Source organism: Macaca fascicularis, chromosome 5 (genome assembly GCF_037993035.2).
Source record: "Macaca fascicularis isolate 582-1 chromosome 5, T2T-MFA8v1.1".
In the NCBI taxonomy this organism is placed as follows: Eukaryota; Metazoa; Chordata; class Mammalia; order Primates; family Cercopithecidae; genus Macaca; species Macaca fascicularis.
Window position 1 is genome coordinate 108,793,124 of NC_088379.1, and position 482,471 is coordinate 109,275,594.

General features: G+C 37.1%; 2 protein-coding genes, 2 long non-coding RNA genes, 1 other non-coding gene and 1 pseudogene across 20 annotated transcripts in view; 3 read left to right on the top strand and 3 right to left on the bottom strand.

Annotated features, from left to right (window-relative positions):
• Nucleotides 1-4,185, bottom strand: part of BDH2 (3-hydroxybutyrate dehydrogenase 2) — a 20,870-nt gene extending 16,685 nt beyond the window's left edge. For 2 of the 4 annotated variants that reach the window (XM_074040246.1, XM_065545284.2), the window contains exons 1-3: nt 4,139-4,185; nt 1,996-2,115; nt 559-650 (exon numbers count right to left, since the gene is read on the bottom strand). Coding sequence is in view for 2 of the 4 variants with exons in the window: in XM_065545284.2 (XP_065401356.1) it covers nt 559-630 (72 nt within the window). In the remaining 2 variants the exon portion in view is untranslated. The remainder of the gene's footprint in view (nt 1-558; nt 651-1,995; nt 2,116-4,138) is intronic. The other 2 variants (XM_074040245.1, XM_005555579.5) reach the window with 1 other exon arrangement.
• Nucleotides 4,186-10,154: 5,969 nt separating this feature from the next.
• CENPE (centromere protein E) lies at nt 10,155-97,953 on the bottom strand. 10 transcript variants are annotated; one of them, XM_005555582.5, is made up of 49 exons: nt 97,831-97,953; nt 96,320-96,411; nt 95,726-95,815; nt 95,483-95,601; nt 94,463-94,582; nt 93,952-94,033; nt 93,728-93,795; nt 93,580-93,645; nt 89,907-89,958; nt 87,285-87,372; nt 86,842-86,971; nt 85,456-85,575; nt 84,446-84,604; nt 81,050-81,197; nt 80,122-80,210; nt 78,890-79,057; nt 66,960-67,034; nt 66,618-66,737; nt 64,834-64,956; nt 64,585-64,750; nt 64,124-64,278; nt 62,521-62,835; nt 62,125-62,397; nt 61,819-61,977; nt 56,632-56,835; nt 54,884-55,042; nt 52,778-53,068; nt 52,504-52,659; nt 50,995-51,285; nt 49,465-49,743; nt 49,158-49,316; nt 48,705-48,989; nt 47,987-48,274; nt 47,233-47,391; nt 45,780-45,938; nt 44,844-45,134; nt 44,266-44,424; nt 43,959-44,090; nt 42,342-42,440; nt 40,145-40,363; nt 37,672-37,869; nt 36,675-36,878; nt 26,605-26,823; nt 23,548-23,733; nt 19,680-19,792; nt 18,245-18,342; nt 15,122-15,305; nt 13,105-13,391; nt 10,155-10,656 (listed from the first exon to the last, which is right to left on the bottom strand). In XM_005555582.5, the coding sequence occupies exons 1-49, from the start codon at nt 97,884-97,886 to the stop codon at nt 10,562-10,564; spliced, it is 7,947 nt and encodes a 2,648-aa protein (XP_005555639.3). In that variant the 5' UTR covers nt 97,887-97,953; the 3' UTR covers nt 10,155-10,561. The 10 variants fall into 10 exon arrangements, with proteins under 10 accessions (XP_005555639.3, XP_005555638.3, XP_005555637.3 ...); XM_005555581.5 differs by having other exon boundaries at nt 42,342-42,443; XM_005555580.4 differs by having other exon boundaries at nt 43,800-44,090.
• A 112-nt stretch (nt 97,954-98,065) lies between these two features.
• Nucleotides 98,066-351,823, top strand: LOC123573605 (uncharacterized). Of its 4 annotated transcripts, XR_010586926.2 has the most exons (9): nt 98,066-98,268; nt 142,592-142,741; nt 219,143-219,286; nt 220,782-220,883; nt 239,227-242,176; nt 249,722-249,758; nt 332,358-332,475; nt 332,951-333,072; nt 335,127-339,165. It is a non-coding gene; the product is annotated as an uncharacterized lncRNA (long non-coding RNA). The 4 variants fall into 4 exon arrangements; XR_010586927.2 differs by lacking the exons at nt 239,227-242,176; nt 249,722-249,758; XR_012435333.1 differs by lacking the exons at nt 239,227-242,176; nt 249,722-249,758; nt 332,358-332,475; nt 332,951-333,072; nt 335,127-339,165 and adding an exon at nt 349,093-351,823.
• Nucleotides 286,665-311,364, bottom strand: LOC135970970 (uncharacterized). Its single transcript, XR_010586925.1, has 3 exons — nt 310,723-311,364; nt 296,698-297,838; nt 286,665-288,204 (listed from the first exon to the last, which is right to left on the bottom strand). It is a non-coding gene; the product is annotated as an uncharacterized lncRNA (long non-coding RNA).
• A 31,060-nt stretch (nt 351,824-382,883) lies between the features above and the next one.
• On the top strand, nt 382,884-382,951 carry LOC123573804 (small nucleolar RNA SNORD77). Its single transcript, XR_006698536.1, has one exon. It is a non-coding gene; the product is annotated as a small nucleolar RNA SNORD77 (small nucleolar RNA).
• An 84,538-nt stretch (nt 382,952-467,489) lies between these two features.
• On the top strand, nt 467,490-469,041 carry LOC102135451 (ATP-dependent RNA helicase DDX3X pseudogene; annotated as a pseudogene).
• The last annotated feature ends 13,430 nt before the right edge of the window (nt 469,042-482,471 follow it).

Genomic DNA, 482,471 nt, shown 5'->3' on the forward strand with positions numbered 1-482,471 from the left:
CATTTCTGTGTCTGAGTTACTAAACTCCAGATAATAAGATAAGAATTGGTTGTTTCAACACTTTTCCTACCAAGAGTATGATAGTGCTTTCATAAATGTCAAACGATACCCTGCCGTTATACTTAAGGTACAATATTAGTTCAAGAGGGGTACATAATGTAACAGAAATTGATATAAATCAGGAGACAAAGGTAACCTGTCTTATAACTCTGGAGTCACATATCTAAACTGACACAATTTCAGAAAGCTGTGTAACCCTGTTGGCTGTCTGTAGCAAATTTATTATGATGCGGAGAAACTGAAGTAGAGAAATTTCTCAGAGTCAATGGTTATCAGTGATGTCATGTACTAAACATGAGGTATTCATTCCTTTATCTGCCTGGGGTCAGGAGTAGGGAACTATTTATTTATTTGTTTATTTTTATAACTTAAGACAACATAAGCACAAAAGTAAAACAAAAAAGCAGAGCAGAAGTAAACAACCATAGCATCAGTCCACATAATTCAGTATGTCAAGAGTTAGTAGGCAAACAACAAAGATAGTAACTTATAACTTACTAAGGCAGCTGCTTGGCCAATCCCCTGAGCAGCGGCTGTCAGGATGATGACTTTCCCATCAAGTCGACCCATAATGGAACCTGTGGTTTAATCTAAAGACATGTGTGTTTAATGGGTTATACTGTAGAACATGGTCTTGAGCCAGCAGTAACATCTAGAATGAATAGTTCAGTGTGCTCTTTTAAGAATAATTTAGTGAGCTCCTTCAGGAACTTGAAGACAGCACCTCTGTGCAAGTAGTCCCATCATCTGAATTCTCCCAGAATGTTTCCTCTACATACCTAGCTTTGTATATGAAACGCATTTAGCATAACCCACTGAAGTGATGACTGGTGACAGACATTGGCCTTTTTTTTTTTTTTTTTGAGATAGAGTTTCGCTCTTGTCACCCAGGCTGGAGTGTAATGGCGTGATCTCGGCTCACTGCAACCTCTGCCTCTCAGGTTCAAGCAAATCTCCTGCCTCAGCCTCCCAAGTAGCTGGGATTACAGATGCCTGCCACCATGCCCAGCCAATTTCTGTATTTTTGGTAGAGACGGTGTTCCACCATGTTGGTCAGACTGGTGTCAAACTCCTGACCTCAGGTGATCCACACACCTCGGCCTTCAAGAGTGCTGGGATTCCAGGTGTGAGCCACCGTGCCCAGCCCAGACATTGCACTTTAACCTACCTCACCCTTCCTTTAGTACCTGGAGAGGACAGCCTTTGGTGCTGACATTATTCACTACCACCGTCATTCTCTCCATGACCCCTGCACACATTACTATGGCATTATTTGTGTCCTGACTACTCAGGGCTGCTTTTTGATTTCTCTTCCATAAACTTTTGTTGAAGTTTGCACTATCAATTGCTTATGGTTTTTTCTTGTCTCTTGAAAAGATTTCATAGTTGGTCTCAGATATTCATTGAACAAAAAGGATGGAAAAATCAAATCACATCCAATTCTCCCATTTTACAGATAAGGAAACTGCTGAAACCTGCCCAATGTCGTAGAGCCAGTCAATGGGAAAGCCAGAACTAAGACTTCCTGACTCTTTTGCTATGGGAACAGTCCAGCCCACAATGCTGCTGATCCTCTTACAAAGTTTAAGCTTGCAGTAGTAACACATTAACAGGCATAATCAGTAATTTCTAAAAGATTGAGAAACACTGACACAGGGGCTTATATGCATGAGATATTTTGCCAGTGCTTGGATTGTAGATCACAAGGGGAGAGAAAGAGCTAGTGGTGAGGCTGGGGGTGGAGAAGAGTCAAATGACCATCAAAAGAGGCTGTCTTCAAGGACACAAGCTCAGACTCTTGCTGGGCTCTGTCATTAATGTGTGCCTCTGACCTCATATGAACTCACAAAGTGGCTGCTTTGTCCAAGGCATCATATCCACATTTCAGGCAAAAAGGGAGGAACAAAAGTCAAAAGGCTTTCAGAGAGGCCTCACCTTTCTACTTAAGAAGGAAACCTTCTTAGAAATTCCCACCTGCAGTTCATTCACCAGATCTATGCTACTTGGCCACTCCTAGCTGCAAAGAGGTTGAGAAGTTGGGACTTTTGTTTCCAGCTTTGATAAAGTGAAGAATAGGGGAAAGTGAGTTGGATGGTGTTGATGAACCAACTTACAGTACATGCACAACTAGCCTACACAATCACTCTGCTCCATTATCTGCCTGATTTTGTACAGGTTGATAGCCTTGCCTGGAGGGCTTCTATTATCTAGTCCATTCTCTTTGAACTTACCACAGTTCTCTCTTTAGCCAAACTTTTTTTTTTCTGTTTTTCTTTCTTAATACCCAATATGCTCTTCCACTTCAAACCTCCACACTTGGTCCAGTGTCCACATGGTGAAGGGCAAGTTACTCCTATAGGCAACAGCCACTGAAGGATTTATAGAAAGGGTGTGACATGATCAGATTTGTATTTTGGAAGGATTGCTGTGGAGAACATACCTGGGCAGGAGCATGGGGTGCCATTAGGAAGCTTCTAGGGTTATCTAGGGGGGCACTGGTGAAATAGCAGGCTGGAGAAAATAGCAGGGATGGAGAGATAGGTGGATTGCAGAAGTGTTTCAGAGATAAGAGATAGGGCCTGATCACCAATGGGGCTAATTTCAAAGAAATGTGACTTGCCCAGTGTTTTACAGCTATGAATTCAAACCTAGGCCTTCTTGTTGCAGGTCCAAGGGAAGGTCTCATGGAATTGTCTCACGGTACTCAAAGCCCTGAGGGCCTCTCTAAATCCTCACTGTGGCACCATGAGCCTGTGCCTTGCAGACTGCTGACCCCCGAAAGTAATGGACAATGAGGCGCAGCTGCTGCTGCATCTCTGCGCTTGTGCTTAGGCCACCTTCTTGGGGCCGTTACAAGGCAGTGCCTGAGCATGCATGCTTACTAAGGCAGACTCATTTCTGGGAGACATAGAGCTCCTCCCCAATGGATGACTGGCTGGAGAAGCTCCTTACTACCTTGCTGAAGTTCTCTTAGACTGCACAGCTGTCTGGGATGCTTCCACTCAACCTGGCTTCCTTCTCTTCCTCCCTCGCAGGTGGACTTGCATCGAGGTCTGATAGCTCTCACAGCCTTACCTAGTTCTCTCCTCATTCTCTCTCACACCAGCATTTCCCCTAATAAAATCCATGCATATTTAATTCTATCTTGGAGTCTGCTTTTGGAGGAGCAGACTAACACAGTTATGTAAGAACTGGCTCCAGGGATCAGCTTACAGCTCACTGACTTCCTCTGAGTTTGTCCACATTTTTTAGGCGATGGGGAAGCTGGGCTTTAACAGTGCCTGACCTACTTTGATGAAATGAATTTTTGCTTTTCTTCTTCTTACACAAAAGAGAAACTTTCGCTTTCAACATGGAATGATATACTTCAGAAAGATATACTTTATCTTTACCCTCCTTGAATTCTAAGCATGGTGTATAAAAAACTATTTTACAACACTGTCATTAGTGATATTGGGTATATGGCCCTGTAAAACCTCCAGTCAAAGGTTTTGTTAGGAATCTTTGACACCGGAAGAAGCATTTCCAGAACCATTGCCGAAGCACAGAGCAGCCTTTCTACGCACTCTGAAAACCTCCTCTTAGCTGGCCTTCCTGTCTTTCTGGGACCAGATTTTGGGGTCAAAGCCTTAACATTTAATAAACTGTAATCTCAAACTAAAACAGATTTATTTGAGAAAACGAGTGCAAACATGGCCTGAAATGGTAAATCAAGGCATCTCTCAATATATCCAAAGTGAAAACCATACACGTTGGCTTCCTTAGTCCAAAAGTTGGAATCAAAATGTTGATTTTTGATTAGCAGAGACACAAACAGCATATTCAGGAAGTCATTGTTTTCAAGAGCCAGGAAGAAAAATGTTCACTTAGGATACCGTAAGAATCCTTTTTTCTTGGGCTACTTTATAAAACATACATACGACAGAGTTTCAGGCTCGTTAAAAACCCATCTTTACACTGATCCAATTGCTCAGATTAATTTTGAAATAGGCAACGTGCAGAACAAAACAACATCTAAAAATTAAACCTCCCCTGTTTCCTTTCTAAAGTTTCATTTCAAAAGTATTAGAGATCTTACTTTAAGCAGCGAGGTGATGGCGTTCTCCAGAACCCGGTGGGAGCAACAAGCTTGAGACCTTTGTAAAGAAGAAAGTCAAGCGCTTAATAAAGCATGCTGGGATTTGTAGTTTCCCTGCTTTCAGAGCTTAGTGGCTCCAATCCGTGCACTTTATAAATGTGTGTGCTGCCATCTAGTGGAGTTCAGGTAGAACTGTAAATTCCAAGTAGAAGGTGAAAAGTGGAAAAGCACTTTACTTAGGATGTGGAAATCATTTCCTTCACTTCAGCCTCTCCACTTCTGTGTTTTGTTTATGCCTACTATGTGCGGTGCCAGGGTAGACAAGATTGGCTGAGCTGGAAACTGTGTGTGGAAGATAGCAGAGCAACAAAATAGAGGGACTCCAGGTCACTGAAAATCCTGGAGCCTTCTTGGCACTTGGCCTGGACTGCTTTAAGGAAGAGAAATAAAAAAAAAATTCCTTTGTGTTTAAGATACAGTTGTGATTTTTATTTTTTTCATGCTCAGACTATTCTAACACTAATGCACATTTAGTGGCAGAATGCCAGGAGCCTTACTACACTGGGAATGGGGTCGGGGAGAACGTGAAACTTGGATGACAGGGTGGAGGCTTAAAAGGGAACATGTTGAGTTAACAGCAAAAAACCCCAGTTTGGCTGAAGAGAACAGAGATATAAGGCCAAAAAGAAAGGACTAGATCTCATGAGCCCTCTAGGTTAGGATAGCAACATGTGCTTTATCTGTAGTGCCACTGAGCAGAGTGATCGTGTAGGCTACTTGTGTATGTACTGTATAAATTGGTTTCCTCAGCACCCATCCAACTCACTTCCCTCCTTTTCAACTTGTCAAAGTTGGAAAACAAAAGTCTCGACTTCATAGCCTTGTTTGCCGCTAAGGGTGGCCAGGCAGCATAGATCTAGCCAATGAAATGCAGGTGGGAATTTCTGAGGAGGGCTTCCTTCTTAAATAGAAAAGTAAGCCCTTCTGAAAGGCTTTTAGCTTTTGCTCCTCCCTTTCTTTTTGCCTGGAATGAAGATAGGATGCGTGGGACAGAGCAGCCTTTTAGTGAGTTCGTCTGAGGTCAGAGGCACACATTAATGACAGGGCCCAGCAAGAGAAGGAGCCTGTGTCCTCCTTGACAGCCTCAAGGCAACAACTCCTCTGGACTTCTTATGTGAGGACAATAAACTTTAGACTAGTGTTTTTCAGGTTTTTTGTTACATGGAGCTAAGTGATTTCTAACAGTCGCAGTGGATAAGAACAAAGACCATGGCGTCAGAAAGACTAGAGCAAGTTCCATATCTTTCTCTCACTAGCTGAGTGAGTAAATCACTTAAATCTCTGAACCTCTCATGTTTCTCATCTGTAAAATGAAGGTAAAATAGCACGTACCTCAGGGATGTGGTGAGGAGGAACGACTAAGCCTATGAATCCATCAGCACAATGTTTGCCACACAGGTACTTAATACATGTTAGTGATTATTATGATGAATACATTTTTGGAGAAATTTAATTATAATGGATGGTAAAAGTTGCCCTTTTTAGTTCTTTAACAAACTGGACTTTCTGCATGTGTCCATGCAAGGTCTTTGGTAAAATTGTCCCTCCTTGTTCCTTGTTTCAGCAGCTTCTAACGCTGGCTCTAACAGTCTGTAATCACATCGAGCTTTGTTCCTGCTTTACTAATAATGCCCTTTGACTCTTGAGGCTTTTGGAACAGACTATTCATGAGTTTGAGAGTTCTCTAATCAAAGCCAACTCCAATGCTTTTCTTTTTTTTGAGACGGAGTCTCGCTCTGTCGCCCAGGCTGGAAGGCAGTGGCGTGATCTCCACTCACTGCAAGCTCCGCCTCCCGCGTTCACGCCATTCTCCTGCCTCAGCCTCCCGTGCGGCTGGGACTACAGGCGCCCGCCACCGTGCCCGGCTAATTTTTGTATTTTTAGTAGAGACGGGGTTTCACCGTGTTAGCCAGGATGGTCTCGATCCCCTGACCTCGTGATCCGCCCGTCTCGGCCTCCCAAAGTGCTGGGATTACAGGCGTGAGCCACTGCCCCCGGCTAACGCTTGTTGATGTAGCTTTCTTCAGCCTCCCTCTGTAATCTTCAGCAATAATGCTTACTTGGTGATAACAGCCTAAGTCACATGGTATTGCACATACTTGCTTACCCATTTGTATTGTCAGCAGACTAAATTTCTTCAAGGGTGGGGACTGTATATTTTACTCCTTTACATTGTGATTAGGTCGTATTAAAAGAATATTAGTTTCTTGTTTTCTTATCTACAATATGAGTTCCACATTGGTAGTGCCTTTCAGTGCCTAAAACAGTAATTGGCAGAGAGTAGATGCTCATTAAATATTTGCTGAGTGAATGGCAGTTTCTTAATAAGTTTCCTGAGTATAATTCTGCCAGGCTCTCAAGTCAATGTTTGTGATAGTTAATTTTAGGTGTCAACTTGACTGGATTTACAGATCCCCAGAGAGCTGGTAAGCATTATTTCTGGGACATCCGTGAGTGTTTCTGGAAGAGATCGGCATTGGAATCAGTGAACTGGGTAAGGATCTTCACCCGATGTGGGCAGGCACTATCCAATTGGCTGCGGGCCCAGATAAAACACAAAGGCAGAGAAAAGGTGAATTCTCTGTCTTCCAGAACTGGGACATCCATCTTCTCCTGCCCTTGGATACCTGAACTCCAACCAGATTCTCAGGCCTTCTGACTTGGACTGAGCCACACTCCTAGTTTCCCTGGCTCTCCAGCTTGCAGACAGCCTATGGTGGGACTTCTTAGCCTCCCCAGTTGTGTAAGCCAATTCCTCTAATAAACATCCTCTCTCTCTCTCTCTCTCTCTAAATATATATATATATATATATTCCTCAACCTTCAATGGGGTTACATCCCAAAATCCCATTGTAAATTGAAAATACCGTCAGTTGAAAAATGTATTTAATATACCTAATTCACTGAACATAGAGCTTAGCCAAGCCTACTTAAATGTGCTCAGAACCCTTGTTAGCCTACAGTTAATACAAAGCCTATTTTATAACAAGGTGTTGACTGACTCTTGGTATTTATTGAACAGAGTACACTGAACAGTGACAGTTGTTTACTCGTGATCCCATGGCTGACTGAGAGCTGTGTCGTGACGCCACTGCCCATGATCACAGCAGAGTATTGCTATCTTGTGAAGAGATCAGAATTCAAAGTAAACTTTTCACTGAATGCGTATTGTTCTCACACCATCCTAAAGTTGAAACATCGCAAGTTGAACCATGATAAGTTGGGGACCATCTGTATATATTCTATTGGTTCTGTCTCTCTGGAAAATCCTGAGACAGATTTTGGTACCAGGAGAGGTTCTAGAGGAACAAAATTTTAAGGATGAGTTTCCTGAGTTGGTTTTGGGGTTCCTGGAATTGGCTCTCTAGTCTGATTAGAACTGAAAATGCTAAAGGCTCTACTTTTTATTTTTGAGATGGGGTCCCACTCTTGAACAGGTTGGAGTGCAGTGGCACCATCACAGCTGACTGCAGCCTTGAATACCTGGGCTCAGGCCATCCTCCTGCCTCAGCCCTCCAAATTATTATTTTTTTGGTAGAGATGAGGTCTCACTATGTTGCCCAGGCTGGTCTCAAACTCCTGGTCTCAAGTGCTCCTCCTGCCTCAGTTTCCCAAAGTGTTGGGATTACAGATATGAGTCACTGTGCTCAGTCTGGCTCTTTCAATAGTACAGAGAGCACTGACTGTCCAAGAAATGAACTGTTCATAGAGATATGCAAAATATCTGCATTGGATACTCCTTATCAACCACTTGTTAGAGGTGAGGCACTTAAGTGACTCTGTATATATAATACCTTTTTTTTTTTTCCGAAACAGAGTCTTGCTCTGTCGCCCAAGCTGGAGTGCAGTGGCATGATCTTGGCTCACTGCAACCTCTGCCTCCTGGGTTCAAGCGATTCGTCTGCCTCAGCCTCTCGAGTAGCTAGGATTACAGGCATGCACCACCATGCCTGGCTAATTTTTGTTATCTTAGTAGAGATGGGGTTTCACCATGTTGGCCAGGCTGGTCTCGAACTGTCGACCTCATGATCCGCCCGCCTTGGCCTCCCTATGTGCTGGAATTACAGGCATGAACCACTGTGCCCGGCCCTGTAATACTTTCAAATATTTATGGAAAACTAAGAAATATACCAATGTTGGTTGGCTGCTCCTAATGTTGTTGGGCAAAGTTATTTAAAAAAAAAAAAAAAAAAAAAAGAATGACTTCAGGGATTCAAATTCCTGGCTCAAGCTCCACATAAGTAACCTAAGAACTTCTAGGCGTGCCCTGAAAGAGGATCTTCTCTCCTGTAGACATGAGGCTAAAATTGCTGAAAATCAAACACCAGTCTTCATCATTTGATTGATGCAATTGCAAAAGGTGAACTCTGCCTCAGTGTGTCTACTGGTAAAATGAGCCACAGTGACTGGGAGAGTGAGATTCTGTAAGTTGGGATGGGGACGTGTGGGAAGACCCTGTAGCCAGGAACACTGAGCTCCATTTTTCTTCCTTTTCCTTTTCTTTTTTTCAGTTTCACGCTGCCGGCCAGGCTGGAGTACAAAGGCACTCCTGCATTGCCTGAGGAAATAATAATGGCCTCCCCTGAGGCAGCTGCCAAGCAAGACAATGCTGATTCTCCTCTGACCTACCCCCACCAGCCCTCTATGCTCCTAGACCTGACTAGACTCAAGTCCCAGCAGATCCCTAATGTGAGGTACAAAGTGTGGCCCATGAGGAGCTGCGTCACAATCAAAAGAACCACTTGAGTTTTCTAACTTATACAAGCCAAAAAATCTGAGAAAAATGTGTGGGAATAGATATTAAGGGTGTGGGATAATGGTGGCAGCAAAAGGGACACGGCTTATTTGAAGAAATAATGGTCACAAACTTCCCAAATTTGAGGAATAAAACGGACACCCAAATTCAAAAGTTAAAAATATTCTACTAGGCTGGCTACCTGACAACTAGTAGATTTTTAATGACTTTAATGTAGTTTTATCATCCAGGTGAACTTAACCACTACTTTGGGTTACTTTTGTTCGATGGAGAAGCAGACATAAAGAATCAAACCTACAGGTGTGTTAGTGTTTTGTTTGGATAAGGGTGGGAAGCAGAAGACAGACTCTTAAGGTACAGGTCTAGGGGAAAAGATTTTAGGAAGGGATAGTTTCCCCTTAGTCCTAGTTAATTCCTTTGGTGGTATGTTAAGATATGGGAAAAAATGCACTCCACAGACTTTAAAATACTAGATATGATGCAATCAATAATCTCTCCCTTTGACTGAATCTTACCAAAGAGCCGAGAATGCCTTGAAATCACTTTACCTCTGTTCTATAACCTAATGCAACTTGTTTTAAGTGGTTTTTCAAAGTCATATGGTATAAAAGTAATATCAAATATCCTCTAAAGCCATAGTTCTTAGATTTTTACAGGATGACGGGCCCCTCTAAGAATCTGATAAAACAAAGTATAAACCCTAGTATCCCCTCCCCCAAAATAAATCCACACAAAAAAGTTCACAAAAAATTTCAAAAGTTTTACAGATTACAAGAAGCCCATCCATATATGCTTCATCTGTCTGTGGGGACTCCAGGTTTAGAAAACTTTACTTTGATAAAAACTCTGGTACTGTTTCCTTATGTCTACAATGAAGAGGTAGAATAAATGATCTATAGGTTCCTCCAGGCTGGGAGTGAGGGGCAATGAAAAACAAAATCTAATAATAAACCAACCAATTTAGAGAGTTTGTATAGGGATTGGGATAGGTAGGTTACCAGGAATGTGAGAAGGAACTTCTGTGGTTATTACAGCAAAAGGAATGTTAGAACTGGAAAGTTAAGAGGACATAGCCTCCGCTATCCTTTAAGAATTTAAATCCAGAAAGCTTGTGTGTATTTTCATAGCAAAATATTGAGTCAACAAGAGAGACTACCTCACCAAGAAACCATTAACATTGCATAGAAAAGTGGTGATTCAGAACTACTAAACATTTATTGAATGTGTAAGGTATTAAAAATGTTTACAATTTTGTTAATAAAATGTTTTATATTAATGTATGTGTTATGCTTTGGAATATGCTAAGTCATGTAGGTAACTTTACATTCCTTTCAATAACTTTATTCTTTACAAAATATACAAATAAATAAAACAATTCAACTTTTAAAAGTATTACCATATGCAAGAAGAAGAAGGTATTGCTATCACCATTCTAAATTACCACAATGCATTCATGTCCTGTTCCCTTATATTTCAACTCTAGTGGCAAAGTAAAGCCTGAATTGAAATTAAGCTGCACTACGACATCATTACCAGGGAGAGACACATAAACAAAGTCATTTCCAAACAAGGAATGCTGGACCTCCAGAGAAGTGACGAAGAGGAGTCTACTGAGTTTTGCACTCAGGCACATCTTTTCCTGAGGAGGCGTGCCAAGGACCTGGCTGAGAATCCACGCTCTCTGCTCCTGCATTTTGTACCTCTGAGAAAGAAAATGGAAACATTCATCCTATTACAAAAATACACAAGAACCAAGCACAGCTGGAAGTGGAAAGGATGTTAAGACAGGAGAGATGTGAACAATGAAAAAGGGCAACATGGTTCATCATGTTTGGTCATGAAGACGGTGTATTTCACCTTAGAGTTGGAGAATTTGACTCCCCATTTTGTCCTAAAATGAACTATTAGACAAACCATAGTTAAACTGAGAGATAATAAAGTTTTATTTGGAATTCTTCAATTTGAAATTCAAAGTGAATCAAACATGGACTGATTGAGTTTTCTTTCATCCTGTTTCTCAAAATAAATGGTGTGCTAAACAAATAGTATTTTAGAGAATATTTAGTCATCTTTGGAAAGCTTTCTGTGAGCCTTTAAAAAGGACTTTAGCTGCATCTATTTGCTTATAAACAATATTTATTTTATAATTATTATATTTATAAAAGTAAATCTAGTATAACTGGTCTTAGCAATTACCTTAGTTTGTTAAGGTAATTTAGATTACCTTTTATAATTAAAAGTAAAAACTCACATTTACTTTTTAAAAGACTGGTATTAATTCAAGCTGGGACTATCTCATTTAATTCTGAATTGGTCAGTTTTTGATTTATGTATTCTTCTAGGCTACTCTTTTATTTATCTAAAAACAGTACCAGAGAGATCCATACATTTAAAAAGGACTCAAACATTTTTATTTGCAGTTTGATGAATTCACATTATGCGTACACCTCTGGCACCAGCAGACAAAACCAAAAGGTGATTACAGCTGGGTGCGGTAGCATGCACCTGTAGTCCTTGATGCTTAGGATTGCTTGAACCTAGGAGTTCAAGGACAGCCTGGGCAACATAGCGAGACAGTTCCATGCAAGTGTTAGCTAGCTAATAGAAGTCCTTAAATGTTTGTTAAATACTATTTCATGAAGAGAATATTTCAAACTTTTCTTATTCCAAATGTTTCTGTGCCTACCTATCTCCCTAAGAACACTTTTAGACTGTCAACTTGATCTAATTTTGATATAGTTGATGAGAATGGATAGATTTTTTCTTAATCACAAAGTAGAGGTTTATAAACTCTGGCAAATATTGCTAAAGGTTTTAAATGATTTGGCAACTGCCTTTCTTAGTGTACAATTTTGTTGCTTTAGATTTCTACAGTTGCATAACAGGGTACCTCTGGTAGGGTAGGCAGATACACTGTCGCAAAGGGCTGTGCACAATAGATGCTATGTGGTGAGAAAGACTACAAGAAATGCCATGTTACAGTTTCTCCTGCAAGTCCCCCCACTTCTGTGGACAACCTCCATGCAGAGCTGGGGGTGATCCTTGATACCTCCCCACTCCTTTGTTCAATCAGGTGCCTGGTGTTGCTGATTTTACTCCAAAATCTCTCCTGTCGGTCTACTTCTCTCCATCTCTACTCCAAGTCCACACTACCATCATGTCTTATTTAGACAACTGTCAAACTCCTGCTCCTACTATTTGCTGGTCACCTTAGAGACGAGGTGATGTTTTCAAAATGTGTGACTCACATTCTCCTGCCATTGCTTAAGATCTTTCAAAGTCTTCCTCTACACAATAAATGAAAAAATTCCTTTATATAATTTATAGAAGTCCAGCATTTCTGGCTCTTAATTCTCTCTTTGGCCTCACTGACTTCACCCACACAAGCTTGTACTCACCGTGCTCTGACCACACCACATTTCTTTCAACTCTTTCCCTGGTCATGTTCCCACCTACCCTAACGCTGTTGCTGTTCCATCTGCCTGAGATGCTTTTCCCTCTGTTCTTTGTTAAGATAACTCATGTTACCCTTTTAGATCTTATCTCAGTTTCCTTCCTCAATATTCCTCAAATACTTATTATATTCCTCATAGTCTTTTGTAGTTGCACTGCTTGAATTTCACTTTTTTTTTTTTTTTTAACCATTTGATTACTGTCTATATCTTCCATCAGAAGTAAGCTCTATGAAGGGAGGGACCACGTCTGGTTTTGCTTATCAATGTGCCATCAGGATCTAATCCTTAACACATAGAAAGGGCTCAAAACAATTTTGCTGATTGAAAATGAATAAGTAAATGATTCATCTATTATCTGGCTTGGGTAAAGTAAATGTAATGCTATTGGATATTCTGGTCCATTGAATTGATAAGACTTTTCAGTAAAAGTTGCTTTTTAGGGTAGTATCTTCATGTCCTTGAGAAAGTTGCTTGCCTCTCTTTGGACAAAACTAAGCGCTTAAAGGGTAGACTGAAGACTTCACTTGGGATAAAAGTGAATTGCACTTCATTGCTATGCCTTGGAGAAACCAACTTTCTTACACAGACTCAGCAAATGAAGCCTGACATTGTAGCTTACTTGACTAAATCACTAATCGACTAATAAGTTCCAACTGTTACCTTCTGATTTTAAAGTAACCAGTATATTTACTTACCTGGACAAAGACCTAAATTTGAGTTATCAAAATAGCGAACTGGATGAGGTGATGGTAAAGACTTTGATCGGCTATCAAAAAACCAAGATTTTGGTGATTCCTTTGGCGTAGGATCATGTAAATTCCGTTCCTTGCATTGAGAGGGTGTAATTTGTTTCTTTTTAGAAGCTGTTCCAGTCACTTTAGGAGACTTCGGAGAATTCTCACAAGTTACTTGTTTGTAAGCCTCTCTTTTAAGTGTTCTTTCCTTCCAAGTTTTGACCTCATTGGAAAGATGCTGATTATTGCTTAAATGTGGGGGAAAAAAAGAGACACTGTAAGACTTCTTGATTCTTAAGATGTATTCACATTTATATTTAAAAATTAAATTGTGATGAAATATATATAACATCAAATATACCATTTTATCACATTTACATTTTAATTTCAACCTCATGCTTCCTGTTTTGACTATTTCCAAAGTTCAGAAAACAAAATGGATCTATATCAATTGAATAATGTAGTAAGTTTCCATGATCATGGAGTCTTGAAAAGAAAGCTCTAAGTACAACATTAGGTTTTCAAATAAATCAATGATATAATCCAGAGTGGCTTATCTATTGATGCTTTGCCACAATAACTTGATAAATTAGTCTCCTGGATAGATGAATCTTTGATGTACCTTTCTTACTGTAAAAGAAAGATTACACTGTGCTTTTCTAGTTACAGTGCTGCTGCTTACAGAAGATGCCACCAGCATTTATCCAGTTCCTCCAGAGACAAACCTGGGAAACAATCCTAGAGACCTCACTCTCTTTCATTTTAACAGTCATCCAAGTCTCTTGATACAATCTCATCCTATCTATCAAATTCACTTCCTTGTTTTTATCCCTATTGGAGCCAAGCTAGTCCATGCTAAAATTATGTTTTGCCTGAATTACCATAAACACATTCTAAGATTGGGTCCCTCCATAATGCTCTAGCAGCCAAAGATGCTATAAGATCTCATCAGGCCACTAGCTTAAAACCCTCCAGTGCAGGTAATCCTGCCATTACATTTAGGATACCACTCCACATTCTTCAAAATGAACCATAAGGGCCCATGTAATCTGAATCCATTTACCTCTGGCACCTTGTCTTGCACTTTATTCTGTCTCATTCTCTACACCCTGGCCACACTGGATGTCTTTCAGTTCCACCAATTAGTTATTCTTCTTCACTCAAAGACCATGAACACGTTGTCCCCTGGCCTAGAAAACTTACCCTTCTTCTCTCATCTAGCCTAATTCCTATTCATTTTTCATATGTATTCTGATATAGGCATACCTTGGAGATATTGCAGGTTTGGTTAAAGATCACTGTAATAAAGCAAACTGCAGAAATCTTTTGGGTTCCCAGCGTATATAGTAGAAAGATTAGTGCAATAAAACGAGGTATGCCTGTTTGTTGGCTTCTTGATCAACCAACCCTCTACCCCTAACACCTAGATAATATTGGATTTCTCTTTCATAATATAACCCTTTTATAATCTCCTTTTTGTTTTTGTTTCTTTTTTAATAGCTTTCATGGCAAAGAGTCATTCGTAAAATTATTTAACCCTTTTTTTTCCTACTATATCATAGTAGAGTGCTTGAGGAAAAGATTCTAATCTTCCACTGTGCTAGAAGCCAAATAATTTGTTAGATCTGTTTATAAAGTAAAAAGCCTACAATAATGGATGTAAGGAGTTCCTAAGTAAAGCCTCACTGGCTTGGGTATATGGACTTGTGGTGTATTTCAGCTGCCCCCTCAAAGGTCTTTGTTTCTTCCCTGTTTCTTGGCTTGGTTAGGAATTGTCAGTTGATAGACAGCAAACACTGGAATAGTATACCCATATTCTCATTTTTTAAAAAAGACACTTATTACATGAGCTCTAAAAATTACTGTCCCCATAATGACTGAAGTGTTACCACCTGCAAAAAATATGTGCATATACCATGTCCCTACATATATGTAATAGCCATAAGCATAATATCTGTATCATGTAAGCAGATCTTACCTTAACAAGTCATTCTTTTGCTTTATTAGCTGTTCATTTTGCTGCTTTAACTTAGAAATTTCCTTTTCTAGCCTTATATGTTCACTTTTCAAAATAAGAGCTTTTGTGTTTTGTACAATGCCGCTGCCACCTCCACAAGTTAAGGGTTTATTTGAAGGCTGAGAATCAGTATGTTCTGATATCACTGTGGGAGGAAAATACACAAATAGGTGATAATTTTAATTGTCTCCAAAGTTCAAAATAAAGGAAATACTATTAAGCACAATAAGCCATTATAGAGACCAAAACACCTCAAGTCTTGTTTCCCTGGAAGTCACCCTTGACTTCAGCCTTCTACTGTACTCCCTCTGTTTATCTGACCAACCATCAATTCTATGCCTCTAGAATCCCCCTCCACCAATTTCACTAACATATCCCGATCACCAAGATCTTTCACCCGGACTGCAGCAATAGCAATCCTCTCCACTTACAGCTGTCCTTTGTTGATCTATATTTTCCCCTGGAGGGCTTGTTACAACACAGTGCATGTATGGCGGGGAGGTGAGGTAGGGTGAGAGGGCCACCCCGTCATTCAGTGCATTGTATATATTCAATACATACTATTAACTAAATATATGTTAGGATAATATTGAAGCACATATTAAATATTCTACACTATGTGTGTAAAGAGACTGTTTTGTAAATTGTAGGCAAAGTTGCATAAAAATGTGAGATAGTTATGAAGTGGATTAATCCATTAGGTCACTGGGAATTCACAAAAGAGGGATAGTGTGTGTGTGTGTAGGGCAATTCTTGATATCTATTTTATTTTGAATTCATCTACACTATGTACCTGAAAGTCATCTACAAATCAAGAATAATTATCCTCAACCTTCTGAAACAAAGAATCCTCACTTCTGTTTTTAGCTCTTTAAGTTTCTTGGTAGGTGCTGTGGTTATCCTGTAACAGACACTAGGGAAGTTTAAGCTACAATAGGTACTAGACAACACCTTAACACCTTTAGCACCATTTTTTGTTTTTTTTGAAATGATACAATAATACAAGCAAAACAAGCAGATATCTTGTTTTGCTTAGTATTTGAAATTTTCAATGTGCTTTTACCCACAACTTTTGGTTTGATCTTTATGTATGTGTGTGTGTGCGTGCATGCATATAAATAAGTGTATATGTATATATGCTTTTTAAAAAAAGACACTTATTACATGAGCTCTAAAAATTACTTTCCCCATAATGACTGAAGTGTTACCACCTGCCAAAAATATGTGCATATACCATGTCCATATATATGTGTGCGTTTAACTATATATGTGTGCGTGTGCGTATATATATGTATATACACTTATATATATCCTGTAACATGTAATATATGGAATTCTATATATTCTGTATGTATTATATACAAGTAATATATATTGCACATTGAAAATTCCAAATACTAAGCAAAACAAGATATCTGCTTGTATTATATACACTTATATATAAGTATATACACTTATATATACATGTGCATGCACAAATATGTATACTTATATATGTATATATGTATATACTTATACATATACTTACATATACATGTAGTTATACATATATACTATAAGTATACTTATGTATAAGTATATATACATATATACATATATACACTTATAAGTATACATACACATACATACATATATACACTTATATATACACATACATATATACACTTATAAGTACATATACACATATAAGTACACATACACATATGTATATAAGTGTATATAAAAGTGTATAAGTGTATATAAAAGTGCATATATAAGTGTATATGCACTTACAGGTATATAGAAGTGTGTATATATACTTAAGGATATGTAAGTATATATATGCTTGTAAGTATATATAGGTGTATATATAAGTATATATGTGTGTATATATACTTATGAGTATATATTAGTGTGCATATATATAAGTATATATTAGAAAATCCTTCACAGCAGTTCTGTTTATTCTCCTGTAAAAAAGTATATATAAGGAGGCATTAGGAGATATACCTAATGTAAATGACGAGTTAATGGGTGCAGCACACCAACATGGCACACGTATACATATGTAACCTGCACATTGTGCCCATGTACCCTAGAACATAAAGTATAATAACAAAAAAAGAAAGTGAAAAGACAACCACAGAAATGAGATAAAATATTGTCACATCATATATCTTGTATGTGACCTCCATCCAAAATACATAAAGAATTCTTACTAAATAAGACAACCAAATAAAAAAAGTATATGAGTATATAAGTATACTCACATATACATTTAAGTATATATATACTCACATATACATATAAGTAAATATACTCACACATACATATAAGTACATAGTATATATACTCACATATACTTGTAAATATATACTATAAGTATATATATAAGCATATATATATACGCCTATAAGTTAGATGATCAGGTGCTAACCCCACGATTTCACATAGCCATTGAGATCTGCACCTGACTTAGTTCAGTACTTGTTCTACTGCACAGCTATCTCAAGTACTGTTAAAGCATTCTTTCTTTTCAAACGGGACCGACAGAATATGAAAAAAGGTAGTTTGAGGAATGCATATATATTGAGAAATTTGACCAACAGATCTAAAAAGCGTATCTCAGATAAATTTCAAAGACCTTTGCAAGTAAATATTAACTTGGTATTTTTAGTTTCAAGAACAAACAGAATAGTATTTATTTTTACTGCACACCAATTATAACTTATGAAATGTATACACTTAAAATCTATGAAGACGTGTTTCATTTTATTGGGAAGCATAATTCTACACTGATACAGTATAAGTCATTCCTTTATTGCCTGAAGGTATCTTCACTAATAGGCAAAGATTTGACAATACAAAAGTAGAGTTAATATTTTTCAAGAATCTATAATGGATAAGCATCTAAGATTACAACAAACTAAGATGTCACAAGATATTTGGAAACACGGTTCCAATAAATTCATTTAAAAATACATTGGTGGTCAACTTCTGTTTATTCTCGACTGTCACATACTACATAATATTAGTCTTCAAAGTCTGTTGTGTGTTGAGAAGTAAAATTTAAAGGATCTGAAAATATCTGCATTTTCTACTTACTTGAGGTATCTTGGGCCTGTTGACTTCTTCTGAGATTTTCTCTCAATAGCCGTATAACTTCCTTTTGATATTCTACAGTGGCTTTTGTAGCACTGATTCTAACAAAAACAATAAAAAGATGTGAAAAGTTCAGCAACTAATTTTTTACAGAAGAATAAACAGAGCTGCTGTGAAGGATTTTCTAATACATCACATTGACGTAATGCCCGTAAGTGGCAGTAGATAAGCCCTCATAATACCTCTCTGGTGCCATGTGCCTTATGGCATTAATGCCATCAAATTAGAAGCATTTTGCTCGGGTGCAGTGACAGTCTGGTTTTCTTATATTGAGAAACCCCAGTTCTTTTGAAGCTTCTGGAGGCCTAATTCATTGGATATTGAACAAAATTATAACTACCTACTTATTTTTTACCATGGGGTCCTAGAAATATCTTGAAGGTATAAGGAGCATGAAAGAGAAAGTGCAGCTTTATTGCTGTATGGTCAGGAAAGCAAACCCTGACTGCAGCTCTGGTCTAAGATGCTACAAAGGTCAAATTCTGATCACTGTTCTCTGATAGAAAGAGGTATTTTATGAGAGTTGCTAGTTTAGGCATTAATCAGCAACGATAAATTATGACTTTCTGCCTTTCTTAATGACTATGAATGTATCTGTATCTGCTGACCCTATTCTTTTTTTTTTTTTTTTTTTTGAGATGAAGTCTCGCTCTTGTTCCCCAGGCTGGAGTGCAATGGCATAATCTCAGCTCATTGCAACCTCTGCCTCCCGAGTTCAAGCGATTCTCCTGCCTCAGCCTGCCGAGTAGCTGCGGTTACAGGCACCTGCCACCATGCCCGACTAATTTTTGTATTTTTAATAGAGACAGGGTTTCACCATGTTGGCCAGGCTGGTCTCAAACTCCTGACCTCAGGTGATCTGCCTGCCTTGGCCTCCCAAAGTACTGGGACTACAGGCATGAGCCACTGCACCCGGCCCTGCTGACCCTATTCTACAAGTAAAATTGTTTTTATAATTGAGAATCTAATAGATTTATGTTTCACTAAAACCAATAGGCTGCTTAGAGAGCATGAAAATTCCGAGTTACTTCCTGGGCAAAATAAGAGATCATTAAATATTTATTCAAGATCCTTAGGAAGAATGAAAAGTGTTACAAGACAGGAAGCATCTTAACAAATCCTCTAATATAAAACTTTCTTTACTGATTATGAATGCGAGGACCAGAGAGAATAAACAGTATAAGGTGATGCATTAGTAAGTGAGAACGTATTTCATTTTTTTTTTTGAGTCTTAAAATCTATGGATGTTTATACTTTTTAAAGAAGAGCAGTAACAATGTTTTCATAAATTTTATTTTAAAAATTTAACTAATGAAAAGTATATGTAGTTTAGGAAGAAAAGCTATTAAAATAACATTAAATTAAGACAAATACGTACTCCTTTTCAAATTCTTTGGCATTTTTCATTTTCTCTAGGTCTATTTTCACAAGCTTCGTTTTGAGATCTTCAATTTCTTCTTTATACGGCTTAGCTCCTAAAGCAACTTTGTCCTATTTTTTTTTTTTAGAGAAAATAAAAATAATTATTAGAGGAGCTTCAATTTCTCCAATTTTAAAGAATGGTTAGCTGTCTTTGCTCTAATTAAGGACATTTTAAAATAGCAAACAATTCCAAATATATGAAAAAGCATCAATTTTAACTGAATAACTAGATATTGATATGAAGTCTATTTGAAGCTAATAAGCAATTAGAAACACGATTTTCGCAATTAGAAACATGATTTTTGGCGGGGCGCGGTGGCTCAAGCCTGTAATCCCAGCACTTTGGGAGGCCGAGACGGGCGGATCATGAGGTCAGGAGATCGAGACCATCCTGGCTAACACGGTGAAACCCTGTCTCTACTAAAATATACAAAAAACTAGCCGGGCGAGGTGCCAGGCGCCTGTAGTCCCAGCTACTCCGGAGGCTGAGGCAGGAAAATGGCGTAAACCCGGGAGGCGGAGCTTGCAGTGAGCTGAGATCCGGCCACTGCACTCCAGCCTGGGCGACAGAGCAAGACTCCGTCTCAAAAAAAAAAAAAAAAAAAAAAAAAAAGAAACATGATTTTTATTTCTTAAAATAAATATATTTTTTTCAATTGAAAGTACCTACAAAATGAAAAAAGATGGAAATAATGAAAAGGCCACTGGAAAAAGGTAAATCAGAAAACGAAACAAAAAGATGTTGGAGCAGTGATGTAAACATCAAACTAGAACTAAATTCAGGCCACAAAACAGAGCATTACTAGTTATATTTTGTACTGAAACATAGTTCCATCCAGTGATACAAAACACTATATTTGACAGCAGCAGTTTTAGTTTCCAGAAAAATGGAATGGAAAACACTGGGAGTTCCTACATACCCAGTGTCCCCTATTCCTTTTTCCCCATATTAACATCATGTATTAGTATGGCACATGTTATAAGTGATGAATATTGATACATTATTAAGATCTATAATTTCCATGACAGTTTATTTGTATTGTTCATTCGGTGGGTTTTGACAAATGTAAAATGGCAAATGTCCATCATTACAGTATCATACAGAATAGTTTCACTGTCCTAAAAAACCCTGTGCTCTGCCTATTCATCCCTCTCTTCTGCATTATCCCTGGTAACTTTATTTTTTTTTTACTGTCTCTTAGTTTTGCCTTTCTAAAAATGTCATATACTTGAAATCATACAGTATGTAGCCTTTTCAGATTGGCTTCTTCCACTAAGCAATGTGTACTAAAGGTCTTATCATTCCTTTCTTTTTTTTTTTTTTTAAGACAAAGTTTTGCTCTTGTCGTCTGGGCTGGGGTGCAGTGGTGCGATCTTGGCTCACTGCAATCTTCGCCTCCTGGGTTCAAGCGATTCTCCTGCCTCAGCCCCCTGAGTAGGTGGGATTACAGGCACTCACCACCATGCCTGGCTACTTTTTTTGTATTTTTAGTAGAGACAGGGTTTGCCATGTCGGGGAGGCTGGTCTTGAAATCCTGATCTCAGGTGATCTGCCTGCCTTGGCCTCCCAAAGTGCTGGGATTACAGGCGTGAGTCACTGCACCCGGCCCTCTCATTTAATTGCTGAAAACTATTCCATTGTATGAATGTACCAGTTTATCCATTTACCCACTGAAAGACAGCTTGGGTGTGTCTAAGTCTTAGCAATTATGAACACAGCTGCTCTTAACATACACATGCGGCCTTTTGTGTGTACATACATTCTCAGCTCATCTGAGTAAATACCAAGGAATACAACTGCTCAATCATAGAAGTATGCTTAGTTTTGTAAGAAACTGCCAAACCATCTTCCACAGTGGCTGTAGCATTTTGCATGTCCACCAGCAATTAGTAAGAATTCCTTCTGCTCCATACACCAGCATTTGGTGTTCTTGGTGTTTTGGATTTTGGCTATTCTGGTAGGTTTGTAATTGTCTATTATTTTAATCTGTGATTCTCTAATGACATATGATATGAAGCATCTTTTCATATGGTTATTTGTCATCTGGGTCTTTTGCCAATTAAAAGATTGACTGGTTGTTTCTTATAGTTGGTTTTAAGAGTTCTTTGTCTATTTTGTATAACATTCCTTCACCAGATTCATCTTTTGTATATAGTTTCTGCCAGTCTGTGGCTTCTCTTTATTCTCTGGACAGCGTCTTTTGCAAAGCAGAAGTTTGTCTCAATAAAATCCAACTTACCAGTTTTTTTCTTTATGGATTGTACTTCTTGTATTATATCTAAAAAAATCGCCAAACCCAAGGTCACTTAGAACTGCTATGTCATCTTGAGTTTTCTAGTTTCGCATTTTACATTTATGTCTATGATCTATTTTGAGTTAATTTTTGTGAAAAGTATAAGTTCTTTGTCTTTTTTTTTTGCTTGCGGATGGATATTTAGTTATCTAGCATCATTAGTTGATCAGACTATCCTTTTCCCATTGAGAAGCCTTTGTTTCCATCTCTCCCAGAATAGAAATGAGAGTTCTGAAAACAGCTTACAGGGCCTTTATGATCTGGTCCTCGGCTACTTCTCACCTTACTTTCTACCTCTATCCTCTTGCTCATTCTGCTCTGGATGTACTACCTTGCTTGTTGTTTTCAGTTTGCTATTTCCTGTGCCTGGAACATTTCTCCCTGGCCACACAGTTTGCCCTATCACTTCCTTCAGATCATCTTACTGGTGTGACATTCCTCAACTCCCCTATATACAATCATCTCTCTTCCCACACATGTCCACCTTCACCCAGAACCATGTACCCCCTTGTCTGGCTTAATTTTTTTCCATTTCACTTTTCACCACTTGAGATATAATATACTTCTTAATATATATAACATATATAACAATATACCTTCTATATTTTACATTTTAAGTTAATATTCTGTCTCCTTCAACTAGAATGTAAGTTCTTTGCTGGCATGGGCTTTGTTTTTTCACTGGCCTCTAGAACAGTGAGTGACACATAGCTGGTGCTCAGCAAATATTTGTGGAATGAATAAAAATTGTGATCAATTATTTGTAATATTAAAAAATTACAACATTCTAAAACTTTATAGTTGAATTTTTTAGTTTCCAGCTATAACAATAATTGTCAAAAAAATTAATTTTTCCTTTTGCCTCTCTACTCATGTCTCACTGAATAGACCAGAATTTTTAGAACAATGTTAAATATGAATAAAGCAGGCGTTCTTGACGTGTTCCTAATTTTAACTGGAGTGAAAAGACACTGGAGCAGAACAGCAAATTTAAATATGCCAATTCGGATCAGACTTGAGTAGAAGAAATGTGAGAAGTGGCTGGAACTAAAACAAAAGGGAGTAGTGATTAATGAGTGTGTGATTTGTCTAATGACATTCAAGTTGAAAAACGTTTAAATTATGGTTTTTCCCCCCAAAACAGGTCAGATTCAGCCCATGGGACATCAGGTGGGACTCAGTAACAGGGGCAGTAAGTAGAAAGAAAAGAATTTAAAAATATACTTATCTAACAGTATTATATATTTTGATATACATTTTTTTTGAAAAATGAAAAAAATATACACTTTAAACTGTAAACATGTATGTCTTTTAAAAATTATTTTTCCAACATAATAAAAATAACATTTTACATGACAATACGCTCCTACATTTCACTTATAAGTTAAGTTGCTTCTGCATGAGTATTGAACTTCAGACACACATAGGTAGTAGGAAGTTGTCGTGAGATGGAAGAACAGAGCACCAAGAGATTTGCTGAATTCAATATGCTAAACAAACAAACAATTTTTATTTTTATGTTTAAGTTACCTGAAGTACTTGAATTGTCTCTTTTGTTGTTTCAAGGCATTTATTTGATTCATTAACTTTGGCTTGAAGTTTTGCTATCATGTCATTAGTCACCTCAAGTTCTTTCTGCATCTTTATAATCTCGCTTTCCTTATGCATAGCACTTTCTTTAGCTTCATGTAGTGAATTTTCCAGTTCTCGAATTTTCTATTAGAAAAAGCACACATTCATAAGCTCTATCATCAAGACAGAATCACAGTATACAAATTTGAGACAGAGATGATCATATTTAGGTATTGTTAACTTTTCACAGATTATATTAACAAAGAGAGGCCAAACATCATTCAATCTATAGACATGTTATTTCCCTCATTTAGATGATGATTTTTGGATTGAAAATGTCAAAGGTTTATATTATAATCTGTCTGCAAATTCTTAAAACATGCAGTTAAAAACAGCACAGTGGTTATGTGATTTATTAGTCAGCATAGTGCTAAGCATATTAAACAGGCACTCATATTTTAAATGAACACTACTTAAACAAACGACATTTGTTAATTGACTCTCTAAAGTAATATATATAACTTATCTTTCCCTTTACTTTTATTAATTTTTATTTATTTGTTTTTGTTTTTTTTTTTTTTTTTTTTTTTTTTTTTTTTGAGACAGAGTCTTGCTCTGTCCCCCAGGCTGGAGTGCAGTGGCACGATCCCGGCTCACTGCAAGCTCCGTCTCCTGGGTTCAGGCCATTCTCCTGCCTCAGCCTCCCGAGTAGCTGGGACTATAGGCGCCCGCCACCGCACCCGGCTAATTTTTTGTATTTTTTTAGTAGAGACGGGGTTTCACCGTGGTCTCGATCTCCTGACCTTGTGATCCGCCTGCCTCGGCCTCCCAAAGTGCTGGGATTACAGGCGTGAGCCACCGCGCCTGGCATTAATTTTTATTTATTTATTTTTTTTGGAGATGGAGTTTTGCTCCGTTGCCCAGGCTGGAATGCAGTGGCACAATCTCGGCTCTCTGCACTCCACCTCCTGGATTCCAGTGATTGTCCTGCCTCAGCCTTCCGAGTAGCTGGGACTACAGGTGTGTGCCACTACGCCTGGCTAATTTTTGTACTTTTAGTAGAGATGGGGTTTCACCACGTTGGCCAGGCCAGTATTGAATTCCTGACCTCAGGTGATCTGCCTGCCTTGGCCTCCCAAAGTGCTGGGATTACAGGCATGAACCACCATGCCCACCCTTATTAATCTTAAATAGAAAAACACAAATATGTAGAAAAAAATTCAAAGACATATAATGCAGAGTAAGCCTCCCCTTCTCAGACCCCAAGTTGACCCTGAAGCAATCACTACTAAACTTTTTCAAGTGTATTCTTCCAGAAATTTTCTATCTATAACCAAATATACATGAATATAGTTTCTAAAAATAGTATACACACAATATACTAAATATAGTTCTGCTTTATTTTAAAACTTGAGAACATATTTTTTCCAGATCTTTCCATTATCAACACATAGATCGCTCCTATTTTTTGTCTTCATGGACATATAGAATCTCTTTTCATAGAAGTATCACATTATTCACACGTACACACCACACTTTTTTTTTTTTTTTTTTTTTTTGGGCAAAATGTCTGGATTTTTGGGGGCCCATTTAGAATTCATTTTTGTTTAATGAGTGAGACAGGAATCCAGTCTTATTTTTTTCCAGTTGGCTATCCTGTTGTATCAAAATCATGCATTAAGCAAACCATCTTTTCTTTCTTTTCTGTTTTTTTTTTTTGAGAGTGTCTCACTCTGTTGCCTAGGCTGGTGTGCAGTGGCATGATCATGGCTCACTGCAGTTTCGATCTCCCAGGCTCAAGTAATCCTCCCAGCTAAGCCTCCCAAGTAGCTGAGACTACAGGTGGACGCCACTGCACCTGGATAACATATTTAAAAAACACTTTTTTTTTGTAGAGACGGGGCCTTACTATGTTGTCCAAGCTCATCTTAAACTCCTAGGCTCAAGTAATCCTCCAACCTTGGCCTCCCAAAGTACTGGGATTACAGACTCACACACCTGGCCAAGTAAACCATCCTTTTTTCCACTGAATTGAATGTTACTGTTATCATACACCTGTACTACATTCTGATACTTAATTGGGTATATTTCTGAACTCTCTATTCTGTTCCACTGCTCTACTTGTCCATTCTTGCATCAAACTTGCCTAATGATAGTAGCATATATTTTATTATCTGCTAGACTATTTTCTTGGGTCATTGAAGATTGACCAACTTTCCTTTTGTTTCTTTAAATTATTATTTTGGTAGATGGATTTCATCTTTCCTCTATTTTATCTGTACCAGCTGACTGAGGTCTGTAATGCCCTACAAATCAAAACACAGTATACTAGTGATCTAGTTTTCATTAAGCTGGTGGTTGATGTTTTATCGTAAGTTTTTGGTGAAAAATGATAAATTTTAATTTACCATTGGGATCCCTACAAAGTCGTTTTGTGTGCTAACACAATATAACATTTTGCAATGTTGTTAGACTCCTGAGTAAGGGTAGTTAATAAGGTAATTTGATTATTCAAATAATGTACTGGTTCTTAGATACAAGTTAATCTGCATAACAATCTTGTTATATTTTTAACCTCATATTTTTATTGTGATTACAACATGAAGCAATATTAAATATGCTGGTGATAATAAGAGAAAAGTTAAATTGCTATTTCTCTCCAAGCGAATATTTGTTCTGCATACGGACATAGATCACAGTTCAATAGAAAGTCACATGATTTGGAAAATTTTCATGGTAATTGTACCTTAAGCGGTAGTAACTTAAACTATATTTTATGAATTTAATAATCAAATGAAGTTACAATTTATGTTTTATAATAGTATCTTACATAATGTCTAGCTTTATAATTAGTTTAGTTAAATGATAGCCAGAGTAGAACTACTAGTAAAAATCAAGCCCATTACTTACAAAAATAAATGTATTCATGTTCGGTAATAAGTAAATACTATAATTTTGCTCTAAACTCTGTGGCGAAGCTGCAAAGTGAAGAAAATTTTATAAGAAATTATATACCTCTGTGGTTAACTGTGTAGCTCTTGATGTAACATGAGGATTCTTATTGTCTTGTGTGGTAGGATTAACCTGGGCACCAGATGCCAAGGAGGTCTTTAATGTTTGGTAGTTTTTAAATAGTTTTTCATTTTTCTCTTTCAGTGATTTCAGGTCCTGTTCCCACTCTTTGGATATGGTAGCACTTCTTTCCTCAAACTCTGTTGATTCATTCATTATGGCCTATTGGACAGTAAAATACCATTATAGCTCTAAAACGAGTTATAGTAGTCCCCACTTACCTGCGATTTTATTTTCCATGGTTTCAGTTACTCTCAGTCAAAAATGGTCTGAAAATATTAAATGGGAAATTCCAGAAATAAACAATTCACAGGTTTTGAAATGCACACCATTCTGAGTAGCACAGTGAAATTTTGAGTCATCCTGCTCAGTCCTGCCTGGGATGTAAATCATCCTCTTGTCCAGCATACACTACTTGTTCACTTGATAGTCGCCCTGATTATCTGATTGCTGCTGTATTGCAGTACTTGTGTCCAAGTAACCCTTATTTTAATTAATAATGGCCCCAAAGCACAAGAGTAGTAATGCTGGGAATTTAGACATGCCACAGTGAAGCTGTCAAGTGCTTCTTTTAAGTGAAAAGGTAAAAGTTCTCAACTTAATAAGAAAAAACCATCATATGTTGAGGTTGCTAAGATCTATGGTTAGAATGAATCTTTTATCTGTGAAATTGTGAAGAAGGAAAGAGATATTTATGCTATTTTTGCTGTAGCACTTCAACCTGCAACAGTGTGTGATAAGTGCTTAGTTAAGCTAGAAAAGGCATTAAATTTATGGTGGAAGACAAGAACAGAAATGTGTTCTAGTTGATGACAGTGTGATGACCAGCAAGCATTAAGCATCTATGAAGACTTCAGCAAGGGATCCCCTGAAAAAAGTGACATCAAGCCCTTTACTGCAAGTAAGAATTATTCATGGATTCAGGAATACAGAAGGTCAATAGCAGTCTAAGACTAAATCAAAATGTCTAGGTCATTCATATTTCTTCATCTTATCAGGTAGGCACTTATCATCTCACATCGTAAGAAACGAGAGTGCAGTAAAATAACATATTTTGAGAGTCCACATTCATATAACTTTTACTATAGTACATTGTTCAAAATTCTATTTTATTAGCTGTTGTTATTAATCTCTTACCGTGTCTAATTTATAAATTAAACTTTATCATAGGTATGTATGTATAGAAAAAAACAGAATACATAGGGTTTGGTACCACCCATGGCATCCACTCGGGGGTGGGGGGTCTTGATATACATATTTTTAAAAAACTTTAAAAAACCCTAGAATTCTAGGACAGTGTATAGGCTGAGGTTTATTATTTAGAACATTCTAAAACAGTACTTTAAAAGAATGTGAATATTCTTTGTAGTTTGCATCAGTTTCTGAAATTTCAGATGTTGGATGTGGATGATGACAATAAAATAATGACTAGAGAGGATTCATATTGATCTGCAAGATGATAATCTCACTTTATTAGATTGTACTAACATACGAAAAGAACATGAAGAATTATGCAGGTTAAAATCATTATATATGCTATGGCTGATAATGAAACATTAACCAATATCTAACAGCACAGCATAGCTAGAAACTTAACAATTATCTATTTTTCTGCTTCATTACAAATCTCAATGTTAGCCGGGCATGGTGGCTCATGCCTGTAATCCCAGCACTTTGGGAGGCCAACACAGGTGGATCACAAGATCAGGAGTTCGAGACCAACCTGGCCAATATGGTGAAACCCCGTCTCTACTAAAAACACAAAAATTAGCCAGGCCTGGTGGCGGGCGCCTGTAGTCCCAGCTACTTCGGAGGCTGAGGCAGGAGAATTCCTTGAACTTGGGGACAGAGGTTGCAGTGAACCAAGATTGCGCCACTGCACTCCAGCCTGGGTGACAGAGCGAGACTCTGTCTAAAAACAAAAACAAAAACAAAACAAACCTCAGTGTTAAAAGGGAAAACAACTCACTGCTGTTGGCAATTGATCTGAGTATCCTGTATTTCTGTACAGGGAATAACAAACAATACTCTTTTATATTGAAGGCTAACTAATTTTGAAATTACTGATATCTTTTTTACTTCCTAATTCCTACTGATTGTACTTTCTGTTCTCATCATGAATGCCCCATTGGTATCACCTCATTTGTGGCTTTGTGGTCATTCTACCAGGCTCAGATCTTAAATTCGTTGTGTTCCTGACACCCTGAACACTCCTTGGCTCTGGACTACAGACCTCATACCATACCAAGTTATTAATGCCGACTCTTATGTACTGGAAGAAGCCACATATACATGCTGATCCACACAGTAGAAATCCCTACTCTCTAATCACAACTGGGTCCTCAATATTACAAGAAAAACATCAAATTACAAATAGAGAGGATCTCATCCAAACATCGGTTTTGTGCCTTTCTCTACTGATTGTGGACTCTTTTGTTTTTTCTTGAAATAGCCAACTGCTATTTTGCTAGCTCTGGCTAATCAATAAATAGGATGAACTCTCCATGGGAAAACTTTTTAAAAAGGGCATTATTCCTTATTTCAACATGATTCCAATATAATTTGCAGATGAAATTAAATTGTCAGAAAAGAACTACCCAAACATATGCACTATAAAATATATTTTGGAAATGATAATATTAATCTAGCTACCACAGCTCCAATTTAATAAAAAGAAGCAATCTTTTGACTATTACATGTTTTACCAATGAAAAAGAGAAGGGATTACTTCTGAAAGCAGGATGAATACTGCAATTACTTTTGCACTCAACAAATACCAATCAGTGAAATGTAAAACAAGTTAACAAACTGGTCTTAAGCAATGTTAGTCCTTATGACTCAGTACATTTGGGCTGATCACCTTGGGAACAATGATAAAAAAAAAATCACAATTTTGAAGTTTCTAGTTTAGCATTTTAGGTGTTTAGAAGTTGCCAGTCCAGGACATGTGCAGTGGCTCATGCCTGTAATCCCAGCGCTTTGGGAGACTGAGGCGGGGGGATCACAAGGTCTAGAGATCGAGACTATTCTGGCCAACATGGTGAAACCCCGTCTCTACTAAAAAATATACAAAAATTAGCTGGGCCTGGTGGTGTGCACCTGTAGTCCCAGTTACTCGGGAGGCTGAGGCAAGAGAATCGCTTGAACCCAGGAGGTGGAGGTTGCAGTAAGCTGAGATTGAGCCACTGCACTCCAGCTTGGGTGAGAGTGAGACTCCGTCTCAAAAAAAAAAAAAAAAAAGAAGCTACCAGTCCATCCTAACAACAAGGAAAAAGCAAAACAGATGAAAAAAAAATCTACAAGTCTGCTTAGATCCACCAGAGAAGTGAGGTTGCAGGCAAAGGGATGCTCCCCAAACTGGAGAGGCAGAGAGGGAGACACAGAGAATCATAACAGAGCAGAAACCTTTGCAGGAACCAGTTATGGGGTAGGAAACCCTGAATTGCAATGATGAACTATTGGAGCTCAGTGTTAACTCTGAAAGTTAAAAACTTTGGGGGACCTAGTCATACAGTGGCCGCTACACTTTTGCGTTTTACCTTCAGGAGATCTATCAAGTCATCACAGTCAACATTGGAGAAATCCCTTTGTGAGTCTGGCAGGAGAGGAGAAAAGGAACCATTTTGAAATAAAAGAGAGCATTTTTATTTTTTCTTAAGGTCTGCCCTCAGCAGAAACTATTTTACCAGAGCCTAACATACTGGGGTTTTATCAGGGCCTAATATATCTGGAGGAGGGGAAAATACTAAGTTTCAGCTGGCTCTTGCCTTCCATGTGAAGTCAGGGAAATATACTCCACCTGCCACACACCACACATACCTTGCCACTACACTACTAAAGGCCTATTTGCTACAGTTACTTTTACCCAGTAAATCATGCCTGCTTTTCAGCAAAAAAAAATTACAAGACATACTAGAGGGCAAAAAACACAGTTTGAAGAGACTAAATAAGCATCAGAACCAGAGTCAGAAATGCCAGGAACATTAGAGTTATCAGACCAGAAATTTAAAAAAAATTGATTAATATGCTAGGGGCTTTAGTGGAAAAAGCAGACGACATGCAAGAACAAATAAACAATGTAAGAAGAGACATAGAAATTTTGAGAAAAAAAATAAAGAGATGTTAGAGATCAAAAATGCTGTTAACAGAAATGAAGAATGCCCTTGAAGAGTTCATCAGTAGACTGGCTGAAGCAAGAAACTCAACTTGGAAATATGACAATGGAAACTTCCAAAACTGAAAAGCAAAGAGTAAAAATACTGAAAAAAACCCTAAACAACATCCTAGAACTGTGGGGTAATTATAAAAGGTGTAATGTATACATAATGGGAATACCAGAAGGTGAACAGAAAAAGAAAGAGCTGGAATATGTGAAGTAATAATGATTAAGAATTTCCACAGATTAACAATGTACACCAAACCAGGAATCGAGGAAACTCATAATGCTAAACGGGACAAATACCAAACAAAACAAAACAAAACAAAAACTACATCTAAGCATATCATATTCAAACTTCAGAAAAATCAAAGTTTTAATATTTGAAGAAGCTGGAAGGGAAAAAACACCTTACCTATAGGGGAGTGAAGGTAAGAATTACATCTGATTTTTCTAAAGCTATTCAAGCTAGAAAACAGTAGAGTGAGAAAACATACCAAACTATAATTCTATACTATGTAAAATTATTCTTCAAAAGTGAAGTAGACATAAAGACTTTCTGAGACAAACAAAAATTGAGGGAATTTGTTGTCAGTAGACTGGCCTTGCAAGAAATGTTAAAAAGAAGTTCTTCAGAGGAAAGGAAAATGATATAGTCAGAAACTCAGATCTACATATAGAAAGGAAGAGCACAAGAGAAGGAATAAGTGAAGGTAAAACAAAAACTTATTTTCTTATGCCTAACTGAGCTAACTTATGTATGCTTATCAATAAGTGAGATGAATGATGGCAATGATACAATGGATGGGAGGGAGAAATGATAAATACGTTGTTATTATAAGGTACTTATATTTATATTATCTGTGAGGTGGAAAGTGTTATTTGAAATTGGACTCAGATTAGTTGTAAATGGATATATTGCAAACTCTAGAGCAACCACTAAAACAAGATAGAAGTGTACTTGTATGCTAAGCAGAGAAGATGGAATCATAAAATAATTAAGATCATAAAAGGCAGAAAAAATGTGGAAGACAAAAATAGGTACAAAGAATAAGGACAAAAAATAGAAAACAGAAACAATATGGCAGATACTAATCCAATTATATCAATAAACACCTTAAATGTCAATGGTCTAAATACACCAATTAAAAGACTGTCAAAGCAGATCAAAAAACAAGAGCTGACTGTATGTTGTCTACAAGAAACCCATCTTCAATATAAGGACACATAGAGTAGAAAGTAAAGGGATGGAGAAAGATACACCATGTTAAAACTAGTCAAAAGAGATGAAGTAGCGATACTAATTTCACACATAGCAGAGTTCAGAGCAAGGAAAACTATCAGGGATAAAGGGACATAGTGATAAAGACATCAATACCCCAAGAAGACATAACAATTTTTATTTTGCATGCACCTAGCAAAAACGCATTGAAATACTTGAGGCAAAAAATGATAAAACTACAAGGAGAAATAGATCAATCTATTATAGTTGTAGACTTTAATGCCTCTTCATCAGAAGTGAACAGATCCACCAGGCAGAAAAATCAGTAAGGACATAGTTGAATTTAACAGTACCATCTATCAACTGGATGCAATTGACATCTATTGACTACTTCATCCAACAACAGCATATTATATATTCTTCTCAAACTCACATTGAATATTTGTGAAGACAGACCACATTCTGGACTCATCATACCATGTCTGCTCTCAGACTACAATGGAATTAAACTAGAAATCCAAAACAGCTGAAAAATCCGCAGATAATTAGATATTTAAACAATACAGTTCTAAACAACACACTTCTAAACAACATATGGGTCACAGGAGAAATAAAGAGAAATTAAAATGTATTTTGAACTAAATAAAAATGAAAATATGACTTATCAGTATCTGTGGAATGCAGTAAAAGCACTGCTTAGAGGAAAATTTGTAGCATTGAATATATGTATTAGAAAAGAGGAAAGACCTAAAAATCAATAAATGAGGCTTTAACCTTAGGAAACTAAAAATGAGCAGCAAATTAAATACAAAGTAAGCAGAAGAAATAAAAGTTAAAGTAGAAATCAATAAAACTGAAACAGAAAAATTAATAGAGAAAATAAATATCCTAAAAACTGGTTCTTTGAAAAGATCAATAAAGTTAATAAACCTCTAGCTAGGCAAACTAAGAAAAAGAAAAATAATACAAATTACTAATATCAGAAATGGATGAGAGGACATCACTATAGAGCCCATGGACATTAAAAAATATTATGAACAACTCAATTATTACAACCCACAATTATGAACAACCCACAAATTTGATAATTTAAATGAAATGGACCAATTCTTTGAAAGATACAATCTACCAATACACAAGAAAGGCAGTTTGATTAGGCCTATATCTATCAAAGAAATGGCATCAGTAATTAAAAACTTTCTAAAACAGAAAGAACCAGGTCTAGATGAGTTCAATGGTGAATTCTACCAAATATTTAAGAAATTTAAGGAAAAACTACACCCATTCTCTACAATCTACAATCTCTTCCAGAAGATAGAAACAGAAACTCATTCTATGATGTCAGCATTATTCTAATACTAAAACCAGATGATGGATGACATTATACAAGAAAACTACAGACCAATATCTCTCATAAAAATAGATGTAAAAGCTGGGGGCAGTGGCTCATGCCTGTAATCCCAGCACTTTGGGAGGCCGAGGTGGGTGGATCACGAGCTCAGGAGTTCGAGACCAGCCTGACCAACATGGTGAAACCCTGTCTCTACTAAAAATATGAAAATTAGTCAGGCATGGTGATGTGTGCCTGTAATCTCAGCTATTCAGGAGGTTGAGGCAGGAGAATCGCTTGAACCTGGGAGGCGGAGGTTGCAGTGAGCCGAGATCGCGCCATTGCACTCCAGCCTGGGAGACAGAGTGAGACTCCATCTCAAAAAAAAAAAAAAAAAAAAAAAGAGATGTAAAAAACGATGTGAAAACTACAACAAAATATTAGGAAGTCAAATCCAATCATGTGTAAAAAAGATTATACATGACCAAATGGGATTTTTCCCAGGTATGAAAGGCTGGTTTAACATTCAAAAATCAATTAATGTATTCCATCACATGCTAAAGAAGAAAAATCACATGATCATATCAATAGATGCAGAAAAAATATTTGTCAAAATCCAATACCCATTCATAATTTAAAACTCTCAGCAATAGAGATGAACCTCTACAACTTGATAAAGAATGTCTACAAAAAACTACAGCTAACATCATAGTTAATCATGAGAAACTAGAAGTCTTCCTGCTGTGATCAGAAACAAGGCAAGGATGTCCCCTCTCACCTCTGGTTTTCAACACTGTACTAGAGGTCCAAACTAATGCCATAAAACAAGTAAAGGAAATACAAGGTACACAAATCTGTAAAGAAGAAATAAAATAAAACTCTCTGTTTACACATAACATGATTATCTACATAGAAAATCTGAAGGCATCAACAAAAATACTCCTGGAACTCATATGCAACTATAGCAAAGTTGCAGGATAATAAGTCAATATACAAAAGTTAATAGCTTTCCTGTATACCAGCAATTTACAAGTGTAATTTGAAATTAAAAATACATTATCATTTTACTAGCACCCCCCAAAATAAAATACATAGGCAAATCTAACAAATATATACGAGATCTATATGAAAAAAACTACCAGACTCTGATAAAAAAGTAGAAGAATCAAATAAATGGAGAAATATTCCATATTCATGGATAAAAAGACACGATATTGTTAAGATGTCAGTTCTTTCCATCTTTAAATTAGAAGCAATCCCAGCAAAACCATAGGAAGTCATTTTGTGAATAGGGACAAACTAATTCCAAAGTTTATATGGAGAGGCAAAGGACCCAGAATAACCAACACAATGTTGAAAAACGTGAGAGAACTGACATTACTTGACTCCCAGATTTACTATAAAAATCAGCAGTTTCCAGATTTGCTATCAATGAAAGAACAAATAGATCAATGGAATAGAATAGAGAGCTCAGAAATAGATCCCACGTGGTCAAATGATCATTGACAAAGGAGCAAAGACAATACAATGGTGCTGAATCTGGACATCTACAAGCAATAAAAAAAAAAAAAAAAAAAAAAAAAAGACGTTAAGCACTTCAGAAAAATTAACTCAAGATGGATCATAGGTTTAAATGTAAAACAAAAACTATGGAAGACAGCATAGGAGAAAATCTAGATGATCTTGGGTTTGGTGATATTTTAGATACAAACTCAAAGGCATAATCTATGAAAGAAATAATTGATAAGCTAGACTTTTTTTAACACTAAAAATCTGCACTATGAAATACAATGCCAAGAGAATGAGAAGACAAGCTACAGACTGGTAGAATATATTTTCAAGACACATCTGATAAATGACCAATATTCAAAGTATACAAACAATTCTTAAACCTTAACAATGAGAAAACAAATAACCTGACTAAAATAGTGGCAACAGACCTGAAGAGACATTTCACCAGAAAAGATACACAGATGACAAATAACTATAAAAAATGTTCAACATCATATGTTATTAGACAATTGGAGATTGAATGAGATACTACTATACACTTACTAGAATGGTCAAAATCCCAAACTGACAACACCAAATGCTGATGAGAATGTGGAGCAACAGGAATTTTATTCGTTGCTGGGAGTGCAAAATGGTACAGCCCCTTTGGAAGACTGTCTGGCAGTTTCTTACAAAACTAAACAAATTTTTACTATATGATCTAGAAATTGCATTCCTTGGTATTTAAGTTGAAAATGTATGTCCACACAAAAATATATACATGTATGTTTACAGCAGCTGAATTCATAATTGCCAAAACATACAAGCCACCAAAATATCCTTTGGTAGGTGAGTAGATAAACAGGTACATACAGACAATGGAATATTATCCAGCATTAAAAAAAAAAAGAGCTATGAAGCCACGAAAAGACATGGAGAAAACGTAAATAAATATTACTAAGTGAAAACTGTCAACCTGAAAAGGCTATATATACTGTATGATTCCAACATATGACATTCTGGAAAAGGTGATACTATGGAGACGGTAAAAAGATTAGCAGCTGTCAGGGTTTAGGAAGGTGAAGTGATGAATATAGGTGGAACACAGGGGATTTTTATGGCAGGATAGTAAAATTACTCTGTATGACACTGTAATGATGGATACATGTCATTTGACACTTGTAACTCATAGAATGTACTATGCCAAGTGTGAACCCTAATGTAAGCTACAGACTTTGGGTGATAATGATGTATCAGTGTAGGTTTATTGATTGTGCCAAATGTGCCACTCTGATGTGGGTTGTTGATAGCGGAGATTGTTTGTGGAGATGGGATATAAGGGAACTCTCTGTACTTTCTGCTCAATTTTGCTGTGATCCTAAAACTGCTCTTAAAAAAAAAGTTTATTAAAGCACATGAGGCCCAACTAAAGTAGCTGACCAGGCTTGTCTATGACTTTACCACAGTTGCTGCCCATAGCCTTGAAACAGACTCATGTCTTACGATCTCTAAGGCTACTTGTGTAAAAGGCTCAGTTCTTACAGAAGCAGTGAGAAGGAGAAGAAAAAGAGAAGAGTAAGAAGATTCAAGATTTCACAAGTGGAAACTAAATATTATACAAAAAGATTTCGTTACCTTGATCAGTATGAATTGATAAGGATACATTAGAGGAAGAACACGTTTTACCAAATCAATTTTTTAAAAGCATATACAAATAAAGAAAATATACATAAGTTGCCCTTTTAAGAATGAGTTAGGACAAGTAAAGCAAACAGCAACAAAAAAGAAGTAGTACAGCAAAAAGTAATACTTACAATTATTCTGTTATTAAAGAAGTTATTCATTTGACAAATCCTATCATTTTCTTTCTGGATGCCATTTTTAAGCTTTTCTATATCAAAACGAGTATTTAACCACTCTTCCAAAAACTGTGTCATTTCTTTCCTATTACTTAGTATTTGCTGAAATTCAGTCTTTATGGTAGGGAACTCACTTTCTGAGAAATCTTTGAGAATTTCCTGTGTGAAAAATAAGTGTCAAATTGTTTAAACACTAGGAAAGTTTTGATCCAAATATCATGTATATATATACACACACACCACAAAAAGAGGGCAATACCTACTGGACTCTTGCTTTTCTTCCTTTTTACATCACTTCTTAATATTTTAAAGTAAACTAAGAAATATAATTGTAAGTTAAAACTTTATTCTAGTTATTTGCATAATATAATTTGGGCGGTATATGTGATGTAACAGATTGTACCTATTAAAATAAAAACTTGTAAAAATGACAATTTTGTGACTAATTGCTACAATACCTGAAGTGCATCTTAATTTTTATTTTTTGAGATGGTCTCACTATGTTGCCCAGGCTGGTCTTGAATTCTTGGAGACAAGTGATCCTCCTGCCTGAGCCTCTTAAGTGGCTGGAATTATAGGCATGCCACTGGGGCTGGCTTCATGAAGTGTTTCTAAATGTAGCTTTTTACTACATTTAGCAGACCTTACATACATGTTGGGAACTGGATGCCAGCCTCACACAGATGAATAAAAGTAACACATTCCATGTGGAGTTGTTGCAATAAAGAAGTTTCTGACTCCTAGTACAGAGGTAAGAAATTTTCCTGTATCTGTGGAGGTCTGAAGGGAGGCTAGTCCGTTATTTGCCAGTCTTTATGTCTGGCCAGGTATCACTCTGCAACCTATTTTCAATTTCTGGTAAGTGAAAATAGCTCTAAACACATGAAAAAGTACCTTTCTACTTGATAAAAAGGCTTAAAATCTAATTAAATCCATTTAAAATAAATTATACCTCAATATGTAGATCCATATTCTGGTTCAATTTGAGATCCCTTAATTCTCTGGATGGTACATCACAATCTTGTTGAAGGTGCTGTATTTTAATTAGCAATTCCTTTTGCTTTTCCACTTCATCAATAAAATCCATTTCAAATTTATTGATGGACTCATGTTGTTCTTCTTTTATTTTTGTAACATAGCTTAACACATACTTGCAGAAAAAATTAAACAAATTGGAAAATGAAAATTCTGTCACATTTACAGGAAGTTTTAATCCTTGAGACTGAGGTAGGATGACATCTCTTATTTACCTATATCCTCTCACAAGTGAGGAAAAAGGAAAGAGCTTCTCTCTATCCTCATTTTTTTCCTCTTAGTATCTTAAGAGAATAACTAACTCCCAGACCTATACTTCCTTATTTCTGACTTCCTATTAGATATACTTCTTGGATGTCTTACAAGTACTTCAAATTCAACATATTTAAAATGTAACATGATCCCTTTTTCTACAAGTCCTCCTTTTTCTATTGCCCCGTTTTTGACTAATTACATTGCCAATCACCTGGGTTTCCCAGTTAAACTCATGAGACTCATTTTCAACATCCTATCCTGCCAACCCTGATTGGGTAACCCTGATTGGGTAACCAAGAAGATGATGTTACATGTCTCAAGACTTCCTTGTTGGTCAGACACAGTGGCTCATGCCTGTAATCCTAGCACTTTGGGAGGCCGAGGCAGGCGAATCACAAGGTCAGGAGATGGAGACCATCCTGGCTAACATGGTGAAACCCCGTCTCTACTAAAAATACAAAAAATTAGCTAGGTGTGGTGGTGGGCACCTGCAGTCCCAGCTACTTGGGAGGCTGAGGCAGGAGAATGGCGTGAACCCAGGAGGCGGAGCTTGCAGTGAGCTGAGATTGCACCACTGCACTTCAGCCTGGGCAACAGAGCAAGACTCCATTCCAAAAAAAAAAAAAAAAAAAAAAAAAGACTTCCTTGTCAAGCATATTTAGATATTTGGCTTCAAGGACACAACAATTTGAATGCCATATGTCTCATGGACTTCATGAATAATTCTAGATGTCTGATTACCAGGATTTGTGGAAGAATTACCAGGGCCTGAAGGGCAATCTACCCATGTAGGGTAGATAACAGCTTCCTTATTCCTCAACTTCCACCATTCCTTAATCTATTATAATCTGGTCTCTTCCTTAACTACTCAATTGAAACTGTTCTGACAATGATCACTAATGAGTTCCATTATCACCACATTGAGAGAATATCTTCAGTCCATATTCTGACTCTCTGAAGTATTTGCCACTCATAACTTCATCTCTGACATGCTTTTCTCCACTGATTTGGGTAGCAGCACTTTTGCTAGGTTCTCTCCTGTTATCTTTGACTTTTCCAACCTTTAACCCATGTGTTGCTCACTTTTCTGCTACTGACTCTTAGACATTTATCTTTTCCAGAGTTCTGTTTTTATCCTAAGGCTCTTACTCTTCATTATGTTTCCTGGATGATCTTACAAATGTATTATCTATCACCTATATGCTGATCAGTCTCAAATGTTAGTCCTTATTTTCCTCCTGCCAAACCTCAAACTCACATCTAAATGTCTACTTGGTTTCTCTTCTTGGATGTTCCATCATACGTATTTCAGCCCCCAGACATCTCAAATTAAACAATCTCCTGCCTCATCTACCTTGTTTCTCTTTCTATTTTTGAATCTTAGTTAATGGTACCACTATCCACAAACCTCACTAAGCCCAAATCCAAGAACTCCATCTAAACTTCTCTCCCTTATGTCCACTATCAATTATGTAGACCTGCTATTTTAAGCTGCTAAATATTTCTTTAACCTTGTTTGTCCTCTCTAGCCCTATGAAACCTTCCCTAGTAGTACAGTCACATATAAAATCTCATCTGGACCACTGTAACTGCCTCTTATTGCTTTCTGCCACTAGGCTTATCTCCCTCAAACTCATTTCTTCTTTGTTCTTTAGTTTAGTACCTAAGTGGTAATCAGATCCTGTTACCACCACCACTTAAAATAACTGTCTAATGATTCCCCATCTACAAAAAGGACTCCAAGCTTTGTTATTGAGTCTGGCTTCCACTACAGTTTCATCTTCTGTAACTTTATTTAGTACGTCATATAACTTGCACGCACTTCTATCATTGCACTTAATACCTGTTTATATGTCTGTCTCACCCCAGACTATGAGATCTTTGAGATGTTAACTATCATCTGCCTCCTGAGCACCCTGACATAACGTCTAGGCCCACAGGCAGAGTTCAGGTGTTGTTGAATGACCAGGTGATAGGCGTATTGACTATCCTACATATTACTGTGCTCAGACTCATATAATCTTTAATTTGGTAGTAAGAATACTAAATAGCAAATATGCCGGCACCCGAAGCAGGATGTTTGTAACTGAAATTTACAGCAATATTTACAAGGATATTACTAAAAAAGATGGTACCTTAAGTTTCTTCATGATTCTGTGGAATTCCATGGAACATCTCTGGTTTGCAGTAAAAAGTTTTTCAATGTGTTTGGTTTGTAAATAGGGAAGTGAGAGGTTTGCTTTAACTCTCATTGAAAGCTCTTTTTGGATTTCAATTTCCTTCTCCAAGTCAAGAGACAATCTATTCAAGCACTCATAATGATCATCCATCTCTGAGTATCTCTTCAAAAGCTCCTAAAGGAAATGAGAATTCACTCAATTTATAACAATTCATTCTAATATAACAATAAGTAGTTACAACTCTAGAATTGTAACAAAACTCACACTTTAACATTTTCTGTAGGGCAGAGATAAAGATCTTTGTATTTAAAAACAAAAGGAAACTCTTGTTGTCATTTTGGATTACAGAAATAATAGATAATCATTATGGCAATTTTAAAAATTTAAGCAAATATAACAAAGAAAGCCAGGACCAACCATTCTTAACATTTTGATGCATTTTCTTTTAGTTTTTTGAATATTCATGATTTGAATCAACATTGACAAAGTCTGATGAGAAATTTGAGTAAATTCAATTAAGTATGTATTGTAGTTCATGGTTGAGTGCTGGTTTATGTTTACAGTAGGCAGTCGGAGTTAGCAGATAAAACAAGTGATTAAGAATCAAACCACCTATTTGTCAGCTTGGTATAGATACTTCACACAATCCTACTATCTGCCTACAGTCTGTTTTCTATCCCTTTATCAGATGTAGAGTTCAGGTTCCAGCCATGCCACTTCTTGACTGGGGAAGTCACTGAGCCATTTTCACAACAGGAAGACCACAATAATTACCACAAAGTTTTCTGGGGTCAAGTAAAATATATGATCTATACCTATATATCTATGTAATTTATAAAACAGACACAGTCATTTAGCTTGAAGGAGACAAAATTATATTTATAAAAATGTTTCTACACCCAAGTTTTGAAATAAGTCAGATACAAGTCTGACTTAGTTTAAAATTGAGATTCTACCAATTTACTAGCTGTGTAACCTTGGGCAACTGCTAAACTTCCTTTCTGAGCCGCAGTTTCCTTGTTTATGAACGGAGCAATAAAGCCTATATCATGAGGTAAAACACCCAGTATGGTACGTGGCACACAGTAGACATGCATAAACCTGGGCCCATAGACTCAAGTGACTTGAGGCTATGCAGGTGACACACTGGTCAGAGCACAGGTAGAGAAATATGTAAAATTCAAGTTGCTGTAATCATGTAGTGGGTAACATGTTTAGTTCAGGGTGCGAAATAATAAAACAAGGGCGTTCTCACAAGAATGAGCCCTTTATTTTTAATAATTTAAGAAAAGCTAGATGTTAATCAATCTGGAGTGTTGGAGAGGGGATTCCTGTTTTTGGTTTTAGGATGAATCAGCTGAGGGTATACAGCAGCATATTGAACACTGACTTATGTCACGAATGTGCTAAACGATACAGTCATAAACAAAACAAAAATGTCCTTAGAGATCTTGCATTCCAACAGGTGTGACTGCAAATCCTGTTGGCTTTCCCTTCAATGTATATTCAGAATCTCAACACTTCTCACTACCTCTATTGCTCCCTCTCTGGGACAGGCCAGGATGATCTCTGCCTGGGTGATTGAAATTAGTTTTTATAATGGTCTTCCTGCTTCCACTCTATTTTCAATGTAACAATTAAGAGTCATCCCTTTAAAATGTAAGTCAGATTATGTTTCTCTTGCGGTAAAAATTCACCAGTGGATCTCCATCTCACTTAATAAAACTCAAAGTCTTTTTTCGCGTCCCACAGCTTGCCTCTTCCCTGATAACTCTCTGAACTCATTTGTTAGCAGCTTGCCCCTTTTCGATGTTCCTTGAACCACCACGGAGTCTTCTGCCTCAGGAACTTTGTACTCGCTGTTCCCTTTGCCTATAAGGGTCTTTTCAGACATCTGTATGGCCTGACCCTTTACCTCCTTCAGGTATTTGCTCAAGTATTACTTTTCTGGTGAGGACTTAAATTCACAAGGTCCCATTGTTGTTTGTGTATGTGTGCATTACACATACACACCTGTACTAGGTTACAATGTTTAGAAAAATACTGAGCACTATCTATTCATTTCAGAGGTTCCTTCAATTCCACTTTAGGTTTCGGTAAGTCTTTGGAAGGGAACCAATAATGATTTGTAGTTTTAACAGGAGGTACTTACTTTTATTCTAGAGCACTTTTCCCTCAGGCTTTCTGTAAGGTGCTGTTGTCCATCACTTAGTAACCTCTTTTCAGGATTTACTTGGTGGTTCTGTTGGTCCTGCTTTGGTAAAAAGAAAAGAAAAGAAACAGGGCTTTTGTCATGACTATATTCACATATAATGTCTAACAGGACACTTGAATTACATGACATTTTAATAATGGAATTAAGTATTACACTTGTAACTCAAAAGCAATGTTAAAATCATCAGAAAATAAATAACAGTACCAGTAAGTTTTATAGGGAGTGACCTCAACTCACTGGGAAAAAAGTAGAAAAACCATATAATTTTTGGAGATAGGATTTGTTTTCACAGCTACAAATTAGGTTTTCGGGCCAGGCATGGTAGCGCACGCCTGTAATCCCAGCACTCTGGGAGGCCGAGGCAGGAGGATCACTTGAGTTCAGGAGCCCAAAACCAGCCTGGGATACATAGTGAGACCCTGTCTCTATAAAAATAAATACATAAATAAATAAACGAACAAATAACCAGGAAAACAAACAAATTAGATTTTAATTTCTGATTCCTACTCTTCCAAATCTCTGCATTATTCACTTGTAGTTTTAACAGGGGCACTTACTTTTATCCTAAAGCACCTTATTGCCACCAACCAAATATACTTAAAATCACCTGTACTGTCTATTGTGTTTCAAACCCTAGTCATATATTCTTCCCAGCCCCTTGGAAAAGTTCATATTCTGTGTACATTTTGCATTTCTGATTAAAAAGTATAAAGTAAAACAAAAACATTTTCTCCCACTTATTTATCTTGTTCACTACAGTACCTAGAAGAATATTTGTTGAATCAATTAAATCTCTTTATAAACTTAGTTAAGGCCCATATAAAGAAATGAGAATAAACAATATTTTTACAGATTTTAATCAACTTATTTGTCTGAACTTTGTTACTTTTAAAAAGAGGATTTAATTAGATATTTTAAGATATATAATTCTGAATATCTAAAAATAGTCATACCAGAGGAACTTAATTTTTATATTTATCTTGCCTTTTTTTCCTTTTAACTTCACCAATAAGAGCCCAACTCTAGAACTCCAGCATGTATAGGTAGAGAAATGGGAATATTTGCTGTCTTACAAATCTAATCCTTCAAATATTTCTCCATTTAGAATAATGCTATCTCTTGATTTAAAAAAAAAAAACTTTAAAATGTTATATTAAGGGAAATAGTCTGCTTTAACACACTTTATAAAAATAAAGAATTAAATGTTATTTTCTGAAAATATTTTTGCTTCTTTTAAAACTGTTTTCTATTGTGTGAAAATTATAGTAACCATTTCCCACTATCCTTTACTGTTCATAGAAATTTCCAGAAAGAGAAATAAAAACATTGTAATTCTTTTCAAAAAAGCTTAATTCTTATTAATAGTTACTACACAGCAGAAGATTCTGAACTCACTCTAGCTATCATTTCCCTTAAGGTTGCTACGAATTGGTCCCTTTCCATTTTGAGAGATTCTTTTATCCTCCTTAGCTCATCTCTTTCTTTAGCTACAATTCTAATTTCTTCAAGGCTTTCATGAAGTTTCTTAGTCAACTGGAAGTTATCCATTCTCACATTTTGCACAGATAAGTTTTGGGCCTCAAATTGCTTCTTCAACTGTTCCATCTCATTAATTTTTTTATGACTCATATTGACATCTTCTTTCATTCTAAGCAGATGAAGTTCTTTTTTCCGAAGTTCTTGGATCTTGAGATAATTGTAAAACAAGTTAGAATGTAAGCAGTTTCTTCAAGGAAGGAATATAGCGTCTACTTGAGTTCTATATGCACATGTATATCTACATATCTGTATCTATATCTTTTTAATTCCACGAATAATTCGGACAAAGTTACTTCCAAAAGAAGAACAAAACAACACATACCTTTTTCTGTAATTCATCTTTTGATTTATCTAAATCCTTTTGAATGTTTGAAATTTGAGTTGTCTTTTCTAAAATTTTTTCTCTAAGCTTATCAATAGTTTCCTTGTGTTCTTTTGATAGCATATGAGCAGTTTTTAGTTCCTGTTGTATTTCCAGATCCTTTATTGTTAGAAGAAATCAAGAAATATAATGACATAAAAGCACATTACCTTTACTTAATAATTAATGAGTTTAAACAAAATCTTAAAAACTATACACTCACAGTTAAAAACAAGCATTATACAACCTCCCAAATTAGAACAGTAAAGTAAAATTTCCTGCTGGTAGCCTCCTCCATAGCCTTCTCCTTTCACACCACTTGGACATCTTTCTAAATCAATATCACATAAAGAGTACACCATTCTTATGCTTAGTTTTCCATTCTTGTGCTTAGTTATCCATTATACAGATAGTGCCTTATTGGTGGACAGTTAGATTACTTCTAGGTTTTGGTCACCACACACAATGCTGCAGTGAAGACTGTATTTTTGACCAAATATGTGAATATAATGGTAGGGTAAAGAAAGAACACAACTCACTCTAGCTTTGGTTTCTTGTAGGCTTTCCATGAGTTGGTCTCTCTCCAGTTTGAGTGTTTCCTCTACTCTTCTTAGATTATCTCTTTCTTTCATTACAGATTTCATTTCTTCAAGGTTTTCATGAAGTTTCTGAGCCAAATTTAAGTTCTCTGTTTCTATTTTACTCAGAGTTAAGCTTTGGTCTTTTAGTTGTTTCTTTAGTTGCTCCATTTCGGACACTTTTTTCTGTGTCTCATTGACATCTTTTTTTAACTTAAAAAGTTGATGTTCATTTGCCTTAAGTTCTTGAATCTTAAGATAATCATAAAATAATATGTTAGGTGGCTTTTTAGGGACAGATAAATAATAGTTTCTAAATTGATTAAGACAACTGTCTACCCCTGTTACTCTCACTGATATCCTGCACAATTCCACATAGAATTTTACTTTCTTTTGAGGTATAAAATATATAAAGCATACTAATCTTCAATGTATAACTTAATTTATTCTTGACACAGGAATAAATCTATGAAACTACAACCCAGATTAAAACAGAGAATATTTCCAGCACTTCATAAAGTTTCTGTATGCCCCTTCCTAGAGACAGCCACTATTCTGACCTTTATCATCCTGGTTCAGTTTTGCCTGCTTTTGAACTTATATATCAAAATGTATGTATCCATTTTCCTGCTGATGAACATTTGAGTTTTCAGTTTTTTGCTAGTTTGAATAAGGTTGCTATAAACATTCTTGTGTCTTTTTATAGAAGTATGTATGTACTCTTTTCTCTGAGGTACATACCCAATAAGTGGAAATGTGGGCCTCAGGCAGGTTACGTCCAGCATTAGTAAATACTGCCAACGTGTCTTCCAATGTGGTTGAACCATTTTATATCCCCAACAATTTTAGGCACAGACAAATCAGATATCCAATCAAACAATCCCCCCACAAAAATACCTTTTCTTGTAATTTAGCATTTGAATTTTCTAAATCTTTTTGCATATTTGATATTTTATCTGTCTTCTCAGAAACAATTCCTCTGAGTTTGTCAATAGTTTCCTGGTGCTCTTTCAGATGCATGTGAGCAATTCTTAGTTCCTCTTGTTTTTTCAGATCCTTTATCATTAGAGAAATTTTAAAAACAGTGACATATCTTAGTATTAGTTTTTAAAAAATAAAGTGATATATTTTCTTAGTAAAAATAATAATAGTGTTACTCTATATCTTTGCTGTTGTTTTTAAGTTACAGGTTTTCTCTTCCCCGTCCTCATCTCTTTACACTCTACTTCTGCTTTTCAGAGGCAAACACATTACACATATATTACTTTTTTTAAGTATTGCATAGTATTTTGACATACTGTTTATATTTACTGTTTCCTTCCGAGGAACATTTAGATTGTTTCACATTTTTAATTTTAAAATCACTATAATAAATAACCTGTGGTATATGTATATGTTGTGTTTGTATATACACACACACAGTCCTTTAACAGTACATATGTAGGCTAAAGTCCACAAAGAAAATGCTAATTGCAGACTTGAACATTTTCAAGAACAGTACCAAATTAAAAGGCTATATCATTTTATTCTTGCCAACAGTCATACTTGGTTCAAAGAAGGGTTCATTGCTGTAAGAAGACAATACATTGAATTGCTAGAGAGGAATGAGCTTATTTTAGCTTCTATTTCTCTAAGACCTTCCCTAACTTGGTCTCGCTCAATTTTAAAGGTTTCCTCTACTCTTCTTACACCATCATTTTCCTTAGTAACAGATCTTACATCCTTAAGGTTTTCATGAAGCTTCTGAGTCAATCTTAATTTCTCCATTTCTACACTTTCCAGAGTTACATTCTAGGCCTCTAGTCACTTCTTTAACTGACCTGTTTGATACATAATTTCCCTAAGATCATTTTTTACTTTAAGAAGTTGAGGCCGGGCCTGGTGGCTCATGCCTGCAATCTCAGCACTTTGGGAGGCCGAGGCGGGTGGATCATGAGGTCAGGAGATCGAGACCATCCTGGCCAACACGGTGAAATCCTGTCTCTACTAAAAATACAAAAATTAGCTGGGTTTGATGACATGCATCTGTAATCCTAGCTACTTGGGAGGCTGAGATAGGAGAATCGTTTGAACCCGAGATCATGCTCCTGCACTCCAGGCGACACAGAGAGACTTTTCTCAAAAAACAAACAAAAAACATGTTCTTTCTTCTGAAGTTCTTTTATCTTGAGATAATCACACAATAAGTCAGGATATCAGCAGACACAAAAAGATCAATGACAGTTTCTAAAATGAGTAGGCAAGTAAGTCTTCACTTGCCTTCAATTTTAGGGTACTTCATATCTTGTTTCATTACACAAAAAGATTTGATTCATATTCTCAGTAACTGAGATAACTTAAAAAAAAATACCTGTGCTTTTAAGGCAGCATTTGAGTTTTCTAAGTCCTTTTGCATATTTGATATTTCATTTGTTTTCTCTGAAACAATCCCTCTGAGTTCATCAATAGTTTCTTGGTGCTCCTTCAGATACATGTGAACAATTTGTAGCTCCTCTTGTTTTTCTAGGTCCTTTATTAATAGATAAATAAAAATAATACATTGAGAGTAATACCATTCACACGGTATAGAAAGGTATAAGGCAGGAGGTAAAAAACCTTCCACCCTCTTCTGAGGCCTCCTAGTCCTCACCCTCTAAGCTACTTTTAGATGTCAATACATTCTAGATACATTACTCCTGAACTTACCTTGTTCCCTAACAGGACATTTCACACTTCAAATCAGCACTACAGCTCTACCACATTTTTTATTTGTGGCATAGTATTCCATGATGTGAATATGCTGTACTTATTTAACCAGTCCCCTATCAATGGATGGTTAGAATTTTCCCTGTTTTTGTTTGTGTTATTTCATTAATACAACTTGTTGCAAAGAATATCCTACAAATATCTTTATACGGTTGTGCAAATGTGTGGAGGATAGTTACAATTTGACTTGTGGATCAATGAATAAACCTTTTGAAAAAATTGGAAGGTATTACCAAATATACCACCACCAACTTTCCTCAATATTGGACCAATTTTATACTCCCACCAACCCTATGGCAGATTTTTCTCTTAGGACACAATGCCATAGTTACTAGAGGTATAGAGAGATGGTAACTCACTCTAGTTATAGTTTCTCTAAGGTTTTCCTTGAGCTGGTCTCTCTCTACTTTGAGCGTCTCCTCCACATTCCTAAGGTCATCTCTTTCTTTTGTTACAGATCTCATTTCTTCAAGGTTTTCATGTAGTATCTGAGTCAACCTTATATTCTCCGTTTCTGTGTTTTCCAGGTTTAACTTCTGGGTCTCAAATTGCTCCTTCAAGTGTTCTATTTCACACATTTTTTCCTGAGTCTCATTGACAGCTGTCATCTTAAGAAACTGATATTCTTTTTCTTGAGATTCTTGCATCTGAGAAAATTATAAAGTAAGTTACAACATAGGCAGAATTTTTTTAGGAAAAGGAAGAATTGTCCCTAAAATAAGGCAATCATTTTTACATTGTAATCTAAAGTATATACTGCTTTCTTTCATGAGGGATATGAGTAACAATAATTAGATGTCATTTTCCAATTTAACGAAACAAGTCCCACTTCTTCCTATAATTCACCATCAGAATTTCCTAAATCCCCATGAATATTTGCTACTTGAGCTGTCTTCTCTGAAATATTCTGTCTACTAACAGTTTATTGGTACTAAGTTGAATATAAGCAGTTTTTGATTCCTCTTTTATTTCCAGTCCCTTTATGATTAGAGAAAAATCAATAAAACATCACAAGAACACCATCATTATCACCTTAACACTATTTCTGTGTCCAAAAAAAGTAAGATGGAAACTTACTTTAGCTATAATTTCTTTAGTGTTTTCTTGCAGTTGGTCTCTCTCTATCTGAAGGGCCTCCTGTACTCTTTTCATTTCCTCTTTTTCCTTAATCATAATTTGTATTTCTTCTTGACTTTCTTGAAGTCTGCTAGTCAACTCGAGCATCTTACTTTCTATACTTTGTAGTGTTGAATCCTTGGCTTTGAGATATTCCTTGAATTGTTTCAGTTCATTCACTTTTTCCTGAGTCTCACTAATTCGTTTTATATTAAGTTGTTCCTCTTTCTTATAAATCTCCTGGATCTTAAACATAATTATAAAATAATAGTAAAAAAAAATGTAAACACACACACAGGGGGAAAAGGTTGTCTTCCAAAACAATTAAGTATGCTAAACAGCAGTCTTCATAATCCAGTTAGCTACTCCATCCCCACCCATTTTCCTCCCACTGTTTCTTCATCCCCAATTTACCTTGTTCTGTAATTTATCATTGATTGCTTCTAATTCTTTTTGAATGGTTGATATTTCAGTTTCCTTCTCTGAAATATTCACTCTTAACTCATCAATAGTTTCCTTTTGTTCTTTCAGGCAACAATGAACAACTTTAAGTTCCTCTTCAGTTTCCAGGTGCTTTATTATTAGAGGAAATTCCAATAAATTTACAGAAACATTATAACTATGATGCTGTAATTAACTTCCTTTTCCAAATATTTAGGGTTTATAAAAATATTTGGTTACAAAATATTTTTTAAAAACATGGTGAAAAGATGAAACCTACTTTAGCTGCAATTTCTTTTATATTTTCTTTGAGCTGGTCACTTTCAGACTGAAGAACTTCTTGTAGCCTCTGTAGGTCATCTTTCTCCTTAGCTACAGATTTCATTTCATCATGACTTTCTTGAAGTCTTTTGGACAATCTGAGCATTTCTATTTCTATCCTTAGTAGTGCTGAATCTTTGGGTTTGAATTGCTCCATCTCACTCAGAATTTTTGTAGTCTCATTGTCTTTTTCTTTCATATTTAAGGACTGTTCTTGTTTGCTTTGAGACTCTTGGATCTTAAGAGAATCATAAAACAGTATAGTTGATATCCAGAGATATTGTGTTTTAGGGGAAAATAAATCAGGATGCTTTCTAAAACAATTAAGGCAGGATTCAATGCCTCATTTACAGAGCAATCTCTCCATTCTCCCACTCTTCCATTACTCAGGCATTTAACGCCTTTTAAAAATTGAGGTCTCACTGTGTTGTCAGCACCTTATTTGAGGCTGGAGATAAAATGATGAGACGTACAGGATCTCTCTCTTTTTGACACTTATACTTTAAGGACAAAGATAGATATGATGTCAAATCTTACCAAACAGAGATGTTGACTTCTCCTAGGGCCCAAGTGTCATATATAATCTATTGTGAATGATTAGAAACGGCTTCCTAGAGGAGAGAAAGCTTTAACTGAGATCTGAAGGATGAGAGCATTAGTTAGGCTAAAAGGAGTATGGAAGTACTGCAGGTAGAGAGACTTGAGAATCTGAAAGCCATGAGCTGAGGAAGAGCAATACATGAGTGTGGTTGGAGAACAAAGAATAGGAAGAAGAGTAAATTGAAATAAGACCGGTAAGATCTGCACCTTGGACCTCATAGGCCACATAGAGAATCCTGGTCTTTATTTAAAAAGTAGCAATAAGGTATTAAAATAATGTAAGAAAGGATCATTTAGGCCCTGTGTAGAAACTGGATTAGAGAAATGTAAGAATGAGTATGGAAAGACAAGTTAGGAGGCTACTGCAGATACTCAGGGAAAGAAATGATGTTGAGTTGGATTAGGGTGGTGGCAGTGTGGAGAGAAAAGCAGGATGATTTTTAAAACACACACTAAAATCAACAAGATTTGGAAACTGGATTATAAAATAAGCAGAGAGGAGGAGATATTAATAGGGATAGCTCCCAGATTTCTGACTAAAACAATGAGAAAAGACAGTAGTGCCTTATGAAACATTAAAGGAACAGGTTTAAAGAAGAAAATAAAACAATCTCATATTTGGTTTCACCCTTTCTTGTAATTTAGAATTATTTTTTCTAAATTTTTTTAATATTTAAGAAAACAGTTCTTTTCTCTGAAACATCTCTGTTTCAATAGGTTCTTGGTATTTATAAGCAATTTTTAATTGTTCTGTTCTAGTCATTTCATGATTAAGAGAAATTAAAAAACTGGTAACACAATTATAAAACAAACATTATAACTATAACACAAAACAAGCCTTGATTCTTATAAGACACTTATTAAAATGAGAGGAAAATACGAAACTTACTTTAGCCAAAGTTTCTCTAATGTGTTCTTTCAGCTGGTCATGTTTAACTTCAAGGGCTTCTTTTATCATTTTAAGGTTGTCTCTTTCCTTGGTTAGAGATTTTATCTCTTCCTGACTTTCTTGAAATTTTTCATTCAACTTGAGCCTTTCCATTTCTATGCTTGCCAGTGTTGTTGAGTCCTTGATTGTGGACTGTTCTTTTAATAACTCCAGTTCATTCACTATTTCCTGAGTCTCACTGACTTCTTTCACATTAGGAAGTAACTCCCGTTCCTCATTAAGCGCTGGGATCTTAGGACATTCATAAAATACCAAGGTTACTATCTGCAGATTATTATCATATATATATACATATATATATATATATTTTTTTTTTTTTGAGATGGCATCTCACTCTGTTGCCCAGGTGGGAGTGCAGTGGCGCGATCTCAGCTCACTGCAACCTCCGCCTCCTGGGTTCAAGAAATTCTCCTGTCTCCGTCTCCTGAGTAGCTGGGATTACAGGTGTGTGCTACTATGCCTGGCTAATTTTTGCATTTTTAGTAGAGATGGGGTTTCACCATGTTGGCCAGGCTGGTCTCAAACTCCTGACTTCAGGTGATCTGCCTGCCTTGGCCTTCCAAAGTGCTGGGATTACAGGTGTGAGCCACCGCATCCGGCTGGCTATTATAAATGTTTAAAGGGAAAAGATCAGGATACTTTTCATGGCAAGGAAAGTCATTTTGAACCCTAAGGCCTACCTTGGATCACAAACTCCTCATTACTCATTTTCCCTGAATTCCTGCTAAAGCTATTCATGACTTTTCTGGTAGTCATATTCTGTCATAATTTTCCTTCTTTCTAGCTCAGACCCAAAGTGAACCAATCCTTATACTTTACTAGCAGTCTGTTGCATACTTCTTATTTCTCCACTAGTTTCCAAATGCTATAAGAGAAAAACCATAGTTGAGCAAACTATATCCCAATAAGTGTATGATTTCCATTTTCAGATGGGCTCCAATGCTATGTCTTAATTTTTCTATGTGTATAGATTGATTTCTCTTTCCATGATAAATTAGTGGTACCATGTAATTTTGCATATTTCTGCATTTACCATATTGGAATTAAGGGATTTTTTTTCTAGCTTATAATGGGGTGAAAGAACAATGTCTTATTTATATCCACAATCTCAATGTCTGGCATGGAGTAGATTTAATATAGGCTGGCCCTGTTATCCCAATGTTTCACTTTCTCCATAGCATTTACCACTATTTGATGTTTTCTTGTTCATTTGAGTGCTTATTTATCAGCCTTCTTTCACTACAAATGGATCGGAGGGATTTTAGGGGTTTTGTCCACCTTGTTCTCATTGTATTTCTGTAACCCAGGAGTATGCCTGCCACATTAGACACTCAGCAAATACCCAGGCAATTAACAAGCCACATCCTAGCCACTTCTTACTGCTTATTTTTCCCTCAAAGCAGAAAGGAAGGAAGAAGTGACAAAGGATGAAAGGAATAAAAGACATACCTCTTCTTGTAATTTGGTATAGGATTTTTCTAAGTCCTGAATATTTATTATTTGAGCTGTCTTCTCAGATACACTTCTTCTTAGTTCATCAATAGTTTCTTGGTGTTCTTTTAGGTGAATGTGAGCAATTTTTAGTTCTTCTTTTGTTTGTAGGCCCTTGCCAAGTGAAATTTAAAGAATATTGTAACATTATTCCAACATTGCTCTCCTCCTTCCAAGTGGCTCAGATTTTAAAAGAAACACTTAATAGATGAAGGAAAAGGGTATAACTTACTGTAGCTTCAATTTCTCTTATATATCCTCTAAGTTGGTCTCTCTCTGTTTCAAATGACTCCTGTAATTCCTTTAGAACTTTTCTTTCTTTGGTTATAGATTTCATTTCCTCATAATTTTCATTAAGTTTCTGAGCCAACCCAAGTCTCTCTGTTTCCCTATGTTCCAATGTCAATTCTTTGTTCTTTAATTCATTCTTTAAATTCTCCATTTCATTAATCTTTTTCTGCATCTCACTCATCTCTTCTTGTACATTAAGAAGTTGTTGCTGTTTTTCTTGGAGTTGCTGGCTCTTAAAATGCACAATTTTTATAATTACCATTTTATCTATATTCTCAAAATTCTTACATAAAATCATTAACAGCCCTGCCTCCTATCACCATATAAATAGACAAGTAGCATTAAAAGTAAACAAAACTCACAGGCATAAATGTCTGTAGTGGATTGAATATTGTCCCACCCAAAATTCATGTCTCCTAGGAACCTCAGAATGTGAACTTATTTGGAAACAGAGTCTTTGCAAATGCAATTGGATTAGGATTGAGATATGATCCTACTGGTGTAGGTCTTGATTCCAAAGAGTGTATTTATAAGAGACATAAAAGCACATAGAGAGGCACAGAGAAGGAGGTCATGTGAAACAGTTACAAGCCAAGGAATGTGAAGGGTAGCTGGGAGACACTGGAAGCTAGGAAGAAGCAAGGAATGATTCTTCCTCAGAGCCTTCAGAGGGAATATAGTATTGCTGACACTTCAAATTTGGACTTCTAGGACTCAGAACTGTGATAGAATATGTCTCTATTGTAAGCTATCAAGTTTACAGCAATTTGCTATGGCAGCCCTAGGAAATTGATACAGGCTGATTAAGCAGATAAAATAAACTGATTAAAGAGATAAGGGGAAGATGAGATAAAGTAAAAAAGCAAAGACACTAATTAAATATACAAATACAGCTACCAAATAACTGTAATTCCTCCTCCTCTTAAAAACTTTTGGAGAATTTATTTTCACTTCCAATGAGCTGCTTATGGGTGGCTCCCCAAAATACTGAGACATTAACCTTCATAGGCTGATTTTACCTTTTTTATAGGAGTATGACATAGACATAAGGTCTTATTAAATTTAGTTAGGTGAGATAGTGAAAGGGATCAGAATTAAAAGAAAACACACATTAAGGAAAAAAACCAGGCTGGTCATGATGGTTCACACCTGTAATCCTAGCACTTTGGGAGGCTGAGGCAGGAGGACTGCTTGAGCCCAGGAGTTCGAGACCAGCCTGGGCAACATAGTGAGACCTCGTTTCTACCAAAAATACAAAAATTAGCTGGGTGTTGTGGTACAGCTAATTTAGTCCCAGCTACTTGGGAGGCTGAAGTGGGAGGACTGCCTGAACCCAGGGGGGTTGAGGCTACAGTGAGCTGTGATCATGCCACTGCACTCCAGCCTGGCTGACAGAGTGAGACCCTGTTTCAAAAAAAAAGGAAAGAAAAAGGAATTATTATTCTGGAATCACAGAATAATAATAGAACCACAGTATATTATCTATTATGCAAGTGGCACTGCCCTTAGCTTGTATAGAAAGATTTCTATGGGTGCATTTTAGAATCTCTTGGGAACTACAGCTGTTACAGGGGTCTTAGCTCTTACACAAATATCCCAATAACACCTAACTTCTATATAAGAAATGATTTGGGACACTGCAAACATCTAAGAGATGGTAACAGTGATAAATCTTACATTTCAGAGAATGGCTAATGATCTCTGCAAGGAAAGAATCTTTGTTTTGTTGACTAATAGATCTCAAATGCCTAGAACAGTGCCTGGCCCATGACAGTGCTCAGTAAATATTTGATGAATGAATACATCATATGATTTGTTTAAATGATACAAAGCCCTCTCTCACCTAAAGACTCTAGAATAATATTATCCTCACAAGGTATGTTAGTTTAGATCTCAGTGTAAGTTGAAACTGTCCAAAATGCTAGCATTGAAATATGTTCATTTGGGAGGTATGTGCTATTTCTGGATTTAGGTCTACAGAAATAAAAATTAGCAAAAAAAAGTTTAGTTAGGAAAAATGGCCAGGGAAATAATTTTAAAAATTCACCTTTTCCTTTAGTTTTTCTTCAACTTCTGCCAGTCTGTCACAGGTCCTAGAAAGCTCTTCTTCTTTCTTTATGGTATGGTTCTTTTCTTGTGCAACTATCTCTTGCTGCTTTTTAAGTTCATCTCCAAGAATTCTTAATTCTTCCTGGTTTTCAATGGTCTAGAAAGAAAAACAAGTTGAGATTAAAGTTAAATATTAGCTAACACTTATGAAATCAGGTAAAATATCAGCATTTCCCTTGGTCTGCAAATGAAGAAATCAGGGAAAACTATATAGGAAAAGACAAATTTCAAAAAAGAGAAGTCCTTAATTTAATAGTACAAGATGCCAAGAATCTGCTTTTTATACTGTTTCTTTACTGCTCAATTTACATTCCTACCATGAGAATTAGAATTGGATTTAACATTTTATCATGAGAGCTTAGCTCATTTCTGCCTTTAAGCCAAAAGAGACTTTTTCTGAGCTATCACTAAGTAATAATAAGACTATAGCTATGGTTTTTTCAAATACTGGGATGGCTTCAGTTTTAGCACTGATAACTGCCAGCTAGCTCAAAATGGTAGCCACCCTCTGCTAGCATGACTTGGGCTGATCCTAGTTATTAGGCTCACACAGTGATATTCTCAGGTATCAAGACCACAAAAACATAACAAGCCAGAGACTGAGAAGAAAATACCATTGTTTGTTAGCATGTTTATTTACATTCTGCTGTTTTGACAAAGCAGACATCCCCAAAACTTACAAAATTAAAACAATACAAATGGTCACATTCTACTATGATCCACAGTGAACTTCTCCAAGTATTTATTTCAACCGATACACATTATATCACCCCTAAACATAGAAAAACTAAAGTGTGAAAATATTGGCAGGCATCAACAACAAACAATTAAAAATAAAATTTAAAAATTATGACAGCAAAAAATAAAAGATATACAATGGTCTATAAACACAAGAAAAAATGTTCAACATCTTTAGTCATCAGGGAAAGGCAAATTAAAATAACAATCTACACACCCATTAGAACTGCTAAAATTAAAAGCACCAATAAATATGAAGTGTTGATGAAGAAGGATGTTTGAGCCACCAGAATTCTCTTAATTTGCTAATGGGAATGTAAAATGATATAATTACTTTGGAAATCAGTCTAGCAAATTCTCATCAGGTTAAACATATTCTTCCCTATGACACAGCAATTCCACTTAGATATTTACCTTATATAAATAAAGATACGTAAATAAAAAGAGTTGTACAAGAATGTTTATAGCAGTTTTATTCAAAATAGCCAAATACTGAACATAACCCAAATTTCCATCAATAGGAAAAAGAATAAAAAAATTACGGTGTATTAATGCAATGAACTATTCCTTGGCAGTAAAAGGGAGTGTAGAAAGTCAAACATAACAGATGACACACTGTATGATTCTATTTGTATAAAGCTTTAGAAGAGACAGATGATTTAAGGTGAACATATCATGACTGATAATCTGGCGGGGAGGAGGTGATGAGCGCCTGTGACAGGGGTGTGAGGAAACTTTCTGGGGGTGACGGAACGTCTTCTATCTTGACTGGGGTGAAGAGAAAATGGGTAGAGACATTTGTTAAAAGTCGTCAGACCATACACTTCCATCAGATGCATTTATTGCATATAATTTTATTGCATATAAATTATACCTCAATAAAGTTGATAAAAATCTGAAACAAAGAAGACAAAAAGGTATTGCCAAGTATACAGTGCTAAATCCTACCATTTCAATATTTTCCTTTAGGTCAGTCTTCAATTGTTCCTTTTCTGCTATAACACTCTCTAACACTTGTTGGAGTTCATTCTTCTCCTGTATTAAAGAAAATATCTTCCTCTGTTGCTCGATTATCTCATCATCCTTAACATCTGCAGTTAGTGTTTGGGTATTTTTAGCTTCCAAATCCTGTTTTTTATCTATGTCAACCATCTAAAACATAAACACATTACAGAAGAATCTCTTAAGTAGTTAACAACAACTTTAAAAATAATAAAAATAGCCAACACATCTCTTATGTGCCAGGTACTTTTCTCATATCTTAACACATTTAATCTTGACTGTAACTCTATGAGGCAGGTATTACTGTAATCCTCATTTGACAGATGAGGAAACTGAACTCGAGAGAGGTAAAGTCACTTGCCAAGGTCACTCAGAGGCTTAGCCAGGTTTTGAATCCAAGTGGTCTGGCTCCAAGTTTGCGCTCTTATGTCTGTTCACTAATCAGAACAATATGGACAACTATAAATATTAATAATTGTCTTCATGTATGATAGGTTAACATGATTCTGCATGTTTACTTACTTCAAAATAATGACATTAATACACAAAGGATATCTGACTTTAGTTTGTACATATCTTCCATAAATATTTTCCAAGTTTCATTCGAGTAGCAGTTTGTTTATTTACTACTAAAGGAGTAAACAATCTTGAACTCTATCGCTTTATCTATACTTCCTCGTAAAAGCTGGGAATCATTCCGTCTCCCACTCCCTGCAAATCTTTATTTTCAGAGGCAGTCCTACTTACAAAAGGCTGGAGTTTTATTATATGTAGAGGGCTAAATAATTTTGATAGAGACCTATTTCATCAGGGCAAAATTCATCTTTTCTTAATGTATGTATATTTTATATACTGCTTAAGAAAAATACATTATATAAATTCATTTATCTATAAATAAGTCATGACCAAAGGTAACCTAATGCATGAACTCATTGGTAAAGGGAGACAGAGACTGAAATTACTATTGCTGGTATAAATTTAGGGTATTATTATATAACATTACTCTAGTTCAGCAAACAGTCAGCTCCATATTGCCTACACAGGTATTTAAAAGTTTTTATAATAATTTATAATCACATTAGAAAACAAGAGAAAAATAAAGGATAAAAATTATCCATTGTCACCAACTTCACATAACAAACTATTAGAATTCTGGTAAATTTACTTCTGGAGTTTTTGCCATTAAGTTTTTTTTTTTTTTAAACATAGCTATTATAATTAATTTATATATGTGATTATTTTTAGTTTTTATCTTTTCCACTTAGATCATACGTATTTTCACATGCTGTTATGTAACCTACAAATAATTTTTAGTAGCTGCTGAATTCTCTAGAGTAGACATAAACCATACTTTATTTAGCAACCCCCTTATTGTTGGTAATGTGCATGAGCTTCTGATAATGGTGAACACAGAGCTAACTACAAGAGAAATTAAGGTGGGGAACACATAGTCTTTTGGAACTAGTCTGTTAGATATTATAATTCAGAATCTCATATCTTTCAAATACAAAGCAGATTGAGACAAAATGTTCTGTAATGATAGTCAAGGTTTATTTCAAATCTGAACTCAGCCTAGAAGGTACTTCGACTATCACAGTAATTAATAAAATCTAATAGATCTAATTATTAAATAAAAAATTGTTAGAACATGAGAAAAAGGAAAAAAAAAGTCCTTTATATAAGTTTACTAATCATAAAATATTTTTGTTGAGATACATTGAAGATACTGCATTTCCAGACACAGACACATCAAGTAGGATTGAAAATGAGCATTCCAAGGAGATTCATGATAGACCTGCTAGTGCAGCTCTCTGGTGCCCAGATGAACAGCGGAGCACCTGAAATTCCCCATTTCCACTCTTTTATTCCCAGGCCAGATTCCAGCATGAGCACGATACAAGACCAAACTGATCTCAGCCTTCTGTCCCAGACTTTAGGATCCCTGATGAACAGAATGGCCTCAGAAAAGCCCCAGTTATATCCTTTTATCAATATGGATAAATGATTCCAGCATAAACTTGGAAACATAGGATCTTAGCTGTTCCCAGTGAGTATAACTCTACTCTTCCCTTCATCTTCTATTTTCTCTATAATTGCATTTTAGATTTTTTTAAAAACAGTTATTAATTGCCATATATTGTCAAAAGTCTATTAAAAAAATCTTCCCATCATAAAAGTGGAAGTTATTATTTCTTTCTTTCTTTTTTTTTTAGACAGGGTCTCACTCTGTTGCCCAGGCTGGAGTGCTGTGGAGTGATCTGGGCTCACTGCAGCCTCAACCTTCCTGGGTTCAGGTAATTCTCCTACCTCAGCCTCCTGAGTGGCTGAGACTACAGGAGCGTTGCTACCATGCCTGGCTAATTTTTGTATTTTTTTTTGTAGAGACGAGGTTTCATTATATTGCCTAGGCTGGTCTTGAACTCCTGGAATCAAGCAATCTGCCCACTTTGGCCTCTGAAAGTGCTAGGGTTACAGGCATGAGCCATTGGTGCTGGGGGTAAATTTCAAATTGAGGTCAAATGCCTTTGGCCTATGGTTATTCCAAATTATAAATATGCTGAGAACATAAGATACAGAACAAGTGAGAGAGAAGAACTAAAGCATTAGGAGATGGAAATAAAAAAAAAGTTCCTTTTTCCAAGGCACTATTTTGCCCCGGAGTAAATGGGGGAAAATGCAGTTCATTTTATAGAAGTAATATATAAATGTACAGAGATTTTTTTATATCAATTGGATCTTACTGAATTACTTTGAAATATGTATTTGCTTTTATTTAATAATGTATTCTGTTAAAAATGCATGACTGTACAAACATCAGTTGCATTTCTGTACACTAACAATGAACAATCCAAAGAAGAAATTAAGACAATTTTATGTATAATAGCATCAAAAAAGAATAAAATACTAAGAATAAACTTAACCAAGGAGGTGAAAGACTTACCTGCTGAAAACTGTAAATGTTGCTGAGAAGAAATTAAAGAAGACACAAACGGAAAGACATCCCACATTCATGGGTTAGAAGACAATATTTTTAATACATCAATACTACCGAACAATCTACAGATTTAATGTAATCCCTATCAAAATCCCAATGGCGTCTTTTGCAGAATTAGAAAAAAATCTTTAAGATTCATATAGAATCTTAAAGGATCCCAAATAGAGAAAAGAATCTTGAAAAAGAAGAATGAAGTTGAAGGTTTTATACTTCCTGATTTCAAAACTTATAAAGCTACAATAATCAAAACAGTGTGGTGCTATCATAAAGACGGACATATAAACCACTGGAACAGAACAGAAAGCCCAGAAATTAACACTTGTGTATATGGTCCACTATCTTCAACAAGGATGCCAAGACTACTCAATGGGGACAGGATGATCTTTTCAAAAAATGGTGTTGGGAAAACAATAGCCACACACAAAAGAATGAAGTTGTGCCCTGACCTTACACTATATATACAAATAAATGCAAAATGGATTACAGGCCTAAACATAAGAGCGAAAATCACAAAACTCTTACAAAAAAAACATAGGGGAATAGATTCATGAGAAAGGTCTTGACAATGATTTCTTGGATATGACACCAAAACACAGGCAACAAGAGTAAAAATAAATAAACTTGATTACATTGAAATTAAAAACTTCTATATATCAAAGGATACAATCAACAGAGTAAAAAGACAACCTATGGAATGGGAGAAAATTTCTGCAATATTGCATATAACTGATAAAGGGGTAATATTCAGAAGTATAAAGAACTCCTACAACCCAACAACAAAAATCAAACAACCCAACACAAAAACAGGCAAAAGACTTAAACAGACATTTCTGCAAGGAAGATAAACAAATGGCCAAAAAGCACACGAAGACATTCGACATCACTAATCATCAGAAAAATGCAACTCAAAACCACGATGAGATACTGCCTCACGTCCATTAGGATGGCTACTATCAAAAAAACCAGAAAGTAGTGTGTTGGCAAAGGTGCATATAAATCAGAACATTTATGTCCTTTTGGTGGGAAGTAAGATGGTACAGCTGTTATGGAAAACACTATGGTGCTTTCTCAAAAAATTAAAAATAGAATTACCATATAACCTAGCAATTCCACTTCTGGATATATACATATCCAAAATAATTGAAAGCAGGGTTTTGAAGAGGTATTTGTTCACCCATGTTCATAGGAGCATTATTCACAATAGCCAATAATGGGTAGAAGCAACCCAAGTGTCCATGACGGATGCACAGATAAGCAAAATGTAGCATATACATATAATGGAAATTTACCCATAAAAAGGAAGAGAATTCTAACACATGGTACAACATGGATGAAGACATTATGCAAAATGAGATAGGTCAGTTACAAAAAGACAAATACTGCATGATTCCACTTACATGAGGTACTCAGAGTAGTCAAATTCATAAAGACAGAAAAGTAAAATGGTGGTAGCTAGGGTCTGTGGGGAAGGAAAATGGGGAGTTGTTGCCCAGTGGGTATAGTTTTGGTTTTTGCAAGATGAAAAGAATTCTGGAAATTGGTGGTATCACAATGTGAATGAACTTTACACTAGTGAAGTATATACTTAAAATGGTTAAGGTGGTAAATTTTATGTTATGTGTATTTCACTACCAATTTAAAAAATATATACTACTATATACTATTCCAAGCTATAGATTTACAGAAGATTATTTCACCAGTCTCCTAGTGAAGAATATTTTAAAATTCTAGCAGTAAATACTCTGGATAAAATAATATGAACTATAATAAAAATGATATATTATTTAAAAATTAGTTACCAATATACCTTAGAGGTGTTTTAGGAAAGTAGAAAAGAATACTATTAATGAATGAAACCCTGGTATAACATTATAAGGCAATCCTCCCTGCAATGGACTGAATTGTAAACTCTAAGCAAGTTTAGTATTGAAAATCTGACATAAAATAAGTATCAGCTATGCAAAATTTGGACTAACACTTTTTTGGGCCCCTTCCTTTTCTAATTGGATAAGTTTGTCAAATTGTTAGTTATTAACATTGTGAATAACAAAAAAAATTGAGAATATTATGTTTAAGTTTTTGAGGTTAAAGTGTATATATACAAGTATATGAAAACTTTGAAAATAAACACCCTTTACCTTTTGCTGAAATTCATCTTTAGTTTCTCCTGTATTTTCCTCCATATGCAAATTCCTGGAAACTTCCTCAGAAATTTTCAATTTTAGTGTATTAATTGTTTCTTGATGTTGTTTCAAAGATTCAAGAGCATTTCGTAATTGTTCTTGAGTATCTATGTTCTTTGTTAGAGAAATATAAAAACAATTTCCATTAGAATATGAAACAAAATTATTTTATAACTACATAATCATAAATAATAAATGATGGCCTCTGCAATGCTTTTAAGAGTCTCCAATTTTTCAAAGTTTAATCAATCAAAACCTTACCATGTTTACAGTATCGTGAATATCACTTTTGAGTTGGTCCCTCTCAATTTGCAAGCTCTTTTGGAGTTGTTTTAGGTCATCTTTTTCTTGAGTTAAAGTTTTTACTTCTTCTAAAGTTTGCTGCAGTTTCTCAGTAATCAGTGTTTTCTCCCTTTCTACAGTTTGCAGTGTAGAATCTCTATTTTCTAATTGTTCCTTCAGCTCTTCCATCTCATTTAGTCTTTCTTGAACCTCACATGTTTTCTTCTGAAGTTCTTGGGTCTTGTAAGAAAGCTTTAAAAAAGAAAAAGTTAATGTCACACGGTAAAAGCAGAGCAGTCTGAGGCATACATATACACAGAAACCAAAACCCCAGGAGACTAAGGAGCATTTCTCAAAATAGCATCTTTTACCAACCTCGGTCTTCAAAGCATCCAAACTTGAATCAAATTTTTGTGCTTCTTTAGAGAGATTAACTATTTCCTGATTCATTCTCGCATTCTCCTCAAGGACCATCTTATACTTTTGCTCAAAGTCAATATGAAGGCTTTTGAAATTTTGGAATTCCTGATCAGTGCTTTTATAATTTGACTGGGTAGTTGCTAGGTCATCTTTTGTTTTCCCAATTTCTTCAAGTAAACCTTGAACTCTACTCTCCTTATGAACTACTTCAGAAAATAATTTATGTTTTTCTGATGTTATTATATGGAGCTCTTCAGATTTGTCATGTATCTACGGAAAAGAAATAAAATTTAGGGATATTAGCAACATATGATTCACTGAAGCAATTTTTAGGAAAAAAAAGCTTTCTTTGCAAAAAGAGAAGTTATTTACATTGAGCAAAAATTTGACTGAGGAAAGGCAATACAGTAGTACTCTTATTGTCACTTTTCTCTAACTCAGCTTGTTTAACTCTACCTTCGATGTTTTATTTTCTAATCTCTTTGTATTCTAGAAAGTAAGGCCTGCATGGAGAACAGTCAGTAAAGGCACATAATCAGATTGTCTTTATTTCCTTACCCATCATTCTAAAGTGTTTTCTAACTTTATCATGTGGCAGGCATTTCTCAGAATTTGACATTTTTTTCCCTAAAGGCTTTGAATGTGTCTCAGGTTTCCAAAAACTTAATCAATGAACAATGTAAGTAATGTTTATTCATTTAAAATTGTTATTTAAGAAGTATCTTAAGTATCAGGTATGGTCCATGAAAAAAATAAAAATAATAAGTATTACTTAATATGTAAATAATTACATAATTTAAATAAACCATATCTTGTATATTAACAGTTTAATCACTGTGAAAGATAAGGGCAGAGGGAGATGAGAAAAAGAGATAAAGGAGGGACAAAATAAAGAGGGGCAATACAGCATAGTAGCTACAGTTTAAGAGGCATATTTGTGTGGCTCAACTATTAGCTTGATAATGGGTTATTGGAGATAAAAGACTACCTACTTTTGAAGAGTTTATAAGACGAGTAAATGAAATAATGTTTTTGAAGTTCTTTAGCATGATGTTTGCCGTATAGTAAGTACTCACATTTTTAACATTTTTCTTTTAGACAAGTAGAAAGAAAAACTGGCAGGCCATGGATTTACAGAAACATTCACCAGCCTGAAAGATCTGCATTAACCTCTAAAACTTTATCAGTGCCACCTCTTTTCCCTCATTACTGTCTTTTATTCAAAATAACGATACTACTACTATCAAAAAAATGGTAAAGACTAAGGGTGGGCCGTAATATTGAATAAATGCAACATTTGAGGAATGGCTGCTACATGGATTATATTACTAAGTATACAGTTAAATACACTTTGAAAAAATATACATTTTTTAAATCTAGTAGCATAAGAACAAATTAGAAGATGAACTATATTCATTTCTATTGCTAACTAGTCAAATGTTTACAGCATCTCTTTTGCCTGCTAGTTTAAAATAAACTATACCAAAATATTTAAGGCACTATTATCGCAAAGGTATTTATTTCAAAATAAGGGATAAGTGTTTATAAATGTGTTTACCTCTTTCCTCAGTCTTTCTACTTCAGAAGGTAAAGATTTCAATTCTGAAAGCAAATTGACTTCTTTCCGCAAAGCTTCATTTTCTTCAACTTCTTTATTTAGTTCTTTCTGAAGATCAGTAATCTTTCCTTCCAATTCCAAATTATAGAGCAAATCTAGAAAGTTTTGGTAAACTGTATAAAGATCCAATGTTGGCAAACAGGTAATTTAATTTTTAATAGTCCTTGAATCACCTTTTTCAGGATCAGCTAAAGTTTATTTGAAAAATAATCCTTTATGATTTGAAACCCATGGAAATCTTTATAAATATTAATACCAAAAGACACTAAAGCATAATATTGAGTTTTTAAAAAATCAGAGTATAATGAATTTTTAATCATTGAAATATGCTTGAAAAATTGTTTAGGTACATTTCTAGAAGAAGTCAGATTTGAAAAAAGATGTTTAAAATTACAAAATACCTTTTGGAACTTTGCCATCTATAAGGGAGGTGAGTTTTGTTATCTCATTAAAAGCAGATTGTAATTCTTTCTCCAGATCAACTTGCATTTTCTTTTTTGCCTCCAATTGGCTTTGATATAACTGAATATCATTTTCCATTTGCTTGTATGTACTTGCAAGTTCTTGCTATTGAGAAAAACATTGCAAATGCACAAAAATGCACTGATCATTACAACTACTTTACTATAAATATTACAAAAAATACTTACCATTTTCTCCTTCAGCTCCAGATTTTCACTTCTAAGAAAGGCTGATTCTCTCTTGGCATCAAGGGCTACAGTTTCAGCATCAAACAGAGTCTGTTTCATTTGTTTTTGGTCTTCAATGCTTTCCTAAACAGATGACAAAAGGGGTTCAGTGAAACCTAATTTTCAGAGTTGGAAAATTCTTAAGAGAATATGTATATAAATGTTAACTCTGGATAACCAAAAAGCGTACAAATATGCTAGTTACCAAATATATAAAAAGAAATCACGTTTTCCTAATAAAAATATTTTTTAAAAATTCTGGTCATATTTTTCAAATTATATAAGCAATATATCAAATTATATAAGCAACATATCATAATTTAGATCTGTTTTGTTTAAAAGTTAACAGAACTGTTGTTCAGCGAGGTTGTTTTCTATGGATTTTTATTTTGAGTTATTCTCTTCAACACATGATAGGTAAGTAGTTAACAGTTATATTAAAGATATTAACCCACAAATTGAAAAGGAAAAAGACAAATGATCTAATAGAAAAACAGAGAAAAGATATGAACAAGAAATTCACAGATGAAAAAATGCAAATGAAAAATAAATGAAAAAAATCTACAACCTCATTTCTAAAGAGAAGTGGTATTTTAATATGACTTTAGCTTATATGAAATCAATGATACGTCCTTGGAAAAAAATTAATAAATTAATACATGAATAAATAAGGAAAAAGAAACAGTAATTTTTAAAAAGTGGGCAGTTCTGCTTGCCACCCTATGAACAGACACTCCAGAATATATAAAAGTGACTTCCTATCCAGGGCCTCAGAATAGGATGATATAAATGGTATGAACCCCTTTAAAAAGAATCATTTGTCACAAATAAAAGGCAACAAAAGAATAGAAGGTAACAAAAACTGAAAAACTCAATTGAAAACAGAAGAACAGAATCTAGTCTTTTAAAAGTTCCAGCTAGAAACTGTTACTATTAAAAAAAAAAAAGGTACTAAAAACTGGAATCAAACATACTTTCTTGAAGCAATCAGGTATATTGAAAGCAAACTGAAGAGATTAAATGACATCAACATCAGATTCAATGTTATTTAATGCCAAGATCTTCTATCAACTAAAATCATCTAGAACTATAAAATTATGAAAAAATATACAAGTTTAGATATTTAAGACTTTGACTATATACTACTGCATGCATTTGTATAAAACTACTGAAAAAAATTCAGAATTTTAAAAATTTACTTTTTTTTTTGGAGACAGAGTCTTGCTCTGTTGCCCAGGCTGGAGTACAATGGCATGATCTTGGCTCATTGCAGCAAGCTCAAGCAATCCTGCCATCTCAGTTACCCAAGTAGCTGGCAGTATATGCCAGGCTTATTTTCACATATTTTGTAGAGACCAGGTCTCATTATGTTGCCCAGGCTGGTCTTGAACTCCTGGGCTCGAGTGATCATCCCACCTCAGCCTCCCAAAGTACTGGCATCACAGGGATTAGCCAGCGTGCCTGGCCTAAAACTTAGTGATTCTTAATGGGAGCCTGTCCTTAACTTCCTTATATTTACTCAAAGGATGATATGATCAACTTTCTACAAACGTAACTTTATCTCTAAAATGGCAAATATACTAACAGTCCCTATGTCATAGGGTTATTGACAGACTTAATAAAATACATATAAATTTATTACAACAATACCCAGCACAAAGTAGGTCCAATATAAGCATTTGCTAAGATGATGGTACGCTATATATATTTATGTGATTACATAACAAAATAAGCCTGATTTTTACCAATGAGTATGACAAGTCCATTTTTATATTTTCTAGCTTTTGAGAGTCGATGTATTCCTGTAGCTTCTTAATCTGGTCTTCCTTTTCTCTAAGCAGCTCTACTTTTGAACTTAGTTCATTCTAAAAGAATCAAAGGAGAGAGTAACAATTTAGAATCTGATCTGAAGTCTACGGGATAAAAACAGAACTTATATATATTAGTTTAAATCCATAGTAAAATTCAAAGTTACTAATATTTTAAAAACATAATTCCCTTATTTCTGACATTATGATCAGTTACATATGTTGCATGTTTTATAGTTCTAATTGCTTATCAATAGAAATACCCACATGAATGCTCACCTCAAGATCTTGATTATATACTTCTGCATGCTTAACTAAATTCTTTAAGTTCGAAATTTCATGAATTAGTTGCATCTGTAAGAGCATGTGAACAGGTAACAGAGCAAACCAATAGTTAATAAAGCAAAGCAAAGCAAAAAAAACAAAAAACAAAAAACAAAAAACAAAAAAACAAAAGGCATTGGTTCACTGCTTCAGAATCACCCAACAGTTAGAAAGGACTGAGATCAATTGTTCAAGCTATTGCAACAAAGCACCTCATTATTTAAAAATACTAGAAATATCACCCAAAACATATCAAACAAATGAGGAAAAAACCTCAGCATGACCCCACCAAGTAGCTGGATCATCTGTTAATAAAGCCACAATAATGTCAATAGCAAATTAGTCTGCACCACTTGGAGGAGAGATTTAAAAAGTGGTAATCAAACCTTGAAAAATACACATTTAGTAGATTTTTGTTTTCAGTCAGTTAAGTACAGAAATGTATTAATACTTATAAAGCTTTTTTTTTTTTTTTCTTCTCATAAAGTATCCATCTGGCTCTACATTGGTGTACTACATTGTAATAAGCTCTGATTTAGAATCTAGGTTTGGTTTAGGGTTGTTTCATGCAGTGCCTTTACAATATTATTACTTTCCACCAATGTTACACAGGTATGGAATGATCAACTATTACCTTGATTTATTCCAGAGGAAATATTGTACTCCATTATACTGTTCAACCATGTAAAAGTATAAAGGTAGAAGTATTTTTATTGAGGTTTCCTTTCTACCAAAATATCTGTAGCATTAAATATCCGAGTACTAAAAAGTTTGTTGAAAACAAGTAAACCACACATAACCAAGATAAACATTTTCCCTGTAATTATTTAATCTTCATAATCAGATGAGCACTTACAAAGTAAAAGTACATTCTAATACTACGTAAGGGGCTTGAAAATAGTATCTTAGGCCGGGCGTGGTGGCTCAAGCCTGTAATCCCAGCACTTTGGGAGGCCGAGACGTGCGGATCACGAGGTCAGGAGATCAAGACCATCCTGGCTAACATGGTGAAACCCCGTCTCTACTAAAAAATACAAAACACTAGCCAGGCGAGGTGGCGGGCGCCTGTAGTCCCAGCTACTCGGGAGGCTGAGGCAGGAAAATGGCGTAAACCCGGGAGGCAGAGCTTGCAGTGGGCTGAGATCCGGCCATTGCACTCTAGCCTGGGCGACAGAGCAAGACCTTGTCTCAAAAAAAAAAAAGAAAGAAAAAAAGAAAATAGTATCTTATTTAAATATTTTCTGGATGTTTAACTGAGTCCTGACTAGTTTTAAATTTCAGACTAGTGCAAGTGTTGACATTACTATTTCAGGTCAGCGCTATCCAAGAGAAACATAATGTCAGACACATATGTAATTTAAAATGTCCTAGTAGGCACATTAAACATAAAAAGAAAAAGGCAGAATTAACTTTGATAACATATTTTATTTAATCGAATATATGAAAAAAATTTCTTCCAAAATGTTTTTTCAGGTAATCCATCTGACATGTTTCTTTAGGTAATCAATATAAAAAAATGAACGATTTTACATTCTTTTTTATACACTTAGGCCAATTCAGACTGGTCCCATTTCAAGTGCTTAATTGCCACATATAGTTAGTGGCTACCCCACTGTAGAGCACAGTCTTAGACATTTGTACTGCTTTTAATTTAAATTGGCTCCATCTTTTACCTTTTCTTCCCTATTTTTAACTTCTGTGAAAGAAAATCACATTTACCAATAAGGAAGAATCAAAAATCAATCCTAACTTTTAAAAATACTTAAAAGAGATTGGGTACATTCAGGGTAGTACAGCCATAGAAAATGAAAGCATTTAAAGAATACTCATTCAGAAAAGAAAATTTTCCTACTTCTTATTTGAAATAGCACTTTATCTTAGGTACTGGTTCTTATACACAGAAAATAATTAGCTTTTGTAAAAATAAAAACATATGATCTGATCTATAGTTAATCCATTGCTACCATTTAAATTGCATAAATACTATTTACATTGCAGATTTAAATGGTAATTGTCAGTAGGTAAAATGAAATATTTAACTTAAATCTCCAAGCAGTAAAAAGTATAAAATTAAATACACCAAGTTAAAATACGTAGATGGTAAAGATTTTTCTTATTCCTTGAGTATTGTGATACTTGACATTTCCCATTCTCCCTCTAACACATACTATTTAAGCATCTCATGTTACTACTATATTCCCACTAGAAAATTATATACAACTTGGGTGAGGATTTTGATAAAAGCTTTAGGAAAACCAGGGAAATGACTCCATGTCCTAAGGCCATAATTTGACTTTTATTCCCTTTTAGCTACACCTTTCCCCAACATGTAGGTTTTGGAACATATTTTGCCACATACACATAGACTTATATTTTTAACATGGACTAGATACTGCAAAACTGTTTTTGAACAGGATAAGTTTTTATTACATAATCTTTTAAGTAACCTTAAAATTTGTGTCTAATTAAAAATAAAAGGCCTAGAGCAGTGGCTCACACATGTAGTCCTAGCACTTTGGGAGGCTGAGGTGAGCAGATCACTTGAGCCCGGGAGTGTGAGACTAGCCTGGCCAACATGGCAAGACCCCCGTCTCTATAAAGAAAAAGTTTTTTAATTATATATTTTTTAGATTAGAAAGCTGAGTGTTTTGTTAAAAAGAAAAACAAAGAAAAATAAATTTAAAAAGAAGGGAGTAGGATTTTTTCTCCCTCAACTGTGGTTAAAATGGAAGAAAAACTGCAGTGTGATACATGTCATATATTCTGTGGTATTTTTGTAATCCTTCTCTGTGTTGACTCAATTCAATAAGCTTCAATTTTTCTTATTAATATATTAGTGATGTGAGAAAAATATTAGAGAAATTATTGCCATTTATCCTAAAAGTTAGTTTTATGTCATGTTAATATTACATATAAAAAACATATAAAAATTAGATGAAATTTTAAAGTCAGAAGGGACCTTGGTGAGCACCTGGTCTCTACTTCAAGGGTGGAGAAATACAGGAAGCCCTGAGATTCAATGACTTGCCCAAGGCCTTGGCAATAATTCGTAATAGGATTGGATCTGTGGTGAGTTTATAAGTGGCAAAACTGGGGCTTAAATCCAGGCAATTTCACTCTGGAGACCATGTTCTTAATGATGACACTAAGCCAGTCCCTTTGATAAAACCTAGTTTTATTGATTAAAGTTCAATGGTTTTGTCATGCATGACATTTTGCACTTCATTAATATGCATTTTAAAACAAGTTAAATGAAACCCTGTGGAGAACTTACAGACTTTTACCTCTTTGAATATAATACCTATGAAATGAAGAAATAATTTTAATTTGTAGGTAGAATGGAAACAATAGCTTTGGCATATAATTCTTTTTTCCTTTAAAAAAGAAAAGAGATTGAGAAACTGAACAATGATATTAAGGAAAAAGGATCATGGCCTTTTGGGCTAGCCACATAGAAGTCTGAAAAGTAGCTGCAAATTAATTCATCTTTTAACTACATAAAACACTGGGTCTTATTTTTTTTTGAAGGGAGGCGTTCATGAATCATTTCGCAAGCCTGATAACAACTACAGATTCTTGTTCCAGAAAAATGAAAATGCATTGAAAAATTCTGCAAAATAATTTCACAGCATCTGTGGCCTCTAGGTTAAGGACACTTTGCACTAATAACTCCTTTTAATCTTTTGGACAATTTCTGAGTCCCTAAAGTCTAATGGTTTCTGGATTAAGTTCTCTTAACATGTAGTCTAATATTTTATACTTAGAAAATGAGTGATCTGTTTCTAAAAATTCCATTAAAACTAGTATTAGTTATACTAATTTTCATATAACTCTCTTAGATGGAGAAGGAAAAGCAAAATGTATAAAATTAGCTTCTCTATCTATTCTAATGTTTTAATTATTTAGAAACATACTTTCTAAAGAAAAAGAAATCCATTAATATGTAGCATCCATATATAAAACAGTCATCTAGATATTAAAATTCATACTGATCTCAGTAGGAAACGGCTATGCTCTAGGTAGCATTTATGTATGCTCAATAAAATGTAATATACAAACTATAAGGAAACAATTTCAAGACAAATCCATCAAGAGGCAGACACACCAAACCTTCCCACAAAAGCTTTTAATTCCTTCTTCTCTTGCATAAGCACCAGGGAAACAAATATGATTTAACTATTTTTAAAATATAAATGAAGAAAATATTTCTTAAATTTTCTAAATTGTATATACATATGAAAAATGGTTAGATCTTCAACACCTCAATCTTAGAAAAAAAATATCTTTAAGACAATACTTCTGAGTGATGTCAAGAAGATGACAGACTAGGATGTCACCTGTTCATATCCCCCCAAAACAACAAGAATTCTGTACCTATTACAGACAAGTCTTTTTGTGGGAGCCTTTGGATTCAGGTAGGAGGTTGCAAGACCCCAGTAGAACTCAAGACTTAGAAGTGTTGTTTTTGAGAGTGTATACCAACACCCAGGTGGGAGTCCTGCTAATTGTGCTCCCAGGTTTATATGCAGAAATGGTCCCATTCCTTGAAGGACTTAGCTACAGCCCTGTTTGGCCCAGAGCCTGCAACCAAAACTCTCTGTCAAGGGGTCCGGGAGGAATCACACACTCTAGGGTCTCGGCAGATGGGCTCTTTTGCCTGTTGACATTGGTCTTGGCAGTGGACCCAAATGTTAGCCTGTCACTTGGCTCCTGCCCTCTTCAAGCTGTAGTCCTAGCTTAGTACTGCTTGCACAAGGACCCAGAAGGGAACATGCCCATCTGAGCCACCAGGATAGGCTTGTCGGCCTCTGTCCCATAGCAGATTCTGAAAGAGACATGTATTGGTTCTAGCCCTTCCCTGCTGCAGCCTCTCTGCTCCCACCCACACAGAGAACTGCCAAGAGATGAACTGTCTAAGCCACTGGGATAGACTTGTAGTCCTCCATCCCACAATAGATCCTGAACGGGCCCTGTCTCAGCTTCAATGCCTCTTTGCTGCAGTCAGGAAGCTATCTCGACTGTTTTGGGAACTGCTGGGTGAAGCACCTGCCTCAGCCACCAGGATAGGCTTGATGCATCTTTTCCATAATAGATCCTAAAGGGGTCTTGTCTTGACTGCAGTCCCTCTCTACTGCAGCCTGGCAGTTATCCTGCCTGTGTAGGACAGGCCTGCTGGCTTCCATCACATAGCAGTTCTGGAAAGAACCTTGACTGCCCCAGCTACAGAATGCAAGCAATCCTCCCTGCATAAGGAACTGCTGGGAGTCTTGACTGCTGGTGCTACCAGTTTAAGCTTACCAACATTGGTTCCATAGCACATTCTGAATTAACTCTGAAGCTTGGTTTCAGTTTCTCCTAGCGATAGTCTGAGAATGGTTTCACTAAGCCAGAATCCTACCGGGAGACAGATGTATCAAAGTCCCTGTGGCAGGTTTTGCAACCCTTGTCCATCAGCAGATTCTCAAATGGCCCTGGATCTTGATACTGACCCCTGTCATCTGTAGAATAAGAACAGCTCTGCCCACCTGGGGACCTATAGAGAAAGGTGTCCAGTAGTGCCTCAGCAGGATATCACGCTGACCTCAGTCATACTATGGATCTTGAAAAGACCTTATAAAGATGGTGAAGACTAAAATAAACAGCTAAATTTGTCTTAAATGTGCAGACACTGCTGCGTGACCACAAGTATCATGATCAGGGAAAAATGATGTCACCAAATGCACAAGGTAAGGTACTGGTGACTGATCCTAAAAGATGGAGATGTATAATCTGCCAAATAATTCAAAAGAGTTATTTTAAGCGAGCTCAGCAAACTTCAAGAAAACGTAGAGAAGGCCGGGCGCGGTGGCTCAAGCCTGTAATCCCAGCACTTTGGGAGGCCGAGGCGGGCGGATCACGAGGTCAGGAGATCGAGACCATCCTGGCTAACACGGTGAAACCCCGTCTCTACTAAAAATACAAAAAGAAATTAGCCGGGCGTGGTGGCGGGCGCCTGTAGTCCCAACTACTCCGGAGGCTGAGGCAGGAGAATGGCGTGAACCCGGGAGGCGGAGCTTGCAGTGAGCCGAGATCGCGCCACTGCACTCCAGTCTGGGCGACAGAGCGAGACTCCGTCTCAAAAAAAAAAAAAAAAAAAAAAAAAAAAGAAAACGTAGAGAAACAATCCAGAAATTTACCAGGGAGACTGAAATAATAAAAAAAACCAAACAGAAATCCTAGAGCAAGAAAATACAATGAACAAAATGAAAAATGCAATAAAGAACATCGACAGAAGAATTGATCATGGAGAAGAATTTGTGAGTTTGAGACAGGCTATTTGAAAATATAGAATCAGAAAGCAAAAAAAAAAAAAAAAAAAAAAATGAAAAGAAATGAAGCTTATGGGACAAAATCAAAAAACAAATATTTGGGTCACTGCAGTTCAAGTAGAGAAAAACAACAGGACAGAAAGCTTATTTAAAGAAATAATAGCAGAAAATTCCCAAACCTGAAGAAAGCAATACATATTCACATATAGGAAGGTCAAAAGTTACCAATCAGATTCAATCTAAATGACCCTGCCCTAAGACATATTATATTCAAACTCAAAAGTCAAAGACAAAGAGAAAATCCTAAAAGCAGCAAAGTAGCAAGAGTAAAGAGGCAAATAACATAGAAGGGAGTTCCATTATGGTTAGGAGCAGACTTCTAAGCAGAAATCTCACAGGCTAGGATCACTAAAAAGTCAGGAAACAACAGATGCTGGAGAGGATGTGGAGAAATAGGAATACTTTTACACTGTTGGTGGGAGTGTAAATTAGTTCAACATTGTGGAAGACAGTGTGGCAATTCCTCAAGGATCTACAACTAGAAATAACATTTGACTTAGCAAGCCCATTACTGAGTATATACCCAAAGGATTATAAATCATTCTACTATAAAGACACATGCACACATACATTTATTGCAGCATTGTTCACAATAGCAAAGACTTGGAACCAACCCAAATGTCCATCAATGATAGACTAGATAAAGGAAATGTGTCACATATACACCATGGAATATTATGCAGCCATAAAAAAGGATGAGTTCATGTCCTTTGTAGGGACATGGATGAAGCTAGAAACCATCATTCTCAGCAAACTAACACAAGAACAGAAAACCAAACACCACACGTTCTCACTCATAAGTGGGAGTTGAACAATGAGAACACATGGACACAGGGAGGGGAACATCACACACTGGGGCCTATTGGGGACTGGGGGGCTAGGGGAGGGATAGCATGAGGAGAAATACCTAATGTAATTGACAGGTTGATGGGTGCAGCAAACCACCATGGCATGCGTATACCTATGTAACAAACCTGCATGTTCTGCACATGTACCCCAGAACTTAAAGTATAATTAAACAACAACAACAACAAAAAAAAGGAATCTCACAGGCCAGGAGGGAGTGCAATGATCCAGTCAAAGTACTGAGGGAAAACAGTTGTGACATCGAAACTTAGAACATCAAATATTCAGAAGGTGGAAGGAGATCAAGTGTGGAGTTTGTTTAGTAATCAATGATAATCTGTTATCAGTTTAAAATAACCTGCCATAACTGTAAGACTTTCTTGTAAGCCTGATGGTAACCACAAAGGAAAAAAGTCTATAATAAATACACTAAAAATAAAAAGGTGTCAAAACATACTATCAGAGACAATAATTTAACCAATAAGGAAGACAGTAAAATAAGATAAAAGGATCTAAAAAACAAATAGAAAACAATCAGCAACATGGAAGTAGTAATTTCCTACCTATCAATAGTTCCTACCTATCAATGTAAATGGATTGATTCTCCAATTATAAGACAGAGTAGTTAAATGGACTACAAAATCCAATTATATGCTGCCTGAAGAGATTAACTTCACCTATAAGGATACAAATAGATGGAAAGGAAGGGGTGGAAAAAGATATTTCATGCAAACTGAAATTGTAAGACAGCAGGAGAAGCTATACTTATATCAGCTAAAATAGACTTTACATCAAAAAGTGTAAAAGGAGACAAGGTCATTACATAATGATAAAGGGGTCAACTCAGCAAGATGTTACAACAATTGTAAATACATATGCACACTGAACATGGCAGAAAATATATAAAACAAATAACAATAATCTGAAGGAAGAGAGACTGCAACACAATAATAATAGAGGATTTCGAAACTACACTTTCAGCAATGGACAGATTATTCAGACAGAAAATCAACAAAGAAATAGCAGATTTAAACTGCAGTCTAGACCAAAGAGACCTAACAGATGTTTACAGAACATTCCATTTAACAGCTGAAGAAAACACATTCTCATCAACTGCACATGGAACATTCTCTAAGACAGATAATACGTTAGGCCACAAAAACAGTCTTAAAAAATTTAAAATCAAAATTATATCAAGTATCTTTTCTGACCACAATGACATAAAACTAGAAATCAATAATAGCAGAAACTATGGAAATATTAATTAAACATGCTCCTGAACAATCACTGGGTTAATGAATTAAAAGAGTAATTTAAAAAAGTTAAGACAAATGAAAATGGAAACACAATATACCAAAACGTATAGGATGCAGCAAAAGCAGTTCTAAAAGAGAAATTTATAGTAATAAACACCTACACCAAAAAAGAGGAAAGATCTCAAACTACCTAAACTATTACCTCGAAGAATTAGAAAAACAAGAACAAACTAAACCCTAAATTAGCAAATGGAAAGAATAAAGATGAGAGCTGAAATAAAATAGGGACATAAAAAAATCCACAAAATAAAGAGTTTTTTTTTTTTTTTTTTTTTTAAATAAACAAATTCAACAAACCTTTAGCTAGACTAGGTAAAAAAGCTGACTCAAATAAATAAAATCAGAGATAAAAAAGGTGACATTACAATTGATAACACAGAAATACAAAGAATCATGAGACTAGTACGAACAATTATATGCCAATAAATTGAAAAATCTAGAAGAAATGAATTCCTGTACCACATTACCTCGCAAGATTGAATTATGAATAAATAGAAAACCTGAACAGGCCAGTAATGAGAAAGGAGACTTGAATCAGTAATAAAAAGTCTCCTATCAAAGAAAGGCCCTGGACCTGATCGCATCACTGCTGAATTCTACCAATAGTTACAGAAGAACTAATACCAATTCTTCTCAAAGTATTTCAAAAAATTGAAGAGGAAGGAATTTTTCCTAACTTATTCTATGAGGCCAGCATTACACTGATACCAGAAATAGACAAAAAAGGAAAACTACAGGCCAATATCACTGAAGAACAAATGGAAAAACCGTGAACAAAATACTACAAAACTGAATTTAACAGCACATTTAAAAGATAATTCACCATGATAAAGTGGGATTTATCCCAGGAATACAAGAATGGTTCAACATAAACAAATCAACAAACATGACATACCACATTAACAAAACAATGAAAAAAAGTCATACAATCACTTCAACAGATGCAGAAAAATCATGACAGAGTTCAATACCTCTTCATGATAAAAACTCTTAATTAGGTATAGAAGGCCACATACAATGAACCCACTGCTAATGTAATACCAAATGGGGAAAAGCTGAAAGCCTTTTACTCTAAGATCAGGAACAGGATAAGGATGTTCCCTTTTGCCACTTTTATTCAACATAGTACTGGAAGTTCTAGCTAGAGCTATTCAGCAAAAGAGAAAAATAAAACATAATAGGAAAGGAGGAAGTTAAATTGTCTCTATTTGTAGATGATATGATCCTATATACAGAAAACCCTAAGGAATCCATCCAAAACTGTTACAACTAATAAAAAACTCAGTAAAGTTGCAGGATACAAAATCAGCATAAAAAAACAGTAGTATCACTATATGTTAATAGCAAACTATCTAAAAATGACACAAAGAAAAAAATCTCATTTATTACCAAAAAAAATACCTAGAAATAAATCTAACCAAGGAGGTGTCAGAAAATGAAATGAATTTGAGGTGTCTCTCAAATGAGAACTATAAATCATTAATGAAAGAAATTGAAGAAGACACAAATGGAAAGATATGCATGTTCATGGACTGGAAGAATATTGTTACGATGTCCATATTGTCCAAAGTGATCCACAGATGTAATGCGATATCTATCAAAATACCAAGGACATTCTTCGCAAAAGTAGATTAAAAACAATCCTCACATTCGTATGGAACCCCAAAAGACCCTGTATAGCCAAAGCAATCTTGAGCAAAAAGAGCAAATCTGGAGACATCATACCATCTGCCTCCAAAATATATTACAAAAGTATAGTAACCAAAATAACATGCTACTGGCATAGAAACAGACAACAGGCCAATAGAACAGAGAACCCAGAAATAAATCCACGCATATACAGCCAACTGATTTTTGACAAAAGTACCAAGAACATATGTTGGGGAAAGGATAGTCTTTCTTCAATAGTGGTGCTGGGAAAACTGAATGAATATCTATATGTTGAAGAAAGAAACTAGATCTCCTGTCTCTCATGATATATAAGAATCAATTCAGAATGAGTTAAGGATGTAAATATTAAGACTTGAAACTACGAAACTACTAGAAAACAAGATAGGGGAAATGCTTCAGAACATTGGTCAGGACAAGGAATTTTTGGATAAGACCTCAAAAGCACAACCAAAAAGACCAAAAATAAATAAATGGAATTACAACTAAAGTAAAAGGAAATCATCAATAAAGAGACAACCTACAGAATGGCAGAAATATTTGCAAACTATACATCTGACATATGGTTAATATCCAAAATATATAAGAAACTCAAACAACTCAATAGCAAAAAAACCCCCAAACAACCCAATTAAAATATAGGCAAAAGACCTGAACAGACATTTCTCTAAAGAAGACATACACATAGCCAACAGACAGATGAAAAAAAAGTTCAGTATTACTAATAATCAAGGATATGCAAATCAAAACCACAGTGAGGTACTGCCTCATCCCAATCAGAATGGCTTACCAAGAAGGCAGAAAAGAACTTCTTGGCAAGGATGTGGACAAAAGGGAATCCTTTTTACACTGTTGGTGGAAATATAAAGAAAAGAGTATGAGGGTTCCTCAACAAAGCAAAAATAGAACTACCATAAGATCCAGCAGTCCTACCACTGGGTATATACCCAAAGGAAATTAAATGAGTATGTCCAAGAAATATCTGCATTCCCATATTTACTGCAGCACCTTCCACAACAGCCAAGATATGGAACCAACCTAAAAGTCTACCAACAGAGGAACGGATAAAGAAAATTTGGTATAAAGTCACAATAGAATATTCTTCAGCTATTAAAAAAAAAAAAAAAGAAAGAAAGAAATCCTAGCATCCCACCATTTGGAACAACATGGATGAACCCAAAGGACATTATAAACCAGGCACAGAAAGACAAATACTGCATGATTTCATATGCAGAATCTTAAAAAGCTGATCTCTTAGAAGTAGAAAGCATAATGGTGGTTATCAGAGGCTGGGGTGTTTAGCAGAGAGAAGGAAATGGGGAAATCTTGGTCAGATGACATAACGACAGATAGCAGGAATAAACTTCAACAGCTCTATTGTACAGCAAGGTGACTATAGTTAAAGACAAGGTATTGTACTCTTAAAAAACATAAAATTTGTGGATATTATGTGCTATCACCACAAAAACAATTTAACTATGTGAGGTAGTACATTTGATAGCTAAATTTAACCATTCCACAATGTATATATACTTCAAAACATCATACATCATGTTGTATACAATAAACACATAAAATGTTATCTGTACATTTAAAAAAATATAAAAAAGCTTACATTATAGAAAAAAGAGAATACTACTTTTGAAAGTAGGCTTTTAGTTTAGTTTTACATTTCTGTCTCTCTTACCTCTTGATCTTTTTTAGTTTTTCTTTCTAGAGCCTCAAATTCATCCAAATCATTCTTTTCTTTTAATTTCAATTCCATTTCTTCTTTTTCTGTTCGTAGTTGTTCATAGTCTAATACCAGGTTATCATAGTCAGCACGAAGTGAGTTCAACTCACTTTCTATATTCTCCTATTATAAACAAGAACAGATTTTCCAATCAGAAAATTCATATATTTTTTGTTTCCTTAACAAAATTTGGATTATTTAAATAACTAATTTAACTTTGATTTGATATCTTTCTAAAGGTCTACATTTTGGCAAACTAGCTAAGTTAGAATAGATTATTTTGAAAGAAGGAGAATTTTAAAAATATATCAATAAATTGTATGTTTGCCTGTGCCTGACAGGAAATTTTGATCGTAAATCCTCAAGCTCCTCAGTAATAAAACTGATAATTTAATTCCCCAATCTAACTAAATCCTATTTTATGTCTCTGATGCTTCTGAATTCAAGAACGGAAACAGAGATATTATTTATTGACTTCTAAAGCTAATGATAACTGTTTTACTATACTTAAAGAGGCCTATTTCTATTTTCTATATTATTATAAGAAAAGAGATAAACCATGAGTTAAAAAGATACTTTTCTACACCAGAGATTGTAAAAAAAAACCCAAGAAACTTCTAATGTATGTCTTAGGAACACAAAAACACTTTGTCAATAATACTTCATAGGAATTAACTAACAATAATAAGGAGCACTGCAATTATATTCTAAAATTCAAATGAAAATTTCTTTACTACTTTATACAACTATACATCTTTAAACACAAGCAATATACAAAGTAAACAAGGAATCTAAACTTACTGATGTATTCACCAAAATTACCTCTCCCTGATGTATTATTCTAAACAGTATAAATGCCTGACAATTGACACTTTTAAAATCAGTCTTGTCACCCTCATGAAGTTTACCAAGGCAAAACAGAAACTTGACAAACATCATGAATACTAAGATCTGCTAGTAAAGAGGTAGAAGCAAAGGTTTAGCTGCTAGCACATGTCTGCCTTATGAAATTTTTAGTCTTCCTCTAGGTGCCTGATGGTTATGAAGTAGAAATGTAAAGAGAGAAGCCTTCATTAGAGCCAAAATCATTACTGAAATTAAATGAGAACAAGTAACAACAATATCTAATAACAAAAGAATTTTAAAAAGAGTAAAAGCATTATATGCTGTAAAATACATTAAGTTACCTGATTTAGTAGCTTTGTTGCTGGATTCCATTCTATCTCATTTAATGTATCAAGAGTGTTACTGAAAACATCAGACTCTGAACAGACAGCTATAATTAGAGAAAAAAAAATTGTCCATAAACATGTTTACCAAATTTCCTAAGTCAAATTAAAGATTACTAAAAAAATTCTTATCAGAGATACTAAGAACTTCAAATTAACTAATATGTTCTCAGAGTATGAATACCAAAAGTACATTAATAGATACGGTGATTTATATTATTGTATGAATTAAGATGACCACTGGTTGGAATTAGTGACACAATTCAGGATCCTTAATGAAATACAGGTTAAAAGGACAAATTCTGAATTTGAGATTTGATCATTGTAAGTAGATTTTAAATGCCCCCCCAACAGACTGTACTATTGAAGAAATAATTTTGAAACAGATTCCTATGTCAATGCCACTCTTTTAAGATTAGCAAAGGCAGATGCCATATAACTAGTAATTTAATTGAATAATTAGAACAAAAATAAAAACACCTGTCTCACGTGTGTTTCAACTAGTGCATCATTCTTAAGAGAATCAGAGTAAAGAACTTATGATTACTTTATATTTATTTATTTATTTTTGAGACAATTTCACTCTTGTCGCCCAGGCTGGAGTGCAATGGATCTTGGCTCACTGCAAGCTCCGCCTCCCAGTTTCAAGTGATTCTCCTGCCTCAGCCTCCCAAGTAGCTGGGATTACAGGTGCCTGCAACCACACACAGCTAATTTTTTTGTATTTTTATAATTACTTATTTTAAATAATAATCTCTATTGTAATCACATGTGAAATACACAGTATTTAAACATGTTTATCACATTAACTGAGCTATAAACATAGTTTCCCTTTATAAGGATGCTTTTATAATCAAACATAGTTCCACTTGAAAAAAGCACTCACATTCATCAATTTCTCCTAATACATTTATAGACAGCTTGTGGGTTTTTGTTGTTATATTTGTTGGCATATTAAATTGATCTACATAGTTTGAGTTCTTCATTTTGTTAATTTTGCCAAGACACCAAGTAACTCTTCGTTTTCTTTTAGCCTAGGAAGAAATTAAAATTATGTCATATAGATTTGTATTCAAACATAATAAAACAAGGGAACTAGTTTCTATTTTTGAAAACCATTGACTTGGTAGAATTCTTATTAAGCCTAGTTTAAATTTTTACTAGTCTAAGGATATTGCTTTAAAAAAAAAAATCAAACTCTTGACTCTTCACTTCACGCTAACTACAGTTTTCTTTATTTCCTACTTTGTCCTCATGATTTATCCACTCCTTCCTCAGCACTTCAGGGACCCATCTCCTGGTTCTTTCCTTACCCAGCTGCTATACTTACTACTCACTCTGGTTTCTCTTCCTGTGCCTGCCTCTTAAGTAGTTTTTCCAGGTTTCACAGTCACCATTCTTCTCGTCTCTTTACTCAGTGCAAGTATCATCTCATCTTATTTGACTCTCTCAGCAACCCTAGGGTTGTAATCACATCTGAAATACACAACCCTAAGGTTGTTGAGAGTCAAATAAGATGAGATGATACTTGTATCGAGTATCAACCTTACTACATCTTTTTAACAGATGAGCTGGGTGCCCAACAAGTTTGGAGAAGTTGTGTGATGTTGTATAGCCAATTGGTGGCTGAGCCCATGTCTATTACTTCAGAGCCTTTCCATGCAACCATTCCATCACATTGCCTCTTAAGATTACTTGTTGTCCCCAGAATATACTGCATACTGTCATGCCTGAGTGCTGTTCTGCTTGACATGGCCAGCCCTTTCCACGTCCTGCTCTGCAAAAGCCCCATCATATATAAATCCTCCAATAACCTTCAGTTTAATGCTAGTTGCTACCAAAGTCACACCTGGACCTTATCATTATCTGAACGTCATAAACCTAGACCTCTTGCTCTTATCACTGTTGTTATCCTTCCAAATCATTAATTTAGTTAATCCCACTATAGCTATTTAGCTTATCAGGGGCTATTTAGCTCTGTTCCCTTGTTGCGTGACTTTTTTTTTTTTTTTTTTTTTGCCATCTCTCTCTTGGTTCTCACCCTATCATCTTAGATTCCATAGATCACTGTAATCATGTTTGAAATTTGAGGTTAACGTTCTCAAATTATTTGACCCATTCTCTGTCCCTTACATGTACCCCACATGGCACACTCAAATGACACTGTGTTCAAAACCTTTATCAGCCTCCTGAGCACTGCCAGAGCCACACAGCCAGAAGACTGGCTGACAAGATAAACAGGATCTTTAATGCTGCTTGGCAATATTCCCTTCCCCCTTGTCAGCTTTCTTTTTCATTACCTACAAAGGCTAGCCTATTTCAAACCCTTAGTATCTCTGTAAACTTATGACTCTACCATCACCTGCCATCTCAGCAGAAAAATTAAACCTATTTCACAAAGAAAGTATAAACCTAAACTCCTAAGAGTACTACCTGCACAGAGGCCTGTCCTTTCCTCTGTGTTTGTTCCAATTCAAGAGGTGTTTCTCCTATGGTAGTCCAATTCTTTCTACTATATTCAAGATCTCATCCATCTAGGCCACCTCAATACACTACAAGATGGCTTTCACAACCCTGCTACTTAATAACTCAAATCACGTTTGCAAATAAGCTGTGTTTCCAAATGCAAATAATTTTTCGTCCATCTTTATCTTATTTAACTTCTTAGCAGAATATTACACCACTGAACACTACCTCCCTGAAATATTCTCTCCCCTTAGCTACTATATTCACTAGGTTTTATTCTTAACTCTAGAGCTAAACCTGGGCTTCTTTACAGATTCTTCTTTCTCTGCCTTACCCAATTGGACTTTTGCCTTCTGTTACTTTGCCTTCTGTTGCCTTCTCTCAATATGCAACCAGAACAAACTTTAATTTGGATCTGTAGTAGTTAATGCCCAAATTGATATTTATATCTCAAATCTTCTACCTAATATTCACACATTTGCATTTTCAACTGCCTGATATCTCAAACAAAAGAAATCCCAAATAAAACACCCACCATTTCCACTGCTCTTTATTCAGTGTTCCTTAACTTAACCAATATTGTTACCAGCTACCCAGGAGCCAGGAATTGCTTGCAAGTCATTCTGGACACCTCCTCCTCCCTTTCTCTGCCCTCAACATCCAAACAACCACAAAGTCCTGCTAAGTTTACTTTCCAAACACTTCTCCAATTTATCCAATTCACTCCAACTCCAGAGTCAGTCTTTGCAGGCCCAAGCAGTCTGACGTGCACAGCAGCTACATCTTTCCTAACTATAATTCTGATGTCACATGCAAGGCTGTTCTTTGTTGTTAGCAAAACGTCACATTCAAATCCCTCAAGGGGGTTTAAAACGCCCCTGCTACTAGAACATCTTAAGTGCAAGGAATGCATCATGTTTCTTCACAACTCCAAGCTTTTGCACATGTAGGTCTCTTTTGAAACATTCTTCTCTAGGTCCTTCATTGGGCTATTTCCTGCTCACCACTCAACCAATAGTTCTTGATTGTGTTCTGTACACCAATGTACATAATGCTTATTCATATTAATAACGTACATTAGTTGAGAATATGCGGTGTGGCAAGTGCTGTGTTGAGCTAATTCTACCTATTATCTCATTTAATCCTCACACAACACTTATGAGGTGAGTATCAAGCTCTTCCACACTGCTACTTCCACAGGAAAAAGCAGCAAAGTAATTCAAGAAATTGTCTAAGGCCAAGAGTTAGGAAATGACAGATTTAAATCCAGGCAGTCTAGCTCCAGAGATCATCCTCTTATCCATGACACCCTCACACCCCCAAAAGTCTATTCAATAAATTCCTACTCAATTAAAGACACACAAAAAAACCCCACATAAACAAAGTCAGAATTTTGTTCACTATGTTGTTTTTATTTTCTTTCAGCAGACTCTACATTGACACAATTATGTTGTTTTATATTCTACACCAATTTTCCTGAGATTAATATTTCTGTTTAAGTATAAAATAATATTTCCACATATTCTAGAAACCTGTGGCTTCCAATCACCCAGTTTCTTTAGAATTTATTAAGCAGCATATTGCAAATAAATTATTTAAATAAACTCCAAACTTGTTGAATTAGAATCTCTACAAGTGAGAATCAGAAATTGGTATTTTTAATGAATCTCTTAGGTACTGTGAAAACACAAAATCTTCTGGGTTTCTTGAAAATATTGTATCAAAGGATAGAAAGTGCATACTACATAATAAACATATAGAAATAACAATTCTATTCTCTGTACATCAAGTTTAAGCTGTCATCTTTTAATTTTACCTTTAATTCCTGTTGTGATGTGAGGGAAGAAGAGGTCACCAGCATTCGTGTTAAGTTTTCAATTTTCTCATTCTGTACTTTCTGAAGCAAATCTTTTTCTTCCAAAAGTTGGGCCAATTGGTCTTTTTCCATTGCCTGAGCTCGCGTCTCTAAAGAAACCTATAGAATGCAATATTGGATTATGTTAATAATACATGTGGTTAAGTTTTAAAACCTTAAAAGTAGCATAAAAGAATAAAATATAACATTTGTATATGAACTATAAGAATTTTAATTTCAGTGAAATAAAATTTACTCTAACTGCAGAACATCAAAATGCAGTTACCATAATCAATAATTTCTCAGACTTATAATAAAATGCACATTTCTTCTCATGTAACTATTCTATATACCATGTATAAGACAACAATGCTGTTAGAATAACTGTATTAATTGTCTAAGAAGATATGAATAGTCAGAAGTCATAAAACAAAGACTTGAAGTCCGATAGTAAAGACAGAGATGTTCTCATAAGATTACCATTTATATTTTAGCTCATTTTAAAAAAGATCACTAATGCATGATTTTTTACAAAATATGGGGACCATGATGGTTAAAACAAATGAGAAATTATGCTATATTATTAGATTGCAATCTAAGGGTTAGAAGAGGAATTCAGGATAACATGAAAATACAGAAAGTGGTTCTAAGTAACTCTGTAGTTTCTCTTTTTAACCGAATTCATATGTATTTGTGAAAAATTTTAAGAAATACTTCTACTTGGCCCATTTGATAATCTCAGATTTTGAAACAAAAAACAAAATCTAAAATAATTTCAAGAACCAAATCTTACAATTTATAGTAAATTAAACTAAAATTTTTATGAGTGGATTTCTTCTTGTTTAAAAATGATTTAAAACTTAAGTTGTAGCAACTCAGATATTCAGGAATGAATAGTCTCTGAGCATTTGGGCAGGTCTCCATTCTAAATTGATTCTTTCTATTTAATGAAATAAATGATTCATACATACCTCCTCTAATTGTTTTTTAAGATCCATTATTTCTTTTCTATACCTTTTCAGGAGAGCTTCATCAGTTGATACCTCATTAACATAAGGAGTATTCTTCATATATTTAGCAGTACTGGCAAACTGGAAAAAAAATACAAAAGTGCTAAGTGTTCAACACTTAAAAAAATTCAAATTTAATTAGTAATATTTAGCTTTCTTATATTCAAGTTTAAAAAACATTAATACTCTTTCCAGTTGGCTTAATACTTTTGAACAAAGGGAACATTCTATGTCCTTATAACAATGCTCTGTAAATTACCCTGGCTGATAGTCTTCAGGAGAATAAAAAAAGATATATTGAGAGAACTTAAAAACATCAGCTTATTGGAATCCCATTTACCCCTCAAGGTCCAGTGCTAACGCTTCCTCTACTCTGAAGTTTTGCTTCTAGCCAAAGATAACTCTCCTTCCTTTAAACTCTATACTAGTTATTAACTACTTAACTACTAAAATTATGTTGCAAGACAAGTGTTATGTGCCTTGTCACAGAATTCATTAATTCTGTTAAGCTAGGGACTCTAGTTTCTCTTTGCACCTGATAGTACCTTGATCTGGTGCTCAACATCTATTTAAAGCAATGTTTCTCAGAGTACAAGTACCATAAGTAACTTTAGGTGGGTACATGAAGGTGACCATTAGATTACATTGAATCGTTCATTGAGAAAGCTACCCTGCTGACATTTCTCATTTTTCTTGAGACATAGTTTCGCTCTTGTTGCCTAGGCTGGAGTGCAATGGCACGATCTCGGCTCACTGCAACCTCCGCCTCCTGGGTTCAAGCGATTCTCCTGCCTCAGCCTCCCCAGTAGCTGGAATTACAGGCATGTGCTACCACACCTGGCTAATTTTGTATTTTTAGTAGAGAAAGGGTTTCTCTATGTTGGTCAGGCTGGTTCCTTTCCTTTTTAAAATAGAAAATGTAGGCCTTAGGCTCAGAGCAAATGAAGGCAACAGTTAACTACCAGGAATTTCAGAATTATTTTGTTATACAGACAGACATACAATTTTTTTGTTACCTTCTATTTGTGGCAAGTAATAATAGTTTCCTATTGATAGGACTAATATTAAAGTTTCCTTTTACAATAAATTAAGTACAAAAAGTGAGTTATTTAAAAAAATATCAAGTCAATTTCAGTAAACTAGTGTTGGATGTGGCAAAAATTGTGAAGGTAAGATACAAATAATTGAAGTCTGGCAAAATTAAATTAAGAAATGCTATTTAGTAGACAACATATTGATTATAACAGGTGTGTTAATTTAAAAAACTTTGCTTAATTTTAGTAGGTAGTTTTTTCTGCTTCAAGTTGATCTTCCCCCATATTAAGTTGAGATAAAAATCAAACTCACCTGGAGAGTAGTAAGGGTTTCATCAAAAGATACTGGAGTAATTGTGCAGATAATACGTGTCTTTGCGTTTCCTCCCAAGGAATTCTGGAGAATTCGTGTTAACTTGCTATCTCGATAATTTATGAAACCACTTAGCAAGGAATAAGTTTATGGGAGAAAAAGATTGAGAATGTTTATATAACAAAGTAGTTGGTTTTTAACGCAGAACTCTTAAATCAGCCACAGTTTCAAAAATTAGTTTACAGGTTATATGAGGCAGATTAAAACTACTAACTAAAAAATATTTAAAACAGAAAGTAAATTCAATAGATTATAGTTGTATGTATAAGCTTTTGAATATATGGAAAAAATCAGTACATTTGAGTGTCATTGAAATATTGCAATGTTCAACCTAATGAAAAAGGTAAGAATTAGTAGGTAAGTACACAACGGGATAAACTTACCCAACCTGTCCATCACTAAGTTTCTTGATCACTTGTCCCAAAATAAATAAGCTTCGATTTATATTACAGCCTTCCTTGAGCCGCACACCTGAATTTATTAAACAAATACGAAAACCAAACTTGACTCCTTTTCTAGATGATAAACTTATTTATCACTAAGTTAATGAGAGAAATTGGAGGGCAGATGCTAAAGTCTATGCTCTGGTTTAGACATGAGCCCATCTTTAATATCAGTGGTAGAAGGAGCTCTTTCCCTATTGGTCCCACTTCAAGTGAATCAGAAAGGTTATTACCTGAGAAAAATAGTAAAAAGAAAAAAATGAAGAGGGAGGGAAGAATGTAGGGGAAAAAAAACCTGTTTCCTGAAAGAGCTTCTGTAGCTCTTCGGTTCAAATCAATTTTTTTTTCCAACATCTAAATATAGGCAACTATGAACTTACAACCAAATTAACCTCTAATTTCTCATTTTTAAATTGTTAATATGCTTACATGGTTCAAAAAGTTTTTTAAAAAGAAGTAAACTTTGAAAAAGCTCCCTTCCACTTTTATCCCATATTCGACCAGTTCCTATACCTCTACCAGGACACCACTGTTATTAGTTTATTCTTTAGAGATTTTTAAAAATACAAGTTCATATACATTTATTTCCTTCTTTCTTCACCGATATCAATAGTAACAGACCATACATACTATTTTGCACTTTGCTTTTTTTCACTTGGCAACATAGCTTAGAAAAATTTCCATATCGGTAAACACTGATCTTTTTCATTCTTTTTTGAAGTATAAAATTCCATTTTACGGCTGCATCAGACTTCATTCACCCACCCCATCCCCTGTTGAAGGACATGTAGGTTTTCAATCTACTGCCTATACAAAAAAAATTGCAAAAAATAACTTTGAACAGATGTTATTTCACAGGTGCATTAATTAGCTACTGCTGTAACATTACTACCTAATCAACCAGCTAACACAAGCATTTATTTTTTGTTCACAGGTCTGAGGATGGACTGGTTTGGAGGAAGTAGGCTAGGCTCAGTTGAGTGCCTCTACAATAGGCTGCAGAATGAGCTCAAGTCTGTTGAACAAACTTCTAATAATCCTTGGATCAGCAGCTCTTCTAATGGCAAGAGTGCAGGTGCAAGCTAAACCATTTAAGCCTTATGAACTATTCACTTTTATCTTTGCCCAGTTTTTTGTTGCTTTTAAATTTTTAAGGCATCCGGACTTTGTATCAGTTACAAAAGGGTTTGCCCACTGTAAGTTGACTTCCAATACTTTTTATAGTTTTTTTTAATATTGAAATTTTTGAGCCACTTATAACGCATTCCTTGGTATATGATATATGGATAATTTTTTTTCCCCAAATGGCCATCAGTTAATGAATAATCTATCTTTTCTTCACATATTTGAAGGACCATTTTTATTGTATTCTAACTTCTGTATGTATTCAGGACTCTTGATGGATTTTCTATTCTATTCCACTGGGCTGACAATTCACATAGTTTTATTACCATGGCATTATAATGTGTTTTACTATCTTATAGTAAGATAGTAAAATCTTAAATTCCACTTTCTGCTTTTTGGAATTTTTCCGGCTACTCTTGTCTGTTATGTTTCCATACAAATTTTAAAATCATCTTACCTAGTTTAAACATGAAAATGTACTCTTGATATTTTTATTAGGATTGTGTTAAATCTAGAAATTAACCCAGAGGCCTGATATCCTTGTGATTTTGAATCTTCTACATCTAAGTATGCTTTTCCATTTTTTCAAGTATTTGTTTGTGTCCTTCAAGTCTGATTTACAAGTTTTCTTAGGCCGGGTGTGGTGGCTCACCCCTGTAATCCCAGAACTTTGGGAGGCCGAGGTGGCGGATCACTCGAGGCCAAGAGTTCGAGATCAGCCCAGCCAACATGGCGAAACTCTGTCTCTACTAAAAATACAAAAATTAGCTGGGCGTGGTGATGCATGTCTGTAATCCCAGCTACTTGGGTGGCTGAGGCACGAGAACTGCTTGAGCCCAGGAGGTAGAGGTTGCATTGAGCTGAGATCGTGCCACCGCAGTCCAGCCTGGGAGACACAGTGAGAGTCTGCCTCAAAAAAATTAAAAAAACAAAAACAAAAACAAAACGTTTTCTTTATATCAGTCTTGTACAAATCTTTGTTGAGTGTCTTCCTAGGTATCACATCTTTTAGGTTATTATAAATAACCTACTAAAATATTTTACTAAATATTTTAACTGGTTTTTGTTTATTAATATTTTAACTTTCTAAAATTAGTATCTGTATATTAATTGTATACCCCACTATCTTTCTTAATTTCCTTATTTTGAAAGTTTAAATGGCTTTTATGGAATTCTCATGGGCTTTCCTGCTGTACAATACCATCAATTGTATAATTTTCATTTTTTAATTGATGCTATTGTAGACTAAAATAAAAATTAACCAGATACAGATGCTGATTTCTATGTTAAAGACTTTTATCAGAAAATCATCATGAATGAATATTATTAATAATGAATATAATTACTTTATCAATTTCTAAAAATGCCTGGTAGTACTTTTTAATCCTATAAAATAGGAAGACATTAAGACTAACATATTTCATGAGTTTTAATTACCTTCAGCTCCTGTTTGAGCAGCTCTTTCACTGCCTGCTAGATCAACCAAATTCTGTAAGATAGATAAAAACAAATCTTTAGGGCAGAAAATTTGAAATAATAAAATTCAAACTACTGAAAGAATATTTTTAATACATGGTATATCTGAATATTCTATCTGTATCCATGTCTCCCATGCTACTGTTTAGGCATTCCCTTTTTTCTCTGAGTCAAACTGTTCTCTATCTGTTCCTTTCTTTATATCTTCCATAATGCTGCCAGTATAGGTTCTGTTTCCTATACAAAGTCCAAAAACTTACTATGGCAAATATAATTCTTTATAAGCTGGCACTTGCATTGCTCCAACTTTGTATCTATCTATCCCTTATTCTTATCTCTAGTTGAACTACTCACTATTCCCCAAACACCCCATGTACTTCTACACCTTCAAGCACAAGCTTTTTGCTATTTCCTTTATTCAGTTAGTTCTAATGTTCTAGTCTGTCCTTATTCTTTATTTAAGAACCAGGCACAAAGATTATCTCCTCGAGGTAGCTTTGCCTACTTTATCCTTCCTCCCTGCCAGATCTCAGATGAACTGCTCCTTGAACTGCATAACCAGAACTCTTTATAAACATGACTTATAGATACAACTTACAGTTATAACACTTATTTTGTTGGGCTACTCATGTATGCTAGCTGTACTATGCTGTAGCAATACCATGACTTTACTGTGGCATCTTTAAGAGCTGGACCTCTCTTTCATTTCACAAATATTATTGAAAAGAAGTGGCTACTTATCATGCTCCCGGAAGTGCATCAGGTGCTAGGGCTACAAATAAATAAGATCTCTGCTCTCATGGAGCTTACATTCTACATAGAGGAGGAGGCTGGTGAGAAGAGATAAAAAGACAAATAAGAAACATGTTGTGATAAGTGTAACAGAGATTATTTAAATATAGAGCTGGAAAAGGGGCCAGTAGGTTTAGGTTCACGGGATTGGACAGCAGTGTAAGGCTTGTCGTTAAGCTGAGATCTGAATGACCAGAGAAGAGGAAGCTGGTCCCAAAAAGCTCAAGGGAAACAGTAGTCTAGACAAAAAGAGAGCCAAAACATTTAAGTCACAAAGCAGAATGTGCTCAGTGTGTTCAAAAAAATAGAAAAGGCAGTGTGGAACAGTTGGTGAAGTGAAGACAGGAAAAGATAGAATAAGAGAAGCAGACAGGGGCCAGATTACGCAGGACTTTTTAAGTAAGATAAAAAACTCCGAAATGTTTAAATTCAATGAGAAGCCATTGCAGGGCTTTATGCAAGGGAATAATAGAACCCTGCATAAAGCCCAGCAATGGCTTCCACAATGGATCCACTACGACTACTGGGTGGAGGATGGATTGGGAAGGGGCAAGAGCAGCCGCAGGCAGCCCCATCAGGCGGCTGGGGCAGGAATCTGGGTGAGAGATAATACCAGCTTGGGTTAGGGAGGTGGCAGAGGAAACTGCTTGTAAGAGAAGCAGTGGAGGGATGTCTTGTTTATTTATTTTTTTAGTCTCAGAGCCCAACACCATGCTCAGAACACACTAACGACTTAGTAAATATTGTGAGTGATATGAAAGAAAGTCAAACCTTTGTTATTTCTCTCTGTGGAGATTTTTGAGACTAGTTAGGTAAATATGCATTACCAGTTGAGTCTGATTTTTCTTGCATAGTGTCCACTACAGATGACACAGATACATAATAAAAGGGCAAAGTGGTAATGAAGGCAGCATGAGTGAAGGTTAAAGATGAGAACAAGCATTCATATTCAAAGATACTCAGAGGCCCAACCTATGAGGGAGGAGTTCATTGAAGCAGAAGGAAATAAAGTTAGATTGGTTAAGAGTGTCCAAATCTTGCCCCGGGAGGTGACATACAAAAGCAGTGGTTAGTATATTAGAAATCCTTATTATGACTTCAAGAAACAAAAACAAGAGTCATGGAGACAAGGTTCCAGGAGACTGACGTAATTCAAGAGAGATGAGAAAGTAAATGAGTGTAGCACCCACGGGAATGTTCAAAGGTAGGATCAATAAGAAATGGGACAAGGGGACAAAGAGAAAGGCAGAAAAAGATGAGTCAAAATTGACTTGGGTGTCCACCTTAGGCAGCTAGGATAATGCTGCTTTTACTGGAAATAAGGAATATTCACTATGGTAGGAAGAAAATAGTTTCGTTTTACACATATTAAAGTTTGAGATATTGATGGGACACAATTATAACTATCTTTAGGAAGACATGAATTAGAATTCAGAGACTATACATAAAATATTTGGCAGTTATCAACATGGAAATGATGACAATGTTTGAGAGCAAGAATTAAGGAAGAAAGGCCACAGGATACCTCCAAGTTTTTTTTTTTTTTCAATTTTTTTAGGAGGGTAGAGAAAAAGAAGCCAGGGTAGAAAACAGAGGAGTACAGCTAAGAGAAACTGGATATTATCATCCCACCAAGGCCAGGAGATAATCAGAAAAGAGCCACCTCTAAAGAGCCAGAGATGACTCCTTAGAGGAGACTTCTTTCCAAGAAGATTCTTAGTGTAAGTGGGTAGGCTGGAGGGTTGGAACAGATAGAACACCGATGACAAAGCATCAAGTAACATGAGGAAAATCATCAAGGAGATCACTGAATATGCCAAGAGTATTAAAGCTAAACTATTGAAAGTTAAAATTATATGAAATATCACAGTGTTGGATGAGAAAATAAAAGAGGTTAGGTTTTGGTTTTTTATTGTTAAATTAAAACAAGATTAAAGTCTACTAAAAATAAGTTATACAATTTTATAGCAAAATAGCTAAGGTGAAATTAGGATTGAATATTAAGTAATTAATAATCTAACTTTATAAAATCTGAAAATGAATAAACATATCATAGATTGCTTTTTTCCCTGAAGTTTTCTACTCAAATAATCTTAAATCATATCCCACATCAAGCTAAAGAATTTAGGCCCTAAAGGTGCAGAATAAAGCAATATGGTAAAGGGTAGAAAAGGAGCAAGAAACAGACAGCAATAATTTAGTGTGGCAAGAAGGAAGTGAAGGTTTACTTATGTGCTATATAAGAATGTTTGCATAATGCTTACATTTACTTATTCAACAAATCTATATTAGACATAAAATAGGTACAATGTGTTGGGGCTACAAGGATGAATGCAGTATCACTCCTCAATGGATTTAGTCTAAAATACTATGTTTATAATACAAAATGTATTTTCTTATTGTACTTAAGTAAAACCTAAAATAATGTGATTACTTTTTAACCATCCAACCTAGATTTTTGTTGATCACCTAAATTACATTGGCTGAGATTTTTAAAAAAGACCCTCAAATTCTAAGATGACTTAAATTGTTAAATGTGTATAGAAAAAAATTCTACTTCATTAATGGTTAGAAAAAACATCAATCCCTATAACCCTATAGCCCTGATATTTAAATTTTAGGAGATGGCAACCATGACATAACAGGAAGAAAGATCCTCTGAATTTTTCCTACAACATTTTAGCTAGGAATTTGATGATACTGACAAGACTAAGCAGACAAGTTGTAGACTTCCTCCCACATTTAGTTCAGTTAACAGTTCTTATTAAACCAAACATCCAGCAGCTAAATTAAATTTTGTTTTGGCTCATACAGTACATTATTATGGTTCATTAATACTCACCAAATGGGATACCTTAACAGATCCTTCACAATTAGAAGGTTCACCTTTCTCTCTACTTTCCAAAATCTAGATAGAAAAAGCAAGCTGTAGAAAAATTAGTGCATTCTTACTTGGAAGATCTAATAGATAGACAGAGAGAATTACCTACCATCCTAAAGATGGTATGAGAACGACTGCTTCTTTGATTCATTTTTGTTTCTCCATAATGCCTGTTCTCTGTAAAAATGAGTTATATTTCAGCTGCATATATATTAAAATCCACAGAAACACAATAATTTTTAACTTAAAGAAGTGTGATTTGAAGCCTAAACGTGCTTGATTGAAAAGATAGTTTTTACAAATGTTTTAAAGAAATACAGCATAAAGTCTTACTTTCTCCCTTTGTAATCCACTTCAAAGCCATTTCTGATGTATATACAACTTCTTCTGTGAGATCAGCAACATACACATTCCTCTGAAACAAGTTTAATTACAGAGAAGATTAGAGAAATAGAAGTCACAAGTTTGCTTTTCAAAACAAGGTGCAAACTATTATAGAATTCATTTGTGAAAGTTAAAAGTGGCAAATGGAACCATAATTCTGTAGAAATGTAACAAATAATTCTATGAATACCCACAATTTATTTCATATACCAAAGCACACAAATTCTAACCTGATACTTCCATCTTGCTATTTTTACACTTAAACCAAAATATTAGCGCTGTCAGTATTTGAAAACTATTCATGTTGTTTAACAGATGAATATAAATACTTCAAAAAAACCCTCACATATTATAGAAATAGGAGACACTTTAAAAACTATAGAAATTACAGGTAAATGTTCAAGAACAATAAACTCAATAAGTAAGTCAATTTTAAAGCTCCCTTAAGTCTGCTACTCACATTGACATCTTCTCGAATAATTAGAGGTTTCATTTTTTGAGTGCCACAGAGTAAATCTGTAATGGTTTCATTGTATATTTCCATGTAAGATACACGTAAGAGAAATTCCCTATCAGGAAACTAGAAGAAAAAAATTATATAAAAACACCAGGAAGCATCCAATTGTGAAAACCTAATACTAAATGCTCATGTGCTTAAAGAGGTAAAATGTCTGTAAAACAAACTAAGAAAACCCTTGGTTCTAATGTTGACAAAATAATAAACACAAAAATATAAAAGCATCGCTACAGAAATAATGAAAAGTGAAGTACCATAAAGCTGGGAGAACACCAACTCTAGGCTCAAACTCTAGGCTCAAAATAAAACCTTATCAAAAGATGTTCTTATTTTTTTTTTCATTTTTGATATAAACATTTAATAAAATAGGGATGGGTAGATTTTTCTCTAATAAGATGGAGTACATCTGTCTCAGCAAAAAAGTCAATATCATGTTTAATGAGATGACACCAGAAGTATCCCCACTAAAGTTTCCCCACTGAAATCAGGAGCAAGACAAGAATATCTGCTATCACACTACAAGATGTTCTTATTTTAATAAAAATGCTAATTTAAAACCATCTCTTAACTAACTAGGTTGCCTATTCTGGCTTTCTGCCTCCCTTCTTTTTTTTTTTTTTAACCTACATCTACTTTCTACTGTTCCTTTATAATCACTGATAGTTAAATGGTTAGGTGGAGCTAACCATGATAAAATTTTCTTGTTCCTTAATGCCTACTTTTTGTTCAGAGTATTATTGTTGCAGAATTCAAGGGAAAGAATAAAAGAAATTTAAGTTTTATAAAGTAAATTGTGGAGATAAAAGTGAATCTATGCTATGTCTTTCTTCTTTCACCATGGATAATCAAACAATAACTGTAAATCTACTTCCTTTCATCTTTACAAGAGAAATACACTAAGACTCGTACCCAGTTTTTACTAGTTTTACCTGTACGTACTAGAAATCCAGTTAAGTTACTTACCTTCTTAATTTTTTGGAAAATGTCATGAATTGCCCTGGGTGTAACTCCCAAATGATCTTCTGAACCCATCATGGTATATGTTTTTCCTGAAGCGGTCTGTCCATAGGCAAATATAGTACCTGCAAAAAACAAAACACACATATGCAAAGATTAAAAACAAACCTATAATGGGTAAAACTATGCATGCTTGTTGCACAGACGCCCAAGACTGAAATGTTTCTGCAACATTGAGTGAATACAAACCATTGTAGCCTTGTATGGCAGAATCGATGATTGGTGCTGCTATTTCTTCATACACATTTTTGGTAGTTTCATTACCATGAAAGACACGATCTAAACAACAACAGCAACAACAATAACACAGAAGTTAAACCAAATGAATCAACTGCGTTTTCATTGCAAATCAGTAATTATTCCTAAAAGTAAAACTGTCAGAATGTAGGATGGTCAAGTATTTAAGACAGTATTTTCTTCAACTTTTTGGTTCTCTGAAAATACCCTTCCCTAAGGTGAAATGAGTTCATTTATACACACAAAAAATACACTACAAATCAACTTTTCTATGTTCTTTCCAGAGTCAGTAAGGCATAGTGTTTGCACATGGGGGTCTGGAATCTACCTAGATGAAAATTAGATAACTGTCATTACAACTGTTTTAAATACCAGTTGGTTACCTTACTTAAACACATGATGTATAAACAATTTTGTTTCCAGTGAAGCAGTTTGTAGAAGGCTTAATCTAATCTTTAGTGACAACTCTAATATTATTGATTAACCTTTTGTAGTTTTAATAGCAAAAGGATAATACGGTAACTTTTTATGCTATTATAAGCTTACCAAAATTGAAGGATTTACTTCCATCAACTTGATAAATGGCATTATTGTCAGTTTTCCAGTAAACTTGGGCAGTTTCTCCAAGTGATTCTTCTCTAAAAGAATAAAAACACTGCATTTTAGCCAGTCATAAAAGTCATGTCATAGGAGGGATAATTTAAAAGATTTCACTTTCTAAAGGATATTTTGAAAGATAATAATAGAAGAGAATGACAGAAAGTCCATCTTTGAGGATTCAAGTCTTAAATGGAGCTTCAGTGACCTCCTGCCCCCTCAAAAGTGTATTCTTGTGAAGGCTTTCATTCTCACCCTCTCCCCCAGTACTGGTAAATGAAGGGATGGTTCAAAATGCAACTCTGATTGTGTCTGTCTTGCTTAAAATTCTTAAAACCTTTTAGAAACTTATGAAATCCTCAGCATGGTACGAGTCCTAGATCATGTCTTTTCTCTCTTCCATTTTCCTCTGAATTCCTAGATACATCCTAAGCTCTACCTGAAGGTCTTCCCCAAATGACAGATGTAACCTCTCTGTGCCTGGAGTACTCTGACTTTCCTTTCCATTAAGTAACATAGCCATTATTTCACTCTTGAAAAGTGTCAAGACTTTCCTGACACCAGTTCACCCCACGGAAGCTGTCTTCTCTCTGATGGGCTAATGACTCCTCTAGCAAACATTCTCCACCCGCCCATCATTAACACTTGTCACAAAGTATCTTAATGGTTTCTTTATGCAGCGGTTTAAGGCATTAGATAACAAGCTCCTCAAAAATAGGAAATCCCTGATCTTGGTATTTACATTTATTAAACCCCGTGTTCAATAAAAATTTCACACTCACACAAAGTGTTAGCATTTTGGGTCGAAGGCCAGAAGCCAGCGAAGCAAACTGACTTCATTTATTCTTCTTCCTGCTTTTTCTCCATAGCATTTATCAAGTACATATCACCACATAACATCTTACATTTTCAACTTTACTTTCTGTCTCTCCCCATTAGAATGGAAGAGCCACTGGGCAATGACTGGAGTGTCTGTGTAGTATAAAGGTACTAAAAAAATTGATAAATACTTGTGGAATGAATGAAGTCTTGAGTGACGACTAACTCAATGTCACAAGACAGACTAGCTCTTGTCTTCAGGGGGTCTGAAGACAGCAGTTACGTGCAAAATGACTAACTGTGATGAGAGCTAGGAAGGCACGGTCCCATACGACTTCTCTAGGGCGGGGAATGGGGCAGGGAGAAGCAGACGCGGCAAGGCAGAGCAGCACAGAAGGGAAGGTCTGTAATGTCAGCGAGACTGAGTTAAATTTAAGTGAATCTCTCAGCTGGAAAGTATCTTCTAGATCTCTGATCCTCCCCCGTCACTTTACAGACCCTGAAACGGTGGCCAGCGGCCGAGTTACTAGACAGCAGAGCCGGGAAGCAGCTGCTCCTGGAAACGCCGCAGGCCTGGCTCCTCCGGCTCAGGGCGGCACCGCAGGCCCAGCGGGCACCGGGCCGTGGTGTGGGCCCCCTACCTGCTGTTCAGCGGCCGCACTCGCACGCAGACGGCCACAGCTCCTTCCTCCGCCATCGTGTTAGGCTGAACAGGTCCCAGGAAAATGGCCAGGACCCTCCGCGGCCGACGCTTCAGGGCGCACGGGCCGCCCCGCCTTTAAATTTAAAATTTCCCAAACGCTGCATCTGATTGAGCCGTGGCCTCGTGACGTCATGGGCCATTCCACCTGCGGGGCAGCGCGGGGGACGCAAGGCGGGCGGCGGGACTACAGCTAAACACGAGAGGGGATTTAAAGGGCCTGGCGGAGAGTCGCAGAAGAGGGTCGGAGGGAGGGGCGCCCGGGAGTCGGCGGAGAGCGGTGGTCCTGGAATACCAGAATACTATAATCTGCCAAAAGCCAGCAAACATCATCCTCCACCCCATCCTTAAAGAGTTTGGAACCCGTAGACGAAACCAGGTAGAGATACATGTATTTTTCATTACCCAAACAGAATTGCTGTCCTTTAAAGAAACTGCACCAACAGTTTAAAATAAACTTCAAACAGCAGGAGTTGAAACTCACTGTGCAGTCCAGAAACGTGACAAGCCTGTTGTGCGCCTTAGAAAATCTGAGTTTAGGCTTTTTTCCTGTTTCTTTCTCTCTTTCTGTAACTCGTTTCCATTAGCTGTGGCTTCCTAAGAGGTTGAATTAGGGAAAATAATTACTGAGGACTGAAAAACTGAATGGATTGATACTTTTTTTTGGAGACTGAGTCTTGCTCTGTCACCGCAGGCTGGAGTGCAGTGGTGCCATCTCGGCTCACTGCAACCTCCACCTCCTGCTTTCAAGCGATTCTCCTGCCTCAGCCTCCGGAGTAGCTGGGATTACTGGCACTTGCCACCACGCCCAGCTAATTTTTGTATTTTTAGTAGAGAGGGGGCTTCGCCATGTTGGCCAAGCTGGTCTCAAACTCCTGACCTCAGGTGATCCACCCACCTCAGTCTCCCAAAGTGCTGGGATTATAGGCGTGAGCCACCCCTCCTGGCCTGAGTTGTTAACTTTTATTAACTGAGAGGGAAATCTATTCTAAATACAGTATTTTTTTCCTCAAAAATAGTGCTTGTCTTCCTTTTCTCTCTCTCTCTCTCTTTTTTTTAATAGACATGAGTTCTTGCTCTGTCACCTAGGCTAGAGTGCAGTGGCCTGAACACAGCTCACTGAAGGCTCAACTCCTGGCCTCAGCTCAAGAGGGGTTCCCGCCTCAACCTCCTGAGTAGCTTGGATTACAGGCACATCACTAGCCCAGATGATTTTTAATTTTTTTGTGGAGACGGGGTGGGGTGGGGATTAGGGTAGGGAGTGGGGTCTCACAGTGTTGCCCAGGCGTTTCTTGAACTTCTAGGCTCAAACGATCCTCCTGCCTCGGCCTCCCAAAGTGCTGGGATTACAAGCATGAGCCACTGTGCCTGGCCTAGCTCTTTATGTGTACTTTAGAAACTTATCCAAGATGTTTCATTTATTACGAGAAATTCAAGGTGCACAGTTATGTACACAGAATATGTCTGGATATACATACATAATTTCTGGAAAGATACACAGAATATGCCTAATTTCCTTGCAGAGTGAGGACTGAGTTAGATGGTAGACTGAGTTAGATGAAAGTAGTTTCTTTCAATTTAAAGAAACTAGTTAATAGATAAGAACAGTAAAGAAAACTGAGTCAATTCATTCAATATTTGTTTAAATATTGGTTATTTAAATGTTGGTTAACCAGCTGTGAGGTAGTATAAACAACTCTTTTTTATTGCTAGACTGTAAAGATACTTGGCTATATCTAGTAAGAAAATACAGAGTTAAGGAAGGTATATTTTAACTGTAGTTTTTATTTTTAATGGTGGGCAAATATGCCACATAGCTGAAGGCAAGGAACCTATGAAGAAGGAGAAGGGAGATGTGATTAATCAAAATTTCTAATGAGACAAGAGGAGATTGGTTTGCGAGTAAAGAGAAGGCATCAGCCTTTCATAGTTGTGCTTATGATAGTTGCTATGACTGTCTTTTTGTTGTTATCATCACAGCAGGTGACATTTATTGAATATTTACTATATGCCAGGCTTTCTATTATATACTCTATATCCAATTTTTCATCTGACTTTCCAAATTGTTCATCAAGAAATATTCATTGAACAACTATTATGTGCCAGATACGGTTCTAGGGTCAGGAAGCACAACAGTGAATAGAATAGACAAAGCACTTGTTGTTGTAGAGTTGTTATTCTCTTAGGGGAGATGGATACTGAAAAATCTCAATCTCTGTCTCTCTTTCTCTCCACACACACACACACCCACACACACACACACACACACACAATGTAATGATTAGTAGGGTCAGGAGACAGAGAAAGAGTGATAAGGTGGGATAAGAGTGCTAGTTTCTTACGAAACACATTCTTGTGGGAAGCAGCAGACAATACATAACAAATATATAGTAAAATAACATGTTGGAAGGAAGGTTTACTTTAGATGAGATGTTCAAGAAAGACCTGAGGAGGTGACCTTTGAAGTGAAACCTATGTGATAAGAATGAGCCAGACTTGGGAGGACAAGAGAAAGGGCGTACCAGACAGAGGAACAAGTAAGTCAAAGAAGCCAAGGCTTGATCGAGTTTGTCATCTGCCTGAGACACAAAGGGGAGGGCCCTGTGACTGAAGCATTTATGGCAACGGAGAGAGGTCGGCAAGTCCAGGTCCAGGCCCCATGGGGCCTTGTGGACTGTGATAAAATGTTTGGATCTTATTCTCAAGGGTGAGGGGAAGCCTATGGAGTGTTTTAAGCAAGGGAGTAAAAAGGGATTCATTAATTCCTTCAAACAAGACATTCTTCATTTCACTATGAAAATAGAAACTTCCAGAAAAGACTTTGCCTTAGCTCCTGTCAGCCTGGCTACTCACTATGTGCATTTGTGCTTGCATACTCGCCTTCCAGACTGTAACTTGATAAACACCTGTGTGTTTTCCACTCTGGAAACTCTCCATGTGTGCACTGGATCCAGTTCTCTCCTTCTCACTCTCTGTCCTGCATTGTCATTTTCTCCTGCTCTAGTAAACCAGTCTTAACAGTAAACGTTAACTTAACTTCTCCCATATTGAGTGTCTAATATATGTGGCAAACTTAAAATGTCTAGTACCAAATTCATGCTCTTCCCCTCAAAATCTGCTCAATCAGCAGTTTTCTGCTTCTCAGTTGATGGCAAGTCCATCCTTCCGGTTATCCAGGTGCAAACTCTGGAGCCATGCTGCTCAGCTTCTCACCTGAAAATTCTGTCAGGGCCACCTTGAGAATATTTCAGAATATGACAGTTTGTCACAACTTACGCTTCAGCTACCTGGTCCAAAATACCATCATCTAGCATTGAGCTCATCTCAGTGTTTCTACCCTTGCCCACCCTCACTGCCAGTCTGTTCTCAACACAGCAGTTTGAGTGATTCTTTGAAAATGTGTCAGATCATGATACTCCTCTCTCAAGACCCCCAGTGCCACACCTTCATCCCCACCCTCTGATTTCTCTCAGAACAAAACCCAATGTCTTTCAGTTGTCTCCAAACCTCACATGATCTTGCCCTTTGTTTGCCCTCTGGCCTTACCTCCTACCACTGTCCCTCCCCTTTGCTCTCCCTACTCCAGCCACACCGGTCATGGGCAGTTTCCTGAATCCCAGACAAACCCCCTCTTAAGACCTTTGCACTGGCTGTTGTGTCTGGATGGAAGGCTCTCTCTCCAGATATCCATGTTTCCCTCCTTCCCACTGATTCCAGCGTCTATTCAAATGTCACCCTCTCATAGCTCTCTCTGCATAAAATAGCAATTCCATTGTATGTTACTTCTATTTCTTAAATCTTCTTCTTAGTTATAAGATTACTTGTAACTTTTAGACGTAATATGTGTATGAGTGTTAATTTATGTATATATGTCTCCTCTCACTAGAGTGACATAATTTTTGTTTACTCCTTATCCCCTGTGCATACAAAGGTGCTTGACATAGAGTAAACATTCAATTAAAAAATACTTATTACTTAAGTATTACTCAAATACTTATTGGCGTAATTTCTGGGAAGATACACAGAATACACCTAGCTTTCTTTGGAGGGAAAGGACTGAGTTGGAAAATAGATTCATCTTTCATTTTATAATATTATTTCATAACTATTAACATTTTAACCACATGAATATTAGTTTCTCTCAAGTTAAATAAATTAGTTGAGATAAATCAGTGTATAAAATAGAGTCTACTCATTCAGATTTGTTTTGGTTATCTAGCTATGAGCTCATAGGGATTACCCTTTTTCATGACTAAATTGTGAAGAGGCAGGGCTGCTTCCAATAAGATAATCCAGAGTATCATGATGTATACATACCATGGAATACTACTCAGCCATAAAAAGGAATAAAATAATGGGATTCACAGCAACCTGGATGGAATTAGAGACCATTATTCTAAGTGAAGTAACTCAGGAATGGAAAACCAAATGTCATATGTTCTCATAAGTGGGAGCTAAGCTATAAGGACTCAAAGGCATAAGAATGATACAATGAACTTTGGGGACTTGGGGGAAAGGGTGGGAGGGGGTGAGAGATGAAAGTCTACACATTGGGTACAGTGTACACTTCTTGGGTGATGGGTGCACCAGAATCTCAGAAATCACCACTAAAGAACTTATTCATGAAATAAATAAGTTAAAAATAAATAAATAAAATAAAAGAATAATAACCAACATGCATGGAACTGGAGGGCATTGTCCCAAGTGAAATGACTCAGAAACAGGAAGTCAAAAACTGCATGTTGTCACTTATAAGTGAGAGCTAATCAATGGGTACACATGGACATTGTGTTAGTCTGTTCTTATGGTACTTATAAAGAAATACCTGAGACTAGGTAACTTCTGAAGAGGTTTTAATTGATTTACAGTTCTGCATGGCTAGGGAGGCTTCAGGAAACACAATCATGGTGGGAGGCAAAGCAGAAGCAGGCACCTTCTTTGCAAGGAGGCAGGAGAGTGAGTGGGAGCAGGGGAAATGCCAGACGCTTATAAAACCATCAGATCTCTTGAGAACTCACTCAGTAATAGAGAATAGAGAACAGCATGAGAGAAACCATCCCCATGATCCAATCACTTCCCACCAGGTCCTTCCCATGAGACATGGGGATTATGGGGATTAAAATTCAAGATGAGATGTGGTGGGGACACAGGCAAACCATATCAGACATATAGAGTGAATATAGACACTGGCAACTCCAAAAGGTGGGAGAGTGCTAGGGGACTGAGGGATGGAATACTACCAATTTGGTACAATGTTCACTGTTCGGGTTATGGGAACACTAAAAACCCAAATTTCATCACTACGCAATATATCCATGTAACACAACTGCATGACATGCACAGATGTACCCCCTAAATCTAGAAAAAATTTTCAAAAACAGGAAAAAGAGATAAACATGTTCTAATAAAAAAGAGATGGACCAAGTAAATCCAACTAAAAAAAGTTTAAAAATATAAAAATAAAAATAGATTGAGTGGTCAGGGAAAGCATAAAGATTAAATAAGCTATCTAAAGTGATAGAACTTCTGGACAGAGAGGCTTAACATTTGGATGCCTATCATTTCTCTCATAGGCAATCAAAATTTTTGTTAACTTTTTTTTTTACCTGAAAGATCAATACCTGCACATGATCAAAAGAGTCAAATGAACAGAAGATTCACAGCGAAAAACAAATCTTCCTACATTGACTCCTAAGGTGTCATTTCACCTCTCTGGAGGCACCTGTGCCATTTCCTAAAGTATTCTCCTCAAAATAATTTACAGATATGCACACTTATAGATCTTTTTCTATATTGCCTATCTTTTACATAAAAAGGTACCTGTCATACATGCTGTAGTGAACTGTGCTTAAATATGATCTTTATGTAAGTATTTTCATTCAGTTTAAGAAGAAAAGTGAATTTCTGAGGCATATTAATTGCATACACGTTTATCTTGATGTTTCAATTACTGTTTTTCTCCCAACTGTGTTATTTATGCTGAAGCTGCAGAGGGCACTGTAATATTTCCCAAAGCATGGCATCGCCTCGAATGGTGTTTTGAAGAGTGTAAATATGGTGCAAACTGTAGGATCTGGAGAAGCTACTGATATTAAAAATATACATCAATTCAAATTACTCACCTGTTCTCACTTATTTTAATGCATTTCATATAAAAGTAATTGTAATATACTTATTACATATGATTGCCTTTAATGGGGTAATTTTTTATTTCAAATTTTATTTTAGGTACAGGAAGTACATGTGCAGATTTGTCACATGGGAATATTGTGTGATGCTGAAGTTTGGGATATGGGTGTCATCCATAGTGAGCATGGTGCCTGATAGGTAGTTATTCAACCCCCTCCCCCCTCCCTCCCTCTCCTTTCTATTGTTCCCATATTTACATCCATATGTGGTCAATGTTTAGCTCCGCTTATAAGTAAGAACATGTAGTATTTTATTTTCTGTTCTTGCATTAAGTTGCTTAGGATTATGGCCTAAATAGTAGTAATTTTTGTTTAATAGAGAGAATGCCTAATTTTCAAAGCATAATTCTTATTTTTAATTCGGAGACATCTATTTGTAATGATCACAGACATAGTATCTCTTACCTTTTAATCACAGTAACGGGCTATTTGTATTTGTATGGCATCATGATAACTGCTCTGACCTGGGTCAGTCCAAAGACTATTTCTAAGCTATGCCGTACTGGAAAATCATTTATCAATGTGTGTCACCATTTTCTAATTCATACAATGAGAGAATTGGACGAGAAAATTTCTAAGGTTTTTCTTCAGCTTCAGTAATTCTATAATGTCTTCATTAAAAAAAGAAAATTGAATTGCTAGGAGAATAGATTTTAAGTTACACAAAAATATGTGAGGTAATGCATATATTAATTACCTTGATTTAGCCATTCCACAATATATACATACTACAAAACATCATATTGTACCCCATAAATAGAAGTACTTTTTGTCAGTTAAAAAATAATAAAAAAATTTTTAAAGGGAAACTTGTTCAAATTGAGTATGGATGAGTGTAAAATTGAATATAGATTTGTGAGGGAGTAGGAAAAGTGATCTATGTTACTGAGAAAATCTAAGATAGTCACAACTTGGCAGAGGATGATGGCAGCCCACCAAAATCTATTCTCTTCTTTCTGGCCAGAAGGCAAGGTTACATTCCCAGCCTGTCTTGCAGTTAAAGGCCACTTCTAGGCCTATATAAAACTCCAAGGGTGCACTTTTCCTGCCTTATCCTTGGTGAACATCCTTTCTTCTTTTCTTCATTGATTCTTCCAAATCCTGACTACTCTCTTCAAGCCTGGGTTTCATCCTCATCTTTATTGAGAAATCAGGACCATCAGGCAAGATGTCTCAACTCCCAGGTTTCCCACCCTACCTCCTGCACCCCTACTGATCTATATCTCCCCCAACTCTTCCCTCTTTTCATGCACGTACAGAGTGAAGGGTCTATGGTGTCTGAGATGAGCCTTTCCATGTATGTCCTTGGCTCTTTTCTCTCCAGTCTCCTCCACATCCTTGCTCCAGCAGTTATTTGCTCTCCTATTTCAGAAAAATGCTAGAAAATAACAAAAAGAATCATCTGTAATTTCTTTTTTTAATTATTATTATTATTAATAATAATTATTATTATACTTTAAGTTCTAGGGTACATGTGCATAACGTGCAGGTTTGTTACATATGTATACTTGTGCCATGTTGGTGTGCTGCACCTATCAACTCGTCAGCACCCATCAACTCATCCTTTACATCAAGTATAACTCCCAATGCAATCCCTTCCCCCTTCCCCCTCCCCATAATAGGCCCCGGTGTGTGATGTTCCCCTTCTGAGTCCAAGTGATCTCATTGTTCAGTTCCCACCTATGAGTGAGAACATGCGATATTTGGTTTTCTGTTCTTGAGATAGTTTGCTGAGAATGATGGTTTCCAGCTGCATCCATGTCCCTACAAAGGACACAAACTCATCCTTTTTTATGGCTGCATAGTATTCCATGGTGTATATGTGCCACATTTTCTTAATCCAGTCTGTCACTGATGGATGTTTGGGTTGATTCCAAGTCTTTGCTATTGTTAATAGTGCCCCAATGAACATACGTGTGCATGTGTCTTTATAGCAGCATGATTTATAATCCTTTGGGTATATACCCAGTAATGGGATGGCTGGATCATATGGTACTTATCGTTCTAGATCCTTGAGGAATCACCATACTGTTTTCCATAATGGCTGAACTAGTTTACAATCCCACCAACAGTGTAAATGTGTTCCTATTTCTCCACATCCTCTCCAGCACCTGTTGTTTCCTGATTTTTTAATGATTGCCATTCTAACTGGTGTGAGATGGTATCTCATTGTGGTTTTTTTTATTTTTTATTTTTTTATTTTTTATTATTATTATACTTTAAGTTCTAGGGTACATGTGCATAACGTGCAGGTTTGTTACATATGTATACTTGTGCCATGTTGGTGTGCTGCACCCATCAACTCGTCAGCACCCATCAACTCGTCATTTACATCAGGTATAACTCCCAGTGCAATCCCTCCCCCCTCCCCCCTCCCCATGATAGGCCCCGGTGTGTGATGTTCCCCTTCCCAAGTCCAAGTGATCTCATTGTTCTGTTCCCACCTATGAGTGAGAACATGCGGTGTTTGGTTTTCTGTTCTTGGAAACCATCAATCATCTGTAATTTCATCTTAAAAATTATCTAAATTGTATAGAGGAATGTTCCTTCTATTACCCAATCATCAAATTTCATCTTCCCTAAGGTAATCTATGTTAATTAAATTTATCTTTCTTGAATATATGCAATACATCTATATGGATAAATAATCAGATATTTTCATATTTTCAAGAATAAAATTATTCTGTAATTGATTGAAAATTTGCTTTTTATACTAACAAATCAGTATATAGATCTGCCTTTTATATTGGCTGCATGATATTCGATTATATGGTAGCATTAGAGTTTATTCAATCATTTCTTTCTTTTTTCTTTTCTTTTTTTTTTAGATAGAGTCTTGCTCTGTCACCCAGGCTAGAGTGTAGTGGTGCAGTATCAGCTCACTGCAACCTCTGCCTGCTGGGTTCAAGTGATTCTCCTGCCTCAGCCTCCTGAGTAGCGGGGATTACAGGCACCTGACACCATGCCCAGCTAATTTCTTTATTTTTAATAGAAACAGGGTTTCACCATGTTGGCCAGGCTGGTCTTGAACTCCTGACCTCAGGCAATCCACGTGCCTCGGCCTCCCAAAGTGCTGGGATTACTGTGCCCGGCCTCAATCATTTCTTTATGTATATTTAGATTATTTCTAATTTTCAATATTGCTTATAATACAAAAATCCATCTGCATATATCTTTCCATACTTATGCTTTTAGTTTCATAAATTAGATTGCTAGAAGCTAAAATGCTGACTCAAATGATATGCTTGTTTTGAATTATAACGAGTACCACCAAATTACTTCTCAAATAAATTGTACCAATTATATTACAACCAAGAGTCTGTGAGTGTCCACTTCGCCATTTATTCGTCATCACTGGGTACTAATCAATATTTCTAATTTTTGTCAATTTTATAGGAAAAAGATATTTTATTTTCATGTGCAATTTCCTGATTACTAGTAGGATTGAGCATCTCATCATTGCTTATTAGTAATATTTGTCTTATTTTTTGCATTGTACATTTGTACTGTATAGTCCTTTGCTCCTTTGCCCAGTTTTTTTTCCATATGAATTGTCTTTCTAATTGACATGTTATAAGTCTTTAAGTATTACAGATTACCTATCTAGCAAATATTTCCATTTGGTCAGTCATTCATCTTCTAAATTGTCTTTGTGTAAGGTTTCTTTATAGCATCCTTATTTTTGTCCATTTGGGAAGTACTTCCCTACTTTGAGGTTATAAACATGTTTTATTACTTTTTCTTTTAACTTATGTTATTTCATTTCTTTCATTTACAAGTTTAATTCTTGTAGTTTTTGTTTTTAACTCTCTTGATGGGTCTGTCCACTCAGTTAATAAAAATTTTAGTTTTTTTTTTTCCTATAATTTGAAAGCTTTTCTTTGTGTTAACCTGCATGTATCTGGAAGGAAGCCTTTCTCATTTCTTTTTTTTAGTCTATGAAGTAATTATATTCACTGTCTCACTTCTTTGTTTTCCAATCAGTCTTCATATATTTATAATTTGGCTTACAATCCTACTGTCATGTTAATAAAATTAATCTATGGGCACCACAGTGAGTAAATTTCTGAACAAAGTGGACATTTTTCAGTGCTTTGGGGCATTTTTAGTGCCTCTGGGCATTAGGTAGTCTCCAAAGATGGCTGCTCTAAATTTCTCCCCTTGCTGTTGTGCATCCATCACTCCACCCATCAAAAGATGGATTCGATTTACCCTCGTCTTTAATCTGGTCCTCTTTCTTCCTTGCACAGTAGTCTCAGGATAGCTAAACTTCTTACATGATGGCTGGCCTTGCAGAATAAGATGGAAGCTGCCAGGCCTCTTAAAGTTTAGGCCCAGAGCTGGCAGAGTCATTCCCACCATAATCTCTTGGGCTAACTTCACAAGCCCAAGCTAACCATAGGAAGAGGCCACATGGAGGAGCTCCAACATGCCAGACACGAGTGAAGCCTCTTTGACCTTCCAGGTTAGCCCAGTTTCTGATCAATGCTGCCTTGTAAATTTCCCTGGCTAATGCAGCATAGAGCCAAAGAAGCATCCGACTAACTCCAGTTGATCCCCTAAATTGTGAGAAATAATAAAATTCAGTCTTTGATGTATAGTTCTAATGAAGTTTGACAAATAAGTGGAATTGTGTGACTCTCACCGAAACAGTTCTGTCATCCTCCAAAATTCTTTTGTGCTACTCTTTTGTTGTCAACCCTCCCTCACACCCAAGATTTGGAAACCACTGATCTGTTTTGTGTGCTACTTTTGCCTTCTCCAGAATGACATAAATGGAATTTTACAGTTTATAGCTTTTTGAGCCTGATTTCTTTCACTTACATTAATGGATTTCAGATTCATTGTGTGATTGTATCAGTACTTTGTTCCTTTTCATTGGTGAGTAGCATTCTGTTTTTTGGATGTATCGCAGTTTGTTTTATTCAATCACCGGGACATTTGGGACATTTGTTTTCAGTGTTTGGCAATTTCGAATAAAGCTGCTAGAAATATTTATACAACGGATTTTGTGTGAACATCAGTTTTTATTTCTCTTGGATAAAATACCTAAAATTTAATTTTATAAGAAATTGCCAAACTGTTTTCTAAAGTGGCCATACCTTACATTCTCACCGGTAGTGAGTGAGTTCCAATTGCTTCACACGTCCTCATTTGAGCTTGGTATTGTCATTAAAGAAAACCCCTAGACAGTCTAATAGGTATATAGTAGTATATCATTGTGGTATTAACTTGCATTTCCCTAATAATTAACAATGTTGAACTTATTTACATGTGCTTATTTGCCATATATATATCTTCTTGGTGAAGTACCTGTTCAGATATTTTGCTCACTTTAAAAAATTTGATTGTTTTCTTACTTTTGAGTCTTGAGAGTTCTCAATAAATTCTGGATTCAAGTCCTTTACTAAATATAGAATTTGCAAACATATTCTCTCAGTTTGTGGTTTTTCTTAACAGTACTGTTCTCTTAACAGTGGCTTACACACAACAAATGTTCGTAATTTTTATGCAGCCCAGATTGTAGTTTTTTTCTTTTATGAATTGTACTTTTGGTGTAATATCTAAGAACTCTTGGCACGACCCAGAGTTACAAAAATTTTCTCCTACGTTTACTTTTAAAGGTTTATAGGTTTACATTTTAAAGTAGATCTATAGTCTATCTTGTGTTAATTTTTATGTAAGGTGTGAGATATAGGTTGATATTTACTTTGGGGCATATGGATAGTCATTTGTTCTAGCACCATTTGTTGAAAAAATTGTCTTTACTCCATTGAATTACCTGTGTGCCATTGTAAAAAAATTATTTGATATTACTTATCTGGATATATTTCTGGACTCTCTATTCCATTTCATTGATGTGTATGTCTATCTTTAGTTGTTACTGTTTTAAGCCATTAAATTTCGTATTTGTTTATTATATAGCAAAATGTAACAATATGTGACAGAGTCACTATTAAGAACTTTGAAAAGGCTGAAATTTTACTCCTCTTGAAAGCTAACAAGTTAGCCTGCCACAGTTTCATGAATCCTGGTGGAAGACCCAAGACTTCTGGGTCAAGGATGAAGAAAAATTTACTAATCAAACCAATAGCTGTAGCCAGAGTATTTGCATTTTTTTATGCTGGTTTTCTAAACCGCAAGTCCCACAAGATGATGCAAAGAGGGCCAGGTGACACCTGTACACACAGGTATAATTTAATCACTGATGCACAAGAGATATAATAATACCACTATTACTATAAGTGGTAAGTGACATAGTAGTACCACTGATGTATTTCAGCCTCCTCTTCTTTTTGTGGCTTTTTTTTTTCCAGAATCAGGTCAGACATTATCTTCCAAGCAACCTCTGGTTCTTTATCCTCTGAGTTCCTGTAGCATCATATTGTAGAATTATGACTTCCAGTATTATGTCTTCCTTATTAGGCAGTGAACTCTTTGAGAGTAGGCGCTAACTCATTTTCCTTATACTCCAGTTTGTCAAACTATTAAAATGATGTACTTCCTTTTGAAGTATCTATTGATACAGTTACCATGTCTTCAATATCTTGATGTTTTCACAAGAATTGGAACAAATGGAATACTTGTAATAAAAGGCCCTATTTTTCTTGATGATTGTTTCCCAAATAAGTTACTTCTGTACTGAAGGAAGTAGCTGAAAATACCTATGAAGTAACTGCTTTCCTGAAAATAGTACTTGTTATAGTATAAGTAGAAGGGGTCTTAACATATAATTTTTAAAAGGCTTAGCAGAATAAATTGACAAGCAGGGCACATAGTTTACATTTCCATGGTAGATAAGAATGACTATTTTGATTACAATTTCATATGTTTTGTTTACTTTTTTTTGGTGGGGGGACAGAGTTTCGCTCTTGTTGCCCAGGCTGGAGTGCAATGGTGTGATATTGGTTCACCACAATCTCTGCCTCCCAGGTTCAAGTGATTCTCCTGCCTCAGCTTCCCGAGTAGCTGGGACTACAGGCATGTGCCACCATGCCCGGCTAAGTTTGTATTTTTACTAGAGATGGTGTTTCTCCATGTTGGTCAGGCTGGTCTCAAACTCCCGACTTCAGGTAATCTGCCTGCCTCAGCCTCCCAAAGTGCTGGGATTACAGGCATGAGCCACTGCGCCCAGCCTCCTTTGACTTTTACAGCCTTCAATGTCTTCATCCTAGCACAAGAAGACACAGTGAATTTTTATAATAAAACATTTATTAAATTTGGTGAAGTATGAGGTCTGCTCACCAGTAAAACACCCTGGTTTAACTTTATTATCACTTATAGTTTTATAAGTTTTAAGCATAACTGGTTTAGTTTTTGAAAGTTATTTTCTGAATATTTTGGCAAATGAATGTGCACCAGCATCATGAGTTTTCTTGGTGCACAAAATAATAATGCTATGGGTTTATCTGGGAACCTATTAGTAAAGCTTGCCATAGCGTAACATGGAGCTCTTTGCTGGAGTGTACTTTCTGCTGTTAATTTTTCAGTTTCTTCTAAACAGGTTTGTAATTTGATTTTTCTATTTCTGAGAAAATCTGTCATCTTAAAAGAAACTTTTGGAGAGTTAACTGAAAGTGAAAGCAAGTTCCAAGGAACCCCCAAAGAAATATCATAACTCATTCCTTTATCCTACCACCAACTTTTGCTGCTTCACACAGAAAAAAAAACAGTAATAACTCAACCTTGTAGGAATTTATGCATCTACTATTTGGAAACATAGAGTTAAATGTGCATAAGCTATAGCTAAGAGATTTGAAAGAGGTTGCCTCTGAGCGGGGGCGGCGGGGGGGTGTGTGGGTAGTAGATGTGGAGTAGGGATTGTGAAGTATGGTTTTTTGTTTTCAGCCATAAAACAACTTATAAAAATAAAACATAAAAGGAAATGATCAATCCGCAAACTGGACTTAGTTCTTGCATTATTTCTTATAGGCTGGATATAGACCCACACAAAGGAGGCTGGATTGACCCTCCTTTAGTGGAGGTTTCCCCAAAGACCCTCCTGGAGTGAAGGGTCCCCAGAGGAGAGTGAAACACAGGAGTTAGGTGGTTGAGGCACGAGTTGGTCATAAGCAAACAGTGAGGGTAAGAGAGGATTACTCATACCAAGAGAATCACAGATGAGAGAATCTTCCAACACCCCCAAATAAAAAAAGTCAACACAGTTGCTTCCCAATGCAGTCTACTCCATCCTGCTTTCCAAAGTCTGATGTTCCCTGTTTAAAAGGCAATCTAACTAAAAAGCCCGCAGTTTTGGGACCCTTTGACATGTGGCTCCTTCACCAAATCCTGGTATCATCACTGTGAGAAACGTGAGAGCAGAATCCACTTGCATCATCAAATGTCCTGGGTCTTCTTTGCTTGTCAATTGAAAAAATAGATAAAATGAAAGTATCTCAAATCAGGCTACAATGTCATTCTTACCAATCTTTGTACCTTGACCCAACTTTGTCATTTGAATTAGAGTGTTCTATATTGGGAACAAAGTTGGCCAGAATGACTTAATGGCTTATGATGGGAGCTAGGAAAGATGGGACAAGGATTGCTGCTCACTACATAGGTATGACTTGCCATGGTCCATTCCCTTTGGAGGCATTGAGCTCTGGGTTCTCATCAGTGATATTTTTCTGGTTATTCAGAGAACCCAGAGGAGGTCTCCACGTAGAGTAAAAGGGAAAAGGAAAATAGAGCTTTGGTGGACTTTCCTGCATTGTAGGGAGGAGTCAGTCAGATAGAGGGCAACTCGTGGAGCTAAATATCCCGTTAGAGCAAGTGCCTCCAGGCAGATCGTATCAGCTTTTCCAGGCAGATGGCTATAAATGACATTTTTTTCTGTCTCTACCAGAATCAGGTTGTCTAAAGCTATTATTTTATTTTCATTTCCCTTCAGGATCACTTCAGTTCACTAATGATCAAACAATAAGAAAGACCATGAACTAACAATTAGCCCACCTAATTGTACCACTTAGCCAGTCTTATTTCTTTAATTGTTCCCCCCAAAAGAAGAGCCTTCTCAACTGAATTAATGAAGGCAAGATACATTATGTCAACTACATAACACTGATTGATTATTGAGTATCTCTTTACGTCAGGAACTAGGCACTTGGGATGCATCTTTGAACAAAACAGGTAATAATGTTTTGCTCTAATTATGCATTTTTCATTTTAATCAAATTTAGTAATAGCTTAGACCAAGAGATTAAAAATTCGAAGTGCATCTCCATTCCTTGTAGACCTTTGTGCTCTACACACACACACACACACACACACACACACACACACACACACACCCCACTTAACATTTGAGGTATTTAATGGTAAATGTTGGAGTACAAATGTGCTTTTAACTTTATTGTTTTCTACCACCCTTATTTTTTTCTGCTAATGGCCATAAAGTACATTATTTCTGAATCTTAGTTATATTTGCTTCTTTTTTTGCTAAGGTATTTTTTAACCACTGGATAGCAAAAGTCAAATAATCATGTACAAGTTTTTAATTTTATCTGTCTCAAACATGTTTTTGGTTTTGAAGCATTGTGTATACTGTTTTATTTCTTTAAGTAGCAGTTAAATTCATAAAGTTAGATTTTGTCTTATATAGTAATAAAGATGGTTTTCTTACTCCACTTCCTGTATTCAAACTTATTATCAATGATAGATAACATATAGGAGAGAAAATTAAAATAAAGTAAGAATTTTTATGAAATAGAAATGGCACAGCAGTATAAAGTGAAAAAGCTAAAGCCAAGGATCTGCTGGGAGTTTAGTCCCTTTGAATTAAAGGGTCGGGCAAGAAAACCAAGCCAGATTTGAGTTTGAATTCAGGGACTACAATAGAACTTTTCTATTCGGCAGAGGAGACTGATAAAATTTACTATCAGTATCTGCCTGGAGCTGTGGTTTAAGTCTGTGAAGGTTTCTGGATATAGTGTTTTGAACAGATGTTGAGCCAAGCTTCCTTCTGGTATGGCAGATTGATTTCTTTTATATTCAATATTACTGAGAGGCAGGAGCTCAGACCAACCAATATGAGATTTGGTTCTGCACTGTAAAACTACTGGGAAAAACAGAGGTGAGCAGAAACAAGAGAACATCAACAAGAACCTTCAATTAGAGAAAAAAAAAATCCAAATCTCAAAACACGTGGAAAATTAAATTTAGGAAACATATCCAACAAAATCAATAAGTGAAAGGTCAATGTATCCTAGAGGAATGAAGATAAAAGCATGATCCGAAGGGTCTTTTAAAATATGTTGAGGCCCTTCAAACATACAAATGAAGGGATAATTCACAACAAGAAAAAAACAAAAACAAAAATGAAGAATATATGCATATGAAAAAATGAAATCTTGGAAATGGAAAGCATAATAATTGAATTTAAAAAATCTTTAACGTTATCTGACTTCGAATTGTACTATGGAGCTATAGTAATCAAAATTGCATGTAACTGGCACAAAAACAGACACACAGACCAATGAAAGAGAATTGAGGACCCAGAAACAAGTCCACACACCTACAATGAACTCATTTTCAATAAAGGTACCAAGAACATACACTGGGGAAAAGAGAGTCCCTTCAATGAATGGTGCTGGAAAAACTGGATATCCACATGCAGAAGAATGAAACTAGACCCCCTATCTCTCTCCATATAAAAACATCCAATCAAAAAGGACTAAAGACTTAAGTCTAAGACCATAAATTGTGGAACAATTACAAGAAAACATTGGGGGAAAATCTCCAGGACATTGGTCTGGGTAAAAATTTTTTGAGCAACACCCCACAAGCACAGCCAACCAAAGCAAAATGGACAAATAGGATCATATAAAGTTAAAAAGCTTCTTCACAGCAAAGGAAACAAACAACAAAGTGAAGAGACAACCCACAGAATGAGAGAAAATATTTGTAAACTACCCATCTGACAAAAGGTTAATAACCACAGTGTATAAGGAGCTCAAACAGCTCTATAGGAAAAAAATCTAAAATACTCTGATCAAAAAAATGGGCAAAAGATATGAATAGTCATTTCTCAAAGGAAGACATACAAATGGCAAACAGGCATGTGAAAAGGTGCTTAAACATCATGAGTCATCAGAGAAATGCAAATGAAAAGTATACTGACATATTATCTCAGCCCCATTAAAATGGCTTATATCCTAAAGACAGGCAATAACAAATGCTAGTGAAAATGTGGAGAAAAGGGAATCCTTGTACACTGTAAATGTAAATTAGTACAACCACCATGGAGAACAGTTTGGAGGTTCCTCAAAAAACTAAAAGTGGAGCTACCATATAATCCAGCAATCCCACTGCTGGGCATATACCAAAAAGAAATCAAAGAGGTATCTGCACTCCTATGTTTGTTGCAGCACTGTTTATAATAGCTAAGATTTGGAAGCAACCTAACTGTCCATCAACAGATGACTGGCTAAAGAAAGTGTGGTACATATACACAATGGAGTACTGTCAGCCATAAAATAGAATGAAATCCAGTCATTTGCAAAACATGAATAGAACTAGAAATCATCATGTTACGTGAAATAAGCCAGGCACAGACAGACAAACCTCACAAGTTCTCACTTATTTGTGGGATCTAAAAATCAAAACAATTGAACTCATGGACATAGAGAGTAGAAGGATGGTTACCAGAGACTGGAAAAAGTAGTAGGGGGCTAGGGGAGAGGTAGGGATGGTTAATGGGTACAAAAAAATAATAGAATGAATAAGACCTCTATTTGGTAGTATAGCAGGGTGAATATAGTCAATAATAACTTAATTGTACATTTTAAAATAACTTAAATGGTATAATTCGATTGTAACTCAAAGAATAAATGCTTGAGGGAATGGATACCCCATTCTTCTTGATGCACTTATTTTACATTGCATACCTGTATCAGAACATCTCACTTATCCCATAAATATATACACCTACTATGTAACTACAATAATTAAAAATTTAAAGAATCTTTAGATTGGGGAAAAAACTATAATGTCTGCTGATGGATGTCCTACATACTGGAAATGTAGTGAAAATGGGGATGGTGATGTAGAATGAGGAACTGGTGGATTGTGAAGCAGGTTCACTGTGCACTGCTTGCCACTTCAGCATATAGCATCCTGGGCTGCACTTTTACTATGTACCTGAGTCTTGTGAGATAAAAAACTCTCACACGCATGAATTACATAAAGTAGTTTTGTTACTTATAGATGGGCAGAAAGGGACAACAGAAGCCTAGGAGTTATGATGAGATAGTCCCCCAGGGCTCAGGAAATCTGCTCAGAGCAGATGGAGTCTCTTCTGAGTGCCTTATTGCTCCCAGGGTAAAAAACCCAGGGTGGGCTGCTTTCCAGGGTCCGTTGCACCACAGCTAAGGCACCCTAGAAGGCAGCCCACCCTTGGTTTTTCACCCTGGGAGCAATAAGACACTCTGGGCTAAAGCAATGAAGGCTATACTGTTTCTAGGGGGAACAAGGACAGACTCTGGGCTCTTCTGGCCAATTCCTCCTTATCTCAGGATGTTGCATGTCCAACCCATTCTACAGTTAATTCTGCAGAACTACAAGTAAAAACTGGTGGAGTACTGGGTTGGTTCAATGCCACCCATGGAACTGTCCTGCAGTAATGTCATGTGTGGAAAAATATATGGGTATGTGAAAAATTAGTAGAAAGAAAGAAAAAAGAGCTTGTTAGCACATAGGATAAACTCTAGACAGGTCAAAATCAAATAGAAAATTAGTAAATTGGAAGATAATATTTAGAAATGTGCTCAGAATGCAGCCCGGACAAACAAAAAGTGATTTAAAAATATGAAAGATTCATTAAAAGAAATGAAGGATAGTTGCAAAGACTGCAACATACGTACTTATAGACACTCTATGAAACCCCACAAGTTCCAGGAGATGCAAATAAAGGAAATAAAGAAGCAATATTCAAAGAGATCATTTCCGAGGAATTTTCAAAATTTGAGAAAGATGTGATTTCTTAGATTGAAAGTGTACCCCAAAAAGCATGTAGGATCATTAAAAGTAACTCCATACGCAGTCACAAATTTGTGAAACTAGAGAATATCAAGAATGAAAAGTCTTAAAATCTTCCTGAAAGAAAAAGAGAAAAGATTACCTAAAAGGACTGACAATTAGAATGAGAGCAGACTTCTCACTAGTAATAGTATGTGCCAGAAGATATTTGTTAATTATCTGCAAATTGCTGCGGTAAGATTACTGTCAACTAGAATTTTATATCCAGCTAACCTATCACAACAGTGAGGGTAAAATATAGACATTCAGAGACATAGAAATAAGGTAACTTAACTAAAGCATACTCCCTAAAGAGAGGAAGAATGAAATTTTAAAAAATGATAAATGCAGGAAGTGGCAAAATATGTTGATGAATTTTACTAACTTAAAAAGAAGATTGAGGGAGGCTGGCTAAGATTGCCAACTAGAAGCAGCTAGTGTGCCCTGCTCTCACAAAGAGAAATAGAAGAGGCAAGTAAATACAGCACCTTCAATTGAAACATCCAGGTACACACAATGGGACTCATCAGGAAAACAGCTAAAACCATTGGGAACAGAGAAAGGCAAGGCAGGATTACTGCCCACCTGAGAGTGACAGGGAGCTAGGGCAGCCTCCCTCTTTCAGTGAAGTGGTGAGTGAGTGAGTGACCCCTGGGACCCATGCTTCTCCCATGGATCTTTGCAACCCTTGGGTCAAGAGAGCCCCTTGTGAACCTCTCTACCAGGGCCTTCAGTCTGACACACAGAGCTATGTGGAGTCTTGGCAGAGCAGCCACTCAGGTACGTGTGGAGCCTGGAGAGCCTTAGATACATGGGCTTCCCACCAAAAGTGGCTGCAAGTCCAGCAAAGCATAAGGTTAGACTGCTATACATATCCATAGGAAAGGGGATGAATCCAGGGGCTGAGAAGTGACAGTTTGCAGGCTCTGCTTCTACAGCACCTTGCAGGACAAGACCCACTGGCTTGGATCCTGTTTCTCTTCACTAGCCAGAATCTATTGACTGAGGTCTACAACCACCCTCACCAGTGTTTTCCAGGAGGCATCAGTTCCAAACTTCCCTGGGATGGAGCTTCCAGAGGGAGGGGCAGGCCACCATCTTTGCTGTTTTGCAGCCTTAGGCATTGTTGCCTTCATGCTTTGGAGAGTTCGAGGTGACTGGGGGCTGAAGCAGACCCCCAGTACAGCACAGCTGCTCTATGTAAAAGTGGCCAGACTGCTTTTATGCAGTAAGTCCTTGATCCTGTTCCTCCTCACTGGGTGGGACCTCCTGAACAGGGTCCCCTGCCACCTCTGCCAGTGTGTTTGGGTTGGAAATATCCATACCTCCCTGTGATGGAGCTTCCAGTGAAAGGGACAGGCTGACATCTTTGTTGTTTTGCAGACTTCACTGTTGATACCTTCAGGTAATAATAGAAAATCCAAGGTGACTAGGGACTGGAGCAGAACCCCAGCATTCTGCAGCGGCCCTATGGAAGAGTGGCCAGACTGTTTTCCATACATGTCCTGCTCCTTACTTCTCTTCACTGGGCAGGGCTGCCTGACCGGAGACACCACCACAGCCACCCTGCCATTGCCTGACCACTTCAATCAGAGGCAGCCCAGCATTTCTCTTAGGAGAAAATCCTAAAGTCAACCCACAGCCCTCTGCCACTACAGTTGCAGTGGTACTGCCCTAATAGCCCACAGGCTGGGGAAAGAATAAAGGCCTAGTCACTTCCTGGTACCTCCAGCATACCACATCCACTATATGGAGAGGAGTCCAGCCCCTCTGCCCTAGGAATCTACCCCCTACACTCTTCACCAGTCAGGGCCCCCACCTTATAACTGCAGAAATGTCCCCCCTATGATGGAGCATACCCACTAGTAGTGGCTTGGAGTTTTCTTGTGAGGAGGCTCCCAGAGGCATCCCACAGCCATTCTGCCACTGCCACAGCAGCAGTTCTATTCTCCCTGCCCTTGGTCTGGGAAGAAGCAAAGAGCCTGAGGCCTACACCTGAGCTGACAGTATACCACAGTCACCATATGGGGAACCAGTATCTCCTCCCAGTGAGCCCTTAATCCCCTACTCCCCAACAACAGAGTTCTAAACTCATACCACCAGTCCTGCTGTCCCACCCCACTGGCTGAACACTCCCAGTAACAGCAGTTCTGCATTGCTCGGAGGTGGGGCCCCCAGAGGCAACCCAAAGCCCCTCTGCCACTGCCTCTGCAGTGGTACTACCCCTTCTACCCTTGGACTAACAGGAGCAAAAGCCCTAAGTACCTTATCCACACCTTCAACAAGCTGCAGTTGCCTCAAGGAGAGGAGGCCAGTTCATCTTCCATGAGTCCCACCCACCCACCTCCCTAGTGATGATGCCTAGCTCATCACTAGGCAGGGAACCCCCAGCTTGGTCCCACAGCACAGATCCCTAACTTGGGCTGATTGCACTGAGAGATAGCTGACCCTCATCTCTCTGGAGCAAAGCCCCCAGGAGACAAGTAAAAGACCCTCATCACAACCACTATGAAGTTCCCGTCCTCTGCTGCCTCCAAGTTGGGAAGGAAGCATTAACCTTGAGATTACCCCAGAACTGTGATGGGCAGCCTGGGAGTGCCAAGCTGTGATCTACAGCCAGTGCTGAAGTGGGAGAGGAGCCCACATTTTCAGAGCATTGAGAGGCAGCATGGCTACAGCTGTGAGGAAATATAGGAGAGCCACAGGACCGAGCAAGAGCCTCCTACTGACCACTATGCCTAAGTGCCACCCACTGGATGACATCCCAAAACTTCAACACCAAAAGTACCTCACTAACATACCCCACTGTGAAACCAAAGACAAGAAACTACAAATAATGACCCACACAAAGCCTTGGTCCTGTGAAAACATCCAGAAAAGAAGTCAAGAAGTCTAGTGACTTTACTCAATCTTCACTGCGGTTAAAGGAACACCCACATGCAGAGATGAAAAGGAACCACCACAAGAACCCTGGTAACTCAAATAGCCACTGTCTTATGTCCTCCAAATGACTGCACTAGTTCTCAGACAAGGGTTCTTAACCAACTAATTGGCTGAAATGACAGAAATAGATGGTTAGGAATGAAGATCATTGAAATTCAGCAGAACAGCAAAACCCAATCCAAGGAAACTAAGAATCGCCATAAAATGATACCTGTGCTGACAGATAAACTAGCCAGTATAAAAGAGAATGTAACTGATCTGATAGAGCTGAAAAAGACACTGCAATAATTTTACACTGCAATCACAAGTATTAACAGCAGAATAGATGAAGCTGAGAACAGGATCCTGGAACTTGAAGACTAGCTCTCTGAAATAAGATAGTTAGACAAAAATAAACAAGAACGAAGAGGAATGAACAAAACCTTTGAGAAATGTGGGATTATATAAAGAGGCCAAATCTACAAATCATTGGCATCCTTAACAGGGATGGGGAGACAGCAGAAAACTCGGAAAACATATTTCAGGATATCGTCCATGAAAACTTTTCCAGCCTCACTAGAGGGGCCAAGAATCAAATTCAGGAAACACAGAGAACCCCTGCAGGATTCTATACAAGAGATCACCTCCAGGACACATAATCATCAGATTTTTCAAAGTTGAAGTGAAAGAAAGAATCTTAAAGGCAGCTACAGAGAAAGGGGCAGTTCACTTACAAAGGAAACCACATCAGGCTAACAGTTGACCTCTCAGCAGAAACCTTACAAGACAGAAGAGATTGGGGGCCTATATTCAACATTCTTAAAGAAAAAAAATCTTCAACCAAGAATGTCATATTCAGCCAAACTAAGCTTCCTAAGCAAAGGAGAAATAAGGTCCTTTTCATATGAACAAATGCTGAGGGAGTTCATTACCATGGAGTTTTGTATTGTTACTAGCCAATAAAAAACACACTCCAAAAAGACATAGTCTCGCACACAATAAAAGTGGGAGACTTCAGCACTCCACTGACAGTATCAGACCAATCATTGAGGCAGAAAGTTAACAAAGAAATTCAAGAACTAAACTCAGCACTGGATCAATGGACCTGATAGACATCTACAGAACTCTCTACCCCAAAACAACAGAATATACCTTCTTCTTATTGCTACATGGCACATACTCTAAAATCAGCTACATAAACAGACATAAAAGAATCCTCATCAAATGCAAAAGGACTGAATTATAACAACCATTCAATTGGACCACAGTACATTAAGATTAGAAATGAAGAGTAAGAAAATTACTCAAAACCACAAAATTACATGGAAATTGAATAACCTGCTCCTGAATGACTTTTGGGTAAATCATGAAATTAAAACAGAAATCAAAAAGTTATTTGAAACTAATGAGACCCACAATACAACATACCAGAATCTCTAGGACACAGCTATGGTAATGTTAAGAGGGAAATTTATTGCACTAAATGCCTACAACAGAAGGTAAGAAAGATATCAAATTAACAACCTAACATCATATTGAAAAGAAATAGTGAAGCAAGAGCAAACCAACCACAAAGCTAGCAGAAGGCAAGAAATAACCAAAATTGGAGCTGAACTGGAAACTGAGACAGAAAACCCATTCAAAGGGTCAATAAATCCAGGAGTTGGTTTTTGAAAAAAAAAAAAAAAAAGATAAATAGGCCACTATTTATCTTATTATTGTAATAAGACTAATAAAGAAGAAAAGAGAGATGAGCCAGATAAACACAATTGGAAATGACAAAGGGAATATTAACGCTGACTCCACATAAATACAAATAAGCATCAGAGACGGCTACAAACAGGTTTATGCACACAAACTAGAAAACCCAGAGGAGAAGGATAAATTCCTGGGCATGTACACTCTCTCAAGACTGAACTAGAAGAAATTAAAACCCTGCACGGACCAATGATGAGATCCAAATTGAATCAGTAATGAATAGGCTACCAACCATAAAAAACCCAGGACCAGATGAATTCACAGCCAAATTATACCAGATGTACAAAGAAGAGCTGGTACCATTCCTACTGAAATTATTCCAAAAAATTGAGGGGGAGGGACTCCTCAATTCATTCTATGAGCCCAGCATCATCCTGATACCAAAATCTGTCAAAGACACAACAAAAAATAAAACTTCAGACCAATATCCTTGACAAACATTGATGCAAAAATCCTCAACAAAACACTGGCAAATCAAATGCAGAAGCACATCAAAAAGCTAATTCACCATGACCAAGTAGGCTTTATCCCTGGGATGCAATGTTGATTCCACATATGCAAATCAAAAAATGTGATTCATCACATAAACAGAACTAAAGACAAAAATCACATGATTATCTCAATAGTTGCAGAAAAGGCTTTCTATAAAATTCAATGTCTCTTCATGTTAAAATCCCTCAACAAACTAGGCAGTGGAGGAACAGACATCAACATAATAAGAGCTATTTATGACAAACCCACAGCCAAAACCATAGTGAATGAGCAAAAACTGGAAGCATTCCCTTTGAACCAGTGCTAGACAAGGATGCTCTCTTACTTTTCCTATTTAACATAGTATTGGAAGTCCTGGCCAGAACAATCAGGCAAGAGAAAGAAATAAAGGGCATCCATATAGGAAGAGAGGAAGTCAAATTATCATTGTTTGCAGACTACATGATTATATACCTAGAAAACCCAATAGTCTTGGCCCAAAAGTTTATTAAGATAATAAACAACTTCAGCAAAGTTTCAGGATACAAAATCAATATACAAAAATCACTAACAGTCCTATACATCAGCAGCAGTGAAGTGAAGAGCCAAGTCAGGAACACAATCCCATTCACAATAGCCACAAAAGGAATAAATAACCTGGGAATACAGCTATCCAGAGAGGTGAAAGATCTCTACAATGAGAAGTAAAAAACAATTCTGAAAGAAATCAGAGATGACACAAACAAATGAAAAAACATTCCATGTTCATAAATCAGAAGAATCGGTATAATTAAAATGACCATACCACCCAAACAATTTACAGAATCAATGCTAATTGTACCCAACTTTTAAAGACATTCTTCATAGAACTAGAAAAAATTATTTTAAAATTCATATGGAACCAAAAAGGAGCCCAAATAGCCGAGACAATCCTAAGCAAAAAGAGCAAAACTGAAGACTTCATGCTACCAGATTTCAAACTATACTCCAGGGCTAGAGTAATCAAAACAGCATGGTACTGGTACAAAAACATACACATAGAGCTATAGAACAGAAAAGAGAATCCAAAAATAAGGCCAAACACCTGCAACCATTTGATCTTTGACAAAGTCGGCAAAAACAAGCAATGTGGAAAGGAATCCCTATTCAATAAATGGTGCTGGGATAACTGGCTAGCCATATGCAGAAGATTGAAATTGGACCCCTTCCTTACACCATATACAAAAATTAACACAAGGTGGATCAAAGACTTAAATGTAAAACCCAGAACTATAGAAACCCTGTAAGACAACCTGGACAATATAATTCTGAACATAAGAACTGGCAAATATTTCATGACAAAGATGCCAAAAGCAATCTCAACATAAGGGAGAGACCACCTCTAATATTGTCTTATGCCCAATTTCTGCCTCCAAAGAAAGAAGAAGTAAAAACGAAAAGGCAGAAATGAAATCCACAGGCAGAGAGCCTGGCGCTGCGCCCTGGGCCTGGTTAAAGATCAACCCCTGACCTAACCGGTTATGTTATCTATAGATTCCAGACATTGTATGGAAAAGCATTGTGAAAATCCCTGTCCCGTTCTGTTCCGTTCTGATTACTGGTGCATGCAGCCCCCAGTCATGTACCCCCTGCTTGCTCAATCAATCACAACCCTCTCACGTGGACCCCCTTAGAGTTGTAAGCCCTTAAAAGGGACAGGAATTGCTCACTCAGAGAGCTCAGTTTTTGGAGATGTGAGTCTTGCCAAAGCTCCTGACTGAATGAAGCCCTTCCTTCTTTAACTCAGTGTCTGAGGGGTTTTGTCTGCAGCTTGTCCTGCTACATTTCTTGGTTCTGTGACCAGGAAGTGAGGTGATTAACAGATGGATGGTCAAGGCAGCCCTTTAGGCGGCTTAGGCCTGCCCTGTGGAGCATCCCTGTGGGGGACTCCGGCCAGCTTGAGCAATGCAGATCCTGAGAGCGCTCCCGGGTAGGCATTTGCCTCACTGGAACACCTCATCAGAGAGGTGCATGGCAGGCCCCCACGGAGGATCAACGCAGTGACTGAACACTGGGAAAGAACTGGTACCTGGAGTCTGGACATCTGAAACTTGGTAAGGCTGGTCTTTGGAACCTGTCCACTCCATCTGAGTGAAAGCGTGGCCTGATCACCCACGACGTGCTTGTACCAGTACTTTGGTTTTTGTTTTTGACTTGAATTGGATTGCTTGATGCTTTGGTTTTGGTTTTGACCTGGCTTGAATTTCCTGATACTCTGATTTTGGTTTTGACTCTGGTTTGGTGTAAACTGTAAAAGTGTGTGTGTGCCCTTTTTACCCATTCTTTGTTTTGTGGTGTGCGTGTGGTGTGAGCGTGGTGTTGTCTCGAGAAAGCATGGTTCAGGCACAAAGTAAGCCCACCCCACCAGGAACTATGTTGAAAATTTTCAAGAATGGATTTAAGGGAGACTATGGAGTACTATGACACCAGGAAAACTTAAAACTTTGTGTAAGATAGACTGGCCAACATTAGAGGTGCATTGGCTGTCAGAAGGAAGCCTGGACAGGTCCCTTGTTTCAAAGGTATGGCACAAGGTAACCCATAAGCCAGGGTACCCAGACCAGTTCCCGTATATAGACACTTGGTTACAGCTGGTTTTAGATGCTCCCCCCGCCCATTCCCCTCCCCTCCCTACACACACAGTGGTTGAGAGAACAACAGCATAAGTGGCTGTCAGAGGCATGGAAAGACCAGCAGAGAGAGAGAGAGGAAAGAGAGAGAAAAATAGGCAAGGAGAGAGAGGAAAAGACAGAGGAAGAGACAGAGAGACAAAGAGGGAGTCAAGAAGAGAGAGAGAAAGAGAGAGACAGAGAAAGAGGAAGAGAAAGAGGCAAAAGTAAAGTCAGAGAGACAGAAAGTCAAAGAGAAAGAAAGAGAGAAAGAGAGAAATATACAAGTAGTTAAGAAAAAAACAGTGTACCCTATTCCTTTAAAAGCCAGGGTAAATTTAAAACCTATAATTGATAATTAAAGGTCTTCTCCATGACCCTACAACACTCCAATACCACCTTGTTGTAAGTGTAAACAAGGACGTAGCTGAAAGCACTGAGGCCACTGACAACCTGTAGCCTCCCTATCAAAAATCCTTAACACAGTAACCCGTGGATGGCCCAAATGCATTCAGTCTGTAGCGGCAACTGCTTTACTAACAGAAGAAAGTAGAAAAATAAATTTTAGAGGAAACTTCATTGTGAGCATACCTCACCAGTTAGAAGTATCCTAAGTTAAAAACAAAAAAGATGATTTAACATTAACCACTGAAAATTCCCTTAACCCAGCAAGTTTCCTAACAGGGGATCTAAATCTTAATCACCGTACAAAGGTCCGACCAGACCTAGAAGGAACTTCCTTCAGGACAGGAGGATAGATGGTTCCTCCCAGGTAATTGAAGGAAGAAAAAAAAAGCCATCTATACCAATTCTAAGTTAATTTGGACTAAGCAAGTTCTTATTAATAGCAAAGGACAATTGAAATCCAAAACTTACAAGGTTTTCAACAAAAGTAAAGTTTGCTAAAAGTTAACAGTGTAACATGTATTATAGTAACTTCTAATCTTGTGGCCTTAGACAGTCTAGTCCACAGACATAAAGGAAGTTCGCTTTGGAAAAGAATGGTTATCATCTTTGAAAAAAAAAGGGAAAAAAAATGGGAGCAGAATTTATGTAAAAAGAATGTTATATGGTAAATTCTTGTCCTGAAATAAATTAACTGATTGTTTAAAGAAAAAAATGTTTGTAATAAGTCAGAAAGTTGAGGCATGTCAAAGAATTGTCTGTGAAAGTTGTGAAAAAAAAGTTATAAAAAGGAATTTATACCAGAAATATTATATAATTTAAAAATCATAAGGCCTCCTGAGTACTACTGAAGAAACAGTTTATGTGCAAGCTGTATAAGGAAAGTAAAATATACGTTTGGTAAAAAGGTTATAAGGAGGCATAAGAATGTGAATTTTTACCTACATTAAAGGTTAAAAAAATTTTGTTTTGAAGGTTTAAGCAAGTTTTAAAACGTTAATTGTAAAGAAAATTCTGTGTGTAAACATATTAGCTAAAGTTAAAGGGGGATCATCCAGTTTTTCTGTGAACTAGACATTAAAGTAAAAACAATGGATTTTTCTTAAAGCACTAACCTGCTCTTTAACAAAGATTATAAAAGGTTAGAAAGGGTCTATAAAAATCTTACCTTATGGTCTGACATTAAAAATTAAATAAATATGTCTACAAGTTTTATTAAAACTTGGTTTAACATTAATAGCACACTAATATAAAGGTAAAATTTAGCTTATCTGGTATAAAAATCATACGGGAAGCATTGTCAGATATAAAATGGTGCTTATTAAAACTTGGTTTAACATTAATAGCACACTAATATAAAGGTAAAATTTAGCTTATCTGGTATAAAAATCATACAGGAAGCATTGTCAGATATAAAATGGTGTTTGGCTTCTTTGGTCTAAAAACTAACAAGGATAGGTACTAAAGGAAATTTCTCAGTAGAAAGGTACCAAGGACTATAAAGTCCACTGCTGATGTCCCCACATTTTAAACAAAAGGTCAATTTCTTAAAAATTATATGCTTGGTTTATCTTACACTTTCCTTTCCCTCAAAACTAAAAGTCTTTTAGCACATGTACCACCCCTAGAATTTCCAGTAAACCAGCACCAGTCGGAAGATCACATTCTCATCAAAAGGTGAAAAGAAGGGAAACTCGAGCCAGTCTAGGAAGGACCCTACCTTGTGCTGCTAACCACCGAGACTGCTATTTGTACAGCGAAAAAAGGATGGACTCATCACATCCGAGTCCAGAAAGTGCCACCCCCTCCAGAGTTGTGGGCCATAGTCCCAGGGGAAAACCCTACCAAACTAAAACTAAGAAAAATTTAACTCTTTTGTCTATTCTATTACTCTTTCTTCTTTCCTCGCTCTATTGTTGACCATCTAGTTATTAACATAACCAAGTCAATTTTGCTTCAAACTGTTGCATTTAATGCTTGCCTTGTTAGACCCTGTGGGGACTTGCCAAGTCAAAGACAGCTCTCTACTTCAGAAAAGTACCTCTGTCCCTCCTGACTCTCCTCAGACTGGGCATTAGTAAATTAGGACCATTTAATCTGCGGAAATTTCGATAAAGACTTGAGTGTCAACCAGAAGTCTTGCCCCTCAATGTAGAGCTTTTATGCTGTAGTTGGTCCAACATTCTGTGGACAACTAAAGAGCAAGGATGGATGGCCCCAACAGGTTTTTGTAATTTCCTAAAATCATACATTCATTTTACTAGAGGATCATAGAAGTGAAAGATTTAAAAGAAACTTTGGCAATTAAGACAGGATACCAAGATGCAAATGCCTGGTTGAAATGGATCAAATATTCCATCTGCATGTTAAACAAAAGCAATTGTTATGCTTGTGCACATGGCAAGCCAGAGGCCCAGATTGTCCCTTTTCTACTAAGGTGGTCCTCCAGTCAACCAGGCGTGGGCTGCATGGTAGCTCTTTTCCAGGATTCTTCAGCCTGGAGTAATAAGTTGTGCCAAGCTCTTTGTGCTATATCCCAAAGTCCGGCACCCTGCGGGTCAGCCCCCGAAGGCCATCCAGCTTCCATCTCCCAACACTAAGTTCACTTACTGTCTCTCACAACAGGGAGGAAACTTAGCGTTCCTTGGAGACCTGAAAGGATGCAGTGAGCTTAGGAATTTTCAAGAGCTTATCAATCATTCAGCCCTTGTTCTTCCCGGAGTGGATGTGTGGTGGTATTGTGGTGGACCTTTACTAGGCACTCTGCCGAATAACTGGGGTGGCACTTGTGCTTTAGTCCAATTGGCTGTCCCTTTCACCCTGGCATTTCATCAACCAGAGGGAGGAAAAATAAGAGATCGTAAAGCAAGAGAAGCCCCTTTTGGGTCTTTTGACTCTCACGTCTATTTAGACGCAATTGGAGTCCCACGGGGAATACCAGATCAATTTACAGCTTGAAATCAAATAGCTGCAGGATTTTAAGTCAATATTTTGGTGGGTGACAGTTAATAAAAATGTAGATTGGGTAAACTGCATCTGTTACAACCAAGAGCAATGAACTTTTCATGAGTTAAAAGAAAAACTCATGTCAGCCTCAGCCCTGGGGCTACCTGACCTGAAAGAACCCTTTACACTCTATGTGTTAGAAAGAGAAAAAATGGCAGTTGGAGTTTTAACCCAGACTGTGGGGCCCTGGTCAAGGCCAGTGGCCTATCTCTCAAAACAACTAGACAGGGTTTCCAAAGGCTGGCTTCCATGTCTAACGGCCCTGGCAGCAGTGGCCCTGTTAGCACAAGAAGCAGATAAACTAACCCTTGGGCAAAACATGAATATAAAGGCCCCCCATGCTGTGGTAACTTTGATGAATACCAAAGGACATCATTGGCCAACAAATGCTAGATTAACCAAGTACCAAAGCTAGCTATGTGAAAACCCCCACATAACCATTGAAGTTTGCAACACCCTAAACCCCACCACCTTGCTCCCGGTATCAGAGAGCTCAGTTGAACATAACTGTATAGAGGTATTGTATCGGGAGATCCTGCCCCTGATAGTTAATGTTGGTTCTTTTCTATTTCCTTAAGTGTCTCAGCTGGTCTGAGAAATAAAGGGAAAGAGTACAAAAGAGAGAAATTTTAAAGCTGGGTTTCTGAGGGAGACATCACATGTTGGCAGGTTCCATGATGCTCCCTGAGCCATAAAACCAGCAAGTTTTTATTAATGATTTTCAAAACGGGAGGGAGTGCACGAATAGGGTGTGGGTCACAGAGATCACATGCTTCACAAGGTAATAGAATATCACAAAGCAAGTGGAGGCAGGGCGAGATCACAGGACCACAGGATGGGGTGAAATTAAAATTGCTAATGAAGTTTAGGACATGCATTGTCATTGATAGCATCTTATCAGGAGACAGGGTTTGAGAGCAGACAACCTGTGTGACCAAAATTTATTAGGTGGGAGTTTCTTCATCCTAATAAGCCTGGGAGTACTACAGGAGACCGGGGCTTATGTCATCCTTTTGGCTTCGACCATAAAAGACAGCCGTCTCTAAGGGGGCCATTCATAGACCTACCCTCAGGGGCGCATTCTCTTTCTCAGGGATGTTCCTTGCTGAGAAAAAGAATTCAGCAATATTTCTCCTATTTGCTTTTCAAAGAAGAGAAATATGGCTCTGTTTTGTCCGACTCACCAGCAGTCGGTCTAAGGCCATCTCCCTTGTTCCTTGAACGTTGCTGTTATCCTCTTCCTTTTTCAAGGTGCCTAGATTTCATATTGTTCAAACACACATGATCTACAAACAATTTGTGCAGTTAACACAATCATCACAGGGTCCTGAGGTGACACACATCCTCCTCAGCTTACGAAGATGACGAGATTAAGAGATTAAAGACAGGCATAGGAAATCACAAAGGTATTGATTGGGGAAGTGATAAGTGTCCATGAAATCTTCACAATTTATGTTCAGAGATTGTAGTAAAGACAGGTGTAAGAAATTATAAAAGTATTAATTTGGGGAACTAAGTGTCCATGAAATCTTCACAGTTTATGTTCTTCTGCCATAGCTTCAGCTGGTCCCTCTGTTCATGGTCCCTGACTTCCCACAACAGTATTGGACTCAGTTTATTCTACTGGGCCCAACCTCCAAGACTATCCTTGAGCATCAGTAAACTGTGAGCTGTACATGGATGGGAGCAGCTTCACCAACCCCTGCTTCAGCCACACCCGGAAGTTAGGAATAGGATGTCGTTCTCTTAATTAGAAAAGAGGATATATGGCAGAAAATAAGTACATTTGTCATGAATTAGGACTGTGTGGAAATGAATGTGCATACTGGTCTTGTGTCATTTAGGCTACTTGGATAAAAAATGAAAAAAATCCTGTCTACCTTCAGAAAGGGAAAAGTGGCCCTTTCTTTACCAGCAGTCAGTGTAACCCCTTAGAACTAGTAATAACAAATCCCCTTAATCTTCACTGGAAAATAAGGGAATGTGTAACCCTAGGAATTGATGGGGCTGGACTGGATCCTTGAGTAAATATTGTAGTTTAAAGAGGAGTTTATAAATGCTCTCCTGAGACAGTATTTCAAAACTTCTATGATGAACTGAATGTGCCAGTACTAGAAATTCCAGGGAAAACAAGAAATTTGTTTTTGCAATTAGCCAAGCATGTAGCCCAGTCTCTCCGTGTCACTTCACGTTATGTATGTGGAGAAACTGTAATAGGAGATCAATGGTCATGGGGAGCCCGAGAATTAGTACCTACAGACCCAGTTCCTGATGAATTCCTGGCTCAAAAGAATCACTCTGATAACTTCTGGGTTCTAAAAGCTTCAATCATTAGACAATACTGTATAGCAAGAGTAGGGAAGGACTTCACCCTTCCTGTGGGAAAACTCAGCTGCCTTGGGGAAAAGCTGTATAATAGTACTACAAAAGCAGCCACCTAGTGGAGTTCAAACCACACTAAATTCCCGAAGTTATTTAGTAAATTCCCAAAGTTGCAAACTGTGTGGACCCACCCGGAGTCCCACTGGGACTAGACAGCCCCCACTGCATTATACTGGATATGTGGGCATAGAGCTTATGCCAAATTACCTGACCAGGGGGCAGGTAGTTGTGTTATTGGCACTGTTAAGCCATCTTTCTTTCTACTGCCCATAAAGACAGGCAAACTCCTGGGCTTCCCTGTCTATGCTTCCTGCAAAAAAAGAAGCATAGCTATAGGAAATTGGAAAGATGATAAATGGCCCCCTTAGAGAATCATACAATATTATGGGCCTCCTACTTAGGCACAAGATGGCTCATGGGGATACCGTACCCCCATTTATGTGCTCAACTGAATCATATAGTTACAAGCTGTCTTAATCACTAATTTTTAATCACTAATATTTAATCGCTAATAAAACCGGCAGAGCCTCGACTATTCTGGCCTGGCAAAAAACTCAGATGAGAGATGCTATATATCAAAATAGATTGGCTCTCCACTACTTGCTAGCAGCTGAAGGGGGATCATGGGAAATTTAACCTTACTAATTGCTGTCTACACATAGATGATCAAGGGCAAGTAGTTGAAGACATAGAGATATGACAAAACTGGCACATTTGCCTGTTCAAGTGTGGTCTGGATTTGATCCTGGGGCCATGTTTGGAAAATGGGTCCCTGTGCTAGGAGGATTTAAAACTCTTATAATAGGAGTTATAATAATAGAAACCTGCTTACTGCTCCCTTGTTTGCTATCTGTTCTTCTTCAAATGATAAAAAGCTTCATCACTACCTTAGTTCACCAAAATGCTTCAGCACAAGTGTACTATATGAATCACTATCGATCTGTCTTGCAAGAAGACATGGGTAGTGAGAATAAAAGTGAGAACTCCCACTAATGAGTGAAATTCTCAAAGCGGGGGAGTAAAGGAGGAGATCACCTCTCATATTGTCTTATGCCCAATTTCTGCCTCCAAAAAAAGAAGAAGTAAAAAATAAAAGGCAGAAATTAAATCCACAGGCAGATAGCCCAGTGCTGTACCGCTGCACCCTGGGCCTCGTTAAAGATTGACTCCTGACCTAACTGGTTATCTATAGATTCCAGACATTGTATGAAAAAGCATTGTGAAAACCCCTGTCCTGTTCTGTTCTGTTCTGATTACCAGTGCATGCAGCCCCCAGTCACATATCCCCTGCTTGCTCAATTGATCATGACCCTCTCATGTGGACCCCCTTAGAGTTGTAAGCCCTTAAAAGGGACAGGAATTGCTCACTTGGAGAGCTTGGTTTTTGGAGACGTGAGTCTTACCGAAGCTCCTGGCTGAATAAAACCTTTCCTTCTTTAACTTGTTGTCTGAGGGGTTTTGTCTGCAGCTTGTCTTGCTACAAACAAAAGCAAAAATTGACAAATGGGATCTAAGTAAGCTCATCACAGCAAAGGAAACTATCAACAGAGTAAACAACCTACAGAATGGAAAAAAATGTTTGCAAACTATCCATCTGACAAAGGTCTAATATCTAACACCTATAAGAAACTTAAACAAATTTACAAGAAAAAAATCCATAAAAAAATGGGCAAAAGACATGAACAGACACTTTTCAAAAGAAGACTTGCATGGAAACAGAGCATAAAAGTTCAGAACATTTGCAGCCTGACAATGTCATAGAAAAGAAAATCCCATTTTCTGAGGTGAAATTCAAGCTGGCTGCAGGAATTTGCATAAGCAATGAGGAGTTGAATGTTAATCCCCAAGACACCAGCAAAAATGTCTCCAGTGCATGTGGGAGGTCATCACAGCAGGACTTCCATCACATCCTGGAGGCCTAGGAGGAAAAAGTAGTTTCATGGGCCCAGGGTCCACATGCTGTGTGCATCCTAGGGACTTGGTGCCCTGTGTCCCAGCTGCTCCAGCCATGGCAGAAAGGGGCCAATGTAGAGCTTGGTCCATGGCTTCAGAGGATGTGAGCCCCAAGCTTTGGCACCTTCCATGTGGTACTGAGCCTGTGAGTGCGCAGAAGGCAAGAATTGGGGTTTGGGAACCTCCACCTAGATTTCAGAAGATGTATGGAAATGCCTGGATGCCCAGGCAGAAGTTTGTTGCCAGGACAAGGCCCTCATGGAAAACTTCTGCAAGGGCAGTTTGGAAGGGAAATGTCAGAGCCCCCACATAGTGTCCCTGTTGGGGCAGTGCCTAGTGGAGGTGTGAGAAGAGGGCCACCATCCTCCAGACCTTAGAATGGTAGATCTACTGACAGCTTGCACTGTGCACATGGAAAAACTGCAGACACTCAATGCCAGCCTGTGAAAGCAGCCAGGAGGGAGGCTGTATCCTGCAAAGCCACAGGGGTGGAGCTGCCCAAGACCATGGGAACCCACCTCTTGCATCAGCGTGACCCAGATGTGAGACATGAAGTCAAAAGAGATCATTTTGGAGCTTTAAGATTTGACGGCCCTGCTGGATTTTGGACTTGTATGAGGCCTGTAGCCCTGTAGTTTTGGCTAATTTTTCCCATTTGGAATAGCTGTATTTACACAATTCCTGCACCCCCACTGTATCTAGGAAGTAACTAACTTATATTTTATTTTACGGGCTCATAGGTGGAAGGGACTTGCCTCGTCTCAGATGAGACTTTGGACTGTAGCCTTTTGAATTAATTCTGAAATGAGTTTAGACTTTGGGTGACTGTTGGGAAGGCATGATTGCTTTTGAAATGTGAGGGCAGGAGATTTGGGAGGGGCCAGGGTTGAAATGATATGGTTTGGCTGTATCCCCACCCAAATCTAGTCTTGAATTTCCACATGTTGTGAGAGGGACCTGGTAGGATGTAATTGAATCATAGGGGCAGGCCTTTCCCATGCTGTTCTCATGATAGCAAATAAGTCTCACGAGATCTGATGGTTGTGAAAAAGGGAGTTGCCCCTCACAAGCTCCCCTTCTCTTGTCCACCACTATGTGAGACTTGCCTTCTGCCTTCCACCATGATTGTGAGCTGTCAACAGCCACATGGAACTGTAAGTCCATTACATCTCTTTCTTTTCTAAATTGCCCTGTCTCGGGTATGTCTTTATCAGCTGTGTGAAAACAGATGAATACACTGGGTATATACCGAGAGGAATATAAATCATTCTACCATAAAGACACATGCATGTGAATGTTCACTGCAGCACTATTCACAATAGCAAAGACATGAAATCAACCTAAATAACCATCAATGGTAGGCTAGATAAAGAAAATGTGGTACCTTTACACCATGGAATATGATACAGCCATTAAAAAAGAATGAGATCATATTCTTTGCAGGAACATGAATGGAGCTAGAGGCCATCATCCATAGCAAACTAACACAGGAACAGAAAATGAAATACCACATGTTCTTGCTTATAAGTGGGAGCTAAATGATAAGAACACATGGACACAGAGAGGAGAACAACCAACACCAGGTTATACTTAAGGGTGGAGGGTAGGAGATGGGAGAGGATCAGAAAAAATAATATATTGGGTCCAAGGCTTAGTATCTGGGTGATGGAATAATCTGTACAACAAACCCCTGTGACACAAGTTTACCTATGTAACAAACTTGAACATGTACCCCTGAACCTAAAATAAAAGTTAAAACAAAAGATTATAAAAATAACTTGGCTTTTAGAATGTGTGTGTTTGTAAGAGATAACAAAACCCTAGCAAAAACAATAAGGAATACAGGATGGTAGTAATGTTCAAAGGATAGTTGAAGCATGTTAAAAATTTTGCTTGCTTTGGAGGAAACAAAATGTCTCCAATAATGCCCTCAGATTTTGTTAGAAAAACTTAGAGTTAACTATGCACCAGTTAGGTTCTATAGATGAGCTATAATCTCCTTTGTCATGATACCTAAATGTCTGTGTATAAATTCCACTTCCTGAATTCAGAAATATGCTTGGATGAGGCTTTCATTGGTGAGGTTGAACGTGACAAGTCAGGGCTGTGGTTGTGTCTGAGTGTGCTGTGCTATTCTATACCCTGCCATATTACATAGTTCATGACTCCAGATTGTCATCCACCTGTACCTTGTCAACCCGCATTCACATATCCTGAATGGCATATGAGCATATGGACCAGGATAGTGGTTTCTTTGGGGAATGGGGCCTTAGGGGGACTTCTAGGGTACTGGTTATATTTTATTTCTTGAAATTCATGGAGGTTAGAAAAGTATGTTCACTTTGTGAATGTTCATTGCATTCGTATATTATGTATTAGAGTATACATCGTTGGTATATTAATTATAATAGCTAGTTTATAGTTTGTGTATTATTTATATCATACTTCAGTTACATATTTTCTTTTTAGAAAGGTGAGTTAAATATTCTCATTTCTATTTCTTAATTGTGCAAATTAGCTTAGAAGATTGATTTATTTGGCATTGAATCAGCTGTGGAACACAGGTCTAATGCTTGTGTACCACTGCTACAGCTTTCAAAAAGATTTTACTTAAATTAACATCCATTTAGATAATTAAACTTTTCCTAACATTCTTCACCTTTTACTTTCTCTTTAAAAGACCATATAGTAGATATTTTGGGCTTTAAGGGTCATATGGTCTTTGTCGTAACTACTCAACTTTGCCAGTGTAGTGCAGAATCAGCCATAGACAATACATAAAAGAATGAATGTGATGGTGTTTCAACATAAATTTATTTATAGGCAGTAAAACTTGAATTTTATATACTTTTTACCTATATGAAATAGTATTCTTCTTTTGTTTTCTTTTCAACCGTTCAAAAATATGAAAACCAAAACCATTCTTAGTTCTTGAGCCGTACATAAATGGATAGCAGACTGGATTTGTCCATGAGCCTCAGTTTGCCAACCCCTGTTTAAGGAGGTTTATTCACAGTGTTGACATTAGTTATAATTTATATCAATAACTTATGTATTTTCTTATATGCATGGGCAAAGGAGCAGCACCCCACCCTCCATACTGTCAAGATCTTTAAATTGTAACATTTTCAGCTTATTTAGTATATCACTAATTTCATGGCTCATAGGTTAAGCCAGAAAGTTCCCTGAAAAACATTTCTGTTTGCAAGTTCTCTCCTGTGTTTTCTTTCATTTCTTCCCTTTGCATTTAATGAGAATAAACAAAATGTTCTGGGATAAGAACAAGTAGATTCATCAAATGTCAACAGCTGTTGAACCAGCTGTTATTGAAAAAGTGTTTGAGTAGCACCCTAGGGCGATCAAGCCACTTTAGCTGCGGGTGTACTAAGTGAAAGAGGAAATAGAAGGCACAGCTAACTAACGATGGGTTTCACTATTGATGAGAGCCCACCTCATTTGGAAAAAGATGCACATAACAAAGGAGTAGTAACTAAAAGACTGCTAAAAAACTATCCTTCATAAGAACTCATGTTTATTTTGGTAAAAATATTAAAGAAAGTCAAGGAATGTGAAAAGAAAGAGCTGAAAAAGTTACCTGTTAATATGTAAAATCAAAATCTGATGGTCTATATGTCATTGATTCTCAGTTGATTTCCTGGGGCTTGAATGCTAGAGATTTCCCACAAATGTGGTACCAGATTTTGCTCATCGAGTTTTGGCTACAGCTGAGAATGAAAGCTATTTTAGAAATGTCTGGCAGACTGAACTCACAGCCCTGAGTGTCATAAGATGTGGTGTAGTTGATCCTACCTCCATAGAGCTGGAAAAAAGATGTGGCGAAGAGTGGAGCAAAAATTGCTGCAAGGAGCATAGAAGAGGTGGCATACTTCCACAAACTTAGCACCTAGGAAAGACTTGGGTTTACTGAAACAAATGAGAATTTGGCCTGGGGAGATTATGGAATGGAATTCAAGGCAGTAAACACACTTCTATTCAAACAGCAAGACAGTGCTAAAGGTCATCCAAGGAAATGCAGTAATATATGGCTACAATTGCATTTCTTTGAATGTGCATCCAAAAATTCTGGTATTTTGTGTAAAGTGTGCCATGAACACAATCATGGTTTAAATAAGTGTTTCTCAACATGAACACTACTGGGACAATGGGCAGGGTAAGTTTTTTTGTTGTAAGAATAGTCTCACATGCTTTGTAGGGTGTTTTTCATTCCTGGTGCCACCCACTAAATTACGACCATATCTCCCAGCTATTGTGACAACTAAAACATCTTTACGTCTTCACACTCTTCCAAATGCCTATTAGATATATAGTACCACCAATCCTGGTTCAGAAACGCTGGTTTAAATAATACACTTGTTCTATGTCGTGAATCTTATTCACACTGGAACTTTGTCAGGCTATTTGATGGACAGGTATCTTATACACTACTAGAGTTTGCAAAAATAGACACCTTGGCAATAATACATAGAGATATGAAGTGCTTCTTTCGCCCTTCAGATGAACAAAGTAAAAAGGACACGTTAAATAAAAGATGTTCATCCCTAAAATTAAAGTATATTGTTCTTTATTCTCTCTATTTTATATATGTATATAAGGGTGGCATATTAAACTTTGTATATGGCCATTTCTAAAAAGCAGGACTTAAAAAAAATTCAATAGATTTAGGGATACAAGTTGTTTTTGGTTACATGACTTAATTGTATAGTAGTGAAGTCTGGGCTTTTAGTGTATCCATCACCCAAATAGTGTACATTTTACCCAATAGGTAGCTTTTCATCCCCTCCCCACTCCAACCCTCCCTGCTCCAGTGTTCATTATACCACTCCATTTGCCTTTGCATACACATAGCTTAGCTCCCACTTATAAGGGAGAACATGTGGTATTTGGTTTTCCATTCTTGAGTTACTTCACTCAGGATAATGGCCTCCAGTTCTATCCAAGTTGCTGCATGTGACATTATTTTGTTCTTTTTTATGGCTGAGTAATATTCCATGATATATATACATATATGTGTATATGTTTGTGTGTCTGTATATTATAAAATATGTATATATAAAACAAAATCACTTTTAGTTACATGAACTAATGCCTCATATAAAATAAAATGTATATATTATATACATACATATATGTATATATATCATGGAATTCTGGTGTGTATATATATGTGGTATGTATGTATATGTAGTATACATGTGTGGTGTGTGTATATGTATGTGTGTGGGGTGTGTGTGTATATATATATGTGGTATATATACACGCACGCACACACACACACCCCCCCACACCTCATATTTTTGTTATCCACTTATCAGTTGTTGGGAACTTAGGATGATTCCTTATTTTTGCAATTGTGCTGCAATCAACATACATGTGCAGGTGTCTTTTTGATATAGTGAATTCTTTTCTTTTGGGTAGATACCCAGTAGTGGGATGTTGAATTGAATGGTAGATCTACTTTTAGTTCTTTGAGAAATCTCCATACTGTTTTCCAAAGAAAATAATTGTTGTTAATTTTTAAAAGAGTGATAATCTTTTAAATAAAAAGAATCCTTTTCTTTTAGACATATACTGAAATATTTATGAATTAAATGGGATGTTCAGTATTTGCTCTTCATTGGAGAGTATCCTGTCCCATTGACCCTCCAGGATTGTTTAGAATTTGTGGTGATATCTGAACAGCTCAGGCAAGCTTTAGGGTAACATAGTTATAAAGATTGTACTTCTTGGAGAAAATGAAAATGAAATTGCTTAATAGATCATTCAGCCATCTCTTTATCATCCATTAACATTTCATTATCTACCTCTAGCAGAGAAATAGGCATTGCTTGTTTATTGCTTCCCTGAAATTAGATAAAAATGTCCCACTTGTTTTCAGGTTTTCCACAATTTCAGCACGGTCTTGGCTTAAGTCTTTTGAGAGCTATCTTCAGACTTTATGTCACTTCTGTATCATTTCTGTTAAAAACTTTGAGATCATCATATTTTTCTCTCCTTTCTCAATACATTTTAAATTTGTTGTTTGGCTATGTTTGACTATGTCTAGTATTTTTTCTGCTATTATTTATTCCAAATTGAAGAGGTCATTTCCTATCTAAATTTCTGTCATGCTCATATTACAAACTAGTCCAAAATAACATGTTAAAATAGCAGTTAAATATGTTTATTCAAGCTTGTGCATGGGGATATTATCAGAAAGGGAAGCATGAAGATATTATCAGAAGGGGAGGAAGTAATGATCAAGGCCGGGCGCGGTGGCTCACGCCTGTAATCCCAGCACTTTGGGAGGCCGAGGCGGGCGGATCACAAGGTCAGGAGATCGAGACCACGGTGAAACCCCGTCTCTACTAAAAATACAAAAAAATTAGCCGGGCGCGGTTGTGGGCGCCTGTAGTCCCAGCTACTCGGGAGGCTGAGGCAGGAGAATGGCGTGAACCCGGGAGGCGGAGCTTGCAGTGAGCCGAGATCGCGCCACTGCACTCCAGCCTGGGCGACAGAGCGAGACTCCGTCTCAAAAAAAAAAAAAAAAAAAAAAAAAAAAAAAAAAAAAGAAGTAATGATCAAAAAATAAAAATAAAAGAGGGAGAGAAGACTAGAATATATCTGAGGCAGTTTTTTAAAGCAAGATTTGGCTTCTAGTAGATATTCAGATAATCCAAAGTCCTCATCACTACCATCTCTTGCCTGTGCTGAATTTGTCACCTGTGTTAGGGATGATTCATTCCTGTTTTCTATGTGGAAATCTGTAATAACATTATTATTTCCCTTTCTTTCTCATCTGAATGCTCTCCACTAGATTGGCACAGTAAGGCTTATGAATCAATAAGTTTGATTCTTGTATCATATCTATGTAGCCACTGTTGAGTTATTTCCAAAATCATGATCTTTAATAGAAGCAGAAGGAGAAACACTACGTGTGCCCCCGAACCACCTAAGTTTCCTAAGTAGTGCTTCGAGGTTGCTCAAGTTAAATTCTGCCTATATTGTTTCTCACAGTGAATCAGCAGAAATGAGTCCACATCCAATATGGTTACATGTTTTGCCTGACTCACTTCAACGCAATTACATCTCTATCAAAGTTTTGAAAATAATTATTGTTATCTCCATAATAAATCTTATTCAGTAATATCTCAATAACCTAACTAATGGGAGTCACTTGGTTTCTTGTGTCAAAATTTTGAGTTATTTTTAATAAGATTTTAATAATGCTTAATCCATATGCTGCTATGTAGTGGTACCATACCTTAGTAGAAAGAACATCAGAATGGGTGTAAAAAATAAATCCTAATATAATGACTGTAGAGTTTGTCAGCAGTATGACTTACTAGTATACCCTAAACTTTTCTAATGCTGTAAGGGAGAAATGACAATACCTGAGATTTTTTTAATACATGTAAAAGTACTTCACAAACATTTCATGTACACATGCAACTATAAGTTAGTGTGATTGATATATCAACCCTTGAGTCCATGTGTTTTTTTTTTTTTTTTTTTTTTGGTTGATGTTCTTTTCTCTTGTTTCCTTCTGTATCTGATTAGAGATCATCTCTGTTACTTTCTTTCTGTATCATACTTCTATCTTAGAGGCAGTGTACTGAGACAGAGTTTTAAAACCCCAGGTCTTCTTTTTTTTTTTCCTCTGTAATTTACTGATTTGTTGCTTATTTGTAAAGTTAGGATAATAATACAATCTCATTAAATTGTTGTCAGGGTTAAATAGAAACATGATAGAAAAATCAAGAGTTCTTGTGTTGAATTCTTTCCCGAACCCAAATATCCAACTATGTAGTAGATAGTCCCTCACTGATTTTCACTATTTCTTCTAACTCAATTTTTTAAAGACTGAAGCAATTTTCTCATACAAATATCCTCCTGTGTTCTCTATCTTAATCAATAACTCTATGATGTGCCAACTAGCCCAAGTATCTGGGACTAATCTCTTTTATTCCATCAACAATGCAGCCTTACTGAATTGACCTTGTATAATTTTAATTCTTGTGGCTCTCCATTCCAATTTTCACTATGTTAGTTCAGGCACTTGTGATTTTATACCTGGGTTATTGCAATGGCCTTCTAACTCTCCTTTTAGTCTATAGAATTCTCTGTCCTGTGTCCAACTCATTTTCCTCCTTGGTGTTGGTAGGTGCTTTTTAGAATGTGTATCTAATCACCTATCTAATTCCTTGAAATATTAAACAGCAATGGTAATAGTAAGCAGACAACCTTATGTAAAAATTCATCCAATGTTCTTCCCTTAAGGATAAGAACATATTAAAAAAGCATCCAGTGAGTCCTGTTTTATTAACTATTTTCTTCTTTTTTAAAATCGACAATTGCTGCTAAACTATGCTAAATCCTTTTTCTATACCTGTAGAGATAATTGTATGATTTTTCTCTCCTTTGAGCTATTAGGATTTCATGATATTGAACAATTTTTGCATTCCTGGAATAAACTTACTTGGTCATCCTGTGTTTTCTTTCTAGTGTGCTGCTGGATGACATTTGCCAATATATTATGTGTAATTTTTACATTGATAATCCTAAGTGATATTAGTTTATAGTTTTTATTCTTGTGTAAACCTTGTAACTTAAGGTATCAGTATTATCCCTGCATCTTTAAATTGAATTTGTTTTTTTCTCCCTTTTGTATATGCTCTGAAACAGTTTAAATAACACTAGAATTGTGTGAACTAAAAATATTGAGTAGAACTCTCCCCAGAAACATTTGAGTCTGGTGCCCTTTATGGAGTAGCTCTTTTATCTTTTTTTTTTCTATTTTTTTGATGGTAATTGGCTTGTTTACAGTTTTACATTTCTTTCTTCTGTTAGTTATGTTACATCGTAATCACTAGAAAATTTTCCATTTCACTCAAGTTTTAAAATGTATTTAATTATAGTTTTATAATATAGTTTTCAAAACAAAAAATTGATTTATATGGTTATTTGGCCTTTGTCGTTTCTTATTTTGTGTATTTATGCTCTTTTATTTTTATTAAATCATTTCCTATTTTAAAAATGTGTCTAAGTAGCAGATTTTAATTTATATATTAGTTTTACTGTTTTTCTGTTTCCTATTTCATCAATTTTGAATTGATACTTAAAGTGCATATGCTAAATGACTATAGATGCATAGATTTGACTATATTAATGATATAACATGTAAAATGTATGCATTCAATAAATACTTATTGAATGAAAATTTTCTCATATATTGGAGAATATTTGAATATATTACCTATTTAGAAAATACACTTGGGTTTTCTAGTTGTTTTTTTTTTTTGAGATGGAGTCTTGCTTTATTGCTCAGGCTAGAGTGCGCTGGCATGACCTCTGCTCACTGCAACTTCTACCTCCTAGGTTCAAGTGATTCTCCTGTCTCAGCCTCCTGTGTAGCTGGGATTACAGGTGCATGCCACCACGCCCAGCTAATTTTTTGTATTTATAGTAGAGACAGGGTTTCACTGTGTTAGCCAGGATGTTCTCGATCTCCTGACTTCATGATCTGCCTGCCTTGGCCTCCTAAAGTGCTGGGATTACAGGCATGAGCCACTGCACCCTGCTGGGTTTTCTAGTATTTTATCAGTGTTGTCTTTTATGGTGAGTGGTTAATCAGTCCTTAGAATTTTCATCCTAATATTTTAGAAAAAAGCTTTATGGGCTAAGATTTCTGAAAGGACTGAAGTGGTGCATCATTGAAAAGTGTGCTAAATTGTAGCTACAACTAATTTTGGACTATTAGGAAGAAATAAACTAAAATTAAAGGCCATTTGCAAAATAAAAGTCTTTATCAATGGATAATGCAAGACATTTAATAATTGCTATGATTAAAGTCTGGGGATATTGTTGGTTTCTCTGTAGATATTTTTAATCTTTAGGTGTAATATAGGAAGTGTCACTATAAAGTAATTAATATAGGAATGTTTTATTTGGCTTATAGCAAGTATACCAGTACTCTCAGAAACGATATTAAGAATGAAGAAACCAGGATAAGAGTACACCAAGATGTGTACAGAGAGACATTGTAGCTAGTGGAAAGAGAATTGGAATAAGAGCAAGAAGAACCCCAACTCTGCCAACAGCTGGTCATGTGAGTGAGCCCAAATTACTTGACGTTTTTTACCTGCAGAGTCATTGGCCAATTCATCCTTAATACCCATTTTCTGATATCATGATTTTAGGTTTAAAATAATTTAAATGACCAATGAAAGTGTTGAGATTATGTGTAGCTAATTAGCTCAGAATGATTGATGCCTAAAAAATTAAATGTAGATTAAAGTTGTGTGTATATGTGTTTATGTATATGCATGTGTATGTTAGAGAAAGAGTTTAAAAGAAGAAAGCTTAAAGAGGATGATTATTTGTGTAAGATGCAATATGGAAGTAAAACTTGCAATACTTTAGTTTGCATTTTATATTTGGGTTATTTTGCTTATTTTGCTGAAATTGAAAAATATTCAGATCAAAATCTAAACTGAGATAAGCATCTTCAAATGCTTTTCATTAGGTTACTTTATATTGGGTTAAATGTGGTTTCAGTTGAATGAAATGTAAAGAAGTGGGTGTGGAAAATCATGGGATGAAAACTGATGCTAGAGAATTTAGAAGCACCATATTAATTTGTTGGTTTATCTCTACACCTCTGTATCTGACACAATGCCTGGCCCGTAATAAATGCTCAATAAATCTCTGTTGGATTGAATTGTGGCAGTAAATAGCAAAAATAAAGTATATAGCAGGTCATTCACTGTTTTAATATAAAGTCTGTACTCATATATATATATCTGTAGTACATATGGTTACATTTTGCTTTGCAGTAATAACATTTAAGGTTTTATTTATTTATTTATTTTTTTTTTGAGACGGAGTCTGGCTCTGTTGCCCAGGCTGGAGTGCAGTGGCCGGATCTCAGCTCACTGCAAGCTCCGCCTCCCGGGTTTACGCCATTCTCCTGCCTCAGCCTCCCGAGTAGCTGGGACTACAGGCGCCTGCCACCTCGCCTGGCTAGTTTTTTGTATTTTTTAGTAGAAACGGGGTTTCACCGTGTTAGCCAGGATGGTCTCGATCTCCTGACCTAGTGATCCACCCGTCTCGGCCTCCCAAAGTGCTGGGATTACAGGCTTGAGCCACCGTGCCCGGCCAACATTTAAGGTTTTAATTGAATGAAGCAGATTGTCTTGAATGGGTGGTTGGTATTTTAGTCTTATTCATCAGTACTTTACATAAAACACAAATTTTTCTATTTATCTAAAATATTAATATAAAAAACCATGGTAAGTAGCAAAATTAAAGAGTAAGGGGAATATTTCTTACAGTGTTTTTAATAGGACAAACTTCCATAACATTTGGCACTCTCCTCACTCACTTTTATTACTATTTACTTATTTCCACCAAAATTTCCTGCATAGACTTAATTTGTATGTATTTAGCAGTACATTTAAAATACCTTACTTGAAGTTGGGAGCTCTTCTTGGATGTTTGCAGTTCTCTGGTGTTTCAAGCCAGTCAGCTTATGATAATTGCTTTTGTGCCCCTTTCTGATTACCCCCTGTGATTAATAATTGACCCTGTGATTTTATTTTGTATTCTTTTGAAATAATTATTTGTGGTTTTCTACTTCCCAAGTTTTCAGAATTCTGCTTTCATCTTTCGTACATCGTAACCCCAAATATAGTCTTCAGGCAATTCTCTGCTTTTCAAGAAGAGTGAACGCTAGAAACCTGTTTTGTTTGCTGACCTTTGCTTAGAGTCACTAGCACAATATTTACATTTAATATAATTGCACTCTCATATTAGTCACTTGCTTTTATGTGGTTTGTTTTTATTTCTCTAAATTTTAAATTGAGCACAGAGATTATGTGTCATATTAGGTTTTGTGTTTTCACGGCACTTGTCACTGAAACTCACTCAATTTATATCTGAAATTTGTAAGTGAAAATGGTTTCAGGTTTCTTTTACTCCTTTCTTCTTTTGTGAATCTGTACAGCCACCTGTAATGAATGTTATTATTCACTTTAAATAGTGCTGCTCTGAAAGATTTAGAGATAGTACATAATCTTTCATCTAATATCTTTATGGCTACAAAAAAGAATGGATAAGCAAAATTTTTATTGACCTTAGTGACTCATTAAAATATTTTAAAAACATAATTCTAGAAATAATAAAATCATGAAAGCATGAGTTCAGCAATTATTTTGAAAAGTTTAGCATTTTTTGAATACTTGGCTCTGTCATAATATTATTCCAGGTAGAAAACTTACATGTCTTTCTTTGTGGTCTAAAAAGATTAAATCTTCTTGTCTACAATAAAAATGTCATTTTTTTTTTCTTCTTAGAACCCTCTTACTGATAGAGAATGTCTGGTCCCAGTTACCGATAAGGAAAAAATAAATGTTTTAGAAAATGTGTATTTTATTCAACCTGAATTCTACTTAATTTTCCATATATCAAATAGTTTACTCAAATATAACTTCTGGTTTAATATTTTATGTGATTTGTAGTATATGTTAGTCATGAAACTTTTTAAAAACTTTTTTTTTATTTCAGTAAAACTTCCAGGGAACAAGTGGTGTTTGGTTACATGAATAAATTCTTTAGTGGTGATTTGTGAGATTTTTGTGCCTCCATCACCCGAGCAGTGTATGCTATACCCAATGTGTAGTCTTTTATCCCTCGCCACCCCCCAATCCTTTCCCCTGTGTCCCCAGAATCCAATGTATCATTCTTATGCCTTTGCATCCTCGTAGCTTAGCTCCCACACAGGAGTGAGAATGTATGATGTTTGGTTTTCCATTCCAGAGTTACTTCACTTAGAATCATAGTCTCCAATTCTATCCAGGTTGCTGTGAATGCCATTATTTTGTTCCTTCTTATGGCTGAGTAGTATTCCATAGTATACATATACCACATATTCTTTATCCACTAGTTGATTGATGGGCATTTGGGCTGGTTCCATATCTTAGCAATTGCAAATTGTGCTACTATAAACGTGCATGTGCAAGTATCTTTTTCGTATATTGACTTTTCCTCTGGATAGATACCTAGAAGTGGGATTGTTGGATCAAACAGTAGATCTACTTTTAGTTCTTTAAGGAATCTCCACACTGTTTTCCATAGTGGTTGTACTAGTGTACATTTCCAGTGTAAAAATGTTCCCTTTTTGCTGCATTCATGCCAACATCCATTATTTTTTTATTATAGTCATTCTTGCAGGAGTGAGGTGGTATTTGTATTTCCCTGATAATTAGTGATGTTGAGCATTTTTCCATATGCTTGTTGGCCATATGTATATCTTCCTTTGAGAACTGTCTGTTCAACCCCATTTTTTGATGGGATTGTGTTTTTCTTGCTGCTTTGTTTGAGTTCATTGTAGATTCTGGATATTAGTCCTTTGTCAAATGTATAGATTGTGAAGATTTTCTCCCAGGCTGTGGATTGTCTGTTAACTCTGCTGGTTATTTCTTTTGTTGTGCAGAAGCTTTTTAGTTTAAATAAGTCCCATCTATTTATTTTTGATTTTGTTGCTTTTGCTTTTGGGTTTATGGTGATGAAGTATTTGCCTAAGCCAATGTCTAGAAGGGGTTTTCTGATGTTAACTTCTAGATTCTTTTTGGTTTCAGGTCTTAGATTTAAGTCGTTGATCTATCTAGCAGTTAGTTGATTTTTGTATAAAGTGAGAGATGAGGATCCACTTTTATTCTTCTACATGTGGCTTGCCTATTATCCCAGCACCATTTTTTAAATAAAGTGTCCTTTCCTTTTATGTTTTTGTGTGCTTTGTAGAAGATCAATTGACTCTAAGTATTTGGCTTTATTTCTTGGTTCTCTATTCTGTTCTGTTGGTCTATGTGCCTATTTTTCATACCAGTACCTTGCTGTTTTGGTAACTATGGCTTTATAGTATAGTTTGAAGTTGGGTAATGTGATGCCTTCAGATTTATTCTCTTTGCTTAGTTTTGCTTTGGCTATGCAGGCTCTTTTTTGGTTCTATATGAATTTTAGAATTGTCTTTTCTAGTTCTGTGAAGAATGATGGTGGTATTTTGATGAAAATTGTATTGAATTTGTAGATTGCTTTTGGTAGTATGGTCATTTTCACAATATTGATTCTACTCATCCATGAGCATGGAATGGGTAGAATCAATATTGTGTTGCTTATGAATTATCTCAGCAGTGTTTTGTAGTTTTCTTTGTAGAGGTTTTTCATGTCCTTGGTTAGGTATATTCCTAAGTATTTTATTTTTTGAAGTTGTGATGAAAGTGGTAGAGTTCTTGATTTGATTTTCAGCTTGGTCACTGTTGGTGTATAGCAGTGCTACTGATTTGTGTACATTAATTTTGTATCCTGAAATTTTGCTGAATTCATTTATCATTTCTAGGAGCTTTTTGGATGAATCTTTAGAATTTTCTAGGTATACAATCATATCATCAGCAAATAGTGACAGTTTGACTTCCTCTTTACCAATTTGGATGCCCTTTATTTCTTTCTTCTGTGTGATTTCTCTGGCTAGAACTTCTAGTACTATGTTGAATAGAAGTGGTCAAAGTGGGAATTATTGTCTTGTTCCAGTTCTCAGGGGGAATGCTTTCAACTTTTCTCCATTTAGTATAATGTTGGCTGTGAGTTTGTCATAGATGCTTTTATTACCTTAAGGTATGTCCCCTCTATGCCTATCTTTCTGAGGGTTTTAATCATAAACAGTTACTGAATTTTGTCAAATGTTTTTTCTGCATCTACTGAGATGATCACGTGATTTTTGTTTTTAATTCTGTTTATGTAGTGTATCATATTTATCAACTTATGTATGTTAAACCATGCCTGCATTCCTGGTTTGAAACCCACTTGATCATGGTGGATTATTTTTTTGATATACTGTTGTATTCAGTTTGCTAGTATTTTGTTGAGGATTTTAGCATCCATGTTTATCCAGTATATTGGTCTGTAGTTTTCTTTTTTGTTGTGTCCTTCTCTGGTTTTGGTATTAGGGTGATACTGGCTTCATAGAATAATTTAGGGAGGACTCCCTCTTTCTCTATCTTGTGGAATAGTGTCAATAGAATTAGCACCAATTCTTCTTTGAATGTCTGATAGAATTCAGCTGTGAATCCATCTGGTCCTGGACTTTTATTACCATTTCAGTCTCTCTGCTTGTTATTGGTTTGTTCAGAGATTCTATATCTTACTGCTTTAATCTAGTAGGGTTGTATATTTCCAGGAATTTATCTATCTCCTGTAGGTTTTCTAGGTTATGTGCATAAAGATGTTCATGGTAGCCTTGAATGATCTTTTGTATTTCTGTGGTATTGGTTGTAATCTCCTGTTTTGTTTCTAATTGAGCTTATTAGGATCTTCACTCTTCTTTTCTTGGTTAATCTTACTAATGGTCTATCAATTTTATTTATCTTTTCAAAGAACCAGCTTTTTGTTTCATTTATCTTTTGTATTACTTTTGTTTCAATTTCATTTAGTTCTGCTCTGATCTTCGTTATTTCTTTTCTTCTACTGGGTTTAGGTTTGGATTGTTCTTGTTTCTCCAGTTATGTGAGGTATGACCTTAGATTGTCTATTCTTCCATGTGCTGATGAATAGAATGTATATTCTGCAGTTCTTGGGTGGACTGTTCTGTAAATATCTGTTATGTTTGTTTATTATAGGGTATAGTTTAAGTCCACTGCTTCTTTGTTGATTTTCTGTCTTGATGACCTGTCTAGTGCTCTCAGTGGAGTAAAAGTCCCCAACTATTGTTGTGTTGCCATGTATCTCACTTGTTAGGTCTAGTAGTAATTGTTTTATAAATCTGGGAACTCCAGAGTTAGGTGCATATATATTTAGAATTCTGATATGTTTCTGTTGAACTGGTGCTTTTATCATTATATGATGTCTCTGTCTTTTTAAACTGCTGTTGCTTAAAATTTTGTTTTATCTGATATAAGAGTAACTACTCCTGTTCACCATTCCAGTTGCATGGAATATCTTTTTCCACCTCTACTTTATGTACATCCTTGTGTGTTAGGTGAGTCTCCTGAAGACAGCAGAAATTTGATTGGTGAATTCTTATTTATTTTGCCATTGTGTATATTTTAAATAGATCAGGTAAGCACTTTGTATTCAATACTAGTATTGAGATGCGAGGTACTATTCTATTCATTGTGCTATTTGTTTCCTGAATACCTTGTTTTTTTTCATTATGCTGTTGTTATATAGGTTCTGTGAGATTTATGCTTTAAGGAGATTCTATTTTGGTGCATTTCAAGGATTTGTTTAAAGGTTTAGAGCTCCTTTTAGCAATTCTTTTAGTGCTGGCTTGGTAGTGGCAAATTCTCCCAGTATTTGTTTGTCTAGAAAAGACTGTATCTTTCCTTCATTTATGAAGTTCAGTTTCCTTGGATACAAAATTCTTGGCTGATAAAGGAGGCTAAAAATAGGACCCCAGGCCAGGCCCGGTGGCTCATGCCTATAATCCCAGCATTTTGGGAGGCCGAGGCGGGTGGATCACCTGAGGTCAGGAGTTCAAGACCAGCCTGGCCAACATGGTGAAACCTCGTCTCTACTAAAAATACAAAAATTAGCCAGGCGTGGTGGCAGGCACCTGTAATCCCAGTTACTCAGGAGGATGAGGCAGGAGAATTGCTTGAGGCCAGGAGGCAGAGGTTGCAGTGAGCTGAGATCATGCCACTGCACTCCAGCCTGGCCAACAGAGCAAGACTCTGTCTCAAAAACAAAACAAAACAACAAAAAACAAGAACAACAAAAAATAGGACCCCAATCCCTTCTAGCTTCTAGGGTTTCTGCTGAGATATCTGTTGTTAATCGCTAGTTTTTCCTTTGTAGGTTACCTGATACTTTTGCCTCAGAGCTCTTAAGATTCTTTCCTTCATCTTGCCTTTAGATAACCTGATGACTATGTGCCTGTGTGATGATCTCTTTGTGATGAATTTCCCAGATGTTCTTTGAGCTGCTTGTATTTGGATGTCTAGATCTCTAGCAAGGCTAGGGAAGTTTTCCTCAATTATTGCCTCAAATATATTTTCCAAACTTCTAGATATCTCTTCTTCCTTGGGAACACCAATTATTCTTAGGTTCAGATGTTTAACATAGCTCCAAACTTCTTGGAGGCTTTGTTCATTTTTAAAAATTCTTTTTTCTTTGTTTTTAGTGGATTGGGTTAATTAGAAAACCTTGTCTTCCAGCTCTGAAGTTCTTTCTTCTGCTTTTTCAATTCTGTTGCTGAGATTTCCCAGTGCATTTTACACTTCTATGTGTCCTTGATTTCCAGAAATTGTGATTGTTATTTATGCTATCTATTTCACTGAAGAATTTATTCCTTTCATATCCTGTATCATGTTTTTTTATTTATTTAGTTGGCCTTCACCTTCCTTTGGTGCCTCCTTGATAGCTTAATAATTGACCTTCTGAATTCTTTTTCTGGCAATTCAGAGATTTTGTCTTGGTTTGGATCCATTGCTGGTGACCTGGTGTGATCCTTTGGGGGCATTAAAGAACCTCGTTTTGTCATATTTCCAGAGTTGTTTTTCTGGTTCCTTCTTATTTGGGTAGACTATGTCAGAGGTAAGATCTGGGATTCAAAGGCTGCTGTTAAGATTCTTTTTTCCCACAGGGTGCTTTCTTGATATGGTATTCTCCCCATTCCCCTAGGAATGGGGCTTCTGAGAGCTGAACTGTAGTGATTGGTTTTGCTCTTCTTGGTCTAGCCACTCAGCAGAGCTACTAGCCTCTGGGCTGGTACTAGGGAGTGTCTGCAAAGAGCTCTGTGATGTGATCTGTCTTCAGGTTTTGCAGCTGTGGATATCAGCACGTGCTCTTGTGGAGGTAGCAGGGGAGTGAAGTGGACTCTGTGAGGGTCCTTGGTTGTGTTTTTGTTTAGTGTGCTGGTTTTGTGTTGGTTGGCCTCCAGCCAGGAGGTGGCACTTTCAAGAGCTCATCAGCTGTGGTTCTATAGTGAGGAGGCTAACTTGCTCTAGGGCTACCTGGTTAGGTATTCAGGTGTCTCAGGCAGTGGACAGAGCTATAGAACTCCCAAGAGATTATGATCTTTGTCTTTGGCTACCAGGTTAGGTAGAGAAAGACCATGAGGTTGGGGCAGGGATAGGTGTGTCTGAGCTCAGCCTCTCCTTGAGGGGGCTTGCTGCAGCTGCTGTAAGGGATGGGGATGTGGTTCCTAGTCCAATGGAGTTACATTCCTAGGGGGATTATGGCTGCCTCTGCTGATTCATACAGGTCACTAAGGAAGTGGGGGAAAGCTGGTAGTCACAAGCTTCACCCAGCTGCCATGCAACCTGCTGTCCAAAACGCCTATGTCATCCCCACTGTGCCCCCTGAATAGCACGGGGTCTATTTCCAGGTGCTGGTGATCAGGACTGAGAACTCGCCCCAGAGCACAAGCCTCCCTGTTGAGAAAGCAAGCAGACTCACAGGTTTTCACCATCTCGGGGAGCCTGCAGTGGTGATCCAGTTCCTTCAAAGGGTCCATGGATTCTCTTGGCTTTCCTGGTGTGTTCCTATGGTAGTTCTTAGAGCAAAAGTTCATGATGTGTCTCCACATGCTGCTGTGTTCATCTGAGCAGTAGCTGCAGGCTAGTCCTATGTCCTATTGGCCATCTCCTACAACAGTTCTGGTCATGAAATTTTAAGCACAATAGAGCATATCATGCCTATTAATTATGTATTTACTTGCTTCAATATTGCTATGAAAACTTTGAAAGTTAAGAATAGAGTACTAATATAACTATTTTAATATTTTTGTATGCCCGTTGCAAATACTGCCCAATGCACAGAACAGCCCCTCCCAACAATTACTAGATCCAAAATGCTCGTAGCACTGAGGTTGAGAAACTCTGATTTAGATTGCTAATATGTGAAAGAAAATCTATTCGAGAGCCTCTGGAAATTATTTTCTTTCTGCCATTAAAAGATGTAGAGGATGACATTGCTTCTTTAATTTAATTTAATTTAATTTAATTAATTTATATTTTGAGACGAAGTTTTGCTCTGTCACCCAGGCTGGAAAGGAGTGGCATGATCTTGCCTCACTGCAACCTCTGCCTCCTGGGTTCAAGCGATTCTCTTGCCTCAGCCCAGCTAATTTTTGTATTTTTAGTAGAGATGGGGTTTCACCATGTTGGCCAGGCTGGTTTCAAACTCCTGACCTCAAGTGATTCACCTGCCTTGGCCTCCCCAAGTGCTGGGATTACAGGCGTGAGCCATTGTGCCCAGTTCCGAGATTGCTTCCTTTAAGTTTTTTTTTAATTTTTAATTTTGGGATTGCTTCTTGTACTGCTGGATGTTGTCTTGTATGAATGTGACACCTGGAACTCTGGTAGCTATCTTGTGACTCTGAGGGGAAGCGAGGTATATTAGTTATGGTTCTCCAGAGAAACCATTAACAGGCTATACCTGTGTCTATCATCTATATCTACAAAGAGATTGATTTTATTTTAAGGTATTGGCTCATGTGATTATAAAGGCTAAGAAGTCTCAGAATCTTTCCTCTGAAACCCAGAAAGACTGATGGTGTAGTTTGAAGGCTTGAGACTTGGAGAGCTGATGGTGTAGATTTCCCTTCTCAGTCTGAAAGCCTGAGAACCAGAAGCATCGAAGGCAGAAGACTGATATTCCAGTTCAGCAGTCAGTCAAGGAAAGAAAGAGAAAGAGGTAAAAAATTCCATTACTTCATCTTTTTCTTCTTTTCAAACCCTCAATGGATTGGGTGATGCCCACCCACATTGGGGAAGATGAATTTCTTTGCTCATTCTCCTAATTCAAATGCTAATTTCCTTCTGATACATCCCTATAGACAGACTTAGAAGTAACGTAAGTAACATTTAACCAGATGACTAGGCATCCCCTGATCCAGAGAGGTTGACAAATACAACTAATTGTCACAAGTTCATTCTTTTTCAACTTGGCACCCATATGCATCTCCTTAAATTATATTTAATCTCCAGACAGAGACAATAGCAAGGCCATAGTTCTGCTGTGATATAGTTACACTGCATACAACCAAAAATACACTCCCTCTTCTGTCTCAGTCTGCTCAGAATGCTATAACAAAATAACTTAGACTGGGTAATTTGTAAGCAATAAAAATGTATTGCTCATAGTTCTGGAAAAGGGGTGTCCAAGATCAAGGCACCAGCATATTCAATGTCTGGTGAGGGTGTGCTTTCTGCTTCAAAGCACCTACTTGCCCTCACATGGTGGGAGAGGGTCAGGGAATTCATTTGAACTTCTTTTATAAGTGCACTAACCCCTTCATGAAAATGGATCCCTATAACTTAATCACTTCCCAAAGGCCCCACCTCTTAATACTATCACATTTAGCATTATGTTCCAACACACAAATTTTGGGGGGACACCAACATTCTGATCATACACCTTTCCTAAAAGAAGAGGTAAATCTTTGAGTGTTGTTTACCCTTTTTATGAATATTCTGTAATTTAATAACTTTGTTGTAAAATAAAATTTATGTTGTACTCACATAAAATCAGTACATCTTGTTATATGATAAGGGAATAAGAGAGAGAAGAAAACAAAGATATTTTAGATACACACACAAACACACATGTTCATAACAAAGTACTCATGACAATTACAGGCTTCATTTTTATAACTGGTTACAAGATTCTTATAACTTGTCGTACGATTGTAGTTGATATAACTGGTACATGTAACTATCTTCTTCCACTACCCATTTTGTATGGTGCTGGTTCTATGTCTGGTAGACTGACCCAAACCTTTTCTTCTGAAAGGTCTAAGTCATTAGTGGTCCTATCTGAATTGAGTTGTGATAGTTTTCCATTGATCTAAATCACAGGGCATGCTAATACTAAGAGGCATCTTAAAAGATCTACTGCATTCAAGACATTGTTTTTCTTACTTCCATTGTAGAGTAGTAGTTCAATTTCCCCCTGGTCATTAGCATCAATCACCAACATAGTAACTTTGTTCTTTTCTTATTGATTCAGAGGCATGAGGATTTCAAAGTGGGCAGGTGGCAGCCTTAACTTCCAGTTCAGTGGAATCATTGCTGTGTCTCCTGGTAGAAGTATCTTCTCTTTGAGACTAGGACATTCAGGCCAGCAGAATATCAGGTTGCATGAATAGGAAGCAAATATTTTGTTAGTGGGTCACAAGTAATAGTAGCATCACTCCTGTTTTTACTCCTTGATTTCTGAACCTGTAAATCCTGGCTATGGTAGAAACAGCATCATTTATCAGATGTTGATTCAGAGCATATCCTCAGAATCTTGCCCCAACCTTGCAAGTTCTTGCCACCCAGCTGGCACTAACTGAGTCTTTGGAAGAACATCCCACCATTTTATCAAACCAGCTGTTTTAGGATGGTGGTGAACATAGAAAGACCAGTGAAATTCCAGAAGCATGGGTCTGTTGTTGCACTTCTTTTGTTGTGAAAGGAACTCCTGGATCAGAAGCAATGCTGTGTGGAATACCATAATGCTGGATAAGACATTCTATAAGTCCACAAATGATAGTTTTGGCAGAAGTATTGCATGCATTGAAGGTAAATCCATATCTCGGGTAAATGTTGGTTTTAGTAAGAACAAAACACTGCTCTTCCATGATGGAAGTGGTCCAATGTAATCAACCTGCCACCCGGTAGCTGGCTGATCACCCTGGGGAATGACGCCATATCAGGGATTCATATGTGTTTTTTACTGCTGGCAGATTGATCACTCAATGGTGGCTGTAGCCAGGTTAACCTTGGTGAGTGGAAGTCCATGTTGCTGAGCCCATACCTAACCTTCATTTCTGCCACCATGGCCACTTTGTTCATGAGCCCACTGGACAATGACAGATGTGGCTGAGGAAAGAGACAGATTGCTAGCCACAAAAACAATCATCCTATTCACTTGATTATTAAAATACTCCTCTGCTGAGGTCACCCTTTAGTGAGCATTAACATGAGACACAAGTATCTTCATGTTTTTTGCCCATTCTGAGATCTATCCAGATACTTCTTCCCCAAATTTCCTTGTCAGCAATTTTCCAATCACGTTCCTTCCTAGTTCCTGACCACCCTTTGCCCCAGCTCAGGAATTGATATACAATCACAAATTAAGCCATTTCTTCTTTTAAGAAAAGTGAACAACCAGGTGCACTCCCCTAAGTTCTGCTCACCAAGAGACATTTTCTTCACCAGGAAATTGTCCTTCAGCGATGTTCTAGAAAGTGGTTGTAGTGCTGTTGCTGTCTTTTTGTGGTGCTTGTATATCACACCAGTCCTGAGTGTCCTCTGTAAACCAGTCCTGAGTGTCCTCTTCCTCTGCCAACTGATTATAGAAAACAACTCATGAGACCATCAGTACAGACTCAGAAAGAGACAGCAGTGAAGCAACGGTGGGGACCAAAGGCATTTGGACCAATTCTTCATGTTACTTGTTCCTTCTGGATGTCCTTAGCTCTGATCACATATGTACCACTTCCACTTGATGGCAGAGAGCTGCTGTACATGCCCAACTTTATGGCATGGTAAGTCAGATGACATTCAGTAAATGATGAGCGGCTCAGTTTCCATGGTTACTCAGTGGCCCATTGTCAAACATTCAGCCTCTACTAATGCCCAGTAGCAAGCCAAGGGCCATTTCTTAAAAGGAGAGTATTATCTGTGGTAGATGGCAAACCTTTGCGCTGAATTTCCAAAGGACTACCCTGCAATTTTCCAATAGGGTCTGCCAAAGACTCCAAATAGCATCCCATCTGCCATTTCTACCTTTCGACCACTATTGTATCTGCTCGATCATATGGCTCAAGTAGCAGAGCAGCTTGCACATCAGCCTGGACATACTGGGGAGCTTTCTTTTGCTCTGAGCCCCACTCAAAACTACCAGCTTTTTAAGTCACTAGGTAAGGGGGCTGGAGTAACACACCCAAATGAAGAATACGTTGCTTCCAAAATTGAAAGGGGCCCACTAGATATTGTGCCTTTTTCTTATTGTAGGAGGGGCCAGATCCATCAACTTGTTCTTCACATTAGAAGAAATATGTCAACATGTCCCATACCACTGATCCCTAGAAATTTCACTGGAGTAGAAGGGCCATGAATTTTAGTCAGATTTATTTTATATCCTTTGACATGAAAATATATTACCTTTAAGTCTAGAGTAGTTGGTACTTCTTAATTACTGTGTCAAATCAACATATCATCAATGTAATGGACCAGTGTGGTATCTTGTGGAAGGGAACAATGATCAAGATCCCTGTGAACTAAATTATGACATAGGGCTGGAGAGTTGATATGTATGTGAAATACAACTGTGATGTATTTCTGACTTTGCCAGCTGAAAGCAAACTGCTTCTGGTGGGCCTTATGGACAAATATGGAGAAAAAGTATACTTTTTCCATAGCTACATGGTAGGTACTAGGAATGTGTTAATTTTCGCAAGTAATGAAACCACATTTGGTACAGGAGCTGCAATTAAAGTTACCATCTGGTTGATCTTACAATAATCTATAGTCATTCTGGTCATTCTGTAAGATTCATTTGTCTTCTGAATAGGCCAAATGGAAGAGTTGAATGGGGATGTGTTGGGAACCACTACCCTGCCTTTTTATTTATTTTTTTTTTGTAATTATACTTTAAGTTCTAGGGTACGTGTACACAACATGCAGGTTTGTTACATATGTATACATGTGCCATGTTGGTGTGCTGCACCCATTAACTCATCATTTACATTAGGTATATCTCCTAATGCTATCCTAATGCCTCCCCCCTCCCCACAATAGAACCCGGTGTGTGATGTTCCCCTTCCTGTGTCCAAGTGATCTCATTGTTCAGTTCCCACCTATGAGTGAGAACATGCGGTGTTTGGTTTTCTGTTCTTGAGATAGTTTGCTGAGAATGATGGTTTCCAGCTGCAGCCATGTCCCTACAAAGGACATGAACTCATCCTTTTTTGTGGCTGCATAGTATTCCATGGTGTACATGTGCCACATTTTCTTAATCCAGTCTGTCACTGTGGACATTTGGGTTGATTCCAAGTCTTTGCTATTGTAAATAGTGCCACAATAAACATATGTGTGCCTGTGTCTTTATAGCAGCATGATTTATAATCCTTTGGGTATATCCCCAGTAATGGGATGGCTGGGTCAAATGGTATTTCTAGTTCTAGATCCTTGAGGAATTACCACACTGTTTTCCACAATGGTTGAACTAGTTTACAGTCCCACCAACAGTGTAAAAGTGTTCCTATTTCTCCACATCCTCTTTACACTGCCTCTTTCAAGTCCTTTATGGCTGCACTAATCTCTACAATCTCTGTAGGAATACAGGGTTGTTTTTGGCTCACTATTTTCCTAGGTGGAGGCAGTTCTAGTGGCTTCCATTTTTTCCCCCAACGTAGCCTTCATTCGATAGATTGGGAATCAATGTGGGGATTCTGTCAGTGGCTGAGTGTATTTATTCTATTATTTATTTATTTTTTGAGACAGAGCCTCACTCTGTTACCCAGGCTGGATTGCAATAGCATGATCTTGGCTCACTGCAACCTCCACCTTTCGGTTTCAAGTGATTCTCGTGCCTCAGCCTCCTGAGTAGCTGGAACTGCAGGCTGTAACTACAGGCTGTAACTACAGGAGAGTACCACCATGCTTGGCTAATTTTTGGCATTTTTAGTAGAGACAGGGTTTCACCATGTTGGTCAGGCTGGTCTCGAACTCAAGTGATCCATTAGCTTTGGCCTCCCAAAGCACTGGGATTACCGGTGTAGGCCACTTCACTTGGCTGATTCTAATTATGCTTTTTCAGAACTAGAAAAATAACCACAGGATGGATTTGCGGACCTTCTGTGAGATGGACTTGAGTTCAAACTCCATTGGTCATCTGACTCAATAAATTCCTACTGTGACTAGTAGGCCACAGTGATGTTTTGGGTCTCCAGGAATTAATGTTAGTTTAGAGCCAGTGCCCAAGAGCCCCTAAAAACTCTGATTATTTCCTTTTCCTCAATGAAATCCTGATAACTGTATGTCCCTTTGGGAAAGGGTGGGAGAAAGATTAGCTGTACAAATTTTTGGCAATGTACCAGGGCTGTTCCTCAAGGGGAATTGGCTACCCTTTCACCCAAGGTGGCTGAGTCTGTAAACCAGCTAAGGTAGAAAAACAGATTAAGGGGCATATGTCTCTGTTTTTCTGATTCAGATTAGACTTTTGTTTACTTGACTTAGAACTTTTCTGCTTATACAGATCAAATGTATATATCATGGTTTCTTATTCATTTCACTTCTAGGAACGTCGTGATCAACTAGCTAATGACACAGGCCTGCACAAGTCAGACCATTCTGCTTGCTGTTTTTGCTTTGTTATCCACCACAGTAACAATGCCCACCATGCTTTTGATAGCTGAGTGCTTTCACTTGGCTCCTGCCACTGTAGCATCTAATTAGTCTCATTGTATTTATGTTTCTCAGTGTAGCATGTGCAGTTTCCACTGTAAGTTCTGGCTTACTGAGAAGAGCAGTCTTGAGCCCTTTAGCCCAGTGTTGAAGCTCTCCTCACAGATTTATTTCTCACAGTAATGTAAGTAAGATAAGTCTTCTGGGTCCTCCCAGCATGGGTGGGCAGGTCTTCAATGACAAATCCACTCTAACATTCTAATCTCCTTAATCTCCTTAAGTGTTTGTATTTATTCCTCTACATTCAACAAAGGTAGGTTGGGCATTTCCAGTTTCCTTACTGTGGGCCACATTTTGGTCCATTTCAGCCCACCAACCAAATGTACTGCTAGAGTTCATTCTAGCTCCCTGAGCTCAAGATTAAATGCAAAATCTCTGCTTAGTGAGCCAATATCAATAGATTTAGCCTGATCCATATTTATGTTCCTTCTATGGTTATTCCACACCTTTAGAATCCATTCCCTCACATGTTTCCTAGATTGTAATATGTATAAATTAGAAAACTCAGGTAGTTCTTTTGGAGTGTAATGTACCTTCTAATGGGTCACATTTTGTACCTTACATTAGGGGCCTGCTGGAACTCAAGTTTATTTATAGGTCTAGAAACAAATAGGTGGGTCTTTGGTGGAGGTGGATCCCTAGGAGAATCAGCATTGTCTTGTAGGGCTACTGCTTCAGGGGAGGCCATTACAGTTTTCTCAGTCAATGCAAGGTTAATACTCAGCTAGGCATAGAAAGGCTGATAATAAAAGGTGTGGGAAGGTTGCTACTGCTTGGAGTGAGGAGATCTCTTTCACTGTCAAAGAAGACTCATCAGAATTTAGAAGCTTATTATCTCCAGCATCATTAGGGTCTTCCCACATGTCCCCATCCCAACTTACAATATCTCATTCTTTCCATTCAACCTTCATTTTAACAGTAGACATTCTGAGAGGCTGATAGTTCATCTTGAATGGTAATTTAGCCAGTCATAGGAGAGGACCCATGTTTGATTTCCAGCAAGCTCAGCCCTGTAGCTGCAGGAGATAAGCGTTTTGTTCAGAAGAAACATAGGAGATTTCTGGTCATCTTAAAAGCTCTTCACTGAGGAATTTGAATCCCTGAGGGCATCCTCTTTTTCGTTTTTTTTTTTTTTTTTGGTCCAGCAATATTAGGAGCAACCAGCTAGTCTTACTCTATTAGTTTTAAAAAATGTTCTAAAGTAGACACTCAGCTTCTTTCTTTCTTTTTCTTTCTTCCTTTCTTTTTTTAATAGGATCTTGCTTTGTTGCATGGGCTGGAGTGCAGTGGTATGCTCACCTCCTGGCTAATTTTAATTTTTTATAGATACAAGGTCTTCCTGTGTTGCTCAGGCTGATCCTGAACTCCTGGGCTCAAGCGATCATCCTGCGTCAGCCTTCCAAGTACTGCGATTATAGATATGAGCCACCACACCTGGCCAGCTCTTTGCTTCTTATAAGTGGTAGTACCAAATTCAGATATTTTGTATCTCTCTATTGCCATGTTATATCATTGCTCTCTTTATTACTGGACTTTAATTAGATTAGAAAGCCAATTCCAGAAATTCTAGAAAACCAATTCAGAATATTCATGCTTAAAATTCGGTTCCCCTCTGGAACCACTGCTGGCACCAAAACCTTTATTAGTCAGGGTTTTATACAGAAATATAAGGAATAGAATATCTATAGTCTATAGTCTAGTTAGAGTAGAAATAGCTAAATATAATTTGGCCTGATAACTCAATAGACTTAAAAGGCTGGTTGTGCTCACAACTTCTTTTAAAACCAGGTATTTTGCACTGCATGTATTGCAACATTTATTACCACTGAATAATTTTCAATGCTGGCCTTACAGAGGCTATTTTTTCCTAGGTATTATATTTGTAATTAAGAGATATTCAGCAGTAGGCAAACTCTAATTACACAATATTCAGTAAAAGTAAAATTTAATATGTAAAAGTAATAAGTATATGATGGGAATTTGATTTTGGCTGTAGAGGACTATTTTTTCACTTTTTAAATAAAAATTTTAAGGAGGTCCCACTTAGGGGAGAATAGTGTAGATTTGATTTTCCTTATTTCTCCCTCTCAGTGCAACTAAAAACTCTGGACATTAAATAAAGAGCAAATAAGGCTGAGGTGGGAAGATCACTTGAGCCTGGGAGACAGAGTTTGGGGTGAGCCAAGAATGCACCACTGCACTCCAGCCAGGCATCACAGTCAGATCCTGTTTAAAAAAACAAAAAACAAAAAACAAAAAAACAAAAAACCAAACAAACAAAAGCAACAACAAAAAACAAATAAGAAGACTCTGAAAGGTGTGAAAGGAAGATAGAAGAAGACAAACTGGCCAGGGAATCTGGAACACAGTGGTGATAACAGCCAATGAGAAAAAACACATTCCCTAAAGGGGAAAAAAAACATTCAAATGACAGCCGATTTCTCATCAGAAACCATAGATGCTAGAAGAAAGTTTAGGCATTACAACATTGTAAAGTGTTTAAAGAAAAGAATTAACCCAAAATTTCCTATTGGGTGAAAATATTATTCATGAAGAAAAAAAATATTCTGAGATGAATGAAAACTAAGAGAATTTGTCAACAGCTACCTACCCTAAAAAATGGCTAAAGGAAGTTGTCTAAACAGAAAGTAAATTCTGAAAAAAGAAATCTTGGAACATTAGAAATGAAGAGAATAGTTGTCTTCCCGGGACTATCCATCTTTTCCCACCGTTCACTGGCCTTTGGAGGAGGGTGGGAGTTCATGCTGCTCTCTAGAAATACCTGCTCAAAGCCAGGAGTTGCGGGGACTGGTGGTCGCGGATGTCCTTCAGGTCCTAAATCTTAAGGAGCAAAGGACATACTCTAGGACTGTTAACTAGGCTGAGGGCCTGGAGGGGAAGAGGATGTGTGGGTGGGGTCAGGGGTGAGAGGTCAGAGGGCTGCGAAGGGGGCGGAGGGAACCGGAGGCGGATGGCGGCTATGGCGGCTCATTATTTTCCACCGCAGGGGTGCTGAAGCGGGGACGTGGGTGGGACGCGTCCGGCTGTGGAAGGAGAGCAGCGGCCGCTCACAACATGGACAGCCTGTTGACGGCTGCGCCTGTGCCTACTGCACTGGCACAAGTGGATAGAGAAAAGATCTATCAGTGGATCAATGAGCTGTCCAGTCCTGAGACAAGGGAAAATGCTTTGCTGGAGCTAAGAAGCGAGAATCTGTTCCTGACCTTGCACCCATGCAGTGGCATTCATTTGGTACTATTGCAGCACTTTTACAGGAAATTGTAAATATTTATCCACCTGAAAGACACAACCTTCGTCCAGGTGCTAAAATATGACACCACCACAAAACGCTGGCTTGCACAACTAGAGAAGAACCTGCAAGAGGGCCAGGCCACCGATCCCAGGGGTATCCCCCTGCCCCCTCAGTGATCCTTCCCTGTTCCCTCCCACTACTCCCCCAAATTGGGGAAAGGAGGGGGAACCTACAAGAAAAACAGCTCAGGTTTTATCACCGACTAGGAATAGACAATCTCAATGCTGAACCGCACTGGAGAAAAGGGGCAAGGTACCCCTGCTGAGGTGCATGGGCTGCCATCTCAGGCTGTCTTGAGGACCTGGGCTCCCTCTGCTACTCCCAGGAAATGGGCTCCTGACACAGCAGTCTGCCACCACAGCCCCAGGAGGGTGTCAACACCAGCAAATGCTGTATTTGCAGCATGTCCAAAATGACCCTTCTCCCCTACCTCTACCTAGCCACTGGCAGGGAGGGGAGAGAGTGGTGATAGCAGCAGCACTCTAGGCATGGCGAACGCCTGGGACCAAGCCATGTGGCGTTTTTTATTTTACCTTCCTGGAAGACTCAAGATGTGTCTCTTTATTCTCTCTCAGTATTTGTTTACTTTGGTTTTTTTGTTTTTAATCTCAGAGAGAGGTGTGTTGAGTGGGCACAAGCTGTAATATTCAGCAAAACTTTGTCAATTGGCACCGTTTACAAGTCTGTTAGCTGCATAAGCTCAATAAAAAGTTGGTCTGGGCATTACATCCCCTCTGGCAGGCCAATAGCTGCATCAAGCTGTTGGGAGAAATGGGAGGGCAGGGGAAAGATGTAAAGCCAAAGGACAGCAGGAACCTACCACCTGTTTTCCTTCTCCCATTCTACTCCCAGTCTGGAATGCCACAAGGACCTTAACCTAGTTTCTGGCTTTAGCTGCTAATTTTCCCAAATCTCAGTGCTTTCCCTTTTTAAACTTCCCTTCCATTAAAATTAAAACAGATGTCTTAATTCATTGGGAGGTGCTTGGGATTAAGGTGACAGTCCACTTGATCCTATTCTTTGTTTTGGTGTGAATTTCAGCAGTTCCATCTGTCTTCATGATTGTACTTGAGCAGTATTAGCTGTATGAGTTAATTTTATTCAAATTGAAGATGGTTGAAGATGGAGGGCTGGATTCTGCTCACTCAGTCTTTTTTTTTTTTTCATACATTCTCTTTTGGTCTATGAGAATTACAGGGTTGCTGCTAAAATATTCACTTGTTCTTACTGTGTCAGAGATTTCCTCTTCTCTGGAGCTTAGGTGGCTCTTCACAGTCCACAGGCTTGAATCTGCTAGCAAGTGTAAACTGCCTTGCTTTCTCCAGTCCTTTCCCCTGCTAGCACCTGCTTTCTCATCCCCATCTCCAATCAAAGATGTGATTGCTTAATCCAGCTCTGGAGAGGGACCAAGTCTTTTCTGCCCACATCTCACACAATTGAGGTATCTGAACAAGTTTAGGGAGGGCCTATAAGGGGCAGGCTCAAAAAAAAAAAAAAAATATGCAGAAGCAGTTTTGCCAACACAAGGGCTCTTTCAAGCCGACTTTCACCAAGAAAGCTGGACTTGTTAGTTGGCTTCTGTCTTTTTAGAGCCAAGAAAATAGTAATTAAGTAGCCTAGATATAGGAAGGGCAGAATAAGCACTTACTCCCCCTGCCTTCCAAGATGAAGAGGAGAAGCAGGCAAACCCTTAATAATCAGAAGTCTGAAGAGAAGTGATCTTAAAGAAAGCAGAGAACAGAATGGACTGGATAGACATGTTGACTCTATTCAGCCTGTAGTCTGTGATCTGGAGAGTCCAGTTAAGGTAACCCTGATTTTTGACAACTGCCTTCCTGCTGAGCCAAAGTTTTCGCATTCCCCCTCCACTGGGGAAGCAGCTGAGGCCCAGGGCCTTGCTCCCTGGGAAATTCTCTTCTCTCCATCTTTGGGTGCATTGGCCATGTTACTGTGCCAAAGTGTCTTAATTCTTGTCCCATCTATTCTCAGCTGGCCTTGGAACCCACATAGGAGTTGGTGGGGGAGGGCTGGAATGGGTATTATTCATTGTAGTTGATTCTGATGTGTGTATTATATAAAGAGACCCCTCCCCTTATTTTGTGTTTTCCATCCCTCTCCCTCGACAGGATTGAAATAAAACATGCTTCTGTTTTGTTAAAAAAGAAAAAAAAAAGAAGAAATGAAGAAAAAACATACAACAAAAAATGGATAAATCCAATAGACTTAATTTCTCCTCTTCAGTTTTGTAATTTATACTTGACAGTTGAAAGAAATTATAACACTGTGTAATGCAGTTGTCAATTTGTGTAGAGGAAATATTTAAGGCAATTACAAGTTGGGGAGGATAAAGAAACATAGAGAGTGTAAAGTTTATACACTTCATTCAAACTGGTAAAATGTTAATACCAGTAGATTCTAATGTAATACTTAGGATAACCACTAAAAGTTTTATCAGAAGAAATAACACTCAAAAACACTAGACATGAATCAAAATGGAATTCTAAAATATGTTCAAGTAACATACAGGAAGACTAAAAAAAAAATAAGAGAGAGAAAAAGACCAGAAAAATCAACAGAAAACAGAATAAAATGGCAGACAAGCCTGGATATATCAATGATGACATTAAAGTTTATATAATATTCCTCTCTGACTTTCAGTTGGTGCATTTAGATCATTTACACTAATGCATCAATTAAAAGACAAAGATCGGCAGAATGGATAGAAAACAAGACCAACTGCATGAGTTTTCTACAGAAAACTCACTTCAAATATATTTATACACATAAGTCAAAAGTAAAAGGATGAAAAATATATGCAAGCATTCAGGAAAATAAAGGAGGAGTGGCTATATTAATATCAAGTAATTTAGAATTCAGAGCAAAGAAATTACAAGGAATGGAGAGTGACATTACACAATGACAAATGCATCGACCCACCAAACAATCCAAATGTATGTGCACCACACAACAAAAGTGTAAAATATGTAAAGAAAAAGGAATAAAACTGAAAGTAATAATAGGCAAATTCACAATTATTGTTAGATATTTCAACATCCATTTCTCAACAACTGATGCAATAATTAGACATAAAATCAGTAAGACTATAGAAGAACTCAACAGTATTATGAACCAACAGGATCTAGTTAACATCTACAGAACGTTCCACCCAACAGCAGAAGAAGACATTTTTTTCAAGTACCCATAGCAAGAGACACAATATTCAGAGTTACTCAACAAATATAAACAAATTTAAAAATATTGATATCGAGGGCGGAGCAAGATGGCCGAATAGGAGCAGCTCCAGTCTCCAACTCCCAGCGCCAGCGACACAGAAGACCGGTGATTTCTGCATTTTCAACTGAGGTACTGGGTTCATCTCACTGGGGAGTGCCGGACGATCGGAGCTGGTCAGCTGCTGCAGCCCGACCAGCGAGAGCTGAAGCAGGGCGAGGCATTGCCTCACCTGGGAAGCGCAAGGGGGAAGGGAGTCCCTTTTCCTAGCCAGGGGAACTGAGACACACAACACCTGGAAAATCGGGTAACTCCCACCCCAATACTGCGCTTTAGGAAACAGGCACACCAGGAGATCATATCCCACACCTGGCCGGGAGGGTCCCACACCCACGGAGCCTCCCTCGTTGCTAGCGCAGCAGTCTGTGATCTACCGGCAAGGCAGCAGCGAGGCTGGGGGAGGGGCGCCCGCCATTGCTGAGGCTTAAGTAGGTAAACAAAGCTGCTGGGAAGCTCGAACTGGGTGGAGCTCACAGCAGCTCAAGGAAACCTGCCTGTCTCTGTAGACTCCACCTCTGGGGACAGGGCACAGTAAACTAAGACACACAGACACCTCTGCACAGACGCAAACGACTCTGTCTGACAGCTTTGAAGAGAGCAGTGGATCTCCCAACACGGAGGCTGAGATCTGAGAAGGGACAGACTCCTTGCTCAAGTGGGTCCCTGACCCCTGAGCAGCCTAACTGGGAGACATCCCCCACTAGGGGCAGTCTGACACCCCACACCTCACAGGGAGGAGTACACCCCTGAGAGGAAGCTTCCAAAGCAAGAATCAGACAGGTACACTCGCTGTTCAGAAATATTCTATATTCTGCAGCCTCTGCTGCTGATACCCAGGCAAACAGGGTCTGGAGTGGACCTCAAGCAATCTCCAACAGACCTACAGCTGAGGGTCCTGACTGTTAGAAGGAAAACTATCAAACAGGAAGGACACCTACACCAAAACCCCATCAGTACATCACCATCATCAAAGACCAGAGGCAGATAAAACCACAAAGATGGGGAAAAAGCAGGGCAGAAAAGCTGGAAATTCAAAAAATAAGAGCGCATCTCCCCCGGCAAAGGAGCGCAGCTCATCGCCAGCAACGGATCAAAGCTGGACGGAGAATGACTTTGACGAGATGAGAGAAGAAGGCTTCAGTCCATCAAATTTCTCAGAGCTAAAGGAGGAATTACGTACCCAGCGCAAAGAAACTAAAAATCTTGAAAAAAAAGTGGAAGAATTGATGGCTAGAGTAATTAATGCAGAGAAGGTCCTAAACGAAATGAAAGAGATGAAAACCATGACACGAGAAATACGTGACAAATGCACAAGCTTCAGTAACCGACTCGATCAACTGGAAGAAAGAGTATCAGTGATTGAGGATCAAATGAATGAAATGAAGCGAGAAGAGAAACCAAAAGAAAAAAGAAGAAAAAGAAACGAACAAAGCCTGCAAGAAGTATGGGATTATGTAAAAAGACCAAATCTACGTCTGATTGGGGTGCCTGAAAGTGAGGGGGAAAATGGAACCAAGTTGGAAAACACTCTTCAGGATATCATCCAGGAGAACTTCCCCAACCTAGTAGGGCAGGCCAACATTCAAATCCAGGAAATACAGAGAACGCCACAAAGATACTCCTCGAGAAGAGCAACTCCAAGACACATAATTGCCAGATTCACCAAAGTTGAAATGAAGGAAAAAATCTTAAAGGCAGCCAGAGAGAAAGGTCGGGTTACCCACAAAGGGAAGCCCATCAGACTAACAGCAGATCTCTCAGCAGAAACTCTACAAGCCAGAAGAGAGTGGGGGCCAATATTCAACATTCTTAAAGAAAAGAATTTTAAACCCAGAATTTCATATCCAGCCAAACTAAGTTTCATAAGTGAAGGAGAAATAAAATCCTTTACAGATAAGCAAATGCTTAGAGATTTTGTCACCACTAGGCCTGCCTTACAAGAGATCCTGAAGGAAGCACTAAACATGGAAAGGAACAACCGGTACCAGCCATTGCAAAAACATGCCAAAATGTAAAGACCATTGAGGCTAGGAAGAAACTGCATCAACTAATGAGCAAAATAACCAGTTAATATCATAATGGCAGGATCAAGTTCACACATAACAATATTAACCTTAAATGTAAATGGACTAAATGCTCCAATTAAAAGGCACAGACTGGCAAACTGGATAAAGAGTCAAGACCCATCAGTCTGCTGTATTCAGGAGACCCATCTCACACGCAGAGACATACATAGGCTCAAAATAAAGGGATGGAGGAAGATTTACCAAGCAAATGGAGAACAAAAAAAAGCAGGGGTTGCAATACTAGTCTCTGATAAAACAGACTTTAAACCATCAAAGATCAAAAGAGACAAAGAAGGCCATTACATAATGGTAAAGGGATCAATTCAACAGGAAGAGCTAACTATCCTAAATATATATGCACCCAATACAGGAGCACCCAGATTCATAAAGCAAGTCCTTAGAGACTTACAAAGAGACTTAGACTCCCATACAATAATAATGGGAGACTTCAACACTCCACTGTCAACATTAGACAGATCAACGAGACAGAAAGTTAACAAGGATATCCAGGAATTGAACTCATCTCTGCAGCAAGCAGACCTAATAGACATCTATAGAACTCTCCACCCCAAATCAACAGAATATACATTCTTCTCAGCACCACATCATACTTACTCCAAAATTGACCACGTAATTGGAAGTAAAGCACTCCTCAGCAAATGTACAAGAACAGAAATTATAACAAACTGTCTCTCAGACCACAGTGCAATCAAACTAGAACTCAGGACTAAGAAACTCAATCAAAACCGCTCAACTACATGGAAACTGAACAACCTGCTCCTGAATGACTACTGGGTACATAACGAAATGAAGGCAGAAATAAAGATGTTCTTTGAAACCAATGAGAACAAAGATACAACATACCAGAATCTCTGGGACACATTTAAAGCAGTGTGTAGAGGGAAATTTATAGCACTAAATGCCCACAAGAGAAAGCAGGAAAGATGTAAAATTGACACTCTAACATCGCAATTAAAAGAACTAGAGAAGCAAGAGCAAACACATTCGAAAGCTAGCAGAAGGCAAGAAATAACTAAGATCAGAGCAGAACTGAAGGAGATAGAAACACAAAAAACCCTCCAAAAAATCAATGAATCCAGGAGTTGGTTTTTTGAAAAGATCAACAAAATTGACAGACCACTAGCCAGACTAATAAAGAAGAAAAGAGAGAAGAATCAAATCGACGCAATTAAAAATGATCAAGGGGATATCACCACCGACCCCACAGAAATACAAACTACCATCAGAGAATACTATAAACACCTCTACGCAAATAAACTGGAAAATCTAGAAGAAATGGATAATTTCCTGGTCACTTACACTCTTCCAAGACTAAACCAGGAAGAAGTTGAATCCCTGAATAGACCAATAGCAGGCTCTGAAATTGAGGCAACAATTAATAGCCTACCAACCAAAAAAAGTCCAGGACCAGATGGATTCACAGCTGAATTCTACCAGAGGTACAAAGAGGAGTTGGTACCATTCCTTCTGAAACTATTCCAATCAATAGAAAAAGAGGGAATCCTCCCTAACTCATTTTATGAGGCCAACATCATCCTGATACCAAAGCCTGGCAGAGACACAACAAAAAAAGAGAATTTTAGACCAATATCCCTGATGAACATCGATGCAAAAATCCTCAATAAAATACTGGCAAACCGGATTCAGCAACACATCAAAAAGCTTATCCACCATGATCAAGTGGGCTTCATCCCTGGGATGCAAGGCTGGTTCAACATTCGCAAATCAATAAACATAATCCAGCATATAAACAGAACCAAAGACAAGAACCACATGATTATCTCAATTGATGCAGAAAAGGCTTTTGACAAAATTCAACAGCCCTTCATGCTAAAAACGCTCAATAAATTCGGTATTGATGGAACGTACCTCAAAATAATAAGAGCTATTTATGACAAACCCACAGCCAATATCATACTGAATGGGCAAAAACTGGAAAAATTCCCTTTGAAAACTGGCACAAGACAGGGATGCCCTCTCTCACCACTCCTATTCAACATAGTGTTGGAAGTTCTGGCTAGGGCAATTAGGCAAGAGAAAGAAATCAAGGGTATTCAGTTAGGAAAAGAAGAAGTCAAATTGTCCCTGTTTGCAGATGACATGATTGTATATTTAGAAAACCCCATTGTCTCAGCCCAAAATCTCCTTAAGCTGATAAGCAACTTCAGCAAAGTCTCAGGATACAAAATTAATGTGCAAAAATCACAAGCATTCTTATACACCAGTAACAGACAAACAGAGAGCCAAATCAGGAATGAACTTCCATTCACAATTGCTTCAAAGAGAATCAAATACCTAGGAATCCAACTTACAAGGGATGTAAAGGACCTCTTCAAGGAGAACTACAAACCACTGCTCAGTGAAATAAAAGAGGACACAAACAAATGGAAGAACATACCATGCTCATGGATAGGAAGAATCAATATTGTGAAAATGGCCATACTGCCCAAGGTAATTTATAGATTCAATGCCATCCCCATCAAGCTACCAATGAGTTTCTTCACAGAATTGGAAAAAACTGCTTTAAAGTTCATATGGAACCAAAAAAGAGCCCGCATCTCCAAGACAATCCTAAGTCAAAAGAACAAAGCTGGAGGCATCACGCTACCTGACTTCAAACTATACTACAAGGCTACAGTAACCAAAACAGCATGGTACTGGTACCAAAACAGAGATATAGACCAATGGAACAGAACAGAGTCCTCAGAAATAATACCACACATCTACAGCCATTTGATCTTTGACAAACCTGAGAGAAACAAGAAATGGGGAAAGGATTCCCTATTTAATAAATGGTGCTGGGAAAATTGGCTAGCCATAAGTAGAAAGCTGAAACTGGATCCTTTCCTTACTCCTTATACGAAAATTAATTCAAGATGGATTAGAGACTTAAATGTTAGACCTAATACCATAAAAATCCTAGAGGAAAACCTAGGTAGTACCATTCAGGACATAGGCATGGGCAAAGATTTCATGTCTAAAACACCAAAAGCAATGGCAGCAAAAGCCAAAATTGACAAATGGGATCTGATTAAACTAAAGAGCTTCTGCACAGCAAAAGACACTACCATCAGAGTGAACAGGCAACCTACAGAATGGGAGAAAATTTTTGCAATCTACTCATCTGACAAAGGGCTAATATCCAGAACCTACAAAGAACTCAAACAAATTTACAAGAAAAAAACAAACAACCCCATCAAAAAGTGGGCAAAGGACATGAACAGACATTTCTCAAAAGAAGACATTCATACAGCCAACAGACACATGAAAAAATGCTCATCATCACTGGCCATCAGAGAAATGCAAATCAAAACCACAATGAGATACCATCTCACACCAGTTAGAATGGCAATCATTAAAAAGTCAGGAAACAACAGGTGCTGGAGAGGATGTGGAGAAATAGGAACACTTTTACACTGTTGGTGGGATTGTAAACTAGTTCAACCATTATGGAAAACAGTATGGCGATTCCTCAAGGATCTAGAACTAGATGTACCATATGACCCAGCCATCCCATTACTGGGTATATACCCAAAGGATTATAAATTATGCTGCTATAAAGACACATGCACACGTATGTTTATTGCAGCACTATTCACAATAGCAAAGACTTGGAATCAACCCAAATGTCCATCGGTGACAGATTGGATTAAGAAAATGTGGCACATATACACCATGGAATACTATGCAGCCATAAAAAAGGATGAGTTTGAGTCCTTTGTAGGGACTTGGATGCAGCTGGAATCCATCATTCTTAGCAAACTATCACAAGAACAGAAAACCAAACACCGCATGTTCTCACTCATAGGTGGGAACTGAACAATGAGATCACTCGGACTCAGGAAGGGGAACATCACACACCGGGGCCTATCATGGGGAGGGGGGAGGGGGGAGGGATTGCACTGGGAGTTATACCTGATGTAAATGACGAGTTGATGGGTGCAGCACAGCAACATGGCACAAGTATACATATGTAACAAACCTGCACGTTATGCACATGTACCCTACAACTTAAAGTATAATAATAATAAATAAATTAAAAAAAAAAAAAAAAAAAAAAGAAAAAAAAAAAAAGAACTAAAAAAAAAAAAAAAAAAAAAAAAAAAAAAAAAAAAATATTGATATCATACAGATTGTATTCTTTGACCACAATAGTATAAAACTTGAAATTGATGAAGGAAAATTAACAGGAAAACCCCCAAACACTTTGAAACTAAACAATACATGCCTAAAAATTTCATGGGACTAAGAAGAAGTCTTGAAGGAAATAAAAACCTGCACTGAACTGAACAAAAATGAAAATACAATATATAAAAATTTGTAGAATTTAGCTAAAGAAATTTCAAGAGGTAAATTTGTAGCACTAAATGATTACATTAGAAAAAGAGGAAAAAGTCTCAAAAATCTAAGCTTCCACTTCAGTATCCATAAAAGAGCAAAATAAATCCAAAGCAAGCAGAAAGAAGAAAGCAATAAAACAAGAGCATGTATCAGTGAAATTAAAAACAGAGAAGCAATATAAAAGATCAATGAAACAAAAAGCTGTTCCTTGAAAATATGAATAAAACTGACAAAACTATAGCAAAGTAAAAAGAGAGAAGACACAAATAACAAATATCAGAAATGAAATGGGAGATCTCTCTGCAGATCTTGAAGACATCAAATGCCTAGTAAGGCAATACCTCAGACAACTCCAAAAACACTAATTTGACAACTTAGATGAAATGGACCAATTTTGTCTCAAAAAACCTAAATCCAATTTGCACAATATGAAATAGATAATTTGATAGCCCTTTAACAAGGAAATCAAGTTTATAATTAAACATTTCCCCTCAAAAAGAAAGCTGCAGGCCCAGATACTTTCACTGGATAGTTCTACCAAATGTTTAAGAATTCACACTCATTCTATACAATCTGATCCAGAAAACAGGAGAGAGGAGAATACTTCCTCACTAATTCCATGGTGCAAGTGTTATTCTGATACTAAAACCAAAAAGAGACAATGTAAAAAAGAAAACTAAAGACCAGTATCTCTCATGAATATAGATAACAACTTCTTAACAAAAGACTAACAAATAGAATTCACAAATAGAAAAAGCTGACTCAATATTTGAAAATAAATTTAATAACAAAATTAACAGACTAAAGAAAAAGACCATATGACTATATTGGTTTATTCAGGAAAAGCATTTGACAAAATTAAACACCCATTCATGAGAAAAACTCTCAGAAGACTAGGAATAAGGGGAAACTTCCACAACTTTAAACATCTTTAAAAATCCCCAGTTAATGTCAAACGTAAAAAACTGAACACTTTCCCCTAAGACTGGGGCTAGACAAAAATGTTGACTTAACATTGCTATTCAACATAGTGTGTGAGAAATTTTAACTAGTGAAATAAGCAAGAAAGGGAACAAAAAGCATCAGAAAAAAAAGAAATAAAACTGTTTATAGATTATATGATGCTTTACAATGATTCCAAGGATTATGGGACAAAAGGCCAGTTTCAAACTGGGAGAAAATATTTGCAAACCTGACACATTTGCTAAAGACAAATTTTAGAATGTAAAGAACTCCAAAAGTTTACATTAAAAAGTAACTGAAGTAAGAAATGAGCAAAAGACACGAAGAGACATTTCACTGAAGATAATACAGTAGTTCTTCCTGGCCATGGTTTTGCTTTCCAAAACCAAAAATATTAAATGGAAAATTCCAGTAATAAACAATCCATCATTTTTAAATTGCATGCTGTCCTGAGTTGCATGGTGCAAACTTGTGCTGTCCTGCTCCACCCTACTAAGGACATGAATTATATCTTTGTCCAATGTATCCCATGCTGTATATACAACTTGCCTGTTAGTCGCTTAGTAGCTTGGTTATCATATAGGAAAAAAACATAGTATATATAGGATTTGATACTATCAGTGGTTTCAGACATTCACTGAGTATCTTAGAACATATGTACCCTAAGTAAATAAGGGGAGACTATTATATACAGATGATAAATAAGTGCATGACACGATGGTAAGACAAAAGACAACAAGTGTTGCCAAGGATGTGGAGAAATTGGAAGTTTTACACACGTTTGGTGGGGATGCAAAATGGTATATATGCTATAGAAAACAGTAGGAAGGTTTTTCAAAAAATTAAAAATATAACTACCATATGATCCAGCAATCCCACTTTGGGGTATTTATCTGAAAGAATTGAAATCCTCATCTCAAAGAGTTATTAGAATTTCCATCTTCACTGCAGCACTATTAACAATAGCCAAGATATAGAAGCAACATAAATGTGTGGAATATATAATAGAATGTTATTTAGTCTTAAAAAGAAGGAAATTTACAGAATATGACAACATGAATGAACTTTGAAGACACTTAACTAAGTGAAATAAGCCAGTCACAGAAAGACAAGTACTGCATGATTCCACTTATATAAAGTATCTATAATAGAAAAATTCATAGAATCAAATATACAATGGTGGTTACCTAGGCTGGAAGGAGGGGGAAATGGTCCATTACTAACCAATGTCCATGGACTAACCCATTACTAATCAGTAGATTAAAGTTTTAGTTAAGTAAGAAAAATAGTTTCTAAAGATCTAGTGTAGAACATTGTACCTATTTTTAATAATAATATATTATATATTTAAAGATTTAAGAGGCTGATATTGTTTGGCTGTGTCCCCACCCAAATCTCATCTTGAATTCCCACGTGTTGTGGGAGGGACTTGGTAGGAGGTAATCAAATCATGGGGGCAGGTCTTTCCCATGCTATCCTTGTGATAGTGAATAAGTCTCATAAGATCTGATGGTTTTAAAAAGAGGAGTTTCCCTGCACAAGGTCTCTCTCTTTACCTACTGCCATCTGTGTAAGATGTGACTTGCTCCTCCTTGACTTCCACCATGGTTGTGAGGCCTCACCAGCCATGTGGAACTGTAAGCCCATTAAACCTCTTTCTTTTGTAAATTGCCCAGTCACGGGTACTTCTTTATCAGCAGCATGAAAATGGTACAGTAAATTGGTACCAGTAAAGTAGGGTGCTGCTGAAAAGATACACAAAAATGTGGAAGCGACTTTGGAACTGGGTAACAGGAAGAGTTTGGAACAGTATGGAGGGCACAGAAGAAGATAGGAAAATGTGGGTAAGTTTGGAACTCCTTAGAGGCTTGTTGAATGGCTCTGACCAAAATGCTGATAATGATATGGACAATGAAATCCAGGCTGAGGTGGTGTCAGATTGAGATGAGGAACTTGTTGGGAACTGGAGCAAAGGTGACTCTTGTTACATTTTAGCAAAGAGACTGGTAGCATTTTGCCCCTGCCCTAGAGGTCTGTGGAACTTTGGACTTGAGAGAAATAATTTAGAGTATCTGGCAGAATAAATTTCTAAGCAGCAAAACATTCAAGAGGTGACTTTGGTACTGTTAAAGGCATTCAGTTTTATAAGGAAAGCAGAGCATAGAAGTTTGAAAAATTTGCAACCTGACAATGTGATACAAAAGAAAATCCCATTTTCTGAGGAGAAATTCAAGCTGGCTGTAGAAATTTGCATAAGTAACAAGGAACCAAATGTTAGTTTCCAAGAAAATGGGGAAAATTTCTCCAGAGCATGACAGAGTTCTTCACAGTAGCCCCTCCTATCATAGGCCTGGAGGCCTAGAAGGAAAAAGTGGTTTCATGGGCCGGGTTCAGGGTCGCCATGCTCTGTGCAGTCTAGGGAGTTGGTGCTCTGCATCCCAGCTGCTCTAGCCATGGCTGAAAGGGGCTAAGGTAGAGCTCGGGCCATCACTTCAGAGGGTGCAAGCCTTAGGTCTTGGAAGTGTCCATGTGTTGTTGAGCCTGCGAGTGCATAGAAATCAAGAATTGAAGTTTAGGAACCTCTGCCTAGGTTTCAGAGGATGTATGGAAACACCTGGATGTCCAGGAAGAAGTTTGCTGCAAGGGCGGAGCACTCATGGAGAACCTATGCTAGGGCAGTGGGGAAGGGAAATGTGGTGTGGGAGAGCCCACACAGAGTCCTCACTGGGACGCTGCCTAGTGGAGTTGTGAGAAGAAGGCCACCATCCTTCAGACCCCAGAAGGGTAGATCCTCTGACAGCTTCCACTATGCACCTGGAAAAGCCACAGGCACTCAACACCAGCCAGTGAAAATAGCCAGGAGGGAGGCTGAACCCTGCAAAGCCACAGAGCCAGACTGCCCAAGACCATGGGAACCCACCTCTTGCATCAGCATGACCCAGATGAGAGACATGGAGTCAAAGGAGATCATTTTGGAGTTTTAAGATTTGACAGCCCTGTAGGATTTTGGACTTGCATGGGGCCTGTAGCCCCTTTGTTTTGGCCAATTTCTCCCATTTGGAATGACTGTATTTACCCAGTGCTCTCATTGTATCTAGGAAGGAGCTAAATTGTTTTTGATTTTACAGGTTCATAGGCAAAAGGGACTTGCCTTGTCTCAAGTGAGATGTTGGACTGTTAAGACTTTTGAGTTAATGCTGAAATGAGTTAAGACTTTGGGGGACTCTTGGGAAGGGGTAATTGGTTTTGAAATTTGATGGCATGAGATTTGGGAGGGGCCGGGGCAGAATGATTTGGTTTGGCTGTGTCCCCACCCAAATCTCATCTTGAATTCCCATGTATTGTGGGAAGGACCTGGTAGGAGATAACTGAATCATGGGGGCAGGTCTTTCCTGGGCTGTTCTTGTGATAGTGCATGAGTTTCATGAGATCTGATGGCTTTTAAAAGAGGAGTTTCCTGCACAAGCTCTCTCTCTTTGCCTGCTCCCATCCATGTAAGACATGACTTGCTTCTCCTTGCCTTCCACCATGACTGTGAGGCCTCCCTAGCCATGTGGAACTGTAAGTCTATTAAACCTCTTTCCTTTGTAAATTGCCCAGTCTTGGGTATGTCTTTATCAGCAGTGTGAAAATGGACTAATACAGAGGCTAAATCGCATGCTTTTTCTCTAAAAATATCTTTTTAAATAAAAAAACTTAAAAAATATCTCTATTATAATAAAGTTACACACATATCACACATAGTAGAATTTGTAGAAATATAACTACCTATCTAATGATGTAAATCTCTGTCCCAATATTCTTACCTGTGACTTTAAATCTTGGTTTTCTATAGGAATCTTTAAAACAATTTTTCATAGCTTTTTAGCATTTCTCAGAATACTACCGTATCATTCTTGCTTATTTTTCATGTGACACCTGTGGTATAAGGGCAGCCATTTTGAGTTTAAGTCTCCTAAGGCGATGGCCTCTTTCTAGCAGGGTCTGTTTACTCAGAGAATGAGGCAAACAGTCAGTTCTAAATAAGATATAGGTGACGTATTACCATGGGAATAATTTCCTTTATTGAAACAATTTTTAGGTTCTTAAATTCTGCTTTAGGATATTTTCTCCAAGTTCACTTTTTTCTTAAAATATTCTTTCTGAACATATAAGAACATAACTGAACATGATTCAAAGGATGCATGTTACGAATAAGTGGATTTTAGTTCAACATAGCAGGAATTTTCTAATAGTCAAAGATATTCAAAGATGTGATGTATTGTAGAAAGGAGCAATTAAGCTAGAGAAACTTTGAAATCACTTCCAACTTTAAGGTTATATCAGTAAAGAAAAGCTGGGCTGGACGCTGTGGCTCATACCTGTTATCCCAGCACTTTGGGAGGCCAAGGCGGGGGATCACAAGGTCAGGCATTCAAGACCAGCCTGGCCAACACGGTGAAACCCCATCTCTACTATAAATACAAAAATTATCCAGGCGTGGTGGTGCATGCCTGTAATGCCAGCTACTTGGGAGAATGAGGCAGGAAAATTGCTTGAATCTGGGAGGCGGAGGTTGCAGTGAACAGAGATCATACCACTGCACTCCAGCCTGGGCGACAGAGGGCAACTCCGTCTCAAAAAAAATAAAAGTAAAGAAAAAAGTAAAGAAAAGTTAACATTTATACAGTGGTTTTCTTTACAGAAAAACTAAAAAAATGGAAAATGTTCCTTTTCAAAGGGAAATGATGCTTGCTGAAATCACAGAGAAGTTGTTATAAATTATTAAAATTATACCCCTTATTAATGAACTTATTTATTCATTAATTCAACAAATATTTATTAGATTCTACTCAGTTCTAGGCATGATTCTAAGTTTAGGGCTAGGTGATCTAGAATAAAGCAAGTCTCTGCTTTCATGGAACTTGTATTTTAGTGGAGAGAGGGCGAAAAATACAAAGATACATGATAAGCATGTGGTAAATATTGTGTAGAGAAACATAAATCAGGATAAAGGCAATGGGAGATAAGGGGTGAGGTGTGTGCTTGTAATTTTATATAAATTAGCAAAGAAGGCCTCTTTGATTAGGTGATATTTGAACCTAAACTTAAAGAAAGTGAGAGAGTTATGAAGGTATTTTGGGTGGAATGGGGAGAGTGGGATTGAATTCCAAATAAAGACAGCTGCTGTAATGAACTGGGTATGTTGGCAGAACACCAAGCAGGACAATGTGGCTGGAGTGAAGTAAGAAAAAGAGTAATAAAGGAAGAGCTTCATTGTTAATAACAATATATTGTATATTTCAAATTGCTAAAGGAATAGATTTTTACAATCCTCTCCAAAGAAAAATAAGTTGGTGAGATGATGTATGTGTTAAGTAGCTTGGTTGAATCTTTTACAATGTATAGATAGATGAAAACATCACATGATATCTCATAAATATACAGAATTATTATTTTTCAATTAAAACTAAATTTGTAAACACAGAAAAGTTTAGAGGAGTGGTGATGGAGCAGAGTGGTTAAATTATAGGACATGGTAGGCCGCGATGAGTCTTTTAGCTTTACTATGAATGAGGTGGGAAGCCCTTGAAAGTTATGAGCAGAGAGTAACTTCAACTTTCTCATGTTTTAAAAGGATTGTTCTTGCTGTTCTGTTAAGAACAAACTGAGCATGTAAGAGTGGAAGCGGAGAGACTACTTAAGGAGGTGACTATTGCAATATTCTAAGTGAGATGAAAGTGGATTGGAACAGGCTTGGGGGTGGGTAGTGGTACAGGTGAGAAGTGGATTCAGCATATAATTTGAAAGTAGAAACTACAGGATTTGCTGGTGAATTGGATGTAGGATGTAAGAAAAAGAAATAAATAAAAATATTACATCCAAAATGTTTGGCTTGGACAACTGGAAGACTATAATACTGAATCAGGTAAAATGCATGATTGAAAGTTTCCAAGTGTTGAGGAATATGTCTTTGAGCTTGATGAGCTTCAACACATGGCTGTTGCTGCTCCTTGGTTCATATTTGTAGACTTGGTGAAAACATTTACTCTTTTTCTTCTTCTTGCCACTTGCTACCACATATATGTCTGTGGTGCCTGATAATTCATGGAAGATGAGTATTAGCCAGTGCTTAAATACAATATACCAGTGACAGAACGTGAATTTAAATATTATGAGTACAACTCAAATCAATCAAGGCAGGGTGATTTAGAATGCCTGTCATTTTGTAATTAGGTTTTATATCATTATGTGAAAAATTTTATGTGACTGCTTAACTGGACCCATTATTTGGTTTCTCTTTTTGTCTTTAACTGCTGTATTCCTGCCTAGCTGTAACTCCAAGGCTAATCTAGGTTATCAAAGGTTTTCTTTCCTTAAAATACACCTTTCAAACCAATAGAAAAAGTTGACAGCTTTCTTTTAAAACACTACTGCATGTCACCTTTCAACATATCCAATAAAATGTTATTTGTACAATACTGCCTAGGATGAATGATAGTATCCATTTTACTTGGAAGGACGTTGACTGTTTTTTCTGAGTGATGTTTTTGGGTTTCTCTATGGCATACTCTAAGTGAGTATTCTGGAAATTTTTATTTCAATTTACACAACAGCTTACTAGTTTTTGTATGCTTTTTATATCAGTTAATTTGACAACAAAATCCATGTTGAAAAAAATGTGTTTGAAGAACTTTGAAAAAATGTGAATATAGGTTCAGGGGAATAAGAGACAAAACTCAGAAATAATTAGATGGAACAAAGTTAAACATACAGTTATATATCAAGCCATAAAAATCTATAAGTAACTGTAGTGTTAGAATAGATTTTTAGATCAGTCCTCAAGACCATTGGGAATAGCAGGATTAAAACACAAGCAAGTTTCAATGATGAATGAAATAAGATCAAAATAGTTACTTTAAAAGGATACTGTCAGGAATCATAATCTTGAGTATAATATTAGTTGTTGCGGTCCAGCAACAGTAGGAACAGCTAATTGTTGCTGAATGGTGTCATGTAGATTGATAGTGAGGAGTGGAGAAGGCACTGAGAACTTCTCTGGGTGCCATAAGAGTAGTTAGAGTTGCTTTTGTTTGACTTTGTGATGGCGTCACCATAACCCACCAATGAATAATGGGCAGGGCAGTGTCTGGAATGTACTGAATGCAGGTGATTGCCTGAGTGCCATCCTTCAAGGAGCCCATCGTAGCTCAGAGGACTTGAGGAAGGCTGAACAGATCGTACAGTTGACCCTAAAATATTGAGAATCTCGTACTCTAAAATCGTGTACTTTCTTCTGTATGGTACACATCTAGGCTGAATGTTGCTTATTTAGAACTACTTTTTCCCACTCAATGCTACTCTTTAGGGTTATTTAAAAACTCTAGAGTTCACCTGAATCTTAATTTTCTAAAAACAAAACAAACCCCAGGATCAGGGAGAATTAAGCAGAACACCATAGTAGGCATGGCATGTGCTTTGGAATTGGGGAGCATTCTGGGAAAGGATTCTGGGCCTACCACTTAATTTGGTGTGCAATCCTGGGCAAATTGCTTAATTCCTCTGTGCTCCAGTTCATATATCACTAAAATGGAATTTCTAATAGTGTCTACTTCATAGAGTTGTTGTGAAGAATAAATATGGTAATGGATGATAATGGATATAAAGTGCATAGCACATTATCTGGCTCAAAAAATAGTAGCTCATATTAATAGGTCATTTAGTTGGCCCACTAAGAAATATCTTTCCACTTCCAGAAAATAATAAAGAGGAAAAAAATCTCTGTGGAGTTTAATGTGCACTGATAGATAATATTTAATCTCAAAATTTGCTATTTTTAAATAAAAAAACCTGCTTTTTAAACGTGGGGATTTATCTAGTGATTAGGATTTGAAATTTTAGATCTAAAATATTCGAACTATTATAGATATATATATTTTTATAGGGAAAAATTTCATTTTCTTTAAGGAGGACACCTTCCATCTCTTAACAATTTGTAGTATATACGTTAAAATATTCTGGAATAAGCTGTCATTCAACGTGAAGCTTAAAACTAAAACTCAGCAATAAACATTTCATAGAAACAGGAAAAATTCAAGAACAACACGTCCTTTGGTGGTGCAGGTCTCCAGGCATGACCAGTTATGGATGTGGAAAGGAAAGCCAGTGTGGAAATGATTAGATGACTAGCCAAGGCACAGGTATAGTTTTCTTTTTCACTGTCTAGAATTAATGCAGGTTTTCAGTTGCTTTCCTGGCTGGCTTCAGCTACAAGGCAGCAAGTTTGTTTCTTGATAGCAATCCAGCTTTTTATGCTCTCTCAGATTTAACCTTACATTGATTATGTTGTCCCTTCACTTTTGTGGTCAGCTGATAACAAAAGAAAGGAGCTCAAAGAATTCAGTTAGAAATTCACATCCAAAACAGCAGACTTTTCTTTGAATTCTACTATCAGTTTGTCTTTCTCTTATGACATGTATACTCTGTAGTGGCATTTTGTTTTGCATATAAAATTTCCCCTACTACTGAAGATATTGGAGAGCTTTCTACCTACCACTAGTATTTCTTTTCTCACACCTGTAACAACTGATTATCAGCCCCTGCTCCAAAACTTTCAGTCATCAGAGGTTTTATTTCATAACATATTTTTGGATAGATAGGTTCTCCCAACCCCAATTTTATTGAGCTGAAATTATTAATACTTTATTGGCAGAAATCATGTAACATTTTCGTTCAAAAAGAATACCTTTTTTTTTTGTCTCATTACGTTTCTTCATGGATATTTCCCCTAGTTTTCCCTAGTCAGAATCTGCTTGCACAATTCTTATTAGCCTGCAACTCAAACACATTATTTTTTTCAAACTGGTTCCTTCTACATGAGCCGTCTGGAACACTAAAGCAAGAATCAATCAGTCAGCAATATTTATCAAGCACACACTAGGCACAGAAAACTGTACAAAGAGTTCTAAAGTCTGCAATATTGATTGTACCTGTCAGCCAGGGTCAGATCATCTTGTAAAAGAATGCTGACATTTGCCTTGTGCTGTAAAAGGAAGCAGAAATATAAAGATACGACTTGGATATTCTAAGCCCTGGCATGTAAAGGCCCTTATTACAAGAAGGAGGTCTCCTTAATACAAGTTTTGGGTTAGCAGGATGAGGGATCTGGACTGCAGTGAGAGACTGAGACATTGCAAAACTTCTCTGCTTAGGAAATAAACAGTAATTTCGGGGTGGTGGGGGAGGTTCAGGGGTGAATGAATAAGGAAGGAGATACGAGGTGAGGAAAGGGTATAGGCAGGTAGGGACCTATAATATGATAGGAGTCTAGAGCCTGGGAAGACACAACTGTTGAAGACACCTCTGAGGCAAAAATGGCAGAAAGGAGGGCTAATCCTTAACTGTAACTTGTTGGCAATGCTAAGCAGTGATGTGAGCATCAGGTCCTCTCTCCAAATTTCAGTGAAGTCTCCTGTAAGCACAGCTTTGAGTCTTTGGTTGCTGAATGACAAAAGGAGAGGCCAGATGGAGTGGGGAAAGGGAGATAAGTGTAATGAAATGAGCACATGAACCTACCTCACCTATGGGAGTAGTATTACTAATAATGTTGAGGCTGCCTTTGCAACATTGTACCCAAGCAAGGAGCAGATTCTCCCAAATTTAGGAGCCTATTTTATTTTAATCACCTTATTACTGAGCTTTTGCTTGGTCTTTGCAGGCTTCTTCTAGGACAGTGAGGATTAAGAAGCCATTGGAGCATGTGGTGATGGTGGCAGCGGCAGGAACAACAGGGTGTGGGGTCATACTTAGGCACAGGTGAGAAAGATTCCTAATTTCTATAGATCCTGGCTGTTTGAGAATCACTTATCTTTAGCCTGGTTCAGCAGTGCAAAGTTAGGGGCTGTTTATCTTACTGAGGTGGCGTATTTCCCATCTGTCCCTCTGATTCTGAATATGCATACGCAATTGCTAATCGTGATGTGGGAAAGGAGAAGGCTTTGCACAACTACCGATGTACCTGCTTATGTCCTTTGCCTAGACTCATCTCCTTCATGAGGTTTTAGATAGTCAGATTGGGGTCTTAAACCTCAGATATCTCATTCTTCAAAGGCAAAGACTTACCTTTTAGGGCTCGTTAAGAGTCTTCAGCTTACAAATATGAATATGATACCCAGAAAGTCACTGTATGTGCCAGGTTCTTGCCAGGAAAGAGATGGCACACTCAAACTGGGTAACTGAGTGAGTTTTAAAAAACAACGATCTATGAAGGCATAGGTAGGGTTTAGTGAAAACTATAAGAGACAATGCAGTGCCCTAGGGCTAGTATCAGGTAGGATCTAGTGGGCAAACAAAAGATATCAAGCTACTGCCACATTATTTTTTCTGTATTTTGAGGGATTCAAGTGTTATTCAAATATAGGCTATCTTATATCAGGTATCCGGAGGCTACTCATTTCAGCCCTGCTGAATACCATTTCCTCCAAGAAAGCTTTCTCATAAACCCAGACAGAGCTTTGTTATCCTTTGAACATCTACAGTAACTGTATTTCTCATACTTATTGAACACAACAAGATATTGCTTTGAATTCAATGTACAGAAAAACCTCTCTATTAATTTTTTGGCTCCTAAGGCCAAATTGTTGTCTGGCTTATTTTTGCATCCTCCCAAATGCCTGGCACAATGCCTTGTACCCTTTTGTTCCACTAAAAGTTAATTGTTGTTTTTTGTTTTTTTGAAGTTACCAGCCACAGGGTAGCAGGGAGAAGATCGATGCCTACTCAAATGTAACAGATCCTTGCCTCATGTTTTCACTCTTGCTAAGATAATCCAGTCTCTGCCTGGATGCCACTGACAGCACTTTTAGCATGATTCATGCCGTCCTCCTTCCATGCAATCTCTAAGACATGGAGCAGCAAGAATTATAAACTTGAAATATTACTGGGATGATTGTTCCCTTGTTGTGAAGTCTCTTGCTGTTTACCTACTTCCCGCTTTAGCAGTTTCTTTTATACTTTTCTCATCTGTTCCATTCTGAAGTCTGACTCGCTTTTCCTCATTACTCTTTATCCCAGGCTCCTTGCTCTAGGGTTAAGCAAAGTTACTTGTTGCTGTTTCCTCAGTATGAACAGCCTAATTTGCCTCAGGTTTTTCACATGCATGTTGTTAAGGGCCTACTAAATGACCTATTAATATGAGCTACTATTTTTTGAGCCAGATAATGTGCTTTCGACTTTATATCCATTATCATGCATTATCATATTTATTCTTCACACAATTCTATGAAGTAGACACTATTAGAAACTCCATTTTAGTGATATATGAACTGGAGCACAGAGGAATTGAGCAATTTGCCCAGGATTGCACACCAAATTAAGTGGTAGGCCCAGAATCCTTTCCCAGAACGCTCCCCAATTCCAAAGCACATGCCATGCCTACTATGGTGTTCTGCTTAATTCTCCCTGATCCTGGGGTTTGTTTTGTTTTTAGAAAATTAAGATTCAGGTGAATTCTAGAGTTTTTAAATAACCCTAAAGAGTAGCATTGAGTGGGAAAAAGTAGTTCTAAATAAGCAACATTCAGCCTAAAGATGTGTACCATACAGAAGAAAGTACACGATTTTAGAGTATGAGATTCTCAATATTTTAGGGTCAACTGTACGATCTGTTCAGCCTTCCTCAAGTCCTCTGAGCTACAATGTGCTGGGATTACAGGCCTTTTCTTTTTTAAAAATTGAACTAATTTTAGAAATTATTTTTTAAAACTTTTGTTTCAAGCAATGGGGAAAGAATTCCCTATTTAATAAATGGTGCTGGGAAAACTGGCTAGCCCATATATAGAAAGCTGAAACTGGATGCCTTCCTTCCTTACACCTTATACAAAAATTAATTCAAGATGGCTTAAAGACTTAAATGTTAGACCTAAAACCATAAAAACCCTAGAAGAAAACCTAGGCAATACCATTCAGGACATAGACATGGGCAAGGACTTCATGACTAAAACACCGAAAGCAATGGCGACAAAAGCCAAAATTGACAAATGGGATCTAATTAAACTAAAGAGCTTCTGCACAGCAAAAGAAACCACCATCAGAGTGAACAGGCAACCTACAGAATGGGAGAAAATTTTTGTAATCTACCCATCTAACAAAGGACTAATTTCCAGAACTTACAAAGAACTCAAACAAATTTACAAGAAAAAAACAAACAACCCCATCAAAAAGTGGGCAAAGGATATGAACAGACACTTCTCAAAAGAAGATACTTATGCAGCCAAGAGACACATGAAAAAATACTCATCATCACTGGTCATCAGAGAAATACAAATCAAAACCACAATGAGATACCATCTAAGACCAGTTAGAATGGTGATCATTAAAAAGTCAGGAAACAACAGATGCTGGAGAGGATGTGGAGAAATAGGAACGCTTTTACACAGTTAGTGGGAGTGTAAATTAGTTCAACCATTGTGGAAGACAGTGTGGTGATTCCTCAAGGATCCAGAACTAGAAATACCATTTGACCCAGCAATCCCATTACTGGGTATATACTCAAAGGATTATAAATCATGCCACTATAAAGACACAAGCACACATATGTTTATTGCAGCACTATTCACAATAGCAAAAACTTGGAACCAACCCAAATGTCCATCGATGATAGACTGAATTAAGAAAATGTGGCACATATAGATGACGGAATACTATAGAGCCATAAAAAAGGATGAGCCTATGTCCTTTGCAGGGACATGGATGCAGCTGGAAACCATCGTTCTCAGCAAACTGTCACAAGGACAGAAAACCAAACACCACATGTTTTCACTCATAGGTGGGAAATGAACAATGAGAACACTTGGACACAGGGCGGGGAACATCACACTCCGGGACCTGTCGTGGGGTGGAGGATGGGGGTGGGAAAACACTAGGAGAAATACCTAATGTAAATGATGAGTTAATGGGTGCAGCACACCAACATGGCACATGTATACCTATGTATCAAACCTGCACGTTGTGTACATCTACACTAGAACTTATAAGTATAATAAAAAATAAAATAAAATAGGAAAAAAAACCCCCGAAAACCAAAAAACAAACAAAAACCCTTTTAAGTTCAGGGGTACATATATAGGTTTGTTACATAGGTAAACATGTCCCATGGGGGTTCGTTGTATAGATTATTTTGTCACAGAGGTATTAAGCCTAGTACCCATTAGTTATTTTCCCTGATCTTCTCCCTTCTCCCACCCTCCACCCACTTATGGGTCCTAGTGTGTGTTGTTCCCCTCTATGTATCTATGTGTTCTCATCATTTAGCTCCCACTTATAAGTGAGAACATGCGCTATTTGATTTTATGTTCCTGCATTAGTTTGCTAAGGATAATGACCTCCAACTCCATCTATGTCCCTGTAAAGGACATAATCTCATTCTTTTTTATGGCTGCATAGTATTCCATGGTATATATGGACCTTGTTTTCTTTTCTTTTTGAGACGGAGTCTCGCTCTGTTGCCCAAGCTGGAGTGCAGTGGCACGATCTTGGCTCACTGCAAGCTCTGCCTCCTGGGTTCACATCATTCTCCTGCCTCAGCCTCCCGAGCAGCTGGGACTACAGGCACCCACCACCACACCTGGCTAATTTTTTGTATTTTTAGTAGAGACGGGGTTTCACCGTGTTAGCCAGCATGGTCTGGATCTCCTGACCTTGTGATCCGGCCGCTTCAGCCTCCCAAAGTGCTGTGATTACAGGCGTGAGCCACCACCCCCGGCCTCGCACCACACTTTCTTTATCCAGTCTATCATTGATGGGCATTTAGGTTGATTCCATGTCTTTGCTATTGTGAATAGTGCTGCAGTGTGTCTTTATAATAGAATGATTTATATTCCTGTGGGTATATGCTCAGTAATGGGATTGCTGTTCAAATGGTATTTCTGTCTTTAGGTCTTTGAGGAATCACCACCCTGTCTTCCACAATAGTTGAACTAATTTACACTTCCACCAATAGTGTATAAGTGTTCCCGTTTCTCCACAACCTCGCTGGCATCTGTTATTTTTCGGTTTTAATAATAGCTGTTCTGATTGGTGTGAGGTGGTATCTCATTGTGGTTTTGATTTGCATTTCTCTAATGATCAGTGATGTTGAACTTTTTCCCACAGCTTGCATGTATATCCTCTTTTGAGGATTGCATGTTCATGTCCTTTGCCCCCTTTATTATCGGGTTGATTATTTTTTTCTTGTAAATTTATTTAAGTTCCTTATAGGTGTTGGATATGAGACCTTTGTCAGATGCATAGTTTGCAAGTTTTTTCACCATTTTGTAGGTTGTCTGTTTACTCTGTTGATAGTGTCTTCTGCTGTGCAGAAGCTCTTTAGTTTAATTAGATCCCATTTGTCAATTTTTGCTTTCATCGCAATAGCTTTTGGTGTCTTCTTCATGAAATATTTGACTGTGCATTTGTTTGTGTATGGTATAAAGAAGGGGTCCAGTTTCAATCTTCTGCATATGGCTAGCCGGTGATCACAGCACCATTTATTAAATAGGGAATCCTTTCTCCATTGCTTGTTTTTGCCCAGTTTGTCAAAGATCAGATAGTTGTAGGTGTGTGGTCTTATTTCTGGGTTCTCTATTCTGTTCCATTGGTCTATGTGTCTGCTTTTGTACCAGTACCATGCTGTTTTGATTACTGTAGCCCTATAGTGGAGTTTGAAGTCGGGTAGTGTGATGCCTCCAGCTTTGTTATTTTTGCTTATGATTGCCATGGCCATTGAGGCTCTTTTTTTGGTTCCATATGAATTTTAAAATAGTTTTCTCTAGTTCTTTGAAGAATGTCATTGGTAGTTTGGTAGGAATTGCTTTGAATCTGTAAACTGATTTGGGCAATATGGCCATTTTCATGAGTCTTCCTATCCATGAGCATGGAATGTTTTTCCATTTGTTTGTGTCCTCTCTCATTTCTTTGAGCAGTGGTTTGTGGTTCTCCTTATAAAGATCTTTCACATCCCTTGTTAGGTGTGATGCTAGGTATTTTATTCTTTTGTGGCAATTGTGAATGGGAATTCATATATAATTTGGCTCTCGGCTTGACTATTGTTGGTGTATAGGAATACTAGCAACTTTTGCACACTGACTTTGTATCCTGAGACTTTGCTGAAGTCACTTACCAGCTTAAGAAGCTTTTGAGCTGAGACAATGGGGTTTTCTACATATAGGATCATGTCACCTGCAAATGGGGATAGTTTGACTTCCTTTCTTCCTATTTGAATGTTCTTTATTTCTTTCTCTTGCCTGATTGCCCTGGCAAGAACTTGCAATATTGTGTTGAACAGAAGTGGTGAGAGATGGCATCCTTATCTTGTGCTGGTTTTCAAGGGGAATACTTCCAGCTTTTGCCCATTCAGTATGTTGGTAGTTGTGAGTTTGTCATAGATGGCTCTTATTATTTTGATGCACGTTCCTTCAATACTTAGATTATCGAGCATTTTTAACATGTAGGAATGTTGAATTTTCTTGGAAGCGTTTTCTACATCTGTTGAGAACATCATATGGTTTTTGTCTTTAGTTGACTGTTTATGTGATGAAACACATTTATTGATTTGTGTATATTAAACCAATCTTGCATCCTGGGGATGAAGCCTACTTGATCATGGTGGACAAGCTTTTTGATGTACAGCTCTTTCTTTTTACCTCCCTGGGTTACTAGGCAGTTGGTGTTGCCCTGAGGTTCTAGGCGCAGATCTCAGCAGAACTGGAAAAAAACTGCATAAAGCACATTTCTCAATTTGGCATTGTTGTATCTGAAGTTTGGGGTCTACAGATAGTGTTTAAGGTTTTCCTTAAAAAATGTTTATCTTTCTAACTTGGGTTTATTAGTATAGGCTATTACATATTGCATCTTGGTTTTTCTCTCAAACATCTGAATGATTTCTCCAAGTTCTATTCATCTGCACTTTTTAAGGCATATAGTAAATTTTTTTCATGCAAAATGTTGGTGAAAACATCAACATAATAATTTCTTGTGGTTAAATTTGATACATTAAGCAACACTCTCATTTCATGTAGGCATTAATTCACTCAGTTGTAAATTATCCAATTAATAAGTACATCATTAAAAACTTCAAATGCCTTGCTACAACCCAAATATAATCTTTATGTCAACCTGGCTATCAGAAAATAATATTAGGGCTGGGCATGGTGTCTCATGCTTGTAATCCCAGCACTTTAGCACTTTGGGAGACCGAGACAAGTGGATCATCTGAGGTCAGGAGTTTGAGACTAGCCTGGCCAACATGGTGAAACCCCGTCTCTGCTAAAATACAAAATTTAGCTGGGCATGGTGGCTCATGCCTCTAATCCCAGCTACTGAGGCAGAAGAATGACTTGAACTCGGGAGGCGGAGGTTGCAGTGAGCCAAGATCACGCCACTGCACTCCAGCCTGGCGACACAGCGAGACTCTGTCTCAAGAAAGATAAAATGATAATTAGGTTTTTGCATAATTTATTCTTTATAATGCAAGGTTGGCTGCTAGTGGTTAGTACTTATAAATGTTCACACACTCTGTTAATAATTTGTTCAAAATTTTTGCCAGTGATTGAAATATGCCTTGAAAGTCTGTAGTTTCTAGAATATACATTTGAAAAATGAAACGTGTCTGCTAATCTTCAGTCTTCTGCCAACTCCTTTATTCACTACAATGTCTTAAATACTGATATTTGTCCTGCATTATGCTTGAAAATCCTTTTAATATTAGGGATAAAATTTGTCGTGGTCCCAAGGAGTGGGTTTGTGCTTCTTTGTTTTGTTCTGACTATATTGTTTATTACCCTTTCCCCAGAAACAAGCAAATTAACAAACAAACAAACAAACAAAAAACACAATAAACCAAGCCAAGATTAAAACCAAAAACCAAAACCTGACTGAAATAACCTCTTTTAATTGGAAGGTCTGGTCTTGGGTTGTGAAAGCCCAGAGAAGAGGATTGCTTCTAACCTGCCTTCTGAGGTTTCCATGGTGTTCAGCTATTCTTGTAGAGTTTACTTTGCTTTTTAAATATTTTTGCAGCTTTTAAATGTATTTAGATAACTTTTCAGTATACTACCACAATTTTTTTATGAGTTAGAAATGAAACAATAATTGCCAGAAGTGCCCAGAACTATAGAGATAATAGCAAGAATTCACAGACAGGTGTTCTCCTGAGTCTATTTGCCCAATATCAGTTTGATTTGATAATTTCACCACAGAATCTCTTACTCATCACAGTATTAGCTACTTCTTTTAAAACTTTACCCCTCAGCATTTGACTCTGTTTTTCTCCTCTCTGTTCAACACAACAAAATTCCAAGTCTTATTCATAAAGACTCTTCACTAGAACACTAAAACACTTGGTAGCTGTGGGTTTATATGCACACACGGGAAAAATGTATGCATATAAAGTTATTATTATGCTGTTTCATTTGTGTTGCTGTGGTGTATGTCTGTTCTAAGTATGGATCTTTGATCTGATAAATTGATTTTTGTGAGTAATTCCTTGTTATTATAAGCCAGTAGAGGTGTGCATTAATTCAAGATACTAAAACACAGTTGCTAAACAGAACTTGGTACTCCTTAAGGATTCTGCCTTGTGATATATACAATTATTATAAAGTACATTTTTCTTATCAAACTAAAGACAACTTAATAAAATTTTAACTATAAGAAAATCTTTTTGGTGAAGAATGATGTTTATTTATTGCTCATTTTTTGCTGAAGAAAGACAAAACGAACTGATATTGAACTGCACATAAGGGACTGAAATAAATTTTGAGAAAAATTTCCTAATAACAAGAATAAAATATTAGAAGAGAATTCTGTCTGCTTTTTGGGAAGTGAGGTGGGAAGAAAGAAGGTAGAAATGAGGCCACTGAGACATCATATTTGGGGCAGATGATTTTCAGATGGGCTTTCACAAGATGATAGATTAAAGAAAATTTAAATTAGAGTCTCTCTTGGCCAGGCACGGTGGCTCACGCCTATAATCCCAGAGCTTTGGGAGGCTGAGATGGGCAGATCATGAGGTCAGGAGATTGAGACCATCCTGCCTAATACATGAAACCCCTTCTCTACTAAAAATACAAATATTAGCCTGACGTGGTGGTGCGCACCTCTAGTCCCAGCTACTCAGGAGGCTGAAGCAGGAGAATCACTTGAACCCGGGAAGTGGAGGTTGCAGTGAGCCGAGATCATGCCACTGCACTCCAGCCTGGGATACAGAGGGAGACTCCATCTCAAAAAACAAAACAAAACAAAAAAACAAAACAATCAGAGTCTCTCTGGAAGTACAAGGAGGATAATAGAGGGTGATTGTATAGCAAACAGTATTTTAAGATCTTGGTTAATATTATAGTTTTATGATTAGCCGTTTTTAACAATTCAGTTGCAAGTTTATTTTACATACATCACACTGTCTATAATTAAACCAAACAACACACATGTATTGAACATGGTCATATAGAGGGCTCTTCTAAGTTGGCTGCAATTTGTATTTTGCTAAGTGCAGGCATTAGTACTTAGGGGTAGAGATGCTTACTGTGAATACTCAGGTTGAGTTTAGATGATTCATGAAACTTCTACCCACTCAAACTCTCAAGTTCCTATGGCTTCATTATTTTGTAGAAGTTTAAGGGTACTATGTGGGGGTGACTCTCCATGTATAGCGTATTTGGCAGTCTCACATGAGGCCAATGATGCATGTTGATCATGTATTATCTGAAATTCTCCAGGTCACACAGTAGCTACTAGGACCACCCTTAAATCCAGGTGAAGGAAGCCTCTTCCTCGGGTATTTTTATGAGCTGAATTGTGTCCTCCCCAAAGTTATATTGAAGTTCTAGCTCCCAGTACCTTAGAGACATGTTAAGACTTTTGACTGTAAGGCCAGGAATGGGGGCAGGAAGTAATCCAGAATTTACACCTGGGGAAGGAAGCATTGTTTACATATGCAGATCTCTGGGGTCAGATAATCTTTGGTGAATCATAACTTTAGCGTTTTTTGGACTGTGGCTGCATCAGTCCAGGTACTCTAGGAAGCAGATGCTAAGACAAAGTTAAAAGTGTAAGAAATTTATTGGGAGTATGCCCAGGGAAAGAAAAAAGGCAGGGCTAGCAGGAGCGAGCAGGGAAATCCTTCAGGAAATGCCGCTGTTCAGGGTTTCACTTTCTTCTTGTTTTAAACCTGAGAGGTTGTATGTTTTCAGGAACTTATCCATTTCTTCTAGGTTTTCTATTCTGTGTACCTGGAGGTGTTTGGATTATTCTCTGCGGGTTTTTTGTATTTCTTGTGGTCAGTGGTAATGTCCCCTTTGTCATTTCTGATTGTGTTTATTTGGATTTTCTCTCCTTTTCTTCTTTATTATTCTAGCTAATGGTGTCAATCTTATTCATCCTTAGAAAGAACCAAGTCCCACATTAGATCTTTCGTATGTTTTTTTGCATCTCAATTTCCTTCAGTTCAGTTCTGATTTTGGTTATTTCTTGTCTTCTGCTAGCTGTGAAGTCAGTTTGCCTTGTTTCTCTAGTTCCTTTAGGTGTGATGCTAGGTTGTTAATTTGATATCTTTCTAACTTTTTGATATGGACATATAGTGCTATAAATTCCTTCTTTTTTTTTTTTTTTTTTTGAGACGGAGTCTCGCTCTGTCGCCCAGCCCAGGCTGGAGTGCAGTGGCGCGATCTCGGCTCACTGCAAGCTCCGCCTCCCGGGTTCACGCCATTCTCCTGCCTCAGCCTCCCGAGTAGCTGGGACTACAGGCGCCCACAACCGCGCCCGGCTAATTTTTTGTATTTTTAGTAGAGACGGGGTTTCACCGTGGTCTCGATCTCCTGACCTTGTGATCCGCCCGCCTCGGCCTCCCAAAGTGCTGGGATTACAGGCGTGAGCCACCGCGCCCGGCCTAAATTCCTTCTTAATACTGCTTTAGATGTATCCCAGAGATTCTGGTATGTGGTATCTTTGTTATTAGTTTCAATAAATTTCTTAATTTCTGCCTTAATTTCACTGTTTACCTAAAAGTTGTTTAGGAGCAGGTTCTTTACTTTCCACATAATTGTATAGTTTTAAATGATTTTAAAGTATTTATATGTTTATTGCCTGTGGTCTAAGAGTGTGTTTGGTGTGATTTCAATGTTTTAAAAATTTGCTGAGGATTGTTTTATGGCCAATTGTGTGGTCAATTTTAGAGTATGTGCCATGTGCAAATGAGAAGGATGTGTATTCGGTTGCTTTTGGTTAGAGTGTTCTGTGGATGTCTTTAGGCCCATTTGGTTGTGTTGAGTTAGGTCCTGCATATCATATCTTTGTTAGTTTTCTGCCTCAATGATCTGTCTAATACTGTCAGTGGGGTGTTGAAATCTCTCACTACTATTGTGTGGTTGTCTAGGTGTCTTCATAGTTCTCTAAGAACTTGGTTTTTGGATCTGGGTGCCCCAGCCTTGAATGCATAAGCATTTAGGATAGTTAGTCTTCTTGTTGAATTGAATCCTTTACCATTATGTATTGGCCTTCTCTATCTTTTTTGATTGCTGTCAGTTTAAAGCAGGTCTGGTGGTAATGAATTCCTTTAGCATTTGCTTGTCTGAGAAGAGTAATTTTTTTTCTCCTTCACTTATGAAGCTTAGTTTGGCTGAATATGAAATTTTTGGTTGGATTTTCTTCTCTTTAAGAATGCTGAATAAAGGCCCTGAATCTCTTCTGCCTTGTAGGTTTCCTGCTGAAAAGTTCATGTTAGCCTGATGAGGTTCCTTTTGTAGGTGACCTGCCCCTTCTCTCTAGTCGCCTTTACTATGTTTTCTTTAACTTTGACCTTGGAGAATCTGAAGACTATGTCTCTTGGGGATAGTTATCTTGTATAGGATCTTGTAGAAGTTTTCTGCATCTCCTGAATTTGAATGTTGGCCACTCTAGCAAGGCTGGGGAAACTTTTGTGAACAATTATCCACAAATATGACTTCCAAGTTGCTTGTTTTCTCTCCCTGTATTTCAAGGATACCAATGAGTCATAGATTTGCTCTCTTTACATAATTTCATATTTCTTGGAGGTTTTGTTCATTCTGTTTTATACTTTTTTATTTCTTTCTTTCTCAGTGAATTAGTTTGAATAACCAGCCTTGAGCTTTGAGATTCTTTCCTCAGCTTGGTCTATTCTGCTGTTAACAGCCTTACAGAATTTCCATCTAGTTCTTTCTTATTGTTTCAGTTTCGTTCTTCATATTCTCATTTTGTTCACACATCATTTTTGTGATCCTTTGGCTGCTTCTCTGTGTTTCTTGTAATTCATTGAGCTTCTTTAAGATGACTATTTCAAATTCTTTTTCAGTACTGATACATCTCTCTTTCTTTTAGAGTCATGCATTAGGTCTGCTTGGGATGCCTTAACTAAATATTACAGACTGGGTGGCTAAAACAACAAAAGTTTATTCCCTCACATTCTGGAGGCTGAGATATTTAATATTAAGGTGCCAGCCAATTTGGTTTCTACTGAGGTCCTCTTCCTGGCTTGTGAATATCCACCTCTTGCTGTGTCCTTACATGGGGTAGGGGAAAGAGAGAGAGAGAGAGAGAGCAAGAGAGAGAAGAAAGAAAGAAAAGAAGGAAAGGGAAAGAAAGAAAGAAAGAAAGAAAGAAAGAAAGAAAGAAAGAAAGAAAGAAAGAAAGAAAGAAAGAAAGAGAAAGAAAGAAGGAAGGAAGGAAGGAAAAGAAAGCAAAGAAAGAAAGAAAGAAAAAGAAAGAAAGACTCTCTGGTGTTTCTTCTTATAAGAACTCTAGTCCTATAGGAATAGGGTCCTATCCTTATGGATTCATTTAACTTTAATTTCCTTCTTATAGGCCCTATATCTGAGTACCATCACACTGGGTATTAGGGCTTCAACATATGAAGTTTGGGAAGACACAATTCAGTCTGTATCAGGTCAGTTTTTGGAGATGTACTTTGTTCCTTTGATTGGGCCATGATTATTTGTTTTTTTTGTCTATCTTGTTATTTTAATGAATAATTGATTGATTGCTGGGAATTTTTTTTTTTTTTTTTTCATTTAAGAAGGAAGCCATCTCTGCAAATCTTTAAGGACTGGCTTTGTACAGGGAAAGGCCTTCACTGATCAGTCTGACTAGAGATTCTGGGGTCCTTTCTTTCAAACCTTTTCTGGGTATATGTCTTCTTTGAGCTTGCACATATCATTTCTTTTTTTTTTTTAAGGTGTTGAAAGGTCTCTCTATATATGAAACAGCCTTGGTTTGGTGCTATATCATTTATGAGACTGAAAATGAAATTATAGGACATAAAATATAAAAAACCTAATCCATATCATATAAGAAGGAAGCTTGGAAATTTAAAGGACTTCTGATGTGCTACACTTAACGCCACAAATATGGCATGTGGAGAGGAAATTAGAGTTCAAATTATGCTCAGGTCACCTTGTTCAAGGGTAACACTTCTTCCATCAGCTCAATTGTGAGGCCTGGCATCCAAGACAGGTATTGATTTCTGTGCCTTCCCCTGTTGCTCCTCCTTCTCCTTACTCTTTTTAATAGCAGGTAAGCTTACTGTAAAATGATCAGTTCTTTTATTATGTGAAACTTGTGAATGCTTTCTGATCTTAAACATGAGCAGTAAATTATTAAGAGACATTATGTCTGTGAAGACACGGAGGAGAGAATTTTGAGAGGTTTTCAGGAGTTTGTAATTTCTTGTTTCCTCTGGTGTCTGTCTTCAGTACTGCAGCTTCTCCAGTGCAGCAAATAACTGCCTGGCTCTCTTGCTCTCAGCGGTGTCAAGGCATTCAAGCTATGCTGGTTCCCTGCTAGTGCTTCAAGTTGAGCAAGACAAAAAATAGTCCCTCAGGTAGCCCCTGGGAAAGCTAAAACATTGCATGTATGTTTTACTTTTTTCTTTTCCTCTTTAGAAACAAGCCATAAGTTGGTCACTTTCTCCTGATTGAGCTGAGCTGTGCTAGCTTGGGGGAAGGGATATGGATGTTTTTGGCTTTGCACTCTTGCCTGTAGTACTGTAATTCCTTAACTTGTTTCTGAAGTTCTCTAAAGATTTTTAGACTCTATATTGTTAACTATGTCTGTTTTGGGGACTGAGATTTGTTGTTTCCTATTCTGCCATCTTACTGATATGACTCTTGATATGTACTTCTTTTAAGGATCCTTTTACAAAGCCCTACCCTACAACTTTTGCTTATATCCCATTTCCCAGGATACTGCCACATGATACCTACCTGCAATGGTGGCTACATAAAGTAATTTTTCAAAATCTGGGTTTGATAGTAATAGAAAAGTTAAGAACTTACATCTGGTAGTCTAGACTCCTTTGGCTACTCAATAAACATCCATATTCATTCTTCCTGCCTTACATGGAATACTCTCTCTCTTTAAGAGAGACAACTCCAAGGTCTCATTTGTTCACGTCATCAGCTAATTTAGTCTCATTTAGTCATTTCTTAAGCCATGGTATGCTGCCATGATTCTCAAGTCATGAGTATCAAATCCCTGAGGTATACATAGCAAACATTATCAGTCTACTAAGTTGTATTAATCAACTAATCAATTATGCTATAGTTAGTCCAAAAAGTCATACATATATGCACAAAAAATTAAATATAGGATGCTACAGTTGTGATAACTGAAATTTAAAAAAATTTTAAATGCAGTGGTGCAAGATTCTGATTAATGTAATGTCCTCTTCATTGGATCCTAATATGGCTTCTGTGGTTCAATATCCTATAAACCAAAAGGCAAGCTATCTGTCCCAAGCACCACATTCCGCACCATCCCCTAATTATATGAATGGAGAAAAAAGCCAAGATAATCACAGTAAAACCACTTATTATAGGGGAAAATTAGAAATGGCATAGTAGACATTGCCCATAATGATGCTTGAACGATGTTGGACAGGAACATCAAGGACTTACTGCCTTAGCTGAAGGTGAAAATTCTTGATTAGGTCACCTGGTAGACCATGATTCTGTTATCTGGGAGAAACTCTAGAGTATACTCTCCTCTCCTATCCTCTGGTAGCTTTAAATCTTGTTTTTATTGAATTACATCATTACCAACAACATGTAATGAACATCATGTATTCTAATTAAAAATTATCAGATATTTGTCCTCTAATTTAGTTTATACCCAGTGATAGAATATTTTTGGAGTAACCCTTTTTAATATAAAGAACTTCATGGTTCCATATATTATGTAATTGTAGTTACAGTCCTTCTTGCTTAATATAATACATAATGACATCACTGCATTTAAAAATTTATAAATTTTAGTTATAACAGCAGCATCCTATATTTAATTTTTTGTGCATGTATATATAAGATGACTTTGTTGACTAATTATGACTTAATTGATTAATTATTACTAATATGACTTAGTAGGCTGATAATGCTTGGTATATATATACCTCAGGGATTTGGTACTCATGACTTGGGAATCATGGAACTAGACCATGAGCTTATTTAGCTGCAGACTTATGCTTGGCCCTCTGCAGCATTTGGCACCAAGGTTTGCACATGGCTGGTCGTCTGGAAATGTTAGTTGGTTTGCATCCCTTTTTTGATCACTATCAATTGCCTAAAACTGGGGTTGCTTTCCTGTCAGATTCGCCATGGGAAAGAAATGTAGATTCTCACAATTCATCCTATCCTTTTGTTCCTAAAATGAGCCTTTTGGATGTTTTCTAAGGATCATTTTTGTTTTGATATCAACGACTATTGGGAAATAAGAAAATAAGAGAAAAATACCTTCACTTTTTGGCTGCCTCCAGTAATTGACATTAGGATTGGAAGTAGCATGGGTGAAAAAAAGCTAGGACAGGGATTGCTGATAGAGGAGTAATAGAAAGTGTTGAGAACTGAGTGGACTGTATGACAACTGCCATGTAAGAGTACAAGCCCATTTTTGCTACATCTTTCAGTTATTCAATAGCAGCCAGAAATGTAGACTTTATGGTACATCCTATTACAATGATTAAAAATAAAGCATAGCACCCCCCCCCCCAAAAAAAATCAAGTCTCTAGGTTGTATTTGGTCAGTAACTTATAGGTTCATAACTTCTGTGCAAGGAAATCTTTATGCTTTGGCTTGTGTCTCATGCCTTTAAAGTTCTTGTTATTGTAAATAGCACACCAAATGTCAGGAACACTTTATAACAATATGATATCATATGAAGGCTTTTGCCTAGGGTGCAAAAGGGACTTCATTAGAGAAGCAGCCGAATGGTAGGCAATGCATTGTGAAAAAGCTTGCTAAGGCTTAGAGTTTAGTGAAACAAAAAGACTGTATTTTGACAATTTTTAGTAAATGTGTAGAGTTGTGTAGCCATCATCATAATCCAATTTTAAAACTTTTCTCATACTCCCCAACTATTCCTTGATCTCACTGGCAATTAATCCCAGTTCCACTCGCTTTACTCCTAGGCAACCATTGATCTCTTTTCTGTCTCTTTAAATTTGCTTTTTCTGGATATTTCATATATGGAATAATATAACATGTCATCTTTGGCTCCTTTCACTTAGCATAATATTTTTGAGGTTCAGTAATTTTTATGAATAAACACTTCTTCGTTTGTTGGGTGCCTTTGTTGGATTTCCAGTGGGCTAAAATGATTGTGACAGTTTTGCTCAGCTTTATAGCTGTTTTTTGAGGACCGGGTTGCTGAGCTCTTCTATTGATGCTGGAAGTGAATCTCCTCTTTGGCAAGTCTTTTGATTTTATTGACTGAATTTTTTCCATCTCAAGAAATTTAACCTGAAAGTTTAAACAGAAAATTTCTGAAAGAAAATTCTGGCTGATTTCAGTCATTTGATGGTCTTTACCCCTTTATCCCTGTTTTTTTGAAATTTTCTATGCTCTTTATCATCCTCTAGTTCTTCTCATAGCCTGTAGCTGCATCCCTCAGGTCAGTTGGCTCTCCATGGCACGTTCGAACTGTTCTCAGTCATACAAGAACACATGTTCTTGCTTTCTAAGCCACAGCTTATGGGGATTCTTTGAGGTTTCCTCAATCTGCCTTTGTAGAAGCTTCATGTAGCCATCTCTAATACACTCTTGTATGGCCCTGTTTGTCTCACAGTGGAGATGCTCTATAAATCTCATCCTTTCCCGGGTTCTACATTGAAGTAATGCACATATTTTTTTTCTGCCTTCAGAACCTTAGTTCTATTTAAGGGTTTGCTGTTACTCTTTACAAGTCTAAAATCATCCTTATGTGGGGTTGGGGTACAAGGCCCCTTCTAAGATAAACACTGTCTTACAAGGGACAAAGAGTTAAAGATTATTTTTTAGGTGATTTCTGATTTCTATATTCCCTCTATCCAAAGACTTTACCTACTTTGGCATGGAGTGTTTTAACTATGTCTATTTTTTCCAAGTTTTTATATGTATTTCATGAATATTATGCCCTGAATCTGGTAGAATTTAGATTTTGATATTTGAAAGTTTCAATTTTGAACCTTGAAAGACTTTTTTTCTCAAAAGTGTTTTCTCTGCCATCAATTTTAGAAAGTTATGTTAAAACCCAAAAGCTATGAATTATTTTCCTTTTATTATTATCTGTGATTTAATCCCTTTCTTGAAGTAATAGGCATTCTGCTTGAGGCAGCGGAGAAACATGGGATAAAATGAATAAATGGGACTGAGAAATAAATTATTTGATATAGGTAAACATTATTTTACTACATACTACATATGTATTTTAAGAGTACAAAAAGTTTAGTGTTGAAAAATCTGGAGATTTTCTATTCTATGGCATAGAACATGAGATAACAAAAACAAATTATGAAGTAGTATATCTCATATTTTCAACTTCATTTTTATTCTTTCTTGTTTTCTATTTCCAAGGTATCAAAAATAAATAATTTATGGTAGTTAGACAATAAATATTGATAAGTAAAAGTGTGTGGAATGCCTACTATTACCAGATAATATTTACAGATTACAAAAATTTTTTGTATATAATGCTATACATAAGAAAGAGGATTTCATTGCATCTTTGGGAATAAGAGGATGTGGGGTGAGAGAAGGCAGAATAATAGCAGCCAGCAAAAAGTGTTTTGGTGCAGAGAGATTATCTTGTGATTTGCTCCACATTCTATCCCAACGTACTGCCTGACTCTTATTCTGCTGGCATAGGCCTACTTTATGCACACCTCTGAAGCCTCTTGTGTCTGTTATGACTAAATATACTTTTAAAATCCACATTTCAAAGATATCCCCTTTTATTTCTCTTTTCATTTATAAACTTCATTTAAAAGTTAATAAAATCCTCTCACCTTTTTCCTCACAATCAAACCTATCAATGGGAGAGATTGAAAACATTGTCAGCACAAAAACTATAATTCACATGTATAGAAACAGCTAATCTTTTGCAGGTGTATAATTCCTCTGTGGAAACACAAGCATACTCCAGAGATATTGTGGGTTCAGTTTCAGACTACTATAATAAAATGAATATCACAATAAAGCAAGTTGCCCAAAGTTTTCAGTTTCTGAGTGCAAGTAAAATTCATATTTACATTATATTGTGGCCTAGTAAGTGTGCAATGGCATTATGTTTAAGATACAATGTACTTAATTTAAAAATACCTTTTTGCTAAAAAATGCCAACAATCCCCTGAGCCTTCAACGAGTCATAATCTTTTTGCTGGTGGAAGGTGTTACCTCAATGTTGATGGCTGCTAACTGATCAGAGTGATGGTTGCTGAAGGTTGAGGTGGCTTTGTGTGGGAATTTCTTAAAATAAGACAACAACGAAGTTTATCACATTATTTGACTCTTCCTTTCAAGAATGATTTCTCTGTAGCATGTAATGTTGGTTGACAGCATTTTACCCAAGGTAGAACTTCTTTCCAAATTTGAGCAAATCCTCCCAAACCCTGCCATTGCTTTATCAACTAAGTTTATGTAATATTCTAACTCCTTTGTTGTCATTTTAACAATGTTTACAGAATCTTCACCAGGAGTAGATTCCATCTCAAGAAACCACTTTGTTCATTTGTTGAAGCAACTCCTCGTCTGTTCAAGTTTTGTCGTGAGCTTGTAGCAATTCAGTCACATCCTCAGTCTCCATTTTAAAATTCGAATTCTCTTGTTTTTGTTTTTTTTCCAACACATCCACAGTTACTTCCTCCACTGAAGTCTTGCACTCCTCAAAGTCACCCATCATGGTTGGAATCAACTTTCAAACTCTTTTTAATGTTGATATTTTGATCCCCTCCCCTGAATAATGACTGTTCTTAATGGTATCCAGAATGGTGAACACTTTCCGGAAGGCTTTCATTTTACTTTCCCTAGATCCATCAGAGGAGTCACTATCTGTGGCAGCTATAACCTTACAAAATGTATTTCTTGAATAATAAGACTCAAAAGTCAAAATTACTTTGGTCAATGAGATGCAGAATTGATGTTGTTAGCAGGTAGGAAAACACTGATCTCTTTGTATACCGTCATCAGAACTCTTGGGTGACCAAATACATTGCCAGTGAGCAATAATATTTTGAAAAGAATCTTTTTTCTAGACAGTGGCTTAAACAGTGGGCTTAAAATATTCAGTTAACTATGCTGTAAACAGATGTGTTATCATCCAGGCTTTGTTCCATTTCTAGAGCACAGGCAGAGTAGATTTTGCATAATTTTCTAAAGGCCTTAGGATTTTCAGACTGGTAAATGAGCATTGGCTTCAAGTTAAAGTTATCATCTGCATTAGCTACTAATAAGATAGTGTGTCCTTTGAAGCTTTGAAGCTAGGCATTGACTTCTCGTCTGTAGCTATGTAAGTCCTAGATGGCATCTTCTTCTAATAGAAGGCTGTTTTTTCTACATTGAAAATCTCTTGTTTAGTGTAGCCATCTTCATCAATGATCTTAGTTAGATCTTCTGGATACCTTGCTGAAGCTTATCCATCAACACTTGCTGTTTTATTTTGCACTTTTAGTTTCGGAAATGGTTTCTTTCATTAAACCCCATGTACCCACCTCTGCTAGATTCCAACTTTTGTTCTGCAGTTTCCTTCTCTCAGCCTTTGCGGAGTTAAAGAAAGTTAGGGCCTTGCTCTGGATTAGGCTTTGGCTGAAGGGAATGTTATGGTTGGTTGTGCCATCTATCCAGACCACTCAAACTTCCTTCATATCAGCAACAAGGTTGTTTTGCTTTCTTATCATTTGCATTTTCACTGGAGTAGTAGCACTTTTAATTTCCTTCATCTTCCTTTGTATTCAAAACTTGGCTGTTTGGTGCAAGAGGCCTGGAATTTGGCTTACCTTGACTTTCAACGTATCTTCCTTTCTAAGCTTAATAATTTCTAGCTTTTGATTAAAAGTGAGATACGTATGACTGTTTCACTTGAACACTTAGAGGCCATTGTGGCACTTTTAATTGGCCTAATTTCAATATTGTTGTGTCTCAGGGAATATGGGGACTCACAGAGAAGGGGAGATGTGAGAGAATGGCCAGTCAGTGGAGCAGTCCAAACGCATACATATTTATCAATTAAGTTCACCAACTTATGTGGGCATGGTTTGTGGTCCCCCAGAACAGTTATAATAGTAACATCAAAGATCACTAATCACAGATCATCATAACACATATAACAATAATGAAAAAGTTTGAAACATTTTAAGAATTACCAAAATGTGACACAGATACACAGAGTGAACATATGCAGTTGGAGAAATCGTGCCAATAGACTTGTTCAACTCAGAGTTCCCACAAACCTTTAATTTTTAAAAAACCCACAGTCTGTAAAGCATAATAAATCAAAGTACAATAAAATAAGCTTGCCTATAAATAGAATCTTCTATCAAGATTATCCATATTATAGCACAAGAATGCAAAAAATGAAACTCCTCAAAATCTGAAGGAATGACTGGATTTAGAAAATATTTACATTTAGTATTTCAAAGAGAATTAGACCTATAAGAGATAACCTGTACTTTCTATCTCATTTACTACATTGTTGTATCTTCTCAGTAAGAGGTGGTACTTTAGATTCATTGAATGCATTCATTGTTTTGAATTTCCTGAGTACTAATGTAAAAATACATCTGACATATATATTATAAAATACAATGAATACTGTTATTTTCTAATTCACATAAATGGTAGAGCCTAGTTATTTTGCTTATGGTTTTACAAAGACTTCAACTTATTTAGAAATTGTCTTTCATAAAAAACTTGCAACTAAGTTTATTATCTTTCAGTGCAAAATATTCTCAAATAATTAAATAATTTATAAATTTCAATGCTCTGTAAAAGATAATAGTGACTGCAAGGAAACAGTCTTGGCATAACAAAAATATGTAGAATTTTGGGGAGGGGTATGGTCTTATTACTCCTTTCAGAATCAATTATATAACAATTTGGATAATTTAGATATTTTCAAACTTGATTTCTGAAACACTAGTTAATTGAAATAAAGTCATCTTTCTCATCAGTTTACCTTAACAGCTTTCGTTCTGTACCCAGGCTATGTCAGAGATACTTGTAATACTTATGTATACACAGAGTAGGTATTCAATAAATATTTGTTGAAGTGATGAATCAATACCTGTGCTTGCCAAATATTTATAGGGTAAAAATGATAAGTGAACACTAATGTCGCATTCCATTGCGTGAAATCAGCCCACACATCCTGTGGCCCAATGTTTGCTTTAAAAGGGAAGTCAAGGAATAATCTTTATAATAAAAGTCTCCAGGTTAGAGTCCTATTAGTGCAACATTTGGAAGCTTAGCTTCACATGTGTTTTACTTTCTGGTGGGAGGCTCTGATCTACAGGGTGGTCCAGGGATGCAAGTACCCCTATTTTATTGCTTCATCAGCCCTGAAAGCAATACTTCTCAAACTTCAAAGTGTGTACAGATACCCTGGAAATCTTGTTAAAATGCAAATTCTGTTATTTCTTAACATACTCTAGGCCTAATGCTATCTCTTTGCTTTGTTGGATACTTTATGTTTTGCTTTAATGCAGGATGAAAGCCTGCTGAAGTTTGTTAATTCAATTTATTTACTGAAAACATGAATAACCAATAAAGTACAAATAGCTACATTTATTCCTCCCAATGCATAGTTCAATCCTTGGGTTAATTATAAAGCATAAAATTGCCTTATTTGGATGCTGTGGGAATAATTGAATGCCATTAATGATTAGTGAATCTCGCTTGTTTGCTGTCCTTCTTCAAGGCTTGCTAAATAGACTTGTATACTATTTCAAATCCCCTTGTGTGATTTATTTATTAAACTGAATTGTTTTCTTACATAGCTTAAGGCATGGTATTTTGTGGGTATCTTTGAGTCCATAATAAACCTTTCATAGTCTGAGCTGACTGCTAAATTCATTGTTATTCCATATCCTCTGACGTAAACTGTTAGTGTATGCTAAATTTTGTATCTTCTCAGAGTAGAAAGAGAAGTTAAACATGAACCATAGTGCACTCGAACAAAATACATGCTACTGTCATAAATTGAGTGAATCAATACATACTGAAACATCTCCCAGTGTAGTCTATTAAGAGTCTTTGGTTTATTTGACTCCACATACTTTTGTTATGCCAACTCAGATTTTTTTAAAAAGGTAGAACTTCCACCATCAAAGGCATTTTTAACCAGATAAATATGTTGTAGTGGAAGAGTGACCACTGCACAGAGGTTTTAATAGCTGGCCATCTAGATGACAAGGTGACAATTGCCTTTAAGCAAATGATTGATTGTAATGCTATAGACTCATTTGTAAAGGTAAAAACTTGCAATTGGCTTCTATTGTAGGAACTCAATTATTGAATTTACAGAGATATCTTTTAGGCCTCTTTTACATTTCCTTATCTACAAAATGGGCTCCATGTGAGTTTATTACCTGAATATCCAGCTAGAATTAAAATGGGCCCTGGGGTGGTGGCCCATGCCTGTAATCTCGACACTTTGGGAGGCTGAGGCAGGTGGATTGCTTGAGCTCAGAGTTCAAAACCAGCCTGGGCAACATGGTGAAACCCTATCTCTGCCAAAAATACAAAGATTAGCTGGACATGGTAGTGTGTGCCTATAGTCCCAGCTACGCGGGAGGCTGAGGTGGGAGGGATGCTGTAACCAGGGAAGTTAAGGCTTCACTGAGTCATGATGGTGCCACTGCACTCCAGCCTGGGTGACAGAGTGAGACCCTGTCTCAAAAAATAAATAAAGAAGAATAAAAATAAAAATAGATTAAATACATACATAAATCAAATTAGACCATTATGTGAATATGATGAAATTCATGGAACTTCTTCAAGAAAAATGCACACATATAAATATGCTCAAGTTTTTTTTTTTTTTTTTTTGGCTGTATTTTATTTTAGGTTCTGGGGGTACATGTGCAGGTTTGATACATGGATATATTGTATAATGGTGACATTTTGCCTTCTAGTGTAACCATCACCCAAATAGTGAACATTGTTCCCAATAGGTAAGGTTTCAGTCTTCATTCTGCACCAGCCTCTCCCCTTTTCAAGATCCTTGTGTCTACTGTTTTGATCTTTATGTCCATGTGTACCCATTGTTCAGCTCCCAATTATGAGTGAGAACATGTGGTATTTGATTTTAAATTGATATTCTGATTCACTAGATCTGAGATGGAACCCAAGAATTTTTATATCTAAGAAGCTCTTAGATTATATTGGTGCTGCTGCTGTTCTCAGTACAAGCGGAGCAGCAAGATTCTAGAGTGGTATCTACTGACAAGTGAAAAAAAATTACCAATATATTCCTATATAGAAAAGACTATTCTAAAAGTTACATAAATTATCAACCATTTCTTTAAGATATATATAAAAGAAATATGTCATATTATATATTTACATATACAGGTATATAACATTTATATGCACAGTAAGTTGACACAAGCATAGTTTGTGTGCATGGCTGTCTCCTCAAATCTATTCTTCCTCTCCAACTTGGTTTTCATTTTGTATTCCTGATGCAGTTGAGAAATCTAAGAGCCTTGGAAGAAGTTGTCAATGCTCTTTCCTCTACTTTTTCTGGTTTGGTAAATATACATTTGAATCTGTCTTTTCCCTCTGGTAGGCAAGATCAATCAGGTTTTGGTCTGGATTGAAATTCAACTTCAGCAGACATTACAAAAGTGAAGGATATGCCTTAAAATACTGGCAGTGGCTGTGGTAAGGTGGTGTGGTTGGGAGTGTTTCCATTGAACTTGTATACACTTTTCCATTTTGGGGACAATATATCACTTCTATAACATAAAATATCTTATTATCTCTGTATGAATATGGATTTTCTTATTGGAGGCAAATATTGCCTGATTTACTGAAAATTCTAAAAGTTGTGTAACCCTTGATTTGTTTCTGTATATGGTTACCTTTGTCTTTTCGTGTACTACCTTCCTCAATTAAAAACATGCCAAAAAATGATACTTTTCCCTCTAGTTAATAGCACCACATCAAATTTCCTCACTGTTAGGGGAGATGATGGGCAACGGGGCCAGCTGGGTTACAGCTATGTACAGAATGAATGAGGGAATGATCACATCTTAGCTGATGGGTGGAGTACAGCTTGGCAGTCTGGAAGTGGGTGACACTTGAATATACAGGCTGGGAGACATTTGGTATCAAGAAGTAATTTGATACCATTGATTCTAATTTCTGGGCCAGAGGTCAGGATCAGAACTCTCATATGTGAGTAAGGCCCGAGAAAGAGTAAGTTTCAGGGTTCCTGTTTTGAAGATGTTATATTCTGGGTATTTTTGGAATTGGGGATTCCCATTCACTTACTATGTAGACCTTCCAAACAAGGTGAATCTTTTCAGTATCTAATTCCAGTGAAAATACTGTTATGAAGCAGTTACAGGGGCCAAAAAAGAAACAAGGGAATACTCTAGTAATTCAAAACTTCGGTTGTAAGATTGGGGCTGGACCGGAGTGAGGGTGATGGATACTGAGTCTTGAGTATTGGGTTGGTGTTTCTTAAGTTCCATCTGCTGGAGGTTGGATTTGGTTTTAGAATTTCCTGCTTGGGGTGAGGATGGTGGTGTGAGGTTTGTGTTTGCAGAAAGGAGGAAGTGTGAAGATACATGCAGGGACTGAAAATGAATTAGGTTTGTCTTTTTCAGTATAGTCCTAAAACCACCTTCATTTGAATCATTTTGATTGCTTACTAAAAATGCAGATTTTCAGACCCTCTAAGTGATTAAGTGTATGTCAAGGAATCTGCATGGTTGTGAAGTACTTCAACTGTGATAAGAACTACACATTTCACAGAGCAAAACCATGCCCTCAAGATGAGCCTCTGTCTCAAAATATCTTTTGCTTTCAAGTCTGCTGATACTCCCATCCTTTGTTATTCAGCTCAAATGCTATCCCTTTTGCAAAGCTATTCTCAGTCTTCCTAGATGAAATATATCAAGTAGTCATTGATGCTTTCATGGTACTTTACTGTGTTTTGAATAAGTAAATATGCTTAAAATACAGTTATTTTTATGTATGGCTCTACTTGTATTGGGGCAGTGCACTGTATCACAGTAGTCAGCCTGGATTTAAGGCTCAGATCCACCTTTCATCTACTGTATAATTTTCATCAGTTGCTTACTTTTAAAAAATGCTTTACTTTTTTAATCTGTAAAACAGAGGTAGTTATGAAAATTCAATGCATTAATGTAAGTAAAGCACTTAGTGTGTGGCACATTGTGTATTCTCAAGAAACTTTTGTTATTATTATCTTCTAGGGGAATATGACACATTATATTATTTTTTGTCAAGCACCCTGTGCAAAAGTAGGCACTTAAGAAAATTGGTTAAATTGAATGAAATTCATCTCACAAGACGTGTATAAGCCCAGAGAGGACAACATCCAAGGGGGAAAGACACACTTGTTTCTCTGGAAGAAATACAGGAAAATGCAAAATGTAATATTTATGGTTTTGAATTTGAGAGTGTGATGGTGAGGAGCTTTAATTTAAAGATACAAAGAGAAACCAGGGTGAGAGAATTGCCAGAGTTTTCAAAACACACCCTATAGTATATTTGATATGCTGCCATGTATATCTTATAGAAAAGAATTGCTACTAGCTAAATGACCTATGCCCTTCCTGACTTTTTTAAAAGCAGAATGCTGGTTTAGAAGTGTACCATGAAAGTGAATTCAGAACTATCAGGCAATGTCTCACTTCCTATTTGGCTTTTAGGATTCTGGTACAGGGGAGCTCAATTTGCAAGTAACAGACATTTACTAATTAGTAATAAAAGTAGTAAAGAAAGTAAATATAGGCTATATGGGCTGTGTTTGATAATAAGATTTGTTAGTATATAAATTTGAGGAAAATTTTAATTATGTTTTCTACTTAATTACTTATATTTTTGCCTTTTTCCATAAAAGATTTATGGTCACTATTTAGTCATTTTGATAAAAAGCAGTTTTTTCCAATCTCTTAAAATTCAGAATCAAAAAAATTTCTATAAGTGGATTCGTTTATATTTTTCGTAATCCTACTACTCATAGCTTAGCAAAACTCCTTGCTTTAAAAAATTAGGTTTATTGCAACTTATCAAAGAGCTGAATATGAAATAAATCTCATATAATTTTATATTATATATCTAGACATATTTTTAGTAAAAAACAAAGGCTATTATTTTCTTTTTTTAAAACTTTTCAGTTCAAGGGTATATGTGCAGGTTTGTTATATAAGTAAACTTATGTAATGGGGGTTTGCTGCACAGATTATTTTATTACCCAGTTATTAAGCCTAGTACCCACTAGTTATTTTTACTGATCCTCTCCCTCCTCCCATCCTTCACCATCTGACAGGCCTAGTGTGTGTTGTTCCCCTCCATGTGTCCATGTGTTCTCATCATTTAGCTCCCACTTATAAGTGAGAATATGTGGTATTTGGTTTTCTGTGCCTGAGTTAGTTTGCTAAAGATAATGGCCTCCATCTCCATCCATGTCCCAGTGAGGAACATGATCTCATATTTTGATGGCTGCATAGTATTCCATGGTGTATATGTACCACATTTTCTTTATCCAGTCTATCTCGGATGGGCATTTATCATGGGTGGGCATTCCACATCTTTGCTATTGTGAATAGTGCTGCAATAAACATACTTGTGCATGTCTTTATAATAGAACAATTTATAGTCCTTTGTATATACTCATGGGATTGTTGGGTGGAATGGTATTTCTGTCTTTAGGTCTTGGAGGAATTGCCACACTATCTTCTACAATGGCTGAACTAATTTACACTTCCACCAACAGTGTATAAATGTTTCTCTTTCTCTACAACCTTGCCAGCATCTGTTATTTTTTAACATTTTAGTAATAGCCATTCTGACTGGTGTGAGATGGTATCTCATTGTGGTTTTGATTTGCATTTCTCTAATGATCAGTGATGTTGAGCTTTTTTTCATATGATTGTTGGCCGCATGTATGTCTTCTTTATTTTCAGTGATAAAAATACGTATGACTTTATTGATCAAGAGTCAGTGAACAGTTTCAAGGAACCATTGGATAATACTGCTTTGTTGGTGTGTAGTGTAAACTGGAGGAAATGATCATTTCAAAATTTGTACAAGATGTCTATGTTATTTAAAATATTCTTTTTGTGTCACTGCTGATACTCTCTGTTTAACAAACGTTGAGAGTAAAAGCACTTGCATTCCTACAATAAAATATTATTTTCAGATTAAATGTTAAGACTTCAGGACACAAGTATAGTAAAATGGGCTAGTAAAACCATATTGAAGTTTGAGCCTATGCAGCAGTATGCAGGCACAGGTGGCCCTGGCTGGTAGCAGAGGCCCCACGTTGTATTTTCTCGGCCTGTTGCGTTTTCAGACAAATATCCCCAAAGGCAAAGGGTTTTCTTCAGCAAAATCTCAAAGCCATGTTTCAGTGTAAAACACTAGTATCCCTACTTCCAGTTTACAGTCATGATGGAGTAATAGGGACCAGGTTTACTCTCTTGCCTAAAACAATTTTAAAATAGACAAAAACAGAAGAACCATTTTCACCTTGGGCAGTTGGTAATGAAAGACTTACCTCTAATGGAAGGGAAACAAATAAGATGAGCTTTTGATTCTCCAGTTTACTGCCTGGAGAGAGTTTACAGGCTGCACAGCAGGAAAGGCAAGCTCATACTGAGCCTGGAGAGGTTTCTGAGTTGAGAAAACAGAGTTAAGAAGTTTCAGGATATAAAGGCAGCTAAAAGCCATGTGATGGAGTACTGGGGATGAGAGAGTTGCACAGAGGTATAATTCTAGCAATCTGCCAAAGATTCCTCCTTGAGTGTTCGGATGAGTACTGAACAGTGCTTATGCATGATGAAATTACCCATTACTGGAAAAGAATCACGGTGAAGAAGCCAGTAGAAGAATCCCTGATGGTTATAGAGTTGGGAATAGGTTGTATCTTATCAGCCACAGAAGAAAAATACATGGATATTAGTCATAATACTCAGAAGGGTGATGCTTCAGTAATGGGGCAAAATTAGCTCTACACCAGCGGCCAGAATCTTGACTAATAAAGCCTGAAAGAAAACCTCAAAGGTATGAAACATTCCAACTAATTTAACAATGTTATAGAACAAAACTCAAGAATATCAAAATATCCAGCACCCAAAAGGTAAAACTCATAATGTCTGACTTGCAAATAATCAGAAAAATAGGACTCATCACAAAGAGAAAAATCAAACAATTCAAAGAGATCTGTAAATGGCACAGATGATGGGAGTAGTAGACAAGGACATTAAAACCCTATTACAACTCCACTCCATATGCTCAAGAAAGTAGAGGAAAGCATGAGTATGATGGTAAGGACATTAAAAGATGTGAAAAAAGACCCCAATAAATTTGTAGAGATGAAAAATACAAGGTTTGAAATGCATGCATTGAATTAACAGTTGATTAGATACTGCAGAAGAAAAGACTAATGAGTTTGAAGAAATTGCAATAGAAACAATGCAAAATGAAACATAGAAAAAGAGTGGGGAAAAAATGAAAAGAGTATCAGTAAGCCTTAGAAAAAAATTCAGGTGGCCTAATACATGGAAAATTAGAATCCTCAAAAGAGAGGTGAGAGGGACTAGGATGGAAAAAAATATTTGTAGAAATTATGGCTGAAAACTTCTTCAAAATTGATAAAAGCTAACCTACAGATCCAAGAAGCTTAATAAGTTCTACATGTAAGAAATATGAAGAATATTTACCCCAGGCACATCATAATCAAAATGCCTAATAGTAGTGATAAAGTAAAAATAGGAAAAATAGCTGGGTGGGACAGAATACATTACATATAGAGGAATAAAATAAAAAATAATAGTGACTTTTCTTCAGAAACAATGAAGGGAAGAAGATAATGAGTGTAGGGAACTCTGAATCGACACAAAGAAACGAAGAGCTACTGAAATGGTAAATATGTGGGTAAATATAAAGGATAGAAGCAAAACTCTCAAATACTGCTATTGGAAATATAAAATAGTACAATAACTTTGGTAAAGAGTTTGGCAGTCATTTTGTTAAATTATACATCACTTACCATATATATAAACCATTCATTCTATTTCTGAGTGTTTACTCAATAGAAAAGAAGTAAGACTTTTAAATTGTTATAGTATTTTTATTCAAGATAACTGAAAACTAAAAATAACCATACAACTATCAACAGGTAAAGGAGGAAACAAATTTTGTGATGTGTCCATATAATGAAATTAAATAATACTACAGTATAAGTATCAATATGTATCAAATAATACAACAATAATAAAAGTAATGAAGTATTGATAAATACAATAAAAAAATACAATAAAATGGATGAATCTAAAAATTTGTTTTTGCCTAATATGGGCTAAATGGGATACATACATACTTTATGATCCTATTTATATAAAATTATATAAAATTCTATAAAATGCAAACTAATCTATAATGACAAGAAGCATATTAGTGTTTGAGGATTTGGAATTAAGAGAAAGGGCTGAATTACAACGGGATGAGAAGAAACTTTTGGAGTTGATATATGTATTGTATATATTCATTATCTTGATTGTGCAGATGGTTTAATAGTTATGTAAACATCAAAATTTGTTAAAGTGTACACTTTATAAGAAGTTTTATTGTGTAATAATCATACCTCAGAAAAGTTATAAAAGTTATATTAAATATATATCTACTTTTACCTTTTTCTGTCACACACAGGTTTATCAGTCACATAACAAGTACATGCTAGGATGACTAAAAGAGAGGTAATACCACTAACTATGATATGTGCAGTTCTGCTTCATCAAAGATCTCGGTATGCTTTTACATTCATTACTAAATGTAGTACATGCCTTAGCCAGAATGTGATTCAGATGTGTGGTGGCCACATTTGGCCAGTTGGCATGGTGGACCAATTATCATTGCATTCACATGAAGATTGAGAAGGATGTTGCAAAATTCGTCCTGAAGGAAGAAGGAACCAGACTTGATAAACTTGATTTAGCAAGAAAATCGTAACGAGTCTCTGAGAGTCAGGCACAATGAAGAAAACATATGCCAGGGTGTCTCATTCATGCCTGTATTATTCAGCACAGGCTGCTATAATAAAATATCAAATAATGTGTGGCTTAAACAACAGATATTTGTTTATTATGGTTTTGGAGGCTGGGAAGTTTAAGATCAAGGGGATAGCAAGGTAGATTTCATTCTGAAGCCTCTTCTCTTGGCTCGTAGGATACTGCCATCTCACTGTATGCTCACATGACCTTTTCTTTCTTTCTTTCTTTTTCTTTTTCGAGGTGAAGTCTCACTCTGTTGCTCAGGCTCGAGTGCAGTGGTGCTATCTCAGCTCACTGCAACCTCCGCTTCCTGCATTCAAGTGATCCTCCTGCCTCAGCCTCCTGAGTAGCTGGGACTACAGGCGCTTGCCACCATATTCAGCTAATTGTTTTGTATTAGTAGAAGACACAGGGTTTCACCATGTTGACCAGGCTGGTCTCGAACTCCTGACTCAAGTGATCTGCCCACCTCAGCCTCCCAAAGTGCGGGGATTACAGGCATAAGCCATTGCACCCAGTCTCACATGACCTTTTCTTTGTGTGTGTGGAAAGAAAGAGTGAGAGAGAGAGAGAGATCTCTAGTGTCTCTTCCTCTTCTTCTGAGGATATCAGTTCTATTGCATTGGGGCCCTACCCTACGACCTCATTTAATCTTAATGACCTCTTTGAAGGCCCTGTCTCCAAATACAGTCACATTGGGAGTTAGAGCTTCAACATATGAATTTGTGAAGGTCATGGGGGACACAGTGCAGTCCATAACACCTTCTGTAATTGGACTGCTACAGATAGAAGCAATTTGAATAGTATTCACATTCCTCCCTCCCTCCCTCCCTCCCTCCCTCCCTCCCTCCCTCCCTCCCTCCCTTCCTCCCTCCCTTCCTTCCTTCCTTCCTTCCTTCCTTCCTTCCTTTTTTCCTTTCCTCCCTCCCTCCTTCCCTCCCTCCCTCCCTCCCTTCTCCTTCCCTTCCTTCCTGCCCTCCTTCCTTTTCTTCTGACTTAATCATCACCATTGAAGGAATACTATATGTGAGAAACTCTTCCAAATGCTAAAGATAAAGAAGTAAATAACTTAAAGTCCTTGATCTCACTAAGCTTACAATGAGGGAGGACAAGAAAGAATATAAAAAAACCAACTGGGTGTGTAAAAGAAAGTCTTATAAGGATAAATGCCGGTAAGAAATGAAGCAGAGTGAAAGAATAGAGGGTGATGGGGCAGAGCAGTATAGATATATAAGACTGGAATAATCAGTAAATGTCTCTTAGCTAATCTTTGAGGAGAACCCTCATAAAGGGAGGGAAGGAGTCAGGCCAAAGGGTGTGAGACTAATAGGTACTAAGGTCCTGAGGGTGTTTTATTGGTGTGTTTGAAGAACAACAAAGGGGCCAGTGAAGAGAGCAAATTGGAAAATAGTTGGAGAAACATGTGAAGACATGATAAGGTTCAGGTGATATAGAAATTATAAGAAATGTTAAGAATTTGGGATTTGTTTCCAATTATCATTAGAAATCATTAGCATTCTGCATAGAAAAAGGGCTCAAAGTGAGTCACATTTTAGAAAAATCATTCAGTCTTTTGTAGAGAACAAAGCAATGGCAGCAAAATTGGAAGTAATAAGACTAGTTAGAAGGCTATTAAAGTAATTTTAGACAAGACATAATGGCCAATTTTACTAGATGGGAGCCATGGGTATGGTGATAACTGAGATTTGGAATGTATTTTGATGGTAGACCCACCAGCCTTAATGATGGATACGATGTGTGTTATGAGGTAAAAATAATAGCAAAGGCAACTTTTAATTTTTGTTCTGAGCTACTGAGTGAATTGTGGTGTCATTTACTAAGGTGGGGGAACATTAAGAGAGAAACAAGCCTTACGAGAAAAACGAAGTCATGTTTGGAAGCTGTTAGGTTTTGGATATGTAATAGATATTAAAGCAGTCAGTTGGATATATGAGTCTGAAGCTCCGGAGTGATGAAGAAATTGGAGATATAAATTCGGGAGTTACAATGAAGAGATAGTATTTAATGTGATGAAACTTGATGGTATACAGTAAGGATCTAGTCAGGAAAACAGAAACAGGGTACTCAGCAGAGGATATTTAATTTAGGCAGCTGGTTGTACAAGTGTTAAAGGCTGAAAGAATAAAATGGGAACATCAAGGTACTCTATAGGTGATCACTGCAAGAAGCAGTTGCCAACTGATAGGAATGAGAGAAAAAAAGGGACAAATAGGGTTTTGGAGGAGAAACCCCTCAGAGATAATGTTCAAACCACCAAGAATGGAGTCCAGCCTGGCTGCTGTTACTACAACTAAAGGGCACAACAAGGCTAGTTGAGGGGATCCTGAAATAATCCGACACTCCAACATTTAAAGGTTGGGAAGAGGTAAATCTGCAAGATAATTAAGGATAAATAGCCTATGAGGTAGAAGGAAAGTAGGAGAGGGTAAAATCCTAGAAGCTAAGTGGAGGAAAAAAGACTTTCAAAAAGGAGGAATTATCGTGATGCCAGATACTGTTTAATGGTCACATAAAAGTTGGTCACATAAGTTGGAAACTGAAAATTCACTATTGGATTTGATAAAATGGAAGTTGTTGATTGCCTTGACAACAGTGGATGCATAAGGGTTATGGAGATAAAGTCTAGTTGAAGTGAATTCAAGTAAGAGTAGAAAATATGGCAGCATGTATGTGGAAATAAGTTTTTTCAGGGAATTTTGTAATAAGTTGGAGAAAGGAAGTAAAAAAACGATGTGAGAGTAAGGTTTTTTGTTTTTCTTTTAATGTCAGATATGACAAATTCATTTGTTGTTGAAAAAATAATTGAGAGGGAAAAGGTTGATTACAAGAGAGAGAAAGGGGTAATTGCAAGAGCAAAATGCTTGAGTAAGTAAGAGATAAAGGATATAGTATACACGTTGAGGGACTGAGCATTCATTTACGTCAACAAGACAGAATTCAGGGACTATGGGTACAGACAATGGAGGGTAAGCTGATTTTGTGGTAGGATGATGAGGAAGTTCTTTTGATTATTTCTGTTTTCTCAGGGCATTACAATGTACTGCAGTCTTCTAAAAGTTAAGAAGAGGGGGTGAATGAGGTTTGAGAAGGGAGCAAAACTGTAAAATAGTAATTTTGAGATTGAGCTCACTTGAAGTTAGTAGTCCTATCTGTGGAAAAAGTTGAGATAGTGGAAGCTGTATCATTCTCGGTACAGAAAATTAGGCATAAACTGTATGTTAAAGTTTAAAAATAATAAACCAATTAAAACTTGGTCTGTTTTTTACTATCACTATGTGTAAGTATTCTAAACAATGTCAATGATAAAGTACTACTCCCTGAAAAGAATCTTTTATTGATCTAAATCCTAATATAAACAAGTGCTGTGATTACTTTTGAGTTTTAATAGTACATATTTAAGTTCATTTTAGCACATGAAAATGTGCTGAATTGCTAGATGTATTTAATATTTAATAAATATTGTAGTTTATATGGAAGCTATTTTGGAAAACTCCTATTTTAAAAATTGGCCCCTGAGCTCCAACACAGGCAGACTTAGCTTCACTGGTTCCTTTAGTATTCTAAAATGGTACAGAATCATTCGCGCTTGCTTCAGGCAAGTTCACATCTATATGTATTCCTGTGTTTAGAAGATTGGAAATAAACAATAGCCTAGTGATTGTAAACACAACAGAACTTGAGTTATTTCAATTCTGTCACTCCCTGGACAGTTTTTAGTAGTGCTTAAAATTTACAACAGTGGAACAGAGTTCAAATTGCAAGTTGTTTTAGTTTTGTTGAATAATTCAATTTTTAGTTCATCCATAAAATAGATTAATTCTCAGTCATAATTGTTACTGAACATAATTTTGTTATATGGAGGAAGAGAGTGTGGTAAAACGTGACCCATTCCTGGTGTCGATATGCCACATGCAACATTGGTTGTCATGAATCTTAAGATCAACTAGCATATTTATATGTCTACTCTACTCCACAAAATGTTTAGCTGTGGAGTCATCCCACATCCTACCCACTACCATTCAGGGGCTTTGAGGTAGAGGACAACATGTAAAAGGCAGAGCGGAATATGAGAAATCAGTTCATAAACATATTTGAGACACTTTGAGGATTTAAAGGAAGTGGGGACCAAGATTCTATATAATGAATTTGGGAGAAGTGAGCAAATACGTTCCAAATTACTACTGTTAATTTGCTTTTGCTTGTACCCCCAGGCCAGTCAAGGTTGGAAAACTTGGGTTATATTTACTTGTGCCGTATACTATTTGTGCCATTATCCTATTTTTCTTTGAGGTGTACAATGGAGTAGGTAAAATGTTTAAATATATCTGATTAACAAATTTGATAAATGAGATTTTAACTCAGACTCACATATTTTCTATTTGGTGATTTATATATTAAAACAGGTCAAAATATATGGTATGCAGAAACTATGAAATAAACTTTTTTATTGTACTCAGTACTAATTAGATGCTCATTGCTATCGTCTGAATGTTCATATACTTCCAAAATTCATGTTGAAACTTAGTCTTCAATGTAATAGTGTTAAGAGTCATGGCCTTGAGAGGTGAGTTTAGTTATTTTTACCACAAAATTAAAACAACTATTAGTACCCAGGATTAGTTTCCTAAATTGATAAAAACGTTATTAAAGTTAGGTAGGAAACCCAAAGTTATACAGCAGTAGTAAAAAATAAAGGCAAAAATGGGATTCTATAGGTGAGCTAACAGACTTCAATAAGAATCAACTTTCCACTTTCGATGGGTTGGATGTGTAGACATTTTCTACTTTCTACTGTACTTCTAATCAAGGGCATTCATGGAGATAAGCCACGAGTTTGCCAGAGAGATCAGCCAGAAGCTACTCTAGGCAGCAACATGTAAGAAGATACCCTGTCAGAGATTTAGTGAGACTGGTTCCACCTATAGGTTCTGATTGTAGCCAGCCATGTTGACTGACTTACCTTTTTGATTCTGCAGTAAAAATCTTATTTAAAATAATAGTCTTGCTTCTCCTATTCTCTAGGGAGACCTTGACAGAAAGTTCTATGTTTAGATTAGAGTGCTAATGGGAAGACAGTGACTCTTCCTCCTCCCTTCCAGCTGACCTCCCATTCTCCAGGAACACAGTCAAGGCAAGTTGGGTGGTAGTGCTAGTGGCCAGGGGAGCCCTATGAGCTGGTACTACAAGAAGTGACAAACACAGGAAAATTCAGCAGGAAGACACCATACTGGGTCCTCTCTGAAGGATACTACACCATAGAGGAAATCTCCAAAGGGGTGTGAGTAGCTAGCTCTTAAGGAGATAGGGAAGTGATTACAAACATATAATTCCCCAAGCATATCTCAGACTAAAAGAAAATTGCAATGGTGGCATCATTTGGTTTGTGGGTGCAGCTATCATTTGCTAAATTGGAGACGTTTGACTCTGGCTCTTAAGAATTGTACTGCTGTTTATAGAAACAAATCTTACATTTAAAAGTTAAAATAAAACAGATTGTGATCTTCTTTACATAATCCAATTTTCAGAAAACAGCAAATAACAACGTTTTTCCAATTTGAAATGTGAAGCATGTGTGTTGGTGAGCACCTGTTCTAGAAGCAACATGTATCTACTTGACCTAATTTTATTCTGTATGTTGGCCTGCAATGCAATAGGAAGTCCATAGAGAAGATAAACAGAAAGCTTAGTGTGCAGTCTCCCTCTGCCACTAGGAAATAAATGACAAAAGAGTCAGTCAATCCTATAAGTTTCCACTGTTTTCCATTTTTTAGCTAGAAGGAAGGGGAGCAATGTAATCAAACAGAGACCAGATAACAAAAATAAAAAATAAAAAGAATGATCAAATACCTCAAATATCCAAAGCAATCTTGAACACACACAACAAGACTAGAGGCAACACACTACCTATTCCTGAATATACTACAAAGCTGTAGTTATCAAAGCATCATGGTACTGGTGTTAAAAGCAGACACATAGACCAGTGTAACAGAATGAATGTGTAACAGAACCCAAAAATGAATGTGCACATTTATGGTCAATTGATTTTCTACAAAGATGCCAAGAATATAAAACAAGGAAAGGAAAGTCTCTTCAATTAATGATTCTGGGAAAACTGGATATCCATGTACATAAAAATAAAATTAGACCCTTATGCCACACAACATCATAAATCAGCTCAAAATGGATTAAAGGCTTAAACATAAGACCTGAAACTGTACTATTAGAAGAAAACATATGAGAGAAGTTTCATGAGATTGGTCTGAGCAATGATTTTTTGTTTAATATGACACCAAAAGCACAAGCAACAAAAGCAAAAATAAATGAACAGAATTACATCAAACTAAAAAGGTTCTGCACAGAAGAGGAAGCAATCAATAAAGTGACAACCTATGAAATGGGAGAAAATATTTGTGAGCCATATATCTGATAAAGGATTAATATCCAAAATATATAATAAATGCATACAACTAAACAGCAAGAAAACAACAACGAAAAAAAGTCACCAAGGATAGGGAGGAAAAATGGGTTACAAACAGAAAAAAATGAACATAACTGTATTTTGAATGAATAATATAACAACACCAAAGTGTTGGGATGATGGGAAGAAATAACCTAAACAACTTTTATACGCAGTATTTTGATTCTGTATCTTCAGGTGAGAGTAACAGCTATTGCATTCAAATTGGTAGATCTGTTCTTACCATGATATGGATTAGTAGTTTCTAAGTTTGGGGAAGAAAATGTTTAGCAGCTGGTCTGTGATCAACCTATCTGTCATTACCAGGAAAGAAAGAAAGAAATAAGATCTAATCTCTTGGCAAACATGTTGATAACAGATGTATGGTTTATCTATGGAATCTCTGGAATGATTTAACAAGAAGTCCCAGTTAATGATTGCTTATGGGAAGTAAATTTAGAATCTATAAATTTATGTGGCAGTGCTTCCTGAAAAATATTTAATCTATGTAAATATTTGAGTATAAAATGGCAATGTTTCATAACCAAAAATGCTCCCTGCTATGTAAGTTAGGAGACTATTCGTAGTTACTAAATTATACTTTTTTCCAATAATAGATATTGAATTGATACATGTAATGGGAAAAATTCATTGGATTCTCAATGTAATTAAAACATTGGGTCATAAATAGATTCCTCGCCATGACCTATGCCAAAACTTGAGAAGCACTATTTTGCTGTCTTAAATTTAACAATGTTGATATGTTTTCTGTTTACCTTACAGCTGATTTTCTAGATAATATAACTTTGATATATAAGGCCCTGTAATTATAAAATTGTTAACTAAAAATGTAATGGTGTCTAAGATGTGAGTTGCCAGCTCACAGTTAAATATTCTACAGGAGAACTAAAGTCACAGATCTCGAACCTGTTACACATTAGAATTGCCTGAAACATTTTGGAAGCTATACTGATAACCAAAATTTCATATTATCTATTTCTGTATTAAAAATTATTCCAACACTTAGTGGTTTAAAACAATGCCAATTTATATCTTACAAGTTTACAGGTACAGAATCAAGCAAAAATTGGCTAGGTGATTCTTCTGCTACACCTGGCTAGGCTTGGCCGAAGCTCAGGGACAGCTCCTCCCATGTGCCTGGTACCTTGAGGACATCTGGAAAACTGAATTCATCAAGGCCTCTTTCCCTCAGTATGTATTCTCAAACCTCTCTATAGTGTCTCTCTAGCAGGCTAATTTAAGCCTCTTAAATGGAGGTTCAGGGCTCCAAATGCTAGTGTTTCAAAAGTCCTAGAAAGTAGTAGAAGACTTTCTGTGACATAGCCACAGGTGTCCCAGATCATCACTCTGCCACCATCAAACAAATCACTAACGCTGGTCCAGATTCAAGGCGAGGACAGTTACATTCTATAGCACAAAAGGAGTAGCAAAGAATTTGCAACATCTTTCGTCTACTACATAGGCATCACCTGAGACCAATTAAATCAGAATCTCTAAGGATGGAATTTCGCATCAGTATCATTTTAAAGCTGCTTGATTCTAATGTGCACCTAAGGCTGAGAATTACTGAATTAAAGTAAATGGCACTAGTAATTTCCAAGTCATTATTCCATTTGTTAATTCTTTTTAAATGAACTTCTAAAAATAGTTTACTTCCTATTTTTGCAAAGCAGCCACCCTGATGAAAACGAATAATGTGTGCAACACTTGAGCTACATTAATTTTTATACACACAAAAAATGTTGCTAATCTATCCTCAGGAGACAGGACTATTTAAGATAATTTTTCACATTTATGAAAGATTTGTGTTGATTTATGCCGTCTTTGCTTTCCAGGTGTTTCTTATAAGGGATCTGACTCATTAGCAGTTTTCTAATCAGTTAAGATGTTTACAAATATATTAATCTCATCTGTAACCACCCTCCTTGAGGAACCAATCCATGTTGCCAAATTCTATAGCTTTTCAAAATCGCACCATTTACTTTTTCAGTTCTATCCCCTTCGCTACTCGTTGAGCACTTTGCACTCCATTCACAATGAACTCTACACTATCTCTTTGCAAAGTTCAAATATCTCTATATATGCTTGATATATCCAATATTTGAATGCCCTCCACATCCAGCTTCTATAACCTCAACCTCTATACCAACCATCTTTTGATGCATGCTTTAAAAGCCAATTCCAGTGTTCTGTCCTTTGTGAATCCTTTCCAATCCCCCAGCCCTTCGCAAACTGGCAGGAAGAATTGTTTCTTATGTTCCCACAATTGAGTATGAAGAATTACTGTGTTGTAATACTTGTCTCATCATAGTCTAATAATCTTTCTTTTTACATGTCTTTTTTTTTTCATTCAGTGAACTCCAAAAGAGAAGAATTGAGCCACTAATTTCTATATTTTTATTACTTAGCAGAATGCATGATATATAACAGGTGCTCATTAAACGTTTTGTTTCCTAGAACTTTAAAAAATATATAAAAATGTCAAAGAACAGTGCAGTATAACTTGTAAACAATGATTAAATTTAATCAGTAGATACTGTGAAGGAAAGTTGACGGGATGTTTTAACTACCTGTGCCTATGGGTATCCCACTTAGTATTTTGTTTAGTCTAGTTTTTTCTGTGTTGTTCCAAAAAAGAATATAATACAGATATGATTTTGTACATATATATATATATTTTTTTGAGGTGGGGTCTCACTCTGTCACCCAGACTGGAGTGCAGTGGCATGATCACAGCTTACTGAAGCCTCAACCTTCCACACTCAAGTGATCCTCCCACCTGAGCCTCGTGAATACCTTGGACTACAGGTGCATGCCACCACACCCAGCTAATTAAAACAATTTTTTTTTTGTAGGAGATGAGGTCTCACTATGTTTTCCAAGTTAGTCTCAAACTTCTTGGCTCAAGAGATCCTCCCACTTCAGCCTCCCGAAGTGCTGGGATTACACCCATGAGCCACTGCACCCAGCCTGTATGATTTCATCTAATTCTTTAAACCACTGTAGCCAAACCCCTTACAATGCAGCGTGGTTTAGAAACAGTTGTCACTACTCCATGCTCTGAGCATATTGGTAACAGTTTCAGGCAGATGATCGTATGAAAGGCCTAGGGAGGTAGCCAGGTTATCAACTCTTACTTGCTTATTTTCCGATTCCGTAAGTGCCCAGTGATTCTCTTATCTGCCAAACCAGGACAGCAAGTTGGAACCAAACTTTGCCCTGTATTCCAGCGGCGCACCATATAGCAGAGTCTACTTTGTATATTATTTCTGTTAAGCCATGTATACATGGGGCTAGTCTCTGTGATCTAATTTGCCTGTTTTTCAGGTAGAATTTCTGAAATTATCTGGCATTAATTGATACAGATACTGTGTGCCATGTACTCAGCCAAGTTGAGATGCTCTTCCAGTCCCCATGCACCTGCCACTGTCTCTCCTCTCCTTACTCAACTGACAGTCTTTTAGAACTCAGTTGCCCGGCCCAACTTTTTCGTTTTCAGTCCCATTCTCTGATTTCTCTGTCCATGTTGCCCAGCCAATGAGCCCACTAGTTTACTGGTCATTGATTTCCACCGAGCCCTGATTATACTCAATGGCATGACTAGAGGCAAGTAGGGCACAAATGAATCCCTAGTCGGGGTTAGGATATGGAACATAAAACTTAATTCATTCATCAAGGCATTGATCATTATTTTTTACGTAAAAGAGTGTGCCACAGGAAGATGAAAACTGTGGCAAACTGAAGTGGAATCCTAATACATAAAAATAAGACAAGAGAACCATTCTATTTCTTGCCATGTTAGATGGCTATTTTGCACACAAGATCCTCCCTCTATGCCCTATCCCTGGTTGACTCCTACTAGCCTTTTAATAGTTAAGAGTCATTTTTCCCTGGAAGCCTTCCCAGATTTGTACATTATTATACATACCCCCTTCTTTCTCATCTCACAAAGTATTCTAGGTGGCCCTCTCTAGAACCTTCATAGTATGAGGCACCCAGTGATGAGTTGCTTCTATCATTGGGTTGTAGCACTGTTTTATAGTGTTTATGAGTCCTGTACCCACTACTCACACGTGACTGGGCATAAATCTAGTGTTAGTCATGCTTGTGTTGTCACTGTCATAATAGAGAGCCAAAAATATAATGTTTTCTTGACATATTTGATGAACAAATGAATATATTAATGAATGCACTATATGCATTGTTCTGTTATTTTCATTTAATGTCCTTGCATGAATTATTAATTTTAATTCCAGATATGGAATTGGAATGATTTAGTTCTGTCTCTCAAACAAATTTACCAGAATAATTCCAAAACATCTGTTGTCACTATATAACAAAAGAAATTAATTTCAAAATTAAGATCAACATATTTTAAATGTGTAATGCAAAATACTACACTGTCTTAGAAGAAACCAAATTAGTTTTTGAAGTCAGAGAATACTTCCTAAGTAATTGGTATTTAAGGTGAGTTCTGAGAGACAAGTGGTGATTTACCAGTCCTACAGAAAAAGAAGAAAAGTTTGACTATAACAGAGGCCAAAATATCAGCATCTTAAGACAAAAATTTACTTCTCAGTCACATAGCAAACTAAGCATAAGCAATCCAAGACTGATCTGTTGGCTTCCTGAAACTTCATGAACACAGACTTCTTTTTGCTTGTTGCTGTGCTGTGTTCAACAAGTAGCTTTTATCTCATTGTCTATGATGACTCTTCCAGCCCCTAAGTCTTGTTTCAAGCCAGAGACAAGGAGAGAAGTCATACTCCTCTCTTTTTATGACTACCACCTGGAAATTGCACACCTCACTTCTACTTACAGCCTATTGTCTAGAACCTAGTCACAAGGCCTTTTGTAATTCCCATACAAAAGATACTGGGAAATAAAGTATTTAGCTGGGAGGCCAGGTGCCCAGATAAAGCTCTAGAGTTCTATTTAATAAAGGAAGAAGCAGAGAGGGTCAACCAACAGAATGTGAAAAGTCTCTGACAAAAGAAAGAATATGGTGAATCATAGGAACTGAGAAAAATCCAGAAAGGGATCAATCACAGGGGTGATGACAATAGAGCAAGCAGCAACGGACAACAGAAGTCTCACAGAACTGATTCCAACTCTTGGTTTCTAACTTGTAAGTTTTCTGGTTTGAAATTTCAATTATCTTCCCGTCCTTAAGTCCAGGCTCGAATCCCAGTTACCTTCTCCAAGATAAATGTCCTGCCTCAATCCCAATCTGGCAAGTAAGCTTCATTTTACTGATAAATCACCAGTTATAACCCAATTGCGCCTCTAGCATCCCTGGACATCATTATTCTTACCTGGCCTCCCGATGCCACCTAATCCACCTGATTAGGAAAATTTTCGGAAAAGGAGCTGTGGCCTAGGAGAATATACTGAAAGTTGCCATCTACATATTACTCTGTTTGAGTTACATTGGTTATCCATAATTCAGGATAATGGATTTAGAGTTGTTAATAGACTAATTATCACCCACATTTTAATATCCCATTACATGAGATCAAGAATTAGCATAGAGAATTCCATCCCCCAGCTCATGCCTCTTTCCTAAAAATGTGCTGTAGGTGCTGCTTGACTTTTAGAACTAAAGATGGGTAATTCTAAGAAAACAATAATTACAGAAAGATCTTCCAGGTGATCAGATTGAAAGAATCATAAATAACATCCAGGTTTGGTTATATTTTGAAGAAAATTATCCATGATTCCTCAACATAGAAATAACCAGTATTTTGGTATATTTTCTTCTAACCTCTTTAGGTTAGAAGACATGCTTTTTTTACATAAGTAAAATCATGCCTCATGTATGTTTTTCTATACTGATTTTTTTCAAGCATTTTCTCATATCTTAAAAGATTCTGAGGGTATCTCTGAGGTGTACATAGTAATCATCTTTTTAATGTATTTTAACTTATTAGTCTGTTTCCTGGTTATTGGACACTGATGCAGTTTCAGTGCTTTTATTGAAATTCATACTCTAATAATCATTCATCTGTGGATATAAATCTGTATAAAACAATGTTCCTAATTGTTTGCTGGAATTGTTGGGTTTAATGAATAATAGATTTCATTTTTAAAGGTTTTATCAGTTTGTACCCATATGAAAAGTATATAAACTGAATTTTTCATTATGATTTCATCACTATTACTTTTGAAAATAATTTCTAATTAGATGGGTAAAAAATAAATATCCCATTGTCTTAATTTGCGTAATTTATGTTGGTATTGAGATTAGGCTTTTGGGGGTTTTAATATATTTAAGGGTTATATGTGTGTTTGATCTATGAGTTGTATATTTGATACCCTTCTTTTAGGCTGGACCTTGCAGGTGGTGGGGTTCTTTGAGAGCTATTTATTTTGTCATCTTTTGTTGCAAATATGTCTGAGTTTCTAATTTCCATTTGAATTGGGTTTGTGGGGCTTTTAATATTAAGAAATTGTTAACTACCGTATGTCCAAGCCTATGAATTTTGATCTTTGTGATTTTTTTTTCATTTCCTTTAGCAAATCTTTTTCCATTTGGAAATAAGTATTACTCATATATTATGTATAATTTTAAAAATTGTTTTCTTTTATTTTTAATTAATTTTTATTTATAATTGACACAAAATAATCGTACATATTTAGGGGGTATAGTGGGATGTTTCAATGCATGCATACATTGTATAATGATCAAATCAGGGTAATTACCATATCTATCATTTTAAACATTTATCATTTCTTCCTGGTAAAACAACATTCAAAATATTTTAGCTATATTGAAATAAATACTACACTGTTGTTTTTTTTTTTTTTTTTTTTTTTGGCGGAGTCTCGCTCTGTGGCCCAGGCTGGAGTGCAGTGGCCGGATCTCAGCTCACAATACTACACTGTTATTTGCTGTAGTCACCCTACTGTGTAATAGAACACCAGAACTTATTCTTCTTGTTTAATTGTGACTTTATACTCCTGTATACTCATTGACCAACCTCTCCCAGTCCCCTTTCCTCTCTACCTTCCCCAGTTTCTGGTAACCACCATTCTACTCTGTGCTTCTATGAAATCAACTTTTTTAGATTCCATATGACTGAGATCGTGTGATGTTTGTCTTTCTGTGCCTGGCTTATTTCACTTAACATAATGTCTTCCAGGTTAATCCATGTTGCCACAGATGAGAGAATTTCATTCTGTTTTATGGCTGAACAGTATTTGATTGTTTGTGTATACACACATCTACAGATAAATGGATAATGAAATGTTATGCACATACAACACACACATATATATAACATTTCTTTATCTGTAGATAGTCATTTAAGTTGATTTCATATCTTGGCTATTGTGAATAGCACTGCAGTAAACAGAGTGTGAATATCTCTTGGACATATGATTTCTTTTCCTTTGGACATATATCCAGTACTGAGATTGCCAGATCATATGATAGTTCTATTTTTAATTTTTTGAGGACCTTCCATGCTATTTTTCATTATGGCTGGAGTAATGTACAGTTTTACCAATAATGTATAAGAGTTCCCTTTTCTTCACATCCTCGCCAGTATTTGTTATTTTTTGTCTTTTTGATAATAAGCATTCTAATTTGGGTGACGTGGTATCTTATTGTGGTTTTGATTTGCATTTTGTTTTTAGCATTTAACTCTGATACAGCTGCAATTTACTTTTGGTGAATGTAGAAGTTGATTTTTTGCATCAATTCAGTTTTCAATTTCAACTTTCCCTTTGGCTAATGTAATTTTTAATGTACACAAGCAGTAAGAAAATATTATTGCCTCAAAATTATAGAACTGATAAGGTAGACTTGGAAAACAATGACACAAGCTAAAGAAGAGTCAAAGACCTTGAAGATCTCTCAGGAAGGCTTAGCCATCACCAATAAAAAGCATTGGTTGGGGTTGTCGTTTGGGAAGTTTTAAAGTCCAGGCCTGGAGCATATTATGCTAAGTAGGATAAGCCAGACACAGAAGGATAACTACTGCAAGATCTTAATTATTTGTAGCATCTAAAAAGGTCAAATTCATAGAAGTCGAGAGTAGAATGGTAGTTACCAGGGTTGGAAGTGGAGGAAATGAGATGTTGATCAACGGTCACAAAGTTTTGTTATGTGGGATGAGTACGTTCAAGAGATCTAATGTACAGCATGGTTGACTATAGTTAATAATACCATGCTATATACTTGAAATTTGCTGAGACAGCAGATCTTTAGTATTCTTATCACACATACAAAAAGGTAACCAAGTAAGGAGATAGATATGTTAATTAGCTTGACTATAGTAATCATTACATCATGTTTATATATACCAAAACATCACATTGTACACTTTATATATACACAATTTTTATTTAAAAAAATAAAAATTAAATAAATGAATAAGTCCATCTATTCCCCAAGGGAATCACAAAACAGAGCTGCTTTATATGAAAACTACATGTTCTATTAATCTGAACTATTTTAGATATAGGAGTCTGAACTACATCACAAAGTTGCTTCAATTTTCTAATTCACTTAGTCTGTATAAATGCAGCTTCAGAACAGTCCCTGGCTATTAAGTGGCTTATGCTAGTGGCATGACAAGATAAAGATGATCTTTTATTGCTAGTACTTCCAGGCATGATTTCACAATAACAACTATGAAAGGAATAAAAATCAAACAGAAATAATTATTTCTCTCCCTATGCCCTATAAAAATTGTACCTATTGCAAAATGGATGCCTAAAATACATTCAGGGAAGAAACCACATGAATTATTCTTAACCCGGAAAGAAAGCTGTCCGTAAAGGGGAATATTCCCTTCTTTTTAACCTGTGTTACTTTGTGATAATAACCTCAAAATTCCAATTTTGTCTCTACTGGATTAAAAGATAAGTTTAAAAAAAGAGTCTCAAAAAGTATTCTTGTAAAAATAATTTATTGATGGAGGTCAAAAGGGGACTTCCTTAGCGGGCAGAAAAACTAAGCCAGGAGGTGTTCTCGGCTGGAGAGGAGCTTCAGTCTGATTCTACCGGGAGCTCAGGGGCATGAATTTCACAACAGAACTGCTGCCACCTTGAGGTAAGGGAGTTAGTGATTGGCTGTGGGTTACGTAGCCCTTTAAACAGTCACCTACATGTGTAGGAGCCACAAAACGGGACTTCAGCACCCCACTGCCACCACCACAGCCTCCTCGCCACACTCACTTTTCTCTGGGCCTGGAAAGTCCTCCCTTTCCTAACTCCCATGTTATCTACTAAGTGAAGTCTTTTCCAGCCTCCCACAAACATCCCCAACTCCCTTGCTCTCTTTGTGTGTGATCTCACTATCCTCTCTCCTTTCTTGTAATATTTATGACATCATATTGGAGCAATCTGTCTACATGTCTTTCCTTTCCTCCTGAGAATGCCCGAAAGAAAGCAATTATGACATTTATTTTCATGTGCCCAGTGCTTGGGAGAGTGCGGAATACATGACTGATGTTCAATAAATCTTGGTAATTCAAAACTTCTAAATACAAAACCAAAAGTTAAATTATAATGCGGCATCGCTGGGTATCCAATGATAAAATTTAGGCAGCAGCAAATGCAGCAGAATAGCCTTTGGGTGTCTTGAGTGCTTGAGTGTTAATGGTGGTCAGACTCCAGTACTTACCCTAGCTTAGTTCTTTCTCTGTTGTTAGATCCATAACTCAGTTATCTGTAAGAATTCTCAATCATCTCCTTAAAGCAATGGAGCAGCCACACTATATACCCCAAATAATATCTCTCACTGACAAACTAGAAAGTATTAGAAATACCTGCTGCTGCTCCATACCCCATGGCCCAATTCCCTATGCTCTTCATCTAAAAGTTTCGTGAGAAATTCAGGATACCAATTTATATCAGTTAGACATTACTGCAAAATAAATCATTTAAAGACTCAGTGGCTTAAAACAAAAATTAGTAATTCTCATGAACACATTTACAGATAAGCTAAAAGTCAGCTGATCTGGGCCAATTTTGGCTGAGAGTCTTTGCTTCCAGCTGCTGGTGTACCTATCTCAACTCCTTATTATGGGTCAATTTCATGTTCTTCTCCACTTGTGTTCCTTCTCATTTACTTTGTAAGTTGTTCAGCCCCCACCAACCCCCCCTCCAAACCTGTAAGTGTGATAAGGTCTACAAAGCAGTAGCATGTTCTAGAAAAATCTCTGCTAGTTATGGAGTCAGAAAATACTTTCCTAAGGAATTGGTATTTACGCTAAGGCCTGAGAGAAACTCCTAGCAAGACCAAAAATGAGGAAAGGGATTACTAGGCAAGAGAAATCTTATTTTAGTTGGGATATGGTTTAACCTCTGAAACAGAGACCAAAACAACAGTGGTTTACACAAGATTAAAGTTTATTTCTCAGTCAGGTAACCATCTGGGTGAAGCAGATCAAGGCTGTTAGGATCGCTCCATGGTGCCAGGAGTTTAAGCTTTTCCCATCTTTTTGCTCAGTCGTCTTCAACATGCAGCTTCATTCCATGGGCTAAGATGACGGCTTTGGTTGTGTCCATATTCCCACAAGGCTACACTTGTCCACATAAAGCTGGTAAATTCTGTGTCAGAACTGATATCATACTTACAGGAAATCCTTTATCTTATTGCTTCATGTTTAATATAATTTGAATATTTGTCCACCAAGTCTCATGTTGAATTGTAATTCCTAATGCTGGAGCTGGGGCCTGGTAGGACGTGTTTGAATCATGGGGGCAGATCCCTTATGGCTTGGTGCTGTCTTCCTAATAGTGAGTTCTCATGAGATCTGGTCATTTAAAAGTGTGTGGCACCTCCCCCGACACTCTCTCTTGCTTGCTCCTGCTTTCACCATGTGACGGGCCTCGTCTGCCTTCGCCTTCTGCTGTGAGTGAAAGCTTCCTTAGGTCTCCCTAGATTTCAAGCAGATACCAGCACCATGCTTCCTATAAAGCCTGTGGAACTGTGAGCCAATTAAACCTCTTTTCTCTATAAACTACCCAGTCTCAGGTATTTCTTTATAGCAATGCAAGAGTGGCCTAATACAGTGTTGCTCAATAATAAACTGCAAAGTACAAGTACAGAAACTTTCTGCTCCAACTACACAGACTTAATGCAGAAATCTATTGCATATTTCCTCTGCTTCTGCTATGTGTGCTCTTATTTATAATATCACAATGTGGAAAAGAGGGAATATTGAAAAAGTATAGTTCCCCTGGAACATAAACATACTCCTAATTTCTAAATTCTGTCTATCATTCGAAATTCTTGGAGACTACATGGCTGCATATACCACATGTCATCTCTAGCCCAACTTATTGTAGTAGATATATCCTAAATAACTTCCTTTCCCCCAGGCAATCTTTATGCCATTATTCTGGTTCACTGCCTTCATTGCACTTATCACTATTTGAAACTATCATGTTTATTTACTGTATTCATTTGCTGCTGGAATATAATTTCCATAAAACACAAATTTTGCTTACCTTGTATCACTGTATATCAATTGCCTTGGATTATGCCAGGCATAAAATGCACATTTGACATTATTTGTTCAATGGATGGTACTCAGGGTTAATGCATATGGGGTATAATTGTCAGAGAATGAGTTATGAACTGGCAAGGTGCTCTAAAATTATTGTTAGTATAGTTGAGTTATACAAAGTAGATTTTCAAAATACAGAGCAATTGACTTAGAATTGTAAAGAGGATAATGACCAACTACATCTTGTATCCAATCTCTTAATATAAAAATAATTAAAGTTTCATCTCTACCCCTGCATCTCTCTTCCAAAGATAAGTACTTGTTCCTTCCTAGCTTAGAACTAGAACTGGCTGACTCAGAGGAAACAAGAAATAATTACAAAAAATAACTTCAGGGTGATCTATATTGGAAAATCAGAAATAACATTTAGGTTTTGAAAAAAACAGGAAATGTTCTATTTTCAATTTTTTTTTTTTTTTTGCTTCAGACATTCAAAATATTTACAGGCCTCTAAATCTAGAATAAAGCTTAGCTACCTTGACTCATGTAGCAGCACTTTCAATGTGGGCTTTTTCATTTTTTTAAATATATTTTCATTTTGATTAAAAATTATTATGTAAACTTTAAAAAACTCATTTAAATTTTCAAAATGTTTGTTTTGAGATTATTAAACACTGAAAAAGCAAATGAAATCATCCACAACCACCAAAAAAAGAGTTACCTGCTATTAACCTTAAGGCATATTTACTTCTAAGTCTTTCTCAAAATGTTACATAGAATCCTAACTTGATAGAATATTATTTACTAATTTTATAATTGTTCTCATGTCTTTAAATTATTTTAAGAATGACTTCAAAGTCTATATAATATTTTATCACTTGAGTTTATCATAATTTACTGATTGTTGAATAATAACATTGTTTTGATGTTTTTGTATATAAATAACACTGCAACAATTACATTTGATATAAATTTCCCCCATATTGCTATAATTTTCTTTGTAGAAATGAATTATTAGGTAAATGATTATATAAATGGGTGTTTATATACTGATAAATAATTTTTCTTTAACAGTTCATTAATTGCTCAATTTTATATTGATACATAATGGTTTACATATTTATGGAGTACATACAATATGTATGTAATATGTAATGATCATATCAGGGTAATTGAGATATCTATTACCTCAAACATTTATTATTTCTTTGTGCTGGGAAAATCTCAAACCTTGTCTTCCAGTTATTTGGAAAAATACTATAAATTATTGTTAATTATAGTTGCCCTACTGTATTATCAAACACTAGAACTTATTCCTTCTAACTGTATTTTTGTACCCATTAACCAGCCTTTCCTTATCTCCCACTCTGCTTACCCTTCCCAGCCTCTGGTAACCATCATTCGACTCTCTACCTCCAGTACATCAACTTTTTTAGCTCCCACATGAGTGAGGATGTTTGATATTTGTCTTTCTGTGCCTGACTTACTTGACGTAAGTTCCTCCAGGTTTATCCATATTGCTGCAAATGACATGATTTCATTTTTTTAATGGCTGAATAATATTTCATTATGTGTATGTACCACATTTTCTTTCATCCATTAATGGGCACTTAGGTTGATTCCATGTTTTGGCTATTGTGAGTAGTGCTGCAATAACCATTGGAGAGAAAACATCTCTTTGACTTATTAATTTCCTTTCTTTTAGATATATATCCAGTGGTGGGATTGTTGGATCATATGGTAGTTCCTTTTGTAGGTTTTTGAGGAATTTCCATATCGTTTTCCATAGTGGCTGGGCTAATTCGCATTCCCACAAACAACATATGAACGTTTCTCTTTCTCTGCACCCTTGCCAGTATCTATTTTCTGTCTTTTCAAACTTTTCATTTTTAATTATTATGTGTATATATTTAGGGGGTACATGTAATGATTTGATACAGGCATGCAATGTGTAATAATCACATCAGGGTAACTGGGGTATCCATCGCATCAAGCATTTCTCATTTCTCTGTGTTATATTCTGTCTTTTTTGTAATAGCCATTTTAACTGGAGAGATGATATCTTATTCTGGGTTTGATTTCCATTTCCCTGATGATTAGTGATGATGAACAGTTTTTCATAAACCAGTAGTTATATGAGCAGTTTTCATATACTGGAATCAACAGGTATATGAAAAAGATGAAAAAAAGTGTTTCTTTTGAAAGAAAACATAGAAATATTTATTCAGATCTTTTGTCCTTTTAAAAATCAGATTATTTGTTTCACTTTTGAGATGTTACATTTCCTTATATATTCTTGTTATTAATCCCTTGTTGAATCAATAGTTTGCAAAAATTTTCTCCCATTCTGTAGGCTGTCTTTTCACTTTGTTGATTTAATTTCCCATTTTTTACCAGCAGTTTATGAGTATTTAATAGCAAACTAATTAGCATATTATTTTTCTTAAAATGTTTCCCAAACTGTTATGTGAAAATGACATTTCATTGTTTTAACTTGCAATGTTTACATAGATATTGAAGTTCAGTTTTTATATTTTTTTTCACGTATTTGCTAACATTATTTTTCTGTGAGTGGTACACGTAGTGCTCATTTTAAGTTGTGTCTCAGAGGCTCTTTGTATTGCGTTTGTACATCTTTTTATTTAAAACTAAAATATAGATACACAAAAGAACCTACATGAAATGAAGGTAGAACTTAAATTATCATTGGGCAAAAACTCTTGCATAACTATGACCCAGGTGAAGAAACAGAACTCTCTAGTTCTTGTCACTCAGAAGTCACTCCGTGTACTCCATCCCAGTCACAATCCCCTTCTGTCAAAAAGTGACCAATATCCTGTGCATGCCCAGGATCTAACTCTGCCATGCCTAACAGAAATTGCATGCTCCCAGGCTAAAAGATAAATGATTATATCAAAAGCTGTACCATGCTGGGAGATGTTGGAGCATCAGTCCAGCTAGTATGGAGAGACCACACCAAGTGTCTTGGACATTTAGTTGAGATGACAAAAAGGCCACAGTGTGAAAGTCAAAATTATGCCCTGGCATAAGAGTCATGTGTTAAGATTAAATAAAAAAGTACCCTCTCACCCTAACAAAGAAAAAATACCAAGCCTGACAAGACCCAGAATATGTGAAAATTTAACCACCAGAAATAAGGTGAATACCCTTTAAAAGAGAATGCATAATTCATACTCACAGCAATGTATCATATACAAAATGCACATTGTACAATCAGGAATTACTAGATATACCAAAAAAGATAAACACAGTGCATAAGAAAAACTGCCAGACAGTAAAGACATACCCCTTAAATTTACACAAATAAAGAAACAAAAAAGAAAGCACAAGTATGACCCAAATATTGAAATTATTGGTAAAATAAATTAAAGCACCTATTGCAAATATATTCTGATACCTAAAGGAAACTATGGTCATGCTGAAAACAGATAAATATTCTTAGCAAATAAAAGCAATTCATGAAAAAGAACTGAATGATAATTTTAGAACCAAGAGTATAATATCTGAAATAAAAATTTCACAGGATGGGTTTAAAAGATTTAATATAGTATATAAAAGGAACAGAAAATTTGAAGACAAATCAACAAAAAGCATCCAATCTAAAGAACAGATAGAAAAAAAGGAACAGAGCATCAGTGACTATTTAATCAATATCAAGCTCTCTAACAGAATTAAATTTTCAGAAGAAGAAAAGATGCAGAAAGGTCCATGTGGATAGCAACCAACAGCCAGTACAAACTTGCCTTCTATCTATGTGAGTGAGCCATCTTGAAAATGAATCCTCCAGTCCTAGTCAAGCCACATAAACAGACATGGTATGAGTAGAGACCGGCAGCCCCTGCTTGAGCTCTGCCAAAATTTCAGATTCTTAAGCAAAACAAATGATAGTTGTTGTGTAAAGCCAAAGAAGGAGGAGGAAGAGGAAGGAATGGAACAAAAAATAATAATTTTAAAGAAATAATGGCCAAAAAATTTCAAAATTTGTAAATAACATAAATAGAGGCCAACATGTCAACTAACCTTAAGCAGAATAAGTACAAAGAAAACAATGTCTAGCTATTATAGTCAAACTTGAAAATCAGACATTAAGAGAACATTTTGACAGAGGATAGTCACAGGTATATATGATTTAAATGATTACTGACTTCTAACTAGAAACAACAGGGACCAGAAGACAATGAGCCAACACTTTAAGGTAAGGAAAGAAAAAAAAGAGTCAACCCAGAATTCTATGTCCAAGGAAAATAGCCTTCATAAAATAATAATGAAATGAAGATATCTTCATATCAATTAAAACTCAGAATTTCTAGCAGAACTACACTACTTGACATGTAAAATAAAATTATTTATCCTGAAGAGAAATCTCCCTAGAGAGAAACTTAAATTTAGAGGAAAAAATAAATAGTATCAGAAATAGTAAATCTGTGGTAAATATAAGGATTATGTAATTTTTTTACTTCTATTAATATCTTTAAAATACATATGACTGCTTAAAACACTAATTATAATACTGTACTTCAGGATGTATAACATGTATAGATGGGATGTAGATTAATATCATAGCCCAAAAGATAGAAAGCAAACAGAACTTTATTGTTGCAAGGTTTTTACTTTTAACACAAAATAGTAAAAGTTAATTCTAAATAGATGTGACAGGGTATGTATATTGTAATCCCTTGAGCAACTTATAAAAAATGCAAAGAAACCATAGATTAAGCAGTCAACAAAAGAAAAAGAAACAAAAAAATATTTGACTAACCCAAAAGACATCAGGAAAGAAGGAACAGAGATTAAAACATATGGGATAAATACAAAACTAAAAGGAAATTGATACACTTAAATTTAAATAAACATATCAATAATTGTATTAAATTTTCACAGACTACACATAACAATTAAAAGACAGAGATTGCCAAACTGGGTAAATGAGCAAAATCCAACTATATGCAGTCTATAAGAGATGTTCTTTAAATATAAAGAAACCAATAAAGTAAAAGGATGAAAAATGATAGATCATGCATATAAGTTATATAAGCATAAAAAACTGAAATGAGGATATAAATAGCTGAAAAGATAGCCTTCAAGACAAGAAGTATTATCAGAAGTAAGGAGGAACCTTTCATTAACTTAAAAGAACCTACTCATCAAGGCGACAAAACAATCTTAAAACATGTAAACAACTAATAACAGAATTAGAAAATATAGGAAACAAAAATGACAGAACTAAATAGGGAAAATGTAAATATCCATAGCCATAATTGTAGTTTTTAATATTTTCTTACAGTAACTCATAGAATAACTAGACAAAAAATAAGAAGGGATATAGAAGATCTGAACATCACCGTCAACCTTACTGACTTGTCTTAGCCCATTTTATGGTGGTGTAACGGAATGCCAGAACTCATTAAGAAAAGAAATTTAGTGGCCGGGCGCGGTGGCTCAAGCCTGTAATCCCAGCACTTTGGGAGGCCGAGGCGGGCGGATCACAAGGTCAGGAGATCGAGACCACAGTGAAACCCCGTCTCTACTAAAAATACAAAAAATTAGCCGGGCGCGGTGGCAGGCGCCTGTAGTCCCAGCTACTCAGGAGGCTGAGGCAGGAGAATGGCGGGAACCCGGGAGGCGGAGCTTGCAGTGAGCCGAGATCGCGCCACTGCACTCCAGCCTGGGCAACAGCGTGAGACTCCGTCTCAAAAAAAAAAAAAAAAAAAAAAAGAAAAGAAATTTATTTCTCACAGGTTTGGAGGGTGAGAAGTGCAATATCAAGCTGCTGGCCTCAGGTGAGGGCCTTTCTACTTCATCATCCCATGGCAGAAGATGAAAGGATCAGCGAGGGAGAGAAAGCAAGAGAGCAAGAGAGGGCAAAACTCACCCTCACAATAACAAACCCATTCCCTCAAAAGTGACATTAATCATTATAATCATGCCCTCATGGCCTAATCGCCTCTTAAAGATCCCACCTTTCAACACTATTGCATTGGGGACTGAGTTCCCAACACATGAACTTTGGGGGACATGTTCAATCCATAGCAGGACCCTGCCCTCCAAAAATACAGAGGTATTTTCAAGTGCACATAGAAAATGTATGGAGATAGACAACATGCTTCGCCATAAAACAGCAGCCTCTAGAAGCTGGGAAAGTCAAGAAAAAGGATTTTTCGTTAGGACTCCTAGTATGAACACAGCCCTGCCAAACTTTTAGCCCAATGAGACCCATTATTGACTTCCAACCACCAGAACTGTAAATAATAAATTTGAGTTGTTTTAAGCTACTAAGGTTTGGTACTTCGTTTTAGCAACATAAAAAACACATGCTTAACCTCTAAAACTAGTATTAAATATAAAAATAGAGTTCTGGCTATAGCAGGGAGTGGGGAGGCAAAGTTTTCTGTCCAATCTCTGCAGTGGTTCGCTAAGAAACCTGGCAAAAGCTTAGAAAGGTTTTGTCAGTATGGTACATCTAGGCTCACAGTACCATAATCAGCCTTCCAGAAAGATTCCCCAAGCATTGCAACAAGTAAGCAGAAACATATGAAATAAAAATAGTCAAGCTAACAAAAAAAATGAGAGTATCCTTTTCTACATCTGAGTTTTTAAATCGAAATTCAGTAGATATTTCCTGATTTTATACCATCAATATTTTCTTATCATATAGTGGATACACACAGAAAAATTGCTGTAGATAATTCCATACAGTATAAATCAGTTTTTGAAATAAAAATCACAATTTAAATGAATTAAAAAAAATTCCTTCACAAAATATCCCTAAATTGACTTTGGGATATAGACCACTAATTTTGCTTGAAGCAAGATGCAATCATGCTTCCAATGAGAAATCATTTTACAATGCTAGTTACATCTTAATTGTTTTCTCTAGATATTCCCAAATTCTGCACATCACACTAGCTGAGAAAATCAGAAATAAATGTTACTTTAATGAGTAATATATTTAATATTTAATGAGTGTCTTAGTCCATTTAGGCTGCTGTAACAACATACCTTTGACTGGTAATTTATAATCAGAATTTATTGCTTACACTTCAGGAGACTGGGAAGTCCAAGATCAAGGCACCAGCAGATGTGGTGTCCTGTAAGGGCCTGTTCCTTATAGATATCACTTTCTTTCTGCATCCTTACATGGCAGAAGAGGGGAAGCTCCCGAAGGCCTTTTTTATAAGACACTAATCCTGTTACCTGAATGGCTCCAGTGTTGTAACTGATCATCTTTTCTCTCTTTCTGTCTCTAAAATAATAGACCCTTATTATTTTTATGGGTGTCAACAATATCGTTAAACATGGACTTTTTAAATTAAAACTTTAAACATAAGATTAAAATGTATTTTAATGTCTAATACTTAAATAAAACAAATTATGTTATTTTTAAACACCTTTATTTGAGGTACAACATATATACCAAAATATTTAACAATTTCAAGTGTACAATTTAGTGAATTTTAGTAATGCCACAGAGCTATGCAACTATCCTCACAATTTTAGGATATTTTAATTTCTCCAAAAGGATCCTCATGTCTGTTTTACTTGCCTGGGCATCCTTTTAGAAAATCAGTTGAATGTAAATGTAAGGATTTATTTCTGAATTCCTGATTATAGTTCATTGATATATCTACCTTCAGGCAAATGCCACATGGTTTTACTTACAATAGCTTTGTAGTAAGCTTTGAAATCAGTGTGAGTTCTCCAACTTTATTCTTCATTTCAAGATTGTTTTAGCTATTTTGCGTCCCTTTGAAATTCCATGTGAATTTTCAGTTCAACTTGGCAATTTTTGCAAAAAAAAAAAAAAAAAAATGCAGCTGAGATTTTTGATGGGGATTGTATTGAATTTGTAGATCAATAGATCAATTTGGGAGTATCATCATCTTAATATTAAGTCTTCCAATTCTTGAACTATAAATAATTGTTAATTCATTTAGATCTTACTCCAAATTCCAATTCTAAAAATTTCTGTTCCCTGTCCCTGTGCCCCAGTTGTGTCCTTATGAGTATTTCCTGGTAGACACAAGAAACTAATACTGGTTATTGCTGCTAGGAAAACACCTAGGTGGCTTTGAGACAGATAGGGAAGAGGACTAATATAGTTTGAATTTGTGTCCCCACCCAAATCTCATGTCGAATTGTAATCCCCAATGGAGGAGGGGCCTGGTGGGAGGTGATTGAATCATGGGGGTGGACTTCCCCCTTGCTGTTCTCATAATAGTGAGTTCTCATGAGATCTCACTTAAAAGTTTAAAAGTGTGTGGCACATCCCTTTCCCTCCTCCTGCTCTGGCCATGTAAGATTTTCCTCCTTCCTCTTTGCCTTCTACCATAATTATAAGTTTCCTGAGGCCTCCCCAGCCAGGCTTCCTATAAAGCCTATAGAACGATGAGCCAATTATATCACTTTTCTTTGTAAATTACTCAGTTTCAGGTTTTTCTTCACTGCAGTGTGACAATGGATTAATACAGAAAATTGGTACCAGGAGTAAGGTATCACTATAATGATACCTGAAAACATGGAAGCGGGTTTGCAACAGGGTAATAGGCAGAGGTTGGAACAGTTTGGAGGACTCAGAAAAAGACAGAAAGATGAAGGATGTTTGGAACTTTCTAGAGACTTTTTGAATGGTTGTGACCAAAATTTAAAATTTAAAAGGGAAGCAGAGCATAAAAGTTTAGAAAATTGCAGCCTCTTCTTCAGGTGGAAGAAGAGAAAAATCCATTTTCTGGAGAGGAATTCAAACCAGTGGCATAAATTTGCATAAGTAAAGAGGAGTGCAATGTTAATAGCCAAGACATTGGGGAAAACACATCAAAGGCATTTCAGAGACCTTCACAGCAGCCCCTCCCATTCACAGGCCTGGAGGCATAGGAGGAAAGAATGGTTTCATGGGCTGGGCCCAGGCCCCTGCTCCCCTGTGCAATCTCGGGACACTGATCTCTGCATCCCAGACATGTCAGCTCCAGCTGTGGCTAAAAGGGCCCCAGAAATGTCTCAGGCTGCTGCTTCAGATGGTGTAAGCCATAAACATTAGTGGCTTCCATGTGGTATTAAGCCTGTGTGTGCCCAGTGGGCAAGAGCTGAGGCTTTGGAACCTCTGCCTAAATTTCAGAGGATATGTGGAAATGCCTGGATATCCAGACAGAAGTCTGCTACAGGGGCAGAATGCTCATAGAGAACCTCTACTAAGGCAGCATGGAGGGGAAGTGTGGCATTGGAACCCCCACACAGAGTCTCCAGTGGGGCACTGCTTAGTGGAGCTGTGAGCAGAAGGCCACTGTCCTCCAGACCCCAGAATGGTAGATCCTCTGATGGCTTGCATAGTGCACCTGGAAAAGCCACAGGCACTCACTACCAGTTGTGAAAGCAGCTGCAGGGGCTGTGCTCTGCAGAGCCACAGGGGTGTAGTTGTCCAGGGTTTTGGAAGCCCACCCCTTGCATCAGTGTGGCCTGGATGTGAACATGAAGTCAAAGGAAATTATTTTGGACCTTTAAGATTTAATGACTGCCCTGCTGGGTTTTGGACTTGCATGGGGCCTGAAGCCCCTTTGTTTTGGCTAATTTTTCCCTTTTGGGACAGTAGTATTTAGCCAATGCCTGTACTCTCATTGTATCTTGGAAGTAACTAACTTGTTTTTTATTTTACAGGTTCATATGGAGAAGGGACTTGCCTTGTCTCAGATGAGACTTTGGATTGTGAACTTTTGAGTTAATGCTGGAATGAGTTAAGACTTAGGGGGTCACTGAGAAAGGTTGATTGTATTTTGCCATGTGAGAAGGACATGAGATTTTATAGGGGCCAGGGGCAGAATGATATGGTTTGAATCTGTGTGACTCCCCAAATCTCATGTCAAATTCTAATCCTCAGTGTTGGAGGAGGGGGCTGGTGGGAGGTTACTGGATCATGGGGGTGGACTTCCCCCTTGCTGTTCTTGTCATAGTGAGTTCTCATGAAATCTGGTTGTTTAAAAGTGTGTGGCACCTCCCCCGCCCTCTTTCTCCTGTTTCAGCCATGTAAGAGATGCCTCCTTCCTCTTCTGCCACGATCGTAACTTTCCTGAGGCCTCCCCAGCCACGTTTCCTGTACAGCCTGTGGAACCATGAGCCAATTAAACCTCTTTTCTTTATAAAATGCCCAGTTTCAGGTATTTCTTGATGGCAATGTGAGAATTGACTAATATAAGGACTTATATTTTACTTTCTACTCTTTTGCACCTTTTGGATTTTATACACTGTACACGTATAAGTTATTTAAAAATTAAGTTTACTAAAATTTGCTCCCAGTTTTATGAGATGCAGTAAGATGCACAGACATGAATGTGTTAGATGGGTCATATTTGTGTAATTAATTCCTGTTCTGCCTTTAGACTTCTCTGAATATTGCCTCACGTTGTTAGTGAAAATCCCCAGTTCTTGTCAATTTGGGAGAAAGATTTCAGGCAAGAGATGATTTAAGGATAACAGAAAACTTTATTGAAAGGAAATAGGGAGAAAAGAGCTTGTTGTGGGACGAAATAAGTATTCTCCCAGACAAGAGTGGGCTGATCCTGCAGGAAAACAGCTTCGAGGGTCCTGCTCTGTGAGTTTTAACACGTAGGGCTCCCTCTCAAGTTCCCACTTCTGTCTTAAGTAAGTCTCCGCTTTTTCCTTTGTCTACTTTTCCTTCTTCTGCTTTAAGTCTCCACTTTTTTTTCCCACCCATGCTGATGGGATTCTTCATTATGTTGGTTAATACCCATGCACAAGTTGGTTGGTGATCAATATAAATCTTGCTTAATGGCATTCCTGCTCATTACTGTCACTCCAGGAAGGTTGTATAGCAGTCAAATGTCTATCTGTTGCACCTGAATATTTCTTAGGAATGTCCTCCTTTGCTCTCATCTGTACTTGTGGCAGCAGTGTACCTCTTAGGAATGTCCCCTTTTGCCCTCTTTCTGTCCTTATCAGCATGTACCTAGTGACATTCTGACATTTTTACTGCAGAGTGAATGATTACTGGGGCATCTTAAAAGGAATTCTAGAGCATTTATTTCTGCCTAGGTACTTCATCTCCTTCTTGCCCACCCCCTCCAGCATTAGAGATGCTATTGCTATGAAAATTTTGGGTGGTCCTTTGGGTCTGAGACTTCCCAGACTTTTCTTTTCTCAAGTGGTCCCCCTCCTGCTCATGTCTGGCTATCTGCATACTCTAACAACATCAGGCTATCTCATATCTATTTCTTACCACCTCTCCAGTTTCTCTTCTTTATCCTGATGCACAATTTAATCTGTTTTTGGCTCTCATTCTTCTCCATATTTTAGTCAGCTATTGATCAGTTTGCTTTCTTCTGGATTAAACCAGGTAATTATAAGCAAGTATAGACTGCTCTCTCTTCCCTTTTCCTTTCCTGGCTACCTTCTACTTCCTGCTTCACCCTAATATAATCTATAGTACCACAATTTTATCTTACTTTTGTAGGGTAAGATTTTTTTTTTTACCTACTTTTGTAGGTATTTTACTTTTATCTTACTTTTGTACTCTTTCTTATCCTAGAAAGGCTGTATTTCAGATACTTTCTTACTCTCTTTGAACCATTAACTTAGATTTCCTAATTTCTTACCTATATGTCTTGAATCTTGTACTTATTTTTGCTAATATATATTTTTAAGTAGGTAGTCATACAATATACTCTCTGTAAAGTGGATTTTATTTCAAAACTTGTAAGTATTAAAACACAAAATAAAATAACCCATGTATTAAATCAATATTTATTAACAAAATGATAGTGAGTTAAGATACAGTACCTATGAGAATAAAACACACAAAAATGCTTATTTTCAGTTATAAAGATAACTTTTTAAAACTTGAATAGATTTAGAGGTACGAGTGGCTTTTAGTTTCATGGATGGATTTGATAGCAGTGAAGTCTAGGCTTTTAGTGTACCCATCACCTGAATAGTGTACATTGTATCCAAATACGCAATTCAATTATAAAGATAATTTAAACAAAATATTTCAAGCAACATACCAAAGATAATTAAACAAATATTTAAAGAATGACTCTAATCATTCTTTTTAATAAAGTTATTATTTTTTATTACGATGTGATTTATATTTGTTGTGAACAAATCCTATCATTACAAAGCATATAAAAGTTAGTCCACTTGTTATCTCAATCTCTACAGGTCACTTTACACTTTTTTTCCTACAGATGTGTTAAAATGTATGTTAGAAGATGCTTCCTGCTGTAATTGAATATATGACTAATGGTGACTTAATGATTTAAAACCTTTTATTATTTCACATAATCAAGAAGCCTGAAGATCATCGATCCCAGGGTTGGTGGGATGCTGAGAGCTGTAGGACCCAGCTCCCTTCCCCCTGCTACTCTTTAGCTGTTGGCTGTTTTCCCAGAAAGTTTCTTGTCTTGTGGTTATAAGATGGCTGCCACTTCCCCACGTGCCACATCCTCATACAAGGGTTTTGCAGGCAGTAGGAAATGACTGCATAAAGAAAAGATACTTCCTTTCATCAAGGAGAAAAATGATTCCACAATCTTCTCTACCCCTCCATCAGACCTGACTCCTTTGGCAAATTTGTGCCAAGAAGGCTGAGAAAGTGAGTATGTGGCATATTGGAATGATGATGGAAATGACATGAATATAGTTGGCCAATTATGATTTTTTTCAGAGTTCTAGAGAAATTGTTTCTGCAAAATAATTGTGATTCTTTTTTATTATAAAACGAGGAGAAGGGATATTGAGTAGGCTGCTAGTAGCAACGGCCTACACACATTGTATCAGTGCATGTGTATAAAGACTTAGGTTTGCCTTTAAGTAATTCAGACCCACAATAGCACTCGTTTAAACAGAAAGATTGGCCTCTCCCCTGCAAAAGTTCAGAGCAGATAGGACAAAGAATCAGTTTCCTTCTAGATTTCCCCTTTGCCACCTAGAGAATGGGCTTTTTCTCCTTAATTCGAAACGGTGATCAGCACATGTAAATTCCAAGTGGTGGGATGAGAAAGGGACAAGGTCAAAAAGGGTCAAAAGGGCCCGCACTGGCTGTCATTTAAGTAAGGTTCCTTGAAGCTACTCTGAAACATTCTGCTTCTATTCCATTGTCTGATACTTAGTCATGTGGCCATGCCCAGCTGTGAGGGAGCTTGAGAAATGCTCCTTTTATGAACAATAGCTATGTGTTTAGGTAAAAATTAGTGCCTGTGAGAACAGGAGCCCTAAAGAATGAAAGTAAAATGGATTCCAGAGGATTGTTAGTAGTCTCTGCCATTTATGGGCATAAAGGATATTCAATGTTGCCATTATTGTAAAAAGAGCATCATTCTGAAAGTATTTATTTGTATCTTCTTTTTATTTAAAGGAATATTTTTAGGTTAAGGCATGTGCAAGTTGTGGGGAGCCACACCTTTCAGTTGTTTGATTTATCCCTACATTTTTTCCAATCTAGTATTTTTATCAGGACTAAAGCAAACATTACTGAATGACACTGAATTTTCCTATTGTAGACATTTTGAAGAACATTTTTGGTAGATGTCTTTTTGGGCATGACTTGAAATCTTCAACATTTCCAAAAAGATATGAAGAACTGAAAGATTTCTCAAGGGTCTTAGTCAACACTATTCAGGTCTTTTATTCTATGTGTAAGATATTAAGCTGTGTAAGAAATCCTGTCACCACAGGGTAAACCATTAAATAGATGGTTCGTTTTCTTTTCTGAACTTTTCTTTCTGTATTTTTTCTGAATGTTTACCAGATACTAGATACTAGGATTTTATTGAACAGATTTGCGTGTGAAAAGAAAAGCCATAGTAATCTCTTTTATGTGTACTTTTTGAAATTGCTTCTGCACAGATTAAATCTTATATCCAAGCTTAGAAGTAAAAAGCAAGCTAGTCATATAATTGTTCTTCATCTGGCCTGGTTATAGCCTGCTGCAGGAATCTCATTCAAATATGGACACTTCAATATTTCTAGCACAAAATAAAAATGTATCCTTTTTGTTCACCTAAATAATACCATGTAAGTGTATCTTTATTAGTTCTGGCTTTGTGAAATGAAGTTTCAAAATCTACTAAGTATTCTCTAATTCAAATAATTGCTCTAGTAGAAGGAAAGAAGACAACTGTTTTCTTACTCAAAGATCGTATAATCTGTTTTCAGTCTCTCTTTCATTGCTGCATTGGTGGAATGCTTGCGTTTAAGAGATAAAGGAATCCAATTTTATAACTTCTGTCTTCCAGTCATTCCTCACAGTGGTGCTGGTGACCAGCTGTCTGAGAATCTACTATTAAGGGTTGCATCCGCATGCCACATGATGTCTTCTTGCTAATACCGTGTAGCTCTACAATATTCTTTATGAAGTCTCTTAATCACTCCATTATTCCATGTTGCTAAGCAGTCAAGCACCTGCTAGCTACTGAAAGGAGAATTTGCTTCACATATTTTGTACCACATTTAAGTAGGCTTAGATTTTTGTAATGTCACAGATGGTGTAGCATAAATAAGAAGGTTACAGGGACTGTGGTAATATTTGGTCTCTGCTTACAACTGAGATTTTTGGAGCTCTTCTGTGTGGCATTGTTTGATTTTGTTTGTTATTTTTTATTGAAGTTATTCTTCTATATTAGAATATTAATCATTTATATTTTATTATATACAGAACATTGTTCTGGGTGCTGTGAGAGATATAATACAATAAGATAGGATTTTTGCCCATTTATCCGTGCAAACTCTTAAAGTAATTGTGTGGGGATATAGTAAACATTTCCCCTTTTTGCCTCACCCTAACCCCAATATTTGAAGCTTCTAGTAACTCAGGAGATTGCACCTACCTCTCACTAGAGAACCTCCCTTCTAAGCCTTCCTTGCATCTGTATAGGCATGACCCTTGACTTAGCTCTGAAAAGCAGATGAAGCAGATATACATCCTCAGATAAAGGAGGAACCATTCGAAATGCATTCTGGTGAAGCAAGGTGGTGGCCACTTCTGCATCCACTTTCCAGAAGCAACAGGCAACAGTAGTAAGGTGTGTAGCAGGAGCACCCAGTGGCTGGCATTGCAGCATTCCTGGAGGTTTTAAGGTGTCTGTATCCACAGGTGGTAGTCATGTTGTTTTCATGAGACCAGTTTTGTGATACAAAGTTGGGCATTTCCCTGGTGGAGAAGTCTCTATGACTAATTGCTGGGCTTATCTGGAGATTCTATGAGTTACTTAAAGTTAATAGAATGAGAATTTTTACTGCTTGTAACTAAGCATACTGATTGATACAAGAAGCTAAAAGCTATTATACCATTAACAAGTAACAAGGAAATGTAAAATAAAAATTTGGGGTTAGATATATTAATGTGATCTGATGGAGATAGATAAGGGCTCAAAAGATAGGAAAGAGTCACACAAGATGTAGATGTGGAGCTCTGTAGCCTTAATTGATTCAACAAATACTATGAGCTGCTAATGGACACCAGAAATGGTATTACATGCTTAAGATAAAAAAAAATGAGCAAGAATGACACAGTCCTGCTTTCATGAAGCTTACAGTACAATGGGGAAGAAATGAACCAAGTTATTATAACAGTCCTGTCAATCACTCTGTTGGGAGAAGTAAGAGGATACAATGTAAACTTTTATCAGGGGTCCCTGTATCTAGAATAGTCAGGTGAGGCTTCCTTCCCAGAGTTACTTTAAGAAAAACTGACTATGCATGGATCATGCCTGTAATCCCAGCACTTTGGGAGACTGAGGCAGGAGGATCAGTTGGACCCCGCAGTTTAAGACCAGCTTGGGCAACATAGTGAGATCCTGTCTGTTAAAAAAAAAAAAGAAAGAAAGAAAAAGGAAAAGAAACATGAACAATGTGTAAATTAAAGGGAATTGAAGGAATGCGGTCACAGAATGTCTGAGGAAAGGCATCAGCATTTGAAAAAGACTTTGCAGTGAGAAAGAAAATGGCACATTTGAAAACTGAAAAATTTTCTATGTGGTTAAAATATAGAATGTGGAAATGGGGAGTGTCTAGGATGATCTGGAGAAGAGAACCAAATATATTTTCTTCTGTATTTAGTTGGTGATTAGTGAGAGTTTACTGAGTTAGTGTTTATGAAAGATAATGCCAATCCTGCAAATAATATGCAACGTTATGGTGATAGTATTATGATTTGTAAATAAAGATTGCTTTGCTGGTCCTTAAATGCACTTTATTAAGTCTTAATATCCTGCATAATCTTGAAATACAACTTGGCATGGGTTTACGCATGGGTAAAGAGTTGATATGATAATCTGAAGAAGACAAATCATTCTAAACAACTTTAATTGAGTCAAACTAGTACAGTGCTTGGCAATTATAGGATTTTTAATTCATGCTTTTAGAATTGATGGGAGGCTGTAACAAAATTCGGGAAATGTTGGTTTTCTTACTTTGTAATGGTTGAGTATCTCTACTTCATTGTGTGATAGTATACTGAATAGGAATAGGAATAGTAGCAATATTCAAATGGATAAAGAGAGATAGACATATTTAAGGTATATCTAGGATATTTGGTCATTGACTAAAAGGATAAGTGAAATGAAGGAAGCAATGCAGTCAAAATGTTGATCCTTATTTGAAGGTCACAGACTTGTGGTTCCTAAGTGGTCTTTCTGTCTACCTGTGATTATTTAGTTAATATTAAATAAATCATGTAAAATTTATATTTATCCATCTTGTCATCTAATTTTGAAGGTGCAAATACCTTTAAAAAACATAATAGTAATGTCCCTAAATCTACTCCTCTTCTCCTTTGACTAGCAAGACTTTAGGTGGAAGATCCAGGATGTATCTATTTCACTCTAGTGGCTGAGGCAAAATTTGACATTTGCTTTAGATAATAATGAATCTGAATGACACTTAGGCATATATTCGAAGAGTTGTATATAATTTATTACATATAATTAATTATATAATTATAACAATAATAATTATTATGCAATAATTATAATTATGTGTTAAGTAAAATTATGCATATAATTATAACAAATAATAATTTTCCTTGACATAGCAAGTTGTATTTATTTTCAAACACATTTTCATTATTTTATTTTCTATTCACCAAAGCTCTGTGAAAGGCAAAATTATCCCTATTGTACATATGAGCACATACTAGCTTATAAAAATTTAATAGCTGTAAGTTTATCCAGACTGCAGGTAGCAGAACATGAACAGAAGCTTGGATTTTGAGCTCCTTGTTCAGAGATGTGAAAAGAGGTAAGCATTTTTTTTTTTTTTGAACACTGGGTGATTGTTTTCCAAAGGTCCAGGATGCATACTGCATTAAATGAAGACTTGAAGATTTATTAAAAATAGGAGATATATGAACTTCTAATTAGATAACCAATCACTTAATTATAATTTGGAGTGATGTGATTATGGTGCTTTTCCTTAATAAAAACACAAGCTATATTTATTCAATCAAAGTGAAATAGAGAGTTGATCAATTGTTTTTCAAACGTCACTCAGTAAAGAGCCATTAAATTCATCTAGTCATTATTTCATGTCTTATTCATTTGTGGTTTTTTTTTGTGTTTGTTTTATATTTTGGACTGCATTACTCCTTCAAGCTGGAATTAGTCCCTGTGCTCGAAAGTAAAGACATTATTTTCTCCTATTTGCACATTTTCCCCAAAATCTTGTGCAACCTCCAGTTAATTGCACTCAAAATTATTGATGCTTAGGAGCTCAAAAATGCCATTGCATTAAAAAAAGCCTTTCAAAACCCAGCTTGGCTTTAGAAGCTAACTTGCTGAAAAATGCCTATAGCAATGAAATATCATTATTCAGCTCTGTGAGGTGCTAGCTGGAAAGTTACAATGTCATTGTTTAAAGGGCTATATTTGTTTATCGATGGACAGTTACAAGTGACTCTGGGGGCTGAAGTTTTGTAAAATTATACACTTATGTAGGTCTCCTGTTGGCCCAGTTATATATCTACAAATAGGTTTTCTTGGCTTGAGGGCCACATAACTGACGATAAAATTGTGCCTGTTAAACAGGATATATAATTACCAATGACCATAGTCGGATTTGGTCAGGTTTTAATCGGTTTGCAGAATACATTAGTGGTGCTTGAAAATCTTATGAAATACAATTCCTTACACAAAGCCAATTAATTTATATTTTCTAAAGAACTAAATTAAATTAGAGTTTATCAAACATAGAATTTAAATATTATATATTAAAAACACAACCACACACACATACACGAACATACAGTGTACATCTGTGTATGTTTATTGTAAAGTTTCCAAATGATCTCTAAGGAGCCAAAGCCCTTCTGCATGTTACCAAGCTAAGAACCCTAACTTGACGGTATTCTATTAGTAAGTTTGAAAATGGCAGTGGAGGGCTGAAGGAGGTGGAAAGAAAATTGAAGTGCCAGACTTGGGCGTTAGTAGGGATAATTTGCTGTATTATTTCTTAATTGGATTAGAATGTTGAAGGCTTTGAGAGAGAATTTATTTAGAAGACAGTCTTATTTTCCTGGATAGGAAAGTTTAGAAACAGTGTTTGTTACCACTATGTTAATAGAAGTGTCATAGTAAGTACTATAGGATTTTTGCATCACTGAGATTCAAGGAAAAATTCCATAACTAGTGAATCAGAAGTCTTGGCTTTTACTGAAAAACGAGGAAAAAGATTGCCATCTAATTGGTTGTGTGGACTTATGTGGACATTATCTTGAAAGGCCATGATAGGAAACCTGAACTGCATGGTCAGACCTCAGAACTGTTTTGATCCCAAACTAATTTCCTCAAGTGAATAGTAAGAAATTGCTTTCTTATAACAATTTCAAAAGGAATGAAATAGGAGAAAGAAGTGGGTCATCAAATAAATGGCAAATGGTCTTATTAAAAAAAAAGACCCACACACAAGACATTAGTCTCTCCAAACATGGTAAGAGAGGTTTGGGGAGGGGATAAGAAAGAGAAACACTTTAGTGATCCTCATTTTTGTCTTTCAATATTTATTTTTACATTGCTCCTGAAAAAGATGAATATCCACATCCATTTTTAAACGGAATAAATTGCTATATGGTGGAGGATGAGCTATTTTACAAAACATTGTAGAATAACCACCAAATGAAAACATAATTCAGTTTGGAGTCTTTTGTTTATTCATGAGGCATTTTTTCCTGATAAGCTTTGTTGCTTCACTCTAGAGGCTCTGATAAGATGCATCATCCAACCTAGGCTTAAAAAAAGGCCTCAACTGAATATCTGATGAACAACATGAGATAACTCAAATAAGTTATAATGCCAGCATTCATTTACAATTGGTAGCCTTCATTACCATTTAGAGCATTTGTTGAGAAGATGAAGCTGTTATCCTTTGAGAGCAAATTGTCTGAGTATAAAGTGCCCTCTGAATATTCTGTAGGACATCCTGTTTCCTATTTCCTCACTTCATGTCCTGCAATGGTGACAGCTGTACCTACATTTAGTACCCAGGATTTTGACTTTTGTATCCAGCCTCTTCAATCATCTCTTAATTGCTGCTGTGCTTGAGTACTCTGCCAAAATACAGGAGGGCAGCGTTAGGCTGGGAGAGGACAGTTCCCCATGGATTCTGCTCAGCTTGCCCAGGCTCATGAACTCTCAGGGTTGTTGCTTTTGCAGCTGCTTTCCCAGTGAGGTTCCATTTAAAGCAGTTTTGAAAATATTGAGAGACACCAGAGTAACAATGAGATTTTCTTCCCTTTTTTTTTTTTTACTTTAAGTTTTGGGATACAAGTGCAGAACTTGTAGATTTGTTATATACACCCTGTGCCATGGTGGTTTGCTGCACCTTTCAACCCACCATCTAGGTTTTAAGCCCCACATGCATTAGCTATTTGTCCTAATGCTCATAAAAATGATGTTTTCTGAAAACAGATACTACTAGTCTGTGTGGGATACTATTTCAGCATCTTATTAAAAGCAAAAGTTGTGTAAGTCCCATTGCTTTTAATAGGTGGCACTTTTCTACTAAATCTGGGAGTATTGTAATCCAAAACTAAAAATTAACAGATTAGAATATTCTAAATATAGAAGATAAATATTTAAGATACTAGATGTGGAAGGTATTACTGATCTTACTCTGAATGCATTTCTTATTTCTGTTCTATACCCAGGTGCTGTCATCTCTCACCTGGTTTCTCTAATTCTTGTGTAAGTATTTTAGTGTGTGAATACTTGTTCAAATGAATGATTCTGCAAGAGGATGTGCACTGGAAGGTTCTATTTCATGATCTTGACATTGTCACTGGAGCACCCTCCTGGATGCATTTCTGTAGTCTTCAAAAGACCTTGGTAAGGAATGCCGGTTAAAATGTTAATAAAGTCTCTGAGCAAAGTTGCCTATACATAAAATCCAAGCTACTTGAGAGGTTGATGCTGGAGGATCCTTGGAGCACAGGAGTTTGAGATTTCAGTGAGCTATGATCATGCCACTGCACTCCAACCTGGGTCACAAAGCGAGACTTCATCTCTAAAAAATAAATATAAAATGTCAATGAAATAATGATTAAATAATCTCTAATATGTGAATTTGAATGATGAGAAGGAACCAAGATGATATCCACATGCCAATGGGCTTTAGTTGCTGAATATTTAACAAACGTGGGGTGTCTGGAAATTATTATTCTTGGTGGTGTTAGAAACTTGGTAGATGTGTGCAGCAAGTCAATATGTCAAAATGCCAGGTTGCAGCAGAGAAAGAGGTGTAATCGTGGGGCCACTGAACAAAGAGAAAAGAAGAAACCTCAAATTCATTTCTCAATGGAGTTTGCGACTAAGGCTTTTAAGAGTTTCTGAGTGGACCTAAATGTGGAGATCATTGATTGGCTGAAGAGTGCAGGGTGAAGTCATGGGGCAGGGAGATGAAAAAACTATAGTCTTATGCTGACTCAGGTCTATTGTGGGGGGTCTTTGAACTGGTTGGTGTCAGTTGTGCCACTGAAAGTCAGGATCTGCTTAAACAATTCTTAAACAAAGGTCTTATGATTCTAATATGGAGATCCTATCTATCTTAAACAAAAACCTTATGACTAATGTCAGAAATTTTATCTATAGGAACAATAGGGATGCAAATGGTCCGTATCTAGAGCTACATGACTTTCGGTTACATGGCAGTGAGTCAAAGTGCAGCCTGATTAATGCTTAAATATAACTCAATTTATGTCCACAATTCTTGTTAACCCTGGGAGGGTGGCTTCTTCACGACCTGCTACCAGAATGCTTATTCTGGTCTCAGGCTACAAGGAAGCAAAGGACTTAGGGAATTTGGCCTGCATATGCTCAAGGAGATGGCTCCTTTTTCAGATAGACTTAAACACTCTTGCTCTGAAGAAGAAAGCCTCTGCTTTTATTCAGACGAGATACCCAAGTGAGGGCCTCAGTGAACATCTGACAAAAGCTTCTGTTAGCACAATTCATCTGGCTGACCCTGGCTGATACTTCCAAATTTGACTTAAACATATTTCACTGAGTCTAAGACACCAGTGGTTCTAAGACAGATCATTATTTACTATGTAAGAGAAAAAATGATGACATAAAGGTAAGATTCTAGTGTCTGTTATTCAGGGTTCTACAGAGAAACAGAACCAATAGGAGATAGAGAGATAGAAAGACAGAAGGATGAGAGGGGATTTATTAGGATAATTGGCTCACATGATTAGGGAGACCCAGAATTCCCACGACATGCCATTTGCAAGCTGGAGACCCTGGGACGCTGGTTGCATGGCTCATTCCAAGTCCAAAGGCCTTAGAACTAGGGGAGCTGATGGTGTATTTGATAATCAGAGACTGAAGGTGTGACCACTCCAGGGGGCAGCTGGTATAAGTTCTTGATTCCAAAGGCTGGAGAGCCTGGAGTGCTGATGTCCAAGAGAAAGAGAAGAAGAGCATTCCAGCTGCAGGGGAGGAGGGGAGAGAGAGAGAGACAGAGAGAAAGAATTGCCTTTTCTCTGCCCTTTCTATTCTATTCGGGCCTCTAGTCAATTGGATGATGCTTGCCCACATCCATTCGTCTGGGGGCCCAGATAGAATAGAAGGGCAGATCTTTCCCACTCAGTCCACATACTCACACACCAATCTCCTCTGCCAACACCCTCCAAGACATACCCAGAAATAATGTTTTACCAGCTCTCTAGGTATTCCTTAATCCAGACAAGTTGACACCTGAAATTAATCATCACAGACTCTAAGATGCATCTCTAAAGTGTCTTAAGGGTCTGTGATGTGCGTATTAAGATGCACAGATTCTAAGATGCAGAGAAAACATGCATCTTAAAATAGAATAAATAATCTTCTCTCCACCTGAATCCAAGTCTTTCCTAGTTGGGGATGCCTAAACTTCAAAAACTTAAGCCATCAGCTTATTCATTGTCTTGTGCTTTACACAGGGGTTTTATCTTTCTCTTTCCACTTTGCCCCAGCCCTCCGTCATATACTGTAGAAATTGCATAAAATCACGAGCTGTTACATTATGGGGGAGCCCCAGCTTTCTGTGTATCTGTGTATCATACTATCTGGCCTTGATAGTATGTGGATGTATGGGTGCAGATTATGACAATCTTTTTTTCTCCCTTGGATATTTTTGTCTGATAATAAAAATTGTTATGTTGGTAAGATGTAGTTAATCTTGGCAATTCTTCCCTCAGTGCCTCTTTAAGAGTTCTGTCTGGGAGAGAGTACCTACTTCTCTAGGTTTCCTGATTCAGTCTATGCTGAATGCTGAGTTGCAATCCTCCCGGGTGACATCTTCTGCTTCTGAACAGTTAATAGAAAACTCCCTTCTTCCCTCCAGCCAATATCATTCATAACAATTGTGTTTTGAGCCCCTTCAATGTTTCAGGCACTATTATAGGCTCTATTGAATATAACATATTCGATAGCATTACTGATAGGAATGACAAGAGCCAACTGTATTTGAGCAAAGATATGAAGAATGTGAAGCAGTGGGCTATGTGGCTATCTAAAGGAAGAAAGTCCCTGGGAGGGAGTAGCAAAGGAACAGTTTCGTTGTGCATAGTAGAATGTGCATAGTGTGTTTAAGAAACAAGGCAACAAGGAATACGCCAGTGTGGCTGAAGTAGAATAGGACAGTAGTGGGAGAGATGAGCAGAGAGATGTTGAGGAGAGGGCAGACAAATGTAAAAGACTTTGATTTTTACTCTGAATGAGATGGGAAGGCACTGAAGGATTTTATACAAAGGATTTTATACTCTGACTTTATTTTAAATGCATATGTTAAGTCTATGTGAAGGGAGAACTTTAGCATGGAAGAGTGGAAACAATGAGACCAGACAGAAGGCTAGTATAATAATCAAAGATGCTAGCACCTGCAAGGGTTCCAGTTGAGGACTAAACTCTGATTTTTTTTATCTTGCCCAAATTCTTATCTAAGAAGGGATCTGGGGAGTCATGTCCTACAAATCATAAATTCTCATCAGATGCATTTTATTTAATCCTATATATCATGATTTACTTTCCAAACTGACTCTGGCATAACGTTACGAGACAAAGAAGAAAATCCAAATATTTTACACCAAAACATGTTTCTTTGCCGTATTTTGAAATGATCCTGTAAAGCTATTCTTTGTGGGGGAAAATTTGCATCTGTGAAGAATCTCTATTAACATAGCTAGATCTTTTTCTTCCAGACCCTCCCAATCCTAAACAGATTAACTAAGATCTGAATAGGAAACATTTGTCACCTATAGCCTGTAAGGGCAGTCACTCTAAGACTTCAAAAGAATTTTGATCTCTACAATCTTTATCTTAACCTGAACATTCCATTGTTTCTATCTATCCCAGGTCTTTAGACAAACTCAGCCAATTGTCAACCACAAAATGTTTAAATTCACCTATAGCGTAGAAGCCCCCACTTTGAGTTGTTCCACCTTTCTGGACCAAACCAATGTGTTTCTTAAATGTATTTGATTGATGTCTCATGTCTCTCAAAATGTATAAAACCAAATTGTGTCTCGACCACCTTGGGCACACATTCTGAGGACTTCCTGAGGGCTGTGTCATAGGCCATGGTCACTCATATTTGGCTTAGAATAAATCTCCTCAAATATTCACAGGGTTCGACTGTTTTCGTCGACACAGTGGTGGAGATGGTAGGAAGTAGTCAGTCAGTCCTGGATATGTTTTGTATGGAAATCTGCCAGGTTAGATTGACTAAAGGGTAGGGAATGGAGTCCAGGATGACTCAGGGTGTTTGGCCTGAGTAGCCTGAACATTGAAGTTGCCATTGACTGAGATGGACAATCATGTGGGAAAAACGGTTTGAGGGGAAGAATTAGGAGATCAGTTTTGGGCATCGTGATGGTTAATACTGAATGTCAACTTGACTGGATTGAAGGATGCAAAGTATTGTGCCTGGGTGTGTCTGTGAGGGTGTTGCCAAAGGTGATTAACATTTGAGTCAGTGGGCTGAGTGCCATGGCTGATGCCTGTTTTCCCAGCACTTTGGGAGGCTGAGGCGGGAGGATCACTTGAGGTCAGGAGTTCGAGACCAGCCTGACCAACATGGTGAAACCCCGTCTCTACTAAAAATACAAAAATTAGCCGGCCATGATGGCAGGTGCCTATAATCCCAGCTACTCAGGAGGCAGAGGCAGGAGAATCGCTTGAACTTGGGAGGCAGAGGTTATAGTGAGCCAAGACTGAGCCATTGCACTCCAGCCTGGACGACAAGAGCAAAACCCCATATCAAAAAACAAAACAAAACAACAACAAAAAAACATTTGAGTCAGTGCACTGAGAGAAGCAGATCCACCCTCAATGTGGGTGAGCACAGTCTAATCAGCTGCCAGCGTGGCTAGAATAAAGCAGGCAGAAAAATGTGGAAGAGGACTTGCTTAGTCTTCTGGCCTTCATCTTTCTCCCGTACTAGACGCTTCCTGCTCTCAAACATCAGACTCCAAGTTCTCAGCTTTTGGACTCTTACACCAGTAATTGCCTGAGGCTCTCGGGCCTTCAGTCTCTGGCCACAGACGGAAAGCTGCACTGTTGACCTCCCTACTTTTGAGGTTTTGGAACTTGGACTGGCTTTCTTTCTTCTCAACTTGCAGATGGCCTATTGTGGGACTTCACCTTGTGATTGTGTGAGTCAGCTCTCTATAATAGCACCCCTTCATATATACATCTATCTTATTCTGTCCCTCTAGAGAACCCTGACTAATAAAGGCATGTTAAATTGGAGATGCCTGTTTAATATTCAAGTGGAGTTTTCTGCTGTTCAATACTATGTGAAGATTCTGCAGAATCACTAATATACAGAGTGAGGTTAATTACTCTTCTGTTTGTCATATGTCTTCCATTTGTCATATCTCCACATTTTTGGACTGCTCAAGAGGGCGAACATGATATTAGATACCTTCTATCGTGTACACAAGATTTAAGAGAGACTTCTCATGATGTCTTTGTGAACTGAAGTGAGTCATAAATACTGATTAGTTGTCTAACCTAACTATTAGTAATATGTATAATCTTGTCAATATACTTTTCTGGTATTCTTATTCTTTCTATTTTTATCAACTATTCTAAATTATGATGATTGTTAGTTATTTAATTCTACTTAGATGTTTGTAAATCCCATTCATATTTAGATATGTCAGTGCATATTAATAACTAATATGTTTTATATTACTTGAACTGCTTTATTTTTTAGAAAAGATAATGATTAATTGAATCATATGCTGTGATGTGTTCCTTTGTTACTCAGGCCTAAAGAGAGTCTTGGAACATTAAGTTGTCTCCTCAGAGCTTGCTTAGTGGGAGAATCTGACTTGCAGATAATGCCAAGGGGACAATACAAGTCTAGCCCAGACCTTTTAAGTAGAAGCAAATATTCTGCAGCAGACATAAAAATAATAAAATATTACTTTCATAATCAGGTAAAAATCTACATAAAAATGTTAGAGCTCATTCATATGTATAATTGCCACATACAAGAATAAGAAAGCAGAGAATATAATAATGATATAAAAATTCCTAAAGTCCTAATTATGAACCTGTAAACTTTTTAGGGTCACCTGTTAATCCTTAATTAAATTCTACTTTGACAACTGAGATTACTTACTTCATTAGCATTCTTGAATTTGCATATAATTTGCATTTTAAAATTTGTTGTTTTCTCAAGATTCTCTTTACTAGTTCTATTTGTACTGAACGATGTCATTGCTGTTTATTTAATTCCCTTCTTAATATCTCTAACAATTCTCATTTGGTGAAGCAAAAATGTAAAAATTTAGGGAGCAAAATGACAAACATGAGTACTTTAAATGTGGAATATTAAATGGTACTAATAGTTCAGGCAGGTTTGGTCTTTGGCAATAAGGACTTTTTGTTGGAGTAGGAGTGGCAATTTCTTTTTTTTTTGAGACGGAGTCTGGCTCTGTCGCCCAGGCTGGAGTGCAGTGGCTCAATCTCGGCTCACTGCAAGCTCCGCCTCCGGGGTTCACGCCATTCTCCTGCCTCAGCCCCCACGCCTGGCTAATTTTTTTGTATTTTTAGTAGAGACAGAGTTTCACCGTGTTAGCCAGGATGGTCTCGGTCTCCTGACCTTGTGATCTGCCCGCCTCAGCCTCCCAAAGTGCTGGGATTACAGGCCTGAGCCACTGCGCCCGGCCGGCAATTTCTTTTTTTAAAGGACCAGATAGTAAATATTTCATACTTTCAGGGCATGTGGTTTCTGTGGCATATACTCAACTCTCCCTTTGTAGAACAAAAGAAGCCATAGAGAATCTGTAAACTAATGGGCTACATTTCAATAAAACTTTATTTACAAAAACAGGCATTGAAGTAGATTTGGCCATGGGTAGTAGTCTACAAACCCCTGTTGGAGCCCAGATGCTTCACTTTGACTTTCAAGTGTTTAGGATTCACTGAGAAAATCATCCTACTGTCAAATTTCCATCCATCTGCCTATTATCTATGCATTATTTATACTTTCTTCAAGTGACTTTTATTTTAATATGTATAACATCTTAGGGTAAAACATTCCATAATACATTCTTTCTGTGGAAGACTTTGGGACCTGTTTTTTAATTTGTTCTTTTTAAATTCACTTCAGATACCTATGGAGCATTTGAAATATGCCAGGCATGTAATACAAGCTAAATTATACAGCCATGAACATGCCAACCTGTGCCCTTATAGAGCCAACATTTTAGTGTTTCACACTAAAGTATTTACTGTCTAATGTAATGGTGTGATAATCGCCATGATGGAAGAAAAAGTGTTCAGGGATTAAATGAGGGTGTCAGGGAGGGCTTTCTAAGTGTTATCTAAGAGGGAAGTGATATCTAAGTGACATCTAAGCTAAGAGCCAAACGGTAGATAAGATTTATCTACATGAAGAAGTGTGGATAAATATTTTGCAGAAGGAGCAGTTAAGTTTGTTTTTTAAACAAGAAAAAATAATATGAAAGCATACATTTTTAAAGCAGTGGAAGAAACAGTATCTAAAGTTATAATTTTATCTTAAAATTAAATGGATTAAAATATGCTCATGAAGAACATATAGGACATTTTAATTTATTTCAACTTTTATTTTAGATTCAGGGAGTACACGTGCAGTTTGTTACATGGGTAAATCATGTGTCACTGGGGTTTGGTGTACAAATGATCTCATCACCCTGTTAGTGAGCATAGTACCTGAGAGCAATTCAACAAGCACAAACCAAACAAACCCATTTAAAAAATGGTCAAAAGACATGAACAGATACCTCTCAAAAGAAGACATATAGGTGGCCAACAAATATGTGAAAAATACTGAACAGCTTGCAGTTCTCTAAGTAAGAGGGAATATAGTGTTACCTGGGAGGTCCTTGCTCCCAGAGCTCCCAAGATGGTGGCAGGGCCCCTTCCAAAATGGCTACAGGCCACTTCCAAGATGGTGGCAAGACTCGTGTTCTCTGACACAGGGTTCTTGGCCTCACAGATTCCAAGGAATGGAATCTTGGGCCATGTGGTAAGTGTTATAGCTCTATTAGAAGCCATGGGTCACGGAAGAGAACTGTGGAACCCAGTGACTAGTGTTTAGCTCGATTAGGATGAACCCAGGCACTTAGCTATGCAGGAACAATGGCCAGCCTTTAGTCGGATAGGGAGTGGCAATGGGTGCCTTGCTGCATCCGGAGCACAGTGGACACCCTGCCAGATCCACAGGGATGGAAGTCAGCAGTGGGTCTGCCACAGCGGCAAACAGCAATGGTAGACTGCCAGCGAAAGCTCAGCTCCAGCCGTAACAAAACACGGACCAGAAGAGTGGGTTGCAAGATTTAATAGAGTGAAATAGAGTGAAAACAGAGCTCCTGTATTGCGGGGTGGGCGGGGAGGGGTGCTGTTGCCCTCTCCAATGCCTGGGTTTATATCCTGATCCTTGTCCCTTCTGCTGTGCTCTCAGGCAATAGATGATTGGCTATTTCTTTACCTCCTGTGTTTGCCTAATGAGCATTTTAGTGAGCTCTCTGACTGATCGGGTGTGGGCTAAGTTAGAAGTCCCGTGTTTAAAGGTGGATGCAGTCACCTTCCCAGCTACGCTTAGGGATTTTTAGTCAGCCTGGGAAATTCCAGCTAGTCGTGTCTTTCAGTAGGAGTTGACAGAATCGAAGGAAGCTTGTGCTTTATAGCAGTGCCTATTAACTGGAATGCTATGGCATACTGTGATATTCCAAACTCTTTGTAATTTTGATCTCTAAAGAAAAATTATTTTTTCAGAAAAATTATAGAAGTGAATTTAAGAAGAAAGACTGAACTCAACAAGCTATGGGTGTAAAGCAAGCCACAACTTGCTTTAAGAGTGAAATGTTAAGTGTAATATAAGTGGAGTCAAGGAAAGATTTTGACTTAAAATAAGTGCTTAACGTTATTAATCATCAGATAAATACAAATTAAAACCACAGTGAAACATCATCTTATACTAGTCAGAATGGATATCATTAAAAAGACAAAAAAGTAACGTATTGAGGAGGATGTGGAGAAAATGGAACTCCTAGAAACTGCTAGTGGGATTGTAACTTACTACAACCTCCATGGAAAACAATATGGGGATTTCTCAAAGACCTAAAAATAGAACTACCATTGACCCAGCAGTCCACTAATGTGTATCTATCCAAAGGAAAGAAATCATTACATTGAAAAGATACCTGTTTATCACAGCACTATTTGCAATAATAAAGATATGGAACCAACCTAAGTGTCCATCAGTGGAAGACTAGATACAGAAAACGTAGTATATATACACAATGGAATACCGTTCAGCCATTAAAAAAGTGAAATCATGTCTGTTGCAACAACACAGATGACACTGGAGGCCATTAGATAAAAGAAGTCAAACACTGAAAGCCAAATATCGCATGCTGTCACTTATAAGTGGGAGCTAAATAATGTGTACACATGGACGTAGAGTGTGAGATAATAGACAATGGAGACTCAGAAGGATGAGGTGGGGGAGGGTGGTGGATGATGAGAGATTACTTAATGGGTACAATACATGTTATTTGGGTAATGGATGCCTAAAAGCCCTGACTTACTGCAATGTAATCTATGCATGTAACAAAATTATACTTGTGCCTCATAAATCTATACAAATTTTTTAAAACATAAAAATAAAATGTTTGTACTTACTTATATTAAAATTATACATTCATAAAGTTTAAAGTGTCAAATAGTTCTTTTTGTTGTTGTTGTTGTTGTTGAGACATAGTCTCGCTCTATTGCCCAGGCTGGAGTGTAGTGGTGCAATCTCGGCTCACTGCCAGCTCTGCCTCCTGGGTTTATGCCATTCTCCCGCTTCAGCCTCCCGAGTATCTGGGACTACAGGTGCCCACCACCACGCCCAGCTATTGTTTTTGTATTTTTGGTAGAGATGAGGTTTCACCATGTTAGCCAGGATGGTCTCCATCTCCTGACCTCGCGATCTGCCTTCCTTGGCCTCCCAAAGTGTTGGGATTACAGGCCTGAGCCACTGCGCCTGGCCTGAAGTGTCAAATAGTTCTATAAAACTTTTAACCAAACTGTAATTCTTGTTGCCCACTATTTTTAAATGTCTAAAATCAGTTAAACACTTTTAGCTGATATCTTTCATATTAATCATTGAACTTTTAAATAAAATGCTTATATGGCTACTATTTCATATTTTATTTTCATTTTTAAGCATTATCTATTATATTTTTATGGAAAATAAATATTTGGTCTCTCACCAACACACACACACACACATACACAGCTCATGTTCTGCAGTCTCATATCTGAGCTTGAATTCTGCTTTGATATTTATTAATTATTATATTATGACTTGGCATTCAAGCTGGTTCTTGCATTCTTTCAACAAGTCCTGTTTACTTCATAAGCATTTCTTTACTTTGTGGCACACAGAATGGATGTTCCAGGCTCACCTTACACCTTCTGTGTCCTAGATATGAAATTGACCATTTCTCTGAGATCCAGTTTATTTTAGTTAGAAGTGGTATGTCAAAACCAAAATCTAGGCTGGGCATGGTGGCTCACACCTGTAATCCCAGCACTTTGGAAGGCTGAGGTGGCTGGATCGCTTGAGCTCAGGAGTTTGAGACCAGCCTGGGCAACATGACAAAACCCTGTCTCTACAAAAAATACAACAAAATTAGCCAGGTGTGGTGGTGCTCACCTGCTACCCAAGCTACTAAGGAGGCTGAAGCAGGTGGATCGCTTGAACTTGGGTGGCGGAGGTTGCAAGGAGCTGAGATCATGACACGGCACTCCAGCTTGGATGACAGAGCAAGACCCTATCTCAAAAACAAAAACAAAACAAAAACAAGCCAAATTTGTGAGCACATTATTATGCTGTGCCATTCCAGTATCACAGCATTTTACTGTAGGTGCTGCAAGCTAGTTCTTATGTGTTTTAACATCTTCAAGGTCTACGTCCCTCTCATAATTCTTTCATTTTAGTGTTTTTCTAGATAATTTTACATGTACATTGCATTATTCCTATAAACTTTAGCATGAATATTCTAGCTACAAGAACTCTTTTTGTTATTTTTGCTGAGATTGAATTTAATTTATAAATTGTTTTAGAGAGAACTAACATTTTGATGATGTTGTGGTTGTATGCAAGAATAAGAGATGTCCATTCATGTGTTTGTATTGCCCACTTTCGTGTCTTCCTGAAGGTTTTAGAGTGTTTTTTGTATAGGTATTAGTCAGTTTTCAAGTTTCTTCTCATTTTATGACTTTTGTTGTTACTTTATATTTTTACTTTCATTATATATTTTAACTGGTTATTATTGGTGTATAAGTAGTTCATTGATTTTGCATGTTAATTTCATATTTGGTTGCCTTACTAAATTATTTTTATCTTTTTTATGTTAGTTTTTCTAGTGTTTCCCAGGCAGAGTAACTGACAAAGCTACAGTTAGATAGGTGGAATATGTTCTGGTTGTCTATTGCATAGTAGAATGACTGCAGTTAATAATAATGTTTCATATATTTCAAAATAGAATAGAGGTTTTTGAATATTTTCATCACAAAGAAATGATAAATGTTAAAGGTGATGGGTATGGCAATTACCCTGATTTTATCAGTCACAAAATTTGTACATGTATCAAGATATCACATTGTACCCCATAAATATGTATAATTATTATGTTAATCATAATTAAAAATGTAAAAATATAAAAAAACAAAATTAGCCACCAAAATAAAAAAAAGAAATGAAAACATCAAATCATTGATCTAAGCTTCTATCTTGAAAACTGGAAAATAGATGATTAAAGCCAAAGCAAATATAAGAAAGAAAATAATAAAGGTAAGAGAAAATCAATGAGTTAAAAACAAATGATGAAACCAAAGAAATAAAAAGGAGGCTCTTGAAAAAGAGTAATAAAATCTATAAACCTCTAGCTAGACTGATTAAAAAATGGAGAGAAGAAACAGACTACTTATATAAGGTATAAAGTAAGGGAGCTCACTACAGATCCTATAGATACTAAAAATAATAAGGGGATACTATAAACAACATTATCTTAATAAATTCAACAAAACAGATAAAACAGACAAATTCCTTTAAAGACATAAATTGATGAGATTCACCAAAAGAGAAGTAGAAAATGTAAATAGTCCTATTTTAAACAAACCAGAAATCTCATTTTAGATATTTACCGAAAAGAAAAACACATTGCCCACATAAAATCACTATGCATGAATGTACATAGCAACTTATTCATAATAATAAAAATCTAGATATTATACAAGTGTTTATCAACAGGTGAATGGACAAGCAAATGTCCATGCAATGGAATTCTACTCAACAATAAAAAGGAAGGATATACTGATACTTTCAATAATATTGATAAATATTGAAAGTATTATGCTGCGTGAAACAAGGCAGACACAATGAAAAACATTCTATATAATTCTAATCACATAAAATTCTAGGAAAGGCAAACTATCTATAGATTATTTTTTTCTTGACAGAGTCTCACTCTGTCACCAGTGGCATGATCTCAGCTCACTGCAAGCTCCGCCTCCCGGGTTCACGCCATTCTCCTGCCTCAGCCTCCTGAGTAGCTGGGACTACAGGCACACACCACCACGCCCAGCTGATTTTTTTGTATTTTTAGTAGAGACGGGGTTTCACTGTGTTAGCCAGGATGGTCTTGATCCCCTGACCTCGTGATCCGCCTACCTCGGCCTCCCAAAGTGCTGGGATTACAGGCATATATTTATAGATTTTACATCAGTTGTTGCCTGGTATTGGAAGAGAAGATGTTGACTTCTAAAAGTTATGAGATATCTTTTTGTTATGATGGTTACATAGATATATAATTTTGTCAAAACACATCAAACAGTATGTTTATAAGGGCATTTTATTGCATGCAAATATAGTGAATGTAAATATATATTATGATATTAATTAAAAGGAAGCATGAAGGGAGAAGGCCAAGCAAGATGACCGAATAGAACCTTCCAGTGGTCATCCTCCAGTAAGAACATCAAATTAAAAAACAATTCACACAAGAAAGCACCTTCATAAGAACTAAAAATCGGGTGAGCCATCACAGTACCTGGTGTTAACATCACAGCAAGGAAAGAGCCACTGAAGAGGGCAGAAAATGACAGTCTTGGATTGCTGACACCACCCCTCCCCCATTACCTGGCAGTGGTCACATGGTGCAGAGAGAGAATCTGTGTGCCTGGAGGAAGGAGAACACAGTGATTGTGGGACTTTGCATTGAAACTCAGTGCTGCCTGTCATAGCAGAAAGCAAAACAGGGCTGAATTTATCTGGTGCCCAAGTAGGCAGCTTTTAGATCAGCCCTTCCCAGAGGGGAATCACTCATCCCAGTGGTCACAATCTGAATTCCAGCTAACCCTCCGCCCCACCACAGGCTAAAGGGCTCTGGAGTTCTAAATAAACCTGAAAGGCAGTCTAGACCACAATGAATGAAATTCCTGGGCAAGTCCTAGTGCTACTGGGCTCACAGCCAATGAACTTGGGGTGCATGTGACCTAATGAGACACCAGCTGATGCAGATAAAGGAATGCTTGTGTCATCTCTCCCCTAACCCCAGCAAGCACAGCTTGAAGTTCCAGGAGACACTCCTACCTTCTGCTTGAGGAGAGGAGAGGAGAGAGTAAAGAGGACTTTGTCTTGCAACGTGGATACTGGCTCAGTCACAGTAGAGTAGAGCACTGGGAAGAGTCCTGGGGCCCTGATTCCAGGCCCTACCTCCTGGTCAGCATTTCTAGACACACCCTGACCAAGAGGGGAAGCTTCTGCTTTGAAGGGAAGAACACAGTTCTGGCAGGATTCATTACCTGCTGACTCAAAAATGCTTGGGCCTTAAATAAACATCAGTGGTTTCCAGACAGTTCTCACAGCAGGCCTTAAGTGAGACCAAGGGATGTGTTGGTATCGAGTGTGACCCAGTGCATTCCCAGCTGTGCTGGCTATGGGGGGAGACTCCTGCTTGAAGAAAGAAGAGGGAAGAGTGAAGGAAACTTTGTCTTCTGGCTTGGGTACCAGCTCACCTTAGTGAGGTAGAGCACCAAGCAGGCGTCTAGGGTCCCCACTTCCAAGCCTTGGCTCTGGGATGGAATTTCTGGACTGCCTTGGGCCAGAGGAAAGCCCACTGCCCTGAATGGAGAGACCCAGGCCTTGCAGCATTTACCAAAAGTTGACTGATGAGCCCTTGGGCCTTGAGTGAACATTGGCAGTAGCCACACAGTACTCACTATGGGCCTGCGGCAATGGTGGCCACAGGAAGAAACTCCTGCTTGAGGAAAGGAAAGTGAAGAGTGGGAAGGACTTTGTCTCATGGCTTGGTTACCAGCTCAGTTATGTGAAATAGAGCACCTAGGTAGATTTCTAATGTTTCTGCCTGGAGGCCCTGACTCCCAGATGGTGTTTCTGGACCTGTTGTAGGCCGGGGAGAGCTCACTATCTTGAAGGGAAGGACACAAGTCTTGTTGGATTGGTGGCTTGCTGACTGAAAAGCCCTTGGGCCTTGAGTTAACACATGGGCCTGGGTGAGACCAAGTGATGAGCTAGCTTCAGTTCTGACACAGCAGAGTCCCAGAGGTGGTGGCCACAGGGGTGCTCATGCCACCCCTCTCCCAGCTCCAGGCAGCTTAGCAGAGAGAGAAAGACAACATTTGTTTGGGAGACAATAAGGGACAAGAACAAGAAACTCTGCTTGGTAATCCAGAGAATTATCTCAGATCTTAATCAAGACCAGCAAGGTGGTTCTGCAAGAGTTATATTATTACTGGGCTTGGGGTGCCTTCTATTGCAGATACAGCTGCAGGGACCAAAGACTTAGATCACAACACTCAATTCCCTTTTTAATACTTGGAAAGCCTTCTCAAGGAGGATGGGCATAAACAAGCCCAGACTGTGAAGACTACAATCAATGTCTAACTCTTCAATGCCCAGACATCAACAAACATCCACAAGCAGCAAAACCATCTAGGAAAACATGACCTCACCAAATAAACTAAATAATTCACCAGTGACCAATCCCAGAGTGACGGAGATATGTGACCTTTCAGACAGAGAATCCAAAATAGCTCTTTTGAGCAAGCTCAACAAAATTCGAGATAGCACAGTGAAGGAATTCAGACTCCTGTCACAGATTTGCAAGACAAAAAAAGAAAACAAAAAACATGAAAAGAAAAAAAATAAAACAAAGAAACAAACAGAATCCTATCAGATAAATTTAACAAAGACATTGAAACAATTTTTAAAAATCAAGCAGATGTTCTGGAGCTGAAAAATTCCATTGACATACTAAAAATGTATCACAGTATTTCAAAAGCAGAGTTGATCAAACGTAAGAAATAATTAGTGATCTTGAAGACACGTTTATTTGAAAATACACAGTCAGAAGAGACAAAATAAGAATAAAGCACACCTACAAGATAAAGGAAATAGACTCAAAAAGGCAAATCTAAGAGTCATTGGTCATATACAGGAGGTAGAAAGGGAGAGAGATTAGGGTAGAAAGTGTATCCGAGTGGCTAATAACAGAGAACTTTCCAAATCTAGAGAAATATTATCAATATTCACACATAAGAAGGTTATAGTACACAAAGCAGATTTAACCTAAGACTACATCAAGACATTTAATAATCAAACTTCCTAAGATCAAAGATAAATAAAGGATTTTAAAAGCAGCAAGAGAAAAAAACAAATTACATACATCTCAGTGGAAACCTTAAAGGCCGAGAGAGAGTGGCATAACATATTTAAAATGCTGAAGAGAAAACAATCCTTTTATCCTAATTTAGTAGACCAGACATGGTGGCTCATGCCTGAGATCTCAGCACTTTGGGAGGCCAAGGTGGGTGGATCATCTGAATTCAGGAGTTTGAGACCAGACTGGCCAACATGGTGAAACCCCATCTGTCCTAAAAATACAAAAAAATAGCCGAGTGTGGTGATGGGCACCTGTAATTCCAGCTACTCAGGAGACTGAGGCAGAAAATTGCTTGAACCCAGGAGGCAGAGGTTGCAGTAAGCCAAGACTGCACCACTGCACTGCAGTCTGGCTGACAGAGTGAGACCCTTTCACCACTCCACCAAAAAAAGTACATCCAGCAAAAATATCCTTCAAACATGAAGGAGAAATAAAGCCTTACCCAGATAAACAAAAGCCGAGGGACTTCATCAACACCAGATCTCTCCTACAAGAAATGCTAAACAGAGTTCTTCAATCTGAAAGAAAAAACATGTTAATGAGCAATATGATATCTGAAGGTAAAAAGCCCACTGGTAATAGTACACATACACAAAGAATATTATAACACTATAACTGTAGTGTGTAATTACTCTTAAGTAGAAAGACTAAAAGATTAAGAGATGTATCAATAAAAAATAATAACTACAACAACTTTTCAAGACACAGAACAATAAAGATATAAATAGAAACAAGAAAAAGTTAAAAAGCAGGGAGGATAAAGTTAAAGTGTAGATTTTTATTAGTTTTCTCTTTGCTTGTTTGTTAGTTGATTTGTTTGTTTATGCAATAAGTGTTAAACTGTTATCAGTCTAACACAATTGATCATAAGATGTTAATTGTAAGCTTCATGATACTCTCAAGTCATAAATCCAAACACCTATAAGAGACACACACAAAATAAAAAGCAAGAAATTAAAACATACCACCTGAGAAAATCACCTTTACAAAAAGGAAAATAAGGAAGGAAAGAAGGAAGGAAACCACAAAACAACCAGGACACAACAAAATGGCAGTAGTAAGCCCTTACTTATCCATAACTACATTGAATGTAAATGGACTAAACTCTCCAATCAAAAGACAGTGGCTGAATGGATAAAAACAATAAGACTTAATGATCTGTTGCCTACAAGAAATACACTTCACCTATAAAGACATGCAAGACCAAAAATAAAAGGAAGGAAAAAGATATTCCATACAATGGAAACCAAAACCAGGCACGAGTAGCTATAGTTATGTCAGAAAAATATATTTCAAGACAAAAACTATAAAAAGAGACAAAGGAGTAATACATGGTTAATTCAGCAAGAGGACATAACAATTGTAAATACATATACACCCAATGCTAGATCACCCTGACATATAAAGGAAATATTATTGAAGTAAGAGAGACAGAGACAGAGAAAGAGAAGGAGAGAGAGAGAGTTCATTCATTACTAGCTGGAGACTTCAACACCCCACTTTCAATATTGGACAGAAAATCAACAAAGAAACATCTGATTTAAGCTGAACTATAGACCAAATGGACTTAAGAGATATTTACAGTTCATTTCATGCAACAGCTGCAGAATACACATTCTTCTCCTCAATACATCAGTCATTCTCTAGGATGACCATATGTTAGGCCAAAATCAAGTATTAAAACATTCATAAAATTGAAATCATATTAAGTACCTTCTCTGACCACAATGAAAAAAAAAAAACTGAAAATCAATAACAAGAGTAACTTTGGAAGTTTGAAACTTTAGGGATTTTGAAAATATATGAAAATTAAACAATATGCTTCTGAATGACTAGTGGGCCAATGAAGAAATTAAGAAAGAAATTAAAAAACTATTCTTGAAACAAATTAAAGTAGAAACATAATATACCAAAACCTATGGGATACAGCAAAAGCAATACTAAAAGCAATGTTTATAGCAATAAGCACCTACATCAAAGTAGAAAATCTTCAAATAAACAACCTAATGATGCATCTTAAAGAACTAGAAAAGCAAGATCAAACTGAATTCAAAAATAGTAGAAGAAAAGAAATAAGAAATCAGAGCAGAAATACATAAGTTTGACACAAAAAAACAACACAAAAGTCAATGAAATGAAGAGCTGGTTATTTGAAATGGTAAACAAAATTGACAAACTTTTAGGCAGACTAAGAAGAAAACCAGAAGACTCAAAAAAAAATTATAGAGGAATTCAAGACACAACTGATATTGCAAAAATTAAATGAATCATTAGAGATTACTAGGAGCAACTGTATGCCAATAAGCTTGAAAACCTAGAAAAAATGGATAAATTCCTAGACACATACAACTTACAAAGCTTGAACCATGAAGGAAATCTCAAACCTGAATAGACCAATAATAAGTAATGAGATCGAAGTCATGATAAAATGTCTCCAGGAAAGGAAAAACCTGGGACCCAATGGATTCACTGTTGAATTTTACCAGACACTTAAAGAAGAACTAGTGCCTATCACATTCAAACTATTCTGGAAAATAGAGGTGGAAGGAATACTTCCAAACTCATTCTACAAGGTCAATATTACCATGATACCAAAACCATATAAAGACACATTAAAAAAAGAAAACTATATGCCAATATCCTTGATGAAACTGATACAAAAATCCTCAACAAAATAGTAGCAAACTTAATTCAACAATACATTACAAAGATCATTCATCATGACCAAAGTGAGATATACCACAGAGATACCAGGATAGTTCAATTTACATGTATCAATCAACAAGATAGATCATACCAACAGAATGAAGGACAAAAACCATTGACCATATCAAATGATGCTGAAAAAGCATTTGATAAAATTCAACATCCCTTAATGATCAAAATCCTCAAGAAAGAGGCCATTGAAGGAACATACCTCAAAACAATAAAAGCTATATATGAAAGACCAACAACTAGTAGCATACTGAATAGGGAAAAAACTGAAAGTGTTTCCCACAAGTTCTGGAATGTAATAAGGATACCCACTTTTACCTCTATTATTTAACATAGTACTAGAAGTTCTGGCTAGAGTAATCAGACGAGAGAGAAATAAAGAATATCCAAATTAGAAAAGAAAGAGTCAAATTATCGTTGTTTGCAAATAATATGATCTTATATTTGGAGAAACCTAAAGGCTTCACAAAAAAGCTATTACAACTAATAAATGCAGTAAAGTTGCAGGATAAAAAAATTAACATACAAAAAAATCTTGGGAGGCTGAGGCAAGCAGATCATGAGGTCAGGAGATCAAGACCATTCGGGCTAAAATGGTGAAACCCCATCTTTACTAAAAATACACACGCGCACACACACACACACACACACACACACACACACACACATAATTAGCCAGGCGAGGTGGCATGCGCCTGTAGTCCCAGCTACTCAGGATGCTGAGGCAGGAGAACTGCTTGAAACTGGGAGGTGAAGGTTAGCAAGCTGAGGTCATGCCACTGCACTCCAGCCTGGAAGACAGAGTGAGACTCTGTCACTAAAATAAAATAAAATAAAATAAAATTGGCAGCATTTATATATGCCAACAGCAAACAACCTGAAAAAGAAATCAAGAGATAGCTGGCAAGATGGCCGAATAGGAACAGCTCTGGTCTGTAGCTCCCAGTGAGATCAATGCAGAAGGTGGGTGATTTCTACATTTCCAACTGAGGTACCCCGTTCATCTCACTTGGACTGGTTAGACAGTGGGTGTAGCTCATGGAGGGTGAGCCGAAACAGGGTGTGGTGTTGCCTCACCCAGGAAGTGCAAGGGGTTGGGGAACTCCCTCCCCTAGTCGAGTGAAGCCTTGAGGGACTGTGCCATGAGGAATGACGCACTCAGGCCCAGATACTATACTTTTCCCATGTCTTTGCAACCCACAGACCAGGAGATTCCCTCCAGTGCCTACGCCACCCGGGCCCTGGGTTTCAAGCACAAAACTGGGTGGCAGTTTGGGCAGACATTGAGCTAGCTGCAGGAGTTTTTTTTTTTCATACATCAGGGGTGCTTGGAATGCCAGTGAGACAGAACCGTTCACTCCCCTGGAAAAGGGGGCTGAAGCCAGGGAGCCAAGTGGTTTAGCTCAGAGGAGCCCATCCCCATGGAGCCCAGCAAGCTTAGATCTACTGGCTTGAAATTCTTTCTGCCAGCAAAGCAGTCTGAAGTCAACGTGGGATGCTAGAGTTTGGTGGGAAGAAGGACGTCCACTATTAATGAGACCTGAGTAGGTGGTTTTCACCTCACAGTGTAAACAAAGCTGCCAGGAAGTTCAAACTGGGTGGAGCCCACCACAGCTCAGCAAAGCTGCTGTAGCCAGACTGCCTTTCTAGTTTCCTCCTCTCTGGGTAGGGCATCTCTGAAAGAAAGTCAGCAGCCCCAGTCAGGGCCTTATAGATAAAGCCCCCGTCTCCCAAGAAGAGAGCACCTAGGGGAAGGGGCAGCTGTGGGCACAGCTTCAGCAGACATAAATATCCCTGCCTGATGGCTCTGAAGAAAGCAACGGCTCTCCCAGCACAATGTTCAAGCTCTGATAAGGGACAGACTGCCTCCTCAAGTGGGTCCCTGATCCCCATGTCTCCTGACTGGTAGACACCTCCAAGTAGGGACTGACAGACTCCACATACAGGAGAGCTCTTGCTGGCATCTGGTGGGTGCCTCTCTGGGACGAAGCTTCCAGAGGAAGGAACAGGCAGCAATCTTTGCTGTTCTGCAGCCTCTGCTGGTGATACCCAGGCAAACAGGGTTTGGAGTGGACCTCCAGCAAACTCCAGCAGACTCGCAGCAGAGGGTCCTGGCTGTTAGAAGGAAAACTAACAAACAGAAAGGAATAGCATCAACATCAACAAAAAGGATGTCCAGATACAGAAACCCAATCTGAAGGTCACCAACATCAAACACCAAAGGTAGATAAATCCATGAAGATGGGGAGAAACCAACACAAAAAGGCTGAAAATTCCAAAAACCAGAATGCCCCTTCTCCTCCAAAGGATTTCAACTCCTTGCCAGCAAGGGAACAAAACTGGAAGGAGAATGAGTTTCATGAATTAACAGAAGTAGGCTTTAGAAGGTGGGTAATAACGAACTCCTCCAATCTAAGGGAGCATGTTCTAACCCAATGAAAGGAAGCTAAGAACCTTGAAAAAGGGTTAGAGGAATTGCTGACTAGAATAACCAGTTTAGACAAGAACATAAATGACCTGATGGAGCTGAGAAACAAAGCACGAGAACTTCGTGAAGCATACACAAGTATCAACCACTGAATTGATCAAGCTGAAGAAAGGATATAAGAGATTAGAGATCTACTTAATGAAATAAAGTGTGAAGACAAGATTAGAGAAAAAAGAATGGAAAGGAACAAACAAAGTCTCCAGGAAATATGGGACTATGTGAAAAGACCAAATCTATGTTTGTCTGGTGTACCTGAAAGTGACAGGGAAAGTGGAACCATGTTGGAAAACACTCTTCAAGATATTACCCAGGAGAACTTCCCCAACCTAGCAAGACAGGCCAATATTCAAATTCAGGAAATACAGAGAATACCACAAAGATACTCCTTGAGAAGAGCAACCCCAAGACACATAGTTGTCAGATTCACCAAGGTTGAAATGAAGGAAAAAATGTTCAGGACAGCCAGAGAGAAAGGTCTTGTTACCCACAAAGGGAAACCCATCAGCATATCTCTCTGCAGAAACTCTTCAAGCCAGAAGAGAGTGGGGACCAATATTCAACATTCTTTAAAAAAAGAATTTTCAATCCAGAATTTCATATCCAGCCAAACTAAACTTCATAAGCAAAGGAGAAATAAAAACCTTTACAGACAAGCAAATGCTGAGAGATTTTGTCACCACCAGACCTGCCTTATAAGAGCTCCTGAAGGAAGCACTAAATATGGAAAGGAACAACTGGTACCAGCCACTGCAAAAACATACCGAACTGTAAAGACCATCAATGCGATGAAGAAACTGCGTCAACTAATGGGCAAAATAACCAGCTTGCACCATAATGACAGAATCAAATTCACATATAACAATATTAATTAACCCTTAATGTAAACAGGCTAAATGCCCCAATTAAAAGACACAGACTGGCAAATTGGATAAAGAGTAAAGACCATCGGTATGCTGTATTCAGGAGACCCATCTCATGTGCAAATACACACATAGGCTCAAAATAAAGGGATAGAGGAACATTTACCAAGCAAATAGAAAGAAAGAAAGAAAGAAAAAAAGCCTAGGTTGCAATCCTAGGCTCTGATAAAACAGAATTTAAGCCAACAAAGATCGAAAGGGACAAAGGAGGGCATTACATAATGGTAAAGGGATCAATGCAACAAGAAGAGCTAACTGTCCTAAATATATATGCACCCAACACAGAAGCACCCAGATTCATAAAGCAAATTCTTAGAGACCTACAGAGAGATTTAGACTCCCACACTACAATAGTGGGAGATTTTATATACCCCGCTGTCAATATTAGACAGATCAACAAGACAAAAAATTAACAAGGATATTCAGGACTTGAACTCAGGTCTGGACCAAGTGGACCTAATAGATGTCTACAGAACTCTCCATCCCAAATCAACAGAATATACATTCTTCTAAGCACCACATCGTGCTTATTCTAAAATTGACCACATAATTGGAAGTAAAACACTCCCCAACAAATGCAAAAGAACAGAAATCATAACAAACAGTCTCGGAACACAGTGCAATCAAATTAGAACTCAGGATTAAGAAACTCACTCAAATTTGCACAACTACATGGAAACTGAACAACCTGCTCCTGAATGACTACTGGGTAAATAAGGAAATTAAGGCAGAAATAAATAAGTTCTTTGAAACCAATGAGAACAAAGACACAACATACCAGAATCTCTGGAACACATTTAAAGCACTGTTTAGAGGGAAATTTATAGCACTAAATGCCCACAAGAGAAAGCAGGGAAGATCTAAAATTGACACTCTAACATAACAATTAAAAGAACTAGAGAAGCAAGAACAAACAAATGCAAAACTAGTACAAGGCAAGAAATAACTAAGATCAGACTGGAACTGAGCAAGATAGAGACTTGCCATTCTTCACAGAAACAGAAAAAGTAATCCTAAAATGTATATGAAAGCATAAAAGACCCAGAGTAGCCAAAGCCATCCTGAGCATAAAGAACAAAACTGGAGGAATCACATTACCTGATTTCAAATTGTACTACAGAGATATTGCTTCAAAAAATCAAAGAATCCAGGAGCTGTTTTTTGAAAAGATCAACAAAATAGGCCGCTAGCCAGACTAATAAAGAAGAAAAGAGAGAAGAATCAAATAGATGCAATAAAAAATGATAAAGGGGATATCACCACTGATCTCACAGAAATACAAACTACCATCAAAGAATACTATAAAATCCTCTATGCAAACAAACTAGAAAATCTAGAAGAAATGGATAAATTCCTGGACAGATAAACCCTCTCAAGTCTAAACCAGGAAGAAGTCGAATCCCTGATAGAACACTAACAAGTTCTAAAACTGATGGAGTAATTAATAGTTTACCAACCAAAAAAAAGTCCAGAACCACACAAATTCACAGCCTAATTCTACCAGAGGTACAAAGAGGAGCTGATACCATTCCTTCTGAAACTATTCCAAGAAATAGAAAAAGAGGGAATCCTGCCTAACTCATTTTATGAGGCCAGCATCATCCTGATAAAAAAAAAAAAAAAAAACCTGGCAGAGACACAAGAAAAAAAGAAAATTTGAGGCCAACATCCCTGACGAACATTGACACAAAAATCCTCAATAAAACACTGGCAAACCGAATGTAGCAGCACATCAAAAAGCTCATCCACCATGATCAGGTCATCTTCATCCCTGAGATGCAAGGCTGGTTCAACACATGCAAATCAATAAACATAATCCATCACATAAACAGAACCAATGACAAAAACCACATGATTTTCTCGATGCAGAAAAGGCCTTTGACAAAATTCAACATCACTTTATGCTAAAAACTCTCAATAGACTAGGTATTGATGGAACATATCTCAAAATAATAAGAGCTGTTTATGACAAACCCACAGCCAATATCATACTGAATGGGCAAAAACTGGAAACATTCCCTTTGAAAACCGGCACAAGACAAGGATGCCTTCTCACCACTCCTATTCAACATAGTATTGGAAGTTCTGGGAGGGCAATCAGGCAAGGGAAAGAAATAAAGGGTATTCAAATAGGAAGAGAGGAAGTCAAATTGTCTCTGTTTGCAGATGACATGATTGTGTATTTAGAAAACCCCATCGTCTCAGCCCAAAATCTCCTTAAGCTGATAAGCAACTTCAGCCAATTGTCAGGATACAAAATCAATGTGCAAAAATCACAAACATTCCTATACACCAATAATAGACAAACACAGAGCCAAATCATGAGCAAGCTCCCCTTCACAATTGCTACAAAGAGAACTAAATACCTAGAAATACAACTTACAAGGAATGTGAAGGACCTCTGCAAGGAGAACTACAAACCATTGCTCAAGGAAATAAGAGAGGACACAAGCAAATGGAAAAACATTCCATGCTCATGGATAGGAAGAAACAATATCATGAAAATGACCACACTGCCCAAATTATTTTATAGATTCAATGCTATCCCCATTAAGCTACCATTGACTTTCTTCACAGAATTGGAAAAAACTACTTTAAATTTCATATGGAACCAAAAAAGAGCTCACATAGCCAAGACAATCCTATGCAAAAAGAACAAAGCTGGAGACATCACACTACCTGACTTCAAACTATATTACAAGCCTACAGTAACCAAAACAGCATGGTACTGGTACCAAAATAGATATATAGACCAATGGAACAGAACAGAGGCCTTAGAAATAACACCACACATCTACAACCATCTGACCTTTGACAAACCTGACAAAAGCAAGCAATGGGGAAAGGATTCCCTATTTAATAAATGGTGTTGGGAAAATAGGCTAGTCCTATGCAGAAAACTGAAACTGGACCCTTTCCTTATACTTTATTCAAAAATTAACTCAAGGTGGATTAAAGACTTAGACATAAGACTTAAAACCATAAAAACCCTAGAAGAAAATCTAGGCAATTCAGGACATATGCATGGGCAAAGGCTTCATGACTAAAACACCAAAAGCAATGGCAACTAAAGCCAAAATTGATAAATAGGATCTAATTAAACCAAAGAGCTTCTCTACAGCTACAGAAACTATTGTCAGACTGAACAGGCAGCCTACAGAATGGGAGAAAATTTTTGCAATCTATCCATCTGACGAAGGGCTAATACCCAGAATCTACAAGGAAATTAAACCAATTTACAAGAAAGAAACAAACAACCCCATCAAAAAGTAGGTGAAGGATATGAACAGACACCTCTCAAAAGAAGACATTTATGTGGCTAACAAACATATGAAAAAAAGCTCATCATCACTGGTCATTAGAGAAATGCAAATCAAAACCACATGAGATACCATCTCATGCCAGTTAGAATGGCAATCATTAAAAAGTCAGGAAACAACAGATAGTGGAGAGGATGTGGAGAAATAGGAATGCTTTTACACTGTTAGTGGGAGTGTAAATTAGTTCAACCATTGTTTAAGACAGTGTAGCAATTCCTTAAGTATCTAGAACTAGAAATACCATTTGACCCAGCAATCCCATTACTGGGTATATACCCAAAGGATTATAAATCACTCTCCTATAAAGACACATGCACATGTATGTTTATTGCAGCACTGTTCACAATAGCAAAGACTTGGAACCAATCCAAATGCCCAACAATGATAGACTGGATAAAGAAAATGTGGAACATATACACCATGGAATACTATGCAGCCATAAGAAAGGATGAGTTCATGTCCTTTGCAGAGACTTGGATGAAGATGGAAACCATCCTTCTCAGCAAACTAACACAGGAACAGAAAACCAAATACTACGTGTTCTCACTCATAAGTGAGAGTTGAACAGTGAGAACATATGGACACAGGGAGGGGATCATCCCGCACCGGGGCCCGTCGGGGGGTGGGAGTCTAGGAGAGGGACAGCATTAGGAGAAATATCTAATGTAGATGTTGGGTTGATGGGTGCAGCAAACCACCATGGCACTTGTATACCTATGTAACAAGCCTGCACATTCTGCCATTATCCCAGAACTTAAAGTATTAAAAAAAAAAAAAAAGAATAAAAAAGAAATCAAGAAGGTAACTGTATTTATAATTGCCTCAAATAATACACCTAGGAATAAACTTAACCAAAGAAATGAAAGATCTCTACAATGAAAACTATAAAACATTGATGCAAGAAATTAAGGAGGATACAAAAAAAGGGACTGTATTCCATGTTCATGGATTGTAAGAACCAATATTGTTAAACGTTCATAGTACCCAAAGCAATCTACAGAATCTATGCAATCCCTGTCAAAATGCCAATGCCATTCTTCACAGAAATAGAAAAAATAATCCTAAAATTTTATGGAAGCGTAAAAGACCCAGAATAGCCAAAGCCATCCTGGGCGTAAAGAACAAAACTGGAGGAATTACATTACCTGATTTCAAATTGTACTACGGAGATATTGCAATCAAAAAGCATACTACTGGTTTGAAAACAAACATATAAACCAAGGGGACAGAATAGAGAATCCAGAAATCCATACATCTATAATAAATTCATTTAATATTTATAAAACTCAGCCTAGTATTTACATTGTTTAATTCATCCAAAACCGTAACAATTGAACTCATGGAGACAGAGAGTAGGATGGTTACTAGGGACTGGGAAGAGTAGTGGGGGTGGGGGGATAGGAGTGGGCATGGTTAATGGATACAAAAATATAGCTAGATAGAAAGAGTAAGATGTTGTATTTCATAGCACAACAGTGTGATTCCAGTCAGCAATGACCGTTCCTTTAAAAAATAACTAAATGAGTATAATTGGATTGTTTATAACACAAAGAAAGGATAAATGCTTGAGGTGATGGATAACCCTCCTCTGAAAAAAGGAAGTATGAGAAAGACCTCACAATGAAAAGAGAAATTCATATATAATATATAATATATAATATATATAATATATAAATCTAATATATAAGAAATTTAATATATAATATATAAATCTAATATATAAGATTCCCAAATTTCTAGTATGAATACTTCATCAATCTGATGTCTCTTCATTGAACCAGAGAGAAGTTGCTAGTACTTTTTGAGAACAGCAATAGAGCAACTGTCCTTCACATCTGAAAGTCCATATGATGGGCCAGGCGCGGTGGCTCAAGCCTGTAATCCCAGCACTTTGGGAGGCCGAGACGAGCGGATCACGAGGTCAGGAGATGGAGACCATCCTGGCTAACACGGTGAAACCCCGTCTCTACTAAAAAATACAAAAAACTAGCCGGGCAAGGTGGCGGGCGCCTGTAGTCCCAGCTACTCGGGAGGCTGAGGCAGGAGAATGATGTGAACCCGGGAGGCGGAGCTTGCAGTGAGCTGAGATCCGGCCACTGCACTCCAGCCTGGGCGGCAGAGCGAGACTCCGTCTCAAAAAAAAAAAAAAAAAAAAAAAAGTCCATATGATGGAGTTTATGCAAATTTATCTTCTTTTTGGAGATAACTAAATCTTTTAAATGTTTTATTTATTAGATCTTAGTTTTAAGGTAGAACCATGTGCAATTTACTAATTTTGTAATCCATTCATTGTGGGAACATATTTTTCACTATCCTTCAGTTTTCTCAACTGTGAAATGTAGATAATTATGTATATCTTATTCCATATTATTATATGCAAAGTAAGTGATTTAATATTTATAAACTCAGCCTAGCATTTACCTTAAATAATTCATCCAAAATTTTAGTAAGAAATATTGTCAATAAAGCTAGGAATAAGACAATTATTCCATCAGTATTATGATGTTCTAGTGAGCATAACTGTCTTCTTCCTATTAGAAACAAATGAAATTGGGAATCCTCACTTAACTAAGAGTAAAATAACAATACCACAATTACCTAGTTAATGAAATTGACCTAGAGAAAAAATGAGGAATAAAATGTGGAAATTAAGAAGGAAGGTAATTGTTATTTTTTAAATGCAGCATTTCCATCTTCAAATTTGTGTGCAGCATTTCCATCTTCAAATCAGCCCTTTTGCATCCATCCTGTGTCCTGCTTCAAATCTCTTAGACTTCCTCTTCTACTACCAGCTAGAGAAAACACTTTGCTTTTATAGGGCTCATGCAATTTGTTTAGGTCTATGCTCTCTCATCTCCATTTTGCCAGATTACTGTAACAGTCACAGAAGTAACACTGGGCAGTAAAGGTCATGGGAACCACTTTAAAATTCTTCTTACCACATTATTCTGTTCCATTTTTTTCTATTCTATTGTGTTTCAGAACAGATTACTTTCCTTAAATAAAAACCTATTTGTAAAAAGTAAATATTATATGTAATATTTTGAAAACAGTTTCTAAATATCTTATGTTTAAAATGGAATAACAGTAACTAGTTACAGGATTACAATTAGGACCAAATAAGATAATGTATATGAAACATTTTATAAACTTTAAAGCAGTCAGTAAGCATTAGTTGTACTTAATTTAACTTTTGTCTAGATTCATAGAGATGAAAAAGATAGTCATATGGTCACATGGTTTAGTAGTTTCTAAAGTTTTAAAAATTATAGAATGTTTCCTACCATGCTATTTTAATATCACAAGAGATCCTTGAAGTAAGGGCAGCTATCATCAATATCACATATTTTTACTTGGTTTCAGTGTCTTGAAATTTCATAGAACATGTATTGCAAGATATTTCAAAAACTATTTGTTTTATCTTTTTTTCACACAAAGAATTTAATAAAAATTGTTTTAAATACAGCATTTAGAACATGGGAAACTCAAGGATGGCATGACAGATATTTCTTACAATATGTCTGAAATACATGTTTGGGAGAGAGAAAATGAAGTCAATATTCCAGGGCTTTGGAACATCTATTCTCTGGGGAGCGAGATGGCTAATGTGAGGGAATAATAATGGAAAGAAAGGTCCTAGCATGTTCTGATGCATTCCACTTGGTTCAGACAACCAAAATAAGTGATTAAGTCATGTCTCAAATCATTGAGGTTTATTGAGACAGCTTGAGGGTGCAACTGGGAAAAAACTCCAGTCACAGAAGCATCTGTGGCCATTTTTTCCAAGGAGGTTCTCAGGAGATTTAGTATTTATACATTTCATTAAAGAGAGGCCAGGGGTGGCCGTGAGACAAATTGAGACAAATGATTATATACTTCTGAGACTTTAGTCAGTGCCCAGTAAATCTACATTTTATGTAAGACAAGGTGCATCTTGGGGATGGGTGAAGGAAGGATTAATTTTATTTTTGTTACCTACCTGGGAAGATAAGCTAGTGGTCTTTTGAAAGAACTGGTTTTTGTTTAGTCCTTAGGAAAGAAAACCTAATGACTCAGCTAGGAGGAGGGTATAATGAGGCGTGTCCAGTCTCCCATCCCATCATGGTCGTAAATTCAGCTTTCAAGGTTTCTCTGGGATTCCTTTGGCCAGGAGGGAGTCTGTTCAGTTAGTTGGGTGCTTGGAATTTTGGTTTTATTTTTCTGTTCCGATGTGGAATTTTGGGGAAGGAGCTAGAACTCCTGCACCCAGCATGGGGTGGGGTGTGAAATGGAATTCCCTATGGAAATGCAGAGCTAAGAATGTCAAGTAAAAGTCAAAGGTATTTACATTTAATTTTTATTTATTTATTTATTTATTTATTTTGTGTGTGTGTGTGTGTGTGTGTTTTAATCACAATTAGCCTGCATACATTAGGCAAAAGCAGAAGGTAATAGGACTGTTGTGTTTATTTCTATCTACGTATGATGCTTTTTTACTCATTTGTTCTGTATTGGTTCTTCTGGTGTGCTAAGTTCCATCTGCTGTCTTGCCCTCTTGCTTGCTGCTCCAGTAGCAGCCTCTGCCTCTCTTGTACTAAAGCACCACTGACGACACCATGGAGACTCTAACTCCTTATATGACTTACAGACTCAGATGAAGCCCTGAATTCCAGAAACTCAGATCTGGCTTCCTCAGCAGCTGACTGGAGGCACTAGACAAGGATTAACATCCTTGGACAAGCTTTGATCAATGAGAGATACGAGACATGGGAAACCGGCAGATAAATTTCTTTTCCTTCTGTATTTGTCTGAGTTGTCCAGAGAAACAGAACCAATTAGGACCCCTCTCTCTATTTTTCATATCCTATAATAAGTATATATTTATTATGGGAATTGGCTCACACATTTATGAAAGTCAAGAAATTCTACGACATGCTGTCTGCAAAGTGGAGAACTGGGAAAGGCAAATTATTAATATGAGTTCAGTTTAAGTCCAAAGACCTAAGAACCAGGGGAGTGGATGGTGTAACTCCCAGTTTGAATCTGAAGACCTGGGAAGTCAGGGGTGGAGTATGGGGGTTTGGCAGATGGCGGTGAAGTCACAGGGTAGGCACTGGTGTGAGTCCCAGTGTTTGAAGTCCTGACAACCTGTAGCTTTGATGTCTAAGGGCAGGATAAGATGGATGTCCCAGCTGAAGAGACAGAGAACGAATTCTCCCTTCCTCTGCCTTTTTGTTTTATTCAAGTCTTAAATTAATTGGAGGATGCCCATCCCACCCACCTGGGAGAGGGCAAATCTTCTTTTCTCAGTCTATTGATCCAAATGCTAATCTCTTCAATTAACCCTCTCACAGACACACCCAGAAATAATGTTATACCAGCTGTCTGGGCTTAACCTAGTCATATTGACACAAAATTAACCATCACACGTTCTTTACCTGACAGACTCTTCCAAGGTACAGTGATTCTATGGAGGCAGTCTTGATTAGTCCTTCATGATAAGGAACAAATTTGTATTTTCTTTAAACCTATGGCCAGCTCAGTAATTGATACCTTGCGTTTATTTTCCACCTTTGTCTGTCTCACTTTTCTTTCTTCTACATTTTTAATGTCCTAGAATTGAATGATCCAATAAAATATTAGTGGATTAGCTTTGCCCAATTCTCTGTTTTCTGGGGAACTCAGGTAAGATTCCTTCATTTATTCAGCAACTATATTAAATAAATATTATTAAGTGAATATTATTGTTGGATGTCTACTCTGTACCACATAATGTTAAAGCGCTTGGGATGCATCAACGAACAAAGTAGACAAAAATCTTTGCTCTTTCTGAGTTACTTTCTAGGAGAGGGAAAGAGAGAGAGAGAGAGAATATTAAAAATAATGAACAAGTAGATTTTACAGTATATATGATAGAAAGTGATAAGAGAGCGCATAATCAGCTTCATTTTCCAGTTTTTCTTCTACCAATCTTCTTCTCTTCTCCTAAGTCCATCTCTCACCTTTTCTTTTCCTTTACACTCCAACAACATTGAGTTACTTATAGTTTCCTCTCCCTTTGAGGTCCCCCAATCCGCCATACTAGTTTCCATCTCCATGCCTTTGCTTTGCAGCTGCCATGGCTGGAATGACCTCCACATATTCCTTTTCTATCTAGCTATTCAGACTCACCTTAGGATCGTGTTTTCAGGAAATCTTACCTGATTTCGTTCTCTGCTTTCCCCAAGCTATTTTAGGGGTTAGCCTAGACTTCCATAATTCCCTTATAAATACCTTTATCATTATACACTCATGTTATTTTTAAAGCGTAATTATTTGTGTGTTTATGTCTTCTACTAATCTGGGATTTCACTGAGGACAGGGACTATGTCATATATACTGTTTTACTGCTAACACATAGGATGGTGTTCAGTAATATTATTTTAAATAAATGAGAAATGAGGTTCCAGAATTGTGAGCTATAGAAGTCTTCTATTAAGGTCTCACTGGAAAGGTTAAAGAAGCAAGGCATTCGGAGACGCAAAATAAGTCAAGTTAAAGAGAAGCAGCAGCAGATTTGGGGTTGGTTCGGTGCAGAGTGGGCTTCAATTTATGTGCTCTGAATTAAACTCTGTAGTAGACTAATTGCTCAAAACGACCACAATTCTCTCCCCCGATTATCCTATTGCAATGCTCGCATCTCTTCACTTCAAGGTGTAGAGTCTTTTTCCTTTATCTCTTAAATCTAGGCCGGACTTTTGACTTCCCTTTGTTAAAATAATTCATTGAAAATGTCTGTTTTGAACCTGGGCCTCAAGAGAAATTGCACTTTCACTTCCTTTGTAAACTCTTTCCTCTGTCATGAGAACAAACCTGGGCAGTCTGTTATCCTGGAACTAGGCTGAGTCATCCCAGCTGTGCTGGGTGCCAGCTGAACCACCAGCTGATGGAAGACACTTGAGCAAGTCCCATCAAGCTCAGCTAAATCTATTCAGATGAGCAGAACTACCCAGCTGACCCAGAGATTCATGAAGAAATCATAAATAGTTCCTGTTTAAAGCTACTAGATTTGGTGATGGTTTATTACACAACAATAACTATTAATTAAAGATATGGAACTTCAAGTGGAAAGTTTGTTCAGAGCACTCACTGTGGTACAAAGTGTTTTCTGATTTTTTAGAGAGTGACTTTATGGTGTTTGTAGAAATGATACATATTATTAAAAAGTTTAATCAATATAAGTATCACAAAAAAGTATAAAATTACACCACCTAGTTACATATTTACTTTATAGCTAAATATGCATATTTCAAACCATGTGAAATAATATATCTGTTTATAAATTTAAATGTTATTCTCTTACATTTTAAGAAATAACTTTACTCAAACCCTTTATTTGTATAGTTGATATTAATAATTGTTTTTTATTATTAGAGCCACTTTTTGAGTTGTCTAACAGTTTTCCAGAGAATGTCATTTTGACTGCTAGGTCATTTGACATGTAGCATTATTTGAAGTCTATCTAATGCTGTCACTAAATGTTTTTTCTAAAGTGATAAGTATATGTTTCCATAATATAAGGGAAGTTGTTTCTTCATTTACCCTGTAGATGATCTCAAAAATGTTACTATTCACTATACTGATTTCAAATTTTTTTAAAGGCAAATATCAATTGAATAGTGAATAATTTTTATGAAAGATGTGTAATATGCTTAAAAGTTATGGTACAAAGAATACCTAGCTTCAGAAATAAAACATTATCATCCTCTTTTAACATTGTTCTACTCTTCCTCCTCAGTCTTTTACCCCTTTCTTTGCCCTCAGAGATAACTATCATACTGAATTTAATTTTTTCCCCTTGCTGCTTCTTAAACTTATTTATTTACATCACGAGAACATTATGTTCCTGAGATTCACCATTGATATTGTGTATACCTATAATTCTTAACTCATGTGTATACACTGCTCTTTGGTATTCCAGTGTACATATAGTATGATCTATTTATTCATTTATGTTGGTTATGAAAGTAATGCTAAATTCTGTTACAATCTCAACATCACATTTGTTAAACATCATATCATATCATAGCTTTCATTTCACAGTCCAAAGTGAATCAATTTTTGTGTAGATGGGGTGGGGTGGAGGGTTCGTGGAGGGGTATGAGGAATGTTTCTGCTTCATGTAGTAATTCAGAAATCTAGATTCCTTTTATAATGAGGCTCCTCCGTATTCAATACATGGCTTTGAAGTTACACTGGCATCATACAGTTAGCAGAGAGAAAAGGATCATACAGAAGGCATGCTTAGATTTAACTGCTGTGCCCACTCTCTTTGATGCGAAATCGTTAAAGGCCTCATTTTGATGCAAGCGAGGATACTTGACAATATGGTTTATCGGTGTGCTCAAAGGATAATAAAATTGTTTGATGAATGCACAGCATTGTCATTTCTACAGTCTTCTAGTCACTAAATATCCATTTAACTTTTATTCTTATACTCACCTTCTTTCCAATACAGGCAATTGAAAGTCCAACCACAGCTAAAAATTCACATCCTTATTATGTCTTCACAAGGCTATATCTTAATGGACTTTGTTTCCTCAACAACTTTATGTCTTACTGTGTGGTTTCTAGCAGGGAATCAGATTTCCCATTCTTCGAGGCTCTACATTTCTTGCCCCTCTGATCCCTTTCAAATTCCATCCTGGCTTATTTATTTCCTAAAATAGTTATCTGCCCTCTAACCCTTCTACTCTCTGTAATCACCTTCCATTATGTACATGGCTTATTTTCCAACCTCTGATATCAGTTTCCTTGCCACCCAGCATCCGACTGCTCAGCTAATAACATCTATTTGAGGATCTGTTAAGCCAAATTATAAATTATTATGCTATTCAGAATAGACTAATTATTGCCAAAAATCAATATGAAAACCTCAGTGGCTTAATGTGTTATTTCTCACTCAAATCTCAGGCTTCTTAAATGGTTGGTGGGTGATCTTCCCTGTTGTAACTCAAAGGATCAGCATCTTACTTCTTAGGGCACTGCTATTTTCAACCTCTGGCACACGTAGAATGAGGAGAGAGTATGGGAGGTTGCATGTGGGCAATTTGTCATTTTTATAATTTCCAACCACAATGCCTATATTGTGCATTATAAAAAGTATAAAACAATACATATAAAGTGCTTCTGGGAGATGGCTTTATGAGTATTTAAAATTTTATTTCATGTTTGCTTCTTTGCTTGTTCCAGGATTCCTGGAGGAAACATTATATCCCTAAGTTAAAAATTATGATTGAATAACTTGCTTCAGAAATGAAGGTATGAATTTGACAACATGAGCTAAGCATTAAATACTAAACTAGTTAGACAGGTACATTTGGAAAAAGCTTTGAGTATTCAAATATTTCAGGGAACACTTGTTAATATAGTTTTTCACAATCAGAGATATTGATCTCTGATTTATCCCAGGCTTTGACTGATAGTTTGAAAAGGAAAACATTAGAAAATATTAATTATATTAATATCTTTTTATGGCTATTTTATGCCTTTGTAGATCAGACGCTTAACTATTTATTTGCTAGATGTGTTCTTGAAGGCTTTGTTTCTATGTTTCTTAGAGAAAAAGTTCAAACTTGATTCAAAAATGTCTTCATTTCAATTTAAAATATGACTTGCTGCCCATCGTATGCTTATCACAGTGAGGTTAAAGTAGAAGCTTATGACATGTGTCTTCTCCTAAGTTCCTACCAAAAATGAACACTATTATGTTTGGGATGATGAGGAAGGAAAGAAACCAAGTATGAAAAATCAAAATGGGCAAATTAGCATTTAGATGAAAAAATACAGGTGTGGAAGAATTCCCTCATTTTAGGATTTTAAAAAATGCGTCTTTATTTTCCTCTCTTAATTTGGCTTCTTGTCTTTCAAAAATTTTATTTTTATTAACATACTAGTGATTTTTGTACATTGATTTCGTATCCTGAAACTTTGTTGACAAAACTGTGTGACTCCACTCAGTTACATCGGAAGTCAGTTTATACTTTGGCAGGTACTGGGCAAATGTTGTTGTTCTTAGCATTGGTCAGAATGGACACTGCCCCTATGGCTTGGTCCTCACTGCAGAGTGCAGCTGAAGCAGGAAATGGTCAGATGTATTTATTATGTTTTGTGTAAGAATATCAGAGGATGCAAGAGACCTTGGAAGTGTGATTAGAATATGCCCCCCGATTTCTTGTTTCATTTATTCTGAGGAAACTATTTGTCCTGTTATTTGGGTGAGACCTGGAGGGGACTGGACCCAAATCTAAACTCTGAATCAGAAAAGAAGATGCGGCTAAAAGAAAAAAGAAGAAGTCCAGAATTGGTGGTTATATAATCCTTAATAAATAATTTTAGAGCTAATTCACACCTTTTAGAGCTAAGTCTAGTAGAAAATTTGCATATATTTATATGAATTTTGAGTAGAGATGAATGCTTACTTTAAAAATAATGTCATATCTGAATAAAAATAAGATCGAGACTAAGATAAACTGACAAACAGGAGACTAAAGAACAAGAAGTTCCATAATAAAGCATCTGACTATAAAATTAATTTAGCTATATGTTGGCCAAATCAGGCTTCTTGTATCTATAGTTATATGTAGTATAAATATCTCACCATAAGACTGGAAACATATGACAGATAACTCTTATCTTGACAGCAGTTTCACGACAGTGTACCCATCTATTAACAAAATAATTCTACAGAGTATGACTACAATGCTGAGTATTTCAGCACACTCCATAGATACTTGTTTTACAGCTTTAGACTTTTTCATTTTTTTTCTTTTTTTTTTCCCCCCCTGAGACGGGGTCTGGCTCTGCTGCCCAGGCTCACTGCAACTTCCACCTCCTGGATTCAATTCAAGTGATTCTCCTGCCTCAGCCTTTCTAGTAGCTGGGATTACAGGCACCCGCCACCACTCGTGGCTAATTTTTGTATTTTTAATAGAGACAGGGTTTCAGCATGTTGGCCAGGCTGGTCTCAAACTCCTGATCTCTAGCAATGCACCAGTCTCGGCCTCCCAAAGTGCTGGGATTACAGGTTTAGGCCACCATGCCCAGCCTCACAGCTTTATAGTTTTTCATCAGCAATACAAAATGTTTTCAACACATACATTATATGTTTCTCTCTTTGATTTGTATTACTGAAGCCTATGAATATGTTTTTGGATCAAGAACCTTTTTGAAAATCTAGTGAAAGGCAATTCCTTCCCAGGAATAAGCATAGATTATTGTAGAAAATTTGTTGCAGACTCTACACCAAAAGTTCTTTTACAGACTCCAAGTTAGGAAACTCTACTCTCAATCACCATTTTTTTTAATGCCTTGGGAAGAAACTAGAAGTTAGCAGAGTCTCAATCCTGGTTTACCTTGTCGCTTTTTGGAAGGTCTGGGGAAATCTAAAGCCTTCAGTGTTGCCTAACTCTACTGAGGGCATTCCTCTTTGTGCCATCTATAGCAAACAATGTGATGATGGGAGAGAAGTACTGAATATGAGGCTGCATGTCTCTCTAGAGTAAGAATAGAACATTATTTATATATGCATCCATTAAACAAACATGTAATAGCCATTCATTTTGTAGAAAGTGCTTTTGTAGGCACTGGGGGATAACTGATATATAAGATAATCAAACCACAAGAAGAAGCCCAGAAATGTTATTTATATTATTAGTTTATGTAAAAACTAGAGATTCTAAATATTAAAAAGATAGAATTATAGTATATTTATTTATATTGAATGGCATATTATATGCATAAATGCCTTGTAAATTGTAAAGTATCCTTTCAATGCTATTTTTATTTTTTACCTTGAAGTTGGGAAACTGAAACCAATGAAGATCACAGTGAGCAAAAGAGTCATGAGATTTTCATACAGAAAATAGAATTTAAAAACTCACAGAGACTCCAAAACAAACCTGATTTGAAGCAGAAAAAGAAATTGTTTATGGAACTGTTATCAACAAGACTTAACAGATACTTTCTGAATGGCAGTATAAATCGATATTTAGCAGACATCTTGTTTCAATATAGAGCTTGAAAAAGCCAGTTATAACAACATAGTTGAAAAATACAGTTTAGTAGCAGCATACAGGTGGGTCCATGGTCTCACAGGGTAATGATTTAATAAAAAATAATAATTCAGGAAAAAATAGGTCAAAACTCCCAGAAACTTTCACACATGGCAAAATGTATTATGGAAGATTTTCTAAGAATATTGTTAAAACCTGACCTCGATAACCACCAGGAAACCAACAGAAAGAACATTCAAATTAACTACAGGAAATATACATTTCTATATGTATTAGTTTCCTAGGGTTGTCATAACAAATTTCCACAAACTTGTTGGCTTAAAATGACAGAAATGTGTTCTCTCACAGTTCTGGAGGCTAGAAATCTGAAATCAAGGTGTTGGCAGGGCCGTGCTCCCTCTGAAGACTTGAGGGAAGAATCGTTCCTTGCTTCTTCCTGGATTCTGGTGGCTCCCTGCAGTTCTTGACAGTCCTTGGTTTGTAGCTGCATCACTCCAGTCTCTGCTTCTGTCTTCACATGACCTTCTTTCTGTCTCTGTCCTCTCTTTTTCCGTCTTTTATAAGTACACCTGTCACTGGGTGTAGGGTCCACCGTAATCCAGGATGATTTCATCTCTAGATCCTTACCTTAAAGCATCTGCAAAGACCCTTATTCCAAATAAGGTCACATTTTGAGGTGCTGTGTGAAAATACCTTTTGTGGGCCAGTATTCAACACACTCGACTATTCCACTGATTTAAAATAATTTTCCTAAACATTGTATTATTTCACCTTTGGAAGAGAAGATATTTGTCTTACTATTACAAAACTCAGAAATTATTCCTATAAGCCACCAAATTCAAGGAGTATGTGAAAGTGAAATCACGTTTTTCTCTTGTAACATTTCAGAATCTTGTCATATAATAATTCATGCAGAAAGGCAAGGGATGCTTGCTAGATCTGACAGTGGCAAAATGTGTTTTATGATTACTGCAATAGAACCTTCCAGTTGAACACTACTATGCTGTAAAGAGATTATCTAATTTATATCATTAAGAACATCATATGACAATAGTGAATGAATCTTCAAAACAATCTTCAAGACTACAGTAAAAATGTGAATTCTGGTTTTGCTTAAGTGGGCTATATTGTATGATGAAGATATTGTTCTATTGCAAATGGCAGAAATGCAAATAAACCAGTTTTATAAAAGGAATTTATTGAATCAAGCACATAACTAAGAAGTCCAAGAGGATGGGAATGTCTTTAGAAATGCTATGGATTTAAAGAACGATGTTTTTTCTTGCTTTGTTTCTCCAGTTTATCTTTCCTCTTATATTTGGTTTCATTTCTACAGGTGTGTTTTCTTCCTATAACAGACAGGCTTTCTGTATGTAGTGAGGGAAATAGTAGCATAGCCACAGAAATATTCACCACTGTATCATCCCAGTTTTGTGATACATGCCTGAGAAAAGAAACAGTATTCATGAATACAATTTCACAGAATGGTTCTGGATTGGGTCAACTTCCAATTTGGGGGCCAACTATATAGTTAAGGGGTTGAGATGCTTTGTCAGAGTAGGCCTGCAGCATGTGCTACTGTGGTTGGGGTGTAGTGCGGGGTAGTCTGCCGTCATTGAACATAGTAAAGCTAATTTAGCCATGTTGGGATCAAACTCATGAAACTATTAACTATTAACTATTCACACTAAATAACACTAAACATTTTATTTGTTGAATTTTTGTGGTTATTCTCAGAATATTGATAACAAACTTTCAAAATAGATGTCTAAATAACTATGCTACCTCTTTTTGAGGGACCCTGAAGTAAAATCATTATGCTTCCTCTAGCTTATGCATGACTTTTGGAGGTCTTCCTTCTAGCACTTTTAAAAGCATTGCTCTTAAGAGTAGATTAACTGTGACATTTGGAAATGTCAGAGGTAACTTTGGCCATGAGAGCACTGGCCAATGAATCTTACCTATACAAAATCCTATTTATTGAGGGCTTCGGTGTTCATGACATTGCTAGGCATCTTTTCTTTGTCTGTCCTGTTTCAGCAAATAGGTTTAGCAGGGAAGCAGTTCACTCCTTACAAAGCAATTATCATTAGAAAATGTCACTGCATAAATTGTAGGATAAAAAAGCAGAGATATCTGATTAGTGACTGATTTAGGAGAGAAGAGCTCATGCCAAGAGTAGTAGAGTACCAGGGATCAGGAACTCATACCCTGTTTTTCAAGTCTTTTGAGGTAAGCTTATTAGAGGATTTCTTTAAATGATGGAATGGTTGGTAAGATTTTCCCCAATTCAAAAAATAGTAGGAAGAAAAACACTTATAATTTTTGTTTAAAAGTAGTCAATAGCTGGTATGTTTTTATGCAATTGATGCATTTCTGAACATAGATAAATTGAATTAATTAGTTAATCATATTTAACTACTTCAAGAAACCAAATTCTGTGCTGACACCTTTACAAATGTAGTATTATTAAAATCCTGTTAATAGCCCTATAATATATACAATACAATAATTCTAATTGTACAAATGTGAAATTCCGGGGCAACTTTTGTAAATTTTCCAAGGTCACCTTGCTGAAGTGAAAATGAGGTATGTAGCCAGATCTTTCTCAGTTTGTCATATATTAAGCAAGCTTGCTAAATTTTATACGTCTCTATATGGGATTCTTTTGTAAGTCAGTCATGTTATCATTCATGTGCAGGTTTGATGGTCAATAAAATTAAATTGGACTGAAACTAATTGCTGATATAGGTCACATCTATAAATTTTGCCTCTGAATATAGTGCAAGATGTGTAATAGTAGCTGGACATCGGCTCATCCCTCTTTCTTCGAGCCTTACTCTTCTTTGACCCTAGCCTGCACATTTAAAAGAGAGGGCAGATGAGTTTTTAATGCTGCTCTGGAGATGTATTAAAATCCCATTTCGGTTAAGGTTGCAGATTTAGCAAATAAAAATTAGTTACATTCGAAATGTTGTTTATCTGAAATTTAAATTTAATTGGACATCTTTTATCTACAATCTTAATTTGAGTTCCTCCAACTTGAATCTCTGTGAGGTTTGCTTTTGTTCCTCTTGAATTCTCTTTTCTATTACTGGTATTTTTTTTTTTTTTTCAGATCAGGTCTTCAATGAGATATTCCTTTTTATTTGAGGTTTCAAGCTTCAAAAGGTTGAGTTCATCATCAGCCAGCATCTCTTACCCTAATTTCTTATTTCAAGATTTATTCTTTGGCTCATACTATGACTTTAAGTTTCTCATGTAATGCATTTACTGTTTCACTGTACTTTGACAATCATCCACAATACGGAAATTAAAGCAGAAAAAGGGAAGGCAGAACAGGAAAGAGTAAGGCACATTGGCAGGAATTAAGTCTAGAGCTTCTTACAAGAGTAAAAGTTTTGTTGGATAAAATGGGATCAGATATTAGGACTAGCAAATAAAGGTCAGGCAGTTAAGAAACCTGGGAACACTGGAAAAACTGGGAGGTGGATGATGCAGAAGATGAGCTGGTCATGTAGAATGGCAGACGGATTCTCCTGGAGCAGAGGTTTGGATAATCAGAGATGGATCATGATTGGTCAGGACTTTCAGGAACTGCTTTGTCCAGAAACAGCCCCTCTTAGTCTTAAAGTTACAACATCCCCTAGAAAGACAAAGTGCTCTGCTAGAATACTGCACCGACAATTTAGAGAAGAGCTTTCCATTCCCACTCACAGATATGTATTTGGCTAAATATGGCTCTTGCTAATGAACAGCCTGAAAACATATTTGAAGAAATATCTACTGAAATTGCATTATGATATGATATGTAGGCCATAATTTGGTTTGATGCACAAACACCTGCAAGCCCATCAAGAAAGAAAGAAACTCCAGAGAAAGTTAATGTAGCATGGCCTCACCTGTAGGAGATGCCTTAAAATGAACATATGACCAGCACGATAGTGAGAATACAGGATTTGTATTCTCATTCTTACCTCTATGTCTTTGTGTGTTTTACACACACACACACGATCCACTTTTATCCATAAATATAAATCTTAAATACAAATTTAAATTTGAATTGTCCTGAATCTTCTCATTTACTGCTGACCAATTTCTATATTCATCTAGTTTCCAGTTTGGTAAATGACTTTGTCCTCACATTTGAATTCCCATTCTGGCTTTTCTGGATAGGCATATGCATCTGGTTTCTCTGATTTTAGATTCAGCTTCTTCCCCAAAGATTCCAAATACTGGATATTCATAAATCAAATTGTATAGAAAATTTAGGAGTATCATCTATAACAAGAAAGGTCATAAAATTAGAGTGTTGTAAGTCAAATTACCAGAGGATCAGCTACAATCCACCACTCCATAGGAACTCTGAGAATAAGAATTCCATAGTCGTCAGTGAATAAGATTACGATAACAACAAGGTATTATTTTCAAAAATCATGAAATCACCAAAATTCTATCTGCCAACCAAACACATTGCTGGTTCCATAATCTTTGTTGATAGGTCTCTAATTTTCGTACATGAGCATTCTGCAAAATGCTTTAAGAATAAGTAAACGTTATGCAATGTACTTTGGGAGTCAACCAGTAGCAAATTAAATAGAATTTAGTTTGACTAAGTCACTGTGACAGAATTTAATGCTTTAATTTTTTTTGTGAATTATGAGGAAATTTCATAGGGGGAAAGTGATGGAATACAAATACTCATAACCCTGTTAACTGCAGCTAGAACAGGTGGAATAGTGTCAAATTGAGATCCCAGCGGTACAGAACAAATTGTAAATCATGGCTTCTTCCTATTAAACCTTGGATATCCTTTAGAATAAAGTCCAAAATTCCTAACATGATCTTTAATGTCAGTCATAATGTGGTCCCCTGTATTCTTTGTATCATCTCTCGCCACTTTCTCCGCAACCATGCTGATCTATTGATATACTTGCCATTTCCTGAATTTGAGGTATTCTTTCATCTTGGCTTTCATATAATCTATTTCTCTGATAAAACACCATTCCCCACTCTACTCAACACCTAGTTAACTTTCTGGATTCATTTTCTTTGTACTGCCTCTGTTCTTATCCCTGGATTAAGAATTATCTCACAATATGATGGTTGCTCTCTTACTTGCATATCTTCTATATTTATTTTTGAGTGTCTTTTGAAGAGAGTGCCTCTTATGCTTCATTGTAAATCTAGGGCATAGGAAATTTCCCATTTGACAGCAGTCATTTAAAATATATTTTTTGGGCCGGGCGCGGTGGCTCAAGCCTGTAATCCCAGCACTTTGGGAGGCCGAGATGGGCGGATCACGAGGTCAGGAGATCGAGACCATCCTGGCTAACACGGTGAAACCCCGTCTCTACTAAAAAATACAAAAAAAAACTAGCCGGGCGCAGTGGCGGGCGCCTGTAGTCCCAGCTACTCAGGAGGCTGAGGCAGGAGAATGGCGTGAACCCAGGAGGCGGAGCTTGCAGTGAGCTGAGATCCGGCCACTGCACTCCAGCCTGGGCGGCAGAGCGAGACTCCGTCTCAAAAAAAAAAAAAAAAAAAAAAAAAAAAAAAAAAAATAAAATAAAATAAAATATATTTTTTGAAATAATGAGGCAAGCAAACATGGACAGACTCAGCTGCTGCAGCTTGGAGGATGTCTAGTTGATAGAAAGACCATGAAATTCCAAGGGTACACAAATGTAATTCAAACATAATGGCTCCAATGGACAGCCTCTCATTTTTCTTTGTATAATCTTAAAAAAAGCTCCTAAGCAGCACTTTTATATTTTACACACACACACACACACACACACACACACACACACACACACACCCTCTCTTCTCTCTACATACAACCTTTTTGTTTCCTGCAAGTAGTTAGGGAGAGGAGATCACCTGACTGTGAAATAGGTGTAGGTGGAAATACAAATTTCTAATGGTCCCTCTGTAGGTATTTAGGGTCCGTTTTTCCACTCTGCTATTAACAGTTGCCTTTCATATCTCTGTTTTCCAGCTTACCAAATTTGGGTGACATATTTTTTCGGGTATGTGGTCCTCTCCCATTCTCTTTTTGCTTGTGGATTTAAAAAAAATAATTCCTTCATTATTTGTGGGAAACAATAGAAAAAATGTGATTTTATTTCACCAAGTTTAAATGGACCTTTTCTGCTTCAATATTTTCCTAATTTTTACTTTGACAAACATAGCTTTGCCCTCATATTTAAGAAGTTTTGAAATATGTGTGGCTGTCAATAAACTCTGCATCTGGTTGCCAGGGATGACCATATCATGTGTGGTATGCAGAAGCTAGCTTGCAAAAGCTGACTATAATTCAATTGTTAATTTTTCTCAAGCTTTGTGAGCCAGTTGTATACATAGCCATTATTAAAAATGTATATTACATAACCTTATTATTAAATGTATTTAAAGCAGAGTTAAGATATCCTTAAATCTCATCACTTCTTAATTGTTTTACTATTTTCTATGTTTTTGAAATTATTTACATATATTACATCTATAAACTAAAAATACCAAATAATTGTGTATTATCATGTATTTCTGCAAAGTGTTATCATGTTGTTGGCTTATAAATTGGCCATAATGAGAGGATTAATGCCATACGAATCTGCAAATGCAAAAATGAAGCTATTTTTTAATTCGGTAGTCTCATTGTTAAACATTTCCCAGTATGCCATTGTTATGTATCCTCCAAAGTTGAGGAGTCAAAGCACTCCTCACCTGTACCCATCACCTTTTATTTAGATCTTTCCCATAGTCTTGAGGTTTTTGTCTCAATTTCCTTTATTTTCTTCCATTTCATTCCCTGTTTTCCTCAGTCCTACCTTTCTTCTGTCCTCCTGCTCTTCCTTTTCTTCCCTCCTTTCTTCAGAAGCTAACTCCATGTAATAGATTTAGCCAGTCATTGGCCAAGGTATGGCTACGTTTGAAATGCTTGTTCCCTGGCACCGTAAAGAAATAGCACTTGAACACAAATTTAATTTCCTCAGCACGGCCATTTTTATACTTTCTGCAGAAAGGGTATATACTTGCTAGCAGTTTTGCCATGAGAGTAAACTGAACAAAGGAGACAGGGTCATTTATAACCTGTCGCTTCCATACTACTGCTGTGTCCAGTTTCCATTGGCAGGAACAGGACCTCACATTCTGTATTTGTCCCGATTGGCTAGTAACTTAGAACTTTTTAAAAGAGTCAAAGGCAGAGGAGAACAAAGGAAGGAGGAAGTAACTTGTGGAACGCTGAATAAGGTAGAGGAAGAGGCTATATGACTAATGCTTGCTTGAACCAGCATAAGCATGCCAGGGCAAATATTTAGGCTAAGTTTTGGGAGCTAAGAACATAAAGTGCATTGATTTCTTTATTATGGCTAGCAGATATTTAAGAATGTTAGCACAGGTGTTTGAATAAATTTTGCTTCTAAGAGATGTTACTATTTATTCCTAATTAGATGGGGAGGAAAGTCTTTGAAGAGGAACCTCTACTTTACTTTTTACAGCTAGAAATGGGCAGGTTTCTGGAACCAGAGAATCCCCAGGTCTTCCTCTACTGCTGCTTCCAACTTTTAGAACCAAGGAAGATCACCATAACCTTTGTACACTCTGCCTTGGATGTCATGGTTTTATTCTTCAAGGTTTCTCAGTATGTTTGTGTCAGTTTTCATATACTCTGCATTCTCACCCTTCCTCACTGGCTTATGTTGCTTGGGTCTGAACCTTCTCCCATCAAAACCCAGAAAAAAATGAACGAGCATTTCATATATTCTTAGAAAAATTCTGCTTCAATTGCAGGACGGGATGGAAATAATGCTACATGTCTTTTAAAAGAGCTTTCCTCTGCAAAGTTGCACCTGATTAATTTACAACTTTCATTTAATAAAACAACTGGATTGTTGTTCCACGTGATTTGTCCCAAAGCTTGATCTATTATTGATGTAATTAATAATAATTTTGTCTGGGTAAAAACATTTTTCTCTTGTAAAGGGACACTGGTATAGGTGGATTACACCTTAGGCTTTACATTTAGATGAAGAGAAGTATCAATTATGCATTAGAGTTTGCAGAATTATAATTTTAAAGTATTTTTTTATTTCTAAAATACAAATCAATTCTGTAACATATATAGACTTTTAAATAATTCATAAACTAATAATAATAATATCAGTGAGATTAATGGGAATATAAACCCTGAAAGTTGGAAGGTACCTTAGTCATTGTTAGTTGTAGTAGACATTTTTGTCATTTTTTTTTTTTTTTTTTTTTTTGAGATGGAGTCTCGCTCTGTCACCCAGGCTGGAGTACAGTGGCGCGATCGCGGCTCACTGCAAGCTCCGCCTCCCGTGTTCACGCCATTCTCCTGCCTCAGCCTCCTGAGTAGCTGGGACTACAGGTGCCCGCCACTATGCGCGGCTAATTTTTTTTTTTTTTTGTATTTTTTAGTAGAGACGGGGTTTCACCGTGTTAGCCAGGATGGTCTCTATCTCCCGACCCAGTGATCCGCCCGCCTTGGCCTCCCAAAGCATTTTTGTCATTTCTTACTAGTTCTTTCCCCACTTCCCATTTCCAAATAGCATAGTGAATTTCTCAGCCAAGAGGATTTGCTGTAATTAACGCCATTGCCACTTGTTGGCACCTAAATGGTCTAAACCAATCAACTTAATCCTATCTTCCTTAATCATTAGGAAAAGATAAGCTCACATATCCTCTGGAAGTTAGGATATACAGATGTGATTCCTGAAAGTCCATGAAACCATTTTTTGGCCGTGACGGGGTGAAAGCTGACCCAGAGAAGGCAGTACAAAGACAAGCGGAGCCACGTCTGTGATCAAATTACTCCTGAGGGCTGCCTCACATTTGGAATTTTCAGCTAAGGGAACAAATTCATTTCCATGTTTTAATTTAAATTTAAACCAGTTTTTTTTTTTTTTCAGTTTTACGTTACCTGAAGGTGAAAAAAAATCCTAAGAAATATCCTTTCCTAATGCTCTATTTCCCCAAATGAAAATTGATTCAGAACAATTTAGTATCTATTACTATCACATTCATGACTTCAACATTCTTTTGTTGAGCTCCTACTGTGTGCCAGATCCCGTGGCTGATTCTGTTTCTACAAAGATGCATAATATATTGCCCTAGAGGAACTTATATCTCATTAGGGGAACATACATTTATTAACTATATTATGGGGTGGAAAGTGCTTATAATAGACGCACAGGGTGATGTGGATGCAACAAGGACAAAAATAGCAGTTGTGTTTGAGGTAGTGGGAGGAGCAGAGATATCCTGAAGAAGGGATGGGACCTTCCAGGAAGAGACAGTTTGCTTAAAAAGAAGCTATAAAAATGCAGAGCATATGTGAGGGTTTTTTTTTTTTTTTTTTTTTTGGTGTTTATATAGATCAAAATAAATCTGCTTGAAGGGAGTGAGCTGTTTTCTATGCAGATGAAGAATCAATGCCATTCTCTTTTTAGCAGCAAATTAAAAATACTTTTGAAGAAAAAATATAAAAAGAAAAAATTTTTAATTTTAGCTTGACAGTTAAGATCCTGCAAATAAAATAATGGTGCTAGTAGATTAATATTACAATGAAACAAGCATCAAACCCAAATTGTGCGTTCATTCCTTAGATCTGCTGTACAAACTTCAAAAGGTATTTATTCACTCTATATATTCGTTCCTTTATCTATAGAAATTGTCTTTTACTTTTGGAGATTCCCTTTGTTTCTGAAAAGGTGTTGTTTTAATCTCATGCATTTTTTGAAACATCAAATGTGGTTCCTGTTTACTTGATTTGGATTTTGCAAAAAAAAAAAAAATTTTAACTTGCTCTTTGAATTATTTGTGTACTTGCTTAATTATAAATTATTAAGTAAGTGTTCAGGAAGGACTATGTATAGAGTAAAGAAAGATGACTGATATGGTTTGGCTGTGTCCTCACCCAAATCGCATCTTGAATTTCCATGTGTTGTGGGAGGGACCTGGTGGGAGGTAATTGAATCATGGGGCCAGGTCTTTCCTGTTCTGTTCGCATGATAGTGAATAAGTCTCATGAGATCCGATAGTTTTAAAAATGGCAATCTCCCTGTAAAAGCTTTCTTTGCCTGCTGCCATCTATGCAAGATGTCACTTGCTCCTCCTTGCCTTCCACGATGATTGTGAGGCCTCCTCACCCAGATGGAACTGTGAGTCCAATCAAACCTCTTTCTTTTGTAAATCGCCCAGTCTTAGATATGTCTTTATTAGCAGCATGAAAACGACTAGTACAGTAAACTGGCACCATTTGAGTGGGGCACTGCTGAAAAGATACCCGAAAATGTGAAAACAACTTTGGAACTGGGTAACAGGCAGAGGCTGGAACAGTTTGGAGGGCTCAGAAGAAGACAGGAAAATGTGGGAAAGTTTGGAACTTCCTAGAGACTTCTTGAGTGGCTTTAACAAAAATACTGATAGTGATATGAACAATAAAGTCTAGGCTGAGGTGGTCTCAGATGGAGATGAGGAAATTGTTGGGAACTGGAGCAAAGGTGACCCTTATTATGTGTTAGCAAAGAGACTGGCGGCATTTTGCCCCTGCTCTAGAGATTTGTGGAGCTTTGAACTTGAGAGAGATGATTTAGGGTATCTGGCAGAAGAAATTTCTAAACGGCAAAGCATTCAAGAGGTGATTGGGTGCTGTTAAAGCCATTCAGTTTAAAGAGGAAAACAAAGCATAAAACTTTGGAAAATTTGCAGCCTGAAAATGCAATAGAAAAAAAAAAAAATCACATTTTCTGAGGAGGAATTCAAGATGGCGGAATAAATTTGCATAAGCAAGGAGTCAAATGTTAATCACCAAGACAGAGGAAAATGTTGTCAGAGACCTTTGCTGGCAGCCCCTCCCATCACAGCCATGGAGGCCCCGGATGAAAAAGTGGTTTATGGGCTGGACCCAGGGTCCCCATGCTGTGTGCAGTCTAGGGACTTGGTGCCCTGCGTCCCACCAGCTTGAGTCATGGCTGAAAAAGGCCAATGTAGAACTTGAGATGTAGCTTCAGAGGGTGTGAGCCTCAAGCCTTGGCAGCTTCCACATGATGTTGAGCCTGCAAGTGCACAGAAGTCAAGAATTGAGGTTTGGGAACTTCTGCCTAGATTTCAGAGGATGTATGGAAACACCTGGATGCTCAGGCAGAAGTTTGCTGTAGGGGTAGTGTCCTCAGGGGGAGACGCTCTGCTAGGGCAGTGTGGAAGGGAAATGTGGGGTCAGAGCCCCCAGACCCCAGAATGATAGATCCACTGACAGCTTGCACAATGCACCTGGAAAAGCTGCAGGCACTCAATGCCAGCTGGTGAAAGCAGCTGGAAGGGAGGCTGTACCCTGCAAAGCCGCAGGGGTGGAGCTGCCCAACACCATGAGAACTCCCCTCTTGCATTACCATGACCTGGGTGTGAGACATGGAGTTAAAGGAGATCATTTTGGAGCTTTAAGATTTGACTGCCCTGCTGGATTTCAGGCTTGCATGGAGCCTGTAGCCCCTTTGTTTTGGCCAATTTCTCCCATTTGGAATGACTGTATTTACCCAATGCCTGTACCACCATTGTATCTAGGAACTAACTAACTTATTTTGGATTTTACAGGCTCATAGGCGGAAGGGTCTTGCCTTGTGTCGGATGACATTTTGGACTGTGGACTTTTGGGTTAATGCTGCAAAGAGTTAAGACTTTGGGGGACTGTTGGGAAGGCATGATTGGTTTTGAAATGTGAGGACATGAGATTTGGGAGGGGCCGGGGGTGGAATAATATGGTTTGGCTGTGTCCCCACCCAAATCTCATCTTGAATTTCCATGTATTGTGGGAAGGACTTGGTGGGAGGTAATTGAATCATGGGGGTAGGTCTTTCCCATGCTGTTCTGATGATAGTCAATAAGTTTTATGAGATCTTGCTGGTGGAAGGGTTTATGGGGTGCCAGTTTAGTCAGTCATCCCTGTGGAGGACACCTATGGAACACCATAGGGGGCATCTGAGGAGAAACATCTCATTATTGCCATTGTGCCCCCAAGCCATGTGCCCCCCATGACCTACTCTGTGGCTTTACACAGAGTGATCTGGGCTGAAACACTCCCTTGAAGCATTGGAATGTGACCAGACATCCTGGCTCCTTGTAAAACCAACTCCCACCAACTGCAGCCTGATAAGTTAAAGATGATCATAGTAGTTAGACATACACTTTGAGCTTAAAGGAAATTCACCTAACCGCCACTGCTATACATCTTTTGAATGATGCACGCTCCCCCACCTTCACCGTTTCACCCCGTACCATCTGCTTCTTAGATCAAAAAGATTGTACTCAATAAATTGTCAGGAAATCAGTGCTCTGGGCCTTCTGCAGTCTTCACTCTAGCAGATGGCCTCCTGGACCTGCTTTTACTCTTGTCTTTTCTCATTCCGTTGTCACCACTGGACTTCAGGTACCCACAGCCGGGGGTTGGGACTGATCACCCCAACAGATCTGGTGGTTTTTTAAAACAGAAATATCCCCGCACAAGCTCTCTCTTTGCCTGCCATCATCCATGTAAGATGTGACTTGCTTCTCCTTGCCTACTGTCATGATTGTGAGGACTTCCCAGCCATGTGGAACTGTGAGTCTAATTAAACCTCTTTCTTTTGTAATTGCCCAGTCTCGGGTATGTCTTTATCAGCAGCATGGAAACAGACTAATACAATGACTTAAGTATTAGTAGGCCCTTGATCTAGTGTTATTGTTAATATCCTTCCTTATACAAGAATGATGCTATTAACTTCTCAAAATAAGGCATATACTTTGACATATTGTAGTGTTTGGTTTAAACTGAGTGTTTCATTGGCCCCTATTTCTTTTACATGGCAGTAAAAGTCAGTGACCAGGGAACCAAATAAAAATAACGTATTGCTTTGCTCAGAATTGTTGTGGTGGAAAGACTTCTTCACTAGGGACACACTCAACATCCATTCTTCTCTTCTTGTCTATCAAGAGACCTCTAATCCACTTTGGGAGACCAAGGCCGGTGGATCACGAGGTCAGGAGATCGAGACCATCCTGGTTAACATGGCGAAACCTCATCTCTACTAAAAAATACAAAAAATTAGCCGGGCATAGTGGCAGGTGCCTGTAGTCCCAGCTACTCAGGAGGCTGAGGCAGGAGAATGGCGTGAACCTGGGAGGTGGAGCTTGCAGTGAGCCGAGATCACGCCACTGCACTCCAGCCTGGGTGACAAAGTGAGACTCCATCTCAAAAAAAAAAAAAAAAAAAAAAAAAAAAAAAAAAAAAGAGCCCTTTAATCTTATTTGGAGCTACAATGAATTCAGTTAAAATTCAACATTTCCTAGGTTTGTTTTTTTTTTTTTCCCCAGCTAAATGTGGCCATATAATTAAATTTTTAACTCATAAAATATAAGTAGAAGTGATATATGGGATTTTCCCAAGTTTTCTTAAACAAGAGGTCACATACTTTTTCTTCTTTTTACCCTCCTGCTTGCTATGTGTAATGTGGTTCGACCTCGAACTACCATCTTGGATGAAGAGTAATGAGATAAGCATATCAAAGGTTCAATAGAAGAAATCTAGATTTCTGTACTACCTATCTCCAGACTTAAATGAAACAGAAATTAACTTCTATTTTGTTTAAGCCATTTTGGTTTTCTGTTAAATGAACCAGAATCTAAATCTTAAGAAACACTGTGGGAGATCAGTGCCAAATTCTCTCAGGTTTTTTTCCTGTATTTCTTAAATCTGTCCTTTTCTCCCTGCTTTCCACTCTCATCCTTGTCATCATCACCACCACCATCATTACCTTTAGCCTGACACATTTACTGATCGCCTAGACTTTTGCAGTGATTTTCTAACTGGTGTACACAATTCAGTCTAGACCTCTCCAATCTGTTTTCCACTTTGCTGTCTAACTAATGTTTTCAAAATGTAAATTTTGAAAACATTTTGAAGATCAGATTACTACCCACTCTTCTTCTAGGGTGAAACTTCAGATGTTTTCCAATTAGAATTAGGATAGAGGCTACAAGTTTTAACATGACTGTGTTGGTTAGCTAGGGTTGTCATAACAAACTACCACAGATTATGGCACAAAAACAGTAGACATTAATTTTCTTACAATTATGGAGACTGGACATCCAAGATCAAGGTATCAGCAGGGTTGGTTTCTTTTGAGCCTCTCTGCTTGGTTTGTAGATCTTCATCTTTTCTATGTCTCTTTCCTTAGTTTGTATCTGTATCCTAATATCCTCGTCTAATAAGGACAGCAGTCATATTAGACTAAGACTCTCTCTAATTAACTCATTTCAACTTACTTATCTCTTTAATGAGTCCATCTCCAAATACAGTCATATTCTGAGGTACTAGGGGGTTAGAACTTCAACATACAAATTACGGGAAACACAGTTCAGCCATAACAATGGCCCATAATGTTTGATTCCTGATTCCATGAGTTTGTAAGCCTTTGAAGTTCCCATGCAACAGAACACTAGAAAAACTTGTTTATCCTATAAATTTCCTGGGTAAGGGAGAGCATCACCTTGGTAAAGTCTCAGTAGGAAGACTAAATTTTTCCTCAAAAGGGAGAAATTTGAAAAGAATACTTACAATGTGGTCTGGGCAGGAATTGGTTAACAAATTTATAAACTAGGCAAGTTGCTGGAGCAGTGTTTCTATTGTTGAAACATATGAATCCAGTGTGAGTTTGTGTTAAAAGTGTTAAAGTGACCTTATGTCTTCTGTGTTGTATACTGTGGTTAGTCTTGTAATGATGTTTAACTGTTTTGAGAGTCACAGTATAGTTTTACTATCTGTTTCCTGTACTCTCCTGTTTATTTTCCAGTGTCCTTCCCTCCTTAGCCTAAGCTAAGGGAAAAGCCATTATCTCTGGATATGTGATTGAACTAGATGTATATTGGTATTCAATGGGTTGTGAGTCATTTTGATATCTAATAGTGTCAGGGCCGGGTTTCTTGGTCTTTTTGTTAGAATGCACATCTGTTATAATAGTGGTTGCACAACAGTGTTTAAGACATACTTGCATACTGCAACAACAAGATGAAGACAAGGATTACTATTAGAGTTTGCAAAGCAACTATGAAACCCTGATTGTAGACTTAGAATGTCATAAAAACATGTTCCTAGTTTATTTGTATTTTTCTTATATAAGCAAGTAGCTTTCCCCTTAATTTAGATATTGATTTTTCAATTTTGTCAGTGTCTGAAGATTTAGTCCCAGATTTGGTTATTGTCAAGGAAAAGGGTCTTGGGAGTACCATGACTAAAGGTGGAGGTATCTATTAACAATTTAGAACCTTTAAGTAGCAGAGAGGAAAGAAGATAGCAAAGAGGATAAGCGTAGCTTTGTCCTTCACATGGATGTGTGCTAGGAAAATCACTGATTCTCTTTTATGGAGAAATGTCTGTTCTCACACTGCTATAAAGATACTACCTGGGGGCCAGTTGCAGTGGCTCATGCTTGTAATCCCAGCACTGTGGGAGGCTGAGGCAGGTGGATCACCCGAGGTCAGGTGTTTGAGACCAGCATGACCCATGTGGTGAAACCCCATCTCTACTAAATACAAAAAATTAGCCAGGAGTGATGGTGTGTGCCTGTAATCCCAGCTACTTGGGAGGCTGAGGCAGGAGAATTGCTTGAACCAAGGAAGTGGAGGTTGCAGTGAGCCAAGGCTGCACCATTGCACTCCAGCCTGGGTAACAAGAGCAAAACTCCATCTCAAAAAAAAAAAAAAAAAAAAAAAAAAAAAAGAAAGATACTACCAGGGACTGGATAATTTATGAAGGAAGGGGTTTAATTAACTCACAGTTCTGCATGGATGAAGAGGCCTCAGGGAACTTACAATCATGGCAGAAGGGGAAGCAAGGCACATCTTACATGGCAGCAGGGGAGAGAGAGAGAGAGAGAGAGAGAGAGAGAGAGAGCAAGGATGGGGGAACTACCAAACTCTTTTAAACTATCAGAGCTTGTGAGAACTCACTATTCTGAAAACAGCATGGGGAAAACCACCCCCATAATCCAGTCACCTCCTGTAGGACCCTTCCTTAATATGTGGGGATTACAATTTGAAATGAGATTTGGCTGAGGACATAGAGCATAACCATATCATTCTACCACTGGCCCCTACCAAATCTCATGTTCCTTTCACATTTCAAAACCAATTATGCCTTCTGAACAGTTCCCCAAAGTCTTAACTCATTTCAGCATTAACTCAAAAGTGCAAGTTGAAAGTTTTATCTGAGACAAGGCAAGTCCCTTCTACCTATGAACCTGTAAAATAAAAAACAATTCAGTTACTTCCAAGATACAATGGCTGTATAGGCATTAGGTAAATGTTCCCATTCCAAATGGGAGAAATTGGCCAAAACAAAGGGGCCACCTGCCCCATGAAAGTCCAAATCCTGGCAAGGCACTCATTAAATCTATTTTTTTTTTTTTTTTTTTTTTTGAGATGGAGTCTCACTCTGTCGCCTAGACTGGAGTGCAATGGTGTGATCTCGGCTCACTGCAACCTCCACCTCCTGGGGCAAAACAATTCTCCTGCCTCAGGCTCCTGAGTAGCCAGGATTACAGGCACCTGCCACCCTGCCCAGCTAATTTTTGCATTTTTAGTAGAGACAGGGTTTCACCATGTTGGCCAGGCTGGTCTTGAACTCCTGACTTCAGGTGATCCGCCTGCCTCAGCCTCCCAAAGTGCTGAGATGACAGGTGTGAGCCACTGCGCTGGGTCTCGTTAAATCTTAAAGCTCCAGAATCTCCTTTGACTCTATGTTTCACATCCAGGGCACACTGATGCAAGGGGTGGGCTCCCAAGGCCTTGGGCAGCTCCGTCCTTGTGGCTCTGCAGGGTTCAGCCCATACAGCTTCTTTCAAAGGCTGGCATTGAGTGTCTGCAGCTTTTCTAATTGCACAGTGCAAGTTGTCAGTGGATCTACCTTTTTGGGATCTGGAGGATGGTAGCCCTCTTCTTATAGCTCCACTAGGCAGTACTCCAGTGGAGACTCTGTGTGGGGGTCCCAACCCACATTTCCCCTCTGCATTGCCCTAGTAGAGGTTCTCCATGAGGGTTCCTCCCCTGAGGCAGATTTCTGCCTGGGAATCTGGGCATTTCCATACATCCTCTCAACTATAGGTAGAGGCTTCTAAAGCTCAACTTTTGTCTTTGGTGCACCTGCAGGCCCAACACCACATAGAAGCTGCCAAGGTTTGGGGCTTGCACCATCTGAAGCAACAGCCTGAGCTGTATCTTGGCCCCTTTTAGCCATGGCTGGAGCTGGAGTGGCTGGGATGCAGGGCACCAAGTTCTAAGGCTTCACAGAGTAACAGGGCCCTGGGTCCACAAAGCCATTTTTCCCTCCTAGGTCTCTGGGCCTGTGATGGGAGTGGCTGCTGTAAAAGTCTCTAACATGCCCTGGAGACATTTTTCCCATTGTCTTGACTATTAGCATTCAGCTCCTCATTGTTACCCCTCCGTGTGAAGAGACCACCGAACAGGCTTTGTGTGAGCAACAAGGCTGTTTGTTTCACCTGGGTGCAGGCGGACTGAGTCTGAAAAGAGTCAGTGAAGGGAGGTAGGGGTGGGGCCTTTTTATAGGATTTGGGTAGGTAGTGGAAAATTACAGTCAAAGGAAGTTGTTCTCTGGTGGGCAGGGGTGGGGGACACAAGGTACTCAGTGGGGGAGGTTTTGAACCAGGATGACCCAGGAGAAGGAATTTCACAAGGTAATATCATCAGTTAAGGCAGGGACCGGCCATTTGCACTTCTTTGTTGGTGGAATGTCATCAGTTAAGGCAGGAACAGACCATTTAAATTTCACTTCTTTTGTGATTCTTCACTTACTTCAGGCCATCTGGATGTATGCATGCGGGTCACAGGGGATATGATGGCTTAGCTTGGGCTCAGAGGCCTGACATTCCTGTCTTCTTATATTAATAAGAAAAATAAAACAAAATAGTGTTGAAGTATTGGGGTAGTGAAAAATTTGGGGGGTGGTATGGAGAGATAATAGGCAATGTTTCTCAGGGCTGTTTCAAGTGGGATTCGGGTGGCATGGGAACCTAGAGTGAGAGAGATTAAGCTGAAGGAAGATTTTGTGGTAAGGGGTAATATTGTGGGGTTGTTAGAAGAAACACTTGTCATATAGAATTATTGGTGATGGCCGGGCGCGGTGGCTCAAGCCTGTAATCCCAGCACTTTGGGAGGCTGAGACGGGTGGATCACGAGGTCAGGAGATCGAGACCATCCTGGATAACACGGTGAAACCCCGTCTCTACTAAGAAATACAAAAAAAAAAAAAAACTAGCCGGGCGAGGTGGCGGGCGCCTGTAGTCCCAGCTACTCGGGAGGCTGAGGCCGGAGAATGGCGTGAACCCGGGAGGCGGAGCTTGCAGTGAGCTGAGATCCGGCCACTGCACTCCAGCCTGGGCTACACAGTGAGACTCTGTCTCAAAAAAAAAAAAAAAAAAAAAAAAAAGAATTATTGGTGATGGCCTGGATACAGTTTTGTATGAATTGAAAAAAGAACAGAATAACACAACGAGAAAAACAGGTATTAAAGGACTAAGAATTGGGAGGACCCAGGACATCCAATTAGAGAGTGCTTAAGGAGGTTCAGCATAGCCCTGCCAGCAAAGATTATTTACTTTATTTTATTTTATTTTTTTTTTTTTGAGACGGAGTCTCGCTGTGTCACCCAGGCTGGAGTGCAGTGGCGCGATCTCGGCTCACTGCAAGCTCCACCTCCCGGGTTTACGCCATTCTCCTGCCTCAGCCTCCCGAGTAGCTGGGACTACAGGCACCCGCCACCACGCCCGGCTAGTTTTTTGTATTTTTAGTAGAGACGGGGTTTCACCATGTTAGCCAGGATGGTCTCGATCTCCTGACTTCGTGATCCACCCGCCTCGGCCTCCCAAAGTACTGGGATTACAGGCTTGAGCCACCGCGCCCGGCCTAGATTATTTACTTTAAGAGGGAGTTAAGTGTGGTGGTTTGGGGATAGCACCAGGAGATATCAGCTGGGATGGCTTGGAGAAACAGTGTAAACTGGTAGTATAAACAAGAGCAGGGCATTTATGAGTAGTTGAGAATGGTGAATAGCAGTATGACTAGACAGAAGATAGTAGGGATGACAAGTATTATGGGGCACAGTCCAGGTTGGTCTGGTGTCTGGAATGAGACTGGGGCCTAATAAAAAGGAACGTCTATACAGGAGCTTAAATGGTTGTACCCTGTAGCATTCTGAGGACAGGCCCGAATTCTGAGAAGGGCAAGTGGTAAAAGTATTATCCAGTCCTTTTTAAGTTGGTGGCTGAGCTTGTGTTTTTAAAAGACCACGATTTCACTGAATACCAAGAGCCTGAGAAACTGCTTGGGTGATTTGACTAATAAAAGCTGGCCTATTATCAGACTGTATAGAGGTGGGAAGGCCAAACCGAGGAATTATATCTGACGGAAAGGAAGAAATGACCACGGTGGCCTTCTCAGACCCTGTGGGAAAGGCCTCTACCCATCCAGTGAAAGTGTCTACCTAGACCAAGAGATAGCTTAGTTTACTGACTCGAGGCATGTGAGTAAAGTCAATTTGCCAGTCCTGGGTGGGGGCAAATCCCCGAGCTGATGTGTAGGGAAGGGTGGGGGGCCTGAGAAATTCCTGAGGAGTAGTAGAACAGCAGATGGAACACTGAGAAGTGATTTCCTTGAGGATAGATTTCCATGATGGAAAGGAAATGAGAGGTTCTAAGAGGCAGACTAGTGGCTTGTAACCTACGTGGAAGAGGTTATGAAATGACTACAGAATAGAATAGGTCTGTGAGACTGGAAGGAGATATTTTCTTTGGTCTAAGAACCATTTGCCTTGTGTGGGAAGAGATAGGGGGAAGTTTCAATGAGGGAGTAGGTGGGAGTGGCCAGATGAGAAGGAGAGAGAAACTGCCATAAGGGATAGAAGTTGGAACCCTAGCTGCTTTTTCAGCTACCTTATCAGCATAAGCATTGTCCTGAGTGATGGGATCTGATGCCTTTTGATGGCCCTTGCAGTGAATGACTCCAGCTTCCTTTGGAAGTAAAGCGGCTCTGAGAAAAGTTTAAGAGGCATTAATAATGGAAGACCCTTGTGCAGTGAGGAAATTTCTTTCTGCCCATACAACAGCATGGTGGTGTAGGATATGGAGGGCATATTTAGAGTCAGTATAAATATTGATGTATAGTCCCTTTGCAAGAGTGTGGGCCCGAGTTAAGGCAATGAGTTCAGCTTGCTGAGAGGTAGTGGAGGTAGCAGAGTGGTAGCCTCAATGATAGGTGTGGAAGATACTATTGCATAGCATGCCTTTGCTGGTGAGTGGTGATTAGACCTGGTGGAACTGCCATCAATAAACCAAATGTGTTCAGGGTGAGGAACAGGAAAGAAGGAAATATGGACTGAATGTCAGGTGGATCAGAGAGATACAGTCATGGGGGTCAGGTGTGGTATCAGGAATAATGTGGGAGGTCGGATTGAAGTCCGGGCCAGGAACAATGGTAATTGTGGGAGACTCAACAAAGATTGAGTATAGCTGAAGGAGCTGGGGAGCAGGAAGTGTATGCATCAGGTGGGAGGAAGAAAATAGATGTTGGAAGTTATGAGAACTGTAGAGAGTGAGTTGAGCATAGTTTGTGATTTTGAGGGCCTCTAAAAGTATTAAAGTAGCGTCAGCTGCTGCACACAGACATGAGGGCTAGGCTAAAACAGTAAGGTCAAGTTGTTTGGACAGAAAGGCTACAGGGTATGGTCCTGGCTCTTGTGTAAGAATTCTGACCCCACTAATCATGCCTAGGAAGGAAAGGAGTTGTTGTTTCATAGAAGGGATTGGGGTTTGGGAGATTAGTCGGACATGATCAGCAGGCAGAGCACGTGTATTTTTATGAGAATTATGCTGAGATAGGTAACAGATGAGGAAGAAATTTGGGCTTGACTGAAGTAATGGGGACTGTCTGTGAAGCTTCGTGGCAGTACAGCCCAGGTAATTTGCTGAGCCTGATGAGTGTTAGGGTCAGTCCAAGTGAAAGCAAAGAGAGGCTGGGATGAAGAATGCAAAGGAATAGTAAAGAAAGCATGTTTGAGATCTAGAACAGAATAATGGGTTGTGGAGGGAGGTACTGAGGATAGGAGAGTATATGGGTTTGGCACCACGAGGTGCACAGGCAAAACAACTTGGTTGATAAGGTGCAGATCCTGAACTAACTTGTAAGACTTGTCTGGTTTCTGGACAGGTAAAATGGGGAAATTGTAAGGAGAGTTTATAGGTTTTAGAAACCCATGCTGTAGCAGGTGAGTGATAATAGGCTTTAATCCTTTTAAAGCGTGCTGTGTGATGGGATATTGGTGTTGAGTGGGGTAAGGGTGATTAGGTTTTAATGGGATGGTAAGGGCGTGTGATCGGTTGCCAGGGAGGGAGTAGAGGTATCCCATACTTGTGGGTTAAGGTGTAGGATATGAGAAGAAGATGCAAAGGTGGCTTTGGGTTGGGAACAAGGGTGGCAACGAGATGTGGCTGTAGTCCAGGAATAACCAGGGAAGCAGATAATTTAGTTAGAATGCAGATAATTTGGTTAAAATGTCTTGGCCTAATAAGGGAGCTGGGCAGGTGGGGATAACTAAAAAAGAGTGCATAAAAGAATGTTGTCGGCCGGGCGCGGTGGCTCAAGCCTGTAATCCCAGCACTCGGGGAGGCTGAGGCGGGCGGATCACGAGGTCAGGAGATCGAGACCATCTGGCTAACACGGTGAAACCCTGTCTCTACTAAAAAAAATACAAAAAACTAGCCGGGCAAGGTGGCGGGCGCCTGTAGTCCCAGCTATTCGGGAGGCTGAGGCAGGAGAATGGCATAAACCCGGGAGGCGGAGCTTGCAGTGAGCTGAGATCCGGCCACTGCACTCCAGCCCAGGCGACAGAGCGAGACTCTGTCTCAAAAAGAAAAAAAAAAAGAATGTTGTCCAAGTTGTCACCAGAGTGGGGAAGCTTTAAGGGGTTTTGAAGCTTGGCCGTCAATACCCACAACAGTTATGGAGGCAAGGGAAACAGGCTCTTGAAAAGAAGGTAATGTGGAGTGGGTAGCCTCCATATTGATTAAGAAGCAGACAGACCTGCCCTCCACTGTAAGAGTTACCCAAAGCGTCTGTGATGGTCCTGTAGGTTTCCAAGGTGATGGGGCAGTGTCAGTCTTTAGCCACTAGGCCGAGAAGATCTGGGAAGGAGTCAGTCAGAGAGCCTTGGGCCAGAGTTCCAGGGGCTCTGGGAGTGGCTGCTGGGTGAGTTGAACAGTCCGATGTTCTGTGGGGTCCCGCACAGATGGGACACAGCTTAGGAGGAATCCTAGGCTGTGGACATTCCTTGGCCCAGTGGCCAGATTTCCAGCACTTGAAGCAAGTTCCTGGGGGAGATGGTCCTGGAGGAACGCCTGGCTGCTGCAGTTTAGGCGTTTGGAAGTTCTAGTGTACTGGAGGTGTGGCTGGGGTTTCTCTCACAGTGGAGGCAAGTAATTGTAACTTTTTCTGTTATTGTACACCTTGAAGGTGAGGTTAAATCCTGTTGTAGGGTTTGAGGGCCAGAATTTAATTTTTGGAGCTTTATTTAATGTCGGGAGTGGACTGGGTAATAAAATACATATTGAGAATAATAAGGCCTTCTGACCTTTCAGGGTGTAGGGCTGTAAAGCGTCTCAGGGTTGCTGCCAAACGAGCCATGAACTGGGCTGGGTTTTTCATATTTGATGAAAAAGAGCCTAAACGCTAACTAATTTGGAAAAGTGGGATAAAGAAAAAGGAGCATTAACCTTGATTATGCCTTTAGCTTCAGCCACCTTTTTAAGAGGAAATAGCTGGGCAGGTGGGGGAGGGCTAGTCACGGAATGAAACTGTAAGCCAGACCAGGTGTGAGGAGGGGAGGTTATAAAAGGATTATAGGATGGGGGAGCGGAGGCTGAGGAAAAATTGCGACCTAGCTCGGCCTGGGGAGGAGGGGAGAGGTCAGAGGGTCCGCAGATAAAGGACGATTCAAAAGACTCAGACGCTTGGGGTTGGGACTGAAGGGACAAGTGGGAGGGAAAGAAGGAAGATTTGGGACAAGCTGCATTGGGAACAGAGACTAGGGAGGGACCAATGTGTAAAAGAATGCCTGGACATCAGGCACCTCAGATCATTTGCCTATTTTACGGCAAGAATTATTTAGGTCTTGTAGGATGGAGAAATCAAAAGTGCCATTTTCTGGCCATTTGGAGCCATTATCAAGTTTGTATTGGGGTTAAGCGGCATTGCAGAAGAAAATAAGGCATTTACGTTTTGAGGTCAGGTGTGAGTTGAAGAGGTTTTAAGTTCTTGAAAATATAGGCTAAGGGAGAAGGAGGAGGAATGGAGGGTGGAATGTTGCCTATAGTGAAGGAGGCAAGTCCAGAGAAAAGAGAGGGTAGAGACAGGGAGAGAAGGGGTCGAGGGTGCTTGCCCCCAGGAAAGTGGAGAAGGGTGGGTAGAGACATGGAGAGAAGGGGTTGGGGGGTGCTTGCCCCCCAGGAAAGTGGAGAGAAAAGAGTGGGTAGCGACACGGAGAGAAGGGGTTGGGTGAGCAGCCAAAGCAGGCATCCCTGCAATTGACTTGCCACCAAGGGAATGTGGGTGAATGACCAAGGGAGGCGTCCCCGCATGATCAGACACCTCTGAAATCGGGGTGAATAATCAGGCAGGCGTCCTCACTTGATTAAACACCAAGGGAAGACTGTTTTCCCCAGTCCGTGACTGGCGCAGGAGTTTTGGGTTCACGGATAAAATGCGTCCCCTTTGTCTCTACCAGAAAAGGAAAGGAACTGAAATTAAGAGAAGGGAGAGAGAAAGATGGCACCAAGATTGAAAGGAGAAAGAGGTTGAGGGATAGTGAGAGAGGTTGGAGAAGAGAGTAAAAAACACCGCTTACCCAATTTAAAATTGGTGAAATGTTCCTTGGGCCAGTTGGTCTGAGGACCAGAGGTCGTAGGTGGGTCTCCTCACGGAGTGAGGGCGAGGACAGGGGACTGGTCTCCCGAAGGGTCCTCCTGTCCTGGGTCTTCGGCACCAATTGTCACGCGCGTCCGTGTGAAGAGACCACCAAACAGGCTTTGTGTGAGCAACAAGGCTGTTTGTTTCACCTGGGTGCAGGCGGACTGAGTCCGAAAAGAGTCAGTGAATGGAGGGTAGGGGTGGGGCCGTTTTTATAGGGTTTGGGTAGGTAGTGGAAAATTACAGTCAAAGGGGGTTGTTCTCTGGTGGGCAGGGGTAGGGGACACAAGGTGCTCAGTGCGGAAGATTTGAACCAGGATGAGCCAGGAGAAGGAATTTCACAAGGTAATATCAGTTAAGGCAGGGACCATTTTCACTTCTTTGTTGGTGGAATGTCATCAGTTAAGGCAGGAACAGGCCATTTAAATTCACTTCTTTTGTGATTCTTCACTTCAGGCCATCTGGATGTATAATGCAGGTCACAGGGGATATGATGGCTTAACTTGGGCTCAGAGGCCTGACACTCATTACTTATGCAAATTTCTGCAACTGGCTTGAATTCCTTCCCAGAAACTGAGTTTTTATTTTCTACTATGTGGTCAGGCTGCAAATTTTCCAAAACTTCATGCTCTCTTTCTCTTTTAAACATGAGTGTGTATGGTGGCCTGGCATTCAATCTGGGAGGTAAGAGTATGTTAGCAGGACCTCTTCTTTTTTCACTGAGAGTTTTTTTTAAAATAAATGCTGCTCTCCTCACCTTTCGATGTGTCTGCATACCTAATCTTTCCTGGTCACGGAACAAAGGCCTGATTTTAGCTGAACTAAGGAGCAAAAAATTCTGCATCAAAAGCTACCCCCAAGTAACTAAAAATTGACATAATTTCCCTAGGGTTTATCAAGGAGAAGAAAAATTGACATAATTTCCCTAGAGTTTATCAGGGTTTACCTTTCTCCGATAAACCATTTTGCACCTCTACCTCATTCAGCCCACAAGACACATAAGAAAATGTCTGGAGGAGAAAGGGAGGATGCTGGAATATGGACTTCAGTAGGGAGTGCAGTGCTTGAGGTGATAGGTTGTTCCCATTCCTTTTGAGAGCAAAGAGAATGGGCTGTGGGTCCAAGAGAAATTGCTGATTGTAATTGGGAACGCCTGTAAGAAAATTAATCTGGTAGATAATCTGGCTGGATCTCATGCGTAGGGAATGGCCTGGTTGATCTGTTTTTGTAGCTATTGGATGAGGAAAAAGGAGTATTAGAGAAGGGGGAAGGGACAAAGGCAGATTGGCAAAGATATATGAGATTCTTAGAAATTTCATGGATAGTGCAGATGGTAGTTAGGTGCAAGTTCACTTACCAGAAGTACACCAAAGAGGGAAGACTGCCAGGGTATGGGTGGGTGGTGGGTGCAGAGCTGAGATAATGAAAGAAAATGATCTTTCACTTTAGGAAGCTCTGTAGTAGGAAGTCCCTGCAGGGAGGGCTCTTTTGAAGTACTCATACGCAACTCATGTGAGAGAGAGTGGAAACATGCCATACAGGAGGCACAAAAGCTGTCAGTGTCAGCCCAGAGCACTGATGAACTATAGGAAGAGTTACATGACCTCATGAAGCTAAGTACAAGATGTTTGAAATATTCCAGAATTCCTCTACCTACCCCAATAATGAGTCCATTCAAACCTAGAAATAAAAAAGAGAGTGAAGTGTTATACGAATAGGCTGCCCCTTCCTTTCTATATAGCACAGAAGGCCACAAGACCTATACTGGCAGAAGGAGAGAGGTAATTTGAATTTGGATATAAGTTTTAAGTTTTAAAATGTATTAGACTAAGTCTGGATGACCCAAAAGTACCTAGAGAGGTAGTTAATAGGAAATGTAGTTTAAAATCTAGTTAAAAATGAGGAAGAAAGGCTTGTCAAAGAATGTAAATCAGAAATTGGACAAAAGAAAATAATTTCATTGTGATATTTTAGAGTTTAAGGATCAATATATTAGCTGCATAAATCCCTTCTTGCTTTAGCTTGTGGGAGTCAGCATGCCCTTCCTTAGCTCAACACTGCTCTGCAGGCCTGTCTCACAGCAAAAGTTGCAAACTATCCATCCAACAAGAGATTAATAACCAGAATATATAAGAAACTAAAATCAATAGCAAAAAATCAATCCATTTGTAAAATGGGTAGATAATCTGAATAGGCATTTCTCAAAAGAAGACACACAAATGGCCAAAAGGCATATGAAAAATGCTCAACATCACTAATCATTAGGGAAATACAACTCAAAACCACAATGAGATCTCATCTCACCCCAGTAAAAATGGCTATTATCAAAAAGAGAAAAATAAATGCTGGCAAGGATGTAGAGAAAAGGGAACTTTGTACGAATGTAAATTAATATAGTCACTATGGAAAACAGTATTGGAGGTTCCTCAAAAAACTAAAAATAGAACTGTCATATGATCCAGCAATCCTGCTGCTGTGTATATATCCAAGAAAACTGAAATCACTATGTTGAAGAGTTATTTCTGTATCTATTGCAGCACTGTTCACAATAGCCAAGATATGGAACAAATTCATTAATAAATGGATACAGCAAATGTGGTATAGATACACAATGGAATATTATTCCATTATAAAAAAATGAAATCCTATCACTTGCAGCAACATAGGTGGAACTGAAGGAAATTTTGTTAAGTGATATAAGCCAAGCACAGAGAGAAAAATATTGTTTGTTCTCACTCATATGTGGGGGCTAAAAAGTTGATCTCATGGAGGTTGGGAAGGATAGGGGAAAGGGAACATGTAGAGAGATTGGTTAATGGATATAAAAATATAGTTAGAATAAGTTCTAGCATTCAATAGCACAGTAGGGTGACTATAACAATAATTATATATTTCAAAAGAGCTAGAAGAGAAGATTTGGAATTCTCTTAACACAAAAAATGATAAATATTTGATGCAATAGATATCTCATTACCCTGAGTTGATGATTATACATTATATGTGTCATGTGTGTCCGTGTGAAGAGACCACCAAACAGGCTTTGTGTGAGCAATAAAGCTTTTTAATCACCTGGGTGCAGGCGGGCTGAGTCCGAAAAGAGTCAGGGAAGGGAGATAAGGGTCGGGCCGTTTTATAGGATTTGAGTAGGTAAAGGAAAATTACAGTCAAAGGGGGGTTGTTCTCTGGCGGGCAGGAGTGGGGGTCACAAGGTGCTCAGTGGGGGGAGCTTTTTGAGCCAGGATGAGCCAAGAAAAGGAATCTCACAAGGTAATGTCATCGCTTAAGGCAAGGACCGGCCATTTTCACTTCTTTTGTGGTGGAATGTCATCAGTTAAGGTGGGGCAGGGCACTTTCACTTCTTTTGTGATTCTTCACAGGGGTATACGTGCAAGTCACAGGGGATGCGGACATGCAAATCACGGGGGATGCGATAGCTTGGCTTGGGCTCAGAGGCCTAACATTTTGCATGTATTGAAATTTGACACCGGGCGCGGTGGCTCATGCCTGTAATCCCAGCATTTTGGGAGGCCGAGGCGGGCGGATCACAAGGTCAGGAGATCGAGACCACGGTGAAACCCCGTCTCTACTAAAAATACAAAAAATTAGCCAGGCGAGGTGGCGGGCGCCTGTAGTCCCAGCTACTCAGGAGGCTGAGGCAGGAGAATGGCGTGAACCTGGGAGGCGGAGCTTGCAGTGAGCCGAGATCGCGCCACTGCACTCCAGCCTGGGCGACAGAGCGAGACTCCGTCTCAAAAAAAAAAAAAAAAAAAAGAAATTTGACTTATGTCCATAAAATGCATTATTAGTATAAATCCCCAGTTGACATGGGGTTGAAATGCCTTTTCACACTTAATGGTCACAAGCCATCATGTAGTTTCTATCTGTGTGTGTTCTGAGTTTAGGAAGAATGCTGTAGCCCTATTCCACCTTACCTCTTTCAGGAACCCAGTTCACCACTATCTCTTTCAGAGGAATAATGAGAAAAACTGGCAGATGTATTTTATCTGACAACTGATTGATTTACCATTATGTTAGATTTTCCATTCAATGCTTGTTTTTGTCTTGGCATCACAATCAATCTATGCTCAATCTGTTTCTCTTCAGTTGTATATAAGGTATGCTACGTGACCAAAGAGCTAAGAGAAAGATTTCATGGTACTGTTTTCAATTTCTCTAAGTCCTGAACTGTAATTTGCCTAACCAGGATCCTAGCGCTTATTTTAGAGCGCTAAATGCTCTCTTGAATTTTTATTCTTGGCTTTGAGTTCTGCATGCTAGTAGGTTTTATACTGTCAGTTTTGTGATCTTATTGACAGAGAAAAAATGGATAAAGCTGAGATGATTTCCCACTGCCAACAAATGTCACGAGAGACCATTTGTTCTCAAAGCAGACCTATTCTTCCCTTGTTCTTTAGCCATTTCTAAGACTGTTAAAAAGCTTTGTTTTTGTGGTCTTGAGCTGTCTTCCCAATTAGCTCATAATGGATTTTACCTTCCTATCACCATTTTTGGAGCGTGATATTGTGCTTTAATATATCTTTGGTATAAGGACTTATAAAAATCTAAATATATTAGAATTCTTCTTGTGTAGCAACATTGTTTTTGTTTTTCTACTATGCCTAGCAAGCCAGTTTTTTGGTCAAGATTTTTTATTTATATGCCTGACCTTCTTGGACTGAATTCACCTTTAGAGTCTCAGACTTTCAAATTTGCCCTCTTTATCTGTTACGAACCTTAACAATGCCATTATTACTTTCTGACAAATTAGGATTTCTTATTGAAACAGGCTAGACTATGGGTTTTTAACAAACAAACATGCATAATGCAGTTTCACAAAATAGTTGGAACTCATCCAATTTATACAAATGTGTCACCGTCACCTTTTCCTGAGTCTTTTGGTCTTCATCTCCTATGCTCTGCTTCTCTTGGCTAAGAGGACACTCACACATACCCCTTTGGGTAGCATGGCTGCTACAAGCAAATCCATGCAGGAGACAAAAAAAGTTGTCAAAATTGAGGAATAGAGGGTAGACTACAGATACTTAAGCAGGAAAACAATATTATAAAAATTATATTTGAGGCAGTTTATATCAGCAGTTTGGAACATGATCAATTGTGAGTGGGAAGTGGAAAGACAATGGAGGCAGAGAAAGCAGCCACCTGGAAGAGGCCTTGGCAGCCAGAGCTGTGTGAGTTGAAGGAAGCTTGGCTGGAGACCTGGCAAGGACCCTTGGATTAAGGAAAAGGAGAGAGCGAGGCCATCTGAGACAGGGACAGAGCAGCAGACAGAAACAATTGTAGGAGACAAAGAGGAAAGAAAAGAAAATGCAATTACACAGTCTGGAAGGTCAGAAAGGTAAGGAAAATTGGGAAGGCATACTTATTTAAAGGGGATGATAAAGAGATAAGTAGAAATATTTAGTTTCACAGGCCAATAAGATATGCTTCTGATGTATCTGTTAGTATATATTTCACTGAAAGTCAAGAATTTTTATTCAATTCCTCTTCTTTAACTTATCCTGCTTTTGACTTCAGTAATACTAAATGTTAAAACATTTCATTCATTCTCCATCATGTGGAGAAAATTTTCTATTTTTTTAATTATGTGAAGTGCTTTACAATCATAACTAAATAGTTCACTTTAGACTCAATGATAAAAACTCATCAAATCACATAAAGTAAATGAAAAGGAAGAAGAGTAACTAAATAAAAGAAACAAAGACAAAATGATCTACCTATCATGCGCATCTCTGTGTGAAGAGACCACCAAACAGGCTTTGTGTGAGCAATAAAGCTTTTTAATCACCTGGGTGCAGGTGGGCTGAGTCCCAAAAGAGAGTCAGCGAAGGGAGATAAGGGTCGGGCCGTTTTATAGGATTTGAGTAGGTAAAGGAAAATTACAGTCAAAGGGGGGTTGTTCTCTGGCGGGCAGGAGTGGGGGTCACAAGGTGCTCAGTGGGGGAGCTTTTTGAGCCAGGGTGAGCCAGGAAAAGGAATTTCACAAGGTAATATTGTTGCTTAAGGCAAGGACCAGCCATTTTCACTTCTTTTGTGGTGGAAAGTCATCAGTTAAGGCGGGGCAGGGCATTTTCACTTCTTTTGTGATTGTTCAGTTACTTCAGGCCATCTGGGCATATACGTGCAAGTCACAGGGGATGTGATGGCTTGGCTTGGACTCAGAGGCCTGACACTACCCTCAAAAATTCTACCACTTTGGAAGACCGTTGAAGAAGATTGTGATCCAATGCTGTTATGGCAATTCTAATGTGAATTTTGAACTACAAACTTATCCGTGAAATAGTCTATATGCGAATGAATGCTAGAGAGACATGAATTAAATTATGATCTCGAATAGAAAGGATTAAAACATATTTTGCTCATGATAAAGTCAATTTAATATAACTAGCATTACAAACAAATATTGGTGAAGATCATAAATTTCAATAAGTATATAAGAATGTCGTAAAGTTTCTAAACTTTTTTATGACATTATAGGTAACATCTTTCAAAAGTAGTAGGGTATGATAATAGAAACTCTGTGAAAACATCCTTACAGCAAAAAGAAACAAGCAAAAACTCTTTACACTTGATTATATACAGTCAACCCTTTATTTTTGGGTTCCACATCCATGAACTCAACCAACTGCAGATTGAAAACATTTAAAAAAATTTGCATATATACTGAACATGAACAGACTTCTTTTTTTTATTATTCCTGAAACAATATTGTGTAACAGCTATTTACATAGTACTTACATTATCTCAAGTATTACAAGTAATCTAGAGATGAGATAAAGTATATGAGAGGATGTGCATAGGCTATATGCAAATATTCAGCCATTTTATGTAAGAGACTTGAGTGCCTGTGAAATTTGGAATCCTCCAGAGGTCCTGGAGCCAATCCCCCATGGATACTGAGGGATGGCTGTACATCATATTTTCATTTATTTAAAATTATATGTATTAGGTTAGTGCAAAAGTAATTGCAGTGTTTGCCATTTTTTTTAAGCTATGCAAAGACTGCAATTACTTTTGCACCAACCTAATATAAATCCTACATCACTTTTCATCAGCAATTGGTAAACCAAGAATCAGTGATCATCCTAGGCAAAGAGAACTGGAAAGATTGTTTTGCTCTTCAGAACAGTTGTTCAAATGATATATCCTGTTGATCTGATTCCATTATAATTTCTCAGGGTGCTTATTATATAAGCAGATTACTAGATTCTACCACAGACTCACTGAATCAGAATTTAGAGACTGAGGCGAGAAACCTGCATCCTTAATAAGTGCCTTCAATGACTCCTGTGGTTCGTGATGTTTTAGAACCTTTGTTCCGGAAATCCACACCATCTAACATGAGACAATGTAACATACATGAACAGGCCACAAAATAGCAAAATCATTTTACAGACTGTAAATCTTTTTTATTACATTTATGGCTTAGCCCAAGGATGAACGCATAGTAGATGCTTAATATTTGCAAGTAATAATGAGATAGTTTATATACTAGAACAACTGAATCATCATGGTGACCTAAGTATCTGGAATTTTTAACATGACATCTTCAGTTATTTTTGGTTTCAAAGAAAAGACCTACTCCTTACTTTTTATTTTGAAAGGTGGCATAAACCTGTTTGATTTTCACAATTTTAAAATGATGGGGGAAAAAAATCGAAAGGCTTTGTGGGAGAAGAAGTACAAATAGGTCCATAAAATATGTCTAAGATTGACTTATTAAAAAATAGAGAATCCATAAGTGCCAAAAGTTTTTCTGTGCTTACTGACATATCTTTAATCTCACAAAATGCTCTACCCAGTGGAAAAAAGAGGGCAGCAGATATAATAATCTATTAATCATTTATGTGAAACTCCGTTGATCCTAGAGTGACAAAATGAAATAAAGATTGATCCAATTTGTTAAGGACTATGCCTGTTAGGAATATATTCAGCTAGAAACAGAGGCTTAATAAAATGTAGTTTATTTTTTCTCACATAACAACTCTCTAGGCAGGTGAGGTGGGTGGTGTTAGCCTCCCTCTGGTGTCATCCAGAATCCATATCCTTGCTGTATGTCTGCTCCACCATCCTCATCTTGTAATTTTTAGTTTTAAGTTTATCATTTCATAGGCTTAAGGTGGCTGCTGCAATTCCTGGCTTTACGCACATGTTTAAGGCTGGAGGGAGCTAGGAAATGTGCCATTTTCTGTTTTTTTTTTTTTGTCAAGAAATACATTTTTTCCTGGAAACTATAAACTGGTATTTGCTTTTCAACCTATGGCTCTAAGGTCAGAACTCTGTCACATGGCTACCCATGACTGTGAGTCTGGGAAAGTGAGTATCCAGCTTTCTGAATTCTAAAGTGGGCAGCAATGGATAAGGCAGTTGGAAAATGACTTCTGAGTTGGCTAAAGGACAATGTCTACCACAATATTCTCTCATTAGCAATGACCTGGGGCTTGGACTCTAAGAACAGGAGAGCTGAGAGCTGAATTACTGAAAGGGGAGCTTGACTGCTATGTTAGGCTTGCTTCCTCACCTGAAAGTTCTTTCAGAATCTTGGTTGTGTGTTACCTGCTGTGCATTCTAGCCCTGCACATGATATTTGTCTCCTAGACTGACTGCTTCTTATTCTTTTTCCCTTTCTGGAAAGCAGTATAGTTTAGTGGTGGGGAGTACAGGCTCTGGAAGCAGAAAGCCTGGGTTTAAATCCTGGGTGGGTGGCTTATTAGCTGTGTGATCCTGAGCTAGTTATTTAACTTCTGTCAGTCTTTTTATCCTCATTTGTTAAGTATAAATAGCAGTGGTATCTATCCCGTAGATTTGTTATAAAAATGCAATGGCATCACCTCATAAAAGTATATCATGACCATGCTAAGCATGTTAAGTGTTTGGAAAATGTTAGTAATTATTAATTTTTTTCTTTTTTTTTTTTTTTTGAGATGGAGTCTCGCTCTGTCACCCAGGCTAGAGTGCAGTGGTATGATCTCGGCTCACTGCAACCTCTGCCTCCCGGGTTTAAGGGAGTCTCTTGCCTCAGCCTCCCGAGTAGCTGGGACTACAGGTGCGTGCCACCACACCCGGCTAATTTTTTAGTTTTAGTAGAGACGGAGTTTCACCATCTTGGCCAGGCTGGTCTCCAACTCCTGACCTTGTGATCCACCGGCCTCGGCCTCCCAAAGTGCTGGGATTACAGGTGTGAGCCACCGCACCCGGCCAGTAATTATTAATTTCTTATTGTTTAGACTTATATCTAGATCTATTAATGTATGTAATCACAATGCTTGGCACATGGAACTCAGCTCCCTTTTTTGTGCGTAAAGATATGTAATTATGTAACTGTGTGTATGTGTGTGTTGTGTTTGTATGATTTGTGAAGTTGTTATGCAGATATAATCCTTTTACAGAAATGCCCAAGGCCCCTGGATTTCTGCCTTTTTGAGAAAGATTACTCAAGTGGACTACATTTGCAAAAACAATTTTCTAAGAAACCAGATTTTTAAAAATAAATTTCTAAAATCCCCATGTTGTCTTTTATTAAAATTATATATTTCTCTTGACATTTAGTATACTGTACATAGACTATGTTATTTTGTTAGATTTACCCCAGTTATTTCTTTTTTGGGGAGCAGATATTGGTAAAAGATAAAATGGAACCCAATAATATTTTTCAAGAGCAAAATACATGGCTTAAGGAAAAGAATAACCTGTCTGAGGAATGGTAGGAAGGACATTTGGAAATGAGCATGCCTCAGTGGGGAGGAAGATGCTGACCAGAAAGGTGGAAGCAATCTGGAGACAAACTGTTGTTTTCTTTATAATTTTACTCCTGTTGAGTTCTGGTTTCATCTTTCCATTAATACATATTCACTTTATAATGTAGGGAGCACTCTTTCTTACCTTTGGGATTTAAGTAATTGAAGTTAATCTCTTTGAAAGAGATCTCAGTTGGATTGATCTAAGATAGAAAAAGTCATTAAGAGGAAATTAATAAAAGGGAACTCTTTAAGGTGGGTAACACAGGTATTATAGTCTTAGCCCCTGGAATATGACCCAGTAGGCAGAGTAAGCCCTGGCAAAGCAAGGCATACAGCCAAATGTTAGCTTTTCACATGCAAAAACAAGATTATGCAATAGTACAGACTTTGCTAGGCTATTATTTACAGAAGGAATTCAGCAACATTTGTTTACCTACTTCATTATTATACCAGCAATCCAGCCTGAAGGACTTAGCTCATAGATGTCTTCTGAAATGTGGAAGAAATACTTCTGTTTATCATAAAAGCTCAGCTGGAGATTGGAGTCTGGAAGAGGGAGGAGAGAAGAGGAGGACCTCAGGGAGGCAAGTTAAGCAGCCCAGCTTTTGCATCTTAATTTCTTTCTCTGTGCTTTTGTCTTTCAAGGAGTGGTGCTGGGCACAGGTATTTTAGATAAGTAAGTGGGATAGCAAGAGAAGGACCTTTTTACTGCTCACCCATTTATTGGGTGACAATCCAATGTGCTATCCAGAATGCAGCATTTTTGAGAGTAAAAGAAATCATACTGGGCCAGATCATAAAACCCAGCATTTTTTAGACAAACTGGTATAGTGTATATGGTTAACTTACTTTGTACCAAGAAGGTATAACAAACTCACTTTAGAGGACAGTGGTGTACAGTCTGATAGAGTGAGTACCCAGTTAACTCTCCGTATGTTGTGTCAGCTGGCTTTGTATCAGGAAGCTTCTGGTGAGTTTAGGTGACCCCATAGCAGAGGCAGGTGGAAAATTCCAGGCTAGGAGGCTGGATGGAGTAGATGGTAAACACTTAAGGGTCAGTGGTCAATGATGAGGACACAAGCCAAGAGCCAACCATGGGGATTCCAAGGGGAGCTTGGGTTATCAAAGGCCATTAGAGCTACAGTGACCAGGACATTGCCCCAAGAAACTGTGTCTGCATGAAATAAGGGATATCCTTGCTTGTTTGTGACCCAAGGATATGTAAGTCATACATTTTTGCCTGTTAGAAACAGAAGAGAGGGTGGCTATATGGAATATTAAATATTTTTATTAATAAAAATATTAATAGAAATTGCATGACCTTTTAAGTTATGGTATGGGACTAAATTTAAACTACAAATGTAGTTGAGTTTCTGTTTTGTGGAGAGATTATTTATGAACAAAGTAAAGGAGTTACAACTCTTCATAAATAAGTCTATAAAATGTTGCGGCATTAGATAGTGAGATCTTTTCGATCTGTATTTCTTTCCAAAAATCTTAACAATGTCACCATTTTATTAAATCATTTGATTGGATCAATACTTTATATGAACTATCTAATCTGAGCAGCCCCAAGAAACCTGTAAAACAGGCATTATTGTCCTATTTTATAGATAAATTAGCCAAGGATAAGATAAATCAAAGGGCTTGATCAATTCATCTAGATAAGAAGTGGTAGAGCTTGGATTTAGAACCAAGCCAAAACACTCACATGGCTTACGTATTACTTTTCATTCTAAGCTGCCTTATTTTATCACAAATAGATTGAGATCAATGCATTGAACCCTTGACATCTAGACCCTCTTCTATATGATTTTAAACTACTGTTTAAATTTAGTTAATTACTGAACATTTCATGTTCTTATATTTGTTCAACTAGATTCAAAATTCTTCAGTGCTTCCTTTTTTTCATCTCTGTGTTTATTGTATTGTTGTTGTCTTCAGACATATTCATTGAAGAAGTATTTATTGAGTGCCTATTATTGCCAGGAACTGTCTCAAGTGTCTGATATATATATATTGATGTATATTCTATTGATGGAGGCAAAAATAAAATGAGTGAGTTAATTTTAAGATATAATAGAAGGTATTAAGTACAATGCACAAAAAAGTAAAGCAAAGTTAAGTGAAATTGAGAATAGGAATGGGTTACTATTTTAAGAAATATGATAAAGTAGGTCCATCGAGAAAATTCCATCTGAAAAATGCCCGAGGGAGTGTCTGTGCACATGTTCAGAGGAAGAGCAGTTTATGCAGAGGGAAACAGGCAGCGCAAGATGCTTTTGAGGTACATGTGGCCAGAATAGAATAAGTGAAATAAAGTCAGAGAAAGAACAATTTTGGGTGTTGTCTGAACAGACCTTATAGGAACTTAAAAGTCATTGCAAGAAATTTCGCAAGATTTCAATGAGATAAATAACTTCCTATTTCTTATTAATATCCAGTATAGCTATAAGAGTAGACGTTGCTATAAAAGTTTTTTAGTGACACATGTTGACATCCAGACATATTATTCTGACATTTTTATTGATGAACCACAGTCTGTCATAGATTATTAACACATTATTGGCTTATGTACTCAGACAGTGATTTTTATTTACCAGACCACTGGTAATCACAGAGTTTCTCCCTACCATCTTTGGTTAATTGATGTGTATCAACTGTTGTTGTTTTTTTTTTCCATCACATACCTCAAGATCTGGTAACACCATGGGAAGACTGTATTTCAAGAGTTTTCTTTTTTTTCTTCCCTCTCTTAACATTATGCTAAGTGATCAGGAAGAAGGAGTTAAGGGAGCTTCTTTTCACGGACTAGACTCTAGGGAAAAAAGATTGATGATATTTGGTAGAAGGAAAAGCCTTATCTCTAAAATGCCCTCAGTATTATGTCAGGCTAAGCATTACCTATGGCAAACAAAACTAGGAAGACGAGCTTCAGGCTTGGTGAATGTCTCTTAAGCTATGAAATCCTCTGAGCCTCCCTTAGAGACCTCATCCCTTCTTAACACGAAGGGCATTCCAGACCCAACAAAGAAGGGCTTCAGGAGCCATTCTTGACATCCCAGTCCTTTCTCTGTTGTCTGATCCTTTTATTTGAAATTACTTAGTAGATTGTGATACTAGTTAAAGTCTCTGATTCATGTTAGTCTGATTTGACAATCTAATCCTGTGTTAGCCCAATGATAGAGGGAATCTTAAAATAATGTTACTTCTAAGAAAGGACCAAATTTGGCACAGATTCATAGACTGTTGTTTGTAAATTCAAGGGCTTAGACATCTTCTGAATAACAGTATTTTGGAAAAATTGTGCTCTAAATATTTGGAGTGGAGTCTGAAAATAAATGGTTCATCACTAAGAGGTAAGAAGATTAAATGTTAGCAGAGGAAAAAACCATACAGGTTGTCCCTTCAAACTTGATAATTGGGAAGTATTAACTCATTTAAGTGATTTTGCCATTGTTTGAAACTTCTGAAATTCCTCTTCTAAGATTTGTTTTGGAAACTGTATTTTAAACATGTCTTCCAATGTGGCATATCTTCACTCTTTGAAGGGGTATTTCATTTTTGAAACTACTTGGGAACTACTCCAAAAAAAAGGGTTATGATAACAGATATTTGAGAATAGCAGATAATTGAGGATTTTTTAAAAAATGTGTAAATATATAGTAATGTTACTTGTCGTCTTGAACATTTTGTAAACTAAATAATTCCCAAAGTGACATACAAAACTATCTCATCAAAAATTACTTCATCAGAATGACTTATACTTTCCCAAAATGACTGCTTTGAAGGACAACATTCATTTGACTACGTTTCTCCTGATCACCTACCCTGATCATCCTATTTAAAATATCTAGTTTGATCACTCTATTTAAAATAGCTGTTTCTAATCAAGATCTCTGTTCAGTGCATAATTCTCCTGTGTCATTTTTAATAATTGCTATTTATGAAGAACAGAACTGTCTTAATATTGTATATTTCAGTTTTCTCATAATAACAATGGCTATAGCTCAGAGCAAAAAGAATAATTTTCTCAGTAGGGACCTGTGGGAATAAATATATATTTTTTTATTATGAACCTAATGAAAATCTACTGCATCATATTTACCTACAAAAGTAAAAACAAACACACAACAACAAAAACCTAAAAAATAGCTAGTGATTACAAGAAATAACACTCTGCAGACCTTCTTCTGTATAATGCAAGGTGTTTGCTTATTGTGCTTCCTTTATCCAGATCTGAACACTATGATCTAGTTTCTGTTGAGATGACATAATTTCTTTCCTAATAAAAGCGTCATAAATTTAGGAGTAACTTACATAAAGGTTGAGATGAGTTAGATAGCCCTAAAAACCAAAAAGTACTCATTTTGCTTCACGCTGTACATGAGACTATGTGTAAATATGTATGTGTAAAAATATTATACACACATTTTTAACTCAAGTACTATAAGGTAAAATGTTAAATACTGGTGTGTGCATCAGTTGGGGTCCTTTGAAGGAGAAGATGCTGAGAGACAATTAGCAGTCCAAGAAGATTATTGGAGGTAATGCCCATGAAAGACAAAGGGAGGAGGAAGTCAATCTTACACCTGCAAAGGAAACCAGAGGAAGGGGAGCGAGATAGGGCAGGAAGAGCCTCAGGCTGTGATGCAGATGCGAGTCAGTATCCGACAAACCAACAGGGGGCTCTAGATCAAAGAGGCCTTCTGGGAGTCTGACATTGGGCAGAAATGAGTAGGTCCTGGTACCTGCAGCACACTCAATCACTGGCTGGGGGATGTGGGGGAAGAGCGTGGCCTCTGCTGGAAAGCTGAGGTAGACACTGAAGGCAGTAACATCTGGGAGCTGTATGTAACTGCATTTCTTGAAGCTGAAAAACAAGTTTTTTTCTTGAAGACAGATATGTGTAGCACATCTCCATGGCTGCCACAGTGTGTGTGTTTGTGTTTTGACACGACTATGATCAAAGTACAGTTGAAACAAAGTTCTCTATCATTGAAAGTCTACCCTCTTATAAGGTATTCTGACATTACAATACATATAAACAGATTACATAAGCTTGCCTGATTTTCTTTGATAAAACTATATGCAGTTGACTTGATTTGGGTAAATTTAAAGAGATTGACATTACTAAAATATTCCATACTCCTGACCAGTGGCAACAATCTTACCATTAGAATTAGGTAAACTTGGACAACCAGGACAGGTGAGAATGGGCACCCTGGAATCAAATCCTCAACACAGAGCAACTACAATTACCACTACCACATTCATTTTCCTCTTCATATTTGGGGATATGAAGAAGGGAAAATGAGATGGAGTTTGCAGAGGAACTCTAGAAAAGTTTATCTTTGTTTAGAAGTAGGAAAATAAAAATAAAACCTCTGAAAGAAGAACTGGATTAAGGTTTCCTTTGTTTCCCTGGTCGTTGACTTACCCACAAAGGTATGTCTAATATGTAAATGGAATCAGATATTAATCCTGGAAGACACATTGGTAGCATATATTACTAAATCTTATTTTATTAGTATTTTTATGTTAATTTTCTTAATATTTTGTGAAAAGTTTAGTATGTTAAAGACTCTGTTGTACCAATAATAGAATAAAGGATGGGTTAGAATAACAGAAAGGCTAGTAGGGAGTTTTGTAGGTCAGAAAATGCTTTTAACTTCTTTTTAAACACCTCTGCTGATTTTTGCCTATGGAAAGAAAGTGAAAAAACATATGTAACACATTTTGATACGAAACACAGAAATATATTGGATTTACAGATTCTTTCCTTCATAAAATTTAGCATTTGTACCTTCTAGTTCTCATCAAAAGTATGGTGATATAATTTTGTACATCAGTTTTGAAATGTATAGCTAGTATATAGGTAAATAAATATTTCACATGGTTTATGGACCTACAATGTTTAGAACATCTTCTCAGTGATCAGATATTTATTTGGCACCTACAATATGACTCAAAATTTGGAATTGCATTGTGTGGCATACACAGGAAAAATAAGTCTTTAACAACTATGAATCTCTAATCTATTTGAAGAGGTGAGAAAAATGCACAAAATACAAAGATACAAAGAGGGACTGATATAAGGCAATATATACTTAAGGACTTAAATAAGAATAATAGTGACTTTGAGATGGGTGAGTTGATTGGACTGGTTCTAGAAAATTTGTGGAGAAAATTGGATTTAAGCTGGACATTGAAAATGAGTAGGTTTTGAATAGACAAAGAAGCAATAGCAGAAATCATGTAATTAAAATGAGAGCCATCAATTGGCATTAGTCTGGTGTACAGACATTACAAGAATGATTGGATTTGGTTGGATGACTTACGCTGAGAGAGGAGAGGGAAGTAATATAAAATAGTTGACCCTAGAGTCCTGATTATGGAGGCCTTGGGCTAGACAGGGCATAAAAGGCAATAACAATTGTCGTAATAATAAACTGTAGTTAGTGTAGGTTTTACTATTGTTAGCTCAAGCATAATTGTTTAGTATTTCTTTTCTATTCTACCCCTTCTCCAAGGACTCAACCCTTTGTTTTGGAAAGCTTATGAATGTTATAGACTGTTGAAAAATGTTAGTCTACACGGGAGAGTTTGGATGAAGCCCCGCAAATTCCTAGCTGTGGGAGGATATTTCGACCAACAGTTCTGTGGGAGACAGGCCGACTGCTGCTGATAGAAGGCCCCCACCAGGCAGCTACAAAGGCACAGCTAGCAGGGCTCCTTATCATAGGGATGGCTGGACAGTTGGCTTGCCTGGCTCCCTCCTGCCTAACCCTATTGCTGGTCTGACAATGCTTGGCAGGCTATAGCTGTGACTCCACTGCCCTCCCTGGAGTCCCCACGTCTTGTCTTTGCCATCTCATTCAAGCTCCACAGATACCCTACAAATTCCTATTGCATTGAATTCTCCTTTCCCCTAAGTCCAGTTGATTCTCATATATCCTTGCCTGAGTAGGGTAGTCAGGGTTTCCCTCCAGTCTTTTTAAAATCTATTTTTATGACATTGAACTCTGTGCTCTCATTCTTTCAAGATCTTCCTTTCTGATTCTCAGGAGTCTTTTCTTTCCTCAATAATCTTGGTTCCTGCACATTGAGAACATTGTTTTTGTTTTTTACGTGGGTTCAAGAATCTATTTTATAATTATAATTTTATTTTTTATTTTTGTAGAGATAGAGTCTAACTGTGTTGCCAGGGCTGGCCTAAAACTCCTGGGCACAAGTGATCCTCCTGCCTCGGCCTCTCAAAGTGCTGGGATTACAGACGTGAGCCACTGCACCTGGTCAAGAGTCTGTTTTGTTTTGGTTTGGTTTTTTGAGATGGAGTCTGGCTCTGTTGCCCAGGCTGGAGTGCAGTGGCGCGATCTCGGCTCACTGCAAGCTCTGCCTCCCGGGTTCATGGCATTCTCCTGCCTCAGCCTCCCGAGTAGCTGGGACTACAGGCGCCCACCACCATGCCGGGCTAAGTTTTTGTATTTTTAGTAGAGACCGGGTTTCACCATGTTAGCCAGGATGGTCTTGATCGCCTGACCTCTTGATCGCCCGCCTCAGCGTCCCAAAGTGCTGGGATTACAGGCATGAGCCACCACGCACATGCGAGAGTTTATTTTAAGTCAAATAAACAGCAACGAGAACAATAATTGATCACTAGCAGTTTCTTTTAATTTTTATTCCTGCTTTATAATTCTGATTTCACGAAGGCAAAGCAGGTGCCTCTGACTGACTAGGGAATCACACATAAGGAATAAGAAAAAGAGCAACCTATTGTATCCCTACATAATAATAATAGCTTATATTTATTGACTACTTAGTCTGTGTCAGAACCTGGGGCAACACTCATAGATTATTTCATGTAATCAGCAGTGCAGTTTTAAGGGTTGTGCACCACTGCTCTTTGCGTTTTACAAGTGAAGAGAGTAGGAGTAGAACTCTGAGAGGTTAAATATCTTGCTATCCTTGTAGCACTAGCAAGTCAATGGTGAAACTAAGATTCAAACTCAGGAAATCTACCCCAAAGCCTGCACTCTTACTGGCTGTATTCTTAAATATTTTCTTTATCAAGGGATTAACATAATTATAGAAGTATTTTTGGAAGATTAGTCTGGCATCTGCAAGAGAGCCTAGAGAGAGGATTATTAGTTTGGAGGTTATTTTGGTCTTTCAAAATGCCAGGAGCTTCAGGCATAAACTACAGTGGAGGTCCTAGGTGTTCAGCCTAGTGAACCAGGGTAGTGTGAGAAACATGAAGAGGTAGAGAAATTAAAAATTAGCAATTTGAGAAATTAATAGAAAAATAGTATACTCGAGAAGTATTTTTCAAACTTTTTTCATAATAAAATCACCCGGGACACTTGCTAAAAATATAGAATCCTGGTCCCAACCCAAGCAGCCTGTCAGGAGATTTTCTAAGGGAATCTGTATTTTAAATAAGAGTCCTAGGTGATTCTTGTGATCAGGTAAAGTACAGAAGTCATCCTAGAATGTATCTTTTAATTTTTCCTCTACAGAAGAATTGCTTAATTACAGTGGCTTTTCTTAACTCACAGACACAATTTTCTTTTTTTTTTTTTTTTTTTTTTTGAGACAGAGTCTCACGCTGTTGCCCAGGCTGGAGTGCAGTGGCGCGATCTCAGCTCACTGCAAGCTCCGCCTCCCGGGTTCCCGCCATTCTGCTGCCTCAGCCTCCTGAGTAGCTGGGACTACAGGCGCCCGCCACCGCGCCCGGCTAATTTTTTTTTGTATTTTTAGTAGAGACGGGGTTTCACTGTGGTCTCGATCTCCTGACCTTGTGATCCGTCCGCCTCGGCCTCCCAAAGTGCTGGGATTACAGGCTTGAGCCACCGCGCCCGGCCTAGACACAATTTTCTTGTTTACAATTAGGAGCTGATGTGTAGAGTGGTTAGCACATAAGGCCATGACTGTTAAAAGCTTTTAGTCTAACTAGTAAATCATCCAGGTAATTTGAGGTTTTATTGCCATTGCATTGTTTATGGCAGCAAATCATGTTGATTTGCTGCTACCAGACACAAGGTGTAAAGTCATACGCCATAATTAAACGATATGTGACTTCTGACCCAGATACCTTTTGAAGATCCCATTTTATCAGCCAAGTCAGCCAGTTTTAAAGCAGAGTGGGTTAATCACTGAGACCATTTTGTCAGCTGCTTCTGTGGAGAGTCAACCAAAATTTCTTATAGTTGGTGGGTTCAAGCTTCATAAGTTTAGCTTTAGAATTCAATTGTAAAGCTGAGCTCAGATTTTAAACAATACATATTTTGGGCTGAAAATTCTCTTCAGTGTTTGTAATAGTCTGGGGAAATGAATGTAATAACCATTTTGACAGTAAATAGTAGCATATGCAATTTTTTTTTTACATACTAATTCCTTTATCAGTTTTGTATCTAATTACTAAGCACTTAGGAATAGAGGCTTCTAATTCAGAAATTGTCAAGTGAAGTATTAGGCATACTCAAGGCAGCTCACCAAAGGTGAGAAGTCCTCTTTTTTCACATATTTATAAACAAGGAAGTTAATTCTCTTTGTCTACTTCCCAGATACTCTTAGTAATATTTAAAGAATCTCAGAGAGGCTTGCAAGGATGTTCAAAGTCCAAAGTCCTTACCCTGAAAGAGCACACATTGCTCCTTAGGAGTCCAGTATTATCTCTAATGCAGCTCTATTCCAAACGACCAGTGTCCAATTTCACGAGCCTCTTGGTTGAGGAGTTCTCTGGCTTTAGCAGTATTTCATCTATCATTGAGAATGAGATGAGAATATCTCAATGATGGCAGGTAGGATTCTCCCTATTTTTCAGGTCTCTTGTAAAACAACATGAAGAAGCCAGAGGAGAGAAGAAATCCAGATTCTAGCATAGTTTGCATTTTAATTCTTGAATCAGGGCTGGGCTTTCTTCTTCTTAAGTTAAATTACGTACCGATCTCTTTATCCTAGAGGACAAATAGGTAGGGAAAATGGACCCGGGGTGATGTCAGAGACCATCCTTGAAAGTTTTAGAATCCATTAGTTTGCCCAGTTGTTGGTAATAGACTTTCATACCACTGATCCAATTCCAATCATTAGGGGACACCCAGGGATCTGTTTTTGCTCCAAATATACCAATTGAATTATATTTTCCTTATTTATTTACTCATTTATATGTATGAGCATGGACACATGGATAAAATATTTTATACTTTGCAATATAATATTTTATTTTACATTATTTTACTGCTATAATTGCTTTAGCTTTAGCCACTGGATGTTCTTGCAGTATAGCTTCTTTGTCTTTTTCACATGTCCCCTCCTTTACTTTCTGGTACCCCAGGATGCCCTAGACTCATCTTGTATATTTTCTCAAAAATGGGAAGTCATCAGCAAGTAGAGGTTTGTTGAGGCTATCATACTATGAGAGTGTGTGGAAGTGCAGATTACAAAAAGAAGTGTGCTGAGAATGAAATCTAATGCCAAGATTTCATTTTCAGCACCCTCCTTTTTATAATTCTTTAAAAAATGGTCACAGGAAAGATATTCTTAGAACAGATGGAGAAAAAAACTAGTAGGAAAACAGAAATAATCAGAAGGAGATAGAAACAAATGTAGGATACTTCCAAAAGTAGGAGATAGAACTAATATGAATTAGTTATTTGTTGATTGCTGCAAGAAGGCTTCATGAAATTCTGGGAAATACATGAGTCAGTGACGCATAGATAAGCTTATTGTAGGTGACGAATTGTGGGCTCTCAAAACTCTGTGGTTCCCCTCAGAGGGCTGTAAAAGTTAAAGCAATTTGATTGGTTTTATATTCAAGGAAAAATATTAAAGAGTTAACTAGTGAAAAATTAAGCCTGAAAAACAGAAAATAATGAATTTTCTACAAAATAAACAGTTGTATAAATCAATTCGTTGTATGATCAAAGGAGAGCATATCTGAGGGAAATGAACTGGGAAGAAGAATGTGCTTGATGGGGTATAGAAGTGGGGGTGTGGGGTCCTGATAGCTGGATCATGAAGCATAGAACCTGAATCTATGACTTACCTTCTCTTGGGATTTGTCATTGATTACTCCCTAATTCTATCACTTTACTAACTACAAGGAGGTCTGTTTCTACTTTAAAATATGTTCAAATATAGGTAAATGTCACTTGGAATATCCCAGAACACAACCATACTGAGGAATACAGAGGATACTAGAGCTCTTAGTAATTTGGCTTTGAAGATGCTGCTACCTTTAGCTTCAAGTTCATAAGTTCTTGATTTCCCAGCCTCTCTCCCTAGGCCTGATGCCAATTTTAATACTCACTGCCCAAGACACTTCCCATATCCCTGTGTGCCAAGTGTCTAGAATAGTGCCTGAACTATATTAAGTAATCAAGAACTATTTGTTGAATGAATGAATGTGTGAATGAATTAATTATATCCTAAGTTACATTTCAATATTTTAGAAAGATGCCATCTTATAGCATCAGCATACTTGTCTTTGTTTACCATATTACAGCTCTTGGGGTTTTAGATGTTTGGTCTATTATTTTCCTGAACTTCACCCTCCTTTTTTCCTCCCTACTTACTTGTATGTCTCTCCTATTCTTGATATTGCCCTAGATCTCCTTGTAAAATATTTTGCAAAATTGTTCAGGCTTCCTGCATAACTCTGACTTGAAACATTATGCTTTAAATTTTTTCATATTGCTTCTCAGTATCTTTTCTAAAATAGATCTGTGTGATAATTATTTTTGGAGGGGGTATGCTTTTCACCATAACAAGGAATAAGAAAATTTAAATGTGCTATAATTTTTTATCTCCACAGATTGTTTTGCTTATTGGTGTTGAATTTTAATTAAAAACCAAACAACTTTTCCTATTAACTTGATGCTACTTATTAATTCAAATGAAGAGACTGACTCTGGATATTGGGAAAATTTATCGTAAGTCTTTAATAATCTTTTCTCATGGTTTGTGAATTATTTACTGGAGAACATTTGTTACAGACTTGGGCTTCACATGGTTTTCCTTGAGTCTCACAAGTAGCTTCCTTTTGAATAGATTTAGATTCCCTAAACATTTGGTAAATGCCTAGCACATGCCAAACATGTAGGTAGATGTTAGGAACTTCATTTACTCAATGAGGAAACAGATGTAAAGTGACTCAGTGACTGTGATCCAGCAACTATCCAATAACGATGGTCCCATAGTCAGTGAGAGAGGTAGGGTTAAAGTCTACCTCTTGGGACTCAAGTCCAGTACCTTTTCCCATTATATACTTGGTAAAAGCTGATTTTTAAAGATATATATATATCTTTAAAATATATGAAATATATTGGAGAGTGTTCACTTTCTTCTGGGGTCCTCATAGCTTAAATGATACTTCATGGTTTTTATTTTGTGTTCCTTTTCTCTTAGTTTGGAATCGCAAATTGACCTCAAGATATATTTGATCAGGATGAATTCCAAACCTGAAATTAGTTGTTCTCTGAGCTCAGAGTTTTAGATTAAACATCTCTCTCTTGATATATATATCTAGGGTAAGTTATTTAAAATTATCTTTAATATCTGGAATAAGAGTTAAAATTAAGAAAAGTAAGTCCAATAATATTTGAAGTAAGCTTTAAATTGGACTTCGGTTATTTAGAAATGTTTTAATCACTAAACCACTGATTGAAATAAAGTATACGTGATGGACATAATATTAGACCATCAAAAGTCAGGGAACATGGCCTTGATGACAAACTTAAGAGAAGCATGGGAGGGTTTGCTGCTACTGAAGATTTTAAATTTTTAAAAAAGAAAATAGTGTGGTATTTGAATGAATTCCTAAATATAAGAAGCTATAGTTTTTGTAAATATTTGAATTCCAGAAAATAAAATTCACGGCTATGTATGAGAAAGGACATTAAAAAAAAATAAGATGTTTTTGACCAGTCGCAGTGGCTCAGGCCTGTAATCCCAGCACTTTGTGAGGCTGAGGTAGGAGGATGGCTTGAGCCTAGGAGATCAAGACTAGCCTGGGCAACATAGTGTGACCCCCTTCTCTACAAAAGATAAAAAAATTAGTCGGCACGGTGGCATGTGTCTATAGTCCCAGCTACCTAGGAGGCTGAGGTGGGAGGATTGCTTGAGCCAGAGAGGGAGATCAGAGCCTGAGAGACTGAGGCTGCAGTGAGCCATCATCACCCTGCTGCACTCCAGCATGGATGACAGAGTGAGACCCTGTCTCAAAAAAAACAAAGAACAAAAACAACCAAATGTATTTGCTAACTTGCTACAAATATAAAATGATACTTCTTTTGTAGATTGTAAAAAATCAAGTGAAACTAAAACTTTGTGCTCTTTGATCATGATTTCCATTTTCCCTGTTCTTCCCACCTGCCTCCCCAGACCCTAGTAATCACCATTCCACTCTCTACTTCTATGAGTTTGACTAAGATTCCACATTTAAGTGACATCATATCATCATATGGTTTTTTATATATATATATATATATATATATATATATATATATATATAAAATCACGTTTTCTTTTTCCATTCATCCATTGACACTTCGGTTTATTCCGTATCTTGACCTTCATAAATAATGCTACAATGACCATGGGAGTGCAGATACCTCTTCAACATACTGATTTCAATTCCTTTAGATGTACACCAAGAAGTAGGATTGCTGGGTTATATTAGATGATCCACTGCACAGCATGGTCACTACATAGTTAATAATGTATTATGTATTTCATATTATTAAAAGAGTAAATTTTGGCCGGGCGCGGTGGCTCAAGCCTGTAATCCCAGCACTTTGGGAGGCCGAGGCGGGCGGATCACAAGGTCAGGAGATCGAGACCACGGTGAAACCCCGTCTCTACTAAAAATACAAAAAATTAGCCGGGCGCGGTGGCGGGCGCCTGTAGTCCCAGCTACTCAGGAGGCTGAGGCAGGAGAATGGCGGGAACCCGGGAGGCGGAGCTTGCAGTGAGCCGAGATCGCGCCACTGTACTCCAGCCTGGGCAACAGCGTGAGACTCTGTCTCAAAAAAAAAAAAAAAAGTAAATTTTAAATGTTCTCACCATAAAAAGTAAGTATGTGATGAATGTGGGATATGTTAATTACCGTGATTTAATCATCCCCCAATGTGTGCATGTATCAAAACATCACATTGTACCCCATAAATATATGTATATGTAATTATTTTGTCAGTTAAAAATAAAATACAAATAAAATCACTTTAAAATAAAAAAATCAATTGAAAGCATTTCTAAGTATTTGAACATGTAATTGTTGATAAAACACACAGTGATTTCACTAATTCCAGCTGAGCATTTTTCCACTGAGAGATAATATATTAAGGGAGTTTAGAAATATATTTTCAGAATTCTATATACCTACCTATCTCTATCTATCTGTATATCCATTTATCACGTTTTGAAATTTTTTTAAAGTAAAAAATAATAAAATGTCTCTTGCGTACCAAATCAGCAAATTAAATTGATATAAAATCCTCTCACATATGCTTGACTTAATGTAATAAATATAACATATAACTTAAAACTTACCTTTCATCCCTTTCCCGTTCCTCTTTCTCCACAGGTGACCATTATTCTGAGTTTTTTAAATGCTTTATTTTTTCTAATTGAAGAAATGAAAATAGCAGTCATTCAAAATCCTATCGTATTATCTTTTGATCATCATAATAAGCAAATGCAAATAACTCTCCCTTGCTGAAACAATTAAATGATTTAAAAATATCAGTGTCAAAGCTGTTCCTTCTAAAATGTAAGGCAAATCTAATAGATTCTAAATATAGATTACAAACTCAAACGCCCTCAGGTGCCAGGCAGGAGAGATTAGAGAGCCACCTGTCAGAATAGAGCCGTTAGATTTAGTTTATCCCCAATTTGTAAAAGATGGATGCTGGTTGTCTTTTCAGAATGGCAAGAAATCGATAGACAATATTATCAAGTAGTCAGAATCTTGAAAGAAGGCAGAAATTTTAGCATCTTTATTTCTAATTTCTAAATGTTGACAAAGATTTAAAATTTAAAAAGTACTTTGTATTTTAAATTAACTCTGTTGGAAGTCCAGCATCAGCTGTTGGGACTGCTACTTTGCAATTACGGCAAAGTGGGACAGCTACAACCATCTTTCTGGTTGAGTGCACTGTCCTCTTTACCCTTGCGAATTCACTTATTTACTAAACTACATTTGCTGCTCAAGTTTGGGCTTCCTGGATGTGATAAGTTCTCCATGACCTGGCATCACTCTGCCATCCTGCCTTCAACCCTGCTGCTCCCATCAAAGTGGCCTCCTTGCAGTCATCTGTCATATTCAACATTGTTTTTCCTCCACTGCTGAGCTCATGAAGTTGGTCTATGAATGTATCATATAGTAGAAAGAAACTGGATTTGGACAAAATTTTATGCTGATAAAAAGGAGAATGAGGCCAATGCTGTGGATGTATTTATATATCTGCTGAATCTGTCATTTAGGAATTAGAAAATAGTTGCTGCATCCTTTGTTTTAAATACTGCATACTTGAAAAAAGATAAATATTTTTTCAACCTTTGGTTCTTCAATTGAAAAATTTCAGCTCACAGAATCTTTCCCAAGATAGAGAATTTCTAAACCTATAATTATTTTTGTAACTTGCCTGTAAACTCTCTTTATATTTTTTATTCTTTTTGTTTCAAGTCTATAATATTTCTCATTGTTCAGAATGAAGTTGATAATATTTTAATATAAAGTAGAGTTACTGCATTCATTGCTATGTTCTGATTCATTGTTTACAGTGATTGTTTTAACCGTTTCTGAATCTGAGTTTTTGATTTGCAATGATTTTGTGAATTATTGTGACACGTTGGCCACTGTATTATACCATCATATTGAAGAGATATTAAGTCATTATTAGTCCATATTCCCATTTAAAGTGTTAAAATAGTATAAATGGCATACACTCTTCTTAATATCCTGGAATACTGAAAATGCTTTCAACCAAACATATAAGAATTTTAGAAAGCTAGACTCTGACATGAGCAATAAAACACACTAGGTCATTCAGAATAGAGATTCACTTAGTTTAAAAGTAGTTTTTATTGCTACATAATATTGTGAAGCAAACTGTTCATCAGTAGCCTTAAGCATGTACTACCTGCATGAAATACAGGGACATCTGAAAGACTGGAGGAATAGGTTGGATTTCTTAGCCTCTTGTGGTTTCCTTATACTTTTTTCTGATCTTCCCATTAATAATCCATAACACCTAGCACCGGCTATCAAATATACAGAAAAAGCTTGTTGAATAAATGAATCAGTGAAGAAATTCGTGATATCCTTTCAACAAATTCTTTATTTCTCTCTCCTATCTGTCGATTCCCATTGTATACATAATATCTACACATTACTAATGTATGGAATGTTATGTTCTTCCTTCAAATGAACACATGCCCTAATTCCTTAGTCTATTGAGATGCTTGACAAAATGTGACTTCTCTGGTCTAGACTTTTGTGGAAATATGTATTAGCCTGATGTGCAAAACATGACATGTTTTGAAGAGTGTGCTCAAAGTAAAGAAATGTTTCAAATTCCCAAAGCACAGCTTGAAGTATAGTTGTAATTGTGACTTGTTGGCAGAGGAAGGCAGAAGGAACAGTAGTTTGGCACCCAGAAAATAGAAATGCAGTGGACCATTTTCAGCTGGAAAGTCAAGGAAAGATTGGAAATCAAAGTGATCAAGTGGGTGAACTTAGAGCAAAATTTTAGGAGCATAAAGCTGGGAAGCAAAACATCTGATTTTGTATCTCTTTTATCACTTGCTATGGGAAAACTTCAGTTTTAAATTTTTAATCAATGTGGTAGTACTAATAGTACCTACTACTACCTAATAGTACCTAATAGCATGCTTTTTTTGAAGATTAAAGAGGCACATTATAAAATACATAATATAGTACCTGATACATACTAAGGATAATACTGTTTTTATTGTTATAGAAGCTATAAATCAGAGAATTGTCACATTCTAAGATGTGTAAGTCTTTTCTGAGGAACTGACATATACAGAGCAAAATCATTAGAAGCATCTTTGTACATAATGCTGTCAAATGAATATGTTTTTCATTATAGCTTTCAAGATAACATAGCTATTAAGCCTTAGATAAATTATTGTTTTTTCCTCCCTTTACCTACTCCCTCCTTCATTTTCTCCCTTCTTACTTCCCTTCCTTCCTTCCTTCCTTCCCTCGCTCCCCCCTCCCCCCTCCCTCCCTCCCTCTCCCCTTCCCCTCTTCCCCCTTCTCCCCTACCTACCTACCTACCTACCTACCTACCTACCTACCTACCAGTATTTACCACCTCACAACTATGTTCTAGAGTATCCTGGGCACTGGGAATACTATAAGCATATCTATTAATATATCTCTTTCTATATCTCTATATCTAAGTATCTATGTAGCTATCTGTATTATTTAACTACCTAGCTATGTATCTATCTACTTATCTCCAGCTTGGGCTTTATAACAAATATCATTGACTAGATAGCTTAAAGAACAACAACAGCAACAAAAATTTCACTCAGTTCTAAAGGCTGGAAATCTAATATCAGGGTCCCAGCATGGTCAGGTTTTTATTGAGGGCCCTCTTCCCAGCTTGAAGTTGGCTACCTTCTTATACTGTATTCTCACGTGACAGAGAGAGTAAGCTCTGATGTCTCCTCCTCATCTTATAAGAACACTAATCCCATTATTCAGGCCCTACCCTTATGACCTCATCTATACCTAATTACCTCCTAAAGACCCCGCTTCCTAATATACTGGGAGTTAGGGCTTCAACATGTGAATTTCAGGGGAACACAATTCAGTTCACAATACTATGTCAATATATTTATGAAAAGGGAGTGGCTAATTCTAATTGAGTCATTGAAATTCTCATAAAAGAAAAATGTTTAAACTCAGCCTTGAGTATGTTCTCCAGGTGGTTGGATAGAATGGGGAGTAGAGAAAGAGAAAAAGGGTAGAAGATGTGGAATTACAAAACGGACAGAGATGAGAACTAACACAGTGGTATTTAGTGACATGGTTAGAAGAAAATAGCTTCACTAAAGATTCTGGACATTGCCGTGATGATCATTGTGTCTTCAGTGGGGGAGTGACACAATCAGGGTCACCGTCTGGCAGCAGCATGGAGAATGGATTAGAGATGGAATGAAGATTTTAGGAGACTACTCTGATAGTTCTAATGAAGTACACTGTGGGCAGAAGTAGTTCGGATGAAGAAGAGAGTAAATAAAAAATGACAAGATTTTATCTCCCATAAACCTACAATAATTATATATAGTCATATACTGCATATAATATATACATAATGTATAAAAATGTTTTGTTCAAAGACAGACTGCATGTGTGACAGTGGTACTGTAATATTATAGTGGAACTGAAAAATTCCTGTTGCCTAATGACATTGTAGCCTTGGTAACGTCCTAACACGAAGCATTACTCTTGTGTTTGTGATGATGCTGGTGTAAACAACCTACTGCACTGCCAGTTGTGTGAAAGTATAGCATATACAATTATGTACAGTACATAATATGTGATAATGATAATAAAAAACAAGTATGTTAATGATTTATTTACTAAAGTGTAATTTTTAATTGTTATTTTATAGTGCACTTACTCCTACTTATTTTTTTAAAAAAGCTAACTTTAAAACGAACTCAGGCAGGCCAAGAGTGGTGGCTCACGCCTATCATCCCAGCACTTTGGGAAGCCGAGGCAAGTGGATCACCTGAAGTCAGGAGTTCGAGACCAGCCTGGCTAACATGGTGAAACCCTGTCTCTAAAAAAAAATAAAATAAAAATAAAAACACACACACACAAAGCAGTCTCAGGGATGTACTTTAGGAGATATCCAGAAAAAGACATGGAAGAGGACAATGTTATCGCCCCTGAAGACCATCCAATGGGACAAGATATGGAGATGCAAGACAGTGATATTGATGATCCTGACCTTGAGTAGGCCTAGTCTTTTGTGTGTGCATGTGTGTGTGTGTGTGTATGTGTATGTGTGCGTGTGTGTTTTGAGACAAGATCTTGTACTGTTGCGCAGGCTGGAGTGCAGTGGCATGATCTAGGCTCACTGCAACCTCCCTCTCCCGGGCTCAAGCAATCCTTCCATCTCAGCCTCCCATGTGGCTGGGGCTGCAGGCACATACCACCACTTCTGGCTAATTTTTTTTGTTTCTTTTAGAGATGGGTTTTGCATGTTGCCCAGGCTGGTCTTCAGCTCCTGGGCTCAAGCGATCTGCCCACCTCAACCTCCCAAAGTTCTGGGTTTACAGGCATGAACCACCATGCCTGGGCTAATGTCTGTGCTTATGTCTAGTTTTCAACAAGAAAGTTTAAAAAGTAAAAAAATACATAAATAAAAATCTTATAGGAGTACAAAGAAAGAGTAACTTTGTACAGCTGTACAATGTGTTTGCATTCTAAGTGTTATTACAAAAGAGTCAAAAAGTTAAAAAAATTAAAATGTTTATAAAGTACAAAAGTTATAGCAAGCTACGCTTATTTTATTATGGAAGAAATAATTTTTTTAAAAAATGAATTCAGTGTAGCTTGCATGTACAGTGTTTATAAAGTCTATAGTAGTGTTACCAAGCAAAAGGGGCTTGCTGCCTGATACACTCGAAGCCAATAGTATGACACCGAGTTTTTTAGAAAAGAAAAGCTTTTTATTGCAAGTTGACTGACAGAGACAGGAGTCCAGTTCAAATATGTCTCCGTGTGCTGACCTTAAGATAGTACTTTTATTAGAAAAGGTTTAAGGGATGAATTCTGGGATTGGTAGATTGGTGGAAAGAAAGGAGGTCTAAAACGTCCTAAGGAATGCAGTTATCTTTCATGCTACGTCATGGGTCACATGTGCAAATTCAGGGGGAGTTAGGATTAAACATGCAGTGGAAACTCAGGCTATAATGTTATCAAGCTTGTTCTGCGCAAACTCCTGTCAGCCATATTGGTTCCCATCCATTTCAGCTAGTTTTGTTATCTTCCAAGTGAAGGGAGTTTCAGCAGTTCAGCAAGTTGTTTCTTTTGTTATCTGCCATCTTTCAAACTCGAAGATTTCCGTTAGCTATTTAACTCCTTGGGGCACGGTTTCAGTAGTAGATGATAATGTCCTAGGTAGTCACATTCTCTGACTGCTCACTCACCACAGAGCAATTTCCAGTCCTGCAAGCTCTATTCATGGTAAGTGCCCTGTACAGGTGTACCATTTTTTGTCTTTGATATTTTATTACTGTGCCTTTTCTATGTTGAGATATGCTGAGATACACAAATATTTACTGTTGTGTTACAATTACCTGCAGTACTCAGTACAGTAATATGCTGTATAGGATTGTAGCCTAGGAGCCATAGAGTATACCATATAGCCTAGCTGTCTTGTAGGTTATACCATCTAAGCTTGTGTAAGTATATTCCATGACTGCACAACAGCAAAATAACCTAATGACACTTTTCTCAGGATATATCCCCACTGTTAAGTGGCACGTGACTCTTGTTTTTCAGGCTGCATTTGCCAGTGGGATGCCAAGAGATTATTTCCGGGGGCATATGCTTGCCTATTTTTGGCTTGGAGGTTATTCATGATTTATGCCCTGCCGCCTCCACATGGTGCTGAGTACCTCCTTTCCACACTGTTGTTCCAATAAGTGTCACCAGTGCTGCTGGGATCTCATTTCTGGCTTTAGCTGCTCTTGCTCCTTCCCTTGGTTTCATTTTTGTGGCTATTTCTGCTGGTTCTAGTCCAACACCATCATCACAGTCATTGTTTTTGCTGGTTCCACTAACATCATGATCACGGGCAGACCCAAGACTTTTCAGGATTGCTATCTCTATTATGTTGGAAGGCTCCTGCCAGTCTGCAGCTGCTGTTGTAGCACGCTTTGCTCTTGTTTTACTATGAGCATGAAACATAGCTTGTGATGGTATGGCTTTCCAGCATTAAAGTTAAGATTTCATTCTTAACTCTGCCACTTACTAATTTTGTGACATTTTGGTTAAGTTACTCAAATTCTTTGAGTCTTAGTTTATTTATCCTTAACATTAGGATAATGCTACCTACCATAAAGTGTTGTTCTATGGATTCAATGACTTTGTATAATTAAAACACCTAACATGCTGATTCCACACCATGTAGCATAAAGTAACTACTTATTATTGTCACCTTAAACCCCATCATGAGCCCACCTGACTCCCATTGCCACTTTCACTCTCTTCTACTTCCCAAAGCTTACTGCTGTCTTGCGTCTCAAAAACTCTTATGGATAACAGGTTAAAAATATCATTTACATAACCCCAAGTTAGAAGAATATATGGAACGTAATAGTTGCTTGATACATGCCAACTTATTTCCCATCCTTGTTCTTGGAAACTCCCATTGGGTTATTTTTCTTAGGGCCATTTCCCACAGTTTCCTTTCTTTTGTGCTCTAATCCATCTATGTGCATTCTTTTGTGGAAGCCTAAATCTTAGTGTACAAATTTACCTGGCCATGTAACTCAAATGACCAAATAGCCCAGGAGAGAGAGGGACAGAAGCCAGAAGAAGCAGAATTGGAGAAATTAAATGGGTTATATCTGCTGAACCTTGAAGCAATTAAAAAATTGTCCATTATACTATCCAAAGAGAGCAACAAGTTCAACTATGGTCTGGACATTTGTTTCAAGCAATAAAGTTAATATGCTGATTCTAGCCATAAGAAAAGTACAGTAATGGCTGATGCTTTAAATAAAGCATTAAAGTTTTGAAGCAATATTATACTCACAGTAAAACTCTCAACTTGTGATAGCCAGCAAAGGAGCTTCATAGGGTATATTCCTCCCCATCTCAGGTGAGCGACACTTGTTCAGAGGAGATATGGCTTCTGACACCCAAATAGGCAAGAGTTCAGAGAAAAGTTCCATTTCTAATGGAGCATAGAGTAATGGTTAGAAGTATAGTCCCCCAGACCACATTCCCTGTCAGCTATACTGCTGACTAACTCTGTGACTTTGGGCAACTTATTTAACCTCTTGGTGCCTCATGTCCCCATCTGTAAGATGGGGGATGATAATGACATCAACTTCATAGGTTGTTGTGATAATTTAATAGGTAAAGAAATGTAAAATTCTACAAAAAATGCCTGGCATGTAGTTGACATTGAACAAATATTAGCTATGTTATTATTACCTTCATTGGATAGGGAAATCAAGACAAAACAGAGTTCCAAGAGTGGAGCTGATAGATTCATAGGTTGGAGGAAGAAGAAACTTCAGGGAAAATTTACATCCTGAAAACAACTACTGGGGACTTATGTCTGGCACAATGACATCAGGTTGTGACTGCACTTCTATTCCTGAATCAAGACTGGCTGAGGAATAGGGTGGATCTGATCCAGCAGACAAATCCTCAGTGATGCCCACTGGAGAGGCTGGAGGAGGCAGGAATTTAAACAGTGCAGAATTCTTGCTGTCATCTTGCTGGCCTCCTAGGGGACCGAGAGAGCACTTTTGTACCTCCATGCTACTGTGACTCCATGGCGCATCCTCCTGTAGGTGTACTCGAAGCTGTTCTGGATGATTAATCTGCTTGTATTGATTATTTCTAGCCTAAGTTTAAATGAAGAGCAAATATTTCTCTCAGGTTTATAGTGCTTTGTTTCTTAGGAATATTTTTGGACACTTGAACAACAAGTAAACGATATGCTCTACATAAAATGGTAATGGTAAATATGCTAAATTAGGTGATACTAAGTAAACTTCTTTAGTGTAGTCTCAATACAGAGATAATAGGTAAGTTCAAAAATTTTAAATTATTATGAGTACATTTGAGATTCTGGTGCTTCTGAACTACCAGTGATGATGTCATTAAGGTACAGAATTACTTTCTCAGGTGGTTTGACTATTAAAGTGTTTACATTAGATTGTAAGCTGGCAAATATTATCACACACATTGTTAAAATGTTTAATATTATCAAATGTCACAGAAGAACCTGGAACTGTGATGTCAAGCATTGTACCTTTTGGATTTAATTCTGTAGTTCTTCCTAACATTTACCTTGCTAACCTTTGGTGTTTATTTCGTTTTTGAGGAGGGGGGTTGTTTTGCTCTACTCTGGGTAAAACTTTTAAAATTATTTTATTTTGTATAAAATTTATGTTTGTCTTTGAAGTGCAGAATTTCTATATTGGTTTCCCTATTTGACATGTGAATTAGATCACTGGGATTTTCAATCCTGAATTTATGAAGAATCATATCTGAAATAAATTCAATGGATTATGCTAGCTGATAGGGTTCGATGTTGTGATTTATATTTCTATATACATGTTACTATATTTTCAATTATCTTTTGAATATTTAAAAAAGGTGTCCGATAGACTATAAGAAAAATTTTAGTGTTTTTTGAAAAATAATTTTATATTTTTGCACTGTGTGCCCACTTTTTAACACAAGTTGTGTATGTTTTTTCGGAGAAATTTAAAAAATAAACTGAATATTTTGGGCTGTGGATTTTAACTTCCCTAGGAAGTGCTGTCCTCAAGGCGTCTCTACTATTTTGAAATTACTATAATTTCTCTACTATTTTGAATGACTATAATATTGGCTATAATTATGACTAAAATATTTAAACAGTAATAAATATTTTCAAATATAGATATTGGCCATTGAAAAAATTATTGCATTATATATTTAATAAAATTTTCTCACTTTTAAAATTCATAATATTATTTTACATTTGTATATTACTCTATTTAGAGCCACAAGCCTAGCATAGAATTTGAACTCCACCACTGATGTAATCCATCTTGGAAATATTAACCTCTCGTGCCTCAGTTTCATATTGTAAGGTTAGGATAAAAACAGTACCTGCCTCACAATTTTGTTATGAGGATTATATGATTTAATATAGGTAAGGTGATTAAAACAGTGTTTGGATCCCAGTAAGGGATATAGAATTATTTACTTTGTTATTTTTAAAACTCATTTGGGGAATATAGGAAAACGTGATATAAATCATAAACCTGCAGAGGGGATTTTCTACACAGTAGTGTTATGATAATCTCCCCTTGAAAAAGGATACTAAGATTCTCACTGTCTATGCTTAGATTTAACATCAATACAATATGAATCAGAGAAAACTTTTTATTGATCAGCATAAGATGGTTAGAAGAATGCTTTAATATCCAAGTAATAGCCGTTATGTTGAACTCTGTTCTTTAAATAAGACAAAGTAGTTGAAACAGTTGTAATTCTCTGATACTCTCATCGGTAGGCATAGGTAAAGTAAACCAATGAGAGCTAAGCTCCCACTCTGCTGCAGCAGAGGGAGATGAACGGACTAGTAGGAAAGGGATTGCTCATGGAGGACATGGCTTGTGGTGTTAGAGAGCAAATAAGAAGTTGGGCTGTGGTGTTAGAGAGCAAATAAGAAGTTGGGCTGTGGTCGGGGCTGGGACTGCTGCAGTACACAGTGCAATTGTGCTTTGAGACCTAACTTGCCCTTGATCACATCTATGAGAAATAGGCCCAGAAAGAGTTACTTATGGGCCAAAGGTAGCATTAACATTCTAAACACATCCAGTCATTTCCGTTCCAAGGAAGAATGCTCAGATAGATAGTTGTGAACATCTCTTATCTTGGGATCAATAATGGAAGAATAGAGGAGCCATTTGCTTCACTTCTCTTTTTTCTTTTTAAAATGCACTGTATCCAATGTGTCTGGCTTGAAGGCTATTAACTGGGTTGCATAATACTGGTGGGCTAGGGAGTTAGACAATACAGACTAGAAGTCATTGCTACAGGTTTTTTTTTCCTTTAATTTTATAAAGCATATGCTAATGTGATACACATTTATCTCAAACATGTATCCCAAAACCTACTCATTATTTTATCTCCCAAGATTATTTCCTTTGTTCTTGATTAATATTATCGCTATGCACTGCTTTTCAAGGTCATAAATCTCTGTATTCCATTCAACTTCATCCTTTTCTAACTCTTCACATAAAATTTATTAGTTTAGTATGTGTGAGACACTATTCTGGGAACTAGTTGTATTTTAGTGAAAAGAAATCAACAATAAAAACATTATCTGTCCTCATGGTGTTGACAGGAGACAAGCTCACAAATAAACATATGATTTAGTGGAGGGTTATGATTTGTTATGTTTTGTCATTATTTTTATATCTTTTTATATAAAATGTGTTATATCATTTATATCATAAATAATTGTTTAGAAGTATCAGTAAAATATCTTGAATAGGAATGAAAAGATAACTTAAAATGAGTGGTATCATCAGAAAACATTATAGTGGACCAAGAAGGACCAAAAAAACCAAAAATATAATGTTGTTATTCATAGAAAATACCTTGAGCCTAGGAATATTTAATTAAGCAGACATTTTTCAGACATGCACTATGTATATTTTCATTAACTCCACAAATATTTCTTGCAAACCTTTTGGGCACTGGGACAAAATAGTAAACACCCTATATAAAGTCTTATGGAATTTACATTCTAGTGGAGAAGACAGATGAATAAGAAGATGCCACACACCTACTTCCTAACTATTCTACTTCCTAGCTCTCCCAATCTGACCCCCATTCAATAAAACCTTTCTTACAGGTGCCCTGTTGTGGCCCTTTTCAACCACAGATTATTGTATCATCTGGTCTCCACTTCATCATCTGCATTGCCATAGTTATCCTTCTAAAGCATAGAGTTCATTGGAGCCCTCTGATACTAACCTTTTATGACTTCCTATCATCTTCCTTATGAGTTCATTTACATTCCAGCCCTGTGATTCTCCAATCCCATTTACTGCTTTATAACCTGAGCAATATATCCTCTTAGCTGCAATTTCAGCTTTTAGCTTAAGAATCGCTCGTACTTCATTGAGAAAATAGAAGCAACCACATAGGAGTGTTTTCATCTTCTTACCTCCATATTGTAACCCTATTTCCATAAAATAATATGTATCATATTCTTTTTTAGTCCTTTGCAGCCTGTCAATGGCAAATATTTCCACTTGTGCTTCCCTTAATTTTCAAGACCTTTGCACTTGAAGTAATTGTATCGTAAGTTTCTTCTTTTCTAGTGGGTTATTTCCACCTGTATACAATATGCTCGTTCATTTAAAACATCTATTCCCTGATTTTCCATTATTTTCCATTTCCCTAAAAATATTACTCCATTTTTCATAATATTGTTGTCTTAACCTGCTCTCTCCATTCTTCACCTACTACTTACCAATCAACCCACTCTAATCTGGCTTCCATTTCTGCTATTCATGGAAACCTCAGTCCATCTTCTCTCTTTTCTTTTCTTCTCTCTTGCCTCACTTCCTTTCTTTGTTTTGCCAAGGACATCAATAATAACCACATTACCAAATCTAATAAACCTTTCTGTACTCATCTTACCTCACTACTCAGGAGCATTCAGTATGACTCAGCCTGCATTCCTTGAAAACTTGACTGTCTAGACTACTTCTTCCTTTCCAGTCTCCTTGTTCTGGATGATCCTTCCCCTTTCACCTGAAATCATAATTATCCACACCCTCTCCCTGGGTGATTGCACTTAGTCACTGTGATTTAAATGTTAACAATTGAAAAACTAAAGAACTCCAGACTTACACATCTACTGCTTATTGTAACTGTCCGGTTGAATGCCTAGTAGGCATTTTAAGCTTGAATTTTACAAACCAGCACTTTTGTTTTTTTTCCCACTCCCTACTTGTTCTTCAAACAGTCTTCCCCATCCCAATAAGTGGTACCACCAAGCACCCAATTATGCAAACTCCAATACCTAGAAGTTATCCATGATTTCTTTATTTTTTCCTCACCCTCCACCCCATAGCATCCATTAGCATGTTCGAAAAATATTTTGAATCTCTCTGCTTCTTTCCATTTATACTGTTACTACCTTGTTTTAAGTCACACTCATACCTTTCCTGGACAATTGTGGCAGCTTCTTAACTGCTATCTTTGCTTCCTCTCTTATTCACGCCCATATTGCAGCCAGAGTAATCTTTATTAAAATATGCATCAGATCCTGTCACCCCCTTACTTAAAACTCTTCAATGGTTTCCCATTTCGTTGAAAATAAAGTCCAGAAACTTTTCTGCCAAGGCCCTGCATGATTTAGTTCCTGGATATCTCTTTGGAATTATTCCCTACTGTTCTTCCCTAACTGATTTCATTCTAGCCACACCATCCTCCTTTCTGTTCCTTGAATAAGTCAAACTCTTTTCTACTTCAGAACCTTTCAATCGATTCTCCTAACACTTGGAATCATCTTTCTCTGGCTTTTTGCATAGGAGTTTTTCTTTGACTCTCAGCTCAAATGTCATTTCCTTAGAGAAGGTTTCTTTGCCTTTTATTCAAAACAGCGTATTGGTCTTGTGAGAATCTCTATAACAAAGGTTTTTTAGGGTCAAATACATTTTGATGGTTTTATATATATTATATTGCCTTTTTGGTATTCATATGCACAGTAGCACATTATAGCTTCATTAATTCATACATTCATTCATTTAGCTAACATTTATGAACACCTGCTATGTGCCCCAAATTATTCTAGGTGCTTGATATACATCAAATAGTAAAATAGACACAATTCTTAATTCATAAAGTTTACATTCTAGTGTATGAGACAAATAATAAACAATTAACATAATTCCAAACAAATTATGTAGTATAAAGAAGGTCATTCATACTACAGAAAAAGAGAGTTAGGTAAGTAGGATTGAGAGTGCCATGAGAGTTGGGGTATTCTGAGAATCATATTATGAAGAAACCAGCATCTGTCAAACTTATTAAACCATACAACACACATTATAACCTTGTGAAACTAATTTTGCAAGGAACACACTTTAGGAAATTATGATAAGCCTTCCTTTCATTCTCTCCTCCCCTATATTCATGTTATAAGTAGAAGCCTGAGTTCTAGAGAAGCCATCTAATTATCACTAAGTCACAAATCCTTTCTAGGAATGTAAGATATGATGTACGCTTTACAAAGTCGATTGTGAGGATTATGATAGAAACAATCAGTTGCATATCTAGCATATTTGGCACTTGAAGCAAATTGTCTATATGACAAAATTACTTCCAGTAATAGTCATGAAATAGGACAAAAAAAATAATGGTTAGAAAAATCAGCAGACTTTCAAATTTTTCTTCTATTGAATTTTGTGTGTGTAATAATACCAATAAGAAGAGTAAATAAATATTACAGTACAAAAATGAGAAAGGTAATGGGTTAATACTTTTAAGTTACAATAATATTTTCTTTTTAAAAACATGCCCAAATAGGTGGTCTGTTACATATAACAATTATTAGGGATTGAATGTGTCCCCACCTGCCTCCCAGCCCCCAATTCATATGCTGAAACTCTTAACTCCCATGTCACTATATTTAGAGTAAGAAAGTAATTAAGGTCAAATGAAGTCATAAGGATGGCGTTCTGATCTGATAGAATTTGTGTCTTTATAAGAAGAGACATCTTTTTTTTCCCTCTCTTTCCCCAAGGGCATATACAAAGGAAAGGCCGTGTGGGGAAATAATGAGAGGACAGCCATCTGCAAGCCAAGAAGAGAATCATCACTAGAAACCAAATTGGTTGGAACCTTGATCTTGAACTTCTTGCTTCCAGAATTATGAGAAAATAAATTGTTGTTTGAGCCACACAGTCTATTATATTTAGTTAGAGCAGTCTGAGGAGACTAATACATTGATAAACTGGTCTGTTACAATAATGAATATATTGTTTATACATTATATAAACAATTATAGTTTCTGTATCAGCCTTAGATTTCGCAAATTTGTCAATAGCTTTGTCAAAGTTGATTGTCTTTATATATTCCTATTTCATGGACTATATTAGCTAGATTTGTCAATCTATCCTACCCATAAAGACTGAAGAACACTTTTTAATTCAATTTAAAAGGTTTTTGTCACACAAAGCAACAAATATAAAACTAGAAAAAATTATAAATATGAATATAAATTTGAAGGAAATTACTAAAAATCCTGTTGTACTATATATTCCAGAAATTTTAAACACTGAGGAAAAAACTTGCACCATGGAGTGAGAGAATCGAAGTAATTCAAGTGTTGTATTTCATCTTTTCCATCACTAGGTTGTCATTTATTTCAAGGTTTTTTTTTTTTTTTTTTTTTTGTAATTTAACTTCTAAGTTCAGGGGTACATATGCAGGTTTGTTATATATGTAGACTTGTGTCATAGGGATTTGTTGTACAGATTACTTTATGACTCAGTTATTAAGTTCAATACCTATTAGTTATTTTTTTCTCATCCTCTCTTTCCTTGCACTCTCCACCTTCTGATAGGCCCAATTGTCTGTTGTTTCCCTCTGTGCTACTCATCATTTAGCACCCACTTGTAAGTGAGAACATACGATATTTGGTTTTCTGTTCCTGAATTGGTTTTCTAAGGATAATGGCCTCCAGCTCCATGATGCTTCTGCAAAGGGCATGATCTTATTCTTTCTTATGGCTACATAGTATTCCATGGTGTATATGTACCACATTTTCTTTATTCAATCTATCATTGATGGGAATTTAGGTTGATTCCATGCCTTTGCATTGTGAATAGTACTGCAATGAACATACGCATGCATGTGTCTTTATGACAGAATGATTTATATTCCTTTGGGTATATCCCAAGTATTGGGATTGTGGGGTCTAATGATATTTCCATTTTTAGGTCTTTGAGGAATTGCCACACTGTTTTGCACAGTGGTTGAACTAATTTACATTCCCCAAAACAGTGCATAGGCATTCCTTTTTCTCTGTGACCTTGCTAGCACTTATTTATTCATTTTTGACTTTTTAATAATAGCTATTCTGAATGGTGAGAATCTTCTACTTAATTCAGGAATATGTAGCTCCACAAGAGTAGTTCCCCAGCACCCAAAGAGAGCTTGAAGGATTCAAAACCATTATGAACTTCCTCTTAAAATAAACATATGTAGTTGTGTCTACATGCATCAGGGACTGACTAGATGACTGAGGATTCTTTGAATTAACTTTTACGAAAACTACAACATTTGTTAAAGAACAAGTAATTCAAATGTGCTGATTTGTAACTTAAATAATATGTTATTGAAAAATAAATAGTAACCTGTGCAATTATTTAGAACTTAGACTAATAGAAGCCTTTAGAGACAGGACTATTAGTGACATTGCTTAGAGTTACTGGAATACTTTGATAATAAAAAGGAGATTAATTTTAAATTAGTTTTATCATTGCTTTTAAATTTTCCACAGGCAATGCACCTCCTTATCCTATTGCTCTGCCCTAGGTAAGTCCCTGGAAATTGTAATAGTAGTTAATATTTGTTGAGTCATTCAGAGTTAATGCATGTTTAATCATTGTCATGAATAAATCAGCTAATCCCAAATGCCTTTCCAACATGTTTTATGGTGGCTTTTGTCCAAGGGTTTGGTTTTGTTTTTTTTTTTCTCTTGATTTAGAAGACTTGGGGTTGACTGTTCAATTCCATTGAAAATACTAGATCAAAGCGAAAAGAACAAAGCCAGAGGCATCACATTACCAGGCTTCAAACTATACTACAAAGCTACAGTAACCAAAACAGCATGGTGCAAAACAGACATACAGACCAATGGAACAGAATAGATAACCCAGAAATAAAGCCACACACTTACAGTCATTTTATATTTGACTAAGTTGACAAAAATAAGCAATGGAGAAAGAACTCCCTATTCAATAAATGGTGCTGGGATAACTGGCTAGCCATGAGCATAATAAAGAAACTGAACACCTACCTTTTACTGTATACAAAAATTAACTCAAAATGGATTAAAGTTTCAAATGTAACGTCTCAAACTATAAGACTCTTAGGAGAAAATGTAGGAAACACAATTCTGGACAAAGACGTTGGGAAATAATTTAGGGCTAAGTCCTAAAAAGTAATTGCCACAAAAACAAAATTGACACGTGGAACCTAATTAAACTAAAGAACTTCTGCACAGCAAGAGAAACTAACAACAGAGTAGAAAGACAACCTAGAGAATGAGTAAAATATTCACAAACTTTGTATCTGACAAAGGTCTAATATGCAAAACCTATAAGGAAGTTAAGCAATTGAAAAAGTAAAATCAAATAACCTCATTAAAAAGTAGCCAAAGAATATGAACAGACAGTTCTCAAAAGAAGACATACAAGCAGCCAACAAGGAAATAATAAAATGCTCAACATTAGTAATCATCAGAAAAATGCAAATCAAAATCACAATGAGATACCATCTCACGCCATTCAGAATGGCTATTAATAAAAAGTCAAAAAACAGCCTGCTGGTGAGGCTGTGGAGAAAAGGGAATGTGTATACACTGTTGGTGGAAAAGTAAATTAGTTCAGTCACCGTGGAAAGCAGTCTGGAGATTTCTCAAAACATTTAAAACAAAGGTACCTTTTGACCCAACAATCTCATTACTAGGTATATATCCAAAGGAAAACAAATCTTTCTACCAAAAAGACACGCACACTCACATGTTCATTGCAGCACTATTCATAATATCAAAAACATGGAATCAACCTAGGTGCCCGTCAATGGTAGATTGGATAAAGACAATGTAGTACATGTAACACCAAGGAATACTACACAGCCATAAAAAGGAATAAAGTCATGTTCTTTGCAGCAACATGGATGCAGTTGGAGACCACAATCCTAAGTGAATTAATGCAGGGACAGAAAACCAACTACTTCATGTTCTTGCCTATAAGTGGGAGCTAAATGTGGGGTACTCATGGACATAAAGATGGCAACAAATGACAGTGGGGACTACTGGAAGGGAGGTTTTTCCCCTGGAGGGTGGCAAGAGTTGAAAAACTAACTGTTGAGTGCTACGCTCATTTCCTGGGTGATGGGTTCAATCATACTCCAAACCTCAGCATCACATACTATACCCAGGTAACAAACTCGCGCATATACCCACCCTGAATCTAAAATAAAAGTTGAAATTATAAACTAACATAAAATATAAAAAAAGTAGATCAACAAGTTGAGTTGGGATTGTATGTGATGGAAGGGAAGAACACATGGGGTAAAGGCAAGTCTTCCGGGCTTATTTCCTATTTCTCTGAGCATGGGTACTTGCAGCTCCATTCCACTCTCTTCATGATGGTTTCCTCCACTATTGAATGATAACATCAAAATATATAATATTGGTAAAGGCAATCACATTGTTTTCCTATATTCTTTACATTATCATTATGGAAATACACTTACCACATACTTTTTGTTTATTTACAGTCATTTGGGAGAATTTGTCTGCTGTGAAATAGAATGATAAAAATTGTTTTACTCTCAGTACAGATGCTAGAGGAAATTCTTTCACTTTTCTGGCCTTATTTTTATCATGAAAAGAGAAGATATTTAATCTTTTTTCTATATTTTATGTTATTTTAGTTGGTAAATATATAGATTTGGTAATTCAATTGTCCCTCATATCATATTACTGGAAGAAACCCTGACTGCAAGCATGCCAAAATGCCAATATCAGCCCATATTTTTCTAGCTTATTAACTGGTCTGTTCTACTCAGCTTCCTCTATCCTACAGGGCCCCATCTGCAGTTTTAACAGTATTGATGATTAATTTTACAAAGAGTAGTTTAAACTGCAAAGCAGAACCTGGAACTGAGCCCTAGAGGGCCCATATGCTCAGAGACTTCTCTAAAGCAGAGAAAGAAATGTTTTCTTGAAAATGTTTCTACTATCTTGGTGAAAGATAGTCTGGGAGCTCCTGCTCTAAGTGGTTTTGGAGGGCCATAGTAATAAGTCAGATGACTATAAACTTGCAATAAAAATGACCCAGTTTAGGCTCTCATAGTAACTGCATGTCAGATATCAGAAAAGTGGAGTGTTTCTCACACTCAAAAAGGGAGACCATTTTCCCTTCCATATAATTCCATATCATTTATATTTTTCATCTGGACCTCTTTTTTGTGCTGAATTTCTACTGTTACTGTATCACTATGCCTGGCAATAAGATATCTGCAATATCTTAGCAATATAGAAGAGCTCTGGATTTCAAATTTTTATTTATAACATTTATGAGTCATGATCTCAGAAATAGCTTATTTTTAGAAATTGTATTGTCTTCATTTGTAAAATCTGCCTTCTCAGGATGATTGTGAAGATGAAATAAGATGACATGTGTTAATGTATCTGGTGCAAAGCATCAAATCAATGTAGAATCAGAAAGCCAATGTTAGGTAACAAGCATTCCCTAAGTCTGTAGTGTATCTGTATTCATAGCTGCCTGACTTATCATTCTTGAATTATTTGATATTTAAAGGTCAAATGGGGAAAATGTACCTATATGTGATAAAAAAGAGGCATCCCAAGTGTAGATTAGCTTGTATAGTTTAAACTTTCAAACATATTTACTTACATTAGTTAAAAGAAGGTAATTATATTTTAGGTGTTTCTCAAATTAATATGGACAAAATTATTTAATGTTAAATTTATTAAACACATTTAGAAAGAATTTATGTCATTCTATTTGCCTAATTTGTCTATTATTTCTAATCAAATGCAACATAATTATTTTTAAGAATAGAAAAAAGTGAGATGAATTGATTATAGACAATAATTAAAAATAGGATATAATGTGAGCATTAGTGATTATATTCTCAATTCTCCCCCAAATAATTATCTCTTATTACTATTGTTTTTATTTATGACAACAGAGCATAAAGAAGATATTACTACAAACTCCCACTGAATTCATTAATATGATTTTCATACTGTTTTAATTTAAAATATTTGTATATAAATTTGGAAGCAACCTAAGTGTCCATCCGCAGACAAATGGATAAAGGAAATATGGCACATATACGCAATGGAGTAATGTTCAGCGATGAAAAAGAAGAATATCCTGTCATGTGTAACAACATGGATAGAACTGGAGGTCATTATGTTAAGTAAAATAAACCAGGCACAGAAAAACAAACTTCACCTGTTGTCACTTATTTGTGGGAGCTAGAAATTAAAACAATTGAACTCATGGAGATAGAGAGTATAATGATGGTTACCGAAGGCTGTGAAGGATAGTGGTAATGGGGAAGGTGCATGATAAATGTGTACAAAAATATACAGAGTGAATGAGATCTAGTATTTGATAGCACAACAGGGTGACTACAGTCAACAATAATTTATTGTACATTTAAAAATAACTAAAACAGTATAATTGGTATGTTTGTAACACAAAGAAAGAATAAATGTTTGAGGTTATGGATATCCCATTTACCCTGATGTGGTTATTATGCATTGCATACCTGTATCAGAATATTTCATGTATCCCATAAACATATATATCTGCTATGTATCTGCAAAAATTAACAATAAAAAATAATTTTTTAAAATTACAAACTTATAACAATTACTGGTATTTGGTTATATTTAATAAACTATTTAATAAAACATTTTTAATTTCATGGTATTAAAACATTAGTTTCATGTTGGGAATAAAAAATTTGCCAATATTCTCAAACCCTTATCATTGAATCATGCAGTTTTATTTATCATTCCTTTTAGACATTTCACAACTCTAATCCCACTGCCACCATCATTGTCTGGTCTTCTCATTGGTATCTGACTGTGATAATTTAAATTGTAGTTTACCGTTTTCTCTTACTACAGTCTTTTCTGCTCCATTCCTTGCTCCACAATATAGTCAATCATTTAAAAAAAAAAATGACATCATACTGATTCTCCCTTTAATACTGTTACATAGTTTTCTAGGGCCTAGAAGCAAAATCTAACACTTTTAATAATCACACCAACTTTTGTTGTTGACATGCCTCCAGCACCTAGTGCTTATTACAGATAAGACACTCATTATTAATAAATGAATAAATAAACCTCGGATTTCAGGCTTCTTCTCCTGCCTACCTGCCCTCTGCCCCATTTTCACACTCACATCTTGCTTTGTTTTGAACATGCTATACTATCTCTTTCTGTAGTGCCAAGTGCATTTAAGCCTGCAGAGATGACTTAAATAGAAGAGAGTAAAGAGATTTTTGTCTGTGAGACTCATAGGAAAGAGTTCAGGCTATAATCAAGAGTGGAAGATGGTTGACTTAGTTACATATTACAAAACAAGGAACTCACATAGGCACCGATGAAAGTATTACAGTTTTTGTAACTAGAGCTTTATTTTAACCCTGTCCTTGTTGTTGATTAATTTTATGATTATAGAAGAGCAAACTTAGCAAATGAAGTAATACTGCTTCATAATGATGAACTTAAATTATACCTGTCATAGGAGGAATTCCACAATGTTTTGGAAGCAATTATTTGGGGGAAAAGAGGAATGTAAAGGTATGGAGCAGTTTAAGAGGCAAGTGAGTTTTAGAAAAGCTGTAAGATCTGAGTAATACCGTATTACCTTCTGGAATGAGCTAATCACAAATACAGACCTAGGGAGAGCAAGGTAATGGGATGGTATGAAATGTGGGAAGAGACCATTGAGAGTGAAAATGGAAAAGCATGCACAGCAAAGAGGAAAGAAGGGAGGATTAAGAACAAGAATAACCACTCAGGGCAGTCAACTGTGTGCCTGGCATTTTCTTGTGTAGTATATGTTATGGGGTCAAAGCAATTAAAGGCAATAAATGTAAAGGAAAGATGAGAATAATGACTGCACAGAGTATTTTGTTTTCCATTTCTACTCTAAGAAGGAGCTAGAATGGTTTTGTTCTCTGAACAATAGTCCAACAGTCAGTTGTTCCCTGACTATGAGACTACTAAAGATTAGTACCTCCTTTTTGTGTATCCCTTAGTATCTGTTGTATGATTCTAAAGAAAACTTTAACCAAAGCATCTCCATCTATTTTTTTCAGCACTTAAGAAATATTTATTAAGTAAATATTTTTTATTGTGGTAAGAACACAACATGAGATAGAGATTCTTTTTTTTTTTTTTTTTTTTTTTTTTTTTTTTTTTTTTGAGACAGTCTCGCTTTGTCGCCCAGGCTGGAGTGCAGTGGCGCGATCTCGGCTCACTGCAAGCTCCACCTCCCGGGTTCGCGCCATTCTCCTGCCTCAGCCTCCCGAGTAGCTGGGACTACAGGTGCCGCCACCACGCCCGGCTAATTTTTTTGTATTTTTAGTGGAGACGGGGTTTCATTGTGTTAGCCAAGATAGTCTCGATCTCCTGACCTCGTGATCCGCCCGCCTCGGCCTCCCAAAGTGCTGGGATTACAGGCGTGAGCCACCGCGCCCAGCGAGATAGAGATTCTTAACAAAAATTTAAGTGTACAATACAACACTCTTAACTATAAGTATAATGTTGCATAACAGATCTCTAGTACTTACTCATCTTGCAACTGAAATTTTCTATCTGTTGAACAGCAACTTCCCATTTCCTCCTCCCTTCAGCCCCCTGAAAACCAGCATTCTACTTTCTGTTTCTGTAAATTTCTCTATTTTATATACTTCATATAAGTAGAATCATGAAGTACTTGAACTTCATGTTCAAGTACTATGAAGTTCACCACCTATGACCGGCTTATTTCACTCAGCATAATGTCCTCAAAGTTCATGCATGTTGTCATATATGTCAGGATTTCCTTCTTTTTTAAGGTTATTAATATTCCATTGTCTGTTCTATCTGTCAATCAACATTTAAATTTTTCCACATTTTGGATACTGTGAATAATGCTTTAATGAACAAAGCAATGCAAATAAGTCTTTGAGATCATGATTCCAATTCTTTTGGATAATCACTCAGAAATGAGATTGCTAGATGGTATGGTGGTTTTACTTTTAATTCTTTGAGAAACCTGCATACTTTCTCAGTAGCTGCACCATTTTACATTGTCACCAACAGTGTTCAAGGGCTTCAATTTCTCAGTATCTTCATCAACACACTAATTTTTATGTTTTGAATAGAGCCATCCTAAACAGGTGTGAAGTGATATCGCCTTGTGTTTTGATTCACCTTTTTATGATTAGTAATGTCTAGTTTCATTTTACATATTAATACCCATTTGACCATAAGTAGGTCTTCTTAGGAGAAACATCTATTCAAGTCCTTTGTCTATTTTTAAAATCAATGTTTTTAAAAACTGAGTTGGAAGAATTCCTTATATACTATAGATATCAATCCCTTATTAGATACATAGCTTGTGAATATCATCTTCCATTCTGTAGATTGCCTTCCACTTTATTGAGATTTTTGCTGTTCAGAAACTTGTAAGTTTGATGTAATCACACTTGTCTATTTTTGCTCTTGTTGCCTATGATCTTGGTGTCATATTTAAGAAATTATTACCAAGAACAACACCATGAAGCTTTCATCCTGTGCTTTTTTAATATAAGGATTTTACAATTTCAAGTTTTACATTCAAGTCTTTAGTCAGAGATTCTGGGATCCTTTGTAGCCTAGACCACCATCTTTGTTCTCAGCAGCCCCTAGACATCTAATGTATGCCAGGTTCCATCAGTACTCTGAGATAGGCGGGATAGAAGGTAGTACCTCTGGCAGCTCGTGGAAAAGTTGCAATGTTAGGCATATGTCCCATCTTTCCCTCCCAGGGGAGAAAGTGGAGTCTGCATTTTTGCCCACTTGCTCTGCACACAGTGAGAGGCTATGGTGAGTGCTTATATGCTAGTTCCAACTACAATCTTTGTTCTCAGTGACCCCAAGCATCTAGAGTATGCTGCCTCCTATTAGTGCTTTGAGACAGAGGAGACAGAAGCCAGTCCCTTGGACAGCCCCGGGAAAAGTTGGAATGTTAGATGAATGGTCTAATTCTTTCCCTCCCCAGGGAGAGGCTGGCATCTGAAGGTTTCTTTTGAATCATAGGACCATGCATCGGACGAGGGTATTATGGTGAGGAGGTGTCTTGAATTCTTCTACTGGCTTTGATGTAGATGGTTTTGCACTTGCTTGGGGTGCAGAAGTCTCTCAAGTAATTTCTAGATTTTTCACAAGCAGAATTTGTTCTTATATTTTTGAATTGGTGGGTTTGCAGTGGGAAGGAGGGTGCCAGACTTTCTATTCCTTCATCTTACTGACATCACTCTTTGTATCTTCACCTATTTTAGTTTCCATCAGGTGATCCACATGTTTGAAAAGCATAGTGGATTGTATAGAATTATTGAGGTTAGAAATTGTCATCCGTTAATGTTATACCCTCTACTCAGTCATGAAACTAGGGGGTCTCACCAACCCACTACAAATGTCTTATTGAAATATGTTTCCAGCCACAAACAGATCCTTTCTAGGAATTCTGAAAGTTTTCTCCAAAAACTTTTTCTAATTTATTTCAAAATGATTAAATCGGAAAGTCTTATTTTATAATAATGCAACAATAATTTTGAAGGAGACAACATATTAGGAAGGAAACTTAAAAAAGTCTTAGAAAGTGATCTTAGTGTTGCCATTGTCGGAATTATATAAAGAATGAAGTAAAACAACACATGCAAGAGCTGATATAAGCTGCAAACCTCAATTTAATGTAGCACAGTGCTGAAATGACAGCACTGTGGGGCCCATCTGGTAGGCACACATAGTTATGAGTGTTTCTGATTGTTAGAGATTGATTTGTCTAAAAACCACATGAAAGGTATACTATTTTATTTTTATTTTTGCTCAAATTGATATTTTAAAAAACATGTAAGAATTCTCTTAAAACTGAAAACTTAAGGGAGCTCAATTTTGGATTGAATTTCAACTAGTTAGTTTTATGTGATAAAGTGTTTAGAAATGGTCAGTTTTGATTATTTTTCACCTTCTCTGATATATTTAACGACTACAGAAGAATTAAAGTAGTTGTTAAAAATCTGATGTGTTTAGATAAATGCATCACTAATAACACATTTAGGGAAGCAAAATAATTAAAAATGTGCTTATGTGTCTTTGTTGTGATAAGCAGATCTTTCTGCTGGTGGAGGTTCTTGCCCAAGTTGATGACTGCTGACTGATCAGGGTTGTGGTTGCAGAAGGTTGGGGTGGCTGTTGCAATTTCTTAAAGTAGGAAAACAATGAAGTTTGCAGCACTGATTGACTCTTTCACAAAGGATTTCTATTTAGCATATGATATTGTTTGATAGCATTTTATTCACAGTAGAATTCCTTTCAAAACTGGAATCAATTTTCTCAACCCCTTGATGCTGCCTTATCACTAAGTTTATGTAACATTCCAAATTCCTTGTTGTCATTTCAACAATGTTCACAGCAACTTCACCAGGAATAGACTCTATCACAAGAAACTTTTGCTCATCCATAATAAACAACTCTTCAGATGTTCAAGTTTGAACATGAGATTGCAGCAATTAAGTCCCATGTTCAGGCTCCACTTTTCATTTTATTTTTTTGCTATTTGCAGTACATCTGAAGTTACTTCCTCCACGGAAGACTCGAACCCCTCAAAGTCATCCATGAGGGCTGGAATTAACTTCTTCCAAACTTTTGTTAATATTGATATTTTGACCTCTTCTCATGAATCATGAATGTTCCTGATGGCATCTAGAATGGTGAATCCTTTCTAGGGGTTTTCAATTTACTTTTCCCAGATACATCAGAGGAATTACTATCTATGTCAGCTATAGCCTTATAAAACATATCTCTTAAATAATAAGACTTGAAAATTGAAATTAGGCTGAAAAATGCATGTTGTGTTAGCAGGCATAAAAACAACATGAACCTCCTTGTACATCTCTATCAGAGCTCTTGGGTGAGTAGGTGCATTGTCAATGAGCACTAATATTTGAAAAGGAATCTTATTTTCTGAGCAGTAGGTCTCAACAGTGGGCTTATATTATTCAGTAAACCAGTACTATTAGTAAACCAGTAAATGGATATGCTGTCGCCCAGCCTTTGTCATTCTCTTTATAGAACACAGACAGAAAAGACTTAGCATGATTCTTAAGGACCCTAGGATTCTCAGAATGGCAAATTATTGCTGGCTTCAATTTAAGTCACCAGCTGGATTAGCCCTAACAAGAGAGTCAACCTGTGCTTTGAAGCCAGGCATTCACTTCTCTCTAGCTATAAAAATCCTATATAGCATCTTCTAATATAAAGCTGTTTTGTATATTATATACATTAATGTAAATGTAATATATTAACAATAGATTGTTCAATGTAGTCACCTTCATTGATGATCTTAGATCTTTTGGATAAATTGCTACAGCTTCTCCATCAGCACTTGCTGTTTCATTTTATTCTGTTTTTTTGAAACCGTGTCTCACTCTGTTGCCCAGGCTGGAGTGCAATGGTGCGATCTTGGCTCACTGCAACTTCTGCCTCCCGGGTTCAAGTGATTCTTCTGCCTCAGCCTCCTGAGTAGCTGGAATTACAGGCATCTGCAATCATGCCTGGGTAATTTTTTGAATTTTTAGTAGAGACGGGGTTTTGCCATGTTGGCCAGGCTGGTCTTGAACTCCTGACCTCAGGTGATCCACCTGCCTCAGCCTCCCAAAGTACTGAGATTACAGACTTGAGCCACCGTGCCCGACCCACTTTATTCTTTTATGTTATGGAGATGGCCTCTTTCCTTAAATCTCATGAACCAACTTCTGCTAGTTTCCACTTTTTATTCTGAGGCTTCTTTACCTCCCTCAGCCTTCATAGAATTGAATACGGGGCTTTGTGCTGGATTAGCTTTTCACTTTAGGGAATGCTGTGGCTGCTTTGATCTTCTATTTAGATGACTCAAAATTTTTTTCATATCAGCAATGAGGCTGTTTTGCTTTCTTATCATTTGTGTGTTCACTGGAGTAGCACTTTTAATTTTCTCCAAAAAATTTCCCTTTGCATTCACTACTGGGTTGTTTGGTGCAAGAGACCTAGCTATCAACCTATCTTGACTTTCAGCATGCCTTTTTCACTAAGCTTAATCATTTCTTGCTTTTGACTGAAAGTGAGAGATATGTGACTCTTACTTTTACTTGAATACTTAGAGGGCCTTGTAGGGTTATTAATTAGCCTAATTTCAATATCATTTATCTTAAGGAATAGGGAGGCTCAAAGAGAGGGAGGGAGATAGGGAAACAGTCAGTGGAGCAGTCAGAACACACACAGCATTTATTAAGTTCATCGTATTATTTGGGCATGATTTATGGTGCCCCAAAACAATTATGATAGTAACATCAAAGATCACTGATCATAGATCACCATAACAAGTATAATAATAAAATGCCAGAAATATTGTAAGAATTACCAAAATGTTACACAAATACACAAAGTAAGCACATGCTGTTGGATAAGTGGTGCCAATAAGGCTTGTGTGATGCTGGGTTGCCAAAAACCTTCAATTTGTAAAAAACACATTATCTATCAAGTACAATAAAATGAAGCAGAACAAAACAAAGTATGCCTGGATTGTTTTGCTCTATCTCTGCTTCTCTCCTTAGTTCACTGTCCTCACACCCGCTGCCTTTTTTGTTTTGTTTTGTTTTTTTTTTGAGTCAAGATGACTTGCCATCAAAGAAAGGGAAGGGTATAGAAAAAGACCAAATAATAGACCTTTTCCCTGGGTAAAATATCAAATTAAAGTGCTAAACATCTGAGACAGGATTAATCTTTAGGTAATATGGCATTCTATTTCTATTTAAAATCTTTAGAAGAATTGAGTGACTTATTTCTATAAAAATATGAAATTCCCTCTCTTCCCTTTTTAAAATATTTATCATGCAGTTCACTTTTTTTTTTTTTTTTTTTTGATAAAATGTGTTTTCTGTCTCATAGCTATTTTTTTGGTGCAATTTTCAGACAATTCTCCTGCATTTCCCTCTTGGAAAAGACATAACTAAATAACATTTTTAGGAGGTAGAGTTCTCAGAAAATGATATTCCTACAGATTGCACATCCACAGAGTTTGATATTAAAATTTTATTTAATAAGCATGATACAGCATTATTCTTTGACAACTCATCAAAGAATGTAATGACTTTAGTTTCAGACATTTTTTTTTCCTGAAATATATGAGCTTTCCCCAACAATCTAGTCTACTTTCCTACCTCAATATTCTACTTTTGCTCTTGGATTTGCTGATAGGGCACAGAGGACTTCCCATGGGGCTGTAAAGAGCTTATCCTTTCATGTGGGTTATGCACACCATGGGGCTGTCATTACTATTACCACCAGGAGACTCCTTAAACACTTAAGATATATGACAGTTTTCACTTGGTTCAAAAATCTGCCAGTTTCTCAGTAAGAGCTTTCTCACTATTAAGCTGTAACTCATGGATGGAATTCTAGTTTCTTTTGTCCATTAACTCTTCAGATGTTCTTGTTTCTACCTTGGCAGTGGAGTCCACTGAAATTACTTTTATGTTATGTACATGGCTGATAAGGGGGCTCTGGGTGCGGGGCTCTGGGTGCAGTTCTACATACCATTGTCACCTTTCCACCCTAAATATTTGCTCTGGGTGCAGTTGTAAATACCATTGCCACGTTTCCACCCTAAATATTTCATGAAGTAAACACATTGCATTTGTATTGATAGTATTACAATTTTCATTCATTTCCATTTTTAGACAATGTCTGAAATTACAAGATAGAAAATCAATCCTGAACCACAGGGCTTCTAGGAGATATTTAAAACAATATTTGCTTAGAGAAAAACTTACGACTTTCCTGAACTGCTTTTCAAGACAATGCATTCACTACTTTAACTAAAGTTTTGTCTTTTATGCTAGTTACTTAGAAAAAAACCCAGAGAACCTGAAGATATGTCTATTAGAAAATATGGTAGGTTTGGAAAATTGCTACATTTCCCTCAAAGAGCATCTACATCCACAGTCTTATGAACTAAGCATAAACATTAGTTGCTAATTATATCTGCTAATTAAACATGGACAATTTTTATTTTTTATGTGTACTGTCACTGCTTTCCAAATTTATTTCATCTTTGAATAAACATTTGAATTAGTGTCCATTTGTCAGTACTAGTAGCAAAATTACTCAGAGCCAGTACTGGACTAATAATGAGCTGGTAATTTAGAAGGCTAGCCATTTTTTAAAACTGAGATATAGCACATGTAAAGTACACATACCTCAGTGTACAGTTCAGTGAATTTTTAAAGAAAATATATAAAGAGAATATATATTAATTGACTAGGTCAATGAATTTTTAAAATATGTAATCATTAACCAAATCAAGATATGAAATATTTCTGATATCTTAGAGATCTCCTCATGCCACTTTTAAATCGATACAACTACTACAAAGAAACCACCTTTAGACTTTTCTTACTGTGGATCAGTTTTGCCAATCCTTGAATCTCAATTAAATGATGTCATACAGAATAAGCTCTTTCTGTCTGGTTTGTTTCACTAAACATGATTTACTCATGTTGCTACATGGAATGATATATTCATAATTTTTATTGCTCTATATTACAAATATACAATATTTATCCATGAGTGTACATTGTCCATCAAAAGACTTGTACAAGAATGTTGATAGCAGTTTTACTTAAGGAAGTATAGGCATATATTTAGTGTTATTTTAGTAGATTAAACTATTTAGCTTTAATAGACTGCCATAATTTTCAAGGTGGTTGTAAAAACTTACACTCTCATCAGTGTATATGAGTGTTTCTGTTGCATTCTTGCCAACACTAAATATATTAGACATCTTAATTTTAGCAATTCTGTTGGCTTTGTGGTTGCATATCATTGTGGTTTTAATAAATATTTTTCTGATGACTAATGGTGTTGAGCATCATTTCACATGCATATTCGCCATGTAGATATCCTTATTTTAAAGTGTACAGGTCTATTCCCATTTTAATAGAGTCATTCTCCTATAATCTTCTACTGTATTCTTTCTATTGCATTTTGTCTTATTAATATATAAGAATTATTTATACATTCTAGAAACTACTTTTTTGTTTATTATGTATAGTCTTTTCTCAGTTTGTGGCTTCTTTTTTTCACTTTTATTATGCATCTTTTGAAAGCACTGAAATTTCACATTTAGTAAAATTGATTCAGTCTGCCTATTTTTGTGTTTTATATAAGAAATCTTGATCCCAAGTATATAAGGTAATAAGTGTGCAATTTCTTCCCTTTTCTTTTTTTAGTTTAGAGATAGGGTCTCACTCTTGCCCAGGCTGGAGTGCAGTGGTATGGTCATAGCTCACTGCAGCCTTGGTTTCCTGAGGTCAAGTGATCCTTGGCTTTTTTTTTTTTTTTTTTTTTTGGGAAATAAGATCTTGCTATGTTGTCCAGACTGGTCTTGAACTCCTAGCCTCAAGAGATCCTTCCACCTCAGCCTCCCAAAGGGCTGGGATTATTGGCATGAGCTACTATGCCTTGCCTTAGTTCTACATTTTCTTTTAAACTTTTAAGTTTAGCTTTCATATTTAAGTCTTTAATTCACCTGAGACTCATTTTTATACATAGTATGAGGTAGAGACTAGCTAGACATTTTTTTTTCACTAGAATACCAGTTGTTCCAGCATCATATATTGAATAAAGTATTCCTTATTCCTAGATATGCAATGCAAAGTCTATCAAATAACAGTTTTTAAAGAAAGGTTTCAGTATATCTCTAGGCTCTCTATTATCTTTTTTGCATCAAGATGAGGCTGGCTTAATAACAGCAGGTTCATTATAAGTCTTGGTATCTAGGGAAAAAGATCCTTGCTGTTTTTCGCTCTTTGTTCTTCCTTATAAATTCTATAATCCATTTGTCAAGATCCATAAAATAATACAAATTTTGATTGGAATTATGTTGATTCTATTCCTAAATTTAAGAAAAATTGATGTTTCGTAATTTTTTGGTCTTCCAAACAATAAATTTATTATGTCTCTTTATGTATTTGGATGCCTTTAATGCCTTTCAATACAGTTTTATAATTTTTTATTAAGTTATTGTACATCTTTTATTAGATTTAATTTATTTATATTTTTGTTGCTATTTTTAATGAAAGACATTCCTGCATGGTTAAAGTTTGATATTTCATGTTCTAGTTAAAAGAATAGTTGGTAATCTTTTTTTCTTTCTAATCCATTCATTATTAATATATTAATGAAAGTTATCTGCAGGAACACCAATATGAGCAGCTATCCACATAAGAAAGTACCTTCATGAGAACGAAAATCCAGGTGAGCAATCACAGTACCTGGTTTTAACATCCTATTAAGGAAAGACACACTGAGGACGGTAGGAAAGACAGTCTTGGATTGCTGACACTTCCCCCTTACCCTCCCATCCCCTGCAACAGCAACGTGGTGCAGAGTGAGAATCTGTATACTTGAGGGAAAAGAGAGTGCAGTGGCTGTAGGACTTCACATTGGAACTCAGGGCTGCTCTATCAAAGTGGAAAGCAACAGAGGGAAGAAATTGTCTAGTGACCCTGTAGGGAGCATTTAGACCAGCACTAGCCAGAGCAAAATCACTCATCCCAGTGGTTGGAACCTGAGCTTCTGCAAGCCCCACCATCGCATGCTATTTAGGACTCCAGGCTATTTAGGACCCCAGAATGCTCTGTGGTAGTGAGACACCAGCTAGGGCAGCCAACGGAGTGGTCGTGCCACCCATTCTCCAACCCCAGCAGTGCAGCTTGCAGCTCCAGGAGAAATTTCTTCCTTCTGTTTGAGGAGAGGAGAGGGAAGAGTAGAGGATTTTGTCTTACAACTTGGATACCAGCTCAGCCATAGTAGGATAGGGCACTGGGCAGAGTCCTGAGGCCCCCATTTGAGGTCCTAACTCCCTGATGATATTTCAAGACACACCATGGGCCAGAAGGGAACCTGCTGCTTTGAAGGGAAGAACTCAGTTCTTGTAGGAGTCATCACTTCCTAACTAAAGAGCATTTGAGTTTTAATTAAACATCAGTGGTTGCCAGGCAGTTCTCACAGTGGGCCTTGGGTGAGACCCAGTGCTGTGCTGGCTTCAGGTGTGACACATTGCATTACAAGCTGTGGTAGCTATGGGGAGAGATTCCTTCTGCTTGAGGAAAGAAGAGGGAAGAGTAAAGGGAACTTTGGCTTTCAGCTTCGCCATGGTAGGGGAGAGCACCAAACAGTTTTCTGGGATCCCAGATTCCAGGCCTTGGCTGCTGGATAGCACTTTTGGACCCACTCTGGACCAGAGGTGCCCCACTTCCCTGAAGGGAGAGACCCAGCTGGTCTGCATTTACCACAAGTTGACTGAAGAGCTCTTGGACCTTGACTGAACAGCAGTGGGAGCCAGGCAGCATGAGCTGTGGGCCTGGCATGGTATGGCCACAGGGAGTAGTTCCTTCTGCTGAAGGAGAAGAGAGTGGAGAGCGGGAAGGATTTTGCTTGTGGTTTGGCTGCCAGCTCAGCTGCAGTAGAATACAGCACCAAGTAGATTTCTGAGGTTCCCAACTCCAGGCCATGACCCTTGGATGGCGTTTCTGGATCCACCCTGAGGTGAAGGGGAGCTTTCTGCTGTGAAATGAAGGCCATAAGCCTGGCTAGATTAACCACCTGCCGACTGCAGAGCCCTTAGGCCTTGAGGGAACATTGGTGATAACCAGGGAGTGGTGATTGCAGGCCTTGGGGAGATCCAGTGCTGTGCTGGCTTCAGGGAAGACCTAGCAGAATCCCAGTGGTGGTGGCCACAGGGGTGCTTATGTCACCCCTCCTCCAGCTCCAGCTAGGTCAGCATGGAGATAGAGAGACTATATTTGTGGGGGTAAAGTAAGGGAAGGCAACAAGAGTCTCTGCCTTGTAGTCCAGAGAATTCTCCCAGATCTTATCCAAGTCCACAAAGGTGGTATCTTTACAAGTCTAAAAGAGTCACCCCATTACTGCGCTTGGGGTAATGCAGATACAGCTGCTGTGAACTAAGACTTAATCCCCCTTGAATACTTGGAAAATCTTCCCAAGAAGGATTGGTACAAATAAGCCCATGTTATAGAAATCAATAGCAAGAGAAACTTTGGAAACTATACAAACATATGGAAATTAAACAGTATGTTCCTGAATGACTAGTGGGTCAACAAAGAAATTAAGAAGGAAAGGTTTAAAAATTCTTGAGACAAATGAAAATGAAAACACAACATACCAAAATTTGTGGGTTACAGCAAAAGCAATAGTAAGAGGAATGTTTATAGTAATAAGTACCTACATCAAAAAAGTAGAAAAACTTCAAATAAACAACCTGATTATGCATCTTAAAGAAATTTAAGAGCAAATCAAACCCAAAATTAATAGAAGAAAAAACAGAATCAGAGAAATAAATTAAATTGTCACAAATAATATAAAAAAGATTAACAAAACAAAAAGCGAGAGTTTTGAAATTACAAAAAATCCACAAAACCTTAGCCAGACTAAGAATAAAAGAGAGATCCAGATAAATAAATTCAGAAATAAAAAAGGAGACACTACAACTGATACTGTAAAAATTCAGATGTATTAGAGACTACTATAAGCAACTATATGCCAATAAATTGGAAAACCCAGACAAAATGGATAAATTCCTAGACACATACAACCTACCAATAATGAACCATGAAAAAATCCAAAACCTTAATAGACGAATAAGTAATGCAATCAAAGCCATAATAGAAGTCTCCCAGCAAAGCAAAGCCCAGGGACCTGATGGGTTCACTGCTGAATTCTACCAAACATTAAGAAAACTAATAACAATGCTACTCAATACCAATCCTCTGTTTTAAAATATGGAGGAGGAGGAAATACTTTCAAACTCAATTCTTGAGGCCAGTATTATCCTGATACCAAAATCAGAAGAAGATGCATCAAGTAAAGAAAACTACATGGCAATATCTCTGATGAACACAGATGCAAATATCCTCAATGAAAAACTAGTAAACCAAATTCAACAACATACTAAAAAGATCATTCATCATGGCCAAGTGGGACTTATCCCAGAAATGCAAGGATGGTTCAATATACACAAATCAATGTGATAAATATTAACAGAAAAAAAGATGAAAACCATATAATCCTTTCAATTGATGCTGAAAAAGCATTTGATAATTTAACATCCCTTTATGATAATAACCATTAAAAAACTGGATGTAGGAGGAACATACCTCAACACAATAATGTATACAACAGAAGTCTAATTATTTTTGTTTGTGGATGATATGATATTTGGAAAACTGTAAAGACTCCACCAACAAACTTTTAGAATGGATAAACAAACTCAATATAGTTGCAAGATACAAAATAAATATACAAAATTCAGTGGCATTTGTATAGCCAACAGTGAACAGATTCAGAACAATCTGAAAAGGAAATCAAGAAAGTAACTCCATTTACAATTGCTACAGATACAGTTAAATACATAGGATTAAACTTAACCAAAGAAGTGAAAGATCTCTACTATGAAATTATAAAACACTGATGCAAGAAATTGAAGAGGACACAAAAATGGAAAGATAGCTCATGTTCATGTTTATGGATTGTAAGAATCAATTTTGTCAAAATGTCCATACTATCTAAGGCAATTTACAGATCCAATGCAATCCTCATCAAAATGCTAAGAACATTCTTCACAGATACAGAAACAATAATCTAAAAATGAATACGAAACTACAAAAGACCCAGAATAGCCAATGCCATCCTGAGCAAAAGGAATAAAACTGGAAGAATTGTATTATCTAATTTACAATTGTACTACAGAGCTATTGTAACCAAAATAACATGTTACTGGCATAAATACACTCATATATATCTATGTAACTGAATCAAGAACCCAGAAACAAATCCATACATCTACAGTGAACTCATTGTTGACAAAGATGCTAAGAACATACACATCGGAGAAAGGACAGTCTCTTCAATAAATGGTGCTGGAAAAACTGGATACCCATATGAAGAATGAAACTAGACCACTATTTCTCATCATATACAAAACCCAAATGGATTAAAGACAGATCTAAGACATAAAACTATGAAATAATAAAAAGAAAACATTGGGGAAACTCTCTAGGACATTGCTTTGGGCAAAGATTTCTTGATTAATACCCCCCAAAACACAGTCAACCAAAGCAAAAATGGACAAATGAGATCACGTCAAGTTAAAAGGCTTCTGCACAGCAAAGGATATAATCAACAAAGTGAAGAGACAACCCACAGAATGGAAGAAAATATTTGCAAACTACCTATCTAACAAGGGATGAATAACACAAATATGTAAGGAACTCAAACAACTCAATGGGAAAAAACATCTAAGAATCTGATTAAAAAATGGACAAAACATGTGAATAGGCACTTTTGAAAAGAAGACATTCAAATGGCAAATAGGTGTACCAAAAGACCCTCAACATCATTAAGGAAATGCAAATCAATACTACATTTCATCCCACCCCAGTTAAAATCACTTTTATTCAAAAGTCATGGAATAATGAATGCTGGTGAGGACGTGGAGAAAAGGGAACCCTTGCACACCATTGGTGAGAAGGTAGATTGGCATAGTCACTCTGAAGAGGTGTGAAGTTTCCTCAGAAAACTAAAAATAGAACTACCATATGATCCAGCAACCCCACTGTGAGGTATATGTCCAAAAGAAAGGAGATCAGTATATTGTGGAGAAATCTGCACTCTCATGTTTGTTGCAGCACTATTCACAATGGCCAAGTTTGGAAGCAAGTGTTCATTAACAGATGAATGGATAAATAAAATGTCATACATATACAAAATGGAGTACTATTCAGCCACAGAAAGAATGATATCGTGTCATTTGTAGCAACATGGATGAAACTAGAGGACATTATGTTAAGTGAAATAAGTCAGGAACAGAAAGAGAAACATCACATGTTCTCACTTACTTGTGGGAGCTGAAAATTAAAACAATTGGATTCATGGAGATAGAGAGTAGAATAATGGTTACCAGAGGCTGGGAAGGGTAGTGGTGGTGGGGAGGGGCGATGGTTACTGAGTACAAAGATATAGTTAGATAGAATGAATAAGCTATACTATTATATACGACAGAATGACTACAGTCAATGATAATTTCTTGTACATTTAAAAACAACTAAAATTTTAATTGGGATGTTTGTAACACAAAAAAATGATAAATGGGATATCTCATTTACCCTGATGTGATTATCATGCATGTATGCCTATATCAAATATCTCATGCACCCCATAAATATATATACCTACTATGTACCTATAAACATTAAAAATTAAAGTTAGAAAGCAGCCTACTGAAAGTTCAAAAATCTTTTGTTAAACTAAAATGTTACTAAAATAGATATTTATAATATTTTAAAAATCCTTAGATAAATTTTCATGACTCCAGTTAAAATCCTAAAAATAAACCTGGAAGTTAAGAGGTAAAATTTTTATTAAAATTTATTTCTTTATTATATAAGGTGTCAGAGGAAGTTACAAGTTTTCAGAGTTGTTTCAAAGTAATTTTCTTTTTACCTATTCCTTCCATTCCTCTTCATATTTTCAGAAATCCACATTTATTAAAAGGTACCCAACAAACTTAGAACTGGCCTTTTAACCTATGGACTAAGTATTAGTTGCATTGTTGATTTACTTTTATTTCTATTTCAATAGCACATTTAAAGAAGAGTTTGATTCTTTTATTTTTAGAATTCTATGTTCAACCTATCATTAGTTTTAGATTGATGTTTTTCTACTTCACATTAGCACAAAGATCTTGTCAGAAAGCCGTATGACCTTACATTATTATTTTCTTGCATTGTATTTCCAGATATCCATTTTATACTGAATTGGTCACAGCCTGCTTTAAGTTTTCAACACTACAATTTCAGTTATAAACATTGTTTGCATTGCTTCTCAGCCTTTTGATTAAGATCAGTTGGAGAATCACTGTACATTTTCTTTACCTAAGCCTAAATAATTCTTAGGGATAGAAACTAATGTTTCCAGATGAAGGATTTCAGCCATTCTGCAAGTGCTCTAGAATGCATATTATCAAGATCTGTTGATAGGAAAATACCTATCCTTTTAGCTATTCTGGCTTTGGTCTTAGGTTTCATAAAAATTCCATATTCTGATTATCTGATTGCAGTTGGCTTTTTATGAAAAACCCAAGATAAAATTACTTCTAAAGTCTATGACTTTTAGTGTTATTTATTATTAGCTCTTCCCTATGATTTTCTGGTACCATATACTAGAAATGATATTCAGTTTATTAAAAGAGAAAAATCAGAAATTGCTCCCAAAGAGTTTAGTGAGAGATGTTTATGAATGCAATGAGCAATAGCAGTTATTTTTCTTTGCCTATATTAAATTTTTAATAGTAAGATATTTCCCCTGAAGAAATTAAAGCATTTTATTTTTAACATAATTCGATGTGCTATCAAAATTTACCCTTAGTAATAAACGGTATTTTAGTGAGCCAATGATATAGCTAGCAAGAAAGTCTTGTGTTAGTTGGACAATTTTAAATAAAAAATCATTCTGGAATAGATGTTGCATTAGAATCTAAACCATTATCAATTTTTAATATTCCACATTGCTATTCAAAACTAAAATAGCTAGAATGAATGAAAATTATTTCTTTTTAATTTTTATAATTGGCACATAATAATTATACATGCTTCTGGGTTATAGTGTGATGTTTCAGCATATATGTACATTGTATAATCAAATCAGGATAGTTAGCATTTCTATGACATGAAAATTTTATTACTTCTCTGTGGTAATAACTTTCAAGACCATTTTTTCTCTTTACCTTGAAATATATGTTATTATTAATTATAGTTACTGTATTATGTTATAGAACACCAGGACCAATTCTTCCTTTCTAACTATAATTTTGTACCCTGCAATCAACCTTTTCTCATCCATCACCCTGCTTCCCTCTCCTCCCCAGCTTCTAGTAACCATAATTCTAATTCTCTACTTCTGTGAGATCAACATTTTTAGATTCTACATATGTGTGAAATCATATGGTATTTGTTTTTCTGCGACTGGCTTATTTTACTTAACATAATGTGTTTTAGGCTCATTCAAATTTCCATAAGTAATAGGATTTCCTTTTTTATGGCTAAATAGTATCTCATAGTGTATATGTACCACATTTTCTTTATCCATTCATCTGTTGATGGACACACAGGTTGATAACAACTCTTAACTATCGTGAATAGTGCTGCAATAACCATGGGGGTGCAGATACTGATTTTAATTTCTTTGAATATATATCCACTAGTGGAATTGATGGCTCATATGCTAGTTCTATCTTTAATTTTTTGAGGAATCTCCATACTGTTTTCCATAATGGCTGTACTAATTTACCTCCTCACTAATAGTGTTCAGGGTTCCTCTTTCTCTACATTCTCATCAACATGTTATCTGCTGTCTTTTTGGCAACATCATTTCCTTTTGTTATTAGATCTAAGACTCTTTATTATATCACATTGAATTTTCAAAAATACTTAAAACTTCTGCACATTAATAAGTTTAATACCACTAAATTAATTTAGTTAGTATAGGTGACAAGAGAACTCTCCATAATTAGTACTCAATGGTTTAGTAGAAAATTATCATAGTATATCCTGAGAGGGAGACCTATTTATAATTTTTAATTGACTATGGATCAGTGTTTTTGTAAAAGTGTATAGCCTTAGTTATGAAACTTTTGGTTCAGTTACAAGGATTTTGCCCCATCCTGCTCTGACTCATTAGCTAGGTCTATACTGCTAAAGAAAAATAAGTTATTTGACAAATTTTTATCAATCAACTGTATGCTGGAAACAACTTATAATGGAGCTGGTTTGCACATCTCTTGGCAACTCTGTATTTAGTGACATCGTATTGGTGACTTTGGATAAGCTATGATGGGAATATTTACACCCTAGAAATTGGTAAATGGTACAAATAATTTTTTTTAATTTCCAGAAAGCAGTTTGTTAAATATTTACTAGCACTCAAGTAATATTAATTCACATATTATCTAATTTCACTTTCACAACAGGCTAACAGTGGAGGTTGTCATCACCACTTTATAAATGAGAAAATTGGGATTTAGAGAGGATAAATACTTTTCTGAGGATTTCATACATAGTAGATTCAGGATTCAAAGCCAGGTTTACCTGATTTCTTGGTTAATTAACTTAAAATTCTATCCTGTTTTCTTGTTGACATAGGTTATTTAGAGCATATAGACTTTTTAATCCCACCTTGAAGTCCCACATTGAAGTAGTTACCAATTCCATATCATAGAACTGACTCTATACAGGATGTTGGGATGTTTAGAGTAGGCCTGGAGGGATGGGGAAACTAGAAGAGAAATACACTATAAAGTTTGTTTTGTAAATATATACAGAAAAAGATAGAGGAAGATATGAACAGGAAAGCATTGATCATATCTACAATATATTATAGAAACCTGATCGTTTGGACCACCATTACTGTTACTCTCAATATTTGGATAAATGATCTAGCAACCCCTAATTAAATAAGTTAGTATTAATATTTCACTACAACTACAATAAGTGCTGGCATCATTATCATTGCTATTACTACTTCTACCATGTTTTGTTATTATTATTATTGCTTTTATTATACTTTAAGTTCTGGGATATATGTGCAGAACATGCAGGTTTGTCACATAGTTATACACGTGCCATTATTTCTACCACGTTTTTAATGCTTACTATGGTTCAAGATTTGTGCAAAATGTCTTAAAGAGTAATATATTATTTGAATCAGTCATTCAGCATGTATTTAACAGCTGGCCTGTGCAAGGCATTGTTAAAATTGCAAAAACTTTACAAAGTAGGTATTGCTGTATTGTTGTAAAATGAGGATCCCTCCTAATATGTGAGAAAAACCAGCTTTAAAGAAGCTTCCTGATTTATGTAATATTGAAGTGCCCAAGCTTTCTTCTAATCTTATTTTGTTAATATATGATTTGCCAGACTTCGGGAATGTGCTGGCAATTTTCTCTAAGATAGTGTAACTGTACATGAATAATATGAAATATTGACTGAAAGTTCGGGAAGTGGTACCAGAGAGACAATCTTACCTACACTTAACTTTTGAGGGAAGAATTTTATGGTTTGTAAATGGCTGATCAAGGAGTGACATATAATAATGAAAAACCTACAACCTAGGTATATAAAGCCAAGATGTCAATAAAAATTTATATGGACAAAACCCACAGTTTTAAAATCTTAATTTATCCAGAGAATGGGGGACCAAAAGCACTTGCAGAAGAGGACCAGGAATTAACACAGAGGAAAAGATTAAACAGGTACTGATCACTTCTATTTCTAAAATATGTGATTAAAAATCAATAGCATACACATTGAGGAGAACAATAAGCATTTTCATTCCTAATTTTGATAGGATTTTGAATTGGACTCTTGTCTTCCTTCCTCTGTCTAACACTTTAGAAAATGCATTTCATTCAGTGAAATTGCCCCCAATACTAGATTTTATTATTTTGATCTGATTTCTCATAATAGAATATCTGCATATATTTCAAAATGTCTGTTATAACCTTAGCCAATGCACTGTAAACTTGATATTTTTGAGCAATGTGGTGATGAAAAACAAGGCAATTTAATGGTCTGATGATTCAGACTTGAAGGAGTTGAGAGTGAACATTGTATGATACAATATTCTTAAACTAAAGACCATAATTAAATTGTCAATTGTAGATATATTTTCTTCCTCCAGATATATATCTCAGAAAAAATGTAACTTTGACTTTTATAGGAGATTTTATTGCTCTATATCTATCTGAAAGCATGAATTCTTTAGCATTACACAGCTCCATTGGAGATAAGGAAGAGCATGCAAGGCAGCAATTTGAGAAAAATAGACATAACCCAATAGGCTTGGTAGTACAATGTGCTTCAATTTGGATCATGAAAAGCATTGTAGAGATTATTGAGTTTAACCTCTACCTCCACCTTTTAAAGTTCTTTTCAATGTCTATAATAGATCTGCAGAAGCAAACTAGAATGATCAGAAAGAAAAAAACTGATAATTTTAACTCCCTTTTTGTTTCTTTGTAGTTAGTCAAAATATTAGGGCATATGAAACTGAAAATATACCTTGATAACGTCCCAGTTTTCAAATGTTACTTTTCTTCATGATTAATGATGGTAATCAGAATGATGCTTATTTTCCATATGCTTCTTTAAGCATACTATGTGAAGTTTCTGTTGTTATTAAGCAGAAAATGCCATAGATATTTCTGTAAGAATATTAATACTATGATCAAATCAGTAACATCTGAGTTGTTCCCACATACTAGATATTTTAAGTAAACATTTATTTATTCAACAAATACTGAGTCTCAGCTATGTAGCATGTGCTGTCTAAATTCTAGATAAATAAGAGAAACTAAATCTCTGTCCTCATGTCCATATATGCTTAAAGGTGTGGAAGGAAATAAGTATAGACTATAGTAGATAGCTATAAATGCTGTAACAGAAAATAAAATAGAATGAGAGGACAGTGAGTGATAGAAGATGTTATTTCAGATCAATTGATGAGGGAAGTTCTTTCTGAGATGCACCTTTTGAGTAGAGGTGTAAAGTAGAGAAGCAAGTCATGTGACTATTTGGGATAAAAGTATTCAGAGAAGAAGGCACAGCAGGTCCAAAGACTCAGAGATTGAAAAGTGCAAGGGAACCAGAATGGCAGGAGAGGTGTGGACAGGGAGACAGTGGTAGAAAATGAGGTCAGAGAGACAGCCAAGGGTCAACTGATCAAAGGCTTGTGGGTCAGGATCACACGACACATACCGCTTAAACTGCCTTGGCCTCTTTTGTTTCTTGTTAACTTTTTAGAAAAGCACATTCTAGTTAAATTCAAATCTTTCCCTACTCAAAACCTGAACTGCGTTAACTTTAACTTGTAAGAAAATGGAAATATTATATTTACTAATCTCACTTTAAATTCATAACAAGTCTCAGGTGAATGGAATGAAGAATTTTGTCATAGATCTGTAAATATGAGACACATTACAAATCCAGGTAAAGATGTAGAACTAGATAAAATGTAAGGAATGTGGGGTGGGAAATGTGGGCTGAAGGTAAGAATTAGGGATTCATTAATGTACAAATAGTATGTGAAGGAATAAGCATGGGTAGAAAGCAGTCCAAAAACTGAGCCATTGGGGATATCAACATTTACAGTGTGGACAGAAGGAAAGGATGCAGCAAAGGGGGCAAATAAAGAATGATGGGCGAGGTATGAAGAAAATCAGTGGGTCTGGGTATCCCAGAAGTCAAATGAAGACTTTTTCAAACAGAGTGCAGTGATTAACAATGCCAAATACTGCTAAGGGTTGAGTAAGAAGAGATTAATTATTACGTTCAGCAATGTGAAGGTGTTCAGTGGGGAAAGTCTAATTGGGATAGGTTCAAATAGATATGGGGAGTAAAAAGGTGAAGTTTGCAAATTTGAACAACTTTTTAAAGGAGTGTTATAAAAGTAATCAAAAATAGAGTGGTAGTTAGAATATATGGAATCTAGGGAGGTGTTATTTTTAACAGAAAATATTACAGCATGATTGTATCAGAATAGTAAAATCCAGTAGAGATTAAGGGAAAAAACTGATAATGAGAGAAAGGGTATAATTTCAAAAGTAAGTTCTTTGAGTAGGTAAGAGGAGGTGAAATTCAGCGCCCAAACTGAGAAGTTGGCAGTAGGTAGGCTCTCAAATAAGTTACCTTTACAATTGGAGAGAAAAATAGAATACAAATGAGTACAATGGGAGTAAGTAGAAAAGATAATAGAAGTTCATGGAAGTTCTGTTTGGATTGCTTCTCTTTTCTTTATGAAATATGTTGATGAAAAGAGTCAAACTCTGTAAAATATTTGAAGAGATTTATTCTGAGCCAAATATGAGTGACCAATGGCCAGTGACACAGTCCTAGGAGATCCTGTAAACATGTGCCCAATGTGGTTGGGTTCCAGATTGCTTTCATACATTTTGGGGAGACATAGGACATCAGTTAATACACGTAAGATGTACATTAGTTTGGTCTGGTAATGGGGCACAACTGGAAACAGGGGCTTCCAGATCATAGGTGGATTCAAAGATTTTCTGATTGGCAATTGGTTGAAAGAGTTATCATCTAAAGAACTGGAATCAGTAGAAAGGAATTTTGGGGTTAAGAAAAGGGCTTGCAGAGACCATGGTTTTACCATACAGATGAAGCCTCCAGGTAACAGGCTTCAGAGCCCTTATCAGACCAAAAGAGGTGCCAGGCTCTTAGTTAATTCTCTCCTGGACCAGGGAAAAGACCTGGAAAGGAATAGGTATTCTCTATATAATATAAATCTTTTTCTCCATAAAAGACAGTTTTGCAGAGCCATTTCAAAATATGTCAAAGAAATATATTTTAGGGTAAAATGCTTCAATGTCTTTCAGAGCTTTCTATCTGTCATGTAATGTTCTACTAGAGTCAGCCTGGAATTTGGTATCTTATTGCTACAGAAAGTCTGTTTTCTTCAGTCTTAATATCTCTGTTTTAATGTTTATGCTGATCAGCTGTGCCTGAATTCCAAAGAAAGGAGGATATAATGACGCATATCCTACCCCTGCTTCCATCATGACCTAAACTAGTTTTTTGGTTAATTTTGGAATGCCCTTGACTGAGGGGAGCATCCATCAGTTGGTTGGAGGGCTTAGAATTTTATTTTTGGTTTACAAATAAGAGAAAAGATGTTAAGTACCTGAGAGAAAGGAGAAAGGAAGGTATGTTGGAGGTTTGAGCAGAAAGAAGGTATGAATAATCATCTGGCATCATGGGAAAATAAATGAAATAAGGAAATGCAGCATATTTGCCAGAGTTGTTTTGACTTATATTCATAACTTTAAAGTCAGAGTGTGAAAGGATTTGGAAGTGTGCATAATTAAGACATGAAATAGGAAGAATGATTCAACCAGATATTTGACAGCTGGTATTTTTTAGAAAAGCAAAATAAACAGTGGTCTACAAGTGGTGATATGGAGTAAGAAGGTAATCTACATCACCTCTAGGATCAGAGGCTTATGTGTTTTAGGAGACAAAATAGTCTACTCATGACAGGGCTGGAGAAGAACAAGTGAGAACATATTTTATAATTAAGATATAAATATCAGGCTATCACAAATGATGATATCCCACATTAGAACAAATTAAAAAATTGTATATGCATATCAAAATTTTTGCCTCATTAACCTAGAGTACAGGTGTCAAATGATAACAGAGTGTTTAGTTTTAATTTTTCATCCTGTTATTCTATCACTGACATTAAGATGGCAGCTTGATTTCCTATAATAGACATTTTTCTATCAAGAGATGAGACAGTGTTTTAATTTACTTGATCTTAAGGTTTTCTTATTGAATTCTTCCTCCCATCTCCTGGAGTGTTGAAATCAATATAATAGAGGTTTATTCAGGTGCCTAAATAGAACTCTCCAGCGATCGCCTTTTCTTCACCCTAGGAACACCAAATTGAACAACTCAACTGTCTATGCAAGAAAGCACCTTTGTAAGAACCCCAAAATCTACTTTTTCTTTCATTTTCGATGGTCAATGTAAGCTTCACAAATGTCAGAAACATATAGGGCATGCTCTTTTCTATAGTCTTTGCATCTTCCAAAATGTTTGACTGATAGGAATTGCTATTATTTGCTAAATTAATGAATCAAGTTTGTATTATTCCCTATTACTTCATGTTCTTTCTTTAATGAGATTGTAAGGTTCTTAAGGAGACAGAGACGCTTTTATAATGTATATACATGTGTAAAATACATTATATATATGTGACTAAATAAATGAATGAGTTCTGGTGTCACTTCCCATGTCAAGTCATAAAAATCTTATCAAACAGAAGCACTAAGAATATTCCACAATTTTTGCTTGTTTTCCTTTAATCTGATATTACTAGTCACCCTTTCCTTTTAGGCATGACATATTTGTGCATGATGATGATGTTTTAAAAATAACAAACAAATAAAATATTTTATTGATCTGCTCTTTCCTTAAGTCATTACCGTAGTCTCTCTCCCTCTTCACTGACATTTTGAAAGAGCAAACTACATGACTGTCTCTAGTGTCTTAACTTCGTCCTTCAATGCATAATAATCCACATCAATACTTACTGTTCTGAAATTGTTTTTGCTGAAAGTACTAATATCTCCTTAATTGCAAATCCAAAGTCCATTCTCAGTGTTATATATGTTTGCTTTCTCATCAGCCTTTCACACAGTAGAGCACTGCCTGTAGACTTCTTTCTTTCTAGACCAGGATTTTTCCTGGACCTCATTCGGCTTTAAAAACTTTCAAGCTGTTATTTCATCAAATTCTTCTCTATTTCTTTTAATTTGCTCATGTAATTCTAGGTGATTTCCTTGATTAAATTAATCCACTTTCTTTTCAACTACCACCTTGCATTCTGAAGATTTATACCTATCACCTCCAGCTCCATATGTCCAAATATTGCTATTGAATAAGTGCATTAGATACACTACATGAACCTTCAGCTTGGCATGTCAGAATGAGAAGTTACTCTCACCACACAGATATCTATCTTGGCTGCTGGAGAGGGTATATATCTAGTTCCCCTATCTAGAAGCCTTCCCTCTCTCACACCCAACAATCAACATACTGTCAGGTGATGCTAATTTTACCTTAGAGGTATCTATAAATACAGGATTCCTTTTTCCACCTTTGCTTCTGTTCTGTTGTCCACATCATCTCTTGCAATAATCTTCTAAATGATCTCCATCCCAGTAATTTCTGCCCACTCCAGTTCATCCTTTATTGTATCACCAGAATTACAATGCCAAAACCCAAGACAGAGTTGATTGCTTCCCTGAGTTAAACCTCTGTTCATCTCCATTATATAAGATATGAACTGATTCTGGAACACTAAGCCTTTTAATAGCATGTTTTCAAGCTATTCCTTTAGTCCTGTCTCTTGTTATTCTGGACTGACTTTCCAGTAGAACCCTATACTCCACTTGCATTGAATGTCTATTATATCCCAGACTTAGGCTCTTTTGAGAGTCTGAAATTGTTCATGCTTCCTTCTCCCCAAAGTAAGCATGTTATTTTCCTCATTTATTCATTGGTTGATTCAACACAAATATTATTGAATGACACTATGCAGTTATTATTCCTCGAAACGAATTTATGACATAGAAGGTGGGGGAGGAAGATATTGAACAATCACTGTAATGAATGCAAAATTTAAAACAGAGATAAGTACTTTGAAAGAAAATAATATGACACCATAAGAAAGTCTGTAAAAGGTTTTTGATCAATCCTGGGAGGAGGAGATGGTAGTCAGAAAGGATTAAAATAGGAGAAATAAATGGAAATTAACTAGGTAAGAAATGGAGGAATGGACATTCCTGAAAAAGGGAACAGAGGGAAAACTTGTGTGGATGGAACACAGAGATAAAGTGGGGAAGGTGGCGGGTACTGAAGTTGAACTTGTAGGCACAGGACAGGCATAGATACAGAGTACAGGTATCCAGGTTAAAAATACTGATATTAATCCTAACATCAGTGGATGCCCTCAAAGGGGATTAAGCACAGACGGGTACACATTACATAATCGGATTTGACTGTATTCTGGAGAATAGTTTAGAGAGGGATGAGTGAATTAATGCACTGAGAAACAGTAGTGTGCTGTTGCATTGGTCTGGTAGAGAGATAATGGTAACCTGAATGACAGTGGTCAGATTGGAGACGGTGAGAAGTGGAAGATTCCAAAAACGTGTAGGAGGTAAAAATCAAGGAGACTTCCTGATAGATTGGATATGAAAAATGAGGGAGAAGGAGAAAAATTCCTTCTTCCTTGTGTATCAAACTAGTTCTTATCTTTTAAGACTGTTCAGATATCACCTATGCAAGTTAGCATTTTCTAACTATCCCAGTAGCAATAAGAAGGGAGCTCATGTCTTTCAGGTTCCTTTGGCACAATATTCAGATCTCTGCACTTAAAGTAACTTCCCTGCTAAAATAACTGTCTGCTCAATGGAGAATGGGTTTCATGAAAGCAATGACCATGTTTCATTCTTTTTTTTAAATATTCCAATATCTGATATCATACCAGTCATATAATAGATGTTCAATGAAATTGTTTATTGACTGGCAGAATAAATTTAAATGCCATAGATAATTAAAGCCAGCATTCATTAAGAATGCACTATTTTCAATAAAATAAAATTTCAACAGAAAGTTAAGAGCTAATACAGATACACTTTTTTTGTAGACATATCAGTGGAGATAGGTTTACTCCATTCAAGGAACCATTAAATCTGAATTCTTAGAAAAACTATTTTTGTATCATGTGTGACTTTTGAAAATTAAGGAAGAGTCAGTACACTCTATTTAACATTGAAATTGTGAAGAGGCAGAAGGATTCGAAATCATATTAAGAAAAATTTTCACTCACAATTTTTAGTTTTTATTCATTATCTCATATTTTTTCCAGTTCTCTTCTAAGAGCTTTTTTGTTAATTGTGCAAATGATATATTAGCAATTATTCTAAAATAAATTAGAAATGTAACAGTATTCATTCCACTAAAAATGATACATTTAAAAGTATTTCAGGAATGCTTTTTGGAATACTATTAAAATATAAAAATGAAATAAATGAATGAAAGAATATTTTTAAGAGGCCTAATTTTTCAACAACGCTGCCTACTTCCTACAAGACAGTGCCCTCCTTTCCCAGCCATTCAAATTTTCTCATCCTTCAGTGAATCTCCAGGGGTGCTGCCTCTAACAGTCTTCATGTTCCTTTCCAAAATCAGGGAAGTGCTGGGATGCGTGTTGTTTTATTGAAATGAAAATTTCAGTTATATGCCACATAAGGATGTTTCAGCCAATAACCGACCATGTTTACCACAGCAGGTTCATGAGATTATAATACTGTATTTTTACTGAACCTTTTCTGTGTTTAGATATGTTTTGTTACACAGATACTACTCTATGTTACAATTTTGCCGATGGTATTCAGGACAGTAACATGCTGTACAGGTTTGTAGCCTAGGAGCAATAAGCTATACCGTATAGTCTAGGTGTGTAGTAGGCTATACTATCTAGGTTTGTGTAAGTACACAATGATGTTCACCCAATGATGAAATTACCTAACAACGCATTTCCAGAATACGTCCTCATTGATAAGCAATACATGACTGTATCCAGATACTGGCTGAAACAAATCAGGAATATGAATAGCAATGAAACATTTATGCAATAACTTTTATGCTTTCAACTATTTGAAATATAAATGCATATGGGCAAGGCCAAGATTATATCTGGGGAAAAAGGAAGTTGTTAAGTTAGAGATAATGTTTTTACTTTTCACAAATGATTTAATTTTTATTTTATTATTTTATTTATTTTTTTTTACAATAAAACAAACAATACTATGATGGTTGCATAGTTCAGCAGATTGAACCATGAAGAAATGTACCATGTGTCTTATGTATCTGGGGTGGCTGCAGTTTGCTGTTAGTAGTTAAGCAGTGTACCACCAATCTACCATTAAAATATTCTTAGTGACAATTTTGTATTAAAATTATAGAAAAAACCCAAGAATAGCTGAAAGATAAATAAGGAAACTAAAGTTTAAATAAATTCGTTTTTTAGAGGAAAAAATCACCTACATAAAATTCACTTGTATAAGTGAGAAGACAGAAAGGCAACTGAATATTTCTCAATAAAATGTGATGCCTGTTTGTCATGAACTGTAAGAGCATAAATATGAAAAATCAAAAGGTTGTCTTAATACGTCATAGTTTCTTACAGGAATATTTAGAAAAATAAATATTTTGGAATGTATGCTTGTGGAGTTCAATTTTATTTTGTAGTATTGTTTAGACTCAGAGTACCTAGTATATAAATTTTGATTTCCAAAATGAGTTGCTATAGTAATATGTAAGAATCTTAAAAACAGTCTGTATAAGAGAAATACATTTGAGTTTTCTTTTAAAACATGTAAGCATTTTAATCAACAATGAATGAGAATTCTATCACTCTGCTTCTTCATCAGCAATGAGTACCACAGTCCCCCATTAAAGTCCTGAGGGATATGTTCCAAGGCCCCCAGTGGATGCTTGCAGCCTCAGATAGTATTGAACCCTTTTTATGTTTTTTCCTATACATACATACCTATGACAAAGTTTAATTTATAAATTGGGCACAGTAAGAGATTATAACAATAATACTAAAACAATTATATCAATATACTATAATTGAAGTTATGTGACTGCTGTCTCTCAAAATATCTTATTGTGCTGTAGCTCTTAGCAAATTCAGCACACAATATTTTTCCTTTGTTATTAAGCCAAGTACTTAATGCTTTCATTTCAACAAAGCACATTATGGCTTCTCTTTGGCATATCTGAATTGCCAGTATCACTACTTTTGTGCCTTGGGGCCATTATTGAGTCAAATAAGGTTACTTGATCACATAAGCACTGTGATACTGTGACAGTCAATCTGAAAATCAAGATGGCAACTAAGTGACTAACAGGCAGATGGTGTACCCAGTGTGGATACAGTGGACAAAAGGATGATTAAGGTCACAGGAGGGCAGGTGCGAAATTTTATCATGCTACTCAGAATGGGATGCAATTTAAAACTTATAAATAGTTTATTTCGAGAATTTTTACCTTTAATATTTTCTGATCTCTGAAACAGTGAAAAGTGAAACCGTGGTTAAGGAGGAACTCCTGTATTGTCAATTTTTTCAATCATAGTTTTTCTTTGAGGTGTGCAGTGGTATCTCATTGTTTTAATTTGGATTTCCTACAGAAAAGTGATAGTGAGCATTTAAAAATCTGCTTATCTATCATATGCCTATCTTCTTGATGTCTCTGTTAAAATATTTTGCCTCTTTTTAAATTCAGTTGTTTCCTTATTGTTCAATTTTGTCTCTTTTTTGTATATTTTGGATATGAGAGTCATTTGTATATTTTGGATAGATGTCCTTTATTAGATACGTATTTTTAAAATATTTCCTCTCAGTCTGTTGTTTTATTATTCTCCTAAGTGTCTTCTGCAGAGCAGACTTTTTAAATTTAAAAGTCTAACATCAAGTTTTTCTTTCATGTTTTTGGTGTATGTAAAAACTCATCACCAAGCCTAAGGTCATGTGGGTTTTCTCTTATGTTTTCCTCTCAAAGCTCTACAGTTTTGCATTTTATATTTAAATCTGTTATCCATTTTGAGTTACTTTTTGTTTAAAGTGTAGACTTGTAAGTTTTTTACCTGAGTAACAACACAGAATAATAACATTTACTAAGATGGGGAAAAAAACGGTTTGGGGATTGGAGGTAGGAATACAGTTTAGATATGGACATGTTAATATTTGAAGATCCTACTTGACAAACACATGGTTAAGTAGGAAATTGTATACAAAGAGTCTAATTCTCATATTTCCACATACCAACACTATCAGAAGTCCAGGAGTCTGATTTATAACTTCACCAGCGCCTCGAACTCTCTATTTTCCCACCTCCCTTTCCTTCCCCTACAAGTTTTCAATCCCCATTTTATGTTTTCAGGAGTTTGTTATTACTTATAATACTCTTCAAAGTATGTGTAGGGTTGGAGTTCATCATGACTAAGTCCTATTTTGGTGCTTAGTCTGTGACAGAGATGCTTTGGCTGATGAAATTTGACCTTGGTGTGTCCTATTCAAAGTATAAAATAAGGCTGGACAGTAGTTCACATCTGTAATTCTAGCACGTTGGGAGGCCGAGGTGGGAGGATTGTTTGATGCCAGGAGTTGGAGGCTGCAGTGAGCTAAAATTGTACCACTGCACTTGCCAGGTGACTTGGAACTAAAATGTGTTCAACTCCAGTGAGACTTGCTGACATAAAAAGAGATAATATGCTTCAAGTACCTAGTGCTATGCATGGCACACAGTAGACACTCACTAAATGACTGGTTATTTCTCTTTCCCCATAGATGGGACACTGTGCACTAAACATCTGAAGACCAGTTGCTCAAGTGAAAAAGAATGACTTGATGTATTTCAGATCAATATTATGCATATAATAAAAACTATGAAATGCTAAAGCTTAGCTGCAAAGATAAAAGGCAAGAAGCTTGTTGGTGAGGTTGTGGTAGCAACTGAATATATGAGAATAGATTGGTACAATCACTGGATTCCTATAACTCAATTAAGAGTTGGAAGTAAAGTGTAATTCTGATGCTGTTCATGTTTTAAAGTAGAAGGATAATATGTTAAATTAATAAATTAATAATAGATATTGGTATACTTATAGAAATGGATTGTCACAGTGTCTATCTTTGAGGGATTAATTGGAACAAAAAGGTATTTCATGAATTACGTAGCTCCAGAAATATCTATTAGTAGAAAAAGACTGAAAATGAAAACATAAATTTCTATTTACTACACAGTGAGATAAATGTTTTATGTTAAGAGCTCATCTCATGCATCCCCGTGACATCAGTTTTCTTCAGTATCTGCCACTCTCAGTTTTATTTCCAGCTGGAATCTCTTTTCTGAGTTCCACAACTAAATAACTGTACCAACTAGACATCTATTTTTGAATTATTCACAGGCATCTTAAATTCAGTCTGTGTAAAACTGAACTGGTGAAATTGCTCTTTAGACCTGCTCCTCTAGTGTTTCCCATCTTAGCAAATTGCACAATCATTTCCATGCAATTGCTCCAGCTGGGAACATACAAGATATCACTGACTTTTCCCTCTTTTTTATTTCGATCAGTTACTTCAAATTCTTATTATGGTCTCCAAGGCTCTGCATAAAATTCCTCACTTTTACGATTACAGTAGACTGAACCATTATAACAAAGAAATCTCCCAAAAAGTAAGGGTTCAAATAGTAGAAAATTATTTCTTTATCTTATAAAAGTTTAGGGTAGATGTTTCAGATAAACAAGTACTTGGCTCCACACTGGGACACAAACTGATGAGATCTGCAATCGCTAATACTTAGTTTCCAAGGTCATTCTGAGCATGGCCCAACAATCATCCTGAAAGAGAAAGAGCATAAATAAGCACGCATGGATATGCTTCATGAGTGAAGCAAGGAAGTGGAACATATTTCTATTCTCACTACAATGGAAAGAACTTAGTTACAAGGCACACTTCATTGCAAGGAAGGCTGGGAAATGTAATGCATTTGGACAGCCATATTTCCAGCAACTATTAAGAGATGACAACCTGCTAGCCGCCCTCGCTCGCTCTTGGCGCCTCCTGGGCCTGGCAGTCCACTCTGGCCGTGCTTGAGGAGCCCTTCAGCCCACCGCTGCACTATGGGAGCCCCTCTTTTGGCTGGCCAAGGCCAGAGCCGGGTCCCTCTGCTTGCGCAGAGCTGTGGAGAGGCACGAGCAGGAACAGGGGCTGCGCGTGGCGCTCACGGGCCAGCGGGAGTTCCAAGTGGGTGCAGGGTGTGCGGGGTCCGCGGGCCGCCACTTGGGAGCTACCAGCCAGCACTGCCGGCCCTGGGCAGTGAGGGACTGAGCACCTTGGCAGGGCTCAGGACCTGCAACCCGCTGCGCCCAAGGCCTGCCCCCACAGCCCGCAGTGGGCTCCCACACAGTCCGAGCCTCCCCAACAGGCAGCACCCCCTGCTTCAGGGCGCCCCATCACATCCACCACCCAAGGGCTGAGGAGTGTGGGTGCTGGCGTGGGACTGGCGGGCAGCTCTGCACGCAGCCCCAGCGCTGGATCCACTAGGCAAAGCCAGCTGGGCTCCCAAGTAGGGTGGGGACTTAGAGAACTTTTATGTCTCACTGGTAGTGGATGCACCAATCAGCACTCTGAATCTAGCTAATCTAGTGGGGACTTGGAGAACTTTTATGTCTAGCTAAAGGATTGTAAATGCACCAATCAGTGCTCTGTGTCTAGTTCAAGGTTTGTAAATGCACCAATCAGCACCCTGTCAAAAAGGACCAATCAGCTCTCTGTAAAATGAACCAATCAGCTCTCTGTAAAATGGACCAATCAGCAGAATGTGGGTGGGGTCACATAAGGGAATAAAAGCAGGTTGCTGGAGCTAGTAGTGACAAGCTGCTGGGGTCCCCTTCCATGCTGTGAAAGGTTTGTTCTTTTGTGCAATAAATTTTGCTGGTTCTCTCTTTGTGTCCACACCGCTTTTATGAGTTGTAACACTGACAGCAAAGGTCTGCAGCTTCACTCCTGAAGCCAGTGAGACCACTAACCCACCAGAAGGAGTTTCCATGAACCCACCAGAAAGAAGAAACTCTGAACACATGGGAACTTAAGAAGGAACAAACTCTGGACACACCATCTTTAAGAACTGTTAACACTCACCGCGAGTGTCCGTGGCTTTATTCTTGAAGTCAGCAAGATCAAGAACCCACCAATTCTTGACATACTGTGGAAGATAAGGAAAAGAACTTTGATGAATCGTTGGTAGTTTCAGCAACATTTGTTCTTTCCTTCTTTATTCTTTGTGATTCAGACACATTGGGTTTTAGTCTTTGATTGCTCATTACATCCCTAAGGACTTTGTACATGTCATTCTCTTGGTTCATATGCACTTCATCTCCTCCTTGATTCAGCTGACAATTATTATTCAGAATTAAAAATGTTTTATATTGCTGTGGAAAGTTGTTGTCTTCTTTGTAATACTTGGAAAAGCTGCAATAAATTATTCAATGACTGTTTGTTGTGCTAGATTGTAAGACTGAAGAGTAGAGGAACTCTCTGTTTTGTTCTTTATTATATTCCCAGTATCTGGCACATAGCAGGATGTTTAGTAAATATTTCTTGAACTCACAGAAGGATGGATGAATGGATGCCTGGATAAGTGCAAAAGTAGATACGTTCATAGATGAATGGGAAATAAGCCGATATAACCCCACTCTGAAGCCTTTAGTTTGTTAAATGATTATTTAATGATGCTTGTTAAGCACAATAAGGAAGTCTTTATTATAAACCATCATGGTAAGTATATGGACCTCTGAAATGGGATTTTGCAGTAGGGGAGGGAGATTGGGCTCAAGTCTTAATAAAGGATGGGCAAGTGGGAATTTATAGCCAAGTTGCAAGGTGGGGGTCTGTGGATAAAACATGACTAAGAGGAAGCATCAGGGGTACAGGGGGTTCTGGCTAAATCGACCTAGAAAGATTCTTGCTGGAGGTAGGCTAGGGTGATCAAACATAACTTATGAGATGGTGGAGAATGAGGAACCCCAGTGGATACCAAGGATGAGCAGATATTGGGGGTAGAGGATTCTTGCTAAACATAGTTAGTGAGGTATTTGCTAAAACTGGATTTTACAAAGAAGTGCACAGATGAACCTAGGAGAAGGTTCAAGAGTCTGAATGAATTTTATCAATCAGATACTTTGTATCAGACTTTCTCCATGAAGGATTTGTGCAAAAGTAGGGTACGTGGTTGCAAAAAGAAAACTTGAGAAGATTGGTACAACTTTGAATAGCTATAAATAAAAACGATAAAGAGAGACAAATGAGAAAAAGAATAAGCATTGTTCAATAATGTGGAACACTCAATTGTGGTTGAAAACCACAGCTTTGTAGTGAAAACTAGCTATTATATTTTTCTCTTGCATTTAATTTCAGAGAAAATGCATTTTGGAAATAATAATGGTTGATAATGGATATAGCATAGCGATCCAGATATGAGCTTAGCATTTAAAATGCAGTTTTTCATGCATATTTTCATTTTTTAAAATTTTATAGATGAGAAAACTGAAGGTCAGAAAGTACAAATAAATGGCATAAGGAGTAAATGACATTACCAATCAGAGAAGCTGTGATTTGTACCCGTGTGTAATATCTCAAAAGATAGAGATTTATAAAGCAGGCCTTGAAGAAGTGTGAATAACAGGAAATTAACCTGTGTTAATGTCCACAAAGGCTGGTTCCTAGGGTCAGTTTATTAAAGAATGTGTAATGTTCCATCAAGGTTTAGTGGGATGAGATAGTAGTAGACGTGTAAAGAGAGAGGATTGTGCTGTGAGAATTATATTTTCAAATTTCGGGTGAGAAAATGAGTTTTGGAAGATGACAAGGCCTGGAATATGGACCTCAAAAGTGTTTTGTTCGAGGGGAGTGGGACAGAAGTTTCTCAGATGGCTGCCCACATGAACACTGTCTTTCAGAATAGTGACAGGAATTGGTCGAAGGAAAGATTACAATCCAGATACCAAAGCCCTCACTAAATGTGGCATAAAGGAGTAGAGGTGAGCTGACGACAGTGATGAAGATGAGCACAGAGTATAGTTCAGTTTTTAGGGACTTAAATATGGAGGACTTTTTGGATGAGTATCAAGTATAATGACAATGAAACTGCAGTGGGTAAACATGAGAAAGATGAACATACCTCCTCAAAAATACAGAGAATTAAAGCTTCTTTTGAGGGCTGTTTAAGCAAAATGGTATTATTAGAGGAGAAAAACGTAGTTAGCATGAAGAAGTAAAGGGAAATAGTAAAGATGTTGCATATTATAAAGAAGTTTCTTTGAAATAGGATGGGTTTCTATGTAGTTACAGTAAAGAGGTAGAAGTAGAATTAGATACAGAATGATAAGTCTGAGAAGGGGAAGATATAAATTAGATGAAAGAGTTTGCAATATGGGTTTTAGATCAAGGGCACTAGAAAGTCAAGGAATACAGAGAAAGATGGGAAGTACTTGAAAGAAACTAACTAGCCTCAGGGTTCCAGCTGGGGCTTTGATGGCAAGTTGTTTTGTTGCTGCTGCAAACTCAGACCAAAACATTCTGGGGAAACTTAAGAATAAGAGGTGAATTGCCAATTAATATCTAGGGCTGCAAGAGTGAGAAGAAATGACTAAAAATACAAATTGAAGCTCACATAAGTGGAACAAATTTTAAAGAGGAATGGGAATTTTGAGAAAAAAGTGAGGAAAATATGTAACTCTTTATTTATAAATACATATTTTGTGTTATGCACTGGCTTTGTAGCAACCAAGACAGTCTTAACATGTCCCTTAGCTTGATTAAACTTCAGACAGTCTTCGTCTGGCCTTTAAGTTCTGATCTCCCTCTGACTCCCTACCCCTAAAGAATCTAGATGGCCAAATCACAGAGGTTCCTCTCCTCCCTTTTTAAAGAGTATTTATTTCAGATACCTTATAATTGCAAATTCTTCTTGTCTGCTACTTGAGATGTAAATTTTTAAGCATCTCTTATCAGTTTTACTACCCTCCAGGAGTATCTTTCTCAAGGACCTAGAGCCATTCCTTTGAAATGTTATCATTAGGGAAAATAGCGACCCTATCTCTCAGTCTCTGTGGGAGAGTGAGTGCTTCATTTCAATGGGCACCGGGCTCTAAGTTGTAAAACTGTCTCCTGTCATGAAGATAAGAGACATTTTGCTGTTTCTTTGTGAGGCCAATTAGCAGACACAGGTAGCCTATGTTCCCCCCTTTCACCTCAATGCTTAAAAATCCTCCCACCCTGTATTTCAGTAGAGTTGAGCACAGAGTGATTTCTGGCTCTCCCTCTTATTGCAATAGACTTGAGTAAAGTCTTCCTTACCTGTTTGACTTTGATGCAGCTTTTGCTTTGACAGTAGCTTATAACGAGTTTATTTTTCATTTCCCTGAAAACAAATGTTTCATCCTGACCTCCAGGGCACTACCTGGTGCTGGCTGATGGTGATGTGGCAGCTGGAGATGTAGCATAATGATAAAAATTGGGCCCTTTTAAAAAACCAAAAGCACATACTTCTAAAATAGAATCAATTACATATTTACTTATGTCTGCTTATTATACCCTAGATATAAACCCCAAGGAGGCAGCAGTATATCATGAATTAGAGCATAAGTTTTTCATCAAAGATCAAAACTGAGTTTTCATCTTTCTCTTGCTATTTATGCAACTTAGGTGGGTTATAGACCTCTTTAAGCTTCAGTTTACTCATTTGCAAAATATGAATATAATACACTATGATATTACATATAACACTTAACCTGATTATTGCACAAATTAAATAATATGTGTAAAGCACTTAGCACAGCATAACAGATAGTTGTCATAGTTTTTCTTTTTATAGGTAATATTGTTGTTATTACTATTATTTCTTTAAGGACAGGGTTCAAATCTGTCTAATAGTATCTACTCACATGCTCACAAATATTTAATGATTAAATTATTTTTCAAATAATACCTAGTACATATATACAATATCTAAATGGAAGCCAACATACGGGATGGAAATTAACGTCTGTTGTTGAAGATTGTCTTAGTAGCAGTTATGGTCTATAAAATATCTAAATCACAGCTTCAAGCATGTGTTCTGAGACAAAAATTCCAAGCAGAAGCTTCCTAATGACCACCTCTAGTCCCCACTGAGCACACCTTTAATATATTTTATAATATATGTTATGCCAACGTTTGCCTTTGTGAACACAGTAAAGACAGTCACAGTCAAGAATTGGCTAAAAGACTGATTTGTCATTTATGGAAAAATACAAAGGTAAGGGTGACTTTCAGAGGAAATAGGCATCATTAGTAGTGCCCTCTGGCAAATACAAGAGAATTTCTCAGAGACCCACTTGGAAGAAAGTTCAGTCATGGCATTAGATGACTCAGTGAAAGGTGGAAGGCCAATACTCGTAGTTCAAATGAAAACATCTACTGCTCTTTGTAAATATTCTGTTTCATTCTTAAAAGCCTAGGGAAATAATAATTCTATACCTACTTTTCCCGTTTTTCTGTGAAAATAGTTTCTATAAATTTTAATGGGCTTAGAAACTTTTCTCTGAATGATCAAATGTCCTAAGCTATTTCAAATCATTTTTACCCTGCCCTTCGACAGGCAACAGGTTACTTTGGAAAAATCGAGTCTTTAGGGAATTGACAGAAAAAACGTTTTTTCTTTTATGGGGGTAGATCCTGAGACTTCTGAGCATCTATAATTCCTTATGATAAATCTCCTATTATTTCTATTTCTCTAGAGAACTCAGACTGATACATATTCTAAGTATAAATCTTGGTTGATGATCTGTTCATTTCACTAGTCATGTATTTCTTTATTGCTCTGCTTGAAGCTGGCTTAAACAGCTAGTTTTTTCAAAAGTAATTTGTTATAATACATATTTGCACAGAAAGAAAAGGTTTGAAAAATTATCAAGGGAGAGCTAAATCATTTCAGGAGCCACACTTATGATGACATGTGATATAATTACAGAAAATAAAATACTTGATTGAAGTACTTGATGTGGGGGTAGTATATTATCAACAATATCAAACTTTTCTTCACTTCTGATGAACATTAACCATATCTTGCTATATTTCTTGGTATTAGCTCTGAAATGAAAAGTCATTTGAAAAGGTATTGCAAATTCAAGTTAATGAAAAAGATATTGAAAATATAATTTATATGTGCATGAGCTGCTGATAATTAGATAAAATAACACCTTCTTACCAAACACATTCTTTTTTTCCCTTCTTACCAAACACATTCCTTTTTTTTCCACTAGCAGAAATTAAATCTAAAAATAAGTGCTTTCTTCTACTTTTATTTACTAAACTACTTCACAGTCTTCTGCCATGCTAATGTCACTTTGCCTGATGCTATTTCCCCTATATTATTACATTTGTCTTCTCCCAAGTGTGGCATCAGTACTGATTTGCTACCCAACAGCCACTCCGTGTCCTATTCTAATTGCTCATTTATATCAATATATTGAATATATTGCAGCCTCTTTTGAAGTTACCAGTGCTCAGGTGACCAGTTGGAGCCAAGGGATATAAGAAAAACTCTGCTATTGAACATCTGGCCAAGATTTTTTTTCTTCCTGATAAAGGAAAAGAAACAGAAACCAAGTTTTCTCTTTATACTTTGAGCTAACTCCATAATATAGCAACCAAACGAGATGTGCCTAAGGATGAAAACCAACAGCTGGGGATAGAACCATGAAAAGAAAAAAGAAAAGAAACTGGACTCTTGATGACAATGTTGAACCTTCAAACCAACCTTAGGACCAGATACATATGGGTTTTCTTTATCTTGAAGCCGAATGCACTGAATCACAAGCACTTCTGTTTTTCCTTCCTGAGAGATCTGGGCATTATATAAAAATCTCTGACTCAAGAGATGCCTCTCTAGTGTTTGAAACATTGCTGTCCTCTCTGGATTCTCAGGACGTGCTCTGATGAGGGCCAGCCATCCTCCTGACTCTGCACCCCAAGCATTTGGCAAGTGCTGCTCAGGAAGTACCCATGAGTGATGGTTCAATGAAAGGATGTTCGAATGTTGACAACCAGCAGGATCCACTGGGCTCTTCCACCGGATGAAATAATAATAAATAACCCAAAATGGGCAGCTCAGATGAGCTAGAACACTGCCTAAAATTATCCTAAAAACCCCTGAACTAGAAAGTGAAAACAAATTAGCTAGTGAAGAGAGCACGGGAGAGTCAAGTGAGCCCATGCACGTTGGGTCTGAGGACAAGGGGCGACAGAACAGCACACAGGGTGGAGAACACACACAGTCAAAAGACATGGGGAGGCTCTAAATTCTTAGGAAGCACGTTGCTTCTAAAGTCTCAGGGTGGCCAGTGGCTCTTGGTGATTTTAGTGTCCTGGTGACCATGACACCACAGCTCAGTGCTGTGTGGGAGTCGTGCCCTATGTGCCTAGTGTCTCCTTTATGCGATTGCATCCACACATCGGAGCTCCTCAGGGCTGAGGTGCTCCCTCTGACACCAAAATCACTGCCCAGAACAGCATCTGTTGTGGTAGTGAGAAGTGCATACTCGACAAATGGACAAAGATTTCTATTTGTTGAAAATTGCTCTTTGTTAAAAAAGATTTCTCTGGAATGAACGTGAGAAATTAACATTGGTGCTCATTTTCTTGGGCAGGGGAGGAAAACAGGGAACAGGGTTAAGGGCAGACCACGGTGCACCTTTTCAAACTGCAAAATTTTACAACATGAATACGATGCCCATTCAAAAGTAAGTGAGTTTGAAGTAACTGAAGTGGAAGCAACAGTGAGTGCCTGGGCAGGCAGTGCTGGTGTCTGGTGAGGAAGAAGGAGAGTACAGAGAGGTGAGCCCTCAGAATCCCATGCAGTCTGCTGTAGACCAAGCTCAGTAGCAGATCTGACCGGACCCACAGCTCACAGGGGAGCAGAATGGCCATGACCAACAACTGAGACTGGGGGAATACTCAGAATAAGCAAAAGGGAAAATGTGGAGGATGTGCCATGCCAGGTCCAAAACTGACATACAGAATGTTTTCAACTGTGAAATGAATTAATTCCAGAATATTTTGTTTCCTGATCACTCTCATTCTATTATTTGACTCACAATGAAACTTGGTAGTGCTTTAAACATAGATTTGTTAGTAACGATGAAAAAAGAGATAAGCAGCATGTGGTAATAAGAAAGATTATTTGGGTGTATCCAGACAATAGAGGAATTCAAAATAAACAACATAATCAGAGACTTCATCATTTCTAAGGAAACAAAGCTTTGATTTTTAAAATTATTTCTTTTGTTTAATCATTTGAATAGAAAAATATAGTGCTTGAAATTTCTAAAAATTTTAAATGTTCAATTAGTTACACTGAGGCAATATTTCTCTCATGCAATCTGTGAATGCTGCAAATCATCAAGCTAAAAAGCTTATAAATACTTATTCCTAAGAGGGCTTTGTATATTAATCCTCATCCTTGGAAAACAACCAGGGAAGGACCAGGCTCAGTAGAAAAGCAGGGGCCAGCACACCACCGCCCTCCTGCAGGGAGCACACAGAGAGAACCTCCTGCAAGCTGGAGCTTGAGGTCTAGAGAGAGGCGGTGGCCAGCGTGACACACGCTGCCCACCATGGGGGCAGGGGCCATGCAAGCACTAAAGGTGGTGGGCCTGGAGCAGCTGAGTCCAACAGGGCACCTGGAGGCCTGTGGGAGGGTTCAGGCTTGCTCAGGTCATGAGATCAAGACCTTTTTCAATCCCTATGTCCTTCACTGGGAAGAGACCTGTGGAAGCATCTCGACCTGGCTGTACAGGGATGTGGGTGGCACAGTTAGGCTATCATACTAGCTCTAGCTCACAGTTAGGCTATCATTCTAGTTCAAAAACACTAGAAACAAGTGAACCAGCACAGGCAGAGACGTGGCAGAAGACCACGCAGGGGACCTGGTCACCACTTCCTTTTTTTTTTTTTTTTTTTGAGACGGAGTCTCACTGTTGCCCAGCCTGGAGTGCAATGGTGCGATCTCGGCTCACTGCAAGCTCTGCCTCCCGGGTTCATGCCATTCTCCTGCCTCAGCCTCCTGAGTAGCTGGGACTACAGGCGCCCACCACCACGCCTGGCTAATTTTTTTGTATTTTTAGTAGAGATGGGATTTCACCGTGTTAGCCAGGATGGTCTCGATCTCCTGACCTCGTGATCTGCCTGCCTCGGCCTCCCAAAGTGCTGGGATTACAGGCGTGAACCACTTTCAAACTCTCCCAAGTGATCAAGAGATCACTTATTAGTACTTCACTGTTAAGAGTAAGAAGAGCTAATTTTATGAGAATAATTAGAAAAATCAGAAGTAAATAATGCTTAAACAGAACCTAAAACTGTAACAAGACCACTGGGCTTTTAGTGTGGCTTTTAGTCTTGACAAAAATTAAGGGAACGTTATTGCTTAGAGAACTCACGGGGGCCTCACTTGGCCTTCTGCAAGCAAATTCTTCTTGGAAAAAGTAGGCTTTTCCACAAATCTGTCTTTTAGTAATATTCTAACAAACTGCAGTAAAATTGCCTTGCACAAACTATCACAACTCCACAACAATGCAGCCTTACAATGGGTCTGGCACTGCACATCAGTGCTTCAAAGATGTGTGTCCTTTTGATACGGCAATTATATCTAGGAATTTATCTGAGGAAGTAACCAGGGAAGCAAAAATATGCACGTTCACAGTGTCACTTTGAGGACCAAAGTGGAAACTGAAAACTGTAGGATAATTCAAGAGATGTTGCTTTAACGTCTCTACCTTACTTCTTCCCCTGGATTCCTTAAGAAACAGAAAAACAGCAATTTCTCATAAGAAAAATATATACACATACAAAAAACTTACTGATATGGGAAGATGCTCCCTTCATGTGAGGTGTGCACCGTAGTCTACCACAGTGTGCCATTATAGCTCCTTTTGTTATGAGCAAAATTAGTGTGGCTGGTCACAGTAAACATCTGGAAGAGCCCATACAGTTGGTGATGTGCTTATTATCTTTTGGTGGAAGGAAAACAAATCATCTTTATATTCTTTACATTTTCTACATTTTCAGAACTCATGCAAATAGTGTATATAACCCAGAAATGAATATAAACAAAATAAAACACAACAAGGTATGTATGTGCAAATGTGTTCTAAATGTTATGAGGTCCCAATTCCACTGATGAGGATTCCTAGCGTAAGAAAGCTCCTAGGGAGGGAGGGCTAGCAAGATGGCTGAATAGGAAGAGCTCCAGTCTGCAGCTCCCAGCGAGATCAATGCAGAATGTGGGTGATTTATACATTTCCAACTGAGGTACCCAGCTCATCTCACTGGGACTGGTTATAGAGTGGGTGCAGCCCACAGAGAGTGAGGCAAAGCAGGGTGGGGCATCACCTCACCCGGGAAGCACAAGGGGTTGGAGAACTCCTCCCCTAGCCAAGGGAAGCCATGAAGGACTGTGCAGTGAGGAATGGTGCATTCCGGCCCAGATACTATGCTTTTCCCATGGTCTTTGCAACCCGTAGACCAGGAGATTCCCTGAGGTGCCTACACCACCAGGGCCCTGGGTTTCAAGTCTAAAACTAGGCGTCCATTTGAGCAGACACCAAACTAGCTGCAGGAGGTTTTTTTTTTGTTTTGTTTTGTTTTGTTTTGTTTTGTTTTTTTAAATACCCCCATGGCTCCTAGAACACCAGTGAGACAGAACCGTTTTCTCCCCTGGAAAGGGGGCTTAAGCCAGGGAGCCAAGTGGTCTAGCTCAGTGGATCCCACCCTCATGGAGCCCAGCAAGCTAAGATCTACTGGCTGGAAATTCTCACTGCCAGCACAGCAGTCAGAAGTTGACCTGGGACGCTAGAGCTTGTTGACGGTGGTAGGGTGGGGGTGGGGGGGTGGTCTTCCACCATTACTGAGGCTTGAGTAGGCAGTTTTCCTCTCACAGTGTAAACAAAACCCCCGGGAAGTTTGAACCGGGGGGGAGCCCAACGCAGCTCGGCAAAGCTGCTATAGCCAGTCTTCCTCTCTAGAGTCCTCCTCTCTGGGCAGGGCATGTCTGAAAGAAAGGCAGCAGCCCCAGTCAGGGGCTTATAGATAAAACTCCCATCTCCCTGGACAGGGAACCTGGGGGAAGGGGCAGCTGTGGGCACAGCTTCAGCAGACTTAAACATTCCTGCCTGCCAGCTCTAAAGAGGGCAGCGGATCTCCCAGAACAGCACTCAAGCTCTGCTAAAAACAGACTGCCTCCTCAAGTAGGTCCCTGACCCGCGTGCTGCCTGACTGGGAGACATCTCCCAGCAGGGGTCGACAGACACCTCATACAGGAGAGCTCTGGCTGGCACATAGCATGTGCCCCTCTGGGATGAAGCTTCCAGAGGAGGGAACAGGCAGCAATCCTTGCTGTTCTGCAGCTTCTGCTGGTGATACCCAGGAAAACAGGGTCTGGAGTGGACCTCCAGCAAACTCCAGCAGACCTGAAGCAGAGGGGAGTGACTGTTAGAACGAAAACTAACAAACAGAAAGGAATAGCATCAACATCAACAAAAACGACATCCACACAAAAAACCCATCTGAAGGTCACCAACATCAAAGAAGTTAGATAAATCCACGAAGATAAGGAAAAAACCAGCTCAAAAAGGCTGAAAATTCCAGAAACCAGAATGCCTCGTCTTCCCTCAAAGCATCACAACTCCTCATCAGTAACGGAACAAAACTGGACAAAGAATGAGTTTGATGAACTGATAGAAGTAGGCTTCAGAAGGTGGGTAATAACAAACTCCTTCGAGCTAAAGGAACATGTTCTAACCCAATGGAAGGAAGCTAAGAAACTTGAAAAAATTTAGAGGAATTGCTAACTAAAATAACCAGTTTGGAGAAGAACATAAATGACCTGATGGAGCTGAAAAACACAGCACGAGAACTTCATGAAGCATACACAAGTATCAATAGCCAAACTGATCAAGCAGAAGAAAGGATATCTGAAATTGAAGATCAACTTAATGAAATAAAGAGTGTAAACAAGATTAGAGAGCAAAAGAATGAAAAGGAACAAAAAAAATCTTCAAGAAATATGGGGCTATGTGAAAAGACCAAAGCTAGGTTTAACTGGTGTACCTGAAAGTGACAGGGAGAATGAAACCAAGTTGGAACACATTCTTCAGGATATCATCCAGGAAAACTTCCCCAACATAGCAAGACAGGCCAACATTCAAATTCAGGAAATACAGAGAACACCACAAAGATACTTCTCAAGAACAGCAACCCCAAAACATAATCATCAGATTCACCAAGGTTGAAATGAAGGAAAAAATGTTAAGGGCAGCCAGAGAGAAAGGTCGGGTTACTAACAAAGGGAAGTTCATCAGACTAACAGTGGATCTATCTGCAGAAACCCTACAAGTCAGAAGAGAGTGGAGGCCAATATTCAACATTCTTAAAGAAAGGAATTTTCAACCCAGAATTTCATAACCAGCCAAACTAATCTTCATAAGAGAAGGAGAAATAAAATCCTTTACAAACAAACAAATGCTGAGAGATTTTGTCACCACCAGGCCTGCCTTACAAGAGCACCTGAAGGAAATGCTAAATATGGAAAGGAAAAACTGGTAGCAGCCATGCACAAACATACCAAATTGTAAAGACTGCTGACACTATGAAGAAACTGCATCAACTAATGGCAAAATAACCAGCTAGAGTCATAATGACAGGATCAAATTTACACATAACAATATTAACCTTAAATGTAAATGGGCTAAATGCCCCAATTAAAAGACACAAACTGGGAAATTGGATAAAGAGTCAAGACCATCAGTGTGCTTTATTCAAGAGACACATCTCATGTGCAGAGATACACATAGGCTCAATATAAAGGGATGGAGGAATATTTACCAAGTAAATAGAAAGAAAGAAAAAAAAAAAAAGCAGGGGTTGCAATCCTAGTCTCTGATAAAACAGACAACAAAGATCCAAAAAGACAAAGAAGGCCATTACATAATGGTAAAAGAATCAATGCAACAAGAACAGTTAACTATCCTAAATACATATGCACCCAATACAGGAGCACCCAGATTCATAAAGCAAGTTCTTAGAGACCTTCAAAGAGACTTAGACTCCCACACAATAATAGTAGGAGACTTGAACACCCCACTGTCAATATTAGATAGATCAATGAGACAGAAAATTAACAAGGATATTCAGGACTTGAACTCAGCTCTGGACCAAATGCACCTAATAAGACATCTACGGAACTCTCCATGCCAAATCAACAAAATATACATTCTTTTCAGCACCATATTACACTTATTTTTAAATTGACCACCTAATTGAAAGTGAAACACTGTTCAGCAATTGAGAAAGAATGGAAATCATAACAAACAGTCTCTCAGATCACAGTGCAATCAAATTAGAACTCAGGATTAAGACACTCACTCAAAACCGCATGATTATATGGAAACTGAACAATCTGCTCCTGAATAACTACTGGGTAAATAATGAAATTAAGACAGAAATAAATAAGTTATTTGAAGCCAATGAGAACAAAGACATAGTATACCAGAATCTCTGGGACATAGCTAAAGTGGTATTTAGAGGAAAATTTATAGCACTAAATGCCCACAGGAGAAAGAGGGAAAGATCTAAAATTGACACGCTAACATAACAATTAAAAGAACTAGAGAAGCAAGAGCAGATAAAATCAAAAGCTAGCAGAAAACAAGAAATAACTAAGATCAGAACAGAACTGAAGGAGATAGAGACATGAAAAACTCTTCAAAAAATCAATGAATCCAGGAACTGATTTTTTGAGAAGATTAACACAATATATAGACCACTAGCCATACTAATAAAGAAAAGAGAGAAGAATCAAATAGACACAATAAAAAATGTTAAAGGGGATACCACCTCTGATCTCACAGAAATACAAACTACCATCAGAGAATACTATAAACACCTCTATGCAAATAAACTAGAAAATCTAGAAGAAATGAATAAATTCCTGGACACATACACCCTCCCAAGACTAACCCAGGAAGAAGTCGAATCCCTGAATAGACCAATAACAAGTTCTGAAATGGAGGCCTTAATTAATAGCCTACCAACCAAAAAATGCCCAGCACCAGACGGATTCACAGCTGAATTCTACCAGAGGTACAAAGAGGGGCTGGTACAATTCCTTCTGAAACTATTCCAAACAATAGGAAAAGAGGGACTCCTCCCTAACTCATTTTATGAGGCCATCATCATCCTAATATCAAAACCTGGTGGAGACACAACAAAAAAAGAAAATTTCAGGCCAATATCCCTGATGAACATCAACGTGAAAATCCTTGATAAAATACTGGCAAACCAAATCCAACAGCACATCAAAAAGCTTATCCACCACGATCAAGTTGGCTTCATCCCTGGGATGCAAGGCTGGTTCAACATAGAAAAATCAATAAATGTAATTCATCACATAAACAGAACCAGTGACAAAAAGCACATGATTATCTCAATAGATGCGGAAAAGGCCTTCGATAAAATTCAACATCCCTTCATGCTAAAAACTCTCAGTAAATTAGATATTGACGAAACGTATCTCAAAATAATAAAATAACATTTATGATGTTATTTATGACAAACCCATAGCCAGTATCATACTGAATGGGCAAAAGCTGGAAGCATTCCCTTTGAAAACCAGTACAAGACAAGGATGCCCTCTCTCACCACTCCTATTCAACACAGTATTGGAAGTTCTAGCCAGGGTAATCAGGCAAGAGAAAGAAATAAAAGGTATTCAAATAGGAAGTCAAATTATCTCTATTTGCAGACAACATGATTTTATATTTAGAAGACCCCATCGTCTCTGCCCAAAATCTCCTTAAACTGATAAGCAACTTCAGCAAAGTCTCAGGATACAAACTCAATGCACAAAAATCACAAGCATTCCTATACACCAATTATAGACAAACACAGAGCAAAATCATGAGTGAACTCCCACTCACAATTGCTACAAAGAGGATGAAATACCTAGGAATACAACTTACAAGGGATGAGAACGACCTCTTCAAGGAGAACTACAAACCACTGCTCAAGGAAATAAGAGAGGAGACAAACAGAAAAAAATTCCATGCTCATGGATAGGAAGAATCAATATCGTGAAAATAGCCATACTGCACAAGTAATTTATAGATTCAATGCTATCCCCATCAAGCTACCTTTGACTTTCTTTACCAAATTAGAAAAAACAATTTTAATTCATATGAAACCAAAAAGAGCCAATATAGCCAAGGCAATCCTAAGCAAAAGGAACAAAGCTGGAGGCATCATACTACCTGACTTCAAATTATACTACAAGGCTACACTAGCCAAAACAGCATGGCACTGGTACCAAAACAGATATATAGACCAATGGAACAGAACAGAGGCCTCAGAAATAGCACTACACATGTACAACCACCTGATCTTTGACAAAACTGACAAAAACAAGCAATGGAGAAAGGATTCTCTATTTAATAAATGGTATTGGGAAAACTGGCTGGCCATATGCAGGAAACAGAAGCTGGACCCTCTCCTTAGACCTTATAGAAAAATTAACTCAAGATGGATTAAAGACTTAAACGTAAGACCTAAAACCATAAAAAACCTAGAAGAAAACCTAGGCAATATCATTCAGGACATAGGCATGGGCAAAGACTTCATGACTAAAACACTAAAAGTGGTGGCAACAAAAGCCAAAAATGACAAATGAGATCTAGTTAAACTAAAGAGCTTCTGCACAGCAAAAGAAACTATCATCAGAGTTAACAGGCAACCTACAGAATGGAAGAAAATTTTTGCAACTATCTATCTGACGAAGGGCTAATATTGAGAATCTACAAGGAACTTATACAAATTTACAAGAATAAAACAAACAACCCCACCAAAAAGTGGGCAAGGGATATGAACAGACACTTCACAAAAGAAGATATTTATGTGGCCAACAAACATGTGAAAAAAAGCTCATCATCACTAGTAATTAGAGAAATGCAAATCAAAACCGCAGTGGGATACCATCTCACACCAGTTAGAATGGCGATCATTAAAAAGTCAGGAAACAACAGATGCTGGATAGGATGTGGAGACATACGAATGCTTTTACACTGTTGGTGGGAATGTAAATTAGTTCAACTCTTGTGGAAGACACTGTAGTAATTGCTCAAGGATCTAGAACCAGAAATACCATGTGACTCAGCAATCCCATTACTGAGTACATACCCAAAGGGTTACACATTATTCTATAAAGACACATGCACATGTATGTTTATTGCGGCACTATTCACAACAGCAAAGACTTGGAACCAACCCAAATGTCCATCAGTGATAGACTGGATTAAGAAAATGTGGCACATATACACATGGAATACCATACAGCCATAAGAAAGGATGAGTTCTTGTCCTTTGCAGAGGCATGGATGAAGCTGGAATGTGTGACAAGAAGGGTGTGAAAGCGCCTTCATAATCACCAGTTAGGCCACCTGTTACACAGAGCAAAGGCCAGCCAGCATGCCAGGCCGTGGAGGAAAGCAAGGTGCTTACATGAGGGCTCTGCAGTTTTCAGGTTTGGGCCTTGAGAGATCAGGTCTAGGTGCTTCCTAGGAAGTCTCTATCGCACTGGCCTCAGCAGAGTTATAGGAACACAGGCTCTGCAATGCCCAGGAGCCTGTCACTGCACACTTGGGTCACACTTGGGAGGCACTCTTAATGTCACCACATCTGATGTAGAACCAGCATGGAGAACTGATAAAAGTATGCTTTGGGCCAGGTGAAGTGACTCATGCCTATAATCCCAGCACTTTGGGAGGCCGAGGCGGGCAGATCATGAGGTCAGCAGATCGAGACCATCCTGGCTAACATGGTGAAACCTCGTCTTTACTGAAAATACAAAAAAATTGCTGGGCGTGGTAGTGGGTGCCTGTAGTCCCAGCTACTCTGGAGGCTGAGGCAGGGGAATGGTGTGAACCTGGGAGGCAGAGCTTGCAGTGAACTGAGATTGTGCCACTGCACTCCAGCCTGGGTGACAGAGCGAGACTCTGTCTCAAAAAAAAAAAAAAAGCAAAAAAACAAAAAAACAAAAGAAAAGTATGCTTTGGTGCAAAGATAACCATGGTGGGAACCTGTGTGACCAGTCACCAGCCATGGCCCAGAGGCCAAGAAGTAAAATTCTGTGCTGGGACCCATTAGTGTGTTCCACCTATGATAAGATCCAAGAGTTATTCATTACTAGAAGAGGATGCAAGACTCAAGCCAGTTGGGTAAGGCCAGGGTGGTAAGGCCAGGGAGGTGAGGCCTGATGGGTAAGGCCAGGGAAGATGAGGCCAGAAGGGTAAGGTGAGATGGATAAGGAATAGTGAGTAGGACCAAGTGAGTAAGGTCAGTTGGGTTAGGCCAAGAGGTTAGGTCATGTGGTCAAACGCAGGTGAATAAGGGCAGACAGATAAGGCTAGGTAGGTGAGGGAGGTGTGTAAAGCTAGGTGGGTGTGGCCATAAGGGCAATGCTGGGTGGAAGATAATGCCATCAGAATAAGCACAAAAGGAGAAGGCAAATAAGTTAACTACAATAAGTTAGGTTCAGTGAGGAAAGCCAGGAGGGAAAGGCCAGGAAGTTAGAGCTAGGTAGGTAAGGTGATTGAGTAATGCCAGGAGGCCCAGTTGGTAAAGGCAAGTGGTTAACATTAGATAGGTAAGACCAAGTGAATAAGCCAGGTATGTAAAGCCTCACAGATAGGACCAGGTTCCTGAATAAGGCCAGGAGATTACAGAAAGGAGGTGAAGGGCAGATGGTTAAGGTCAAGGGGAATTGCAAAGGGAGGTAAGGCCAGAGGGCAAAAAAAAAAAAAAAGTGGGTAAGGGCAGCACCTAACAGCAATAAGTTAGCTTAAGCATACCCTGGGAATGACCCTGTGGTCTAAGAAGAATGTGTGTCCAGCGTTTCGAGCTAAGGAATCTGGGAGTGGCCAACCTGCAGATTCATTCCTTCTCTATGAGGAATATCGAAATCCCTGGCCTATTCCATGGAATGCAGGCCTTACAGAGGACTGAGGCCCTTTGTTCTGGGTTAAATGAAAGTTGCCAGAAAATGATATATAAACCATGTGCTTTTTACAAATGGTAATGGTTCTCCTGTTCAGCCCACCACAACTAGATTGTCCTGTATGTAAATCCTTTCAATAAACCCTATGTCTCATTCACTGGCTGCAGGTCTTTTCTTTGGCCTTTGAAACACGATGCCATTCCTTTTAAAGTCAATATGGGTCCAGCATGATGAGTGGGCAAACTCGTCTGCCAGGATAGGTGGGGAAAGTCTAGAGGTTAAGCCCAGGATGTGATATTTAGAAGTTAGAGGCATGAGATTACATACGACAGGGGATAAAAATCTCAGAGGTGAGGCCAGGTACTGGGACCCATGGAATATGGCCAGGAGTGTACAGTTAGGAAGCACAGTCTCAGAGGTAAGTCAGGTGGGAGGTTGAGGCTGGAAGGGCCAGACAGCTGAATGAAGCTAAGTGGTCAACACCAGGTGGATGAGGGCACATGATTAAGGTCATTAGGTAAGATAATGATTATGTCCTTCCAACGTGGACATAATCTCATATAGGCCGGGTTGGTAAAGCTCAGGAGGTTAATTGCACATGGGTAAGACCAGTTGGGTAGGGCCATGTGGGTGAGGCCAGGAGGTGAAGTCTAGAGGGTTAAGACAAGGAGAGCAAGGCCAGCTGAATCAAGCAGGTGGTTTACATTAAGTAGTTTAGGCCAAAATGCTAGGTGGGTATGACCAGGTAGGTTACCCTGTGGCTAAGGATAGTGGCTAATGTTGGGAAGTTAAGGCCAGGTTGATAACACCATTAATTATGGTCATAAGTTTAAGGCCAGGTTTTTAATGGCTTGCAGTAAGAGCCAGGGGAATAACGCTGGGGTGGTACAACCAGAGATGTTAGGGCAAGATGAGTATGATCAAGGGGTTATGACAAGGTGGGGAGGGTTAGGGAGGAATGGCCAAGGGGATAAGGTCAGGTGATGAGTACAAGAGATTAAGGCCAGGAGTTTAGGACTATGTGGTCAAGGCCAGATGAATAAAGCTAAGTGGTCAAGACCAGTTTGGTAAAGCCAGGAGGCTAAATCTAGAAGGATATGGCCAGGTGGGTGGTGCTGGAAGGTTAATATCATGTGGGTAAGGCCATGAGTTAAAGCATATGAAGTTAAGGCAATATGATTAAGTCCACATGGGTAAGGTTGGGGTGAGTTCAGGTGAATAAATTCAGAAAGTGAAGCCCAGGTGGATAACCTGGAAAATAAGGCCAAGTGGGTAAACCAGGTGGGTAAGTACAGTTTGGTAAACCAGGTAATTAAGTTCAGAATGCCCAGACAAGGATTTAAAGTGAGGAATTTAGGGCTATAACTTTAAGGCCAGGTGTGTATGACCATGTGGATAAGACAGGTACAACTAAGCCCAAGAGTTTATGAGCAGTGGGTAAATGCTAGTCTACTAGCATTTGGCCTTACCCTGTATGCTTTAGCCATCTCAACTTAACCTTAAATGCTGGTCTAAGTCTACTGAAAGCTTAATAGTTAACATCAGATGGGTCAGGGGAGTAAACCAGGTGGGTAAGTACAAGAGGTTAACACTGGGAGGTTATGGCCAAGAGGTTGAGGTCAGGTGAATGAAGCTAGGTGATTAATACCAGATAGGTAAGAGCATGGCATTAAAGCCAGGTAGTAAGGTAAAGAAGTTAATTGTAGATAGTATTAAAGCTAGCTTAGTAAGGTAAAGATATTAATTGTAGATAGATAAGACCAGGTGAGTAAGGTCAGATGGGTGAGGTCAAGATGTTAAAGCGAGGAGGTCAAGGTTAGATGAATCAGGCTAGGTTGTTAACACCAGATTGGTAACAGCAGAAGTTAAAGCCAGGTAGGTAAGGCCAATTGCCTGAGGTCAGTTGGATAAGAGCAGGAAGTTAAATTGGGTGTTTGAGGCCTGGTGGTTAATAAAACCATTAAATAAGCAGGATAGGTCCAGCAGTTAAGTGCCAGTTTGGTAAGACCAGCAGGGTAAGGATCAGTGTGTAAGGCCAGGTAGGTATTCCTAGTTGAATAAAGTTAGGTGGTTAATACCAAGTTAGTAAGTCCAAGAGGTTAAGGCCAGGATGGTGATATGTTATGGCTCTGTGTCCCCACCCAAATCTCACCTTGAATTGTAATAATCCCCACGTGCTGTGGGAGAAACACTGTGGGAGGTAATTGAATCATGGGGGTGGGTTTTTCCCATGCTGTTCTCCTGATGGTGAATAAGTCTCATGAGATCTGCTGATTATATAAAGGGGAGTTCCCCTGCACATACTCTCTTGCCTGCCGTCATGTAAGATGTGGCTTTGCTCTTCCTTCCCCTTCTGCCATAATTGTGAGGCATCCCCAGCCATGTGGAACTGGTTGAGTCTATTAAACCTCTTTCCTTTATAAATTACCCAGTCTTGGGTATGTCTTTATTAGCAGCATGAGAACAGACTAATACATATGGTAAGACCAAGTAGGTAACCTGGTGGGCAAATACAGGTTAAGGCCCATATGGCAAGACCAGTAGGTAACCTGGCATTAATATCATAGTCATAACCTTAGAGGGTAAGGATAGAATGTTCAGACTGGTGGTTATGACTGTAATAATGCCAGGTGGGTGACTTGGTATTTAAGGACAAGCAGGTAAAGCTAAGAGATTACAAAGAGAGATTATGGCCATAAGATTAAGACCAGGTGGGAAGGCCAGGTGGTGAGGTTTTGTGGGTAAAGCAAGGGGACTGGGATGAGGGGTATAAGGTCAAGGGGGCACAGTCAGGAGTGTAATCCTCATATATAAACCAAGTTGGTAAGGCTAGAAGGTTAATGGCAGATGTGTAAGGCCAGGTGGGTATAGCTGGGGTGAAGGCCTGGGGGTTACAGCTAGGAGCATAATGTCAGCATGGTATAGACAGGGGTATGTGCAATGGGAAGTATGATTAAAGGGGTACTTCCAGTGGGGTATGGCCAGGACAGAATGGCCAAGGGGGTGTCCTGGGCAAGGATGTATAGCCAGGTGGGTGGGTACAAGAGGTTAAGCCTAAGAGTTTAAAGCCTGGAAGTCCAGGCCAACTGAATAATGCTAGGTGGTTTACACCTGGTGGGAGAGGCCAGCAGGTTACATTCAGAAGGCTAAAGCTTACAGGGTAAGGGCAAGTGGGTGAGACCAGAAGCTTAAGACTAAGTGAGAGAGGCCACAAGGTTAATAAGATCATGTGAATAAATCTAGGCTCCTACATCTAGATTAATGCCAGTTATGTAATGCTATTTGAGTTAGGACAGGTGGTTAAGGCCAAGTATGTGTGGCCAGGTTGGTAATGCCAGGAAGTTAAGACTGCGTGATATGGCCAGGTGGTTAATGTGGCCAAGTGGGTAAGGTAACGGTCTATCAAATAAAGCTATGGATTCATACAAGGTGGGCAGGGTCACATGGGTAGGGCCAGGAGATTGAGGCCAGGTGGGTAAAACCAGGTAAGTATGATTCCCAGGTTATGGCTGGGTAGGGGGGACCCAGAGGCTAAGTTTAGGAGGGTAGTACCAGGAAGTTAAGGTCAGATGGATAGACCTGGGGCTAAAGACCTTGGCCAGGTCCTGGCTGAGCCTAAGTCCCAGTTTTAGCAGTTACACCTGTGAGAATATAATGTTCCTCATTCGTCACTTTCTTCACAGGAAATGATAATAATCTTTGGGTTGTTGGTCTTGGGAAGCACTATGTGAAGTACAGGTGAAGCATGGCATATACCACTACTTCAAGTCAGTTCCCCTCTTGTGTCATCACCATCATGATTTAATGGACTAAATGAGACAAACTCATCCTCGCACTGGACAAACACCCACTGGAGGATGGCCACCTTCTCACTTGCTCATTTGCCCCATGTCAAGTCTATGCCAGCTCCTAGGGCCCCTGCAGATCATCCATGCACCATTCTTCCCTGTGGCAAATCCTGTTTATTAACTTCATAGAAGGGTCACTCACAGAAGTTATTTTGCTACTGGCTTCCCTATTTATTAATCCTTCTTCACTACTACAACCAAGAAATGAAGAGATGTGTAAAATGTACAGGGTCAAGGACTGAAGGCAGGAGGTGGTGGCATTTGCTGCCTTTGGTAGGGAAATGGATTTCTGTTGATGGGTGCAGCCAGCTGGGACTGTTTCACTCCTGGCACCAGTAGAGCATATATAAGACACCACGAGAATGACATCTGTATACTGCCCACTGAGGAGTCTTGCCTTGATGGCAAGTCAGGCTCCATCATAAAGGGAAAACACCTGGGGATGAGGCACTCTCAAACACAGCCTACTGCAGCGATGGTGGTGATGCCAACTGTTGTGCTTGTGTTCATAAATCACATTATGCCTCTGCTCACAAAGATCAATTTCTAATATACACCAACACAGGCACTGCAAGGGAAATGCAAATCCCCTCCTGCCTGGTGGGAATCTCTGGCAGCAGAGCGGAGGCTGCAGCGTTTCCTCATCCCTAAAACTCATGCTTGTTCTGTCCAGCTACAGCCTCATCTGCGATGCCCACACCTACTGCAGCCTTTTCTTATCCTTAGTGCCTGTGGTCGCACTGTCCAGCTGTAGGGCCAGGTTGCCTCAGATGCAGCTCTGCCCCTACGTCTCAGTAGTCTGCCCCAACTATGACATGAACCCTGTAATCCCACAGCAATCCACTCCTAGGAAAACCAAAGTCCTAGAGAACAACCCCCACAACCCCCTCTCCCACCGCAAATCATTGTAGGAGGGGAGACATACAGATGTACTACTTGACTCACGGTGGTAGTACATGACTCATTTTGGGACACCAGGCTTGTTCCCAGGTACAGTCCCTTCTGAAAAGTGCTTCTTTCTCCTTATTTCAGCCATGTTGCTCTAGAGCAGCTGCTCTCTTGCGGCAGAGAGTTAGCTGGCCAAAAGTGGACCAGCAAGACTCTTACTAGAAGGGTAAGGTAAGACCATGACATTGAGGCCAGGTAGGTAAGTCAGTTTAGTAAGGCAAGGAAGTTATTAACAATTGTATTAAATAGATAAGGCCTACCTGAGATAGGATGAAGGGGTCAGGCTTTCTCCACAAGCCTCAAATTTATGACATAAAGCTAGAGTAACTGGAAGGTACAAAGACCAAGAAATAAGGGTAGCCAGTTCTGGTGGCAAGAGAAGAGACTGATGCCAACCCATAATGTGCCAGACTATTGACAGAAGTTTTAACATATATGGTTCTGGCTACATCTGCAAACAATCATTTTGTTACAGAAAAATGCTTAAAATAAATTGCTTTGTTTGTGCTCACTAAAATTGTAGAAGCTAAGAAAGAAAAGTTTCTGGCATTTTTAAAACCTACAGCCTTGATCTGCCAATTCCATTGACCATATGTCCAGCAGTCAGGTTAGTTACCTGATAAGCACTTGTACTTCATGTGCCCTCATCCTTCCTTTAGCTTTCTCCAGGGAGAACCAGTGAGGGAATGGGTGACAGAAGAGAGAGTAAAATCAACATCCAGAGCAGGCTCTCTGAGCTACAGCACTACTGACATTTGGGCTGGGATAACTCTTTGTTGGGGATCTTTCCTTCACTGCAGAGTGCTTAGCAGCATCCTTGGCCTCCACCCACTAGAGGCCAGTAGCACTCTCCAGTCCTGCAACCAACACCAACATTACAAAATCACCCTCAGTTGAGAAACACTGACTTAAATGCATGATATCTGGGGCTATGCTGACTCTAAAACAGATCTCTTCAAAGATGATACTTAAATAAGTGTACAGTTGGCTATATTTTCAACTCTAATTTTCAGTTAAAGGAGCATCACACCTAGAATACAGGAAATCTGACATAAAAGGAGCCAAGCAGTGGGTTTCTGTGGCTGCTTGTAAACACCCATCATGGCAGTACTAGTACTAGCTTACCCTGTAGTGAGTTTTACAAGCACAGAAACTTTTATAACACATTGTATGTCAAAATCTCAAAAGAAATGCAAGTTCTTTACTATAAAGGAAACTGGAAAACAAAAATACCACTTATAATTTTGTTCATCAATAATATGAAGAACAATAATACAAAATTTTCTATAAATCAATACTGGAGCTTGGTGACTTTCTGAGATATAACCTTGAATGGTAGACTTCTGTTATACCTGAACTGACACACACACACTTGATAGCTGAAAATGTGGCTGACAGGGTTGCCAGTCTCCAGGAGGGCAATTTGATGGTCTGAATGTTTTTGTGCCCCCCTCAAATTTACATGTTGAAATCCTAATCCCCAATATTATGGTATCAGGAAATGGGGCCTCAGGAGGTGTTTAGGGCCTGAGGGTAGAGCTCTCATAAATGAGTTTAGTGCCAGATAAAAGGAACCCCAGAGAAGTTTTTGCCCCTTCCTCCACATAAGGGCACAGTAAGAAGGTGCTATCTATGATCCAGAAAGGAGGCCCTTACCAGATGCTGAATCTACAAGTGCTTTGATCTTGAACTTCCAGCCTCCAAAAATGGGAGAAATAAACTTCTGTTGTCTATAAGTCACCCAGTTTGTGTCATTTTTGTTATAGCAGCCCGAATGGGCTAAGACAGGGTGCCACCTTTTGATATTCGTGCCTATGTCATCCTCTTCTCACAGAATTTGCTTCTATAACCCATAGGAGATTGGAAATGACAGAATGTAACTTCTGAAGCTAGATGATTTCCTGTTCTCTTGGATCACTTGCTCTGGCGAAAGCTGGTGGCCATCTTGTGAGGATACTCAAGCAGCCCTCTGGAGAGTCCCTCTTGGTGATAAGCCAAAACCTCCTACCCATAGTTGTGAGGGTGAGACGTCTTGCAAGCAGTCTCTCTAGTCCCTGACAAGCCTTCCCATGGCTGTAGATAAGGGCAACATCTCAATTTCAACAATGTGAGAGACCTCAGAACAGAAGTGCCCAACCAAGCCACTTAAAAATTTCTGATCCACAGAAAGGGTGAGGGATAATTGTTCATTTCCATTTGAAGTCAATGAATTTGGGGGTTATTTGACAGCAATCAATACCTAATACAGTGGTGAAAGAGTTTTCTCTAGAACATAAAAAAATGTTTCTTTTCATCAACTGGGTAAGTCACTGAATATATTTTTGAAGGGATCTTGAACCCTCCATAAACTTAGTTCCATATGAAAAGGTCATTGGGATAGTCACCTACAAGAACTAGATTCCACCCTCCACACCCCAAACGGTGTAGCATAAGCCTTCTCATCACTGTGCTTGATTTCCTGAAACTCTGCGTCCTTTTTGGAAACTGGTCCTGAAGGAAAACTGAATAACCTAATAAATACCTCGTTGACAATGGTGAAGTACAGCAAGAACCAACTAAGTATAGCATGGAATTATTTTAGTCTTCCTTGAAAAAGAAAATCACAGTGTTGCTGGTTCAATTTTAATTTGTGGTCAATGACAACACCACAATGAAGTTGCAAAGCTGAAATGCAGGTGATATTCAAGTGCAGAAGTAAGAAAACATGAAGTTAAAGGACCAAATAAAAGGATGAAAGAGTAGAGATTTAAAAATGACACAAAAACTTGAAAATGATGCCACAGAGCAAGAATGCTTACACCAATCTCACTTGTAGGTGTTTACAAGGCACACTGAAAGAGTCCACAATGACCAACTGGAGACAAAGCCACAAATATAATATCATGCGGAATCTGCATATATTATTGACTTCACTGCCTGATATGATTTGGCTGTGTCCTCATTCCAATCTCAATTTCAGTTGTGTCTCCCAGAATTCCCATGTATTGTGGGAGGGACCCAGGAGGAGGTAATCGAATCATGGGGTCTGGTCTTTTCATGCTATTCTCATGATAGTGAATAAGTCTCACAAGATCTGATGGGTTTATTAGCAATTTCCACTTTTGCTTCCTCCTCATTTTTCTTTTGCCACCATCATGTAAGAAGTGCCTTTCACCTCCCACCATGATTTGGAGGCCTCCCCAGCCATGTGGAACTGTAAGTCCAATTAAACCTCTTTTTCTTCCCAGTCTCAGGTATGTCTTTATCAGCAGCATGAAAACAGACTAGGAATCGGTAGAGTGGATTGTTGCTGAAAAGACACCTGAAAATGTGGAAGCAACTTTGGAACGGGCAGAGGTTGGAACAGCTTGGAGGGATCAGAAGAAGACAGGAAAGTGTGGGAAAGTTGGAAACTTCCTAGAGATTTGTTGAATGGCCTTGCCCAAAATGCTGATAGCCACATGGACAATAAGATCCAGGCTGAGGTGGTCTCAGGTGGAGATGAGGGACTTGTTGGGAACTGGAGCAAAGCTGACTTTTGTTATGTTTTAGTAAAGAGACTGGTGGCATTTTACCCCTGCCCTGGAGATTTGTGGAACTTTGAACCTGAGAAAGATGACTTAGGTTATCTGGTGGAAGAAATTTCTAAGCAGTAAAGCATTCAAGAGGTGACGAGTACTGTTAAAAGCATTTAGGTTTAAAAGGGAAACAGAGCATAAGAATTCAGAAAATTTTCAGCCTGACAATGCAATAGAAAGAAAAACCAATTTTCGGGGGAGAAATTCAAGCCAGCTGCAGAAATTTGCATAAGTAGCAAGGAGCCTAATGTTAATCCCCAAGACCACATGGAAAATGTCTCCAGGGCATGTCAGAGATATTCACAGCAGCCCCTTCCATCACAGGCCCAGAGGCCCAGGAGAAAAAAGTGGTTTTGTGGGCCATGCCCTGGTCCCTGTGCTGTGTGCAGCCTAGGGACTTGGTGCCCTGTGTCTCAGCTGCTCCAGCCATGGCTGAAAGGGACTAATGTAGAGCTCGGGCTCTGGCTTCAGAGGGTGAAAGTCCAAAACCTTGGCAGCTTTAACCTGGTGTTGAGTCTGCGGGTGCACAGAAGTCAAGAATTGAGGTTTGGGAACCTCTGCCTAGATTTCCAAAGATGTATGGAAACACCTGGATGCCCAGGCAAAAGTTTGCTGCCAGGGTGGGGCTCTCATGGAGAACCTCTGCTAGGGCAGTGGAGAAGGGAAATGTGGCATCAGAGCCCCCACACAGAGTCCCTACTGGGGCACTGCCAAGTGGAGTTGTGAGAAGAGGGCCACCATCCTCCAGACCCCAGAATGGTAGATCCATCAACAGCTTGCACCATGTGCCTGGAAAAGCCACAGACACTCAACACCAGCCTGTGAAAGCCACTGGGAGGGAGGCTGTACCCTGCAAAGCCGCAGGGGCAGAGCTGCCCAAGACCATGGGAGCTCACCTCTTGGCATCAGCGTGACTTGGATGTGAGACCTGGAGTCAAAGGAGATCATTTTGGAGCTTTAAAATTTGACTGCCCTGCTGCATTTCATACTTGCATGGGCCCTGTAACCCCTTTGTTTTGGCCAATTTCTCCCATTTGGAACAGTTATATTTACCCAACACCTGTACTCCCATTGTATCTAGGAAGTAACTGGCTTGCTTTTGATTTCACAGACTCCTAAGCAGTAGGGACTTGCCTTATCTCAAATAAAACTTTGGACTGTGGACTTTTGGGTTAATGTTGAAATGAGTTTGGGGGACTGTTGGGAAGGCATGATTAGTTTTGAAATATGAGGACATGATATGTGGAGGCATCAGGGATGGAATGATATGGTTTGGCTATGTCCCCATTCAAATCTCATATTGAATTGTATCTCCCAGAATTCTCATGTGTTGTAGGAGGGACCCAGGGGGAGATAAATGAATCATGGAGGCTGATCTTTCCCGTGCTATTCTCCTGATAGTGAATAAGTCTCATGATATCTGGTGGGTTTATAAGGGGTTTTCACTTTTGCTTCCTCCTCATTTTTCTCTTACCGCTGCTTTCTGAGAAGTACCTTTCACCTCCTGCCGTGATTCTGAGGCCTCCGCAGTCATGTGAAACTGTAAATCCAATTAAACCTCTTTTTCTTCCCAGTCTCAGGTATGTCTTTATCAGCAGTGTGAAAACGGATGAATACACTGCCTTAGGAACACACATAATGTGGTCAATGTCCATTTTGACTGAACAAAGTTTACACACGGTACGCCTCAACTCCCCAGCCAGCATCGTGATTACTAGTTAAAGGTCAGAAGCACTCCTGTCTTATCCCACGTGTTTCCTGATGTTGCCTGCACCAATTAGAAAAGGTAAAAAATTATCGTTATTTGCCTTCATGAAAATCATTAAAAGAACTACTATTATAACAATAACTTTCCTTTATATTAGCAATAAACTCATAGAAAATATAAAAATTAAGCTTTTTTCACAGTAGCCATAAGAACTTAGAATACCCAGGAGCAATCAATATAAAAAGTATGCAGAACCAAAAAGAAAGCTACCTATCTTCCCTGAGGGATACAAATAATGATTGGAATAAATACATAACATGTTATAGGGCTGAAATATTAATATTACAAATCAAACTGCATGATGAACGCAATTTAAATAAATATCCCAAGTTTTGATCATGATCTTAAAGAGTTGCAAAACAGATTTTTGAAGAGGGCTGGAGAGGAGTCCAACCCTACAAACAGCCCCAATCAATGGGAACATGGTCCAAATGGCTTTATCATCTGGAACCCTAACCAGTTGGGAACCCATGGCCCTCCTGGCAACAGCCCTCAGATTCTGAGAATTCCCTGTCTACTTCATCAGGGCTTGTGGCTCCTGGGTACCCCTCTGTCAGACTCCAAAATGGACAAATACCATGGCTGAATGACACCTTTCTTTCACCTGGCCTTGGGATGAGCTCTAGACCCAGCCAGGTACAGCAAGACACACTTGGGGGATGAGCTTGTTCTGGATGCTGGACTGTGGAACTGCAGCCTGGAGTTGCCAATAGTCCTCTTGGCACTTGAAGGGAGAACATGCCTAGAAATGAATCCAATCCCTAGAGGTAAGGTAACCTCCAGGATGGCCTCAACCATCCTGCTTTTCAGAGTTAGACTTGTCTGATTACCCCCTCTTATGTGGCTGATCTGCTGACTTGCTTCTAACCCCCAGAATCAAAGGTGAGATTAAGTCTCAAGAGACTGTGACTTTCTTTCTCTTTCTTTCTCTTTCTCTCTCTCTCTCTAACTTGCTTTGAGGAAGCCAGCCATCATTACGTGAGTTGCCCCATACAGTGGTCTATGTGACAAGAAACTGAGAGCCACCTGTGGCCAATAGCCCTTGGGGGACTAGATCCCACCAGGAACCAGGCAAGTGAGCTCGAACTGGGTCCTGCCTAATAGCACTCAGGGCAACCACTCACTGTACGACATCATTTCTGTAGCCCCTCAGACTCTGGGCTTGGGACCTAGGCTCTTATCTGACAGAAACTGAGGTGATAAATGTTGTTTCAAGTCACTAAGTTGTGGGAGTAGAGAGATGTTAGGTGACCCCCTCAGCCTCTGCCCTTTTCAGCTGCGAAAGCCAACACAGCCCCCACTTTAGGGAAGACTTCACAGTGCTACTACAAAGCAATAGGATATGGCTGGAATATAAACAAATGAATTTATGCCAGGAGATTTGAGGTAGAGCTAAGGTTCATTGATAAATATATTCTAAGTAGATAAAAGAACAAAGTGGAAAAGATAAAGCTCACAGTGCTATATCTGAGAAAGGTAGAGTTAGGGAGCCTCAGGTCAAGCCTGCTGCTGAAAACAATTACAAAATATTAATAAATTAAGAAATGTGTATGCATTTAAATCTGTGTGATAAAATCAGAGCACTTCCTTAGGCAGGGAGAAGTAAAGGGCCAGGATCCACACCCAGGAGGGAATGGAAACTCAGGGAAATGAGTCGACCACTTTTCCAGCCCTGGAGCCACCCCTATCCCAGTCTGGCAACAGAGGGGCTGATGAACTGAAACTCATGGAGCTTGGAAACCCAACCTAGAGCTGAGGTCCCCCTACCCGCCGCCAAGATGAAGGGCTCCAGGCAAATATCTAACTCTGGGGCTGGGTGCCCCAACAGCCACACCTTGAGAAACCTAGAAACTGGAAAGAAACTTGACTTTCACCGAGACCAAAGCCCAGACTCAGATCCCATGACCTCAGGATTCAGGAGTCTGACATCGCCACCATTCACAGACCAGCTGCTGAGAAAAGCAAAATATTCCCCTTTGAAGGAGGGCATCATTCATAGCCTCAGATTTTCTCTATAGCTTTTGATTTAAAAAAATGTCTAACAGACAATGAAAAAATGCCCAAACAGACAAGAAAGCAAGTCATGACCAAAAGACAGGATCACAGAATTAGGATAATGAAATCACCAGAAGTAAACTTTAAAACAACTGTGATTAATACATTGAAGAAATTAAAACTCAAAGAGTTAGAATTTCAGCACAGAACTAAAAACTATAAAAACGGAGTTCTAGAACTGAAAAATACAGTAAGTGTACATTAGCTACAACTAGACATAGCTCAAGCAATGCCCTATGATACTGGAAAAAGCAGAGCCACCACCATACTTGAACCAACAATGCTAAACAGCTTGGTATCGTTTGACATGTCAAAGAAATGAACCTCTACATGAATGATTCCTTATCCATTTATTTCCATCTTCCAAAATAAGATTTGGGCTTGTAGCTCCTCTGGGAGCTGCTTTTCCATTTGCTAAAGAAAGAAGAGGTTAAATCCATGTGAAGAAGTTGTCCCCAGTAGATCTTACTGCTGGTCTGAAAGAGATCTGCTAGTGCTGAAGTCTACAGACTAGGATTTCAAAGCTGTTTGGAGTTGCAAAACCCCATGAGATTGTTTAATTTTGTGACTTTCCTCCTATTCAAGCTTCCTGTGTGTTGGGAGAGAGGGTACGTTGGGTTATCACAAAATGAGGATGAAACTACCCCTGGTAATCTACAGCCACATCAACTTTTGGGCTACTTATTTGGACAATATTAAAGCAAACATTTTTATTTTATGTTGCATACTATTTCAAATAAGGTATCTAAATTAAAAAATGAAAGGTTTTCAAAAGAAGTTCTAAAATAATAACATCTAAGAATGAATAACTGGATTAATAAATATCTGGATTAATCTAAAAGTACACCAGACCAAAGATAGGTATGTCTTTATAACTGATCCCCAAACTCATCCGTGAAGACAAAGTTAGAGATTGACTTCACCATAACTATCTCCTTTTCATCCTTCTCTGCAAAATATGATTTAGGTTCTGTCGATAGAGATGTCATTAGATATTTTAATTCAAACCCTAATTTTTCTGAGAGGCAAAAGAAATAGCATAGTCTAAAAATAAGACCCATGCAAAGTACTCTAGTCATTAATTAACAAGGGAAGTAAACTATTATGCAATAGCTGAAAAGATCTGATGGGCTATTCCTTATGCTATGCTGTTATCATTTACCTGAGAAATTCCAAGAATATACAAACTACTGTTTTGAACTTAGGCCTCAGAGAATCTTGGTAATCGCAGTAAATAATGATGAACAAACACATACTAATGAATGAAATGAAGAAACACAATTTAACCTATCCAAAAATTCGCTTTATTTAATGTTAAAATTCAAGGTATGTTCTCTTAAGTGTATATTAAAATGAGCTTATATTTCCAACACTTGTTGAATCACAAAAGTTCACATTTTGCTATAAATGATGGACAAAGGTTTAACGTCTTTCATTGATAAAGGGTGGGTGCAAATCAACAGAAAAATACAGAAACATCTGAAAAGAAAAACGAGCACAGGATATGTTCATCTATTCACAAAGAAATATAATATTTTAAAATAAAAATATTCATTTCTAAATTAAAAATGCAAACTAAAAAATGCAATTTAAAATCTTACCCATCAAATTGAGCAAGTTTTGTGAGTTTTTAAATGTAAGAAGTGGGCTGCATTCCAGGCTATAACAAGCTGTAGGGGAGGCACTACTGTCACTGCATAAGGGTAGATTAGGTATCATGATGGACAGTCCCCTTGGCAAGAAAATTCTTGGCCAAGATGCCAATAGCAGGAGTTAATTATATTAAATTTCTAGAAGTAACCCAAAAAGCTGTTGCTAGGGGTTGCTTTAGGGTGTGATCAGACATGAGATTTCTATTACTTGGTCTGTATGTGCTTCTGTGTTGATTGACACTTGTTCTTTGCTTTCTGTCCACATAGTATATGAATAGAAGTGTTCCATATGAATTTTTTTAACTTGATTATTTACCAATTTAATTCAAATAAATGAATTTTAAAGGTAAAAACCAAGCTCTGATTGCAGGGGCCAGGGACTGAATCTCTCCCATCTGTACTTTCCTGGCTAGGGCTGCACCAAAAGGGTTCTATAGGCTGCTTCAAGTTCTTTCTCCTCCTTTGTCTCTTCTTCCATCCCTTCCATCCATCTCCCCACTCAATCTGTGACAAGAAGCACATTCCTAGTATCCTGCTAGAGTTTTAAATGTACTCTGACATGACTACAGCTAAAGAGAGAGAAGCATTTTTGAAATGAAATGTTAGCTGTTAATCACCAAGGAATTAAGATATTTTCACACATTTCATACATGGCTGGAAAACATGTTGTTGTTGTTGTTGTTGTTTAAATAAAAGAGTTACAATGTCATATGAAATCAACCTAGGTGCCCATCAATGTTGGATTGGATACAAAAGTGTGGTACATATACACTATGGAATACTATACAGCCGTAAAAAAGTGTAATGTCTTGTGCACCAACATGGATGCAGTTGGAGGCTGTTATCCTAAGAAAATGAACATAGGAACAGAAAACCAAGTAACCCAAGTTCTCACCTATAAGTAGCAGGTAAACTCATGGACATAAAGATGACAACAATAGAAACTGGGGACTCTAGCAGGGAGGGGGAGGGGCAAGAATTGAAAAATTGACTATTAGGTACTATGCTCAGCGCTTGATTGACAGGATCAATCATACCTTAAACCTCAGCATCACACAATATACCCAGGTAATAAACCATCACATGTACCCCCTGAATCTAAAATAAAAGTTGAAATAAAAAAGAATTACAGTGTTTTGTGTAGATATCTTTTAAAATACACAAATATTTAATTTATTTGTGTTTTAGAAACAAAAAAGGAAACATTGGATTTATGGTTGATGCCAGGGCTCACACACACTCCCACAGACATCAAGGCATCCTGAAAGCCAATTATCCCATAGTGATGATACTTATGGGTTTTTGAATAAACATGGAAATTGAAACTTCCAGGCTTAAAACTTGAAATTTACTTTTGTCTCATCTGAGTTCCACCTTCAGGAAACTTTCTCTCAGGCAAGGGATCGAAACTCACTAGATCATTGTATACAGACAATGAGATGTCAGACCATTCCTTCTGATTGCTTCTCAGATAGAAGATAAGAAGTCCCAGTATTTGTAGTTGGCAAGCTGGAGACCAGGAAAAACTGATGGTATAAATTCTAGCTCAGGTCTGAAGGCTAGTGACACAGGAGAGCTGATGGTGTAATTTCCAGTCTGAGTGTAAGTCCTAAGGAAAAGAAGACTGATGTCCCAGCTTGAAGACAGTCAAGCACAGAAAATGAATTCTCACTCCAGCATTTTTGTTCTATTCAGACCTTCAATGAAGTGGATAAGGCCCACTCATACTGGGGAGAACAATCTGCTTTGCTCAGTCTACTAATTCAAGCATTAATCTCATCTAGAAACACCCTCACAGATATATCCAAAATAATGCTTAACCAAATCTCTGGTCAAGCATTGGCCAGATGAAGTTAACGCACATCCACATTGCTGCTAAAGATATGGTTTTATTCCTTTTTATGGCTGCTTAGTATTCCCTGGTATATATGTGTCACATTTTCTTTATCCAGTCCACCACTTGTGGGTATTTAGGTTGACTTCATGTCTTTGCTATTGTGAATAGTGCTGCAATGAACATATATGGGCATGTACCTTTATGGTAGAAGGATTTATATTCCTTTGGGTATATACCCAGTAATGGGATTGCTGGGATGATTGGTAGACCTGTTTTAAGTTCTCCGAGAAATCTCAAAACTGCTTTCCACAGTGGCTGAACTAATTTACATTCCCACCAACGGTGTATAAACATAACCTTTCTCCATAACCTCACCAGCATCTTGTTATTTTTTGACAAAATAAGCAGACATTCTGACTGGAATGAGATAATATCTCATTGTGGTTCTGATTTGCATTTCTCTAGTGATGCTGAACGTTTTTTTCATATGCTTGTTGGCTGTGTGCATGTCTTTTAAGACTGTCTGTTAATGTCCTTTGCCCACTTTTTAATAGAGTTGTTTTTTGCTTGTTAATTTATTTAAATTTCTTATAGGTTATGGATATTAGACATTTCCAGATGCATAGTTTGCAAATATTTTTTTCTCATTCTGTAGGGTATCTGTTTTCCCTGTTGATGGTTTCTTTTGCTGTGCATAAACTCTTAAATTCACACACAGTCCCATGTGTGAATTTTGTTTTTTTTTGCAATTGTTTTTGACACTATTGTCATGAAATCTTTGCCAGAGCCTGTGTCCAGAATGGTATTTCCTAAGGTATCTTCCAGAGTTCTTATACTTTTAGATTTTATATTTAAGTCTATAATCCATCTGCAGTTGATTTATGTGTATGGTGTAAGGAAGGGGTCTAGTTTCAATCTTCTTCATATGGCTAGCCAGTTATCTCAGCACCCTTTGTTGACTAGGGAATTCTTTCCTTATTGCTTGTTTTCATCCACTTTGTTGAAGATCAGACAGTTGTGGGTGAGCGGAATTATCTGTGGCCTTTCTATTTTGTTTCACTGTCTGTTTTTGTACCACTACCATGATGTTATGGTTACTGTAGCCTTATAGTGTAGTTCGAAGTTGCGTAGTAGGATGCCTCTGACTTTGCTATTTTTGCTTAGGATTGCTTTGACTATTCCTCCTCTTTTTTGGTTCCATATGAATTTTAGAATAACTTTTTTAGTTCTGTAAAGAATGTCATTGGTATTTTGGTAGAAATAGCATTGAATCTGTAAATCGCTTTGGGCAGTATGGCCATTTTTACCATATTGATTCTTTCAATCCATGACTATGTAGTATTTTTGCCATTTATTGCGTCTCCATTAATTTCTTTCAGAAGTGTTTTGTTATTCTTATTGTAGAGACCTTTCACCTCTCTGATTAGCTGTACTCCTAGGTGTTTTATAGTTTTTGGTTATTGTGAGTGGTATTGCATTCTCAATTTGGCTCTCAGCTTGGATGTTATTGGAGCATAGAAATGCTACTGATTTGTGTACATTGAATTTGTATCTTGAAAATTTACTGAAAGGATCAGTTCTAGGAGCCTTTGAACAGAGACTGTGAGGTTTCCTGGGTATATCATCTGCAAAGAGAGGTAGTTTGACTTCCTCTCTTCCTATTTGGGCGCCATTTATTTCTTTGTCTTTCTTAATTGCTCTGGCTAGGATTTCCAGTAATATGTTTAATAGGAGTGGTGAGAGTGGACATCCTTGTCTTGTTCCAGTTTTCAAGGGGAATGTTTTTGCCCATTCAGTATGTTGTTGACAGTGGTTTTGTAATAGATGGCTCTTAATATTTTGAGGTATGTTCCTTCAATGCCTAGTTCTTTGAGGGTTTTTAACATGAAGGGATGTTGAATTTTATTGAAAACCCTTTCTGCCTCTTTGAGATGATCATGTAGTTTTTGTGTTTAGTTATGTTTATGTGATGGATCACTTTTATTGATTTGTGTACGTAAAGCCAATCTTGCATCCCAGGAATAAAGCCTACACGATCACGGTGGATTAGCTTTTTGATGTGATGCCGGATTCAATTTGCTAGAATTTTGTTGAGAATTTTTATGTCTATGTTCATCAATGATATTGGTCTGAATTTTTTGTTGTTGTTGTGTCTCTGCCAGATTTTGGTATCAGGATGATGCTGACCTCTTAGAATGAGTTGGAGAGGAGTTCCTCCTCTGCATTTTTTCTGGAATAGTGTCAGTAGCATTGGTACCAGCTCTTCTTTACACATCTAGTAGAGTTTGTCTGTAAATCACTCTGGTCCAGGGTTTATTCTGATTGGTAAGTATTTTTATTACTGATTCAATTTTGGAACTTGTTATTGGTCTGTTAAGGTGTTCGATTTCTTTCTGGTTTAATCTAGAGAGGTTGTAGGTTTCCAGGAATTTAAACATTTCTTCTAGATTTTCCAGTTTGTATGCATAGAGATGTTCATAATAGTATATCAGGATTTTTTGTATTTGTTTGAAGTTAGATGTAAAGTCACCTTTGTCATTTCTGATTGTGTTTATTTAGATCTTCTGTCTTTTTTTCTTCATTAGTCTAGTTAGTGCTCTATCAATCTTATTAATTGCTTCTAGAAACAAACTTCTGGTTTCATTGATGTTTTGTGTGGATTTTCACTTATCAAATTCATTCAGCTCAGTTCTGATTTTTGTTATTTCTTTTCTCTCACTAGCCTTAAAGTTGTTTTGCTCTTCATTTTCTAGTTCCTTTGGATGGGATGTTTGATTGTTAATTTGAGATCTTTGTGACGTTTTTAGTACTATGGTTTTCTTCTTAACATTGCTTTAACAGTGTTCCAGAAATTTTGTTATATTGTATTTTTGTTTTTATTTGTTTCAAATAATTTATTGATTTCTTTCTTAATTTCTTCAGGAGCAGGTTGTTTAATTTCCATGTAATTGTGTGGTATTAAGAGATCTTCGTATTTGTTTCTACTTTTATTGTGCTGTGGTCTGGTTGGTATAATTTTTAAAAATTTGTTGAAAATTGCTTTATGGCCAAGCCTGGGGTTGATCACAGATTATGTGCTATGTGCAGATAAAAAAATTGCATATCCTGTTGTTTTTGGGTAGAGTATTCTGTAGATGTCTGTTACACATTTTGTTAGGTGTCAAATTTGAGTCCAAATCTTTGTTAGTTTGTGCCTCAGTGATCTAACACTGTCTGTGGGCTGTTGAAGTCTCCCACTATTATTATGTGTCATTTAAGTCTCTTTGTAGGTTTCAAATAACTTACTTTATGAATCTAGTGCTCCTGTGTTGGGTGAATTTATATTTAGGGTAGTTAAGTCTTGTTGAATTGAACACTTTATCATTATGTAATGCCCTTCTTTGTCCTTATTTATTATTATTGATTTAAAGTCTGTTTGGTTTGAAATTAGGATAGAGACCTCTGCTCTCTTTTGTTTTCCATTTGCTTTTTAGATCATTCTGCATGCCTTTACTTTGAGCCTATGGGTGCCTTTACATGTGAAATGGGTCTCTTGAAGACAGCATACATCACTCCTGTTTCTTTATTCAGATTTTCACTCTGTGCCTTTTAAGTGGGTGCATTTAGCCCCTTTACATTCAAGGTTAATATGGATATGTGCAGATTTCATACTGTCATCATATTGTTAGTTGGTTTCTAGGTAGACTTGATTATCTAGTTGTTTTATAGTGTCAGTAGGCTATGTACTTAAACAGGTTTTTTCATGGCAGGTAACAGACTTTTGTTTCCATGTTTAGTACTCCCTTATAGACCTTTTGTAAGGAAGGTCTGGTAGTAACAATCCCTTAGTATTTGCTTGTATGAGAAGCATTTCATTTCTCCTCCACTTATGAAGCTTAGTTTGACTGGATATGAAATTCTTAGTTGGAATTTCTTTTCTTTAAGGATGCTGAATATAGGCCCCCAATCCTCTTCTGGCATGTAGAGTTTCTGCTGAAAGTTCTGTTGTTAGCCTGATGGAGTTCCTTTTTATGTGATCTGCCCCTTCTCTCCAGCTGCCTTTAACATTTTTTCTTTCATGTTGATCTTGGAGAATCTGATGCTATGTGTTTTGGGTATGTTCATCTCATATGGTATCTCACTAGGGATCACTGAAGTTCCTGAATTTGCATGTTCACCTCTCGTGAGCTTGAGGAAATTTTTCATGGAAAATATCTACAAATATGTTTTCTAGTTGCTTGCTCTCTTTTCCTCTCTGGGATACCAGTGAGTTGTAGGTTTGGTCTCTTTACATAACTTCATGTTTTTCAGTGGTTTTGTTCACTTTTTAAAATTCTCTTTTTATTTTTATTTTTATTTTTGAGATGGAGTCTCACTCTGTCACCCAGGCTGGAGTGCAGTGGGATGATCTTGACTCACTGTAACCTCTACCTCCTGGGTTCAAGCAATTCTTCTCCCTCAGCTCCCAAGTAGCTAGGACTACAGGCATGCACCATCATGCCTGGGCAATTTTTTTTTTTTGTTGTATTTTCCGTAGAGACAGAGTTTCACTATGTTTGCCAGGCTGGTCTCGAACTTCTGACCTCTGGTGATCTGGCCACGTCAGCCTCCCAAACTGCTGGGATTACAGGCATGAGTCACCATGCCCAGCCTTCTTTATTCTTTTCTGACTGAGTTGATTCAAAGAACTGGTCTTCAAGCACTGAGAATCTCTCAGCTTGGTCTATTCTGGTGTTAATACTTCTGGTTATATTATGAAATTCTTTTTTTTTTTTTTTTTTTGAGACGGAGTCTTGCTCTGTCGCCCAGGCTGGAGTGCAGTGGCCGGATCTCAGCTCACTGCAAGCTCCACCTCCCGGGTCTACGCCATTCTCCTGCCTCAGCCTCCGGAGTAGCTGGGACTACAGGCGCCCGCCACCTCGTCCGGCTAGTTTTTTGTGGTATTTTTTAGTAGAGACGGGGTTTCACCGTATTAGCCAGGCTGGTCTCGATCTCCTGACCTCGTGATCCGCCCATCTCGGCCTCCCAAAGTGCTGGGATTACAGGCTTGAGCCACCGCGCCCGGCCTATATTATGAAATTCTTGTAGTGAGTTTTTCAGCTCTAGAAGGTCAGTTTGGTTCTCAAAATGGCTATTTCATCTTTCAACTCTTGTATCATTTTGTTGGATTCTTTAGATTCCTTGTATTGGATTTCAACTTTCTGCTGAATCTTGATTATCTTTGTTGCTATCTGGATTCTTAGTTGTATATTTGTTATTTCAACCATTTTAGACCAATTAAGAACTGTTGGTGGGGAGCTAATGCAGTCATTTGGAGTTAAGAAGACTTCCTGGCTTTTAGAGTTGCTAGAGTGCTTGTGCTGGTTCTTTCTCATGTGTGTGGCCTGATGTTCTTTAAATCTTTAAAGTCTCTGTCCTTTGGATGGCGCTTTTTGCTTTCACATTCTTTGATGACCTTGAGGGGTTTGTTCGCGTTATGAGTTGGGTTTTATTGATTGGATTCATTTCTGGATTATTTCAGGGGGCTTAGGTTCAGCTCAGCACTCCTGGGATTTGTGCTTTAACCCTGGGGGATGGGGGGCTGGGACCAGGCCCATGGCTTTTTTTTTCCTGGCCCCTTGAAATTAAGCACCTGCTATACTAGAAGGGCAGAGGTGTTCCTGGTTAGCAGGCAACAAAATTCCAATAAGAAGTGCTAGCAAAATTGTTTCACCAGGGAGGTGGTGGGCTGCAGCGGTTCCCACATATGTGCTTGCACCAGTGGTGGTGGGCAGTTGTGAGTCCTGCATGTGCACATGAGCCATCAAAGCAGTGGAAGGAGGCTATGGGTGAGTGCAGACTGGAAGGGGAAGGCTGTGGGCGGGTGCATGCCCAAAGGGGCCTACATGCAGAAGCTCTCCAACTGTTAGGTAGGTTTTGCTGGCAAAAGACCTGTGGCATTAGTTGCTGGCAAACCCCGCAGCTAGGCAGCTGAGGCTGCACTGTAAGAGCTGGCAGCCAGGCTGGGATCCTGGGATAGGCCAGCAGGCACGGGGGACACCCAGATCATACTGTCCCTGACTCATGGGCAAGATAGCCCTACTCTGTCCTGGTCTGGCAGATAACAAAGGCTAAAGCCACCTAGAGGAGTACAGAGAACTTTGGGGCATGGGCACCCTTTACTCTGCCCCACTGCAGCCATTCCCATACCAAAATCTTTTGGATCCATGAAGGCTTAAATTCTGTCATTGCCAACTCTCTGGGACATTCCCCCTGCCAAGTCAAATGTCCATGATGGTCATGAGGTCTCCTGCAACTAGGATTCTGGAGGTCTGTTGTGAGAGTGGGCCACTCTATGCCTATTTCACTCATCCCTCTCCCAAGATCCCCTTGGGGCCAGGAATGAGTGCTGGTGCTAGGCAACCATGTGCATGGGGTCCCAGCTTTCTCCCTTTTCAGGCCAAGTTTGAATCTTCCCTTTGTCCACTCTTGGTGCCTTGTTTTCAAAAATCTGTTTGGACTATCCCAGACTACTTATGATCTGCCCTCTCTTGGTGGGAGAAGTTCTTCCTAGATAGTTGGCCACCTTGGCTCCAATAAATGCTTAACATTGTTTTTTTGAGGGCGAATACCTGAAAGTTTTGGGAAGATTGGGACGATCTCAACTTCAGGAAAAGTAACATCATACTAATAGAATTTTGTCAAGTGGCCTTTGTTATCCAGATTAAAAAAACAAATCTGGATGATGGGATAGAAATATAATGCCAGGATATATAGTAATATATTGTTTCTGAAGACCTTATGGCAAAATGCTTAATTTTAATATTTCTCTGTATTATTTAATTTTATTTTAATCATTTTTCAAATATAGATTTCTCAAAAATAAGTATTACTGAGTAATTTCGTTTGAAGTAAACTCTACACGATGAAGGAATATTCACTATAGTTTTTAAATTTTAATGTATGGATGCTATCATGACGTCTGTAACAATGAAAGAATACAATTTATGAAATAATCTTATTTCCAAATATTCTCTATACAAGATAAATTAATGTTTCTAAACAATGTGTTTGGTCATTTTGATCAAACTTGGTCAACTTGGCAACTTTTCCTACATCAGTAACTGAAATGATATCTCTGAGCATTAGTGTTTTCATTTTATGAATCTCTTTATTGAGTGGTACTTTCAGAAAGTGATGTATAAATATTTTTGCAGAAAAATCCTGCCACTAGATGGTACTATTTTCTTGAGAGGTCACTTTGATTAAGCAAGATATTAAAAATTTCAAGAAATTTGTCATCTCAGCCATTTGGCTAAGATTAAGTGAATAAATTTGTATATTATTTTATTTTGTAAAAGGAAGACATACTCTCTATTCAAATGTCAATGTGTTGTAAGCATCAACAGAATATAATAAAGCCAATGTAAAGAGAGACTTTTATATAATTTTCCCTTTAGAGGCTGGGTATGGTGGCTCACACCTGTAACCCCAGCACTTTGGAGAATAAACTTAACAGTTAGTTAGCCTAGAACAGTTATAAAAAATATGGACACTGCTGTCAAACAAACCTGGATTCTATTTGGTGCTTTTATTTACTTCCTGCCTTTACTTCAGCAAGGTATTCTAAACTATCACATACTCAGACATGCCATTATTCAGTAATGAAGGGCTACTATTGTAGCCCCTTCTTTCCCATTAATTTTTATGCCCTTTCCATCCTCCCTCCTTAATTTTTTTTTTTTTTGATGAGGTGGATTTATTTCTACATGACATTTGGTGAATATATGTATATATGTGTATATCTTTATACCCACACACATATATGTACACTTAAACATACACACGCACACAAACAATATGCCCAGAATATGTAACAATGCCTGACACATAATATGTAATCAATAAATATTTGTTCAATCAATGCATTGTAAATTTAATTTAATTCACTCAAATTATCCCCATTCTATTTCATACCTTTCTACTACAATATATTTGATAAAGAATATTATAAATTATTGGCCACAATTCTGGTCCCAGAGGTTATGGGTAGCATCAACACCCACATATTGGGACCCTAGAGAAAGGATGGCCAAAGCAGGATCCCTACCAACAAAAATTATCTGACAAATCCTCTCTCTAAGTATACCTTCACTATTCTTTTTCCCTATGCTTCTGCTTGATTATATGGTGTTTGTTTTTTAATAATTATTACAGAATGCTTATTATAGATCATTAGGAGATGTATAAGAATAAAATTAAACACACAAACAAAATCCCATCACTAGACACCTGCTTTTATAATTCAGTGTGGACCGTATTTCCTTCTAATTTTTTTTTTCTTTAAGATGGAGTCTCGCTCTGTCACCCAGGCTGGAGAGCAGTGGCGTGATCTCGGCTCACTGCAACCTCTGCCTCCTGGGTTCAAGCAATTCTTCTGCCTCAGCCACCCGAGTAGCTGGGATTGCAGCCACGTGCTACCACACCAGCTCATTTTTGCATTTTTAGTAGATACAGGGTTTTACTACATTGGCCAGAATGGTCTTGAACTCCCGACCTCAGGTGAACCATCCACCTCAGCCTCCCAAAGTTCTGGGATTACAGGTGTGAGCCACCATGCCCAGCCTCTTTCTAGTATTTTAAATACACATTTCCTGCCTCCCTCCCTTCCCCTTCCCTTTCCCCTTCTCTTTCCCCTTCCCCTTCTCCTTCTCTTTTCCCCTTCCCCTTCCCCTTCCCCTTTCCCTTTCCCTCCCCTCCGCTCCCCTCCCTTCCTCCACCTGACCTCCTTCCCTCCTCTCCTGCCTTCTCTGGTTTTGCTTCTTTATTGCTTTCCATAATTGATATCATGTTATACACTTTTATATTGTGTATGTGTACTTTTACCTTTAAAATAAATTTCCAGAAAAGTTTTCTCTTCTTTATTTCCATCAAAAGATTCCCATTTATCCAATCTCTATCTTACAGCAATATCACTTAAAAATGGTTGTTAATTCTTGCTAATGTGATAGATGGAAATAGAATGTTAATATTGTGTTACTCAAAAACATATTTAAGCATTTCAAAATTCTATGAAATTATTGTTTAGTTTTTATTTTTCTGTTTTTACAGTTTTAAAGTTTTTGCAGCTTTCTGCTGTAGATTCTTTAGAGTATTTTTTCTATGCACACCCATGACTTCTGCAAGTAATAATAATTACATTCTTTCTAATCTTTATAACTATTTGTGTCCTATTGCACTGACTAGGGCCTTCAGAATAATGTCGAATTGAAGGTGACAAAGCAGATATTATTGGCTTAGTCCCACCATAGGGAGAAAGTGCTATCAACATTGAGCAGGATTCTAGCTGTAGGGTTTTATAGGTCACCTTATAATGTTGAAGAAGCTTCTTTCTATTTCTGCTTACTGAAAGTTGTTATTGTGAATGGTTGTTGAACTTTATAAAAACAATTAATGCTCCTATTAAAATTATCATATAGCTCTTTTTCTGTATTCTAATAATATAATAAAATGTGTTATTTGATATGTGGATGCTAACAATCTCCATTTCCAGGTAAACTGCACTTAGTCATTATGTATTATCCCTTATATATATTGTTGGGTTTGATTTGCTAAAATTCTTTTCAAGATTTTAGATCTATGTTTATGAGAGATACTTATCTGCAGTTCTCTGGTTTTATAATCTTTGTATGATTTTGATAGCAAGGTAATGCTGACCACATAAAATAAAATGGAAACTTCCTCTTCTATTTACTGAAAGGTTTTTGTATGAAATTCGTGGTATTTCTTCCTAAAATTTTTGATAGAATTTGAAGTGAAGCCATCTGGACCTGAAGTTTTCTTTGTTGGAAGATTTTAAGTGATAAAATTGATTTTTAAGGTTGATAAAAGATTATTCGTTCTTTTTTTCTTCTTGAATTAGTTTTGGTTCATCTATGTCTTTCAAGAAATATGTATATTTTATCCAGGTTGCAAAATTTATTTGCATTAAGTTGGTAAAAGTATTTCCTTATTATACTTTTTGTGTGTGAAGAGTCTGCAATTATGTCCCCTCCTTTGTTTCTAATATTATTAATTTGTATCTTCTCTTTTTTATTCATGATTATTCTGGGTAGAGACATATCAGTTTTATCAATATCTTCAATGAACCAGTTTTAGCTTTATTGATGTTTCACTGTTGCTCATTTGTATTTCATTGATTTTTATTCATGTCACTGTTTCCTTTATTTTAGTGAATATGGATTTATTTTGCCCTTCTCGACAACTTTCTTGGTGCTCAGATTATTGGTTTCATTTCTTAGCTTTTTTTTTTTAGTGTTAGCATTTAGTGCTGTTAATTTCCCTCTAGGAACTGCTTTAGTTGCATTTTTAAAATTTTGGTATGTTAGATTTTATTACATTTAGTTAAAAATAATTTTTATTTTCATAGTGATTTCTTCTTTTATTTGTGAATTGTTTAAATATATGTTGTTTAATTTGCAAGTATTTGGTGGTTTCCTAATTGTCTTACTGCTATTGATTTCTAATTTAATTCCAATGTAGTTAAATCTTTTTAATTTTTTAATTCCTGTTTTATGTTTTATACTAGTAATGTACCATGTACATTTGAAAGAAATGTGAACTCTACTATTGTTGGGTATAATTTTTTGTAATTATCATCAGGATAGTTGATAATACTGTTCAATTTTTCTACATATTTGCTAATTTGTATATCTAGTTGTTCTAATCATTATTGAGAAAGAGGTGTCAGCATGCTCAACTATGACCGTTGAGTTATCCGTCTCTCGCTATAATTACGTCAATTTTTGGTCTGTTTTTAGATGCGTACACATTATTGATTTTTATTCCTCATAAGTTGACATTTTATTATAATGAAATATTCCTCTTTCTGCTTATACATTTGCCTTATATTTTTTGTGATATAAATATAGCCACTTCAGCCTTTTTATGCTTATTGTTTGCATGTCATATTCTTTTTCATCCATTTACTTTTAGCATACCTGTGTCCTTAAAGTATACTTTTTTTTACAGCATGTAATTGTCTTTTCAAAAAATTTATTCCAACAATTTCACTCTTTTTTAGTTATTAATTTTGTTTGATTAGTCTATAGTATTTAACATAGTTATGTATACAACTGGATTTTGTCTATGTCTTCATTATTGTTTTTTCTACTTTCCTCTTCTGATTTTTTTTTTTCTGCTGGTTCTACATTCTTGACTTTTTTGAATTATTTAAGTGTGTTAAAATTTTTAAAAATTGTTTCGGTTATTTTAGATTGTATTTCATTTTAGTTAATTATTTTTTTAAAATGTTTGCTCAAGGGTTATAATAAACATTGTTAACATTTTATAGCCCAGTCAGTGTTAAACTTGTACAAATCCATGTAACATACAGGAATCTTACAAATGAACTGATTGTGTATATTATAGTTGTTACATGTACTACATGTCCATAATTTATATGGTAATATGGTTATTCAATGGTCATTTGGTCATTATTTCTTAAAATATTTTTTCTGTCTCATTCTTCCTCACCCTTCTTCTGAAATTGTCATTACCTATATGTTAGGCCATTTGATATCTAACAGATCCCCAAGGCTCTGTTTCCTTCTTTCAACATTCTTTAATCTGTATTTTAGTGTTGGATAATTTCTATTGAACCATCTTCATGTTTACCTACTTTTTTTATTGTGCTCTCTATAGGCTGTTCAAACCACAGCCACAGAAATTTTTAATGTCAGATGTAACATTTTATAGAACTACCTTTTTCTGTTCTAGAGTTTACATTTGTTCTTTTTTATTGGTTCTAGTCTGCTGAAATTTCCCATTTTCCATCTGTGAAAGCATATTGCATTTCCTGAGGATCATCACAATAGCCATTTAAAAATCCTTGCCTGTTAGTTTTAGTACTGACTTCAAATAATCCACAATAGCCGTTTAAAAATCCTTGCCTGTTAGTTTTAGTACTGACTTCATCTTATGTTTGGATTCAGTTGATTTTCTTTCTCTTAAGAAGTTGCTTATTTTCTTGATTCTTCATATATTAGATCATATTGGATTAAATTCTAGACAATATAAATATTAAATTGTAGAAATTCTGTATTCTTTTATTTTTGTACAGTGGGCGATGTTTTGTTTGTTTTAGAAAGTAATTATCTTGGCTGAGGTTGGATTACTAACTTTTGTGGGGGGATGGCATCTCCAGTCTAACTTTAGGCACTTTGTCTTTGACTTAGTTGTTCTGAGTTTATTCAGGACACGCATGGCTCAGAAGTCAGCAAAATTGTAACTAATAGAATTTGTGGCACCCCATTCTAATTTTTTCTTTTCTTAATTCTTCCATTCTCTTTTGAAACTGTGGTTTCACTATCTAAAGAGACTGGATTTTTTTCTAGCATTGCTTTTGACACCAGTGTGCACTTAAAAAAATAAAAAAGGATAAAAGTTATGAAAATGGGGAAAGTATATTGTACAGCTCTCCTCCTCCTCTCTTTAAGCCTAAATTTTCACCAGAATCTGTTTGCTTTTCTTCACTCTCTAGTTCTTTCAGGGAGTTGCTTTTTGAATTCTTATTTTCCGTGATACAGTTGTCTAGAATGATCTTATTCTGTTGTAACTGAAATGGAAACAAATTGTATTATTTTAAAACTTCATTGTCTATTTATGTTTTTTTCTTTCCTGATACATACATGTAGAGAGAGAGATACAGAAAGTAGAATGGCGGTTGTTAGAGTGTGGGGCAGTTATATATGTGTTATAAACATGCATATATATATATAAGTGTATATTGGTCTTTGTAAATCCTCTTATTGATTTCTATATATATCATTTCATTATACATATAATTTTCATTATATATATATTTACTGAATATGTATACTGAAATTACACATATAAATGCATGTTGATCTTCGTAAATCCTCTTATTGATTTCGGGAGTTTTCCTGTAGTTTCTTTTGGAGTTTCTATTTTACACTATCTCTAATGCAATGTCAACTAGAGTTGGTGATAGTGAGCATTCTTCATCTATTCTCAGTGTCAGAGCAAAAATATGCAATAACTGACCATTTAATATTTATTTTGAAATACTTTTTTATCCGATAAGGAGGTTTCTTTCTATTTATTGTTTGCAAAGTGTTTTATTATAAATAGATATTGAATTTTTATCATATTCCTTTCTGCATTTATTGAGGTGACTGAAAAATCATATAATTTTTCTTTTTTCTGTAAATATAATGAATTACACTGATTTTTAAAAAAAATTACATTTGTATTCTTAGATAAAGCCTAATGATTGCAATATACTATCCTTTTTATAAATTACTGCCTTCAAATTACTAACATTTTATTTAGGAGGTTTTCATCTATGTTCATAAGTTGGATAGGTATTTAATATTTTTCTTTTCATATTATCATCCAGTGTTAGAATCAAATTTATTTTTGTTCTCATAAAATAGGTGTTGAGAAATATTTTCCTTTCACTATCCTCTGGAAGTTGGCATAAGATTCATTTTATATAGATCTTAATAATTTAGAGTAATTTATTGGTTAAATCTCCTAGGCATCGAGTTTTTCTTACAGAATAGTTTAAATAATGAATCCAGTTAAAAATACATATAGGAGTATAATATTTAAATACTTCTTTTTTGTGGGGGGATAGTTTTTCCCCCATTTTAATCATTTGTAAATGTACAGTTCAGTGGCATTAAGTACATTTACATTGTCATTCAACCATCAACATCACACATACATAGAATGTTTTTCATTTGCAAAACTGAAACTTTGTATCTATTAAACAAACTCTCCTTTTCTGCTGTCCCATACTCTAACAACCACCATTCTACTTTCTGTCTATCAATTTGACTACCGCAAGGGTACCTCATGTAAACCTTATGTGGAATCAAACTATTTGTCCTTTGGGGACTGGCTTATTCACTTAGCATTATGACTTCAGATTCATTCATGTCACATGTCTGAATTTTCTTCCTTTTTAAGGCTGAATAATATTTTGGTGTGTGTGTGTGTATATATATATATATATATATATATGTTTTGTTCCTCCTCTTACCTGTCAATGAACACATAGGTTGGAATTCTTCCAACTTTTGGCAATTACAAATAACGTTGCTTTGAATATAGGTGCACAAAAATCTGTTCAAGTCCGTGCTTTCAATTCTTTTGGTATATACTCAGAAGTAGAATTACTTAATCACATGGTTATTCTAATTTTAGTTCCTTTTAGGAGTTGCCATACTTTTTCCCATGGTGGCTGCACCACTTTACCTTCCCACCAACAGTGTGTAAGAGTTACAGTTTCTCCACATCCTCAACAACACTTAATTTTCTTTCTTTCCTTCTTTTCTTTTCTTTTTCCTTTCCTCTCCTCTCCTTTCTTTCTTTCTTTCTCTTTCTTTCTTTCTTTTTCTTTTTTTTCTTCTTTCTTTCCTTCCTTCCTTGCTTCCTTCCTTCCTTCCTTCCTTCCTTCCTTCCTTCCTTCCCTTCCTTCCTCCCTCCCCTTCCTTCCTTCCCTCCTTCCTTCTTCCTTCCTTCCTTCCTTCCTTCCTTCCTTCCTTCCTTCCTTCCTTCCTTCCTTCCTTCCTTCCCTTCCTCCCTCCCTCCCCTTCCTTCCTTCCTTCCTTCCCTCCTTCCTTCTTCCTTCCTTCCTTCCTTCCATCCATCCATCCATCCGTACTTCCTTCCGTCCTTCCTGTTGGTCTTGCTTTGATAGTTTTTCTCTCTCCCTTTTTCTTTTTCTTTCTTTTTAAATAGATATGATAATGGATGTGAGGTGGCATCTTACTGTGGTTTTGATTGTGCATTTAAGTGGTATCTTATTTTACATTTCCTTAATGACTAGTGATGTGGAGCATCCTTTTAGGTTCTCATTGGCATTTGCATATCTTCTCTGGAGATATGTCTATTCAAGTCTTTTGCCCATTTTAAAGTCAGGGTTTGTTGTTGTTGCTGAGCTATAGGAATTCTTTAATATTTTGAATATTAATTCCTATCAGATATGTGATTTGTAAATATTTTCTCTCATTTTATGAGTTGCCTTCTTATTCCATTGATAATGTCATTTGATGCACAAGTTTTTAATTTTGATGCAGTTCAATTTTTTTTACTTTTTCTGTTGTTGCCTGTGTCTTCAGTGTTTTAGCCAATAAATCATTGCCAATTCCAATCTTATGAAGCTTTTCCTTTATGTTTTTTTCTAAGAGTTTTGTAGTTTTAGCCCTTATGTGTAGATCTCTGATTCATTTTAAGTTACTTTTTGTATATGGTATAAGGGCTTAATTTCATTCTTTTGCACAGATATCCAGTTTTCCTAACTTCATTTGTTGAAAAGATAAGTTTCTTTCCCATTAAGTGGTCTTTACACCCTTGCAAAAAATCATTTGTCCCTTTAAGTCAGAATTTATTTGCGGGCTATCTCTTTTATTCTACTGGTCTATCTGTTTATCCTTATGCCAGTACTACATTTTGACAAGTTGTGGTTCTAAGAATTTTCTATATTATGTAAATTGTCAATGTTAATGGCATAATATCCTATTATTTGTAAATGTCTAATGAATCTGTGATTATTCCCCATTTTTACTTTTTATTATTGATACTTTGAGTTTTTGCTGTTTTTCATTAGTCTTTTTGGAACTTATCAAGTTCATTAACTTTTGAAAAATCATCTTTTGGCTTTATTAAAGTTCACTTTTGTATGTTTGCTTTCTATTTCAGTGATTTCTATTTTTAATTGCTCTCATGTCTTCTCGATTCACTGTTACAAAATATTCTTCTATTTTACGTGGAAAGTTATTTTATAAGGTAACTACAGTTTTCAAATTTAATTATTTGTAATTTTGGTCCTTGAATTTCTAAAATAAGTATGTAATTCTTAGAGAAACATGTGTGTTCGTGAAAAATAAGTGTATAATAATTGACTTGAGTTGTGTAAATTATAAAGCAGTAAAGTATGTATTAATGACTAACACTAATTACACCAGGTCTATTTTCTACATATTTTTCATGCTTCAAATTTCTTCATAAGCACTCAGTGCAGAACCATCCTTTGTTTAGTGATTGCACATTCAGAGCTGTGACTGTGTTGAAAATATAAGAAAGAAAATTCAAAAAAGACCCATTAACCATAATCAAAGGCACATTTATGCCATACAATAGATTAGGTACTTAACTAGGTTAAATGTTGAATTTCAAAGGTGAGAAATGTCTTCTGCTTCTTACTATCTTTTTCAAAAAGGTGGCTAGGCCATTACACAGAAAGAGTAATTTCTTCTGAGATAGTGGAATTCTATTTACATTCTATTAAAATATAAATTTTACATCAGTCCAATGCTTGTATCCAGAAATTAAATTACTAGCCATTGTGCTCTGGGAAGTAATTAATTACTTGAAAATCTGATTAATTCTGAATTAATTTTTAATGCAGGTAGAATATTAAATGATCTATAAAGAGCAAAAAAATTCTCAAGACAGCCATAAACTGTCTTAGTATAGATACAAGACACTCTTTACTTTCTACAAAGTATTTGGGAGGGAAAAATAAATAACCCTGGCATTTATTTCATTATTTGATTTTATCAGTGACTCCAGGCATTCAACTCAGCTAAGATAAAATTCTAATCTAAAGATGTGTTTAGATTCTTTTCTCCTTGAAAGTCTGCTTAATAGGAACTAAAGAAGAATTTAGGCAAGTGAATGTCTTATAATTTGTCACCTTCTTAAAAAATGCATCTATTATGGAAAATATAATGTATGATTTCAAACTTAGGATTACAAAAAAGGTAAAATCATTGATAGAAAATTCCAAAACCATTTATTTATTTATTTATTTATTTATTTATTTATTTATTTATTTGATGGAGTCTCACTCTGTTGCCCAGGCTGGAGTGCAGTGGCATGATCTTGGCTCACTGCAAGTTCTGCCCCCCAGGTTCATGTCATTCTCCTGCCTCAGCCTCCCAAGCAGCTGGGACTACAGGTGCCTGCCACCACACCCGGCTAATTTTTTTGTACTTTTAGTAGAGACAGGGTTTCACGGTGTTTGCCAGGATGGTCTCGATATCCTGACCTTGTGATCTGCCCACCTTGGCCTCCCAAAGTGCTGGGATTACAGGCGTGAGCCACCACACCCAGCCTCCAAAACTATTTAATTTTTAATGTATAATGTCAAGTTTAAGGAACTTCAGAAATGTATATCATGTCAGGGTGTATCAGTCCATTTGCATTATTAAGAAGGAGTACCTAAGACTGGGTAATTTATGAAGAAAAGAGGTTTATTTTGGCTCAAGTTTCTGCAGGCCATATTGGAAATGTGGTGCCAGCATTTGCTTCTGGTGCGGGCCTCAAGAAGCTTACAATCGTGGCAGCTGGTATGGGGGAGAAGGCATATCACATAGCGAGAAAGAACAAGAGAAAGTGGGGAAGTGCCACACCTTTAAACAACCAGCTCTTGTTAACTGCCAGAATGAGAACTTACCATGGAGATGACATCAAGCCATTCATGAAGGATCTCACCCACGGTCCAAATATCTCTTACGAGACCCCGCCTTTGATATTGGGAATTATATTTCAACATGAGATTTGGAGGGGACACACATCCAAATTATATTACGGGCACTTTTGCCTTTTATTATTTTTTAATTTAGCAAATTCAGATTCATACTTTTTTGATGCTCATAATTTGATGGTCATAATTTTCCTTCAAAATGCTCAATCCTAATGTTTTCTGTTATGACTTTTAGTTGCAAACTTCCTAAAAATAACCCCATTCTTTCAAGTGGATTTACCCTGGTAACCAAATAATCCATACACTTTATCATTGCATGAGCATGCAGATGCATTGATAGGCAGATCCATATACTACTGTTAATGACAATCTTTTGTCTTGGTTGTCCAAAGTTGCCAAATTACTACTTGAGCAACGGTTTTGCTCTTAGCAAAGAATGTTACTCTTGGGAAAAAAAGAGTGAGGTTAAAATTTTTCCTACTGTTTCATTTAATATAACTTTTATGTAACATTTATCTTTCCTTGAACCTTTATTGGCCATTGACCTTTTCTTTGGGCTGATCTCTTCCTGAGTTGTTCAAGCTTCTACCTTAGTTCTCCACATATGCTTGTCTTTATCAAGGAAAACTGAGGTCCTCAATATTTCTGCTTTTCTAACCATGAAAATACTAACTTATACTGTGTTCCATCATTTTAGATTCCTTTTGGGGACACTGATAATCTGTATTAACAGCTCTATTAAATTTATACTTCTCCAAAGGGGATACATTTTTAGTCCAAGTCTTAGATGTTTTTTAGTTCATTCTAGGATCATTATTTCACCTCTTATTGAGGTGACCAATAGCACTTAATTTGAATACTACAAGTAATATTTAGATTTATGTATTGGGTCAAAAAGTGAGAAATATGAATCATCCATTTAAAATTAATATTGTGTGTTCATGTACATATATAGAGACATACATAATACATACATATGCATGAATATATGTACATATATAACAATATGCATTGTTTGAATTTATATTTTCCAGTTATATTTTCTAGTTAGAACAAACACAGAAAATGTACTAATTTCAGTAATATTTTTAAAAAATCATAGTAAATTCATATTTTTATGGGATTTTGTACTTTTATGTGTCATATAAAAGTTTTTCACTTATTTGATGTAATGTGCTATGCAGCAATTCTGTAGAACCAGTCTGGTTGTGAGAGGGCTGGTGAGGAAACTTTAGTGGAAAAAAAAAGTTCTTTGGAAATCAAACATTTGTTTTGCATGGATTGCTGCACCATTTAGACAACATTATTCTAGTTTCTGGTTTATATATAATCTGAGATTTTGTTCACTACAGTTAAGAAACTGAGGTGCAGACACAAAGAAATCAGCTGATTGACCTTTGGTTATTATAGTCATTTGTTTATTCATTTTAATGTTTTTAAACTAACAGTTACAATCTAATGGGAAAATAATCTAGCAGCATACGCAACTGAAAGTCCTGTCATGAATTTGCACCCTAGCAAGAGCATGAAAACTGGTTTTTATTTTGAAGTACTTAAAATATTAGAGTAAATGAAAACATTTTAGCAACTACTTCTAATTCCTCAAAATATCAACATCTGTAAAGTTTTGCATCTAGCTTACTTAAATTCTTTATGCAAATTAGCATCCAATTATAATTATCAAGATTCCAGTAATCGAATATAGTGATGGTATGCATAGCAGAACTAACATTTTAATCCTTTGTGTAGTTTCTTGAGTCTGTTGAACAGCACACATATAAAATGTCTTTATCCTACCTGGTGTTGAGCATACTGTGCTGCCCATAGCAGTTCATAGTTACCACAACCCCTGGCTTAAAAATATGGAGAAAACGCTCTTGACAGACCTCTGTTGTACTTTGTCAATGTAGTTTGTGATAGTCTGGGCTAATGCGTTACACCTTGATTTACTTCCTATCCTATTAAATTATTCATATCATGCCACATATGAACATGCCAATCCTTAATAAAATGAGCTGAAAATTAGCAGTTAGAGAAAAACAAGTTCAAGAATAAATACTCCCTGGAAACATAGTCTTGAAACAGTCAAATGACATCCATTACTTTCCTTTTCATTAAAGGTAAAATTGTGGGTTGTGGTTGTTCATATGATAATGCCCCTCACACACATATGAGATCTATGGATTTCTATACCACTAGGTTTCCTGGGAGGCCTACATTAGCCCTGAGGCAGCTGGCCAGCGTGAGCAGTACCTGCATTGTGAGAAGATGATCTTTATTATGTGTTTACAGTTGCCTGACTCAGTGTCTGTTCCTAAGCACACAGTGGACTGCCCACTTGTAGGCTCACCTAACTAAAGTTGTCTCTTACATATCTGGCTATGGAAAATTTAAATGATGATGTCCCTTACATGGCCTAAAGCATGTAAGATACCTAAAGAGTATATGATGTGTAGAAGATCTAAAGCACATGCCTGATATGCTTGGGTGAAAATCCTAGCTGTTACAACTTACTTAGAAAAGAGGTTTACTCATTTTTGTGATCAATTAAGCCAATCACAATAGGAATATTAAATACTTATTATATGCCGAACATGACAGTCATTGCTAGTATGAATTTAGCCAGTATTGACTTCTCTGGTAATCTCAAAACAAGGTTAAAATATGTATAAACAACGATTTGTTCTCTTAGATGAAAAATATTTACAATAAGCAGAAAAAAGCACCATTCTTGTACTATGATTTGGTTAATTTGTTACCCATTATATGTAGTGTTTTTCTTTTTTAATAGAAGCACTTTAGCTCCATTGCTTGCAAGTAGTGCATATTGTTGCTTATACTTTTGTTGTTAACTTACAATTTTTAAATTAATTAAATTAATTTAATTACAGGATGAAATTAAGATAAGCTGACCTATAAATGTTCTAATTTTGACAAATTATTGAAATTTTATTTGTGGTATTTTTATGATTGTTATGAATATTTAGAACTGAGAAGATGATATGGTTTATATTTGAAGGGTATACATTTTTACATATATATGAATTTATTTAACTCAGTCTCATTATTTAAAGTAATCTATGTCTTGTTAATTGGCCATTTCACAAGTCACAGATAGATAGAGATATGGGAGCATTTCGTACTCTGATTGTTGCCATCAATTTCTTATTTTTTTTCTAAAAGACTTTGCTTATGTATGTGTTGCCCTTTCATTTGATGCACAAAGTTAATACTAGTATCGATTTTTATACCTACATTATGGACTAGAATTTTGAATTAACCCAATAATTGAGTCTATACTGATACTTTTTAAACATTAAAATTAAATTAAAATTAGGATGTTAACATTGCAAACTCATTTTTACCATCTTTCTTGCACAACTCACTCTAGAAGAAACTAACATTAACTTCACACTCACCCCTTACTCTATTCTCAATGCCCTCCTTGGACTCTATGACTCTTTCCCAAGGTCAGAACTGATTAAACACTAGTGCTACTGAGAGTTTTAGCTGAGAGATAGACTGATTTCTTATTTGCTATGTACTTTGAACAGAAAGGTGGTGCAAAGCTGGAGCTTAAGTGACTATGTTTGACTTTTGCGTGGGTGAAGCAAGAAAATATGGTGTTCAGAGAGAATGAAGATTGGAGTAGACACGCAGAGAGAAGCAGGGACCAAAGACCATACAATCCAGACAGCATGGAGGGCAGTGTTTCCCTGGTGCTAAAAATGGTTTGGTTGTTGGTTCCAGTCTTTGTAGATACTCAGCTGTTCTTTCTCCTCAGTTTATTTCCTATCAATTCCCTTGAGCATCTTAAGTAGCTTCTATTCTTTCAACTAAATGACTATTAGGATACTCATCCTCACTTTATTTGGTTAGCATTTGCCAAATGTGTCTACTCCTATTCTTTAACTTTTAATGCTTATCTCTCAAGATTTTGCTGGATTCTAAACAAACTTGTTTAGAGAATTTGTTAGGTGTTTCTGAGTAGGATGTGAGTTTCAATAGTCATACAAGATAAAGAATAACAAATTTGGTTAAAGTAGAAGAAAGTAAAAGACAGAAATTGTTATAGATTTTGCCCATACCTGATACAGTTTTAAAACATTAGATGAAGACATCATGAACCATTAACTAACAAGTGTGAAGTATTGAGCAGATAACCTACCATTTTTGAATCTCTCTCTCTCACTTTTTAATTTGTAATAGAGGAATCGCATTAGCTGTCTAAGCTATTTCACAGGGAACTTGTGAGGATCAAATGAAATAATATACGTGAATGTGTTTTTCAATGAATAAAGAAATGTTTACTGTTTTGTAATGCGAAAGGGTGTAAACCTACAGATACTTCCGATTCAAAAAGAACTAAGCACTTAAATATCTTTAGTCTATACAGATTTCAGATTTGTTGGCTGTGCCACCACTTCAGTATATCTGGATAATTCTGAGTAAGTTTCCTCCAGGCAGAAGTTAGGGTATGGGGTAAACTTTCTAAAACACTCAGCAACCTAAGCACTTGGTGTAATTTCATGCAGCAAATATCATGGAATGGGAAATTTTAAAGAGGAACAGATTCTTTTTGAATCATGAATTGCTCTAGAATCTCTAAAGTCACTTTAAAATACCAAGGTTTGGCGATAGAAGCATTTGGCTGCCCTAAACACGGTTGCTAGGCAAATAGCTATCCTGTGGGAATCCCCTGGGAAGTGAATTGCCCTTAAACCATGAGATTGGTGTACTTCTTCAGTGGCTCTTGCATTGTCAATGTACAGAGGAGTTGTGAAAAGTTGCCATTCCTTATCTGTAGCATCACACTGAATATTTTACAGGTTGCATAAACGTTAGTGGTGAGCAAACTACCTCTTTATTTGGACACACAAAATCTTATATTTGCACATAATTACATATAAAAATTATATCCAGTAAGGCCGGGCGCGGTGGCTCAGGCCTGTAATCCCAGCACTTTGGGAGGCCGAGGCGGGCGCATCACGAGGTTAGGAGATGGCGACCATCCTGGCTAACACGGTGAAACCCAGTCTCTACTGAAAATACAAAAAAATTAGCCAGGCATGGTGGTGGGCACCTGTAGTCCCAGCTACTCGGGAGGCTGAGGCAGGAGAATGGCGTGAACCCGGGAGGCGGAGCTTGCAGATCACACCACTGCACTCCAGCCTGGGCGACAGAGCGAGACTCTATCTCAAAAAAAAAAAAAAATAATAATAATAAAATAAATAAAATAAAATAAATAAATTATATCCAGCAAATTGCCAAAGGACATGCGATATAGTTTTGTAAGGTACAAAAGCATAATAATGAAAAATGTAAGTTTTGCAGTTATACTACTTAGGTTCAAATTCTGGGTTTTTATTTAATTAACTGACTGCATGATTTGCTTACATTGGCCTTACTGAATCTCATTTCCTTCCTCTGTAAAATGATGTAGTAATAATACCATTATCATAGTGTATTTGTAAAGCTTAGAGAGAAAATACAGATAAAGCAAATATTGCAGTATTTGGACCCAGGTGCTCAGTAAATATTAGCTAATGCTATAATTTAATAACAAATACAATAAAATAAGACAAAATTTTGGTTTGAAATGGAAAGCAATGAGACTGCTGGTATTGCTATACCATCATTCACTAACATCACTGTTTTGTAATGAAAGGTGCAAAGTGTTAATCCAAGCATCCACATTTATTACAAATAAAATTATAATCTTAAAGCTATGTGAAAAGCTTCAATATAAACATTTTTCAACACTATCAGTCTCTTCCAATTTTGTGAAATGTTGACACTGGCACAAAGATTTTGATGGTTTTGTGATTCTTTACCATGACAAACATTTTTATCCATTTATAATGCACTTTAATTAGAAGTATAAAATCAGAGTTAAGCAGATTTTTGAAGAAATTAGTAGTTTCCTAAGCCCAACCGTATGAATAAGTTTCTAAGGGAAATCAAGGACAGGATTATTTTCAAGATTTTACTCTTAAAAGAATGTGCAGAGAATTTCAATTCTAATTTATATAAGTCAGTCAGATAAATCAATTTATTTACCTGGATTTTAGCCTGTCATTTTCTATTTGAAAATGAAGAGAATTATTTTTTCATATTCTATGCATATTTATAAATCGGTATTTTTTTACATTTATTGTTACTACCTTACCATTTGTTATTACCAATTAAATATGTCCAATCATTTTTTAAACTTTTTATTTTGAAATAATTTTATATGTATAGAAGACTTAGAAAGATAGCATAGAGCATTTTCATACACCCTTCAGCCAGCTTTTGTTAATGTTAACATCTTATGTTACTAGGCTACATTGATCACAATCAAGAAATTAATATTCATATAATACTATGAACTACAGACTTCATTTTAATTTCACCGGTTTTCATTACTGTCTTTTGTTCTAGGAGCCAGTCCAAGATAGCACCAGTTATGTCTTCTTAGTTTCCTCTAGTCTGTGACAGTTTATCAGCTTTCCTTCTTTATCATGACCTTGACACTTTTGAAAAGTATTGACCAGGTATTTTGTATAATGTCCCTCAGTTTAGGTTGGTGTGATTTTTTTTTTTCATGACCAGACTGAGATTATACATTTTGGGGAAGAATAACACAGAGGCAAAGTTCTCTCCTCATATCGTATCAGTAATACATTTGTTCAATAGCTTCTTACTGATGATGTTAATCTTGATCACTTGGTTAAAGTTAATATTTTTCCTGTCATATAATCTATTTCCTAGAATCAAGTAACTAGACTCAGCCCATATTCAAGGGGTTTGGGAATGATCAAGCTCCATCTTCTGGAAGGGAGAGTATAAAAAGTTTGTGGGTGTAGACTAAAATCACCATAATAATTAATAAATATTTCAGGGAAGTATGAATACAGTAGTTAAACAATACTTTGGGAGAGATATATAAATATTAATTTTTCCTAAGAATTTCTTCCATTAATCTCAGCATTTGCCAGAGGATTTTGCTTGCAGCAATTATTGTGGTGTTCTAATGGTAATATTCCTTCATTTCTCCACATTTATTATTTGAAATTGCTTTGTAAAGTAGAGTTCTCCGTTTTTCCAGTTGTTTGCTTATTTATTTATGAAATTATTTATATATATCAGTATGGACTCATGAATGATTATTTCAATCTTTGGACTTAATTTATACTGTCATTATTTTGTTGCTCAGAGCGTTTCATCTTTGGCAATTGGGAGCTCTTTTAGGTTGGCTCCTGTATCTTTTCTGGAATGACAGTTCCTCCAGGCTCATCTTGAATTTTCCCTGCCCTCATCCGTACCATTAACCATTTCTCTGAGGGTACCTGGTTCACTTCATTAAAGCGTGGTATTTGGGAAAGAGAATCTGGGCACAGAGCATGCTCACTGCTATGGGAGTGTCACTGGCTCTAAAGCCTCTAATCCTGTCTGATAGGCCAATTTAGTCAGGAAATATTTGTATGTAAGAAATCCATGTACATAGAAATATCTATATTTGTTTGTCTATTAAAATGTTTGAGTATATACTGATATATCCAACTGAAAGCACCACAGAGTTTATTCTAGCCTTCTTTTTTTTTAATTGTAATTTCTTTTTCTGACAGTAGGAACTCTGACTCCCATCATCTACAATTCATTTAATTAATGAATCGTTTATTTATTTATATGCATACCCTAGTATGCATCCAAAATGGTTTCTGAATAACTAAATTGTACTCTTGTGAGAATCAAATTTGCCATTGAGTACAGTGTTTGTGTACTGTAATTTTAAAAAGAAAACTTTTGTCTTAAAATACCCAGTTAATACACTGTTTCCCAAAGTTACATAGATCAGATTATTTTCCCCCACCCTCTTCAGTGAAGTTTTACACAATACATTTGTAATACGATTAGATTCATTTTTTCATAGTCTGCTTTCAAAACTAGAAACAAATGGGTTTGGATCCCCCAAATCTAGTTAACTGTTAAAAGTTGGAATGTAGTAAAGTTTACTCTATGTGGTACACAATTCTTTGGGTTTTGACAGATGCATAAAGAAATGTATCCACCACCATAGTAACATGCAGAACAATTCCATCACCCTAAAATTTCCCTCATACAGTCTTTATGTAGTATTTTTTTTTCAAAAAAAAAAAAAAAGACAATAGCCCTTTTTTCTTATCTTCCTGAAAGACTGCATTTTCTAGCAATGCTCCTCCGAAGCTCCATTCACAAATCTACAACAACCCTCTGTAACACAGGTTTACCATATAACAAATCTGCACATGTACCCCAAACTTAAATAAAAGTCGTAAAAAAGGCAAAACAAAACAAAACAAAAACAAAAATGCACTTTGTTTAATTAAACTTTATATCAGGGAGTGCTGAGCTCAAACGGCACATTAAATCGTGATCTATCATATCTGAATTATTCTGAGTGTCACATTTAAAGTCTTTAAAAAAGGCTCTAGCTTTTTCTTTGTGTGATTGTAAAAAAGTAATAATCTGTCATAGATGATTATTTACATCAATATGTGGCCCTTAAATCTTTCCTGTAAAGTTTCATTCAGTTAGCTTAATCTCTACAGCTTCACTGATTCTTTGGAGCTTCAGTCTTTTTATGTACTGTTATTCCATTTGTTTTTCTTATTGCTTTTCCTCTAACCTTCTAAAGGTGTGATCTTTGGGAGACATTATCTTTACAATGAGGAAAAGTACTGTGATGGTTAGCATGTGAACTCTGGATCCAGACTGCCTATCTTCAAATAAAACCTTGTCAGGTTCTAACCTGAGCTGGGGTCTGAGAGGAGTTGGGGGATGGGTGGCAGGTAGCCAAAGGAACTCTTGAGAGATGGCAGGAAGCTGGGACATGGCTTTATTCTCTCTCTCCTACAGAGTCAGCAGTGCAGTTATATTATTCACAGGCAATGGTAGCTCAAAGCCAGGTAAGAGCTCACACAAATAGGTTACATTAAATGGCTACATAATGCATGGGGTTGTGCACCTGTGCTCCAAACCTGCTGTGTCATATTGTACTTTGTCTACTTCAGCCCACTCCTGACTGAAGCACAGCCATTTTTTTACACTCCACCCCTTAGGCTGAGAGAGTTCTTCTAGTGGGGAGACATGCCCATAGGGCACAATCCTGGACCCAGAGGCCACAGCAGCAATACAGGAAGCAACACCCATGACTAATATTCCCGCTGTGCTGTTCATTATTATTAGGGTCCAGCATAGGCCAGAGCCCAGAGACACCCACCATGTCTGTAGGGATTCATGAGTAAGGCTCTCAACTGCCTTGATTTCCTGGGAAACTCCTTGGAAAGCTGCTGTTATGCTTTGTTGATTGTCAGGGATGAAGGTACAACACTGTGGTCCCAAAAGAGCAAAAGTGCCACCTTGGGCAAAAGTTAATATGTCTAGGGCCATACGGTTCTGCAGTACCACCTTCCTGGTTTGATCAACCTAATCTGTTAACAGAACGAGGGCAACTCAGGTGGTATTCAAGCAGTGTGCTCCGCAAGGGCCATAACTTACACTTCTACAGTTATGACACCCGCTTCAGGGATGGTTAATGCTAAGGGGTAGAACCACCAGGGGGCTCGTTGCATTGGCAAAAACCAGAAACATTTTGCCTTCCAGTTATGTGGGCATCTAGGCAATGTGGGGATAACAGTGGCAGGCACATAATATCACTATGTAATGCATGGGGTTGTGCTCCTGGGCTCCAAACCTGCTGTGTCATACTGTACTGGATGTCTGCCTCGGCCTACTGACTGAAGCACAGTCATTTTCCTTACAGAACTCTTTCACAGGGAAATTATGAGTATTAAAAAAGTTAATTTAAGTAATTAATTAGTTCATGTAACTGCTTACAATTATGACAATATGAAAAAAAGATTTAATACTGTTAGTGGTGGCAGAGATCTAAGTTACCCCAAGTTACCAGTAGCAAATCTACATGCGTCTACAAGCAACTTTAACCCTTGCCTACTCAGAAGAAAGAATTTGACTGAGGGACATGAAGCAGAAAACAAGACTGAGGCAAGTTTCAGAGCACGAGTGCAAGTTTATTTAAAACGGCCTTAGAACAGGAAAGAAAGGAAGGTGCAGTTGAAAGACACCCAAGTGGACCCATGAAGGTTTAAGAGAGAAAGTCAAATGTCCCGTTCAACCATGATCCTTGGACTTTTATAGGTTCACCTCTTTCCCAAGATTCTTCCCTTATGATGGGCAGCCCACATGTGCAGAGCCCTCCATACCCTTGGGAAGTGAGCATGCGCAGCGTGTTTAGGAAGTGTACATAGGCCCATCTGAAGCTTTCTTCCTTTTTCCAGTTGAGGGTATGTGGAAGATCATACTTTGCCATTTTTATCTCTTAATGTGCATGCCTAGGAAGTTTCTTCTCTCTGGTGTCCGCCTTTAATAACACTTTAATGTTAACAAGTGTAGACCATAGAAGATTGTCTCTCCCCAGCTGCTGAATTATCATTTTTAGAGAGGCAGTGTGACAATTTTCGAAACATCACTGGACATTCCTAGTGGGTGGAGGGAGAGCCCTCTCCTGTCCCACTCATGCCTATCTATCTACCTATAACAATAAAATTTATTGAGGGCCTACCATAGTTTAGGGTCTGTGATAGACACTAGGTATATAGCTATAAAGATACTATATGCTTAAGAACTGAGTTTAGAAGGAGAGGTACACATTGAAACAAATATAGCTGTCCCTTGGTTTCCATGGGCAATTGGTTTCAGCACCCCTCATTGATACCAAAACCTGTGATGTTCAAGTGCTTTATATAAAAGGGCACAGTATTTGCATATAACCTACACACATCTTTCCATACACTTAAATCATCTTTAATTACTTATAATGCCAATATAATGTAAATACTATGTAAATAGTTGTTATACTGTATTGTTTAGGGAATAGTGACAAGAAAAAAGTCTACATGTTCAGTACAGACACAAACATTAATTTTTTCCCCAAATATTTTCATTTTACTCTGGGTCGAATCCATGTATGTGGAACCCACAGATAAGGAAGGCTGACTGTAAGTAAAATAGAACATAATATGCATTGTACTAATATTATACAGGTTATAGAGGTGGCATAAATCTGAAGGTTCTGCAAAGTCTTCCCAGAGGTGAAGTATTCAAGCTGATCTGGAACTCTGGCTGGATAATGGAGAAGAGCAATCTGGGCACTGTTGCCATGGGCAGATGAGTTTCTGTAATGCTGTTCCTGGAGTCATTTCTCCAGGCCTGCCCAGGCACTAGTTCTCAAGGCATTTCAATAATTTGGAAAACCCAATTTATTAGATTACTTTTTGCTTAAACTATCTAGAGTAGTTTTATATCTTTGCACTGAAACCCTCTATTATCTTTCTTTCCCACAAGACTTACAAAAATCAGACCCTTGCTTGACAACTGTTTGCTTCTAATCTTAGAAAACTGTCCACCCCTACTATACATGTAAGACAGATACCATGCCTATATTTCTTAAATGCCAACTATTTTTCTGGGTCATATTTTTAAAAATGTATTTTAAATATTCAATACTATCCATTTGTACATTTGAAATAATTCAACCTTAGGAACTCCAACTTGCTTAAATGTAAAATATGCAAATTAATATCTATGATAGATCATTGCTGTAAATAAACAAAATACTTTTTACAAAAATGTTTTGAAAACTGTAATATACTACGTAAAGTTAGACACTAAAAGTTATTCTATGATCAAATCATAGGGACTTATTTTTCAATAAATGAAGTCCATAAGTGAGTGTTCTGAGGTCACATAATTAGCATTTAGAAACAGATGCAAATGCATGTGTATTAACCTGTGGTAAGGCTAACAAATGTCTGGTGACCTAAATAGGAATTAAATGTACATCTCTATTATAGTTTCATTTTTCTCTGTATGCTAATTTGAGAATGCATATTAAGAAAAGCATCATGGTGCAGTGTTTTTATTAATGATGTGATTTTAGGTTAAATGCCATCTTAACTCTGCCAAGTGAAGTGATGAGGAAATTATACAGCCATTTAAAGTCATTAAAATATTTTGCATTTGTTTTTTGGTTACTTTTAACATTTTATTTTGAATTGCTGAAGTAATTGCCTTGAATTAGGGTGATTTTTTTGCTTTTGTTTCTGATGTGTCAATTAGCTATTTTGTGGAGTGAGTTTTAAGAACATTTTTATGGCCTGAGTGATATCTTAAACTTATTTGGGTAGTTCCTTTAAGGTGCCTAATTGTTTTTGGCATTTTGTGATGGTGTAATCAGGACTGTATTTAAGTCCCTTGCTATTGAATATTGCAAATAATTTTAGGGCTGTAAGTACCTTAAAGAACTTTCTTAGTAAATCTAATAAGCAGTAAATACAACTAATAGTTGAGTTCAGTCTTAGATTCAGAAACATCAGTGAGATCAATACCTTTTTATCTCATTTCCAACATTTTTATTTTTTTCTCTTCCTTTCTTTAATCTAGGTAAACACATATGCATCATTATTATCTGTGTTCATTATAATAGAAAACATACATGCACCAAGAATCAACTTTTAATGAAACTACTATTGTTTCAGCTCCCTGTCAAAACTCTCGTATTTAATCCCAAACTAACTCAAAATACTTAACTGGTTAAATGATGAGTTATATTGAGGAAAAGAGTCAAACTACATAAAATATTTGAAGATATTTATTCTGAGTCAAATATGAGTGACCATGGCCTGTGACAGCCTTCAGGAGATCCTCAGAACATGTACCCAAGTAATCAGAGCACAGTTTGGTTTTATGCATTTTAGGGAGACATGAGACATCAATCAAGTACATTTAAGATATATCTTGGTTCTGTCAAAAAAGGTGAAACAATTTGAGGTGTTGCAGGGTGGGGGTTGTGCTGCAAATTTAAGGAGGCAGCTTTAGGCTAAACTTGATTTAACATGACAAAGACCAGATATTTCCTTTTAGCAGAAATGATTTCCTTAAAACATCAATAAAACAAAGATAAAGAATCACCACTTTATCTGTTAGTAAATGTTTACTGCACAAAAATACACTTCCAAATAGCTCTAAAACTAGCTTAAGGTAACAATTTATTTAGTTTTTACTGCTGCTGAGTAGTTCTATTCTAGGCTGATCTTGGCTGGTCTCAGTTAGGCTTACTCATGCATCTGTGATCAGGTTGTGTGTGGACTAGGGCTGGCTGATCCTGGATGGCCTCAGTCCCGTGTCTGGTTATTGCCCAAGATGAAAGAGGAGCAACTGGGCCACACATGTCTCCACATGAGTTCTAAATGCAGAAATATGGCATGCTATTCTTCTTCTAAGCATTAGAACCAAAACAAATTCTTGGCAAGCCTCTGCTTGCATTGTGCTTATTAATGTTACATTCAGTGAAGCAAGTCACATGAATAATCAAGATTCAAGGCTGGATAAACAGACTCTCTCCTTTGTTGGGAAGGGAAGAATTGATAGTCATGTATGCAATCTATCCTAACATTATTCAAAACTCTTTTTGAAAAATAGAATTGCTCTTCAAATTTCTATACAGTGGCATGCCCAAAGCTCCATGTTCAAAGTATCAGTAATCAAGTAGATGACCTTAGTGGTAGGAAGTGTTTTCCCACAAGGTTAAGTCAGGAGACTTGTAGAGAGGCTGCTGTTAAAATAAGTACATTAACATGCACATCCTGAGTCATAATCTAAAACTTCTTTCTAGAATTTTGGTCAAAAGTTGAGTTTTTGAAAGTTAGTGTAAGCTAGCCCACCCAACCCACTGAAAAAGAAATCATGAATTTGCCTCTTGAATTGCATTTTCTTCTAGGAGAGAGGTATACCTAAATCACATGTTGCATTGGAATATAGAGCTCTTTCTCTAATACATAATATAATTAAATTATAGAGCTCTTTCTCATATATATTTATTCAGTCTTTCTGTAACAATTCTTGAGATATTTCCTTACAGGTTTAAGTTGAAAATCAATACCATTCCAAATTATTCCAGTGTATGTTTGAACAAAGTGGTGACAAGAGCTTCCACAGCTGATTGTTTCATCTGCTTTCTGTCTTCCAACTGCCTCTGTTACTACTACAAAGGCAAGTATTTTATACATATGTGATCTGTGATCTGGTACTAGTCACAGTCGTAAAATGGATCATTCTGCCCTCTCAAACTTGGCAATATCTTTTTAAAAATATTAAATAAAATGACTTTTTGGGATGGGCATGGTGGCTTATGCCTGTAATCCCAGCACATTGGGAGGCTGAGGTGGGCAGATTGCCTGATGTCAAGAGTTTGTGACCAGCCTGGCTAACATGGTGAAACCCTGTCTCTACAAAAATACAAAAAATAGCTGGGCGTGGTGGCGCATGCCTGTAGTCCCAGCTACTCGGGAGGCTGAGGCAGGAGAATTGCTGGAACACAGGAGGCGGAGGTTGCAGAAAGCCAAGTTCACACCACTGCCCTCCTCCACTCCAGCTTGGGTTACAGAGCAAGACTGTCTCAAAAAAAAAAACAAAAAACAAAAAACAAGACTTTTTGCTGTATGATGAAGTTGCTGCCCATGTCAGTATTTCTCTGTGGTTAAAAACTTTCCTAGTTGCCCAGAACTAATAAAATCCCATTTCTTGGGATGATAATCATCTGTTCACCATTCATCTATTAATTAATTAATCAATAACAAGCTGTGATTATTTCCTCTAAGCTAAGTGCAGTGATGGATAGCAAAATTAAATGGTATATTCACTGGACTCAAGCTGCTTATAATCCTGTTGTATATAGAAGGTGTAAATATAAAAGGTAAGTAAAAAAACCAAAAATAGACAAAATAGACAATATATAGAAGGCGACTGCTCTTTACCCCATCACCTTCTTTGTTTTACTCTATCCCTCTCCAGAATGACATGGTGGCCATGCCCTCTTCATAATGTCTTGTTGTGATCTATCACTGGGACAGAAGGAAGGTAACCAATACTTTCTTTATAAATAATATATCATTGAATTCTCATAACACCTTTGTGAGGTAGATGTGTATTACAACATTTACCTCACGAGTAAGGAAAAATAAACCTGGATTCATTAAGTAGATTTCTGTGGATTACATGAATTTAGATACAGAACTTTTAGGATCTTAGGCCTACAACTTTCATAGATTATCAAGTCTTCCTAAAATTTTACATCAAAATACTTCAGAGGGCAATAACTTATTTTTTTGAGACATTGTGGAAGTATAGCCCAAAGCACTCAACCATGAGCCCTTTTTTATTCCAAATTTACATCTGAGTTTTGTTCAGCATTACTACTTCCCCTGTTCACAGGGAATTTCTGCACTTGTTCATGGGAAATGTCTGTTCAGAAAGAAAACTAACTTAGCTGGAGACGCTTCCAATAGTGTATTATATACTTAAAAATTGCTAAAAGAGTAGATTTTATATCCACTCACCACAAATAAATATTTGAGGTATTTCATATGTTAATTAGCTCAATATAGCTCTTAAAGTATACATATTTCAAAATATCATGTACACCCTTACGATATACCAACATTCCTTGACTTAAGATGGCTTGACCTACATTTTTCAACTTTACGATAATGTGAAAGCAATAAACATTAAGTAGAAACCATACTTTGATTTTTGAATAAAAATCCTTTCAAATAACTTCATTAGGAAATGGGCTGTGTATTAGATGATTTTGCCTAATTGTAGACTATTGTAAGTGTTCCAAGAACTTTTAATGTAGGCTAGGTTAAGCTATGATGTTTGGTAAGCTTGGTTTATTAAGTGCATTTTTGACTTACATTATTTTCAACCTACAATAGGTTTCTTGGGATGTATCCCCATTATAAATCAGGAAGCATATGTGTATACGATTTTTATTTGTTGATTAAAAGCACAAATAATTTTTTTAAAAACACACAAAACAACCCAAAAACCTTGTACTTCAAATGAGGCAGGTCAGACTCTGATTCTGTTTTCATCATAAATATCTGTGTGACAGTGAAAACAACAAGAAAAACAACAACAAAAAAGAAATACCATGCATGACCACAATAGCACAAAAGCAGGAGTGGGGTAAATGTCCATTTGTGTGTGTGTATGTGTGTGTGTATGTTTTAAAATACAAGGCTTTATTAAGGATTTAAACTGTCAATTTGAGACAGGATAGAAATTTTACCATGAAGGTCTTAGGGTGGCTTGTGCAAGGCCACAGAGCAAATAAAAACCATGTACATCATATAAAACATCTGAATGGGGCACCACAAAAGTCACAGTTCAGAGTGTTAGTGATCTGTAACTCCTGGGTGCAGAGCAGTGTACCTAAGGGCCCCAATCCCTGTCCTTTGTAGGTGTTCAAGTCAGAGAGGAGTTCAGGTTCCTTGCAGTCAGATTTCTGCCTTTGTGGTTGCATCTGCTTCAGCAATCATCTGTGACTGTCAAGTTGAAATTTTGCTCTTCCTCAGCCATCAGAAGTGCCTGGGTTTCATCACCAAATTCAGCTTTGGGGTAAATGAAACTAAGATAAGATCTCTGTGTTCTCTAGAAATACTACATTAATAAGTCAAGGATGAATATTGTAATTTTTAGGCTAACCATTAAAAGAACTGATGATAACCATATATATTATAAGTTAATGGACAATTAACTTAGTGGGTGAAATGTAATTGCAAGGGTCCTATACAGTACGTTCAATGATGACTATAACCCTGTCTTCTGAAATAGGAGCAAAACAATCATTCATTATCATTATAGTTGACTCTTGAACAATGTGGAGGTTGGGGCACCAACCCCTTGGACAGTTAAAAATTCATATATGACTTTTGACTCTCCAAAAACATAAACAGTAATAGCCTACTGTTGACCACAAGCTTTATTGGTAACATAAACAAGCAATTAACACATATTTTGTATGTTGTATGTACTGTAGTTCTATTCAGTATTTTGCTAGAATTTTTAGTGAAAAATAGCAAAAAAATTGTTTATTCTGAAAGGTTTTTTTGGTGGAGTGTTTAGGGTTTTCTGAATGTAAGATTATGTCATCTGCAAACAGGGCAATTTAACTTCTTCCTTTCCAATTTGGTCACCTTTTGTTTCTTTTTCTTGTCTCATTGCTCTAGGTAGGTCCTTCAGCATTGTGCTGAGTAGAAATGGTGAGAGTGGGAACCCTTGTTTTGTTCTCGATCTTAGAGGAAAAGCTTTTTTTTAGCTTTTCATCATTGAGTATGATATTAGCTGAGGGCTTGTCAAAAATGGCATTTACTATTTTGTGGCCCATTCCTTCTGTACCTAATTTATTGAGAGTTTCTTAAAATCATAAAATAATGTTGAAGTTTGTCAAATAATTTTTTCTGCATTTATCGAGATGATCATATGTTTTTTGTCTTTCATTCTGTCAATTGGTTTACCACACTTATTAATTTGTGATGTTGAACCATCCTTGCATATCACTTAATCATGGTGTGTGATCATTTAAGTATGCCATTGAATTTGCTTTGATAATGTTTTGTTGAGGGTCTTTTGCATTTATATTCATTAGGGATTTTGACCTGTAATTTCTTTTAATATAGCATCTTAATCTGGTTTTGATATTCAGGATACAAAATTAACATAAAAAATCAGTTGCATAGCTACACACTAACAGTGAACTATTTGAAAAGGAAGTTAAGAAAATGATCTCATTTACAAACACATGAAAAAGAATAAAATACTTAAGAGTAAATTTAGTGAAGGAGCTGAAAGGTCTGTACACTGAAAGCTATAAGATATTGATACAAGAAATTTAAGAAGATACAAATAAATGGAAATATATTTAATCTTCATGAATAAGAAGAGTTAATATTATTAAAATGTCCATATTACCCAAGGTGATCTACAAATCAATGCAATTTTTATCAATATTCAAATGGCATTTTTCATAGAAATAGAAATACAATCCTTAAATCCACATGGAACCACAAAAGATTCCAAATAGCCAAAGAAATTTTATGAAAGACCAATAGTGGTCTTGCAAAGCCTGCAAAGCTGCAAGCATTACATTCCCAAATTTCAAACTACATTACTAAGCTGTAGTAATCAAAACAATGTTGTTTTGGCTTAAAAGCAGACACATAAACTAACGGAACAGAAAGGAGAGCTCAGAAATAACCCTATGCTTATATGGTCTACTAATCTTTAACAAGGATGCCAAAAATCCACAACAAAGAAGGGAAACTCTCTTAAATAAAGGACACAGAAAAATCTGAATATCAACATACAAAAGAAAAATTGAACCTTTATCTTATAGCATATACAAAAATCAACTCAAAATGGATAAAAGATCTAAATGTAAGACCTGAAAGCAAAAAACTCCTAGAAGAAAATATGGAAAAAAGCCTTCTGGCATTGGTCTTATTAATGATTTTTTATATATAATATCCAAAATACAGATATCAAAAGCAAAAGTAAACTAGTGAGACTACATCAAAATAACAAGCTTCTGCATGACAAAGACAAAAATAAAATAACAAGGAAACTTATAGAATGGGAGAAAATATTTGCAAACCATGTATCTTATAAGCGATTAATCTCCAAAATGTATAAGGAACTCACACAACTCAAGAAAACAAACAACCTTATAAAAAATCAGCATAGGATAAATGAACAGATATTTTCCAAAGCATACAAATGGCCAACAGGTATACAAAAAGATGCTCAACATATTAATCGTCAGAAAAATTAAAATGAGAAACGCAATTAGATATCATCTTACACCTATTGGATGGCTAATATAAAAATGTCAGGAGATAACAAGTGTTGGCAAAGGTGTGCAGAAAAGGGAACCTTCATGTATTTGGTGGGAATGCAAATTAGTACAGCTGTTATGGAAAGCACTATGGAGGTTCCTTAAAAAATTAAAAATAGAACTACTATACGATTTAGAAATCCCACTTCTGAGTTTATATTGAAAATAAATTAAATCAGTATCTTGAAGATATATCTACACCCTCATGTTTATTACAGCCTTATGTACAATAGCTGATATATGGAAAACAACCAGAGTGTTCATCATTGAATGTATGGATAAAGTAAATGTGGTATATACCATGGGATATTATTCAGCCTTAAAAAGGAAGAAAATTCTGCTATTTGTGACAACATAGATGAACCTGCAAGACATTGTGTTAAGTGAAATTAGCCAGGTACAGAAAGGCAAATTTTGAATGATTTCACTTATACGTGGAATCTATGAAATTCTAACTTGTAGAAACAGAGAGTGGCATGGTAGTTGTCTGGGGCTGGCAAGTGGGGAAAAGGGGGAGAAGTTTATCAAAGGTACAAGCTTTTCATTATAAGATAATTAAGTTTGAGGGATCTCTTGTACAACATGAGTACTGGTGGATGCATTAATTTTATTGGGACAATGCATAATATATATGTGTATGAATTCATGTTGTACTACTTCAATATATACAATCTTTATTTGTCAATTGGATATTTTAAGATAAATAAATGAGACATGGAGAAAGAAAAAAAGCAAGAGAAAAATGAAATGTTACAGAATTGGAAAGAAAGAAATGAAACGGTCACAATTTGCAGATGACTGATGCTGTTTGTGGAATACCCTAAAGAATCTATGGACATATTTTCAGAACATATGAATGAAGAAGCAAGTCATCCAGATTCAAGATCAGCATACACATATCAATTGTGTTTCTATATACCAAAGGAGATAGGATAAAATTTAAAATTCATATCATCAATATAGCATCTGAAATGGAGTATTATGAATAATTTAATTACTTCTACACAGAAAACTTATCAGTCATTATTGTGGAAAATAGGAGAAAACCTAAGTAAATGGACACATATATAGTGTTTGTGAATTAAAAACTCAATATTGTTCAGATGTCAACTTTGCGCAAATTTATTCTTACATTCAATGCAATCTCGTTCAAAGTTGATTAGATTTTCTTGTTGCAAATGCAAAGCTAATTCAAAACTTTGTAGAACTTAGAATAGTCAAGACAGTCTTTACGAGGGAAAATAAAATAGTTGGAAGAGTTTCACTAACACATTAGTACTTTACTATACAATTACAGTAATCAAGACATTGTGATAATGAAACACAGACAAACAGACCAATGTATTAAAACAGCATCCGGAAAAACACCTGCACATCTTCATACTGCCACCTGATTTAAAACAAAAATGCCACTTCAATTCAGTGGGAGAAAAGCTGGTCTTTTAAATAAATGATGTTCAAGCAATTAAATATGTGCAAAAAGTGAATCTTGATACCTATCTCGCATTATACACAGAGATTATTTTGTACAGAATGTAGATCTACATGTCAAAAGTAAAACAATGAATATTCTAAAAGAAATCCAAGGAGAATATCTTCATGGGTTTTGGGTAGGCAATTGTTTATTTAGAGGACACAGTACTAACCATAAAGGAAAAGACTGGTAAATTGTAGTACATTAAAATTGAGAACTATTGTTCATCAAAAGATATCACTCAATGTCAGAAAATTCAGGTGACATAGTAGGAAACTATACTTAAATTTAACTGATAAAGCATTCATACTTAAAATATATAGAAAATATTCTACATATCAATTAGAAGAAACAAATAATCCAATTTAAAAAATGAGCAAAAATCCTAAGTGCTCATAAAATAATAGCTCCAAATGGCTAATAAATATTTAAAAGGTGCTCAACTTTGATCATCAAATGCAATAGGTGTAATAAGTGTTTTAAAAGTGAGTAACCTTGTATAATAAGTGTTTTAAAAGGTGATCAACATTAAGGTACAATACTTGTTTTAAAAGGTGAGCATCTCTACAAGGTGCTCAGCTTTGGTCATCAGTAAAATACAAATTTAAACAAATATATAAATTTTTACATACCTGATAAGATGGCTAACATGGAAAATTACAGTATTTTTCAAATACAAAAGTAATTGAAGATGTGGAGCCACTGGAATTTCATATGGTATTAGTGGAAGTGTAAATTACTGCAACCACTTTTGAAAACTGGCAATACCTACTAAAGCTGAACATGCATATTTCCTATAACTCTATGACCTATGCATCTAAAACCTAGTATAAGACCATTTCGTGGCATCACTGCTGGTTAGCCCACATTAAAAACACCTCAATTCCCATCAACCATAGATAAAAGTATGGCATATACACATAGTGGAGTATTATATAGCATTAAGCTAACATAAAAAATTTCAAATCTCACACAGAAAAGGAAGTTCAAAGCAGTTACTTTTAAATGTTACTTAAAGTCTTGAATCCAGTGTTGAATTTTATTTTTGATGATAAGTTGTTGGACTTGACATACTCTTATAACCTAAAATCATTGAGCACTTTCTATTGTCATATATTGTATGTTATACATTGGGGATAGTGTAAAGGGGAATAACTTTGGAGAAAATGCTCATTACCTATTTTTGATAAATGTTTTGTTTAAGTGTTATACACAAGTCCATGGAGAATATCATGTTTCATAATAAAGTTAATCTTCTTGTTAACAAAAGTTTATTAGATACATGTTACTGAATGTAAATGGGCTAAATGCCACAATTAAAAGGCACAGAGTAGCAAGCTGGATAAAGAACCAATACCCAATTGTATGCTGTCTTCAAAAGATCCATCTCACATGCAATGACACCCCTAGGCTTAAAATAAAGAGATGAAGGAAAATCGCCAAACAAATGGAAAACAGAAAAAAACAGGAGTCACAATCCTAATTTCAGAAAAAACAGGGTTTAAGCCAACGGAGATCAAAAAGGATAAAAAAGGGCATTACATAATGGTAACGGGTTCAACTGAACAAAAAGATCTAACTATCCTAAATATATGTGCACCCAACATAGGAGCATCCAGATTCTTAAAGCAAATTCTTAGAGACCTTCAAAGAGACTCAGACTCCCACGCAATACTAGTGAGAGACTTCAACACTCCACTGACTAGACAGATCGTCAAGGCAGAAAATTAACAAAGACATTCAGGACCTTAACTCAGCACTAGATCAAATGGACCTGAAAGACACCTATAGAACTCTCCACTCCAAAACAACAGAACATACATTCTTCATTCATCAATATACATTCATCACCGCATGGCACATACTCTAAAACTGACCACACAACCAGACACAGAACAATCCTCAGCAAATAAAAAAGAACTACTATCATACCAACCATTCTTTTGGACCACAGTGCAATAATAGAAATCAAGACTAAGAAAACTGCTCAAAACCATACAACTACATGGAAATTAAAAACCTGCTCCTGAATGACTTTTGGATAAATAATGAAATTAAGGCAGAAATCAAGAAGTTCCTTGAAACTAATGAGAACAAAGATAAAATGTACCAGAATCTCTGGGACACAGCTAAAACAGTGGTAAGAGGGAAATTTATAGCACTAAATGCCCACACCTAAAAGTTAGAAAGATCTCAATTTAACAACTTTACATCACAAATAAAAGAACTAGAGAACCAAGAGTAAACCAATCTCAAAGCTAGCAGGAGACAAGAAATAACCAAAATCAGAGCTGAACTGAAGGAGATTGAGACACGAAAAACCATTCAAAAGATCAATAAATTCAGGAGTTGGTTTTTTGAAAAAAATAATAAAATAGGCCACTAGCTAGACTGATAAAGAAGAAAAGAGATAAAATCCAAATAAACACAATTAGAAATGACAAAGGGGATGTTATCACTGACCCCACAGAAATACAACTAACAATCAGAGACTATTATTTTCCAATAATGTAAAATGGATAGCATTTGTATAACAGCTCAAAAGTGTAAGGCAAGTTAAATTCTGTTGCAGCTTTTTAAAATTGCTTATTAAGTTGCTTCACTGCAATTCCAAGCACCTTGACATGAGAAATGGTACTATGACTTTTGTATATTCTACACACTTGTAGTGAGCCTTAAGCCTAGTTTGAGAGATACACTTTTAAAAAGCCAGTAAGATTACAACTTAGTCAAATAAATTGTGAAGACTTTATCTCTTACATGCTTCTTATTTATAGATTTTTTTTGCTATTATTTAGCAAATAGATGACTAGAAGCTGAAAAGGAAGTTATACAATTTCTGTTCAATCTTTGATTTTAAAAAAACTATCTAGAAATTAAGTGATCTGAGTGAATTGGAGTTTATGATTCTAATTTTGCTTTTCTCTTCTGTGTTGTCTCCTGATTTTTTTGAGAAGCCAACTGAATTGTTTGATAGTAGTTTATATTATTATGTAGGTAGTATGTTCTAGGAGAGGTTTAGAAATGTAAAACTCATTATATCTAGTTTAATTCCTAATATCTCCATGAAATAGTTATTATTCCCATTAGACAAAAGAAAATTAAGATTCAGAGAGATCACATAGCTAATGGGATTTGAATAATGGCCTGTATAAATCATAAATTTATGTTTTAATAATTGCATTACTTTGTTTAATTCATTCATTTTTTCTTTTAACCATTATATATTAATTTCCCATTATGTGTCTAGCATGGCTGTAGATACTGAGATAGCAGTGGTGAATAAGCCAGTCAAGGCACTGACTCTCCCCAGTTTCCAGCCTGGTAGTGGACACAAATATCAAGTAAATGAGTAAGTAAATAAACAGAAAACAGATGGCAATAAATGTATGAAGAAGATTAAAAGGTGATATGATATAGATAAGGACATATAGCTAAGAGGAGCTCTCATTTTAACTGAGATCTGAATGATAATAATTAACTAGCCATAACAAGATAAGAAGAAGGCTCTTTTCAGGCAGAAAACACAGCTAGTGTAAAAAGCCAAAGACGAGAATCAGTTTATCCTGTTCTAGGGAAATGAGAAGTTGAATATGCTTGAAATGAGTGGGTGATGTGAAGCACAAGGCAAGATAAGTTAAGGAGGCAGGCAGAATTAAATCATTTAAGACTTTATAAGCCAGGGAAATAATTCTTCTCTTAAGTGTAATGGAAAACTGCTAGAGTTTTTAAAAATGTCTTTTATGTAAACAGTGAATTGTTCTTGGTAAAAGTAAAGGCTGAGAGTTCAGCAAGGGTGTCCTTGTAGTGATACTGATGAGAGATAACATTAGGTAAACATAGAAGGTAATGCAGATGGAGAGAAGCAGATAGTTTGGGATTATGTTTTTGAAGCAGAGTTGACAAGGCTTTCAGATTGATTAGATGTGGGTAAGAAAGAAAGATAAGAATCAAAGAGAATTTATCTGCTTAAACAGCTTATTGAATGATAGCACCATGTATTAAGATGAAGATCTGAGGAAAAGTTAGTTTTGGGGGTGTTATGACCACTTCCTATTCATCCAATTGGTGAAAGAAGAATTTTGTGCCTGAAATTGTAGGAGATGTTGAAACATACAACACCTGACACTGGACAGATGAGATCATCCAGTCACAACACACTGCATGCTGTGAAGGGCCACACTGGTGTTGCACTCGGGAGCTGAGTGAACCAGGCTGTGGGAGGCAGGCTTTGTTAGTAACGGGAGGGTCAGATGTCCCCTGGTTCCTGCAGAAGGATTGGATTGCCTTGCTTGAGTAATCGTATGGGTTGGCAGGGAGATGAAACCTGTTAGGTTGAGGACAGGGTAGAATGCAACAGCTGACAAAAGAACTAGCTGGGCAGAGAACCTTTCTTACTGAGTAAGGGTGTATCTGGCAACAGCAAGAGAACTCACAGATAGGTCTTTCAGGCCCTGTGAAGTTAAAAAATGTCAAGGTGGCCGGGCGCGGTGGCTCAAGCCTGTAATCCCAGCACTTTGGGAGGCCGAGATGGGCGGATCACGAGGTCAGGAGATCGAGACCATCCTGGCTAACACGGTGAAACCCCGTCTCTATTAAGAAATACAAAAAACTAGCCGGGCGAGGTGGCGGGCGCCTGTAGTCCCAGCTACTCGGGAGGCTGAGGCCCGAGAATGGCGTGAACCCGGGAGGCGGAGCTTGCAGTGAGCTGAGATCCGGCCACTGCACTCCAGCCTGGGCTACAGAGCGAGACTCCGTCTCAAAAAAAAAAAAAAAAAAAAAAAAGTCAAGGTAGCACTTGAAATTTTAGGTCTTACCCTACATCGGGGAAATTAAGGTCGCTTTGGCCATGTTACATTTGAGATGACTGTGTAAAGACTGCATCCAAGTGGAGACATCATGTTGTATATATAAGTCTGAAACTGTGAGAGGTCAGAACTAGAGGTAAAGATTTAGGAGATAAGGACATTTAACATATGGGACTGAGTGGAAGAATGTGTAGATAGAGAAGAGAAAAGGGTTGAGCTTTAGATGCATTTCAACATTGAGAGTTGGAGCAGAGGAAAGGGAGCATCAAGGAGACTTGGAAGAGGAGCTATTGAGGTAGGAAGAAAACCAGGAAGGCAAAGTGTTATGAGCCGAGAGAAGCATTTCAAGAAGGAAGTGATTATCTCTGACAAATGCTGCTGAGTTGTCATAGAAGATAAGTAATCATCAGACTTACAACATGATAACCTTGACAAGAGAGTCTCTGTAGAGTTGTGGGAAATTGGAGGTTCTTGGTAGGTACTTATTTATAGTTAGTTGAAACTAGTGGTGTCTGCTGGTCTGTAGGCTCTAGTTACTGTTTTGTTAATCGCACTATGTAAAAAATAGTCTCCTATGTAATCAAAGGCAAACTGATAAGCATGGAATTCCGTAGAAAATTGGCCTCATCTCCCTTTCACAGGGCAATGTAAGATTTTGTGAGCTGTTTTCTATCCAATAGTGCAATTGCTTACGGTTGTAGGCAGAAGTATAACAGGCACCCCGTGGCCTGCCTTTCTGTCATGGCACACTCCATGATTGGTCACACTGGGGCCTTGCTAACCTTTTAGTTTCACAAACAAGACAAGCTTCCACCTTAGAACACTGGCACATACTTTTCTCCCTGTCTAAAAACATAATCTCTTTCCTTCTGGATAATCTCAACCTTAGGATCACCTTAGGTTTCTTCTTAAATGTCACTTTCTCAGGAAAGTCTCCTGGTCTCATAAATTGGCTTATGCTTCTCTGCAATGCACTCATACTCTGATTTTTCCCTTTACAACTCTTCAATGCATCTTCATTCCATGTTCATGTAATTATCTGAGTACTGTCTCCTTTACTCGACTATAAATTCTATGAAGTCCTCTTCTCAGTATATTTTATTCTTCATGGTATTTCCGGTGCTTGGCACAAGCCTTAGTGTAAAGGGAGTGAACAATAAATAGTAAAAATAAAATAATAATAAATACCAGATGGTTTTTTTTTGAGGGAGGTGGCAGATAATTTATTAATTCTTTTTTTCTTCTTTTTTATTTTTATTTTTGTTACAGATGAAAAAATTTACTTTAGAATGTTTACTATTGTTCTATTTTTCCTTTGATTTTCTCTTCTTAGTCATAAGTGGAAATGGAAGGGATTCATTCAAAGGTAGGGATAAGGACAAAATCCATTTCAATTAAAAAAATTACACTATGTATAGGATAAGATTATTGAAATGGAAATTATTCTGTTTAAAGTATTAGTATTGCTTAACTCACTTGCTTCTGTGCTCAAATTCACTGTTTAAAAAACCTCATCGAACATCAAACTATAATATCTACATAAAAATATTTTATTTCAGGAAAGTTACACCAGTTTATATATAGTTTCATAGCAAAATTTTATCTACTTTTGTTACTTTTGCACTGCATATACTTTAAAAATATTAATGACTAACAAACATGGGAAGATATTTTGTTAATGGAATAATGCTTCAAAGTTCTTTTTGTCATTCCGTGGTCTTGAGTATCAGTAATTACTTACCAGCCCTAGACAATGTTCTGAGATAGGGGATTGTCTATACTCCATATACAATCTTCATTTCAACTGCGCAGCTCACTCTGAACTTGGTGTCACTCAGTTCTTGATCTTTATATCTTCACTCCCTGTACCTCAAGCCCTTTATCTCTCCACTCATACTTGACCCTTATTATTTCCCACATTTCCCTCTCTGAACTGAAGTGGTAAGTCTCAGGCATTAAGTGAGCACATTGCTTTAAAAATTGTGGTAATAAAACAAAGCTGAATATTTCATCAAAAGCCTTCCTGAAATAATAATGACTGCATTAGTATTGCTGGGTCAAAATGTTATGTACCCAATAGCTCCAATAACTTGTGTACATAGTGGAAATTAAAAAAAAATTTTTTTCGTTGCTAATAATGGTTCAGGAAATACACTGCACACCAAGTTTGATCTGATGTGTTACAGTTAGGAAAGGCTTTGATCATTTGTAATCAGGTTAGTGTTCAGTCACATGACTTTGATGGTTGACTGAGAGAACCTGAGAAGAATGCAAGGAAGACATGAGAATGTCTTCATTTGTGCAAATCTAAATTGATATTATAAAAGGTAACTGGCTCTGCCTTGCAGAAGAAATTTATCCGTTGGCATTGTCAAATCTCAAGATAATTGTATTGGTGCCTAATGATATGCCATTAGCTTTCTTAACTTCGAAAGTAATTTAGCAGTTAGTGGAAAAAAATTGTGTATTGCTTAGGCTTCCTGGTTCCTGCATACTCTGTTCTCTGTGCTTGCCTTTTTTCTCCTCTTCTGAGAATTTGTATTTATTCTTTAGGATTCAGCTCAAGCATCTCTTTGTGAAAATTATTCCCCGTTTATCTCTTCTTTCCTCCCAATTCTTTGAGATAGGCAGAAGTCTTCTCCCCAACCTGCTCTCATGGCACTATATATACACACATACACACACACACATATATATGTATATATGCACACACACATATATATATTCTTTGATAATTTATTATATTGTAGTGAAATTATTTGTTCACAAATGTAACTGGAGGTTAATTTGCATTTTGATGGTTCAACAAGATAGATCATCAAGGATAGATGCAATATTAATCAAGTCTCTCAGGCATAGATTAGAATTTTTATCCAAGGAACAATATATATATACAAAAAGAAAATGACTATATAATAATACTTATTCTTTCATATGTTCTCAAATTTGTCTTTCCATGTAGGAAGACAATATACTAGTTAATCAGTATTCTGATATTTTCTCCAGTTTCTTGGGAACTTTGTAATATTACTTAACTATCTTAATTTGGAATCAATACTGGGACACCCTAAGGCTTAGAATAAGAACCGGAACTGGGGTTAATTCATCATGGTAACCAGGCTTCATACAATGTCTAAGCATTCATCTGATAAGCCTCTTCTCTGAAAACACTATGTGCTTTAAAATACTTAGAGGTGGGCCAGGTGGTGGCTCACGCTTGTAATCCCAGCACTTTGGGAGGCCAAGGCAGGTGGATCACGAGGTCAGGAGATCAAGACTATCCTGGTTAACATGGTGAAACCGCGTCTCTACTAAAAATACAAAAAAATTAGCCAGGCATGGTGGCGGGTACCTGTAGTCCCAGCTACTCAGGAGGCTGAGGCAGGAGAATGGCATGAACCTGGGAGGCAGAGCTTGCAATGAGCCGAGATTGTGCCACTGTACTCCAGCCTGGGCGACAGAGCGAGACTCCATCTCAAACAAAACAAAACAAAACAAAACAAAACAAAACACTTATAGGTAGTAGTTCATCTACTTCAAAACTACTACACAAAATGCATAACATCTACGCTTTAAAGAGTAAAACATCAGAACACGAAACAATTGTTTGTTTCCTAGGGTTGTTATGACAGTCATAGATGGATAAACATAGCATTTACTTCAAGTTCATGTGGCTGGATCTCAGAAACTACTAGTTAAAGCCATGGGTAGGCTCTAGAGTCAAACTACCTGGATGCAAAGCTTAGTTTCATGAGTAGCAAACTGTAGTTTGGGCAAGATGCTTAAAATTTCTGCTCTAATTTCTTCATTTATAAGATTGAGATAATACTCTAATTCATTAAGTTGTGTTTAATAAGCCATATATGACTTTCAAAATACTGACTAAATGCTTAAGTTGGTAACATGAGGTGTGAGGCTGATTAAAGATAATAAATTATATTTGACAAAATAAATGTTAACTTTTAACAACTCTTACTGAACTGAACATAGATTTTTTGTTTTCTTGCACATATTTTCTGTTAAAGATAGATAAAATAGAGCCACAGTTCTTTCGTGAGAGGGCCTTCGTGGTAAACAAACATATTAGCTCAGCAGTGGAAGACTCCTGGATACTCTTCAGGGATGAGTCATGTGGTGATGGAAAATGTGCTTTGGCTGGAGCAGCAGTTTTCTGGCCTAGACCTGGCCTCTTCAGATAATCAGAATGGGGGAAGTACAGCCAGCAAAGGCCACTATATCCCTCTTTGTTAAGGAATAGAGCAGCTACTAAAGGATTCTACCATAAAGACAGTTTAGGGTGGTGTTCTAGCAAAGATAAGGATGCATAGAGCAGTTTTGAATCTCCTAATGATTCAAGTGCTAATTCTAGCTTCTTCAGTGATCATGGACGCGGATCGAGGGGAAGGTTTGATAATCATGGATGGAGTGATTATGATGGCACTGACAGCCATGGTGACAGAAGTGGTTTTGGCAATTTATAACATGGTGGGAACAGTCACTGGTGTGACAAATAAGATGAAGAGGATTGGTCAAAACCACTCCCCCCAAGTGAACGTTTGGAACAGGAACTCTTTTCTGGAGGCAACACTGGGATTAATTTTGAGAAATATGGTGACATTCTAGTTGAGGCAACAGGCAGCAATTGTCCTCCACATGTTGAAAGTTTCAGTGATGTTGAGATGGGAGAAACTATCGTGGGAAACATGGAGGTTACTCATTATACTCGCCTGACTCCAGTGCAAAAGCATGCTCTTACTATTATAAAAAAGAAAAGAGACTTGACGGCTTGTGCCCAAACAGAGTCTGGAAAACTGCAGCATTTCTCTTGCCCATCTTGAGTCAGATGTATTCAGATGGTCCAAAGGAGGCTTTGGGGGCCATGAAGGAAAATTAAAGGTGGGGATGCAGCAAACAATACCCAATCTTCTTGGTATTAGCACCAAGAAGAGAATTGGCAATACAGATCAATGAGAAAGCAGAAAAATTTTCATACTGATCTGGAGTTCCTCCTTGCATGATTTATAGTGGTGCCGATATTGTTCAGCAGATTTGAGTCTTAGAAGTTGGATGGCACTTGTTAGTAGCCACTCCAGGATATCTAGTGGATATGATGGAAAGAGGAAAGATTGGATTAAACTTTTGCGAATACTTCGTGTTAGAAGAAGCTGATCAGATGTTGGATATGGGGTTTGAGCCTCAGATACATAGAAAAGTTGAACAAGATACTATGCCTCCAAAGGGTGTCCACCACACTATGATGTTTAGTGCTACTTTACCTAAGGAAATACAGATGCTGGCTCATGACTTCTTTGATGAATATATTAGTATCTTCTTGGCTCTATACAGGAGTTGGCTGTACCTCTGAGAACATCACAAAGAAAGTAGTTTGGGTGGAAGAATCAGACAAGCAGTTGTTTCTGCTTGACCTCCTAAGACATCCACTTGATCCTAGGCAAGTATGCACTAACCTTAGTGTTTGTGAAGACCAAAAAGGGTTTTTATTCTTTAGAGAATATCTTATACCATGAAGGATAGTCATGTACCAGTATCTATGGACACCATTCTCAGAGGGATAGGGAAGAGGCTCTTCACCAGTTACCCTCAGGAAAAAGCCCAATGCTAGTGGCTACAGCAGTAGCAGCAAGAGGACTGGACATTTCAAATATGAAACATGTTATCAATTTTGATTTGCCAAATGATATTGAAGAATATGTATATGGCATTGGCCATACAAGACGTGTAGGAAACCTTGGCCTGGCCACCTCTTTCTTTAATGAGAGGAACATAAATATCACGAAGGATTTGTTGCATCTTCTTCTTGTTGAAACTAAACAAGAAGTGCCATCTTGGTTAGAAAACATGGTTTATGAACACCACTACCAGGGTAGTAATTGTGGACGTTCTAAGAGTAGCAGATTTAATGGAGAATTTGGTGCCAGACACTACTGACAAAATAGTGGTGCCAGCAGTTCCAGCTTCAGCAGCAGCCACACAAGCAGCAGAAGATTTGGTGGAGGTGGCTATGGAGGCTTTTGCAACACTAATAGATATGGAGGAAATTATAACTCCCAGGGGATTGACTGGTGGGTAACTGAGCCTGCTTTGTAGTAGGTCACCCTGCCAAACAAGTTAATATGGAAACCATATGTAACTTAGCCAGATGATACCTTGTATAGCTTGAAGAACTCACACTATATTACCAGCTGTGATTCTCCACTATTTTTTTTAAGGGAGCTCAAGGTTCTACAAGAAGAAATGAAAAGAACAATTAACAACCTTGTTCGGAAGGTGGTTTGAAGACTTAATTGCCATTGTTTGGATTAATTCCCCTCCTGCTTACCTCCATCCCAAATTGCAATTATAATTTTGTGACTGAGGATTATTTGTTTGTTAATGTTAACTTTAGATAATTTTTTATTTTGATGTCCTGTTGGTTCAATATATCAATTGTTTTGACAAAATTACTGAACTTGGGCTAAAGTCAAACCTTGGGACACAGGTGTGATACAACTTAACCGGAACCATCGATTCATACAAAAATACTTTAAGGATAAACCTATTTGGTAGCCTGCATTAGGACTTTTTGGTACTTGAAAATTGGAGGAAAACAAACAACAAATGTTGTAGGGCATATTGATGAAATTAGTTTCCAGTGTGGCAAACTGTAGTAAGTTAAAGTTCTGATTTGCTCACTCTATCCTGGATAGGTATTTGTAACCTCACAGCCTTTAAACAAGCCATTCCAGTCATGATGAGGTGACGTATGAATACGTACATGCATTCAAACACTGTCTTCAAAGTTAATACAAGTAAATACAGCAACTCCTCTTTCAGTGTTTAGGCAGATTATTAACTATGAGCTAGCCAAATGTGGGCATACTATTACAGGGAATGCTTAAAGGTCTGGCAACTTGAAATAAGGTTTTAGGAGAACTCATCTACTTAGACTTTTTAAATGCCTGCCATAAATGAAATTGAAATGGTAGATGGGGACCACAGCGATGACCAACCCTCATTAAGGTCCTGGATGATTTTTGGTCTAGTAACAGATGCTAGTTTTGATGTTTTTTGGTCAAGAGGGTAGGAACAGGAAGAATTACACAGCAGGCTTTACTTTAAATGCTGATTCACATGACTGTTCAAGCTGAGTTGAGATGCTCAACTGGCTTACTATAGACTTTGTAAAAATGGCTCCAGAAGAGTAACTAACTGAAATCTTTAAGATCACACAGGTTGGAAATATGTACATAACTGCACAAGGTGTCAATTCTGCTCTACAGCGCAGTTTTAGTTGCATAGGTTTCCATTGTATTTATAGTCTGTTTAAGTTAAATCTGGCCAAAGATGAGCACTGTTCACCACTAAAATGCCTCTGCCACTTTGAATTCTGTTCTAATTTTGTGGCCAGAATGCGGTGATTAAAGTGCTCAATCTTTTTACAGTGGCATAGGAAGATGGCAAAAATTTCCTGAAGTGCAATAGATTTTCAAGTGTATTGTGCCTTGTTCTAAAACTTTTATTAAGTAGGTACACTTGACAGGATTGAGGTCATTTGTCATGTTGTTACTTCAGTTAGTCTAAGTTTAGGCTCTTGTATATATTGCCCATAACTTGTACAAAGTACTTACTTTATTGCACATTCAGATATATATATACACACACAAACACACATATATACACACACACACATATATATACACACAAACATATGTATATATGTCTTGTCTTGTGTGCATGTCCTTAAACTTCCAACTTTATTTTGTCTCTTGGAGATTGTTGAACACAGTTTGTCTGGGAAGGGGATGGAAATAGATTCTAAAATTTATCTGGGACCATTGGGAAGAAAAGTATTTGCACACGACAGATTTCTAGATACTTTTTGCTGTTAGTTTTATGTAATATTTATTGAACATTTTGACAAATATTTATTTGTAAGCCTAAAAGTGATTCTTTGAAAGTTTAAAGAAACTTGACTAAAGACAGTACAAACACGATGGCACTTGAATGTTGAATGTCACCATATTCATGAAATTATTTATTTTGGGGTAGTGTGAGCTTTTAATGTTAAGTCATATTAAACTCTTAAGTCAAATTAAGCAGACCTGGCATGGTACAATAGCTATAACTTTCTGATGTTAGTAAAAACAGAATTGGCGACTTGAAATTAAATCATGCCAAGGTTTTGATACACTTGTCTAAAGATATTAATGAAACGCTTCACAACACTGATATAAAGTGTCCAGATTCTCAGATGTTTGTTGTGTGAGTTTTGTTTAGTTTTGTGTATTTTTTTTTCAGTGGATGTCTGGCACATTGCAATCCTCAAACCTGTGGTTATCTTTAGTTGGCAATTTAGTTGGCATAATCAGTGACCTGTACATTCAGTGATAGCGTTTGAGCAAGTTTTATCAGCAGGCAATATTTTCAGTTAATAAGATTTCAAAATCACATAAGGTTTTAAACTTGCTGATATAAAGATTGCACCTCAAGTCACTATAGCTTTAGTAATTGCTTATTGTGTTAGTTCAGATGCTAACAATGCATGTGCTGTGAATATTCTGATTTTATTAAAATAAAATTGAACTACAAAAAATAGATAAAATGCATAAATTGAACGATCTCTAAGACTGCATGGAAAGGAAACTCTTTTGTTCTTGGTATAATATTATGGACCACTGTGAATGTTTTATGGACTTTGTATTCTAATATACTATTGTTTTCTGAGAATGATCATAATGGTGGATTGAAATATCACAATGATCTCAACCCCATTCTTAGCAATGCAATTTCATGTGATAATTTAAGAGAATTTGCAATGCAATTATATAGTGCTTATTTTTAGTTGCGTTCACTCTTATCTATAAGGGATTGTCCTTAATAACCATAGTTCACAAGATTATGTGAGGTAGGTTACTATCATACAAGATAGATAAACTACATTGTGTATTGGACCATGAATTCCATGGATTTTGACAGGCATAAAATAGAAATGGCTGATTTGTGTTTGTGGAAGTTCATTCAATTCCTGAGAGAAATCAGGAGGTGAAATCTAAGAAATGTTAAGCCATCGAGAGGAGGCAGCTATCTTTTTGAACTTAAGATGGGATGACAGGTCTTTCAGCCTGAAAACAGCTAACGTGTTCTTTAGTTGTCATACTCAGGGTCAAAAGAACTTTCAAAGTAGTTGCTTGATTGTATTTATTTATTTATTTTGAGACAGAGTTTCACTCTTGTTGCCCAGGCTGGGGTGCAGTGGCATGATCTCGGCTCATGACAACCTCTGCCTCCTGGGTTCAAGTGATTCTCCTGCCTCAGCCTCCCAAGTAGCTGGGATTACAGGTATGCACCACCACGCCCAGCTGATTTTGTGCTTTTACTATAGACGGCATTTCTTCATGTTGGTCAGGCTGGTCTTGCACTCCTGACCTCCGGTGATCCCCCGACCTCAGCTTCCCAAAGTGCTGGGATTACAGGGGTGAGCCACTGCACCCAGTCTGATTATATTTCACTATGAATTTGGAGCTCTAAGCCTAAAAGAAGGTTTCTCATAATTCATAGAAAAAAGAAGAAACTTTCTCTAAAATTTTAATTTCTTGTGTGCATATTTACAAAACCTAAACACAGACTTTTTTTCAGAAATATTTAAACATTCTATTTTAAAGAGTTTCATTTTCCAAGTTTATATAAGGCATGTTAAAATATTCGTACACCTAAGATAATAGAGCAGCTTTCAGCATTTAAGTATAAGTGATTGAATGTTGAATTATGAACATTACAGACCAGAAGATTAAGAAAAATTTTGCATAGTGAAAAATAATTAGGATTTGACATCATTTTTCTGCTTATGTCCATATAAGGAACGTTTTTACTTATTTTATGTTTAAATATCCATTATCAGTAAGGGAAGCTAATGATATACATTTTTGCATCTTCATATATCTTTGCGATGCATGTGTTTACAGATATGACAGCCATTTAAAATCAGATATTGAAATACAGGAGAGGAAGTGCACACAATACTTAACCCCTAGAACTTTGTCATTGCTATAGACCAGTGCCTGCTGTGTGTTTTCCATTGTTCCCTTTTCTGAATTTGAGTTTGTAATTATGTTATCCTTTCTCCTCTATTGTATATTGGATGTAGAGCAGGACAGATGCCTTGGCATTTTAGATAATAGATTGTAGAACTATGAGTAGCCCCATTAAGGTCAGATGGAGAAGACCACACACCAGCTGGATATCTGAACTTTGAATAGGATGAAGTAACTGGAAGCTATTTGGGAATGTCAACAGCGGGATGCATCAGAGTATGTTCTGTCTTGGGCACTAATGGTGCTCATAGATACGTGGTAGCCAGGTAGGTAATCTGTAGCATAAGGCTACATTTTCACCAGTTATGCTGTCTCCCCCATAGTGCTAAGTTGTTGCTGGCAAGTAGCTGCCTAGTCAGGGTCCATATTTCTCTGGATCCCTTGCAATTAGGTGGTATCATATATCCAGTATTGTCAGTGGAATGCAGTTAGGAATTAGATGTATCTTTTCTAAGACTTTTTTTTTTTCTCATGCCTTGATGCAAGAAAACACTTTGACTGTTGGATTTTGGCAGTACCAAAACCACAGGAGGGATAGAGTTCAATTCATTGACTCATAGCTTGGAGGAGAACAACATCCTCCAAAAGCAAAAATCTTATTTTGAAGTTTAGTGTGAAAAATAAACCATTTAAGGTGTTATACATTTTTAGTATCATACATTTAAATGATTATTACTATAACTATTGAAAAATATGTTTGGCATTTAAAAGTCAATTTCTTAAAATGAACTTTCATTTTTTGGTGACTTTGAAGTGGCACTGCAGTTTTTGTCTTTAAATAGATGGCACATTTGATTTTTAAAATTATTTTTCATTTTTTATTGAGGTACTTAAACTGTCAACTTTAGTAGTTTCCTCACAGATCTGTGTTTTCTGTGCTCTCACCTTGATCTTTAAATTGCAGGGGACTAAGAAATTATTTGTCCCTCGTGTTCTTTTTAAAGCTTTTAATGAGCTTGCAGACAACTATCTCTTTGCTGTTCTTACTATTAATATTGCAGGCGCAACCCTGGGATAGTGTAAAGGTAGGGTAAAAGCAGAGCACTCACTTGACAAGGGGGGGCGTGGGATGGATAGGATGGGATGGATTAGATGCAACACAGAGTAATGAGGTAAGGTGACATGGAATAACTGTGTAGTAGTAACTCAAAAGTATCACAAATTTTTGGACCACATTAGCCTGGATGACTATTCTTAAGTAAATAAACAATGTTGAGAGGCCAAGACAGGCGAATCATGAGGTCAGGAGATTGAGACCATCCTGGCTAACATGGTGAAACCTTGTCTCTACTAAAAATACAAAAAAAATTAGCCAGGCGTGGTGGTGGGCCCCTGTAGTCCCAGCTACTCACGAGGCTGAGGCAGGAGAATGGTGTGAACCCAGGAGGTGGAGCTTGCAGTGAGCCGAGATTGTGCCATTGCACTCCAGCCTAGGCAACAGAGGTAGACTCCGTCTCATCAAAAAAAAAAAAAAAAAAGAAACAATATTATTCTGGCCTGGCTTTGGATTAAAAGGCTGAAGTGTTGGCTAGGGAATTTACATTCTTTGTTTTCTCTTTTGTCTTTATTGTATAGGCAGAGAGAGTTTAATTTTAGCCAAATCCTTTTATTCTTTAATAACGAGCCATATTAGTCAAGATTTGCATTCTAGCACCCCTTCTTTCCATTTGTAAACAACTTTTAAGTATGCAAAATTTTCTTTGAGATGCCTGGGTTCTGCCACTAGTACCCAACATTTTGAGTTAGTTTTTCTTGCCTAAAGCCTACATACTACTCTTCACTGATCCAGTGTCCCCACTTAACCACCACTGGGCTGTTCTCCTTCCCTAGTTCAGGTTCTCAGTTTCTTCTTGGGAGCTCAGAATTTGCTGTTACCATGATTGCATATGCTGAAATCAATGAATTCAGTCATACATCCTTCCAATTCTCTCCTCTCACTACACTTGCATATCCAAGAATTCATGGTGCTCTGCTAAATAAAGGATTATGTTTGGGGGTCACTGCCTTTTAAGAGCACAAAACTGAAGCTTTAAACATTTTAGTGATTTCCATAGCTTCGTGTGTAAACACGTGCTCAGAGATGAATTCATTAAAATGCACTTGTCCTCTCAGGCCACTTAGGGTTGCCCACATACATCCACTCTCAGGCTATTTGAAAATAGGAGGAAGAGGGCACTCAACAATGGATATTTCTAGTACAGAGGGGATTTATGATTTAGAACGTGTAACAATATTCTAGTGACTTTGCATTCATGCACTGGTATCCTTTTCTATAGCCTTTCCAATATATTTTAGAATAAACTGTGGGCTTCTTGCTGCAAACTGAGAAGAGCAAATCAATGAAAATAAAAGATATAGGTAATCAAAAGAGGTCTTCACTTTGTCCTCCTGAAAACTCAGACAAAGTGGAGGCTCAAGTCAGTTAGGGAAAGATTGGGCTGTTCATAATTGCCTATGTGACTTGTCAGTTCCTTTTTAACTCATACAAAACCTTTGTGAGTGTGACATTATATCTAGACAATAGTTATGTTAATTTCCCTAATTGTGATATTATCTGCCTATCAATAGCCACCTATTCTAAACTTTAAAACATGTAGCAATTATTTTTCATGCTCGAAACTCAAAGTAACAATAACGTTGGAAAAAAAGAGACATTTCCTGTGAATTCAGTTAAAATAGAATGCTCACTTTTTCCTCAGAATAATGCTTTTTAAAATTTTTATTATGCAGTACATGCGTATTAAGGAAAATATGGTTAACACAGAAAAATGAAAGGAAAATTGTAAACTGTAATTTTACTAAACAAAGACATCTACATAACATTTAGGTATATTTTCTTTTCTCAAGGCATCTATAACAGATATTTGCCATTCTTGTTGAATTCTTAGCATGTGTGTGTGGGGAATTTCCAGCTTATGAAGCAGATCTTACTTCCCATTTTAGAAGCAGAAAACCCAAGGCTTATGTTCAGTTGGTCTTATAGCTAAGTGCAAGCACATTAACTTCGGCTATCCCAATTTGATATGTACACTCTGAGCTTTGAATTGAGAATTCCTGAGGCAAAGCTCAGAGACACAGGAGAATGTATTCTCATGGGGTGGAGAGGGAGTAGCACCAATATCCTATTTTCAGAGGGAGAAGAAGCAACAGTTTCAGCGTCAGCATCATTTACATGGTTTTGGTGATAAAACATTTTTGAGTGACAGTGACTATGCCCAGCAGTTCTTGTGGCAGTGTAGCTACTTTAATGGTTCTGAGGTGTGATTTGTGTGTTGCCAGTGACTGCCAGGCCCCACACTTGTTCTTCTAGCTCTCAAAGTTTGCAAGTTTCCTAATATAGTCATCATGCCTATAATCTTAGAACTCTGGGAGGCTGAGGCAGGAAGATCACTTGAGGCTAGGAGTTTGAGACTAGCCTGGGAAACATGACAAGACCCTGTCTCTACAAAAAAATAAAAATAAAAAAAATAAAGCCAGGTGTACTGGCGTATGCTTATAGTCCCAGCTATTTGGGAGGCTGAGGTGGGAGGATCACTCAAGCCCAGGAGTTTGAGGCTGCAGTGAGCTATGATCACATCACTACACTCAAGCCTGGGCGAGAGAGTGAACCCTCTTGTAAATGAACAAACAAATAAATTAATTAAAATTTATTTTTACTAAGATTATCTGAGTTAGTTTATACTGCTCACAACTAAAAATACCGAATCAGTGGATTATTTTTTATCGTGTGGTTGAAATCCTATTTTACCATGTTTCTTAGTCTGGGGTAAATTCTACTTATGGACCGGAATTTTCTGAAGGAAATTTTTTTGTATGGTTTCAGAGTTATGTTCATAATTAAAGGAAATATTAATGAAAAATGCCAGTTCCATTTGCAAAGACAGAAACTGACTCTTTTACTATTTTGTAAGTTATTTTTTAAGATTTCTTCAACTGTTTTGCTTGGTGATTTGTTAATTTTTTTCCTTAGGTTTCCTTTAAAAGACATAGGTCATTGACTTTTGCTTAATAAAACTCCTATTTTTAAAATAGGTTTATTGATATATAATTTATACATGTTTAAATGTTCAATCCAGTAGTTTTCAGTATATTTACAGAGTTGTGCAGCCAACCAATAATCTAATTTTAAAACATTCTCATCATTCCAAAAAGAAATTGTGTGCCTCTTCACAATCATTATCCTTTTATACTCCTTCCTCTCCCCTTCAGCACTAGGCAACCAGGCAACTACAGAACTAATTTCTTTCTCGTTAGATTTACCTATTCTGTTTATTTCATAGAATTGGAATTGTACAGTATACTGTCTTTTGTAGCTGGCTTCTTTTGCTTAGCATAATGGTTTTGAGATTAGTCTATGTCATAATACAAATATACAAATCAGTATTTAATTTCTTATTATGGATTGCCAAATAAAATTTCATTTTATTGAAATTCCATGTTTTATTTATCCATTCATCAGTTGATAGGTAGTTAGGTTGCTTTCACTTTTTTTGCTTTATAAATACTGTTGCTATGAACATCTATGTATAAGCTGTGTGTGAATTTATGCTTTCATTTCTCTTGGGTAGATACCTAGAAGTAGAATATCTGGGGTCCAGTGGTAACTCTGTGTTTAACATATTGAGAAACTAATGAAGTGTTTGCCATGGTGGCTGCACCATTTTACACTCATTTCCATTTCAATGTATCCACATTCAATGCATTCAGTTTCTCCACATTCTTGCCACAGTATGTTATTGTCTGTCTTTTTGATTATGGTTATCCTAGTAGGTGTGAAGTGGTACTTCATTGTGGTTTTGATTTCCAATTCCCTAATTGCTCAAACAATTATGGAGGCTGAAGAGTCTCATGATCTGCTATCCACAAGCTGGGGAACCAGAAAAGACAGTGGTGTACAGTAGTCCCTCTTTATTTGTGGTTTCACTTTCCATGGTTTCTATATGTGTATGTTATGACTAGTTGGTTCATAGTATTGTGTATGTTCTCTATTTTCTTATTAACTATCTCTCTAAATGTTCTGTCGATTATTGAAAGGAGAGGGTATTGGAGTCTTCAAGTATTCTATTACTGTAGAACTGTTGTTCTCTTTATTTCTGTCAATATATGTTTTATACATTTTGGAGCTCTGTTGTTAGGTGCTTATGCATTTACAATTATTATATCTTCTTGATGAGTTGAGCCTTTTAGAGATATGTAATATCCTTCTTTGTCCCTTAAAATAGTTCTTCACTTGAGGTGTATTTTGTCTGTTGGTATAGCTAACTCAGTTCTTGTTTAGTTACTGTATTACATGAAATATATTTTATCCTATTTGTAGCTCTAGATCTAAAGTGAGTTTCTTGCAGAAAGCGTGTAGTTGGATCACATTTTGTTTTTCTATTCATTATGCCAGTTTTTGCCTTTCGGTTGGATAGTTTAAATCTGTTTACATTTAAAGCAGTTACTGAGAAGAAGGGGTCATTTCAATCACTTTGCAATTGTTTTCTGTATGCCTTAGGCCATTTTTGTTTTTAATTTCCTCTTTTATTGACTCTTTTTGTATTCAATTTATTTTTTGTATTTAAACCATTTTGTGTGCCCTTTCATTTCCTTTTTTGTGTTACTTCTTAAGGATATTTTATTTGCAGTTGCATGGAAATACTTTAACGTCTTAAGTTTATGACAATCTAGTTTTAATTGATATCAATTTAGCTTCGATAGCATAGAAAATTCTCTGCTCTAGGACAGTTCTGTTCCCACTTCTATGTTGTTATCATCAATTATATATTTATACATCATATTCTTAACAACAGATCATAATTATTTTTATGCATTTGTCTTTCAAATTGTGTTGTAAATGGAAAGTGAAATTATGAATCAAAAATGCAACAACAATACAATAACATTGGATTTTATATTTGCACATGTAGTCACCAGAGAGCTTTATGTCTTCAATGACATTGAGTTACTGCCTAGTGTGCTTCAATATCAACCTTAAAAACATCCTTTAGCATTTTGTGTAGGGCAGGCCTATTGATAAGGGACTCTCTTGGTTTTTGTTTATTTGAGAACATCTTAATTTCTTCCTCATTTTTTGAAGGGTAGTTATGATGGATTAGAATTTTTTTTCCAGCACCTTAAGTATGTCATCACATTGCCTTCTGGCCTTCATAATTTCTGATAAGAAATCAATTATTTTAAAATTTATTTTCAGATTATTATTATTATTTTTAAATTCATTCATTCAATAACTATTAATGAATCCAGATCCCAATAGAGCTTACATTTTAATTAAGGAGATATACAATAAATATAATGAATTAGTAAATTATGTAGTATTCTGGAAGATGATAAATGCTATGAAACAATAAACCTCAGGATGGAGGATAGGGAAAAATTGTGTGTGTTGTTGAGGGGGAGGAGATATGCAATTTTAAATAAGGTAATCAGGATTGGCCTTATTGGGAAAAGATTTGATGAAATGAAGAAGTTTGTCATGCTACTATCTTGGTGGCCAGCATTCTATAGAGAAGGAATAGTCAGTATGGGTCCTGAGGTTGTAGCATGGTTGGCAAAGTTACAGAACAATAAGGAAGCCAGTGTAGATGGATCCTAGAATCCTAATAAGCACAGGAAAGAACAGGTGAATATGGAGGAAGGGTAGAAAAGGCCACATCATAAAAGTGCTTCTAGGCCATTGTAAAAATTTTGGCTTTTCCTTTGAGTTAAATGGGAAGGCAGTAGAGGGTTTTGAGTAGAGGGACAAGATGATGTGATGCTGTTTTTAAATAATCTTTCTGGTTACTTTATTGAGAATCAACTGTATAAAGGAAATGGGGTGGAGACTATTGTAATAATTTTTTTGAACATTTGTTTTTTTGTTTGGCTTTGCCCTATTTATGCATTAGCTCATTTAATTCTCACATCAGTACTTTGAAGAAATTATTATTTTTCCCTTCTTTGCTGATGAATTAAGTGAAGCTCAGAGCAGAGAACCCCTTGCTTGAAGTCCTCTAGTAAACTGTTAGTGAAGATCGGATGTAACCCATGTCTGTTGATTGGACTATCCTGGTTGTCACAACTCTAAAATTCTATGCTTCATTACCCAGCTACATGCAGTTTTGGCCCTCCCTTCCAATTCACTGGCTCTCTAAGCAGAATTTCTTTTTATATTTTGAGAATTGTGTCCCCATAATTTTTTTTCTGAATCAATAACTTAGGAAAATTAGACATTTCTATGAGGAAAAATCAACAAGGAAGCACAATGTAGTTTTTGAGGAATGGTTGGGTGAGTATGTTTAGAAAAGAGAGGACCCTCCATAACATATATTTTACTAGCCAATAGGAAAATAGTAAGACTTCTTTTAGTTTTAATATTAGTTTTAATGGTTTTAAAGAAAAAATAGCAATTAAATCTGTCACATTATCACATATGCAAAGGGTGTAAATATGTTAAACATATTCAGTATAATTACCACAACTTGAAAATACTTTATTCACTACAAACTGTATATACATTGACTTCTTATATAAACAGATTTTTCACCTCTCTATATATGTATTAAAACACAAAACTAATGACCTTGTGCAGCCCTACTGAACTTTATTCTTTATTCCTGCTTGGCCTTAAGGGAAATTATTCCAACCTTATTATTCTACATGGTCCCTGTCATTCTGGATTTCCTTAGCTTTTGACACATTATCAATGACAAGTAGGAAATTGTTACTGTTAGAAGTGTGAGAAATGTTTGTAATTCTCCTGCTTTTCTATTTGATGAAATAGTTTACCAGGTACTAATCAGAAAATTTTAGAGGAAACTTTTGCATATACAAAAACTAAATTCATATGTTGAGTTGGCCAGCATTTATCTTTCACATTCATTTTGTATTTCATAGGCTTGATACCAAGCTTCTAGGTATTCTTTATGTGCTTTGTAAGGGTGGGATTCACTCTGAAATTGCTCAGTTCGCTGTTTCTAAGACATTGGCATGATCTGGAAAACGACATGAATTCGGCTGTTGGGTCAGAAATGTCACCATCATAAAGTTAGAAGCCTGAATAATGCAACAGTATACTATACTTGGTAAAAAATAAAGAAGTGTGAGAGTGGATTCTGTAATAATTATGTCTGCTTTAATCTTTTCCCATACAGGTAATTTCAATATCTTGTACTTTGTCCAGATGCAAAATAGTAAGCAATGTTTATTTTTGATTTAATGTGTTTTGTTTAAAAGAGAATCCTTGCAATGATGTAAACCTTTTTGATTCTTTCATATTTCTTTAAAAAATATTTTGAAGTTTTCTGATACTGATCTAAATAAAAAAACCTGGGCTGTTTTAACCATCTGCCTAGTAGTCTGAGCCAGTGTTTGCCTCCAAACAATGGAAAGATTCACACTGAACTTTAGAAACAGAGGGTAGAGTAAATTTTGAAGGCAGATTCTTTCAAAGCTTAGCAAATATGAAAACACTGGCATGACTTTATTTAAAAATGAATCCCTGGGCCGGGCGCGGTGGCTCAAGCCTGTAATCCCAGCACTTTGGGAGGCTGAGACGGGCGGATCACGAGGTCAGGAGATCGAGACCATCCTGGCTAACATGGTGAAACCCCGTCTCTACTAAAAAATACAAAAAAAAAAAAAACTAGCCGGGCGAGGTGGCGGGCACCTGTAGTCCCAGCTACTCAGGAGGCTGAGACAGGAGAATGGCCCGAACCCGGGAGGCGGAGCTTGCAGTGAGCTGAGATCCGGCCACTGCACTCCAGCCTGGGCGACAGAGCGAGACTCCGTCTCAAAAAAATAAAAAATAAAAATAAATAAATAAAAAAATAAAATAAAAATGAATCCCACTGAATTTGATTTTGTGCATTATTCTGTAATTCTTACCGTCAACATTCAGACAGAAAGGTGAAAATCTTCTCTTTTGTATTTCACTCTTGTTTTATTATTACTGTTTAAATTTTTGAACTTAAAAAATTCTGCCTATAGGACTCAGTTTAAGGGCCATGAGCAGTGAGTGAATGATGCCAGCTTTTTTTCTGGAGAGCATTGAAAATGAACCTTGAGTATTTCTGTCACACTAGAATCGAGGTGCTTGGTAAGCAACACAGCAATCAGTATGTTCACAGAAGCCGAACCAAACCAACAATCCAACTGACGAGGCCAATATTTTTCCTTAGAAATAAATGTCTTAGAAAATTCTACTGAATTTCTCTAATATGTGAGGGCCAGGAGTTACATTTTTCAAATGTATGATACTTGGGTAGTGGCTGATGACCTTAAATTTGAGGGCTAAACTTTACATTCTTATTTTACAGCTGAATATGGTTCCATATGTCTAAAACACTAATTAATGTTAGTACCATGTCATTTACAAATTTAAGAAAATGATAACTGTTTTTACATATTAGGCTTTTTCTTGACACTTTTACATTGTATGGTAAACATTCATATGTTTTAAGAATGAAC

Coding starts and splice junctions, on each gene's coding strand:
- CENPE (XM_005555580.4), bottom strand. CDS start 97,886: ATGGCGGAGGAAGGAGCTGTGGCCGTCTGCGTGCGAGTGCGGCCGCTG. Junction 84,605..85,455: donor TTAAAAAACAATTAGAGGAG/GTATGTATGAAT, acceptor TGCATTCTATAG/GTTTCTTTAGAGACGCGAGC. Junction 23,734..26,604: donor CTACACAGTTAACCACAGAG/GTATATAATTTC, acceptor TTTTTCTAATAG/AAAATTCGAGAACTGGAAAA.